The following is a 462,556-nucleotide window of genomic DNA, read 5'->3' as shown; positions in this document are numbered from 1 at the left end:
TGGGTAAATGGAGTTCTATTCAGAGCATACTTTTCTACACTCACATCTTGTAGGGTACTACCTATGTTTACTTTTAGCAGTTTCAGTGTATCAGGATCCAGGTTTCACATTGATGTCTTTGATAGATTTTGAGATGATTTTGTGCAGATTATAGGTCTAATTTCATTCTTCTACATGTGGATATCACGTTTCCCCCACACTCTTTGTTGAGGATGTTGTCTTTTCTCCAGTGTATGTTTTTTACATCATTGTCAAATACCAGATGATTATCATTACATGTGCTCCTACTTTGGTCTTCTGTTTTGTTCCATTGTCTATGTGTCTGTTTCTATGTCTGTACCATACTGTTTTTATTACTGTAGCTCTATAACAATTTTTGAGGTTTGGAATGGTAATCTATCCAACAATATTCTTTACCTTCAGAATTCCATTGGTTGTTCATTATTTTTCTATTTTTGTGATAAAGCACCATGACTAAGGCAAGTTCATAGAAGAAAGAGTGTATTTGGGCTTGTAGTTTCAGAGGAATAAAAGCTCATCATAGTTGGGAAGGATGGTCCCTGGCAGGTATGGTGGCTGGAGCAACAAGCTGAGATCTCACATCTTAAACCACAAACAAGAAACAGAGAGAGCAAATTGGGTGTGGTATGGATCTTTATACTCTCAAAGCCCACATCCAGTGAAGTACCTCCTCCAACAGGACCAGACTTATCAAGCCTCCTCAAACAGCTCCTGAGACTTGGCGGGGTGGGGGACGACATCTCATTCAAGTGGCCATAGCTGTCTTAGCTTTAGTTGTTCCATATTTATGTTTTAGGATTCCCCAGCCCCCACCATTTCTGTGAAAAATATCATGGAGATTTGGTTGGGATTGCATTGAATCTGTAAATTGGTTTTGATATAATGGTCATTTACCAATTCATGAACATATGAGGTCTTTACAGCATCTACTGTAGTGGTTCTCAACCGTGGGTCATGACCCTTTCACAGTGGTCATGTGGTAAAGTGGTCACGACTTAAGATGATTGGAAAACATGGATATTTACATTACAATTCATAACAGTAGCAAAATTACAGTTATGAAGTAGTAATAAAAATAATTTTATGGTTGGGAGTCACCACAACACGAGGAACAGTATCAATGAGTCAAAGCTGTTCGAATGTCCTCCTTAATCTTTCTTAGAGATTAAATGCTTTCTTTTCCTTTTCCCTCATTAATTAATTAATTAATTAATTAATTAATTAATTTTGATACAGGGTTTCTTTGTATAGCCCCGGCTGTTCTGGAGTTTGCTCTGTAGACCAGGCTGTTCTTGAATTTAAGAGATTCTACTGCCTGTGCCTCCTGAGTACTGGGATTAAAGATGAGCACTATCACAGCCTGGCAAAAGATGTGTTTCATTTTCTTGATACTTCCTAGATATTTTACTTATTTATTTATTTGAAGCTGTTTTGAATGAGAGTGTTTGATCTCTTTCTCAGCCTGTTTGCTGACAACTTGATTTTGTACCTGGAAGCTGAAATCATTGATCATTTCTAAAAGTTGTCTGGTAGAATTTTGGGGATCTCATGTGTAATATCATGTCATCTGTAAATTTGGATAATTTGCCTTTTCCTATTTACCTTTTAATTTCTTTCTCTTGTCTCATTGATCCAGGTAGTGCTTCCAGTGTTATATTAAAAGGAATTGGGGTAGTGGCTAGTCTTGTTTTGTTCTTAATTTTAATAGCATTACTTTGACTTTTTCTCAACTCAGGGTAATATTGCCTACGGGATTGCCATAACAGCTTTTATTATGTTGCGGTGTGATCCCTCAGTCCAATTCTCTCCAGGACTTTTATAATGGAAAAATGTTGGATTTTGTCAAAGACATTTTATGCACCTGTTGAGATTATGTGATTTTTTTAAAAAGTCCATTTATATTACTTATTGTATTTATTAGCTTATGAATAATCCCCAGACCTCTGAGATAAAGCCAGCTTGATCATGGCAGATGATTTTTAAATATTTTGTTTATATTTGGATTGAAAATATTTTTTATATTTGGCCTGCAAATATTTTATTGAAGATTTTTTATTTGTGTTCATCAGAGATATTGATTTATTATTATCTTTTTGTTGTGTCTTTATCTGGCTTTGGTATTAGATTAATGTTGGCTTCAGAGATGGAGTTTGAGAGCATTCCTTCTGTTTCTAATTTTTTGAATAATTTAAGAAATATTGGCTGCAGATCTTCTTTGAAAATCTGGTAGAGTTCTAGTGTGAATCCATGTGGGTCTGAGCATCTTTTAGTTGGAAGGCTGTTTAACACTGTTTCACTCCCCGTACTTGTTACTGGTCTGTTTAAGTTGTTGCTCTCTTCTTGGCTTAACTTTGATGGTTTGGATGAACCCAGAAATTAGGTTTTCTAACTTAATGGAGTAAGGGTTTTAAAAGTTTTTCTTAACAGTATCTTGAATTTTTGGTGTCTTTTGTAATATTTTCCTGTTCATAACTGACTCTGTCAATTTTGGTCATCTTTCCTTTCTTTGGTTGGCTAGGCCAAGGATCTGTCATGCTTGTTAATCTTCTCAAAGAACCAGCTCTTACATTTGCCTATGCTTGTGCTGTTTTCTTTACCCTATTTCATTAATTTCTGCACTTACTTTTATTATTTCTTGCCATCTGCTAGATTTGGATTTGTTTGTTCTTGTTTTCCAATCCAGTAGTGGTTAAGTCTATGAGGCTGGATATCTCAGCTGGTCTACAGTATGCACTGGAATCTTGAAGAAGTAGGTCTTGATTTTTTGTTTTGTTTTGTTTTTCAAGACAGGGTTTCTCTGTGTAGACTTGACAGTCCTGTACTTGCTTTGTAGACCAGGTTAGCCTTGAACTCACAGAGATCAGCTTGCCTCTGCCTCCCTGAGTGCTAGGACTACAGGCATGAGCCACCACAACTGGTTTGTGTGGGTTTTGTTGTTGTTCTTTTGTTTTTGGGTTTCCTTCCCTTAATTAAAGAGTCTCCTTGTTTCAGTTTCACTGAACATGATATAATGATTATTTGTCTGGAATTTCTTTAAGTTGGAAGCTGGTGCGATGGAACTTGTAATGTTAGGAAGACTCATATTTGTTGTCTTTCTGCATTAGGTCTTATATCTCTAGAATTCGCTCAATAGTTTGGTTTATTTTTAAAAAATCAATATTTTTCAATGGAGATATTTGTAATAATAAAATAAACTTAGTGATAATAGGTTGAGGTATTTTTTTCATTTCTCTCTCTTGTAGTGGTTAATTTATCAGGCCTAACTATGCTTATTATTAAGCCTATAATTATTATTACAAAGGTATTTTCTAACGCACTAGCAATGAAACATAGACACCTTTTATATTTTAAAATAGCCTAAGTTAACCTGGGGCAGGGCAGATATTAATCCCCTAAACCATTTCCCATAGTGGGGCAGGTATCCCATACCCTGCCCCAATCCCATGCCATCTGCTTCTAGTAATTTCTATCCACAATTCCATGTCCTTGCTAATGCTCTTCATCTGGGTCGAACCCTCCATCCACTTAACTCATGGCACTGGCCTCCTTCTTCCTCTTTTCTCCTCTGGTCTCTCTTCCTTCCCCAGATTCTCTCTGTTCCCCCAAAGCCAGGGTACCTTAGCCACGCCCATCCTATTTGCCCTTCCCAGGTGTGATGGCCCTTTATTGGCCAAACAGGAAGTTCCTTAGACAAGGTTAGATAGCAGCCTTGGGGTATAGAGACAGCAAGCAGTAATGAGCATCAAAGAATATCAGACCAACCTCCAACACTCTCTGGTCTGGGGTAATAGCTCAGTGATTGGACCCTCAGCTTGCATTGAGGGGTTCAATCAAGCTCCTGTACTTCCAAGACTAGAATAGTAAGTAACCTCAGAAGTAACCACAGCTGATGCTTAGGTCCACTATGAAAACGCTATAGCATCCATTTAAAAATAATTGGCTCTTCAACTCCAGTGCCTTTTGTAAAGTAAAGGAGTATCTATAGTGCTATGTATACTAAGAGACTCATTAGTAAAGGTACAGCTGTGAACAAGAGGGATACTTTTGGTTAGAATTCCATACTGAGGAAAAAAAAAAGCATAGGAGGGAAAAGTAAACACAAGTGAAGAACTGTAAATCAAGGAGATGATGTAAGCTGAGCACATACAACAAAGAGGAAGAGGTAGAGAAGCACAGCATACCAAGCTAAAGCAATCTTTCTATCAGCAGGGTCAGAGAGAGAGAGAGAGTCAACCACACAGAGAGACACAGAGAGATAAACACAGAGAGACAGAGATGGAGACAGTGGCAGAGAGCCTGAAAGACACACACACACACACACACACACACACACACACACACACACACACAGAGAGAGAGAGAGAGAGAGAGAGAGAGAGAGAGAGAGAGAGAGAGAGACAGACAGACAGACAGACAGACAGACAGAAACAGAGAGAGACAAAGAGACACAGAGACACAGAGAGAAACAGAGAGAGGAAACACATGGAGAGAGAAACAGAGAGATGTAGACACAAAGAGACAGAGATAGAGACAGTGACAGAGAGCCTGAAAGAGAGAGGGAGGAGGGGAGGGAAGGAGGAGCACAAAGCTTGTCCAGTAAACCGCCATTAGATATTCAGTCATGGTGGTGCCAAAGAGACTGGAAGAACTGTGGGGTCTGCATGCAGCATCTCGGCAGTGCTCTGCAGGCTCAGGGTGCAGGTGAGTTGCCCCTCTGGGCGGTCTATTGAGGAGCTCTTTTCTTGTGGGTCACTCTAACTAGACTGCAGCTCAAACCTGACTTCTACTTTGAATGTCGCGTGGTCCATGGACGGTCTGTTTCAGGGTCTATTCCCTTGAAGTGTTTGGACTTTTGCCTCTAGGGTTGACAAAGATGGCTTTTTTTTTTTGCCACTGTCTTGTTGGAATAGCAAATACTGCATGGGAGTTGGGGTTGGGGAGGAGATGTCCCCAACCTTCCTCTCCCTCTTCAGCTGCACCTGCCTCGTGCAGCTCTTGTCTCCTTCTGTCTACTCCAGTTAACTGAAACACAGGGCACGTTTTTCTGAGTCTTCCTCCTTGTTTTAAGCTGTAGTTCTTGCACTCTCCCCTTGGGCTCCTTTCCTGGGAGACTTGCATCCCCGAACTGGGGCTAGCTACTCTGAAGGAAGCCTCTCTCCTTCTGTTTTACACTATGAAGTTTCCTATTTTACTTTGCTACAGAAACTAGTATTTTTCCATCACCCACCACTTAGCATAGCTGTACTCCAGATACTCCAGATTATTCCCAGAGATTCTAGCAGTCTGTGGGTGGGTGTCGTCCACCATCTTCTGGAAGCTTGGCTTCCATGTTCATGCTTTTTATAGTGTCTATTTCAGAACATACCAATTTAATTTTAATGAAATACAGCTTATCACTTCTTTCTTTCATGAATCTTGCCCTTGGTGTCACATCTAAAACTCGACTACCAAACCCAAGGCCATTTAGATTTTTTCCAACATTATCTTTTTGGGAATTTTATTACATTTCAGTGTGTGTGTGTGTGTGTGTGTGTGTGTGTGTGTGTGTGTGTGTACCACCTCCACACCTATTTTAGAAATTTTATAGTTTTTCATTTACAGTTAATTTTGTTAAAGTTATAATGTCTGTGTCTAGAGATTTATTATGTTTTTTTTTTTTGTAGGAACCAGGCCTGACTGGGCTGCCTGCCTGTCTTGCTGTTGCATGTCCTGTTTCTAGCAGCTTCCATGTCTGTGTTTATCTTGGTTAGCTAGTCATGTTTACTGCTCTGAGAACGCGCCCCTCCCTTCCTCAAGTCTTGTCCTCCTGTGTGCAATCACCTCTTGAGGGATTTCACCTGGGAGGAGGATTCCTGTTTTGCTGCCTATAAGAAGGCTCTTTGGAACTCTGGGAGAATAATAAAACCTCTGCTGCGGCTGCTACTGCGGCTGCCGCTTTCTTAGCAGGAAGGACCCGCTGTGTTATTGTGTGTGTGTGTGTGTGTGTGTGTATGTGTGTGTGTGTGTGTGTGTGTGTGTGCATGAGTTAAATCCGCAGTCCCTCGCCCTAGAGTCGGTACCGTGGTGGCGCAGGCGCCACAAGTGGAGGTTCCACGGAGATCAGGGAAAGAAGGGAGGAAGCTGACGGATCGCCCGGGGAAGCTGGCCAGCACCTCAGGGGGTAGGAAATGGGCGTATTGGAAATAGGTGCCATAGGTTCGTCCACGGTTCTGGTGAACTAGTGATTAAGGCACCGGGAAGATAGGTGCCGTAGGTTCATCCACAGTTCTGGTGGATCAAGCAGTGAGATTGTTAGAGGATCAAGGCACCGGGTTTAAGCGTGAGAGTGTTAAAGATTTTATAAAAACAATAGAATTGAGTAGTCCTTGGTTTATGGTATCGGGAGAGCTAAATATCCAAGATTGGGACCAGGTGAAGTCTGATCTCCAGAGGACAAAATGGAGGGTCCAACAGTGTTCCTATCGCTACCTTTTATGGCGTTTTGTTAGAGATGCGCTTAGGAGTGAGGACGAGAAAATAAGAGAGCAGCTAGGAAGTTTGGAACTTGCCCTAAATGAAGTGCAGGAGGAGCAATCTGTAAAATTGGCCCCGTCTGAGATTGCCTCTGATAGATACTGAGGAGGAAGAGGCAACTTTAGCCTCTGAGTTACGGGCCCTAAAAAAGTTGTTAGGGAGTGTAAGATTGAAGGAAAAGAAACTAGAGGAGAGCGGCCCCCGGCGTATAACCCAGATTATTAAAGTCAATTATCTTTGGCAAAGCCTTCTGCTCCCTCGACTCGGTACCGCGGTGGCGCGGGCGCCACATTTTTTCATATTTTTTTATTATTTGTTTGTTCCAAACTGCTTTCATTTTGTTCATTGTATTGCTTTTGGTCCTTCATCAAAGAAATATTGATTATATATGAGATGACTGTATTTGTATTCCACTGATCTGTTGTCTCTTCCTTCTCCAATACCAGGATGTTTTCATTATGGGACTGTATGGTGGATCTTGAATTTGAATAGTGGTCATCTCAGCTGATTCTCTCCGCTGCTGTGTTGACCAGGCTGGCTCTTTTGCCTCACCAGGCAAACATTAGAATCATTTGGTGGTCCCTATAATTTATGAGATTTTGGTGGGAATCGAATGACTCTAGCTTAAGTGGGGAAGAACAGATCTGTTGAGTGCAGTGGGTCTTCCTAAGCACAAACATGCAAGGCTTCATATTCGCTTGGTTTTTGATCAGAGTCTTATGCTTCTTGGTTTGTAGATCTTGCAGATTTGTTAGGTTTATACTTAAGCATTTTATTTTGGGGGAGTGCTCACCTAGATATGTTTTTGTTTGTGTCCATGCATGTGGGTGTGGTTGAAGTTTAACTAAGGCATTGTACACACTGAGCAAGCACCACCATTGAAGCAGAGCCCCAACACTAAGGATATGTTATTTTAGGTTCTATTGTTCCATATTGGAATATAGGAAACTGACTGACTTACGTTAACTTTGCATCTTCCAAGCTTGTCATAGTTGATTAGCTACAGGTATTTTCTTATTAATTCATTTGGAATTCTTCCATGAATTTAAAAAATGCAAATTGATAATTACATAACTAAGGTTATACTTCTAAACTGTTAAAATGCTAAAGTAGCCTTAGCAAAATCTTGTTCTTTATTTTTTGGTGTTATTTCAAGAGAAAGTAGATCTCAGTGAATGTATTTCAGAGCCTTCAAGATAGTCACAATGACATATTTTAAATTGTAATAAATTAAGTATAACATACAGGTCTCCATCCATTCTAAGTATGTGGTTCAGTAGGTTAAGGATATTCACCTTGTTGTGAAATCAACTTCTAGAATGTTCCAATCATGAAACACCAGATGTCTATATTCACTTACTAGGCTGTGGTTCTCCTGCCCCTTCAACCATGGCAACCACAGATCTACTTGCCAAAGCTACGAATTGGATTTCTCTTGATATCTCCTTTCAGTGGAATGATACACTTGTCTTTTTGTAACTGGTATATTTCCCTTAGCACCACGTCTTCAACGTCCATCCATCTGTGTTGCAGCATATGTCAGAACTGTCTTTTTTTTTAAAGCTGAACAGCCCAATGTGTATGTGTATACACCACATTTTGTTTATCCATTCATCTGTTGGTGGACATTTGGGCATTTCTACCTTTTCACTGTTATGAATAATACTGCTGTTGGCATGGACATGTAGATACCTGTTTGAGTTCTTCCTTTGAGTTCTCTTGGGCATGTGTAGAAAGTGGTAATGGTGGGTCATACAGTAATTCTTTTTGAAGGTATTTTAGGAAATGCTGTTTACAAATGACTACACCATTACCATCTATTCATCATCCTCATTTCTAGGGATAGTGCACAATGCTTCTAATCTATCTTGCCAACATTTTTAACAGAATTTCTGAGCTGTAAAGACATGAAATTTACAAGAAAATGGATGGATATGAAAATTATTTTATTAAAAATAGACTCTTTTCTCATATACTATGTACTGATTATAATTTCCCTTCCCTCTACAAATCCACTTCCCACCTCTCATTAGGAAAAAAAACCAGGCTTCCAAGAGACAATAACCAAATATGACAAAATAAAATATAAGATGAAGCAAAAACTATCATTTCAAATTTGAACACTGATTTTTTGAGTTAATTTTGTATCCAGCCAATTTGCTGAAGGTGTTTATCAGCTGAAGGAGTTCTCTGGTGGAATTTTGGGGGTCACTTATGTACACTATCTTATCATCTGCTAATAGGGATAATTTGACTTCCTCCTTTCCCATTTGGATACCCTTGATCTCCTTTTGTTGTCTTATTGCTCTGTCTAGAACTTCGAGTACTATATTGAAGAGATAAGGAGAGAGTGGGCAGCCTTGCCTTGTTCCCGATTTTAGAGGAATTTCCTTGAGTATCTCTCCATTTAATTTGATTTTGGCTATTGGCTTGCTGTATATAGCCTTTATTATGTTGAGGTTTGTGCCTTGTATCTTTGATCTCTCCAAAACTTTAAACATGAATGAGTGTTGGATTTTATCAAATGCTTTTTCTGCATCTAAGGAGATGATCATGTGGGTTTTTTAAAATTTTCAGTTTGTTTATATGATGGATTATGTTGATGTATTTCCATATATTAAACCATCCCTGCATGGCTGGAATGATGCCTACCTGGTCATGGTGAATATCTTTGATGTGTTCTTGTATTTGTTTTGCAAGTATTTTATTGAGTATTTTTGCATCAATGTTCATTAGAGAAATTGGTCTGACAGGCACGAGAGTCAGAGACTCTCACAGTGAAGAGTCCTATAAAAATACTAAGCTAATAGCTTTATATGGAAGACCTGATGCAGACCCATATGGGCCCTGTGCTTGCTGCTCCAGCCTCTGTGAGCTCATCTGTGCCTTGCTTAGTTGATTCAGAGGGCTGTGTTCTCCTGGTGCTCTCCACTGGCTCTGGCTTTATAATGATTCACGTTCTCTTTTGTGAAACTTCCTAAGCCCTGAAAGGAGGTTTTTGATGAAGACCTCCCATTTAACACTCTCTCTCTCTCTCTCTCTCTCTCTCTCTCTCTCTCTCTCTCTCTCTCTCTCCATGTAATGTCTGGCTGTGAGTCTGCATCTGTTCCCATCTGCTGCCATAGGAGGCCTCTCTGATGATGATGGCTGAGCAAGGCACTGATCTATGAATATAGCATAATATAGTTAGGAATAGGTTTATTGATTAAATACAAAACTGATTTATTTTAGATTAGTAGTATTTTATTTTATCCTAGGTCTCTGGGCTATCTAGACTCTGGTTCTTAGTTACACAAGCAGTGTTGGCTGCCTTCTTGTGGAGTGAGCCTTAAGTCAAATTATGCATCAGTTGCCTACTCCCACAAGTTCTGTGCAACTACTGCAGGACAGATTGTAGGTCAAAGGTTTTGTGGCTAGGTTGGTTTCCACATTTTTCTTTCAGCAGTAGCCTTCTGTTGCTCCTCCTGGGGTTCCAGGGTGAGGGCAGGGGGTTCAGGCTGAGAGGGTGAATGCTGGACATCAGGAGTAGGGTGAATACAAACCAAGCAGCTGTAGACAGCAGGTTATATGGCTTTGGGTGACAAATCAGGTTCCTCCATGTTATCTCCAAGCTGGCCAATGGGTGCTCATCTCTGGGCAAACTCTCCAAAGCCAGGTCATGCATCCTCTGCCCAACTGCTTCTGCAGAATTTGTCCCAAAAGTCCCAAAAGCCCTTTGTCCAAAGTGCTTACATCTTCCCTCAACAAAGAGATTAGAATGTAGGGGTGAAGGCTCTGTGTAGGCATCAGCTCAACTTCTCTATGTTCAATGAGTCGTGTGGTCATTGTCCTCAGCAATGGGGGCCTGTTGTCAGTTTGCAGAGAGCAACCCTTTGTCTCAGAAACATCCTGGATTATTTGGGGACTTCCCCATGGGAACCCCTGGGCCAACAACTCAACTGACTGAATGCAACCCAGACCCACAACTGGAAGCTCCACCTGGTAACAAGTGATGGCCAGTTGAGACCCAGTGTCCCCCATTTCTAGGAGTCCTCATGAAGATCACCTTCATAGACTCCACAGTTTCCACAGCATTAGGTTTCTGCACCAGCCCCAAATGCTCTTCAGTTCCAGCTGTCTTTCCCCACACTCTCTTCCTCCACCCCTGACTAACTCCTTCTTTTCATTCCAACCCTCCCCACCCAACCTGCCCATAAAGTTTTTTCTATTTCCATCCTTAAAGAGATGCATGTGTCCCCCTTAGATACCTCCTTTTTACCTGACCTCTTTGGATATATGGATTGTAGCTTAGCTATTATTTGCTCAACTGATAACATTCACTTATAAAGGGAATACATACAATATTTATCTTTCTGGGTTTGGGTTACCTCACTCAGGATAGTTTTTTTTTTTCTAGTTTCATCCACTTGCCTGCAAATCTCATATCATTTTAAATGGCCAAATAAATAATGCTCTGTTGTGTAAATGTACCACATTTTCTTTATCCATTCTTCTGTTGAGGGACATATAGATTGTTTTCAGTTTTTGGCTATTGGAAATAAAGCCACAATGAACATTCTTAAGTGAGTGTCCTTGTGTTGAGATGGAGTGTCATTTGGGTACATGTCTAGGATTGGAATTGTTGGATCTTCAGTTAGATCAATTCCCAACTCTCTGTGAACTGCTGTACTGATTTCTATAGTGGCTGTACAAGTTTGCATTGCCATTAGCAATGGAGAAGTGTTCTCCTTCCTTCACATCCTTCCCAGCATCATCTGTCACTTGTGCTATTGATCTTAGTTATTCTGACAGGTATAAGATGGAATCTCAAAGTAGTTTGGATTTGCATTTCCCTGATGACTAAGGATGTTGAACATTTAAGTGATTCTTAGCCATTTCAGTTTCCTTTATTGAGAATTATATATATGTATATATATATATATATGTATACATAGACATATATGTGTACACACACACACACACACACACACACACACATATGTCTTCTATGGTTGCTAAGAATCTTTTCCTATTCTGTAGGAATTCTTCTTCATGTAGACATCTGCTTTGTCCCTATCGATGGTGTCCTTTGCCTTACAGAAGCTTTCAAAGTTTCATGAGGTCTCATTTATTAGTTGTTGATCTTGGTGCTCATGCTGTGGATGTTCTGCTCGGGAGGCTGTCTCCTCTGCCAATACAGTCAAGGCTTTCCCCCCCACTTTCTCTTCTGTCAGGTTCAGTTTTATGTTTTTGTTGAGGTCTTTGAACTTGGACTTAAGTTTTGTGCAGTATGGTAAGTAAGGATCTATTTGCACTTTTCTACGTACAGACATCCAGTTTGACTACCACCATTTGTAGAAGGTGCTTTCTTTTTCTAAGGTTGTACTTCTGGATTCTTTATTAAAAAATCACATGTCTAGGTGTGTGTTTTTATGTTTGGGTCTTCAGTTTGATATCATCGATCAACATGTCAGTTTTTATGCCAATACTATGCAGTTTTTATTGCTGTAGTTCTGTAGTACAACTTGAAATCAGGAATAGTGAGACCTCCAAAAGATCTTTTATTATTCAGGATTGTTTTAGCTATCCTGGGTTTTTGTTTTTCCATATTAAGGTGAGAATTGTCCTTTCAAGGGCTGTAAATAATTGTTCTGGAATTTTGATAGGGATTGCATTGAACCTGTAGACTGTTTTTGGTAGGATGGCCATTTTTACTATGTTAATCCTACCAATCCATAAACATAGGAAATCTTTCCATCTTCTGAGATCTTTAATTTCTTTCCTCAAAGTCTTGAAGTTTTTATCATGCAAGCCTTTCATTTGTTTAGTTACTTCAAGATAGTTTGTATTACTTGAGGCTATTGTGAAAAGTGTTGGTTCTCTGATTTCTTTCTCAGTCCATTCGTCATCTGTATATAGGAGGGCTGCTTTTTTTTTTTTAAGTTAATCTCGTATCCCAGCTACTTTACTGAAAGTGTTTATCAACCGTAGGATTTCTGTGATGGATTTTTTTTGGCCACTTAAGTGATTCTATCACATCATTTGCAAATAATGATAATTTGACTTCTTTCTTTTTGATACACATTCCCTTGATCGCCTTCAGTTTTTTCCTCTCAACAAAATTTAAAGTATTATATTGAATAGATATGAAGAGAGTAGACAGCCTTGTCTTGTCCCTGCTTTTAATGAAATTGGTTTCAGTTTCTTTCCATTCAATTTGATACTATCATCTTGCTGTATATTGCTTTTATTATGTTGAGGTATGTCCCTTGTATCCCTAATCTTTCCAGGGCTTTTATCATGAAGGGATGATGGATTTTGTCAAAGGCTTTTCTGCATGTAATAAAGTGATCTTTTTCCCTCAGTTTGTTATATGATGGATTAGTTTGATAGTTTTCTTGTGTTGAACCATTCCTGTATCTCCGAGATGAAGCCTACTTGGTCAGGTTGATGATCTTTTTGATGTTTTCTTGGATTATATTTGCAAGTATTTTATTGAGTATTTTTACATCTATGTTCATAAGGGAAATTGGTCCATAATTCTTTTTCTTTCTTGAATCTTTATGTGGTTGGGATATCATATTAACTTTGGCCTTACAAAATAAATGTGGCAATATTCCTTGTTTCTATTTTGTTGAATAATTTAAGAAATATTGGCAGAATTTTGCTTTTTACTTGTTTTGTTTGTTTGCTTTTTGGTTGAGAAACTTTTCATGACTGTTTCTATTTCTTTAGGGATTATAGGTCTACTTAAATTGTTTATATCTGATCTTGATTTCACTGTGGTAAGTGGTACCTATTGAGAAAGTTATCCTTTTCTTTTAGATTTTTCAATTTGGTGAAGTACAGGTTTTTTGTTTTTGTTTTTGTTTTTTTACATATATATTTTATTTATTTAATTTTTATTAATTTATTCTTGTTACATCTCAATGGTTATCCCATCCCTTGTATCCTCCCATTCTTCCTTCCCTCCCATTTTCCCCTTACTCCTCTCCCCTATGACTGTGACTGAGGGGGACTTCCTCCCCCTTTATATGCTCATAGGGTATCAAGTCTCTTCTTGGTAGCCTGCTATCCTTCCTCTGAGTGCCACCAGGTCTCTCCCTCCAGTGGACATGGTCAAATATGAGGCACCAGAGTACGTGTGAAAGTCATACCCCACTCTCCACTCAACTGTGGAGAATGTCCTGTCCATTGGCTAGATCTGGGTAGGGGTTTGAAGTTTATGGCCTGTATTGTCCTTGGCTGGTGCCTTAGTTTGAGTTGGACCCCTGGGCCCAAATCTGCCTATCATAATGTTCTTCTTGTAGGTTTCTAGGACCCTCTGGATCCTTCTACTTTGCCATTCTCCCATGCTTTTCTCATCTAGCGTCCCAGTAGGATGTCCTCCCCTCTGTCCCAGTTTCCTGGTAAGTGAAGGCTTTCATGGGACATGCCCCTTGGGCTAGTATGCAGATATAACTGAGTATATACCATTTGAGTCTTTCTGCTTCTGGATTAACTCACTCATTATGATCATTTCTAGCTCAATCCATTTGTCCACAAATTTCAGGAATTCCTTGTTTTTAATAGCTGAGTCGTATTTCATAGTGTAAATGCACTACAGTTTCTTTATCCATTCTTCTACTGAGGAACATTTAGGCTGTTTCCATGTTCTGGCTATTATGAATAAGGCTGCTATGAACATGGTTGAGCAAATTTTCTTGTTGTGTGCTGGAGCATCTTCTGGGTATATTCTAAGGAGTGGAATAGGTGGGTCTTGAGGAAGCCCTATTCTCATTTTTCTGAGATAGCACCAGATAGATTTCCAGGGTGGCTGTATTAGTTTGCATTCCCACCAGCAATGAAGGAGTGTTCCTCTTTCTCTGCATCCTCGCCAGCATGTGGTGTCGCTTGAATTTTTGATCTTAGCCATTCTGATGGGTGTAAAGATGGAATCTCAAGAGTTTTTTTTGATTTGCATTTCCCTGATGACTAAGGAGGTTGAGCATTTCTTTAAGTGTTTCTCAGCCATCTGATATTCCTCTGTTGAGAATTCTCTGTTTAGTTCCAAGCCCCATTTCTCCCTCGGGTTATTTGGTTTGGTGGTGTTTATTTCTTGAGTTCTTTATATATTTTGGATATTAGAACTTTGTCAGATGTAGGGTTGGTGAAGATCTTTTCCCAGTCTGTAGGCTGTCGCTTTGTTCTCTTGACAGTGTCTCCTGCCTTACAGAAGCTTCTCAGCCTCATGAGGTCCCATTTATTAATTGTTGCCATTAAGGCCTGGGCTGTTGGTGTTCTGTTCAGGAAGTTGTCTCCTGTGCCAATATGTTCCAGGCTCTTCCCTACTTTTTCTTCTACGTGACTTAGTGTCTGTAGTTTTGTGTTGAGGTCTTTGATCCACTTGGATTTGAATTTTGTGCCAGGTGACAAATATGGGTCCAGTTGCATTTTTTTTACACATAGACCTCCAATTAGACCAGCACCATTTGTTGAAGATGCTATCCTTTTTCCATTGAATGGATTTGGCGTCTTTGTCAAAAATCAAGTGACCATATGTGTGTGGATTCATATCTGGGTCTTCGATTCGATTCCACTGATCAACCAGCCTGTTGCTGTGCCAGCAACATGCTGTTTTAATTACTATTGTTTTATACTACAGTTTGAGATCAGGTTTGGAGATTCTTCTGGAGGATCCTTTATTGTACAAGATTGTTTTAGCTATTCTGGGTTTTTTGTTTTTCCATATCAAGTTCAGAGTTGAACTTTCAATGTTTAAAAAATTGTGTAGGTATTTTGATAGGGATTGCATTGAATCTGTAGATTGCTTTTGGTAGGATGGCCATTTTTACTATGTTAATTCTCCCTATCCATGAGCAAGGAAGATCATTCCATCTTCTCATGTCATCTTCAGTCTCTTTTGTCAGAGTTTTGAAAATTTTTTCAAACAAGTCCTTCACTTGCTTAGTTAGAGTAACTCCAAAATATTTTATATTGCTTGTGGCTAATGTGAAGGGTGTGGTTTTCCTAATTTCTGCCTCTGCAAGCTTGTCATTTGTGTATAGGAAGGTTACAGACTTTTTTGAGTTAATTTTGTATCCAGCCAATTTGCTGAAGGTGTTTATCAGCTGTAGGAGTTCTCTGGTGGAATTTTGAGGGTCACTTATGTACACTATCTTATCATCTGCAAATAGGGATAATTTGACTTCCTCTTTTCCCATTTGGATACCCTTGATCACCTTTTGTTGTCTTATTGCTCTGGCTAGAACTTCGAGTACTATATTGAAGAGATATGGAGAGAGTGGGCAGCCTTCCCTTGTTCCCGATTTTAGAGGAATTTCCTTGAGTATCTCACCATTTACTTTGATTTTGGCTATTGGCTTGCTGTATATAGCCTTTATTATGTTGAGGAAAGTGCCTTGTATCCACAATCTCTCTACAACTTTAAACATGAACGGGTGTTGGATTTTATCAAATGCTTTCTCTGCATCTAAAGAGATGATCATGTGGTTTTTTTATTTTCAGTTTGTTTATATGGTGGATTACATTGATGGATTTACATATATTAAACCATCCCTGCATGCCTGGAATGAAGCCTACTTGGTCATGATGAATGATATCTTTGATGTGTTCTTGTATTCGTTTTGCAAGTATTTTATTTAGTATATTTGCATCGATGTTCATAAGAGAAATTGGTCTGAAAATCTCTTTCTTTGTTGAGTCTTTGTGAGGTTTAGGTATCAATGAGATTATGGCCTCATAGAATGAATTTGGTAATATTCCAACCCCTCTATTTTTTGGAGTAGCTTGAAGAGTATCGGTATTAGCTCACCCTGGAAGGTCTGGTAGAATTCTGCACTGAAACCATCTGGCCCTGGGCTTTTTTTGGTTGGGAGACTATCAATGATTGCTTCAATTTCTGTAGGGGAAATGGGACTATTTAGCTTGTTTATCTGTTTTTCACTCAACTTTGGCAAGTGAAATTGATCAAGAAAATCGTCCATTTCCCTTAGATTTTCAAATTTTGTGGCATATATGCCTTCAAAGTAGGATCTTATGATTCTTTGTATTTCTTCAGCATCTGTTGTTATGTCTCCCTTTTCATTTCTGATTTTGTTGATTTCAATACTGTCTCTGCCTTTTAGTTAGTTTGGCTAACAGTCTGTCTATCTTGTTGATTTTCTCAAAGAACCAGCTCTTGGTTTTGTTGATTCTTTGGACTGTTTCCTAGTTTCTAACTTGTTAATTTCACCCGAGTTTGATTATTTCCAGACATCTACTCCTTTTGGGTGTTTCTGCTTCTTTTTTTCCTAGGGCTTCCAGTTGTGTCATTAAGATGCTTATGTGCGATGTTTCCAGTTTCTTTTTAAAGGCACTTAGTGCTATGAATTTTCCTCTTAGCACTGCTTTCAATGTATCCCACAAGTTTGGGTATGTTGTTCCTTCATTTTTATTGAATTTCAGAAACTCCTTGATTTCTTTCTTTATTTCTTCCCAGACCCAGGTGTCATTTAGCAGAGAGTTGTTTAGTTTTCACATACGTGTAGGCTTTTTGTTATTTCTGTTGTTGTTGAATTGCAGCCTAAGACCATGGTGATCTGATACGATACAAGGTCTTATTTCAATCCTCTTGTATCTGTTGAGGCCTGCTTTGTGACCTACGATGTGATCAATTTTGGAGAAGGTTCCATGGGGTGCAGAGAAGAAGGTATATTCTTTCTTGTTTGGGTGAAAGGTTCTATAGATATCTGTTAGATCTATTTGCCCCATGGCATTGATTAATGATGTTATTTCTGGGCTTAGTTTTTGTTTCAATGACTTATCCTTCAGTGAGAGTGGGGTGTTGAAGTCTCCCACTATTATTGTGTGGGGATCAATGTGTGGTTTAAGCTTTTTTTTTAGCAGATCTTTTACAAATGTGGGTGCCCTTGTATTGGGAGCATAGATGTTCAGAATTGTGATGTCATCTTGGTTGACTTTACCTTTGATGAGTATGAAGTGTCCTTCTGCATCCCTTTTGATTAATTTTGGTTGAAAGTCTATTTTGTTTGATATTAAAATGGCTACACCTGCTTTTTTCTTGTGACTATTTGCTTGGAATATTTTTCCAACCTTTTACCCTGAGGTAATGCCTATCGTGATGCATGAGATGTGTTTCTTGAAGGCAGAAGAATGTTGGATCTTGTTTATGCACCCATTCAGTTGGTCTGTGTCTTTTTATTGGAGAATTGAGACCATTGATGTTGATATTAATGACCAGTGACTGTTTAGAGTCTTAATTTGGATGTTGGTTCCAGTGAAGCATTTGTGTAGTTGTGTTTTTGCCCTGGTATAGTTATCTATTTCCTGAGTAGTTTTGGTTGTAGCTTGACCCTTTGGGATGGAGTTTTCCTTCTAGTACCTTCTGTAAAGCTGAATTTGTGGATAGGTACTGTTTGAATTTGTTTTTGTCATGGAATATTTTGTTTTCTCCATCAATGGTTATTGATAGTTTTGCTGGGTAAAGTAGTCTGGCCTGGCATTTATGATCTCTTAGGGTTTGCAGGATTTCTGTCCAGGCCCTTCTGGCTTTTATGGTCTCTGCTGAGAAGTTGGGTGTAATTCTGATAGTTTTACCATTAAATGTTATTTGGTCCTTTTCCCTTGCAGCTTTTAATATTTTTTCTTTGTTCTATATGTTTTGTGTTTTGATTATTATGTGATGGGCAGTTTTTCTTTTCTGGTCAATTCTATTTGGTGTTCTGTAAGCCTCTTGTATGTTTATAGGCATCTCTTTCTTTAGATTGGGGAAATTTTCGTCTATGATTTTGTTGAGAATAATTTCTGGGCCTTGGAGTCTGATATCTTCTCTTTCTTCAATGCCTATTATCCTCAGATTTTTTCTTTTCATGGTGTCCTTAATTTCTTGGATGTTTTGTGTCAGGAGTTTTCCAGACTTGGCATTTTCTTTAATGGTTGCTTCAAGATCTGTGATTGTATCTTCTAGACCTGAGATTTGTTCTTCCATCTCTTGGATTCTGTTAGAAAAGCTCACCTCTGTGTTGCTCACCTTCTTCTCTTAAGTCTCACATTCTCATTTTTCTTCTGTGTGTGTTTTTATCATTGAATCCATTTTCATCTTCAGATCTTGAACTGATTTTTTTTATTTCTTTCATCTGATTGTTTGTATATTCCTAAGTTTCTTCCATTGCCTCTTTATAGGTCTTCAGATCTTGAACCATTTTATTGATTTCTTTCATCTGGTTGTTTGCATATTCCTGAAAATTTTCCAGTTCCACTCTATTTGTTTCTTTTATGTCTCTCACCTGTTTGGTTAAGTTTTCCTGCAATTGATTACAAATTTTATTTGTTTCCTCCAGTATCATCCTCATTATTAAGGATTTGAGGCAATTTTCTTGTATTTCCATTGTGTTTGAGTTCTCTGGGTTGTTTTCTTTGGGATAGCTGGAAACTGGAGATGCCATGTTGTTTGGGGTCTTTTGTGTATGCTTTTACACTGTCCTTTAGACATCTTTCCATCTCTACTTTTATTGGGTAGCTTCCAGAGTTGGGTGGAGGGAGTCTGATGATAGATTCACTTGTTTTCTCATGATTTCCCTAGGCTGGAAGCTCTGATGCTTCACTTGTGTGGATGGCCCTGTTATTTTGGACTCTCACAGCCAGTGATCATCAGCTCACCTGTACTGTGGATCCTGCAATCGTTCTGGGTCTCTGAATGAGTGTTGGGTCAGGCCAAAGTATCCACAGCCTTCTGGGTCCCCTGCCAAGTCCACTCAGAGACACTGGGCCTGAACCATGCACCGAGCTCAGCTAGATTCTCAGGGCCCGAACCGTCTGCTGAGCTCATCTAGGGACTCTGGGCCCAATCCACGAACTGAGCTCCCCTAGGGACTCTGGCCCCAAAATGCACGTAGAATTTTTGGGCTGGGACTGCACACCAAGCTTAGCTAGGGACTTTTGGCCCAAAGTGCATGCTGTGGTCAGTTATAGATTCAGGGCCCAAACCATCTGCCAAGCTCAGCCAGGAATTCTGGATTCAAACTGTGCACCATGTCCAACCAGAGTCTTAGAGCTGGGACTGTGCCAAAAGCTCAGCTAGAGTCTCTGGACCCAACCTGTCTGCCAAGCACAGTTAGGGACTCTGGCCCCAAACTGCACACCAAGCTCCGCCTGGAGCGGAATTGTGTACCAAGCTCAGCCAGGGACTCTGGACCCACACTGCGTGCTGAATTCAGCCCGGGACTCCGGGCCTAAACTGCATGGAGAGTCCAGCCAGAGTCTCAGGGCCACCGAGCCTGTGCGCAAAGCTCAGCTAGAGTCTCTGGACCCAATTTGCCCGGCAAGTCCAGCTAGGGACTCTGGGCCAAAACTGCATCCTGACCTCAGCCTGCATCAGAGCCCCAGAACTGCACGCTGAGCTGAGCTAGTGTCTCAGGCAGAACTGCTCACTGAGCTGAGCTAGCGCCTCGGGCAGAACTGAAAGCTCCGCTCAGCCTGTGTTACAGCAAGGGAGCTGTGGCTGAGCTGACCTAGTGCCTCGGGTGGAACTGAGCACTGAGCTGAGCTAGCGTCTCCATGGCACTGTGCACTGAGCCGAACTTGGGACTCAGGGGCTGAACTGTCTGCCAAGTCCAGTTTGGGTCTCAAGGCACCACAAAACCCAAATCCTGTCCAGAGTCCCCTCTCCTACAGCAACTCCCACTGGCCACCACACCAATCACCTCTGCCAGAGGGCTCCGAGCTGCAAACCTCTGCCACTGCCACTGCCGCTGCCACTGCTGTTGCCGCTGCTGCTGCTGCCACTGCTGTTCCAATCCAAGAAAATCCATGCTCCTCCCATGTGCAGGGGCACGCAGGTCCTCCACACCCTGGCCCCTCCTAACCGTGGAGCACTCCTGCTGCAGTGGTGTAGGGACCTTGGTGTTCCTGGTTCAGAAATCTGTGTGATTCCCTGAATTGTTTACTGGAGCCTCCAAACATGGTCCACACTGCTTGCCGCCATCTTGGATCTGAAGTATAGGTTTTAAAGTATTGATTTAAAGTTAGGATTCTTTGTTTCTATTTTACTGATTTCAGCCTTGAGTTTATCTCCTGCCATTCACTTCTCTTGAGTACAATAACTTCGTCTTGTTCCAGTGCAGTCGTTCTCAATAGTGTGGCCCTCTAATACAATTTCTCATGCTGTGGTGACCCTAACTATAACCTACTTATATTGCTACTTCATAACTATAGTTTTTCTACTGTTATGAATCAGTATTGTAAATATGTGTGTTTTCCAATGATCTTAAGCAACCCATGAAAGGGTCAGTTGACTCCCCAAAGGGACTGCCACCCACATGTTGAGAAGAACCCCTACTCTAGATCTTTCAGGTGTGCTGTTAGGTTGCTAATATGTTGTCTCTCTATATAGTGTTAAGTGTAGGCACTTAGTGTTATAAACTTTTCTCTTAGCAGAGCTTTCATTGTGTCCCATAATTTGGCTATTTGTGCATTCATTTTCCTTGAATTCTAGAAAATCTTTAATTTCTTTCTTTTTTTTTTCTATTTTTGACCATTTTTTATTCAGTGGAGACTTGTTCAATTTCAATGATTTTGTAAGCTGTTGTTGCTAATATCTAGCTTTAATCTGTGGTTGGTCTGATAGGATTCAGGGTGTTATTTCAATTTTCATTTCACTGTCGAGACTTACTTTGTGTTCAACTATATGGTCAACTTTGGAGAAAGTTCTATGAGGCGCAGAGAAATTATATATGTTGTATTGGGTGTAAATATCTGTTAGGTCCATTTGCTTTATAATGTCTATTAGCTCCACTATTTCTGTTTGGATGACCTTTCCATTGGTGAGAATGGGGTATTGAAGTCTCCCACTATGAGTATGTGAGAGTCAATATGTGATTCAAGATGTAGCAGTATTCCTTTTTTACAAAGTTGGGTATTCTTGTGTTGGGCATAGATATTAAGAATTGAAATGTCATCTTGAGGTTGGGAAAGATCAGAAGAAGCCCTGCCCACATTGTGACTGGACATCCCCTGGGTTTGGGAGTTACAAACCTTGAACACCTTGCACTCCTCTGAATACTAGAGCAAACGCAGTCCCCCTGGAGAACAGAGGATCTGTGGCACATCTGTGGTGGGTCCAAAACAGTTTTGGGGAGTTCTTAGACTGAACATTTGGGGAGGATCAGGAGAAGCCCCACCCTACTCCCATCATGGCTGGATGTCCCCTGCGTTTGGGAGTCATGAATCTTGAGCATCCTGCATTCCTCCGAATACTGGAATGAGTTGAGGCCTCCTGGGGAATAGAGGATCAATAGTGCAGCAATACTGGTGAGTGAATCGGCTGCTGATCTAAAAGACAGTCATGGGGACTTCTCAGACTGAACAACTGAGGATCATGAGAAGCTCCACCCCACCTCCATCCTGGTTGGATGTCCACCAGGTTTGGGATTCACAAGCTCCAAGATCCTGCACTCTTCTGAGTACTAGAGGGAGGGTAGGCCTCCTGGGGAACAGAAGATAATCACAGAAAAACCAAAGAAGCATTCTGGCATCTAAGGCACTGTTCTATTCTGCTGTTGATTTCTCTGAGAAGACCAAGTAGTCAGAGGAACCCTGCTGAATCCCAGATCCCAGGTGGCAGAGCTAGCTCCAGGACAGTGCCTGCCAAGCCACTAAACTAAGCAGCTGCCTCCCAAGGGGACTTGCCTCATTGGCTGCCAGCTTAGAAAACAGATGGCTAAAAGAAAGACTAAGAACAAAACCAATCAGGACAGCGTGGCTCCACCAGAAAGCCCAGACAGCAATGGGCACTCTAATTCAGTTGAATCTCAGGAAAATGATCTTAAAGCTATGCTTATATAGTTATTTGAGAATTATAAAGAGGAAATGAATAGATCCTTTCCAGAATTACAGGAAAACACAAACAAATGAATAGAGGAGAAACAGGAAACCACAATAAAACAGGTGAAGAAAATGAGTAAAACTGTTCAAGACATGAAAACAGAATGAAAATCAATTAAGAAAGCACAAATTGAGAAAATCCTGGAAATGGAAAACTTAGAGAAAAGATCAGGAATTGAACAGGTAAGTGTCACCAACAGAATTTAACAAATGGAAGAGATAATCTAGGGGCTGAAGATCAATAGAAGTAGAAGATACATCTCTCAAAGAATATGTTAAAACAAAAATCGGGACACAAAAATCCAAGAAATCAAAGACACCATGAAAAGGCATAACCTCAGGATTATAGGAGTATATGAAAAGGAAGATACTAGGTTCTAAGGACGAGAAAATATTTTCAAGAAAATCACAGAAGAAAATTTCCTCAACCTAAAGAAAGAGATGCTCTTAAACATACAAGAGGCCTACAGAACACCAAATAGGCTAGACCAGAAAAGAAATTCCTCCAGCCACAAAATAATCAGACCACAAAATCTGCAGAACAAAGAAATGATATTAGAAGCAACAAGGGAAAAAATACCAAGTAACATAAAGGCAGACCCATCAGAACTATACCTGGCTTCTCAACAGAGACCTGAAAGCCAGAAGGGTCTGGGCTGATGTCATGCAGACACTAAGAGAACACAGATGCCAACCCAGACTACTATATCCAGCAAAACTTTCCATCACCATAGATGGAGAAAATAAGATATTCCATGACAAAAACCAAATTTAAACAATATCTATGTACCAACCCAACTCTACAGAAGATATTAGGAGGAAAACACCAATACAATGAGGTCAACTACACCTAAGAAAACACAGTATATAGATAATCTCACAACAACAAAACCAAAACAGGCACAGCCACACACGATTAGCACCAATTCCACAATAAAAGGATCCAACAATCATTGGCACTAATATCTCTCAACAAAATGGCCTCAACTCCCCAATAAAAAGACATAAACTAACAGAATGGCTACAGAAACAAGACCCAACATTCTGATGTATTCAAGAAACACACCTCAGCAACAAAGATAGACATTACCTGAGAGTTAAAGGCTGGAAAAAGATTTTCCAAGCAAACGGATCCTAGAAGCAAGCTGGAGTAGCCATTCTAATATCTAACAAAATAGACTTTCAATTAAAATTAATCAAGAACTATGGGGAAGGTCACTTCCTTCTCATCAAAGGAAAATCCACCAAGAGGACATCACAATTCTGAATATCTATGCCTGAAATACAAGGGCACCTGAATTTGTTTTTTGCTTTTTAAAAATTAATTTATTCAGATTACATCTCAATTGTTATCCCCTTGCTTGTCTCCTCCCATTCCTCCCCTCCCTCCCTCTTTCACACTATTTACCTCCCCCCCAAGGTCTGTGACAGAAGGGGACCTTATCCCCATCATATGGCACATGCATTTGTAAAAGAAACACTTTTAAAGCTTAAATCACACATCAATCCCAACACATTAATAGTGGGAGACCTCAACACCCCACTCTTACCAAAGGACAGATCTTTGAGGTATAATCTAAATAGAGAAATAATGAAGCTAACGGTGGTTATGAATCAAATGGATCTAACAGACCTCCACAGAACTTTTTACCCAAACACAAAAGAATATACCTTCTTCTCATCACCACATGGAATCTTCTCCAAAATTGATCATATAATTGGTCACAAAGCAAGCCTCAACAGATATAAAATAATTGAAATAACCCCCTGAATATTATCATACCATCATGGTCTAAAGATGAACATCAACAATAGAATTAAGAAAAAGCCTACAAACACATGGAAACTGAACAATGTTCTACTTAATGACAACTGAATCAGGGATGAAATGAAGAAAGACTTCCTAGAATTCAACGAAAATTAAAGTACAATCTATCCAAACCTTTGGGACACAATGAAAGCAGTGCTAAGAGGAAAGTTCATAGCACTAAATGCCTTCATAAAGAAATTGGGGATATTGAATATAAGCAACATAATGGAACACCTGAAAACCCTAGAAAAAAACAAGCAGTTATACCTAAGAGAAGTAGATGCCTGGAAATAATCAAACTCAGGGCTGAAATCAATAGAAACAATGAAAATAATTCAAAGAATCAATGAAACCAAGAGCTGGTTCTTTGAGAAAATCAATAAGATAGACAAACCCTTAGCCAAACTAATTAATAGGCAAAGAGAGAGTATCCAAATCAACAAAATCAGAAATGAAAAGGGAGACATAATAATAGATACTGAAGAAATCCAAAGAATTATTAGGTCTTACTTCAAAAGCCTATATGCCACAAAATTTGAAAATCTAAATGATATGGACAGTTTTCTTGATAAATTCCACTTACCAAAGTTGACTCAAGATTAGGTAAATAAGCTAAATAGTCCTGTATCCCCTAAGGAAATAGAAGCAGTCATCAAAAGTCTCTCAACAACAACAAAAACAAACAAACAAACAAACAAACAAGAGCACTGGGCCAGATGGATTCAGTACAGAATTTTACCAGACCTTCAAAGAAGAGCCAATACCAATACTCCTGAATCTACCAAACTCATTATATGAAGCCACAGTCACCTTGATACCTAAGCCACACAAAGACCCAACAAAGAAAGAGAATTTCAGACTAATCTCCCTTATGAACACTGATGCAAAAATACTCAACAAAATGTTCACAAACCAAGAACACATAAAAAATCTCATCCACCATGACCAAGTAGGCTTCATCCTAGGCATGCAAGGGTGGTTCAATATACAGAAATCCATCAATGTAATCCATCATATAAACAAACTGAAGCAAAAAAAAAAACCCCATGATCATCTCCTTAGACACTAAAAAAGCATTTGAAAAAACCCAACACCCTTTCATGTTAAATGTCTTAGAGAGATCAGGGATACAAGGCAAATACCTAAACATAATAAAGGCTATATATAGCAAGCCTATAACCAATATCAAACTAAATGGAGAGAAACTTAAATGAATTCCACTAAAATCAGGGACACAACAAGGCTGTCCACTCTCTCTGTATCTCTTCAACATAGTACTTGACATTCTAACTACAGCAATAAGACAACTAAAGGAGATCAAGGAAATACAAATAGGAAAGGAAGAAGTCAAAGTATCACTATTCACAGATGATATGATAGTGTACATCAGTGACCCCAAAAATTCTACCAAGGAACTCCTACAGCGGATAAACACCTTCATTAAAGTGGCTGAATACAAAATAAATTCGAAAACACCGGTAGCCCTCCTGTATAGTAATGACAAATGGGCCGAGAAAGAAATTAGGGCAACCACTTCCTTCACAATAGCCACAAATAATATAAAGTATCTTGGTCTAACTCTAACCAAGCAAGTGAAAGACTTATATGAAAAAAACCTTTAAATCTCTGAAGAATGAAACTGAAGAAGACACCAGAGAATGAAGAGATCTCCCATGCTTGTGGATGGGAGAGTCAACATAGTAAGAATGGCCATCTTACTGAAAGCAATCTACAAATTCAATGCAATCCCTATCAAAATACCTAGACAATTTTTTTCTTTCTCCCATATTCTTAGGTGTTTTTTTTTTTACTTTTATTGAATGTCTATGATTTACATGTCATACACCAAAATCCCTCTCCTCCTCCCAGTAAAATAAAACAAACAAACAAGCAATTTTTTGTCACAGAAGCTGTAGTGTATACAGTACAGTATAGCCTTTTGTCCACATATCTTTACTTTCAAATGTTCATTGCTAAGTGTCATGGGTCTGGTTGGAGGTCTACATTATCATTACTGGATTCTCACTGGAACTGCTGTCGGGTATCCTGTTGTTGCTGTGTGTCAAGGAGATTCTTAATTTTTGAATCTGCAGGTCTGGCCCATTCATGTGTTCCAGCAGGTCATACATGGGGTAGATGTTGGGGTGAGGTACACTCAGCAGAACCCTTGATCAGGACCTGCTCCCTTGCCATCAAGGCAGGGCCAGCTCATCCTCTCCTGTGTTCTCAGGGCAGGGACTGCTCTCCTGCTTCTGGCTAGACAAGTTTTACAGTCTTGAAAGATCAACTCTCAACTTCATATGGAAAAACAAAAAACCCAGTACAGCTAAAACAATCTTGTAAAATAAAATATCTTACAGAGGACTCTCCATCCCTGATCTCAAGTTGTACTATAGAGCAACAGTAATAAAAATAGCATGGTACTGGCATAGAAATAGGCCAGTTGATCAATAGAATTAAATTGAAGACCCAGAAATAAATCCACACACCTATGGTCATGGTGTTAGTCTAATTGGATGTCTACATGTAGAAAATGCAAACAGATCCATATTTATCACCCTGTAAAAAATAAAGTCCAAGTGCATTAAAGACCTCAACATAAAACAAGACACACTAAATCTGTTAGAAGAAAAAATGGGAAAGAGTCTTGAACTGATTGGCACAGGAGACAACTTCCTGAACAGAACATCAATAGCTCAGGCTCTAAGATCAACAATTATATGGGATCTCATTAAACTGAAAAGCTTATGTAAGGCTGTCAACAGGACAAAGTGACAGCTTTGTTACAGCTGTACAGCCTACAGCTTGGGAAAAGATCTTCATCAACCCTACATCTGACAAAGGGCTAATATCTAAAATATACAAAGAACTCAAGACATTGAGCACCACCAAACCAAATAATCCAATTTAAAAATTGTGTATAGAGAGCTAAACAGAATTCTCAATGGAGGAATACTGAATGGCTGGGAAACACTTAAAGAAATGCTCAATGTCCCTAGTCATGAGGCAAATGCATATCAAAATGACTCTGAGATTCCATCTTACGCCCATCAGAATGGCTAAGATAAAAAACTCAAGTGACAGCACATACTGGCAAGGAAGTGCAGAAAGGGGAACATTCCTCCATTTCTGGTAGGAGTGCAAATTTGTACAACCACTGTGGAAATCAATCTGGCATTTTCTCAGAAAATTGGGAATAGTTCTACCTCAAGACCCGGATATACCACTCCTGGGCATATACCAGAAAGATTCTCCATACAACAAGGGCATTTTCTCAACTATGTTCATAGCAGCTTTATTTGTAATAGTCAGAATCTGGAAACAACCTAGGTGTCCCTCAACCAGAGAATGGATAAAGAAATTGATTCGTTTACACAATGGAATACTACTCAGCTACTAAAAACAAGAAACCTTGAAATTTGCAGGCAAATGGATAGAACTGGAAAAGAACATCTTGAGTGAGGTAACCCAGACCCAGAAATACACGCATGGTATATAGTCACTTATAAGTGGAAATTAACCCAATATAGATGTCCTCTGAGAGACTGCACCCAGTATGGTATTGGGACAAATGCTGGCACTCGAAGCTGGACTCGAGGCAGAGTGCTGATAGTTGTAGGGAAGTGTGTGTGTGTGTGTGTGTGTGTGTGTGTGTGTGTGTGGTGGGGGATGGAAGGTCTGAGATGGAGCAGGAGCTCCAGAGGGAGATCATCAAGGCCTGCAGATCTGGGCACAGGAGGCCCAGCAGAATCAATGGTCAAACTCTGCTAAGACAGGGTAAGCAAATCCTCAATAGGTCCCACCTCACAAATATGTATGTCAGACATACTGGGCCAGAAGGCTGAAGATGATGCTCCAACATTATAGAGAGTTTTGGGTGACTGTTCCTTCTCAAGTCTCTGATGGGGTTGAATACCAGATAGTTTAAGTTTACAATTAAGCTTAGTTGTTTAAGGGTTAAAATGTTTTTAGGTCTAGATAGATGTTTTAAGTTGATAATAACAAGGTATGCTAGATAGTGATTTACATTCAGAATTTTAGATTCACCAAGATAGGAAAGATCTTTTCTTCAAGGCTGCCAAATACAAATAGCCAAAACACTATGAATGTAATATTTATATAATTCTTGATTGTTGTGTGGTTCTTCTTGCTGTATGTGGTTTATTTTATATGTGTATATTTGTGTGTGTGTGTAATAATATAAATGTATATGTAAAAATAATTTTTAAAAACGTCATATTGAAATTTTCCTTTAATGAATATGCAATATCCTTCTCTATTGATTTTGATTAGTTTTTGTGTAAAGTCTATTTTGTTAGCTATTAAAATGGCCACACCAGCTTGTTTCTTGTGTCCATTTGCATGGAATATCTTTTTCTAACCCTTTAGCCTGAGGTAATGTCTATCCTTGATGTTAAATTGTGTTTCTTGTATGCAGCAGAAGGATGAATCCCATTTTTACATCCACTCTGTTAGTCTGTGTCTTTTTGGGGGGAATTGAAACCATTGATACTGAGAGATATCAATGATTGCTGAGTCTTGTTTTGTTGTTGTTATTGTTGCTGCTGCTACTGGTGGTGGTGGTGGTGTGTATGTGTGTGTGTGTATGTGCTTTTGCTGGTATGAGTTTTTTTTTTTTTAAATTTCCTGTGTTTTCATGAATTTAGTTAACTTTCTTAGGCTGGATTTTTCCTTCTAGCACCTTCTATAGGGCTAGATTTCTAGATAGTTGTTGTTTAAATTTGATTTTTATCATGGAATATCTTGTTTTCTTCATCTATGGTGATTGAAAGTTTTGCTGTGTATAATAGTCGGGGAGGGCATCTGTAGTCTCTAGTCTCTTGTAATCTGTAGCACTGTTCTGGCCCTTCTGACTCTTGAGTCTCCACTGAGAAGTCAGGTCTAATTATAACAGGCCTTTATGTGTTACTTGGTCTTTCCAATTATAGCTTTTAATATTTTTTTCATTTCTGTATGTTTAGTCTTTTGATTGTTATGTGGTGAGGGGACTTTCTTTTCTGCTCCAATCTACTTGGTGTTCTATATACTTTTTGTAACTTTGTAGGTATCTTCTTTAGAGAATTTTTCTTCTATGATTTTGTTGAAAATATTTCTGAGACTTTTAGCTGGGATTCTTGTTCCTCTGTTTTTACTATTCTTACATTTTGGTCTTTACACAGTAAATCAGAGTTCCTCGATGCTTTTTGTCAGATTTTTAGATTTAACATTTTGTCTGATATTTACATTTACATTTGCATCTTTAATATCTCAGATTCTTTAATCTCTTGTATTCTGTTGGTGGAGTTTTCCTCTGTAGTTCCTCTTCAAGTTTCTAAATTTGTTTCTATTTTATTTGTATGGATGTTTTGCTTGTATTTATGTCCCTGCCACATCCACTGCCACTGATGGACTGACAACCACTGAAGCTTTGACCAAAAATTAATCCTTTTTCCTTGTATTTTGGGCACCTAAGAGAACTGAAACAGTGATAGTAACACAGCTAGCCTTGTTTGTAGAGTTCCCTCAGCCCTCACCTTTCTGTCTTTGACAATAACTTTGCATCACTTACATGGGAATTTTATCTCTCATTTAAAGATGCATCATGAATGTCACAGTGGTCATTTTTACAGCTGACTTCCCCCAAATGCCTTTAACTTAGTCAGTATGCAAGACTGTTATAATTTTAACTTCTTTATTAACATTTTTAAAACACAGTAAAAGAAAGTATAATATCATAGTTTTGGCTACTTGGTGTTTCAATAAACAGCTACTACAACAATGACCATTCAGAACTTGTTATTCACAACTCAGTTTACTGATATGGCTGGGATGTAGACTCAGGTTGTCTGTAAGAGCAGCAGATCTCTTACCCACTGAGCAATCTCTCCAGCCCCCCAATACTAGATTCTTGTGAACAAATTTAGTTTGCTATGTTGAGTTAATTATTCCAGACACATTTTAACTTGGTGTGTTGGTTTTGTTTTTTTGTCAGCTTGACACAAGTTAGAGTTACCTGAGAGAAGGAACCCCAGGTGAGAAAATGCCTCCATCAGATGGCCTGTAGGCAAGTCTTCCTGGAATTTTCTTGATTAATACTTGATGTGGGAGCGCCCAGCCCACTGGGTAAATTACCATCCCTGGGCAGGTGGTCCAAGAGAGAAGACTGCGTGGTGTTCCTCCATGGCTTCTGCTTACACATTACAGAGTGACGTGTGACAGAGTATGACTGAGAGCTGTAGACTGAAGCAAACCCTTTCCCTCCCAAGTTATTTTGGTCATGGTGTTTATCATGGCAATAGAAAAGAAACCATGACAGTTGGAAAGATAGGGAACTAAGTTTTGTTTACTTTCATGTAGGTAATTGGCAAACTGTAGTTACCACTAATGGCCACGGACCTATAAAGCACACATGATTTACAACCACATTTTAGCAGAGTCTGGACTGCCTGGCAGAGAGGTTGGAAAGGACACTGAATTCTCTCACATAGCTGCAGGGGCAGTGGGCAAATAAGTAAAATGATAGTTAGTGCATGAGAAACGTGGCTTAAGTTTTCATGACCGACTGCTAGAGTACCTGGAGGAAGTGACGCTGTTCTGAAAAGTCATGCCTTTTATATACAATTTATTTTCTTTAGAAATTAGTCAACTTTTGATTATCCATGAGAAAAAGAGTAGGCACAGTTTTTTTTTTTAAAAGACCCAACTTGTCTTTAGGATGGCTCAAGCATTATAAACTATCCACACTTTTCAAGCCAGTGGCAAACTGGAAAAAATGTGAGTTTTTCCTCTGCTCTGTCACCATTTCCTGGCGAAGATGGGTAGGAAGTCAGCGTTACAGTTTAAGTTGTGTTACTATAGATATTTAACTGTATATACATATAATATATAGTAATTGCACAGTACTTATCATCTGCTAATGACGGATATTGAGGACGAGCTCATGGTTTACAGAGCTGCAGCTTCATACGTGCTGGGAGAGATGGGTGGGACCTGGGGTCAGAGACAAAGGACAGCAAATTACACTGTAATAGGAGACAGGGCATCAGTGTCCCTCACCTGCAATATATTCCTGAGCCATGCGTCCATATTTGCATGTGGTACTGTGAAAAGAAAGGGCTAGGTGCTGCTGTCTGCACTCTCTTTACAATGTCTGAGGAGGAAGCCTGTGCTAAAGGAGCTCAGATCTCCCATAACAAGAGGGCTGTGGCAAGGGGCATCAGTTCCTCACTGCGAAATACTGCCATGGAGAACTGCAGAGGTCTGGACAGAAACCGTTGCTAATTAAACACTTTATTTGTAATGTAAATAAGGGCAGGAGAAGTTTTTGTAAAGATTAATTTCATTATATGAGTGCTTGGTTCCTGAGGTCAGAGTTCCCTGGATTCCCTTGAGTTGGAGTCATAGACAGTCATGAGCCTCCATAGAGGTGCTGGGAACTGAACCGGGTCCTCTGCAAGAATAAGTGCTCTTACTACTCAATCACCTCGCCAGCCCCAGGGGAGGGACATTTTAAAAGACAAGGAAGAGCAAAGTTTAAATATTATACCTCTGATGCTCTACATGTACAATTTCACAATTAAAAAAGTGCACATATGAAAATAGGTGGTTAAGGACCTTTATTTAGGGTTACTTTGTTACATGTATCATCTTTTCTTCTATTAAAATCCATACATGGAGGTTTTTTTTTTTAAATCAAATCAGGACAATATAAAAGACATGAAAAGGGCAGGTTTCTTTTTGGATTTTCTAATGATTTATACCAAACCAAAGTGAACCATTCTGAGAGAACCGACATCTCCAACATCCTATAAGTCAAAATAAAAACAATTAAAACCTTGTTCAAACAGAGTAAAACACCAACTTAAACATTCATGTCTTTATAATTAAGTAGTTCAAAACAGGGTAAATGAAATAAAAGTGCACTGTTTATGTAAACAGACCTGCATGTTTACCTTATCAGTGATTAAATTTTGATAGCTATTTAGAAGATTGATCTGGAAATAATGCACAAGGCATAAAAAGCAAAGGAGGAGGAAGAGGACAAGGCTGCGAAGCAACTGCAGAGTCGGGTGACAGGCGTCATGTGGGTCTCCACGTCAGTGGCGTGTTGAGGTTCCTAGAACATGTTCTTCTTTTCCTCTTTTCAGTGTATGTGTGTGCACACAGATGTGTAGGAGTGTGTGTGGAGGCCTGAGGTTGACAGCAGGTGCTTTTCCCAATGCTCTCTACTTTTATCATTGAGGCAGGGTCTCTCAGTGATCTCACAGCGTGGCAGTTCTGGCTAACAAAGCTATGCAGCTTGTCCCTGGGATCCCCCTCAGTGCTCCCAGGTGCTGAGATGTCTGTGACCATCACGCCTGACTGCACTTTACATGGGTTCTGAGGATCTGAACTCACGTCCTCCGGCTTGTTGCCAAGTGCTTTATCCAGCAAACCATCTCCCCAGACCTAACATGCCCTCCCAAATCTTACTTTTATTTTTAACTGCTTAATTGTGACTTTTAAGGTCATGGTCCATAAAATCATAAGCCACGCCTCCAACCTTATTAAGTACAGAGCAAGATTTGATGACAGAGTTCTGAAATTAAAGGTGCTTGAAGGTAAGATAAGGATGTGTAATTGTACTGTAGGAGTACTTAAAAAACAATGTAGGCTACTTGATATTATAATGATAAAAATAAAGGATGAAGAGAGGGTTAGGGCTATAGTGCTCACCGCCTCTTCTCACTGCAGACACTAGTCTTAAAACCCACATGGAAATAATTTATTCTAAAATAATATTTGAGGTGGATGTATTTAAAAGTGATTCTAGGGTGTCCTACAGCTCGCTGGTAGAATGCTTGCTTAGCAAGGTAGGAGTGCCCGGGCTGGCGAGGGCTTAGGTCTGTATTAGGGGCCTTTTGAGTAAAGATGCTTTTCACAGACTTCGCATTTACACTTGGTTGCTGGAAGGCCCGATGCTTTCCTAAGAAGTACCACATGCTTTAACCATTTCTTTCATCCATCCCCCTTTCCTTGTTCTCTATTTCTTTCCTCTCTGAGCCCTTGGTCACCCTCCCCCAACTTCTACTTTTTCTTTTCAGTGATACCAGGGTTTTCTTAAAAAAAAAAAAAAAGAATTCTGAAGTTCTTGCTTTAAAATCCATCTGCTTCTTAAAATCTTATTTTAGGACATCAATTCTCAACCTTCCTAATGCTGATACCTTGTAAAACAGTTCTTCATGCTGTGGTGACCCCTCCAACCATAAAGTTATTTCATGGCTACTTCATTATTTTAATCTTGCTACTGTTATGAATTGTAATGAAAATGTCTGTGTCTTCCGATGGTTTTGGGTGACCCCTTCAAAGGGTCCTTTACCTCCCTAAGGGTCATGATTTATAGGTTGAGAACCACTTTAGGTCACTGATTGGTTAAGACATTTTTACCTTAGGCAGATATATTAAGATAAAAAATCAAAATATTTTACATGAATCTTAACATTATTGAAAGTAAATAATATTTACTAAAAACAATTTAGAAAATTTAAATGTATGGTTTAACATATATTTGCTTTCATTACTTTTCCATATATGTTTTAATAAATGAAATTATTTTAAACACACACACACACACACACACACACACACACACACACACACACACACCATGTTGGGGATTGAACCCAGGGCCTTGCGCATGCTAGGGAAACACGCTACCACTAAGCTATATCCTTAGCTGGCATTTGGGTACACAATCTTTGATTTTAATATCTGAGTTTTATTCCATTACATGCTATAGCTTAAGTGTTCCTTTTAGGTTAATCTTCTATGGTTTCTGGCTTCTTTTTATAAATAACCCTGTGATGAGTATTCTAGGCATGGACTCTTTCCTGAGTTTATTATTACTTCCTGCTCTAGAAACACTTCCTGTAGGAGGAGGACTACTGGGTTAAGGCTGGTGAAGTCTCAGTCCTTGGTAAGCCCTGGGGGGGGGGCTTGGTAGACTTGCTTTGTTTCTCTCTGTCTGGGTATAGAAGCTGCAGTCACAGTAAGGCTGACCTCAGCTTTATTGTGTGCCGGCACTGTGCTAACCTTTGAGTGAAAGTGCATGTTGATTTCTGTGCTAATGTACAGCAACAGAAGGCTTTCCTGAGTTTCTCGGCTGATTTCTACATATGACTAAATACCTGCCACACATCATGGCTGCCACCCAGTGCTGGCGGGGGCCAGGCCACTTTCTCGTGCATCTAGACTTTTCTAAGTAGATTCAACAGCACATTAAGAGCTGCTTTGCTACAGCAGGATTTGGACCCACTGCCACTTAAAGCTGTTGTTTTCTTTGTGTCATTTTATGTTAGATTTCCTCCACATTGCTAATGGTGTCTCATCATGTTTCTGATTTAACAAGGAGAAGCAGGTATGGAGTCTGAGGATAACCATGTTTTGTGTGACATGTAACCGTGTTACATCTGGGATATTATTATCTAGTCAGAATTATGTATTTTCCTCTGTGCCCCCACGTTAGCCATTTGGGAAGCATTCACTTTGTCATTTCTGTTCTTAACAGCAAGATAGTGAGCAAACTGGCCATACAGCCTTGAAAGTTTACAGCCTTGTACGGCAGGAAAACTCCCATAGGCCAAGCTGGCCTCACACTTACTCACTGTGTAGCCACGGTTGGTCGTGACCCTCTGCCTCTTGTGCCTCTAACTCCCAAGGGCTGAGACTGCAGGTGTGCACCCCCACACCTGGCATAAGCAATGCATTTTCAGAGCTAGGAGGATGACATGAAGGGGTCAGCTCTCTCCTTTCACTATGTAGGTCCTGAGGACTGACCTCAGGCTCAGCAGCAAGCTACAAGCTCGTACAGAGTCACTTTATCTTGAGACCTGTCCTACTACATAGCCTAGGTTAGCCTTAAACTCATGGCAATCCTCCTGCCTCACTACTCTGAACCTGGGGCTAGTTTATTTATGGTTAATGGTGTACATCCAATCTATTCTCCATCACTGCAAGGCCTGTGAGTAAAAAACTGGATATCTAAGTCTCCCCACAAAAGACTTTTTGTACTTTGTACTAGTTTGCAAAATAAAAAACAAAGCATATTTATAACACTGTATGAAATTCATGTTTTCATGATAATTAAATTGTATTGGAACATAAGGACCTTCATCTAAGAACTGGCTTAGGCTATTTTTGGTACGCCTAGCCCTTTGTGGGAAATGTTTGCTGAGCCCTGCTCTAAATACTGATAAAGAAAAGAATCCATTTTTCCTGGTTTTTATAAGCTTCTTATCATAGAAACCAACTTTTTGAGGAGGAAAGCCACTCAAAATTCCTACCATTTGAAACAGTCTAACTAGTGATACCTATTAATTATGTAAACTAGTGGACCTCATGCAGAAAACACATGCATGAAACCAAGCTCATCATCTCTGTCCACCTCCCTTCTGCCCTTCACACTCTTCCCGGTATCTAACAATCCTGCTACTTTTAGGTCATTTTTGTTTTGTTTTATTTTTGTTTTTGTTTCCAAGACAGGGTCTCTCTGTGTAGCCCTGGCTATCCTGGACTCACTTTGTAGACCAGGCTGGCCTCCAACTCACAGAGGTTCACCTGTCTCTGCCTCAGTGCTAAGATTAAAGGTGTGCGCCACCACGCCTGGCCTTCAGGTCATCTTTTTATTTATTTTATTAACCAATGAAGAGTGGTTTTGCTCAAACTGTTCAGTATGCCAAGGTTGAGAACGCCCAGTCTGGAGCTGCACTGTTATTTCAGTCTTCATCCCTTCCGAGCTGGGCAACTGTGGGAGCCGCTCAGCCTCAGTTATTCATGTAGAAGCAGCACAGAGCCCTAGTGAGAGCTAGCTCTTCAGCTGAAACACGAAGGCTGGCGTCTGCTGAGGTAAGCACCTGGAAGATAGACCATTCCTGTGGTTTGGTGTGGTCTGCCCCCTCAAGGCTGCCTTGCTGAAAGCATTAGTGAGCAGTAGGGTCTCTAAGTGAGGCAGAGCGGCAGGGATAAGCCGTTGGAGGCACTGCTCTCCACAGGACCTCCAGCTGGACTAGAGTGCGCTGTTGTAAAGCGGCAAGCCTCACTCTCAGCTCTCATGTCTGTCTGGTCTTACAGCTTATGCACACAGGCACCTACCACTGAGATGGCATGCTCTATGAAGCCCTTACCAGCTGCTCAATTAACTGACGATGCTACCCAATCCTGTGCTTTCAGCTTCCATACTGTAGCCTAAAATATATTCTTTATAAGTATATAGCCTTAGTTGTTCATTACAGTGAAAGAAAATATTGTTATGTTAAAAGGAAATACAGATGTTTATTGAGGCACTATTTACAATAGCCAAGTTAGGAAGTCAGCCCAGGTATTCACTCACAGAAAAACCGATAATGAAAGTGTGGTATACATGCTCAATGGAGTTTTAGTAAGCCATAAAAAGAATGAAATTATCTAATTAGTAGGGAAATGGATGAAACCAGATCACCGACACATAACCATGTTCTCTCTCTAATGGAGTCTAGATCATATATGGATATCTATCTGTAAACATAATATGCATATAAATAGTTATATGATATGGAAGTATAAAACTAGACAGAGGACTAGCTGGAGGGGAGGGGAGAGACTAGGAATAAATATGGTCAGAGTACATACAGTATACTCAAATGAAAAACCACAAACACTACACACACACACACACACACACACACACACACACACACACACATACACACCCCAGGTCTAGCGTGATGGCTTAGTGAGTAAAGGCATGTGCAGTTCAAGCCTGATGACCTGAGTCTGAGTTTGACCCCTGGAATCTATATGATGTGATGAGAGAACAGTCTCACAAATTGCCCTCTCACTCCCATGTGCACATTGTGGCACATGCATGCCATTGTTCACACACACCCACAAAAATAAACAAGTGTAAAGCTCAATTTCTAAAAGAAACTGCAAATAAATATTTTAAATATATATGTATAAAATTTATCAGTTTCTCTAAGTTCCCACAAACTGAATGCTGCCGATGATTCATGCATATTCATTGGAATATAGATTGTTCTCCTCCTGAGTTAGAGAATAGTGTCAATATAGGTATGATTATAAAGAAGTTGGTTAAGCCGACTAGGGGCCAGCCCTTGTAATCACAGCACTTGGGGGGATGAGGCAGGAGGCTTGCCATCAGTTTGCGGCCAGTCTAGGCTACACAGTGACCTCCAATGAGCCTGGAATACAGAGTGAACTTAGAAAAAGAAAAAGAAAAAGAAAAAAAAAAAAGAAAAAGAAAAAGAAAAAGAAAAAAAAGTAGATTGAAGTAATGATGCTAAGTACTGTTATTATGGCAGTTATAATTAAGAAACTTTTACTTCATTCATTCAGAAAATAACTTCCTGACACTGCTATGGGGCATGTGCACTTGTATCTGTTTTACAAGTGAAGAATGTCAGCCTTAAAGAGATTCAGATGATTTCTCCAAAGTATTGTCATTAATTGTATAGCCATCATTCATCATGATGCCTTACAATAGATCAGCTCACATGACCTTTTATGGACTCTTTGTAATACTAAGAGGTTTTTCCTCACATGACTTTTTTTTCTTTTGGAATTGATGAACTTAGGGTGTCAGAGATAGAATATAGACAAGGGCGTAGGACCACCTGTCAGAAATGCTATTTTATATGTATTTATTATAAAATTATATGAAATGAAAGTGTTAAATTTGCTATGCTGTTTTTTAAAATCTTCTAAATAATATCTACCATCCACTAGTGAAAGAGCGATATGCATAGATATACATGGACACAGCCATACACAGGCACACGTATACATGAACACAGACATAGAGAGACACACAGCCATACATGGGCACACAGATGTACACAGACACATAGACATATACAGACATACGTGGACACACAGATGTACACAGACACATAGACATATACAGACATACATGGACACACAGATGTACACAGACACACAGTCATATACAGACATACATGGACACACAGATGTACACAGATACATAGTCATATACAGACATACGTGGACACACAGATGTACACAGACACACAGACATACACGGGCACACAGATGTATACAGACACACAGACATCCACAGACATACATGGACACACAGATGTACACAGACACACAGACATACACGGGCACACAAATGTATACAGACACAGAATACACTGACATACACAGATACAGATTGTAGCTGTATTACTTGGCTCTAAGCCTATTAATTGTCAAATGTTGATGGCTTTACAGGGAATTTTATTAAAAATAAAAAGCTAACTAGTTACTAGAAGCTGCGAGTCTGGATAATGTAGACCAACAGACAGCATTCTCAGAGGTAAGTCAGTTGTCCACGGCTTTTCACAGAACACTTTACCTGTGTCCTTTGGTCTTCTTTCAGTTCTCCTAAAATGAGATCACAACATGAGAGTGACTGAAAATATAATAAATAATCACAAATAAATTAAAATGTTGACAGTGTTAGAAAAAAATAATAGCCAGATTTTAGCCAGTGTATCAGAGTCAGCTATGGCAGCATGCTTAGTTCTCTGGGCTCTGCAGACTCTAATGTCTACAGGTAAGTGGAGGAGGCCCACATTGTTAACTTTATTGTAAAAATTCTTGAGACCTCGCCTCACTGTGTAGCCCCCTTGATGTCCTGTACTCACTATATAGACCATGTGGGCTTTGAACTCACAGAGATCTGCTTGCCTCTGCCTCCCAAATGCTCTGGTTTGAGGGTGGGCACCATCACACCCAGCTTGTTTCCTTACAGCCTTCACACACGGCAGGGAAGTTTCACCTGCATGCCTGAGCTCTGAAGGCCAATGCACACCCACGCACACAGCCTGCTCTACAGACACGGTGTTGCTCTTGACCTGCGATCTAAACACACTTCCCTCTCTGATAAGGCCCTCAGCACCACACATCTTACTACTGCAGCGTAAAGTGCACTGAGAGACAGAGTGGCTCAGGCTACAGTCACAGACAGCAACACAACAACATGACTACAACACCACACGACTTTTCAATATGAATATATACACTAATGGTTTCAATTCTCCCACCAAAAGCCACAGGCTGGCATATGGATTAAGAAATAAAGTCCATCTTTCTGATTAAGAAATAAAGTCCATCTTTCTGTTGTGGACAAGAAGCTCAAGTTACCTTTAAAATAGATAGCACCTTAAAATGAATGGAATGAAAAATATTCCAGGCAAATGAGACCAGAAAGCAAGCAGGCATTGGTATCCTAATACCTGATGAAATAAACTTCAAATAGAAACTAACCAAGAGATAAAGGACACAGAATACTCGAATGCACGGCTCTTCCTCTCCACGTTTTTTACACCATTTGTTCTGCATGTTGAAATGCTGCTGCTTTTCACATCCGTTCAGCTGGCCACGCTGGCTGCCAGGGGTGGTGCTGTCACTTTGTCACACTCTTTCCTGGGGCCACCTTTAGGGAGTCTCTTACATGGTGGCTTTTGTTACGTATTTACTGTGTTCGCATGTGCACTGCTTTCCTGCTAAATGGGACACGAGCCAACCCGCGTCCCCGGATTCACAGAGCGGACCTACTCGGGTCTAAGCTGCAGGTTTACCATGTGTGTGTCACACGAGTTAGCTAGAACCACGGACCCAACGGTCCCCTTCTACATACAGGAACTAGAATCAACATCTGCACAGGCTCCTCAAGTGTACCTGCATTTATTCACACAGTCATGAATGGTTGCCTTTGTTTTCATCAGACAATTCATCGTTTTCTGTTCTATCAGCCACCAGCGGTCTCACTCACTAGAAATGCTTAGGGTTTCTCATCAGTACTTTACAGAAGCTCCTGGAATGACTGTCCTGTTTCCCACCGTCCTCTGTGGGGCCTGCGTCCCCTTACCTTCTGCATCCCAGGTGCTGCTCCCTGAAGAGTCGCTGCAGGCATTCTCCTCCTCCTCCTCTTCCTCCTCCTCCTCCTCCTCCTCATTCCTTCTCGCAACTGCCTGTCTGTCAGGTGGGAAGTTTTTAAAAGGATTTTAAACACTTAATTTAAAACAATTAAGAAATAAAAATATAAAGGTAGGTATGTTACAGAAAGAACTTTATATTCTAATGCTTAGTGTAGTGACCTTATTAAATATTTTAAAGCTTCTGAATATTTTAAAAACATAAATTTACAAAATTTCCTTGAAACCTTTCAATAATATATTACTTTAATACCATTCTGCTAAAGAGATACCTTTCTTTTCTGTTGTTCTTGTTATTATTATTATTATTATTATTATTATTATTATTATTATTATTATTATTACTATTACAAGATATCACCATTGCCCCGACTGGCCTACAACTCACTGTGTAGACCAGGCTGGCCTTGAACCCAAAGAAAGCCACCTGCCTCTGTTGGGATGACAGGCATGTGCCACTACACCCAGCCAAAATCCTTTATTTAGTGAACTGTTCTTGCAGTTCTGGGAATCAAGGCGGGCATCTTATGCTTCATAGGCAACGTCCTAAAACTGAGGTGTGCCCCTGGCTCTGATTTTTCATATGTATACTATATATTGGAAATACATATTATAATTCCAGCTATACTCTTGTATCCCATCCTCCCTCCTAAAAATGGTCCTCCTTCTATTTTCATGTTTTGTTTTGTTCCTCTGCATAGCACATATGAGAAAAAGCATGAAATAGGTCTCTCTTTTGGTTGGATGAGCCAAGAACTGTCATTCTTGCTTATTCTTCTCAAAGAACCAGCTCTTATATTAGTTGATTACTTGAATTGTTTACTTTGTTTCCATTTCATCAATTTCTCCTCCTATTTGTATTATCTTCTGCTGTTTACTGGATTTGGATTAGGCTTGTTCTTGTTTTTCCAAATTCTCAAGTTTATCAAATAATCCTTTATTTGTGCTCTCTCTTACTCTTTATTGAAGGCACCTCAAGTTGTAAATTTCCCACACCGGACTTCTTTTAATATGTCACAGAGTTTTGTGGTGTTGCATTTAAATTTCTTTTATTTCCAGGATTTCAAAAAGAATTCTTTCTTGATTTCTTCTGTGATCCATTCGATAATGTGTTGTGCAATCTCCACAAGTTTGTATATTCACTAGAGATATCTTAACCATTGGTTTTATGTTTTGCTGCCTATGGCCCAATAGGATACAAAAAGCTATTTTCATTTTTCTGTTAAGGCTTGTTTGTGTTCCAGGATTTTAGAGAAGGCTCCATGGTCTCCTGGACGGAGGTGGTGCTTGGGTGCTGTATTCTGTAGATGTCTGTTAAGTCCTTTTCATGTATGATGTCAGTTAATTCTGATGTTTCTGTGTTGTTTTTCATATTTTTTCCTAGATGGCCTGCCTGTTGGAGAAAGTGGTGACTATAAGTCACCTACTATCATTGGGTTGGTGTTAACCTGTGACTTTAATGCCACTTGTACCCTTGAACATAAAATCAGGTGTAAATGAGTTTGGTGTACACAAGCTGAAGACGCCAAGGTCTTGACTTATCATTCCCTTGATTAGGATGGCGTCCTTTATCTCTTGATTAGTTTCTATTTGAAGTTTATTTCATCAGGTATTAGGATACCAATGCCTGCTTGCTTTCTGGTCTCATTTGTCTGGAATATTTTCATTCCATTTACTTTAAGGTGGTGCCTATTTTAAAGGTAACTTGAATTTCTTGTCCACAACAGAAAGATGGACTTTATTTCTTAATCCATATGCCAGCCTGTGTCTTTTGATGGGAGAACTGAAACCATTAATGTGTATAATCATATTGAAAAGTGTGTGCTTGTTGTAGGCATTTAGTTGTTTTGCTGTTTGTGTTCCAGTAATTACAGCCCTATTTATCCTCTTTCTAGAGTTCTTGGCTATGCCTACTTCCTCTTGTCAACCTAAAGTGTTGTTTCCAGTATTCTCTTCAGGGCTGCTTTGGTAGAAAGGAGAAATGTCAGCCTGTTTGTGTCATAGAAAGTTTTTCTCCATCAACTATAACTTTTGCTGGGCTGCAGTCTTGGTTTGCAGTTGTGGTCTTTTATAATTTGGAGTGCATTGCTCCATATTCTTCTGGCTTTCAGTGTTTCCAGTGAGAAATTAGTGTTACTCTGATAGGTTTTACTTTATGTGTGACTTGTATTTTCTCTCTCGCAGCTGTCAATACTCTCTGTTTGTTCCATATTTTTAGTATTGTATGCTTTTCTGGTTGTGTCTATTTGTTCTGTATGTTTCTGTTATCTGTATGGGTGTGTCTCACCTCAGTTTGGGAAAGTTTTCTTCAATAATCTTATTGAAGATCCATCCATGTCTTTGACCTGGGATTGTTCTCCTACATCTATAACTTAATAATTATATCAATTATTGAATAATTAAAGCATTCAAATACTCAATTTTTCATGCTGTCCCCACATTTCTGCATGTTCTTTTTGTGTCTTCACAATTTCCATATTTTTTGCACTATGTAGTTTAATCCTCTGCTTTATCTTCAAGTCCTGGTTGTCTTCTGCTTGATTTGGTCTACTCGCAAGGCTCCCGTGAGGTTTCAGTTCCCTGTTAGTGTCTCCTCAGCAAGTTTATATATCTTTATTGACTCTGGTTTTAAAACCTTGTATGTTCTTGATCATTAAATGAATACAATTCAGCTGTAGATCTCTTGTCCTGCACGCAGGCATTTACTGATGTTCTTTTTAAGTTAGTAGAATCATTTGATTGTGCACGCAGGCATTTACTGCTGTTCTTTTTAAGTTAGTAGAATCATTTGATTATATCTCCTTTCAATTTCCTAAATTCTTTGATAAATTTATGATTATTTTTGGAGGTCTGGGGTTCATCTAGGTAGCTCTCACAGGAAGAATTTTATATAGAGTTGGTGGATTTTGAGCATCAGAGTATACTTACTGTTTGCATATTTTTGGGTCTTTATGATAAGGCACAGGCATGTGGACTTCCTTTTTGGCTATGTATTCCATGTAAGAATTTAGGCTACCTCAGACTAGACCAAGGTGGGAGAAGGCTGGCCGGGGTCAGAGGTTGATCCCTAAAAAACAGGAGTGGACTGGGTAGAGGGGTGTCAGCTTTGCTATAGTCTGGGGGATCCTGGGTCCCTGCCTTGAGTAGTGTGTGTAGGATCCCTGGTAGGAAGTGACTGGCAGAGAGTCACAGATGAATGCAGACAGGCCAGAAGGAGCAGATGAAGAGGGCGGAGGAGGCAGAGGGGGGGTAATCTGGGTCTGCACCACACATGGCGGTTGGTCCTATGGGTATGGAGATAAACTGGGAGGGAGTAGGGCAGGTCTAGGAGGAGCTTAGAGAGTCCACAGTGGAGGAGGGAAAGGAGGGCACAGGTTGCTTACCTGGGTCCCCCTCCCAGTGTGGCTGGGGGGGGTGTCCCCGGAAGAGAGCAACTATGTGCGTGCGTGTATGTGCTTGGGTTTTGACTGTGACTTATCATACAAGGTCAACTGTGAAACCTGCTAATTTTGGTACTAAAATTTTTGGACCTGGGAATATTTTAGAGTTTGGATTTTTGAGTTAGTAATGTTTCAACTTTATTGATAATCTGCTGTGGTTGACTTTTGTCTGTATGACAGACTGTTCTATAGTGTCCCAGTTCCATACCCGTCTTTGTTTTGGTAATGGCAACTCCAACAGGTAAATTAGGATACATTTTTTTGTCTTATATTTTCTGAAAAATGTATTATTTATATATTTATATATAACATTATTATATATAAATAAACATTATTTATATAATGTTTTGAAGCCAGGTGTGGTGATGCATGCCTTTAATCCCAGGCAGAGGCAGGAGGATCTCTCTGAGTTGGAGACCAGCCTGGCCCACAGAGCTAGAGTCCAGGACAGCCAAGGCTACACAAAGAAAACCTGTCTCGAAAAACAAAAACAAACTAACAAATAACGTTTTTGCTTTGTTAACTTCCTTGAATGTTAGGAAGAATCCACTAGTGATACTATCTGTGTCTGGAAATAATCTTTTCAACGTTTTTTATTTTGTTGTTAGTTTTATTTTGTTTCCAGACAGACTCTTACTGTACAGCTTGACCTGGCGATCCTCCTGACTTAGCCTCCCTTGGCACCGGGATTTCAGACAAGTGGCAGTCATCTAGCTGGGTGCATCATCCTCTTACTGTCAGTATTTCCTTACTTATATCGCTTTGAGTTTAATTTCTTTTGTGTGTGTGTGTGTGTGTGTGTGTGTGTGTGTGTGTGTGTGTGTGTTCTCATTGTGAGGACTCAAGTTTGTTGAGGAAGATGCTTCTTTTTTCATATGTTCATTTAGCGGAATAAAAACAATTTTTTTTTTACAATGCAGTATTTTTAAGGTACATCCCTTACAACTCTGTTGCAGTGTGTCTCTGGCTTATGGATTATCTAGAAGTGCAGTTTAAATCTGTGAGGATTTGGTGACTCTTCTTCTATTTCTTTGTCTTAATTATCCTCATTTTAATTCTATTATAACCAGGGAACACACTGTGTATTTTTCCAGTTTGTCTTTGACCTTGGATGTAGCCTATTTTATTGGACGTTTATCTGAACTTAAAAGCAATGCTCTGTGGGTGGGTGGAATGGCTTTTTAATGTAAACTCACACAGGTTTAGAAATATTTAAGTTCTGGTCTTTTCTGTAATCTGTAATTCTGTCATCCACATTCTGTGATTCACATTTTGGCACTCTCATATAACTGCTACCATGTACCTTGTCTGGAACTTTCTTATACATTCAAGGAGAGCCAGCAAGGAGTGTATTTACTCCATTCCACTAGAACCACAAGCTAACGGCCATATAGGATCTAGTATTTGGATTATCCTAATTTAATCTGTGATTCCCCAAAGAGACTCTGGCTGTTCACTTTTATGCAAACAAGGTAACGGGGCTTTTTTACTTAGACATTATAAAAATGAAATTTAAAGCTATCACATTTTAAGGCTTTTGATACTGCCATTAAGATTACCTTTTCAAAATGTTACACTGATTTTCAAAAACTGACCACTAGAACTGAAGCACACTATTTCCCCTCATAGTGGTCAGCACTGGAGAGCTGCCATGTTCACTCACTACTCTCAAAGCTGATAAATCCAAAGAAATCACCAAGGGTTGGTTCTGCCTTTCAGGGTAACCCGGCAGTTTGATAAGGAAGCCTTTTCTTTATACAACCCAAGCTTACAAATTTAAGAGGAGTAACAAGTAGAAAGTCATCACTTCATAATCTCTAACAAAATAATATCTAAGAAAAACTGACCAATGATTTCAAAACACGAGGTTAAAAAAAGTTAACAGGGAACTTTACATGGAGAAACTCACGGATCAGTCTTAGCCTAAACACAAGGCAGCAGCTGCTATGAACATCTGTGGGGAGTAAGTGCACTCTCCTTGTCTCATGTGCACGCATGTCTGACAAACACGCAAAGCTTGTCCGCCTTAGACCAGTAGGCAATGGGTAAGGAACAGTAGTATTACACGGCAGTGACAGGACATGCCTACCTCCATATATACAGTATATTTACATATACAATGCACATACACATACAGACGGGTGTCACTTCAGTACTCTCATTCAGTTAGTTGTACATGAGAAAACAAACTACAAACTCTTCTTTAAACTTTTATGTATGTATATGAATGAAACTATCTTTCTTAGGTTGTTTCCAACTTTCAGTAATCTCTCCCCAGAAGTCTAACTGCTTAAGCTACAACGGAAATAAAGAAGCTACTTTTTAAAGCTACAAACAGTAACTTCCCTATCATAATGAACCTTAGTGGGTCAGAAAAAGAATTAAGAAAATATACCAGATTTGTTGGCTCCATTAGTCTCCTTGTGGAGCTCCTGTCCTCTCCGGGTCTTTCTGTCCCCCAACTCTTCTATAAGACTCCCTGCACCCCACCTCAAAATTTGGCTGAGACTCAGCATCTGCTTCGCTCCCCTGCTGGGTGGAGTCTTTCAGAGGACCTCCATGGTAGGCGCCTGTCCGGTTCCTTCTCTTCAAGCACTTCCGGTATCTGTTCTATTTGTCCTTCTGAATGAGACCAATGGGGCCAACAAATCTGGGCTGGGCTGGGGGTGGTGGGAGAAAGGGGTGCTGCAGAGACTGATGCACCAAGGACCATGCGTGGGGAGGACCTAGGCTCGGCTCAGATGCAGTAGCCAGGCAGCACACTCTCCTTGTGGGCCCTATAACATGGGAGTAGGAACTACTTCTGACGTGGAGTAGGAACTACTTCTGACGTGGACTCTGTGCCCACTCAGTGCTCACTTCCCCCTGATGGGGCAGCCTTGACAAGCCACACAGGGAGAGGATGCAGGCAGTCCACATGAGACTTGACAGGCTGGCTCAGATGATAGGGGAGGGGGGCTCCCACTTCCTGAGGCCTAAGGGAGGCGGGGAGGGGGGATGAGGAAGGGAGGATGGGGCCAGGAGGGGATGGGGGAGGGGACTACAATTGGGATATAAAGTGAATAAATTAAAAGACAAAATTTACCAGATTGGGCTGGGAAAAAAACCAGAAATATTATTCTTTTTTTCTTTCTGATGTTCTCCAACTCCTACTATCTTTCTTACATTTTTTCTTTAAAAATGTTAATTACATTCATTTATTTGTATGTGTACTATGGGTGTTTGAGCATTCATGGCAAGGTACATATGGGGAGGTCAGAAACAACTGTGTGGAGAGAGTTTTCTTCGTCCAGCATGTGGGCCTGAGGAGCTGAACTCAGGTTGTCATGCTTGGTGGCTGGAGTCCCTACCCTCTGAGCCATTCCTGGCCTCAGTCTTGAGTTGTCCTCATGCCTCTGCCTCCAGGTGTTGTATTTACAGGTGCCCCTCACCATACTCGGCTTCTCACAATATCTTGTATAACATTTAAAATCACTGCCTTAGATTTAGGCAAAATCTGTAAATATCTTTTGGTTGCAATGAATTGATGACATATTTTAATTTTAATTTTTTTTGAAAGGCTTATGACTGACTATATTTTTGGAAACATATTTAAAATCGGCTAACTTTAGTCATATACAAAATTTAGAAAAATATATCTGGTTTTTAGGCAGCACCTATAAACTACCTAGTGGGCAGACTATGAACATAACTTGGTCTCTCTAATATACTTACAAGCTCAGTTACAGGGAATGCTCAATATATTCTACATTTATTTTGGTTCAAGATGCAAAAATGGACTTTGTAGACATATGCCATATGTTCCACTTTCATGCCAAGTTAGCAAGAATTAAGACTGAGATGAATAAACAAGGTCACCTTAGGCTGAGCCAAATTAGACAACAGAATAATTGTCAGGTTTTCTGTTGGCAGGGACAGTTTGTTTTGAGCCAATCTTCATGAATTATAGGCTGTAATTTTTTCCTGCTAAGTCCATTGGCAGACATCCTGTTGTCAATTTCTTTGTTTTGTAAACACTGACATTTTCCCTCAGTTATATTGTTTCCAGGCACACAGCAGATCCTGAATAAATGAGTATTTTTGCTTGTTCCAAATTTAAAGAAACTTGCACAGATATGAGTCAATAAAAATTAATAAGGCCAGGGTGGATAACTGCTGAGGCAGCTGAGAGGCTGCCTTGACTCACCCTAAGTAGCCTAGGGAGCACCAGAGCACAGGGGACTGTTTTCAGTTAGACCTAGTATCATTGCATGCCTTCTCACCTGCCCCAGTATGTCCTTTCTAAACTGTCCTTTGAATTGTGTGACTATGTTTTAGTGGCAAAGTCATAACCATGAAAAACTGAATAATTTGAATAACAACATGCAATGAGTAAAGTCTCAGCCAGATCAGAAAAATGACTATTTGAATACTACTATTAAAAACACAGACGTCTCAGGGTTCCACAGATGGCTCCACAGTTAAGAACACTGGCCACTATTCCAGAGCACCTAGATTTGTTGCCTAGCACCCACATGGCAGCTTGCCTTCTAAAACCATCTATAACTCCAGTCTTGGCGATCCAATACTATCTTTTGACTTCTACAGGCACTACAGACACACAGGCACGCAAAACACCCATACACATTTAAAAAATTAAAATATCTGGGCATGGTTGGCACACCTCTTTAGTCCCAGAGGCTGGTGGATCTATGTGAGTTTGAGGCCAAGCTTGGGCTACATAGCGAGTTCAGGGGCAGCCAGGGCTACATAAAGAGACCCTGTCTTTGAAAAAAGAAGTCTCACAAAAGTGTTTTCAATTTACATAATGGCCAATTTAAAAATAGGAAACTGCTTTGATTTAGAAACTTCTCAGCCAGGAGTGGTGGCGCACACCTCTAATCCCAGCACTTGGGAGGCAGAGGCAGGACAGCCAGGCCTGTTACACAGAGAAATCTTGTCTCAAAAAAATAAATAAATAAATAAACAAACAAAAACTTTCTCATTCTGTTGTATGGCTAATGCGTACTTGATGGCATGCTGGGTCTCCTAGAGATAGCCTGCTGTGCCGGCTAGCTTTAATTGCCAGCTTGGTGTACCTGGGATCACCTAGGGAAAGACTGAAATGACAGATCTGTTGACAAGGTTGCCTGGGAGCCTATCTGTGGGCAGTCACCACACTGACTGATGTGGGTGGTACCATTCCCTGGGCTTAATTCTTGAACTTTATGAGTAGAGATTATGAGCATCCATGCAGTCTCTCTCTGCTCTTGAGTGGATGTGAGTAGGTCCTTCAAATTCTTGCCTTGTCTTTCCCACAATTATGGACTTGACCAGGGGGACTGTAAACCAAAGAAATCTTTTCTTTTTCTTTTTTTTTTAAACTTTTTATTGATTTTTCATGAGTTTCACATCATGCACCCAATCCCACTCATCTTCCCGTCCCTTACTGTCCACCCTCTGCCCTTGCCACCTCACCACCAAAATAAAATAAAATAAAAATTAATATATAAATAAACAAAACGAACCATAAAAAGCATCTCATTGTGAAAGCTGTAGTGTGTCACAGTGTGTCCCACAGAATACTCTTTTGTCTACACAGCTTTACTTACAAATGTTCATTGCAATGAGTCACTGGTCTGGTTTGAGGCCTCTGGCTTCTACTCCACTATTAACATTGGATCCTCACCAGGATTCCTCTTGGTTATCTTGTTGACCTGGCTCTGGATCTTTGGAGCTACAGGACCAACCCTTTCACATACTCTAGCAGCTCACAGTTGAGGTAGATTTGGGGGTGTGTCCACTCAACACCCTGGATCTGGGCCTGGGTGCTATTTGAGCTGTTAGCCTACCAGCTCCCTGCACCTGCACCACCGGGGTGAGCTCTTTAGCATGCTCCAGCTAGCCCACCTGATGCTGCAAGTAGTGAGGGGCAGAGCCAACTCTCCCGCTCTTATGGCCCCAGGCCAGCTTTCCTGAATGCTGCAAGTGTCAGGGTGAGGGAAAGGCAACACCTCCATACTCACATCACTTTACAGTAGTTGAGTGGTGGGGACAGTTCTCTATCACTCCCTAGGGGCCAGATGTACTGTGCTGCCCAGGTTAGGTGCCGGGCCTCTCTCCCAAGCGCTGCAGCTGGTGAAGGGCAGGGCCAGCTCTCCCTTCTGCCTCAGCTGGTGATTGGGGGGGGGGGGCATGCTCCCTATGTCCATGCCCCTGCTCTTGCCACCAGGGCCAGCTTTCCTGAGCTTCCCAGGAGAGGTGCAGGGCCACTATTTCAGAGTGCCAGCAAGAGGTGGGGCCAGCTTTCCAGAGTGTTCTGCATAGCTCTTGGACATCAATGTGGTCCCAGGCAGCAGCCAAGACCAGGGATGTTTGTGTGGTCTTTAGTAGTAATATGAGCCAAGAACATTGATACAGACCACAGTATGGCCCTCAGCAACGGCGTGGGCTAGGGCTTCACCATGGCCTCAGGTGGTGGGGCAGGCTACTTACAACAGGCTGTTCTCCCCACCCTCTTGCCTCAAGTTCCACCTCTCTTCATGGTGTTCAACTGTTCTGCTCTCTTTCCCTCCCATCTGTCCACCACATATTTGGTTGTTACAGTGGCTCCCTCCCTCTGGCTTGATGGGCCTCTGGGTGTTTTCTGCCCACCTACATGGTGTGGCAGGGTGGCAAGTGGGCATCTGGGCGTCCTCCTCTGTTTTCAAACCTTTTCTTAAGTTGCCTTGTATTGTTAGTGATTTCTTTTTCCTCCTTTCTTTTCTTTTTATTTACTTAATTTTTAAAATTTATTTTTTATTTTTTATTTTGATTACATCCCAAGATTACATTTGTTATCTTCCCATTCCTACCCTCCCTTCCTCTTTTACCCTAATCTCTTCCCTTGATCTCTGACAGAAGGGGGCCTCCTCCCCCACCATATGACCACAGCCTCTCAGGTCTCGTCCTGATAGCCTGCTTACCCTTCCTCTGAGCTCTCAGTGCTGCTGGACCTTCCCACCAAGGGAAGTGATCAAATTGGGGGAACCAGAGTTCATGTCAGAGGCAATCTCTGCTCTCCCCACAACTGTGGAGAATGAGCTCTCATTGGCTAGATCTGAACAGGGGCATCTAGGTTTACTGCATGCATTGTCCTTGTTTGGTGCAACAGTTTGTGCAGGCCCCCCTGGGTCCAGATCTGCCAGCCTTGCTGGTCTTCTTGTAGGGTTCCTGGAGCTGTTAGTGATTTCAATGGAAATGTGTTTAGTTTCTCCCATTAAGATGCCCTAACAGGCTGCCAAGTAAGCATTAGCCATACAACACAAGAGAGGCTTCCAAAGGAAAACAGTTACATTTATTTGACCATTATATGAGTTTAGTATAATATTGGCCATCTTTGTGGCATATAGCCTTTGTGCAAAGATATGCCTCTTCTACTCTTGATTGCTTCAGGAATTTCTTCATGAGAGAAGTTTGAATTTTGTCTAAAGTCTTTTCTATTTCTTTTGAGATAATATGATTTCCTTTTGTCCTTGGGTCCGTTTATATGATGAGGATTTTATTAGGTTTATATTGAACTGAAATACTGGAACAAAGCTAACTTGTGGAGAATGGTCTGCAGTTATCTGTTTATTTATGTATTCTGTGTATGAGTGTGAGCAGCCACACGGTGCGTGAGGAAGTCAGAGGACAACTGTGGGAGTTGATTCTCTCCTTCCACCATGTGGGCCCTGTGCATCAAACTTAGACCATCAGGCTTTGCAAAGCACCAAATCTATTTTTTTGAGATTTTTATATAAACATTTTTCTGACTATGTTTCATAGAGCCCAGTCTAGCTTCAAACCCACTGTAAAGCTGAGGGTGAACTTGTGCTCCTCTGTGAACACCTCCCAGGTGCTTGCCCACCATAGCTGGGGATCTGGCCTAGGTTTCCACGCATGCTACGCAGACTCCACCATCCAAGCTACAACTCCACCCTTGAATGGTCATTCTGGCATATTCTTTTTTAAAACTTCATTTATTTTTAAGTGTATAAGTGCTTTACATTAGTGACTTATATAGTCACTGGTGGAGGCCAGACAAGAGTTTGGGTATCCCTGGAAGTAGAGTTTCAAACAGCCGTGAGCTGCCATGCCGGTAATGGGAATTAAACTTGGGTCCTCTCAAGCAGCAACTGTTTTCAGCACTGAGCCAGCTAGCCAGCCCCTTCTGATGCACTTGTGACTTTGTCTGCACGCATTTTTTGAGAAGTTTTGCACCTGTGTTCATGAGGGAGACTGGTGTACAGTTCCTTTGTCTTACTGTGTCTGTGTCTGCTTTTGTCATCAAGGCAATATTCGTCTATAAAGACTCTGAGCACACTCCTTCCTTCCATATCCCCAGAACAATGTAGGGAAAACATCGGTGCTAGTTCTTCAGTAGTCTGCTGGAATTCCACAAGGAACCTCAGGCATGTTTTTGCCTGAACATGCCAATGGGAGATTTCATATTACTGCTTCAACGTCACTGCTTGCAGTAAATCTGCTTAAGATATTTATTTCAGATTGTTTTTTCTCAACATAAGTCCTATGTTTCTACAAATTCATCCATGCCTTCACAATTTTCCACTTTATCTTATTTTCTGAATTTTATTGATACTGTTAAAATGTCTCTATTTTCATCTCTAATTTTCTTAATTTGGATCACATTTCTTTTATCTACTTTAGCTAAATGCTTATTAAATTTATTTTTCAAAAAAAATAAACTCTTTGTTTTACTGATTTTTTTTGTGGGAGTTTGCTTTTGTGTCCATGTCTATCCAGATCATCTTTCTTTCCAGCAACTGACTTGTCCTTGTTTTTCTGAGTCCCTAAGGTTCTTCATTTGCTTATTTACTTAAGATTGCTTTGACTTTTTTACTTTCCTTTTTTTGTTCTTCCTTTTTTTTCAAGACAGAGTTTCTCTGTGTAGCCCTGGCTGTCCTGGAACTCGTCTGTAGACCAGGCTGCCTCACACTCACAGAGATCTGCCTCCCTTCACTTGGATTAAAGGTGTGTATTTCCATGCCTGCATGATCCTACTCTCTGAGCCTGCCTGCTAGCTTATGCCTTTTTATTGGGAAATCTATACCAGTATAATTCAAAGTATAGGCACAGTATGAAAATATAACAGGGAAACACAAAAAGACCAGCCTTTGCCTTCCAGTCATATAACAGGGAAACACAAAAAGACCAGCCTGTGCCTTCCAGTCACTTAAGAACATAAGAGAACTGTGACAATACTATGCTCATGTGTTAGATATTCTGGGAGTATGACAGGAAAGAACAAGGGTTAAAGCAAATAACGAGAGAGCCAGCATCAGCAAACTGTCTCCCAATGGATATGGCGTAAATATTTTACGTTTGTGGAGCATCTGTTCACCATCGCAACTATTCAGCCCTGTGTACAAAAGTTGAACAATGAACAGATGTGGCTATGCGCCAATGAAACTATTTTTACAAAGGAAGATGGCGGCTGGCACCCAAGTACAGTCTGCCAGTCTTCTGGGAGCAATCTGCAGGAAGGTGATTTAAATGATAGAAATGATAGCAGAGGTGGCTGACTTCTAGCTGCAGGAGAAATCAAAAACAAAACTTCACGCACCCAGGTCCATCCTCACGGCCTGCCTCAGTTTGGGGAGTGCTGGAAATCTGCCTGGTCTCTTTGTCACAAGCACTTTGAAGAGCAAAGCAAAAGAATCCAGATAAGGGGCAGAGAGCGGCATTAGCAGATGGAGATGCTGTTTTCCTGGGCCAGGAAGAGTTGGGGAAGGCCATTTCAAAAAGACCCTGCTGAAGGGGCAGTGCTGCCGCCTGTGACCCTCTTTGAATGTAAGACGAACTCAAGGAAGGGGACATGGGAGTGAGCACAAGCTGAATCTGGACCAGCAGAATCCTGCCAGGGTGTATGAGAAAGGTCTTTGTGTCTGCACTGATGGAGGTGGCAACGGAACCTGAGCCAAAACTGCAGGGAATGTTAAATAGGGCTCCAGGCAGCTCACCAGAAAACACAAAGGTTGCACAGGGCAGGGCCAGCACTGCCACTGGATGCCCGAAGGACAGGCCAGGGGTGTGACCAGCATCTGAGAGAGACTTCATCTTTGAAGCACTGCCTACTGGCCAGGTCACATGCGTAACCCAATATACCAAAGACAGGCCTGGAGGTAAGAACAGGACAGTCCTGGGGGCAAACAGACAGATGAGAGCCAGCAATGAATCGCCCAGACACTAAGACGAGCCCAGCAAAAAGACAGGCAGCCCAGCCTGCCTTCATGCTCTGCACCAGCTCTCTACCCAGCACACTTTCTCTTCGTTGTCTTTATTTGTATGGCCTTTATTGAACATTCGTGTCAGTGTAGTAGGCCAGCTCTGCTGTCCTGTCCATTCCTTCCTTCCCTTCCCTTCCCCTCCACTTTCCTTTTCCATTTGTTTCCACCAGAGAACAGAGTGTGGCAAGGCCTGCAGGATCTCCAGATTGGCTTCCTAAAGCCACGTTATGTATGTCACAACGACCTCACTCCCAGTCTCCAGGATTGCAGGCACAGTGTATCTACCACACCAACTTCTGCACACACTTCCGTGTCAATTTGATAATAACCATTACTTTTATCTTGAGTTATCCTTCCTTTCCACTCATACTCACAGTAGTAACTAATCTATTAGGGCACATGTACTTCCTAAAATAATTGCCACTTAAAAAGTGATTGATTCTTTATTTCACCATTACTTTACTTGTACTATGGGCCTACCCTTTGATAGTATTGGGGTTACAGACAACATTCAAATTGCAAGGGAGTAATGTGGGCAGGGCCTGGCCCTTCACTACCAGTCTAGCAGAAAACAACACAACACAACACAACACAACACAACACTGCATCATCCTAGTCTCTCCTGGGCATACAAATGTCCCCTCTGACAGAATAAGTCTTATGTCAAAGAAATAAATGAAAACATGTTTAAAAACTAATTAAATTCAACCAACCACCTAAATCCATGTGTGCAAATGCTAATACTAAAACAAAAGTAACATAAAAACCCAAAGCAACATAACTCCTCCAAAAACTATTAATACCACAGTAATGACTCACAGTGTGAGTGAATTAAATCTCACACAAAGAAGCAAGCCTACATCAAAAGAATGAGAATAAGTTTTAAAAAAATCAAAGAACACACAACCTTCTGAAAGAATTTTCAGAAGACCCAACAGCTGAATGAAATAAGGTAGTCTCAATACAAGATATGAGAGGGGAATTGAGTAAAAGAATGAAGTTATGTGGATTCTGAAATAAACAAACAAACTCACATTAAAACACTGGAAAATTAATAAGTCAAAAAGAAAAGCTCCATATAAGTCTTCAAGGAAGGGGCAGAATATCTGAGTTTGGAGACTTGATGAAAGAATTTATTCAAACAAGGAAGAAAAATTTCATTCTAACAGTATAGAAAATTGAAAAAAAAAAAGATAGCAGAAACTTAGGGAGATTCTACTCCAGAAACAGGAAGAATTTAGAGTGCCAAACAGACAAGAAAAGAACCTCATAGTGTCCTATTATATTTAGAATTCTAATATACAGAACAAAGTAAGTAGAGAAAAATACCAAGTCACATTTAACAGCAGATTTCTCAACAGGAACTAAAAAATCAAGGAGGCTGAATAATAAACACTTGCAAACAAAGAAATAAGATAAAAATGTATCATAGGAGAAGAAAGCTGCACCCTGTTCCCTGTGTGATCCATTTTACAGCCTATAACTCTGTCTGCAATCCTGGAGGCCTTCCAGCACCAGGGACAGACAGATGGCCAAAGGCCAGCGTGAAAACACAATCAACAAGAGCAGGGCAGTATGGTGCCACCAGTGCCCAGCTGCCCTACCACAGCAAGCCCTGGAAACTCCAACACAACTGAAGTGCAAGAAAAAGACCTTAAACCCAGTCTTATGAAGATGATAGAGGCCTTTAAAGAGGAAATGAATAAACTCTTTAAAGGAATATAGGGAAACACAATCAAACAGGTCAAAGAAATGAATAAAACTGCTCAAGACCTGAAAATGGAAATAGAAGCAAGGAAGAAAACACAAGCTGAGGCAATCCTGGGTGTGGAAAACCTAGACAAGAGAACAAATTACAGATGCAAGTATCAACAACAGAATACAAGAGGTGGAAGAGAGAATTTCAAGCGTAGAAGAAATAGCTAAATTTCTTCTTTGGTGAGAGAAAATATTAAATCTAAAATGTTTCTGACACAAAACAGGAAATTTGGAACACTATGAAAAGACCCAACCTAAGAATAATAGGAATAGAATAAGGAGAAGATTCCCAGCACGAAGGCCCAGAAAATATTTTCAAGAAAATTTCTCTAACCTAAAGAGATGTCTATAAACATACAAGAAGTTTCAGAACTCCAAATAGACTGGACCAAAAAAATAAAATCCTTCTGCTACATAATACTCAAAACACTAAATGTAAAGAAAAAAGAAAGAATATAAAAGGACAAGGTAAAAAAGGCATGTAGCATATAAAGTCAGAACTACTAGAATTACACCCAATTTCTCAACAGAGACTTTAAAAGCCAGAAGGGCTGGAGCATCTTCTGGGTATATTCCAAGGAGTGGAATAGCTGGGTCTTGAGGAAGCCCTATTCCCATTTTTCTGAGATAGCACCAGATAGATTTCCAAAGTGGCTGTACTAGTTTGCATTCCCACCAGTAATGAAGGAGTGTTCCTCTCTCCCCACATCCTCGCCAGCATGTGGTGTCGCTTGAATTTTTGATCTTAGCCATCCTGATGGGTGTAAGATAAAATCTCAGCATTGTTTTGATTTGCATTTCCCTGATGATTAAGGAGGTTGAGCATTTCTTTAAGTGTTTCTCAGCCATCTGATATTCCTCTGTTGAGAATTCTCTGTTTAGTTCCATGCCCCATTTCTCGATTGGGTTATTTGGTTTGGTAGTATTTAATTTCTTGAGTTCTTTATATATTTTGGATATTAGACCTTTGTCAGATGTGGGGTTGGTGAAGATCTTTTCCCAGTCTGTAGACTGTCGCTTTGTTCTCTTTACCGTGTCACCTGCCTTACAGAAGCTTCTCAGCCTCATGAGGTCCCATTTATTAATTGTTGACATTAATGCCTGGGCTGTTGGTGTTCTGTTCAGGAAGTTGTCTCCTGTGCCAATATGTTCCAGGCTCTTTCCCATTTTTTCTTCTAAGTGACTTAGTGTCTCTGGCTTTATGTTGAGGTCTTTAATCCACTTGGATTTGAGTTTTGTACAAGGTGACAAATATGGGTCCAGTTGCATTTTTTTTACACATAGACATCCAGTTAGACCAGCACCATTTGTTGAAGATACTATCCCTTTTCCATCGAATGGATTTGGCTTCTTTGTCAAAAATCAAATGACCATATGTGTGTGGATTCATATCTGAGTCTTCGATTCGATTCCACTGATCAACCAGCCTGTTGCTGTGCCAGTTTTAATTACTATTGCTTTATAGTACAGTTTGAGATCAGGTATGGAGACTCCTCCAGAGCACCTTTTATTGTACAAGATTGTTTTAGCTATTCTGGGTTTTTTGTTTTTCCATATGAAGTTCAGAATTGAACTTTCAATGTTTAAAAAATTGTGTAGGTATTTTGATAGGGATTGCATTGAATCTGTAGATTGCTTTTGGTAGGATGGCCATTTTTATTATGTTAATTCTCCCTATCCATGAGCAAGGAAGATCCTTCCATCTTCTCATGTCATCTTCAATCTCTTTCTTTAGGGTTTTGAAATTTTTTTCAAACAGGTCCTTCACTTGCTTAGTAAGAGTAACTCCTAAGTACTTTATATTGCTTGTGGCTAATGTGAAGGGTGTAGTTTTCCTAATTTCTTCCTCTGCAAGCTTATCATTTGTGTATAGGAAGGCTACAGACTTTTTTGAGTTAATTTTGTATCCAGCCAATTTGCTGAAGGTGTTTATCAGCTGTAGGAGTTCTCTGGTGGAATTTTGAGGGTCACTTATGTAGACTATCATATCATCTGCAAATAGGGATAATTTGACTTCCTCCTTTCCCATTTGAATACCCTTGATCTCCTTATGTTGTCTTATTGCTCTGTCTAGAACTTCGAGTACTATATTGAAGAGATATGGAGAGAGTGGGCAGCCTTGCCTTGTTCCTGATTTTAGAGGAATTTCCTTGAGTATCTCACCATTTACTTTGATTTTGGCTATTGGCTTCCTATATATAGCCTTTATTATGTTGAGGAAAGTGCCTTGTATCCCCGATCTCTCTAAAACTTTAAACATGAATGGGTGTTGGATTTTATCAAATGCTTTCTCTGCATCCAAAGAGATGATCATGTGGTTTTTTATTTTCATTTTGTTTATATTGTGGATTACATTGATGGATTTCCGCATATTAAACCATCCCTGCATGCCTGGAATGAAGCCTACTTGGTCATGATGAATGATATCTCTGATGTGCTCTTGTATTCGTTTTGCAAGTATTTTATTTAGTATTTTTGCATCGATGTTCATCAAAGAAATTGGTCTGAAATTCTCTTTCTTTGTTGAGTCTTTGTGAGGTTTAGGTATCAATGAGACTATGGCCTCATAGAATGAGTTTGGTAATGTTTAAGATGCTCCAGCACACAGCAAGAAAATTTGCTCAACCATGTTCATAGCAGCCTTATTCATAATAGCCAGAACATGGAAACAGCCTAAGTGTCCCTCAATAGAAGAATGGATAAAGAAACTGTGGTACATATACACTATGGAATACTATTCAGCTATTAAAAACAAGGAATTCCCGAAATTTGTGGATAAATGGATTGAGCTAGAAATGATCATAATGAGTGAGTTAAGCCAGAAGCAGAAAGACTCAAATGGTATATACTCACTTATATCTGCATAACAGCCCAATGGCCAATGGGCATGTCCCACGAAAGCCTTCACTTACCAGGAAACTGAGACAGAGGAGAGGACATTCTAGTGGGACTCTAGATGAGAGAATCATGGGAGAAAGGCAAAGTAGAAGGATCCAGAGGGTCCTAGAAGCCTACAAGTAGAACATTATGATAGGCAGATTTGGGCCCAGGGGTCCCGCTCAAACTAAGGCACCAGCCAAGGACAATACAGGCGGTAAACCTTAAGCCCCTACCCAGATCTAGCCAATGGACAGAACACTCTCCACAGTAGAGTGGAGAGTGGGATATTACTTTCTCACATACTCTGGTGCCTCACCTTTGACCATGTCCCCTGGACAGGGAGACCTGGTGGCAATCAGAGGAAGGACAGCAGGTTACCAAGAAGAGACTTGATACCCTATGATCATATAGAGGGGGAGGTAATCCCCCTCAGGAACAGTCATAGGGGAGGGGAATAAGGGGAAATTGGGAGGGAGGGAAGAATGGGAGGATACAAGGGATGGGATAACCATTGAGATGTAACAAGAATAAATTAATAAAGGAGGAAAAAAAAGCCAGAAGGGCCTGGGCAAATTTCTTTCAGTCTCAAAGGGACCACAGATGCCAGCCCAGACTATGATACTCAGCAAAGCTTTCAATCACCATAGATGTAGAAAACAAGATATCCCATGAGAAAACCAAAATTTCAACAATATCTATCCACAAATACATCCCTACAGAAGATACTAGAAGGAAAACTCTAACTCAAGGAGGCTAACTGCACCAAAGAAAACAAAAGAAACACACAATTTCATACTAGCAAAACCAAAAGAAGGAAAGCACATACACTCATGTATACATGTGCAAGTACACACACACACACACACACACACACACACACACACACACACACCACCACCACCACCACCACCACTACCACCACCACCACCATCAAAATAACAACAACAATCATTGGTCATTAATATCTCTCAACATCAGTGGACTCAATTCCTCAATAAAAAGACCCAGGAGAACAGACTGGATGTGAATACAGGATTCTTTGTTCTGCTGCATACAAGAAACACACTTCAGCAACAAAGACAGACATTACCTCAGAGTAAAGGGCTGGAAGGAGATTTTGCAAGCAAATGGACCCAAGAAGCAAGCTGGAGCAGCCATTCTAATATTTAATAATGTAGACTTTCAACCAAATATAATAAAAGAGATGAGGAAGGAAATTTCATACTCATCACAGGAAAAATCCACCAAGATGATATATGAAATCTGAACATCTATGCCCCAAATGCAAGGGCACCCACATTTATAAAAGAAGCATTATTAATGCTTAAATCATACATCAGACTCCACACATTAGTAGTGGGAGACTTCAACACCTCACTCTCACCAATGGACAGGTCATTGAGACAGAAACAAAACAGAAAAAAAAACCTAACTGACATTTTGAATCAAATGGACTTAACATATATCTACAGAATATTTCACCCAAACCCAAAAGAACATACATTCTTCTCAACACCTCACAGAATCTTATCCAGAACTGACCATATATTCAGTCACAAAGCAAGTTTCAGTAGAGTCAAGAAAATTGAAATAATTCCTCGCATCTTATGAGGCAAACATGGATTAAAGCTAGACCTCAACAACAACAGAAAGCCTATGAACCAATAAAACTGAACAACTCTCTACTCAATCACCACTGTGTCATGAGAGAAATACAGAAAGAAAGTAAAAACTTTCTACAGAAAGAAAGTAAAGACTTTCTACAATTCAATGAAAATGAAGGCTAAGAGGAAATTTCATAGCACTAAATATCTTCATAAAGAACTTGAGTGGGGCTGGAGAGATGGCTCAGAGGTTAAAAGCACTGTCTAATCTTTCAGAGGTCCTGAGTTCAATTCCCAGCAACCATATGGTAGTTCATAGCCACCTATAATGAGATCTTGTGCCCTCTTCTGGTGGGCAAGCACACGCATGTGCAGGCAGAACATTGTATACATAATGAATAAATAAACCTTTTTTAAAAACTTGGAGTGATCTGTAGTGGAAGTTTTGGTTCTTTAACAACTCAGTTATGTTATGTAAAAAAGTTTTTGTTTTAATCCCAAGTGTGGGGCACTGAACTGTCTAAATTGATTGCCCCACGGGGCTCAGAGACAGGTGTGGTCTTTGCCAGCTGGAGAGAGTTTAATCCTGAGGATTTAAGAGAGGCTTTCAATATGAGAGTCCAGAGAGAGAAGGCACGAGGGCGTTAAGGAGATGGATGGAGGAGGAAGGCTGCTAGTTCTTCCTGCTTCTGTATTTGCCATTGGCTGTTGCAGGACTGCTAGATACCCTGACTACTGAGATTGGTATTTTCCCAAAGAACCTGATGACCCTAACCAGCAGGAAGTAGCCAAGAGACCTACTTCCTCTGCTCCTTCTAACTTTCCTTCTCTCTTATAGAAAGTCAGTGTTGGAAAGGAGGTAGAGGAATTAAGGAATCCCAAATAAATAGTTTAAAAACAGCACCTCCAGGTGGCTCCCAGATGTGGCTATGCATAAGGGGAAGCTTGGTTTCTAATGCCATGTAGAAGATGGCAGGTTACAAAGGAATGAATACACTGTTTCAAAATGTCAGCAAAAAGTTCACAGAGGCTGTTGCTGCTGGGTTCTCTCCTGCTCTGCTCCCAGAGTGGATTTTCTATTTCTTTGTCATCTTCTTCCTGCAATTCTTTTTTTTTTTTTTTTTTTTTTTTGAGGTTGGGAGAATAGCTGAAAAGTCAGAAGGTTCACTCAATTCTCTTGTTTTGGAAAGGATTGCAGAGTGGGCTGTGGGACAAGAGAGTTTGCGGATAGAGGTGGGAGCACATGGGGAGCAGATAGTGCTGCCGGTAAAGGAAGAACTGAAGGGTTCACACTTGGTAACTGAGAGTGGGAACTGCAGCCCTGCACTGCTCCATGTGCTTCCGATGTCAGGGGCCTGGCGTCCCTGTGTCAGGTAAGCGGTTGAGAAGAGCAGGAGATGGCTATATAGGACAAAATGATTAATCTTGAGCCAAGTGTGCCACCAGCAAAATTGCCTGGGATTACAAAATCTAGGTGACAGATTTAAGAGCAGTGAGTAGAGTAATTCAACCGATAAGTCCTTTACAGCCTGGAATTCCTCTACCTTCTTTGTTACCTAGATCATGGTCTATAATAATAATTGACATAAAAGATTATGTTTTTTTCTCACAATTTCCTTGCATGAGCAGGATAGGGAAAGGTTTGCTTTCTCAGTACCTACTCTGAACAACAGTGGTCCAATAAAGAGATACCACTGGAATGTTAAATAGTTCAACTTTATGTCAATATTTTGTGCAAAAACCATTAGAAATAATTCCTAGGCAATTTACTTAATCTATCATTTACCATTACAAGGATGATTCTGATGAAGATACTTTAGAGACAATGTTTAAGGAAACACAAAGAATTGTGCCATGCTGGGAGTTACAGATTGCTCCAGAAAAAATACAGAGAAAATTCAGCTAGCTATTTGGGTTATAAAAATAAGTCAAAAAATCCAACCATAAAAGATACAGATTGAAGAGCAAGCCCTTAATGATTTTTTTAAATTAATGGGAGATATTAACTGGATGACACCTACAATTGGATTAAGTACTTATAAGTTAAGTAATTTGTTTCAAACATTACAAGGAAATTCAGATTTAGACAGTCCAAGATATCTAACAGTTGAAGCAGAAAAGGAGTTAGCTCTGGTAGAACAAAGACTGCAGGATGCATATTTGGATCGAATTGATTCTAAACTTGATTGTATTTTGATTATTTTGGCTTCAACTCATTTGCCTTCTGGGATCATTATGCAAAGGAAAGATAGTATTATGGAATGGATTTTCTTAGCACAATGTAAAAAATTAAAGACAGACATGAAAAAAAGGTTTATGAATCAATTATAAAAGGTAGAATAAGACTATGTCAATTGTCAGGAGCAGACCCAGCTGAAATTGTAGTGCCCCTTACTAATGGTGAGATTGTGTCATTGTGGGTAATCAATAAAGGTTGGAAAGAGCTTTTAGTAATTACTTGGGGAAAATTAATAACAAATATCCTAAAAACCATATAAGGCTTATAAAAAGAACCAATTGGATTCTTCTATGTACTATAAAGAGAACACCAGTTCTGGAGGCACCTCCATTCTACACTGATGCAAACAAGATGGGCATGGCAGGATGTAAGTCACACAAAATAACCAGGGTAGTCAAAAGTCCACCTACCACAGTTCAAAAATCAGAATTGTATGCGATAATTATGGTATTATTAGATTTTCCTGAATCTCTTAATAAAATTACTGACTTTCAATGTGTAGAAAGAGTTATATTTCACAGAGAAACTGCTGAATTTATTCCTGATAATTCAGAATTAATTTTGTTATTTATGCAATTGCAACAGGCTATCAGAAGTAGAGACTATGCATTATATATTACTCATATTCGGTCTTATACAGGTTTTCCAGGTGTACTGGCAAAAGGAAATGAAGAAATTAAGATGGATAATGCACCTGTATATGTATCCAGTAAGATGAAGCAGTTTTTTGCCAACTATAATGTAAAGCACATTACTGATATATCACACAAGACAGAGCTAATCGTACTTTAAAAGAGATGCTTATTAAACAAAAAGGAAGAGTAAAGACGCCCAGCGATGGACTAAATAATGCTTATAAATTTTCTTAATGTTAGTGAAAAAGAAACAATAGCAGCTGAGACAATGGGTTATAGAAAAAACTCTGGAACTAGATCAATCCATGTACCATAAAGATGTGTTGACATTAGAATGGAAACTTGCAATAGTTTTGAGATGGGGACGCGGTTTTATTTATGTTTTTAGAGGGCATGAAAAAATGTGGTTACCATCAAAAGTTACAAAGATTAGATCTCACCAGGGAAGACCTCCTACTAGCTAAGGCATGAATGTTTTCACATGGCAAATGAATCTTATTGGCTACCTGATCCTCATGACATGCCGTCCTTTCATATATCATGAATGGAGATTTATATTACAGTTCAAACAGACATAAAGTTAATAGATGCCTTTCACCTGCTCAAACATAAAGCAGAAAATTATCTTTATCTGATTTATGTACCTTGCATATTTCATACACATATTAATATAGAAATGTTCTTATAATATTACCTTTAAAATATTGTTTATTTTCAGAGCAAAAGACCAGATAACAATGAATACAAATCAAGTATCCGAGGTGATTCAGAGCCTCATAGTCTGCCTCTGTTACTGTTTCCTTAAAAATAATTGCATCCAGATCAACCTCAAAAGGGCAGTCTTAGAAGATGGATCCCTCAGAGGCTGGACAGAAAAATATAAAGCTTGCTCTTCCAATGTTTGGCCAATATCCTAATTTTCTAAAGGTATCCAAAAAATGTTTTTACCCCAAACAGAAAAAAGTAATTTTATGACTACAATACCTCCATTCCCAAGAGTTGGGGTGTGTGTTTTTGGTTGTTTGGTAGGTTATGGATGTTTGTTTTAGTCTAGAGCAATTGGTTATAACTAACAGTAAGAGAAGAAACAAAGGTTAGAATCAGGGATCTCTTTCTCCCTTCCAGCCCTTTTCTCTTATTTTTCTATCCTATCAAGGTAAAGGAAAAGAAGGGAAAATGGAATAATGACAGAAAAAGTGGGGAATAGAGGATTATAGGATAAAAGGTAGATTATTGAATCTACTAGCATCAAATATTTTACATTGGTATTTTATATTGATAGAAATTTAAGATTATTTTGTTGAACTTTTGCTTAATGTGTTGTACATACGTAACTCATTTGAAAATGTGATGTAAAGTTCTAGTTGTATGAAAGCTACTATTGCAAACTGTACAGGATGGTTGGAGATGCAAGTTAATCACCTATAATAAATAATCTTTCTTTAGATACTAGTTTGGTTAATGACAGAAATAAGCTTTATTTAGTCTCTTGTATATGTTTTCAAGGTTAAGCAGACAGTACATAGCTAGAAATAAGCAAGGTTTATCTATTTAGATATACTGAGATAGATCTACATAATATGGCATTTAAATATATATTTAATAATAAAGAGCTTTTCTGACAGAGACACATCTGCTCCTGGCAGCACCTCCAATCTACGTCAAAGAAGATGATGGGCATCAAAAAAACAAATGTAACAAAATAGCCACTGGACAAAAACTCCTTATCTTGACTGCTGATAGCAGGTTGTCTGTCCAAACTGTGAACAAACAGGACACTGGAAAATTAACTGTCCAACTTTGTAGAGATTAAGCAGGCCAGTCCTTAAAATTCTTGCTTCCCAGAAAAGTCTGTCAGATATTCTGGACTGGTATGCTGAAGACTGGATGCCCCAACAACACAGAGAAACCTCTGGTGAGTGTCCGGGAAGTCGGCTGTCTCTATTATTTCTATGGTTCTAGAAGCTGCTTGCTCTACACTTCTTATACATTTAAGTAATATTTCCTTCTCAAGTCTCTGATGGGGTTGAAAACTAGATAGTCATAGTCTTACTACAATTAAATTAGTTGTTTAGGAACTAAAACAATGTTTTAGGTCTAAAAAAATGTTTCTTGGCTGATAAATACAAGTTACAAGTAAGTGATTTATGTATAGAACACTGGACACATAAGAATAGGATAGAGAGTAGAAGGATTTCTCCAAGATTGCCAAATATCACTGGATGGGACATTCTAAATGTAATTCTTACCCTGATAATTCTCATAATTATCCTTACTGTATATAGTTTATTAAAGAAAATGCATTCTTTTATAAAAAGAGGGCCATGTAGAAGTTTTGGTTTCTTTAACAACTCAGTTATGTTATGTATATATGTTTTTTTCTTAATCCCAAGTGTGGGATATGGGACTGCCTTAATTCATCCATAGCTGATAACTGCCTCTTGTGGCTCAGAGAGGGGCATGGTCTTTGCTAGCTGGAGAGAATTTAATTCTGAGGATTTGGAGAGGGTATAAATATTGGACGAGATGAAAGAAGAGAAGAGAAGAGAAGAGAAGAGAAGAGACGAGAAGAGAAAAGAAGAGAAGAGAAGAGGAGGGGAAGAGAGAGAGAGAGAGAGAGAGAGAGAGGGAGAGAGAGAGGGAGGGAGGGAGAGAGAGAAAGAGAGGGAGGGAGAGAGAGAGAGAGGGAGGGAGGGAGGGAGGGAGACGTGTTAGGGTTTTGAGATGACAGAGGAGGAAAAAAGCTGCTGGTTCTTCTTGCTTCTGCACTTGCCATTTGCTGTTGCTGAACTGCTAGATATTCTGATTACTGAGACTGGTATTTTCCCAAAGAACTTGACGATCCCAACCAGATGTACTTAAGTCTAAAGAGGTCTACGTCCCTTTTCCCTTCTAACATTCTTTCTCTCCTACATAGGGCTAGGGAGTTGGAAGAGAAGTAGAGGCTTAAGAAACTGTAAACAAATCAGAATTAAAGAAATAGTTCCTATAGAGATCTCATACTAGCAATTTTAAAGCACACCTGAAAGCTCTAAAACAACAACAACAAAAGCAAACACACCCAAGAGGAATAGAGATGGAAGGAAATAATCAAACTCAGCACTTAAATCAATAAATTAGAAACAAAGAGAACAATACAGAGAATTAATAAAACCAAGAGCTGGCTCTTTCAGAAAATCAACAAGATAGACAAATCCCTAGCTAAACTAACTAACAGGCAGAGAGACAATATCCAAATTAACAAAACCAGAAATGTAAAGGCGGGCATAACAACAGATACCTAGGAAATCCAAAGAATCATGAAATCTTACTTTTAAAAATCTGTATAGCAAAAAATTGGAAAATCTAAATGAAATGGATGGTTTTCTTGGTAGATATCACTTACTGAAATTAAAATCAAGATCAGGGAAGGATCAAAATTAAAATCAAGATCAGCGGTGAAGAGCCTTGAAGTTATTAGTATAGGAGACAAGTTCCTGAGCAGAACACCGACGGAACATGTAGTAAAATCAATAATTAATAAATTGGGCCATAGCTGGTGAGAATGCAAGCTTGTACAACCACTTTAAAGATCAATTTCAGTTTCTCAAAAAAATTGGTGATAGTTTTACCTCAAGACCCAGCTATACCCAAAAATGTTCCACCATACCACAAGGGCACATGCTGAGCTATGTTCATAGCAGCTTTACTCATAATAGCCAGAAAGTGGAAACAACTCAGATGTCCTTCAACCAAAGAATGAATAAAGAAAATATGGCAATTACTCAATGGAATCTTACTCAGCTATTAAAAACAAGGACATCATGAAATTTTCAGGCAAATGGATCAAACTAGAAAAGATCACCCTGAGTGAGGTAACCCAGAACCAGAAGGACACACATGGTATGTACTCACTTATAAATGGATATTAGCCATAAATTATGGGATAACCAGGCTACAATTCATAGACCCAAAGAAGCTAAGTAACAGGGAGATCCCAAAAGAGGATGCTTGAATCTCACTGAGAATGGGCAAGCAAAATAGACATTGGGGGTGAATGGATGAAGGAAACTGAGTGTGAGGGGGTTGGGGGGATGCAGTGTGGGGAGGACCATGGGAGAGAGAACAGGAATCAGTGATGGTGGTGGTGTGGCATCTCTGGGGTAAGGTAGAAGCTTAGGACTACGGAAAAATCCCAGGAATCTAGGAGGGACGACTCTAGCTAAAACCCCTAGCATGGCCTGGAATGGCCACATCCTGTAACCAGGCAGTATTTCTAATGGAGGGATGGGGACATCAACCCAGCCACAAAACCTTTGACCCAAAATTTTCAATGTCTATAAGATATGCAGGGATAAAGATAGAGCAGAAAGTGAAAGAATGACCAGCCAGTTAGTGGCCTAGCTTGAGACCCGTGCCATGAGAGAGAGCCCATCCCTGACACTACTAATGATATTATACTGTGCTTACAGACAGGAGCCTAGCTTACCTGTCGTCTGAGAGGCTTCACCCACCAGCTGATAGAAGCAGAAGCAGAGACCCAGGGGCAAACATTAAGTGGAGCTCAGGGGAATCTTGTGGAAGAGGAGGAAGAAGGATTGAAGGAGCCAGAGAGGTCAAGGGCAGCACAAGAAAAACCACAAAATCAACTAACCTGGGCCCATAGAGACAGAGATTGAACCATCAACCAAAGATCATGCATGGGACAGACCTAGGCCCCCTACACACATGTGGCAGATGTGCAGCTTGGTCACATGTGGGACTCCTAACAGTAGAGGAGGGCTGTCTTTGACTCTGTTGCCTGCTTTGGGCTCCCTTTCCCCTAAATGGGATGCCTTGTCCAGCCTCTGTAGAAGATGCACTTAGCTCTACTGCAACTTGATCTGCCAAAGGCTGATACCCAGAGGAGGTCTCCAATGTTGAGATGGCTGGGGAGATGGAGGGGCTAGGAGGAGGGGAGGGAGAGAAAGCTCTGATTGGGATGTAAAGAAAACAAATAAAACAGACATAGGGGAGGGGAGTAGGGGGAAAGCAGGAGGAAGGGAGGAATGGGAGGATACAAGGGATTGGCTAACAATTAAGGTGCAATATGAATAAATTAATAAAATATTTAAAAAAGAAAACAAATAAATTAATGAAGAATAAGTAATTTAAAATGTGACACAGAAAATTAAGTAGCCTTCCTACCCACCATAACAAACAGGGTGAGAAAGAAATCAGAAAAAACAGTCCAATTCACACACACATACAGAGAGAGAGAGAGAGAGAGAGAGAGAGAGAGGGGGGGGGAGGGGGGGGGAGAGAGAGAGGTGCCTTGGAATAAAATTAATCAAAGGAATGAAAGACCACTGTAATAAAAATGTTAAACCACTTGACAGAAACTGAAGAACACACTAGCAGATGAAAGAGCTCTCATGTTCATAAATTGGAAGAATATCCTAAAAATGGCTATCTTACAAAAAGCAAACACATTTCATTCAATCCTCATCAGAATTCTAACATCATAATTAATACAAATAGAAAAGAATTTTAAAATTCATTTGGAAGTGCTAAGGACCTTAGATAGTCAAAACAATCTTGACTGTTAAAAAAAAAGTTAAAAATAATGCTGGAGGCATTGTCAGGCCGGCTTTCTAGTTATGTGTAAAAAATGAGTATGGGTGGGGGAGCAATAGCTTACTTGATAAAGTTCACTCTGTGCAAGTGTAAGGACCTGAGCTCTACCCCCAGAACCATGCAGAAGGCCAGGTATGGTGGCACATGCATGCAGTTCGAGGCCTGGAGAGGTGGCGATAACTCGGTCCATACAGACTGTTAGTTGGCCAGCCTAGCTTAGTCAATGTGAGATACTGTCACAACAGCACAAGGGGGTGTCCTGCAAGGAATGACACCTGAGAGTGACCACTGGCCCCACAAACACACCCACATACCCACATACACGCACAAGGCACCCATATACACAAACACAAAAGACCAAATAGCATGGTCTATGGTATTGGCACATAGAATAGAAGATCCAGATACAGGCTCACATAGCTACAGCCATGCGATTCTTAATAACGATGCCCAAAATAATCACTGGATAAAAACCTGCCTCATCAACAAGAGGTGTTAAAAAAAACTGGCTATCTATATATAGAAGAATGAAACTCATTCCTTGCAAAAAATCAACAAATGGATGAAACTGGGAAAAGGTGACTCAGACACAAACAAAACAAAACAATGCATGTTCTTTCTCACATGTGAACCCTACCTTTGACGCTTTAGCTATGTGTGTTTAATATGGAGTAGTGTGGAAGACAGAAAATGAGAAAGGGACGATGCAGGAAGAGAGGGAGCCCTAAAGGGGGCAACAGTAATTGAGATGGAAAGTGGAGAGGAGGACACTGGGCATGGAAAGCAAGCAGAGAGTGGCACAGCAGACGGGGAGAGAGGGGTGCAAGGGATACTCATCACAGGGCGCGTGAAGAGCCACACGTAAATCTACCGTCCTGTAACCCAACGGAGCCATCGCTGATAGGAAGACTGACAGAGGTGAGAGATGTGAGTAATTGGAATGAATTGTTTTTCAAGACAGGGTCTCTCTGTGTAGCCTTGGCTGTCCTAGACTCACTTTGAAGACCAGGCTGGCCTCGAACTCACAGATACTTGTCTGCCTCTGCCTCCCTGAGTGCTGAGATTACAGTTGTGTGCCACTGTAGGATGCATTATATACATGCATGCATAAAATTATATTATATATGTATGCCAAAAAAGTTAATGAAAATAGAAAAATTCAAGTGGGCTAATAAACTACATAGAAATATCTATAAAGAACAAATGCCAATGATCAGTAAATATTTTTTAAAAGTTCATCATCTTTAGGTAGCAGGCAGATTCAAATTAAAACTACTTTGATATTTCATCTCATCACGGAGGCTGAAAGGGAGGAGGGATCCCCAGAACTAAGTAGTGCAGAGAAGCTGTAAAAAGATGGAAAAGATGGCCCAGACTCAAAGAGAGCCTGTTTTGTTGGCTAACTGAAGATAAAGTTTGGACAAAGGTACCCAGTGCAAGTGGATAACCCAACTCCCAGAAAACATGAGGCTATTTACTACAGGCCTCAGTGTCAGGGACTGGCTCCTGGGGTCCCCAATATAATAAAGGATTTGGTTTTTCCTGTTAGGTTACACCCATACTAGATTGTAAGACTCTTGCTGAAGACACTATATATTTTGGTCTTAAGACAGGGAGAAACGGAACTGAAACCGAACAGGAGGGTCTCTCCTCGAAGGACAGCCCTTAAAGTTACAGAAGGGGCTATGTAGGCTGGCATGAGAGAGCCGTCCTCAAGTCTTAGTCAGTTGTTGATCAATAGCCCTATGTGCTAATCTAGTGGCCTGCTAGGCAAGACCCACTGGTGCCAAGGTGGCGTGCTTTTACGAAGGTAACCGATACCTTTTTGACTTGGTTTTAGAAAAGTTCCACATGAGGGGAACCAAGTGTGGGTCTATAAACATGGCCAATGACTCCTGGCTGGCAAGTTTGTAAACCCTGGTGGGGAAGATACTAGTTTTGTCATGATAACTGACACAATGTGTCCATTGGACTGTCTTCTAAATACTACTGGCATTTATTTCACAGAATCTTCTTTGGCCAGAGAAGCCTCATTTTACAGTGGGCAGAGGCTGTTGTCGAGAATCACAATGGATGTGCAAGTGCTGAGAGCACAGCTGTTGAGTTCTCCGCCACAGGCGGGACATTTCTATCACTTCCTTCCAGGCCTGAACAAGAGTGGAGCAAAATAAATGCAGGTGTGAGAGCAAAGGGTAAAATGCTGTGGATACTGTTGTCTGGATGCTGCTGCCTGAGCTCCAGGGAGCTGTGGTTACCTACACATGGCCTTCAGAAGTCTGAGCCTGCCAACATTCTATCATGGGAAAGGAGGGACATGAGTTCCCGCCCCTTCTTAAGGCTTTCATATGTATTACAAGAATTAAAATTAAAAGAAAAATCTTTTCAAAAGATTTTTAAGTTTATGTATATGTATATGTGCTTGCATAAGTTTATGTGCATCACGTGCATGCTGGTACTGGAGGAGGCCAGGCTGGGAATGGAGAGACATTTTCTTCTGTGCTATAGCCACTCTGGTAGGTTGCTCACACTCCTGTAAATAACTCCTTACCCATATTCTTGTAAGTAACCCTACTTATACTCACTTGGTTCACACACACACACACACACACACACACACACACACACACACACACACCCTTGCAAATTAAATTAAATCAACACATTATAAAGATTATACATCATGACTAAGTTGTTTACATCTCAACAACACAAGGTTGATTCAAAATATGCTAATCAATAAATGCAATACACCACTACAGAATACACCAATACAAATTACATCATAATCTCAGTAGATTCATGATAGGCAGTTGACAGTTCAACATGCCTGCATGAAGGTCCTGAAGAAACTAGCTACAGAAGAAACACATCTTATAGAACAAAGGCTGTATATGTTAAATCTATAGAGAAAGTTATATTGAATGAAAAAATCTTGAGGCCATTTCCTCTACAACTTAGAATGGGCTAAAGGTTCTCACTCTTTCTACTCTTATTCAACATTGAGACTGGAGTCTTCGAAACAACAATAATATAATATAAATAAATAAAAGGGTTTTAATTAAGAAAACAAGACAAGTTATCTCTATTTGCAGATGACATAAGATAAAAATGATGCAATGAAATCTCCCTGAAAACTCTTGGATCTGATAAAAATAATTTCAGCAAAGTGGCATGATACAAAATCAGTATACAGAAATCAGTTGAAGGTTGTAGTTGAAGTGCTGAATGTGAAACACTTCCCTGTGTAGTAAACTCTCAGTTCAATATATCTTACCTGTTAGGATGGCCGTTTGGTCTTTCCTGTTGAACAGCATATCTGTGCATTGGAGCAATGGGAGGAAGGAGATCTGGAAATGCGTTTCCTCCCTCAGGTGTTAAAGCTGAGCCAGCAAGTGCGTCATTCAGCATGTTTCTTCTGTCCAACGGCCCCAGGAGTTCTGTTTTGTACACAATGAATAAGATATGAGAAAAACGACAATGCAGTTTCTGCTAACTAGTTTATGACTAACAGTTTTCATGTGCTCAGTGCAGCTTTTTCCTTTGTTATCTGCTGTGTAGCACATGTGTGTGTGTGTGTGTGTGTGTGTGTGTGCGTGTGCGTGTGATGGGCGGAGGACCCTGAGAATTCCTCTTATAAGTGCTGTCGTTCTACTTAGCCAGAAGGTTAATAACACGAGGGTTCTCAAGAGCAAATTTGAAAATTCATTTATATTTTGACTATTCACAGTGCTTTTGTCAACACTTTATCATCTAAACTTTTCTTATTGTTACTTAATTGCCATATTATGTTATTATTTTGGACAATTATAAGAAATTATTCTACCTTAATATATAGTACATAAAGCTAAAAGGAAAATAATCTTAAGGTATTTTATGTGTATGTATACATGCTTGCATGAGTTTTTGTGTACCATGTACCATGTGCATTCAGGTGCCAGGGAAGTTGAGTAAGACAATGTCAGGTTCCCTAGAACTTAAGTTACAGGCCACTGTCAGCCCACTGATGCGGGTGCTGGGAGCTAGACCCAAGTTCTCTGCAAGAGCAAGGACACACTCTTAATTGCTGATCTATCTCCCTTGGCCTCCTGGACATCTTTTTAAAAAACATTTTCTTTAGATAAGTATTATTTTAAAATTTTTAAGTAGTTTAAAAAAGTGTGTGTGTGTGTGTGTGTGTGTGTGTGTGTGTGTGTGTGTGTGTGTGTATGAACAAGCACAGCATGCATGTGAAGGGAAGCCAACAGTGGGCAGTGACTCTCTCCTTCCCCCAGGCTCAGTCAGTGGTAGGTACTTCACTCTCCACACTGTTTTTCTGGCCTCTGTTCTTAAATATTTATTCATTTGTTTGTTTGTTTGTTTATTATAGTGAGGGGAACCAAAACCAGGGCCCTGTGCAAGCTAGTGAAGCACTCCTCCCCTGAGCTCTACACGCTGGCCTTCAGGTAGAATTTTGAAATATGGAGGTGTGCTGCCATGCGGCAGATATGTAGAGACGAGGGGACAAATCGGTGCACTACGGGAGGTTGTTTAGCAAACTGAAGCACAGTACAGCCATGAAAAGTCAGTCAGTCATGAGAAACAGAAGCCTTGTGAGAAAACAAAACATTCCCAGGACCATGTGGGGTGTAGGGTGTGTTTAAACTTTTAAAATTGTGTCAAGAAAGCCACACACCTTAAGTTTCACCACCTTGTAAATGCACAAGCAATAGTACTACCTATGCATCGCTGCACAGCTCACCTGTAGAAGCTCATCTCCATGTAAAGCTAACTACGCCCGTTACCAGTCCATTTCTTTCCCCTGAAGCCCTGTAACCACCATTTTATACTCTTTATATGAAACTATCAGATACCTTGTTTCAAATAGTAATTGTAGTTTTATGACCAGTTTACTTCACTAAATGTAAGCCCTCCCACTTCCCATTCCTTTATGTAGTATTTTGTGAGAGAATTTCTTCCTTTTAAGGCTAAACGATATTCCATTCATTGGGTCATCTGTTTTGAAATTTGGTTGCTTTCATCTCCTAAAATTGTAAGACAAACTCTAGCTATGAGAGCCTAATATACAAGCTAAAGAGAAAGGCAGAAAAAGATCCGTGAGGCATGCTGGGAAGACTATTAGAGGAAGCCAGCAACCTCAAGTTCACCTGCGCACAGACACGGGATGTTCGTTTAAACAGAATGAGAATTAGGACAGAGGGCCAGAGCTGTGTATAATTAAGCAGTGTGGGCCAAGGTGTGGTCTGCTTGGTCACTGTCTCAATCGCACATAGCAAGGTGGTCTGGAGTCCTTCCTCCTGGGGGCTAAGGTGGCTCTCAGGAAATGTCTACCCTAGGAAGAGCCTCGCCATCAGAGATCATTCTCTCTTGGGGGAGGATCTATCCAGCAAGACTTTGCTGTTCCTGCAATACAGGGTGACTAAAAACCTGTCAGCAAGATGCTTCGGCTACCCTCACCACTGTTCCTTTAACCTCGAAGCAGAATAAGAGTGTTGGGCATCTATGCCCAGTTTCTAGACAGGCATCCTTCAGGGGGCATCAGGCTCACTCATTTGATTATCAAGGGATAATCAGACAGTGAATAAGGGCAGAGCTCTCACTCCCTTCTTGCTTTCAGTAAGCTTGTGGACTCGTTGAGTAGAGAATGCGTTTGTAGTAAATTCAGTTTCTGCATGTCTGTGGGGTGGGATGGGGGACTGTGGGCAATGCTGCTGCGCACCAGCTGCGCATACACCTCTTTACAACCCTAATTTCAGAGTTTTAGATGTCTCGGAAGACCTGAGTCTGATGCCCAGGGTCCACACAACAGAGGAAGCTGGTCCTGCGGTGTCCTCTAAATTCCACATGCATGCCATGCCACATGTGCATACATGAAAATGAATAAGTACATTAAAAACTAAGATCCGTCTTTGTAGTTTTGTAGGATCATCATTGCACTTTGATAGGAGTTGCACTGACTAGCCAGTTACCTTGACTCGAGTTGCCATCTGTCAGTATTTGTCCTCCAGTTCATGAATATGCTGTCCTTTTGTTTTTTGTTTGTTTGTTTTTGTTTGTTTTAAAGAATAAAATCAGCAAGCAATGTATTACAGAGTCTGCCATCCATCATGGGGCTCAGGAGCAATAATGATGCCTTCAAAATAAGTATTCACTCCAGGGTTTTACTTTCGCCTCACAAATGTCTTCAATTCCAATCTCTTCAATTAACTGCTAATATTTGGTTCTCCCTCTCTTTGGAAACAAGCCAAGGAATGTAAAGACATCAATGGCAGCAACCACCACCCCAATGTTGGTTATTGCTCGGCTGGCCTGCTCTGACACCCCTGCTCCATAGCGGAGCAGGGTCACAAAGTGCTCACAGTTGTTGACCAGTAAGTCACAGGCTACCTCCTGCCCAAGAGCGAACTCTGACCGTTGTATCACTTCCTCCACAGGGAGAGGGGGGTAGGTTGTGTCATACTTGTTATTTATTCTGTATGTGTCATTTCCCACAACATCCTTCAAAAGCTGCCTTCACCAAGGCCTTTGTGCTGAACACAGACTTGGCGCTTGTGAATGCCGAAGGAATGCCATCTATAGGTACAATGTTGACAACGTAGCCATCACCCAAGTACAGTGCCCAGTGCTGACAGCCAGGATGGAACACTTCAATCAAGTCTCCTGGGTGTGGCTTGTGATGGTAGGTCAGACTGAAGCAATCATGAAACTCCATCTCCCTGCTCAAGCTGTGTCGTCTTGGTGCCTGAGAAGCACTGGCTGGCTTCCGGGTTCTTCCCAGGCTCCTTGTGGCGCCGCTGGCAGCCCCTGGGCAACTCCGTCCTTCTGTCCTTTTGTTTTTGTCTTTACAGGTTTTCCCCCTTGAGACAAAGTCTATACATGGTGTGTAGGCTAGACTTGAACTAGTAGACTCAAGGGATCTTCTCATTTCAGCCTTCCAACTCTTGGGACTATAGGTATGTGCTACCATACCTGGCTGTCTACTCTCTTTCAGCAACATTTTTTCAGCAACATCTTTTACCTCATTGGTAAGGGTTATTTTCCTCTTTTTGAGATTATTATGGATGGAACTGTTTTCATCATCACTCCCTTTGAGCATGTTGACACGTTGATTTGTCTCCTGCTACTTTATTGGATTTAAAGTTTAAGAGTTAAAAAAATAAATTAAAAAAATTTTAAAAAGTAAAGTTTAAGAGTTTTCGTTATATAATAAGGCCATGCAATTTGCAAATGGACCATTTTACTTCTTTCTTTCAGATTTATTTGTTTTTTTTTTTTCTTTTAAAACTTTTTGCATAGGCTCTCTGGCTAGGAAATTCCAGTACCTCATTAAATATAAATATAAACCAGATATCCTATTTTCTTTCTTTGTCCTATAAAAGGAGCTTTCAGACTTTCAAAAACTGTATGTATTTATTGTGTTGTATGTATGCATGTACCACTGTGTACACAAGAAGATCAATCTGTCTTTCTACCATGTGGGCTCTGGGCACAGACCTCAGGTTGACAGGCTTGGTGACACACGACTTTACATGTTGAGCCACTTTGCCAGCTCGGGCTGTCAGTCTTTCATCACCAGGTTTGCTGGAAGCTGCAGGTTTGTCACATGTAGCCTTTCGTTAATTTCCTTTTATTCTGCTTTGTTGAATGCTATCTATCACGGGAAGGTGTTGATTTTTGCACATGTCTTACTAGTACTGGGCAGATCCTTAAGCCTTGTCCCTCAGTCTGTTAATGTGGCAGATACCCTGACTTTCATTTGTTGAACCATTCTAGTTTTCCAGAAATAAGTCCTACTTGATCATGGCGTCTAAATCTTGTTTATATTGTTGAATTGGGGTTGCTAGTGTTCATTGGGGACTTTTCCGTCAATACGAATCAGACATATTGGTCAATAGTTTTCCTTGCCATTCTATAACTTTTGTATTAGAGCAACACTATCTTTTAAAAGTTGTTCTGAGAAATTCCTCCCTCGATTTTTGGGAAGAGCTTGAAGAGGATATTGGGGATTTCTCTTTAATTGTTTGGTAGAATTCTCCAGAGATGCCAATAGGCCCTGGGCTTTTCTTTGCTGGGAGGTTTTGGTTATTAATTCAGTTCACTTACTAACGATATGCCTATGTCATTTCTTGCTCTGTCTTAGTAGGCTGGCTGGCACCTCCACAATGCTGGATAAGCACCTCACCTGGTGCAGTGGCCATGACCCCTCGGAGGCATTTCTGATTGGACCAGAGCTGGTTTTGTTATTGTTGTCTGTAAGTTTTGTTGATTTTTTTTGAAGGCTGCATCTTAAATGTCATTATCTTTTTCTTTTGTCATTTTTCTATTCTGTTGTATTTATTTTTTTCTCTGTTCTAATCTTGATTATTTCTTTCAGTTTTCTTTGGTTTTAATTTGTTCTTTTGTGGTTTTCTCAGATATAAAGTTAGGCTATAGGTTTGAGATTACCTTGTTTTCTTACGTATATCACAAATTTACACACATTTTCCCTTGTCTCAAGAAGTTTCAGAATTTTCTTTGTGATTCCTCTTTTTGGTGCACTGCGTGTGTGTTGCTTTACTTTCAAATATTTATGGATTTTCCAGTTTTACTTGTGCTACTGGTATTTGGTTTAATTCTACTGTGATTGGAAGACACTTTATATGAGGAACCTTTTACTACAACACTTACTTTAGGGATGGAAGTGTGGCTCAGTGGGAGAGCTCTTGTCTACTATGCCTGAGGCTTTGGTTTTGATACCCAGACCAATGGCTCATTGCAATGAACCTTTGCAAGTAAAGATGTATGGACAGAAGGACATACTGTGAGACACACAGATATACTACAGCTTCCATGATGAGACGTTAACTTGAGTAGTTTAAACTGAGACTGTGTGACCTACAAAAAGCTAACACACTTTCCGTTCTTGATGAGGTCTTGAACCCTGCTGTGGCTCAAAATATGTTCTTCTCTCTACTTCCTCTTTCTTATCATTTGTACTGTTTTTATTCTCGCTTATCTTATACATGCTCCCAGGACAGAAAGACAATAGTGAAAAACCCAAGAGACTAGGGCATGACCTCTATTTTTAATGGCCATCTTAGACAAGCCATTTCACCTCTTTGAGCTTCTTTTTCTCCCTGTTCAACACAAGTGCTAAATTAGTCTTGAATGGTGGCATATCCCTCTTATATCAGCACCTGGGAGGCAGAGGCAGGAGGATCAGCAGTTCAAGGAGAGCTGGGTCTGCACAGAAGACACTTTTCCAAAGACAGTAACAGTTCCTGAAATGTTGAGTATAAATTTTGTGTTGTCCACTTAATCAACTGTGTGATTCAAGTGAACTCAGTGCAGGTACACAGCTGTCCTTTGACCTGATCTTATACATTATTCTATCTTTCTATTCTACTGGCTTTGTGCCTTCAAAGGAGCTACCTTCCCAGTCTCTAGGCTCCAGAGGATTTTCAGGGTAAAACACACTTCAAGGGGTGTAATCACACGGAAGAATGAAAATCTTTTATAACATTGTCTGTTAAACTGACAGCTCTACCTAACAGAAGCCATTAAAGTATTTACAAAGTAGCAGTTGCCCTTGTTAGAAATATAGCTTCTGGGGAATAAAAATAAACAAGCAGATAAGTGCAAGATAAGCCATGGCTGGTCTGTGCACACAAGAACAATATTTAGAAAATTCTGATGTTTACAGAGTAGTCATGCTGGAATTTCTCAAGTTACAAGGCCAGAGACACAGTAAGAGCTGAACTCTTCACAAGAATTCTTCGTAGTGATCTTTTAAACAACTTAGGAAATCCCTAAACATAATCTTTTAAGAAGTGTTAGCTTTTCAGTATGTGTTATTTTGTATTTAAAAGATAGTTGTAAGTGACTGACGAGATCAGCTGAGTCCTGTGCTGTCCTAGAACTTCAACTAGGACTCAGAAAAAGTGAAATACAAGTTATTTTATACCTTACTGTACTAATTTAATATTACATTATGTTATGTATAATACATATGGCAGATGGGAAGATCCAAGATGGAGCCAAACCACAGGGTATCTGATCTGCAAGACGGAGACTAGGGAACAGGCTGGGAGCTACAGACCACAAGACCTGAAGAGCCTTAGATGAGAGGGGCCTCCAAGTGCAGAGCACAGGTGGGTCTGGCCTCAGGCCACCCAACTGGCCCATGGAGGATGGGTACCCAGTCCCCAGAGTCTGGACCCATACCCGACAGTGAGCTGCTACTATGTGCTATATCAGGGACTCTGTATTTGAGACAGAACTGTGGGCGGTGTAACTCCAGCCTGGAGCTGCTGGCCTGGAGAAAACAGGAAAATGGGTGGTTCTGACCTCAGACCGACCCAGTGAGTCCTGAGAAAGCCTCAGGGGTGGACAATCACATGGGCACAAAATCCAAAGCCCAGCAAGCAGCCAAGCGTGCGGGCCTCACCTACGCTCTCTGTCTCCCTCTCTGACTAACCTGTGGGTTGGCTGGCCCGGGGGGATCCGAGAGTGTGGACTTGGGCCCACCAGTCCATAGAGGGACCCAGGGCCCACACAGGGGCCCAGGCAGCTATGGACATGCCCTCCAGCCACAGCTCCAAAGCTGCACACTCGGGTTCACTGATCTAAGGCCACATGGTCTGACCAGATTGGGTGGAAACCTCCATCCCAGAGGACTGTTCCCACACACTTGGGAGGAAGTGATCTGGCCTGAACGGACTGAGCAGATGCCTAGCTAGCCGTCACAGCTCAGTAGGGGCTCCCACACTCTCAGGAGAGGCTGAAGCAGCCTGAGGGGATGGAACAGACAACTATCCACCCACCTCAAGCCAGGGAGCCCTTCCCGCAAGCTCTGATGGAGCCTGACCAGCTGCGCAACCCAGCAGGAGTGCCCAGCACACCCAGATGGGACTGAACCAGCCTGAGGGATTAGGGCAGAAGCCCAGCCAACTCCGGCAAGTCAGAGGGCAGTATCTGCTCTTTCAAGAGGGACTGAACCTAGGCCCCACAGCCTGGATGAATCCATCAGAATCTTAGTCAACCCCCACAAGCCAGCAGGGGTTCCAGCACTCTAGGGCGGACTGAGCCTAGGCCCACAAAGCCCAAGGTTTTCAAACCCAGCCAAAGGTAAGATAATCAGCTTTATCTACACTACCTCGAACTGATTCTTGGACTGAAGAGCACCAGCACCAGCCTCTGCTGATCCAGTGCAGAGCCCAGAGTGTGGAGTTAAGTCCCCTGGGGCTGAAACCAGGTCACCTGCCTGATCCAGGGAAGAAGAACACCAGAAATTACCTCCCAATGTTAGAAACAGCAAGATGACTAGAGGCCAGCATAAAAAACACAAACAACAAAAACTAAAATATGGCATCTCCAGATCCAAAGAAATCAACCCTGAGAACTCAAACACAATTGAAACACAAGAAAACCACCTCAAATCCATAGTAATGAAGATGATAATGGAGGAAATGAATAAAATTCGTAAACAAATGCAGGAAGATGCAGCCAAACAGATAGAAGACATTAAAGAGGCCTATACAGAGGCACAGACCTAGGGGGAGGGAATAGGATGAAAAAGGGAGGGAGGGGGAATGGGATGATATAAGTGAGGAGATAACAAGTGAGGTGTAATACATATGGCAAAGTCTTGTATTGTCAGAAAGTTTTATAGAATTCAATGTTAATCACCAAAAATTGCTGAACAATGAAGATGACAGTACCTTTATGACTCAACATTATAAAGAGAGAATAACCTTGATAGTTACATGGAAAATAAATACTTCTTAAGCTCCTGGGATAATACAAGCCTGCCTAACTTTTACTTATTGGTAAGAATATTATGCTGAAAGAAAAATCTTCCAGTAGTTATTTTTAAGTATTATATACTAAGAGCATGGGGAAAATGTACACAATTTCATCACTGAGTTTTCATGAAAAAGCTAGAATTATTCTAAACCTTTAAAAATATTTTGCCATCATTAGCACTCTTCTCAATTTCCAGGTTCACCCTTACATTAGTATCTTTACTGTTGCTGTGATTAAATATTTGACAAATGCTCCTTAAGGAAAAAGGTTTTGATCTGGCTCACAGTTCAAAGTCCTGTCCATCAACGGCAGGGAAGCCAAGGCATCAGGGGCTCAAAGTAGCTGCTCACATCCCACCCAGCCAGGGAGACGGGAGCAATGAATGCTAGTGCTCAGCCAGCAGCCTCCCTATAAAGCTCAGGGACTATGCAGGCCACTTTCAGGTGTGCCTTCCCTCCTCAATTCACCTAGTCAAGCTACTCCTCCACAGGCAAGGCAAGAAGCAGACCAGCTCTAGAGGAGCTCTCATGGTGTGCTGGTCTCAGAGACAACTCCAGATCCGAGGAGACAATCAAATTAATCGTCACAAACCTACTCACTGTGTTCTGACTCTGGGGTCATTATGCTGCCCAGGCACTGTTTACAGCTATGCCCCACCTATTTTAATGCTTTTCACATACAGTATTTCACATGCTGTTCCTATATAAATATAAGGAAATATAGTTAGAAGTGAAAAACATTAGATTAAGGATGAAGAAGAGGAGGAGAAGAGGAGGAGGAGAGGAGGAGGAGAGGAAATGAGGAGGAAGAGAAGAGGAAGAGAAGAGAAGGAGGAAAGTAGGAAGAGGAGAGGAGGAGGAGAGGAAGAGGAGAAGGAAAAGAGGAGGAGAGGAAGAGGAGAAGAGGAGGAGGAGGAGAAGTTAGAGAGATGCCTACAAAGTGTCAGAAGCTTAAAAACAAGAAAGAGGAAAAAGGAATAGTGATTCATTGGTCTGAGAGGGCATGAAGAGGGAACCTTCAAGATCGTGTAGAGCTGGCCTCAGCCACTTCACAGTGATCTACATGAAAGCCACGTCCTCTGGTATAGAAATAACAACATATAACGAGCTCATAGCTTTGTTTACATATTTTAAACAAACTATGCATATTCTATTTCTTTGCAAAGGGATTTTCTTAAACTTTGAGACAAAGCCAGGCACAGTAGCACACACCTATAATCCCAGCACTCAGGAAGGCAAAGGAAGGTGCTCTCTGTTAGATAGGCCCTGCTCCACTTATTAGGGGACCCACATGAAAAGAAAGCTGCCCATCAGTTACATATGTGTTGTGGGCCTAGGTCTAGTCCATGCATGCTCTTTGGTTGGTGCTAAGTCTCGGTGAGCCCCATGGGCATAGGTTATTTGAGTCTGTTGGTCCTCTTGAGGAGTTCTTGTCTCCTCAGGGTCCTTCTATCCGTCCCCCAACTCTTCCACAAGACTCCTCAAGTCTGCCAAATGTTTGGCTGTGGGTCTCAGCATCTGTTTGGATTTGCTATTCAGCGGAGTTTCTCAGAGGAGAGTTATGCTAGGCTCCTGCAGCAAACATGGGGGCTGAAGCGACGGCTCAGTGATTAAGAACAGTGGCTGTTCTTCCAGGATCATTTTTACTAGACAGTGTCCTACTACATAGCTCAGGCTGGGCTTGAACTCACAATCCATCCTCCTATCCATCCCTCAAGTGCAGACATGTACTACCACTCCTGGACTGAGATTAAAGTACTTTATAGGAATTTTGCTATTCCTGGCTTGTTTAACCATCTTCCCCAATTTTATTTGGGCCCCTACAAAGGTATTATGCATCCCAGATCAGCCAGAAGAAACCTTAAGAGAACAAAGCCTTATTTCCCTTAAGGGGGGTTGGGTAGAGTTTTGGTTGCTTTCTTGTGCTATGGATGTTTATTTTCATTGGGAGTTTGTTGTAAGTTATTATTGGTCTTATTTAGAGAGAAAACAAGGTTGGACTCAGGGATGTCTCTCCTTTCCTTTATCTTCCATTCTTAGGTTTGGAGATAGGGGGCGAAAAGAAAGAGGGGGAATATAGAGACATATAGAGATGATAAGACAAAAAGTAGATTAGTGAATCTACTCCTCAACTTAATGTCTTAATTGTTACTCACAAGGTTACCTTTAATTCACTGGTACAGAATTTTGTATATAGATGCAAAATAAGTTTAATTTTAGATATACTGGTATAGAATTCAAATCTAAGATTATTCTTCACGCACATAAGTGTGGTATTGTACCCATACAACTCAATTATAATATAAGGTTTATTTCCAATTCTTTGAAAGTGCTATTGTAGGCTGCTTAGGATAAGTTAATTATACAAGTTAATTGTTAGTTGATCAACTCATTGTCATGTCAATTACTAGTCTATTTTTAATCACAAGAATATACATCCTAAGTTTAACAGATAGATATGATTCCATAGAAAGGTAAGGTAAAAATAGTTAGATAAGGTTTTCAAAAACCTTAGCGCCCTACAGAATATGGCATTTAAAGATGTTTTTATTATTTTAAAGATACATTTACAATGAGACAGGTTAACTCCTGGCAACATCCAGCTTACCTCAAAGAAGATGATAAGTATCAAAGAACCTCCTTATGGAGATGGCTTCAAATGTGGCAAAAAAAAAAAAAAAAAAAAAAAAGAAGCCACTGGGCAAAATGTCCTCGTTTCTGCCACAGACAGAATTCTCCCTAAAAGTGGGCAAGCTTGGACGCAGGCAGAGTTGATGGCCAAACTCTGCCAAGACAGGGTAAGCAAGTCCTCAATAGTTCCTGCCTCACAAATATGTCTGACAGATATATTGGGCCAGAAAGCTGAAGATGATGCTCCAATGTTATAGAGAATTTTGGGTGACTGTTCAGGCAGCAAACTGTCTCTGTCCTCTTCTCATTTGGGAAGCTGCTAACTTGCACTCCCTGTATACTCAGGTAGTCAATTTTATTTCTTCTCAAGTCTCTGATGGGGTTGAAGACAAGATAGTTTAGTTTTACAATTAAGTTTAGTTGTTTAGGGTTTAAGATGTTTTTAATGTCTAGATGGATGTTTTAGGTTGAAAATGATGAGATATTATAGGTATTGGTTTATACTCAGAATTTTAGACTCACCAAGATAGGAAAGATGATTTCTTCAAGGCTGCCAAATACAAATAGCTATGAATGTAGCATTTGTATAATTCCTGATTGTTTAGTGGTTCTTCTTGCTGTAAATAGTTTAGTGTGTGTGTGTGTGTGTGTGTGTGTGTGTGTGTGTAATAATATAAGTGTATATGTTAAAAAGTATTTAATAAAAAAGAAAAAAGATGTTTTTTCTGTTATCATGGCTTGTTTTAATTGATCTGTTAAGTTTTGGTTTTATATACCAGAGAGAGAGAGAGAGAGAGAGAGAGAGAGAGAGAGAGAGAGAGAGAAGAGAGAGACAGAGAGAGAGAGAGAGAGAGAGAGAGAGAGAGAGAGAGAGAATATGGAAGGAAGGAAGGAAGATAAGGAGTGGTTTGGGCCAATCTTTTCCATATAACCAGATAGAAAAATGAATTTATTAAGCAATATCTTATGTCATTTCTTAATGTAATCTATTTCCTGATTCCTACTGGTGTCACTGGGGGAAGCCCTTAGGAGACAAAGGCAGGAGGATTTCTGTGAGTTTGAAGCCAGGGTGGTCTACACAGTGAGTCCCAGGACTGCCAGGGCCACGTAGACATATTTGGTCTCAAAAACAATCAACAAAATAGTGGTAAGATACTAATTATCATCATTTCATTTCTGTATTTTATATAAAATATATGGCAATTTTATGAGTAGAAAATGATAGGGTCAGAAATGTAAAGATGAAGAATTGTTTCAATGACTTAATAATAGTCTGTTAATTTCAAGATTTTCTTTTTCTAGGAATTGAAACCAGAGCTGCCTATCCAACCACTTGGGATTTTTTAAAGCTCTTATTAATGTCAATAGGAACCTCATTTAGGGAACTTGCATTCATCATTTAAACTCAACTCCACTCAGGAGAGCTTTACACCTCTTCACTTGAGTATACTGTGCTTAGTCACGCAATGATCACCAACAACCCACTGTGGGCCACGCTAGGCTCCACTTATGATTTCAAACTTCTCAGATGGCTGATGAGGATTTTGAAAAAAAAATATTTTTAAAAGGGCATTTGACTGCTCATAGAACTAAAATATTCATGCTCTACTCTGCAAAGTCTATATCTTGAAATTTACCCTGTACAATATTAACACGATTGGGGGGAAAGGTGTTTATGCAGATTTGTGAGTATACATACACATACACATTCATCATTAAAATTCCACATCTAAACCCCAGAGAATGGTAACATCTAGTCGCCTGCTACCTGCCTTCAAGTTACTAGCTCACATCCAGCGCTGCTTCTGCTCAGCTGACCTGCTCTGTATGCTGGGACACCTGGGTTACTGGGGACTAAGTCACAGACAGACCATTCCTTGACATATTTTAGAGCTCATCTCTTAAAAACCATAGATCTTCAGAGAGAGATATGCTTGGCTTCCCAGCACTCCTTCTCACACTTTCAACGTGGACATGGACAGCAGCAGAGGCCACGCCCCTCTCACCACCTTTTCTGTTGCGCCTTCTGTACCATAGCCACATCTGACTCTGGATCCTTTGGTTAGTTTAGGTCACTTTGGATAATGCAGGTAATTTTCTTGTAATTGTGATTAAGCTTGCAAGGTCTACTTTGCCATGCAACTACATATTCACAGATCCTGAGGATGAGGGTATAACCAACCACATGTGGCATTTTCACAACAGTTCCCTCCACCCCAAGGTTCTAGTGGATTTCAGGCAGGTTTCCTTCGGGGTGTTTTCAGTAAGTCTGAAATGTAAGTCTTCATTGTAACTTGCAGATTTTAACATAATCAGGTCTCTCTGTCTCTCCCATTGGTCTGAACCCTGCTTCTCAATTATCAAGACCAGATCTTCATCTATCTGGAACATTCCCTCTTTTATTTTTAACCTTTCTGAATCAGTATCTCTTTCCTTGTTTCTGTATTTCCCCATAGCCATATGTCTATCTGTATGTATTATACTCAACACACTGTTGGACTTTGTCACAGTTTCTTTTTATGTATATGTTTAGCTCACTTATTTTACTGTTTTGTTTTTTGTTTTTGTTTTTTGAGAAGGGGTCTCTCTGTGTAGCCTTGGCTGTCCTGGATTCTCTTTGTAGACAGGGCTAGCAGCAAACTCACAGTGATCCACCTGCCTCTGGCCCCCCCCCCCCCCCCCCCGAGTGCTGGAATTAAAAGTGTGCGCCACCACACCCAGCTTACTTATTTTATTTTGTATGTGGATGAATGTATATGTGTGCGCAAACATGTGCACACACACTTACTCACTGATGTACAGGGGCCAGAGGTCAGCATGAGGTGTCTTCTTCAATTGCCTTTCTACCTTACTTATTTGCTCAGACTGTTTTCTCACTGAGCTCACCTGGCCAGGCTGGCCAGCAAGGCCCTGGACTGCTCTAGCTCTCGGGTTATGGGTCTGTGACGTCATGCCTGCATTTTATGTGGCTGCTGAGGATCCACACTCTCATCCTCGTGCTTGTGTGACAAGCGCTTTGCTGACTGTGCCACCTCAGAGCCCAGGTTGTCACTTTATTGAAATGATCACTGTTATTTCCTCAGACTAGTCATTTTGTTGTATTGATTGCATAGCCTTCTTTTAGTATCCATGGATGGCCTATTACAGGACTCCTTGTAAATCCTACATGTTCAGAAACTCAAGTTCCTTCTATAAATGCCATGGCACTCGCGTATGACAATACGCATATACTTCTCACACCTAGCGCAGAATTAGTGCTATATTGATTTAGAAAATAATGGTTTTGTTTTTTGGAAAAAAAACCCTATGCATTTTCAGAATAAATACTGTTTTCCCTAAATATATTCCTTCAAATAACTTCTTTGTATGCATGCGTGCCATGTGACTGTGTACTTCTGTAATACTTACGGAAGTCTGCGGTCTTTTCCTCATAGTTAACATTTACAGGCGCGCCTTCCCGTGACCCTGTGGGCGCCTGTCATTGCTAGGCCTGCACTCTCTGCTGGTGCTCCAGCATGACCAGCACCGCGCCTTCCCATAATCCTGTGGGCATCTGTCATTGCTAGGCCTGCACTCTCTGCTGGTCCTCCAGCATGACCAGCACCGCGCCTTCCCATAATCCTGTGGGCGCCTGTCATTGCTAGGCCTGCACTCTCTGCTGGTGCTCCAGCATGACCAGCACCGCGCCTTCCCATAATCCTGTGGGCATCTGTCATTGCTAGGCCTGCACTCTCTGCTGGTCCTCCAGCATGACCAGCACCGCACCTTCCCATAATCCTGTGGGCATCTGTCATTGCTAGGCCTGCACTCTCTGCTGATGCTCCAGCATGACCAGCACCGCGCCTTCCCGTGACCCTGTGGGCGCCTGTCATTGCTAGGCCTGCACTCTCTGCTGGTGCTCCAGCATGACCGGCACTGGAACTAGCTAGCAACAGTTTTCAGCTTCATCATTCTTTTTGTTAATGTTAGATTTTTAAGTAATAATAGAGCTTTATACTTGCAGCTAACTCCTGAAAGGCAAGAAGCGTTCTTTTATTTTTATTCTTGTCATTTTAATTTCTTTGTTTTAAAAGCTATATATGAGAGAAAACAGGTAATAGTTACCTTTATGAGTCTGAATTATTTTGCTTCTGATGATGTGATCTTTCTAACCATTTTGCTATAAATAATATGACTTTATATAGATATATTTATTATATTAAACACAAACTTTAACTCCTGTTGTGCAAAATAAATTAAAACAAAATTAAAAAGGCGGATCTGCAAAGACGGCTCAGCAGTTAACAACACTGGCTGCTCTTCCAGAGGACCAGGGTACAATTCTAGCCCTGACATGGCAGCTCACAAATCTCTATAACTGAAGTTCCAGGGGATCCTCACACCAACACATATAAAATTTTTACAAGTGAAAATACTATTTTAAGGGCCAGGTGTGGTGGTGCATGACTTTAATTCCAGTACTTGGGAGGCAGAGGTAACTCTGTGAGTTTGTGGCCTGCCTGCTCTACAAAATGAGTCCAAGACAGCCAGAGTTCTGTTACACAGAGAAATCCTGTCTCAAGAAACAAAAACCATCATAATCATAAATTTTTAAAGGGGCTAGGGAAGTAATTAGTGGTCAACCATGAGCATCCAAGTTCCAATATCCAGAATCTAGGCACAGTAGGATGTGTCTATAATTCTATCCCTGGGAGGCAAAGACAGAAGAGTCCTTGGAACTCACTGGTAGACCAACAAGTTCTAGGTTCAGTGAGAGATCATCTTAAAAAATAAAAGAGATCCTGAGGAAGTTACCCAACATTGACCTTTGGCCTCCATACACATGCACATGCTTAAGCATTCAAACACACACACATACACACACACACACACACACACACACACACACACACACACACTAAAACAATGACAACAAGAAAATTATACCCTGGGTCGGGCTCATAAGTAGGGAGTTCTACAGCTCAGAGCAGCAGAAACTGTAGACCTACAGTGAGGATTAGACCTTTCCCTGTTTAGTGCGCCTAAGTGTAGAGAGTTACACTGATGATATAAGGGTGGGGACCAGGCAGAGGTGTGTTGACCCTTGGATAATGATTGTTATTTCAGACATTAGCTGGCCCTTTGAGAAAGACAGGAAAAAGGCTGTAGCCCTGAATACCAACCATAGAGAAGTTGCACCTCAACCATATTACAACATATTCTTCTCTAATACACTGCCATGACTCTAAAGAAAGAAAAGTGATTTGAACTAAAAAGAAAAAGAAACAAAAGCTCAACTCCAGATGTACAAATCCAAGTACAGAAAGAAAAACAACAACAACAATAACACACACACCAAGACAACATATCTGCTCCAGAATTACTAATTCCATAGTAATGGCCCCAGTGAGAATAACTTGGGCAAACTTCCAGAAAAAGAATATAAAACATTGGTTATAACAATATTCAAATAACTTAAGGAAGACATGAGTATACTCCAAAAGAACAAAAACACAAAGCCAAATGAAATGAAGAAGTCAATTTCAAAAAAAAAAAGAAGTAAATGATGCTGGAAACGAAACTCAACAAGCAAAACAAAAATTGCAGAGGAAGGCATGGGGAGATGGTTCAATAGTTAAGATGGTTCAAATTGTGGTTCACACCATTTATAATTCCAATTCTAGGGGATCCAAGGCTCTTTTCCTCTCTGTGAAGGTACTAGGTTTGCAATAGTACACAGACATACATGCAGGCAAAACATCCATGAAGAAAAAGAAAAAAATACAATGTAAAGCATCACAAATAGAATAAAAAACAAGGGAGAGGAATTAGATCATTCAGGAAAAGTCAATAATAGAGTTTAAATATTAGTGAATGGGACATTAAAGAGCTTTGGATACTATCAAAAGAGCAAATCTTCAAAGTGTAGGTATAGAATAAGGGAAAAACATAATAAAACCATAGAAAATAATTTCAACAAAATCACAGTTTCCTAAACATATAGAAAGAGGTAGCCATTAAGGTACAAATGATGTATAGAATACCAAATAGGTAAGACCAGAAAAAATACCTATGATGTTATAATTAAAACACCAAAACAATAAAGGGTATTGAAAACTGTAAGAGAAGAGAGAATTTCCTCATAACGGCAGACCCATCAGAATAATAACTGATTGATTAAAGACTTTTAAAGCCACAAGGGACCTAGAAAGATACATTTGAAGCTATGAAAGGCCACAACTGCCACACTAAATTATTATGTGTGTATTATTATACACAGAAAAACTATATATTATAATTGAAGAAAAACTTACCATGATAAAAGCAGACTAAAGGGACTTATGACCTCTAACTGATCTCTACAGAGGATACTAGAAGGAATACTTCAGCTGGAAAGAAGTATAACACACCCATGAGGCCATAGGGGATGAATAAATAATACCAAAGTATAAGATGATATCACAAAATCAATCAAATGACAGAATTAATATACATTTTAATAGTAACTGAATATCAGTGGTTGCAATTCTGAAATCCAAATAAATAGACCAGCTGAATGGATTTTAAAAACCAGGATCTATCTCTTTTGCTGGCTCCATCAAGGGCAGAGACACCTTAAAGTAAAAGGATAGAAAAAATATTCCAAGGAAATAGAACTGAGAAACAAAAAGGTTCAGCTATTCTAATACCTGACAAAATAGACTTCAATAAAAACTAGTCATCAAGAAGGTAACAGAATTTTAAATATATATGCATCAAACACAGGTGCACCCAACTCATAAAGCAAATGCAATTAAATCTTAAGTCACAGATCACTCTAACAAAATATAGATGAACAATGAATGGAGTTACATGATACCATAAACTAAATGAACCCAACAGACCTCTACAGAACTTTTCACACAAACACAAAAGGACATACCTTCCTCCAACCAGCCCGTGGGATTTTCTATAAAAATAATCACAAAACAGGATACAAAGTAAGGCTCAAAAATGTAGGAAAATTGAAACAATGCATCCAGTATTCTATCTGACTATTAAAGAATAAAGGTAGATATCAACAGCAGTAAAAACTACAGGAAGTACACAAACTCAGGGAGATCAACCAACATGCTATTGAGTAATAAATGGGTCATTGAAGAAATCAAAAGGGAAATAAAAAATTCCTAGAGTTTAATGAAAATGCCAAAATCTAGGTGAAACAATAAAGGCAATCTTAAAAAGAAAGTTTATAGTGCTAAGTGCTGTTGTTGTTGTTGTTGTTGTTGTTGTTGTTGTTGTTGGCAGACTTTTAATGAATGCTTAAATATCCTATGGGATTATAGGTCTACTTAAATTGTTTACATGATCTTGATTTATGTTAGCAAGTGGTACCTACCAAAAAAAAAATGTCCATTTCAGAGAAATGATGAAACTAACTGACATTATGAATCAAATGGACCTAACAGATATCTACGCAACATTCCATTCAAATACAAAAGAATATACCTTGTTCTCATGGAACCTTCTCTAAACTTGACCACACAGTCTATCACAAAGCAAGCCTCAACCTATACAAGAAAATTGCAAGAACCCCTTGTATTTTCTCAGACCACCATGGATTAAAGCTAAATTTCAACAAAAGAAACAAGAGAAAACCTACACACTCATAGAAACTGAACAATTCTCTACTCAATGTTGACTGGGTCAGTGTGGAAATAAAGATAGAAGTTAAAGTCTTTCTAGAATTCAACAGAAATGAAGGCACCACATACCCAAACTTATGGGACACAATGAAAGCAGCGCTAAGGAGAAATTTCATAGTTCTAAATGCCTTTATAAAGAAATGGAAGACTTCCCACACTAGCAATTTAAAAGCACACCTAAAAGAGGCTTTTAAAAGAACAAAAAGAGGCAGACAAACCCAAGAGAAGTAGACAGCAGGAAACAAACTCAAGGCAGAAATTAATAACTTGGAAGCAAAGAATCAACCAAACCAAGAGCTGGTTCTTTGAGAACGTCACCAAGATAAACAAAGTCTTAGCCAAACTAACTAAAAGACAGAGGAAGAGTATTCAAATCAACAAAATCAGAAATGAAAAGGGTGACATAAGGACAGACACTAAGGAAATCCAAAGAATCATTAGGTCTTACTTCAATAGCCTCTATATGCCACAGAATTTAAAAATCTAATTGAAATGAACAATTTTCTTGATAACTACCAATTACCAAAGTTGAATTAAAATCAGGTAAACAAATTAAATAGTCCTACAACTCCCAAGGAAGTAGAAGCAGTCATCAAAAGCCTTCCAACCAAAGAAACAAAAACAAAAACAAAAAATAAAAAACAATAACCAACCAACCAGCCAAACAAACAAAAATAACTCACCCAGGACCAGATGGCTTTAGTGCAGAATCCTACCAGACTTTCAAAGAAGAGCTAATACCAATACTCCTCAAACTATTCCACAAAATAGGAACAGAAGGATCATGGCCAAACTCATTTTGTGAAGCCACAGTCACTGAAATCACACAAAGACTCAACAAAGAAAGAGAATTTCAGAACAATTTCACTTGTGAACATTGATAAAAAATACTCAATAAAATACTCACAAACCAAATCCAAGAACATATTAGTTACATTATCTACCATGATCAAGTAGACTTCTCATGAGATGGTTTAATATATGGAAATCCATCAATGTAATCCACCATATAAATAAAGTGAAAGAAAAAATAGCCACATTATCCTCTCATTAGATGCAGAAAAAGCCTTTAACAAAATCCAACACCCCTTTATAATAAAAGTCTTGGAGAGATCAGGATACAAGGCCCACATCTAAACACAATGAAGACAATATACAGCAAGTCAATAGCAAATATCAAATTAAATGGAGAGAAACTCAAAGCAATTCTACTAAAATCAAAGACAAGGCTGCCCACTCTCTCCATATCTCTTCAATAAAATACTTGAAGTTCTAGATAGAGCAATAAGACAACTAGAGACTAAGAATGTACAAGTTGGATAGGAAGAAGTCAAAGAATCCCTATTCGCAGATGATATGATAGTATACATAAGTGACCCCCCAAATTCTACTGAAGAACTTCTAACATCTGATAAGCATCTTTAGTGAAGTAGCTGGATATAAAATTAACTTTTAAAAAGTCAACCCTCCTGTATACAAAGAAAAAATGGGCTGAGAAAGAAATTAGGAAAACAACAGCCTTCACAATAGCCACAAATAATATACAGAACCTTGGTGTAACTCCAATCAAACAAGAGAAATATCTGTATGATAAGAACTTCAAGTCTCTGAGGAAAGAAATTGAAGATATCAGAAGGTGGAAAGATCTCCCATGCTCATGGATCAGTAGGAATATGTAGAAAAATGGCCATCTTATCAAATACAATCTACAGATTCAATATAATTCCCATCAAAATACCAGCACAACTCTTTATAGACCTTGAAAGAGTAATTTGTAACTTCATGTGGAAAAACAGAAAACCCAGAATAGCTAAAACAATCCTATACAATAAAAGAGCATCTGGATATCAAGTCTCTTCTTGGTAACCTGCTGTCCTTCCTCTGATTGCCACCAGGTCTCCCCGTCCAGGGGACATGGTCAAAGGTGAGGCACCAGAGTATGTGAGAAAGTAATATCCCACTCTCCGCTCTACTGTGGAATGATCATATACAGGGGGAGGTAATCCCCCTCAGGAACAGTCATAGGGGAGGGGAATAAGGGGAAATTGGGAGGGAGGGAAGAATGGGAGGATACAAGGGATGGGATAACCATTGAGATGTAACAAGAATAAATTAATAAAGGAGGAAAAAAAAGAGCATCTGGAGGTATCTCCATCCCTGAGTTCAAGCTGTACTACAGAGCAATTGTAATAAAAATGCATGGCATTGGTATAGAAACAGATTGGTTGATCAATGGAATCAAATCAAAGACACAGAAGTAAACCCACTCACCCAATGGACACTTGATTTTTGACAAAGAAGCCAAAAGCATCTTCAACAAATGATGCTGGTTTAAATGGATGTCTACATGTTGAAAAATGCAAATACTTCCATATTTATCACCCTGCACAACACTCAAGCCGAAGTGGATCAAAGACCTGAGCATAAAACCGGATACACTAAATCTGATAGAAGAGAAAGTTGGGAAAAGCTTTAAATTCATTGGCACAGGAGACAAACTTCCTGAATAGACCACCAATCACACAGGCACTAAGATCAACAATTAATAAATGAGACCTCATGAAACTGAAAAGCTTCTGCAAGACAAAGGACACTGTCAACAGAACAAGCTGCAGCCTACAGACTGGGAAAAGATCTTCATCAATCCTACATCTGACAAAAAGCCAAGGTCCAAAATATATAAAGAACTCAAGAAATGAAACACCAATAACCCAAATAATCCAATTAAAAAATGAGGTACAGAGCTAAACAGAATTCTTAACAGAGGAATCTCAAATGGCCCAAGAAGCACTTAAAGAAATGCTGAGCTTCTTTAGTAATCAGAGAAATGCAAATCAAAATGACTCAGATTCCTAATGCTTGGCATCTGTTTTAATCTGTTGATGGGTGGAGCCACTCAGAGGACAGCTGTGCTAGGCTCCCATCTGAAAGCTTAGCAGAGTATCCTGAGCAGTGTCAGGGTTTGGCTCTCCCCATGGGGTGGGTCTCAGGTTGGGCTGGGCACTGGTTGGATATTCCCTCAAGCTCTGGTCTATCTTTATCCCTGAGTATCTTGTAGGCAGGTTAAATTTTGGGTAGAAGATTTTTGTGGGTGGGTGGGTGTAATTCCCCTCTCTTTACTAACCCTAACCCTAACCCTAACCCTAACCCTAACCCAGTTAGAGGATGACCTCTTTAGTCTCCATGTATCCCACTATTAGGGGTCTCAGCTAGAGTCACCCCCATATCCTCTCAGGAGCCCACTCTGTCATAGGTCTCCCAGCCCATAATTTCTCTTCTCTCTGCAAACTCTCTGTCCTCTTTCCCCCTCCCGACATCTGACCCCCACCTCCATTTCCCATAAGACTCCCTCTCCTGTCCTATTCACTCTCTTCAACCATTTTTGCTGACTTCATGTGCTGGGGTGGGTTGGTGGGGGGGGGGCGAAGAATCCCATTTTCTGAAGGGGAGGAGAAGGGGAGTAGAGGAAGAGGAAGGGAAGGTGGGCCTAGGAAGAGAGGAGGCAAGGGGCTATGATTAGGATGTAAAGTGAATAAATAAATAAATTTTTTTAAATTGAGAAAAACTCCACCCTCCCCAAAATGGAGGAAATTAAGAATGCCAAGAAAGCAAGGAAAAAACAAACAGGTGAAGGAAACTGTTCAAGTCCTGAAAATGGAAATACTAGCAATAACAAACACACAAACCGAGGCAATTCTTGAGATAAAAAACCTAGGTAAGAGAGGAGAAATTAAAGACAACAGAATATAAGAGATGGAAATTAAAGACAACAGAATATAAGAGATGGAAGAAAGAATATCAGGGGTTGAAGATATGATAGAAGAAATAGATTCATAGGTGAAAGAAAATGTTAAATCCTAAAAATTATAATATAAAACATCCAAAAGTCTGGGATACTATTAAAAGACCAAACCTAAGAATAATAGGAATAGAAGAAGGAGAAGAATTCCAGCTCAAAAACCCAGAAAATATATGTAACGGAACTATAGAAAAAAATTTCCTAACCTAAAGAAGGACATACTCTCCTGACCTAAAGAAGGAATGTACCATGTAGGTACATTCATGTACCTATAAAGGCACAAGAAGCTTAGAGAACACTAAATAGATTAGATTAGTAAAAGGAGGTTCACAGGCCACATAATAATCAAAACAGTAAATGTACAGAACAAAGAAAGAATAATAAAACCTACATGAGAAAAAGGCCAAGTAACATATAAAAGCAGACCTATTAGAATTACACCCAACTTTTCAGCAGAGACTCTAAAAGCTAGAAGGGCCTGGGCAGATGTCTTGCTGACTCTAAGAGAGCACAGAAGTCAGCCCAGACTACTATACACATCAAAACTTTCAATCACTATAGATAGAGAAAACGAGATATTTCACGACAAAGTCAAATGTAAATATCTATCCACAAATCCAAACCTATAGGGTAGAATCCAATCCTACCCTATAGAAGGTACTAGAAAGAAAACTTCAACACAAAGAGATTATCTACACCTATGAAAACACATGAAATAAGTAACTCCACACCAGCAAAACCCAAGGAAGACGGGAAACACACACAGATACACACACCACCACCACCACTACTACCATCACCAACGTAACAGGAACTAACAGTCGTTGGTCACTAAAATCTGTCAACATCAATGGACTCAATTCCCCAATAAGAAGACACAAGCTAACAGAATGGATACAAAACCACAATTCATCCTTCTGCTGCATACAAGAACCACATCTCAACATTAAAGATAGACGGTACCTCCAAGGAAAGGATAGGCAGGATAAGCTGGGGAACAGGGAAGGAGAGGAAACTGGTCAGGATGTAATAGATGAGAAAAGAATAAAAAATAAAAGTAGTAATAACTAACGAAACAGAGAAAGTGATACGGAGAATCGTGACTAGGAGAGGCAGTTCTCCGGGACGATGAACCGGCCGGGCCAGATGCCTCCGGCCAGGGAGGCAGGGGTCTAATTGCAGGTCCTCACAGCTTACTTCACTCCCCGACGTCTAATCCCCCAGCGTCGCAGCAGACTACCTGGTGTGGACTCCCCTCCTCTCTGCCCCGCTCCCAAGTGGATCGCACAGACGCTCCCCTGCTAAGCTTCTTTATCCCACTTATTGCTTTGTCCCAGCCCCAATCCCAACAAGGATTCCCTGGCCACCCACAGCCACCTCTGCCAGTCAAAGGGTGCAGATCTTCACCTCTCATTTCTTCCCTCCAGGTCTAACGCCCCAACCTCACGCCCATCTCCGAGGAAGAGTTTCTGCTCTAACTTCTCCACACACTCTGCCCCCATTCCCAGGGGAACTAAGCAAGTCTTGGTGGAGCACCCTGCTTGCCTACCTCCTGTAGACCTCGGCACACTCCCCAGCCCACCCCAATTCCTATGTGTGCTCCCAAACATTTTCCACAAAACCAGGGTCACGTTGATACTCAAACCTGGTAAAGAACACAATTTTAAAAAGGCTATTGGCCAATATCTCTAATGAAAAGAAATGTGAAAATCTTCAACAAATCACAGTAAACTGAATACAGGCATATATAAAAAATATTATCCTTCACAACCAAGCTAACTTTACCCAGGAGATCCAGAGGGTCCTAGAAACTTACAAGAACTCATGACGAGCAGATCTGGGCCCGAGGGTTCTGCTCAAACCACTGCACCAACCAAGGACAATGCATGCAGGAAATATTGAACCCATACTCAGATCCAGCCAACGGACAAGACACTCTACACAGTGGGTGGAGAGTGGGGACTGACTCTGACCTCAACTCTGGTGCCTCACATCTGACCACTTGCCCTTGGTGGGGAGGTCTGCTGGCACTCAGAGAAAGGATAAGCAGGCTACCAAGGTGAGACTTGAGAGGCTGTGACCATATAATGGGGGAGGACGTCCCCTCAGTCACAGACATAGGGGAGGGGAAAAGGGTGAAAGTGATAGGGAGGGAGGAATGGGAGGATACAAGGGATAGGATAACAAATGAGATGTAATCTGAATAAATTAATAAAAAAGAATCTAGCAGTGGCTGTAACTGACAAGTTGGGGTGTATGAGAACAAAATAAAGCAATTCAGATATTTAAAAAAAGCTACAAATAGGTAAAGAAATCAAACTACCCCTGTTTGCAGATGGTATGATGTTATAACTAAGAGATCCCTACAGTTCCACCAGAAAATGTCTAGATTAACAATTTCACAAAGTGGCAAGATACAAACTAAACTTAAAAAAATCTATAGCTTTTCTATAAACCAACAACAAACATGCTTAGAAAGATCTTGGATATACTTCTATTCACAATAGCCTCGAAGAAAATAAGTTATGTAGGAATACACCCCACCAAGTAGGTGAAAGACCTCTATAATGAAAAATTTAAATCTCTAAGAGGATTAAGGAAGACATTAGAAATTGTAGGAATCCCATACTTATGGATTGGTAAAATTAATATTATAAAAATGGCCACTCTACTTAAAGGTATTTAGACTCAATGCAGCATATGCTGTCTAGGATTATGATGATGATGATGATGATGATGATGATGATGATGTTGACTCAATACAAAAGCTATAGTTACCTGGGAAGAGGAACCTCAATTGAGAAAATCTATCATATTGCAAGTAGGCAATTTTGTAGAACATTTTCTTGATTAAGGATCAATGTGGCAGGTCCCAGCCCACTGTGGGCAGCAGCACTTTTTGGCAGGTGGTCCTGCATAGTATAAGCAAGCCAGGGGAAGGAGGCCAGTGAGCAACACTGCTCAATGACCTCTGCTTCATTTCCCGTCTCCAGGTTCCTGCCTGACTTTCTTTCATGATGGAATAGGCACTATAAGGTGAAATAGACTCTTTCCTCCCAGTTGTTTTGGATCATAGTGTTTTATCACAGCAATAAAAATCTAACTAGAACACCGATTGTTACGAAGACACCAAAACTATACATTTGAGAAAACATGCCATGTGCAACAGATGCTAGAGAAACCTGGATTTTAACATGCAGAAAAGCAAAACTAGATCCTTATCTTTTAGTTTGCACAAGAATCAACAATTGATCAGTGCCTGACATAGAACCCGATGCCCTGAAACTGCAGCACACTAGGCAGTACACGTCTACTTACTGCACAGGCAAGGATTTTCTGAATAGTTCTCTGGTAACATAGCAAATGTGACCAATAATTAACAGATGGGATCTCATGAAACTTAAAAAGAAAAACAAAACCAAAAAATTTTGATGGCAAAGGAAGCTGTCAACCAAGTGAAGAGGCAACCAAAAGAACAGGAAATATATTGGTCCGCTATATCTAACATAGGATTGGACTCTATAATATACAAAGAACAACAAAAATAAAAACTTAGTTAAAAATGTGCTAGGTGACTTAACACAAAATCCTCAAAAGGAGAAATACATATGGCTAATAAATACTTTAAAATATGTTAAATACCTTAGAATTGGAAAAGATAAAAATTGAATGAGGTAACCCAGATCCAAACACAAACATCATATGTTCTCTGTCGTTCGTGGTTCCTAGCCCCAAATCTTCAGATGTAAGTATACAATCTGGAGGAAAGTAAAAAGGGACCATGGTGGGGAGCTGAGCAAGAGAGAGAGGACTAGCAGTGTGCACGTGATTTGAAGGGGGAAATGGTGAAAACATGAGAGATTAATATAGGGAAGAGCAGAGACCAAATACGGGAGGAGGATAAAATAACACTAAGGAGGTCTGAAAAAGCCAGAAGGAATCGTCTACCTAAAATTATACGTAATACATATAAGTCTGTGTGTACATATGTAGCTTACATTAAAGTTTTCCACCTATGCTGACAACGCTCCCTACACAAGGCAATGACTAACAGACACCTGACACCAGGCTGGAGAAGCCAGATTTTGAGCTGTTGCCTCCCAAAGGTTTAAGATTAGATCCCTACTGTTGAAGACACCAAGTGCTTCAAACAGAACCTGAAGGATCTGAGCTGGATCAGACCTGAAAGCCTGATGAGTACCACAGTTCACATGGCAAAGGAGAAAGCAACCAATAGCCCCACTAAGCTGTGATGCCTATAACAAAACAATGACCAGAACGCACACTCTCCATAGGGGTTTAATAGTAGCACTCATACCTTGGTGGTGACCAACAGCTCTCTAATTAGACTTAAGACCCACTTAGCAAGAAGGAAATATTGCCTAGTACTGGAAATCTAGCCAATCAGCCAAGGCTAGTGAAGTCACGGATCTTGGATTACTATCACTATCACTATCACTACCACTACCACTACCACTACCACTATCACTACCACTACCACTATCACTACCACTACCACTACCACTATCACTATCACTATCACTACCACTATCACTACCACTACCACTATCACTACCACTACCACTATCACTACCACTACCACTACCACTATCACTATCACTATCACTACCACTACCACTACCACTACCACTATCACTACCACTACCACTACCACTACCACTACCACTACCACTACCACTATCACTACCACTACCACTACCACTATCACTATCACTACCACTATCACTACCACTACCACTACCACTATCACTACCACTACCACTATCACTACCACTACCACTACCACTACCACTATCACTACCACTATCACTACCACTATCACTACCACTACCACTATCACTATCACTACCACTATCACTATCACTACCACTATCACTATCACTATCACTACCACTATCACTACCACTACCACTATCACTACCACTATCACTATCACTACCACTATCACTACCACTATCACTACCACTATCACTATCACTACCACTATCACTATCACTACCACTACCACTATCACTACCACTATCACTATCACTATCACTACCACTACCACTATCACTACCACTATCACTACCACTATCACTATCACTATCACTACCACTATCACTACCACTACCACTACCACTACCACTACCACTACCACTATCACTACCACTACCACTACCACTACCACTATCACTACCACTACCACTATCACTATCACTATCACTACTACTGCCCCTTCGGTGAGCTACTATAATTCCTAACTACATTCTAAGTATTTCTCCTTACACCCACAAATAAACATACATTTTACCCCTCATTAGAGAAACATCTCCTTGCAACACACAAAGACCATTACAGAAAAACACAACCAATCAAAATTATTCAGAAAATAAGTGACCTTGTGGTGCCAAGCTCCAATTGACAAATATACAAAAATAAAACTTCTGCACCTAAGGCTTAGGGACCAGATCTGAACAGGATGCAGAAAGACTGTGAGAGCCAAAGGGACAATAAGTTTGACATGATGTTTCGTCTCCTAGAACTGTCAGAGGAGCTGCATTCATGAAGCCCCGTCAGCATGGCCACCTAACCAAATGGAACCAAAGATATTACACTGAATACAAATATTTTCTATGAGCACGGCTATAATACTGTAGGACAAGGGCATTGGGTTAGGTTCATGTAAGTATTTTAATGGCTTAATTTTCATTTAGTCCTGGCAATGGGTAGCCATTTTTTAACTTACCTTAAACAAACATTTTAAAAACAAACAACAAACAAACAAACAAACAAAAAGTCAGTACCAAGATAAAATTTTTCCTGTGAAGTACAGGTTCATAAAACAGAAAAAGCAAAATAATGTGTGGGACTGGGGTTTGCCAAACTGTGGTCAGGCCAGGTCTAGCCTGCTGTTTCTTTGTAACTTGTGAGCTAAAAACAAATTATTTATTTTTATTTTATCAAAAGAGGGTTTCTCTGTGTAGACTCGGCTATCCTAAACTCTCTTTGTAGAGAGGCTGGCCTTGAACTCACAGAGATCCACCTGTCTCTGCCTCCTGACTGTGGGATTACAAGTGTGCACAATTGTGCCCAGCAATGGATTAATTTTTTAATGGTTGAAAAATACCAAAGGAAGAATATTTAGTGACATGTCAACATTATATAAAATTAATGCTAATATCTATGTCCATAGAGTTTTAATGGAACTCAGCCTTGATGTGTCCATTTTTACCTGTGTGCAGTCAGGGAAAGATGAGGCAGGAGGTATATGACCCACAAACTGAAAGTCCAACCCAGTGTGTGAGAGCACTTCCTTACCCAGGTGCCAGTGTGTGGGAGCACTTCCTTACCCAGGTCCCAGTGTGTGAGAGCACTTCCTTACCCAGGTGCCAGTGTGTGGGAGCACTTCCTTACCCAGGTCCCAGTGTGTGAGAGCACTTCCTTACCCAGGTCCCAGTGTGTGGGAGCACTTCCTTACCCAGGTCCCAGTGTGTGGGAGCACTTCCTTACCCAGGTCCCAGTGTGTGAGAGCACTTCCTTACCCAGGTCCCAGTGTGTGAGAGCGCTTCCTTACCCAGGTCCCAGTGTGTGGGAGCGCTTCCTTACCCAGGTCCCAGTGTGTGGGAGCGCTTCCTTACCCAGGTCCCAGTGTGTGGGAGCGCTTCCTTACCCAGGTCCCAGTGTGTGAGAGCACTTCCTTACCCAGGTCCGAGTGTGTGAGAGCACTTCCTTACCCAGGTCCCAGTGTGTGGGAGCACTTCCTTACCCAGGTCCCAGTGTGTGAGAGCACTTCCTTACCCAGGTCCCAGTGTGTGAGAGCTCTTCCTTACCCAGGTCCGAGTGTGTGAGAGCACTTCCTTACCCAGGTCCCAGTGTGTGGGAGCACTTCCTTACCCAGGTCCCAGTGTGTGAGAGCGCTTCCTTACCCAGGTCCCAGTGTGTGGGAGCGCTTCCTTACCCAGGTCCCAGTGTGTGAGAGCACTTCCTTACCCAGGTCCCAGTGTGTGGGAGCACTTCCTTACCCAGGTCCCAGTGTGTGGGAGCACTTCCTTACCCAGGTCCCAGTGTGTGGGAGCACTTCCTTACCCAGGTCCCAGTGTGTGAGAGCACTTCCTTACCCAGGTCCCAGTGTGTGGGAGCACTTCCTTACCCAGGTCCCAGTGTGTGAGAGCACTTCCTTACCCAGGTCCCAGTGTGTGGGAGCACTTCCTTACCCAGGTCCCAGTGTGTGGGAGCACTTCCTTACCCAGGTCCCAGTGTGTGGGAGCACTTCCTTACCCAGGTCCCAGTGTGTGAGAGCACTTCCTTACCCAGGTCCCAGTGTGTGAGAGCACTTCCTTACCCAGGTCCCAGTGTGTGGGAGCACTTCCTTACCCAGGTCCCAGTGTGTGGGAGCACTTCCTTACCCAGGTCCCAGTGTGTGGGAGCACTTCCTTACCCAGGTCCCAGTGTGTGGGAGCACTTCCTTACCCAGGTCCCAGTGTGTGGGAGCACTTCCTTACCCAGGTCCCAGTGTGTGGGAGCACTTCCTTACCCAGGTCCCAGTGTGTGGGAGCACTTCCTTACCCAGGTCCCAGTGTGTGGGAGCGCTTCCTTACCCAGGTCCCAGTGTGTGGGAGCACTTCCTTACCCAGGTCCCAGTGTGTGAGAGCACTTCCTTACCCAGGTCCCAGTGTGTGAGAGCACTTCCTTACCCAGGTCCCAGTGTGTGAGAGCACTTCCTTACCCAGGTCCCAGTGTGTGAGAGCGCTTCCTTACCCAGGTCCCAGTGTGTGGGAGCACTTCCTTATCCAGGTCCCAGTGTGTGAGAGCACTTCCTTACCCAGGTCCCAGTGTGTGGGAGCACTTCCTTACCCAGGTCCCAGTGTGTGAGAGCACTTCCTTATCCAGGTCCCAGTGTGTGGGAGCACTTCCTTACCCAGGTCCCAGTGTGTGAGAGCACTTCCTTACCCAGTCCCAGTGTGTGAGAGCACTTCCTTATCCAGGTCCCAGTGTGTGGGAGCACTTCCTTACCCAGGTCCCAGTGTGTGAGAGCACTTCCTTACCCAGGTCCCAGTGTGTGGGAGCACTTCCTTACCCAGGTCCCAGTGTGTGAGAACACTTCCTTATCCAGGTCCCAGTGTGTGGGAGCACTTCCTTACCCAGGTCCCAGTGTGTGGGAGCACTTCCTTACCCAGGTCCCAGTGTGTGGGAGCACTTCCTTACCCAGGTCCCAGTGTGTGGGAGCACTTCCTTACCCAGGTCCCAGTGTGTGAGAGCTCTTCCTTACCCAGCATAGGCTGGTCCACAGCATCACGTCTTCTAAATCTATTCTAATTTTATTTTAGTTTCAACAAAGAAATGATTGGTTTGTTCCTTAATTTGTCAACTTTTTCATTTTCATTTATAACAGGTAAATTCTTGAGACCAACAATAAAATATTTGAAATAGCTTTCTTTCTCTTGAACTAAATCTCACAGCTGTCACCTCAGAGGAAAAGGGAAGACTAACATATCATTTTCTGCTGGACCACATAATTAATGGACCAGTGCACACATTGATGGGTTTAGATGAAAAGTGATTGAAATCTGAACCGCTAGCTTTCCCTTTCTTGTTACTTCAAAACTAGTGAGCTTTAAACATCAACTTACAGGTGTTTGTCTTTTCGTATTTGTCAGATAAAGACTTTTCCCAAGACAAAGTTTTGTGGTTTGGTCCACCTCAAAAATAAATCCCCAGAACTTCACAATTAAAGCTATAAAAAAGGAACGACTATCCTGTGTTCTTTAAGGAGCCTTAGTGAACATTTCCTTCCAAAATTAAAAACCTGAAGTGGGACTATGAAAAAAAATGCAAATACCCTGTGTCCATGGAGAATGTTCTACTAAAGTGAGGACCTAGAAATTTGTTCCTGTGTAAAAAACAAAAAACAAAAACAAAAACGGGCTAAAGCCGAACATGAATCAGTACTTTATTAAAATCTAGGAGAATATTCTGTTGTGAGTGTGGGCTTTGCTCATGGAAGGAGAAGGGTTATGTAGTGTTTTGGTTGACTCTATTATATCTCTGTGTGGTTTGATATTTTATGACCACATATTTTTTTTTACATGAAGGGAGTTTTAAGAAATGATAACAGTTTTTAAAAAGAGGGTAAAGATCAAAATAGGGAGGAAGCTATACAGTAAGTGTGACACGAATATGCATTTGTTTCTATATTCAAAGTAATTGGTAATTTTCATTACCCGCTTTAAAACACAGACTGTTCTGCAATTCTTCATAATAAAGGCCTCTAATGAAGTTTTTTGGCATTAATACCAATTTGAATTAACTATATATTATTTAATATATACACTTAAAATAATGATTTAAAATCTGCCACAAAAGTTAGTGGAATTATTTCCTCTGTCTTCAATCTGAAATAGCTGTTGCCTATCTGATCTTTATGATGTTGGAGACTGAGCTGTCCAATTGTGATGGTTAACTCTGCAATATATATCCACATATGTGCATACATATGAACGAGCTGGTAAATCCTCTTTGCATGGCTTCCTACTATAAGGGCTTACTGCTTTTCTTTTCCAGATGGGTGCTTTTATGAGTCAAAACATTAAGAACATTTTCTGAATTTACCTCTAGGCATTAAGGCAAAGAGGAGTATGGGTATTATAGCCTCACTTGTTTTAAACATCACTGTGCTACTCTGAGTGGCAGCTTATAATTTACAGGCAGGGTGTGGCTAATAAAGTCACTGAAGCAGACACAAGCATAGGTTTTCCCCTTATATACACTCCTGGCCTGTCAGTCACACCTCCCAAATGCTTTGTTGCACAGACATGCCAATAACTAAAACCACATTTTACCTGTTTTTGTGCCCAAAGGCTTTTAAAAGGCTATACAACCAAATCAGTGTTTGGAAATCCCAGATTAAAGCTCAAGATTTCAAGCCCAGACTTTTACTCCATCTAAAATAGTAAAATATCCTTATACTTTCTTTAAGTAATTGATACACTGTATCAAGAATGATAAAATAATAACAATATTGTTAGGGTTTGATTTTTAGATTGTTGTCATTTCCAACATTTTCTATGCTTCTAAACAGTGTTAATGTGAATGACTTTAAACAGTTTTTCAGTGGCTTGTTGATATTCATGCATAGCATGCATCAGGAGGACAAACAACAAGCACTTATGCTCAGCATGCGGCTCTGAGCGGTGTCCTTATAATTCACATGCTATCTGTGCACGCGCTCTGCCGTGTGTGGTAATTCTACACAGAGCTTTAACTTGGAAGCATAGATTGTGTGGTGGAAGCAGGCCTGCAGACACTAAAAGTCTGTGTACTTTCAGGCACTTTCTGGTTTTAAAAAGTGATTTCCATTGTACTAGATTACAGAGGGAGACAACAGGGCTGCTGAGATTTCATTTCTTGCACACGTTTTGGTATTCAAGTACAGGCCGAGGAAGAAAGCAGACAAACAGGGAAGAGCAGAAGGCGGGGACCCTGACTGAACACACAGCTCCAGGCAGGGTATGAGTGACAGCTACATCTGTACCCCTGAGAGTCTGAAGGAAGTCAGTCTTTAGTTCAAATGAACAGTGTGTTGGAAAATGGCGCCTCCAGCTTGGATCGTGTGCTCTGATGACTGTTGACTACTGGTTGGAACGTTAAAAGTTTTTCTTTGTAGTGCTTCATATTAGCACAGAGGCCTTGACTACCCTTTCCTCACTGAAGGAAAGTGTGCTAGTGCTGAGTGCCATATTTTGTAGCTTATTTTCTCTCTATATACAGTATGTGTAGAAATAAAATTTTGTACATGGCTCTTGGATGCAGTGACAAGGGGAAAAAAAAAGGAGAATAAAGCTGGTAAGGTGGAAGTGCTGGTGGGAGAGAAATAAAGGCTAGAAAAGAGAAGCTGGGCACAGGTCCAGCCTTCACAGCAGCAGCCACAGTTCCTGAGCCACAGGACTCAGAAGAGGCTGCCTTGCTGGGCTGAATGCAAGAGAGCCCTGGGCCTCTGCTGGAGCCTTGGGAGGAATTTCCCAAGACTTCTAGGATAATTGTGGGTAATCAGTGATTAGAGCGCTGGACACCCTTCTCCTGGGGCTACAGGACCCAATTCAGACAAGGTCAAGTGATGTCAGGGCTTTGAGCACCAAAGCAGCTGTTCTCCAAGGATGTGGGTGTGGAGACAGCTTTCCCCAGGTCACCCAGGGTGAGGAAGAGTAATACAGGATTTCTAGCAGTTTAACATTAGGTCTAGGTGGCAGAGCAGGCAGGGCCTTGATCCAGGGACAGCTGTTGGCAGAGCTGGGTTTGCCTTTTCGTGCCAATAGCTATGTCTCAAGGCAGTAGGCTAGGTCCCAAGGGAAGAAAAAGCAGTGTAGGGTGTAGAGCACTCATCACCTTTGTGCCTGGAGCCGAAGGCCTTGGCTGGAACCTTCCTCCGCTCTAACAGAGGCAAATATCAGAACTTTCTGAACCAGAAATCCCGGGGCTGTGAGCTGAGGAATAATACTTGCTACTGGGCAGGTATGGCCAAGGTGCAGGCTCGTGACTCTGGAGCCCAGTGGCCCTAAACAGAAGAATCACAGGCTGTCCTATGGCCTGTTTTGTTGCTAGGCCCAAGACTTCCGGTGGCATCCAAGGGCCAGATGCAGGGCCATAAAGGCAGGCAGGATCTGTCAGTGGCTGCTGGAGCACTTGTCTAGCCGCATGTGTGGTCTTTTACTGGTACAGTCCGGCTGCATTGACAGGTCTGTGAGCACTGTGGAATCCGGCCTTCAGGAAGCCAGCCAACTGCTGAGCTGGGGTTGCTTGCACACCCCTCTCCCCCACCTGCTGTCACCTTGTCTTTCTCCCTCCCTGTAGACTCACCAAGTCCATCCAGACAACCTGGGTTGAGTTAACTGCTTTCTTCTTTTCTCTGGATTGCCTCTCCAACCCTCTGTGGTTTGTGTTACTACCTTGCTGACAACTTTGTCTTGTGCTCACTCCTGAAAATGGCTTTTTCCTCTTAGTCCAGTTCTTTTCTGTAGTGGTTATTCACAGGGCACCTCTACTTGGCCATTTTGTCCTCCATTTTTCAGTTATTTAAAAAAATACTTGTGCAGGCTAAGTTTTGGATTTCTGGATTGGACATGTACATAAAGATATTTGGAATATGAAACTGAAATCTAAACAAAGCTTCACTTTTATATTCTATATATACATTACAATAAAGGTTATTGTTGTTGTTGTTGTTGTTGTTTAGAGATCTCTCTATGTATCCCTGGCTGTCGTGGAACTTACTAGAAAAACAAAGCTAGCTTTAACCTCACAAATGATTCATCTCCCTCTGCCTCCCCAGTGCTGGGATCAGAAGCATGAATGACTACATCCAGCTAATTTTCTTTTTCTAAAATGGGGTATCACTAAGTTGTATAGGCTGAACTGGAATTCACAACCACATCAGTTTCCTCTGTAAGGAGTATTACTGGATGAAACAATTAACCCAGCTTTTACACTATCCAAATTTTATACCCAAGTTTTATTATGACTACACACACACACACACACACACACACACACACACACACACACTACCAACATCAAAATAACAGGAATTAGCAATTATTGGTCATTATTTCCCAACATCAATAGACCAATTCCCCAATTAAAAGACACAGCTAATAGAATGAATGCAAAAACAGGAACCATCATTTTGCTGTATATAAGAAACACACCTCAGCAACAACTATAGACATTACCTCAGAGTAAAGGGCTGGAAAAGAGATTTTTTTCCAAGCAAATGGACCTAAGAGGCAAGGTGGAGTATCCATTCTAATATCTAACAAAATAGACACTCAAGCAAAAGTAATCAAAAGAGATGGGGAAGGACACTTCATTCTCATAAAAAAGATGTTTCATTTCTGAACATCTATGCCCCAAATGCAAGGGCAACCACACTAGTAAAAGAAAAATTAGTAAAACTTAAATCACACATTGAATCCCACACATTAATAGTGGGAGATTTTAACACCTCACTCTCACCAATAGGTGTATCATTGAGACAGAAACTAGAAGAGAAATAATGAAACTAACTGACATTATGAATCAAATGGACCTAACAGATATCTACAGAACATTTCACCCAAACACAAAAGGCTATACCTTCTTCTCAGCATCTCACAGAACCTTCTCCAAAACTGACCATATGGTCACTCACAAAACAAGCCACCCAGGGGTCCTTCTCAAACTATGGCACCAGCCAAGGACAATACATGCAGTAAACTTCGAACCCCTACCTAGATCTAGCCAATGGACAGGACGTTCTTCACAGTTGAGTGGAAAGTGGGGTATGACTTTCACACGAATTCTGGTGCCCCATATTTGACCACGACCCCTGGATGGGGAGACCTGGTGGCACTCAGAGGAAGGATAGCAGGCTACCAAGAAGAGACATGATACCCTATGAGCATATACAGGGGGAGGAGGTCCCCCTCAGTCACAGTCATAGGGGAAGGGAGTAAGGGGAAAATGGAAGGGAGGGAGGAATGGGAGGATACAAGGGATGGGATAACAATTGAGATGTAATATGAATAAATTAATAAAATATATTTTAAAAAACAAGCCACAACAGATAGAAGAAAATTGAAATAACTCCTGTATCTTATTAGACCACTAGCGAGTAAGGTTGTATTTCTTCAACAACAACAACAACAACAACAACAACAACAACAAAAAACCAGAAATCCTACACACTCATGGAGACTGAACAACTCTCAACTCAATGACTAATAGGTCAGGGAAGAAATAAAGAAAAAAAATTAAAGACATTGTAAAATTCAATGAAAATGAAGGCACAACATACCCAAACTTATGGAGCACCATAGCACTAAGAGCCTTCATGAAGAAATTAAAGAGACCTCATACTAGCAATTTAACAGTACACCTAAAAGCTCTACAACAAAAAGAAGCAATCTCACACAAGAGGAGTAGACTGCAGGAAATATTCAAACTCAGGGCTGAAATAAAAAGTAGAAACAAAGAGAATAATACAAAGAATCAATGAAACCAAGAACTGGTTCTTTTAGCCAAACTAACTAAGCCAGAGAAACATTATCCAAATCAACATAATTAAAAATTAAAATGGGGACATAACAACAGATCTTGATGAAATCCAAAGAATCATTAGGTCTTACTTCAAAAGCCTATACTCCAAAAAACTGCAATATCTAAATGAAATGGATGATTTTCTTGATAGATTCCATTTACCAAAGTTAAATCAAGATCAGATTAACAACCTAAATAGTCCTATAACACTTAAGGAAATAGAAGCAGTCATTAAAAGTTTCCCAACCAAAAAAAAAAAAAAAAAAAAAAAGCCCAGGACCAGGTTGTTTCAGAGCAGAATTCGACCAGACTTTCAAAGAAGAGCTAATGTCAATATTCTTTAAAATATTCCAGAAAATAGAAACATAAAGATCACTACCAAACTCATTCTATGAAGCCATAGCACTCTGATACCTAAACCACACAAAGGCTCAACAAAGAAAGAGAATTTTAGATCAATTTCCCTTATGAATAGTGATGCAAAAATACTCAAAATACTTGCAAACTGAATGAAACACATCAATTACATCATCCATTATGACCACAGAGGCTTCATCCCTGGGATAGTTGCTCAATTATGGAAACCCATCAATGTAACCAACCATATAAACAAACTGAAAGAAAAAAATCCACATGACCATCTCATTAGATGCTGAAAAAGCCTTTTAATAACTCTAACAACCCTTCATGTTAAAAGTCTTGGAGAGATCAGGGATATAAGGCACATACCTAAACACAATAATGGCAATATACAGCAAGCCAATAACCAAAGTCAAATTAAACGTAGAAATGCTTAAAGAAATTCCACTAAAATCAGTGACAAGACAAGGCTGCCTACTCTCTCCATATCTATTCAGCATAGTACTTGAAGTTCTAGCTAGAGCCATAAGACAACTAAAGGAGATCAAGGGGATACAAACTGGAAAGGAAGAAGTCAATGTATAGCTATTTGTAGTTGATATGATAAGATACATAAATGGCCCCAAAAAATTCTACCAGAGAACTCCTTCAGCTGATAAACACCTTCAGTTATATAAATGATAAACATGCAGAGAAAAAAATAGGAAAACAGCTTTCACAATAACCACAAATAATACAAAATATCTTGGGGGTAACTCTAATCAAGTCAAAGATCCGTATGACAAGAATGTCAAGTCTCTGAAGAAAGAAACTGAAGAAGATATCAGAAGACAGAAAGATCTCCTATGTTCATGGATTGGTAGGATTAACATAGTAAAAATGGCCTTCATACCAAAAGCAATCTACAGGTTCAATGAAATTCCCATCAAAATTCCACACAATTATTTACAGACCTTGAAAGAGCAATTCTCAACTTCATATGGAAAAACAAAAATCCCAGGTTAGCTAAAACAATCCTGTACAATAAAAGAACTTCTGGAGGTATCTCCATCCCTGACCTCAAGCTGTACTATAGTGCAACAGTAAAACAAAACAAAACAAAACAAAACAAAACAAAACAAAAAACTGCATGGTATTGGCATAAAAACAGACAGGTTAATCAATGGAATCAAACAAAGACCCAGATATAAACTCATTTACCTACAGACACTTGTTTTTTTGTTTTTGTTTGTTTGTTTGTTTTGTTTTACAAAGAAGCCAAAACCATTCAATGGAACAAAGACAGCACCTTCAACAAATGGTGCTGGTCTAATTGGATGCCTGTATGTAAAAGAATGCAAAGAGATCCATATTTATCACCCTGCAAAAACTTGAGTCCAACTAGAGGATCAAAGACCTCAACATTAAACTGGATAGCCTAAATCTGACAGCAGAGAAAGTGGGTAAGATCCTTGAAAGCACTGGTGCCTACAACTTGTCTCCTACAACTTCCTGAACAGAATACCAATATCTCAGGCTCTAAGGTCAACAGTTAATAAATGGGAACACATGAAATTGAAAAGTTTCTGTAAGGCAAAGGGCACTGTCAACAGAACAAAAGGGCAGCCTATGGACTGGGAAAGGATCTTCATCAGAAACCCAACATCTGACAGACTTTTGATATCCAAAGTATATAGAGAACTCAAGAAATTAGACACCAACAAACCAAATAATCTGATTAACAAATGGGGTACAGTACTAAAACTAGAATTTTCAACAAAGGAATCTCTAGTGGCCGAGAAGCACTTAAAGTAATGTGTAATGTTCAACATCCTTAGTCATCAGGGAAATGCAAATCAAAACTACTTTGAGATTCCATCTTACACTTAGATAAATGGCTAAGATAAAAAAAAAACCTCAAGTGACAGCACATGCTAACAAGGATGTGAAACAAGGGGAACACTTCTCTATTGCTGGTGGGAATACAAAATTATAGAACCACATTGGGAATCAATATGGAATTTCTCAGAAAATTGGTAATAGTTCTACTTAATGACCCAGCTGTACCACTTTTAGGCATATACCCCTAAAATGCTCCACCATACCTAAAGGACACTTTCTCAGCTATGTTCATAGCAGCTTTATTTGTAATAGCCAGAAACTGGAAACAACCTAGATGTCCCTCAACCAAAGAATGGATAAAGAAACTATGCTACATTTACACAATAGACTATTACTCAGTTATTAAAAACAAAGACATCATGAAATGTCAGGGAAATGGATGGAACTAGAAATGATCATCCTGAGTGAGGTAACCCAGACCCAGAAAGACACACATGCTATGTACTCACTTATAAGTAGATATTAGCCATAAAGTACAAGATAACTGTGCTACAATCCACAGACACCCCAAAGACAGTAACAAAGAGGGTCCAAGGGAGGATGCTTAAATCTCACTGAGAAAGAAAAATAAAATAGACACTGGGGGTAGATAGAGGGAAGGAACTATGTGGCAGAGGGGATTGGAAAGGGAACAGAGGAGGAGGGCCAGGCACGGGGACAAGGGGGCAGAGAGGTCTGGGAGAGACAACAGATAATGGTGGTGGGTATCTCTGGCATAAGCTGAAGGCCTGGGATGAGGAAGGCTCTGGGGAGTCTATGGGTGTGATCTTAGCTGAGACTCCTAGCAGCAGGGGTTAAGGAGCCTGAAGTGACCACTTCCTGTAGCCAGGTAGGACTTGTAGTGGAGGAAGGGGGACACCAATGCACCCACAAAACCATTGACCTGCCTACAAGATGTACCATGATAGAGATGGAGCAAAGAGTGAAGTATACCAAACCAATGACTACCCCACCTTGAGACCCACCCCATGGGAGAGAGCCAACCCACGACACTGTTAATGATACTCTACTATGCTTGGAAACAGAAGCCTAGCATAATTGTCTCCTGAGATGCTTCATCCAGCAGCTGACAGACACAGATGCAGAGACTCACAGTCAAACAGGAGTCTTTTGGAAGAATGAGGGCAAAGATTGAAGGAGCCAGAGGGGTCAAGGCTATCACAAGAAAACCTACAGAGTCAACTAAGCTGGGCCCATGGAGGCTCACAGAGACTGAACCACCAACCACAGACCTAGGCCCCCTACACGTATGTAGCAGATGTGCAGCTTGGTCTTCATGGGGATCCCCTAACAACTGGAGTAGGGGCTGTCTTTGACTGTTGCCTGTTTTTGGATCCCCTTCATATATCTGAGATGACTTGTTTGGCCTCAGTGGGAGAGGATGTGCTTAGTTCTTCTGGGACATGATGTGCTTGGTGGGTTGGTATCCATGGGGGGCGGGGTCCTCCCCTTCTCTGAGAAGAAAGTGGAAAAAGGAGTGTGTGGAAGGGGTGTGTGAGGAGGATATAAAGTGAATAAATTAATGAAATAGCAGCAGAAACAACAACAAAAAGATGGGGTCTCATTATGTTGCATAGGCTGAATTGGAATTACGACCACCTCAGTTTCTCGGTAAGTAATATTACTGGATAGAACAACCAGCCTAGCTTATACACTATTCTTAGGGCACCTGAGTTTTATTATGACTAGCCACAGGAGGTCACATGTGTCATTTCTACTAGTGGAATCATTATAACATTTTAGAGCACTTCAAATTTCTGAGATAAGGATGCATAGCTTGTTTTAAACAGGGTCAGTGACTTTTTATAGAGATAAAATTTCATATAACATAAAGTGACTTCAAGCCATTAAGAAGTGAATAATGCACTAATTTGTGCTATATGGGTCAGTGACATTTTGTACGCATTATAATGACCCCTAGATGAGGTTGTGTGTGACTTCTAGATTCCGAAGCTGTTTCCTTCCGAAGAATACAGTATTGAGTACCATGCAGGGGAGCACTGGGGCCAGCCGTGTGGAGTTTCTAACGCATGGTCAACTAGAAGGGAGCTAGAATCACTGTGAAGACAGAACTCTGGGCAAGTCAGTGAGGGCTTCCCTAGATGAGGTGAGTGAGGTCGGTAGATTCCCCTAGCTGCCAGAAGCAAGGCCAGCATGCACCACCCTCGTCTTATTTGCATATGAGGCATGACTAGCTGCCGCAAGTTCCTGCCACCACCATAGACTATGCCCTAAAACTGTGAGCCAAAATAGATTCTTCCCCAGGGTGCTTTGGTCAGGGCATTTTATTATAGCACAGGAAACATAACTTGAGACAATTAACTAGATTTGATAGAAATCAAACAACGTGAGCACAGCACGCAGCAGTGACTGGCGTCTTGTAGTGGACTGACCACTTACACATAGCTTAAAAAAGAAGGAAAGCAAAGAATCCCCAGTAGCCAAGAAAAGGCACCATAAGCTGACTATAATAGTAATTCTCTTCCATGAGAATAGAAGGGACATGAAGATAACGTGACTCAACACAGCAAACACTGCCAACAAAATCACAGAACTGTCCCCTCAAACTCATCTACAGCGAAGCAATCCCAACAGTGTGTGTGTGTGTGTGTGTGTGTGTGTGTGTGTGTGTGTGTGTGTGTGTGCTCACATGTATGGATAGGGATGTGTATGCATGTATGCATGTGTACATGTGTTTGTGTGCATGCATTGTTTTCATAAGTAAAACAATGTACAATGGAGAAGAGTCCTCCTATTTGGACTTGTAATATTATGTGGTATGATATTGCAGTAATTTTGAAAATTATCCATTGAATTGCTCAGGACAAGTTGCCTTACATTTTTGTAACAGTTACCCAAATCATTTCAAGAGACTGCAAGCAAGCTTCTTTCTCCCTTAGGACATATGCTCCTTCAGCTGACCTAGGATATTGCCCCGTTCTCATTAGCTGAGCAAGCTAATAAGGCTCTGCCATCTTAATCGTTTCCTCTGCCAGTGTCTGCATGGCATGTTTTGTTTCTGATGTCCCAGTGTAGCTGGGACATTATTTACCATAGACTCCCACATACCCAGAAAATCTGTGAATTCCAGTACTGACTTCAATATCCACTTAAAATTTATCTCAAGTGAAAATATAAATATGAAATATAAAAATATAAAGTCATGAGCAGCGCTGTCGGCTGTTTGGGGAAGATGCTGGAGGTAACCCCCTGCAGCAGAGCAATGCGTGGGGATCTAGTGTGGGCTTCTTCCAGGCTCCTGCCTGCTGATTAGCAGAGGGGAGGGAAAGGGTCAATATTCTAAGTTCATTTCTATCTGAACGTTAAAACAGTCTTAAGCTACTGCATACTCTGTAATTATTAGTTTCATATTCACCGTCTCAGCCTATATTAAAATACAAAATGGTGTCTTTCATTATGGCTTTGCTTTGGGGGTTTGAACTGCGTGTGTGTGGGGGGGACACATGGGCGCTCTTGTCTTCTACCGTGGGCGGCCAGTGCTCACCCACTGAGCCTTCCCACCAGTCAGGCTCAGTCAGGGTGATGTTCTCACACATGTACACCTTGTGCTTTGCTCACATAGCCACTGCTTCCATTACTTTCTCCTGTCTACTCCTCCCCCCTCCTGCTAGGCCCCGCCCATCCCCATAAACTGCACACCCACCTTCATGTTATTCATTAAAAACAAAACGGAGTTTTTGTTTTTCTGAGCCAAGCTATTTCACTGGTGGAAAATCCATCTACTATCCTGCAATATGATAGAATGTTGTACTTCTTTATGGCTGAATAAAATTCCACTGTGTACGTGTGTTCCACGTCTTCCTTAGGGACTCGGTAAGTGACTCACTAGTGGCTGGTGGCCATCTAGGCTGACCCTTCAGCTTGCCTGTTGTAAGCAGTGGCACTATAAACTATAGCGTGGGAACAACTGTCTCTATTGTATGGTGATTCCAGCTTCTTCAACTGTACAGCCAGGAGTGGTGTATAGATCTAAATCAGTGTGGTAGTTGAGCTTTGTTTCTTAAAGCACCTCCATACTTATTTCTATACCAGCTGAACACTGTCATCATGTCCCCGGCATCCTCACTGGTGTTTATCACTGGTTACTTCGCTAATAATAGCCCTTCTCAGGGAGATTCAACAGAGATTTCATTTACAATTCCCTGCTGACTAAGGATGTGAATTTTTTTTTTCATTAAAAATTTTTTTTCAGATATAGAACCACAGATTGACTCCAACGCAGTGACAGTGGGGTGGTTTCAATAATACTCTCACCAATAAACAAAAAAACTAAACAGCAAAACCCTTGAGATTTATCACAAATAAAACATATCTAACAAAACATCTACAGAATTTTCTGCCCAAACAATAAGGAGTACACATTCTTCCCAGAAACCCATGGAAACCTCTCTAAAACTGATCGCATAGTAGGATATAAAGCAAGTCTGAACAATCATAAGAAAAATGTGAAACACACCACTTTCTATCTGAATATAATGGACTATAAAGCTGCTACTACAACAACAACACAACGACAGAAAGCATACAAACTCATGGAAGCTACACAATTCACTGCTGGATGATAGGCATTTGGGGCGAGGAAGAAATCAAGAAGGGAATTAGAAACTTCCTAGAATTGAATGGAAATGAAAACACAATATACCCAAATCTATGGGCCACAGTGAAAGCAGCCCCAAGAGTCAAAGGCCATAGATAACATCAACAAAGTGGTCCGCTCCAAACACAATAGGCCATATTCACCGTGAGCTCACAGCATTCTCACAGCATGCCCGAGACCTGCCTAAGCCCCAGCTAGATGAAATGCTAGCACAGAAAAGGGAAGGTGAACACAAAATCCCACTGCTAGCTGAGCAGCTATTGGCATTTGATGGCTGTTGGGAAAGGGAGAATCAATTTTCTTTAATGACGCCATACCTGGTAGGCGGGGCACATACCAGGGCAGGCCCCACTCCCAAGAGCAGATGGAACACAAATTAAACTCCACTGGGGATTTGAGGAGGGAGAGAAGGAGGACATCTCAAAACTGCATGGAAATGGAGGAGGGTGGCAATAGGAAGAGTGGAGGGGTAAATATATTCCAAAATTGTATGACATTTTCAAAGAATTAATTAAAACATTGCTTTTAAATGCGCTAGAAAATAAACTACAAATAACACCCAAGCCCCTCCCCAAAAAAAGAAAGAAAGGAAAAACAGATGGGAAGAGAACATCAAAATCAAGGCTGAAATTAACGGAATAGAAGTAAAACCACAATACAAAGAGTCAACAAAATAGTTTGTTTTTTGAAAAAAGATGATAAATCTTTCCCCAAATTAACCAAAAGAAAGAGTCAACATTAATGAAGTTAGAGATGGAAAGGGAGAGATGGCATTGAAATTTCGTTCATTTTTTAAGATTATTTTTTATTATTTACTTCTTTTTTACACATAACTTTATATTATTACATATATATAAAATAAACTACATACAGCAAGAAGAACCACAGAACAATCAGGAATGATATTCATGTTACATTCATAGTGTTTTGGCTGTTTGTACTTGGCAGCCTTGAAGAAAACATTTTTCTATCTTGGTGAGTCTAAAATTCTGAATGTAACTGAATATCTATCATATCTCATCTCTCTGTGAAAAATTTTTGTCTGTACTACTTGCTGTCTGTGTTTCTTCTTTTGAGACCTGTCCAATTCATTTGCCCATTTGTTGACTGAATAATTTAGAAATAGGAGTGCTAAGGTTTTTGAGTTTGCTAGAAATTCCTGATATTAATGCCCAAATAGATGTATGAGTGTTCCAGGGTACCCAAGAACCTTCTATTTCTTATATTTTAGCCACTTTTGGTCAGTCTAGACATATAAGAACTAAAAAAGGAGCTGGTGTGTTTGGACGATCCCGAGATGGCAGCAATGAAGATGCACGGTGTCTGAGTTGCAGAGAGGAAACCACAGATGCAACCAGGAGCCACTGACCATGAGAGCTAAAGATCACCAGGTGAGAGAGATTCCTACACTGAAACATCAGAGCTCTGGCCTAGGGAAATCTCAGGGAAACTGGTGGATCTGTCCTCAGACTCCCTCCCCGGCGCCAGTCCACAGAAAGCCCTGGTGCCACACAGGGGCCCAGACAGCTGTGGACACATTGCCCAGCCACAGCGATGTGGTCTGAGACCAGGGACACCCAGCCACAGTAGGGCAGTCTAAGACCGGAGATGCTACCGGGAGCTACCGAACACAGGAGCTGGGGATCACTGTGTGAGAGAAATCTGCACAGTGCAGATCACAGGCAGGTCTGACCCCCAGTCATTCAGCAGCCCACAGAGAACGGCAGTTCAGTCCCCAGAGCCTGGACCAGACCCTGCCTGCAAGCTGCCAGCTGTGGCCTTGCTTGGCAGCATGAACTCGGTATATGGGACTGAAATCATCCTGGTAATGAAGCATCAGAGCTCCTGACCAATGGAAATCTCAGTAAAATGGTTGGATCTGTCCTCAGACACCTCCACTGCCCCGTGCCAGTCCACAGAAAGCTCAGGTGCCACATGGGGACTCAACACGGCTATGGACATATTGTCCAGCCACAGTGACCCTGTCTGAGTGGGGCCGGGCAGGGGCCTAGCTGCCAGTCCTAGAGGATTATCCTTGAAAAATAGGTCAAAATGGACCCAGCCTAGGCAGGCTCCACAGCCTAGCAGGGACACACACACACACTATCGGGAGAGGCTGGGCAGGCCGGAGGGGAAAGGGCAGAAATACAGCCAACCAACAATGAAACAAAAAAGAATACACCTTCTTCTCTGCACCCCATGGAACCTTCTCCAGAACTGATCACATAGTAGGTCACAAAGCAAGCCTCAACAGATACAAGATGATTGAAATAATACCTTGTATCCTATCAGATCATCATGGTCTAAAGCAAGACTTCAACAACAACAGAAATATCAAAAAGCCTACACACACATGGATACTAAACAACTCTATACTTAATGACACATGGCTCAGGGAAGAAATAAAGAAACAAATTAAGGACTTCTTGAAATTCAATGAAAATGAAGGAACAACTACCCAAATTTGTGGAACACATTGAAAGCAGCACTAAGAAGAAAATTCATAGCATCAAGTGCCTTTATAAAGAAATTGGAAACATCCCATATAAGCAACTTAATGACACATCTGGAAGCTCCAGAAAAAAAAAAGAAGCAGAAACACCCAAGAGGAGTAGACATCTGGAAATAATCAAACTCAGGGTTGAAATCAATAAATTAGAAACAAAGAGAACAATTCAAAGAATCAACAAAACCAGGAGCTGGTTCTTTGAGAAAAATTAAAAAGATAGACAAACCATTAGCCAAACTAACTAAAAGGCAGAGAGACACTAACCAAATCAATAAAATCAGAAATGAAAAGGGAGACATAACAACAGACACTGAAGAAATACAAAGAATCATAAGATCCTACTTCAAAGGCATATATGCCACAAAATTTGAAAATCTAAGGGAAATGGATGATTTTCTTGATCGATTCCACTTGCCAAAATTAGGTGAAGAACAGATAAACAAACTAAATAGTCCTATTTCCCCTACAGAAATAGAAGCAGTCATTAATAGTCTCCTAACAACAACAACAACAACAACAAAAAAGCCCAGGACCAGATAGTTTCAGTGCAGAGTTCTACCAGACCTTTAAAGAAGAGCTAATACCGATACTCTTCAAGCTACTCCAAAAGAAAGAAATGGATGGAACATTACCAAATTCATTCTATGAGGCCACAGTCTCTCTGACACCTAAACCTCACAAAGACCCAGCAAGGAAAGAGAATTTCAGACCAATTTCTCTTCCGAACACTGATGCAAAAATACTAAATAAAATACTTGCAAACTGAATACAAGAACACGTCAAAGATATCATTCACCATGACCAGGTAGGCTTCATTCCAGGCATGCAGGGATGGTTTAATATATGGAAATCCATCAATGTAATCCACCATATAAACAAACTGAAAATAAAAAACCACACGATCATCTCCTTAGATGCAGAAAAAGCATTTGATAAAATCCAACACCCATTCATGTTTAAAGTTTTAGAGAGATCAGGGATACAAGGCACTTTCCTCAACATAATAAAGGCTATATACAGCAAGCCAATAGCCAACATCAAATTAAATAGAGAGAAACTCAAGAAAATTCCACTAAAATCAGGGACCAGCAAAGGCCGCCCTTCTCCATATCTCTTCAATATAGTTCTTGAAGTTCTAGCCCGAGCAATAAGACAACAAAAGGAGATCAAGGGGATCCAAATGGGAAAGGAGGAGGTCAAATTAATCCTATTTGCAGATGATAAGATAGTGTACATAAGTGACCTCTAAAATTCCACCAGAGAACTCCTACAGCTGATAAACACCTTCAGCAAAGTGGATGGATAAAAAAATTAACTCAAAAAAGTCAGTAGCCTTCCTATATACAAATAACAAATGTGGAGAGGAAGAAATTAAGGAAACTACACCCTTCACGATAGCCACAAGCAATATAAAATATCTCAGAGTAACTCTAACCAAACAAGTGAAAGACTTATTTGAAAAAAACTTCGATTCTCTGAAGAGGGAGATTGAAGATGACATCAGAAGATGGAAAGAGCTCCCTTTCCAGTAAAATGGCCATCTTACCAAAAGCAATTTACATATTCAATGCAATCCCTATCAAAATACCTACACAATTTTTTAAAGACATTGAAAGATCAATTCTCAACTTCATATGGAAAAATAAAAAACCCAGAACAGCTAAAAAAAAAAAAATCATGTACAATAAAAGATCCTCTGGTGGAATCTCCACACCTGATCTCAAGCTGTACTATAGAGCAATAGTAATTAAAACAGCATGATACTGGCATAGAGTGAAGACATGAATTTGCATCGCAGTACCCATATAAATGAGGGTACAGCAGTCCATCTGTGACCTGTGCTGTGCAGCAGGAGGTGAGGAAAGGCAACCCACTATGGCTTCCTGGCCAGACAGTCTAGCTGCATTGATGAGCTCTAAGCTCAGCGAAGAGATCTTGTCTTCAGTAATAAGGTGGAGAGCCAAAGAAAAAACCCTGAAATTTATCCACAAACACACACAGAATGAAAGGCAAGAAAGTAGTTTTAGTAGTTGATGGAAACTCTCATTAGTTGTATCTGCTAGAAAATACTGGCATAGTGTTTTGTGGACCATGTACACTTTATCCTCATTCATTCAAATGGTGATTTCTCTACCCCACTATCTGGTTTTAATCCACATGTGGAGTTGTGATGTTTATTCTAAGTATCTCGTGTCTAAAGTTTGTGTAAACATGCCCACCATTTGTTCTCTGTTGTGCCAATAAAACGTCAACTAGCCAATGCTGAACAATACAGAACACAGGGTGGGACCTGTGGAGAAAGAGAGAAGAGATTGACCCACAAAGAGAGAATCAAGAAGCATGAGGAGGAATGAGCCCAAGCAAGGAGATGATTACAAAGCAGGTATGACTGGGAAATCTAAATGGGAGAAACTAGACTAGCTTGGATGTCTGGGATGGAGTAATTATTGCTCAATATTGCGCTCTGAGTTAATTAAATAAATCACAGTTTCTCTGTGTGGCTATTTGAGAAAATAGCTGGTTGAAGAGTAACCTCTATACTACTAATGATATGAATCAATATTAGTTGTTAATAATCATCCTGCAGGGAAACATGTGAATCCTAACAGACTGAAGAGCTTCCACCTTTACCCCAATCACCAAACATTTCCTTATTTTCTGAGTAAATCTGAAAACCTTTTAGGCAGTTGTAGCACTGTAGCCAGCTGTGGCAGTGTAGCCAGCTGTGATGGTGTAGCCAGCTGTGGCGGTGTAGCCAGCTGTGGTGGTGTAGCCAGCTGTGGCGGTGCAGCCAGCTGTGGCAGTGTAGCCAGCTGTGATGGTGTAGCCAGCTGTGGTGGTGTAGCCAGCTGTGGTGGTGCAGCCAGCTGTGGCGGTGTAGCCAGCTGTGGTGGTGCAATAAGAAAGCACAGGCAGGTAGGAGGTCTGAGTCTAGGGACAGCTTGGTCTGTACAGTGAGCTCCCGACAAGAACAATATAAAAACCCTATTAAAAAGTATTGTTTTCAAGATTTCTTCAAATTCCTGATGTGAGTCTTCTATCCAGTCACATCAAGTTATCTCACTTTGAATAAACAGAAGAAAGGTTATGAAAACTTAGCATGCATACCACCCGGCATGAGAACATTCGCCAGCTATTTCTTCTGCTTAAATGAACCCACCTCAAATATGTAGATTGCCATCTTAAAAAAAACTGTTTAAGTTTCATAAAATAATGAAACAAGCCTCTCTACATATGATTTCAGTAATATACTTATGAATAAATCTAATTCTGAAAAAGATAGGAGTTTTAACAGAAACAGTATTTTTCTCTTTCATATTTTATCTTGTCTTCTGCCTTTGGATATGAATCTGTGAGTACAAGCATGCCTACTTTCTCCTGTGAGAACATGACAGGCAGTTGCTACAAATAATAAGGAACAACAAAAAGTTAAAATAAAATTAGTAGAAAATTTACCCAGTGTTTGAAGTATATACTCATTAAGCAAAATCACCCTGAAAATTTAAATAATCTAGACTGGTTCTAAACGTCTTCACTTGTGGTTATGGGGGCAACTAAAAAGAAGCTATGATACTCAGGCACTGTAGAAGAAAGAATCTCTCTGACTGAAGAAAAGTAGAACACACACACACACACACACACACACACACACACACACACACACACACGACTAAGTGAAATTATAGTATAAACATAGCTGTAAGCCAAAATACTCACTAAATAAACAATTTAGTCTACAGAGCAAGTCTTTCTTAGTATAATGCATATGCTTGCCACACAACATCCCTGAAGGAGCTAAGATGGGCTCAGAGCCACCTTCCTGCAGTGTGCTGCCCACACATCAGAGGTGCCCAGATTTAGCATATGTGGAATACCAAGAGAACAAAGAACCATTCTTACTGTGTGTCTGTGTGTGTGTTTGTGTGTCTGTGTGTGTGTGTGTGTGTGTGTGTGTGTCTGTGTGTGTGTGTCTGTGTATGTGTATGTGCATGAACCAAAATTCTTAAATAAGAGTAGTAAATAATATCAGTTAATGTGTGGCAGCAGGACATCCAGGCAGAGCAGTCAGTGACTCCCAGTGTGCAGCAGGCAGCCAAGTGGGTTTGGTCTGCACCTCTGCTCTGGAATTGTTTGAGTCTGTGTCCACATTTCTAAAGTGGAAGACTAATACTTAACTTCTATGGTAACTGCACATACAACACAGAACTGTGATTGTGCCTAGTAAATAGCATGTGTTAACATACAGTAATTGCTTTCAGGAAAACTGATTCCTTTATAGCAGCGGTTTTCAACTTGTGGGTTGCAACTTCTTTGGGGTCACATATTAGATATCCTACATAGCAGATATTTATATTACAATTCATAACAGGAGCAAAATTACAGTTATGAAGTAGCAATGAAACACTTTTCTGATGGGTGTCACCACAACATGAGGAACTGTAGGAAAGGGTGACAGCAGTAGGAAGGTGGAAGACCACTGTCTTAAACTCTCATCCTAATAATATTCCAGCTTCAGAGTCCACACAGTGTAAAAATATCTGTTCCATAACAACTGATCTTTCTGCACAGTACTTTTTCTTTATATGTAAAACAGGTATGATGTTGAGACCATTACATGGTCCCACATACTCCCTCCAACATACATTGATAAGTAGTGGCTAAGATCACAAGACTCACGTTATGAGTGTCTCTTAATGACCACTGTGCTCACTAGATTAAGTTATTCAAAGTCACTCCATTTCATCCAAAAAGTGCACTTAGCAGCACTGGTTGTTTATCTCTCAAGTTGTGGAGACAGCAAGATGACAGAGATGAGTACTTTGAAAATTAATACGTATAAAGCCTGTGGTGTTATTACTCTCATGACAGCTTAGAGACGAAACTGCATGTGAGTGTGCTTACAGTGTCCTCAGAGGCTAGACCTTCTGGGACTGTTGTCAGGCTCCATGTGCTTGCTGAGAATTGAACTCATGTCCTCTGGAAGAGAGGCCAGTGCTCTCAACCACTAAGCTATGTAGCCAGCCCATATCCCTGTCTTTTTTAGGTGCTTTCTGGGGAATCTGAACTTGAGTCCCCATGCCTGCAATGCAAACAGTAATTTTTATAGGCATTAGCTGCATGGCTGTTAAATCATGCCAAAACATCTCTGCAAAAGGGAACATCTATAACTGGTTTGCCTTGCGTTTCTGGCTTTGTATCCCCACCAACACTACACCTTGAGGGCTGGACTTGACCATGGCATTTAAGAGAAGCTAAAAAAGTGCCTACTTTGGAAGCAAAAACCAAAGTGTAACATGACTTACTGAAGAAAATGCTCATGATAGTATTTCAAGCCCGTCCAAGGTGGAATCTTCAAAAAATGTGTTTATGAATTACAAAGACATGTGAAACCAACTCTGCTAAAATCCTGGGAGTTATTAGTTTGTTTGTTGTTTGTTTGGCTATGTTTTTTTGAGACAGGGTTTCTCTGTGTAGTCTTGAGGGTCCTGGACTCGCTTTGTACACCAGGCTGGCCTCGAACTCACAGCGATCCACCTGCCTCTGCATCCTCTGTTGGGATTACAGGCGTGCACCACTGCAAATGGCTGGGAAGTATGCCTTTAATCCCAGCACTCGGGAGACAGAGGCAGGCGGATCGCTGTGAGTTCGAGGCCAGTCTGGTCTACAAAGTGAGTCCAGGACAGCCAAGGCTACACAGAGAAACCCTGTCTCAAAAAATCAAAAAAAAAAAAAACCACCTAATTTTCAGTATCAGCAGACGCAGCAGCATTAGACGAGTCAGTGTAAGCTTCTGATCTATCTTTATAATACTACATTGAAAAGTGACACCAGCAGCATGTGAAAAATAAAGCACACGTGTGAAACCCGAGACTCCTTGATAAGGGGGAGAATTATTTTGGATATATCTATGTAAGTTGCTGTGTTAGTTCATCTCAGTGCTGATGTTGATAACTGCCTCTTTCTCCCCAGAGCACATGAAAAGAACAACACGGGACCAGTGAGAATGCTCAGTGGTGAAGGCGCTTGCTGCCAAGCCTGACCATCTGAGGTCCAGCCCTGGGATCCACACAGAGAAAAGGCAATGGATCAACTCCCACAGGTTTCTGTTCTCAACACATGTGTTTTGGCATACATGCACGCACACACACATCATCATTATCATCATCATCATCATCATCATCATCATCATCATCATCATCATAATAATAACAACCATAATAATCATCATCATCTCTGTTTTTATATTCTGCTAAACAGTGACCTTTACCATTACTACTTATAAATTTCTTGTAATTCAAATAAATCAATTATGCCCTACAAACACAATAGAAATGACACTAATAATCTCCCAGAACCAAAACACTTTTAAAAAATTATATTTTACATGCATTGTTGTTTTGCCTGCATGTGTATCTGTGCGAGGGTATCAGGTTACCTGGAACTGGAGTTACAGGCAGTTGTGAGCTGCCATGTTCCCAGCTACATGCTGGGAATTGAACCAAAGTCCTCTGGAAGAACAGTCGATGCTCTTATCTGCTGAGCCATCTGTCCAGTCCCTGAACCAAGCACTTTTAACAAAGTCATCCGCCCTTACCGACTCCAGACGAGACCGACTCCACATCAATGTCATCTGCTCTTCTTCTCGCCACCTCAGCCAGTGCCAGTTCACCCATATCCAAGGCAAGGTAATGAATATCCTTTGGAAATAAAGAAGACAAAGGCTTGACTAAAAAGCGATCTTGATAAAGTTATAAAGTAGAGCCTGAAATGTTCAGATAACAAAATAGTTGTGGACAGTGAGTACTCTTTTTTTTCTGTTTTAAATTTATCAGTATTCTTTACAATCAGAGGATAGTTTTTCTTAGAGAATACAGTTATAATTATTTTTAAGCCATAAGGCAAAAGCATGTCCCTAATAAATTAGCACTCAGTTTTATTGAAAATTAAGGATTTAGTGGGGAAGGGAGTTTCTACACACACACACACACACACACACACACACACACACACACACACACACACTTGCTATGTGGTCCAGACTGGTCTCAAACTCTTAAGCTCAAATGATCCTCTTTCTGCCTTTCAAAATCTGGTCCTGCAATGAATGCCACTGCCTTATCTCTATGAGAGCTTGACTAAATGCTGTACTAAGTTCTGTATAAGGACTTTTACATGGAACTTTATTTTTGTGAGCCCAGAAAATGTGCATGAATACTACTACTACTTTTTAAAACTCAGTTAGGTTATAAATAATACAGATGAATTATAGTTCCAGACTCAAAACTGCATCTAGTAGAGACCCAGATCATTACAAGCCAATTGTTACTTATAAAAACTGACAGATTTTAATGGCCATAACTTGTACACATTGAAGCTATCGAGGAAGGAGTTCATCTTTGATCTGAGTGTTGAAGGAATTATGAGAAGTATATTAGGAGAAAAAGCAGCAGCGTGACCGAGATCTGGTGCAGATGTGTGAGAAGCAGGAACTCTGTGAAGGGACAGCAGGCCTGTCCCATGGAAGAAGTACTGGGCACACGGGAGAAAGCTGCGGAAATCAAACTGAATAAGCACAGGAAGCAGAGCCCTGAAAAGGGCTCCACAGTGTGCAGAACAGCCACGGGAATAAAAATTCTACTGCAATGAAAGTGGAAAAAGAATATAAACAGACAGTCTATGATGAATAAATATAAATGCCCTATAATTATGTAAAGATATTTCATATTATTCAAATAAATGTAAATTGAAAAGACTAATTTCTGATTTTTGAATTACATGAATGTGTAGGAAAATGTCGTTCTTTTGATATATGCACAGTATGCAATGAATCATCACATGGGGAGTTAACACTCATATTGGCTAAGTTTCTAAAAGTTAATAATTGGTAGCAAGGTCTTTGGGAAACAGACACGTTTACTTAGAACATCATTACTAAAGACTTTAGAGATCAAGGGACAGCAAACTGTGTCCAACGCATCAGACTAACCTGTGTCGGCACACTCCTCAATCAAGGATGGCTTCTGGATTTTTAAATAATTGAAAGAAAGATCTGTGATCAACTACTGTTGAAGGGTTGTGGAATTAGCATCAGCTACAGACTTGAAAATATTTTAAACTGAAATTACAAGGGAAAATTGCTTCTGTGAAACATACTGTGATAAAAATCATTCTGATGAGAATTAAAATTGTTTGAATTGCAAGTCATGTCAGGCCTGCACTGTCAAAAGATGTGTTTTTAAAAGTGATATCTTTATTCCTACACAAATTCCCAGAAATATATTCTGATTTCAAACCAGAGCAATGTTTTTCAGGCCTATATGTATGTGTAGGGAAAATTTCCATATTCCAAAACCCATTTGGTGTGCAATTAAGGAGCTTCTACTGGAAATGATTTGCAATGTAATGACATGCTAAAGACATTCTAGCCTTTCAGTTAATAGAATTCTAAAAATGTTTCCAACCTGTGAATTTACTCAATGAAAGCCATGTCTCATGGATGCACACTGGCATTTGTGGTACCAGTATGTACACGTGGAAAGGTACTGGCAAAGGCTTTGAAGCATGGAAAGTCTCATCGTGAGTCAGGATCAACAGATGAAACTTTCTGATAAATTGAGAAGTTGGAGAATGCCACTGTTTCATTTCAGAGACACTCTATTTCTCATCTTTGTAAACGTGTATTACAAAAAAAATTTACTCAGTGTACATAATTTTACGATATTTTACATTTTATCAACAGAAGGTTTACTGGAGGGTTTGGGAGACAGCTAAGTGAATAAAGCTCTTGCTACTCCACATTACAGAGAGAAGAAACCCAGAAACCACGTAATATGCCCTGTAGGCATAAGATCATTATGTAGTTTAAGTTCTGATTTCCTGCCTAAATGTTGTATAAACTCTGCCCCCCACTTGTCCCCCTGATATGTCAATAAAGCAGCTTACAGCCAATTGATGAGCTGGGGAGAAAATAGGGCTGGACTTCTTGCCAGCCAGCGGAGGAGGAGTTAGCAGAGTAAGGAGGGGATTCAGGCAGGGGATTCAGCCACAGGTCCAAGGAAGATCAGGAGGAAGGAGCTGGAGCCGAGGAAAGCTACAGAGTGCAAATACCGCTGGGAGTAAGAAAAAATAGTATAGAGGGTTAAGAACAGACTTAACCTGCCTCAGACTGTGTTGTGAAGCCTTGTATTATAAAAGACTCTCCATTATCTGTATGATAGCCGGGTTAAGAAATAAATCAGGAAACAAACACTGTTTTCTATAAATAACAGCAACAGTACCCTCCAAGAGGCATGCTCCGTCCCAGAAGTGCACCTCATTATTAAAGATGACACTCCCTTAGAGTGAAAAGATGGGAGAAGGCATTCTAGCAAGTGGAACTAGGTAAAAAGTAGGCATTGTTGGGGTTTGCACGTGGGTTGGTGTGGGTGGCCTGCCTTCTGGTACTCGGTGGAAGAGTGGAACAGTGTCCCAAGGGTAACCTGAAGCCCAGGAGCCCAGGAACCCCTCAGCTCTGAGAGCAAGGAGGCCTCCTCAACAGAGACGATGCAGCTCCCGAGGGAGGCTTGCCCCAAACCCTAAAGGGCTGAGGAGCCTCGGAGCCTGACCTCTGCTCCTTCTTCTCTTCTTCTTTCTTCTTCTCTTCTTCATTTCTTCTTCTAACAAGTGAGTCACAGCAGATTTATTAGAGGGACAAATCCAGGAGTAGCTGCCTCTGCTCCAGGGAGGAGAAAGCAGGAAGCTGGGCAGATACAGCCTTTATATAGGGTTCCTTAGGGGGCGGAGCTTTATGGGACAGGAATTTCCAGAGTGTGGATTGGTGGGATTTCAAGCCTATGCTGTGGAAGAACTCAGAGATTGGTGGGTTTTGTCCAGATTTCTCACCCCAAATTACTATAATCTGGGATGAATCCTACTGAGGGGCTGGAGATGGCAGTTACAGAGGTCTGGGGCAGAGAGGTGGGGGATGGGCGGCTGGAGCTTCTGAGGCAGAGGTTTGGCCACTATTCTGTCTTGGGGGATAATAAAGTTTAGAATGTATCCAAAATTTACAAAAATCTACTATGAAGCCCAGCAGGGTATGCGCAGGGGCGCAGGTCTGAGGGGTTCGAAAGATGAGGTCCTCAACGCATTCTGAGGAGGAGGATTGTGTTCCAGAGCTACACAGAAATGTGCGCCCCTGAGAGCGGCCTGGTTGGGAGAAAACACTTAGCGCAATGTATTAGAAATACCCAAGCCTAGATCATCCAAGATGGCATTGATCACACACTGTGCCTGATCTGCAGAACAGCACTGACTGCACAGCCACCAAAGGATCATAATGAGAGCTCCAAAACACAGTGCTAGTGTTTCCCAGAAAGAAGGAAATCCTGTCATATATGCCCTCCCGCGGCAGGACTGTGGAATCATGCTCTGGTAAGCTCCCAGGGAACCCTGGTCACTGACGCTGTGGCAGCCGCTGCTTTTCGGGTTGCGGCCCAGCACAGGCCAAGGAGATAGCGTTCGAGGAGGAGTTGCTGTTTGAGTTGAGCCCAAGCAAGGACTGCACTGCCCACACTACAGGCCTCACAGACCTCCTCTTATGGGCCGGGGCCATGCTCAGTGCCTAGACCTCGATTGTGCAGAAGTGGATACTGAGGGCAGCACCAAGGCAGGAGCCCATGGTGGATGGAGAACATTATGGAACCAGAGACTAGGGAGGTGCAAATCAACAGAGCCACAAGTTCCCCAGGACAAGAAGCAGACTGGGCCAACATCAATGGCTTCTGTGAGCTACTCAACGAGGACTTTGGGGGGAGGGTCTCCATTTGCTACCTGCTTGATGGCCCACGGGATCCAGTGACCACAGGAGTAGGAGGCCATCCACGCTTTGATGGCCAGCAACAATCCGGCGAACTGAACGGGAGCAGGAGAGAGGACCCCGAGGACTAGGAAGCAGGAGAGCTGACCCTGAGGACACAATAACAGGAGAGCTGTCCCAGAGGTCTTGGGAGCAGGTGAGCCAGTCCTGGGGACATGGGAGACTGAGAGCTGGCCCTGCCTTGAGGACACAGAAGCTGGAAAACTGGCCTTGCCCTGAGGACATGGGAGTGGGAGAGCCAGCCCTGACCTGAGGACACAGGAATGGGAGAGCAGGCCCTGCCCTAAGGGAATGGGGGCAGGAGAGCCAGCCCTGCCATGATGACACAGGAGTGGGAAAGTGGGCCCTACCCTGAGGATACAGGAGCAGGAGATCAGGCCATGCCATGACAGCTGGCCCTGCCACAATGACATGGGTGCAGGAGAGCAGGCCCTGCCCTGAGGACACAGGAGCAGGTGAGCCAGCCCTGCCATGATGACATGGGAGGGGGAGAGCGGGCCCTGCTCTGAAGACACAGTAGCAGGAGAGGGGGCCCTGCCCTGAGGACAGGGAATCAGGAGAGAGGGCCCTGGGCTGAGGACATGGAATCAGGAGAGAGGGCCCTACGCTGAGGACAAGGGAGCGGGTCCTGATCCAGGGCTCTGAGTGGACCTCACCCCAACATCTACCCCATGTATGACCTGCTGGAACACAGGTAGGGGACAGACCTGCAGATTCAAAGAATAAGAATCTTGATGACACACGGCAACAGCGGGATGTCCAACCACAGTCCCAGTGAGGATGTAGTAACGACAGTGTAGGCCTCAAACCAGACCCATGACTCCTAACAATGAACATTTGAAAGTAAATATATGTGGGCAAAAGGCTGTACTGTGTGGTTACACTACAGCTTCTGTGACAAGATTTTTTGTTTGCCTGTTTGTTTTATTTTACTTGGGGAAGGAGAGGGATTTTGGTGCATGATGTGTAAATCACAGACATTCAATAAAAGTAAAAAAAAAAAAAAAAAGGAAAAAAATCTGCTATGTATGTAGTAGGCTGAAGCAGGAAAGGTTGTCATCATGAACAGCTCCCATGACAGTTGGCAGCAGGCTTTCTGAGACAGGAAATGTGTCCAAACTTGAAAAAGTCAGAAAACTCAAATGGTACACTGTAAGGAAAATAAGAATAAACCCAAAGCAGCAGACAGGGACAAAGGATTAAATAAAGGCAATGGTTAGTGACAAAGAAACAATACAACAGAATAAAAATCACAATTCAAAGAATCAATCAAAGAAGAGATGGTTTTATAAAAATAAAAACAATTGACAATTTCTTAGCTAACCAAAAGCAAGAGGATCCAAAATAATAATATTAAAGATAAAAAGGGAAGACATTACAACAGATACTAAGTGACAGTTGTTACTCAACTCTAAGTGGGACACTGATATGGCCCCTTCCAAGGCTCAAGGAACATTAAGGAAAAGGAGCAGAAAGAATGTAAGGGGGCGGGTGAGGAGGATGAGGGCAATAAGCAGGCTCTTTCGGGCACGACATGGCCCTTGCACTGGGCCTGTCAGTACTGGGTCAGAGACTGGGGGATGGCTCCTGGAGCCTGCCAGTCCCCACTGACATATGCTGGGGCAGGGGAGACATTTCTTCAGTTGTGCTAACCCTCTATGCTCTAGTGGCTAGCTCCATATCCATGCCCACATTGGGAGGGGTGGTGGATGGTCAAACCCGTGGACCACAAAAGTGAAATGAAAAGGACTTGTGGGGGGGAGTACATGTGCTTAAAATACATTGTTTGAAATTCTCAAAGATTTAATGAAATATTCTTTTAAAATCAAAACAAGATATGAAAGTTGGAGTGGCACTTATATATAGGAGGGACTGGGCCTGTTAGGGCTGAGAGAGGGTAAGAGAGGAAGGAGTGAGTTACTGTGTTGAGAATGTGCTACGTCTATACATGTATGAAATTGTCAAAGAGTGTTTACTATCTGTCAAATGATGAGGTAAATTGGCTTTAAAAGCTAATGAAGTTTTTAAACTTGTCCCTTCTTACTTGTTGATGTCCTTCCTGTAATAAAGTTGTGTCATCAGAAAACACTAATTTCTTTTCTTAAGAGCTCTCCCTGGTTCAGGCACAGTGGCACGTGCCTATAATTCCAACACTCAGCAGGAACCAGCAAAAGAACCACTCCAATGCAAACTCAGTAATAAATATAAGAACAGAAATAAAAACAGGAAGAACACAATAGACCAAACAAGCTCAAAGTTGGTTATTTTGAAAAGACAAAAATTGACAAACCTATTCCTAGACGAATTAAAAAAGATTTGAATCAAATAGGAAATAGAAAGAAGAAATCACAACTGGGCACAGAAATGCAAAAGTTTTTAAGATAATATGGGCAACTCTATATCATAATTTTGATCTAAGATTTTGATTTAGGAATTCCTAGAAAAATGTTCAGGAATAAGAAATCTGAGTATCAATAATAAGAAACTGAATTAGGAATACAAAAGTATCTCATAAGAAGCCCTGAAATTGAATTCTACGGCAACTGCAGTAAAGCCAACACTTCTCAAACTACTCCAGATAACTAAAATGAAACCTTGTAGGCTCATTTTATGCAGTCAACATTAGCATGATAACATGGCAGATAAGAACACTAACTGGAAACAAACATATTCATAATGAGCATCATCACCACAAAAATCCTCAATGAAGTATTAAGAAACTTTTCAGCAGCACATTGAGAAGTTTACCATGCTTAACTCCGTGACAGGATTGTTCAGTTAAATCAATAAATGTGAAACACTTCATTAGTAAGATGAAGGACAAAACACACATGCTATCAATAGATGCAGAAAATTCAGCATGTCTTCATGATAAAAAAAAAGGAGGCAGTGGAGAGATGTAGTAGAAATATTTTTCAACACAACAAATGCCATATCCGACAAACCATTAACCAGAAAGCGTGTCATCTAAGGTAAGGAATAGCCAGGCCATTAAGCAAGAGAAGGACATAAAATGTGTTAATTCAGGAAAGGAACACATGAACTAGTCTCAGCTGACAGATGACATGATTTTATACACAGAACCCATCAAAAGGCTATTAGAACAAATAAATTCATTAAAGTTTCTATATAAAAAAAAAATCAGTAACATATCTATATATCAACAAAAAAACATGAAAAAAAAGAAGACAACCCAATTTATAAAACTTCATAATGCTTAGTAGTATGGCCAAGAGGTAAAAAGAAATATGTACAATATAAGTCACTGATGAGAACAATTAAAAAGATGCAAATAAACTAAAAGAAGTCTCATGTTCAGGACGGGAGCCATTAACAATATAGGTTAAAATATCTATATTATCTAAAGTAATAATCTACAGATTCACTGTAATTTCTAGGAGATTTCCTATATAGTTTTCCCACAGAAATAGAAAAAAATCCCTAAATTGGTATACAAGAAAACATATTAAATAGCCAAAAACAAAACAAACAACAAAGTTTTCAGCAAAAAGAACAAAGATGGGGACTTTCTACCACCTGACTTCAAAATGTGCTGAAAAACAACGACATAGCGTAATGAGGGCATGAAAAAATAAATACAAATGTCAATGGAACAGAACCCCAAGTTAAACCACATTTATAGCAAACTCTCTCTTCTTTTACCTCTTGCTTTTGGGTGGTGACGCTGTAGCGCTGGGGCAAAGACAGGATATCCTAATGCTAAGCAAATGCTCTACCACTGAACTATACTCCAATCCCAGGCAACTAATCTTGGAAAAAGCGCTAAGAACACACAATTCTGAAAGCAGTCTCTTCAATAAAAGATGTAGGGGAAACATCATGCAGAAGAGTAAAACAGGATTTGTGTCTTTTACCACATACCATATACTCAGCTCAAAATAAAGCTTGGCTCTTAAATTGAAAAGCTACTATAAGGAAACACTTATGAGTAAAGTTCCAGGACACTGGTCTAAAGAGAATGGGACTCTAAGAGCACAGATAAGACCAGCAATAGTGGGAAAGCAAGACTCTATCACATTAAACAGCTTCCTCATAGCAAAGAAATCCACAAACACAGTGAAGAGACACACAGGGACTGAGACATAATATGTGAAAACCCCACAGTCATAGGACGCTAATATCCAAAACATTGCCCTGATCAGACTATGACGTCACATGCAGTTTCTGAATTCTGACATTTTACCTTTCCCCTATTTCCTGCCTTGTTCCTCTTTCCCCACTTTTAGATCTTTAGCTTCCCCTTTCTATTTCCAAGTCATATGTGTGTGCATATATATACAGATACATATATGTATATAACATATATACAATACATAAATCTAGAGTGTACATATACAACTAAATACACACTATTCGTGTAAGCATGACTTATTTTCTTTAATATGATGCTCTGTCATTCCATCTATTTTCTTTGAAATGGAAGTATCATTTTTCTTTTTTAAAATTTTTTTATTTAAGTAATTTATTCAGATTATATCTCAGTTGTTATCCCCTCACTTATATCTTCCCGTTTCCCCTCCTTCCCTCCTCCATCCTATTCCCCTCCCCTAGATCTAAGAAAGAAGGGGTCCTTGTCCCCCCACTATAAGATCACAGGCTATCAGGTCTCATCTGGATAGCCTGCTTATTCTTCCTCTGAGTGTTACCAGGCTCCCCACCAATGGGAAGTGGTCCAATAGGATGCACCAGAGTTCATGTCCAAGTCAGCCCCTGCTTTCCACACAATTATGGAAAATGTGCCGTCCATTGGCTAGATCTGGATAGGGGTTCTAGGTTTACTGCATGCACTGTCCTTGGTTGGTACTGTAGTTTCAGCTGACCCGCCTGGGTCCAGATCCGCCAGCCTTAATGGTCTTCTTGTAGGTTTCTAGGACCCTCTGGATCCTTCTATTTCCCCATTCTTCCTTACCTCTCTCACCTAGAGTCCCAGTAGGAAGTCCCAGTATCTACCTCAATCACTGGCTAAGTGAAGACTTTCAGAGGACATCTCTGTTGGGCTAGTGTCCAATTATAAGTGAGTATATGCCGTGTGTATCTTTCTGGGTCTGGATTAACTCACTCAGGATGATCATTTCTAGTTTTATCCATTTGTCTGCAAATTTCAGGATTTCCTTGTTCTAAATAGCTGAGTAGTATTCCATAGTGGAAATGTACCACAGTTTCTTTATCCATTCTTCAAATGAGGAACATCTAGGTTGTTTTCAGGGTCTGGCTATTATGAATAAGGCTGCTATGAACACGGTTGAGCATATGTCCTTGTTGTGTGGAGCATCTTTTGGGTATATGCCAAGGAGTGAAATAGCTAGATCTTGAGGTATCCCTATTATCAGTTTTCTGAGAAAGTGCCATTTTGATTTCCAAAGTAGTTGTACAAGTTTGCACTCCCACTAGCAATAAAGGAGTGTTCCCCTTTCTCCACATCCTCGCCAGCATGTGCTGTCACTTGAGTTTTTTTATCTTAGCCATTCTGATGGGTGTAAGATGGAATATCAGAGTTATTTTGATTTGCATCTCTCTGATGACTAAGGACGTTGAACATTTAAGTGTTTCTCAGCCATTCGAAATTCCATCTGTATATGTACCACATTTTCATTAGAAAAACAGTAATAAAATAATCTAGCTTCTTCCTTTCCTTTGTGTGCCCTTTATTTCTTACTTCCCTAGTTAGGACCAAGCATTAAACTGAATAAGAATGTACAATTGTTCCTCACTGAAGAGGATGTATTTTCAATGTTTTCTCATTCAGTATAATGTTGACTATAAATTTACATAGATAGATTTTTGACGTTGACATATCTTCCTTCAGATCCTATCTCATCCAGGCTGCTGGCATATAGGGATGATAAAATTTGTCAAAAGCTTTCTATGTAGCTATTGGGATAATCTTGTGATTCCCGCTTTGAAGTCTATTTATTTGTTATAATACACTCATTATTTACCTAGTTTGGACCACCCTTGTATTCCTGAAATGAAACTAACAGTTCTTGGCATGTACTTTTCGTACTGTGGTCTTTAATTCAGGCATCAAGTATTTTACTAAGAATTTTACATCTATGCTTGTGCTGGTTAATTTCTGTCAAGTTGACACACACCTAGGTAGACCCAGAAACAGGTGGTCTCAGGAGGGGAACTGCCTCCATCAGACTGGCCTATGAGCATGTCTGTAAGGCTTTAGGGTCTCATTACTGATATGGGAGGGTTGTGGGAGATGCTACTCACGCAGGGGAGGTGGTGCTGAGCTGTTTAAGAGAACAAGCTAGGTAAATACAGAAGCAAAAGAAGAGATGCCATGTGAACGTGGACACAGGGCACCACACTAAAGCCCTGAGAACAAATTTGGCCTGTCTCTGATGTGAAAACAAAATGTGTCCATAGTTTTTTAAAAAGCACAAAAACAAAAACAAAAACACAAAAAGCAAACAAGAACACATGGAAGCAAGCCAGTCAGCACCATTCCTACCCACCTGGTCTCTGCTTCAGTCCCTGCCTTGAATTCCTGCTCTGACTTTCCTTCACAACAACTACATGAGTAAGATGGAATAAACGCTTTCCTCTCTAAGTTCTTTTGATCATGGTATTTATCACAAGAGTAGAGAGCAGATTAGAAGAATGTTTATTAGGGCAACTGAACTTAAGGTTTGTTTTGTTTTCTTATACCTTCATCCAGTTTTGCTGTCAGGATAACATTGGTTAGCATGGATCTATTAATATGCCTCCCAGTTGGTTCTCTTGAACAGCTCGAGGAACACAGATGTTGGCAGTACTTTAAAGTGAGTGTTGGGAAACATTTTTTGAGATAGTGTAGTAGTTTTAATGAGGATGACTGCCATTGGCTCATATATTTGAATGCTTAGTCACCAGGTAGTGGAACTGTTGGGAAGGATTAGGAGGTGTGGCACTGTTGGAGGGGATGTGTCACTGGGCTCTGAGGTTTCAAAAGCCCACACCCAGCTCGGTGTCCTTCTCTTGCTCAGCCTGCTGCTTGGAGACCAGGACACAGCTCTCAGCTGCTTCCCCATCTCCATGCCTGCCTGTCTGCTGCAACGCCCTCCACCATAATGATAATGGACTGACTGTCTGAATCTGTAAGCAGTCAGCAATTAAATATTTTCTTCTATAAGTTGGTCATGGTGTCTCATTACAGGAATATATAGGGTCTTATACTGTGGCCAAGGCTAAAACCAACTCATGGCAATTCTCCTGCCTCAGTCTTCCAAGTACAGAATTGCAACTTTGAGGTATCATGCCTTAATCTAGAAAATTACTAAGACTTGAATCTCATTCTTCATTATAAATGTTTAATTTTCATACACTTTTTTATTTATCTAGCTAAATCTTATTGTTTTATTCATTTTCTCTAGATTCCCAGGTTACTGCCTTTATTTAATTTGAAATTATTATTATTTTATGTATGGGTGTTTTACCTGAATGTATTAAGCGTAAATATGCATGCCTGTGTTGGGGGTCTGTCTGATGTATTTTGATGCTAATAAAAGGCCATCACACCTGGGCAGAGCAAATGGAACAGGTATGGCTAAGGTTCCCGGGCTTGGAGAGACAGAGAGAATCTTGGGAAGAAGAGAGAACAGAGGAGAAGAAAGCCATCATGGGTTAGGTGGAGGAGAAGCACATGGCCGGCATGGATGGAGATTTGGCCCAGATAAAGAACATTAGCAAGTGTTTGGGATTATGGATGGGACGTAGCTTGATAGAAATTATTAGAACCAGATGGCATGGGGTTGGGACAGGCATTCCATACCTGCCCCACTATGGGAAGTAGTTTAGGGGATTAATATTTGCCCTGTCCCAGGTTAACTAAGGCTATTTTAAAATACAACAAATGTCTGTGTCTTGACTGATTGCTAGTGGGTTATCCTGCCATAATAATAATTATAGGCCTGATAATAAACTTTACTGGGCAATACTGATAATTTAACAACAACATGCCTGATGCCACAGAGACCAGAAGGGCATCATATTCCCCCCAAAACTGAAGTTGCATATGGTCGTGGCTGCTGGGTTGTGATATGTGGCTGTTGGGGATTGAACCTGGGTCCTCTGGAAGAGGAGCCAGTTCTTTAAGGCACTGATCCATCTCTCTTAACTCCCAGGTTTCTTCCTTCTCCTCCTCTTCCTCCTCCTCCTCCTCCTGTTCCTCCTCCTCTTCTTCCTCCCCCTCCTCTTCTGTGTAGCCCTGACTATCCTGGACTCACTTTGTAGACCAGACTGGCCTCAAGTTCACAGAGCTATGTCTGCCTCTGCCTCCCTGAGTGCTGGGATTAAAGGCGTGCACCACCACATGTGGCTCCAGTTTGTTCTCTTAAATAGAAATTCTCTAGTTAACCTCCTGGATTCCAGGGGACTCTGTTGTACCATCTACTTTTCTATCTCTAATTTTATTAGTTTGAGTTATTATCTCTTTGTTTTGGTCACCTTGGATAAAAATTTGTTAAACTTGTTTATCTTTTCAAAGAATTCTTTGAATAAGTCTATGTATTATCCCTACAGTTTTCATTTTATCAGTGTATGCCTTGTTATTATTTCTTACAGCCCAATGCCTTTGGGTTTGGCTAGGTCTTGATGAGAAGCTAGAATACATCATTAGGTTGTTTTAAATCTCTCTAAATTTTCAATTTGAGAGCATTGCCAACTATAGATTTTCCTGGCATAACTGCTATGCTGTATCCCAAAAGCTCCGATATGACACACCTCAGTTTTCACTTGATTCAAGGAGCATTTTCATTTCCTCCCTCATTTCTTCAATAAACCATGGATCATTCAGTAATGTACTGTCATCACACTCTAATAGAGGTCCCGAGTTCAGTTCTCAGCACCCAGGCAGTAGCTTAAAGCCACCTGCAATCCCAGCTTCAGGTGCTCTAACACCCTCTTGTCCATGGGTGCTACATACACATGTGTTCAGGCTAGACGCTTATACATGTGATATAAAATAAATCCACTGTGAGTCTCTCATTTCTGACAGTTTTTGTAGTTTTTCTTGCTACCAACTTCTAGTTTTCTTTCACTACTGTGTGCTGTTATTTGATGTTGTGTACTTTGTAAGATTTGCTCCTGATCTAGACAATACTGTCTTTTAGGGAAGGCCTCCTGGGTGACTCAGATGATGCACATTCTCCATCTGCTGCAGGAGGTGAATGCATACTCTCTATATGTTGCATGAGATCAACTTAATTCTCTATATGCTACATGGAACACTCTGTAAATACATGTTTCATCTAAAGGTGTAATTTAAATTTTCATTTATTTTTGGTTTGAATGTCTTACCTATATGTCAAATAACCAACTATTATTATACCAAGACTTATGTGATATTTTATGTCCATTAGTATTTGTTTAGAAAATAGTGAGCACACAAGATTTGGTGCATATACATTTAGAAGTGTTGTATCTTCTCTTTTTTTCCCTCTCTATTAATATGTACTGGGCATCTTTATCTCTTCTAACTTGGTTTAAGTCTATGAGGTGTAGAATAACTGCATGTTTGCTTTCAGCTACTGAGTGTCTAATAAACTTACTTCCATCTTTTGACTTTCAGTCTGTGAGTACATTTACCAGTGAAGTGAGTGTCTGGAAAACAAGAAATAATTGAATCTTCTTTTAAAATCTAGTTGTTTAGTCTGCATATTTTAATTGATAAGTTGATATTATTTATATTTATTCCCAAAGAATTGTTAATTTTTTTAGTTCTATTGCTTAATTTTCTGGTTTGGTTAACGTTAGGTTTTTCTTTCTTCCCTATAATTATTACTTACATAAATAAGATTAAGTAACAAAATATAGACTATAGGATGGATGACTACATGCTGTTATCACATTATTATATTGAATATAAGAAAGACCATTGAAAAACAATGGCCATATCTTACAGGCATGTACCATAGACCCAAGAACAGGATTGTATAAAAATACACCTTTGGACATGCCTGTAAGGGCAATTCCAGAGTGGTTTAACTTAAGAAGAAAGACTGTACATGAGTGCAGGCAGCACCACCGCGTGGGATGGGCACAAGGACTGAGGAAAGATGGGAAAATAATGAGAGGTGTGCACCAGCGTCCACCTCTCTTATGCTTCCTGCCTGAAGCCTCTGTAACCAGCTCCCTGATGATCCCGCCGCCATGGCTTCCCATCAGCATGCCTTCTCCCTCTCAAAGCATGAGCCAAAGCAAACCTTCCTTTCAAACATCACAGGACTGAAAAACGTAACTAACACATGCAGCTGTGTTTGGAAGGGCATAACCTATAATCCCACCACCTCAGAAGGTGAGGCAAGGGGGTTAAAAAAAGAAGAAGATAGGGCTGGGAGGTGGAGAGGTAGAACTAAGATCAGTGCTGAGGGGAGGTGTACAAGAAAAGGGGTCAAGCAGAAGACAGACCGCGAGAGTTCAAAGACAAGGTCGAAAATGTAGACCAAGTAAGCAATGAACATAGAAAAATTAAAAAGTATTGGAAATGAATATAGAGATTGTGCTATATTATAAAAAAAAGACCAAACGCTCAAATGTTATGCATAGATGAGAGAGAAGACGCCCACGGCAGTGACACAGACTAGATCTAGATTAGATCTTGTCCTCAACAAGACCATAGAAGAAAACTTCTCCAAAGTAAGAAAACGCACACTCATTCAGATGCAAAAAGCACAGGGAGCACCAGATAGACAAGACCAGAAAAGAAAGTCCCCGTGGCCTATCAGTTTAAACACTAACTCTACAAAACACAGAATACTGAAAGCTGCAATAAGCAAGCTGGTATTAGCCACACAATGCAGGATAACCACACTACAATCCACAGACCTAAGGAAGCTAAATGACAAGGAGGACCCTAGGGAGGATGCTTAATTCTCTCACTCAGAAGGGCAAATAGAAGAGACACTGGAAGAGGTTGAAGAGAAGGAACAGGATGGGAGCCTACCATGGATGTCCTCTGAAAGGCTCCACCCAGCAGGGGATCAAAGCGGACGCTGAGACTCACAGCCAAATTTTGGGATGGAGTGCAGGGAGTTTTATGGAAGAGTTGGGGGACAGAAGGACCTGGAGGGGACATGAGAGCCACAAGACCAATGGAGCCAACAAATCTGGGTGGGTATTAGTGGGAGTAGGGGCTTCAGAGACAGACTCACCAACCAAGGACCACACATGGTGAGGATCTAGACCCTCTGCTCAGATGCAGTAGACAGGCAGCACAGTCTTCTTATGGGTCCCATAATATGGGGAACAGGGGCTACTTCTGACAGGGACTCTGGTACCCACTCATTGATCACTTCCCCCTGGCGGGGTGACCTTGCCCGGCCACACAGGAAGAGGATGCAAGCATTCCAGATGAGACTTGATAGGCTGGGGTAAGATAACAGGGAGGAGAGCTCTCCCTTTTTGAGGACCAGGGGAAGGGGTAGGGGAAATAGGAGAGGGAGGGTAGGATGGGGAAGTGAACAGGGGAGTGTACAATCAGAATGCAAAGTGAATTAAAAATAAAAGAACAACAACAACAACAAAAAGAATAAAAACACAAAGAACATCAACAACTGATTTAATATAGATAAAAAACTTGTAAAACCAAAAATAATCCAAGTTAAAGCCCAATAGATGGCAATAAACAATAAGATCACTTAAATAAATGGCAAGAAAAAATGATAAAAATCAGACTATGAATTAATGAAATAAAAATAATATAAAGAATCAATAAATCTAAGAGCAGGTTCTTTGAGAAGAAAAACAATAATGACAGAATCTTGGCCTAACTAATTAAAAAAGATGACCCAAATTAACAGTCAGGAATCATTACAAAAGATATAAAAAAAATAGGAAATGATAAGCACATGCTTTGAAAACCTGCATGCTCTTAAGTTGGAAAACATAAAAGAAATGGGTGAACCTCTAGATTCATCCAAACTACCAAAACTAAAGCAAGAAGAGAATAACATCAGAAAAAGACTCATAAAAATGAGAATGAAATAATAACTTGTCTATTTTAATAATTATAAATATATTATATGATAATTAATAAAAATATTATTACTATTGTTGTTGTTGTAAAAACATTTTCCAACTTAAAAATGTTCAGGCTCGGATTTTTATCAGACTTCTAAAGATCTATAATCAATCTTTTTCAAATTATTCAAAAACAGAAACAGAAGGAGCTATGCCAAATTCTTTCCATGAATGAAGTATTACTCTGGTACCAAGTTTAGATAAAGACACAACAACAAAGAAGACTAGGGGATTGATGAACACAGAATCAAAGAGCCCCAATAGAATACTTCTAAAGTGCATACAGGCATATATCTAAAAGATCAGCTATATGATCAAAATGGCAATATTGTGGGGACATAGGGACGATTCAAGAAATGCAAGTCAATAAATGTAACAAATTGCATAAATGGATTTAGGGGAAAATCATATGATCACTTCAATAGATGCAGAAGAAACCTTTGAAAATATCCAATGAGAACAGGACTAGAGGGAGCAGATCTCAACACAATGAAGGCTATTTATGACAAACACACCCCTGCATCATCCTAACTTGAGAAAAACTTGAAGCAACCCAGGGAAACTAGAAGGAAGACAAGCTGCCCACCATCCACCCTCCTTCTCAATATTGTGCTCAAATAAACCAGTCCAATCAATAAGGCGAAAACAGGAAATTAAACAAGTTCAAATAGGAAAGTAGGTCAAACTATCTGTATTTGCAGATGAAATTATATTATACGTAAGAAATCTCAACAATTCCACCAGAAAACATCCAGACATGATCAACAATTTTACCAAAGTGGCATAATACAGGATCAACTTATAAATAACAGCTTTTCTATACATCAACAACAAACACACAAAGAAAGAAAGAATGAGCCCATTCCCATTCACAGTAGCCTCAAGGAAAATAAGGTATCTAGGAATAAACCTAACCAAGAATGTGAAAGACCTATACAATAAAAATTTTTAAATAAAGGTGGAGGGAGGAGAGAAAGACGGGGGAAGAAATTAGAAGACAGAAAGATTTCCCATAGCCATAGATTGGTAAAAATAATGTTATAAAAATGAGTACTCTACCAAAAACTATTTACAGATTCAATGCAATCCCAATCAAATTCCCATCTCAATTTCACAGAAATAGGAAAAAAACAACCATAAAATTAAATTGGAACCACAAAAGACCCCAGATGGCCAAAAGAACAATATTAGAAATATTACTCTTTTCTAGATTTCAAGATATATTACAGTGCTATAGTGATAAAAAATAGTATGGTATTGGCATAACACTGACAGGTAAACCACTAAAACAAAAAAGAACACCTAAACATAGGTATACATAAGTACAGGCATCTGATATTTGACAAAGATGCCAAAAGTATACCCTGGAGAAAAGACAGCATCTTCAACAAATGGTGCTAGGGTAACAAGATGACCATATGTATAACAATGTTTTTATCTATTATCTTGCACAAAACTAATTCTAAATGGATCAATAAATTCAATGTGGAAGTAAAACACTGAAACTGACAAAAGAAAACGAAGGCAGTACAAAATATGAGGACAGGAAAGGACTTCCAGAGTAGGACTTCATTAAGGCAAACAGTTGACAAGTGGGGCCTCATCAAACTTAAAAGCGTCCGTATAGCTAAAGAAAAAAAAAAATAAGTGAAGAGGAAACTGACAGAATGGGATAGAACCTATGCCAGCCATTTATCTGACAGAGGACTAATATCCTGAATATATTTAAAAAAATCCAAAAGAGAGTTAAAATGCAAATGACCCATTAAAGAAAATGGCCCAGGCTTCCCCCACCTACTGACTAGTCAGTGTTCATAATGCTAAAAGATACTCTACACACTACCAGAGAAGAGAGGTGAACACCAACCCAGCTGCAAATCCTTTCATCAGTGTTGACCTGTCTGCAGGATGCGCTGGTGCAACACTGGCATGAAAGCTGTAGGAGTAACCAATCAAATGTGACTGGACTGACGGCCATTCCATGAGATGGAACCCATGTCTGACCCTGCTCTAGTAGCCCTTCTTACTGCTGCAGCCCTTTAATACAGTTCCTTGGGTTGTAGTGACCTGAACCACACAATTATTTTGTTGCTACTTCATAAATATAATTTTGCTACTATTATGAATCATAATGTAAGCATTTGTGTTTTCTTGTGGTCTTAGGCGACTCCTGTCAAACACACTGAGAATCACTGTGGTAAAGGAACATAGCAGTAACATGACTCCTAATGACATTCAGCTATACTCACAGAACAGTGTTTTAATGGGAACAAATACAGAGACCCACAACTGTACAATGTGCAAAGAGTAAACACTCAGTCCTAAAGGAGATGTCTTCATAAAATTCCTCTCCTGATAGCTCAGGTAGTTCTGCGGAAGAGGAGAAGGAAAGATTGTAAGAGACAGTGTAGACGGAAGATGCCAAGGAAACAAGGCCTTCCATCCAAAACAGAGCTGAAACACACTTGAACTCACAGAGACCAAAGCAGTATGCACAGGACCAAGATGGGGTCCCAGTGCTGAAGGAAGTGGACACAAGGCCCCATCTGTAACGTAGAAGCTATCTCCAGTTAAAAATCTCTTGCAAAGGAAAAATTGTAAGCTCCAACAAAGTCACGCAGGACATATAAGCCACACTTAAGGCGGGACCCATACCCAGCAGTGGATGGCCAACACAAAACTAAATCAATGGTATTTTCAGGAAGTTTTTTGTCTCATAATGTCTAGGCACTTTTCTACCTTAAGGATCTTTTGCTTATATATCCTAGTTTCCAATTTTGTGCTTTTATGGGATTTTTGTATAAGTAAATGTGTATGTCTCTGCATCTGTATGTGTTTCTTGTGCTTTTTCTCCACCTGGCTCTTTCCCTCCATTAGTTTTATTTTGTCTCATTCTAGTTTGATTTTGGTTTTTAGTTGTCCTTATGTTTTCTAATGAAAGAGAAGGGAGATGGTGGATGGAGGGAGGGAGGTGGGAGAGGTGGAATAAGGAAGGGATAGGGAGGATCTGGGAGAAACTGAGGGAGGAGAAACCGTGATCAGGATATATTGTATGAACAAAATTCTTCAATTAAAAAACTTCAAAAAGATCAGAGTTCGAAGAAGGAGGAGGAGGAGGGGGAGGAGAAGAAGGAGAAGGAGAAAGAGAAAGGGAAGAGGAGGAAGAAGAAGAAGAAGAAGAAGAAGAAGAAGAAGAAGAAGAAGAAGAAGAAGAAGAAGAAGAAGAAGAAGAAAAGAAGACGTGGCTAAGAAATATCACCTAAATGTTCAACATCCTTATCCATTAAGGAAATATAAAACAAAAAAATGTGACATGCCTTACCCCAGTCAGAATAACTAAGATCAAGAGAAAAAAGTAACAAGAAATGCTAGAAGGAATGCACAGAAAGGAGAATCATCACTCACTGTTGGCAGAATGGCCAACTGGTGCAGCTGCTATGAATGTCAGAGTGGAGAATTTTTAAAAAGCTCAACATAAACTCCTTGGCATCTTCCAAAGACTGGACATCCTATTCCACAGTTTCCTAGCCATGTCCATTGCCCCTTGAGCACATGGATAGGAAATGGCAATGAAGGTGTCCTTCAACTGACAGATGGATCATGAAAATATGGTACATATACACTGTGGAATTGTATTCAGCTGTAAAGAAGAATTAAATAATAAATGTGCACACAAGTGGATGGAACTAGAAAATATATTGACTGAGGTAACCCATAAAGAGAAACACTGTGTGTTCTCTCTCATCTATGGTTCCTAACTCCAGATCTTCAGATGTGAGTATATATTAGTGCTAGAAGAAACAAGGAAAATGAAAACTGACCTTGGCAGGAGGACTGGGGAGAAAGTTAGAGAAATAACAGGATACAAGTAAAGTAAGAGGAGAAATAGGAAAAATGGGTGTCAGGAAGCCAGGGGATGGAAGTCAATAAAGAAACAGAGGAAGGGAAGAAGAAAGAGCAGCACCAAGGATATCTGGAAAAGCCACAAAAGAATCGTATTATTTTTGTTTACCTAAAATTACATCTTATACTTACAAGTGCATGTATATACATATGTATTTTTAATGAAGTTATGCTACTTGGGGTAATAATACTTCCTTCAAGAGATGCACTAATAAATGCCCCAATGCTGGGCATGAGAACCCCCTTTTGAGTTGTTGTTCAGCGTAGTCTAAGAGATTCCCTAAACAATATATGCTATTGCTGTTGCCATTAGTTGCCTTCTAGAGTTTGAAGATAAGTCCCTATTCCTTAAGATACCATGCACTCCAGACACAAGACTCTATAAGCTGAAGGGCAATCTGTTCTATATAGCATGTTCTAGGCCAACCAGTGTTAGAGTGAGTCAGTCTCTCTGTCTCTGTCTCTCTGTGTGTCTCTCTCATACACACACATTAATGAGTATTATGACTAATTGATGAATTACTTCTATTATCAGCTATTTTATACTGAATAATCTCAGTTTTATTTGTCTGCTGCACCTAATAGATCACCCAAATTGGACAGCTGAATATAAACCAACTAAGGACCTTATTTCACAGTTTCTGAAGACTAATAATCCTTGGCTGGGTGACTCTGATATAGAATCTAAAGAGTTTATATTCAAGGTTATTTGCTACTGTTGAAGTCATCTGAAAGTGTAACATTAAGGATCTGTTTCTAGATTCTGGGGAGATGGCTGAGTGGATAAGAGCATTTGATGCTTTTGCAAAGGATATAGGTTCAGTTCCCAGCACCCACACAGTGGCTCACAACCATCCATAACTCCATCCTTAACATCCATAACCCCAACCATCTATAACTCTTTTAAACTCCATAGACACTAAGCACACACATAATACACACACACACACACACACACACATAATACACACACACACACACACACACACACACACACACAGCATTTAAAAAAGTCAGTAGGTAGCTCACTTGCTTGGCTTTTTGCTGGTGCCTCAGTTTTCCCTGACTGTTCACAGTGCCTCACCAGAAAGACCTCACCACCAACCAGCCCTACTATACTCATTGAAAGGCAGTTAGCTTGTCCCATAGGAAATCATCCTAGAGAAAAGGTCCAAGGAAACATCCATGGAAGATCCAAGATGGTAGAGCTGAACATATACCTTGTTTGACCAGCAAATCCTAAGAGACCACAGATGCCAGGCCAGACTAATTTACCCAGCAAAACTATCAATAACCATTGATGGAGAAAACAAAATATTGCATGACAAAAACAAATTCAAACAGGACCTATCCACAAATCCAGCTTTACAGAAGGTACTAGAAGGAAAACTCCATCCCAAAGGGTCAAGCTACAACCAAAACTACTCAGGAAATAGATAACTATACCATGGGGAAAACATAACTACACAAACGCTCGACTGGAACCAACACCAAAATTAAGACTCTTAACAGTCACTGGTCATTAATATCTCTCATCATCAATGGTCTCAATTCTCCAATAAAAAGACACAGACCAACTGAATGGGTGCATAAACAAGATCCAACATTCTTCTGCATTCAAGAAACACATGTCACCCATAATGATAGGCATTACCTCAGGATAAAAGGTTGGAAAAAAATATTTCAAGCAAATGGTCACAAGAAGCAAGCAGGTGTAGCCATTTTAATACCAAACAAAATAGACTTTCAACTAAAATTAATCAAAAGGGATGCAGAAGGACACTTCATACTCATCAAAGGTAAAGTCAACCAAGATGACATCACAATCCTGAACATCTATGCTCCCAATACAAGGGCACCCACATTTGTAAAAGATCTGCTAAAAAGGCTTAAACCACACATCAATCCCTACACAGTAATAGTGGGAGACTTCAACACCCCACTCTCACTGATGCACAAGTCATTGAAACAGAAACTAAGCCGAGAAATAACATCATTAATCAATGCCATGGGTCAAATGGATCTAACAGATATCTATACAACCTTTCACCCAAAAAAAAAAGAATATACCTTCTTCTCTGCACCCTATGGAACCTTCTCCAAAATTGATCACGCCGTAGGTCACAAAGCAATCTTCAACAGATACAAGAGGATTGAAATATACCTTGTATCCTATCAGATCATCATGGGCTTAGGCTGCAATTCAACAACAACAGAAATTACAAAAAGTCTACACGTACGTGGAAACTAAACAACTCTCTGTTAAATGACACCTGGGTCAGGGAAGAAATAAAGAAAGAAATCAAGGAGTTTCTGAAATTCAATAAAAATGAAGGAACAACATACCCAAATTTGTGGGATACATTGAAAGCAGTGCTAAGAGGAAAATTCATAGCACTAAGTGCCTTTAAAAAGAAATTGGAAACATCGCACATAAGCATCTTAACGACACAACTGGAAGCCCTAGGAAAAAAAGAAGCAGAAACACCCAAATGGAGTAGATGTCTGGAAATAACCAAATTCAGGGGTGAAATTAACAAGTTAGAAACTAAGAAAACAGTCCAAAGAATCAACAAAACCAAGAGCTGGTTCTTTGAGAAAATCAACAAGATAGACAGACTGTTAGCCAAACTAACTAAAAGGCAGAGAGACAGTATTGAAATCAACAAAATCAGAAATGAAAAGGGAGACATAACAACAGACACTGAAGAAATACAAAGAATCATAAGATCCTACTTTGAAGGCATATATGAGACAAAATTTGAAAATCTAAGGGAAATGGATGATTTTCTTGATCAATTTCACTTGCCAAAGTTGAGTGAAGAACAGATAAACAAGCTAAATAGTCCCATTTCCCCCACAGAAATAGAAGAAATCATTGACAGTCTCCCAACCAAAAAAAGCCCAGGGCCAGATGGTTTCAGTGCAGAATTCTACCAGACCTTCCAGGGCGAGCTAATACCGATACTCTTCAAGCTACTCCAAAAGATAGAAATGGATGGAACATTACCAAATTCATTCTATGAGGCCATAGTCTCATTGATACCTAAATCTCACAAAGACTCAACAAAGAAAGAGAATTTCAGACCAATTTCTCCTATGAACATCGATGCAAATATACTAAATAAAATACTTGCAAAACGAATACAAGAACACATCAAAGATTTCATTCATCATGACCAAGTAGGCTTCATTCCAGCCATGCAGTGATGGTTTAATATACAGAAATCCATCAATGTAATCCATCATACAAACAAACTGAAAATAAAAAACCACATGATCATCTCTTTAGATGCAGAGAAAGCATTTGATAAAATCCAACACCCATTCATGTTTAAAGTTTTAGCGAGATCGGGGATACAAGGCACTTTCCTCAACATAATAAAGGCTATATACAGCAAGCCAATAGCCAAAATCAAAGTAAATGGTGAGATACTCAAGGAAATTCCTGTAAAATCGGGAACAAGGCAAGGCTGCCCACTCTCTCCATATCTCTTCAATATAGTACTCGAAGTTCTAGCCAGAGCAATAAGACAACAAAAGGTGATCAAGGGTATCCAAATGGGAAAGGAGGAAGTCAAATTATCCCTATTTGCAGATGATATGATAGTGTATATAAGTGACCCCCAAAATTCCACCAGAGAACTCCTACAGCTGATAAACACCTTCAGCAAATTGGCTGGATACAAAATTAACTCAAAAAAGTCTGTAGCCTTCCTATACACAAATGACAAGCTTGCAGAGGAAGAAATTAGGAAAGCCACACCCTGCACATTAGCCACAAGCAATATAAAATATTTAGGAGTTACTCTAACTAAGCAAGTGAAGGGCTTATTTGAAAAAAATTTCAAAACTCTGAAGAAAGAGTTTCAAGATGACATGAGAAGATGGAATGATCTTCCTTGCTCATGGATCGGGAGAATTAACATAGTAAAAATGACCATGCTACCAAAAGCAATATACAGATTCAATGCAATCCCTATCAAAATACCTACACAATTTTTTAAAGACATTGAAAGTTCAATTCTGAACTTCATATGGAAAAACAAAAAAACCCAGAATAGCTAAAACAATCTTGTACAATAAAAGGTGCTCTGGAGGAATCTCCATACCTGATCTCAAACTGTACTATAAAGCAATAGTAATTAAAACAGCATGGTACTGGCACAGCAACAGGCTGGTTGATCAGTGGAATCAAATCGAAGACCCAGATATGAATCCACACACATATGGTCACTTAATTTTCGATAAAGAAGCCAAATCCATTCAATGGAAAAAGGATAGCATCTTCAACAAATGGTGCTGGTCTAACTGGATGTCTATGTGTAAAAAAATGCAACTGGACCCATATTTGTCACCTTGCACAAAACTCAAATCCAAGTGGATCAAAGACCTCAACATAAAACCAGAGACACTAAGTCACTTAGAAGAAAAAGTGGGGAAGAGCCTGGAACATATTGGCACAGGAGACAACTTCCTGAACAGAACACCAACGGCCCAGGCATTAATGTCAACAATTAATAAATGGGACTTATGAGGCTGAGAAGCTTCTGTAAGGCAGGAGACACTGTCAGCAGAACAAAGCGACAGCCTACAAACTGGGAAAAGATCTTCACCAACCCTACATCTGACAAAGGTCTAATATCCAAAATATATAAAGAACTCAAGAAATTAAAACACCACCAAACCAAATAACCCAATTGAGAAATGGGGCTTGGAACTAAACAGAGAATTCTCAACAGAGGAATATCAGATGGCTGAGAAACACTTAAAGAAATGCTCAACCTTTTTAATAATCAGGGAAATGCAAATCAAAACAACTCTGAAATTCCATCTTCCACCCATCAGAATGGCTAAGATCAAAAATTCAAGCGACACCACATGCTGGCGAGGATGTAGGGAGAAAGGAACACTCCTTCATTGCTGGTGGGAATGCAAATTAGTACAGCAACTTTGGAAATCTATCTGGTGCTACCTCAGAAAAATGAGAATAGGGCTTCCTCAAGACCCAGCTATTCCACTCCTTGGAATATACCCAGAAGATGCTCCAGCACACAAGAAAATTTGCTCAACCGTATTCATAGCAGCCTTATTCATAATAGCCAGAACATGGAAACAGTCTAAGTGTCCATCAATAGAAGAATGGATAAAGAAACTGTGGTACACATACACTATGGAATACTATTCAGCTATTAAAAACAAGGAATTCCCGAAATTTGTAGATAAATGGATTGAGCTAGAAATGATCATAATGAGTGAGTTAAGCCAGAAGCAGAAAGACTCAAATGGTATATACTCACTTATATCTACATATTAGCCCAAGGGGCATGTCCCACGAAAGCCTTCAATTACCAAGAAACTGGGACAGAGGGGAGGACTTCCTATTGGGACTCTAGATGAGAGAAGTATGGGAGAATGGCAAAGTAGAAGGATCCAGAGGGTCCTAGAAACCTACAAGTAGAACATTATGATAGGCAGATTTGGGCCCAGGGGTCCTGCTCAAACTAAGACACCAGCCAAGGACAATACAGGCGGTAAACTTTAAACCCCTACCCAGATCTAGCCAATGGTCAGAACATTCTCCATAGTAAAGTGCATAGTGGGATATTACTTTCTCACATACTCTGGTGCCTCACATTTGACCATGTCCCCTGGAGGGGGAGACCTGGTGGCACTCAGAGGAGGACAGCAGGTTACCAAGAAGAGACTTGATACCCTATGAGTAATCCCCCTCAGGAACAGTCATAGGGGAGGGGAATAAGGGGAAAATGGGAGGGAGGGAAGAATGGGAGGATACAAGGGATGGGATAACCATTGAGATGTAACAAGAATAAATTAATAAAAAAAAATCCATTGAGGAAAACAAAACAAAACAAAACAAAACAACAACAACAACAACAACAAAGAAATGAAAAGGGAGCTATAACAACAGACACCAAGGAAATCCAAAGACTCAGTAGGTCTTACTTCAAAACCCTATATGCCACATTTGAAAATCTAAATGAAATGGACAATTTTCTTGATTGCTACCAATTAAATACCAAAATTGAATCAAGATTGGGTAAACAAATTAAATAGTCCTATATCTCCTAAGGAAATAGAGGCAGTCATCAAAAGTATCCCAAAACTTCACATATGCACTATTGTACCCATAGAACTGAACTATAATACAAAGTTTACTTCCAATACTTTGAAAGTGCTATTGCAGACCCCTTAGGATAATTAAGTGATACAACTTAGTGCTAGTTGATTAAATCATGGTCTTGTCAATTACTAGTGTATTTTTATCACAAGAATATATATCCTAGGTTTAATAGATTGATATGATTCTATAGATAAGGTAAAATAGTTAGATAAGGTCCTCAAATACCTCAGAGACTTACAGAATATGACATTTAAAGATGATTTTATTATTTTGAAGATTCTTTGACAATAAGACAGGTTAACTCCTGGCAACATACAGTTTACCTCTAAGAGGATGATGAGCATCAGTGAACCTCTTTATGGAGATGGCTTCAAATGTGGCAAACAAGCCACTGAATAAAATGCCCTAATTTTTTCCACAGACAGAATTCTGCCTAAAAATGGGCAAGCTTGGATGCAGGCAGAGTTGATGCCCAAACTCTGCCAAGACAGGGTAAACAAGTCCTCAATAATTCCTGCTTCACAAAAATGTCTGTCAGATATATTGGGCCAGAAGGCTGAAGATGATGCTCTAACTCTATAGAGAGATTTGGGTGACTGCTCAGGTAGTAAATAGTCTCTGTCATTTTCTCATTTTGGAAGCTGCTAACCTGCACTTCCTGTATACTCAAGTAATTAATTTTATTCCTTCTCAAGTCTCTGATTGGGTTGAAGACCAGATAGTTTAATTTTACAATTAAGATTAGTTATTTAGGGGTTAAGATGTTTTCAGGTTTAGATAGATGTTTTTAAGTTGATAAAGATAAGATATGACAGATATTGATTTACATTCAGAATTTTAGACTCACCAAGATAGGAAAGATGTTTTCTTTAAGGCTGACAATATAAACAGCCAAGGCACTATGAATGTAACATTTATATAATTTCTGTTTTATGGTTCTTCTTCTTCTTCTTGCTGTAGGTACTTTATTGTATTATATTTAATAATATAAATATATATGTAAAAAAAGAAAAAAATAACAAAAATCCTACCAGTGGGGGGTGGAGGCTGAGTTTCCCAACCAAGAAAAACCCCGGGGCCGGATGGATTCAGCATAGAATTCCACCAGATCTTTAAAAAACAGCTAATATCAATTCTCTCCAAACTATTCCACAAAACAGAATCAGAAGTAACATTATCAAATTCATTCTATGAGGCCACAGTTACCTTGATACATAAGCCATACCAAGAACCAACAAAAAAGAGAATTTCAGAACAATTTCTCTTATGAACATAGATGCAAAAGTAGTCAATAAAATGCCTGCAAACCGAATCCAAGAAAAAATAAAAAATATCATTCACAATGACCAAGTAGGCTTCATCACAGGCATGCAGAAGTGGCCCAATATACAGAAATCCATCAATATAATCCATCATATAAACAAACTGAAAGAAAAAAATCACATGGTCATCTCCTCAGATGCTGAAAAAGCATTTGACAAAATCCAACAGCCATGCATGTTTAAAGTCGTGGAGAGAGCAGGAATGCAAGGCACATACCTAAACATAATAAAGGCAATAGCCAACATCAATCTAATGGAGAGAAATGTAAATCCATTCCACTGAAATCAGGGACAAGAGAAGGCTGTCCACTCTTTCCACATCTCTTCAATATAGTACCTGAAGCTCTAGCTAGAGCAGTAAGACAACTAAAGGAGATCAAGGGGGTACAAATAGGAAAGGAAGAAGTCAATATCTCTCTTTGCAGATGAAATGATAGTATATATAAATGACACCAAAAATTCTACTAAAGAACTCCTACAACTGATAAACACCTGCAGCAAAGTGGCTGGATAAAAAAGACCAACTCAAAAAAATCAGTAGCCCTACTGATTATACAAATGACAAAAAGGCTGAGAAAGAAATTAGGGAAAATACACCCTTCACAATAACCACAAATAATATGAAGTATCTTGGTATAAGTCTAACCAAGAAAGTGAAAGATTTGTATGAAAAAAAACCTTCAAATCTCTGAAGAAAGTATTTGAAAAAGATTTCAGAAGATGGAAATCTTCTCTTGTGGATCGGGAGAATCAACATAGTAAAAATGACCATCTCATCAATAGCAATCTACATATTCAATGCAATTCCCATCAAAATGCCCACACAACTCTTTACTGACCTTGAAAGATCAATTCTCAACTTCATATGGAAAAACAAAAAAACCCAGAATATCTAAGACATTCCTGGACAATAAAAGATTTGCTGGAGGATCTCCATCCTAGATCTCAAGCTGTATTACAGAGCAACAGTAATAAAAACAGCATAGTACTGGCATATAAATAGTGTGGTTGATCAATGGAATTGAATTGAAGACCCAGAAATAAAGCCACACACTTATGGACATTTGATTTTTGACAAAGAAACAAATCCATACCATGGAAAAAAGATATCATCATCATCAAATGGTCTAATTGGATGGCTACATGTAGAAAAATGAAAATAGATCCATATCTATCACCCTGCACAAAACTGAAGTCCAAATGGATTAAAGACCTCAACATAAAATGACATACACTAAATCTTTTAGAAGAAAAAGTGGGGGAAGAAACTTGAGCTCATTGGCACAGGAGACAACTTCCTGAACAGAACACCAACAGCTCAGGCTCTAAGATCAACCATTAATAAATGGGACCTTAAAAACTGAAAAGCTTCTGTAAGGCATATGACACTGTCAACAGAACAAAATGACAGCCTACAGACTGGGAGAAGATCTTCACCATCTCTACATCTGACAAAGGGCTAATATCCAAAATATATAAAGAACTCAAGAAATTATACAACACCAAACCAAATAATCCAATTAAAAATGGGGTACAGAGATAAACAGAGAATTCTCAACAGAGGAATATCGAATGGCTAGGAAACACTTAAAGACATGCTCAACATCCCTAGTCATCAGGGAAATGCAAATCAAAATGACTGTGAGATTCCATCCATACCAGAATGTCTAAGATCAAAAACTCAAGTGACAGCACATGCTGGCAAGGATGTAGAGAAAGGGGAATGCTCCTTCATTGCTGGTTGGAGTGCAAACTTGTACAACCACTTTGGAAATCTATCTGGTTTTTCTCAGAAAATTAAGCATAGTGCTACCTGAAGACCGAGCTGTTCCATTCCTGAGCATATACCAGAAAGAGGCTCCACCATACAACAAGGACATTTGCTCAACTATGTTCATATCAGCTTTATTTGTAATTGTCTGAATCTGGAAACAACCTAGATGTCCCTCAATTGAAGGATGGATAAAGAAATTCTGGTACATATACACAATGGGATACTACTCAGGTATCAAAAACAAGGACATCTTGAAATTTGCAGGCAAATGGATGGAACTACAAACGATCATCCTGAGTAAGGTAGCCCAGACCCAGAGAGACACGCACAACATATACTCACTTATAAGTGGATATTAGCCCAACAGAGACGTCCTTTTAGAGACTCCACACAGTGGGGGACAGGAACAGATACTAGGACAGCTGGACTCTGGGCAAAGAACTGCGAATTGTATGGAAGAATTGGGGGATGGAAAGACAGGGGAGGGGAATTTCAGGAGCTCCACAAGGAGACTATCAAGGCTCGCACATCTGGACCCATGGGGGCTGCACAAACTGATGCACCAATCAAGGACATCGCAAGCAGAGGACCTAGACCCCCTGTTCAGATGTAGCCAATGGACAGTTCATTCTCTGTGTGGGGGTGGGGGCAGGGGGAGCCGGGGACCACCTCTGACAAGAACTCTGGTGCCTGCAATTTGATCTCTGCATCTTAGGGAGAGGCCCTGTGGGAACAGAGGAAGGGGATACAGGCTATCTAGATGGGACCTGATAGTCTGTGGTCAACTCGTGAGGGAGGAGAACCCCACTAGTCAGAGGTCTAGGGGAGAGGAATATAACAGAAAAGGGAGGAAGGGTGGAATGGAAGGATGAAAGTGGGGTGGGGGGATTACAATTGGGATGTAGTGTGAATAAATTATAATAATTAATTTAAAAAAGAAACAACCGTGTGGCCTCTTATTACCTGGTTTCACAAGTTAGATGTCTGTGTCTGCCCCATTTCTCCTAATTAAAAACAAGTTACCACAGCAGCCCACATTTTGTGGCTAAAGGGTATCTTAGAGTTTTATTGCTGTGAAGAGACACCATGACCTCAGTAACTCTCAGGAAGAAAAACAGTTAACTGGAGGTGGCTTACCATTCAGAGGTTTAGTCTATCATCACCGTGGCGGGAAGCATGGCGGCACGCAGGCAGACATGGTGCTGGAGAGGGAGCTGAGAGTCTCACAGAGAGCAGGAAGAAAATGCCACACCGGGTCTGAGCTTCTGAGACCTCAAAGCCCACTTCCTGGTGACAGACCGCCTTCAACAAAGCCACACCTACTCCAACAAGCCACACCTCCTAAGAGGTGCCACTCCCTATAGCCGAAGACTCAAACACAGGAGTCTGTGGGGTTATTCTTAATCAAACCACCACAAGAGGTAAAGTGCCACCTGTGAGAAAGGCTAACTGGAGAACCTGCGGACAGCCAAAAGCATCTCACACCCTTTCTCCTCAGTTTGCCTTTGGAACTTCTGTCTAATAATTGGTGCTACTTGTATGGTATGTTTGAATGTACATGTGGTTTTGAAGTAAGAATGTGAATTGGATCTCTTTCTTTGTTATGTTTCCCTATTTGTTGCTCTAAAGGAACAATCGGATTATTCAGCTAAAATTCCCAAAATTAAAGACCACAGACAAGGTGCCTTAATACAAAATGACAGCGTCGCAATTCTGGAGGATGGGAAGCAAGCCAGCAGCAGCATGGCTTTGCTGGGTAGCCTCTCTCTTCCTGTAGTTGGTCTGCTGTATTCTTTATGATTTTTTTCTCTGCATTTATCTCTCTGATGTCTCCTCTGCTTATAAATACAGCATAGTGGATAATATCCACTGGCCTTAAACCTTAACTACCCACCTTTAAGGGTTATGTCTCCAAGTATAGTCATATTTGTGGTTAGATGTTCCACATGTGATTTTTGTGGATGGGAAAGACAACAAATCAGCCCATAACATCATGGATTTCTAGTCTTCTACTGAATTGCTTAAGTTCTTTATACTCAAAACCTTATTTTCCTAACTATAACAGGGGCTGACCCTAATTTTCCTTCTCGTGATTTTTCTCCACTTACTCACCCTCCTGTTAGTTTTGAAGCATCCCAAGGATCCACCCTTGCTTGTCCATGGATACTTGACAGCATCCTCTCTCTCACCAAGACATAAAGTCCTGGATGTCCCTCCAACTGTACTAGCAATCTTCTCTTCTTTAACCCCTGGTTCTTGCTTTCTTAATTTCACTTTGTCCACCTTACAGTTCTTAGTAGAGTCTTACAACTTCTGGTCCATCAAGTATTTTTATTTTGATTTCAGTTATAAAATTTAACACACACACACACACACACACACACACACACACACACACACACACACAGAATTTATTCAATTTCCAGAGATTTGGCACAGTGGGAGAGATTTACTCTGTGTACTCAATTGACTATCTTAAAGAAAATGTACTTCGTGTATTAACTAACTGTTCTGAGTGGAGACTTCTGATTAGAACTTAAACTTGAAAGTCCAAGCTAGGTTTGAGCCACTAGAGTCCAGAAAGGCACATATACTAACAATAGTGAAAACAGCAATTATAATACACTAAACAAATGCCAAGGCTTATTTCAGAAGCTATCAGGTATAGACTCCTCAATATGAAAAGAGTGCCAAAGAAAGCAATTCTATGTCAACTTGATCACCAAGCAAGTGCCTAGGAATAGCAGATGTAAGCCGCCCTCCACAAACCATGCCAATGGAAGACAAACTACCCAACAGTATGATGCCAAGGGAAGGCACAGATGGCTGGAGAGCAGCAGTTATAGGTCTTTTTATAGCATTATCAGATGGTACATTTGACATTCCAACTGGCCTTGTGCCAGTGGCCAAGGTGGTTAGAGATGCCAACATGAGAATGCTCAGAAGGCTCACTCATCCTCATGCCATCCAAGATGGGGCCAGAGAAGCGATCTTGGGTGGCTTTTATGCCACAATGAGCAAAGCAGAACGATGATCTCTTATGCCGTGATGATAATTGCTTTGGAGGGGCTACCTGAATTTTCAACCCAGAATAATGATCCAAACACAAGAGGTTAGAAGCAGCATTTTGTGATCAAAGCGATAGACTTTCAAGCCACATGGATTCCACCTAGAGAAAACATGGGCACTGAGGGACCTAGAGCTGCTGCAGTAGGTGAAAAAAAATACATATACATATAAACCTCAAGCTTCCACAAAGTTTTAAGTACAACTCAAAGGTTACTTCTACTTTGCATTTCCCACAAAACCACTAAACAACAAAATAATGAAATGAGCACTGATAACATGACAGTGAAGTTTCAACTGTTCTCGGCTGTTCTTTATACCCAGAGACCAACTTTGGATCTTCTCCCTTATGTGAGCATCACGTTTTTTAAGAGTGAAGGCTAGTGATAAGACTGATCCTCAATTTGGGATTCAGTAATAGCCTTTTGTCAGGCAAGTCACAGACAGGATGTTGTATTCTAGCTTATTACACCAGGTGGCCAATTATTTTGTTTTATTATTATAATTATTATATTTATTTTGGAATTTGTAGTCCACAATGGTCTCAAGCGTGTTATAAGGACAAGGATGAACGGATTCACTTGCCTCTACCTCCCAACTTCTGGGATAAAAGGAGTGCACCATCACACCCAGCTAATTGTTCTATTATTGATTATTTATGGCTGTTTGATTTACATAGTGTTTGACAATTTTCTGCATGGCAGTTATTCTTCTTCTCTTCCTAAGTAATGCAAATCTTTTATAATATTATTTTAAAAATTGAAAACATTTAAATAGCTTCTTTCTGCTGAACTTTTTACCAATCACAGAATCCAATAGTAACTTTTGCCTTATTTCGTTATGATCATGATGTTTACCACATTGTGGCTTTTTACTTCAAGTGTTCATTTACAGTTACATTTATTTATGTATTTATACTATATACCATTATGGATTAATGATCACCCAAAACAGTCTGATATATTGTGTTTTTCATAAGATTCAGTCAAGGTACTTTCTAATTTCTTTTGTTATTTCTTCTGAAGCTCAGGACTTTTTTTTTTAACTGTTATTTAATTTGCAAATACTCATGATCTTCAAAGGTACCAAATGTTACTGATTTATAACTCAGTTCCTTTGGTTTCATGGATCATATTTTAGAAATTTTCATGTCTTATCATATGGCCCAATATATAGTTTGTTTGGTGAATAAATGATGTATAGTTGAATAATATTTTACAGTTGCTGGAAAAATAATGTTAGATTCTGTAGCTTCTAAAACATCAAGAATAGTTGATTCACATATTTTAAATATTCCCAAACCTTTGCCTACTTTCTCTAATAAATTACTACATTTATCTACCTTTTTCTGTTTCTTAACTTTTGTTTCAAGTATTTGAAGCTCAGTTATATTATACACAACTCTTTATTGTGTCTTTTTAAATAAGCTTTTATCATTATAAATATTTTAACTGTTTCTATAATTTCCTAAAATTACAGACTTCTGAATTCTAACTTTATAAATTTTTCTAAATGTTTGATATTCTAAATTTGTATTTCTGTTTCTGATGAGAACATCCTTCTGTCCATTTTGTTAATATTTTCTTTAAAACTGCTTGGACAGTAGTGGTGCATGCCTTTAATCCCATCACTCGGGAGGCAGGTAGATCTGAGTTCAAGGCCAGCCTCGTCTACAGAGTGAGTTTCAGGACAGCCAAGGCTACACAGAGAAACCCTGTCTCAAAAAAAGAAAAAAGTCCAAGAAAGAAAACAAAACCCAAACCAACCAACCAAACAAACAAAAAACCTTGGGGCTGCTGAAATTAGTATCCTTTCCCCTAAATGACATTGTAGTAGTCTTTATCTAGTATCCTTTTTATACATCTTTACTTTTAATTTATTTGTGTCATAACAATAAAGCATATTTTGAATACAAGTAAAGAATTACACATTGAACATGACTACAACTTGCCTTGGGTCAGGTCTGATAGCCTCTGACCTTTAAAAAGAGCTAATATTTACTTTTAAACTGTAAGGTATAAACTATTTGAATTCAACTTAATGTATACGTTAGGGCTTAAAATGAAAATCTGGCTATTTGTTTTATTTTATACTTTTCTGTCATTAGAGGGAATATTTTTAAATCCTTCAATTTTCTGTATTGACTTTTGAAAGCTACATACGTTCTGATTTTTACTTAGAATAAACCTTCTACTTGCTATGATATTCAATTTTAACTTGCTACCTATACCTATAAAGGTCGCACTTCAGAAAAGAGTTACAAACCACATGATAGTATAATTTACCCTCCCTATGTTACCATCATTTGTTTTATTTTTATAAGCAATAAAGACAATATTACTGACAAAACTTTTACTTTAAATATCTTTAAAAAGAACAATGTGAATCCTTAAAAGCTAGCCATACAGAAATTAGCACATAAGAAGTGTACATATTTGTTGGGTACCATTTGATATACTAATATATGCACATGTTTTCTTATGCTTAAAGATGAGGGTAAACTTACATACCTCAAATATTTAAATTTTCATGTGTCAACTATGCTTTGATGAATAGTAAAAGAAAAGACTATTTAACTCATATGCTTCTCATTTTCAAAGCTTTGATGAGCATCCAAGTCCTGGTTTAAACTTTTTACCCAAACTTTCATTCACTTTTTTCTCTTAGTACAGATCTGTTGGTGTTCCATTCTGTCACCTTTGATTTATTAACAATTATCTTTATTTTACTTTCACCTATGGATATTTCCACTGGATATATTTTCTATTCACAGCTTTAATTTTTTTTCAACACATTAAAAGATACCCCATTATCTCGTGGCATTGTAGTTTCTATTTGAGGGCAATTGTAACTCATATCAGTTACTGGTATTTTTGTGCAGTTATTTTTAATATCTGAATAAAAGCTTTTCTATATGTGTATGCTGTATTGATAGAACATGCCCCTACAATGCTTCCTTGCTTTTGAGTTCACTAGGATATTAGAATCTGTAGGCCATGCTTTCATGAATCTCCTACTGAAGCCATGACTCCAGTTCTGCATGCCACTCCGACTGTTCATTTTGTTATCTTATTTTGTTGTTTTTGTTTTGAGATTAGATGTCTTTAAGTTCATTCACCTTTTCTAAATCAGTTCAATTTTCTCCTAAGCCTAATAGGTAATTTTTTCTATATTTTTTTTAATTCTTGATGTTTGAATTCAAACTTTTTAAACTTTCCAAACTTGCACTTTTAAAAATTTTACCTCCTGTCTATGCTCCCTTTTATTAAACATAGATAATATTTCATAAGTATGATCTGAATACAGATCCCCCTCCCTCTACTCCTCCCAGTTCTTCCCTACTTCCTATCCCATCTACATCCACTCCCTTCCTGTCTCTCACTAGAAATGACTAGGCCTCTAAGAGATAACAAAATGTAACAAAAAAATACAATAAAGTAAAACAAAACCCCTCATATCAAAGTTGGACAAGTCAAACCAACCAAAAGAATGACAGAGCACAAGGATGAAAGGCCCCTCTCATCCACACACTCAGAACTCCAACAAAAGGACTAAGCTGAAAGCTATAGTACCCACGCAGGGGACCTGACGCAGACCCATGGAGGACCGACGCCGCCTCAGGCTCGGTGAGCTCATAAGACCTTTGCTCAGCTGACTTAGAAGGCATTGTCCTCCTGGTGTCCTCTGCCATCTCAGTCTCCCCACTCCTTATGCCTCCTTTTCTGCAGATAGCTCCTGTTTTTAATAAGAATTCCACCCAAACATTTTGTTCATCATTTCTTTAAAATCTTGAGGCTGCTGGGAAACCATTATAGTTGTTGCAATTGGCTAGCCCCATGAACAGAAATCCAAGCAAAAATAAACCATCAGGATTCAGGAGAAATAAATAAAAAATAACGAGAAAAGTAGTGTGTATGAGGAGAAGACTACAAATTGGAGGATGTGTATGTTCCAAAAGAAATGCAAACACACAAATACACACACACACACACACACACACACACACACACACACACACACAGAAAAACTAGAGGCAGCATTCCACTGAGACACCTCCTAAGCTGACATCTTCTCAATAATAGAGAACAAAGGTGTTTAGACAGCTGAAGTATTGGGCAAAGATTCCAGAGTCTTACATACTGAAAAAAGGATCAATGACCATAGAGAGGAATCAAATGAACATGTAGGGAAGCGATTTGAAAGCTAAAGAAGAAAGTTAAGAAATTAAATTAATAAAGAAGATGAAAGAATCAGTAACTTGGAGAAAAATTGTAAAACATCATGTGAAAAAAATCAGTAAAAAAAAAAAAAAGGAAGTAAAATTCACACCCGCAGTTCTGCCTGCAATCCCAGAGGCAGCAGCCATTGGGGACTACAAGAAGCAACAGCCATCAGGAACTACCTGCTATCTCCAAGGCTGCCAACACTACAGACAACCATATGGCTAAAGGACAGCAAAGAACACTAAAAAAACACACAGGGCAATATGGTACCATAGAAGCCAGCTACCCTAATACAACAAGCTCTAGATATCCTAACACGTCTGAAGCACAGGAAAATGACCTTAATCTAATCTTATGAAGTGATACAGGCCTTTAAACAGGAAATTAATAAATCCCTCAAAGAAATACAGGAAAATACAATAAAAAAGGTGAAGATAATGAACAAAACTGTCCAAGACCCAAAAAGGGAAATAAAAGCAATAAAGAAAACACAAACTGAGGCAACCCTAGAGAAGGAAAACCTCGGCGTGAGACCAAAATGACAGATCCAAGCATCACCAACAGACGACAAGAGATGGAACACAGAATCTCAGGCATAAAAGTTATGATAGAAGACGTCAATACATTGGTCAATTAAAATGATAAATCTAAAATATTTAACACAAAACATCCAGGAGATTTGGGACACCATGAAAAGATTCAACATGAGAATAAATAATAGGAATAGAAAAAGAAGAAGATGCCCAGCTTAAAGGCCCAGAAAATATCTTCAACAAAATCATGGAGGAAAACTTTTCTAACATAAAGAAAGAATTGCCTATAAATGTACAAGAAGCTTATAGAACACCAAATGGATTGGACCAAAAAAAAAGAAAGAAAGAAAGAAAGAAAGAAAGAAAGAAAGAAAGAAAGAAAGAAAAAGAAAATTCTCCTGCCACACAATAAAACACCAACTGTACAAAATAAGGAAAGACTTAAAAGCCACAGGGATAAGGGCCAAGTAACATATAAAGGCAGGCCTATCAGAATCACACTTGGCTTCTTAACAGCACACACTGATGAAATCCAAGGAATTATAAGGTATTACTTCAAAAGCCAATACTCCTCAAATCTTTCTACAAAATAAAAACAGGAGGAACACTACCAAAGTCATTCTATGAAGTAATAGTCACCCTGTTACCCAAACCACAAAAAAACTCAACAAAGACAAGAATTTAAGACCAATATCCCTCATGAACAGTGATGCAAAAATACTCAAAAAAATACTTGCAAACTGAATCCAAGATTAAAAAAAACATCATCCACCATGATCACATAGGCTTCATCGCAGGCATGCAGCGATAGTTCAATATATGAAAATCAATCAATGAAATCTACCATATAAACAAACTGAAAGAAAAAAAATCCACATGAGCATTTCAGTTGATGCCAAAAAGAGACTTCAACAAAATCCAGCACCCCTTCATGTTAAAATTCTTAGAGCTTTCAGGGAAGCAAGGCCCATACTTAAATATAATAAAGGCAATATACAGCAAGCCAATAGCCAACATCAAATTAAATGGAGAGAAACTTAAAGCAATTCTACTGAAATCAGGGACAAGACAAGGCTTTCCACTTTCTACATATCTATTCAACATGTACTTGAAGTCCTAGCTAGTTCAATAAGACAACTAAAGGAGATCAAAGGCATACAAATTAGAAAGGAAGAAGTTAAAGTATTCCTATTCGCAGATGATATGATAGTATACATCAGTGACCCAAGAAATTTTACCAAGGAACTCCTACAACTGATAAACACCTTAGCAAAGTAGCTGGGTACAAGATTAACTCAAAACATTCAGTAGCCCTCCTTTATACAAATGGTAAGTGGTCTGAGAAAGAAATTAGGGAAACTACACCCTTCACAAAAGCCACAAAGAATATACAAAATCATGGTGTGACTCTAACCAAGCAAATGGCCTGTATGACAAGTCTCAGAAAAAAGAAACAGAAGAAAATATCAGAAGATGGAAAGATCTCCCATGCTCGTGGATCCGTAGGATTAACATAGCAAAAATGGCCATCTTACCAAAAGCAATCTATAGATTCAATGTAATTCACATCAAAATTCCAAAATATTCTTTATAGACCTTAAAAGAGCAATTCCCAATTAATATGAAAAAATAAAAAGCTCAGAATAGTGAAAACAATCCTGTACAATAAATGAACTTCTGGAGGTAGTACCATCTGTGATTTCAAGCTGTACTACAGAGCAATGGTAATAAAAACTGCATGGTATTGGTATAAAAACAGACAGGCTGATCAATGGAATCGAATCAAAGACCCAGAAATAAACACTATAGATACTTGATTTTTGATAAAGAAGCCAAAACAAAGGAAAAAGGAAAGCATCTTCAACAAATGGTGTTGGTCTAACTGGGCGTCTACATCTAGAAAAATGCAAATAGATCTATATTTATCATCTTCCACAAAACTGAAGTCCAAGTGGATCAAAGACCTCAACATAAGACCAGATATACTAAATTTAATAGAAGAGAAAGTGGGGAAGAGCGTTGAACTCATAGACACAGGAAACAACTTCCTGAATAGAACACCAATAGCCCAGGCTCTAAGATCAACAAATAATAAATGGGACCTCCTGAAACTGAAAAGCTTCCATAAGGCAAGGTATACTGTCAATAGAACAAAACAGCAGCCTAAAGACTAGGAAAAGATCTTCACCAACCCTACATCCTACAGAGCACTAATATCTAATATCTAAACCAAACAATCCAATTAAAAAATGGGGAACAGAGCTAAGCAGAGAATTCTTAGCAGAGGAATCTCGAATGGCTGAAAAGCACTTAAAGAAATGTTCAACATCATTAGTCATCAGGGAAATGCAAATAAAAACAACTCTCAGATTCCATCTTAAACCTGGCAGAATGCCTAAGATCAAAAACTCAAGTGACCGCACATGCTGGCGAGGATGTGGAGCAAGGGGAACACTGCTCCATTACTGGTGGGAGTGTAAGCTTGTACAACCATTTTGGAAATCAATCTGGTGCTTTCTCAGAATTGGGACTAGTGCTACCTCAAGACCCAGCTATACCACTCCTGGGCATATACTTAAAAAGATTCTTCACTACATGAGGACGTTTGCTCAACTATGTTCATAGCAGCTTTATTCATAATGGTAGTCAGAAACTGGAAACAACCCAGATGTCACTCAACTTAAGAATGGATAAAGATAATGTGGTACATTTACACGATGGAATACTATTCAGCTAATAAAAACAAGGAAATCATGAAAAGATCATCCTAAGTGAGGTAACTCTGGCCCAGAACGATATACATGGTATGCACTCACAAGTGGCTATTACCCATATAGTGCAGGATAACCATACTACAATTCACAGACCCAAATATGGTAAGTAACAAGGAGGACCCAAGAGTGGATGCTTCAGTCTCACTCAGAAAGGAAGTAGAACAGACAGTGGAAGCTGTTGAAGAGAGAGAATAGGGTAGAAGAGGGAGCACGGAGAGAAATGGGGGGAAGATCAGATATGGCAAGAGTGGGGGTGGAGGACAGTGGGCTTGTAGAGAGAAAAGAAACTTTGGGTGGGGGCATCTCTGTGACGAGCTGGAGACTAACAACAGGGTAGGCTCCTAGGAGGATATGGGGGTGACTCTACCTGAGATTCCTAGTAGCCAGGGTCATGGAAACTAAAGAGGCCACCCTCCAACTAGACAGAACTGTTAGTGGAGGGAGGAGAACATCAACCCGCCCCCCAAAAATTTTACCCATAATTTACCCTGCCTTCGATATGTGCAGGGATAAAGATAGGGCAGAGATGGAGGGAAATGTCCAACCAGTGCCTGGCCCAACCTGAGACCCACCCCGTGGGAGAGAGCGAACCCCTGACAGTATTAGTGACGCTCTGCTATGCTTGCAGATGCGAGCCTAGCTGCCCTCTGAGTGGCTCCACCCAGCACAGGATAGAAACAGATGCTGAGACTCACAGTCACACATTGGGTAGAGTCTTATGGAAGAGTGGGAAAGAGAGGAGGCGAGAACAGAACAACCTAGAGGGAACAGAAGACAACAAAGCCACTAACCTGGGCCCTGGGTTGGGGGGGGGGGCGCTTATTGAGACTGATGCAGCAATTTCAGAAAGATGAACTATGTTTTCTCTCATTTGTGGTTCCTAGATTTGTTAGAGATACATAAAGTCTTGTATACGTATATATGATATATGATATGAAAGTAGAAGTAAAACTAGAGAGAAAAAAGGGAAGTAACAGAAAAGGGGATTTTTTTTTTAAAAGTACAATGTGAGGAGAAGTGGGCTCAACATGCAACATATACAGGTAGAGAAACATTTTAAAAAAGAATAATTATAGGCAGGCACACGTGGCGAAAGCCAACCAGGCTGCTCCACCTTCATGGGCCAGCTATGATGAGTGTGGGAGATGGGGAAAGGAAATCAGAGTGTAGTGTGCTGGTGCACTGAGGCCTGGAGCTTATGCAGACTCAGTCTCAACCCCTGAACAAGCTGGCCAGCCCCTGGATCACCCTGGCTCTGAACAATGATGGAGGCCCAAGATGAGGAAAGTCTGCTTTCTGGATTGGACCTCCTCCAGGGAGGGACCACCATGATCTTGAACTGCGATGCCACCACGTTAGTGCATGTGGTCCATGCTGCTGTCCCAGGCGACAATGAAGCCTGAGACGCATGTGGACGTATGCAGTCTGTCTTACTGCCTTCTCACTCAGTGCTGTCCTCAGGCCTCGCTGCCTCGAGGAGCCATCTGGATGTGAGTGGCATATGTAACCACCTGAAGCCACATTGAGGCCTGGAGTCCATGCGGCTGCTGAAGGTCATAATTGGATCAATGGTTCTGATATGGCAGGGGCTGTTAATGTCTGTGGCCCATATTACCACCAAAGGACATGTGGAAGATCATTGTCTGGGTTGCCAACTGAAGCTATGTTGATGTCTTTGGGTATTGGAAAGCTGGCCCTTCCTCTGGCTCACATGATTTGGTGCAGGAGATCTGTCCCTGTCCCTCACTGCCCCCTATACAGTGACGACAGTAGTGCTGTGGGTATGGGAGAGGGAAAAGACTCACCTACCCTTTGGGGGAATGGCCACTAGGTGTTTGACCATGTACCAGGGAGTATATGGACAACACAAAACTGACTTTTTTCTCTCTCTATTCTTGAGGAGGGGAGGTAGCAGGGAAGGGGGCAGACATGGGAGGACTGGGAGTTGAGCACAGTTGGGGTGCATGATGTGAAATTCCCAATTAGTCAATAAAAAAGGAAAAATTAACTATGACAAATATGTCAGTTGTACCTAAAGTGATTGATGCAATTCTATCTAAGCTTTAATGATGTCTGCAAAAACAGAAAAAATAAATCGAAAAATTCATGTGCAATCTCAAAGGATCCCAGCTATATAAAGCAACCCAATTCCAAAACTAACTATAAATATAATAGAAAGAAATCCATGTGATCCTGGCACAAAGATAGAACTATAAAACAATAAAAGACAAAAGAAAGTATATAAAAATATTTGTCCATGTATAGTCAAATATTTTATGACAAGAATCCTAAAAAAGCTTACCAATGCTTCCTCCCATAGGCTGATCAGAGAGACATAGTTTGTGGTTTCATTAGCACTAACATTGAACATTTTCTATGCCTATGGATCATTTATGATTTTTTTAATGCTTTGTTGTGATTTGTTGTGATTAATTCTAATATTTTACCATTTACTGGTTATTTTCCTACATAGTATCATATTAACTCTTTGTTATGAAGAATGCGGGACCATCAACATGACTTACTAAAACTTTCTGCAGTAGTTTCAATGCTACAATTACTGTAGATTAATTCAACTACAATAAATCAATCTACTTTCTACTGCATTGCCGTTAAAAGAACAGACTATAGACAAAGCTGTCTTGAATGATTCTAAGCTATCAAGTGAGACATTTTACAAACAAATTTTCATAGTGGTCTGAAGCCCAGCATTACTAATCTTACACAAGCATGCATACACATACACAGGCACATGCATACACACATGGACACGCACATACACACACACCTTAAAATTAAATACTATACAAAGATTTTAAAAGTGAGTACAAAGAAAAGCATGCTAGAGACTCGAGTTTCCAAGTCATTACAGTATGCCAGACACTTTGCCAATTGATGCATTGTGACCACTTAACAGACAATAAAATGAAGGCAAACAGGGCTAGGTAAACTATACAAAACCCACACACCCAATAGCTGAGTTTGGAGTTGAGCCAATAGGCCTTGAATATTGTTTTTACAAAGTCAATATTAGGACATGGGTCTGAAGAGACGGACTTGAAATGAGTCAGCTTTACCCTGAAAGCTGCTCATAAACTCATTCTCCACACTGTAGCTTCAGGTCACAGTTTTTTAATGTGATATTTGAAAATATTATATTCCAATTTTTGTAAAGGAAGCTTCACTGGAACACACTCTGTACACTATTGTGGCTGCCTTCACTCTATGATGGTAGTGTTGACCAGCTGAAAAGTAACAGTAAGACTTGTAAAGGGAAATATTTACTACCTAGTCCTCTCTAGAACAGGCTTGCTCAAAATTATGATCGTGTCACATTTCAGATTCAAAGCCTTTGTCAGGTCTCCACAGCTTTAAAGGGAAAGTATAACTCCCTAATTCACATAAGGCCTCTCTAGTCTCAGGCTTCTGTTTTCCACCCACATCCTCTTTCTTGTCATGCTGTATAACTTAAATCTGTTTAGCACCAACAGATACTAACATAAGAACACTATTTTCAAGTTAACTGATCCTTTTTGGTTGTTGCTGTTGTTTGAGACTGTAGAAGGAATCTCTTGTGTATTGTATGACTGCAACATCTGTCAGTTAAAAAACCTAGGCCTCGCCTCATCCCGCCCCCCGACAGCCTAGCTCACCTAGTGCACTCCTGCCGCTGCCCCGCAGAGATGCTTTGATTACTTACAGTCCTTCACCAGAAGAGACCAGTGTCCTGGGCACTGGCTCATCTCACTCGGGCCTATACCAAAGATGTAAAATTGGTGCGGATACTCGAGCGTTAATGCTTCAAGATGTAGACCCTTTAGCAATGGGGCTGAAGGGAACAACTGTGATTATTGAACAGAGTTGTGAAAGTACCAAAGTAACAAAAGATGGGGTCACTGCTGCAAAGTCAATTGATTTTAAAGATATATACAAAAATTTTAGAACTACTAACCCAAGACCCAGCTATCCCACTCCTGGGCATATATCCAAAAGATGCCCCACCATGCAACAAGGACATATGCTCAACCATGTTCATAGCAGCCTTATTCATAATAGCCAGAACCTGGAAACAGCCTAGATGTCCCTCAACCAAAGAATAGATAAAGAAACTGTGGTACATCTACACAATGGAATACTGCTCAGCTATTACAAACATGGAAATCTTCAACTTTGCAGGCAAATGAATGAAACTAGAAATGATCGTCCTAAGTGAGATAACCCAGGCCCAAAATGACACACATGGTATCTACTCACTTATATATGGATTTTAACCCAGCATAGACATCCTAGGACGGACTCCACCTAGCATGGTATAGGGACAGTTACAGAGATTTGAAGTGTGTAGGGTGGCCCTGTCAGGCCACAGAGGAAGAGGTCATATGTAGTACGGGGGACACTAGATAAACTAAGGTCAGACGTTAGGGGAGGAGAGCTTCCCTTTCTAAGGACTAGGGGAGGGAGGGAAAGGGGATGAGAGAGGGGATGGGACTGGGAGTTGATGAGGGAGGGGGTGGGGTCAAGACGGGATGAGAGAGGGAGCTACAATCAGGATGTAAAGAACTCAAACTGCAGAACAAGCAGGTAATTTATATTCCTAATCCCACTACATGGGAATAGCTCTGAGACTGGCAGAGATAAGAATGTAAAGGCATAGAGAGGCCTCATGTTGGCCACAGATTCTCTGTGACTTAGTATTAGAGGCCACTATTAGTAAGGCATGAAGGAAGGTTTGCAGATGCCTGACGTCGACTCATACAATGAGCAGGAAACTAGCTTTAATGGTTCTGTGCATCCCGCATACCTCATACAATTATAATGTTAGAACTATATAATGCTTGTGAGAAATTATGTTTTCAGAACAAAATAACTGGACACTGATGCTGGATCAGACCTGACAGGAATCATTCCTCTCAGCATGATGGATACTGACATCCTGCATCCTCCTAGCTCCATCCCCGGATGACTCTGTTGCTGTTACCCATCAGATTTGGACAGCATCCTAGACAACATTGTAGAAAACATCTGATCCAATTTGGACCACCATTTCAATCTCGTACAAAGCCTGGAATCTCTCAAATTTTAGAAACTGGACCACAAATGCAATCCCCGGCTGGCTTAACCATTTTCTCCAATTATTTTGGGCCCATTCCAAGGTATTATTTGCCCCAATTTAACCTGAAGAAACCTTAAGAGAATGATGCCCCATTCCCTCTAAGGGCGGTTGTATAGGTTTCTGTTTGCTCTCTTGGTCTACAAATGCTTATTCTCATTGGGAGGTGGTCATAAGTCATTATTGGTCTTATACAAAGAAAAAACAAGGTGAATCGCAGGGACATTTCTCTTTTCCTTTATCCTGCCTATGTAGGTAAGGAGACAGGAGCTGAAAAGAAAGAAAGGGAGATATAGGAACATAGAGGGAGGTCAGAACAAAGCTAGATGATTGGACCTACTCCTTAACTCAAGGCCTTAATTTTTACTCATGATGAAGGTTATGTCTAAGTCACTGCTATAGAATTTAGTATATTGATACAAAATATGGGCATGTCAAATATTTGTCAGATTTTAGCACAAGAATTTATATCCTAAGTCTAACAGATAGATATGACTCTATCGATATATGAGGTAAAAATCATTGAATAAGGTCTTCAAAAGCCTCAGAGACACACAGACTATGGCATTTAAAGTTGTTTTTATAATCCTAAATTTCTTTGACAACAAGACAAGTTAACTCCTGACAACACTCAGCCAACTTCAAGGAAGATGATGATCATCAAAGAGCCCCATTATGGAGATGGCTTCTAATGTGACAAGCCAGCCATTGGGCAAAATGTTCTCGTTCCTGCCACAAACAGAATCTGCCTAAAAATGGGCAGCTTAGATACAAGCAGAGTTGACGGCTGCACTCTGCCAAGACCAGAGTAAGCAAGTCCTCAATAGTTCCTGCCCTGCAAATAAGTCTGGCAGAGATATTGGGCCAGAAAGCCAACGATGAGGCTCCAACATTTTAGAGAGTGTTGGGTGATTGTTCAGGCAGTGAACCGTCTAAGTAAATTTGTACATTTTGGAAGCTGCTAATCTGCGCTGCTGGTTCACTCAGGAATTTAAGTTTTATTCCTTCTTAAGTCTCTGAGGGGCATTGAAGGCCAGATAGTATAGTTTTACAATCAAGTTTAGTTGGTTAAGGGATAAGATCATTTTAGATCAAGATAAAGAAGTTAAGTTAGTAGAGTTGAGATAGGAAAGATATTGAATTTCATTCAGAAATTTAGATCCAATAAGATAGGAAAGACGTTTACTTCAAGATGGACAAATACAAATAGCCAAACCACTATGAATGTAACATTTATAGAACTCATGATTGCCACATGGTTCTCCCTGCTATATGTGGTTTGTTTTTATACATGTGCAATAAAAAATGTATTTTTAAAAATAATCAAAAAATGTCAGCGCTAAACTGGTTCAGGATGTCGTCAATAACACAAATGAAGAGGCTGGGGATGGCACTACCACAGCTACCGTTCTGGCACATTCTACTGCCAAGGAGGACTTTGCGAAGATCCACAAAGGGGCTAATCCCATGGAAATCTGGAGAGGTGTTGTTGGCTGCTGATGCTGTTAATTGCTGAACTTAAAAAACAATCTAAACCTGTGACAACCCCTGAAGAAATTACTCAGGTTGCTACAATTCCAGCAAATTGAGACAAGACATTGGAAACATGATTTCTGATGCAATGAAAAAGGTTGGAAAAAAGGGCGTCATCTCATAGAAGGATGGAAAACCCGTAAATGATGAGGTAGACAGTATTGAAGGCATGACGTTTCATAGAGGATATAGTTCCTCATATTTTGTTAACACGTCAGAAGGTCAAAGATGTGAGTTCCAAGATGCCTATGTTCTGCTGAATGAAAAGAAAATTCCTGGTGTCCAGTCCATTATACCTGCTCTTGAGATGGTCAATGCTCACCGGAAGCCCTTGGTCATAACTGATGAAAATGGTAGTGGAGAAGCTCTAAGCACACTGGTTTTGAACAGGCTAATAGCTCCAGGGTTTGGGGCCAATGGGAAGAACCAGCTGAAAGACACGGCTAGTGTTACTGGTGCTGCAGTATTTGGAGAAGAGGCGTTGACTCTAAATCTTGAAGATGTTCAAGCTCACGACTGAGGAAAAGTTGGAGAGGTCATTGTCACCAAAGATGACGCCATCCTTTTGAAAGGAAAAGGTGACACAGCTCAAATTGAAAAATGTATTCAAGAACTCATGGAGCAGCTAGACACCACAACCACTGAATATGAGAAGGAAAAGCAGAACGAGCGACTTGCTAAACTTTCAGATGGCGCAGCCCTGCTGAAGGTTGGAGGGACAAGTGATGTTGAAGGGAGTGAGAAGACGGACAGAGTTGCTGCTGCTCTCAATGCTACAAGAGCGGCTGCTGAAGAACACGTTGTTCCAGGAGGGGGCTGCGCTCTGCTCTGCTGCACCCCAGCCTTGGACTCACTAAAGCCTGCTAATGAAGATCAGAAAACAGACACAGAAATTATTAAAAAAGAGCACTTAAAATTCCTGCAATGACAATTGCTAAGAATGCCCGTGTTGGAGAGGATCTTTGGTAGTTGAGAACATTCTGCAGAGTTCCTCAGAGGTTGGTTGTGATGCTCCACTCGGAGAGTCTGTGAACTTGGTGGAAGGGGGAATCATTGATCCAACAAAGGCTATAAGAACTGCTTTACCAGATGCTGCTGGGGTGGCCTCCTTGCTAACCACAGCTAAGCTATAGTGACAGAAACTCCTGAGAAGGCTCTGGAATGGTTGCAATGGGAGAGGGTGGCACGTTCTACCTCCTAGAACAGTGCTTTGTCTTTATCAATGAACAGTGACAGGAAGCTCCAGGCAGGCTCCTCACCGCTAACTTCAGAGGAATCACCTGAAGAAACTGGCTGAAGAGAAGCCTGGCTGGTCACTGTAGCCATCAGTTACTGGTTCCCGTCGACAATATATACTAGCTTACTGCTGTCGTTGTCCATGCCCACAGATATTTATTTTACGTTTTTGAATAAAGACATCTGTACGTTCCTGATATTGGGTGCAAGAACCATCTGCCAGTGTCCTGCTTCCAACTCAAATCACTGAGGCACTTCTACTGTTCTGGTACAGTCGGGATTGTAGCGCTGTGCCACCACAGGAGAAGCTCAGAAGCAGCCTTCCTGTGGAGAGTGAGGATAGTTGTGCACAAAGTAGAGACGTATCCAATCATGTGACAACCTTTGTGTGATAAAATTTTGATTAAAGTTAAAAGAAAACCAAAACTATGGCCTATGGTTGAGGCAGGAAATAAGCGGGGCATCCAGCAGGAGAAGGGATTCTGTGATAGAGCCAGGTGCACGAGATTCAGCCGCCAAGTTGTGAAGAGGATGGATGCGTGTACCTGAGCTCAGGTAACTGGCCACGTGGCAGAAGGTAGATTAGAATAATTGGTTATTAAGTTTTGAGCTAGTCAGAGAAGGGCCTGGCTATATAGCCTAGGTATTTGTAGATAATTACCTTGAGTCTCATGAGTCATTATCCTGGGAGCTTGGATTCAGGAGAGGAAAGAAACAACCTCCGCTCCCGACATGAGACAGTCTCATGTAGCCCAGATTGGCCTCAAAATTGCTTTGTAAACCAAGGGTAAGTTTGACTTCTAGTCCTCCTGCCTCTGCCTCACAGGAGTGGGATTATAGGTGTGTGCGCCACACCTGTTTTGTGAGTGGTAGAGATCAAACTCAGGACCTTGTGTGTGCTTACCAAACACTTTCCCCACTGCGCTAGGTCCACAGCCAGAGAGACTTCTTTTTCTGTGGTCTCTTTGGTATTATTTTTAATCTTTAAGGAAGAGATGGCTTAAGGATAATAAATCCTTTGCAAGTAGAGATAATCCTGCTTACTTTATAAACTTTTATTTTTCAAAAGAGGTAATATTTCTTAGAATGGAGACTATGAACCTCTGGCCAGATGAAATTTAAACAGTAAGAATCAATCTATAGGAAAACATGATAAATTCTTTTAGATAATTTCAACATCAAGTCTCAAATGTACATAGTACTTTCATAAACTTAAACACAGCTCTGAGGCCTCAGCACTCTATATTTTGAGATCCCTTAAAAATAGACCTTGGCTAAATGCAATGTCTTAGATGAAGAGTGAAGATGTGGCACTCTGAATAATGTCTGTACTTTTCCAAATCCGAAAGTCTAGTCATCCTCTCCTATTTTAACCCATCAGCAGAAAATCTACTTGGATTAAGGAGATTTGAATGAACACAAAGACTTTGTCTAAATTGGTACTGGGTTAAACAGATTAAAATGCTAAAACAAATATGAAAATACTTTAGAAGTATTTTTATGATTATATTTGTTAATTAATAAGGCAGGAAGTGACGGAATATAATATTCTTAGAGAAAAATTTTGCACAACAAAAAAAAATTATAACTATAATCACAGATCTCACTTGGCCAAAAAGAAAGGGGGTTAACTATAGACATAAAACAAGAAATAAGGGCTGGTGCCTTTAATCCCAGCCTCAGGTGGGTCTACAGAGTGAGTTTCAGGCCAGATAGAGCTACATACTGAGACCTTCTTGAAGGAGGAGGAAGAGGAAGAGAAGGAGTGGGAGACAGCGGGGAAGGGGAGAGGAGCAAGAGAGAGGAGGACCATATACCTCTACTGGAATAACAAGCAGGTGAGACGATGGAGAAAAGGAAGACAGGTGGGTAAAATTGTAATTGAATGTCCTACACATCGTGGTATCTGCAGGATGGATTGTGATGAAAACAGTAAACTTTTCTCAATATACTAGCACGTCTGCCCAAGTAGAGAACAAAATGAAGATGGCAAATATACTGTTTACTCTTTTGAAAACAAGTACTATTTTCTCATGATTAATGTATATATAATTGACATGAGAATATGAAATTTAAATTTTTTATCAGTAGTTTAGAATTTTAATATCAAATTTAATGGAAACATGAATGACCAAATGTGATAAACACTATACAGGGGGAATAGCAACAGAATCTTCACAGTGTAAAAGACTAGCTACTGTTACTGTTACTGTTTCTTTGATAACAATGGAATTGCCACTTTGTTCATCTGACCTTGATAGGGTGAAAAGTTCGCATAAGACAGGACCCCAGAGCGAGGAGGAGTAGATGGGAGGGTTTAGAGGGAGGAAAGGGAAGAGAGAAGCACCTTAATTAAATCGCAGTCTCAAAAACAAACAAAGAGCCAGGAATCTGACCTTTATCCCAGGGTCTGTAAGAAGCTGGGTAACTTCACCACTGGGAAAGTGACAAATGGCAGGGCAAGAGTGTGTCAGGCTCACAGCTGTAGATCCACTTTGCTCTCTAATTATGCCAAAACATGAGCAAAGCATTCATAATTGCTTACTTCTCACTGAACCCTAACGGTCCAACAGTGTGTTCATATCTTTGGGACACGTCCCCCCATTCCTGCCTCCTCTACCCCCACCCACCCCCAGCCAGTTTCCCTGGCTTCTGCAGCTGCAGGCTTGCTCAAAGCATGGATTAGAAAGGCATTTAAACTTCATAGATGGAAAGGTGTCAATCTTGCACATCAAGGTTCATGGAGAGAAAAGTTCAAAAATCATAAATGCTTTGAAAACATAAAAGGCCCTTTGGCCCTAGCAAGGAAAATGTCAACAAGTCAAAAGATACTAGATAGCTCTTGACCAGCTTCGCGAAGGCAAAGCTGCAAGCCATGGTAGAATAATGCCTTCCCTCTGTGTGTCTCGGGCTGCAAATGACACTAATCCGTTTTAATGGTCACAAAAGCTGACAACTTACTCAGCCTTAGAACTGAAGGCACAAAAATCATCTCCAGGAATGACTTACCATAAACAGGTCACGAGCACCAATGTCAACAGCTAAGAGAAAGGCCTTTTCAAACCTCTGGTACCTGTGATGAAAGGGGGGGAAGGGGTCAGTCGTGAACAAAACATTAGGTATGAGCTGGTAAGTTCTGTTAACAGTTGGTTACACAGCAAATAAACTGCACACTATCAATCTTTAATGTTTATTTTTTAATTTAAAAAATGTCATGCTTTCGGATGCCACATTTTGCAATATAAAATACAGGATGGAGAACAGTTTACAAGCTATTTTGAGGACTTGGAAAACTGATGAGTCCTATCAATATTAGTCTGCATTCAGACAGAACAAAGACAATTTTTTGTGTGTGTGACCAAAACCTTAAAAGGGGAAAGTGGCTTGTTTTTGTGTATTTATTTGGTATTGTTTGCATTCTCCTGATGGGGAAAATATTTTCCAAAAGAAAGGGTCTGGCCCACTAGGTTCTTCCAACGTAGGACACATTCTTATGCTGTGCAAGACCTGAGCACAGAGGCCTGGGGGACCATGAGTGTCACTTCTGGATGAACAGAACTCAAAGGAGACACTGACAAGTGTGGGGAGATGAAAAATTAGAAGTAAGTAAAAGCCTAAAATTTTTCATTTTACTGGGTTTTTAAAGAGAAGCTTATGGAGATATAAAGAATACAGCATGAAACACAACTTCACTTCTGCATTTATTAGATAAAAGGTAAAAAATTAAATCTCACATTATAAAATCTCACATTTGTAAATTTTATATATTCTCAGCTAACTTAAAAGAACAATACAAATTATTTATTTATAAATTTTAAAAAGATATTACTTTGTATTCTTTCCCAAGTCCATAATTCTTTGTAGATTCTCTGTTTTTTGGTTTCTCAAGGCCAGGGTTTCCCTATGTGGCCCTGGCTGTCCTGGAATTCACTCTGTAGGCCAGGCTGTCCTAGAAATTAGATGTGCCTGCCTCTGCCTCCCCAAGTGCTAGGATTAAAGGCGTGCGCCACCACCATCCGACTAGGATTTTCTTTTAAAAGTTTTAGTGTGGGCTAAGACAAATTAGAACAAACTCAAGTTTAAATAAAGTACCTCTACAAAAAGTTTAAGAGTTCAGGAGAAAAGCCCATTGCAAACACACGTCAAACAGGTTTGGGCACAAAAATTTGTCTTTGCTTTGCTATGAATGCAGACTCATATTGATAGAACTCATCAGTTTTCCAAATCCTCAAAATAGCTTATAAACTGTTCCCCACCCTGTATTTTATATTGCAAAATGCAGTGGTAGAAAATATCATGACATTTTTAAATTAAAAATAAATATTAAAGATTGATAGTGTACAACTGCTAATATTAAATGTAAGCTGTTAGGTTCTGGACCGTGTACACTCTCCGTATTCAGCTTGATGTCTCTGAAGGCCACTTCTCCCATGCCCTTGCCTCTTCTTACTAATAAGCCAGTATTTGGCCAAATTTCTCCCAGCTATAGGCCTTTGGGCAATTTTGTTTGTTTTTGTAGAAAAGGAGTTTATCATAACGGGAAGTGCTACAATGTGCAAGAAGAATAGAAGCCACTGAGGGGAGGTCATAAAACCCCGCAAGCAGCAAGCCAAAGTGCTTATGCAGGCCCTTGCCATTCTGACTGCCCTGTAACCCTCCAGCTGGAGTAGCCACCCATTTCAAACGATCACACTGAAAGTCTGGCTGCGAGAGCCACATCCATGCCTGCAAACTGTGGCCCCTGAAATCAATGGCCTTGGGTCTTTCCTTTCCTTCACTTCTTGTTTTCCATTTTGGTAGCCTGATTTTTTTTTTCTCTCTACCTCCCTTAGAAGTCAGTGTTCTATGACCTTTTATTTCTATGTTTATTCCAATCTTAATAACCAGGTCACTGACTCACATTCACAACCCTAATATCCATATCTCTTCTGATAGTCAAGTTATTTACTTCTGGGCACCTCGAAGGTAACATGTCCAGAACGTACACTGTAATATCAGTTTTGGCAAGCATACCTAGGACACATTGAAATTGGAGAAAGTAGTGAAACAGAATGCCATTGTGAAGCCTATGCCTTTGAACAATGGAATATTCAATTTAAAAAATTTTTAAATAAACGCAGGGGACTCCTTATTCTAACAGAGATAATTGCACACCTGAGTTTATTGTAGCTCTATTCACTAGCAGCAAGGAAACACAATCAGCCTAGGTGGCCATCAGCTGGTGGATAATAAAAATGTGGTACACAGATACAGTGAGAGTTTATTCACCCAAAGATAAAAATGAAGTTTGTAGGAAAATGAATGGAACTGGAAAACGTATTAAGCGAGGTAACCCAAGCCCCTAAAGACAAGGACTGCATGTCACCTCTCATGTGGAGCCAGAGTGTATGCATTTATATACAGTACACAGAGCTATACACACAGAGGAGTATATTAGAGAGAATCCTCCGTCTCTCTCCACCTTATTTTATTGAGACAGGGTCTCTCACAAATCTGAAGTCCACCATTTTGGCCAGACAGGGAGTGAGCAGAATCTGGTGATCTTGCCTCTGATGCATTCTCTCCTCCCTCTGCCCCTTCAGTGGGGTTACCTGTGGGCAAGCTTGGCTTTTTGTGTTGCTGCTCATGCTAAGATCTTAACTCAGGTCTTCATGCTTGTGCAGTAAGCACTTTTACTCACTGAGTCACTTTCCTATACCTGGTTCGTGTGTGTGTGTGTGTGTGTGTGTGTGTGTGTGTGTGTGTGTGTTGGAGTGAAGGGAGGGAGAGAAAAGCTGTGTAAATACAGGACTCATGAAATTCTCAGAAAATGAAATCTTCACCACTTTAGCCATACTAGTGGGTCTGTGATAGTCTTGTGCTGCGGTTTGATTTGCATTGCCCCAGTGACTATCAGCGCTGAGCATCTTGTATGTATTTGCTAACTGGGTATTTTTACTGATAAGTAGCACTACACTGGATGATGAATCTGAGTGCTTTTCTATGTTGATGCATTTGAAATTGTTATCAAACACACATTTACTTGTTCCTAACCAACTGCACCTTTACCATCGTAAAATGCCCTTCTCGTGTTTCTAAAAATAAAATTTGCCTTAATGGCCATTTGCATTGTATTTTTTAAGGCAATATAATGTTCCATTAAGTATCTTCCTTTTTCATTTTCTGTTTCCTAAATGCTTTGGTGTTGCTCCTGCTTCCCCAACTAGCAACCTCTGGCTGAGACAGCAGTGGGTGCTATATGTATTTGTTATGTTTGCCTGTGTGTCTGCGTGCGTGCATGCGTGCGTGTGTGCATGCATGCATGCATGAGTGCGTGCGTGCGTGCGTGCGTGCGTGCGTGCGTGCGTGCGTGCAGCTAGCGCTTTCCTGGCTGAGCTATCTAACTCTCTAGCTCTGCTTCTGTAGATATTCTCTGGATTGCTATCCTAGCCTGGGGTTGATAAACACTCCAAGTGTCTTTATCAGTCCACAGAAACCACTAGAAAGTTCAAAATATATAACCATGCTGTAGAGATTTGAATAAAAATGGCCCCCATAGGCCTATAGGGACTGGCACCATTAGGAGGTTTGGCCTGGCTGAAGTAGGTGTGGCCTTGTTGGAAGAAGTGTGTATCAGTCTCTTCCTGCTGCCTGCCAATCCCAATATAGACTCTCAGCTCCTTCCCCAGCGCCATGTCTGCCTGCATGCTACCATGCCTCCTGCAATGATGATAATGGACTAAACCTCCTAAACTGTAAGCCAGACCCAACTAAATGTTTTCCTTTATAAGATTTGCCATGGTCATGGTATCTTTTCACAGAAATAAACCCCCAACAAAGACACATGGTTTTGAAAACAATGTCTGTTACAGCCCTCGGGCACCAGCTAGACGTGTGAAGATTGCAGACTTCTGTCTAACCCCATGTGCCCTAGCAGAGAAGAAAGCAATACATGTCACAGCCACTTCTTCCCAGAATGTAGCAGTCTCTGATCTCCTGGAGCACCATCATGACTACTCTAAGTATATTTAAAAGGCTATTCTATCAATTTTTGTTCATTTGATGGATACTTTAATTCTAGGAGCAATTCCTTCCTATTCTTCACAGCAGCACTACTCTCACTTCTATTTATAGATGCCAGTATAGTATATATTAGGATATGATTCTCAGATGTATTAGTAGCACCGCGGGGAGTGCTACTGATCAACAGCCCCAGCTCCTTCGTTTTGAGATTTATTGTCATGTTTTCCTGGTGTGGCCTTATTTTCTACAAGCTGTTCCCAGGTGATGACTGATCATTCTTGAGTAGACATATACTAAAGCTGTCCTGTTTCTGAGGGAGTTAAGATTGACACAAGACTCTTTTGATGGGCAACTTTGGCTTGATGCTTTCAAGTGATCGCTCCTTAGCAATGTTTTACACTGGGTCAATGGGGCAGGGACAGTGTTGATGAGTGATAGCTACCCAGGCAGTAGGGCCTAATTGACTGCTGCTCGGTTCTCTTTGCTCCCTCCAGCAAGGTGGATGAATGACTAAGTGCTATACACAGTTAACGGCTCTATGTGAGCCTCTCTGGTGGCTTAGAAAGGCCATTCTCCGTTTGAAGCTCAGGGGCAGATGAAAGTGGAACTACTAATAGTCATCACGGAGTTTAAAGATACTACCAAGGCAGCTCTGCTTCGCTAAAGTCAGGGATACCTGGGATCTTGAAATACGGGAAGAGTACATAGGCTGGTTGCTCCTGAGGATGCCCACGCTGCACAGTTCTTGAATCTGAGCTAACATTTCTAGGCTACAAGATATCACAGAGACCTTTACCCACAATGCAACATATACCACGCTCCCGTGTGTCTCCAGTACTCTCCTGATGCCAGGCTGATAACGGGCAGTGTGTATCCGTACAACGTGCTGGGGACGCGCTGGAGCTGGTAAGGCAGAGCACTGTGTACCCACAGCGTTGTAATCGGACACTGCGCGCCACGGGAACACAGGGATGAATTCTGAACGTGTTTGAATGTGAGAGCTGGAACAGAAAACTGGTCATCGATCCAGCGACGCCCAAGGGGTTATTCAACAGGACAACGAACTTGTCAGTCTGTCAATGACCCCCAAGAGATGGAATGACTCCTAGACGGCTAGGAAAAGCAGTGGCCAATACTACATGAGGTAGATGCATCTGAGTTGTCACCACACAGGAAGGAAAGGTAGATAGCAGATTAAGGAGGGGACGGGCACATTGCTGTCATAAGGTGGGCTGTAATGGTGAACACAGCTGACCACATACATTTCTGGTTTTGCCCCTTCTTAGCTGACATGAAATAACTATCCTCTACACTTGTACGGAAAACAGACTTCGGTTGCCAACAGATGCCCTGGTGGCTGTATTGGGATCTGAAATCCATCCGCACTAGAATACACCTGTCCCATGCTGTTCCCAGCCAATGACTGATAAACTAGGGCTTCTAAGGCAGGTCCATTCCTGGAAGATATGGACCCCGTCACCGTTCCTTGACCAACCTCCTAGACTCTCACACGATGGACACATAGCTTTAGATTTCAGCCGAAGGCTCGGGTGGCTCTTAGGCAAATGCTGGAGCTGTTTCTTTATGTAGCATCACCTTTCAAGGACACAAATCCACAAATTCCGGCTTCCCCAAACTAACCAACTCAAAAACGGGCACCCTGTATGATTTCTCCATCTATGGTCTAAAGAGTGTATCTTGTTCTTACACTTCATGGTTTTCAAAACGTATCAGTTGCACTTTATCTGTAGGACAGATTGCAGGTGACAAGTGTTTTCTAGTGCTTGTCATTAGATAAAACACCATGAAGAGACAGAAGCAGGTCATCTGATTTCTCCAAGTCCAATTAAAGAGTCTACAGAGGCATTGCTCTTTGGAAGAACTGGAATTAAAACAGTATTCCGCCCACCCCCACCCCTCCCGCCAGGGCTGGAGAGATAACTCAGAGGTTTAGAGCACAGACTGCTCTTCTAGAGTTCCTCCTGAGTTCAATTCCCAGCAGCTACATGGTGGCTCACAACCATCAATAATGTAATCTGGTGCCCTCTTCTGGCCTACAGGTGTACATGCGGGCAGAGCACTGTGTACACAATAATAAATAAATAAATCTAAGAAAAAGTATCCCCCAATTGCAGTGCCTTGGGACGAGGTCTCTATAACCTGGGCTTTTGGCTTTGAATCAGTCCTGCCACAGCCGCACGTGTGTTGAGCTTATGGGTCTACACTACCACACACAGTCCCAGTGCTCTTCACAGTCCACCACTAACGGCTTACGTGTAACTTAAACAAGGCCAGAGTCTTCACTTAGCAAGTTACAGCTCGTTCTGAGCTTTCACATGGACACCCAGCCTTGAGGGATTTGTCTTTTCTTCCCTAAGCCCATGAATCTCTTATTCTCCTGTTCTAGTTTCCTCCTGCCCAGAAGCAATGTGAGGAGACAAGAGTTTATTTGGCTTATATTTCCAGGCCACAGTCCTTCATGGAGAAGAGTTAAGACAGAAACTTAACAAAGAAACATAGAGGTAGAAACCATGGAGGAATGCTTCTGGCTGGCTTCTGTTTAGAATTTTTAAAAAATGGAGCTGAGAACCACCTCCTACCCAGAGGAGGCGGGGCACTCTTGCATCAGTTAGTAGAAGCCTGGACCTATGGACCAAGCGGGCCTTGGCAGCTGCTCAATCAAGGCTTCTCTTCCCAGAGGACTGTAGGCTGTGCCAGGCTGACAGCGCTATTCAAGACCTCCCTTTTCTGCATCCCACCTGCCTTCTCTATGCCGTCCCCTCCTCCATGGCCTTGGATCTGTTCTCTCTCCTTCCCCTCCCTCCCCTCCTCCCCTCCTATGCTCCTCATTGCAGCACCATTTCCACAGCAGTTCAGAGTCAGCCAAATATCAAACACATCATTCGGGCTCCTGCATCTACATTTAAACCCCCACAGTGTCAACAAGTGGCCTTCCAAATGCTTCTTACTTATGAAGTAAGTAGTTCCTTTTTCTTACTTGCATTTGCAAGGAAACTCCACAAATATTTAAAAAGTAATGTTCAAACAATCCAATTAGAAAATAGGCAAAAAAAAAAAAATTCAGGAGACATTTCAACAGAGAGTAGTCAGATGGAAAATAAACACATGAAAAAATAGGCTCAATCGGTATCATTGAGCCATAAGGAAAATGCAAACAAAGGCCTCGGTAGGCTATAAGCACATATCTATTACTACAGCTAAACTGGAAAATAATTAGAGAAACCAGATCTCTCAAGCTCTGCTGGTGAAAAACAACCCGGCAGAGGCCAGCCCTGCACAAGTGAGGTTCTTCCAACCCTGAGGCTTTGCCCTTTAACAGCCCCAAGCTGGAAACAAATGAAATGCCCCTAATAGGAAACTCCCTGATTGGAAAATTACACATTTAAAAACATTTCTTGGAAAGTAGGACTGGCAGGTTTTGTGCATGGGGGGAAAGGCAATATTCATTTAAAACGCTGAAAAGCCAAGCCTTTCCCCAAACAAAGCAAAGGAAAGCCAAGCTCAGCTCTGAAGGAGACCTAACACAGAAAATGGAAGACATTACTCACTGGCTAGTCACAGAACGTGAGGTGTGGTCAAAAGTTAGACAGTTAAGTGACACCAACCAGTGTTTTCATGTTCAACAAAAGCTACAAGAGAATTGCTTTTTATCCCTTCCACAAACTCCACTGACTTGTTTTAAATTCTCAGAACTCTTTCAATATTTCCAACATGAAAAAAAGAACTTAAATTCCCACCATACCTTATTCCAGTTTTTACAGAGGATTCCCTGAGATACACAGAAAGAACATCCTTCATGGTTCCCTCACAAGGCAAGGCTTCCTGAGTCCTCACCTCGTCCTCCCTAGCAGCTTCTCACTCTCCAGTGTGTACCTCTGCATACACACAGATGGCCTGTGCTCAGCAAAGGGCTTCAGGCTAAACCAGATGTTTATTTTAAAATGCTGATAACAGCTCAAGGCACTTGTTATTTCTCACTTCTTCCGCCTGGACCCTGGTGTGCTCCACCCATCCCTTTTCAACAGTTCTCTGCAGCCTTTCTTCCATTCCAGTGCTAGGTCTTTCACTACGGTCATCACTTAACGTCACATGAAAGCCACATTCTACTGAGCAGAACCTATTAGGAGGAGTCATCAGTGCAGTCGGCTCAGACACGGCTCTTACTAAAAGCATTTGAACTGCATTCAAATGATAAAAATCAATCAGCCAGATGTCATGGAACAGGGTAAACCAATTAAATATGTATCCATCCTATAGATCTTAGTAAAGTGTTTTCATGACAGGACAAGATGGAGAAAAAGAAGAGAATATTCTAGGTTAAGATTCAAAGTAACTTTAATCATCTAGACATGAGTTACAGAAAATAAAATAAAATGCATTAAATTGATAGATGGGAATAAGTCAGAAGCACGTATACACAGTGGACTAAGAAACAGTAACTACAATAGCTACTGAATAATTCATGAGTAGACTTGAATATCCATGAAGTTGATGGGTCACTTCTTAATTTACCTTGAGAATGGGTTACAGCCTCAGTGGGCATCAGCAACATAGAGTTTCCGTGACTGAGCACCATTCTCCATCCTGGTGTGTATGGCACATAATATTTTATTGTATAATAAATCCATGTTTAATTTTATTTTTATTTGAGGCAGGGTGTCACTATATAGCCCAGTTGCCCTGGAACTCTCTATGAAGACCAGGCAGGCTGCAAACGCACAGAATTCCACTTGCTTCTGTCTCACTATTTCTGAGATTAAAGACACACATCACTATTGGCCATGGATAATATTTAAAAAAAAAAAAAAAGAAGAAAGTCAAAGAATACTTAATTTTCCCTTAAAATATTTTATAAGAATTAATAATATTTAATAAATGCTTTTTCCCAAATACCTACTTGACTACATTGTTTTCTAAAAGATCTTTCTGGAGACATTACAAAACTATTCAGTTTTCAATTAATTATAGTAGTTTCTAAAAGATAGGGTCTTGCTGTATAGCTAGCACTGAAGTCATGGCAATTCCCATTTCAATCCCAGACTCTGGGATGGCAGACACAAGGCAGCACATGTGGCTTCTAACTACATCGCTCTTGAGCAGCATTCTCTGCTCCCTATTTTAAAGTGCTGACTTCATTTTCCTCTATTTCTCTTTCCTACAATTCCCAAGTTTAATTACATGCTGTATTCTTACATTAACCAAGTAATTTTTTTCTCAAATCCCAATGTCTAGAGTTGACATTCTTTCTCTATCTGTTTTATGTCTGGGTATTGCAATGTGGGGCTGCTAGATTACTTCCGTGTTTATGGCTCTGAATTGTTTGATTTCTGTTTTATGAGCACAAATCTCACTTATAGAAATAAAATTTGATTATTTTGTCCATGTCAAAAGCCATCTACCTAAATTTAACTAGACATATTCACATTCAGATATTGACAATACTTATTTTCACACACAGACACACACATATATTTTTAATTTTTAAATTTTAAAGTTTTAAAAATGAAAAACAATTGTAAGCTAAACTTACAAGCTAACCACAATCTAAGCAATATTAATATACTAGGAAACCAAACAGGAAAATATACCAAGAAGAAGCCTAGTTTTTGAGTCACAGGACCATGGCTATTAACAAAAATGCAAAACATTGGTTCTCATGGTAACTCATAAATAGACTGTTCACTATGTTTCTGTGATTTTTACCTCAATGTTCTATTTCCCAGAAGGTGCTTTTCCTAGTGTTGTGACAAACACCCGACAGCACCTAAGGGTAGATGGTTTATTCAGGCTCAGTTTTAAAAGGGATACAGACCATTATGGTGGGCAGGGAGGCTGCGGTGGACGGCCACACTGCAGCCACAGGCCGGAGCCTGAACGGCCTGCTAGCGCCCAGCGTGGAGTAGTGCTGCCCACACTCTGAGTGGGTCTTCCCTCTCGGTTAAACCTCTCTGGGAAAGGCCATCGCAGCACGCCCAGAGGCACGTTTCCTAGGTGACTCTAAATCTAGTCAACGTGACAATGAAGATTAGCCGTCACAGCGGTCCCTTCCAAGGATGTAAAGGAGGCTTATTATTAGAAAACCTGTCGATAAAATGAACCATCCTTACAGAACAGGGACACCGGAAGATTAAAATTTATAGACTTAAAGACTTAGAAAACATTCAGTGAGAGGGAAAATATGATTGGCATTATAGGGAGACCGGAATGCATACAATCACAGTGTGTATAGCGGCAGCAGCATCACACAGAACTTCAGAGAGTAGCATTTTTTCTCTGCAATTACATATAAGACAAAGGAACCTTGACGTAACTGTTCACTACACAAGAGTCAGAGCTTGAATGTATGACGCGGGGCCCGATGAGTACTGCGGACAGTCCACTGCCCACCTTAGGAGCCAAGGTCAACGGCAAGATTATTAGAAATAAATGGTAAAGTTCCAAATCATGCACTATAAAATTAACACACATATGTCAATAGTTTCTAACATACCAAGAATCACCAGGTATGAAGTTTAATTATAAGAAAAATAGCACTAAAAACAAGAAATAAAAAATAAATATAATACTTAGCAGCAAACTAAACAAGATATGTCTGTAAAAAAACTGTACAGGAGAAATTGAATAAATGAAGAGAACTTGTTTTTCTTATCATTAGAATGAAATATTTCACACATACTGACTCTTCACAAAATTAACACACGTGCTCATGATATTCTAATCAAAACCCTTAAGGGACAGTGCTAGAGCTCATCTGAAAATTTTAAACTTGTGGTACAGGAGCATTCTGAAGAGTTCTGTGTATCGCATCTAAACTCAGAGGAGATCAAGCCAGGCCCGGGCACAGAGGACACAGGCGCAGTTGCGATCACTGGGCCTTGGTTCTACGGCTAGCCTGGGCAGCGCGGCAAGTCCCCGCCAGTGTTAGTCCATCTCTCTGCTGCTGTGGTCAAACACTACGCAGAAACTACTAGGGGGAGGAGAGGGCTTATTTCAGCTTATACGTAAGAGCCCACCATTGAGGGATGCCAGGGCAGGCGCTCAAGGCAAGAATTTGCATCAGGAACTGCAGAAAGTCAGTGGAGAAACGCTGTGTCCTGGCTCATTCCCTAAGGCTTGCTCAGCCTGCTTTCTCATAGGACCCAGGACTACCTGCCCAGGGCTAGCACTGCCCACAGCGGGCTGCCCCTCCCAATCGTTAATCAGAAAGAAAAAAAAACAAAAACACACTATACACAAAACCCCAGCTGCAATAATAGTAAATAACTTAGGATTTGCTTTTCTTTTATTAAGAAAACTAGAAGTTGAGATTATCTGTGACATGTCAAGCCTGTGGGCACGCATGCACATGAGTGCACAGATCCACCAGATAAGGTCAACTTGTGACTGCTGTCAAAAGCCGTCTCATAATTCTAAGTATGGCATAAAAGTGGCTCAGGTGTCATTAGATCATTATGAACATGAGATTAGATAACTGGCTGGAGCTGGGAGAAAATGAAGTTGGACATGTATGTTATTTATTATGCTACATTATTTTCAGAGCACCAGAGGAATAAAATGTGAAGCATAAAGTCATAGGGATGACTGAAAAATAGGTTAGTGATTATAGAAATTTTTCTATAATTGTAGGATGATGTAATGTGGCAAACAAGAATTCACAAAACACAGTAACATACTGGTCAGTTAAAGCGCCTCTTGGGAGCGCAATCACAGAATATGCACTGAATTTAAAAACAAGTAGCAAGTGGGTTTTACAAATATATCAAAACTAATAAATAAAGATAAGGATTCCATAGCAGGAGTGGGGAGAAGAAGAGAACCAAAGGGAGGGCATGAGTGGAGGATTTGATTATTTCCTTTTCTTAAACATAAGATTTAAATTAAAACGTAAAAACAAACAATATATATATAGTCCAGTAGGGTGAACGGAGCATTCACAAAATAAGCAAGGGTGGATCAATGAATTTAGACAGGATCTACACATTTCCACTAAAAAATATGAACAAGAACACTCATAGCAATATTGCAGGTAATGCCTCAAAACAAGATACGAGAACTGAGTAAATGGCATCTTCCTGCATGTCTTCATCCCAATGCCAAAAGGTAGTCCAAATTTCCATCAATGAGCTTGACCTGAACCATGGGAAGTTTTCTAGTGGCTAGACAAAAGCTAACATTCCTCAGGAACTTGTGATGCCGATGTGCCGGTTCCCTTACCAAAGGGAGCCACTTCCCTCACCCTGGCAGAAGGGACCTATGCATCTGTGGTGCCTCTCAGGGATGAAAGATGCTGCTGCCTCCTCGCTCCCTCGGGGTCACAAGTACCAGCTGCACTTCTCGGATCCCATGCTAACACCCTGGCCCTTCCCACCTCAGCTCCCAGCCTCCCTCGCTGGCCCTGCTCACTCCCCGATAACCCTGATCTGCCTGCTGTGAGGTCTCTATGTTCCGCTCCTGCGTTTTAAAAAAATGAATGAATATGAACAAGTGAGTGAATGAGCAAATGAGAGAACAAATGGACACCTAGCCACAAGGATGAAGGGTAACAACTGAACTGTCACTTATACCCGCTGGGACAGGGAAAGTCAGCTTTCACCCATGGAGTGGCAGTGGGTGCGTCAACCACTCCAGGGCAGGCCTCGTGTTCAGGAGAGTTAACCCCATAATTCTTTGTTTTGTTTTGCTTTGCTCTGTCTTTTTATTTGGTTACAGTTCCCTTGGTTTTGTTTGTTGTTTTGTTTTGTTATTTGGGGTATAGTTTTACTTCGTTTTCTTGGTTTGGGGATTTGTTGTTGTATTGTATTTTTGTTTGTTTTCTGAGGAAGTTGAGGGGGTAGTTAGAGGAGAGGATCTGGAAGGACTCGGGGAAGGGAAAGAATATGTTTAAATTTTAAAACTGTTTTAAATGACTAAAGAATAAAAATATACTATAAATTTCTAAAAATGTAGCCTATCGGCTCACTCACAGATACCACCACAAGCACATGTGCTGTGTTGTGGGCTCCAGAACACCCATGGGTATAAACTGAAGGTTGACTTTCTTGCTAGATGTACCATTTGGTGTTTATGATTCCAAGTGTTTACTTACATCATCAAAGACCGTTTTGCTACATGAAAACATAAATTTCATGCACTGGCTTATGGTGATATATGGTTTTAATAAATACTGGATAGGAAAAAAAGCATTATTTGAGAAAAACTTGTTAAAAATGTAAAAACTGCAACAGCATCTGTCAGCAAAGTGGAAGTAGAGTCAAAAAGAAGAGAAAATGGAAGAGTCACCAGAGGATTATTGCTGACTGAAAAAAATCTCCAAAGGTTACGTATTACATAATTTCATTTGTATAACATTCTTGAAATAATGAAGTTATAAAAATAAAGAACAAATTTTAATAAATACATGTGGCTATACAAGGACAAATGAAGGGCCAGTGGGTTGGTTGGCTCAGCAGGTAAAGGCTCAGCAGGACACAAGATGGGAGCCAACTCCTGCAAGTTGTCCTTGCACAGACAGACACACACACACACACACACACACACACACACACACACACACACACACACTTTAAAATGAAAATTTTAAAAGTAAAACTGTAAAAGGGATCTTACAGTTGCAGACACCCTTGTTGTGTCCTGGCTGGATTAACATTAGCATGAGTATGAGATGCTGCAACAGTGCTGTATTTTTGGAAGATAAAACCAATGGGATAAATTGGACTAGGGACACAAGAATCCCTCTGTATTATTCCTTGTATTTAAATTTGGGTCTATGATATCCTTAAAATTAAAGGTTTATAAGTACTGGCTCTGTTGTAACTGTGAGGGTTGCCACTATTCAAAATATAACCTTTGCCCAGGTACACTGAGGGCCTTTTTTCCTCACAGTTCTGGGAGCGTTCTATTCCCTTCCTGTCACTTTCCTCTCCTCCTGACCATATGTGGACTCAGACTCCCTGCTGTGATAGTACACCTAGGCTGGCCTTGTCTGCTGTGCTTGCTGAGTCCAAATTACCCCCTGCAGGCTGGAGAGACTTCTCAGTGACTAAAAGCACCATTTGCCTTTTCAAAGGACCTAAGTTCAATTCCTATCACCCACACGGAGGCGCACAACTATCTGTAACTTCAGTTCTAGGGAATCTAAGACCCTCTTCTGGCTTCCATGGGCCCAAGAATTATTAAGTAGAAATAAATCTTTTAAAAAATTACCTTTCCATTCCTATATAGTGCTCCCCAGCCTATTAGTGCTAGGATCAACTCCACCAATTTTTACTTCTGAAGGGATTAACTGCATATTACAAACGACATTCACCTCATCCTCCCGAGGCACTCGAGAGACGTGCTCCCAACAACTGTAGGTCTCTGCTGCTGTTTGCTCACTTGTAACAGGGGTTTGCACACTTTCTCTGCAAAGGGCCAGATAGTAAACACAGTTTGAGAGGTAGGCAACCCTGTCAAAACTATAGCTTGAAAGCAGCCATGGAAACAAGTAGGCTGGGCTGCATTCCAGTGGAATTATATTTACAAAACTGGGAGGCGGGCTATGGCTAGCTGACTCCTGCTTTATATAATCAGCATTGGCCTCTGTAGTTAAGGACATGCAGTGGCTTGAAAGGGGGAAGTACCGACATCAATTGGGCTGTTGGAAGCATCAACAAATAGGCAACTAGCACGAATTTGAATCCAGTACCTCATGGGTCCCGTGGGAATGATCCCTTGGGGGTGGAGGCAGGAGGGGCAGACCTCCTGAGGCCTTCCTGGCATGGACACCCTACTCAGTGCCAAGTGCTCCTAAGTGGATATCAGAGCCAGAGAGTCTCAGGGGAAGACACAGATGAAGGGAGGATGTTGATCATGAGCATTCATGATCTGCTGTACCACATGGCAACCATAGTTGATAGCAACATATTACATCTTTCTAAATGGCTAAAATACAAACATCCTCTCTATAGAAAATGATAAACTGATGAGATGGCAGGTAATATTAACTTGATTCAATTCACACTGTTCCCTATAAATACACAGAAGTACTCTTTTTTAATTAAAATAAATGTCAAAAGTTTCAAAAAAACGAAAAGCCTTACTCCTGCAGCACACGAGGAGTGCAGTAGGGCCTAAAATCATAATCTTCCCTGGAAGACTGCCTTCCATCAGGTGACAATTATGTCTTCCTAAAGGAAAGACTAAACACAGATCAACATCTTTATGTCTTTAACACGCTCTGACTCCAGGTCTGCTAGGAAAGAACGGCCGCAGGCAGACATTGGGCAACATTTGCTCAGCAATGGCTTAATTCTGAGGAGCACTCTTGAGTGACCTAAGATCCTCAGTTGCCTAACACTGCCGTAAATCAGGTTCATCGTGACGAGTTAGTATCAGGGTGACTGTGGTTATGAGCGCTGGGATCGGCGGACGGCGCAGCCCTGAGTGTGTCTGAAGGCGCACTGCCTTTGTGCACGCCACTCCTAACTTACCACTAACATCCCCATAACTGACCGCTTGGACTTGGAGACCAAGACCTCCCTACATAGGGAAAGCTTATCTTAGAGAACTTATGGTCAACATTATGGGTTCAAAGGAGCCTGAAGCAAAAAGAGACCAGAGAAGCCTCAAAAATAAAAAGAAATCTTACTTCCCCAATTGTTTCTCTATGAATAAAGTCTAAACGTTCTACATTTTTTAATTAGATGTAGTCTCTTTCTGTGTAGCTGTTGTGCCTGCATGCGTGCCTATGCACCACATGCGTACTTGGTTTCTGCACAGGCCGGAAGAAGGCATCGAACCTCTCGACCTGGAGTTATCACTGGGTGCTGCTGCACTGGAACCCAGGCTCTCTGCAAAGAAACAATTACTCCTAAAGCCCAAGCCATCTCTCCAGCCCTTCGCTGCTTTTCAGTTGTGTGTGTGCTTTCTTAACAGCACTCTAGCTTTCCGGCAGCATCACTGAGGAGATAAGCAACAGTCAGTAATCTCAGGCTTTGGATCAGTAGCATGTGCTGAAGTTTAAAAAAAATTATCTTATTTTTGTGTGAATGTGTGCATGTTTCTGTCTGTGCGTATGCATGTGCCATGGGGGTCAGAAGAGGGCATCAGATTCCCAGGAGTTTAAGATTGCAGGCGCCACCTGCTGTGGAGCTGAGAATGAACTCAAGTCCTCTTCACCTGATGCTCTTTAGCACTGAGCTGTGTGTCCTGCCCCAAGGGTTAGCTTTTATTGCTGTGATAAATATCAAAAGAGAAAAAAGGGAAATAAGATTTGTTTTGGCAAATCTCCTGAATTATTAGCATGAATACTGACCCCAACATAATATAGACTCTGCCATTCTATTACAAAAGTTTTCAAATATACAGCCAAGTTGACAGAATATACAAGAAACAACTAAGTACACTTTATAATTATTATCATCCTTCCTCTGAGTGCCACCAGGCCTCACCACCCAGGGGACATGGTCAAATATGGGGCACCAGAGTTCATGTGAAAATCAGTCCCCACTCTCCACACAGCTGTGGAGAATGTCCTGTCCATTGGCTAGATCTGGGTAGGGGTTCAATGTTTACTGCACGTATTGTCCTTGATTGGTGCCATAGTTTGAACAGAACCCCTGCGCCCAGATCCGCTCATCATACTGTTCTTTTTGTAGGTTTCTAGGACCCTCTAGGTCCTTCTATTTCCCCATTCTCCCATACTTCCCTCACCTAGAGTCCCAATAGGACGTCCTCACATCTATCCCAATTTCCTGGTAAGTGAAGACTTTCATGGGACATGCCTCAGAGGAAGGATAACAGGCTATCAAGAAGAGACTTGATACCTTATGATCATATAGAGGTCCCTCTCAGTCATAGGAGAGGGGAGTAAGGGAAAAGCGGGAGGGAGGAAGGAACAGGAGGATACAAGGGATGGGAAAACAATTGAGATGATTATGAATAAATTAATAAAATTTATAAAAAAGAAAAAAATTGTTATCATATGCCTATCCAGTTATCTACATCAACTCATTTTAATTTTTTGTGTGAAATTATGAAAGGAAAACATATATATTCTTAAAATCCTCTATAAAACATAACAAATATTATATTTCTATTTCTAGGCAATAAAGTCCTCTTCCTCAAAATTTACCTTACTATCTTGTAAACATTTCAAAAGCAACTGCCTTTATGTCACAGTCATATTCCTACCCCTGCATCAGAAAACAAAGCCTTATATTTAAAGAGAAAATTAATTAAAATAAATCATTAACTCAATAAATCATTCTACTTCCACATTAATGAAGTAAGCTTCATATGGGATATTCACGTGAAATGTTTGCCCTCTTATCAGTATTTACTTGTTCCTGTTACAGTTTCTATTTGTGTATGATGAAACACTCGTATTTGGTAATGGCTCCCTGCTAAGTGCTCTGGGGACTACTCAGTTCCACAGAGGTGAAAGGTGAATAACTACTTTCTAAGCATATTTCAGGCAAAGCTGGATTTGGGTGTTTTTTTTTAAGTGTCCTGCAGCTTAACAATTTTTATAAATCAGACTATTATTTCTTTAATTTTAATAAAACAAGCACTTTATTGAAAGATTGATGCTATAAGAGAGCATTTCTTATGGAGACTTAGCAATTTTGAACACATACAGTTAGTTCTCAAGAAAGATATGAGAAATAAATCTTATAGTTTAGATATGCTTGAACTTGGGGAAAGGCCAAGAGCCTCACAGAAGGATGTCTAGAGAACTGACCCCCAACAAGAACAAAACCCGAATGTATACAAACATTTGTTTTAACAGCTGCACGTCACTCGCCTATCAGCACAGAGTCAGACCTGAGGCTCTGTGTGCTGGATTGAAGCAAAAAGAGAGCAGCATCCACTGTCACCTGGGCGACCTCAGCCAGCCCTGACCCGCACAGGGCTCCTTCCTCTTCCTTGATTTAAAATACCCTACGATGGCCTTAATTCTTTATTAAGTTTTTAGGGAGTGTTAAAATAGTGACTAGCCAAAGCAGACGGCCTAATGCAACCCTAGCACTTCCCTTTTTTAGAGGCATTTGACTGCTCTCATCTCCCCTAGACAAAACTTCTCTACAGCAGATTAAACAAAAGGCCACTGGAACTTAGGTCACCTCCCTCAGTTTCTACCAGCACGCATTTCTCTTCCACACTGCCCTGTGTAGCATACTAGTGAAAGGGAAGCTAGTGAGTTTCATTGTAACTGAAAGCATCCAAAACAGAAACACAGAAAAAAGTCAGCATTCCCCAAGGGAAACGTCCGGCATGAGCAAACAGAAGAGTCCGACTGGATCCGACTGGAATACCCATGGCGGCAACAGGAGCCACCGACACAGAACACCCAACTTAAAGCAGCATCGAGAGACACCAGTGCGGAATAAAGTTCACATTTATAGAAGATGAGCTTCCTACGCCAGAGGTTGCAAAAATACAGATAGACCGCATTAACGTTAAAGAGGTCAAAACCACCATGAGGCTATCACACACACACTTTCAAAAGTCCTTACCTGTGTTTCTCCTCTTGAGCTAGAAACAAGAAGACAAAATCATAGTGAAAACAAAGAGCAGAGCCCTAAGTTCAAGCACATGTGACTGTAACCCGGACATTTTTGGGGGGGACGCTCGTGCATGAGAACTGCTGCAGGTGAGATGAAGAAGGTCCTGAAATATGCTGGCACCATTCAGATAAAAAGGCAACACTCACTTACAGATAATAACTCTTGCAATAGATTAACATTTCCATAAATATGATCTTCTAAAGGCCTCACTGCTGTGGAGAGTTCAAAGTACCACTTTACATATGGATAAAATTAATTATGGAGCACAAATGTTCTGTCTAACAGTATACCTCCTCAAGCATTGACCAATCCGAGCCCTGCCCCCTCTTGGGCCAGAGGAACATCGATCAATCAGCCGATCCTCGTACAAATGACAACCCACAGTTATTTTGAAAGGTACTATCTGAGAAGTATATAACCAGTGACAGCAGGTGGCCTTTAGGAAAAAGTAAGAACATAGAAACCAGCCCAAGATCTACTGCCACGTGTTACTCACCTAAGTAAGCAGCTGCTCGTCTAAGCCTTAGTTTATGACTTGATGACATGGTAAGGCTCCCTTTGCAAAGTTGATAATATATATATATATGTGTACATTTAACTCTTTGAGAGTACTGCATAGCACTATAGCAAGTACATTATTAGTAAAATTAAAACTAAAATCAATTCCTTCATACAATCCTTCCTCTTTTGTAAACAGAATTCAAATTCTATTATAAAACACTGTCATTTACAGACTATGGTAAGTATGCATATACAACTGAAAGAGAAATAACTTTTACCAGAGCCTGGTACACAGCACTCATCCTAAGACGTGGAGCTTGACTGATGTGTTTGGGCAGCGCAGTCCCCTCTATACCATTACACCCCTTTTCATCCCAGAACCTAACTTTCATACGAACCATTTACCTGATTTTAATACTAGTTATCACAGCATTTATGTGTCCCTAATGTTTAAATCCAGATTTTCATCTGCCTTCCACCCTTCTCTGGGACGATATGCTTGTCCTTCGACCTCTATATTTTTCTCAGAGAAATATCTGACATTTTTATCAAATCTGTCAAACAATCCCTAAGGTTGAAGAACACTTATATGTACATAATGGAGAAAGATGAGTCACCACACAGTTAACAGCTACCACCTCACAAGCGAGGGCACTGGACAAGTGTGCCTGAGTAACTGTGGAAGGAGCACAGCCACACCTGCCTCGCAGCCTCACAGCACTCACAGCACCGAGTTCTACATTCAGTTTAAACAACAGTATCTGCGTAGGCCTAGGAACAAAATTCAGCTAACATTTTCAGACTGACTTTTTTACAGAGATAGTGTTTATAGTCATATTAAAGGGTAGAGTCTACTGCTGATGAGGTAAAGGCCCCAGATAATCGTCAATATTTCCTTAAAAAGAAAACAAGAACAAATTAAATAAAGACTATGAAAATTTGCTTTTCTTTTAAAGAGAAAAAAACATCAGAAAATGACCATATTTCTGAGGAGACTTGTGAAAGAGAGCTCTTTAAATATGTACTCTGACAGCAGGAAGTCCAGAGGCATCATTCACCTGAGCAAGTGGTGGAAGAATCTCCGGGCGTATTTGCCGATTGGGTCTCTATATTCCAAAATAGTTGTATCCAGAAGTGGTTTTGTTGGAGCATAGAAGGTTCCAAGGCTTGCCTCGAGCTGTGCTGTGGAATTCAAACAGAGCAGCCATAAAACAAGAGAAACTCCCTCAACTACAACAGAATCCTCATGTTTGCAGTCAGTCAGGTTCTGAAAACTTGGATGAAATGTGAGCGTGTTGCAGGAAAGATGAAATTAAAATATGACAGCTGGTACAAAAACAAACCTGTGTATAAACTTTCACTTGAGACAAAGCTGACAATGACTCTGAGCAACAAAAAGCTGTCAAAACTGAAGAAATCCATAATGAACCAACCTCTCACCACAAATGGGTAATTAAAACAGTGACTCATCGAAGTAACACAGTTTGAACTAGTATTTCCAGTAAAATCAATTTGCAGTGTGTTCAACAGTATGTGTTCTCTTTAGAGGAAAGAAAAAATAAACCCTTGACTTTTTAAACAGGGGAATGAAATCAGCACAGTAGAAATGTTTTCATAACAAGCACCAACAGGGAGCCAGGAAGACACCCAGCAGGTGAAGCCTCATGATCTGGGTTCAACTCCCAGGTCCCATGTGGAAAGGAGAGACCTGACTCCTACAAGTGTTCTCTGACCTCCACACATACAGCATGACTTACACACACACACACACACACACACACACACACACACACACACACACACACCAAACATGTATAATATTTAAAAATTAAAATAGTACAAATAAAAACTTGCACATTGAGTAAGACATGCCTGTGACAAAACTTGAAGAGAACAATGAAAATCTCTCTCTTGGCCATAAACAAGGTTCTGTGCTTTGTCCTTTCATGAAAACAAACTCCCCAGGACAGGGGAAGATTGGAAAGGGGCTTTTGATAAATGGAGGGGGGGCAGGAGAGAAGAGATTAGGAGGCAAGGCGCATTCTGTCTACTTCACAGTTTTACCAAGATATGCCAGTGGGTCTGTGCTTCTGCCCAGAAATACCTGCAAGCAATTACCATACGGGTATGTATGGGTATACTGCAGCTCACAGTTAGATCCCTCTGATATTTTTGCTTCCAACACTAGGTTGAATAAACAAGTCATTATTTAGCGAAACTCCTGTAGTAGTAGGCCTATTTAGATTTACAAGTATTAAACACCTCGTCAGAATAATTGCTATGGGCTTGACTAAGCTTCAGTAATTTCTTTTTTATTTTTCAATCTCAAATCTGGACAGTAAAATAGGATGCATTTTGGAGGTATTTTCTTTCAAAGCAGCAGTCAATTTAGATTAAGATTGAATATAGCGCTGTTATTGTGAAAACAAGCCAGATTCTCTTGCCATCGCTTGTTTTCCTGACAGCATGTTCCGTACATCTGAAATGTCCAAGCCTACATGGAATCCCCGTACCTCACAGCACAGCTACAGATTCATTAGGCCGCCCAGCTTGATGTTTAAGGCAGAAATGAAGATCTCAAAGACAGACAACATGGCTAGAAATAACAGCGCACTAGGTTTCACTAATAAAAGGACAACGAATTACCATGTCAAATTTGTGAGATTCAGATAAAATAAATCTCAACGGGGAATTCTGAATGTTTTAGAAATGTGTTTTGTAGTTACTTGAGGGGAAATTCACATATCTACTTAGCATGCACATATCCAAACAACCCAGGGTATGTACAGGTTTTGTTTTAATAGCCCAATATATAAAAGTTTTTATTTCTCTATTTCTCCATATGATTCTGTGAAAGAAATCCTTCTTTAGGGGAGGAATTTCACAATGCTCATCTGTGCATTTCTTTATAATCTTTCTTACAACCTAAAATTCAAATGTCTTAAATTCACTAAGGTGCTAACAACTTCTCAGTGTCCTGAGTGAAACTCAATATTTTATCTTTTCCTATTTTTTAAACTGTGAACTTGGGCCCTATTACACAGAGCACATACATCACTATAGACCTTATTTGGAGACTCCACTCTTTTGTTTTCATTGTTACTTTTAAATACATACTCAATCTTGAGAAGTTTATCAATATTAAGAAATAATTACTTGAGGTAACACTATAGGAAAATTATAGTAGTTCTTTATCCCCTAAAGTCGTGGAGTTATACTTTTTATTTTTAAAAGTACCAACAGTGGGCCATGTACTGGGGTAGGCATTTTCTTCATGTACAAACACTGCCATTTCCATAGATGAGTTTGGACTACTTCCAAAAAGTCCAGTTAATTCTTAAACACATATTAGGAGGGAATTCTGGGAGTTAGGCCAAGGTCCATAATATAAACTTCCTAGAAATTCATAAGCTTACTGGACAACTACAGAATTTTATCTAAAAACTTATTATTTATTTTGGAAATGCAATAAAAATGAGGAAAATTTATTAATAACACTAAGAAAGAAAATGTTCTCCAGGAATAGAACCACTCTAGTTTTCTTCCCTGTATTATTTGGGCTACCTTCTAGTCATAATTTCCTAACATTAATATTAATGGCAAAAAGATAGGAAATAAGCCTACAGATCCCTGCAGTTTTGTATATTTTACATCATATAAAATAATAATGACTCATAAGTACATGCTAGAGAACTAGGAGATGGAGACGTTTGTTTTTATATCTTGTGTGCCATTTTTTCTCAGTACTCTCTACCTCAACAATAAACATGTTGGGTTTCTTGGGCAAAATTACCAAAAAAAAAAAAAAAAAAAGGTGAGGAAATCCAAGAAGGCAGAAGGGAGATGCACATCAGAAACAAAGGATGAACACAAGGCAGCCGAGGCTACAGATAATTCTGGCATACACAAAGGGAGTGCAGGGAACCACCGTCTGAACAGAGGACTTACCTGTGGGGAAAAATACTGCTGTTTAATATGAGAGAGTATTAAGACCTTGGCTTGGTGCCCTTACTCTGCTGACAAAGAGAATAAATAAAATTTCTGATCAAAGCTTGAAATCTGAGCATATTCCATACATCAGCTCAACTGAATTATGTAGCAGAGTTTCGACACAAGCACAGGCAGAAAATGTCTCCTCTATGTTGACAAAAACCACATAGGAAGTACCATTTGGGAACAATTCTTTGACGTCCTTTCAGCTTCAATACAGCATTAATACTTTTGCTCTTCAGTCTCTAATAATGTAAGGCAAAAACACCCTAAAACTGACTCGAGATGGATTTCATGTATTCCCAAAACCACTGATGCAAACTACTGAGGACTGACCTTCTCTTTCCGGCGTGAGCCTCTGTCTAAGAAGATGGTTCACGATGGTGCTCATGCTGATGAGGCACTGCTGGCCCAGGGTGTCCCAGTTCATGCTGCTCAGGATGCTGACTGCCTCGTCCACCTCACCGCAGTGAATGTACTGGAGGACCAGGTCCACCAGGCCCAGCTGCCCTCGCGTGAGGATGCCTGTCACAAAACAAGTAATGCCAGGGAGGTCTTTTCAATGCAAAGCAAAGGAACTAAAACCAGAGTTCTCTTTACACAAAAGAAATATATTCTGCAGCATTAGAGCTTACCATTGGTTCACCCTCTCAATAGAAAATAAATCCACTTCCAATCTTGACAGAGAAGGAACACTTTTTTTTTTTTTAAAGTTCAGGCAGTCATTTAGTTTTATTTAGAAATGATATTTGACATCTGAAACTGACGTGTTTTTTTTTAACATGTTAAATGGCAAAAACTGGCTTTTAAAGCATGTTTTGTTTTGTTGTTGTTGTTTTGTTTTTCAATCTTAAGAAATGGGGCTGAGAAGATGGCCCAGCTGGTGAAATGCTTGGTGAGTGAACAGGAGGACCCAGGTTCAAGCCCACAGAAGACACATGAGACGTGAGGCCCAGTAGTGCATGCCTAGGACCCCAGCGCTGAGGGAAGGAAGCCAGGGGAACATAGAGGCCTGTCTAGCTCAAAAGAGAGAGCTTCAGTTCTGAGAGAAACCAAAATAGGAGAATCAATTGACTTCTGGCTTCCATATGCATAGCCACGTGTGATCATACACACAGATATATAAATATACATATACACAAAAGGAAAAATTAAATGCTAGCAGTAATTTTTTTCTTCATAAGTGTTTCTATTGATTTGGGTAAGTCTATAAAAACTCAGTACAAATACTCATAAAAGCTAAATGAGAAAAATGTCTGTGAAATTATTTTATAAGTCATAAATTTTATAAAACATTACTATAATTCTTTTTATTACTGTCATCAGAACTTAACTGGAATATTTATAGGTTTCATGGTTTTCAAAATATATTAGTTCATGAGAAAGATGCTGAAATTCTTCCTACTAACTCCAAGTTACATTAAAAAAAAAAAAAGGGGGGCCCAACCTACTTGTGCTGTATCTAACAAGACTCAACTTGAGAGGGAATCTGGGGAATTGCCCGGAGAATACTGAGCAGTAAAACTTTACTATCCCTCTGAGTTGGTGGAATCAACAGCGGTAACTACCAGAGCCTTCGTGAGCCTGTGCCAAGCACTGGAAGTCCTGCACATAAATCAGGCAGCGCCTGACAGGACCCGTCACTGTGCAGCAACCCTGCAGGAACCAAAACCTCTCCACCTAGCCTCTGCCAGAAGCAGCAGTTCTGAACAAAGGCTATGTGTGGCCACAGTCAAACAGCTCAAAACTCCAGAGAAACTGTAATGGTGGTGGAGACGACACAGGACATACACAGAAACAAGAAATGAATGATAATAGGCTTTGCATCTGAAATTATGCAAACTAGAAAACAACAGGAAGACTTCTTAAAGGGCTTAAGATAAAAATAAAAATAACCTAGAATTCTAAACTCTTATAATAGAGGATTCAAAATTCATGAAGAAATAGAAAAGTCTTTAAATACATCTAATAATAGAGTTCTGAATAATGCAACAAGAACGGACAGAACCAAACAGGGCAGAAAGACCTAAATAGACGATGATAGCTGAGATTTCAGTGATTTTCATGAATCAAGACACTATATAAACAGAAATTCTGGAAAAACACTATCAGTTGGAAAAGTAACATCTAAATATATTTTCTTCTCTTTCTTCCTTTCTTTGCTTTCTTCTCTCTACTTCTTTTGCCTGCCTGCCTGCCTGCCTCCCTCCTTCCCTCCCTTCCTTTTTTCCTTTTATGACAGGTCATATGTAGTCCAGGCTGGCTTCTGACTCTATGTAGCAGAGAACGATCTTGAACTTCCACTGCTCTGGCTTCTACCTCCCCTGTGCTGGGTTACAGCTATGCACAACCATGCCCAACCCAAATACGCTGCATCCTTAGCCCAACACTCGTAAAGCATGTCACCCAACGACAGTGGAACATACAGTCTTTCAGGTGACACATGGATCATGAACCAAGCTAAAGCATATTCAGAGTAATAAAGCATCCTATCATAGACTAGATTCTCTAATATCAAAGGAATTAGATATTTAAAAAAATAGAGAGATACTTAGGAAATCTCTGAATATTGAAAAAATAGTAATAAGTGAGATATCTCACTTGAGGTTTGGCTGTGAGGGACTGGAGTGATGGCTCGGGGGCTAAGCATACAGTTTGCTCTTACAGAGGAACCAAGGTAAGTTTCCAGTACCTGTGACACACAACTACATATAACTCAGCTCCAAGGGACCAATGCTCTCTTCTGGACTCTATGAGTACCTACACTCACATGTCCACATGTCCACATGCACCCCACACACATATAATTAAAAATAAAACAAATATTCAAAGTTCACTAAAGGTGGCCTTAAAATTTTTAAAAATAAAAATAAACAATATGATTACATTTTTAAAAGAAAATAAAATTTAGGGCACTAGACATAAAATGATCAACGCCAAAAGTCACCAGGGCAATGAAATTAGTAAAACTATAAATGCACTATAACGGCTAAGATTAAAAAGATCATTGACGGCAAGTCTTAGGGGAGATGTGGGTCAACCGCTGCTCTCCTTGCTCATTGGCGCGCTTAACTGCACAGCCCCTTCCTTTTAGAGTAGCACATGCCCTAACAGAAATGAAAATACATGTCCATATAAAGATTTGAGCTTAACTTGAACCCAAACCTTGATATAAACCCAATGTCCAGCAACATGTGACATACAGTGAAGGAAACAGACACTGTGTGGAACAGTTCATTCCAAATGAACTTGGAGATGAAAAGAGCCATTAAAGCTGAAGGGACATCCCATATGACACCTACTCTTCTTTTCTCTCCTTTTCAGAAGTAATGGATTTCATTGTTACAGTTTGTTCACACACACAGACACACACACACACACACACATACACACACACACACACACACACACACACACACACACACACACACACAATCACTGTGCTTTGCTCGTCGCTGAAACCTCACTACCCGCCCTTACCTCCAGCCTTGCTGATCTCTTCTCTCTTAAATAGCCCCCTTCTGCTTTCATGTCACGTATGAGGGAAACATGCTACACTCTATCCTCCCCTTCACGGCCCCTCGCATCCTCCCACACTTTCCTTTGACACCTTCCTTTCCATTTGTCTCCCTATTTTCCTATCTGTCCTCTTCTATTCTTTGAATAGTCCATATAAGATATTGAAAACACATACTATTCGACACGTTTGCAGCAAGTAACTACCATCATACGGTAAGTAAGTTATAATACTGAAATAGCTCAATGTTACTCAGCTATTAAAATAATTATTAAACTCAATTATCAAAAATAACATTTAAAGAAAATATTACAAAGTTCCCCTCCCCCAAGGCCCCCCTCCACTTTCTGTTTTTGAGAGAGACAGACAGACAGACAGACAGACAGACAGAGACAGACAGACAGAGACAGAGACAGAGACAGAGACAGAGAGAGCACCTGGGATTTAAAAGCTCACTGAGAGAAGGGACATCAGCTTTAATTTAGCTTGTGCCCAGCTTTAGGGCATAAGGGCACTGTACCACTCATGTACACTCCAGCATTACCAGCACCATGGAAGATGACGCAGAGATCTGGGCTAGCCTTGGTTAGGAAGCTGCACTGCAGTGGTGTGGCTGGGGAGCTGAAGCCTGAGAAGCAGACAGCACTAATCCACTACCGAGTAGTACAAGCTGGACAATCTATGAGCTAGTCTGTTCTGCCACAGTGATCTCTCTTACACACTTTAGGAGCTAACTGGGGCAGGGAATGGAAAGCAGAGGAGTGTAGACAGAAGGCCTCTGTTTGATGAGGCTGAAATAAGGGAGGTCCAGACTACGGTAACAGCAGTGAGGCTCAGTGGAATATTATCGTTTTGATATCCCTTACAGAGCATAATTCATTGGATCTGCTCACTAACACCAGGGGTGAAAGAAGACTCTCAAGGACAAGCTTCCTGCTCAAGGTTCTAGCATTTACTAGCATGGAGACTATGGGAAGACAGGTGGGTTCGGATGAAGAGATGACGGCTGCATGCCCATTCGGTATGTGAGCTGGTGTCCATGGAAATGTGAGGATGTGGGACTGGAGCGGTTTGGGGGAGAGTCAGAGGTGGGATAGTAGCCGAGTCCACTCTCTGCTACTGTAACTGAATGGATGGATTAGAAACGTGCACATTTATTTAGCTTATAACATGGCAGAAGAACAAGTGGAGACTGAAGACACGGCAAACACAGCCCTCAGTAACCACATTAATCCACTTCTGAGGGCAGCGCCCTCGTGACCCAGTCAGCTCTTGAAGACTCTCCCTTTCTCCAGTGTTGCAGGGGCAATTCAACTTCACTGTGGCTTTTAGAGATGAAATTCAAACCACGGTGCAACTTTCAGCCTGAACAAAGTGAAGTAAGAATTAAAAGTATACCCATGAAGAACTCCACAAGTAAGCAGAAGACAATTTTTAAAAAGCTGTGCTCAGAGTCGTAACAAAGAAGTTCGGCTAACACCAAATACTGAAAGGTCACCGAGGAGCAAAGGAAATCCATGGATCACGTAGGAAAGCGCAGACCTCTCCAGGAGTAGTTCCAAAAAGCGCTGCAGACACGAACCACAGTGCTGGTGCTGATGAGGCAGTGAGAAGCCAAGAAGCCAGGAAGTCAGTGTTCCCTGTCACATCAGCGACTGTGAGGATGGAAGAAAGTGGAGCACTTGATCGGAGGCAAAAGGAAAAGACTGTCAAGGAAGGATTGTCTCTTATGAGGTGGCCTGGGCCTGTTTATCCACTTCCGTAGCAAGATTCACGGAAGGTGGGGAGGATAATAAAGCAAAGGTGTCACGGTGCCGGCAGTGGCACGATCCGTGTCCTAGCCCTTCTCAGCGCACAGATAGCGAGTGCAGTGGGGGAGGAGGCAGTAGGGGCAATTGCAGTGAAGTGCTGATCACTATGGACACTCCCCGGGTGAGACAAGAGCTGATGGGTTAGACTAGCCCACTTAAAACACAGAGAGGCTGGGAAAGGCTGTGTCACACTAGCCGAGCTGGACAGTCTCAGTACAATGACCAGGGCTCTCCTCAAAACTAAGCTCAGTCTGTGGGTGTGGAGCATTGGGATGCGCATACTATAAGACATTCTGGATAGCGCATAGACTCTTTATAGAGCACGGCACTGACTGGCATCCCCAGTGGGAGCATGGCACTTCTAGCTGCTGCCCAAGGAAAGCACACATCTGGAAGTCTTCTTATAACAGAGATGTCCTTTTCATACCCAACATGTTATGTGACCACTGAGAGGAACAAGATTGGAACATCCGTCCTTAAGCATTTCCTACGGCATTGTGCTAACTGACCTGCTCTACAGTGAAGCTCCAAACATGTTAACATGTTGGCATCTGCTACCGCCACGTTTACATTAACAGCATTCTATTTTAGACTATGATCTATGATTTGTCTTTATGATCTGAAATTGTAAGCTACACCTTTCATGTCATATTTTCCAAAGGCTTGCATAACAAGCATCTGAAGAAAAAAAAAAGAGTCTCATAAAGCTCTGTCTTGGGAGAGCTGCACATGCAACTACCTGTTTACATATGCAGTAACTTGAATTATACATGAAAATGCCACATGGATGCCCAGAATCAGCTCTGTGTTAATTCAAGAAGTATATTAATTTTTGGATGTATTTAGTAGCAAATCATAAGAAAAATCTGTTCTTTAAAACTAGGTTTTCTTTTTAAAAAAAAAAATTGCTCGTTGGAATCTACTATTTCAAGTAATCTACTCCTCCCAGGGAAAAATTTATGTAAATATTAATTTTATAATACATTAAAAATGGGACACAAAGATTTTTTAAATCCTTAGACATTCCACATTTAGCTCTTTCAAAGAGCTAAACTGAAAGACTATGCAGTTTCCCTGTCCTGTAAACTTAACCGAAAATACAATTTAAACGATAAATGTCAGTTGCAGAAGTTACCACCTTTCTATCTGAATGCTTGACTTCTATTGGGTAATTCTATTCCAAGAGACCTTCTTGGGAAAAAGAGGTGACAGCCAACTCATTGCCTAATTGATTTAGGAACAGTGCCCAGGGAGACAGTCCAATTAAGTTTACAAGCTGGCAATTAGCAGGAAGCCCTCTAAATCCCTATACTGAGAGCCTGTTTACTTTAGTAAGAAGGCAAATGTGCTAGAGATAGGAAGACAAAACTGTGCTTTTTGCAGAGCTGTTGTGAGGAGGCCCACAAGGGAGGGTGCACGGGATGCTAGGTATGCTTAGGCACAGAGCATTCTGTGTGACAGGTAACTGAGTAACTTAAAGGAGGGAGCGGAGAAAGGAAAAAAGGAAAAGGTGGGGGAGAGAGGGAGGGAAGAAGAGAGGGAGGGAGGGAGGGAGGGAGGGAGGGAGGGAGGGAGGGAGGAGAAAGGGAGAGAAGGAGACAGGGAGGGAAGGAGAGAGAGAATGAGGGTGTGAGGGAGGGAGAGAGGGAGACAGAGACAGACAGAGAGACAGAGACAGACAGAGAGACTATGTATGTTTTAACAGACCTGGAAAATATCAAGCATCCACTTTATTTAGTGTTGTGTATGGAGACACACAACTGTTAAAATATAGCTGGATGAAGTCTAAGTAGATTATCTCACAATAACAAGTATTCCAAATATTTTTGAACAATTTTAACATGAACAGAGTCAGCATCATTTCTACTATTAGGAGCACAGAGACTCCATTACATGCACTCTAACCCTCGGGTGAGCGGGTCATTTCCACTAAACATACTTCTTAATGTTCAATTTAAGGCAAGTAGACTGGTGTAAAATCAGAGAAAGTGATTGCTACTTGACCAACACCGTGATGTCTTTAAAAGCTAACTTTGCACCCGTGGCAAACCTTATAAGGTTTTCAATTGTATTTTCTTCTTTTCAACTACATAATGTGTGTGAATTTTTTGAGAAGTTTTTGTAAACTTAAGCCCCTCAAAGAATGTTAAATGATGAAAAACCACCTCAAGCAGTTCTTGCTCTTTCAGTGCGCACCCGGAAGAACTTCAAAGCCGCAAAAGGCAACTCCTCACCAGAATATTTCACTTAAGGTTCCCTATTAGAAATGGCTTGTATTACTTTACAATGTATAAACATCAAGAAAGCCCTTTAGATATTTCTATCCAAAAGGAAAAAAAACAGAAACAAAGGCCACAAAGCTACACAAAGATATTTAGTAAGTCTTAACTAAATATCTGACTTCATTTCTTTTTAAACGTTTGCTCTACATAATTCCAACCTGCACGGCAACAGACATGGATAATCTAAAATAATTTTTATAGAAAAGTATACATTCAAAACTTCAGATTTTAAAAAATATTCAGTGTATGTGTGTTCACATGAGTTTATGTGCACCACATGTGTGCAGCGCGTGGGGGGTCCAGAAGAGGGCATCGGATATCCTGTAGCTGGAGTTACCACACATGTGCTGGGAACTAAACCCAGGTCCTCTGAAAGAGCAGTAAACATTCTTAACCCCTGAGCCATCTCTTCAGCTCTGAAAGTTCATACTTTTAAACTGTCATTATGGACAATGAGCACAATTTCTAAAGTCTTCACCATTTAATATTTCTTTGCTAGTTAGAAAACCACCCACAAGTATTTTCAAGGAACTTATAGGCAAGCATTGGAAGGCAGACATACTTGGGGATGACAAGAAGAAAACCTACATTTAAAGAATAGTTTGATGACTTATTCATGGCACCAACACAGACAAGGTACCTACCAGTCTACTTGACTTACCAAGTTTAAACAACAGCACACCCAAAGGTCCTCTGTTGAACCTGAGGAAGAGGAGATCATACATTTCTCCTCTTTCAGACTTCTGGGAAACAAGGGGAGGAGCTATCCACTGCATTTGAACAAGACTGCTTGAAACATCAAAAAATTTATTGAATTGCAGAGTTTCCTTGGGTAAGCGGTCTTCAGCCAAGAGCTGGATGTTAACAGGGGATAGAGCAATGTCAAAAACTTGCAGCTCCCCTTGGTTGCTGCCAACAAGCAGAATGGCACCACTTGGGTGGCAGCTTATTAACGAAGGCAAAAGTTCAGCCTGGGCCAAGAGAGTCACTCCACGGTGAGCTTCATAGAGAATTACTGAAGAGTCTTCACAGCCCACAATCAGTCTGTCTTCAGTAGAATTCTTGCAACAGCTGATGGCCTTCGATCTCAGTGGTATTCTGGTAACTGACAGGCAATGGAGTTTGTTCCGTACACATTCATAGATACAGCTGTCAGCCATGGGTTCCTTGTCTACACTGATGGAGCTCTCCACTGTGAACACCTGGTAAGGTTGTTTGGCACCAAAGTGAACATCCAGAGGATTCCATTCTGAGCGAACAGAACTCAGAACCTGTAAGAAATGAGCCAAGCACATTAACACAGACCTTGGTCTTGCTTCAGCTGTATGCACTCGACAGATTTTTAATTCAGAAGCCAACTGCACCTTAGATACCAGCAGCAGCAGTAAACAATTGTACACAGGGCACATATAGACATCAGTACAGCTGCAGGAATTGAACTATATGATTTTAAATTTAGCACTTAGTTTTAAGTAAGTCTGAAAAATTACTTAAAGTTGTATATGTTTAATGATATATAAAAACTAGTAGAGTGAAATTTTATTATAATAAGACTATCAGACTATGTTTAGAAGTTAGAAAAATTTAGAGAACTTTAAAGGATTAAGTAATAATCTCTTTTCCACCTACATCTCTTACCAATTTTGAAATCATTAATAAATTACTTCCTGAGTAGACAAAGTGAAAAAAGCTTTAGCACTCTATAAAGTCTTATGAACTTATTTTGTTATGATAAAAACAAAAACATGTGACAGATTGCTGTATAAACAAACTCTCAATAGAAATAATGTAAGATGCTAGCTTTAAAATGAGAAAAGAAACTAAGAATTAACAAGTTATAAATTTTAAAACTTGTGAGAAACAATTTAAAAGCATCATTAGTGTAGAAAAGAAAAAAACTATTTTATGTGCTGGCAGAAATACCAATGCACAAAAAAGAAAACAGGCTATTGGCTTATTCATATGTAAGTGGTGGGTGGTAAAAAGTGGTGGTAAATACTTTGTCCCAAAAGTAAACCAGTAAATGATGTAGAAACATGAAATGATGCTTTTGATACAAATTTGAACTCACTGAGAAGCAGGCTTAGGAAGTGGGCTGCGCATCTGCATTTAGATCCACAAATGTTGGTTTCAAAATGTCCTCCAAGGTTCCCTGTCTGTCTGGGGACAGGCTTCTCGCCCTCCCTACACCAAGTCTGACAGGGAAGGAAGAGACCAGCAAGCAGCCTGCAGGGAGCAGCCAGAAGGTGGGCCTTTCCCACAGAGCCTCTGCTGGGCCTGGTATGACAGGCCTGCAGTGGGATGGAGAAGCCGGAAGCTCCAAGCACATCCCATTCAGCCTGGGACAACGCTTAACTACCTTCCGATGGGTATTCTGAGCACGGGTGAGTTAATGGTTTCATCTCTCTTGCTGTTTGTTTGTTTACTCTAGCCTGGCATATACTTAGCAAACTCACTCATTCAAAACCGAACCTATTGCTGTAGGTCACTCTCAAGACTACACAGAACACTATCAAAGAAAACAAAATGAACATGTAGAATCTGACTGTATTTGACTGAGATCTGTCCCCGGGTTAGCAGTATGCCACTAACATCATTTTCTTATGTATGAAACTATGCTAACGTTATTTATTTGTCTGTCTGTCTGTCTGTCTGTCTGTCTGTCTTCTCTCATATACTACATCTGGACTGCAGCTTCCTCTCCCTCCACTCCTCCTAGTCCCACTCCCCGCCTCCCCTCCCCCCCAGATCTACCCCTCCATTTCCCTTCAGAAAAGAGCAGGCTTCCCAGGGATACCAACCTTACAGCCTTTAAAAGATGCAATAAGACTAGGCGCCTTTCCTCACGTCGAGGCAGAACAAGGCAACCCAATAGGAGGAATAGGGTCCCAAGAGCAGGCAGAAGAGTCAGAGACACCCCCACTCCCACAAAACCCCCACGCTGAGTACCACAATGTACGTACATGCAGGGGCCTCGGGCAGACCCATGGAGGCTTGGTGGTTGCTGCCTCACTGCCTGGGAGCCTCTATGAGGCCTGGGTAGCTGGTTCTGTGACCTGTGTTCTCCTAGCGCCCTTGACCCTTCTGGCTCCTACAATCCTTCCTCCCCCTCTTCCTCTGGGTTCCCCCACCCCCCGAGTTACACCTAACATTGGGGTGTGGGGCTCTGCATCTGAGGGTATCATTATTGCAACTCATTTAACTATTTTAACAGTTCCCTGTGAGTCAAACATTTGGCAATGTTATGGAATGCTGGGCTTTGGGGCGGGGCACGTGGAAATGAGCACTGACGTAAGTTTGCACATATGGGGCACACACACAGACGCCTGTGGTGGATGCTGGGTATCCTCCTCAACATTCTCCACTTCAGGTTTTGAGATAGTGTCTCCAATTCACCTGGAGTAGCTGGTCTCAGCTCTCCAGCACTGGGATTACAGTGCGACCACCACACCTGGCTTTTGATGCAGGTGTTGGAGATCTGATGTGAGGCCTTCTTACCTGCGTGCCAGGCACTGACCAACTGAGCTACCTCTCCAGCTCTTCATGTTGTAAGAATTTACCTAACATATCATAGCCAGACACAGTGGTGCACGCCTGTAATCCCAGCACTAAGGCAGGCAGACCTCTGTGAGTTCGAGGCCAGTCTGGTCTACAAAGCAAGTCCAAAACAGCCAGGGATACACAGAGAAACTCTGTCTCAAAAAACCCAAACAAACAAAAACAAAAAACAACCAACCAACCAGAATTAACCTAATGAGCCAGCACTAATCCAACCTTCAAACTGCACGGTTTTCCTTTCACTTTCTTGGTCAAATCTTTCAATGGCAACAAACTGACTAATAATTTAACTTTTTATCCCTTGACTTGAACACAAAATACCACAATAGGTATTTTTTCCAACACCAATTCCTTCTTTCCCTTGTAACCCTTTGTGCTCCCATTTCCTCTGTTTAGTAAATACACACGCGCGCGCACACACACTGTCTCTACGGTTTATGAGGCCCTCTCTGGCAGGTCTCAGTCCATGATTGGCTACTACTGTTGATATCGCTTATGGGAAGATGATGTTTTGCACAGTATAACTAAGAACGCCACTGGCTTGAGTGCAGTTTGACAGTGAAGGGCTTTGCCTGGAAACAATAAGAGCCGAGGCTTGATCCCCAGCATTACAAGACAAACAAAACACAAGGAAATGAAACAAAACCCCCACTAAAGTCTAAAGATTTAAACAAAAGAAATAAAAACAACACTTGAGGTACATAACTTTATATTTCAAAGTATAATATTTTGCTATGTATCTTTTGTTTGTTTTCATTTTTTCTGAGACAGGGTCTCTCTGTGTAGCCTTGGCTGTCTTAGACTTGCTTTATAGACCAGGCTGGCCTGGAACTCACAGAGATCCGCCTGTCTCTGCCTGAGTGCTGGGATTACAGGCAAGTGCCCCTGTGCCCAGCTGCTAGATATCTTTTAAGACTTATTTTCTTTCTAACTTTTGTGCGTGGAGTTGTGGTGAGGGGGCTATGTACATGGGGGAGCTCAAGTCACAGGTGACTGTTAGCCTCCCAGTACAGGTGCTGGGAACCACACGGCAGCCTTCTGCAGGAGAGGGGCCAGCTTCCAACGACTGAGCTGACGCCAAACCAGGACCAATGCTGCTCTTCATACATGTCTTAATCATTTCAATGCTCCAAAAACAGGTGCCGTACACTTATATTATAAGAACAACAATGGTCAGAGAGACAGGGTATTGATAAGCCTGGGGCCTTGGCAAGACACCTGCCTAGTGAGCAAAGGTAACTTACAAGCTTACATCAGTTTCCTTCCCTGTGATCAGAAGGAAGGAATGAGACTTCACGGGCGCTAAGACCTTACATGGGGGAGGAGTCCCCAGGAGGGGAAGAAGAGACAGTGCAGAAGGATGGGTGTCCTGGGCTGCTGTCAGCTGCACCTTCTCAGGGCCATTGTCCACAGTATGTGTGACTACAGAAATTTGGAAGAAGTTCTGGTAGATGACTTTCCTTAAGGATGCTTCATTCTTCCATCAGTTAAGTTGTTCTAAAAATTAGTGTACTCTTGAAATGTAAATGGTAAATTAACTTTAAAACGAACCAAATAAAGCTGCTCCCTCAAAACAAAAATTATGCAAATGTAAGCTAACACTGCCCATCAGCCACTAATCTCTTCTGTGGTGTTTTGGACTCTCTGGACAGAATTATGTAAAGAATGGATGGAGCCGTGTTTATACCTCTCAGAATGATCTGTTATCATGAACAGCCGAAACACACGCATGTTTAAAGTATTTTATAGACTTGGCCTCAGCATTTGATCCTAGCTGAACCCAACTCTGTCCCTGCACGGTCAGCTCTGGGGAAGGGAAGCAGCACCTAGGCACCAGCTCTTGTTTTGCCAAAGGGAGCCATAAGGTCCTGGGCAAGCTCTCGTCCTACGTCTCGGTTTTCTCTCTGAAGAGGACATAGTCCCTATGTTCTAGGATTGCTGCAAGAATTAAAAACACCAACTAAAATGCAAGGAACAGAAGCATCCTCAATAAACAATCACTTTTACTGTTGGTCCTGAAAAGAAAGCCCAGAATCCTTTGGCAAGGTCTGCAGATGACACAAGGGATGAAAGGCACTGATCATTAGTAAAAATCTATTTCCTACTTATCTACATGGGAAAGAGATGTTTGACTGTAGAGAGGCTGTGGACTGGAAGGTGCACCAAATGGATTTCATGTGTTTATGAGACCTATCTCTGTGCCTGGTATCTGACAATGGCTCACTAAACAATCACTGAATGAATTTTAAATAAGACAAAAGTATAGAGGGATTCAAAAAAAAAGAAAATACTCAAAATTTGACAAGTCAGATGAAAGTCTGAGAAATGTCAAAGTAATATTCTCTGCTTTAACATAAAGAAAAAAGACGCTGAATAAGGAAGGAACAGGAAGAGACAGAGCAAATGCTCACACCAAGCAGGGGGTCTGCTGTCAGGGGCAGCGATGGAGGGGAGATTTTCCTTCCAGAACATGAGTGATCATAGCCCAATATTTGTGCTCATGAATCTGTGCATGTGTGCATACATTAAAAGAAAATTGTATAGTTTAAAAAAAGGTAAAACGTAAAAATTCAGGATGAGAAATAGTGGAAGAAACGATCAGGTGAGGTTCTAAAATGTCTTAAAGATAATCATTTTAGGCAAGCTTAAACCAGTTAGTCTTTATGGGGAACCTTCAGTTTCATTCTTTTAAAAAAGCTAGTTTTGTCAGGAAGTGATGGCACACGCCAGAATCCAGACTTTGGTAGGCAGAGGCCTAAAGGTCAGGAGTTGAAGGTTATTGCTCAGCCACACAGCAGGTTCCTGGGGGAATTCTGAAGGCACTTGACTCAAAAATAAAAAAGATAAATCTGAGAAGAAGTAGATAAAATTCCCCCAGGAATAGTAAAGGGAAAGAAAGCTGTACCAGTCAATATGACTGATGGCCATTCCTGAAAGAGAGCTACAAAATCAGAAAGAAAGAAAAGCAGAAAAGAAACCATAGTGAGCTAGAGGCTGGCTCAAACCTTCACATTTCATGTTCAGTTAGAGAGGGTATCTCTCATGAATCTTTTAAAAGTCACCCAATATGCAAATCAGAAAAATTATTTAAAGAGAGGCCTCTTCTGGCACAGAAACCTTCACCAGTAGGTAAACAGGTTACTTAAAAGATTATGCAGCAGCCAGAAGTTCTTAGCTTATCACTAGGATTTATTCCGAAATCTACATTCTCTCCATCACTTTGCAGAATTTTTAGGAACAGAAGATAAAAAGTACATTTTATTTTTACTTCTTTTTATGAAACATTCAACACACACATAAAAGTGGAGAGAAAAATATGTGAAAAACAGCTTTAGGAAATACTATCTTTTTGCCTCAATTTTAAAAATAAAATATCACATATAAGTTGAAGCCTGCCAGGCCCCATTTCCTTCTATCCCACCCCAAAGGCAACATTATTATGAATCTGGTATTTATCCTTATGTATATTATTACTTATCGATCTAGAATAGCCATATATAACACGCAGGATCATTATGTTTTATAAGTTTGCATACTTGTTATTAAATGATCTCATGCTATAGTTTCATTTTGTTCAATTTATTCTTCTGAAATTTAAGAAAGCCACATAAATATAGTTTAGTCTTCTTTATAGCTTTTCTACCCTCTGAATGTTCCATAAAACATGTTACTTGCCTGTTGGTAGACATTTAAGCTGGTGTGTGTGTGTGTGTGTGTGTGTGTGTGTGTGTGTGTGTGTGTGTGTTATCAGGGAGAGTACATAGGGTATCCCATTTGCTTAGCAAGCATTCTAGCACTGAGTTTTATTTACAATCTGTTATTTAAATTTTAGACAGGGTCTTGTTCAGTTGACCAGCACACACTGAGCTTGTGGTCCTCCTGCCTCAGTCACTAGAGTACTTGGGGTTACAGGCAGCTCCACCAGGCCTGCATTCATCTCGCTCATATTCCTGTTCGTTCGTTCGTTTGTTCGTTCATTCATTCATTCATTCATTCATTCATTCATGTTCTTTCATCCTCTGTCTCTGTCTCTCTCTTGCTCTCCCATGCTCTCTCTCCAGAAAGGGGAACACAAAACAATTTTTATTCTCACAGAAAGCAAGTATATTTACAACAATCTTATCACATAACAAAATATAATGTAGACTGTTTTACTTAAGAGTTTCTATGCAGTGATAAAACACCATGGCCAAAAGCAACTTTGGGGAGGAAATGGTTTATTTCACCTAAAAGCTTATGAGTGTATTGTTCAGGAAACTTGGCCCAGAAAATCTGGAGGCCATAGCTCATTGTCCTGCTCTCTCATGGACTGCAGGGCCATTTGCCCATAATTAGCTGAGCCCTCCCATATCAGTCACTAAGAAAATGCCCTCCAGACTTGCTTGCAGGTTAATCTTATGAAGGGATTTAAGAGTCTCTCTTCTGAGATATGTCTAGGTTTGTGTCAAGCAGAACACAGGCTTAGGGAGAAGCATGTCCCTTGTTCATGTTGGATGTGGGTTATAATACCAACGGGCAGAGGTAACCAACTGACACTGTTCAGCAAAAAATACCTGAAGCATGATGAAACACATCAACTAGCTTCAACATTCAACTCACTTACTATGTAAACAAACAAAGTAGTATTTACTTTCATGTATAGCACACTTAATACATGTTAAATTCCATCAATATTTTTCCTGTGCTTTCTTATTGCTAAGCTTGAAAGACCAACAGATACTTAAGTTGCTTGCAGTTCTTTCTTTCTGTTGAACGTGATGCTATTATGAGCTCTATTTGTATGTGGACTGGTTTTCCCTTGGGTCGCAGACTTGCCTCTGTCTTAGTTATTGTTGTGCTACTGTCAGTCTACTAACTTCTTCTATAATAAGTAGCTGCACAGAGTCAATCAAATATATCAACCAAAAAAAAAGTCACATTTGGGCCAGCAACACAGCTCAGAGGGTAAAGGCACTTGCCAACAAGCCTGAAGACCAAGTTTAACCCACTGAAGCCACCTGGTGAAAGGAAGAACTGACTCCCATAAGTTTTCCTCTGAATACCACATACATACTGCGGCACACACATAAACACACAGACATACACATACCACAAGTAAATAAAAGTAAAAATGAACTTTTAAAAGAAATAGTAGCATTGGCTTTAACTAGATGCATTCCCTATTTTTAACATTTTCCAACAAATTCTGAAATTCTTATATAGATGAACACATAAATGCTATATAAACATGAAAAAGGTTTAGAAAGATAAATGTGTCCAATAGGAAGCATGAACGTTCTTGCACCCATACTTTTTAGCATATGTTAGTTATAACTTTACATGTTTGTATTATTATAGTCTTCCAGTCTATGGAACTATTTTCACATTAGTCAATAGAGTATATAAAGAGTTACTTTATGAAAGCATAGGCAAATATTTAATAGAACAGAACAGAGACCCAATGACTTTTGACGAAGAGCAAAAGCAAGCCAACAAAGAAAGTAGTCTTTTCAACAAACAGTTCCCAATAGCTATGCATGCAAATGAAAAACATGAATCTAAATAAAAACACAGCACAAAATTCAAGTTCTAATTAGAAGTTTATCATAAACATGAAACTACTATTCCTAATTTTGAGAGCAGCAGCAGTGGTACCCTAGTTTTTTTTAAATCTCCACATACAATAGATAATTCTTTTAGACAGCAAAGCCATATACCCATGAATAAGTAGATGAAATTTTTTAAAAGGGAGAATTATATGCAATTAATATATCATGCAATAATTTAGACTATTTTAAAATGAGAGAAGAAAAATGAACAAAACACAGGGAAAAATTGAATGCCCTCAATAATTAAAATACTAGTGGTAATGTTAGGTTGATTGTCTTGACATAGGAGGCATGTGTTGTAGTGAGTAAGAAATTATGTGAGCTAACGTATTCCTTGCATACCTGTAAACTAAGAGTTTTGATACAGAAAATAGGAAATATGAAATAATTAAAATTATAAGAATTAAATAATAATATTTAATTAAAATTATAATTAATTAAATTCTTAAAATTATATAAGAATTAAAATTAGGAACTCTGTAACACAGAGCTGGCAGTATCATTACGGACATACTATGACTATATGTACAAATACAAATACTGCTACTAAAGAAATCTAAACAATGACCAAACCTCAAACAAAATGCCATGTCCCTAATATCCTGACTTAGACTCAAAAATATCATTTTCCATTAAAAACCAATACTGTCTTGGAGAAATGGCTAATCCAGCCTAGATAGGCAATATACAAAACAGGCATGAACCACTGACACACCAGACAGCAGGGAGTATCGCAACAATCCTGAGACCATAACAAGAGACAGCAACTTGAAGAAGCTTTTAATGGTCAAAAATAGTCGTCTGAAGGATACAGTTACAATTTATGAACATATAAAGTAGAATTTTGAATCCATGAATTAATAATGCTAGTTTAAAAATCAAAATTGAACATCTTCACTATAGATCAGTTTATTATCTTGACAAATGGTATCGGCTTATTGTATAAGGGTGATAAGACTTTTCAAAAGAGTCCAAATAATAAATGAAATGCAATGATCTAAGTAGAAGACTACCATGTTGTAACATTAATGAATCCCTGTACCTTAGAACTGAACATCAATAGCTAACCTCAAAAAACAGAAACAACTAAGAAAAGAAACGAAGCAACATCCCTGAGGATGAAATGGCAGCTACTGCAGAGAGTCTCACCAAAACTACCAATGTGTAGAGGTGTCAGACAGGAGACTGTGTGAAAGGGTGCCAGCAGGTACGAGCAGGATCCAGCCCATGACACCACAGTTGAAAACAAGACACTTTAAGAAAAGGAAGAGACTAGTGGAAACTTGTAGACCAGGACACACACTGAGTGGCTACACGGGCTTGTTCTGTGGGAGTGTACACATGGCAGTAAGAACCGTGTAAGAAAATAAAGTGTTTGAGGTTGACGCCAACGGTTACCTTGGGGAATGGAGTCGTGGTTAACACTGGGACAGCACAGAGAGGTGCCTCATAGGGCTGAAAAGTTCTACATCTCCATGTAGCTGCTGATTCCAAGACTGTTTTGTTATAATACATCATTAAATCATGGATTTATTTGTGTTATAAGCATTAAATCTTGTAATAGACATATATATTAAGCCAGCATTTAAAAAAAAAAAAGTAAAAAACTCGCATTCCCTAAAACAGAATATACCTAGCTAAAAGCTAACATAAAGGCACCTCCACTGTCTGTGGCGTTCATAAATACTATGGCTTTACAGTTGAAAATATATGTAGTAGTTTCTGGATTCCTTTGTCAGATTGTACTATACTAACAGTTGAATACACAAATACTTTGCCACCAGTTACTGCTCCTTAAAAAGTAGCCGTGAAGCAATGCTTCATTCGTATGACACAGTGGGTATGGTGGCTGTGCGAGGCTGAGCCCAGCACAGGGCAGGCAGGTGCAAGGACAGCCTAGGCTACATGAGTGGTTTCCACACAATAATTAACAACGCACAAATACAAACAATAAAGCATCTTATAAGAAGAAAAGGGTGTTTGCTGGGTTTTATTTGTCTAGCTCTAACACTTCTTACATTGTGGTAGCTCTGCATATGTGTCCGTGGTTAATTTGTTGAGTAAGATCATGTGGTCTCTCATAGACATTGTGATGTCAGCACCACAGGCAGAGAGAAGTGTCAGATTTACACATCCCAAAAGCTAAAATAGCTACGTGGACATAAAAGGGTTACTTTGTCATGGCATCCTTGTCAAAGTGAACTGTAAGACAGATGAAAATGGTAGGAACTTTTCAAAATAAAGTAAAAGAAATAAAAGAAATTTAAGTGAAGACGTTACCATATAACGCATGACAATCCACACAAACTACTAAGGTATGTTTATACGTATATGTACAGGTTCATGTATGTGTGTAGGTGCACACGTGTGGGTGCGTCTAGGGCAGTGGGGGGTCTGTGCTGGTGCTAATCCTCAGGAGCACCCACCTTGCTTTTTTGAGATGGGGTCTCTAATGAGGACCTGGTGCTGACTAGGCTCACTGGCTGGTCAGAGCCTTGGGGGTGGGGAGGGGACCCTGCTGGCTGGTCAGAGCCTTGTGGGGTGGGGAGGGGACCCTGCTGGCTGGTCAGAGCCTTGTGGGGTGAGGAGGGGACCCTGCTGGCTGGTCAGAGCTTTGGGGGTGGGGAGGGGACCCTGCTGGCTGGTCAGAGCCTTGGGGGTGGGGAGGGGACCCTGCTGGCTGGTCAGAGCTTTGGGGGTGGGGAGGGGACCCTGCTGGCTGGTCAGAGCCTTGGGGGTGGGGAGGGGACCCTGCTGGCTGGTCAGAGCTTTGGGGGTGGGGAGGGGACCCTGCTGGCTGGTCAGAGCCTTGGGGGTGGGGAGGGGACCCTGCTGGCTGGTCAGAGCCTTGGGGGTGGGGAGGGGACCCTGCTGTCTCCAGCTGCCTCGCATCATTACATCAGGTCCACAGGCTCCACTGCAATTGAATCATATCCAAGGCCCTAAAATAGGTTCCTAATGAAGTACTGATAAAAGTTCCTTTCTCTACACTATTTATTATACATTTGTTCAAAAGAATCATTTTTCTTAGACTATATAACTCCCCTTGCTCTGTGCTTCTAATTAAGATACACAATTTTTGTTTAGAACTTTGCAGTGTGAAATTGGCCCAGATGTTTTCTAATATCCATAAAATAAATTTTACAATGTTTCCCCTCAGAAAACAGATAATTTGGTCACAGAGAGCTGATTCCTGTCTCCTTTGTTTTCTTTTCTTGTTTCTTAGAAGCTTGGTATAAGCCAATTTTCTACTTAGACGCCACTGTTAGAGCTCTCATTTGCTTCAGTATGTGGGCTTTATCCTTTCCATGGTCTGTTATGCAAAAAAGATGGCTTCCTTTTTTTTTTTTTTCCAAGTTTGTCCTAAAGCAGTGGGTCTCAACTTGGATGCACATGCGATCACCTAGGGAACCCGAAACAGATTACTGATGCCCCCTCCTGACCGGAGATTCTGATGGAAGTCTTCTGGTGGCCAGGTCTCAAAAGCTCTGCAGGTGACTGTAATGCATTACCAGGGTAAGAACTACTGTTCTAGGATTCTGCCACTGTCAAAACAAAAGCTTATTATCTTTTCTGATAGAGTCTACATGGAAAATACTTTTTTTTAAAAAATTCTGTAGTTTAACAGATTCACAGATTATCCAATTTATTCTCTATGAAGGATTTTTTTTCTCTCTTTTATTATAACTTTAGGTCTTAAAAGCATATTGTCTTATTAGTCTCGTGACTTATTTAAGAAATCTGTTGCTGCCAGTGAAAAAGAAACGGAAGGGAGAGTCTTGATTACTACTTTCAGCCACTGGTGGCTTTAGTTCATGACATGCTAAAAAAAAAGTTCTACTTAAAGAGTAAGTGTTTGTATGAAAAAGTAAAACAATCATTTCTCTAGATATTTCCCCTTTAAAAAATTTACCTTTAGCATAGTGAAATTCATGAGAATTTCTGGGAAAAAAATGTTTACAAATTTTTTGAACAGTTAAATTTTGGTGGAGCAAGTGATAAGGGCCAAATCCTAAAACAAAAGCCCTTACCAGGAAAATGAATTGTATATAATAAAGTATCAGAAGTAAAAGAGAGTATATTAAACAATAAGTGGTTCAAAATCACGTGTGGGCTTGGGGTGTGGCTCGGTCGTACAGTGCTTGCTCATCTCATAGGAAAGAGGCTCTGGCACCAAAAGTGATATTCACATACCACACACAATGTATAAAAACCAATTCAGATGCTTTCATAAAATGGATACTTTTATAAAAACTATGGAAAACAACTCAACAAAATAGAGTCTCTCCCTACATAAAAGCTCAGATAACTCCTTTAAAATGGAATCAATAACATTTTTTTAACTACATTGCATAATTCCCATCGATACTGTTTCAGAGGGGAGAACGGGCTAGCAAAATCACAGTGCTAATACAAGCTTGAAATCAAATCTAGAATAGATAATAAAAACAAGTAAAACTGGGTGGCAATCTCATAGCTGAGCCCACTGTAGAGCCCCTTAATCTCCTTCCCTGTTCCCTGTTGCCTCCCACTACAGTTCACACATTCTGCCACAGCAAACTGACACTCTCATGTACTTAAACAGTTTCATATTTGTCTCTCACCGGTAAAAAACTAAAGACCTTGCAGGCGAGACAGTTTCTTATTCCTGTCATCTGCGATGAAACACAGTGCTTATGCAAGATCATGCCTAGAGCTGCTGCCTGCTTCAGGTAGAAACACCATTAATACAGGAGATGGGAAATAATGAGTCAGTGAGTAAACTCATTTCTCCAGAGCATAGGTTTGTATAAGAAAACAACACTGGAAACATTGGTCAAGATCAGCTTGGGTCAAGCTGAGTTTGGGATCAACAGATACTAAAGAATTGATTAGAAACAGCAAAGCAGGTCTGTGTTTCAGTACCCATACCTGTGCACTTTAGAGCCAACACAGGCCTGGGGTGGATTCATCTGGTTTAAATTTACTACCTTAAAAATAAGAAAACTAAAGCCAGTTAAATAGACTAAGTGATATACCCAAAGCCAGAACACAGAACTGGGAAAATTTATTGCAGAAGAACTGGGAACGGTTCAGTTCTTAAGGAAGACATGCACATATACAGCAGACTGGGGCCCTTCAATACTGAAAGGCAGTCTAAAGCTGAGCATGGCAGCACATGCCTTCACAGTCAGGCTGCTGATCGGGAGCTTTAGGTTACAATAAAAAGAAAACTGTCTGCAAAATAAATGAAACCCAAAGGACTGGAAGTTTATGTAAGTGGAAAAAAATAAAAAGTACAGACCTACTCATTTATCCCAGAACGCTAATTTTGAGAAAGTCTGAAAGGTTTAGAGGAAAATATTAAAACAGGCTGGTTTCACCCAGTTAAAACTAAATCTTTAAAAGGAAGCGAACTCTTTTTTAATTATAAAAAAAAAAAATCACAAGTTTGCGTGTCCATCGGTACAATACAAAAACACACAGAGGTTCATCTACGTGGACGCGCCAGCGGCTGCAGCACTGTGAGGAACAGCAAGAATGCTGATGTGGCCTCGGATGCTGCGCTTTCCAGGGCTCCCTTCAATGGTAAGACCCTGGCTAAGAATGGTAAAGCTGCAGCCTTCCTTGCAGCTCCCTGCCCCATTGCTGGTGCGGCACCACAGGGGCTTGCATGAGATAGGCAGCTGACTGACGTTTGTAAGGGGTAAGTGGTAGGATAGCTTTTCCAGACACAAAATCCTCCACAAACAGTGTCAGTGATGGCAGCAGTGAACAGTGAGTCTAAGCTTTGTGTAAGTGTTGCTATAATGTGTATACCTTCTTCATCATTTTAACTCTACTTTTGAAATAGTGAAACTCCAACACGCAGAGGTCAGTAACTTGCTGGAGCAGAGAGTGAGGCAGTGGCAGCACTAGCGTCTGAACCTGGAAGCCTGGGCTTTCAATCACTGCTATCTCAGCCAGCCCTAGAGTTGTCTACTTATGCTCTAGTTATGATACATTTTAGGATCTCATTTTATATTCAATTTCCTTTTTGAATATTTGAAAATATAAATTATAGGTTTAAAATGTATTCACATACATTTCAGAATAGAAAAACCAGTAATACTATTTTATTTGCACTTCATTAAAATGGATACATTTGTTTCAGATATACCTCCAGTCCTCCTTGAGTAAGACCCAGAAGCAGGATATTGGCTTTGTCCTTCTCAGAAGAAATTGGAGTCCAGGGCCAAGCATCATCACTGACCAGTGGCCACCAGCAAACAACCAGATCCTGAGTAGAGTTGATAGCTAAGTGGCGCTCTATTGTCCTGTTTGCTGGGCCAGGTATGTCATAATAGGAAATCTAATGGTTAACAAACAAGCAAACAAACAAAAAACATATGAAAATGTTTCTTTTAAAGGATGCAAAATCATCTATTTCAAAAAAAATCAAAGCATCTGTAAAATGTAATAACGCAAGTAAATATGCATCTTCAACATGTGCGTAAGAGGGTGTCAGAATTTACCAAATTCTTTTGACACATATATAAAAAAGACATATGTTCAAAATTCTCCCAATTTTTAGCAAAGGAAAAAAAAAGAAATGTGAGTTAGGGAGGAACTAGATGTAGCAATTCCAATCAATACCAAAATGTACAGTCATGGTTGCCTGACAGCATCGACCTACACATAGGGTTTAGGATCAGCTGTATTAAATGACAAGCTCAGCACTGCTGACCACGACTGTCTGACTACTGTTTAAGACATGAGACGTTAACAATGACTGACAACAATAAAAGGAAAAACAACTCAAGGCAAATATCTCTTAAAAGAATATATGAGACGTATACACACATATTCTGCATAAAAGGGATAAGCCATGGCATCGTGCGTGAAAGTTTATGCAGCTTCTGAGAATTACACTTCTCTTTCTTAGGAAGGATTTGTCGAATTTATTATTCAAACTATGTTATTTTGGAACATGGTTATTTGAAAACATAAGCACGGCACCATCTGGGTGACACATGCCAAGGAAATATAGATTGCACCGTATTTCTGCTTAAGGAATTAATGGAAGGTTGATAGCTTGGAAGGAAAAAAAAACTATCTTGCCATTGCTGGTCAGCAATAATCGAAGCACTTTCTGGGGATTAAGCGCATGGCTAAGCCTACTGGACCAGACACTAGCAGAGGGCAGGGGGTCTCCTTATCAGAGAAATGCTTCTGGAGCCAGCCGCACTACATGACAGATTGCTTTCATATTCCTGTCTGCAAGGCAACAAAGGATGGCAGTAATGCGATAATGCCAGAGTGCAATGGGTGTTAAGAACCCGTTGCATTTATGTATTGTATTTAGTAAATAATCAGGCTCATCCAAATTGTGATCTCACCACTCAACCAAGGCCATTAAAATCAAGGTTAATGCTTTAATAATCCTCTGCTATTTTTTTTTCCAACATGGTCAAAAGGAACTCTTTTCTATTTGCATGGCCATAATATTATTGACCTCTTCATCCTCTGAATACACATCAAAAGGAACTAAAATCAAAGTAATTACCAGTGTTGTGTTCTCTCATGGTAAACATTTAACTCCTTGCACTGTCCCGCAACTGCTAAACTGAACTGGATTTTTAAATGTGGACAGGAAAGCTTGTTAAAGGTCAATACTTTGAAGATATTTACCCTGAAATGCTTCTTGTCAAAATTTTTTCAATGTGAAATAATTAAATTATGGTATAGCTGAAAAGAAAATTAGAATTATAAATACTCGATACACATTCTTGCTTAAAAATCCAAATGGGCAATGGTATAACATAGATGCATTTTATGTTTTTAAGTTTAAATACTTATGTTTTCAATATAATTATTAGATCTTTCTAGTTATTTGAGAGAAAAATTATAATTGTTAAATACTTAAAAACAAATGCACATCATATTCTGGTGTCCAGCTTGCCATGTAGGCATGTTACCAATTTCTAGATGATAAAGTTGAGTTTAAAATGAGTGATTGGCATATTCTGTTTTTGTACAGTGCAGATCAGTTACTTAGTGTTCACTAATTATCATGTTTCAAACACTGTAGCAAGAAATGAAATTCATGGTGTCTCCTCAAGGAAACATGGTCATATTCTACTGTGTAGTATTTATGTAGACTGCCATGATTTCCCAAGTCCAAAGGAAGAAATAATGTGTTAATTTCCCTATGTAAGCAATGTAAACCCAAAGACTAGGTCTATTTTAAGAAAAACTGAAACCCTTGTAGTTTTCCATAGGTACCACCTTTCAGTCAAGAAGACATCACGCAGTTACCCTTCACGTTGGAAACAAAGGAACTAGTCATATGGAATTTTACATATAAGGTTAAGGACACTTTAGACAGCTTTAGCTACTATATAGTGATAATATTTTAAAGACCAATATTGGGGAAAACAGCACTTTAAAATCAATCTAGGTTAACCATTTGGAAAAACTGTGCTTGGAGAATATTAAAGGGAATCTTTTATTTTTGACTAACTGAATATATACATGAATATATACCATAAGTTGACAGTTAAGAGAAAGTCATCATTAGGTAAATTTTATAGAAGCTCCACAAATCTAGCATATAAACCAGACTGTATTATTACCATGGTGAAAAACTTATTTCAGGTAACTCTGTCCATTTTAAAACTCCATTTTACAAGAATAGATATTTCTATTAAGCAAATTAAATCGCTCCTACGCCACTATCACCCCAATCATAATAAACAACAACTCCCAAGGGCAGAAAGTTAGGTACAATCAACAGCTGCCAAGCACACACACCAATCACAAGCCTTCGCTATGGACACTTGAGGATGGCATGCATGGGCATCAATTTTTAAGAAAGCTGTATCTCAGCTCTGTTCCCGCTGAACAGTGAACTGTCTCAAATCCACGTCACAGAGGCTGGATCAATCTTGCAAACACAAGTCACTGCTGAAAAGATGCCTTGAACTGAAACAGCCTGGAAAATGTATTAGATGCTCACCCTTGAGAGAGCTGCCTTTCCAGCAGTTAAAATGTAATGTGGAAATTTTAAGCACATCATTTAAAATAAAATTTCTGCCTTAACAGATGCAAAGCCCATGATACTGGGGAAACAAATTACCTGGAGTTAGCAGAGGGAGAAAGACCAACACACCTGAAAGAAATTTCTGTTTGCCTTTCCCCCAGCTAGACTTATGGATAGGAGTGTGAAGGTCTTACTATGACTTATCATATTTTCTATTAATCTTTGAAAGAGCCTTCTTCTTCCTTCTTTTTCCTTTCTTAAAGTAAAATCCAGAGCGGTTAAATGCATACTTAGGGGACCGAGAAATGCAGTCTATATTAACATTAGCAAAGGAACCAACTTTGACCTCCATAAGCTCACACATGCCATTGTCAGGCCTCCAGTGCAGGGAGGTACAAAGGCAGATTCAGGTTTCCCAAAACCCACAAATGTTCAAGAGTAAAAACAGTAACACTGACTTATGCAATGCTCTAGTGCGCATTAATGAGTAGTAATATGACTGTACACTGAAATTTCTACCTTATAATCCAAGGCTGAGAGCTTGTCCAATCTCTTATTTACATCAAGAGAATCCATCTTCTTTGTAAACTGAATAAAACATAGTTTGTTTTGTGCCAAAAATGATAAGACGATGAAATTGTCTGTAAGAAGAGCTAAAACAATGATTTAATGATCCCAAGTTAGGACAAGTTAGTTCATTTCCACTGAAATATTATTAAAAGATACTATCAGAAAATAAATATTAATTGAAGTGACTAACATCTCCCAAGTATATTTGAATGATATTAGATATTAAAAATAAACAATAACCATTAATACAACAATATATTCAGTATTTTGCCCTCTTTACCAGTGACTATTTCCATATAAATTAATATTTGAAGACTACCACCAAAGAAAATATTTGGGAACCAGAACTCAGAACACATAAAAGAGGCCAGGCATGGTGGCAGCACACACCTTTAATTCCACCACTTGGAAGGCAGAGGCAGGCAAAGTTTGTAACCCTAGCCAGGGTTACATAGTAAGAAAGAAGAGCATAGAAAAGATAAAGAGGCCTTTATTTGTGTTTGTGTACTGTTTCTACATTCACAGAAAGCACTAAGAACAAAATGGATCGATACTGATCAGTGTTCCCTGCTACTTAAGTTTTTTACATTAAATATTTTTCATCTGTTGTCCCTCTTTTGAGGACTTACGAACTGGGTAAAATAAAGTGGCCTATACCCAAATATGATCATTACATAAATTAATATTTAATAATAATGAAGGGTAGTAAAAATATTTCTACAATTTTATTTCTAAAGAATTTACGTAGGTAGATAAAACCATGGGTTATATAAGAAGCCACTGTTATGTGAACTGCTCCTAGACAAAAAAAGAAAAAAGAAATTACTGAACATTTTCTAGACTTTTTTCCATTCCACCTCTGGAAGTACAAGCAGTGGCCAACAATGGATCTGCCAATCACCGGAGGGAGAAGCTGGAGATCCGCCAAGAAACCAATTGCTCTCCTGTCCCATGAGAGTGTATGATGTGGGTACATACAACAGAAATGTGTGAAGAGAGACAACTTGGGCAGGAGAGTGTTGAAAGTTCCCTGCTCAGCCTAACAGCACCATGAATGTGAGAAGCCACCAGGGTCACCGCTATCTGCAAAGTCAGCGAAGGGTTTCATGATGGGAGCACGAAAGCCACTCTCCCACGCAGAGGCTCCTCGGCACCATACTCTGGCACGGTGGAGGAAATGCCCACAGTCCTGCCCCACCTGTGACTATCAGTGCTGCTGCTACTTAGAGCCACTGGGCAGAGCACTTCTTTAAAGCTGCGCAATCATGCCTGCTTTTCCTCAGAAGCATTTAGTGATGCATACAGCAGAAAGAGGGGCTCTCAGTCTCACCTCCGTCCTTTCTGCTAGACCACATCTTCCTCTCTTAGTCAATTCAACATACTGTTTTAAATCTTCCACGATAATGTAGCCTGTGTTCAGACTGTTTTTATCCCCCAAATAAAGGAACAAAATCTTAAAATCTGTAGTCAGCATAGTATAGCAGAAAGAAAATAGGTCAGAACATGTGTTCCATCTTGGCTCAGTCACTCCCTAACTACATAAGCCTGACTGCTATCCTGAGTAGCTCAGCTTCACTCCCCTTAGTTACTAGGATGAAAGTGACCCTATCTTATATAGTCGCTTTCTTGAATTGAATAGGATGGCATCCGGCATGGAACCTTTATGGCCCAATAAATATTAGTAACCTTCCTACTTAATAAATGGCTGAACGTGCTTTAGATCAACCCTGCACAGTGCTGTCGTTTAATAGACCTGGACTTCCCTGGTGTCTCTGGCATTGACTTCTGCTATTTAGAAAATACAACCACACCAGATGCAGCAGCACACCCCTATAATCCCAGCACTTGGGAGGCAGAGGCAGGTGGATCTCTGTGAGTTCGAGGCCAGCCTGGTCTGCAAAGCAAGTCCAGGACAGCCAAGGCTACACAGAGCAACCTGTCTCAAACAAAAAGAAAGGAAAGAAAATATAACCCCATATTACTCATTAACAAGCAGCAGCTTCATATAGGAAGCAAAGCACTTAGCGCTCTTCACTGGCACCTGTCTGGGAATATTTGTATTACTTATGCATAATTTGTTTGAGAAAACTTGAATTGTCAATAACAGATCAATTATTCTTAATACATAAAAATATTATTTTAAAATTATAGTCCAAAATGTAGAGGAAAGATTGGAGAGGGCGTGTGCTCTGAGCCTAACACTTAACAAGAAGAAAAGTGCATTAACTATTAGTTGAAACCTGCATTGGTCCCAGGGGTTGTAAGTCTGCTATTACAAGCAATTACTTGTTGTGTTTGCGGGTCCCCAGTGGTAATAATTAGTCTACTTGTTGACAAAGTATTTCTCCTGCCCCACTCTTAATGTGGGCAATTGATTTGCACACGGGTATAATTACCATCACTGATGTTGTCTGTGATGAGCTTCCCCACCAGGCTTCTGTCAATCACCACTTTCTCCAGCTGAGGCCCAGAAAGGCTTAGGGACACCAGCACACCTGAACCAAAGAGGAGCTAAAAACAGGTAAGGGGGAGAGAAGATATGCTGAAAATTACAATTAAAAAAAAATCTCTTTCCAATCACACAATTCACATGGATATTTTTCACATGCATTTAGACCATGAAATTACAGTTTTTCTTCCCTAAAATCAGTCAGCAGCATTCTGAGTACGAAGCAGGCAGCTAAATGTTGCAGTGCACCAAGTGCACTGACGAAAGCTGCCCACACAAAGTCAATGCAGTCCACGGTTATCAGGTGTCTCATCTTCTAAGTGTCCATGCAGAAACAACTGCTTTGCTTTGTATTCAGAAACTGTAAAGTGATGTACTCACACACTGAAAGGTTACTGTTTATATCAGAAACTCACAGGGTATTTCTTGAGGTTTGGTTAGTCATTGCTACTCCTTGAATACATGAAGAAGCAGTGATTACAATATAAACAGCTAATTTGGACCTTAAGCCTTATTCACTTCCCCAAGTAAAGATATTATAAGCCCAAACTTTAAAATAATATGAGGCAAGACAATTAGGTAAAAGGTTAAAATTCTTTAAATCATATGCAATGTACATCATCAATAATTTCACATGAAAAACAAAAATAGTACAGACTATGGCCTGTCAGTGTCCAGCAGCTATTCTCAAACGACGGCTGGATAGAACCGTTATAGTCTTACAGCGCTCCTTTCCATTTGTAGCAGCTTAATTCATTCATCTCCAAATGTTTAAAACTTCTGAAAGGACTCTGCATATGTGTGTGCTTGTTATCTATGAGATTTTGAAATATCAACATTGGAAGAAATTGTTTCACCTTCAAGGCAGCAGACTCAAAGCTGATGAATCATGGAATAGCATATGGCATAAGAAGAAAAAAACCCAATTGTTAGTAAACTAATCACGAACATGCCAGCCAAACTCAAAGACAACTATGACTTCAACAACATGGGGAGTCCCCCGCCCACCTAGGCATCATGTCCCAGCTAGTGACTGTGATGCTGTTAAGACGAATTTGGACATGTGTGAAAGAAGAGCAGCACGAGGGACCAGAGACCTCAGGAAAAGGCTGAAAAGACCTCAGTCGCCCTCCTGCTAGAACCTGTCCTAGGCGACAGACACCCTGCTTGTACCTGACTTACAGGTTGCCCGATTCCACGCGTGCAGAGCCACGGTGGGGGGTGGAAAGCTTAACCACCTTTAAGAGGTTTGGAAATAAAAGAAGGCACAGTTGTTCCAAGAGTTGCAAAATACTTCAGAAATTAATTAAGCGCTACTGAATTAATCCAGCCTTACTACATACCTTGAGAGTAAATGATTCACTATTCTTATGGGAATTCCATTACACGTGGTCTTCGCTCCCCCAAATTCTCCCTTCTCAGACATTTAGAAAGACATTAAACTCAACTTTCCTATCTGGTTCTCCCTTTCAAGTGTGCTTAAAACATCACTGAAACCTGCCCTTTTCAACGTATTTTTCTCTACAAAAATGCAAACGTATTCTCCTAAGCATGCTTTCTCTTAGTTTGTCACCGATAGCTGATTTCTTATGATATTGCCTTGACCGCGTTTATCTTTGCACCCTCAGTGCGAGGCGCACAGGAAGCACTAAGGGAATATGTGGGTAAAGAATCATAGGTATCATAATAGGTAATCATAGCTACAGGAAAACTTAACCTAACCTTCTATTTCCACATGATGTGGATGTTCCTTCTGCAGCAACGTGTCAGTCATGAGCCTTGGCTGGGTGAAGTTGGTTGTGTACTTGCCTAGCATAAAGGAAGATCTGAGTTCTTTACATTCTTTTTAATTAATCTTACTTACTTTGGCATGCATGTGTGTATTCACATGCTAATTGTATGCATGTGGAGACCAGAGAACAACTTGAAGGGCTGGTTCTGTCACAGAGGCCACACCTAGGTTGCAGGTTTTAGGAGGCAGTTTCCTAGCTGAGGCCTCTCACCAGCCCCAAGTTCTGAGTTGTGCATCCAACGCTGACTATAGCTGGTGTGGTGGGGGCACGCCTGCAGTCGCAGTACATGGACGGGAGAAACAGGGGAATCGGAAGTTCAAGGCCATCCCTGGCTATGCGAATAGTTGAAGGCCAGCTTGGAATACTTGGTACCTGACCCTATCTCTAAAAAACAAAACGACATACACAGAGCATAGAGCTGAGCACCGCCAGTGCCCAGAGGCTCACTGCCCCTGACAGCTGCCATGACTGCAACAGCTCCAACTGACTTAAAAATCATGGGGAGGGCATTCTTGTGTTTATTTAATAAAAACTGAATGTTGGCTACGGGACATGCATGCAACTAAGTTTAACAGCTCAAAAATGAATCAAAGATGCTCATTACAGGTAATTACACAGGATGATAGAGAGAAGAGGCGGGAGTAAGTGTAACAAAGTAGTGTAACCAGATGCAGTTTGAACGCACGTGGACAACTGACTAAGGGGTCAGTCTGGAACTTGAGGTAAAAACGAAAGCCGCCTTCGCAGACCTCCAGCCTCAGCCTCAGTTCTCCGGTTGCACCACTGCATGTGTTCCAAGATAAGCGCACATTGGCTAAGAGCGTGAAATCTGAGGTGAGCAGTGGCTGGTTGTGCGACACTGAGTTACTTAACATCTCTGTATCTTCGTTCCCTCATCCAAAAGAAGACCTGATACTATCTTCTTCACAGGATGAGCGTTAAGTAACGTTACCAACGGGATTTGTCACAATGCCTGGCATGGCGTTTGTAATGGCTGCTGCTCCTCGGTCATTCCTATGATGGGTTTCACCGCACTGCTTGCCACCTCTGAAATATTGTGTCTTAAGCAAAACTCTAGCATGCATGTTGGACTCAGAATTGGATATGAAACACTGGACCGTAGATGATTTTGTTTTAACTTTTATTTACTGTACTGATGTTGTGTGTATACACTAGTGTGTATACAATGTGAGTGTGTGTGTATATATATGCCCCATGGAGCGTATCCCATAGGACAGGCATGGACACTAGAGGACGGCTCTTGGGAGGTGGTTCTCTTTTTCTGCCCCGAGTTCCAAGAATTAAATGTAAGCCAACAAGTTTTAGTGGCCAGTGCTTTTACCCACTGAGCCTTCGCATCAGCACTCCAGGTGCACTCTAACCAGAAAAGGGACAATCTTTTGTCATTTTTCCAATCTGCACTGATTTCATAAGGGTATTTACCCTCAGGCTAACTACAGGTTCCTTCAGAACTTTGGAACTAAATTTGCCCAACTTTCCAATCTTTTTTCTCTATATGTTCTGTTCTCACCATCATTACCATGAAAGAATCTCATCTCTGATAGAAGGTTCTCTACAATATATGAACCTGTGCTATGCTAGAAAATTCATTCTTTTTTCCCCTCTTTTTTATGAATTTATTCAGATTACATCTCATTGTTATCCCCTTGCTCGTCTCCTCCCAACCCTCCTCCCTCCCTCTCTCACCCTATCCCCTCCCCTAGGCCTGTGACAGAAGGGGACCTCCTCCCCCACCATATGGTCACAGCCCAGCAAGTCTCATCTTGGTAGCCTTCCTATTCTTTCTCTGAGTGCTACCAGGTCTCCCCACTAAGGGGAAGTGGTCAAATATGGGGCACCAGAGTTCATGTCAGAGTCAGTCCCCGCTCTCCACACAACTGTGGAGAATGTCCTGTCCCTAGTCTAGATCTGAGAAGGGGTTCAATATTTACTGCATGTATTGTCCTTGGTTGGTGCAGTAGTTTGAGCAGACCCCCCTGGGTCCAAATCTGCCCATCATGATGTTCTTTTTGTAGGTTTCTAGGACCCTCTGGATCCTTTTATTTCCCCCATTCTCCCATACTTCTCTCACCTAGAGTCCCTGTAGGAAGTCCCCGTATCTATCCCAATCTCCTGGTTAGTGAAGACTTTCAGGGGACATCCATGTTGGGCTGGTGTCCAGTTATAAGTGAGTATATGCGATGTGAGTCTTTCTGGGTCTGGGTTAACTCACTCAGGATGATCATTTCTAGTTCCATCCATTTGTCCACAAATTTCAGGAATTCCTTGTTTTTAATAGCTGAGTAGTATTCCATAGTGTAAGTGTACCACAGATTCTTTATCCATTCTTTGACTGAGGGACATTTAGGCTATTTCCAGGTTCTGGCTATTACGAATAAGGCCACTATGAACATGGTTGAGCATATGTCCTTGTTGTGCGGTGGAGCATCTTCTGGGTATATTCCAAGGAATGGAATAGCTGGGTCTTGAGGAAGCCCTATTCTCAGTATTCTGAGAAAATGCCAGATTGATTTCCAAAGTGGTTGTACAAATCTGCACTCCCAAGTGGATCTAAATTCATTCCTAAAGGCCATTTTTTGTGGAGATGGAGAAGAAACATAAAATCCAAGGGAGTTGGTGGAAGAGGCAATTGATATTGAAAAAGATTCAAAGCCAGACTGTCAGGGCAGGAGGAAGTAAACAGATATCATGTGATCTGCATGTGGAGACTGGAGCCATGTCCTGTCCACTTGAGTATTCCATTAGGCCCGTTCACCTATTGTACTTATGCAGACAGTCATTCTGCCTGCACATATATAGTCAGGGTATTAAATGAGCCAGGCACTGTTCTGAGTGCTCAAACTACACCAGTGAACAAAGCACTGCCTTGGTTCGCCCTATCTTCATGGGGCTTGCATTTGAATGTGGATATAGGTAATAACAAATAGTTCTAATATTATAGTAGTTTAGTGATAAGATCTATAGAGGAAAAGCACAGCAAGATGGGGTTCTAGGAGGACACTACTTGAAGTACATGATGACTAATAGACAAAGAGGCCTTCTTGAACAAACAGCATGTGAGCACAGATCCAAAGAAAGGGAAGAGATACCCACAAAGGTGCCTGGAGAAGTGGAATTTAAGGCAGAGAAACAACTGAACAAAAACCCTGAAGCAGACTATGTGGAGGTACCTGGAGAAGGGGAATTTAAGGCAGAGGAACAACAGAACATAAGCCTTGCGGCAAACTATGCTGCCAATGGCTGGGGAAAGTCACCCTGTGTAGCTGGAGGGGAATGAGAGGCAGGGGTCCTCACACACCACAGTGCTACAAAGGGAGTCAAAGACCAGCTTACACTGGAGCTGGTTAATGGGAAGACATTACATTTCAGCAGACATCTATAGTAAGTGAGGGGAGGCCCAAAAGCATGTAATCCACTGGGCAATTCTTTTAGCCAGCCCAGCAGAAGACAAGGACTTGAACAAGAACAGCCACGCTAGAGAACAGGACGGACACAGGCCTAAGATAGCCCACTGTCCACCTTTGCTGAAAGGCGTGTGCCACTGTGGCCAAGGACAGCTGTGGATGTGGCCCAACCCCACGTGGCACACTTACTTAAAACAGTATGGGATTTCTTCATTGTTTATTTTTGTAAACTCAACTGTGTGGTACTTGAACATGACTTTGTAGACGACAACATCACGTCTCAATGTCAAAGGTCGGATATGCCTAGAAGGGTTTGCTTCTGCATTTGCTGAAGGATTGGATGTGGCGTGCTTGTCCTAAGCAACAAAGCTTACTGAGGTAAGAAGTGTTAGAGGCAAAATTTAGACCATGGAGCATCAAGAGCCTGATTCTAGACAAGTTAAGTCACTTATGGAATTACAAGTGAAGATAACCTTGCAAAAAGCAGACATGGAGTCATCAACATCATCAAGGTCACATTTAAACACAGAAACAGATAAATGTTCCTTAAAACTTAATGGAAAGATAAAGAAGTCTAAAGTCTGAGATCAGAGGCTCCCAATGTTCAGTGGGCTACATGTGTGACACCAAAGGAGTTTCTTTTCTGCAGTTTCACTCCTCAGCTAGAAAAAGAGACAATACTATATATTCTATAGAAGGAGGCTTAAACGGTCTTTTTTTTTTTTCTTAAAGATTGGGTTAAGCCTCTTAGTGAAAAGAAGTTTGGTACCTGTTAGAATCAAGGTATGCCTACCACTTTTGATCTCTAAGTGCCCAGTGACTAGAACCATCCCTGACAATCAACTTTTGGAACATGTAGATACAAATGAATTAATAAGCTAATTACTACATTTTATAAGAACTTGTTGGGAAGCATAGATTCCTTCCCTCCCTCTCCTTCATCCCTCCTCCTTTATGTCTCAGAAAAGAGCCTACTTGTACCAGTCCATCCTAGCGCACCAAGTCGCATCAGTGCTAAGTGCATCCTCTTCCAGGGTGGCCCTACCAGAGAAAACTGATCAAAAAGCACACAACAGAGTCCATGTCTGAGTCAGCTCCAACTCCCCTTACTAGGTGTCCCATACGAAGACCAAGCTGTCCATCAGGTATACATGTGGAGGAGGCCTAGGTCTAGACCATGTATGGTTCTTGGTTGGTGTTTCAGTCTCCACAAGCTCCCAAGGCCCTGGTTGTCTCTGCTGGTCTTCTTGTGGAGGCCCCCCTACACACACACACACACACACACACACACACACACACACACACACACGTATATATATATACACACAGCTTCCACAAGGCTCCCTGCCCAATGTTTCACTATGAATCTCAGCATCTGTTTCAATCCCCTGCAGGGTGGAACCTCTCAGAAGACAGCTATGCTAGGCTCATGTCTTCAAGCACAGTAAGGTATTGCTAATAGTGCCAAAGATTGACTCTCTCCCATGCGGTAGGTCTCAGGCTAGCTAGGCCAGGCGTTGGTTGGATGGATATCCCTCAATCTCTGCTCTATCTTTATCCCTGCCATCTTGTAGATAAGGGTACATTTTGGGTAGAGGTTTCTGTGGGAGGGTTGGTGTTCTCCTCCCTCCAGTAGGATCCTGTCTGTTAAATGGTGGCCTCTCTTTTAGTCTCCATGGCCCTAGTACTAGGGTTCTCAGCTAGTCACCCCCATATCCTCCCAGGAGGAGCCTACTCTGGCACAGGTCTCCAGCTTGTCTCAGAGATGCCCCTGCCCATGATTCCTCTTCTTTCTGCAAGCTCTCTGTGCTCCCACCCCAGCTCTCCCAACATCTGATCCCCACCCTCACTTCCCTCAGCATACCCTCTCCTATGCTGTTCCCTCTCTTCAGCCACTTCCACTGTCTATTCTATTTCCCCTTCTGAATGAGATTCAAGCATTATCCCTTGGCCCCTCCTTGTCACTCATCTTTGGGTCTGTGAATTATAGTACGATTATCCTGTATTATATGGCTAATACCTGCTTATAAGTGAGTACATATTAAGTATGTCTTTCTCAGTCTGAATTACCTCACTCTGGATGATTTTTCCTAGTTCCATCCATTTGCCTGGAAATTTCATGTTTTCCTTGTATTTAATAGCAGACTAGTATCCCTTTGTATAAATGTACCACAGTTTCTTTATCCATTCTTCAGTTGAGGGACATCTAATTGTTTCCAGTTTCTGGCTACTATGAATAAAGCTGCTATGAACATAGTTGAGCAGATGTCCTTGTTGTATAATGGAGCATCTTTTAGGTATATGCCCAGGAGTGGTAGAGCTGGGTCTTTTTGTTATTTGTTTGTTTTTCAAAACAGGATTTCTCTGTGTAGCCTTGGCTGTTCTGGACTAGCTTTGTAGACCAGGCTGGCCTCGAATTCACAGAGATCTGCCTGCCTCTGCCTCCCAAGTGCTGGGATTACAGGCAGGAGCCACTGCACCCAGCTGGTTAAAGCTGGGTCTTGAGGTAGAGCTATTTCCAATTTTCTGAGAAAGCACCATATTGATTTCCAAAGTGGTTGTACAAGTTTACACTCCCACCAGCAATGGAGGAGTGTTTTCCTTGTTCCACACCCTCATGAACATGTGTTATCACTTGAGTTTTTAATTTTAGTCATTCTGACAGGTATAAGATGGAATCTGAGTCATTCTGATTTGCATTTCTCTGATGACTAAGGATGTTAACATTTCTTTAAGTGCTTCTTGGTCATTTGAGATTCCTCTATTGAAAATTCTGTTTAGCTCTATACCGCATTTTTTAATTGTGTTATTTGGTTTGTTGGTGTAGAATTTCTTGAGTTCTTTATATATTTTGGATATTAGCCCTCTGTCAGATGTAGAGTTGTTGAAAATCTTTTCCCAATCTGTACACTGATGTTCTGTTGACAGTGTCCTTTGCCTTATAGAAGCTTTTCCATTTCAGGAGATTCCATTTATTAATTATTGATTTTAAAGCCTGAGCTGTTGATGCTCTGTTCAGGAATTTGTCTTCTGTGCCAATGAGATCAAGGCTCTTCCCCACTTTCTCTTTGAATAGATTTAGTGTTTCTGGTTTTATGTTGAGGTGTTTGATCCACTTGGACTTGAATTTTGTGCAGGGTGATATATATATGGATCTACTTGCATTTTTCTACATGTAGACATCCAGTTAGACTAGGACCATTTGTTGTAGAGGCTTTCTTTTTTCCATTGTATGGTTTTAGCTTCTTTGTCAAAAATCAAGTGTCCATGGGTGTGTGGGTTTATTTCTGGGTGTGTGGGTTTATTTCTGGGTCTTTGATTTGATTCCATTGATCCATCAGTCTGTTTCTATGCCAGTATCATGCAGTTTTTATTACTATTGCTCTGTAGTACAGCTTGAAGTCAGGGATGGAGATACCTCTTTCATTGCATAGGATTGCCTTAGCTACGCTGTGTTTTTTGTTTTTTCTATATCAAGTTTAGAATTGTTCCTTTAGGGTTTGCAAAGAATTGTGTTGGTGTTTTGATCAGAATTACATTGAGCCTAAAGACTGCTTTTGGTAAGATGGCCATTCTTACTATGTTAATCCTACTGAACCATGAGCATAGGAAATCTTTCCATCTTCTGATATCTTCTTCAGTTTCCTCTTTCAGAGACTTGAAGTTCTTGTCATACAAGTCTGTCACTTGCTTGGCTAGAGTTACACCACACTACTGTATATTATTTGTGGCTATTGTGAAGGGTGTTGTTTGCCTGATTTCTTTCTCAGCCTATTTTTCCTTTGTATACAAGAGAGCTACTAAATATTTTAATTTGTTTGCTTATTTTTTGAGACAGAGTTTCTCTGTGTAGTCTTGGCTGTCCTAGACTCACTTTGTAGACCAGGCTGGCCTCAAACTCACAGCAATCCACCTGCCTCGGCCTCCCGAGTGCTGGAATTAAAGGCATATGCCACCAAGCCCGGATTTTAATTAATTTTTTATCCAGCCACTTTGCTGTAGGTGTTTACCAGCTGTAGGAGTTCTGTGGTAAAAAAAAAAAAAAAAAAAATTGGGGGTCACCTATGTATTCTGTCATATCATCTGCAAATAGGGATACTTTAACTACTTCCTTTCCAATTTCTATCCTCTTGATCTCCTTTAATTGCCCCTGGTGTTGGCTGGATGTTCCTCATGCTGACAGGATTGCTTACAGCGGCAGGGAGAGCCTTGGGCCTGATAGTGAAGCTCAGGGAATAGGTGTTCCTGGGGACCTACAGAACTGTATGTTCCTCTTCTGGATGTGTCCCATGTGGGCAAAATAAAGGCTGGATGGGCTCTAACCTGGCTATTCCTGAAGACCCGCAGGCCTGGGTGATCCTGAGGCTGGCAGGCCTCCTCCAATAAGGAGGTTATGGAGTTCTGAGCATGAGCTACTTTATATTAGCAACCCCAAACAGTTCCACTGAACTCAATATCTTATCTTACTGGATGAGAGCACTGCCCTAAATCCATGTGATTACTATTACTATCACATCTGAGTAAATATGAAAAGAGAAGATAGGCTGAGTCAGTATGAAAAATCAACAATTGTTGATAGGTCTTCCAAGATGGTCAGGTATTCAAAATAGATCTCATGTGCAAAAGATATCTATAGAAACAACTGTGCTAAACACTACAATGCACAGGGGAAACACTTAGAGTAAATTATAGGGAAAATATAAATAACAAACACTCACTTTAATTTACTCAACCTAATGCAGCCCACTCAGAGAATGGCCGGCAATGTTTACATCAAGGAAATCTACAGTGAAGCCTAGGGTCAGTGATACTTTATCAGGCAGACGGAGAAAATGTTTTCTGTAATCAGTCCCTCATTCAGCAAACATTAAGTATATAGAGAAACCATGTCCGATTAATCCACTGATGTACCAAGACAAAGGTGAACTGGCTAAGACAGGTTCTCAACCCTCCTAATACTGTGACCCTTTATATCATGTTGTGCTGACCCCCAACCATAAAATTATTTCATTGTGACTTCATAACTAATTGGTTTTATTGTTACAATTGTGATGAAAATATATGATATGTAATATACCAGAGAAGCACTGTGCTAAGATGACAGCAAAAAAGTTGAGTTGTTATATATAATTGCTCAGGACAACAATAATAGGAAATAAGTGTTCTTCTGGATAAAGAGGTGCTACCATTAGGTTTCCCCCAAAAGACCTGGGTATACTGTCCAACATGTGGAACAAATTCATGTCTAGAGATGTATCTTTTTATCTACTTAAATTTAAAAATATCATTTTATCTATTCTTACTATAAAACAAGATACTACACTTTAGCCCTGTGTATTTTCAAAAAAAGAAAAAGAAAAGAAAAGAAAAGAAATTTGATCATTCCTATAACATATTTAAAAGCTGGTCAAATTCACAAAAAGAATAAAGTAGCTTTTACATTGCCAGTTGTTTTAAAATCTAAAAGGATTAAAAACCCATGGCTGAAAATGAAGAGTGAGACACACAGATATTGCAGCACCCTGGCATGTTTTATCACTTGCAGAAACCTTTGCATGCATGATGAAGAATGACAGATGCTAGTGTGGCTCCTGCTCAGGGCCAGCAGCTTAGGAATACAACGTGGTTAATTCACGAATTCCCAACCAGGTGAGTAAAGCCACTAACTGAAGACGTTATATTAGTGTGAAAGTAGAGACAAGACAGCTCTACTGGGAACAGTTCTACATGCCCTGTACTCTCAAGGAAGCATACTCGGTAATATCTTTAATCCACACTTTTCAGTTAATCTCATGTGGTTTGATTTTCTACACTTCATATCAGTGATTTTTACCTCGGGATGATCTGGGCCACTGCTAAGACCATTTTCCCTGGACCTCCTGTATAGGCCAGCTTGGGAACAAGCTGTAAGTTTTCCACTGCTTCCAGGGAGAGCTGCAAACATACAGCTAACAACCCGTTCCTAGGAGCTCGCACCCAGGGCCAACCAATCAAAGCTACAGGTCACAGTGACCAGAACAAACGAAAAATTCCCTCTTGCGGTCTGGCCCTGGTCACCCAGCCAATCAGCTCAAGAGTCACCCTGTTAGCCAATCAAGTTTATACTAATCGCTGTTGCTGAAGTCTGCGTCTGTAAAGGGTATAAAAACCCACCGCTTTTGCTGCTCGGAGTCTCCTCCTTCCCAAAGGCAGCTAGACTCCGTTGCGACCGATCAATAAAAGCCTCTTGGATTTGCATCGATATCAGACTCTGTCTCTCACTGGGACTTCCAGGAAAAGACTCTCCAGACACGAGTTTTACACCACCAACCAGCAATGGCTGGTGACACTATAGTGATCACATGTATTAGTTAGGGTTACTATTTCTGTGATAAAACACCATGACCAAAGAAACTTGAGGAGGAAACGGGTTCTTCAGCTTATGACTTCACATCACAGTTCCTTATCAAAGGAAGTGAGAAGAGGTCATCAGGCAGGAAAGAGAATCAGAGGCAGGAGCCTCTCCCATCAATCACTAACTTAAAAAAAAAATGTCCTACAGGCTTTCCTACAGCCTAATCCTACAGAAGCATCTTCTCGACTGAGGTTCCCTCCTCTCTGATGATTCTAGCATGTGTCAAGTTGACGTAAAACCAGTAAATATATCACCTCTCTATATATTAGTCACAGAGCCTTACTTGCAAAGAGTACCTGTAGAAGAAGCTGCTGCAGAAGCCAAGGTTTTCCTATGTCACCATCAAACAGATTTGGCAGTTCCTTAAATACTAATTTACATTTTTCTCACATAAAGATGACAAGCTGCCCTTTGTCATGAACAAGGACCCGATCAGATCTGTGCAATGGAGCTGTAGGCAGTGCACAGTGCAGAACAGAGCATGCAGAAAATCTGTTTCATGTGTCCCTCACCAGGCCTTACCATGATGACTAATGCCAGCTGTTAAGACAGAAAGTGCCCCAGGGCAAATCATAGTAACTGTAGCGTGTGATAGAAATAGCCTGTCAGGACACCTCTTTGCTTTCACTCCAATTCTTTGCACAACAATCAGCCTCTTTATCTGCAATTTAGCCTCTTGAGTAATTCATCCATCAGGTGGGAATGCCCCAAGCAAGTAAGCAATGCCTATGATGCCAGCTGTATCTCAGACTGTATACTGATAAACTGCCATTGCAGTCAATAATAAATCAATTGCTTCTGAGTTTGGCTATTGTGAATGTTGTTAGTACAAGAAAATAAATCGAGATAACATAAGAGATAGATAGGTTTAATTAATTAGAATATTTCTACCCACATCCAGGATACATTGTAGAAGTGGGGATAAAATTCTTAAATTATAGAACTATACAAGCAACAGCATTTTCCTATAGGGGAAAACAAGTGGGATAGGTACATATATAACCCAACCAAGCAGTACAGACATGAGAATGTGTCAGAAGAATACACAAACTGCTGGTAGTGGACGTCACAGAGATGAAACTGGGTGCTGGGTGGCAGGAAATAATTTAAGTTCTTGCATTAGAGATTTTTTAAATGATTTTTAAAAGACTTTGGGGTGTTATTATTTTTGTATAAAAATTTCCTAAAATAAGTAAGAAACTGCTAACATATATCCCTATATTGTGGTTGTAAAGATACAGCAGAAATATGTTCCTAAGACACAAGATATTGAAACCCTTGGACCCATTCCTCACTAAAAGGATCAAATAGAACCAGAGAATGAATTGTTCTCTGCAATCTATTTTAATAGATTGTAACACAAGCTATTTCCCATCAGAGTACCTTGATTATTCCTCTGTGTCTAATTGCCTTATTTCCTAAAAAGGACCACCACTAACAAAAGTGTGATCAGGCAGTGAATTACTAAGCACCTATAAAAACTAAGGAGGCACTTGACACACACTGGAAATAGGGGTTCTACTATTCATCCTAGGATTCTCCTGAGAGCAAGAGACTCCTGGGTGCCATCTACTTCTTGACTGTGGAAAGCCGCCATGAATATCTTACATAAGGTAATATTTTATGGGAAAAACAATTATAGAAGTCTGGAGAGACGGCTCTCAGTGCAGGAAGTACTTGCTGAGCAAGCATGAGGACCAGTGTTCAGCTCTCCAGTACCCTCAGAAAAGCTGTGCAGGCTTAACAGCCTGCCTGTAATCCCAGCTCTTAACAGCCTGCCTGTAATCCCAGCTCTTAACAGCCTGCCTGTAATCCCAGCTCTTAACAGCCTGCCTGTAATCCCAGCTCTTAACAGCCTGCCTGTAATCCCGGCTCTTAACAGCCTGCCTGTAATCCCGGCTCTTAACAGCCTGCCTGTAATCCCGGCTCTTAACAGCCTGCCTGTAATCCCGGCTCTTAACAGCCTGCCTGTAATCCCGGCTCTTAACAGCCTGCCTGTAATCCCGGCTCTTAACAGCCTGCCTGTAATCCCGGCTCTTAACAGCCTGCCTGTAATCCCGGCTCTTAACAGCCTGCCTGTAATCCCGGCTCTTAACAGCCTGCCTGTAATCCCAGCTCTTAGCAAGGGCTAAGGTGGTGGTATTCTAGAAGAGTCTGTCCGCTCGGTGTGAGAGCCCGCCTCCGTGAATAAAGAGTGTTCCAGGAAGACACCAACATCAAGCTCTGGTCTCTACATGCACACACACAAGAATACACATACATCACATGTGTGCAATGCATTTATATACACGCAAGTCAAATAAAGAAGTGCTATTGTAACTGCTTTTCGTTCCTCAATCGTTTGGCAAGCAGGTTATCTATTAGCTTAATAGCTGTCTTTATTTTTAAAACTGTGAGACTAAGAGGCATAAATCAGACAGAGTATAGTATGTTTTCTCTATCAGTTACATTGTCATAAAATTGCTGTGATCCAGGGATGGAGTGACAGCTTAGCACTTAAGAGTGCTTGAGGTGCTTGCAGAGGACCTGGGTGCAGTTCCCAGCACCTACATGATGGCTTACAACTGTCCCTAATTCCAGTTTCAAAGGTTCCAATGCCATCTTCTGGCCTCTGAGGGCACCAGGCAAATATGTGGTCTGCATACATACATGCAGGAAAATGCTCGCATACATAAAATAAAAATGAATCTTTTGTGAAAACTGCTGAGGACTTGAGTGATGGCCCCATGGTTAAGAACACTGACTGTTTTCACAGAGGGCTTCAGGTTGGTTCCCTGTACCTACAAGGAGCCCGCCACCACCTGTTCCTCCAGTTCCAAGGCATCTGACGCCCTCTTCTGGACTCTGCAGGCTCCTTCATGCACACAATACACAAAATCTCACGAAGCACACACATACACAAAGAAATAAGTAATTTAAAAGATTAAATTTCTGAGTTTCTTTAATCAACCTTATATGGTTCTGGCTAGGGCAATTTGTATTAATACAAATTTTTAAGTTAAAAAAAAAAGCAGCATACATTTTTATATTTTTTAAAAATACTGATATTCAAGTTTTGAAATTAGCATTATTGTTACTAATGGTAACAATTTATGAGGAAAATTATAGACTTGAACCAGTTTATTATGGGATTTCCACTGCTTCTGAACTATTGTCAAATATCAATGCTGAGGAGGGCTGGAAATTATAAACTTCTTTCAAAAACTTTTAAACTGAGAATAAAATAAAAAACTGTTTATGAAGACAGAAAGAAGGAATATCACTTAATAGTATAAAGACATGTTATTATATAGAACAAATATATTGTACCATAGTCACATTCCAAGAAAGTAGATTCCTTTTTTTACTATATCCAAAGTTTAAGTAATTAATGCATCAGTTGATTACCACAGTTTTATCAAACTTTGGATTGAAATTGTCAACCATAATATATTTGTCTCTGTGTGGAGAGAGAGAGAGAGAGAGAGAGAGAGAGAGAGAGAGAGAGAGAAGGAATGACAGTTTTCCTTGAGGAATACTAGTTAACTACATAAAAGCCAGCCTGATTAAGAACTCCTCACACAAAACTCTGTATGTGAAAAAAATGACACACATCAATTCTATTTTGTATATGTGTGTGCATGTGTGCATGTGTATGTGTGTGTGCGTGTGCGTGTGTCCCTATATGTGCATGTATACATGGAGGGCAGAAGCCAGTGGAGGTGTCCTCAATTATGTTCCACCTTATCTTAAAATATTTTTAATATTCTTTTATTTACACAGAAAGGAGGAAATATGAATATATTTGTCATGGTATATTTGTATAAATTAGGCCAGAAAACAACTTTTAAGATTCATTTGTTTTCTTCTACTATGTGGGATTAAGGAATTGAAGTCATTAGGTATCCCCTGAACTACCACATGGCCCCTCCACTTTGTTTTCTGAGACTCTGAACATGGAGATCACCAATTTGGCTAGACTGGCTGGACGGTCTAGATCTTTCTTTCTCTCCCTCCCCAGTCCTGGTGCTACAACACCCAGTAGGCAGTAGGCAGTAGGCAGGTGCTACAACACCCAGTGTTTTCACATGGGTGCTGGTGATAAAAGTCTGGTTTCATGTTTGTACAGCAAACACTCACTGAATAAGATATTTCCTTAGCTACCATATATTTTTATTTTAGTATAAGCTTTTTAAGTGTGTCATATAAACTCTGCCATCCTATGACTACTCTCTAGCATGGTGGCGTGTGGGTTTACCCTTGCAGCCTTGCTTCCAGAGCATATGCGCCCTTTCTGTGCCATCTCTTAGGCTACTCCATGTCACTGGCCTTTCTTTATCCCCTCACTTTCTCCAGCTACTCGATCTTTCGGTGAACCCCAAGGCTCTGACTTTATGATCAGCAGTTTCTTGGCTTTAATACTACCATTGAAGCTAAAACTCACCCCTGCACTACAAACTCAGGGATCGATGTGACTTCCATGCTTGGTTATCTAATAGACCATGCAAACAGAGCACGTCCAAAACTGTTCCTACTTTTTCCCTCAAAAACTCTGCCCCAATATTTCCATCTCACTACCTGGTGACTCCATTCTCCCAGTTGCTCTGCAATTTCTTCTATAACTTTGGCTCCATCAGAAAATCTGGATGCTTGAACACTTAAAATATACACAAGATATGGCTATTCATCACCACTCCACTACCACCACCCAGCCAAAGCCCCCAGCAGTCCTTGCTCTGGGCTATGACAACGGGCTAGAAGTGCATGATCTGCTTTCAGCCTCATCCCCCTTCAGCCGTTCCCACCGCTAGAGTGATCCATTTCAGAAACAACCCGGCATTACATCCCTCTACTGCTCAACACGTGTTAAGAGTTTTTGCCTTCTTAGAGTAAGAGTCCAGGCCTTTCAGCATCCAAGAAAGCCTGATATAATTACTGTCTCATTTCCTCTTTCTTCAGTCCTCGCCCAGTCCACTGCCATCACTCCTTGGCATTTTCTTGTTGTTTTTGCTGTTACTGTTTTTCAGAACAGGTGTCACTATGCAGCCCTGGCTGTTCTTGAACTCACTACATAGATCAGGCTGGCCAAGAACCCACAGAGATCCTGGGATGAAAGCTGTGCACCACCACACCCATTCCTTTGGCATTTTCTAAACATGCCAAGTGTAATCCCACCTCAAGGTCTTGTGCTTAGAACCTTCTTTCTTTCTGTAGCTTGCTCTCTCCTTCATTTGCAGGACACTCGCGGGACATCCGAGCCCTCTCCTGCCATTAGGTAGGTAGGACATTGTGTCCCACTGGTCAGACCTTCTTCCTTGCTTTATTTTTCCCAACAGTTTTATCTTTTGACATAAAATATATTCTATTTGTTCACTTTTTCCTCTCCCATGCCTTCCCTGACCTATGTAAGCTACTGGAGGACACGAGATATTGATAGTCTTTGTCCCTTTCACTCGCCGCTGTCCTCAGCAGCTCACGGGGTAGCTGCTGCCTATTCTGGCATCATATCTCAAATTCAGTCTAGAAAAGGCAAAGAGCAGAAGGTTAAATGTCACATCCCAGTTGAATCTGTCCCTTTAATTCAGTTTTCTTGGAAAATACAGCAGTAGTTTCAACTCACCAATGCCAAAAGTGTTTCACATACTCAACTCTATCTGTAGGAACAGAGGGGCTGAGGGTTTTCATTGCTTCTCTGGCTACACTAACATCAGGATCTGTTAATAAAGAGTAACACTGCTGGAGAAGCATCTAGCAACATCTTTATCTTATTTATTGATCTAGTTTTATTATTACGAATAGAACTTAGCTCATTTTTAATAATCTATTAAATTTTATTCTATGTGCATTGGTGTGAGGGTGTCAGATTCCTGGCACTGGAGTTACAGACAGTTGTGAGCTGCCATGTGGGTGCTGGGAATTGAACCTGGGTCCTTCAGGAAGAGCAGACAGTGCTCTTAACCACTGAGCCATCTCTCCAGCTCCCAGAACCTAGTTCTTTTATCCCTCTGGGTTGTAACTTAATTCTCTTACATGAGGTTACAGGGAGACAGCGGGAACCTCCCTTCATTTCTCTCCGCCTTATTGCTTTGAGAGAGGGTCTCTTACTGAACTAGAAACTTGACATTTCAACGAAGATGACCGGTCAGGAGCTCCATGGACTTACACTGCCCTCCCCACCATCCCTCGAGGCCGCAGCCATGAGAATGCACTGCCATGCTTGGCTTTTCGGTGCTGGGGTTCGAGCCCAGGCGCTCATGCTTGCCCTGCAAATGCTCTTGTCAGCAGGAGCGTCTCCCCAGGCCCTGCTCCATCCCCTTCGTCTGTCAGCGTCCTTAGTTCTCGGATTGTATGAAATTGCTTACTTAGGGCAGGCTATCTTCCAGTTACTTCGTTTGAAAACTGCATGGCAGGGAAATCATTTTGAAAAGTCATAAGTCTGAAAGTACTGCTTAAATGACAATTTAGAGTCCTATATATTGAACAGAAGAGGGTTTGAGGACTTTAAGGCACTGATCACAATAAAGAATTGAAATGAGGTAGCTACTTAGAAAATGGAGTTTCAGTTATTTAAGCACTGGGTACTTTAAAACCAGAGATTTTGAGAAGATGGAAGATCAAAAACAACATCTGTAAAACCAAGACATTTGGGTAAAAGAAAGTCAAGAAAAAAAAGTGACCAGCAGAGAAATAATGAAAAGAACTACAGAAAGAAGAAACAAGTCTAAATGGGATTTTTTTTCCATAAAGAAACCAAGTTTGTACAAAGACACAAGGAGTGAGAACACAGATGCGTCCACCAGGGAAGCGCTCTGACTTACTCTAAGCACCAGGCACATGGAGAGAACCTAGGAGAGAGAATTCACCCTGCTGCTAGAAACCCAACGCAGCAGCTGAAGTCAACAGCTTCAACAAACAGCAGACACACGCCAGCAAAGTGTTGGGAAAGATTGCCAATACTCAAATACTCACAAGAAATCAAGGAGAGCTCAACAGAGGATAACTAGCGCCTCTGCACAGCTACGGAGGAAGGGTAAGAGGCCTTAAAGGTGAAAGATCAGATCAGAACTCCATATTCCTACCCATGCTATTACTCTGTGGAGCAAGGCATCCATCAAACCCCCCAGAACACAGCAGAGCGTAAGAAGTGGTGCAGCGTTCTATTGGGATCTTCAGACCCCAAGAAGAACAGACTGGAGATCACATAGTGTGCTGGGAGATTCTCAACCCACCACTGGGGCCATGGCTGGCAGGAGGAGCCACTTGGATTATAGGAAGTTGGTGACGGAATTCAATACAGTATCTTGACACAGGGAATTGTTGGTATTAAAGTGAGTGTGGGCAGAGGACGGGAAACTAGAAAGCAGTCTGTGGGAGGAGTTTTTTGTTTAGTTTAGTTTTGTTTTGTTTTGTTTTTAAAGGAGGCCTTAAGGAAGGGTGTGCAGAGGTGTTAGAGTCTCTGTGGTATCAAGTGTAAGGGGATACTAAGCGTGAGGGTACAGCAATGGAAGGCAGCTGGCAGGTAGAGGATAACTAAAACTAAGTATGTATGAAGAAGCCATGAGGAAATCCTGCTTTTTATGTACGTTAATTTAAAAATAAAGGTATAAAGAGCAGGCTCACACAGGCACAAATACCTCAGGTCCAGAGCCTGTCTTGTGGCTGATAGCACCATCACCCTTCACATGTGTGTGAGGAAGAACGGAGTGCAGGAGGGCGGGTGAAATGGGACTCTGTCTTAGCCCCTGCAGCTTAGGCTTAGTGCACAGGAAAATGTCAATTTCCACTAAAAGGTTAGGAATGTGCATCTTATAGTTCTGTGAAACTTTCTTTAGCCAGTTTTGATTATATTAGTTAGGTGGTAGACCTTTCTGGTTAATTTTCATACTTGCTGTTAGCGATAGTTCACAATTAAAGCCTTTTTCTTTTTTCTTTTATTCAGATTACATCCTGATTATTATCCCCTCGCTTGTATCTTCTTGTTCTCCCCTTCCCTTCCTCTTTCACCTTATTCTCCTCCCCTAGACCTGTGACAGAAGGGGACCTCCTCCCCACCATATGATCACAGCCTATCAGGTCTCCTCCAGATGGACAGCCTGCCTCCCCTTCCACTGTGTGCCACCAGCCCTCCCCACCAAAGGGAAGTGGTCAAATAGGGGGCACCAGAGTTCATGTCAGAGGCAGTCCCTAATCTCCCCGCCACCATGGAGAATGCATTGTCCATTGGATAGATCTGAACAGGGGGGTCTAGGTTTACTTCATGCAATGTCTTGGTTGTACAGCAGTTTGTGCAGGACCCCCTGGGTCCAGATCCACCAGCCTTGATGGCCTTCTTGTGGGGTTCCTGGATCTTCTGGATCCTTCCATCTCCCCATTCTTCCATACCACTCTCACCTGGAGTCCCAGTAGTGAGTCCCAGCATCTGTCCCCATCGCCCACTGAGTGAAGACTCTCAGAGTACATTCATGTTGGCTAGTGTCCACTTATAAGTGAGTATGTACCACGTGAGTCTTTCTGGGTCTGGGTTACCTCACTCAAGATGATCATTTCTAGTTCCACCCATTTGCCTGCAAATTTCAAGATTTCCTTGTTTTTAATAGTTGAGTAGTATTTTATTGTGTACCACAGTTTCTTTATCTATTCTTCAACTGAGGCACGTCTAGGTTGTTTCCAGATTCTGGCTATTACAAATAAGTCTGCTATGAACATAGTTGAGCAAATGTCCTTGTGTGGTGGAGCATCTTTCAAGTATATGTCATGGAGTGGAGTACCTGGGTCTTGAGGTAGCCCTATTCCCAATTTTCTAAGAAAGTGCCAGATTGATTTCCAAAGTGGTTGTACAAGTTTACACTCCCACCAGCAATGAAGGAGAATTCCCCTTCCTCCACATCCTTGCCAGCATGTGCTGTCAACTTGAGTTTTTGATCTTAGCCGTTCTGATGGATGTAAGATGGAATCTCAGAGTCGTTTTAATTTGCATTTCTCTGATGACTAAGGACGTTGAACATTCCTTTTTCTTACATTCTATCCTACAGCACATTTCAACTTAACCTTTTGATACATCTATTACTTTCTCTATTTATGCTGTCATATTTTTTAAAGTAGTAGGTATTGTGTTTGCATCCCTATTGGGGATTATGCCTAGGGTCTTGTATGAGTGAAGCAAGCTCCTCTCACTAGGCTATGCTCCCAGCCCTGTGCTTTTGTATTCTTTATTTGTATGAAATGCTTTTGCTCCTGATTATTTTTATTTAGATTTATTTTTATTTTTATTAATGTGTAATTATGTGAGTGTCTGTCATATGTGTGCAGGCCATGGAGGCCAAAGGGCAGCACTGGATGCCCTGGAGCTGGAATTCTAGGCAGTTGTGAGCCACCTGACTTGGGTTTTAGGAGCCAAGTCAGGTCCTCTGGGAGAGCGGCAAGTGCCCATCACCAGAGTCATCTTCCCAGGCTGTAATTATTTTTCGTTTTCTTTTTAAAGTAGAATTCTATTATAATTTCAAGGATACAGTCACTACTCTTATTTCTTTGTCTACTCATTTTAAATTTGTAAATTTAGTTCTATTAACTGCATGCCCCCAGTTCTTTTTGTTTTCTGAGTTTTAGCCTCAGACTTGTAGTCCTGATATTTACAGACAGATGTTTTTCAGTCATATGGTGACCTCTAGAACTCAGATCCCCCAAGCTCCTGTTATAAGTTATCTTGGTCATGGCTTAACATCCAGAACCTGTTTGGTGTCCTGTCTACAGAAAATTCATCTACCTCATTTGCTCTTTGCACACGCTTACCACATAGTCTCTTATTTTCTGCTTTACAATGCTGTATCCTTGATGCCTTTAGAAATCTTTACATTTTGGCTTTCTATGACACAAAATGTTTCTCTCCCCGTGACATATTGCATTAGAGCCACTGGTTTCAGCGAAGCACTGTTCCACATTCTCACTTAGTTTTAAGGCTAATAGGTTTCGCATTAGTAAGGCCGTGTTCTTTTCTTTGTTCTCATAACATAGCATTGTTTAGAATTCACATTACATCTCAATTGTTACCCCTCACTCGTCTCCTCCCAATCCTCCTCCCTCCCTCTCTCATCCTATCCCCTCCCCTAGGCCTGTGACAGAAGGGGACCTCCTCCCCACCATATGCTCACAGCCTATCAGGTCTCATCTTGGTAGCCTTCCTATTCTTTCTCTGAGTGCTGCCATGCCTCCCCACCAAGGGGAAGTGGTCAAACATGGGGCACCAGAGCTCATGTCAGAGTCAGTACCCTCTCCCCACACAATATAACATAGTTTTTAAAAATATCTTACTATAATTTAATGAAAATTTAAGAGAAAGTGATAATAATGACACAGTTGCGGTCAACTATGTTCAACTGTACTGTGATTGAGGATATGTTTACATGAATATTTTTTCTATTTTATGCTCTGTTGAAGAAGAGTGTGGTGTATATAGTGACTAAAGACATTAACTGTACAGCTACAATGCCAGTTTAAATGCTGGCAATCTAGTAACTGTATAATTACCGTATACCTCTGTTTCCTCATTGGTAAAGTGGAGATAATAAATGGGGGGGTTGAGGCAGGAGTCCCATCTTAACACACAAGTTCAAGACCAGCCTGGGCTATATAGTAAGGCCCCATTACAAAATTAAAGATCTATCTTTATCTGGGAGAAACTAAGAAAGTTGAAAGGAAAGAGACCACATAGGTAGGCACAAGCCTAGTAATAACACTGCTTTAGTAGACTGTAGGATTTGTGTGCTTATTTTATGATATAAAAAGGAATATATGGATATATATATATGATCTATTACTATAATCTTAAATATTTATGCGTTGTATATATGTGTAATAACTAACTATAATATACATTTATACCACAGAAAAAAACATCAAATGACAAATAATGAGCATTGCCAATTCATTACAGTAGATGATTTGTGATCGCTGGGTTTTCTGTGTTTTACAAATAAATGTCTGGGTTTTTTCCTAAGTAAAAGATGCTAAACACTACTTTGTAAGTGAGAGAATGATAACAGTACTAAGCCGCCACATACTGGCTAAGTTTCATTGGCCCCCACAAGCTCCTAGATTGTAATAGTCACTTGTTTATCATAGAAGGAAACCCCTACAACAAACAAATAGTCCTTGTGCGGTTTAAAACAAATCAAGAATCATGTAAATATGTAGTCACACATACACTACACAGAATTTTTTAAGGCATTCAAATAAAAACCAAATATATATAAAGACATTTTGAGAAAGAATTTCTAAAGTATCTAAAGTATCTATAGACAGCTTATCTCTGCTGACACACTTGACAGAAATCTTCCTTTTCCTCACCTAAGTTGTGTCCTTCCTTCAAAGCCTGGGTGAAATCTAGTATCCTCCATAAAGTCTTAGCTAACAGTTTCAATCAGTAGTTATCCATGGATTTTAGAATGATATCAAACAGTGTAGAACACATATGAAATGGCTGTGACCCACAATGGGTCTAGATGCAGAGAGCACTCAACTGTGATGTGCTCGGCCACAAGCGAACGTGCATTCATACGCCTCCTCTCGAGATCTGGGGGATGTTGAGGAAAGAGCCAGAGGCAGGAGGTGAACCCGGTGGAACAGTGTTTCCTGAGCACTGCACAGGCACTACACACATGAATATACAGTTTTGCGGCTTCACGCAGAAGATCTGTGAAAGATCGAGCCAGACAAGTCCACAGCACGGGTGGGAAAGGGAGCACAAAGCCTCAACCCGGCTGAAGAGCTCTTGGCAACTGAAGGCTGATGGAGGAGGAGAGTCAGTTTCCTCTGGGCTGTGGCCCTGTGAGGACACCATGTGACATGGACAACCCTACACTTACGCATACTCTGGTAGCACTAAGTCGTTCATGAAGCTGGACGGAGATTGTGGTACAGGAGACAGGAGATAAACTGATAGGTTTGACCAAAACACATTATTTGCATGTATGAATAGAAAGAAAATAAACCATGTAGTATTTTCAGTAGCCACTAATAATCGCAGGTAAGTTTATTGTTAGGTACTCACAACTCACTAGTAGCTTAATCACAACACTGGGCTTTAGAACAGCAACAAGCAAACAAGAAGCGGTCCCTTCATTTGTTTTCCAGACCCTCTGACTTCCAACCGCTTTGATTTCTAAAACACACACACACTTTTCCACAGCCCCTCATTTCCCGACTGCTGTTTCTCCCTATTTTGCTGCTGGGTTTTTCCTGCCTTATCCAGTCAACAGATCCTCCTTGGTTCTCAGACTTTCTCCCAAGATATCCCCCATCCCTGATGAAAGTACAAACTGAATGGCTTTGACTGAGGCCTTCAGCTGCGTCAGCGGATTCAAACCCAGCCCTCCACTCAGCCCCACACTTCCAAACCCCACCAGGACACGGACAAGCCTTTGAAATCATTTCATTCCTTCTGGTTCACTTTTTTTTTCTGTTTCTTTTTTCCTGTTTTTTCTGTCTTTTTATCTTACATCCCATCACTAGGCTAATCCTTCTGTAAGACTAAATTTAATATGGTACTTCTCCGATATAAAAGCATTTACAGTACTACAGGACATAGTGTCTCATTGTAATATTCGACATCTTTATTTACAGAAACACTCAATTGCTTTTCAAGACAATTATTCTATTCTGAAAACTATTTCCCCAAATGGGCCCACTTCCTCATTACTAAATAGGTACCCCTACTAATCCTCCTTTCTGTCTCTTCAGGTTAACGAAATTTTACACTTCTGTTTAGGTCTGGTAAAATTATAACTTCTCTGTAAAAATCTGTTGAGCATTTCAGATTATGCTGATGTTTATAGTATCTCTGGCTTCCCTGATGATTTCAATGTAGCACTCATTTGTCTCGGTGATTTTACGTGTCTTCTTTTCCACCTAAACTTACCTCCTACCAAGGCTGCAGGCAGTGAATATGGTATGATGGGTTGCATATAAATGAAATTCTGCCACTGATACTGATAAAACCATATTAAGACCATGGAATGTATTCTACTATTTCATGAAGAAATCAACTTGATTTTGCATATAATAAAAAGATTAAACTTACTCACATACAAGTGTAGCTTTCTCCGTCAAAGAAAGCTCTCTTTACATCACATGGGGGCCATTACAGCTGGACACTGCAGAGGTCAGCATACTGAGGCAGCCCAGCCCCAGCAGATACAACTACACCACAGCCTCTGTATCTGTGACTCGGGGAGCATTGCAGCAAAGGAGGTAGAGAGGCTCTAAGAGCAACAACACGAGAAGTCTGCTTGTAAAGAGTCCCTTCCAGGCATGGCTACACGAAAACAAGACTGGAACGACATGCTATACAATGGACATGCTAATATGCAAAGGGGAACTTCACAGCATTCCCTCCCCAAGGCAGTGAGTGGCTGCCCGTATTCGTTGTCATATATGCTGAGTGGTCAGCCTTCACACCATATATATAGCAACAACAAAAATGGGCTCAGTAGGTTGTATTTATATATTTGTGTACACAGATGTGTGTGTGTGTGTGTGTGTGTGTGTGTGTGTGTGTGTGTATAATAAAGAAAAAGAGGCAATCAACTTGAAAGTGGGGAATGACACTGGAAAGGTTTAAGAGAAGATAGGTGGGAAGGGCTAGAGAGGAAAAGTGATACAATGGTATTTGAATTAAAAGCATTCCTTTTTGAAAATTAGAGATCCACTCCTCCTCCATTTCCCTTTAGAAAAGAGCAGGCCTCCCAGGAATATCAACTGAACACAGTATAACAAGATACAAAAAGACAACCCCTCATAGGCAGCCCAGTGGAAGGAAAAGAGTGCCACCCAAGTAGGCCAAAGAGTCAGGGACACGACACTCCCACTGTTAGGCGTCCCACAAAAGCACCAAACTGTGCAACCCTAGCATACACACAGGGGACCTAGGGGAGATGCGAGAGGCGGGCAGGGGCTGGGAGAAGTAAAGAAAGGGGAAACTTCACTCAGGATGTATTGAAAACAAAACAAAAAAGTTAACACCAAACAAGTTGCATAAGATCACAAATTATGTATGAAAAACTTGAAAAGTTTTTATTTTTATATAGCTGGTCAAATAACCTATTACAGGAATTAAAATTGGAATCTGTGTTTTATGAATGTGCCTACAAATGAAGAAGAATTATGGACAGATACCAGAATAAAACTGACCATACTGTGTGGGTGTGTATATACATATATATGTACTCTAAACATTTTAATAAAACTGACTATACTGTGTGGGTGTGTATATACATATATATGTAATCTAAACATTTTAATCTAAAAATCAGTGTGTAAGGTTATATCTATGCTTATGAAAATATTTCCAACCAATTACAAAGTAACCAGTATTTATGACATTACTCTATGGACTTTAATATTCTACTAGAGAGATAAACTATTCAAAGGTATTTAACTGAAACTATTTTTCCCTTTTACAAAGTTTATATAATTAGATTTTTAAAAAGCCAAAGCAGAAAATTATTAAATATATTTTGTTGATTGTTTATTTAGGAAGACAAAAATGAGAGTATATTTACTAGTTGCTGAAACCAAAACTCTAAATTGTCTCTTATAGCTTTCAATAATCTCAAGTTAGGAACAGGCATAGTTTGGGGGGAAAACTACTAAAGACAATTTTTAATCCCCAAATTTATATATAGGTAAGTGTTGATTTGTAAACTGTTCTGAAATTATAAGTAGGGAAATTATTTTTATGTTACAATTTATAGGTCATTGGATCAATAACATAAACTAAACTTTGGTAACGACAACCTGTAAATCCTTGTTTGTCATACAGATCCAAGGTCAGATTACATCCTCTTTAGTCCCTTACACTGCAGTAGCCTCTTCAAAGATTTCTAAACAAGTGGATCTTTTAAAGATTCCTTAGACAGATTTCAACTAAATTGAATTCCATTAATCCAATTTTATCATTTCTTTAAAAAACATTCATAGTAGAGAAATGGCTTCATTCAAAGATGAGAATCCAAATGTTATAGCATCAAGGGTGTCCAGGAACAGAGATATAGCTGGTTGTTTTGCTGTGAACGCAAGGGCCAGACTCCCTAGTATCCACTTAAAAACTATGCTTGGACGTGCATGTGTATGTGGAGGGTGGTGGTGGTGTTTGTGTTAGAGAGAGTGTGTGTGTTCTGTGTGTGTGTTGGTGGTGTATGTGTGAGAGAGTATGTGTTTGAGAGTGTGTATGTGGTGTGTGTATGTATGCGGTACATGTGAGTGTGCATAAGGTGTATGTTTATGTGTGTGTGTGTGTGAGAGAGAGATGTGTGTGTGGTATGAGTGTGTGAGAGTGTGTGTGTGGTGTGAGTGTGTAGTGTGTGTATGTGCTTGCACACACTGTGGTGTGTTGTGTTGTGTTGTGGTGTGAGAGATAGTGACAGACAGACAGATGCGCATGCAGATGCACAGCTGTTTCAGGATAACTGACCCCACTGTGGACCCTGAGATTGTGAACTGTAAAAACCTGTTTCTAGTTGTGGAGTGGCTCAGCCCTAGCACACACCTTTAATCCAAGTGGTTGTTGTAAACAAGTGGTTGTTGTGTGGCAGTATAATCCAAGAGTTTTCTGTACACAGGATTAAATAAACTTATCCCTAGATCAAGAAGATGAACAAGAAACCAGCTGACAGGGTTAAACAGAAAGGAAGAACAGAGGGAGGGAAGGAGAAGGAAGAAGGTCATTCTGGCAGGAGACACAGAGGGAGGCAGACATGATTATGAGGCTGGGAGGGTAGCTGGCCACTTGGGTGAGTGAGGCTAGGTGGCCTATTTCAGAAACTTGTTAGGAGAAAGAAAGTCTGCATGGCCACCACTGCCATGTGAGGGCTGCGTGTCTAAGGAAAGCACTATTAGAATTCAAGCACATGCGATCTCTCGAATTGCCTCACTGGATGGTGCATAAAAGGAGACTCAGGGACAGTGAGAAAAGAGTTTAACTTATGTTATGATCTAGTATAATTTAACAAACCCTAACAAAAATGGCCAGCAGACCCAGACCCTTTCCCTACACTGAAATTCTAGCTTGAACACTATATTATTTTTTAACTTACTGTGACACTAAAGATCTTCAGGAATGGAACCCATAAACATTTTTCAAAGATATAATGAAACTCTTGCTTGACAGATAATGTTAGAAAGTCTCCCAAAAGCCCTAAAGATGTAAGGAATGACTCGGAGTCATGGGCACGGAGGAACTTATCTTTCAAAAGCGTATCATATCAAGAATGTGCTGAGAGTAAAAGGTCTATTTTAGTAAAAGGTCTATTTTAGAAAAGTGTTTTCCATCATAAAAATAAAAATAAAATAGAACATAAAATTAGGTAAATCTCATTAGAACTCCCAAAAATAGACTCTCTGGTATACCAGCCAGAGCTACCAGGGCTGTCTACTGTATATTACAAAAACAGTTTTTGCTTATACTCTATCATTTAAAAAGAAGTTTCTTTTCTGAGTTGAATAATTCAGTAGTGAAAGATATTTCTTTCTGTGCCATGTGAACCACATACAAAAACCTTGTCATTAAATTAAAAAGCAATGACATCTGTCTAAAAACGACCATCTAATTGGGATGCTCCACTGCATTTTTTAAAATGCCTGACATGTTCTAACTTACCCCAGGTGGTGGTAAGGGTGGAGGCCATGAGACACACCTCTTAATGTAGGCAGCAGGCTTGCCCTCCAGTCAAGTAATTTTGAGCCTGTTTTTGCAGTGAGTAACAGCATTAGGAACTGCAAGGCTGAGCTGAACTAAATCTGCAACTTATTGGAGTATATCTGATATTCAAGCATGAAGGTCTCATCACATATTTCTATGTAAATAAGTTATGATTTTAAACAATGCCATCCTTCTGAGGAGTAATCTAGGGAGGAATTTAGAAGTGTTATGGTTCTGAAAATATTCACTCAGCCTTATAAATAGTCTAGGAAGTAGAAATTCAAGCCACATGACAAGGCAACAGTTAGCCTCCATTACTAAAGACAGAACAGCTTAGTCAAAACAAATAATGAAATTTTCTAAGAGGAAAATTAGAGTTAACTAAAATAATACTCTATGTTGAAGAGGTAAATTAAGCTATATTTGTCATTACTATGAACTTAGTGTTAGGAGGTTTATAGATAGACCAGTGGGCCTAACCTATAAACAAGAACGTTTACACATTTTTTTAAAATAATGGAAAGCACAAAAATTAAAATTGAAACAGTGTATTTTATTCCAAAAATAAATGATAATTATTGGTATTGGTGATTCAATATAAGTGCACAGATATCTATAATTATCCTTTTTATCAAGAACAAGGAAAAATTCCCAAACAAATGGTATTTTTAAGTGTATCAGCATGGCTAAGACATTTGTCACGCATTTTGTGGTCAATGTGTGTTAATTATGATGTCCTGATTATGTTCTAAGTCTAGGCCTGTTGAGCACAGGGCTATCCAATAGAACTTGTTGCCGTGGAAATGGCATGTATCTGCATCCTTGACCACCAGGAACTTCAACTGGGGAGAGCTGTAACTGAGGAATCGAAATTTTAATTTTATTTAAAAATAGCCACATATAACTAGTGGTTACGACATTAAAACATATAAATTAGAGAGTCAAATGTAAGACTAACTCTGTTAAAGTAGGCTTCACTCTTATTTGCTTGTTCATTTCCATAAACATGGTATTCATAAGTGTTTATAAGAATGTTTATAAGAAATTTTTTGTCCTATGGTATCATTGTCACTTAAAAAATATGCCAGCGTATGTCTAATATGACACCCAGACAACCCAAGTGAAAAACACTGCGTGAAGAGATTCTTATTAGTGTTTGTAGTATGTCAGTACAACCACACTGGTTAGTGAGGTAGCTTGGTGGCCTGTGCCAATCTGTCTAATGTTCACTTTAGAATGACTAACATTCAAAGTATGAACTATCCACTCCTGAAAAGTTTTTTTCCCTTATCTATCATAGCACAAGAATACCAGTTATTCCACAGCTCTCAGCTCCACTGGCTAGATGCTGCGAAAGCTTGTCACACCATCTCACCTGACAGACGTGTTTGCTCTTCCATTTGCTCAGCACGCACTGACTGTTTTGCATCAGCTCCTGAAGGACAACAGAAAAAGAGAGAGTGCGGTTAGCAGCACACTTTGTCATTATCAGTTAAAGTGCTTCTGATTTACAAGGAAAAAAAAAAGGCAATCAACAAGCCACACAAAGACACAGTGTGTGGGAAGCTCTCGCTAGACAGAAGCAAGGCCATCATCACCCCGAGAGCTGGTCCTTTATGAAAATTAAATGTGTTGAAAGATGTCCTCAAACAGACTTGTTTGTTCCCATTTTGAAACCTTTTGAAAGATACCTCCAACTCTTTCAGTGAGTCTCGAAGTTTTTCTGGGCGTCTATTTTTGAGTGTCCAAGGATAATCTCGTGCTGGCAAATAAAACGTGTACAACAGTTAGTTAAACCTGATTTAAATAAGAAACCTCTGCTTAGCAGTGTGCCTCGGAGGATTAAAATGAGACACCCAATAACTGAGAGGAAGTGGACTTCAGCTCTATCACTAAATGACAGTCTTTTAAAAGGCTTTGTTACAGAAACAGGATTTTTACCACAAAGTAATCTCCCTGATTATAATGTTGTGATGACAACCAATGAGACTCAGAGAACCCTTGAGAAGTTTTGGTAGGCCAAGGGATCCAGCAGGACTTAGTAGTGAGTGGCCTGATCTTTATCATTTAAGTAACTTTTTTGTGAAAACAGTCAAAATTCAACCCAAAATAAATTCCAACTTCTGTAAGTGGCCAATTGAGACCTGAAATGTTTCATGAATAAGTTAAATGTGAGGAAAGAAACAGAATATAAAAGTAATGTGTAGAAAATTAATTTAAATGTGGCCAAAGCACTATAAACTTCAATTGTAGGAAAAAAGGAGAAATCCAAGTTTTAACAAATAAATATTAGAGGTGCTCTCTGAAATAATGCTCTCAAACAGAAACAGCAACTCAGCTACAAGCCTGTCTATCTATAATGGTGTCCTGCCTGAAAGACATGACAGTGCAACTGTGGTACAGCACTTTTGGGAGTAACCAACCAACATCTGGTTTGATTTAAAGCCTGCTCCATGAGCTGCAAGCCATTCCTAGCACTGCTTGGATGACCAAGGGCCTGGGAGCAGATAGCCCAGGGACCTGTTCTTAAAAATACTACTATTCTCAAAAAATAAAAGTAAAGCACGCCTAATGACATTCTGCTATACTCATGGAGCAACGTCCTGCTCACCCATCGTCAGAGACGCTTCCTCCTTCCTGCGGCCAGACACTACACAGAGAGAGACCGTGGTGTCTCCATTAAGTCCCTCCTCTGCATCCAGGAAAGCCAGCTAACAAGGAGGTGGAAAAGTTGAAGAGCCAGAGGGGATGGAAGACACTAAGAAAACAAGGCCTCTCAATCAACATGGCCAAGGCTCACGTGAGCTCACAGAGACTGCGGCTGCATGCACAGTGCCTCCACAGGTCTGCACCAGGTCCTTTGAGCATATATTATGGCTTCTGGTTTAGCGTTTTTATGAGATTCCTGAATGTGTGAATGTGTGGGTCTCTAATTCTTGTGCCTTCTCTTGGACTATTTTCCTTCTGGTTCTTTTGTCCAATTCCAATGTGTTAGCTTTTGTTTTATCTTATTATATATTATTTATTGTGTTTTATTTTATTATTATCCCTTAGAAGACTGCTTGTTTTCTAAGGTGCGACAGAAAGAGAATGGATGCAGAGGGAGGACAGGAGGCGAGGAGCTGGCGGGGCAGTGAGGGGAACCGTGATCAGGGTAGATATGTGACATTTTAAAATCTATTTTTAATAAAGGAAAAATAAGATAATTCTAAAATCAATGTCACAAATCAATAACAATATACCTTTAACTTATTTTAAGTAATTTCAATTGAAAGGGTGTTTAGTAGAGGTACAAAGTTAGGCTAAAATTAGATCTGTTTTAAAAATTAATAAAATTGGGGCAGGGGTCTAACTTAGCAATAAGGCACTTGCTTAGTGTATGTGGAGTCCTGGGTTCCATCTCCAGCACCCACCACACACAAACGAATAGACAGTACACGAATAATACTAATAACATAGTAAACTCATTGGAAACATAAATTAATCTTTACATTCTCATATTTAATAATTCTACAAAAGAACAGAGAGTGAGACCTTGGAAAAATCAGACCTAAATGAGATGCCTCCATCAAATTCCATATAACATGACATATATGAATGTATATGTCATATGTGCACGTACACATAATATATAGCATATATAGATATTTAAATTTGAAAGTAGAAATTGCTATGTATCTTATTTCAGCAAATTAATTTGGCTCTATAAACATAATTTTGATGTGTAGAACATATGTACAAATTTTAAGATATGTGTTGCAGATACTAATGCAATATTCTAAAAATTAAATGTCAGTTCAATCACTTAAAATAAGGGAAAAAGGAAGGCTTTTCAAATCTAGCTATATTCCAAATAAAACTTGAAATTACATTAGCTTTAATTCATTAAAACCATATTATGCTGTAGTTACATTATACACACAACCATACTTGTATCTTTGAGACTAACAACAACTAAATAAAATGCTGATATAACAAATCTCCCATTATTAAAATAAGCATGACAGGGCCAGCCAGAAGGCCCAGAAGGTACAAGCACCTACTGGAAAGATTGACAATCTGAGCTCAATTCTTGGGACCAACATGGTAGAAGGAGAGAGCCAATTCCTCTCTGGGTTCCATACACATGTTGTATTACACACAAGCACACATAGGCATGCACATACATGCATACATACACACAGTAATAATCAGTAAAACATGTTAACAACTTAGGCAAAATATGAATAATTAAAGGTTACTGAATTTAAGCGTGATTTATAATCATTTTCTCACACAAAAATGAGGTGGCAGATATATGAATTTTACCATAAAACCTGAATGATAGATACATCAAGTCATCCTGTACACCTTGGACATTTATATGCTTATTAGCCAATCGAGTATTTTAAATAAAAATAGTTTATTTAAAAATATTAAATGCAAGCCAGGCGTGGTGGCACAGGCCTTTAATCCCAGCACTCGGGAGGAAGAGGCTGGTGGATCATTGTGAGTTCGAGGCCAGCCTGGTCTACAAAGTGTGTCCAGGATAGTCAAGGCTACACAGAGAAACCTGTCTCAAAAAAATGCAAATATACTTAATTTTAGGTTTACACAAACATGTATCTTACCAAAATCAATACACAGTAAAAATTCTAAATGATTTAAATTAGAAATGCCTAATACATATTATTAGCATTAATGAGTTCATATACACAAACAATAACAATTAGTAATTGTAAGAAATGTAGACAGAATAACATTTACAATTTGTGCAGAAAACAGTTAATTTGTAACATAACACTCTTTTTTTCTAATAATTTAAATACGTATACACAATGTAAACTTACATTCGGCCAGCCTATGTTTTTCTTCTAAGTTACCATACTCTGCTGCTGATACTGTGGCAAAGGAAAGAAAAATGGTATTTGTTTTTATTAAAGTGTCTCGTATTTTTAGTGTGTATACATACAATAGGTTGCTGCAGACACTGAGATTAATACATGATGCTAAGCTTTAAAAAGGACAGTTGAGAGAGAATGTCACAATGTATGTTTGCATGTCACAGAAGCCATTTCCTTAATGTGCAGTGAAAAGGCTTATAAACACAACAGGTGGGCTGATATTCTGAGCTTCCAATCTCATCAGACAGGAAAGGCACTGCAACCAAGCCCAGAAGGGAGACTGCGGCATCTGTCATCAGAGCTATGAAGTCAGCCTATTAACCGCCATGCCAAGCACACAGGATGTTCACACAGCCTCCACCTCAACCAAGAACAGAACAGGAAGTAACTCTAGCTAGGGAGACCTTTTGGCCCATCATAAAACTTCTGGGATTAACAGGATTAATCAGATAAAGAAAATTGATCATTCACTCAGAAATGTCTATTTCAGATACCAGGTGAGGATCCGGGAGGCCCGCATCACGGAGACCAGTGCACTAACAATGCCCTCTGCTGGGACACCAATAAATAACTGTGAACAGACTGTCCTGTTATCAGCCTGATCGGCAACAAAATGAAAAATTTTCACGTTCTTCTACAGCATTTTCTCAGTACTGCTTTATTTTTGATTGATCAGATAGATATCAAGCTTAGCATTTTTCTCTTTTAAAAAACCTCAAGTGGCTGCTCTTAAAAGTTTGGAATTTATCTAAAGCACATAAACACAGAGTTTTCAATGTTGCTACTTCATTTCTTAGAATATTTCATTTATAAAACCAGCTAAATAGAATAGGTAAGTACTTTACCTGGTGGGTCTTTCTTGTCATAGTACTGGTAGACACCGATGTCTCTATCTATAGAGAGAAAGAAATAACATTAAATTATGGCAAAAGTTCTGGAGAGTAAGAAGCCAAATCATTCTATAGCAGAGGGGATTGTGGGGAGGGGAGCAGAAACAGCCTCCTTATGTTACTAGAAATAAAATAGCTCAAAAGCATCTGGACATGGGTTCATCTATTCTAGGGATATGCAGAAACTGGAAAGTTTATCGATCTAATGAGAAAATCAGAATGGCATAAGGAAACATACAGAACTAGAATGGCATGGGGGAAGATTAGTCAAAAACTGAAATCAAGGAAGACCAAGTTTTCTCTTTCACACTTCCTCTGATATTTTTCACAGGGCGCTACCAACAGGAACTGCCACTGAGCAATGCCAAATGAAGTCAGTGGATGGAAGAAAATGCCCTAGCTGTTGGATCCCGAGCTGTGGCTTGCTTTTCTCCAATTTAGCTCAGAAGTCTAGTTCCCATCCTATAGCATTTGGGAGGAAATCTGCAAGAAGAAAGGGAGGATTACCGGGAGCTGTGGATAAATTATTATCTGAAACTTGTTTAGAGTCAAAAGGCTTCCAAACCTATTCAAATTCAGACGCTCTGCTGGGCTAGGTAAGAGACAAAGTGAGACTCCACAGATGTTGAGATTGGTTTAACCAAGGGATTCTGTTCTTGCAATTTAAACAAGGGAGCAGAATAATTTTCCCATGTCTATGAATAATGAAATATCTCTTTTATTGAAGTAACACTTGTTTTCTTCCATGCAAAAATAACTCTCAGTTACTAGCATAAGGAGGCTACAACTGTCTCTCATGAGCTAAAGCAGTACAGGCTGCCCCCTAGTGACTGGCTCCCTCCAAATTTATCCAACTGAATGACAAAACCAAAAGAAAAACACAAGTAAAACTGCTATGAGTAAGACTGCAAATAAATAACAACCCGGCATGTGTGCTTGATATGCTCAATACCCATATACTCAAAACTCACAAGCTAAGGCTGCATTTTATTAATCATGAAATTAAAACATGATTTTAATAAATGCAATTAGATGTCTGTCAGTTAGGAGGGAAATATTAAAGACTGGCTGGAAGATTATGCCCTTGAGTACTTACAATATTTTGCTAAGCTGAGTGGTGAATGTGCTCACTTTTTGATAGCTCACAGCATACTCTTACAATCTGTACACTTTTCAGTACATATGTTACACTTCAATTTTAAAAGTTTCTTGTTATTTAAAGCTATGAGCTAAGAACTGCAGGCATTTTATATGCAAGCGATATCTCCTATTAAAACACCCCAGTTTATAATTATAATACCATTCCCGACATCAATATATTTACCTCTGTAGAACAGAACTAGGAAGATCTGCCCAGACCTGGCCTTACTGTACCTGGCTAAGTGGGTCTGCACGCAGTAAGATAAGGGCGTCCACGTAAGACCTGTCCAAGAGATACCACACAGAGGCGGCTGAGGAAGATGCCCACGCAGTAATCAGACCACATGGGGCATAACAGAGGGGTGGAGTGCTAGAAAACAAACTAGATGTGCAAGACACGGGACCATCCACCCTGTGTGAGGACCACATGGAGTGGGAAGGCTTCCCTCGCAGGGTGAGTGGACACAGACATGCCTGACTGATACCTAAGCGGGGCTGATTGGTTAACACGAGACACGGTGCAATGACAAGCCTTCTGTCCAAGAAGAAACATATGATATGAAAAGGAAGAAAATTCTTTTCTGAGATCATTTTTTTTTACGTCTAGCTTTTAATTTTCTTTCTTGTGTTATACCTTCAATTTCTGAGAGATCAGGTTAGCATTATTTTTTTTCAGCTTCTGCCTTTGGCTTCTTGACTCATGGATTCCGCTTTTTCCTCAGGTTTGTGCATTTTCCTTTTCTCTCCTAAATAATCTTTGTTTCTCTAGAAATCCTTCGCCTATTTTCTTTTCATCACTTGTCTTCTTTCCTGTAGAAAATCCTCACAATCTGACGACGCCTGCGCTCTCTCATAAGGAAGCTCTAAGAAGTCTACTGAAGCTGTCCATACCCGAGGGCGGCTTCACTGAGCAGCCAGGGCCAGAGACCCTCACAACATCAGCGTAAATGTTCATGCAATTACCCCGGCAGAGGATTCTAGTCACAAACTCCTCCTTTCTTGGCAAATATACAAAGGTAAGGAGACATCCTCAGAAGCCAGCGGGACTCAGAGGACCTCATCCATCAGCATGGCAGCCTCAGTGTCCTCCATCTTCAGTTTAGCACGTCTTCTCCCAGAGGCTCTGGTGTCCTAGAGTTTAGAGCCTCCATAATTAAATATTTCCACATCATGGAGGTATCTCATTTTACGCAGATGCACATTCCCTTTGTTGTCACCTGATGCCACATCCTCATCTTCTGCAATACGTGCTCCTCCAGTTTCTGTCCCTTTTCAAAGTGTTGAGGCACAAACGGCCTGTCACTGGAATTCTCTTCTCTAGGCAAATGATAAACAGATTTTCAGCTCTGTTAATTCTTTCATGTCTTCTATTTTCCAAAAATTGTCCAATTGCAGGTGTTCTTTTCCTAATCTCAGTTTTGTGTGTTTATGCATCTTTATTTTAATTCAGTTAATTATTTTAAAAGAGTTTTGGGAAAAGCAAATATGTGTCAAATCTTAAACTAGAAATTCTATCTCTATATACATTAAGGAAAAATGATATTCGCCTGTTACTATATATTCAATATTAAGAAACAGTATTTTACAGGGTAAGCTATGTTCTTAGTAAAGATATAAAAGTAACATAAGTAAGCATGTATTTCCAAATATAAAAGTTAATCTGGATAATTAAGGTAGAAACTATTTTTTAAGTTGTTTTCTAATGAAATGTATTTTATCCTATAGTATTAATAAACATTGTTAAACATTGTTTCCATTCAAGAAATATAAAACACAAAGAACATAAATAATTGTACAGCTCAAGTACATGTTTGAAATGTTTTTAATATCAAACATGAGCTACTTTGCAAAAGTGTAAGACCATATAGCAGTTGAACAAATCCAATTTAAAAAATTGAGCATGTGTATCTTTAGAAAGAAGAGCTATTAGACTAGTAAAATTTATTTCATAACTCAAGCCAAAAAAACCAAGTTAATACGTTTATTTAAAATAAATTTTTTCATCACCCAAGTTTTCATTTGCAACTCTATCCGGCAAATGCAGGCCCTAGCTTTGTCAGTATTTGTGATAAGAGCCTAACAGACTAAAGAGCCCTGACTGGCCCAGAGCTCACTTACCCGCAATGTGCAAGGTGCTTTTCAGAGACCACAGGTGTAGTTCAGTCAAGCAGAAAGACATCTGACAGCAAAAGAATCACTGTCCTATTCAAAGTAATTAGAGGGAAAAAAGAGGTACACATTGATTATTTTCTATTGTCAATTACAATCTAAACTCCTTAAAACAAACTAATATTTGAGATGTGGTCCATTAGATTAAACACATTTTCATGTTTTTGGTTAGCCATCCAGAAATAAACTCTAGAAAAAGAAAAATATACTTCTTTTCATGAATGTACTATGCCATCACATTGAGAAATGTGGTAAGGAGATTATCTATATTTGGGTGCTCAATAACATATGTTTGGTTACAGGTCTAAGTATACTTAGAATTATTTAGTATATGAACATCTTCTAAGTCACAATTTTTAGGAAAAGTAGGTCTGATAGGTGGTTATTAAGTACAATCACATTTTGTAACACATTTTAATATATAAAACAATTATTTTAAATACCCTACATATAAATGCGCTACAATGGAATGTGCAAGGTAGACGGCATATAGTTACTGCCATATGATGTGCAGTTACTCCAAAACAGTTTAAAGTACAACACTACTCATATAGCATGATGACCTGTACATCATGACAGACAACACAAGCATATTTTTAAAAAATCAAGCTATTTAAAATGTATATATTGGCTGTCCTCCTAGTTTGGTAGCAGGGACTAGTGACATATATAATAGATGCTTTAAAAATTCAAATAGGACCTCATCAATTTGGACTGATTAGGAAAAAGCCAGTTAGACATTTTATAATTATTTAAAATAAAATTTATATACGTTTCAATATTTGATTAGAAATTCATATAGCATACTAGAATAAACTATTATATATATATATATATATAATACATTGGAAATATATATAATGATTTAGCCTAAGCACATTATATAAACTGTAAAGTAAAATGTTCTCTACAATAAACTTCTAGAAAACAAAACAAGTGTGAAAAAATTTTCAGACAACTTTTAACAGAGGAAAAGATGCTTCAGCTAAATGGCTAAAATACTCCCCATGCTCTCCATATGGGTAATAATCCAAAGCAATGTTAGACATAATAGAGACGTCCCTTGCCCTCACTTCACCTTCACAGACCAGGAATACAATTACAGCCATCAAGACACACATGTTCTGCTAAAGAGACAACGTTTGTAAGCTGAGGAGGAAGAATGAAAAATGTGGTAACTTAAAAGAGGGACCTAACTGTGCCTGGACAGCAGAGCTGTGAGAAAGCCTGAGCGAAGCTGTGATATGTCCCATGAGCCTTTAGAGAAGCACACGATCTCAACAGTTTGGTGATGGCGGCAGTGGTGGTGGTAGATAGCACTCAACATTTATTCTAAGCATGTGTATCTTAATGCATTTTATCCTCCTAGTTCTTTGTTATTTGCTGCAACGCCAGCTCTGCACTAGAACTGAGGTCAGTCACACGGGCCTCTGCTGGTGAAGGCGAGCGTGCATCCACTCAGGCTGGCTCCAGAGGCCATGCTGGCTGCCCGTGCTCTGCTGGAGTGCTGCTGTACATACAAGTACAGAAGTGTGTACGGTAGTTTGATGAAAAGGGTGGCATGCTCCAAAAGACAATGGTAGATATGGGTGGAAAGGGTTTTTTAAATGACAGATAAAGTTAAAATAAGTAGGAAAGAAAGCTAGGAAGGTGACTCAGTTGGTAGGTAAGAGTCCTAGTGCTGCAAGCGTGAGACCTTAGGTCTGAATTCCCCAGCATCTCACACAGAAAAACAAGTACAATGGTGCAGGCCTGTATTCCCAGCACTGGAGGATGGAATGGGCAGGTCCCAAGAGCTCACTAGCTGGGCTAGCCAAATGGTGAGCTTTCAGCTCATTGAGAGCCCCTGTCCCAGGGAAGAGAAAAGTAGAGGAGCACCCTTGGGCTTAGGCATGGGAATGCGCAGGCCTGTACAACTATGCACTCACATGCATGCACCATACACAACACACACAGTAGGGACAGAAGGAGGGAGGAAGAAGGAGGGAGGGAAGGAGAAGACAAGTAAGCAAAGAAGTGGTTAAAAAAAAAAGGAAGAAGAAGAAGCAGGCTACAACAACATTTTTTAACTGATGTTAAATTTATTTTCTTCTTTCATCAAAATATGTTCAAAGGCAACAGATAAAACAAAGGACCCTCAATCTCTGTATCTACCTTGCTCTAACTAGATGTTGGTCTCTCCTGCATATGGATGGCTTAATGAGTAAGTACCAAGTAGAAGAGGTGGTTTATGAAGAAAAAGCATCCTTATATGAAGGTCATACACAAGAGAAGACATTCTAATTAGGATGCACAAATGGTTGACATTTCATTGTGTTAAACAAGTATATGATGAAACTGGTGCATGCATCCCCTGATATCAAGTATTAGAAGTCACCAACTTCTAGACTATACTACAAAATAATAATAATAATAATGATGATGATGATGATGATGATGATGATGATGATGATGATGACCCTATTCCTCACTTTAGACCCTATGCCAACAACAATAACATGACATGTGGGCATTGCCTATAGTTGCATAAAGACTATAAGTTATTACAAGATAAGTTTACAGATTAAAGAATATACTTTTATTTACAGACAAAAAGGAAACGACACTTGAAATTCTTGTTTCAGTCAATTCAATAGAAATAAACATGCTAAAACTTTCTCCTGATAACAAAAAGGAGGGGAGAATACATTCTTAGTAGCAGTACACATTGGAGTAGTACATATGTGTGTGTATGTGTGTGTGTGTGTACATAACATATATGTATGTTAATGTTACCTATTATTTTTTATTTGGAAGCCCTAAAATACTGAGATATTATGGTATTAGGAGAAAAGGCAAAACAAGCTTGGTGCTCAGAGAAAGTATGGCGTCCAGGACAGACGAGGATCTGTGTCCTGTAAAAGCAGCTATGGGGTCAAGGAGGGTCCATAACATTTGGAAAAGGATGCAGCAAGAGGCTGTAGCACATATGAGTGAGGCAGATAAAAAGAAAACGCCAACTGTGGCCATGACTAGACTTGCTTGTAGATGCACGGCACACTTCTGTGAGTCCCCACACACGTGTGATTAAAGAGAGGGGTTTGCATCAATGGAGAGAGGGAAGAAACAGCCAAATGTGGGCTTTCACCTTTTTTCTTGAACTTTAATGATCTTCCAGAAAAACCACAGCAATTTGAAGAGTAAATAAATGTAATAAATAAAATGACTTCAATAAAATCTGCAGTGCTAACTAGATGGGAAGGGAAGAAAGAGACTAAATCAGTGCCTCTCTTTAACTTCCAAGATGTCTGGCCATCTTTAAAACTGTACACGTTTTTAAACACTTCAGAAACATCTTGCATCTTACTCAAGAATGCCACCAGTGAAAAAAGAATGCTGGTAAAATCTGCCTGGAGGAAGTAAGCAAGACTGAGCTTGTTCCATCCAATATTGTATTAGTACAGAAATAGCTGTTTTGAAGTAGGAAAGAAAAGAATTTCAGAAGCACTCTGGGCTTTGCACTTGGTGAGCAACGTGTGGGCAGGGATGGAAAGAGCAGACAGACAGGGGTTCCCAAGGCGAGAGGCACAAGTCTACTTGGTGCCTGTGCATTTCTCAGGGAGACTCAGGACCAGAACAGAAGTAGCTGGGTGGAGCAAAAATGCAGGACTTTGGAAATAATGGCTCAAAGGATAACAGAATAAATAAAATGACAACATGATTTAAACTTCACTCATTTTTAAATATCTTTATGTTCTGTTTAATTTCACAAGATAGTTGATGTCAGTTTCTTTTGTCTGAGAAGGTCATTTTGTAATCCAAACATCTAGTCTTCATGACTAGATAAACAGTCTGATTTCAATTAAACCTGACCTAAATTTAAGATGGCCTTCTGTATGAGGAAGAATCAGTGAGTGCAGGTTTTGAGGACGGGCAGATAAGAAACCCCTTTTGCTTCCTATGTAATCCTCCCACGCTTCCGTGTTTGAAGACAGGCTTCCCCCCGCTTTCTCTCTTCCCCTTGGTTACATTAGACTTATTATTTTCTGTAGCAACATGCAGAATAGAAACCATTCCAGTAGCATGCTCCTGATAATACTCTTTTGGAAAATAAAAGTATGTTTTAGAAGTAGAGATTACTTAGCATTTAATAAGTTGCAAAATACTTGTCTTCTGCCAAAGCAGTTAGTTCTGTAGCTGCCTGTCTCCTGAAGCAGCTATTTTGACTGCTATGTGGAGGAAAGGAAGCTTGAGGGCAAATAAAACTCCAATGTAAAACATGATAGCAGCAAAATAATGAAGCAAGAGAAGACAGGGCTAGGACACCATGGCGCCAAGAAGACACTTGAAATGGATGTAGGGGAGCAGAGCGCTGCGCAGAGCCTGAGGGAAGCTTTCCTGGGCATAAGTGTGGAGCATTCACTTGCAACTTATTATCATATATTTCCTTGAGGAGTCTAATTGAAAATGTTTAAAAAGAAAAAACTAAATAGTATAAATTCACATAAACCACGGATTCATTGCACTGTTACAATCATAATTATTTTTCAATTACATAAAATTCAGGGTATTACCCTACAATTACTTCTGTAATATCATCACCACAAAGTACCATTAAACACCTGTTCAGTGTATTCATCAACACATTTGATCAAAGACATACGGCCATAAATAAACTTTTTTTTTTAAAAACGTTCAACACTGAACCAAACAAGCAAAGTTAATACAAAAAGGGAAAAGGGCAGGGGCTTCTCAAAATAACAAGACCTCAAACTTGGGCTAAATTTACTATGTGGGACTACTAGGGACAATGGATCATTTGTGATCACAGAGGCTTAGTGCATCTAAATATAGTGATGATAAGAAGCACTTGTCTCAGATACAGGGTCTCAACTACCAAATAGTACATATCTAGCATAGCAGATAAAAGTCCTGTGGAATATGGAATCTGCAATGCATGCCACTTTAGCAAAATAAACAAAGAGTTCCAGATGCCCATAAGATGGTACAGTTTGATAAATTATTTATTATTATTATTATTATTATTATTATTATTATTATTATTATTATTATTGCAACAGGGTCTCACTCTGAAGCTATGCAGCCCTGGCCTTGTAACTCTATACAGACCAGACTGGGCTCTAAACACACAATAGTCTACCTGCTTCTGTCTCTTGAGTGCTGGGATCAAAGGTGTACACCACTATAGAAAAAAAGGCGATATAAAGTATTCAGGTTTGGTAGACTTTGTATGAGGGAATCAGAGTTTAAAAATAATGAAGGAACAAAACACGAAGAATTAGAAAAAGATACACTTCTTTATATCTATTCTTACACTATTGATTCAGTGGGCAAGTAGCACAGAAAAATCAGGGCCAAACAAAGGATGTCTTTGAATGTCAAATTTCAGAATTTGGACTTATACTTACTAAACAGTGGAATAATAAAATATTGCAAGATAGCAAACAGGAAAGATGGAGGAAGTGCTGATACATAAGGGACCTGTCAGGAGAGAGAGAGAGAGAGAGAGGAGAGAGAGAGATATTAAGTGATCTTGCAAGAAAGACAATAAATAGCACCTCGGCACTGATAATCACGAAAGTGACTAGCAAGATTACTATGGCTTCCACAGAGCTCCACCGGGCGGGCTTGCCTCCTCACGCCAAACTCAGCAAGTGGCCCAAAACGACCCAACCACTGTGATGACTGCGTCTGCCGCTCACACTCACACCTCAGCTTTCCTGACCACTGGCCCTGCTACTTGGTACTTTGCTACCCTTTAGCTTTCCCATGAGCATGTAGCTTAGGCAAGGACTCATGAACACGATTCTTAGCTACACTTGGTGCCCAGAAGCCCCTTAACCCTGACTAGTTCCCATGGACTTATCCTATCTCACAGGCAGAAGCTGGATCAAAACATCACAGCAAAGGGTAGTTTAAGAGGAATGGGATTTGCTAATGTTTAAAAAACAAAAAACAAAAAGCCTGGGATTCTGGAAACAATGGGAGATTGAGGCAAAGGAGAGCCATCTAGGTATGTATGTCCGACCAGCTATAAAAACAAAGAATTGCCCGGCAAGGTGGCGCACGCCTTTAATCCCAGCGCTCAGGAGGCAGAGACAGGTGAATCATTGTGAGTTCAAGGCCAGCCTGGTCTACAAAGCGAGTCCAGGACAGCCAAGGCTACACAGGAAAACCTTGTCTTGAAAAAACAAAAAAGTAAAACAAAACAAAAACCCACAAAATTATAAAAATTCCTTAAAATTTTCAAAGTAGAAAGAAAAAGTCACTAGTTGAAATTCATAAAAAAATCATAGAGATAAATATTTGACCAATTATCTTACAAGATGATCATGGAAAAAATAATTTAATTAATAGTGAGTCAGGAATGCTATAGAAATAAAGCATGTGAGGGGCTACATTGTGATCAAATTTGTTAGTTTTGAATTTGAATGTAGAGATGATCTCAATATGATTTAAGGAGATATCGTATTTTATCAAAGAGACAGAAACTAAGCCTGCTATAAAAAGGTGTGGCTCCACTATTCTGCCTTCTGGGCTCTGAGCCAAAAATGCCTTTATTCTAATCCTGCTGTGACAAATTTACCCAAATCATTTAACCTCTCTGCCTCAATTTCCCCACGTGCAAAAACATGGATAATGATACTGACCTACATTTGCAAGGATGTTGTAAGCATTAATTAATGTTGTATAATGCTTTGAAGATGAAAAGGGCTGAGTATTCTAAGTGAGCGTTACATAACTAACTGCCTGTAATATGAGAATTTTATCCTTTAATTTTATTCAAGCAGCAGTTACCAAATAAAGAACTAGCTGCCTTGCTGATATTTGCCTTCTAATTATTATTTAAAGTGTATCTAGATACTTCCTGTATTTAAAGTGTTGCCTTATAGCAGGGACTGAATACAGATGTCTCTCACAGACTCCTGTGTTGTGAAACAAATGTTCCCCAACAAGTGGTACTTTTTAAAGGATGTTACAGAGCTTTGAGGCCTGTCTACTGGGCAGGCCACATTAGTAGGACTTGAAATTTGTACCTGTCTCCAATTCTTGTCAAGAGCTCTTTACTTCCTAGTCCACCAAAATGTGAAACTGTGCTCCAAGTTCCCAGAAGCATGGCTGGAGCTGTCTGGCTGCCACGCCTTTCCAGGCACAATGGAATGACAGCTCCTGAGGCTGTGAGCTAAAATAAATCCTTCCCTCCCTTATGCTATTTCTATTTGGTGTTCTTTCAGAGTTACAGAAAGCTTTATGTAGCATATAAAGTTCCAGACCACTCTGAAAACTAAAACATCTTAACTTAAATGCTAAAGTCATATTTGCTTAATAATGAGTTCCTACTCCAAGTATCCCATAAGGGTCAAAAGGTAACAAATACTTGAGGTTGAGTAGAAGGTTCAATTAGTCCAGTGCTTACCTTACAAACATGAGGATCTGAGTTCAATCCCCAGCACCCACCTAAAAATTCTGGCATGCTGAAACATCATTATACTCCCAGAACTGGGGAGGGTAAGGCAGGCAGATCTCTGAGGCTTGCTGGCCAATCAGTCTATTATCATTGCTGTGCTCCAGGTCCTGGCTGAGAGCCTGTCTAATAAAACAAGACGCATGGCTCTTAGAGTTGGCTTCTGGACTCCACATAGGTGTACACAGATGCAAAAGCACCAACACTTTTAGCTATAAAACTTTGGATCTAGCACCCAATATTAAGCAGTTGAATGATAGAAGCAATGTAAAAAGGTAGAAAGCACTGTTAGAGATGCTCCTTACCTAATCAGCTCCAGCTATCAACTTGATACAACTAGAGTTATCTGAGCGAGTCTTAATCTAGGAGTGCATCAATCAGATGAGCCTGTGAGGGGCTGGAGAGCTGGCAAGGTGATCAAAGGACTGCTCTTCTGGAGGACCCAGGTTCAATTCCCAGAACCCACATGGAAGCTCACAACTGTCTACAATGTCAGTCTCAGGAAATATGAAACCTCTCTAGCCTCTTCAGACACCATGGAGGCACATGAAGGGGGAAAAAAAAGATTAGCCTGTGAACATGTCTTTGGGAAAAGGGTGGATGTAGAAGGACCCAGCCCTCTGTGAACAGTACCCTCATCCCTAGGTAGTAGGTACTGAGCCGCATAAGACAGACACTAGCTAAGCAAAAGCTGTAGAGCTAGCCAGTAAGCAGTGTTCCTTCCTGGGCTGTGCTTCAGGCTCCTGCTTTGAGTTCCTGCTTTGAGTGATAGACTGGAAGTATAAGAAGAAATAAACCCTTTTATTCTCGCCCCACCCCCCATTCCTACAAATTCTCTTTGATTGCGTTTATCACAGCAGGAGAAAGCAAAGTAAAACAACTCCCCCACTGTGTTCTTATTTTAAAATTACAGCTTAAGGTGGAGAGAAACTTCTTATCCCATTAGACCATCTACCTGGTCTTGTGTTTCTTCTGGGTTTCTAAGTTGCAATGATAACACTTATTCATTGTGTTTTAAAAGCAAACAAACTCAAAACATTTGCTATAAATATGAAGTCCCTCCCAACTCTGAGAGGAGCCAGTGTACAGCCTGCATGTGTCCTTTCAGAATTCCTTGGTGTACTCACAACATGTCCATACTCATGCCTGACTTGTTTTGTATCTTGGAAAAGACAGAATTTTATCATGCATATACTTTGCTCGTTTTCACCAAACATCTCAGAAAGGATACTCATGTTCCAATGAATATGATCATAACTGACTTAACTAGTCCCTTACTTCCGATATTTGCCTTGCAAATGATAGTACCATGAAAAGACACACTAGCACTTTACATGGTGGTAGCATACACAATGACCGTGCCACGTGAGACCGCCACCCAACACAGGACTTCCTCTTTTCCCACACCCTTAACACCTTGAAGCATAGTCAAAATTTTATATTGTTGCAAATTTGCTAAGTGAAAAATAAGTTCTTTTAATTGTAGGTTTTATTTTCCTATTCATCAGTAAGATCAACCATCTTTTCATGTATTTCAAATAATTCTGTTTCCCCAAAACATTACCTATTCTTATCTTATGCCCACCTTTTTGACCCATCCTGTAGCAATGGCACTAACTCATCATTACATACAATGGAGATATTTTATCAACCTTATACATGAATAAAATGAGAGAATACAGTTTCTCTTTTAAATACAGAACTGGTCATGACCCAGCTCTCTGAATTCCAGTCAGCTAATGATCTGTGAAGTGTCAAAACTAGAAGGCCCATGGCCAGGGATGGGTCTTCAAGACTGCTACAGCAGGTCACCTGCTATTTCTAGATAAAGCAAAAAGTGATCCATTTCTAAGTTCTCAGAAAACTGTGCATCATTCTTACTAAAAGAGGGCAGAGGAAATTCTATACCTTGAAAGAAAAGAAAAAAAAATCTATTCATTTCCATGAAATAAACTGTGGCCAAATTAAAAAAAAAAACTTTCTAAGTCTTCTGTTGTACTTAAATTTGGAAAATATTTCTCTAGGGCATTCTTCAAACTGTTTAATTCACTTAGTTAAATAGATCTTGTCAATTTAATATTTTCCACATGGTAAGCAGTTTTGACATTTAGACAATTTATCAATGGCTCCTTCACTGAAGCCTGCCTCCTCTTCTTTCTACTCATTACATGCAACAAATTAAATTTCACTAATATTTAAAGATCAGTGCTGACCTTTGCATAGCCGTTTTCTAGGTTCCTATTAATACAAACATCTTGTTTGCTGGTGCTCATTTTAAATAGTTTGCTACACACAGTTTTCCATTATTCTAGCTGAAGTGCTTTTTTTTCCATGACCTTGCAAAATTATTGGTAGAGCTTACATTAGGCATCTTAGGAGGGAAAAAAGGATGCTTGCATAAGCAAATAACAGCACGGGAAGAACAATAATCTCGCAGCAGCAGCCCAAGTCAGGCACCCACCTTCCTGAACTTCAAAAGCATGGACTCACTAGTGCTTTTCAAGGATGCACCTTAATCACAACAATAAAAAGACAGAATAGAAATGTTAGCTGTGTGATAATGGTAATTAATTCTAAATTATAACTATAAATATAATTTTATGTTACACTTGAATACATAGAAAAATGTGGCTTTGAAGAGAAAATAAATTGAATTTCAGGAATAGTTCTTAAGGCTCAGTAAAAGACAAGTGAACATTGAAAGGCTCTTATCTAAACCAAAGCTTAAATACTGAAGTAATTTGTCAATTCAGAATTACTGTTTTAAAAATTATATAAATCAAAGTGAGAAAAAAATGAAAGAAAAACAGAAACCCTTTCTCTTACAAAGAGGAGAAACACTGGAGCGCAGTGAGGTGCCCTGCAGCTATACCAACTCAACCTTGTTGGTTTCACTTGTCAACACACCGATGACAGACTGCCACCCCTCCTCTAAAAAACAAACCCTAGCAGCTGTTGAAAGAAGCGCTCTTATAAAAAGGGGACTATCTCATGCAACTTGATAGTTGTATACTTTGAAATCTTTCTTTTCACACACACAAAAAGTCTTTAAAACTTTTTTCCTGTGGCTTCTGTCAAACTTAGAAAATAAAGAACTCCACTAACATGGTGGAGCAAAGAGTGGATAACATTTTCAGATATTACTGAATGTACTTTATAGCCATTATTTCATTTAATCCTCACAGGAATGAACCCTCTGAAATTACTTGCTGTGTGTGTGTGTGTGTGTGTGTGTGTGTGTGTGTGTGTGTTAGAGAGAAAGCATCTTTCCTGGAATGGGACCTTTTCCATAGTCCCCTCCTATATGCAATTATACCATAAGCCCCTTAATGTGCAAACACAGAAATGGAGGAGGAGGGAGGCAACGTGCCATCAGCTTGTGAGAAGCCTCTGGACCAGAAACACTGCACAGCTCCCTGTGTGGTGCTCCGTCTACTCCACCTCTAGCTGAATGCCATGCACTAAGAAGAGAACATGAGAGGGAGGTGATCAGACAGCATCAGAGGTGCTGTGTGGAGGAGTGGATATGACCAAAGTACATTGTAGACATGTATGAAATTCTCAACAAATAATATGTGAAGTATACAGAAAATGGAAAGGAAAAAAAGGATTTCCACCAACTTTTACTTCGCTTAGAAAGCTCTTGGAGAAAGTAACTTATATGTCTATTTAAAGGGCTATTTAAATTAATAGTTTGTTTATAAATAAATTAATGCAATTGAATCATGTGATTAAAACTGGTATTTTTTAGGCACCAAGAATATTCCCTATTATTTGCATAACAAACATTACAGATGATCTAAAAATGAGCTACAGTTGGCATTCGACAGTGGCTGAGAGGAAAGGTCCGTTCTCACTGAGAGCATGACACTCTCCAGGCCCCATAGTCAAGAACCTTTGACAACCCAAACTGGACTCACTGAGTCGAGAGCAAAGGTGGAGATGAGTCTGAGAGAAGGGGAGGGGAATATGATTACAATATACGATTTGAAATTCTCAAAGAGTTAATTATTTTTTTAAATCTCCACGTGAATTAAAATTATTCATAGCTAACTTGCAATTAAATTAGTATATCAGAGAAGCATTCCTATTTTAACTTCCCTTATTTGGTAGCAGCTCTCATTAACCTCTGGCCCATCAGTCTCTATGACAAATTCTTAATGAAATGCTAACAAACCCTAAGTTCTTGTAAGAACTCTGCATTGAATCTTTCAATACTTTGATTGGATCTTTCTTTCCATTGTTTCTTCCCTGATTGGCTGATTTTTGTTTTTACTAGTGGCTTGTCACAGGGGTCTTAACTTAAATAAAACTTTTAGTATTTTGTTTCATGAGTTGAATAGGGAACCAAATTAGAGGACTTAGAAAAGAACAGTCTTTCCTTACCACAATGAATGCCTATGAATAACCACAATGTTCCCTAAGAAGAGATCAATTTCACCTTAACAGATTTAACACAGGCATACATCATCAGGGCTTACAAATGCTAAGAATTCCCTAATGAAGTTAGGAAATTATTATGATATTTTGACCTAAAGCCCCAACAATGATCAATAAAAAATACATCCTATGCTTTCAAACCTGTACCCTACACCATTGGCAAAGAGTCAACAGCAAGCATCTTTGGAACTCTGTGGCAGATGACAGCCACTCAATCCATGTCAGCTTCCCACTGTGACTGTTCAGTAGCCATAAAACCCTGGGTCTGACGTCAGAAGCAGGTAAGGAAAAATAAGTTGATTAACGGTTTCATGGTTAGTATTTCATCTTTTAATTATTTTTACTTTGGCTCAACACACGGTTGCACAGTCTAAATCCTGACAACTAAGACAAGCTCACGTAGGATAGTAAAATCCTCATAACTTGTCCTTAAAGAAGACTTAGGGAGGAAGGAAGGAGTGTAAGGAGAACAGTTGCCACTCCACCTCAGCACAGCAAACAAACAAAGCCATGTCCAGGAGGAGGTAGGGAGAAAGGTACTCCTGGACTTCAACATGGCCTCAGTCACAACAAAAACAAATATCGTATACTCATTCCAGAACCTATTATTTCCTCAAAACAAACCACATAATATATATAAATTCATTATATTTCCCAAGTTCTTGTGACTACTATTTATATTTTACAGTTTTTAAAAATGTACACATCTTACAGCAACCTGTATGTTTATTATAGTGTAGGTTTCGTCAGAACTTGTTATTAACTCGACAGTACCTTGCTGCCAATGGTAAATCAGCATTAAGGAAATATGTCAATGTTTGATTTCCTTTGGTAGAAAAACTAGCTCCAAGTGACTTGGCAACATCTCCCAATAAAGACGGGGAGAGGACATGTGGAGACTTTGATGCCCTTCCAAACTCATGTGAGAATGACAACAAAGAAATCAGTGAAGGGGGAAACCCTCGTGGGAGAAAGATATTAAAGGCAAAATAAGAACAAAATAAACCCCATCAAATTTTTTGAGTGTAAACAGTATATGGGCAAGAGGGAACTGATGCCAGATTTGAAAAGGCAGAAACCAAATACCTATGGAGGAGAGATGGCTCAGAGTGTGTGCCTTGGAACTCCTGCGTGGCTCAGAGACTGGAAACAGGGAGCTTGTGGGGGGATGCCTGCTGCATAAAATCACAGAGCTGGAGAGCTATCTGAAAATCTAGGCAAGACTTTAAGGTTCTCATCCCGCTAATCCTACTTAAATCCGTTGGGCAATGATCTCCCACAAACCATGGAGCCTTCGGAGGGTTATATCAGATTCTATCTCTACTTCCCCTCACTCCCACACTCCACACACCTGTGCGCACCTGTGTGGCGGCCAGCGGTCAGCATCAGGTGTTGTTCCTCAAGAGCCACACACTTCATTTTTTCAAGCAAGGTCTCTGACTGAGACCTACAGGATCACCAGCCAGTGCGTTCGAGGCACTTGCTTACCTCTGTGTCCTCGGTCAGTGGGGATTACAAGCAGATGTGTATGACTTTTTACATGCATTCTGAAGTCCCGGCTCCAGCTCCCATGCTTGTGCAGCAAGCACCTTACCAACTAATCTACCTCTCAAGTTCCTCCTGCGCAAGTAAGTTCTCAAGAAAGAAAACATTACTGAAAGTTGGGGAGCTACAATGAAAAGATGGAGGAAGCAAACTCTTCAAAATAAATTTTTAAAAACCATGAGAAGTAAAAAAAATTTCAAAAAAATACTTGGGCTGGGTCTGATGGCACGCATCTCAGGTACTTGAAAGGCTGAGGCAGGGGGATCACAGGCTCAAGCAATAATCAGAGAAGCTTCCTCCTGCTAACATATGAGAACAAATACAGAGCCCCATATCCAGGCACGATGCAGAGGGTGAGAGACCTTGGAACACGCAGCCCTAAATGGGTGTCTCCATCAAGTCCTTCCCTCCGCGGCCACGGAACCAGAGGGAATGGAGGACACCAAGAAAGCGCGGCCCCCTCAATCAACATGCGCAAAGCTCATGTGCTCACCAAGACTGAGGCAGCAGGTAGAGGGCTGCACAGGTCTGCACTGACCTCCTAGCAGACACTATGGTTTCCAGTTTAATGTTTTTATGGGATGCCTGTGTGTGCAAATGAGTAGGTCTCTGATTCTTGTGCCTTTTCTTGGGCTCTTTTCCTCCTGTTTGTTTTGTCCAATTCTGATGTGTTCTTGGTTTATCTCATCCTATAGAAGCCTGTTGGTTTTCTAATGAGAGACAGAAATAGAGTAGATAGGGTCAGAGGGGAGATAGGGGGTTGGAAGACTGGGAGGAGTAGAAGAAGGAGAAACCATAATCAGAATATATTATGAAAGAAAAAAATCTATTTTCAATTATAATTTTTAATGTGCATTGGTGTATTACCTACATGTATGTCTGTGTGAGAGTATTGGATTCTTGATTTACAAATGGTTGTGAACTGTCATGTGGGTGCTGGGATTTGAACCTGGGTCCTCTGGAAAAACAGTCAATGTTTTTAATTGCTGAGCTATCTCTCTAGCCTTCCAGTTATAATTTTTTTAAAAAACTAAGACAAAACCAAACAAAAATCTAACAACATCCATGAAAAAAGAAATGACGATTTGGTTTAAATGGCAAATTCTTGCCAAGCATATACACGTATTTCATTCATGTTTATGTATGTATGTATGTATGTATGTATGTATGTACGTATATCCCACTTAAAAGATACTGTTTAGAAAAAAGGCTTGCCCAAAAAGGAAAAAGAAAAGAAATATCACCTGTGCATACATATAAGAAGGAAGAAATTTGGAAATTTTTCATCCTGAAAAAGAATGAAGAATATAGAAACAACAAAATTATTAAGGTATACCAAAGAACTGAAGTGCACATCTTCATGTTGAAAGAAGCCACTAAGCATCCATCCAATAGAAAGAATTACACAGTCATTAATGCCTAAGTAAGTCATTTTCCCTCCAGTCTCCTTCTGAAGCATGGCCCTTCTTCCCGCTCCCCCAAACAGCAGGCACATGTGTGCTTCAGAGCCTTTGTAGCTTGTGGTTTTAAGTGAAAAGCTCTCCTCTGTGGTCTTCGGGTGACTACCTGCGTCTCATTCTCCGACACAGGGACTTCTTCCTAAGTCTCCTCTGGTGACCCCATATGAACTAGCTCTATCCCACTCTTTGCCACATTCTGTGATATTTTTTAATATTTCTTTTTATTATTTTCTTATAAAATTTTATGGAGAAGAGTATAATAATTCAACATGTGTATACACTATGTAATGTTCAAATTGGGGTAGTGATTTTCTGTCTACTTAAATATATTCAAAACGTTCTTATTCTAATAGCTTTGTTTGTTTATAACAGAGGCTGGTGCAGCCCATTCTGTCCTCAAACTCACCTCATATCGAAGAGTGGCCTCGAACTCTTAAACCTTCCTGTCTCCACCTCCTGGGTGTTGTGATTAGAGGCATTGTGGGGACTAAAGTTATGTTTTAAGTTTAAATTACTGTGCTTAAGAGATCTGTAAGACAAAACTGCCTCTAACCTGTAAGCCCCACTTGCCCACCGTCAGATAACTTCCTGGAATGCAGGGCAATGTTCCTGTAAGATAACTTCTTCGCTTCTATAAACAGGTTTGGTTGCCCCAACTGCACCAGGAAGTACGTCAGGATGTATGGACAAAGACAGGAAGTACATAGCCTTGTGGGTTCTGCCTTTATCAGCCTCTGACTAACGTTAAGTCAGCACCATACTCTGGGAATCCCAGGAATAAACATGTCCACTGTCCACTGTCCATTGTCCTGGACAGTATTTAATAAAACTAGCTTCAAATTTGGCTCAAAAATTGTGATAGTGGTTTTATTCTTGCCAGGAAGGATTAACATTTTCTGGAGACCCCAGGGATCAGACCGCCCATGCAAATTCTAAAGCTGGGTCTTCACTCCAGGATGAAAGGACAACGCAGGTGGTGTGCACCTTGAGATGCCCCAAGACTCAGAGGTGTGCTTTCAGTTTCTCAGACCATCAGAGTCAACTACCGTGCTTAGAAAAGCAGCAAGCATCTACAGCAACGGTTCTCAACCTGCTGGTCAAAAAACAAGTATTTCCAATGGTCTTAGGAACTGAGACACCACTCTTCTGTCTGTCTTTGGGCAGGTCCACGTCCACCCACTTGCAGATACGCCCACATACAAATCCCTGGCCTGATGACATCATCACACCAACCTCATCACATACATACCATCAAATACAGGTGTGTATGACAGGGTTGTCTCTATAAGGTACTCAAGCAAACCACTCACAGATGGATAGAGAGCAGCTACTGTATTGAAATCAGCAGGTAGGTAAAAAGACACTTTATGAATTATAATTACAGAGTAAATGTGAAATCATGTAGTATATAATCATCAACTACTGAAAATACATATTTTTACATTTTTATTTATTATTTATATGGATTATTTCTATATCTGTACCATGGGAACTTAATCTGGATGCTGATCAGTCTTTTTATATTCAGCTGATGTGAATACAGGTTATAATAGTAAAAGGTATGTAAAAACAACAACACAGAGAATGGTAAACCATAGGAAATTTTAATGAACTGTATTAATTGATCTAGGCCATCTTTTGTACTATTAAAGCTATTTTTATACATTATTTTCACTAGAAAACCATCCCATGACAATAGATCACATAAAAAAGTGAAGATCTTTTACAGTATGGTTTTACCTCAAAAATTACAGCAGGAGTTGTGAAACTGCAATTTGTTGTTTGTTGTGAAGTTCTATCAGCCAAATCTATGAAGCCAAACAAACTAAACCGCTATTTTGATGTCAAGCATCTGAGTTTGCCAGCAAGGATATCAACTATTTTAGAGGCAAAGCTGATAGACTCAAGAAAGCCTGACTTGACATTGGTGGCAAGTACCACAAACAACACAGCAGCCATTGAAGCTTCATATTTGGTGGGGCTCAGGATCTCCAGAGCTATGAAACCTCACACCATTGCTTAGGATTTACTGTTGCCAGTGGCCAAAGACAGTTTTCAAGCTACCATCAGAGGCAAATTGGTTACACAGTTGAGTGCAGTTTCCGTATCTAATGACACTGTCCACAGAAGAAGATATGACATGTCTGCTGATAGTCTTGATTGGGTAATCACAGCTACTGGTTTACACGAGGTGTACTAGTGAGGCGATTTGAAAAGATGAGTTTTTTGCAAAGCTCTTGAAACAACAGTGATGCATTTGGCATTCGCCTTTGATGGTCAGAGCTCATATTCATCTCTGAACTTTCTGGCCACAGGATTCAGTCTAGCAGAGAATCAAATCACTTTTAGGTGTGAATAGTACTAAAGCTGTTTTTTGTTGTTCTACTATATTGAAAAGCTGGCTCTGGAGCTGTGTCACGGCTTTCCTTCCTCTATACCCAATACTGCTTGTTTAATCTCCAAGGGAAAAGACAGCAAAGCAAAACAGCCACACCCCAAAAAATGGTTTTATTTAACTGCCAAAAACTTTTGCAAAGATTATCTCAAGATTTGTAAGACTATTATGTGAACTTTCTATATACCTCAAGATTTGTAAGTTTATTGAGTATGATTAAAAATCTGTAAAATCTATAACAAAAAAAAAAACCCCTTAACTTAAAACTCTTAACACAGGGGATTGAACTTTTATACTAAAAGGGCTTCAGTTAGAAAATTGACATTTTTTAAGGCTAAACCTATCAGGGATAAAAATGCTAATTCTAATCTTATAAAAGCTACTAATTTATTGTAAACACAATGAGTAAGACATGTAAGTTAATGCTCAGTCACCTCATAAATGATTGAATTCTTTAATGTTCTCAGAACTATGCTTGTAGCCATGCTAAGTTCAAACTTAATTCATTTAAAATGACAAGCTTTGTTTAGCCTGTTTGTGTTTTCAAGGGTAAGCTTAAAGCAGGTATATTTAATAGATTATGGTCCTCAAACTCTTCAGAATCTGCTGAATATGGCCTGTAAAATGTTTAATGGAAAAAGTGTCCTGTGATAGACAGAAATGCTAGCTCCTAGAAGCAACTCTAAGGTCTCTGAGTAAGGCAAGTGGGGCACAGACCTGGACTGGGGTGACACTAACCACTGGGAAACAGTGCACCAATGCCTTGTCCACCACCAAGACTCTGCCCAAACTGTGGATAGGCAGGACACTGGAGCGCTGACTGGCTGCTCCACTTTGCCCAGACAGGTAAGCCAGTTCCTCAAGTTCCTCCTCCCCAGGAAAGTCTCTCTCTGGTCTTTTGGGGCCTAGCAGCCAAAGACTGACATTGCCCTGAGAGCTCTGCCCCCAACTATGCCATCAAGACCACGAGAGCCTGGAGTAAGCATCCACATGTGGGTAAGTCTCTGTCTTGTTAAATGATAAAGAGGCTATTTGGCTTATGCTCCCTGCTACAATGGGCTCTTCTCAGATCTCTGAGGGCACTGACAGCTAGGCTAACGGTGGCAGCAGGTAAACAGCTCCTCCCCCAAGGCTGCAACTGCCTTGTTAGCTACGTTCATATGTAGTAATCGGGCCTTGCTTTTTCTAGAGCTACTAGACAGACAGGTTTGCCTCATTAACAGGCTTCACATTAAAGGATAAAGAGGGCTGAGATGCAACTGTTTACTATTCCTTTAGTTAAAAGAACCAGCTTGGCAATGACTGCTTTTAGTAACTAACTCCAGTTACTGTAAGCTCTGAGGTCCTAAGAAAGTGTTCTAAGGTGTATAAAGGTCTAAGGATGTAAATGCTTAAAGTAAGTTCTGAGAGTCTCAGAAAGAGGTTTAAAATATGAAAATAAAGTTGTAAAGGCATAAAAATGATTTAAGGTAATAAAAGCAGTTTGGATTTCTTTCCCTTCTATGCTATTGTTATACTAAGATTTTAAAAGTTCAGAGTTTTAACTGACCAGAATAATTCTGATAAACTGGTAAAGCATTACTACTATTATCAGTCACAAGCTCTGTCTAATCTGTATATCTAGCCCTCTAGACAGGAAATAATATTTGGTTTTTTTTTAACCAAAGCCATAGCTTTTGCTATCACTCAACAGTATGGGGCTACTCCAGCTGTTTTATAGATACCTGTTAGCTTTTTCTACAATGTGGATTTTAGTACATATTACAAACAGTAGTAGTGCTAATACATCTACAACTCTTATCATTTTTTATAAACTAAGAAATTCTGGTAAGCTTCACAGAGTCATAAGGCTTGGATCCACCTCTCACAGGTCAAAGGGACTCCAGATAAGTACCATCTAAGTTTCCCCACCTGCCTATTTCTGAGGGTGTGATCTTTCTCTCTCCCCTGGGCTTAGGAATCCTCCCCTCCCCCAACTATCAGGACCATTGGCCTGAAAGTTCCAAATGCAAGATTTTCCTTTAAGTTCCTAAACTTTAACTTCTGTCTCTAGTCTGTATCTTTCCCAGCAGATTTGGCTGACAGACACCACCTAGAAATCAGCTGTGCACTACAAACTGCTCCAAATGGCTTCAAGCCCTTGTGCAAGCTGATGTGTACACCAGTCCGGCTGATGTGAACACTGCCTGCCTCTTCAGCTGGATTAGCACCAGATGCTTCTGGTGAGTGTCCAGTGCCTGAAAGCCCTCCTTGTCTTTGGCTAGCACCCAGCCTTGTTGGACCCTGACAATGATGTCCTAATTTCAGCAGGAAGTAGTTACATAAGAGACCATGTCACCCCTTATCCTCTACAAAAGGCTTAAGTCAAAAGGAAACTCCGTGGCAGAGGGGACAAATAGCTACCTATAGCACCTATTGACCTACCAAGAAAGGTACCTGTTAAACCCAAATAGACCAAGATCTACAAATAGGTAGATTCATTAGCTGAAATGGTTCTACAATATGACAGGGCACTCGGCATGCTCTATGTAGAACAAGGAGACGATTGCATGTCTTTAAGAGCAAAGTATTATTTCTATACAAACCACCCAGGAAGCATTAGAGATAATCTAGCTGTACTCAAAAAATAATAAAAAAAAAAACAAAACAGGAAGCTGAGATGAAATAAATGACTGACGAGTCCCCATTCTCACTACTGGGCTCCTCCTTGTTGCGTGGTGGTTTATGCACCATGTAAAGATTACCCTTGTAGTGTTCAAATGTGGATTGCTGTGCTGGTGCTGATAACTGACTGGACTTTTATGAAGTACCTCCTGCATCAATGTTTTGTAAACATTGTTCTCCAGCACCTTCTGGTTGGTTTTAATAAAAATCTGATGGTCAATAATCTGGGGCAGGATTGGGAGGCCAAACTTCCAGGCAGAGAGAGAAGGGGTCCCAAGTGGGGACCAGAGAGAGAGGCAGTGGTCATCAGCTGGACATGGATGAAGGAGCAGATGCCAAGACAAGACTAGGAAGGACAGGTAGCAGGCCATGTCACATTGCTGGGACATAAGCCAGGCCAGTATTGCCAAGTTAAAGTAACTCAGAATCTACCCAGCCTAGTACATAAGCTAATAATAAATATAGTAAGTCTCTATGTCATTATTCAGGAACTGGGGTGGGCATAGAAAGTCCTTACTGATAAACCCCCTAGATAGTAACTCTGATGTCAGCCATCATGGGACCTTTGACCCTTCTGTTTCTGCTAATTATTATTGGCCCTTGGACCACTAATGCCTAGATACATAAATTCTAGATAACTAGATACATAAATTCCTTATCTGGGTGCCACTAAAGTGATGGTTATTAGATCCCAGTATAAACAGGTACCTACCACAGAGCCAAGGATTTGACTCAGGATACAATTCAAGAAAGGAATGTGAGGGATAAAGTTATGTTTTAAGTTTAAATTAGTTTGCTTATGAGATCTATTAAAAAATAAATATTTTTAAATAATAAAAAATTTTTTTAATAAATTTAAAAAAGATTTCTCTGTAAGCTCCATTTACCCAAAGACAGATAAACTTCCTGAAATGCTAGGGGCTGATGTTTATATAAAAGACAAGCCATGTGTCTTCATGTCTGTAAAAAAGCTTGGATGCCCTAATTGCACAGGATGTGCTTGACAACATGTAAACAGGAGGTAGGAGGACAGGAAGTATGTCAGGATATATGCTTGCCCCTGATTGGATGAAGTTAAAAAGTACATAGCCTTGTGGTTTCTCCTTTATAAGCCTCTGACTAATGTAATTTAGCTAGTACCATCACCCCAGCTAACATTTAATGAAGTTTGCTTCTAATTTTGCTCAAAAATTGTGGGTATTATATTATTATATTTATTATTCTTGATTGGTGGGACTAACAGCATGAGCCACTGCACCTGGCCCAGGCTTTTTATTCTATCATCTCTTCATTGTTTCTTTGTTGATTTGTCTTAAACATTTGAATTTTAGCATGGAGATGCAAAATGAACCCACTATGTAATACTACCCAGTATTCAATAAGTATTTCATGGCTGGAGATTTGGGGATTGAAGACATAGCCAACAACCCAAGACCACAAGAAGGGGAGAGAGAGCATCATACATAAAGCTGAGGTATCAGCCACAAAAACGAGTAACTTTGACTTGAGATTGAAGGAAAGATGAAGGTAGTTTTGAGGTGTTGGGGAATGGTCTAACAGTCTCATACTAACAGTTTCACACTTTCCCACAAGCAAGACGCTGCTTTTTTCTCTTTTCAGTCTTATAAAATAGTACATCTTACAGAACAAAGAGCAAGCATGCACACTGTCCAGTGTCACTTGTCATTCGAGCTTCCGCTCTAGTACTGCAAAGCACTGCACGTGCCATCTAGTCGTCCTCCCTGTCACTCAGGCACGGAAGCCCTGAGACGCAGCACAAACATGCTGATGCTGCGGCTTCTCCACTGACGTGGCAGTGAGCCCCCCACCTCCGCTCTAGGTTCTCATGTTCCCTACCAGCATCTGTGACACGGGCAGGACAGATAATCTGCTGTTAGAAGCAGGTTAAAACCTCAGACACCTCACATTCTTAATGTGAAATGAGACGATGCTCATAATTTGCTTTCTTTCCAGTGAAGAGATGGCTTCAGCTGAGTTGAGTGGGAGAAGACAGGCAAGCACAATGAACCCAATACCCAGTACTTAGTTATCTAAACCAAAATGCTAATGCTGCTTTCGGTACCAGCGTTCCTACAAACTTCCACATGCGGTCGATCAACAGCTTTTTGTGGTTTTCGAGACTCATGTAGTTTCTCCATGCTTACTATTACCACTTTAGTTTATGACCCCAGAAGCTCTCAACCAATTACTTAGAAAGTCTTCCCTTCACATCCCTGTCTCTAATCAAACTCTTTGCATTTCACACTTCTGTGAGGGCTTTCCCCCCTCATAAATAACAGGGATAATTATGTCACTACTCAGAAAAGCCTTAATGTGATTCCTCATTGCATCAAGAATGCACACCTAATAGTGCACAAACTGCATGAAATAGGTTCTTATGCATCATTCCATCCCTGTCTGTGAACGATGACATCTTCAAGCTCCAGAAAACCTATAATATCTTTGATTTTTTACATATCATTTCATCTGAAGTACACATATCTATTTCCCCTTCATTTTCCCTTCCAACTCTTTATCTTGCTAACCTTAGGCGTAAAGTTTGCCTTTCTTCAGGGAACTTTCCCAACACCAAAATTTGGCTAAAAGTCCAACCCCAATTCTACCATAGATAATTAAGGAGTAAGTCCCTTGTGCTTTCTTCCAACATCGAACCCACCGACTTGCACAGTGAACTTACACATCTATCTCCTAGTCTCCTCTAGAAGGCTGTAAACAACTCCTACCATGACAAATAATGTGCTTTTCTTGAATGGGGTTCTTGAACGTAGCAGATGTTCTATAGTGTTTGTTGTCAAATAAATGAACGAATGAAGGTCTTATCTCTGCCAACAGAAAAAAAGCCCCAATGGCTAAATATGAACTTAATAAATTTACAATGGTCATATACTACACTCAGAACAAAAACAAGACTTTGTATTTTGTTTCTAAATTGTATAGGTCAAAGTCAGGCTTAATTTTTCAAAAGACGGACTCAGCAGAATAAAAGTGTTCCTCAAAAACTGGGGAAGGAACCTCGAGACTCACAGTAGAGCCCTTAACATTAAACAAATAAAATATAGGGCCAGGAGCCAGACGCTGGATAGCCCAGAGACCCACAATAAAGTCAAACACAAATGGCACAAAAAAGTCAACGAAATGATTCCTAATGATATTCTGCTGTACTCAGAGATTGGTATCTAGGCCAACTGTCATCTGAGAGGCCTCACTCAGCAACGGATGGAAACAGATGCGGAGACCCACAGCCAAACATCAGGTGAAGATTGGGGAATCTCTCAGAAGAGAGGAAAAGATTGTAGGAGCCATAGGGGTCAAGGACCGCCCCCCTCCACACACACACACACACGTATACTCATACACATGTGCACTCAAGTGCACACACACAAACCCACAGAATCAACCAACCTGAGACTATAGGAGCTCACAGAGACTGAAATGCCAACCAGGAAGCCTTCATGGGACTGACCTAGGTCCTCCATACAGGTTACAGCTGTGTAGCTTGGTCTTCTTGTGGGACTCCTAACAGTGCAGCAGGGGCTGTCTCTGACTCTATGGCCTACCTTTGGAACCCTTTCCCCCCTAATGGGTTGCCTTGTCTAGCTTTAACAGAAGTGGGGTGCCTAGTCTTACTGAAACTTGATATGCCATGGCAAGTTGATATTCATGGGAGGCCAGCCTTTTCTGAAGAGAAACAGAGGAGTAGACTGGAGGGAGAGAGGAGGGAAAGAGGGGAGATTGGGAGGTGAAGAGGGAGGGGGAACTGCAGCTGGGATGAAAAAAAAATTTTTTTAAATAAAATAGAATTACCCATTATAAGTATATATAACCAATTATTTCTAAATTATTGTCATTAATATTAAAATGGCATATAACACTAAAATTTTAAATGCATAGGATCTCAAATAAGATATTAAAACAAGCCAGAGATGGCTCATTGGGCTAAGTGCTTTCTAGGCAAGCAGAGGACCTGAGTTTGGCTCCCATAACACACTCAACACCTGGGCACATAATCCCATAATTGTGTGCCTATAATCCTAGTGCTGGGGGCAGGAGCCACAGAATTTTCTGGTCTTACAGTCAAGCAAAAACAACAATCCTCAGGTTCAGTTAGAGACTTTTTTCAACAAAAGAAGGTGAAGAGAAATCTAGGAAGGATCCCAAAGTCAACCTTTGGCCTCCATACAGGCCTGTCCAAGTGAGCAGACAAGTACACCTGTGAACATACATGTATCCACAAAACATATAAGATGTTAAGGCAAAATATAATTAGATATAAGTTTGTTAATTAATATTCTCATATATATTTTTAAAACACTAAAAATGTGAAGTTCTGTAGAAACAGAATTCTACAATCAGAGGTAAAGCTTTTATAATTTTAAAATACTTTAAACTATAAGGTAATTTTAAAATTGTCCTTAACAAAATGCTTAGGGCACGCTAAGAGGGAGAAATTCATACATGCAAAATTTCCCAGCTATGAAGAGCACTTCTATACTTAACACTTTTTAACACATATTACCAACATAAATATGCTTTGAGTCTACCACATTGTATATTTTCTTTATAGCTTAATATGACCATCAAATGTCAACACCTCCTTTAAAAATTCACATATCATTGAAGGAAAACATTTTAAAGATATATTATGTTGACATGTATTTTCAAGCTGATGAGAACTCACCAGTCATGAGTTTACAGTTTCTAAATTAATATAGCACCCAAAGAAATGAAACTAGCCGGATACAGCTTCACTGGCCAGTAGTTTTAAAAGCCAAGGATCATAACAGTTCCAATGAGGGAAATTTAAAAAGTTATTCCTGGGAATCAATCCCTTTTATTTTACTATTAAAATCACATAGTCTATCATTAGCAAAAATATTCTTAAAACATTACAATACCAGTCACCAGAATTCATGCAATTTGTCAACTTTCTTTTTGTAATTTTTTAATTAAAATATCACAGAACTTTAACACATTATTAAACAATACTAACTAAATACTTATTGTTAAAATATGTATAGAAGCTATTTTATTAAAATTATCTCTTGATGAAGAGCAAATTCCCAAAAGTTATATAACTTTTAATTACTTATTTAATAACTAAATAATATTTTTGAAATTAATTTGTGTTTTCTGCTAAGATGACCTACAACTTTCACTAATCTAGAAATCACTGTAATGCTGCCACTACATTCTGGGCCTCTAATATAAAGTAAAAGTTGTATAGATTACACCAGGTTCATGACTTTAATCCCACCCTCGGAGGTAGGAGAAGCAAGAGTTTGAGGCCAGCATGGGCTACACAGCAAGATTTTTTTTTAAAGGAAAAAGAAATTGTAAAGATATTAAAAGGTAGTAGGAAGGAGAATTCTTTTGCATTCCCAAAGCTTCCATAAAATTAGCATAGTAAGTGAAGTCTGTCTCACAAATGATAGCTGAAAAACAAACACAAATCAAGCAAAAATCTTAATTATTCCCAAATTACATTATTACCAAATTAATTTTCTAGTAACGTATTCCTTCTTAGTAGTTAAACTATCTATTGACTACAGCCAAGCAAAGAACCTGAATAATTTTAGTAGCATTATCACTTATCCATAGACATATGAATGAATGGGTAAGGCTTTCTTGGCTACTCAGATCTCTATATTTTATTAGTCAAATGCTGTCTCCATTTTTGGCATTCAAAATACAGATGTCCTATTGAAAGGTTATATTCTAAGAATTACACTTGAACTTTGAGAATTTTATTATATATTATGCATATATGTATCTCTGTATGTATGTGGTTGTACATATGAGCACACTGCCTGCAGAAGTCAGAGCAGGCAATGGGTTCCCTGGTGCTAGAGTTACAGGCAACTGTGAGCCACACAACATGGGTGCTGGAAACCAGCTTGTCTACAAGAGTAACATGTACTCCAAATAGCTGAGCCACCTCTCCAGCTTTAATGACTAAATTTTATAGATCACATAGAAACCATTTTTTTGCAGTATTATTTGAGTGGCTTAAGGGTGGTCTTCAGAAATTCAAGATAAGAGAAATAAACATTCTTTTGTATATTAAATACCATATAATTTACTAAGTATACTTATAAATAATTAATAGACACAAATATTTGTTTTCTTAATCTTTAAAATATTCCTGTTTTTTTTTTAATAACTAGATTGCTTAGACTCCTCTAAGGTCAGAGCATTAACCACAAGTACAAATAAAATTATTCAAATGAATTTTAGAAAAGGATAAAAATCAGAAAGTTCATTGTATAAAATGTTCACCTTCAGAGCAAATAATTACATGTACTGTTAAAAGAAAGTAGCTTGCTGGTGTAGAAGCCCCCTCTTATGGTTGGCTAAGGAAATAGAGTTCCTACTGGCAAGAGACATTTCAAATGTTCACACATGAAGAAATGCTAATGGCTGACCAGAAAACATAAGTGGATATTTTATATTCTGTATACTACTATTATTACCTATTACATACAAAAAAAGAAGCAACCTAGAACTACATATGTATACTTTCCTAACTACACATGATTAAGTTCTACATTTGTTTTTCACTGGCTCAACTAAGACTGAAGCACTTTTATTTAATGACGGTTCAGTTATATTTTTTCCTAACTGCGTATAAATCTGAAGCTCTTGTTAACAAAGAACACAACATGGTATATAATGAAGTTCTAATATAATTTTCAAAACTGCTAAAATAAATATATATAACATAATACAGGATATAATGAAATTACAATCAATCACACACAGATTTTTGTTTTGTTTTGTTTTGGGGCTTTTGTTTTGTTTTGTTTTGTTGGTCTTTTGAGACAGGGTTTCTCTGTGTAGCCTTGGCTGTCCTGGACTCAGTTTGTAGACCAGGCTGGCCTCGAACTCACAGCAATCCACCTGCCTCTCCCTCCCATGTGCTGGAATTACAGGCGTGCACCACCGTGCCCAGCTCTACATTATTCTTAATTATGTAATGTTTAATAACTTACTGATTACTTTCATAAGTACCTATCCCCACAATAATAGCCTTTTGTTTATAAAAGTATTGACTTTTATTAAAAATAAAATAACAAATATTAAACTTCAGAATAAATGCCTTTATTTCACCTTAACTTCACGTCCTGGGTGTCTATAACTTTTGTTCTCTTTCTCTGATCAACCAAGTCATTATTAAATGAATATAAGATTGATTTAAAAACCAAAGGAATATAGACTAGTTAATAACTTCAAATTAATGAGACTACAAGCCAACTTCCTTTTTATATCATTCTCAAGTCTCTTTGGTTTAGCCTTTCAGTAGCCTGTGGACTGAGCTTTACAACCCAGACCTTAAAGAGCATATTCCATGCCCAGCTCTCTGCTGAGTTTCTACATGCAGCTGCGAAGATTGTCTTCTAAATACCTAAAGAACCTTGAACACATAGAATACAAACCAAAATTCTTTACAAAGCCCCAAAAAAATAGGAATAATGTATATATTCACCTACACACACACACACACACACACACACACACACACACACACACACACACACGCTCCTCCACACCAGGCCTCTACATAACTAAGAAGTTGAGCTATAGTCATTAAAAGGATTATCCGAAACCAGAGTCTGCACAGCAGGACCAGGGCTGGGGATGGAGCGGGCTGTGTAGCTAACAGCGCGTGTCAGATATGAAGAGTCCCACTCTGTTGCCTAATGAAACTATCTGAGCCCTGAACACTGCGCTCAGCAATACAGGCCTGCAAAGGACGCCCCCACCGCCCCTCCTCAAGTGAATATGATGCTCTAAAAGACTGACAGCTCTGGAGGCAAAAGCATAGCTCTAAACTAAATTAAACATTCTCAGAACAAACACTGCAGCCGCAAGAGCAATCCACATTTCCTATCACCATGTTTCAATCCTCTTTTAAAAGTCGATTTCTGAGGTCAGAGGTTACTCCCATGTTCATGAGTATGCAGCCCCTGGCTAATGCAGCTAACATGGGTGCTATTAAATAGTGGCAATTCTGATAATGAATATCTGCAGGAACACCAATCACTCTATAAAGGATGCCAACTACCATAAAATAGTGGTTTTTAAATGCCACAATTGTTTCTGTAACATTTTATCTGAAGTTGGCTTGCATGACTCAAAGACCAGACCAACACTGTTAAAATATTAATTACATGAAATTATAAGTACATTATACTCCAAAAGTTCCAACAAAAATTGAGTTAAATGTAAAATGAAAATATACATCACCAAATAAACCATGTGCAATAGCCCAATCGTTTAGACTTAAAGGTACTCCCAGACTCTGATGAATGTGTCTGAATCTTTACAAATACATACTCTGAAGGGAAGCAACTTTTTCCTTTTTTGAACATCCTCCAGTAGTTACTGGGAATATATACTAACATGAGAGAATTCAAAGAAGTTAGAACATTATCTGCAATAAATTTGAGTTCATATTTTTAAAATATTTATTACATGTATGTGTATGTGTGTATGTGTGTGTGCGTGCACATGCATGCCATAGCACACATGTGAATGTCAGAGGTCAGAGAATAACTTGCTAGAATTGTTTCTCTCCTTCTTCCACGTGGGCTCAGGGAACGGAACTATAAGCCATTTGGTTAAACTGGTGAAGTCTGGGGGTTAGAATACATGCCTAGCATAGCCTGACCCTTACTATATTGCCCAATACCCCAATTCATTAGTAAAAGATAAGTCAAATCAGTTTTGAATCTGTGTCTGACAGAGTATTTGACTCATAGAAAAACAACATGAAAATAGACACAGTTTGTGTATTTGTCAGCTATGACAGCTAACTGAAGCACTTAAACTGGTTTTTTGGGATCATCAGTGAGTGACTTAAAATAGCAAGATAGTCAAGACGGCGCATGCCTTTAATTCCAGCATTAGGAGACTGACAAACTATTTCAAGCTCCAAGTCAGTATAGTAAAACTGTGTCCAAAAAATGGACAAATATAACAACAACAGAAACAAGAGGCTTCCAAAATTTTGGAAACATCTCAATGTAACCAACAGAAGATCATTCGTGGGACCAATGGAGGACATTCACAACCTCTTAATTTACAAACTGGACTACATTTAAAGACGGAAAGAAACTTTTGAACATCCAGAATTAGGGCTGAAGACTTTAATTATTTAAGCAGCTACGTCTTCTTCACTTCTTCTTTGCACACATAAATAAACCAACAATTTACTCTTCATTTTAGAAACTGCATCTTCCATTTAATAACTTAATGTCTTGAACTAACATAGGAATACAAGCTTTTTGTATTTATTTTATTTGTTTGTTTGTTTATTTTTGAGATAGAGTCTCTCTATTATGTAGCTTTGACTGTTCTGGAACTCATATGTAGACCAGGCTGGCCTCGAGCACACAGAGATCCACCTGCCTCTGCCTCTCGAGTACTAGAATTAAAAGCATGTGCCACCATGCCTGGCTAGCAAGGCTTTGTTTTATTTTAATGTATGAAAGACAACAAAATCTACCAAGATTTTGCAGGTTTTGATGACGATCTACTAAATACAATGATACTTAATAATATAGTTATGTATTGAATAATTATATTATAATAATTACTCAAATCATAGAATATTTTAGAATCATTTGAAGTAGAATAGTAAATTTATAGAATTATAGACAAAGAACACACAATAGTTATTCATGTAGAATCAAATGGGGCCAGCTGTTTAGAGGATGTAGTTAGATCTTCAAGTGTAATAAACAATACACAGAGACCTTGAGGCCTTTGTGGTCTACATCATAAGATAAAGTCCCACTTGAATCCCTGACCAGTAAGTAGAAGGAAAATATTCTTTAATTCTGCTTGAATATTTTGAGAATTCTTATTTCCAAAATTTCCTCAAACTATAATCCTGGCACACAAACTTCATTATATGGTCCTTGCACAATTGCACCACCTAGTGTTTCCTAAGCAACAATCATACAAACTAAATACATGTTTCTCTATTAAAACCTCTTTATCACCCTGATACCACCACAATATATTAACCATTCAAAGTTCAATTTGTTCTCTTTGTTTTGCTTATAAAATTTTAATTGTCTGAGATTTATTAAGACTTAACTGTTTGGTGGCACACACCTTTAATCCCAGCACTTGGGAGGCAGAGGCAGGTGGATCTCTGTGAGTTCGATGCTAGCCTGGTCTACAAAGTGAGTCTAGGACAGCCAAGGCTACACGACAGACCCTGTCTCAAAAAGTAAGCAAACAAACAAGCAAAAACTTAAACTAGATCTGTGCTGAAGTACACATTTCCAATATGTCTAAACAGATTACATATTACTTCAAGAAGACAAATTTGCTGTGTATATGTATGCAGGTGTGTAGGTGTATGTCTGAAAGCCAGAAGCACTTGGGAGAGTCAACCTTAACTCTTTTCTAGCAGCAGGATGTCACAGCTGTGGATTTGCACAACTCTGGCTAGTAAATACACCAGTTCTCCCACTTGCCAGCAGCATCAAGTGCTGAAGGCAAACAGAGCCAGTTTGGCTTGGAATCATAGTCCTAAGTGTTAATGTGTATGTGTGTTAGGGTGGGGATGGAAAAAGAAGGGGGCAGCCAGAGAAACAGAGACAAGCGTGCAAATGGAGTGCTTGAATCCGAATTGGCAGCTAGTCCAGCCTCCAACTGAAACAGCAGGCGCATGAGGTGGACTACGGGATCCTTGTGGGTCTGGGTCTATTTCCCTTCATCATTAGGCTTCTACCAGCAGGCGTTTTCTTATCTCTTGAACCTACTATGATAATCTAACTATTCTTTTGTCTTTTGACACTTTGTTTTCCATATGCCCTCTAGTTACTATATGACTTATGTGATCTGCTCATTGGTCTAAAGCTGAACATAAGTAACAACTCAAGTGACCCTTAGAGCAGTGATGTCAAGTACAAATCAGATCCACCTAAAACTATGCACAGGTTGACCACTCACTTAGTGGCTGAAAGTACACAGAAATGACACCGTGCCCTCTAACCTCTCTGCCAAGAAAAGATAATGACCTACAAAGGCTTGATCAGCCAACCCCTCTACTTTCTCTTGACAAATTCTTTTTCTACATCTTAAGTAATAGAAGGATCTCAGATAGAAATATAACAATGGTTTGAAAATTCAAACTTTTAAAAACTTTTTAGGTTCTTTGTAAGTTTTTTCACATCATGCACCCCAATCCCATTCATCACCCCTTCCCCTCACCCTACCCTCCACCCTTGCAACTTCTCCTCAACAGAGGGGGAAACTCACTGTGGGAGCTGTAGAGCATCACAGTGTGTCCCACAGTGTACACTTTTGCCCACACTTCGTTGCTTACCAATGTTCACTGAATGAGCTGTTTGTCTGGTATGGATCCTCTGGCTTCTGCTACTGTCAATACTGGATCCTCACTGGGACTCCTCTCAGATGTCCTGTTGCTGCCCTGTGTCACAGAGATCCTGTAGTGTTGGATCTGTAGACAGGGCCCTTCATGTGCTCCAGCAGTTCATCAATGGGGTAGATGTTGGGCTAATTCAAAGCCCTGGAACTGGGCCTGAGAGGTGTCTGAGCTGGTCAGCCCACCAGCTCTCCTGCACCCACACCACCAGGGTGAGCTCTCCTGCCCTGCCCCAGCTGGCCCATCCGATGCTACAGACAGCAAAGGACAGAGCTGAAACTTTCTACCCCTTTGCAGACTAGTCTAGACTGCTGTTCTCATGATTCTAGAGGCCAACTATGATGACAAGACAGTATCCTAAAGTCTGAGGGCCGTGTCTCAGAATCCTGAGCCTGCCCCAGAACCCCAAAGGACCATAATTGCTAAAATGCTGTGAGGTTCTATGTTCACAGAAGCATAAAGATGAACATGATAGTTCTGGGACCTCAGCCTGTAATTAGCTTCTCTAATTGACAAAAATCAGAAAATAAGGATGGCTTCTAAAATGAACATGGAAAATACTAAGGGAACGTTTTTTGATCCATAAACTATTATATGGCAACAGACAACTCAGAGCCATGAACGTGGACTGAGAGCAGTGATAACAGCTTTAAATCCAAGAGTAAGAAGACAAACTACAGACCTGGCCCACACTGAAAACCTGACAAGCCACCTCCTTAGCATATGGAGAAGTGGCAACAAAGCCATGCCACTGTTCTAGCTCTACCACCTCTACAAGTCACCTTGGCACTAAAAGGACAGTGTTCCCAAGAACCTGTAGCCTAAAGCTGAAGTTGTCCCTGACCAGTGAGTGCTTTGATGCACAGCAGAAGCAAATGTGTTTGTCTCTGATGAATAAATGCATTCATTCTGGAGGCAAAGACTTCCTGCTATAATTTTTTGGCTAAAAAAAAAAAATCTTATTGGAAACAAAGTTTTAAGAGAAAAATAACAGAAAGCAGCAAGCTCAGACTTTTAAGAGAATCATCAAGCATAGAGTAAAAATTGCTCAACTTTTATCTAAAAAATGAAGACCAGCCAGATGTAGTGATGAAAGCCTTTAGCCCAAGAACTCAGGGAGGCAGAAGCAGACAGATTGCTGAGTTCGAGGCCAACCTGGTCTACAGAGCAAGTCCAAGACATCCAAGGCTTCTTGAGAAACACTTTCTCAAAAAAGCCAAAAAATATGTTCTGTACTGTTCTGTACTGTTCTGTACTGTTCTGTACTATTCTGTACTGTTCTTTACTATTCTATACTATTCTATACTGTTCTATACTATTCTGTACTATTCTATACTATTCTATACTATTCTGTACTATTCTATACTGTTTTACAGCCTGGTTACAGCTGAGATGTCTTCCTGAAGGTACACAAGGGCAGATGCCCAATTGTTAAGTGACATATGATACTCTGCTGAAGATAAAACACAATACATTTTAGAGAATAAAGCTTGAAATTTAGATGTCAAAGGAAATCATTAATTACAGATTAAAATGCTATAAAAAATTGAGAAAGTAAGCCAGTTTAAAAGACAATGCAAAACACTCTGAAGTAGCTCAGGGTTCTTAGAGTGAAAAGTTCCATGGTATGTCTGATTATTGCTCAATACCTTTTTTTAAAAGGAGAGGCTGAAAGGTAGCGTCAAAATTCAAAATGATACTAAGAATTTTCCACATTGTTAAAAAATAACGTAGATTCAGGAGCCAGGCATGATGACACACACCTTTAATCCCAGCACTCAGGAGGCAGAGGCAGGCGGATTGCTGTGAGTTCGAGGCCAGCCTGGTCTACAAAGTGAGTCCAGGACAGCCAGGGCTACACAGAGAAACCCTATCTCCAAAATCAAAAAAAAAAAAAAAAAAAGGAGATTCAAGAAGGTCAAAAAATCCAAAGGAAACTTAAAAAAATAATAATAAAATAAATTTATGACTAGACATATCTCAATGAAATTGCAGAAGGCAAAAGACAGACAGACAGACAGAAGGGCTTAAAGAAGGGTCGCTGATCTGAGTGTTGACTACAACAGCGTAAGAGGAACTGTGTGCTGAGAGAAGGTAGCATGATCCTAGAGATCTCTGCCCAGTGCGTAGCATAGCCCTTGGTCCCTAAGCCTGACGGCTTCCACCAGAAGGTGGTAGAACCTTTAAGACGGTGCAGTCAAGGAGGAGGTCTGCAGGCCTTTGAAAGATCTGTGGAATCCCAGACCGTCCCACCTCTTCCTACTTTCTGACAAGAGATGAGTAGTTTTGTTCTGACTCATGGTCCAGGCATGGCATGCTTCTCACCACAGCCCAGGGCAACAGGGCCAATCACGGGCTAAACAACGGGAACCTCCTACTGTGGAACAATACTTAATATTCTGTAGTCTGTTGAAGATGACAAGCGTTTCATTGTACTACCTTAGCTTCCTTTCTAGTTGCGGGGGAAGAAAACTATTAAAAGCAACTTAGTGGTCAAAGGGTCTGTTGTAGCTCACGGTTCCAGGTTACAGCCCATAATTACAGGGATGTCAATCAAGAACAGAAAAGAAATGAATGCATACATGTTTACTGCTCAGCTAACTTTCTCCTTTTTAATGTGTCCCAGGACCCAAAGCCCACAGTGGAGCAGGTCTTCCCCTTGATTAATGCAGTAAGAAAATCTGCAGAAACAGCCATGGGACAACCTATCCAGACAGTCTTCTCATGTGATGCCAGATTGTGTCAAACTGACAATCAAAACTGCTAAACTACCCAAAGAATGTTATGAAAAGCTATAAACTGTACAAATTGAATACTTTATATAATTTTCATATATGTATAAATACACCATGGTCACAGCCGTTGCCTGATTTCTTCACTACCCTCTCCTACCTCCACCCAATTGCTTTGCAAGTCGTTTTCTCTTTTATCATCGGTCTTGAGACAGGGTGTGGCTACGCAGTCCAAGCAGGGGTCCTGTGCACAAGCTTCCTGGGTCAACCTCAGAAAACTCAGCTGCAGGTGTACCAGTCACGCCTGACTGTTGTTTGTTGTGTGTAGGCTTAGTTTTTGTGGTGGCAAGGCCTGAACTGGACACATGGGCACATTAGGCAAGTGCTCTTCCATTGAGGTATGTTCCAGCTCCGCTGGGGACAGCCTTACCTTGAGAAAAATGTTGAGTTCACAATTTTCTTTGCTAAAGATACATTTTTTCCAGACAAAGAGATGCTTCAGTCAGCTAATTGCTCCCTACATAAGCTTGAGGACCTAAGACATGGAAAGCTGGGCACAGCAGTAAACGTCTGTAACCACAGGACCAGCCAGCACAACAACCAGTGAGCTCCAGTCCAGCGACACATCCTGCCTTAAAATATGAGGGGGAAAGCAACAGAAGACACCCATCATTAACCTCTGGCCTCTTCATAAAGATATAAGCACATGTATGCCACCTCTCCATAGCAAAAAAAAAAAAAAAAAAAAAAAAGAAATGGTAGTTTTTCTACTTAGTCTCTTTATATTTTTTTCCTAGAAAAAGAAATACACCTATACCAATGTGCTAAAAATTATTTCAATTTTCACGGTTTTGGAACTAATCACATACAAATTTTAAAATTATGTAACAAGTGTTCAAAGAACATTACAAAGCAATTCAATTTTAAATAGCTAGACTCTGACAAACACAGTAGCTCCTCTTCTGGAGTTTATAAATTGTTGGAAAGACAAAGAACACAAAAACAGTAAGTAAAACAAAAATTCAGGATGTTTAAGAGGAAGTATATGGACCACAGATGATTAGAAATAGCTTCCTAGAATACCAAGCTGTGAAGAAAAAGGAAATCATACAATCCACAGATAGACGGAAAGGGAAACAATTATGTTACTATGTAAGGCTGCACGTGCCTAGGAAACAGATGCCGTGTGCTCCCTCTCATATATGGCTCCTAGCTTCAAATCTTCTGTTTTATGTGAGAAGGGCCACTTAGAAGAGACACACTAAAGGATGGGAAATAGTAAAATACTGGCAAAACGAAAACAAAAAGAAGGGATCCTGGAGATGAAAAGGCTCAAATATGGGGGAGGAGTATGAGGAGACGGGAGGAGGTTTAGCCAGAGTAAAGAGTGATGCACGCGCTGTGCAGAAACCTACAATTTTGCAACACAGGTGACGTAAAGCAACATAGCGGGCACACTGGCGTTTAAGAGCTAAGCAGGGATGAGGGTAGAGGAAGGGGAGGAAGGGGTGGGCAGGGGGTGGGCAGGGGGTGGGCAGGGGTGGGCAGGGGGTGGGCAGGAGGTGGGCAGGGGGTGGGCAGGAGGTGGGCAGGGGGTGGGCAGGAGGTGGGCAGGGGGTGGGCTAACCAGAGCTAAGGATGTGTGAAGAAGCCTTGCAAACACGCTCATCTGCAAGCTAGTACGTTTTCAAAGGGGGTGCTTCGGGGACTGGAGAGGTGACTCTGCCGTTTAGAGTACTTTCTGCTCTTCCAGAGGACCCAAGTTTAGTTCTCAGTATCTATGCCGGGTGACTCACAACAAGCTCGACAAGACCTAATGTCCTCTTGCGGCCTCCACAGGTAGCAACACACAAGCAGCAGAAACACAGACAAACGCACGCATGCACAAGAATAAAAACTAAAATAAAATTTTTAAAAGGAGTTTTCACAGAGGAACCCTGTACTGGGGGTAATGCTGCCCTCAGAATAAATGGGTTAGCAAATGAAAATCTCCATACTATACACAGGATCACTCACTAAGAGTTATTAGTTAGAGAAACAATAAGTCATCAAAATAACACAGGCTATTCCCATAATTCTTAGTTGCTAATCAGAACTAGATATAAGACTAGTGTTGAAGACACTGCACACTTTGGTTACAGGACATAGATAAATCAATTTCCAACTGATTCGGAAACTCTACCTGCTGGATAACTTTCCTGGGGCCGGAAGGTGCCATGCTGGCTGCTGAGGAAGATAAGACATCAGTGGTCTTACCCAGTGCGGGACCCTGCTGCTGGAATACTGACCTTCCAGGATCTGCCAGGGAGATGTGCCCACTGGGCAACAGTGGCATGACAGTTATTGGGGCAACCAACTGTTTTCTAATCAGCTTTGATACCTGCTTCACGTGAGGGACTTCATGCCCATGGCTGGGGAGATCAGATGCCCAGGGGAGACCTATTATTGTTGTTTTTGAAATGGCCATGCTAACAACCTTCCTTCTAAATGTTTGTACCTATGCACATAGGTTCGTTATACTCTCTGTCTTGATCAGAGAAGCTTTTGCACTGGGTCAGTTAACACCAAGATCCATGACTCATCAAGGAGCTGAGAAGAAATGAGTGAGTGCTCAGTACGAAATAAAGCATCTTTATCAATATTTCCCCAACCCAACACTCAGGAAACATTGTGGAAGAGGAAGCAGAGAGTACGTAAGACCCGCAGGATGGAGGAGATGTGCATGAAGTGCTGTCAGGGCAGTTATCCACAGGAACTTACTACTGCTACGGCTGACTGTAAAAATCAAACAAGAAGAAGGAACCGGCTCCTGAGGCCTCAACCCCAAACCAAGGAACTACTGGCAGATGACGCCTGCAGAGGAAGAAAAAGTCACTGTTTTGTTTTGTTTTGTTTTGCTTCTGGTGTGGTCACTGGTAGGCTTCTCATATATCACTAGGATAGTAGTAATTGGACTCAGTGGGTTACTAATTAAATTTTAAAGATTAAAGTTGAGGGTGTCCTAAGAAGAGTTGGTGGAAGGTAATGGGAGTAGATATGATCAAAATACATTATATATATACACACACATATATGTATGTATGATTTTTATAGAATTTTTAAAATAAATTAAATCTATTATTGAAAAAAATAAAATCAGTAGCTTTCTAGAGCCAATGAAATAGCTTCCCAGTACAGAGATCTATTTCCACACCAGAGGACCTAAGATCCATACCTGGCACTCACACTGTAGGAGAACCAACTCCAACAAGTAAAGAGTGAGAAATGAAATTTATTTACCCTGTCTGGTTATAGCAGCTCTGAAAGAAAACCTCTAAGATTTTTGTTGTCACCTGGGGAAAGTGTTAATATTTTAAAAGACTTTTATTCTATCTACACAACAAGAGGTAAGGGAAGAGAAAAGGAAACATAAAAAATAAGCTTGATTCAGTTTATCAACTTTCCCAAGTAGCAAAAAAGTCATAAGTAAATAAAGTGAACTCTTCAACTGTTAAGTTCTACTTATGAAATATGATACTGCCTTTCCTTTTGTTCTCTTTAAAGGTGAAGCATTTACTTCAAGCTTGTGGGAAATATTTCCCCCATCTTGGTACATGTCAGAGCCAGTTATTTTTGAAGCTTTGAAGTTGCTTCAAGGTCTGTCATTTGGTTAGGTAAGGGGATGACCGCCTGAGGTGCTTGTCCTCCAGGATGCTATTTTTCCTAATGCTTCTCTGCTAAGAAATGATTTATGCACTTTGGGCTGTAGGGTATTTTTCCAGCAATTACAAAAACAAAAACAGAAACCCAGCAAGTCCCGTGTTGACACTGTTATATTTAAGGCTTACTGTTCCATTCATTTATTGTGTGTAAATATTTAAACTCACTTTTACATCAATCTCATCCCCCCCCCACAAAAAAAATCCTCACAACACAACATTTTTCTCTGTAAGAAGAGCTTTGAGTGTGAAATGATTCATGGGTACCCTCAGCATTTGAGGAAAAGAGGACGTTCTGTTCTAACTTTATTATGAAATGAATGGAAAGCTACACTAACACTGCAAAGAGCCCTGCTGCCTTCTGCCCAGTTTCTCCTGCTGCTAACACTCTACCTCACTGAACTGAGTGTTAATCATCTCATCATAAAAACACACGCTAATAGTTTCCAAACCAATGAAAAGTAAGTTGTCACCTAGTGCCCATTACCTGTTACTAGTGTATGTTTCCTAAAAATTAATGGTGCTATCCTAGTATCCACACTGCAGCCATCCAATCTAAAAAACAGCACAAATACTACAGAGACCTAGCTGAGCTTCCCCTTCCTGCTCTGAGCACGCCCAGAATCCGGCTCAGGGTTGTGCCCTGCATTGCACTATAATGTCTTCCTCGCCGCCTTCAATCTGGAACACATCTGTCCTCTCTGGACTTGGGACACCATTCAAGCTGATTACATCATAGAAGACTCTTTCACTTGGATTTTTCTTCTATTCCCTTGACAGTAGATGTGGCTTGCATACTTTTAGCAAGACTATATGACAGAAGTAATCCTAATCCTCATCTCTTTCTTCGCAGAAACAGAAAAACTCTCCAAAATTTCATATGGAACCTCAAAAACTCATAGATAACCAAAACAAGCCTGAACAAAAAGAACAATGCTATAGAGATTATCACTGCAAAGCCACCTAATTTAAAAATATATAAGGCATTGGCACAAAAGCAGATATGTAGACCTGTAGAACAAAACCCAAACATGAGTACAAGTAATTGCAGCCGTCTAATATCCAACAAATATGCCAATAATGTAAGGATGTCTGAAAAAGTCACAAGGAACCATACTATTACCTACCTACCTAACAATACTTAAATATATGTAAGTAACTATGCATACACACACACACACACACACACACACACACACACACACACACACACACACACTTTAAGTGAAATTTTCCCACTGGGATTCACAACGCTCCCCACAAGAGCCATGGAATATCTAACAAGAAGCTCAACAGTAGGCATGAAGAGACCTCTTTTGAGTTGTTGATTATCCAATAGATTTCTAGAACATTATAGGCTATTGCTGTTGTCCTCCAAACACAGAAGGTAAGTCCCTATAGCTGAAGACAAGGTGTGCTCTGGACAGAGGACACAGAGCACCTGAGCTGGGTTTGACCTGAAAGCATCCTCCCTAAGGAATAGCTTTCATGGTACCAGATGGCACCACGCCAGCTTCCACGGGAGGAAAGGAAGCAACAGTCCTTCCTAGGTATGAGGCCTGCCAACCACAGCAATGACTAGCATGGCGAGACAACCCTAAGAGCACTGGCAGCCCAGCCAACGGCCTGGGGCTGGTGAAGTCACAAGTGCTGGAGGATTACCTACAACTGCCACCGTACTAAACCAGCAGCATCCCTACCTACATTCTGAATACTTATCCTCATACCCACAGGTAAATGTTGTCTCACCCCTCAGGGAAATTCCTCTTTGTAGCAGATGAAGAACATTACAGAAGCCACAGCTGATCAAAGTGCAGAGCTGTGGAGCCCAGTCTCAGCTAATATAGCTACCATACAACCCCTGCATCTCAGGTGCAGGGATCTTTAGGAATAAGGGGTGGAAAGGTTATAAGAGTCAGAGGACCAGAGTTTGCTATGAGATTGTGTCTCCTAGGAATATCAGAGAGGTTACACCCATAAAGTCTCAACAGCATGGTTGCCTTAATGACCTGAACAAGGCAGACATCAACAGCCATGTTACAGTGGAAGAGGGAAAGCTCAGCTCAAAGAACTACAAGCAACTAAGGGATGCTGAAAGCAAGACAAAGAGCTTTCTGGTTAATGGTTAGTCTTAAAAAGATAAATATACAGGTTACAGTATATGGGCTGAGCAAAAATATATTAATATATTAAAGAATATATAGCAAGACATATATTCTAAATAATACACAGAGGATAGATGTTTGTGTAGGTATGTGTATATGTATATATGTATTTATATATATGTGTGTGTGTGAGCATATACATGCATATATACATATGTATACACATAAAAAGAAAAAGAGGTCATAAATTCGAAAAACAGCAAAGAGGGTACATGAAAGGGGTTGGAAGACAGAAAGGGAAGGGAGAAATCATGTAATTATATTATAATCTCAAAAAAATGCAAAAAGAAAAATAGAATGCCAGAACGGATGATGCCCTGAGTGCATTATTCCAAGAGATACAAGTACCAATTGATGGTGTGTAGCATGATTTCTCTCGCTTTTTTTTTAACTTATTACAGAGTAAACAGTATTGTAAAGTGGAAGTTTCTGGTTTCTTTGAAGACGCAGTTGTGCCACATGGTGTTTTGCTGAAAGTTGTCTTGTGAGAGAGCACATGATGTTTCTCTGGAAGATGTCCTGTGAGAAAGCATGTGCTGCTTTGCTGAGAGCAGACACATGCGAGGGGGTGTGACGGTTGGAAGGGGTACAAAAAGAACCCCGGACAGTGGGATGTGTCTTTTTGCATTGCTACACTGCTACGTTGCGCAACACTTCACTGGTCCTCGCTGGACTTCACTGATCTTCGTTGGTCTTTGCTGGTCTTTGCTTCCCAGAGAGAAATGTTCCAGAGAACTTCTCGTGGAACTCCTGCTAATTCTGGCCACTTCCACGGATCCGTGCCAACTCGGCGGAGCCTTGTGGTCTCTGCTGGATCGTGCCACCACTGGAGATTTGTATTGCGGTGGTGCTGGCTATTGGACTGGACTGCTGGTATCCTGATAGTGCAGAGTGGAAATGGCCCAAGGAACAACGTCTAAACAAGTCCACAACCCCTTCTTCCTATTAACACTTTCTCCCCTTCCTCTGGTCAGTGGGTTAGAAGTGAGGTTGAAGTGATTAAGCACCTAAAATAAAGTAAGTTTTGAAAAATCTAAGTCTGCATGTGTTTTGTGAATACATATTTTGAAATTATATAAATCCTGCTTCTTATCCAAGTTTTACCTACTATAGACTCCAGTGATAATTTTGCCCAAACCCACCATTTCCTGCTTTTATTACCTGGTAAGTAAGGTAGACCTTTCTGCCAGTCCTCTTTACTTATTCGTATGCTTGTATTTATATCAGTGTGTGCTCATAGATTTCAATTTAGTATGAATTTAATATTTAATTTATTTAGTATCTACAATGAGCTACACTTATTTATTTTGGCATTGAAAATACCCAAAGTTTGGCTAGTGGGATTCACTAAAGTACACTCTCATCAAATTTGAACACAAGTTTGTTTGGTTTTGGTTTTGATTTTTCTTCTTTTAACACCTCTTACCTTTTGGTACAGCACACACACACACACACACACACACACACACACACACACACACACACACACACACACACCCATGGTACACTGCTGCTTCAATGACTCAAAGGATAGCAAACATTTACTGATCTATAAAGATATTTATTCTCAAACAATCCTTAGGTATACATATACTCTTTTTATTTGATTGTTTGTTTGTTTGTTTGTTTGTTTGTTTTTTAAGACAGGGTTTCTCTGTGGATCCTGGCCATCCTGGAACTCACTCTGTAGACCAGGCTGGCCTCAAATTCTGCCTCCCATGGGCTTGCGTTAAAGGTGTGTGGCACCACCACCCAGCATATTCATATAATCTTATCATTTATTAAACATTGGAAACAAATTTGCCCACTTATGAGACAAATGTGCTTATTTATTTCTATGTAAAGAATTAATTAGCCAAATATTCAATAGTGTAAGACACAAAAAAATCTTAACTGCTTTCCAAAACTGATATTTTGACTTTATAATCATCCATGCTGACAACACTACTTCATATAAAGACATAGCATAAAATGGATTAAATATATTTAGTATATGTTGAAAATTCTCTCCTAATCCAAAGCCACAGTTCATTTACTATTGTCTTTGCTTTTAAATAAAATTCAAGTCAATAGTTCAAACAGCAAACTTTAAAACCAAGCACTCTAACACAGTACAAACCAGAGACACACTAATTTGCTGCATGCTGAAGAACAGTGCTAAGAAAGTAAGTAAGGCCTTTATTTCTGTAACTAGACTCTGGTTTCTGTAGAGGCACTGCAGCTCATGCCCATCTGGAGGCACGTGTCTCAGGCAGTGTCTGCTGATGCTGTGCAGCATGATGAATGTATAGGGCAAAGTGTTGATGCTGTGAGTTCAGAATCAAGGCCGCAGTGGCGCTGTGCAATACAACATGAGTGAACACTACCACACACACCTGATACTGATTTTGAATTTTGATTGCTGTTCAGAAATCTTTGACTGTTGTCAAATTTCTGCAGCACTCATATTGTTATGTGACCAACAGCTACTTAAGGAGCTGTGCTTTTGTCTGACAAAGTGCTATCAATAACAGCTGTTCTGTTTTGTAAAAAAAAAAAAAAAAATGGTATCATTTAATCGAGTAATCACCATTGTATATAAATAAGAAAAATCCCAAAACACTGCTCCAAAAGTTGCTGTTGACTGATTCTAAAAGAAAAGGTCAAGATACAAAATACTATAAAATTTCGTACATGTAAAATGTGTAGAATGGTCAAGTCCATTCAGAAAAAGTGACCACCACACTGAAAGGATGAGAACATAGTGAATGATTGCCACGGCATTCAGCTGAAGTTCTACTTAAGTAGAGTGGCAACTTCAGTGGAGGATTTTGTTGTTATTGTAAAGGTCTTTGATTGCTTGTTGTTTTGTGTAACTAGGGAGCTTGAAACTCCCTATGTCAACAGAGCTGTCCTTGACTTTGCAGCAACCTTCCTTCCTTGCCTCTCAAGTGCTTAAATTGAGGTATGTGCCACCATGCTCAGCTACAGACACTAAACAGTGCACCTTAAAAGAATAAATTTTATGGTAAAGAGGGATGAATGCAAAATTCCCTGATGGTACACCAAACATTGACTTTGGGTCTTCTCATGGTGACAAATGCCTACAGCAATCTCAATAGACAATACTAACGTGTAGGTAGAAAGGTGGCATATCAGAAAAGACGACTTGTTAAGAGTACCAAGTAAGCTTTGTGTACTGTACATAGGTGTACAGAGGGGTTCACTGCTAGAATTCTTTAACGTGTAGCTTTGGAATATTTGACTCAGCAAATGTGTAGTGTATGTTTGGAGTACTTAATGCTCACATCTTCTGTTCAGCCAGTTTGTAAACTTGCTGCCATTTCCCATATAACTTGTGGAGCCAAGAAAAGTAAATTTTCTTATTATTATCATCAAATAAACTTTATATATAATAAGCTTTTCTTCAAAGGGGTAAAATGAAAAGATTAAAATTGTGTTATTTAAAATTCATAAAAATTAGTATACATTTAAATAAGCTGTCAAATGAGCTTTTCTGTAACTCTGTGACACTTTAACTTATGATATTATTGAAGCTTAAAACTACAGACATTCTCCACACTTATATACAAGTTATTTAAAAAGAAGGAGCATAGAAAAAGAAATAGTTGAGCATTGTTCTTTCAAGGTCTGTAAAATTGTGTTGTAATTTTAATGGGAATTACTAAAATCAAAAAATCAACTGACAACTCATGCTGGTGAGGATATGGAGCAAGAGGAACACTCCTCCACTGCTGATGGGAGTGCAAACTTATACAACTACTTTGGAAATCAATTTGGCACTTTCTCAGAAAATTTGGGAATAGTTCTACCTCAAAACTCAGCTATACCTCTCCTGGACATATACCCAAAAGATGCTCAACAATACCACAAGCATATATAAGTAATATATAAGTAATATGCTTATATATTATAATGTATAATATACATAAATATAAGAAACAACATAAAATAACACATGATGTTAGAAGCTTGAATCTGCGTTCCAGGGCACTTGTCCAAATTGTTAGGCTCTTGTGACCCAGGACAAAGAACTGGACTAGAGACACCAGATTAGAAATAGAAATACAGCTTATGAAGAAAGAGAAAGCACTTCCAAGAATGGGCGTAGATGCATAGTAAGCTGAGGGAAAAACATGAACTCAAAAGTGCTGGGCTCTAGGCGTGACGCCCTTTATAGGTCATTTATGTGGCACCGGCCTCTCCCATGTTTGTATATTTCAGGCTTCAGTGTGTATACACACACACACACACACACACACACACACACACACACACACATATACACACACACACACTGCTTGTTGTACGTAGCCTAGGGGGAAGGGTTCTTTTTCTGTAACTGTGTTTTCTCATATATTAAGTTTGATCCATAGGTGTTTCTCTGTCTCTGTCTCTGTCTATCTCTCTCAGCCACAACCCCTTCCTGAGAGATGTGGTTCCAGATATTTTTGGAGAGCAGAGTCTATCTTCTGTAACTGCTCCCATGCTGATCGGAGGCATTGTCCCTAAGAAGAACCATAAGACAGACAAATAAGTTGATAATTCTGTAAGATGTGGTAAAGTATAAAAGAACAGTTTTAAGGATGAATCACATGATGAGAGAGATTGAAAGGGGAGATATTGTGATGTTGTAACTGTTACGCAAATATTAGTAGTAACAGAAGAAAAATAATGTATCAAACCAGAACTTAACGTCATGATGGGAACAAGAAATAGGAGCTGGACAGGCAGCTTAGGGCCTGGATCCTGAAGGCAACAGTTCTAGGAGCATCCTTAGTTTTTTGGCCAGGAATTTTAGAAGGGAGTTCTGGTTGGTGTCTGTCTGTCTGTCCTGTGAACTACATCCCAACTGCAACCTTTCCTCCCTCTACTCCTCCCAGTTCCCACCCCCCATTCTTCCCCTTTCCCTTCAGAAAAGAGGTCTCTCAGGGATGTCCACGGAACACGGCATAACAAGATGCAATAAGACCAGGTAGGTATAAACCCTGATATCGAAGCTGGACAAGGCAACCAGTAGGAGGAGATGGTACCAAGAGCAAGCAAAAGAGCCAGAGATGTCCCTGCTTTCATTGTTAGTAGTCTTTTAAAATTTTTTATATATACATTTATATTATTACACACATATATAATACAGTTAGTAGTCTTATAAACACCCGAAACTAGACAACTACAGCATGCATACAGAGGATGTAGGGCAGATCCATGAAGGCTCCGTGATGGCTGCTTCAGTCTCTGTGAGCCACCATGAGCCCTGGCTAGTTGATTCTGTGGCCTGTGTTCTCCTCGTGTCCTCCACCCCTGTAGTTCCTACAATCCTTCCTCCTCGTCTTCCACTGGGTTCCCAAAGCTCCACTTAATGTTGGGTGTGGATCTCTGCATCTGCTCCCACCATTTGCTGGAGGAAGCCTCTCATGGTGACTGGGCAAGGTACTGTTCTAGAGTATAGCAGAGTACGTTAGGCATCATTGCGTTGACTTTTGGGGGCTGTGAATTGTGTTTGGTTCTATTCTAGGTCTCTCATCTACCCAGTTTCTGGTTCCTGGCTGCTCAGACACGGGCTCCGTCATGTGGCATGGGCCTCAAGTTAGGCTAGTCATTAGTTGGCCACTCCACAAGCTCTGAGGCACCATCACCCTAGCACATCTTGCAGTCCAGGCAGGTGTGGGCCAAAGGTTTTGTAGTTGAGTTGGTGTCCCAGTTCCACTACTGAGAGTCTTGCCAGGTTACCGAAGGTGGCAGGTTCAGGCTCTGCATCTTCCATTACTAAGAGTCCTCACTAGGGTCGTACTGATTGGGTCCAGGAAGTTTCCCCTGCACTAGGTAAGTTTCCACATCACCCTCCAAACGCCCCCTATTCCAGTCATCTCCCCCTGGGCTTTCTTCCTCTATCCCTCTCCCCAGCCTGCTCCCATCCCACCTGCCCCTAGTCCACCCGCGGCTTTTTTAAACGGTTTACTACATTATTTACTTTACATTCCTATCACAGCTTCCCCTCCCTCCACTACCCCTTTCCTCTCTCCCTTTCTCCTCAGAAAAGGGGAGGACCCCATGGATATCAGCTGGCCTTGGCATCTCAAGTTGCAGGAGAACTAGGCTCATCTTCTCCTACTGAGGCTGGACAAGGCAGCTCAGTTAGAGGAAAGAGATCCAAAGGCAGGCAACAGAGTTAGAGACAGATCCTCCTCCTGCTGTTAGGAGTCCTACACGAAGACCAACCACACCATTGTTACATATGTGTGGGGGGCCTAGCTCTATCCCATGCATGCTCTTTGGTGGTTCAATCTCTATGAATCCCTATGGGTCTAGGTTAGTTGTTTTTGTAGGTTTTCCTGTGGTGTCCTTGACCTCTCTGGATCCTTCCTCTCTATCTTCTACAAGATTCCCTGAGCTCTGCCTATTGTTTGGCTGTGGCTCTCTGCTTCTGTTCCCATCAGCTGCTGGGTGAAGCCTCTTGGAGGACAGTTATGCTAGCAGAATATCATTAACAGTGTCAAGGGTTGACTCTTTCTCATGGGATGGGTCTTAAGTTTGGCCAGTGACTGGTTGGTCATTTCTCAATTTCTATTCTATTTTTATCCCTGTGCATCTTGTAGGCAGGACAAATTTTTGGTTGAAGGTTTTGTGGGTGGATTGTAGTCTCCATCCATTATTCACTGGAAGTCTTCCTTGGCTACAGGAGGTGGTCACTTCAGGCTCCATATCCCCTGTTGCTAGGAGTCTTAGCTAGGTCACTGTAGATTCCTAAGAGTTTCCCTTGTCCCAGAGCTCTCCCTCCCTGAATTCTAGTCCTCTTTCCCAGTTCTCTCTTCCTCCATCCTCCCTGCACTTGATCCCTCTGTTCCCCTCCCCACCCCTTCTCCCACACAGTTTTTTCTATCCATCTACCTCTGATGTCCATTTTATTTCTCCTTCTGAGTGAGATTCAAACATCTTCCCTTTGTACCCTCCTTGTTACTTAGCTTCCTTGGGTCTTTGAACTGTAATATGGCTATCCTGTACTATATGGCTAAAATCCACTTATAAATGAGTACATAGCATGTGTGTCTTTCTGGGTCTGGGTTACCTCACTCAGGATGATCTTTTCTAGTTATATTCATTTGACTGAAAATTTCATGATTTCTTTGTTTTTAATAGCTGGATAGCATTCCATTGTGTAAATGTACCACAGTTTCTTTATCTATTCTTTGGTTGAAGGATGGCTAGGTTGTTTCTAGTTTCTGGCTATTACTAATAAAGCCACTATAAATAGTCGATAGTCTCTGTCAACAGTACAAAAAGGAGGCTCTGGTGGATACAGAAAGCCCTGAGAATCTAAATTGTATGTCAGACTAGACGGAGAGAGCCAAACATTATAAGTACTTCTCTAACTGATGCTGAGCCTTACTTTTTACCATTACTCCTGGGAGTCGATGCCCAATTACCTGACTGTAAACATTTAGTGTTCATGGGCAACGAATAACTGGGTCAGAACAGAATAATCAGAATGCTATGTAAAAAAAAAAAATGGAGACATGCATGACAGCACACACTTTTAATCCCAGCACACACGGGAGGCAGAGGCAGGAGGATCTCTGTGACTTCAAGGCCAGCCTGGTCTACAAAGTGAGTCCAGGACAGCCAAGGCTTCACAGAGAAACCCTGTCTCAAAAAACAACAACAAAAACCTGACAGCATACATAGGACTACTATCCCGCAGACTCCCTGCTTTCATGATAGACAAGACTAGCAAACATATTTTCAGTTTAGTTGTGAATTCTTTAGAGATTGTTATCATCACCATAACAACACAAATAGTTCTAACAGGTAAGACCTCTAGGGGCAAGGTACAGGGCAAGACTTAGCCAATCAGGGCTAGCTTAGAATGTAGTAGGCCCTGGCTTCACCAGCCAACACCGAAAACCAACAAAAAAAGAGGTCTTCTCAAACGTCCTTACATCCCATAAGCCTCAAGTGCTCCCACCAAGACAAGGAGTGGAGCTGTAGTGGGATGAGTGGCCCCTTAAATAGTGGGCAGTTTTCAGTATTCCCAGTGCCAAGTAAAACAAAACAGAGAAACAACTGGACTCTGAGGCTGAGATCACAGCTTTTAGCTACACCATTCATTTCAGATAGTGCTGTAATCAAAGCAAATATTCTATATGTGAAACTATAAAAGCATGCACACATATAAAATGTTGCTTTTTTGCTCTACTTCCTATGTGTGGATCAAAATTTAATAGGCCAACTTCTTGCTCCAGCCACCATGTCTTCCTTGTCTGTTGCTATGCCTTTCCCTGTCGTGGAAGTTTTGGTTATAGTATATAAATATGTTTTTTTTTTTTAATTCCAAGTGTGGGATGTGAAACTGCCTTTAGTTTATCCAACAGCTGATAACAGCCTCATGAGAGGCTGAGTGATGTTTGTCAGCTGGAAACCATCCTAGGAGCCCAGAAGAGGGAGAGTCTTTGCTTCAGAGGGAAATGCTCTGGGGAACATTTCAAGAAGGCTGCTCCTGTTTGTTGTTTGCTACTGCTGTGTTGGGGTCTGTGCAAGAGGAACAACAAAACAGCTCTAGAACTCATGGGATGAGGCCCACCCAGGGTGTGTCTCAGCGAGGCATAACCCCGAGAACTGTGTGTCCTGTTATGGAGCATAGCTCTGCTGGTTACCCTTGCGGTCCTTATAATCCCCTTACTATGTGAATTGTGTGAGCACTATAAAGGGGGCTGACAGCCCCTCACTGGGCAGTATCATTGGCATATGCAATAACAATGCTTGATCTCTTTCAGACAATGCTGCTGGAGCAGATTAATGATTCAACCACCATCTCTGAAAACAACCTATGGATGTAGATTGCTAACAATGATCACTACCCTTAGAAAGAATTTGGAAAAAATAGATTGTTCAACAAGGTTAGGTAAAGATGTTTGTGCTAGAGGCTCTGATGTAGAGTCTTAGGTTACAAGAGATTGTTTAGCAAAGTAAGGTAAAGATGTTTTTGCTGTTGGCCCTGATGCAGGAAATCTTAGGGGACAGTTGAAGTTGAGAGAAAGTACACTCTTATTAGTAAAGCTAGGGACTTTTTGAGGTTGGCAAAGCAAGAACAATGGCCCATAGCAGCATTGGCTGACCTGACTCTTTCAAGCTCAGCTGCTGACTGAGATGACAATTGATTTCCTTATTCTATTTTTCTGCCCTCAGCTTCCTGATAGGATTTAATAAAACATATTAATAAATGGATGAGCACCTTTAGGACTTAAAAATAGACAGGGCTGATTATTTTTATACAGGAGTTTAGATTTGTGATTCCTTTAAGATCTTCATAAGATTGCTTCTTACATTAATTGATTCCTTCTTTGTAACCGCAAACTGCAGCCTGACAGTAAAGAAAAGCTGGCTGAGAACTTCCCTTGCTTGCTTATCCTCTGTTAATATGTAACAAGTTGCTTATGTACAAATGTATGTGGGTTCTCAGGAATAACTTGTTACTCATGTCTGTTCCTTACCCATAATACATAAACCACTTGGTCATGTGAAGGTATAGTGGAACATGATTTTCTTACGTATACCCACTGTAATCATTTATTTATAGAGAAATAGAATGTAAACACATTGTGATTTTTGTGCTGCTTGAAAAGATTTTGTTGGGGTATATAAACTGTGAAAGGAAAAGGATAAGGGCAGGAGAAGAAACAGAAATAGAAGAGGAGGAGAATAGTGACAAGGATGAAAATAAGAAGATAATGATAAAAGGAAGAAGAAACAGCTTGTTGAAACCTACCTGCGGGAGTCTGTCTTACTTCGTCATGTGTGAGTGTATGTGTGTGTGTGTGTTTCTTTCCTCTCCTTCTCCTTTCTTTTTTAGACACTTGCCACCATCACCTCTAGCCCCCACTAGGAGCCATCTAGGAGCCATCAGCTCTAGGCCCCACTAGGAGCCATCAGCTCTAGGCCCCACTAGGAGCCATCAGTTCTATTCCCTGCTGGGAGCCGTCAGCCCTAGCCCCAGCTTGTCACCATCAGTGGAAGCTATTGCCGGTAACTATCAGTTCCGGCTTGCAAGGTTGTCCTCAGAGAAGGTCTACAGGGTCACCAGCCAGCCAGCCACAGGAGTCACACCTCACCTCAGTTTTCCCAAGTTGATGTCAAAGCAGGACCTCGATATTCTGGCACCCAAACAGTAGGACTTCGATCCTGCTGTTTGCTGTTTAGGTGGACTGCTGGGATCCTGAAGAAGAAGAGTAGAATCATCCCAAGGGCCTGAGTCTAAAATGATTTCCATCCCCTGTCCCTAGTAGCCTTCTTTCTCTCCTACTGAGGGTTGGTGGGTTGGAAAGGAAGCAGAGGCGTTAAGGAACCCCAAATAAAGTAGGTTTTAAAAACCAGAACCCTACATTCCCCTCTTCCTCTCTTCCAAAGAAAGCTGCATACAGAGAGTAGGATGAGCCCAAAGAGAGATGTATGCTGCAGGCAGCAAAGCTGACGGGGCAGAACCATCTATGTCCTGTGAACAGAAAGCCCAAATAACTGCACAGGGGCCCACAAGATCTGGTGATTGCTAAACTCCATTTCAGCCCCTTTAGGTCAAGCCTTCCTTCCCTACATCTCTCTTTTTCCTTTGTGGAATGGGTATGTATACTCTGTGTCCTTATATACTATAGACATATGTAAATTTTTTAAATGTTTACAGAGGGGTATAATGAGAATTTTTCGTTTCTTTAAACATTAGGAGAATATGTTTTTGTTTTAATCCCCTCTGTGGACTATGGGGCTGTTTCAGCCTGTCCACAGCAGCTGATTATGATTTGCCTTGTGCGCTAGCAGGGCCATGATTTTGCTAGCTACATATAATTTCTGCAAGTGTATGACATTTGGAATTCTGGAGACTCATAAGAGGGCATAAATGCTAGAGTCCTGAGACTGGCTGAGGCAGCTTCTGCTACTCCTGCTGCTGTTGCTGCTGCTGCTGGTTGCTGGTTGCTGGTTGTTGGTTGTTGGTTGCTGTTGTTGCAGTTTATCAAATGGTCATACACAAAGAGATGAAGAAAACATTGAACATCCTGACAGCAAAGATTAAACTTTTCCCAAGGAATTAGATGCCTAATGATAATGATGCCCCCTTTGTCCTCTACCCTTTTTTCTCTCCTATTTACTGTTAGGGGTTAATAAGGGTGGAAAAGAGTAAGGAACCCACAAAGTACCAAACGCCAACTACAGAGGAGTACAGTTAACGGATTGCCTTGGATCTCGAAGGAGACTTTGGACTTTTGAACAGTATCAAGACTTTACAGAGTCTATGGGGACTTTTGAAGACTAAACACACTTAGCATCATGAGATAGCCATGAGCCTATGGGGGCCGGGGCAGAATGTTGTACTTTGAATAAGAAATCTCCCAAATGATGAGGGGACCACAGCTAGATCAGAAGTACTTACCCAACTCTTGTCTGTTTAAACCTAAGCCTTATACCAGAGCTCTGAAGACATACTTAGGATAGGGGTTCCACTGGTCTTCTTTGTTCTTGCTTTTGAGGTAGCCACATTAAATAAGCCCTCTATATTAATATTGTTATTAATATTATTAATTATTATCAATGTATGTCATTGTTTGTGTCTTTAATTAGCTTATTGAGGACAAGTCGCCTAGCCTACAATGTTAGGAGTGCCAGGGCCCAGGCTCCAACCTTCTAAACTATGGTAGCAATAAAAGCTAATGTTCTTCTCTTCGAAAGAGCAGTCTACTTTTTCTTTCTTCTGCTATCCTTCACCTCACCAACTGATCTTTTGGCTATCCTAGACTGGAATGTGGTGTCTTGTTTTCCAGCTTGATACAGTAAAAGAGGAATGTAACTGTTAGGTTTAAATGTCACCTTGCCACAATTAGACAATGGCTAGCATTGGAGAAGAAACTTATTTTATCATTGCCTGTATCTCATAACGACACAGTCAACCAAATCTTGAATGTGGCCCATTGTCTGAGACAGCTACTCTAGGAACTCGAAAACAAGGAACATTCATAACTCAGGGAGCCGGAGGAGTTGGTACCTGGACAAGAAAAAACTATATAAAGCAACTATGAGAGACAGGGCTTGGCCTTATTGTTGTATATAATTTACCTCTGGACAGATCAATCATGCAGACAAAAAGGAAAAAGGAAAAAAATCCTTGAGTTAAATTTTACATTAGATCAAATGAACTTGCAGTCCATATAACAGCTAAAGAATACACTTTTTTTTGAGTAGCTCTTTTTTTTTCTTTTAACTTTCTCTACAATTGATCACATTTGTGAACAAAGAAGTTTTAATAAGTATGAGAAAATCTAAACAAGTGCTTAGACCTCATCAGAATATACCAGAATGAAATAGCAACCAATAGCAAGAAGAACTATACAAAAACATGGAGATTTAACTATATACTCTTAATTATTTTTCAAGTTAAAATAAAAATGTATAGGTTTCATTATGATATTTTCATGCATTCTTTGTTCTCCAACAATATATTTTTGAATAATCAGTGGATCACAATAAAACTTCAGGGAGGAACTTTTAAAATTAGAATAAAGTGAAAATGAGAACACCACCCATAATGGGCTGAGCCCTCCTACAACAGTCATTAAATAAGAAAATGCCCCTACAGACTTGCTGATATGCCAGTCTAGTGGAGCGTTTTCTCAATTAAGGCTCCTTGTTCCCAATGACTCAACCATGTTCAAACTGACAAAACCCTAGCAGACACTTAATGACAACTCTCTCTAAAGAAGCTACACCCATGTCTTGTATCTTCTCTCCTCTCCTCCTCTTCCTCCCACCTTTCCCTCCCCACCCTCTTTCTTCACTCTGAAATCTAAACTCTGCACTATTTTTTATCTCTGCTTAATAAACTTGCTAACTTTGCTTCACTCAACACATGCTGAAGTTCTTTTCTGCAGCATAGTTAAGAATTCAGCGTTGACTGGACTGTGGTCCCATAGGAAGGAACTCTTCAAGCTACTTGAGAGCAGTGCTGGGTCATGTCTCCCTGTCATAAGCGATAACTATAAGATGTCTTTTTGTCTTGTTTGAACAGAGGGTCAAGTCTTTTAGCATGTTCCTGAGGCTGGGAGACCCACGGAGCCCAGCTTCATTTTAGAGCTCTGGATCAGTTACCCAGGTCTCTGCCTAGTCAGTTATAAAGTGAGGCTGCCGCACCCTTTTCCATCTTAGTTATCTTGAAACAGAGTTTACAGAGGACACAAACAGTCAAGTGAACAAGATGCACAGTGAAAGACACGTAGAAAGAGATGTGGAGCACCCATGCTCCCTCTGGGTAAGCTGCTTCCCAGAAGCCTTCACACGCTCAGTCGTGCAAAGCTTTCTGTGTCCTTTTGGGTTTACACAGGGTTAACTGTTTTACTGGTCAAACCCAACTCTTAGACCCTCTCCCCTCACGCCAGAAGGGTCAAATGTGGCTAAAAGGCTAACTCTGAAGAAAGCTGATTTATCTGGCAATCAGTATCTCTATCCAGAAGCTACCCAGGCCCACCCCATATTCTCATTAGTATGCAAAGAGATACACCACTTTGGAGATTTTAAGAATTTTAGGGCCTATGTACCCATGAATTAAATATGTATTTCTTATTATACCACATATCACATATAAATTAAATATCTATTAGTTAATAACTTTCTCATAGTCAACTCATAATGATAAAGTCAAATTTCACAGACAAAAAAGAGTATATTCTTTTAGTATCCAAAAGTTAGTCCCACGATTTTAACCATTCTTATTTTCAAATAATGATAACCAACTGCTTTTGAAAAGCCTTTGACAATTAGTTCTAATTATCTTGGTAACCTAACTCATTTTAGACACATGTTTAGAATTTTTACATTTAATCCTACCTACAGAGTAATTTCCACAGTGGTATTTCCTGAAGCTAAAACCCAGACTTTATGTCTCTAGAGTAATCTTGCCTTATAGTGGTTTTAACTTCAGGAGTTTGGATCATCTTCCCAGTAGCCTGGCTGGCCTGGGCTTGTTGTAAATAGTTGGTTCAGTCAAGCAGCTTCTTAAATGTCAACACCCTTAACCACTCGCATATAATGTGTAAGAAAAGCATTGTGCCTTAACATAAAGCTGTGTTTCCTCTTGTGAAATGCACTCCCCTCACCTCATGTGGCAAGTCAGCTTAAGGAAATGGGATAGGTCCGTGTTCTCTACAGCAGAACTGCCAGGACAGACAGCTCGTCGTCTTTCTACAGAACTTGGAGATTGAATGTTTTATGTATTAAAAAAAAAGTAACTTATCATTAAAGGAGGCAAATATGCAAAACCTAATAGTCATATAACCACAAAGATCCCCCCAAACTGTTCTCACTTCTAATATTTCAAAACAAATAATTTTGTGTTAACTAAAAAATTTCCAAGACCCTAGTCTATATCCTCTAAAAGTGTGAACAAATATATTTGATATGAAAACAGCATTTTATCCAAATATCAAATATTACAGTGAGTATTTGAACAGCAAACACAAACATTCCTAATCCCAATCACAGACTGTGTGTGAAATGTTAATGTATTTAAATTTTTTAATTATACATGGAATTAACTGAAATACTGTACTTTAAACAATTCATTATTAACATTTCTTTCATATTAGAATAGTAAAAATACAAACAAATGATCTCCAAAGTGGGAAATTTTAAAGACAAATTATACATTGTGGGAAGTCTGATTTTGGCTCCTAAAAAATGTTAACTGTAAATAGTCTATAGTCTATACAGATATCCAAAAAGGTGACTAATAGCTCTTTTTAAGACAAACAGTAAATAATAATGTTGTACTAACATAAAAATAAAAAGAAAATACTAAAACATTTATGTCTCTTAATCAGACTAAATTAATAAGGCAGATTTAATTAACAGTCATGGTTTTATAATAATTTTAGAGAAACACTTAAAGAAATGTTCAACATCCTTAGCCATCAGGGAAATACAAATCAAAACTACTTTAAGATTTCTTCTTACACCTGTCAGAATTGTTAAGATCAATAATACAAGTTACAGCTCATTCTGGCTAAGATGTGGACCAAGACGAACTCTCCTCCCATTGCTGGTAGAAGTACAAACGTGTACAACCACTATGGAAATCCATATGATGGTTTCTCAGAAAGCTGGCAGTTGACCTACCTCAAGGCCCAGCTATACAGCTCTTGAGCATACACCCACAGGACATTTCCTCCTATAACAAGGACGTTTGCTCAAGCATGTTCATTGTGGCTTTATTCATAATAGCCAGAAACTGGAAACATCCTAGATGTCCATCAACAGAAGACTGATAAAGAAAATGTGTGCTTATACAATAGAGTAATATTCAGCTGTTTTTAAAGATGACATCATGAAATTTGCAGGCAAAAGGATGGAAACAGAAAAAACATCACCTTGCTAACCTAAACCCTGAAAGATAAGCATGGTATGCATTTACTTATATTGGATATTAGCAGTTAAGTAAATTATGACTATGCTACAATTCAGAGATCTGGAGATGTTAGGCAAGGAGGAGTCTGGGGGGAGGGACGCATGCATCTATCTCTCTGGGAGAGTTAAATAGAACAGTCTCTGCAGGCAGAATGGGGGCAGGTGGGGACAAGAGAGGCAAGTCAGGTGAGGGGTGGAGGAAGAGAGTTCATGCTGAGAGACAGCTGGAATTGGGGTGCGTTTGGGAGTGGTGTAGAAATCTAACGCAGTGGGAACTTTGTGGAATCTATGAAGTGATCCTAGTGAAGATTCCTGGTGTGGGGAATACAAAGTCTCAACTAGCCATCTCTTGTAGCCAGGCAAGGTTTCCTCCAATGGAGGAACTGGGTTGCTTTCAGTTGAGTAGTTGGCCAAAGAAAACCCATGGAAACCCTCAAATAACCAGTCTGATGCTAAGACAAAGGGTTAGCAAACTGCAAACTGACAGCAGCACACACACACACAGCTCTTTAAGCATGGAAAAGTCAAGCTAGTGCCTACATGGAGCCTTCACCCCTACGTTCTAGTCTCTTTGGTGTGGGAATGTACTTGGTTGGATACTAAAAGAGAAACGTAAACACCAACCCTGCCTGCAGAATATGGTAAGGCACTGGTAGCACAGAACCTCTGGGAGAAGCCAACCTATGTCTTATCTGACCTAAGGCCCATTCCTGGAGAAGAAACTCATGCCCAACACTCCTTGGGTAACCAAGAACCAAGACTAGATATCCCAGAGACCTAGTGGTGATAATTTAAAAAAAAGGGGGGGGAGGATTTCTAGGATGGAGCGATGGCTCAGAGGTTAAGAACACTGACTGCTCTTTCAGGGGTCCTGAGTTCAATTCCCAGCAACCACATGGTGGCTCACAACCATCTATAATATGTTCTGATGCCCTCTTCTGGCCTGCCGGTATACAGGCAGGCAAAGCACTGTATACATAATAAGTAAATACTTTTTTTAAAGGTTTCCATAGACTGACTCCTAATGATTTCTGCTATACTCTAGATCAGTGCCATATCTAGTCACCATCAGAGAGGCTTCCTCCGGCAGAGTATGGGAACAGATTCAGAGACCCACCACCAGACAGTATGCCAACAGAGAGTCTAAATGGGAGTTCTCCCTCAAATCCCTCCCTTCAGAGCTCAGGAAACCTTGTGGAAGAGGAGAAAGAAAGATTTAAAGAGTTAGAAGGAATATCTCAAAAAAATCAAAAAGAGGGGGGAGGGAGGGAGGGAGAAAGAGAGAGCGCGCGCGTTAGAAAGAATAGAGGACATCGGGAGAACACGGCCCTCTGCATCAACTAAGCAAGGTGCATATCAGCTCACAGAGACTGAGGAAGAAAGCCCAAGCCTGTGTGGGTCTGCACCAGGTCCTCTGTGTATATATTACAGCTTAGCTTAGCATTTTTACAGCACTTCTGACATGAGAACAAGTGGGTCTCTGCCTCCTTTGCCTGCTATTGGGACTCTTCTCCTCCTGTTGCATTGTCATGTCCAACGTCAATATAAAAGTGTTTGCTTCATCTTATTGTATTTTTGTCATGCTTGTTATCTCTTAGAAGCCTGCTCTTTTCTAATAAGAGACCGAAAGGGAGTAGATCTAGAAGGAAGGTCGGGGGGGGGGGGGGGGGGGGAGACTAGGAGCAGTAAAGGGAAGGGAATCTATAATAAGGATATACTGTACAAGAATCTTTTTCAAAGAATAAGCAGGCTACCAAAATGAGACTTAATAGCCGATGACCATATAGAGGGGGAGGAGGTCCTCCTCGGTCATAGACCTTGGGGAGAGGAATAGGGTAAAAGCAGGAAGGAGGGAGGAACAGGAAGATACAAGTGATGGGATAACAATTGAGTTGTAACCTGAATAAATTAATTAAATTAAAATTTAAAAATGTTTTAAAGAACCTTTTTCAAAAAAATTAAAATACATCCTATAAAACTAGTGCTAGTGTCATGAAAGACAAAAGGGGATATTACAAATTACAGGTGATTAAAGAAATCTGATACTTAAATGCAATGAATGATCTTATATTAGGGGAAATGTTATGGTACATTATTGAGAAAACTGTCAAAATGTGAGCATGAGAGTGTATGTGATGGTTAATATTGCCAACCTCACAGAACCTATAGTCACAAGGCAGACAAACATGATTTTCTAGACTGGGTGGAGATGGGAGGGGCACCATTCCATAGGTGGGAACTGGAGCCTGAACTAACAGCAAGACGACAGCAGCATCCATCGCTCTCTGCTCCCTGAGGACAGCACATGACCAGCTGTCTTATGGCCCTGCAGTATGCCTTCCCTACCAGAATGGACTTCAAGCTGTAGCTGGAATCAGCTCTTCCTTCCTTCAGCTGTTTCTTGTCAGATATGCTGTCACAGTGAGTAAAACAAAACCTCCTTAATTTTACAACTACCTGAAAGTTCCTTGTTCTTTGAAAATATGCACTAAGTATATAGCATATATACAAGTATCCAGTATACAGTATGTATACAAGTATACAGTATAAGTATATATATCTGCAAATTAGTCTTCAAAATAGTATCTGGCAGGGGAGAGTACAGTGGTGGGTAGTGTGTGCAAAAGTAAATGTGACAGGATTTGTTAACTACTAGTAAATCTGGTTGAGAGGGGACTGAAAACTCCTTTTGAACATTTTTCAGTAAATTCTACATACTTTCAAGATAAAGGATTTGCAGAGCATACAAGAAAGAGTATTCGTGGACAAATGGATTGATCTAGAAATTATCATTATGAGTGAGTTCACCCAGAAGCAAAAAGAGACAAACGGTATATATTCACTTATATCAAGACACTAGTCCAAGGGATACATCCCATGAAAAACTTTACTTACCAGGAAAGTGGGTCAGAGGAGAGGACATCCTATTGAGACTTTAGGTGAGAGTAGCATGGAAGAACAGGGAAATAGTAGGACCCACAGGGTCCTGGAAACCTACAAGAAGAACTTTATGACAGGCAGATCTGGGTCCTGGGGTTCTCCTCAAACTAAGGTACCAGCCAAGGAGAATATAGGCAGTAAATTTCGAACCCCTACCAAGACCTAGCCAACTAACAGGATACTCTGCACCGGTGAGTGGAGAGTGAGATCTGACTCTCATATGAACTCTGGTACCCCCTTTCTGACCACGTCCCCTGGATGGGGAGGCCTGGCGGCACTCAGAGGAAGAATAGCAAGTTACCAAGAAGAGACTCAATACCCTAAGAGCATATATAGGGGGAGGAGGTCTCCCTCAATCACAGACATAGGGGAGGGGAGAAGGGGGGAAGTGGGAGGGAGGGAGGAATAGGAGGAAACAAGGGAAGGGCTAACAATCGAGATGTAGTATGAATAAATTAATTTTAAAAAGTAAAAAAAAAAAGAACAAATAGTTTGCAAAATACTTAAGCAAATAAATTTTATAAGACCAAAAAATGGCTATTAAAATAGCTAACACCATGGGAAATTCACAGAAAAAAAGTGATCATTCAAGTAATTACAAAGGAGTTTATCTCAGTGGTTCTTTGGCTCTGGCTTCTTGTCTCTAAGTATGCTGAACCTGAAAGGACAGTTTATCTGATTCCTCCACCTTCCTCAGGGATATAAGTGAACAGATCCCTGTATTGAGTGGTGAATAGTGAAACAACTTCTCCCAAATAAAGTTTTGCAGTAGCCTTAAAAAAAAAATAGTATTCCTGTTGATCATAAGGGAGGAAATAAAGACGCCACAGCCGTACACAGCTGTATGGTATGAGAAAGCCTCAGGGATATAAGTGAACAGATCCCTGTATTGAGTGGTGAATAGTGAAACAACTTCTCCCAAATAAAGTTTTGCAGTAGCCTTAAAAAAAAATAGTATTCCTGTTGATCATAAGGGAGGAAATAAAGACGCCACAGCCGTACACAGCTGTATGGTATGAGAAAGCCTCAGGACACCGAAAGGTACCGCAGGGGAAGCCCGACAATCCCAGCTGGGAAGACGGCGCTCCAAGGCTAGACAAGGTTGCTGAGCGCGAGCTACCAACAGCCCCTGGGGATCCCCTTTAGGATTCAGTAAGTGCTGACAGTACAGGAGATAGCCATGAGGCCCAGGAAAACACAATCATGTACCCATACAGAAGATACACATACAGAATTCAAAATAAAAGAAACCATTTAAAGGAAATACATGTTTTTTAAATATCCTCATATGTGATGTACCTTTAAAAAGCAACAGATGAACAATATTTTAAAGACCATAGTACCTTTTTCTTCTTAATCATCAACAACCAACATCCTGGATTCTAAGGCTTATTAGTTTACAGGATGTGTGCAAAATCTTGAGTAAGAGTAACTGCTACATCTTAGTCTACAGTGCTGCCTTAACAAAATGCCTGAGGTTGGGTACTTTATAAAGAGCTTAATTTAGCTCACAACTTTTGAGGCTGAAAGTTCAAGATTAGATGACCATGTCTGGTGAGATCTTTTCAACATACTCTAGCAATAAACCATATGGCATATGTAGAAGCAGTTGTGATCATAATTCCAAAAGACATTTCAAATGCTGCAGTCTCAACTGTTGAAATACCAAAGGTCCAAATCTTTAATGTATAAATACCCCAAATCTCAATCTGAAAAAAGTAAGCTCCTAACTGTTGAAACCATGGAAACGTGAACCACAAAACCCACAATGTCTACCGTGGAGGAGGCTTCACTTAGGGTTGTGTATTTAAGAGGTAAGACTAACACCACAGCAATTTAGCTGAATAAAAATTTCCACTGTCATAAGAGAAAGCCTTAGTAAAAGTCAGCTCAAACATTCTTCAAATGGCATAAGAGACTTAAAAACTAGTTTTGTACCTAAGTACACCAATGACAAGTTATTAAAATAAAAATAACTAAGTAAACGCTAAGAGCTATCAATTTACAAAAGCAGTCTATAAATACTGAAACGTGCAGACCTTTATATTACCATTATGCTACCATCTGACATCCTCACGGTGTTTACAGACGGTAACGATGTGTTTACCGTCAGTGGTGAAGCCCACTTCCGTCTGGATCGCCATTTCCTTAAAGAACAATGAACACTCTGCTCCTTCTACATTTCACCCTTAATAACAATACTTGATCCCTAAATGGCTGGTCAATAAATTCACTTTACAAATGAACTGGAATCACATTTTGAGACCATATTATGCACCACACTACCATCATGCCAGCATTATTTTCTACCATTTGCTATGGAATGCAGTTTATCTTTGCACAAATTCCAATAGTGCAGATACAAAATGGTTGAAAAAATTGTAGAGTTCAAATTCATCTCTGATGGTTTGAATAGGTATAGCCCCCATAGACTCCTGTCTTTGAATGCTTGGCCATAAGGAGAGGCACTATTAGGAGGTGTGGCCTTGTTGGAGAAAGTGTGTCACTGGGGAGCTATGTCCCAGTGTACAACACAGTCTCTCTTTGCTGCCTATAGATGTAGAACTCACAGCTCTGTCCCCAGCACCATGCTGGCCTGTGTGCCAGCCCCAATTAAATGATTTCCTTTATAAGAGCTGCCGTGGTCAGAGTGTCGCCTCACAGAAATAAAACCCTAACTAAGACATCATCCAACACAGATTTTGCAAATTTGATTCCATGAAAGAGTGCAAGACTTATGTGTCTATGTGAACGCTGAAACTTCCCAAATAAGTGAGGAAACATACCCCTAAAGTGTCTGTGTTATGGAAGGTGACATTTGCCAAGGTATTGGTTCTTTAGTTGCCACAGATACTGTGATGATGTGTTCCAAGATTTGTTGTTGTTGTTGTTGGTTTTGTTTTCGGTTCTTTTTTTCTTGGAACAGGATTTCTCTGTATAGCCTTGGCTGTCCTGGACTCTTTTTGTAGACCAGGCTAGCCTCGAACTCACAGAGATCTGCCTTCCTCTGCCTCCCCAAGTGCTGGGATTACAGGCGTGTGGCACCATGCCCGGCTGTTCTGGGTTGGTTGGTTTGTTTGTTTGTTTTTAAGAAAAAGAAAAGAGAGCTCTGTATGTATGATGTATCAATATGCATATGGAAGTCGGAGGACAACTTTTTAGCTCTCTCCTTCCTCAGGACCCACAGGAATCAAACCCAGATCATGAGGCTCATAGAGCAAGTGACTCTACCTGCTGACCCATCTCAGCAGCCCCTGAGGTGCTTTTTCTCAATGACTTTATCAAACGCCTTAGTTTCAGATGACTACATTATGAATCTAGGTTTCATCACCCACCATAGGGATGCAGCTTTTGACCTATTTATGAATTTAACTTCTCTGCTTATCAGTGTCATATCTAAATGACTATCTTTAGAATACCTGGGAGTTTATGCTTGTGAAAATAATGTGGGCCGAAAGCCTTCACTTACCAGGAAACTGGGACAGAGAAGAGGACATCCTATTGGGACTCTAGATGAGAGAAGCATGGGAGAATAGCAAAGTAGAAGGATCCAGAGGGTCCTAGAAGCCTACAAGTAGAACATTATGATAGGCAGATTTGGGCCCAGGGGTCCTGCTCAAACTAAGGCACCAGCCAAGGACAATACAGGCGGTAAACCTTAAACCCCTACCCAGATCTAGCCAATGGACAGAACATTCTCCACAGTAGAGTGGAGAGTGGGGTATGACTTTCACACGTACTCTGGTGCCTCACATTTGACCATGTCCCCTGGAGGGGGAGACCTGGTGGCACTCAGAGGAAGAATAGCAGGCCACCAAGAAGAGACTTTATACCCTATGAGCATATACAGGGGGAGGAGGTCCCCCTCAGGGACAGTCATAGGGGAGGGGAATAAGAGGAAAATGGGAGGGAGGGAAGAATGGGAGGATACAAAGGGATGGGATAACCATTGAGATGTAACAAGAATAAATTAATTTTTAAAAAAAGAAACAAAAAAAGGTTATCAATTTAAAGTTAAAAAAAAAGAACGTGGGCTACAATTGTGAAGCATTGCCTATGTAGGGTTTTGCCATATTTTTATCTCTCTCAAATAATTCTCCTAAAAAAATATAAACGTCTTAGAGTAACTACTATTGGTCTTGTTTTTTTTGTGTGTTGTTGTTACTGTTGTTGTTGTTGTTGTTGGGTTTTTTTTTGTTTTTTTTTTTTAGAATTATACTCTGAGATTTTAGAATCTAAGGATTTTGATTTTTTTAGGGAATCCAAGATATGCAATAGAAGGCAAACACATGGTATGGTCTTGCTGTACAACTCAACAATATCACAGTAACTAATCCAGTCTGAGAGACCTACCTCTGGGCACTAATCTCTTCTGAAGGCAATGGCCTTATGGCCTGAGTACCGACCACAGTCCCCCACCTCTTAAAGGAGTCATCATCACCTTGCTGATATTGGCAATCAGTCTCTAACATACTAATCTATGGTGGTACAAACCATGTTCAAACTACAGCATTTATATAGTTATTTTTATACAAATAGGATCATATATAATGCAATTTTTCATTCAATGTTATATTTTTAATATTTAGCCATATGAATATATGCAGCCATAATGTCTGAATAATGGGCTTTCCAACATAGAAACAAGGAAACAGAATAGGAAAAAAAAGAGCAAGTGGCAGGGGTTGGGGGGATGGGCAAAAGGGTTTGGGGGGCAAAAGAAAGTAGGTAAGTGACGTGATAATATTATAATCTCAAAAAAAGAAACATCTTTTTAATTTATTTGTTTTACTTTATGTTCATTGGTGTTCTGCCTGCGTGTATGTCTGTGTGAAGGTGTCAGATCTTGGAGTTACAGACAGTTGTGAGCGGCAATGCGTGTGCTGGGAATTCAACTCAGATCCTTTGGAAGAGCAGTCAGAGCTCTTAACCATTGAACCATCCCTCCAGCCAAAAAGAAATATTTTTTTAAGCTGATTGGCTAATACAAGGTTTGGGGAAGATTTTTTTTGTTGGTGTTTTTTATTTGTTTAGGAGGTTGGCAGGAGTTAAATGGGAGTGCCTCATTATCTGCTCTTGGCTAAAATAAAATCTCTTTTCAAAAAAATTCTTTTATGAGGGGAAATTATTTGCTTCCTTTAAGTTTGAGTTAGATTGTATAATTTTGCATAAGTAACTCGGTTTCTCTCTGATGAGTCAGGGCTAAGCATAGGAGCCCAGTTCTGGTAATATCTGTTTTCCCTCCTTCCACAGGAATGATAATTACTGTGAAGTTTAACTTTCAAAGAATGTTTAATGCCTAGAACTTAGAAAAAAGATAAGCTTATACAAAGTACAACAAGATAAAATACAGAAATAGAAATCCTCACTAAGACAGACACTAAGGCATCATTATTTCTTTCTCCAAAGAGTAAATCTTCCAAAAACAAAACAGAAGCCACCCAGCACTCATTTACTAGTAACAGAAAATTCTGAAGTTAGACCAAGAGCATATTCAGTGGTCTGTTCCAACGCATGATGTATTTTCGAATATCCACACAAAATAAATGGAGAATACATCAATTCCCTTAGTAACTTCCATTTTTGTTGTTTATTTTGGGGGGGGGTTGGTTTTTTTGGCTTTCAGGACAGGGTTTCTCTGTGTAGCCTTGGCTGTCCTAGGCTCACTCTGTAGACCAGGCTGGCCTCGAACTCAGATCGATCCGCCTGCCTCTGCCTCCTGAGTGCTGGGATTAAAGGCGTGCGCCCCCGGCGTAACTTCCATTTTTAATGAAAACCTCTGGAGTTGTTTTAGCCGCTAACATTCTGCCAGTGTCTCAAAACCTCCTTTGGAACTAACGGGTTTGGCATAGCTTTAAAGCACATCCACTTTCTAAAATGCTAATGAAGAAGAAAAAAAAGAAAAGGAAAAAAAAAAAGCCAATGTTCACGGAAGGCAGAGAAAGTTAGATTCGTGTACCACAAACTCCTACAAGGAAGGGGCTCGCTCCGCAAACAAATCTGACTTTACTTTGGAAAAGTCGCCCTGACGCAAACTGCAGGGCACTCCTCCCTCGTGAACACTGTGCCACTCGCACGTTCCAGAGACCGCAGAGGTCGCCCACGCCCGCCTGCTAGGTCCGACCCGGGTTCTGGCTACGTGCCACAGAGCCTCACCCTGTTCTGGACCCAAAATAAAAAAAGAGAGAGAGAGAGAGAAAACCCTCGGGGCCGAGCTCACCTGCCTACCCGGTGTGGACGCAGCTCCGCTGGGTCTTGGTCCCGAGAGCGCCCAGGTGCGCCTTCTTGTCGCCTAGCAACGGTGAAGCCGTCCGCTCTTCCGGAAGCGTCGATTCCTCCGGCTTCTGACAGAGTGGGGTTTTTTTTTTAAAGGTTTTGTTTCCGGGTCGAGCGGGCTTTCTGCAACGGAAGGTCTCTTAGCCTCCCCGGTTTAGTCTTTGGGGGAGGACAGACTCTCGTGCAGCGCCGGGAGCTGTCGCTCAGGGGTCGTTTCTCCTCCCTCGAGTTAACGCCTCCCTTCCCGCCAATTGCTGACCGCCATCAGGCAGGCGACTCAGCCAAAGCACAAACCCTCCGCTCGCAGCCGTCCTCCAATCACAGAGGCGCAGCCCGGCGGACTACTTAGCAGTCCGCGTGGCGCGCAGAAAGAAGGGGCTTTCGGGAATTGTAGTTTGGAATTGTCAGGAATGCAGGAGGTGGGAGCCAGAGATCTGCCAGATGAACTACACTTCCCAGAGAGCGCGGGGAGCACCCCCAGCCGAAGGATTTCTAGCAAGCACCGCCTTTACTCCCAGAGTCGGTGCCGCTGTAGAGGTGACCTGACTGCTGCAGACGGCCTTTGCAGGTGCAGAAATCGACCTTGCAATCTCCAACAATGGTGAGTGTGAGTTCCTGGATCCTGCAGCAGCTCGGGCCTCTCGGCCCCATCCTGCGCCTGTCGCGCTTTAGACAAGCAGTAGTGCCAGGCGCTGCCCTTTGCTCGATTTGCAAAACCCGACTCATTCTCGCCGACTGGCGCAGTAACCCAGTAATTGGAATGGGATTCGCTTCCATCTGGGAGTTCTTAAAAAGACTTTAGAGAAGTCGTTGTCCTTGGAGAGGCGAGTCTCTATCCTGACGCGTGGCCGAGGGACAAAATTTTCTCTGAAGGACGTTAAAGGATTTGATGCGGGGATGAGATTTGATGGGGCGGGGGGTTGGGGAGGGAGGCGGGGAATTAGATCCTAACCTCTGTTTTGCCTCTTAAGCTCTTGGTGGGAATGGGCGGCCTCCGATAGTGAGGTGGTGTTTCAGGTTATGATCCCAGTTTTCAGGAGACATGTTTCCGCCATGTCTAATTTCAAAGAAAACAAATGTTACTGAAAACCTATTCTTGATCTCCTTTTGTAATACCAGGACTTGTTAGCATCGCTAGTCAGTTAGTGTGGATAGTCTTTATTATTCTGTCATGAATTCCAGAAGACCTGATTACAGACGTAGCGCAACCATCTTGTTGAAGCTCTACATGGTTGGATCTTCCTATCTTGTCCACAGCTGAAGGGGGGTGGGGGGTGGGGTGAAAGAGCTCTGACGTAGGAATAATCTGTGTGCTGTTTGAAGGTGAAGGTGACATTTACCACCAGAATGGAAATTGCCACAGCACTTTAGAATTTATATTTTAAAATTACGTTTTCTCCTTTAATCTCAAGCTCGGGAGTGTGAACTAATATTTGGATCAATTGGAAATTTTGCAGCACTCGAAAAGACATGTTTTCAAGCAAATACAAAAGTGTCTTAATCTCTATAAAGAGACCCCAAGGAGACAACTACTAATTCTTAGAAATTGTTCCCTAGATATTTTGGCACATAAGTAGTTATTTAAATTATGGCTTAAGCGGTTTCTGGTGTAACAATTTAGTCATAAAATGGGGTTAGTTATCCAAGAACTTCAGACTTTAGGATTTTAGACCTAGATGAAAAACCTTTTAAAAATCATCTTAACCAAAACCCCACTTCAAATACTAAAATTTAGTTTGTTTAGCCCCAGACTACAAGTTGCTCAAGGTCAGAAGGTATTCACCTAGGATTTCTTACTCTTCCCATTTACCTGGGTTGTATTATGCATTTAACAAGTCATGTTAGTCTCTCCTGAAGGTCCCAGTTAAGAGATGAGCCCACAATGCCAGCATGTAGCATCTGATAGGTTTGTTCCTCTTCCTTGGGAGTGTTCTTGGAATTCTGAAGTTTAAAGAGAATCTAGAAGTTGTTTCATCTAATCTTTAAACAGCCTGGCAAGGTCACTGACTTCCCAAAGTCAGGGAGATCCTGGGCTCCTGGTTATAGTGTTGAGTTAGCTATGGACTCGCGGGAACCGGCTCCCACCCTAGAAGAAGGTCACATCTATGCCACGTGACTTGAGATGGTCCGGGCAGAAGAGTTCTGTAACGTTTCCAGTCTCACGTGGGTCAGAATGGTCTTGCCTCCTGAGAAAGGGATGGGAACAAATTACTGATTTACAAAAGAGCTGTCATTGCGCACGGTGGTGCATGCCGAAAATCCCAGCTCTTGGGAGGCAGAGACAGGCAGAGCTCTAGGGTTTCAAAACCAGCCTGGTCTACATACCAGGTTACAGGCCAGCCAGGGCTGCAGAGGGAAACCCTGACTCAAAAAGAATGAAAAGAGCTCCCCTTTTTTAAAAAGCCAATTCAAAACCATTCCTAAAGGAACTCTTTGCCGTTGTCCCTAGGGGAGTCACCTAAGAATACCTAGAGGAATTGGAATACATGGAAGCTAAAAAGTAAAAAGGGAACGCTATTCTGTGGGATAAGAGAGGGAAAACGTGAATTCAAGCGTTTCAACTAGAGAGCGCATTCTTAAGGCAGCCTGTATCTGCAGGAAGGTCATTAATGCCCTGCCAAGAGAGAGGCCGTTCCTTTTTGGCTCTTGGCAGCATGCCCAGATATCTGAGCAAAGAATAGTAACGTGCATTGGCCCTATTGCATCGTGAGACGTCAGTGGGGCTCTCCTGCCCTCCTGCTTTTCAGCTGCAGTATCTCGGGAAAACAGTAAGAACCAAACTGTTCGTTTCTTTTACCTACTTCATCGTCCACATTCAGATCCTAAGTTAGCACAGAGTTGCTCAGACGCAGAAGGAGAGAGCTGGGGTGGGGTCAGCCGGTGATTGGCTAGCCACGGCCTCCTCACCTCAGACTGCGATGATGCTGGGAATGCATTTTTAATAAGTGGCCACATGACTCTCTGCTGACCCTCAACTAGACTTTCTAGAAGGTTAAACTTTAACATGTGATTGCTACTTTTCCCCCTCATTTCTTTTTTTTTTTTTCTTCTCTTTTCTTTTCTTTTCTTTTTTTTTTTTTTTTTTTAAGACAGGGTTTCTCTGTGTAGCCTTGGCTGTCCTGGACTCCCTTTGTAGACCAGGCTGGCCTTGAACTCACAGAGATCCACCTCCCAAGTGCCGGGACTAAAGGCATGTGCCACCACGCCCAGCTTCCCCCCTCATTTCTTACTCCAGCTTGCTTTACACTGTTTGAGTCTTAACTTGGGGGGCTTCCTATGGTAATGTTCTTTTGTTTTTTGAGGCAGCGTCTCATGGTAGCCCACACTGGCCTCACTCTTAGAAGCCCTGGCCTTCCTATCCTCCTCCCCGCCTGCCCTAGGATTGCAGGCATGTGCTACAGTGCATAGCAGTGTGGTTTTGGTTTGGTTTTGTCTTTTCTTTACCCTGACCCTTTAGCTTTATCCTTACATTACTCATTCAGTAAGTATATGCTGAAACCTCTATGAAGAGTGCAGATTTAAGTCCAAGGAAAACCGCTCTCAAGGGAGCGTCACACTCCAGCTGAGTGACAGGTGTAAATGCATAGCCGCAGGCTGCAGTTATCCTGGGGGAAGTTTCCATGGTGTTTCCCCACCCACATACTCACATAAATAAAGGTAATAAAAGTATTTTAAAACCGTGACATAGTTTTACTTGCTACAGCTGAAATATGGCCCCTCCATTTCCAGCCTTCTCAATACACACATATAGGTATAAAATATCTTCACTCTTTAAAAGCACATTCAATTTGCTTCCAGTTGTACATTTCAGACTTTATGGTAGCAGTATTTATAGGATCCAATATTTTTTCTAAAAGATTTATTTATTTGGGGCTGGAGAGAAGGCTCAACGGTTACGAGCTCTGACTGCTCTTCTAGAGGTCCTGAGTTCAATTCCCGCAACTACATGATGGCTCACAAACATCTATAATATGATCTGATGCCCTCTTCTGGCCTGCAGGGATACAAGCAGGCAGAGCACTCTATACATAATAAATAAATAAAATTTTTTTTAATTTAAATATATACAGTATTCTGCCTGCATACCAGAAGAGGGCATCATTTCTCATTATAGATGCTTGTGAGATGTTTGTGAGCCACCATGTGGTTGCTGGGAATTGAACTCATGACCTTTGGAAGAACAGTCATTGCTCTAACCCTCTGAGCCATCTCTCCTGCCCCGCCCCACCCCCAGCTATTTCTTAAGTGCGTTCTTGAGTTCCAGTTATGTGCCTGTTTTTATCTGTCAGTTGGGAAGTAGCACTGAATAGAATTCAGACTGTAGCAAGATAGGCAAAGCCCAGAGAAGAGGGGAGCGGCATCTTCCTTCTTATTTCTTAACTTAAGAAGGAGACAAGGTAAGGTGAAATGCATATACAGGCTTAAACATCCGTCTGTGACATCCCAGAGCATAAGTCATGTAGAGCTGTAGGTAGCAGAAAGTAGCCATATAAAGTAGTGTGTTCTAGCTGTACATATAGTTTATTCTGGACATAGATACATGTTTATTAAGTACATATTAGTATGGATACATATTTTTATTAGAGTTGGCTTACTTAGATATTAAATTTAATGTATATAGAGATACGGGAAAATAAGGGAGAAATCTGGGCATCAGGGAGACTTTTCTCCATAGATTTCTGATATCTTTTGATTATATTCATGCATACCCTGGGCATGTTTTTGAGGAAGAAATGCAAATCAGACCTTTTTTGTTTGGTTGGTTGGTTGGTTTTTTTCGAGACAGAGTTTCTCTGTATAGCCCTAGCTGTCCTGGATTCGCTTTGTAGACCAGGCTGGCCTTGAATTCACAGAGCTCCTCCTGCCTCTGTCTTCCTAGGTGCTGGGATTACAGGTGTTTTTTTTCTTTATAACAATACTTATTTACTGACTTTTCTGTTTTGACACCTGTGGGTGCCAGGGTCCTGGGTGCTGTTGATTCCAGGCATCCATCTTTCAGTCTCAGACAGTCAACTCACCCGGAAGAGGAAATTCTAGATAAAAGGAAAGCAAATCCCTTCGCCCCCACCCCCACCCCCCATGAATTAGTGGGTCATTTCCTCATGCAAGGAGGGACTGGGCTAACAGAGCACAGAACAGTGCTCTCAGCATTGTCAAGGAAGGGAACAGTTTGTCTTGGTTCTAGTTTTTAAATTCACCTAGCTTTATTTAGACTTCTTTCCAGTACTCAGCCCTCATTTTGAATACAGTTGTTATTTTAGTCTACGTGCCTCATTTTATTCATCTCTTAGCTTGTAAAGCTGCTTCTTTCTGTTATGTAACTATTGCATTCTTCCCCAACCGCCGTGGTTTCTCTTCCCTCTTTTTTCTTCTTTTTTTTTTTTTTTTTTTTTTTCATTTTTCAAGAGTGCTGGGATTAAAGGTGTGTACCACCATGCCCAGCTTCTTTTTAGAAAACAATTTTCTCTTGAATTCAGATTGACAGCTATCACTGTTTTGTATAAATAAATAAATAAATAATAAATAAATAAATAAATAAATAAATGCTTTGACCAGGAAGACAACTCAGTGGGTGAAAAGCACTTGCTACCAAGTCTGCCAACCTGAGTTGAGTCCCCAGGAGCCACATACTGGAAGGAAAACACCAACTCTCCGAGTTGCGGCAAGCTGTGCCATGTGTACCCCACCCCATACACCTTTAATAAATATAATTGTAAAAATAAAGGCTTAACACTGGGCATAGTAGTGCGCACCTTTAATGTCAACACTCGGGGGGGGGGCAGATGGATCTCGGTGGCCTGCATGGGGGCCCTTGCCTCCAAATAAGTACAGGGTTGGTTTTCTCCTGAGTAGTTAAGTCAAAGCAGGATTGTGTTATTCAACCTTTGGCCCACAGTGGAGGACTCTGACAAGGTGGGGATCAGGAACTTGCTCTGTGAGGCTCTTCCGGCCTGCCAAGGTTTGTATCTCCACATAATATGGACATGACATTGTGGACTGATTTTTTGACAAGATGGACACAATTGCATAAGTCAATCTAGTTCTCAGCTTTTGCTCCCAGTTGGTAAAAGTGAAAGAACACTTGCTTCATAAGTGTGCCGCCGGACATGTTTCCTAAGTTGCTTATTCATTTGTGCATGCTGTCTTTACTGAAAACAAGCCCGCAGGTTTTCTGCTAAGCAAGTCAGGAAGGGCTTTTAAGGTGTCACATTCACTTTTAAAACATGCATTGCCCTATTGAGGTAACGCTTTACTAAGTGGTGACTGGATCTTTCTCATTGCAGTCTGAACCAATTAGAGTCCTTGTGACGGGAGCGGCTGGTCAGATTGCATATTCACTGTTGTACAGTATTGGAAATGGATCTGTCTTTGGTAAAGACCAGGTAAGGGCATGTCTGTAATCCTTGGCACTGTAGTAAAAGAATGTTCTTGATAAGGCTCTGTATTTAGTCGCAAACGGCGAAGGAACGGGCAGCCCCAGTAAATGGAGTAAGTCCTTTGCTGTAAGTGGAAGCTGGTAAGAGCTTTATTGGCTGCCCTGCAGGCATTGAAACTAACCTGAAATCAGAGCTCCTCCTCCTGTGGCCGTCAGGTAAGAGCCACTGTGTCACTGTCGGGGAGAGGCTTGGGAAAGTTGTAGAATCTGTCCTGTCTTTGCAGTGATGGTGTTTTGATCACAAATAATCAAATGAGAAATCTCCCCGCCACAGGAAGCAGGCACCCCTAATTCTAACAAGTCTGGCTTCTGTCTGCTAAAGTTCTAAAGTATCTGTTGGTCCTTCCTCTTGAGCTACAGATAGCTGAATCCCCTCACGTCAGATAGTCTAGTTATGGACCTCTAGTTAGCTGCCTGCGGCTACCAAGAGCAAGCTGTGGCGTCTCCACAATTATGACTGACCAGTGGAAGCTAATGTAGACAAGACCCGGGCCGAGACTCGGTGTGAGTGTGCACCATGGCCTGCACCGACGTGAGTGTGCGCCGTGGCCTGCACCGACGTGAGTGTGCGCCATGGCCTGCACCGACGTGAGTGTGCGCCATGGCCTGCACCGACGTGAGTGTGCACCATGGCCTGCACCGACGTGAGTGTGCGCCGTGGCCTGCACCGACCGCCGCTGTCCTGCTCTTCCGCAGCCCATCACTCTCGTGCTGCTGGACATCACCCCCATGATGGGCGTCCTGGACGGGGTCCTGATGGAGCTGCAGGACTGCGCCCTCCCCCTTCTCAAAGGTGAGCTGGGAAAAGGAAAGATTGCCAGTGAGAAATTGTTTCACGAAAATGTTTTGTTGTTATTGTTTGAATTACCCTGCTTTTTAAACATGAATAGCAAGAAGAAATAAGTAAAAAAGCAAAAAACAGTCAGTGGCAAGTCAAGGGCTTGCTGCCCCTGGAGTCTACATATAATTTATAATACTAATTACATGTGATATGCTCAGGGCCATGCCTCCAGGCTCTTTGCATTGTGCTCTTGTTTGTCTACTTAGAAGTAGCAGAGCGCCCTGTAACAGAAATGTTCCATTCCGAGGGACGGGCTGCGGGCTTTGTGCTGTTCTAGGTGCTCGCTGGTGCCTTAGGTGTTTGCTTCCCCCTTCCTCTGCCAAGCAGTGGCTCAAGGTGGGGAGGCAGCCCTTAGTTTCTCCCAGCTTGAAGGAAAACATGGACTCTGTCTACTCAGGCATTTCCTAGAAGAATGGCCGTCCTACCCAGATCACGTGGTCCCGTGGCTGTAACCTTTAGAGTCTAAAGCAATGCCTGCCTGTGCCCAGCTTCTGTGCTGCCTGCGTCTCCTCACCCCAGCCCTCCCGAGTCTGCCTCCTCTGTTGTGTTTCTCCTGTTACTTATGGACCCAGTATGTGTGGTCGGGGAGGGAAGGCTTGACAAAAAAGGATGTGTAGGCGGGTACTTTTTTTTCTTTCTTATGTTCCTCCATTTGGGGGCTCAGCATCTGACTGACATGAGTTTACTGGCCTAAAGCTTTACAGATAGAAGTGCTGACTGACTCTTGGCCACGGCCTTTTCACTACACTGAAAGGAAAGCAACGCTGCATGTTTCTTGACCAAAAAACAAGTTCTCTGCGTCTGTCAGGCGGACGCTGGCACTCTGGCTGACCTCTGGACTGACCTCACTATCTTATCGTGGTGGTGCCAGTTTCCTTACACCTTAGTTTCTTCACTGTGAGTGTGAAGATTACATGTGATAGAATACAATCCTTAGCTTTATCCCCAGGACATTATGCCCCGGTAAACATTATTTTTCAATTTGTGATTGGTATCTGAAACCATGAAGTAACTACAATCTAAAGGTTAAGTAAATTTGTTTCTCTTCTGTGTAATCTGTGGCAGTAAATTAAACAAAAATGCTGCTTCCAAAGACTGCATCATACATTATCATGTAAGCAATAAATGACACTAAAGCTGTTTAATTGAGGTAATTATTGATGAAAGAAATAAAAAATAATTGTTGACTTACGGCTATGTTCCTAGCAGGTGTTAAATGAATATATTATCTTTTTGTTTGCTTGGGGTTTTTTTATTGTTGTTTTTGTTTGTCTGTTTTTTTGGGTTTTTTTTTTTTTTTTTTTTTTTTTTTGCCTCTGAAAAGTATGTCAACATAAACTGAGAAAATAAACATTTACCACAATTTGAAATAAGCAGAGTCACTATGCAAAGGGAAACTTCAGACTTGGCCATCTAAGTAGCTCTGTGTGTTGTTTGCCCTGTTCACAGATGTCATTGCAACCGACAAAGAAGAGGTTGCCTTCAAAGACCTGGATGTGGCTGTCCTGGTGGGCTCCATGCCAAGAAGGGAAGGCATGGAGAGGAAAGACCTCCTGAAAGCCAATGTGAAAATCTTCAAGTCCCAGGGCACAGCCTTGGAGAAGTATGCCAAGAAAACGGTTAAGGTGACTGGCAGCATATTTCATGGTTTGGTTTGTTTGTTTCAGTTTTGGTGGTGGTTTTTGTTTTGGTTTTGTTTGTTTTGCTTTTTTTAAAACTTCTGCTTCTGATGTTTAAATGCCAGAATTGCTTGTTTCCAGTTTTATACAAAGGTCAGTGAGTACAGGTAGACATGGAAGGAAGAAGACACTTTTCTTGCTGGGACCTTTAGATTCACTCGTGTGTTTCGGGAGATGGCTGCTAAATGCCTTTGCTCTCAGTCACCGGAGATGCAGCTTCCGCACGTTCGTGCTTTCCAGACGGAATTGTTACAGTTTATCTCTTAGGCTTAGCTGGCATGACTTCCTCTTCTGTCTCTGTAGCTATTTGTACTCGTTTTAAATTTGTCTTAATATCCCAAAACCACTCTTCATGTTTGACCTATTTATAACACTTCACACTTGTCTATATTTCGCTTGCTGGAGATTTCACTTTAAATAGTTAACTTTTCTCCGTAATCATTAACAAGAAATAAGAACGATGAGGAATGCACAGGTCTCTTGTAACCGACTGCAGAGGTGTTCAGACTGGTAAAATCCAGGCCGACCGGGTCTGTGGTTCTGTGTACATGGTAATTCCACCTTTGCAGGTCTCTACTGGGGAAAGTACTCACACCTTGGGGTACCCGGAGGCGGGCTGTGCTTCCAGGGGCCAAAAGGGATGTGTGTACGTTTGACTCATTAGAGTTAGAGGAATTGTGACGATTATCTATATTTTACGAAATAGCCCAGCTAATTCTTAGGATTAGGCCATTTTAAGAAATACTTAATTTTCAGGGGCTGGACAGATGGCCCAGACATTAAGAGCACTGGCTGCTCTTCCAAAGGTCCTGAGTTCAATTCCCAGCAACCACACAGTAGCTCACAACCATCTATAAAGTGATCTGATGCCCTCTTCTGGTGTGCAGTCGTACATGCAGGCAGAACACTGTATACATAATAAATTTTAAGAGGGGAAAAAAAAACACATAATTCACAAAAACAAATTGGACTTCAACACTCAGGAAGCAGAGGCAGGTGGATCACTGTGAGTTCAAGGCCAGCCTGGTCTACAAAGCAGGTCCAGGACAGCCAAGGCTGCTCAGAGAAACCCTGTCTTGAAAAACAAAAACAAATTGGTTTCCTAAAAAACTTAATAAAAAAAGGAAGCCTTATGAGTGGCTCAAACTCCAAAGTGAAGCTGCAGAAGCTATAGATGCCTGGCTTTTTGTGGTAAATCGATGAATGATCTGTCTCCATAGTAAAACATAAAGATGTAAGCTGGGTGTGGTGGCCATGCCTTTAATCCCAGCACTTGGGAGGCAGAGGCAGGCGGATCGCTGTGGGTTTGAGGACAGCCAGGGCTATACAGAGAATCCCTGTCTCAAAACCATCACCACCACCCCCAAAAAAAGAAAACAAAAAGATGTGTCCCTTAGGTCTGAGATACTGAGCGACCTGCATATGATAGAAATCTAATGTATAGGCACCGTTAGCATGTTGTATAGGCACTGTTAGCATGTTGTATAGGCACTGTTAGCATGTTGTATAGGCACTGTTAGCATGTTGTATAGGCACTGTTCGCATGTTGTATAGGCACTGTTAGCATGTTGTAGGACAGGTGTCAGTGTGCCTCTGTGTCTTCTGTGCCTCCCACCCATCCAGGTGATCGTTGTGGGAAACCCAGCCAATACAAACTGCCTGACAGCCTCCAAGTCAGCCCCATCGATCCCCAAGGAGAACTTCAGCTGCCTGACTCGCTTGGACCACAACCGAGCAAAATCTCAAGTAAGAAAAATGACTTTTAAAACTCAAAGATTCCAGTTTTGAAACCTTTTCTTTTACTTTTAAAATAAATTTTGGTTTGTACATTTGTTGTTTTTATTGAGTAGGAAACTATTCCTTTTCTTTTTTTTTTTTTTTAAGTAATATTTACTTTATTTAGTGTATGGGTATTTTACCTGCATACATGCTGGGTGTAAAGGATACCCTGGAACTGGAGTTAGCGAGAGGTGTGAGCTCCCATATGAGTGCTGGGAATTGAACCTGGGTCCTCTAGAGGATCAGCCCTTGCTCTTAACCACTGAGCCATCTCTCCAGCTCCTCTGATTTTTTTTTTTTTTTTTTTTTTGGTTTTTTTGTTTTTGTTTTTGTTTTTGTTTTTTTTAGTTAAAGGTTAGGAAGTCTTTGAATCTGTTCTGTAAAGGACAGAGGCTAGCCTTTCTCTTTAGTTTTATCTTCAACTAACCAATTGTGAAATATATATGTGTGTATCTGTGTGAGTATATATATATATATGTATATATATATATATATTTCAATGCAGTTGTTAATGTTGTCTTGCTATAGTAGCTTAAAATTAGTTACAAATGAAACAACATATGACATTTAATTTAGTTTAATCATGTCATAGATTGTAGAACAAAAGACTTGAGTGGTATGTGTTTATGCTTCATTTTTCTCTATAACTGATTTTATATTTAATATTCAATTTTAATACTTTAAAATGTTTTATGTAATTATTAAAATTATCAAAGTATTCCTTACTTCTTGGAGGCTTAGAATGACTGACTAGGAGATTAGCAGTAGCTTTTCAAGGTGCTGGGCTCAGCCTCTCACTCAGGCTAGCGTCTGGCTTCTCCGCTGGGCTCAGCCCCTCACTCAGGCTAGCGTCTGGCTTCTCCATTCTGAAGTAAGGATAAGATTGGAGTTCTCAAGGACAGCACTCTGCTTTTCTCTAGCACTGTATCATCCATCCTGCGTCAGCCACAGATCCTCACTTCTGTATAGTTCTGTGGGAGTTGTGCTAAGAAAACAATTCTTTAAACAGAAAAAGATAAGAGTTTAAAGTTTAAAAAAAAAATTGTCTTAGACTGTGAATTGACCCTTTCACCTCTGGAATATCCACTAAAGGCTTGGTGCTTTTATATAGCTCTTATTTCTCATGGTGACTAGAAGGCATTTATTGTGCTTGTTTTACAGATTAAAATAAATAAATAAATAACCCTAACCCTAACCCAGAGAGACCAGGGAGCCTGCCCAAACTCACACAGCCAACTAATGATGGAACCTTCTAGACTCATCTGAATATAGACTAGACCCTTGTATATGATCTATATTAAGTATATAAGCATTAAGTAAACTAACTACATTTTGCTAGCCTTAGCATGATGCTGTCACATAATAAAAGACAGTAAAGACTCGCTGCTATGATAATGTATTTATTATTAGGAGAGATGTAGCCTAAAGTTGAATGAGCCGTACCATTAATGCCTCCTTCAACATCCCAGCTAACTTAGACAATGATTCACTCTTCTGTGAGGTTCTTTGGGAAGGGATGGGATTTGACTGGAGGCCGAGTTAGCCATGAGGGACAACAGAAGGGACGGAGAAGTTTGCCGCAGTTGTAGGCGTGGGCCGGCCAGTGAGTGCTTCCTTAGTTCCTGCCGAGAACATGGTGACGTGATCCTGGCAAGCCTGCTCCATGGTCTTCCTGAGGCCGCGGTAGCAGCACAAGCTGGACAGTTCTGCTTCCAGAAATGTCACAGAGTGGCACTTTGTCCTAGTGCTTGAAATAGTTTCCTTCCCTTGTGGGGGTAAAAGTCGTGAATGAACCAAGAGTGAAGTAGCACACAGCCTGTCGCTCACAGGCCCTTGGCTAGGCAGCTTCAGTATTTCAGGATGTCAATCTGGCATAGCAAGAGCTGTCAGAAGTTTTTGAAGAAGCCTTTTCTTCCTCTTATAGAAGTTGTTATCCAAATGAGAAGTAATTAAACCCAAAATAAAATTTTCCTACAGGAATCGTGACAAGTCCTCCAGGATTTGTTCAAAACTTTCAAAGCTCTACTTATCGACTGATAACCTACTGAACTCTCCTGTGTGTGTAAACCCCATTGCTAGATGTGTACATATAATACACACACACACACACACACACACACACAATGACCTGGCAGTCCTACTGCTATGAGAAGAAAATTGGAGTTGGAGAATTAGTCAAAAATTTAACAGATCTGTATGACAAACATGAAAGTTTGCCTCAGGGAAGCAAGAAATGTTATCCTCTGTGTATGACTGTCACCCTGGTTCTCACGTGACTGACATTCAGAAGCAGCATCTGCTGGGCACAGAATCTGCCCTTTGTTGCCCAAAGGATTATTAGCTCCAGAGATAGAGGAGGAAGAGACCATGGGCATCATGGACAAAGGAAGGGAGGAGCCGAAGGGCCTCGGAGGGGAAGGAAGCCCCACAGCAGTGCTCTTCACTGTGTTGGAGTAGTTAAAGCTGATACTTAAGGGGTCAGGATTTCTCAAGTTAGCTGGGCATGGTGGCGCACGCCAGGAATCCCAGCACTCGGGGAGGCAGAGGCAGGCAGATCTCTGAATTCCAGGCCAGCCTGGACACAGCAAGTCCAGAACAGCCAAGGCTACACAGAGAGACCCTGTCTTGGAAAAAAAAATTACTTAAGTTCTTAGTGCACTCTGTGCTTTTACCCAAAGCATAGATATTAGTGTAAATATTCATAAGTGTGTTAAATATTTTGTCATAAAGAGAATGTGTGGACAGAGTTTGTGCAGCTGCTCTGTGCGTGTGTGTAAAATATGCTGACCTGTGTCCATTATGTTCTGTGATATAAAGCATCTCAGCCTACAACATTTTCAGCCCTGCTTAGTGTCTCAGGTGGTGGCTGTTCTGCTTAAGTTACATCACAAGCCTCCTTAGTTAAGTTCTCAAATCTATAAAATAGGGGCAGTCACAGTTTGGTTACATGGCTCTCTTCTAATACCAACATTGCCAATTATGATTAGTTGAAAATCAATTTGTATATTGTACATAACAAAATTATGCCAAAATAGGATGAATATGCCTCAAGTGTCTAACCACGGTGATAAGACGGCACCCATGTAAGTAGTAACAAAGCTCGTGTTTCTGCATTAACAATCTGTTCGACTGTTGGTCAGTGTTTTACACCTGGAGAACTGACTGTGCCAGTAATCCAATCACAAATTACAGGATTCTCTCTGTTCTGTGATGTTTCAAGTTCCTGATTCTTGACACCGTGTTGACGTGTTTCAGGATGTCTTTCTCCAAATCCATGTAGCTTGTATTTGCCTAGTGTTTCAGAAGCTTTTTACCTACCAATTGACCAACTGATGTGTCTGCTTTCGACTGAGCTAGATTGCGCTCAAGCTCGGCGTGACTGCTGAGGACGTGAGGAATGTCATCATCTGGGGAAACCACTCGTCAACTCAGTACCCAGACGTCAATCACGCGAAGGTGAAACTGCATGGGAAGGAGGTTGGCGTGTATGAGGCCCTGAAAGATGACAGCTGGCTCAAGGGAGAGTTCATCACGGTAAGACGTGTGCAAGCCCCGACACACCTCACTGCCGAGCTCAGTATCCGGCCAGGGGCCTTGAGGGGCCGTCAGGGACAGCTGCTGTGTCACAGTTGAGATTGTCCAAGTCAGAAAAACTTAGCTCTCTAGTTTTGTTTATACCAAGATCTGTCTCTGTGTTTACTGTGTCGGATGTGCTGTAGGAATTTCTACTGTTTTGTTTTGTTTATTCCAAAAGGCTGGTGCTTACAACTGAAGTAGGATAGTAAGGTTAGCATTAGGAGCCTCAGGAAGCCATTGGGCTGCATGTGGAACTGATGAGAGTTTTGCTGTCCCTCTGTGCCCCCTCCCAGACTGTGCAACAGCGTGGCGCTGCTGTCATCAAGGCTCGGAAACTGTCCAGTGCAATGTCTGCTGCGAAAGCCATCTCAGACCACATCAGAGACATCTGGTTTGGAACCCCAGAGGTGAGGGTTCTCAAGAGTTGACGCACGGGCCGTTCTTCAGCTTTGCCCCTCAGTGCTAGAATGTAAAAAGAGCAATTGAGCAAGTTCAGTCCGTGTCCTAGCTCAGCAGCCTGCGAGACAAGGAGCCCAGGAATGTTACTTAACCTCTCTAGGCCGTATTGTCAACTGCTACAGGACATTTATTGCAAAGGCTTTTAAGACCTAGTGGCTTACACGTGGTGAGCCATTCTTTTTAAAACCAGTGTTGGCCGTTACATTCTCAGCTATAAAGTAAGAGTGGTGTTCGGGGCTGGAGGCTAGCTCAGCAGGGAAGAGTGCTTGCTTCTCCTGCCGGGGATCCAAGTTCATTCCCAGAAGCCATATCAGGCAGTTCACAACCACCCCTAATGCCAGCTCCCAGGCACACATGTGCACGCACAGATAGACACGTACAGGTAAATGCAAAAAAAGAGAGACCAGTGTGTAAAAGCCATGACCTGCTTTTACACACGATCTGGGAGAGAGGATGAGGCAGTGTCTGTGAACCCGTGTTGCTGCTGGCTCCTCGCACGGTAGATACGCAGGTAGTCGGGGAGGTCGGCTGGTCTCATTGTAGTAGGTACTGTGCATGGCAAGCCCTGCAAGCCGCGGTAATGGAAGACTTTTTCAGGGAGAGTTCGTGTCGATGGGCGTGATCTCTGATGGCAACTCCTATGGCATCCCTGACGACCTGCTCTACTCGTTCCCTGTGGTGATCAAGGTGGGGTGTGTGTGTGTGTGTGTGTGTGTGTGTGGGTGTGTGTGTGTGTGTGTGTGTGTGTGTATTCCTAAAGTAGATATTCCTTTCTAATATCAAGTCAATATTAGATAATCTGAAAAGCAAGACAGTTGGTTATTATAATAACTCTATGTTGTGCTCATAACTAGAATTACGCTTTCTCACAAACCCACAGCCCTCAGCCTTGTTCTTTAGTGTAGTCGTGGTGCCGTGGTAACTTTCTGTGGATTTCTTTAAGACTCAATGAATTTCAAACTCAAGTGGCGTGGTATGCATTGCTTTGGGATTGACCTGAGGGAGTGAAGAAATCATAAACATGTTCAGAAAGCTGGGCTTGGGTGGGCGAGGTGCTCTGATGACGTCGCCCCAGGAGGCCTCTGTAGGAGCAGTCATGCGCGAGGAGGAAGCAGTGCTTGGTGCGGCTGCTGTCTTCTACCTTCCGCACATCGTCAGTATCAGTACCAGGGCCGGGAAAGGCCTTGCCGTTCCCATGGGTCTGAAGCACGGGGTCCTGGACATGGTGGTGCTCACATCATGCCGGGTCCGTTCTCCCCACACTGAAGTCTTGTGGGTGATTAATGATTTGGGTTCTAGACCCTGTGTTCCGGAAGGACTCTTCCCTAGGACGCAGGAGACCCTGGCTGGGCCTCACCCCGAGTGTGATTTTGAAGGGTGGACTGTGGCTTAGAGTCCAGCTTGAACGTAGGTGCGCTCTGAGTATCATTGTGAGCGAGGCTGGTCTGTGCTGAAAGGTCCTTTTCACTGAATCTCTTGCAATTGTTCTCGAACAGAACAAGTCCTGGAAGTTTGTGGAAGGCCTCCCTATTAACGACTTCTCACGTGAGAAAATGGACCTTACTGCAAAGGAACTGGCAGAAGAAAAAGAAACTGCTTTTGAATTTCTTTCCTCTGCATGACTAGACAATCATGTTACCAATAAGTATCTCAAAGCTGAGGAATCAAAGTGTCGTCTTTGAGCCTAGTACCAAACAGTAATAATGCTATACTCAAATTGTGAACAGCAACATATTTTAAACATCATGTGCTCCGTGGTGCAGATTTGTGAAACTCTATCATGCTCTTAGTGCTGTGATCTAAATAAAAATATATTCAAGTGAAACTGTCTCAGCCTCTGTTTCCAGCTAATATCTAGTATCGCCAATAAATCTGTTTGCCCCAACAGATGGCAATTAAACTTTTTCTTAATTCAGCAAAAGAAATAAAGACGGAAAATGTTAGGAAGTCAGGCAGGGATAGATGGGGAAGCCCAATCAAGCTGTTTCAGAGGGATCTCGTTACTCAGATGAGTTACTTACATTTTTATGTCCTTAAAGGTTGGTTCATGTTTTGCTGATAATTTGATTTTAAAATAGCTATAAGAAGGTTGTAGATAATCTATCTTCCTTATAGTCTTCTATAACAGAATAATGGAATCATTAATATTCATAACCAATAATACCAAAGTGTTAATGTTTGTGATGTGAGGTTATTGGAAGTATAACACTTAAAAAAAAACTGGTTTTGAGGCAGTCTGTTTTCCACGAACACATTGCTTCTCTTTTCATCTGTGCTTTTAATGCACCACTTACATTGCAATAAATACTACCTCAGGGCTTGTTCTAATGCCCTGTGTGGATATTCAAATACTTGTTGGTTAGATTTGCTATTTACCTATATTGGTAAATATTTTCTATATTGGAGCTAGAGATGTAGCTCAGTACAGTGTCTGCTTATACAACAAAAAGCCCAGTGTTCAATCCTCAACACCACAGAATCAGGCATGGTAGTGCATCCTGTAATCCCAGCACTCAGGAGGGTCAAAGGCCAAAGTCACGCTAGGCTACGTAGTGAGTGCAAGGCTAATTTGGGACATGTGAAAGCTTGTCTTCAAAATTTTTTCTTTTTTTGGTTGGTTGGTCGGTTATTGGTTTTCAAGACAGGGTTTTTCTGTGTAGCCTTGGCTGTCCTAGACTCACTTTGTAGAGCAGGCTGGCCTTGAACTCACAGCAATCTACCTGCCTCTGCCTCCAGAGTGCTGGGATTAAAGGCGTGCACCACTACCACCTAGCTGTTTTTCTTAATTAAAATGACCTATTCTACCAGGTCTAATAAGATCTGGAAAAGGACATGGCAAGGGTTTAAAACTACCTTGAGAAGAAAAATAAAACTACCTTTAGAACTGCTAGTATCTAGAAGCAAAAAAAAAAAAAATCAAAATTGTATATAGGTTTAATAAAACCGCATGAATTATGAATGTGTGCCAGATAATAAGTTATTCTCAGTTCCCATTCATTTCGCAGCTGTCTTGTTTTGAAAACACAAAATGCCAGTAGAGATGTGGGAAGTGCCGTGTCAGAAACAGATGAACGCCGTTGGCCTTTCCTCGGTGTCACATGTATTGACAACAATCAATTGACAAAGCATGACAGTTCATTCATTGACAGCAGTCTGCCCAAATAACCCCCAGCTATCCTGGATCTACCCACCCCAGCCCCTACCTCGGCCTAGGAAAGCATGGGTTCTTTTATTCTAATCTTAATGGCTATGTTATTAATAAGCTTTACTCCCAGGAATCAGGTCTTGAAGACTGAGGAAATCAGACCTCCAACTCTGGTACAGAGCTGAGGTAGCTGTCTATGCAGTGGCTAACAGCGCTTACATACCCAGCTCCTCTGTGCTCTTTGTCATGTATGCTGTTGCATGGTATAAAACTGCCCCCACCCCTGAAAATTTACAAAAGCCCGATCTGTGCATGGGCTGTCTCTGAAGACTCGGCCTCCCCACCACTCTCCTGCCGTCCTTTTCATGGCAGCCATCTGTCTTCCTGGGCTGACTCTTGATGGAGCTCTTCTCCAGGTTTAAAGAGAAGCCTGTCTTTTTAAGGCCCTGCCATGCTGGTTTCTGACTGCTCTCCCACCTGAAGGCAAGACCGTGGTCTTAAAGCCCTGTCTCCTGATAAACCTCACTTCTAAAGGGTAATTATGTGTCCACGCCCTTCAGGAAAAGCCACTGCTGTTTCCTGGATTTAACATTCTCAGGTCCCATATGACACAGCACAGCGAGTCTCTCTATACACTAAACAGCAGAATGGCTGAAAGACACAGCATTTCAGAGAGCTTCCGACGGGGTCTGAGAAGAAGACAATGAACAAAATGGCGCCGGAGAAGAGCTGCAGTGGCGGCAGCAGGTCACACCACAGGAGGTCAAAGGTTCGAAAAGCAAAGCTCAGACAGAGTCCAGCTGCAGAGGCAAAAGAGCAGGGGTGGTTGCCGATGACTGAGTGGATAAACACAGATGGATCTCAGGTCGGGAGGAGCAGACAGGGCAGCAGTCAGCAATTTAGCAGGCTGTTCCAGCAGCGGGCATGGAGCCAAGCTGAAGCGCCCCCAGAACTGTTCTCTGACTACCTTTGATAAGTATAGGGTGGTCAGGTGACAGACAGGCTAATAATAGGGGAGCCATCGCTCTTGTGGTGCTATAGGTGGTCAGCTGTATGTGGTTTGGGGGAGAGTCACTCCGTTTCCTTAGTCTGCTGTGCTTGGTAAGTTCTTGGGCACGGATTCCCTGGTAGACTTTTAGCACTCCCATGTGCCCCTACATCCTCCATTCACCTCTGTGAATGGTCCCCTTTTCTCTCCCAGGAATGTCACTCATCAGTCTGCTGTGCGCTTGGTGCTGTGTGCCGTCCATGTGGCCACCCGTTTGCAGTCATCCTCCATCCTCAAAACGGTCAAATGGAGTCTGCAAGGCCAGTGCACAGCTTGGGAAATCACTGCTCTAAGCAGTCTGGAGTAACTTAGAGTAGGGCGTAAGCCTGATCTCAACACGGGCTTACTTAGGGGCTGGGGGGATGGCTCAGCAGTTAAGAGTGCGTGATGCTCTTCCTGAGGACTGGGTTCAGTTCACAGCACCCACGTGGTGACTCACAACTATCCCTGACCCCAATTCCAAGGGACTCAGCCATGCACGTGATGCGCATACATGCATACAGGCAAAACATTTGTACACATGAAGCAAAATAAAAAAAGCTTATGCACAGTTTCTGTATTGCACGGTCCCATTGTCTGTAAAGAGGACATTTCCGTCCTGAAGAAAAAGCCTAGGTGCTCACCTTCCCCAAACCCCCCAATTGTGGAATAGGAGTCGACCTCAGCAAAGGTCTCTAGCAGTCATGCGGAGTCCCCAGAAAGAAACACACATACCAACGGGTGGTGGTGGCGCACGCCTTTAATCCCAGCACTCGGGAGGCAGAGGCCAGTGGATCTCTGTGAGTTTGAGGCCAGCCTGGTCTACAAAGTGAGTCCAGAACAGCCAAGACTACACAGAGAAACCCTGTCTCGAAAAAAAAAAGAGAAAGAAACACACATATCATATGTTAAGAGTGAAAGAAAGCCCAAAACAATGACTAGACCCACTCAAAAAATCACACTGATTCCTAATGAGGTCTAAATGAACTATAATTTTATGCTGATCAAATCGGTACTGTTGGGATTATTTATTAAAACAAAAACAAAGACAAACAAACAAACAGCTCTCATCTCAAAGGGAATGAGGTCATTTAGCTTAGAACCAACTAACAGTAACCATGGCAAAGGAACGTAGATTTAGGTTACCTCAAATTGCATGTTCTAATACGGCAACAGTTTCATGAAGTTTCTCTAGAAACAGAACCAAGAAAAGCTGTAATTACAGACACTTTAAATATATTGGAAACACCAAGTAGGCAGGTTTCAAGGAAGTGAGGGAACCTTTGTATAGGCCTCGGGTGTTATGTATTAACAGTCTAGCTTTTCTTGGTGAAACTAGTGGTCACCTAAGTTAATGCATTCCCAAATATTCCTTCTGAGAGCATCAGGTCAGACGCAGGTGGGCATGCCATGCTATTAAGGAGCCTAACAATAGCTAAGATGAACTGTCACAGCCTCTGGACCTGCAACATTCCAACTCTCTACAGTTACCCAGCCTTGCAGAAGGTCCAGTGTAAGGGGTGGCTTCTTTCTGGGACCTCGCCTTTACAGGAATCAGGGTCTGTCACCCAGAGGATGGCACCTTGGCTTACAGCGTGGTGCAAGCAGATTGGAAGAACCTAAGATGCAAGTCTCTGGCCTCTTAATACAATCGCCACCCCTTTCTTCCTCTTACCCAATTTAGAATTTTAATTTTTAGATTAAAGAATTTCAATTCCTCTTACAGAACCTAGAATCTCTCTCCCCCAAAGTAAAGCCATAAAACCTAAAGAGCCATTCTTCTCCCTCACAGATACTTCCATGCCCTGGATGTGTGGAGGTTACTCTGTGTGTGTGTGTGTGTGTGTGTGTGTGTGTGTGTGTGTGTGTGTGTGTGTGTGATGCTTAGGTTAAGAATCTGAACAGGCACTGGGCCTGGTGGCACTTGCCTTTTATCGCACCACTCAGGAGGCAGAGGCAGGCAGATCTCTATAAGTTCGAGGCCAGCCTGGTCTACAAAGAGAATTCCAGGACAGCCAGTGCAGTTACAGAGAAACCGTATCTCAAAAAAACCAAAATTAAAATAAACTGGAACAGACAGACTGTAAGCGTTGCAGCTCTGAAGGGAAAAGTCCTGCCAGTTGGGAACCAAGGAGTAGCACAAAGTCACACCAGTCACACCGCACACAATAAACCTCACACGAGATTTATTGGAAGGGAAAAACCCAGGAGGGCGGCTGCCTCTGCTCCTGACAACAGGCGCAGGCGTTCTATAGGATTTCTTGGCTGGGAGAGCCAGAGAGCAGAGATTTCCAGGGTGAGAATTGGTAGGATTTCAAGTCCTGTGTTTGGGGGATATCAGGGATTGATGAGATTTTTTTTTTCTTGTAGGGCAGGGCCTGGCTACTCTCCTGCCTCAGGGCTGGGAATGACCTTTACAGCCATTAGAAAATGACAGGGCATTGGGGAAGTCTGGAGGAAGGGCCTGGCTGGGACTCCTCAGGGGGGCCTGGCCACTTCCCTACCTTGGGGCTTTGCCAAGTTTACAAAGGGAGTCTACCTCAGGCTGCTTGAGTGGGCATGAATAGCCAACAGGTTCTCAGTAAGTGACTGTTTGTTGACTAAGAGAGCCACAGTCTTTATAAACATAAAAAGAGTGAGACTGTGTCTTGGTGTCCTCAGTCTAAGGCTTCTGAACCACTTAAAGGCCTGTATAAACAATTTTGTATGGTTTTCTTGTTAGCCAGTCTCTTTACAAGTGCTGGCCATAAGCCTTAGAAAGGGTAGAGAAAGGGCTCATAGCCTTCTGCCCACAAGCATGAGACGTGGGTTTGCACAGCTTACAATTTTCCACTCATAGTCAGCATTTTACTTTGTAGCTCTGAGAGTGGTCTCCCTGTCTCACTATTCAGCTAAATTCACTCCAAGCCTTTTTATCCTGGTTGACAGCTACCGTGGTAATAATATTTCAGTCTTGAGCTGGAAAGTTTCCAGAATAAAGTTAATACTTAATCTGCTTAAACTTGTCCAATGGAGAGATATGTCTGTGCAGAGCACTGTACTGACCCCAGGACACTGGGGATTCTGTGTTCACAGAGCACAGTAAATCCACAAATTCTCTGATGAAAATAATGGAGTGAGGAAGGATCCATTTAGACAGGATTGGCTCTGTCTCTGTCTCTCTCTCTCTGTGTCTCTGTCTCTCTCTGTCTGTCTCTCTGTCTCTGTCTCTCTGTCTGTCTGTCTCTCTCTATCTTACACACACACACAGACACACACACATACACACACACAGACAGACAGACAGACACACACAGATATCAGATGGGGCCACTGCCATACTGGTGCCAACCACTTGTGGGGGTCCCGAGTGCAGAGGTTACTCGTTTCCTTGGCCTGGTGTGTATGATAAGCCATTGGGCTTGGTTTCTCTGATAGGATTTTAACTCACTCATGTGCCCCTACTGTCTCAATTTACGCCCAATACAATCATATCATACACAATACAATCATGGAGTAGCTCTTTGCTACTCCAAAGAGCAGGCCATTCATCAGCCTGTGCTGCGTGGGTGGGCCAGGACAGATGGTGCTGTGTTCGGGCCCACCCTAGAACGCGACGGTCCTTCATCTTAAAAATGGGGGCAGTTTCTCAGAACACAGCACAGCCTGAAAATAAATAAATAAATAAATAAATAAATAAATAAATAAATAAATAAAATTAAAAACCCTCACCATTTTAGACAAATATGTAGTAACTTAGAGTAGGACGAGGCCAAGGACAAAAGGAAAATCCCTGGTCCTGGGGTCGGAGATGTGGACTCCATCCTGTTGTGAAGAAAAGGGCGGTGGGTCTGGACTGAACTGGGAGAGTAGTAAAGGGACTTGCTAGTGCAGACACATTATCTCCCACTGTGATTTTTCTGGAGAAAATTCCTTTCAAGAAAAGAGAATTTATTCTGGAACATCGAGATGATGGCCTGGGGACACAGACTCTGGTTTTCCAAGCACCACGTTCCAAAATGGTAGCCGGTTGGTTCCTGACCTGTTTATGCTTAGAGAGCGAGAGGAAGCCATAAATCAAGACACTTTCAACATTGTGGTAGAAATGCCACTTCGCTGAGCTAAGGCAAGGCCAGAAACTCACCTCCACCACTGTCAGATGCTATCTGATGACGTATCTAGCTTCTGGGATGATGGGAGATACAGTCTACTACATCCCACGCGATAGTCATAAGAACGTTAGGTCAGACTCAGGTGAGTGTTAACTAGGGATGACGATAGCCTCAGATAATTTGGTTCTTTGTCTGCAACACCCCCACTCTCCTCAAGCAGGAACTACTACTTCCTAGTCAGTCGGCCCAGTCTTAAAAGACAATAATATAGACATATCTTTTTTTCCTCCGAGTTCCTGTAACACGTCTGCAAACTCAAGAGCTAATAGTTAGCTGTATTTTGTTGCTGTTAAATTATCAGTATGAGGCCGGGTGGTGGTGGAGCATGCCTCTAATCCCAGCACTCAGGAGGCAGAGGCAGGCAGATCGCTGTGAGTTCGAGGCTAGCCTGGTCTACAAAGCGAGTCTAGGACAGCCAAGACTACACAGAGAAACCCTGTCTCGAAAAATCCTGTATGGCCTAACAATGTTTATTATTAAGCCTATAACTATTATTGCGGCAGTATTTCTAACCCACTAGCAATCAATCAAGACACAGACACCTGTTATATTCTAAAATAGCCTTAGTTAACCTGGGGCAGGGCAGATATTAATCCCCTAAACTACTTCCCATAGTGGGGCAGGTATGGAATGCCTGTCTCAATCCCATGCCATCTGGATCTAATAATTTCTATCAAGCTACCTCCCATCCATAATCCCAAATACTTGCTAATTATCATCATCTGGGCCAAGTCTCCATCCACAACGGCCATAAGCTTCCCCTCCACCTAACCCATAATGGCGCAGTCTCTCTCTCTCCTCTGCTCTCCTCAGGTCTCTCTTCCCTAGCCCAGAAACCTTAGCCATGCCTATCCCGTTTGCCCTGCCCAGGTGTGATGGCCTTTTATTGGTTAAATAGGTTAGGCTGTTAGGCAAGGTACAGGTGGGGCACAGAGACAAGCAGTAATTAGCATCGGAATACATCAGACCAACCTCCAATGGTCTTTTAGTATGCTCCCTGGAGTGGCACTGCTGCTGTCAGGACCATCTCTGATTTAGATACAGGCAGAAGTAAGATTAAAATGATTACCTTTCACTTTCAGGTGAGCTTATGGTCTCAGGCCTTCCTTATTTCCCTGTGTGTAAGGGAGGGAGGATGTTTCCTTTTACCCTTGCAGGCTGTGTTCTGGGTCCAAGCCTTAAATCAACATAAGCAGGAAGAAAATCAATTTTGCTTAGATGCAGACATATCAGAGTTCCATCAAAAGATGAGATCCAAGGAAGTGGCCAGATGATTGTCACATAACGACCTGTGTTACAGGGTTTGGGGCTTTTGCAGGGTGGAGAAGAGCAAAAAGGTCTGGGGGGAAAAAAACTGTACAATGACTAAGGTTACCCAGCCCTGCAGGTGCGAGTCTCCTAACAAACGTTGACTCCAGAAAGAGCTTTCTTCCTGGCGTGGGTAGCTTTACTGGTGGAATTTTCTTTTAGAAATGTAACTTGCCTTTACCAGAGGAGAAAGTGGACACCGTATTTGAAGCAAACGGCTCTCAACTTCTTTTTAACCCCAAATAATCCATAAGCCAAACAGCATATTTTGAGGTAGTTTCTGAATGCCTTTATATACAGATACATGTACATATACATTTTCATCTGAATATTTCATCCTGGAAAGTACAGATATCAGGTGAAACCATATAGCTTTTAAAGAAGACAGCATTTTTTAAATAAGGGGGGGGGAAAGTGATTTGTTAAAATTCTCCAGATGAGGTTTGCTTTGCCTGGGTTTTATTTATTAAAAATGGACTTTGCATTTTAGCTATTAAATCCTTGAGGATTAAGACAGGTTTAAATGAAAGAGAAGCTTATGTAAATATGCCACCTTTAGGTTGGAAATGGGGGACAATTTTCTGTTCTACTCCGATATCAATGTCCCGTTGAGAAGAAGATTCCTTAAAATGCTGAAGCAAGCGTTCAGAATAAAAACTCAGCCAGCATGGAGTGGAGGAGAGAACCAGGAAGGCTTTATGTGAACGCTTTGTTCCCTGGGGTTGCTTCATCTTTGAATTTAATAGCTTAAGGGTGGGGGGACGCAATCTACAGCTCCTACAAATGGGCTTCATTGTGTCCTCCCAATACAGACAATGCAGTTGCTCATGGTCACGAGTTATTAAGAATTTAATTGCCCAGATGTTAGGCCTCTTCCCTTCGTTCTGAATCTATTTACTGCCGTTGTCAAATGGCGATTATCCTCTGTCTCCATCTCTTAGGTGATGACCATAAGGCACTGAAACAGTATTTCATTCAATACCCTTGAGGTCTGGTTGGCACAATTCCATATTCCCATAGTCCCTTGGTTCACTTTGAGCATGGGTACTGTAGCCCTTGAATTAAAAAAAAAAAAAAAAATAGAGAGAGACAGTTCCTGGTTTAAATTGGCTGTAAATTTTATGGTAGGTGGACCTATTTTATCCTGATCCATGTGAAAATGCGAAATTAAGTACAACCACTCTCCAGTTCCCCAGAATGCATCACCTGACTCTCCGAACCTTTTATTTTGTGATACTGCGCCCTTCCCCCGACCCGTATTAGTCAGCGGGGCCATTTTAGGAGAAAGAACAGCCCCCCACAATAATGGCTAGAGAAGACTTTTAAGCTCATATCAGTATGCCGGCTCATGGGTAACCCAGATAATACAAGAAAATTACTCAAACAGCATTCTTTTAACAGACCCTATCAGAGGGAATTTCAAGGCTTGGTCTGCTCCCCCGCCTCCCTTCTCAGCTATCCGCAACATCCCTACCTTCATAAATTGACTATCATCATCCTTACAAAGCTCAGTCCTGCTCTGTGGGAGCAAAACTCCCATGGGACCTTCCGGTACACGTAATTTACCCACCCCTGGCCACTTGCTGCTCTGTGGCAACACCCCCACTTTGAAGCTCGCTGCTGGCGTTATTTCTCTCCCACAGCCCATGTCATATTTGTCTAAATTGTAATCGGCAGACAAGCCACGTCTACAGCTCATGGGCTCTCAAGGCCTGGCACCGTGCTCTGTGCCTGGTAAGGCTTCAGCAGGTATTATTGATTTTATTTGAAAAGCACCACGAGAGTCCAGGGAGAGTCAAATCTTTCTGGTGTTAGCTCTCGTGAGCTGGTTTTGTCTTCTACGATGCTAAATCTCAAAGTCTGGAACATTTTCTCGGGTTTTCAACAGCGTTCCAGGCAGTCGCCCTTTAGTTCAAAGTACGATGCTCGTTTATCCCTCAGCTTTTCACAGGCCTGTCAAGATCTGGAGTTACAACAGTCAAGACTGACCTGGCAACCTTTACTTTCTGGTCAGTGACTCAGCTAGAGAAACAGAACATGGCTGACGCCGCGTACTCTCATAATAGCTCTTGACCTATGGAGTAGGGCAGAGTGTCTACCAAGCCATCGCATAGCAAAGGGTGTTACTCCCTCCCAGGAGAAAAACCAGCGTCATTCTCCGGTTTTTCAACTTTTAAACCAAAATAGCATACATTTAGTAAGAGATTATAATGGTATTGAAAATTACATTATAATCTAATGTGATATATTAGCTTTTTGTTGCTAGAACAAATACCGAAGATGATAAACTTTATGAAAAGTTTATTTTAGCTCATAGACTAAGAGTTTTTTCAGTCCATGATTGGTTAACTTCATTGCTTTAAGGCTATCACATTCACATATGTAGACACACACACACACACACACACACAGAGAGAGAGAGAGAGAGAGAGAGAGAGAGAGAGAGAGAGAAAGTACAGGGCTGGGGAGAGCTTAGGAGTTAAGAGCACTTGTCCTTGCAGAGGACCCTGGTTCAGTTCATAGCATCCACATGGCAGCAAATAACTGCCTATAGCTCCAGTTCCGAGGAATCTGATGACCTCTTCTGACCTTCACAGTCACCAGGCACACACACGGTGCACAAACGTACATGCAGGCAAACACTCAAGCATATAAAGTGAAATAAAGAAATCTTTTCATTTTTTAAACAACAACAACAAAAAAAAAATAGAAAAAGTACTCACATCAGTTCAGGGCCACAGGAAATGAGAAAACACGGCACTACCAAAGGAACATGAAATTCGTATGGTAACTAACTACAGAAACCAGAGGCCTGTGAACTGCTGGGCCAAAATGCAAAAAATAATTGTTTCATAAGACAGAAATCATAAGAAAAGAATAAAATAGAAATCTTACGAGACGGCAAACACAGTTGATGAAATAAACAACCAGGTAGAGTGTCCGTACCAAACTGTCTCAAGAACCTGGTGTGCTCAGCACACGCCATCGGACGCGCTCCAGTCAGAGAAGAGGACGAGAAGAAAGAGAATAGCCACTAACCATACCCTCACGTGTGCACAGGTAGTGGAGCTCTTACAGCCATCACTTTTTCATCTCTCTCTCTCCACTCTCCCATTTGTCTCCTTGTTCTCCTGGAGACCTTTACTTCTCTCATCACGGCATACATGCACACTCAGTAAGATATGGAGACCCCAAACGAGAGAACATGTGTGACCTTTGTTTTTCTGAGATGGTGCAGGACTGTCCGACACGACCATCTCCTGCGGCGTACATTTTCCTGCAAATGGCACGACCACTTCTTTTTAGGGATGAAAGAATTTCACGATGAATACGTGCTGCTTTTTGCCTTACCTGTTTCCCTGTTGTTGGATCCCTAGGTTAGTTCCATAGCTCAGTTACACAAACGTGATACACATTACGATCTCTGTGGAAAACTGAGTCGGAGTTGTTTGGGTTAAGTGTGGGTCGTGTAAAAGATGGGTTGTCGTTTTCTGTTGGGTTGGGTTGGTTTTTGAAACTTCCGCATTAACTCACACAGTGGCTGCACTAACGGTTTCTATTTAAGGGGTCCCCTTCTGTCCACATCTACTAGTATTTCTTTCTTAGTAACTGGTAATTCTGACTGGGGCAAGGTGGAAATCTCAAATCTTTGCTTTATGGTTTTAGGATGAAGTTGAGGGTCTGTCTGTTTATACCCTTGGTCCATTGGTTTGTTTGTTTGTTTGTTTGTTTTGTTTTGGTGGTGGTGGTGGTTGTTGTTGTTGTTTGGACTGGGCAATTTGATTTCTTGTTTTGTTTTTCAGTTCTTTGTATATTCTAGGTACTAATCCATTCTCAAAAGCAAAGCTAGTAAAGAGTTCCTCTCACCCTGCAGACTCTTTACTCAAATAACTATTTCTTTTGCTGTACAGAAGCTTTTCAATTTCATGAGGTCCCATGTGTTAATTGTGGGCATTATTCCCCAAGTGACTGGAGTCCTATTCAGAGATACCTACAGCATGGAGTGGTTCTCTGCCTTTCTTCTTCTAGCAGTTTCAGGGCTTCAGGTATTATGTTAGTATCTTCGATCAGTTTGGAGTTGATTTTTGCTCAGGGTAGGAAATAGGAACCTTCTTTCGTTCCTCCACATGTGGATACTCAGCTTTCCCCAGCACCATTTGTTGAAAAACTTGTTGGGGGAAAAAATGTACATTTTTAATCTTTGCCAAAATTCAGGTGTCTATAGCTATGTGGGTTTGTATCTGGGTCATTAACTCTATTTCATGCATCCGTATGTCTGCTTTGGCCAGAGCACGCTGGCTTGTGAGTGTAAATCAGGCCTGGTGGTGCCCCTGAAACTGTCCTTGTTGCTTAGGATTCTTTTGTGATTCCGCATGAATTTTAACTTGGTTTTCTCCATCTCTGTGAAAATGGTATTGGAATTTTTGTTGAGATCGTATTTAGTCTGGAGGCTGCTTTTGGCAGCGTAGCCAATTTTGCTGTGATGATTGCTACAATCTGTGAGTATGAGAAACACTGTCCTCTTGGAAAGTTTTTCACCGTAGCAATCTTTTCTTCCTTTGTTTTTTATTTGTTTATTTGCCCACTTGTTTCTTAGACAATTTTGAAGGAGGCTGCTTCCCAGTTTATTTCCTAGCGTATTTGTCACTGGCATACAAGAAGGCTATTTGTTTTTCGTGTGTTAATTTTGTGTCCTGTCACTTTGCTGAGCGTGTTTAATCAGCTCTAAGAGTTTTCTAGTAGTCTTCAGGGTGGCTGAAAATAAGGACATTTGATTTTTCTCCCCTCCCTAACTGTATCCCTTTGGCTTCTGTCGTGTCTTCCTGCTCCCGCTGAGACCTTAAGCCTATACTGCATAAGGATGGAGATCCCTGTCTTATTTCTGATTTTAGTGGAAATGTTTAAAGTGTTTCTCTATTTAGCGTAACGCTGGCTCTAGCTTTGTCGTGTAGAGTTCTACGACATTGAGCTATGCTCCTTCCATCACTAGCTTCTTTAAACGCTTTTTATCATATATAGATGCTGGATTTGGTCAAAAGCCTTTATTTAATTGACTGACAGGATCATGTAATTTCTGTCCTTGGATTTTTTTTTCATGTGCGGTGTCATGTTTATTTGTTGGTGTAGGTTTTTATCCATGTGCATTTATGGAATTAAACCAATCTGATCATGATTAAGTGCTCTTTTCTGAGCTATTGGTTGACAATAATTGGTTGACAACTATTTATTGAGAAGTGTTTTGCATCTATGTTCATTAAAGAACTTGGTATATAGTCAGTGGATTCTTAAGTGTTTGAGATGTCATCTTGCGGCCTTTATCAGTCAACCTCATCAGCCACCAACATAATTTCTGTCTCTATAGTTCATCTTTTCCAGAATCTTGTGTGCATGGCATTAAAAATATTACCTTTCTTAATCTGGCTCCTTTTATCAGCAAAATGTTCTTGAGATTCACCTACTGCAGAACATTGCACATATCTCATTTCTTTTTAAGTGTTGAAATTTGTCTTCAGTGAAGCTAAGGCCACAGAAATAGAACATTTTGATGAACAGCAGCAGGAAGGACTCTTCCCTCTTGAGTTAGGATCCATCAATGGCAATTAAAGATTATATTTCTTTTCTCGGCAGTGAGGTCACAAGGCTTATAGTCTACAGTCAACTAAAAATCCCAAGGTTTTCCACAAAGATTCTTGTTAGGCAGCTGCAAGATCCCAGCTGATGTTTGGAATCCAAGTGCTGTACTCAGTCCTTAACCTTCATAAGGCACGAAATTCACTATGTTCGGGTACTTAATTCATTATATTAATGAGATTGTGCAATTATGGCCATTGCCTAAATCTAGGATATTCTAATTACCTACCTCTAAAAGAAACTGTATGCCTACTCGGCAGCTTGCCTCTCCTTTTCTCTGTCTTTTAGCAGTTGCTAGTTGTCTTTATCTCTGAATTTGCTTATTCTGGATTTTACATTTCAATATAAACATTCAATATTGGTCTTTTTGCCTACTTTCTTGCACTTAGCACATATTTTCAAGGTTCATACATGTTGTAGCATGTGACACAACTTCTCCATTTGTTATGGCTAAATAATGTTCCAGTATATGCGTGGTCCATGTTCTATTTCTTGACTAGTTATGCGTGGTCCATGTTCTATTTCTTGACTAGTTTTGGTCTTTACCATCCACATTCTATATTGTGAATAGTATGGTAAGGAGCATCTAGCTACAAGTTTCTATAAAGTATACTCTTTCTACTATATTGGGTACACACACACACACACACACACACACATGCACACACACACACACACACACACAACATGTAGGAGTAGAATTGTTGGGTCATGAAAAAAAAACCTCTATGATTAATTTCCTAAGGAACTGCTAAAATTTTCCCAGAGATAAACTTACTGTAAATCCTTTGCGAATTTCATTGTTCAACAAATATTACTCACCAGACCAGATGGCCCAGCGACATGATTTAAACGAGGAGGAGAGCCTAACTCTCTCCCAGGAAGTGTAAGGTTTGAGACAGAGCTAAGCTGACCCATAGCTGTTGAGTTCAAAGCAAAGGATAAACAGGAATGAGAGTCAGAGGAGGTCATTTTAAAAAAAACAAAACTCAAAGAAACAGCACAGACCAAGAAATAGATAACTGAAGGCCTTGGGCTAGGAGTTCCAAGCCAAATGTGGGACTCAGGGGCTCTGACTGGGGTCAAGTATAAGAGCCAAAAGAAACAAGGGGGGAAACCAAGGAGGTATGGTCCAGAGAGACCCTTAAACACTGGTGTGGATAGCCAAGGCTCTGCAAAGGCTGCGCTCCTATGGTCTGCGATGGCATAGTGCAGCAACTGGCTGGTACGGTCTTCCTTCCAGATCTCTGTTAATATGGAGGTGGACTTCCCACCATATGGCCAGAGTCGTAGTACTCAGGCTCTTCAGCTTGAGTCAATGCCCCTGAAAGGCTTGCCCAAACACAAACGCTGTCTATGCCAGTGTCCCTGCATAAGGGGGTTTCTGTCACCCTTTAAGCCTTGCCCATCTCAGTGAACTTAATACTGAAGTTAGTTGGTGCCTGTATCTTTCATCTTCGTGGCCATCAAAGCCAGGGAGAAAGCTAGGATACAGGCGGAGACTGTTGTTCTGAGAGGAAGCAGGAGGAGAGCAAATGACGTGCAAACCATCTGACCAGCTGTTATGAAGCTGGGAGTGAGAAAGAAGAATAGCAACCACAGCTCACACGCACTAAGAGGTGCAGGGCAGCAAGGCTGGCCAAGTCCAAGCTGGCAAGAGAAACCATTGCTGCGCTGTCGGTAGAACTTTCTACGGGCTTTCCAGTCAGGTGACCACATGAGTTGAAGACAAGTCTGAGGACCTGGTGGTAGCTCAGAGATGCGGGCATACGGGACTTTAGAATTTGCCTCCATCAAACATCTGGAGGCAAATTTGTGACCAACATCAGACGCAAGCCACGCATGTTGGGGTGACGGGACCCTGGCTCGCTCTCTGACCATCTGGAGCAAAGCCACCCTGTTATTCTGGACTTCTCACCCTCCTCACTGTTGACAGTGACAAACTCAATGCTTACTTTTAAATCTCTTAATTATAGCAACTTAGTCAGTCCTTAACAAGTATGTATATGCTAAGAACATAACCATAAATATTTAAGGAGGCTAGAAGGCCTGAAATTGTGAAAATAAAGGTACCGCATGGCAAGTGACAAGCAGGGGGCAGAAAATCACCCTCGGCAAGAGATATCAGAAAAGGCTTCTGTTTCAGATTGCCAAGAAAAACAATCTTTCGTGTGTGTGTGTGTGTGTGTGTGTGTGTGTGTGTGTGTGTGTGTGTGTGTGTGTGTACGTACATAGAGAGATTTATTTTAAGAAATTGGCTCCTACAGTGTGGAGCCTGGCAAGTCTGAAGTTGCACGAGGAGGCTGAAAACTCAGGCAGGAGTTAATGCTGCAGGCCTGTGACAAAAATCTCACCAACAACTTCAGTTTTTTGCCCTGAATTTGATGAGGGTTCCTGGCATCATCAGGGGTAAATTTAAAGTCTTCACATGTTCGCCACAACTACAAAATAGCTACAGCAACATCTGGATTTGTGTTTGATTTAAAAGTCCAATACTACACAGCCTAGTGTGGTCAAAGCCCAGAACTGACCATCACAACTTCTTATAGCAAATGGTGTTTGATTTGTCTTGAAGAATGGGTAAGACGGCAGTGAGCCCGTGGCTTCTATCAGGCTGATTTTCACACACTTATTAGGCCATGTGTTCTTGAAGCTACAACTTCCCTCATAGATACAAACTGCCTAATTTAAGCCATGGCTCCATATGGAGGAGAAGAGATAATTTAAACCCACAGTCTGGTTCTGTCAGTGGAATAAATGCTGCACTTGAGATGCTATTTGTTCAGATTGTGAAATACTAAGTGGTGCCCCAACCAGTCCCACATGGACACAAGTACGATTTTCACAGTTGCTTCTGTCACATTCGGGAAAAAGCCAGAATATTGACCCAGTAGAAGGGTACTCTTTCGTGTTCTCTGTCTCTCTCTGTCTCTGTCTCTGACTCTGTCTCTCTCATACACACACACACACACACACACACACACACACACACACACACATACAGAGAGAGAGTAAGAAAAGAGAGAGAGAAGAGAGAGAGAAAGAGAGAGACAGAGACAGATACACACACACACACACACACACACACACACACACACACATATACTGTGTCTAGAGCTCTGAGCTTTGAACACAGCATTCAGTAACTGGGGAAGCACAGTCTCTGGCTACAGATGAGTCACGAGGCTGATGCAACCACAAATGCTTGTGAAATTAATATGTGGGGAGCAGTGATGGCCATGGGTGAAGCGGATGTAAGTGGAGCAAAGGTACGCTTTTATTTGAGAAGACGAGGGAGGAGTTCATTTGCTTGAAACTGGTACTGTCTGGGGGGGTCTATAAGTAGGCAACTATATGAAGAGATCCTACCAGATGGCCCTCCTGTCTGCCTTAGAGTCCCCACCATCTGCTAAATCTATCAGCACTGGAGACACATTTCCTTCCTTTAAGCCTGGTAATTTAAAAAAGGCTTTAGACTTTCTGAGGAAAAAAAGTTTTGCTCTACAAGAGATGACAGGACCCCCGAGGAGAGAAGGCGTTGCAATACCATTGCCTCTAAAGGTGATCTCTGCTGTTTACTCCAACCTAAACTGCTATTAGTCCCTGACTACAAAACTCAGGTGTAGCTCACTGTGGGACATCTTAGCTCCGTTGTTTTTTTTGTTTTTGTTTTTGTTTTGTTTTGTTTTTTCCCCTAAGCCAAAATGTAGAATACAATTTACAATGGATCTAGTCCCTGAAGGGAATTTTGTTTGTGTGGGCTGGTGAGATGCCACAGAGCATGACAACCTCAGGTGGGTCCCCACAGGGTGGAAGGAGAGAACCAACGACCTCAAGCTACTTTCTGACTACCACATACATGTTCCATACGCACACATATGTATAGAAATTCAACACTACTTTTTTCCCCCCCAAAAACCCAATATTTTGTTGTAAGACTGCGGCGCATAAAGAGTCATTACAGACTGTCAACCGTCCTGTACCCCATCCCTGTAAATAGACAAAATGGAACAACCATTAACAGACATTGAAAAAACAGGCAGTGTAACACCGTAACGCCCAACAGAAAGGTCAAAAACAAGACAGGCCTTACAGACAGTGCCTCTGGCTTTCTCCCTTGAAGCAAATTTCTGGAAGTGGTCGGAAAAGGAAGCCCAGAAAGAGCCTTGTGGTCTCCTGGGTGGAGGTGCCGATTATAGGCATAGCTAAGAGGGAGCTTCACGGAGAAAGAGCCAGAAGTCTGCACGGATGTGACCCTGGCTGGCGACCGGTTTGCGGCTGAATATTGAGCGTGGAAGGACAGCTGCTTGGACAGTGGCGCACTGCCCAGAGACCCCACAGGGCTGCGCTGCGACCAGGCCAGAGAGACCTGGTTACATAGATGCAGAATTCAGTAGCCCTCAGACAAGTCAGACCTTTAACACCAGGGCTAAATTAGACGCACACAATGCTATTCTAGATGTGCCTTAAAACACCAAAAGAAAACCTAGAAAGGGTTAAGATAATTTGCAAGTAAATTATTGACAGAACTTCTTGCAAAAACCCCATAGTACCAAAACAAAAAACAAAAAACAAAAAAAAACTGGCAGAAACTGACCTAAAAAAGACAGATGATGGGATTAGACAAGAAATTTAAAGGAGTTTTCAGAAATAATATAGATATGGCCAAGGATTTAAATGAATACATGAACGTAATGGGGGGGAGGAGTAAATTAAAATCTCGTAGGGGAGATGCTAAAAGGAAAATGTCATAGCATAAAATAAATACAAGTTAAGACATAAAGAAAAGAGTTCGTGAACCTGAATAAGGAAATAAAAACTAGCCAAAGTCAGATGTTGCTTCTCCCAGCGACAGACTAAGAATTGATCCCATACAGGCAGTGGGGCGGTGACATGGTAGCGGTCCTTCTGGCGAAATCACTCTTTCCACATAAAAAATGACTATGGCTACCTGGCATGGTGGCGCACGCCTTTAATCCCAGCACTTGGGAGGCAGAGGCAGGTGGATCTCTTGTGAGTTCGAGGCCAGCCTGGTCTACAAAGCAAGTCCGGGACAGCCAAGGCTACACAGGGAAACCTTGTCTCAGAAAAAAAAAAAAAAAAAAGACCGTGGCTCTAGGTGGGCAGGGAAGCTGCTACTGAGGTGAAGGCATTTATCTGTCTTCTGTCACATAGAACTCATTATTATAATTATGCGTAAGTAAACAGTATTTACTCGTGTGTGTGTGTGTGTGTGTGTGTGTGTGTGTGTGTGTGTGTGTGTGTGTAGCATTCCTGTGAAGGAATTTTTTTTTAATCGGGTAAAGTGAGGTGAAAGATTCACTTTGCTAGTGGGCGGCATCACTCCGTGGGCTGAGCTCTGGATGGAATAAAAAGAAGAGAGCATGCTGGGCGCCGTGATTGGATTCCTTGCTGTTTACTGACTGACTGCAGATGCAAAGCATCCGGCTGTCTCAGCTTCCTGTCTCTGTGACTTGCCGAAAAGCGATGAGCTGGGAACTGCGACTGTTGCTTTCGTCAGAGTATTCTATCACAGGATTAGAAGCGGGTCCTGAGAGGCAAGCTGTGGTTGTAGTAAACCTGACCAGCGGAGGCTCTGACGCCTCTGGGATTGTTTTGTAGGCAGGATGTGGAGGAGAGCCTTGGGCTAGCGATGCCACTGAATACTACAAACAGAGATTGATGAGCTAGGTTAGCGGGCCTTCGGAAGCGAGGGATGCTGAGAAAAAGGCAGATTAGCGGAGGCCTAGCTGATGAGATTTCTGAGGGCAGCAGAGATGCTATGAGGAACAGGGTTAGGGGCTGCCTGTGACATTCTGGCCAAGAAGTGTGGCTTCGTGCTTCCTGCGTCCTGGGAGCTTGAGTGAGCTGACTGTAAACAGACCAGGGAGCGCAGACGACAAACCTGAAGAGCCTGGTGTAAGTAAGAAACCCGCTGCTCTGCGTGGGCACAAAAGAAGCAAACGCAGCTGTGACCCAAGAAGGCCAGCTGCATCTTGAGCTGGCGCAGAGTTGGCAGTGTCCCTCGTGTGCAGTGCCCCTCGTATACTAACTGGTTCTGAGGGCGTGGAAGGTGCAGCGCCCCGGCAGAGAGCCGATGAGGCCGGGTGGTGTGTGCCAGGCTAGAAATCTCTGAGCAGAGGTTGCTAAGAGGCCACTGTGTAAAGCTGTGGTCATGAAACATTGGTCGCAATGGAGAGTACAGTATATTGGAGATGGCACGACCATGGGCTAGGCGCCAAAGAGGGCAAAAAGCATAGAACTGAGACAGCCCGGGAGAGAATCTGTGCATGCTGAAGGCAGCAGAGCTGGAGAGGTGAGGCTGTCTGAGCTTTTTGTAATTCAGTTGATTCCAAGTGCCAGGTGCAAGGCATGGCACTGCAGGTTTCAGGGACTGCCCTGGAACGTGGTTCTGTTTTGGTGTAATTGCTTCCTGTTGTGCCGTGGTTCTCCTATTTGGGGATGGGAATGTTTACTCTATGCTATATGTTAAGAATTCACACTTAACCTTGTGGCTTGCTCAGCTTGCTTTCTTATAGAATCCACGGCCTCCAGCCCAGGGGTGTGCCCACCCACAATGGGCGGAGCCTTCCCCTGTCAATCACTAAATAGGAAAATGCCCTACAGGTTTGTCTACCTACAGCTCAATTTTTTTGGAGGCATTTTCTCAACTGAGGTGCCCTCCTTTCAGATGGCTACAGTTTGTGTCAAGTTGACATAAAACTAACCAGCACAACTGACCCCATGTCAACAAACACAGCGCAGTTAGGCCACAACCTTTCGTTTCTTGATCATCCCCAAGGTCACACATTAATATAAACACCACAATATAAAACGTTTTGCAAACTTAAGTCCCACATCCTTATAAATGTAAACACTATGAATGTTGTCTCTTTAAGAATATCCAGCCTCTTTTTTAAAAACAATCTAAAGTCTCTATAAAATTCCAAAATCTCTTTTCTAAAAGTTTGGCATCTACTAATTCGGTTATGTGAGGGTTTTTTTGGGGGGGTGGGGTGGGGGTGGGGGTGGGGGTAGGGAGGGGTTTTCAATTTTTTAAAGTAGAAGAAAGGACATAAAATGTGTTGGAAAGGGCACATGAGAATGGGGAGCAGAGGGTAAGTAGGATCAAGTTCATTGTGTACATGTATAAACTTTTCAAGAATAAAATGTTTTAAAATAAATATTTTTTAAATTTTTAAATGTATTTAAAATAGGCTCCTGTCAAATCCAAAATAAGTTAAATACTTACCTACTTCAAGAGGGAACCCTCAGGACACAGTCGCAAAGTGAACAAAGCCAAACCAAACTCCAACAGTGTAAATAAGTCAATGCCCAGCATCTGGATTCAGTCAACATCTGCTGAGCTCCTCCGAGGGCTTGGGTCAGTTCTCCAGCTCTGCCCTCTGCAGTGCACCCAGCTTGTCCTCCAGGCTCTGGCTGGCTCCACGCCGCCGCTCATGCTAAGGCTGCGCCCTCACCGTTACCTCTCCTGGCCTCTCGCAGCACCAAGCCTCGGGTGCTCTCGGGATTCCTTCACGCCTTCAAACCCGGGACCACCTGCATGAGTCTTCCATCCCTGAGTTCAGCTGCCAGCGCTGGCCCCATCTGGAAAACAGCTTGCCATTGCTGACTCTGAGGAAACCCTTCCCAGAAGATTCACCTCAGTGATGCTGGCCTCTCCTTAATCACAACTAATTTCTCGTGTGCATCTGCAGCATCAGTTGTCCCCATAAAGCAAAGGTTTCACTTCAGTGATGTCAAGTCTCGTGTTACTCACGACTGACTCCTCACCCCAGCTGACTAGAACCACAGACTCTTAATTCAAAATAGCAAATATGCAACAACCCTGATAGTCTTTGAGTAACTTTCAATGGCTTGCATCATCTGAATTTCTCTCAACATTCTTTTCTTCCAAACTCCCAGGGGACGTCTCACCAAGTTTTGAACCCTCAACGGCTTTTCTTGCCCAGTGTTCCGAAGTCCTTCTATAATGTTTCCCGAAACAACATAGTCATGTCTGTCACAGCAGTAGGGCCACAATGCTGGTACCAATTTCTGTCTAGTTAGGGTTACTATCGCTGTGATGAAACACAAAGATCGAAAGCAGCTTGGGAGGAAAGGATTTATTTGGCTTATCACTGTTCATCATCAAGGAAGCCAGGACAGGAACTTAAACAGGGCAGGGACTTGGAGGCAGGAGCTGATGCAGAGACCATGGAAGAATGCTGCTTTCCCGCTTGCTCCCATGGCTTGCTCCCTTTGCTTTCTTCCTTCCTCCATTCCTCCATTCCTCCCTCCCTCCTTCTCTCCCTCCCTTCCTTCCTTTCTTTTTAAATGTTATTTATGTATTCACCTTATATACCTATCACAGCCCCCTCCTTCCTCTCCTCCCATTCCCACCCTCCCACCCTCTTCCCTTTTTCCTCTTCTCCTTAGGAAGGGGGGAGCGCAACAACAACAACCATCCCCCGGCACATCAAGTCACATCAGGACTAAACTCATGCTCTTCCCCTGAGGCCAGGCAAGGCAGCCCAGCTAAGGAAAGTGACCCAAGAGCCTGCATGCCAGCAGGCAACAGAGTCCATGTCAGAGACAGCCTCCTCTCTAATTGCTAGGGGACCCTTACAAAGACCAAACTGCCCATCAGCTACAGATGTGTAGGTCCAGTCCATGCAAGACTTTTGGTTGGTTGGTGCTTCAGTCTCTGTGAGCCCCTGTGGTCCTCGGGGAGACAACTCTGTTGGTTTTCTTGTGGAGTTCTTGTCCCCTCCAAGTCCTTCTATCCTATCCGCAACTCTTCTGCGAGACTCCCTGAGCTCCGCCTAACGTTTGGCTGTGGGTCTCTCTGCGTTCGTTTCAATCCGTTGCTGCGTGGAGCCTCTCAGAGAACAGTTATGCTAAGCTCCTGTCTGCAAGCATGGCAGAGTATCGTTGATAGTGTCAGGGGCTAGCTCTCACCCATGCATGGGTCTCAAGTAGGGCCAATCATTGTTTGGCCCTTCCCTCAATCTCTGTTCCATCTTTATCCTTGCACATCTTGTGGGCAGGGTAAATTTTGTGTCCAAGTTTTTTGTGGTGGGGTCGCTGTCCTCCTCCCCATCCCCCGACTGGCTGTAGGAATCGGCCACTTCAGTCTCCGTATCTCCCATTGCTGTGAGTCTCAGCATAGCAGCGACCCCCATAACCTCCCGGGAGCCTACCCCGTCACGGGTCTCCAGCTTGTCCCAGAGATGTTCCTCCATCAGCTTCTCCTCTCACCTCCACCCTCCCGCTGTTTCCCCACCTGATCCCCACCCTCTTTCCCCCTCCTCACCCCCCCCCCCCCGTACCCAGTTCTCTCTCTTCACCTACTTCTGATGTCTATTTTATTTCCCCTTCTGAGGGAGATTCAAGCATCCTCCCTCGTGCCCCCACTTATTACTTAGTTTCTTTGGGCCTGCAAACTGTAAAATGGTTATCCTGTACTATATGGCTAAAATCCACTTAGAAGTGAGTATATGCCGTGTGTCTCTCTGGGTCTGGGTTGCCTCACTCAGGATGGTCTTTTCTAGTTCCATCCATTTGCCTGCAAATTGCACGATGTCCTTGTTTTTAGTAACTGAGTAGTATTTCATTTATCCATTCTCCAGTTGAGGGACATTTAGATCATGTCCAGTTTCTGGCTATTATGAATAAAGCTGCTATGAACATAATTGAGCAAATGTCCTTATGGTATGGTGGAGCATCTTTTGGGTATATGCCCAGGAGTGGTATAGCTAGGTCTTGAGATAGAACTATTCCCAATTTTCTAAGAAAGCATCAGATTGATTTCCAAAGTGGTTAGACAAGTTTGCACTCCCACCAGCAATATAGGAGTCTTTCCTTTTCTCCACATCCTTGCTAGCATGTGAGGTCACTTGAATTTTTTATCTTAGCCATTCTGAAAGGTGTAAGATGGAATATCAGAGTCGTTTTGACTTGCATTTTCCTGATGACTAAGGTCATCGAGCATTTCTTTGAGTGTTTCTTGGCCACTAAAGATGCCTCTGTTGAGAATTCTGTGCTTAGCTCTGTACCCCATTTTTAAATTGAATTATTTGGTTTGTTGATATTTATATTTTTTTAATACATCAGAATGATGGATTCTGTTTTCACATCCATTCTGTCAGCCTGTGTCTTTTTACTGGGGAACTGAGTCCACTGATGTTGAGAGATATTAATGACCAATGATTGTTAGTTCCTTTTACCTTGGTGTTTGTAGAGTTAGTGTTTGTGTATGCTTCCCTTCTTTTGTTTTTGCTGGTGTGGAATTATGTATTTGCTTCCTGTGTTTTCTTGAGTGTGGTCAACCTCTTGGGTTGGAGGTTTCCTTCTAGTATTTTCTGTAGGGCTGTATGTAAATTTGGTTTTGTCTTGAAATAGCTTGTTTTCTCCGTCTATGGTGATTGACAGCTTTGCAGGGTAAAGCAGTCTAGGTTGGCATCTGTGGTCTCTTAGAGGCTGCAAAATACCTGTCCAGGTCCTTCTAGCTTTTAGAGTCTCTTGAGAAGTCCCATGCAATTCTGATAGGTCTGCCTTTATAAGTTATTTGGCCTTTTTTCCTTACACTTTTAATATTCTTTCTTTATTCTGTGCATAAACTCAAAATGATGGAATAGAACTTCCTGGATATTGGCCATTTAGTTTAATCCAATCATGTTAAATACAGGGAAACAGGCGTGTGGAGGTCAAAGGCTGCCCTGTGGTCCCACAAGTCTATTGCAAGGTAGTAAGGGATAGATACAAACAGTGCACAGCTCAGTATTAAATAATTTAAGAAGGAGGAAACTGAGGAACACGCTAGAGGACAGAAAGAACACCCGTGCTCATGGGCTGGAATGATTGCTGTTGTGAAAGTGGCCATCCTAAAAAGAAGTCTAGCCAGGCGTGGTGGAGCACGCCTTTAATCCCAGCACTCGGGAGGCAGAGGTAGGCGGATCGCTGTGAGTTCGAGGCCAGCCTGGTCTACAAAGTGAGTCCAGGATAGCCAAGGCTACACAGAGAGACCCTGTCTCAAAAAACAAAACAAAACAAAAAACTAAAAAGAAGTCTACAGAGTCAATGCAATCCGATAAAAATTACAGTGCTAAAATTAAAAAAAAAAATTACAACACTATTTTTCACAAGGTAGGACAAATTTTAAAATTCATATGGAAGTACAAAATGCTGCAAGTAGCCAAAATAATCCTGAGAAAATAGAAAAATGCTGGAAATATAGCAATATCTGACTTTAAGGGGCCATGGTGATTAAAAACAGTGCATTGGTACAAAGAAAGAACATGGAGACTGAAGACATAGAATAAACACCCGTGTACAAGTCCACACAACCACAGATACTTGACTTTGACAGAAGTGCCAAAAATGAACATTGAAGAAAATATTTTCAACAGTGTTAGGGAAAACTTGACATCTATACATAGAAGAGTGCAAACTAGATCCTTGTCTGTCACTCTGTACGGAAATCAACTCCAAATAGATCACAGACCTCTACAAACCACCTGAAACTGTGAAAGGAAAAAGGAGAGAGTAAACTTCAGTGTCTACCCATAGGTAAGGATGTTCTGAACAGGACTGTGGTTACTCAAGAAGTCAGGCCAATAATAGACAATTGAGACCTTCTGACATTAAAAAAGTCCTGTACAGAAAACAGTCATCTGAGTGATGATGCACCTCACAGAATGAGAAGACATCCTTGACATCTATACATCTGATAGAGGATTAGTGTCTAAAATACAGATATACATTCATTCATACATACACACATACATACACACATACATACGCACATACATACGCACATACATACGCACATACATACACACATACATACACACATACGTACATCCATACGTGCATACCCCAGCAACTTGCCTGAGAGGCATGTGTCGCACGCACACCTGCATCACTTCCGGCACCCCCTCATCTGAAAAGCTTAACATGCAGTAGGTTGTGATTAATACAGAGGTCTATAACTAGTCAAGTTATAGAAAATAAGAGACTGCAGAACACTCAGCCCGAAATGGAACGTGTATTCAACATCCCTTCTTCCTAAGGCTCAGGGTTCATTGCGGAAGAGGGGACAGAAAGAGCACAGCGGCAAACGTAGCAGCTGTCTACGAGGAAACTGTGTCTTCTGAACACAGCAGGGCAGCTGCAAAACACATTCTCACACGTCAGGGCAGCACGCTCCATACCTGTGCAAGCCCAAGGCAGGCCAAATCCTGGCACGAAGACAAGAGCGGAGCACAACGCCCTACCCCTGGCCTTGGAGCTGTTGGCAACTGTGAGCTGCTGGGAGGAGGGTGATGATAAATCAGGTGCTCCCCGGTGGAGGACCACACACCCAAGGACATTTGGGAACCATACATTGCTTGTGAGTTTTTTTGAGTGGACGGGGGAGGTGGGAATGGATCGGGAAAACATTGGGGGAGGGTAAGAGAAGATGACCAAAGTGTGTCATTGTGTCATTGTAGGGAACTCTCACAGAACTAATAACATCTACAAAAGTTAAGTATCAAGGAAACAAACAATCTAATCAAAAATGGCCTATCGAGCTGAGCAGAGAGCTCTCAAAAGCAGAAATACAAAGCGCTCAATACCCCTTCACCCATGCCAAAAGGAAAATGGAAGCCTAATTCACTTCTTAGTAAGTGTGTTAAATTGTGCAGCCATTATAGAAATAACACTTGACATGCCTTTAAAAAAAAACACACTAAAAATGAAACTACTAGCTATACCACTCCTGGGCGTGTGCCCAATGGCCTCTTCATTATATGACAGATACCCTTGCACATCCTGCTGTTCTGTTCACAACAGGCAGGAAATGGAATCAGCCTAGATGCCCATCAGCTGACTAATGGCTAAACGACAATGTGGCACATGGACACAAATGAGTGGTAGTCAACTGTAAAAAAAAAAGATCAAATTTGCAGAAAATTATGGAATAGTAAAATATTATAGTGAGATAACTCAGGCCCAGAAGGACAAATATCACATGCTCTCTCTTGTGAGCGGATCAGAGCACTAAAATGTTAACTTTGTGTGTTTGCTTTGGAAGGTCCACAGAGACCAGGAAGCTGTAAAGAGGCCATGCGGAAGGAGGGAAAGACCTGAACTTAAAACCCAGTTCTGCCACATATCAGATTTGCCTTAGGCAGGCCTCTCTTTAGCTTGTTCATTTTACAAATGGTAATGAAAGTTTACACTACGTGAGGCTTTTTTAAAAGATGGAGTAGCAATAATTTACTGTGTGTGTGTGTGTGTGTGTGTGTGTGTGTGTGTGTGTGTGTGTGTGTGTGAAAACTTGGTGCTTATGTAAGGGCTTCTGACATAACTTTTTATCCTCCCAGGAAGATGGGGGGGAGGGAGGGAGAGAGAGAGAGAGAGAGAGAGAGAGAGAGAGAGAGAGAGAGAGAGAGAGAGAGAGCGTATAAGCAGATGCCTTTAGAAGTAAGAGGCAAACAGCTCCAGCAAAGATACTGAACTCTCTCCTTAGCAGGCCTGTGTCTACCTTCCTAAGCTGTCATCCAACCATCCTTTAACCCAGGTCGCTGGTGTGTTTTGTTCAGAGATCTCAGACAATGCAGAGATGAGAAGTCATTCTTGGGGCGATTTCTATCCCCAAGGTCAATTCATAAATGCTATCTCCCTCCACGAGCCCCCAGACAAGCCCCTTACTTTCAGGAGCTCCAAAGGTACCACTGTCATTGAGAGGACAAAGTCTTGCTGGCCAGCAGATGCCTCCAGCACGCCTTTTCTTGCCTTACAGTTCAGCTCAGCAACCTGCTGGCCACTTTTTAGAGCTTCTCTCATACATAGAATATTGCAGACAAGAGAATCTAGAAAGTACCTTGAGTATTGGGTTTAAAAATTTATATACACACATCTTTCCCAGCTCTGGGAAAACAAGGTCAGCAGGATCCCTGTGATTCCGAGGGCAGCCTGGTCTTCATAGTGAGTTCAGGAGCCCAGGGCTATGTAGAGAGACCCTGTTAAAAATAACATATTACATAATTATATATTGTATATACTTTTTAAAAAGTGTGAATGGAGTTAGTTACCAGTTATCCTCCATGGATAGATAATACTCCTCCCAGAAGTCATGAATTCTTAAATGAAAATCTCAGTGTCAGATGTGGGACACCTCAGAAGAGTTGTTAAGCCAAGCAGGCCCTGGAGGCCTCCAAACAATATAGCCCATTGCTGTTGCCTTTGGTTGCCCACCAGACCTTGATGGCAAGGTCCTATTGTTGAAGACACCACACATTTTGGTCATCGGACATAGATATATTAAGCTGGAGCTGAAGTTCTAGAGACTTCGTCATACTGACTGTTCTTCACAGTTCCGGAAGGTACTACGCAGGCTGCTGGAAGAGAAAGGCCATCAACAGTCTTGAGCAGCTATTAGTTTTTCAACTATAATAATCCCTGTAGTATTATTGTTGAACAGCAATAGTTGAACAGCACTGGTTTGGAGGCTAAGCAGCCGCTTTCTGATTGGATTTGAAGCCTTTTCCACAGGAGAGAACTCACACTTGGTTTTGTAAACCTGGTGAAGAGATCATAGCTTGGTCTGTCATGGACTCCTGAGGGAATCTACTATTATCCTTTGCTAAATGATGATGTAAGCAAGCTACCCATAGATTAGTGCTGCACCTACCCTTCAGCAGTGATGCTTCTCACTAGACAGAGCAGACAGCACTTAATGCAGAGACCCACACTGGCCTGAGTGCCGAGGGGACGTGATAATGAAGTCCTTGGACCTGGATGAGACAGTGGTACCTCCCTCTCCAAGGATCAAGAGACATGACAGAAAAGGAGTGGAAAGGATGTAAGAGCTGGGGGAATGAGAGGATCTGCAGCCAAAGATGTCTTCTGGGTGTGACAGAGTCATCACATTCATGAACCGACTGCATCTGTGCTGATCTATACAAGGCCTGCACAAGATCGGCTCTTCAACGTTTCATCATGAGTAGGAGAAGGGGGTGCTGTGAGGCCCCACTGTAGGCTTAGATTTTTTTTCAAACCCTACTTTATTTAGGGCTCTTAAATGTTTCTACCTCGGGCTACAGAGGTGGCTCAGGGGTTAAGAGCACTGACCGTTCTGCTGTTCTTCCAAAGGTCCTGAGTTCAGTTCCCAGCAACCACATGGTGGCTCACAACCATCTATAATGTGATCTGATGCCCTCTTCTGGCCTGCATGCACTCATGCAGGCAGAGCACTGTATACATAATAAATAAATAAATAAATAAATAAATAAATAAATAAATAAATAAAATCTTTAAAAAAAAATGTTTCTACCTCCCTTCTAACCCGACAACCAGAGGTAGGGCAGAAAGAAGGTTATTAGGAAAAGAGGGTTGTGGACCTGTTTAGACATAGTTCCTCCGGCCAATTCCACTCTGCGTTGCCAGGACACCAGCAGTCCAGTCCAATAGCAAACACCAAACAGCAGCACGAATCACTAGCAATGGCACAGTACAGCAGAAACAGCAAGGCTCCGCTAAGTCGGCATGAGTCAGCGGAAGCATCCAGAATCAGCCAGAATACTATGAGAAGTTCTCTGGCATGTTTCTCTCTACAAAGTGAAGACCAGAAAAACATTGTACAGAATAGCAATGCAAAAAGTGTCACCTCACTGCCTGTGGGGCTCTATTTATAGTCTGTCTAAACATTACGTGCCCCCTCAGGTGTCTGTTTTTAGCAAAACATTACATGCTCTATCACAAGACAGATTCCAGAAAAACATCACATGACACAACTGAGTTTTTAAAGAAACTGGAAACTTCTACTTCATCCTACCTTCCCGGTGGAAATAGTGACAATTAGGAGTTGTTGGGGAGGCCAGCCTGGTCTATAGAGTTCAGGACGACCAAGGGTTCACAGAGAAAGCCTGTCTCAAACCCTCTCCAAAGAGTTATTGGGGAAAGGGTACCATTTTCTTTCTGTCTTTCTTTCTTTTTTTTTTTTTGTTTGTTTTGTTTTGTTTTTCAAGACAGGGTTTCTCTGTGTCTCCTTGGCTGTCCTGGACTAACTTTGTAGATCAGGCTGGCTTTGAACTCACAGTGATCCGCTTGCCTCTGCCTCCTGAGTGCTGGGATTAAAGGCGTGGGCCACCACCGCCCGGCTAGGGTACCATTTTCTTAAGTGGTATAGTCACTGGTAGGTTTCCCATGCCCTGGCAAATAACCTTCCAGTCATACTTAGGCAAAAAACTTTTCAGTTATACTCAGTGAGCTGCACATAAAAAGAAGACATGAAAATAAGAGGGGTCAAAGAAAGAAAGAAAGAAAGAAAGAAAGAAAGAAAGAAAGAAAGAAAGAAAAAGAAAGAAGAAAATAAGAGGGACTTGCTGAGGAGGATTCCAACAGGAAAGAGGAGAGAGGGGTGAAAATGACTAAAATTTATTAGAATAAATATTAAACTGTCAGACACTAATAAATAAATAAAGTAATTTAAATATTAACTGAGTTCCCTGTGTCTTCTTCCAAACTTGGTGGCTACACATGGGTAGTAATAGCCAAAACACTTTTAATCTTTATTATAAACAAACCAGAGAACAAAGAAAATACCAAAGTCTTCAAGAGGAGTAGTTCAGATTTGAACTATAATTCTGAAAACTACACAAGTTTGTGGAAATCACCCTATGCTATAACCTCAGTACCTTTGGACCGGATATAAACAACTGGAATGGAAAGTTAGAAAGTGCAGTTGTTATTTTTTTTTAATTAAATCTTTTTTTTTTTAGATTTATTTATTTATTACGTATACAGTGTTCTGCATGTACACCTGCACACCAGAAGAGGACACCAGATCTCATTATAGATGGTTGTGAGGCACCATGTGGTGGCTGGGAACTGAACTCAAGACCTTTGGAAGAGCAGACAGTGCTCAACCTCTGAGCCACCTCTCCAGAGCAGAAAGTGCAGTTGTAATGTGGACACGGCTTGGCTCCCACTCTGGCCCGCGCAGAGGGTGGGGAGGAAACAGAAGCGGAATCGCCTGTGGTTGAACAGTAACAACGGAACTGGATGTGCAGTGGACTGGGAAGGTCTTAAGATTTGGTAGGTGGCATTTATAAGACTTAATCACTGAGTACAGTTGGTGAATACCCCACCATGGGAAAGGCGGGGTGCAGAGTGACAGGTATCCACGCTGCATGCTGTGACTTAAACATTTACAGAAAGGTTGTGGAGTGACCAACAGTATAATGTTGGGAGTTTATTTCTATTATAGGTATTGTATTTGTGACTCTTACACCATTATGGAGCAATTAGAAGAAGATTTTAAAATTTGACAATCGATTTCATAAATTTGTATAATGTGTTTTTCTATTCTTTGGGAGGGGAGGTTCGAGACAGGATTTCTCTGTGTATCCTTGCCAGTCTTGGACTAGTTTTGTAGACCAGGCTGGCCTCGAACTCACAGGGATCCGCTTGCCTCTACCTCCCAAGTGCTGGGATTAAAGGTGCGTGCCACCATGCCTGGCTGTTTTTCTATTTTTTTTATTTTAAAATGTTTAGTATATTATATTCATTTGTGTGTGTGTGTGTGTGTGTGTGTGTGTGTGTGTGTGTGTGTGTGTGTGTGTACATGTTCCATGGCTCAAGTATGGAAGTCAAAGGACAATTAAAAAGATTTGGCTCTCTCCTTTTATCTCATGACTCCCAGGGATCAAACTCAGCCTGTCAGGTTTAGCAGCAATTGCCCCAACCCAGTTAACCATCTCACTGGCTCCTGTTTTCCCAGTTTTAAATAGAAACACATTCCCTCCTTCTTTGGGAAGGTGGTAGTGAGTTTCCCTGCCGTGTATCCACACCCATGCCGTCTTAAACCTAAGGTGTACTGAGGAACATCAGAGGACCTGATCCTTCAAGATGCCACTCACAGAGATGTTTACACTCGGTGTGTACGAAATGATTTGCTTTTTACAGCAACTCTCCCTCTCAGGTGTGAACTCTCGGTTTGCAGGAAAAGAAACACCCAAAGAGGAGTCTAGACGCAGAATCTGTGCCTGTCCTGCTCCATGCTCCTGCCTCTTCCTGGAGAAAGGATGCAGACAGAGCTGCAGACGCTTAGGGGCCACACAGAAGGAACAGGCCTGAGAAGAAATGGACGGCCAAGAGAGCTAGACAGGATTTCTATGTCAACTTCTTGGCTCAGTTGTTGTCTGGGAGACTTACTGCCTCCTTCTGCTAACCTAGACCTAGTCCTGGAAGCTTCTAGCCTCCATACAATCCAACTTAGGCCTAGAATGTTTTCAGCCTCTGAGACTTACTGCTTAATAAGCTTGCCTTTACTTGTTCTTTCTGAGCTCTGGAGCGGTTGTTTCAACTCAGCTGTTCTGGCTCAAACTCATCCCCCAGCTGACTTATTCAATCTGGCTTCTCTCTCGGCCTCTGAATTGCTCTGCTTGGCCTCAGACTAACTCAGCAATCTGCTCTAATCTTCTCATTCTCTGCCTCATTCTGTCTTCACCTGAGTTCTCTCTCTGCAACCCATCTCTCTATTACTGTCCTGGTAAAAACTGCCTCCTCTCTCCGTAAAACTGCCTCTTAAGGAGCTTCCCTTTCCTCTCTCTTCTTGTGAGAGTTTGGAGTATCCTGTTCTGTCAAATCTTCTCTGATTTGTCACCTTTTCTGCCACTCAATTAGGCATCACTTTCAAACACGGGTGCTTCCTTCAACAAACTAACTTTACCTTCATTTTGAACTAAAGGTATGTACCACCACATGTGGACCTAAGCTTTTCTTTACCTGATACTAGATCTATACCAGGCTGGCCTTGAACTCAGTTCTGCTTGCCTCTGGCTCCTGGATTAAAGGTGTGTTCCTTTTCCAGCTGGATCACACACACCTAGAAGATCTTTGGATGTGATCTCTTGCCAGAACAGCCACATTCTGAATTAACATTCCTCTACAATAAACAATAAAGCTCTACTGTCTCACAGTTCTGGAGGTTAGAGGTCCAAATTAAGGTGTTGGAAGGTTATTTATTTATTTATTTTGTTTTTTGTTTTTCGAGACAGGGTTTCTCTGTGTAGCCTTGGCTGTCCTGGACTTGCCTTTGTAGACCAGGCTGGCCTCGAACTCACAGCGATCTGCCTGCCTCTGCCTCCCGAGAGCTGGGATTACCAGCGTGCGCCAACAGGCCCGATGGAAGGTTGCTTTCTTTGGAAGGCGATGAGAGAAGACTCTGTACATGCTCCTTTCAGCTCCTGCTGGCTTAGTGGGGACCCAGCGCTCCCCAGCTTTAGTACGCCATGCCAGGCTCTGGCTTTCCACGATTCTCCCTGTGATTTTTGTGCACACGTCTTCAAATTCCTCTTTTTTTATAAGGACACTGGTCATACTGAATTAGGAACCCACACTACTCCGGTGTGACCTCATCTTATCTAGTTACATCTATAACAATCCTTCTGCCAGATCAGTTCATACACTAAGGTACTGAGAGGTGGGGAGGGTTCCATCTGAGAGTTTTTGGGGAATATATTTGAATCAACATCAATAGCCAGCTATATAAATGAGACAGAGCAAGCAAATAAGACATTGGATCCCGTACAAGGAAGTTCCTGGAAACTTAACGAGAACCATTTCAATAGCATAATGCGGATCATGAAAGTTGAGATGGTAGAGGAAGTAAGGGGAAGGCAGCGAGTGAACAGACAGCCCTTTATGTACTTCTGCTGTGACAGGAAAGCTTTTCCCCACACAGGAAAAAGGCCTTTACTAAGATGCTCAATGGCATCAACAGGAAACTTATGGTCTTGGCAGTGTTATTTCCTATGTGTGAAGCCAAGACATTAGAAATTATGATTTAAATTCGAGCAACTGGTTTGGGGCTGACATCTGTACCACATGTGGTGGGGTGGTCATTTGGGAGACGGGCTGAGCTATTGACACTGAAGCTGCTCTGTTCTGTTACACAGGCATAATCTCAGACCCTGAAAGCCTTCACACACATCCTTCTTGGGTGTTAATGCAATTCAAATGAACGCTAGAATGCCTGAGACTTGCTCCAGACCCCCTTGAAAATGAAATGGCTTTTGAAAACAAAACCTCTCCTCTGCCTGGAGACACCCCTGTAATAACTGCAAATTCAAACAGCCTTTGACCTGTACAGTAGGGAAAGAGTCAGGATTCAGAAGGCAGACGCCAATGCCTGCTGTGTGTCTGCAGTGCTCTTTGCAAGGGACAGTTGCGTGTTTCTGAAACAGACACATTCTGATGGAAATGGGTTCTTCTGTAGGTTTTAAAACATCAGTTTGAAAGATAGGCTTTCTTCTCAAATTTCCCTACTGTTTTGGTGGATTTTTTTCTCGCATGATCCTATAGGAACATACTCTTTACTCAAACCTTCAGGTTGGAAACAGATTAGTCATGTGCACTGATTCTCCAGAGCCGAACCACGTTGCTGCCAGGGTGTTTTGATCTTCTTGCTGCAGCCAAAGCTTGTTCATGCCAGGCATTTTTATCTTCTGTTCCACCCTAGAGCTTTCATCTGCTTAGCACCGTGAGACCACCCTGAGCAGTGCCACTAATCCCACCCCCCACACAAATACAGCTGTTCATTCTCAGTCCCACAGGCATTCTCTGCTGGGGAGTTAAGGAAGTCAACACTAAAATGTTCTTAAATGTCCTACCCATAGAGTTCACTAAAGCCACAAAAAAAAAAAAAAAAAAAAAAAAGAGGTCCAGATAGGTCCAGTGTGAACACTTCTTGTTAATATTTTAAGGCATTCATCTTATGTGGTGAGATGCAATACTGGAAACATTCCTAAATATTTATTAAAATTTTGGGTCTCTCCAATGTAGTGATGAAATTAGAGATGCACATAAACATTAAAACTTAATGAACTGTGTGCGTTAAATGAGTGCAGTTTCTGTGGAGAGAACATCAAAAGAGCTGTGGAGAAAATGTATGGGATCCCTCTAGCCAAGCCTGCCAAGTTGAGCTAGTTTCCACTCTCCACACTCTGGCCTGTGCTCCAAACTGGTTCCCCAGTCTCATCCCCACCTCTCCAGCAGACTACCTATTGTGGTCTCTCCTTACTCTCTGTCCAAAGAAAATGTTAAATCTAAAAAAAAAAAATCCAGGCATAAAACATCTATGAAATCACAGACAGTATGAAAAGACCAAATCTAAAAATAATAGGAATAGATGAGGAAGATGAAACCCAGGTCATTTTTTAAAAGATTTATTTGTTAATTATGTACACAGTGTTATGCTTGCATGTGTGCCTGCACACCAGAAGAAGGCACCAAAACTCATTATAGATGGTTGTGAGCCACCATGTGTTTGCTGGGACTTGAATTTGTGACCTTTGAAAGAGCAGCCAGTGCTCTTAACCTCTGAGCCATCTCTCCATCCCCAAAAGAAATATTCTCAACAAAATCATAGAAGAAAAGTTCCCTAACCTAAAGAAGGAGATGCTTACCACGGTACAAGAAGCATACAGAACACCAAATAGACTGGCCAGGAAAGAAATTATCCTTAGCATGTCCATCAAAACACTAAACATACAGAACACAGAATGAATATTAAAGGGGAATATATGCAGTAACATATAAAGACAGACCTGTTAGAATCACACCTGATTCTCAGTGAGGACTCTAAAAGCCAGAAGGGCCTGAACAGATGTTCCACAGACTCTAAGAGACCACAGATGCAGGCCCTGACTACTATAGCCAGCAGCACTTTTAATCACACTAGATGGAAAAATAAGACATTTTATGATTTAAAAAAATTTAACCAGTAGATATCTACAAATTCAGCCCTATAAAAGGAGCTAGAAGAAAAATGCCAACCTATAGAGGTTAACCTCACTCAAGTAAATGCAAACAATAAATAATATCAGACTAGAAAATGAAAAAAAGGAGGGAAAAACCCCATACCACCACCACAAAATAGCAGGAATCAACAAACGCTGCTCATTGTTAACTCCCAATATTAATAGTCTCAATGCCCCAATAAAAAGCCATAGACTGCCGGGCCTGGTGGTGCACACCTTAAATCCCAGCATGCAGGAAGCAGAGGCAAGCGTGAGTTCAAGGCCAGCCTGGTCTACAAAATGGGTCCAGGACAACCAAGGCCCTGTCTCAAAAAATAAATAAATAAATAAGGCACAGACTCACAGAATGGATATAAAATTAGGATCCACTCTTCTGCTGCATCCAGAAACAAAAAACAAAAAACAAAAAAGCTACACCTTAACATTAAAGATAAATATAACCTCAGGATATAAGGATGGAAAAAGAGATCCCAAACAAATGGACCTAAGAAACAAGCTATTACAGCTATTTTAGTATCTGACAAATAGACCTCAAACCAAATCTAATCAGAAGAGATAAGGAAGGACACTACATCTTCATCAAAGGAAAAAGTCCACCAAGAGGACATTGCAACTTTTAACATCTATACAACAAACCCAAGGGCTCTCGAGTTCATAAAAGAACCACTACCACAGCTTAAATAACATATCAGTCTTCACACTCTCATAATGGGAGACTTCAGTACCCAACTGTCACCAATAGACAGGTCTTCCAGACAAAAACTAAACTGACATTATGAACCAAACGGAACTAACAGATATTTACAGAAAATGTTATCTATACACAAAAGAATATACCTTCCTCTCTGTGCATCATGGAACTTTCTCCAAATTTAGTCGCACAGTCAGACACAAAACAAGTCTCAACAGCAGATACAAGAAAATTGAAACAACATCCTACATACTCTCAGACCACCATGGGTTAAAGTTGGGCATTAACAACAACAACAGAAACAACAGAAAGCTTACAAACTCATAAAAACTGAACAACTTGCTGCTCAATGAAAAATGGGTCAATAGAGAAATTAAAGACTTTTGAGAACTGAATTAAAATGAATACACAACATACCCAAACTTATGGGGTGCAATTAAGGCGGTTCTAACAGGAAAGTTAACACCACTGAGAGTCTACATTTAAGAAAAACGGAGAGATCTAGCCGGTAACTTAATAGCACACCTGAAAGCTCTGAGGCAAAAAGAAGAAATCACACCCAAAAAAGAGTAGGTGGCAGGAAATAATCAAACTCAGGCCTAAAGTCAATAAAATAAAAACAAAACAACAAAAACAGCAAAAAACAGTGCAAGGAATCAATGAAACTGAGTTGGTTCTAAGAGAAATTCTGTAAGATTGTCAAAGCCTTATCCAAATTAACTAAAATGTAGAGAGAGGAGAAACAAACTAACAAAATTAGAGATGAAAAGGGGGACATGACAACAGACACGGAGGAAATCCAAGCAATCATAAGAACATGCTTTAAACCTGTACGCCAACCAAACAGAAAAGTCTATAAGGAATGGATAATGCTCTCAGTACATGGCACCTACCAAACTTCAGTGGAGACCAGAAAAGCAATTTAAACAGCTCTATAGCCCCTGGAGAAGTAAAGGCAGCCATTAAGTCCTCCTAACCAAAAAAAAAGACAGGGCTACCCTTCAGGGTACCCTTCAGGGTTTGCTTCTGGTCTCTGGGTGCTCAGACACCTTTGTGCACCCCTGCTGGAAGGAGTGAATCCTAACCAGGTGGGTGGGCAAGCAGGGTCTCCATTCAGCAGTGTCAGGGGAGAAACTGCCTCCTCCAAGACGGTTTTCAATGAAACAGCTCTCTTTTATTCAGGAGAATAAGGACTATATAAACTTGGGGTGTGTGTAGGGGTTTGAGGAGGGGTGAGTGTACATCATTGGCTGGGGCTGAGGTGCTGGCAATGCCTCATTTGCATGGAGAGGAATGCCAAGGGCCAGCTGGGCATGTCCTGAAACACGGCCACCAGATTGCATGATTACCTCAAGGGTGGCAGAGATGGGGTCACAAACACAGCCACCAGACTGCATGATTACCTCAAGGGTGGCAGAGGTGGGGTCACAAGGCTATGTGCATACAGGCCCAGAACAGGAAAGGAGCAGTCTTTACTCCTGCCCCTCTCAAGATGAGATTTTCGGGGTTTGGACACATCTCAACCTCACTCTTGCTCCAGGCCTGTTCCAAGTTCCCACAGCTCACTTGACCCACAAAGGGCCAGAGAGTTTTAGTGCAGAATTCTACCAGTATTTTGAAGAAAAGTTAACGGCATCTCTTCTCAAGTTATTCTACAAAATAGAAACACTGAACGATTTATTTTACAAGGCCACAATTACCTTGATATCCAAACCACATAAAGACCCAATAAAGAAAGAGAATTACAGACCAATTCTCCATATGAACACAGACATGAAAGGTATCAATAAGATACTTGCAAAGTGAATTAAAAAATACATCAAAAAGGTCGTCTAACGTGACCAAGTAGGCTTCACCCCAGAGATGCAGGACTGGTTCAATATAAACAAATCGATAAATGTAATTCATCATATAAAACAAAATGAAAGACAATTAACACACAATCATCTCATTAGATACAGAAAATTTCTTTAACAAAACATGACACCCTTTCAGGATAAAAACCCTAGAAAGATTAGGGATACAAGGGACATACCTAAAGATAATAAAGGCAATTAACAAAAAGCCCATAGCCAGCATCAACATAAATAGAGAAAAATTCAAAACAATTCCACTAAAATCAGGAACAAGACAAAGTTGTCTACTCAATATGGTACTTGAAGTCTTAGCTTGAGCAATAATACAACTGAGGGAGATCAAGGAGAAACAATTTGGTAAGGAAAAAGTCAAAGTATCTCATTTGAAGATGATATGATAGTATACAGAAATGACCCTAAAAATTCTACCAGGGAACTCCTACAGCTGATAAATACCTTAGGCAAGGTATCTGACACAAAATTAATTTAAAAAAAAATACAAATGACAAATATACTGAGAAAGAAATCAGAAAAATAATATCTTTCACAATAGCCTCAAATTATATAAAACATCTTAGGGTAACTCTAACCAAGCAAGTGAAAGACTTGTATGATAAAAACTTTAATAAGAGACTGAAGAAGATATCGATGATGAAAAGATCTCTCATGTTCATGGATCAGTAAGATTAATATGGTAAAAATGGGCATCCCACCAAAAGCCATCAATAGAATAAATGTAACCCCCATCAAAATTCCAACCCAATTATTCAGATATTGAAAGGACAATATTCAGCTGTATATGAAAACACACATACAAAACAAACAAAACCAACATAGCTAAAACAATCCTGAATGATATAAGAACTATTGGAGATATCACTATTTCTGACCTCAAATTGTATTACAGAGCTATAGTAATAAAAACAGCGTGGAATTGGCACCAAGCAGACATGTTGGTCAATGGAATTGAACTGAAGACCCAGATGTAAATCCACACAAATAAGCAGCTTTTTAATAAAGGCAGGAAATACACAGTGAATAAAATAAAGCAAAAATAGTGCTGGTCAAATTGGATGTCTGCATGTAGAAGAAAGCAAATAGATCCATGTTTATCACCCTGTACCAACTCCACTCCAAATGAATCAAATATCATCATAAAATCGGATGCACTGAACCTGACAGAAGAGAAAGTGGGAAACAGCCTTGAACACACTGGCACTGGAGACAACTTCCTGAACACAACACCAATAGCACAGGCACTAAAATCAGCAATTAATAAATGGGACCTCATGAGACTGAAAGGTTTCTGCAAGGCAAAAGACATCATCATTCAGACAAAGAGGCAGTCTTCAGAACGGGAAACGATTTTTACCAACTCCGCATCTGACAGAGGGCTAATATCCAAAATACATAAAAGACCCAAGAAACTAGATGTCGAAAAGCCAAACAGAGAAAAGTAAACACCAACCCAAACACAAAAGCCTTCGACCTACAATCTGTCCTGCAGGCAAGATATCTTAAGACAATAGTGGCACAGAACTTATGGGGGTAACCAACCAATGTCTGATTTGAGTTAAGGCCTGCTCCATGAGATCAAGCCCATACCCGACACTGTTCGAGTGGCCAAGAACCAGAGATTAGATATCCCAGAGTCCTAAGGTAAAACCAAACACTACTGGGGGAAAAAAAGAAAGGAAAGGAAGGAAGGAAGGAAGGAAGGAAGGAAGGAAGGAAGAAAGGAAGGAAAGAAAGGTTCGATAAAATGACTCCTAATGATACTCTGCTGTACTCATAGATCAGTGCCTTGATCAGTTGTCATCAGAGATGCCTCCTCCTGCAGCAGACAGGAACAGATGCAGTGACCCACAGCCATACATGAAGCAGACAGTCGTTGGAACACACAGCTCTAAAGGGACTATCCCCTCAAAATCCCTCCCCTCAGAACTCAGAGAACCCTGTGGAAGAGGAGGCAGAAAGAGTGTAAGACCCAGAAGGGATGAAGGGCACCAGGAGAACAAGGCCCTCTGAGTCAACTAGGCAAGGCACTATGAGCTCACAGAGAGTACACAAGGAAGCACAGTGCCCATGTGGGTCTACAACAGGCCCTCTGCATATATATTGTAGCTTTAGCTTAATATTTTTATGGGACTCCTGAGTGTATGAACAAATAGGTCTTTGATTCTTGTGCCTGCTCTTGGGGCTCTTTTCCTTGGGGCTCAGTCTCCATGTGATGGTCTTTTTTTTTTTTTTAATGGTATTATATTTTATTTTGTCATGCTTGGTTGTTAACTCTTAGAAGCTGGTTCTTTTCTAACAAGAGACAGAAAGGGAAAGGATGCGGGGGGAAGGAGAGGTGTGGAGGGAGAGGGAATATACTGTATGAAAAAAGAATCTGTTGCCAATAAAAGGGGGAAAAAGATACACTGAGTCTGATAAAAGAGAAAGTGGTGAATATCCTGGAACTTGTTGTCATAGGAAAAGATTTTCTGAACAGAACACCGCCAGCACAGGCACTGAGACCAACAGAGAATTATGGAGCCTCATGACACTGAAAACCTCTTGCACAGCAAAGCCTATAAATGGGGAAACGTTTTTTTTTTACCAACTACACATCTGAAAAAGGGCTAAATTCCAATCCTGAGGCAAGACAGCCCCGGAACCTAGGTTAAAACCAACTCTCACTGTTCTACTAAAAGAATGTAGCCATAAAATGACTCCTAATGACGTTCTGCTACCCTCACAGATCAGTGCCTTGCCCAGCCATCTTCGGAGAAGCTTCCTCACGCAGCAGGAGGCGACAGAGATCCACAGCCAGACAGTGTGCAAAGAAAGAGAAGGACCCTGAAACACTCAGTCCTCAATAGGATACCTCCATCAAATCGCTCCCCTCAGGCCTCAGGGAACCCTGTGGAAGAGGAGGCAGCTCACCTGAGAGCCAGAGGAAACGAGGCCCTCTAGATCAACAGGATTGGAGCATTTTGGCGGCCTGTGTTAAAAGCCCCAAGTAAATAGCTGCAGGGTAATAATTATGGAATGGGTAAATTTTACCTATAATGATTTCATTGCAGAGTTCTAAAAAGGAAACTGGATTTCATAAACATATACCACCATGGTGCGGGGGATGGGGTGGGGATAAGAATCCATATAATTCAAGAAAGTAATATAAAAACATACAGCTGTTTCTTGCTATCTACTGGTGTGTTCCTGCAAGTAGTAAAATTTGCGCATGCTCAAAAACTTTCTATAAATTGTGCTGTTTGTATATATCGTAAGCATCTCTCTCTTTATGCCTCATCGGTAGACTGCTGACCACTCCAGCTGGCAGTGGGAGCTGGGACAGCGGAGTTGTTGAGTGAGGAGGACTGAAGTCTCGGGAAAGAGCATCAGAGAACCTTACACCCCGTGGGTTAAGAGGAGTCACCTGTATTGTTTTTAAATTACATGTATTATCTGTAGGCCCAGCTAGTAATTAATCAAGACACAGACACTTGTTACATTTTAAGATAGCCATAGTTAACCTGGGGCAGGGCAGATATTAATCTTCTAAACTACCTTTCATAGTGGGGCAGGCATGGGATCCCTGCCTCAATCCCATGCCATCTGTCTTTAATAACTTTTATCAAGCTATCTCTCATCTATAATTTTATATACTTGTTCATGTTTTTTTTTAACAATTTATTTATTTTTATTGTATATGCATAGGTGTTTTGCCTGCATGTATGCGTGAGGGTGTCAGATCTTGGAGTTACAGACAGTTCTGAGCTGCCATGTGGATGCTGGGAATTGAACCCGGGTCCTTTGGAAGAGCAGTCAGTGCTCTTAACCGCTGAGCCATCTCTCCAGCCCCTTGTTCATGTTTTTTTTTATCTGGGCCGGATTCTCTATCCACACCAGCCATGTGTTTTTCCTCCATCTAACCCACGGCGTCATCCTTGCCTCACTTTAGGTCTCTCCCCCCCCCCCCCTTTTTTTTTCTTGGTAGTCTTTCTTTTTTCCAGGATTCCTCTCTCTCCCAGCCCCACCTAGCTCCTGCCCCTCCCCAGGTGGGACGGCTTTTTATTAAGCGAAAGGTGGGTCAGACAGCAAGCAGTAATTAGCATCAAAATACATCAGATTATCCCAATACACCTGAGTGAAATGTACACTCACAAAGTGAAAGCTGCATGTGACAGGCAAGCCACACATAGCAAAAACATGTTTTTCCCCCCCACAGAGGCACACAAACAAATAACAGTAGCCAGCTGTAGTGAGTGAGATGAAGTAAACTCACTCTTGTCTGCTTCCCCTGGGACAAGCACGAACGCACAGTCCAAAAGCGATTACATGTCTTGAAGAAACTGAGGTCTCAAGGCTCTTGTTTTGTTTTCTTGGACTTTTCTCACGAGCGCTGAGAATTCTCCTCATATAACTCTGTTCCTGCACCATGTCCCAACACTAGAGCGGTGACAATACCCAACATGCTGGGAGTTATCTTGACAGTTTCTATATCGTATCATCTAGGGAATAATAGCACAGACACAGGATACATGCTTAACACAGACACGGGCACATTTTCCCCAAGTAATTTCCATGCAAGGTCATCTTAATGCACAGGTGTAGAACCCGTGGATATGGAGGCCTAATTGGGAAAAGCCAACATCCACTTACATATGTGGTTGCTGGGAATTGAACCCGGGTCCTCTGGAGGAGCAGCCAGTGCTCTCAACCACTGAGCCACCTCTCCAGCCTCAAAGACAGAAACCTGAAAGGATAAAGCACAGCGTGTGTCAGGGCTTCCCTGGGACAGGCTGTGGTCACATGAGCTTCTAAACAGAAGAGGCAGTGATTATAACGGTGAAGACAAGGTGAGACTGTCAAAGCCAGGAGCTAATCTTAATCTAAAAGAGCAATGTTACTGTAACGTTCTCATTGTAATTAATGTTTAAAAGTAGAAAGATATTAGTCAATCAGCACCTTTAAGTTTGTACACACTATAAATGTGCCTGTGTGTGCTTGTGTGTGCATTCTCCATCCTATTAGCATGAAGACATATACAAAAACCTGTTACATGGTCTGCAATTCTGCAGGACTCTTTTCTTCATCAAGATCCCAATCATTTGTTTCTGTAAAAAATAACTGTTCCTTGGTATTATTTAGTTTATAGATTTCTAGCTATACCCTTATTGGGAGTATATGATATTCAAAGAGCATACTATAAATTCATGGGAAAGCTTACATTATCTGTAACACACCACTGACCAGAAGATGGCTCTAGAGAGCAACAAAAACTCATGTGCAATTATCAAAGGATGATGCATGTGGAAGACATTTGTGCTAGAAACTTTTTTGTCACTGTCTCTGTGAACCTCTTTTACACTCATATTAAAAAAAGCTGACTTATTAAATTAATTTATGTAATAAATACACTGATAAAATTTAAGAAGCAAACACTCTTCAAGAATTTCAGTATGCAGATTTTACGTATTTCTAATCTCTCTGTCTACCCACCTACCTATCTACCTACGTGTCTCTCTAGCTCTCACTAATTCATCACAGATAGCACGAACCATGCTAAATTAATTGCCACTGTTAAGTACCATCTTACTAACAATATAAACAAAGGCTGGGCATAATTAGCATGTAAAAATAAGATGAAGTGTACCAGGATCTTTTCTAGATTCGTTTTATTTGGCTTTTAAAAATATAAAATATTAAAATATAAGGTGGAATAGGTATAAAATTTATTCTGAATAACAAACCTAATAAATATACATAATGTCTTATAATGTAAGAAGATATGCTAATTTCCTAACATTTTCATATATGTGTTATTTCATATAACATAATATATATAAGTTATATTATATTATACAAATAATATTTTATAACATTAGAATATATAAATACCATAATATATTATAACACAATATATAATAATAAATATTATAATATAATATACATTATACATTATATTATAATATATTGTTTATTATAATATATATGAAAGTATAATATGTAACTAATATTTTACAACATAATGATATAAATAGTAAATAACATTATGATATAATATATAATATAATGTATAGTGCATGTGAATTCTATATTATATATTAAATTATGATACATAACAATATGTTATAATAATATAATATATAAATAATGAAATAAAATATATTGGATTAGATTGTATATTATAATATATAAATAGTCTGTTATGTTTTATAATATATATAACTAATAAATAACATAATATATCATGTAATTAGTTAGAATTCTCTTTAATGTTGCATAAAATCCATTATTTCTCAATCATTCAAGTAGCTAACATGAGCCGGGCAATGGTGGCACACACCTTTAATCCCAGCACTTGGGAGGCAGAGGCAGGTGGATTGCTGTGAGTTCGAGGCCAGCCTGGTCTACAAAAGCCAGTCCAGGACAATCAAAGCTACACAGAGAAACTCTGTCTCAAAAAACTAAAATAAAACAAGTAACTGATATTGAATGATGCTTGCTATGTTCTATAGAAGCTGTTTTTGTACTTCATATGTATGAATTAATTTAATTGTTTATTTTAAAGATTTATTTATTAAGTACACAGTGTTTTGCCTGCCTGTACACCTGCATACCAGAAGAGGGCACTGGATCTCATTATAGGTGCTTATGAGCCACCATGTGGTTGCTGAGAACTGAACTCAGAACCTTTGGAAGAGCAACCAGTGCTCCTAACCTCTAAGCCATCTCTCCAGGTGTGAATTCATTTAATTGTCAACACTATAAAATATATACCATCGTTATTCTTATTCTTCAGATAAGAAACAGAGGCATAGGGTAATTAATTTGAAATTAGACAGATGATAAGGGGCAAGTACAAACTATAGTGGTTTCATTCTGATTGCAGTGGTCTCTCACACATCCACTCATCTGTGGTTACAGTGGTCTCTCACACCTTCACTCATCTGTGGCTGCAGTGATCTCTCACACCTTCACTCATCTGTGGCTGCAGTGGTCTCTCACACCTTCACTCATCTGTGGCTGCAGTGGTCTTTCACACCTCCACTCATCTGTGGTTGCAGTGGTCTCTCACACCTTCACTCATCTGTGGTTGCAGTGGTCTCACACCTTCACTCATCTGTGGCTGCAGTGGTCTGTCACACCTTCACTCATCTGTAGTTACAGTGGTCTCTCACACCTCCACTCATCTGTGGTTGCAGTGGTCTCTCACACCTTCACTCATCTGTGGTTGCAGTGGTCTCTCACACCTCCACTCATCTGTGGTTGCAGTGGTCTCTCACACCTTCACTCATCTGTGGTTGCAGTGGTCTCACACCTTCACTCATCTGTGGCTGCAGTGGTCTCTCACACCTTCACTCATCTGTGGTTGCAGTGGTCTCTCACACCTCCACTCATCTGTGGTTGCAGTGGTCTCTCACACCTCCACTCATCTGTGGTTGCAGTGGTCTCACACCTTCACTCATCTGTGGCTGCAGTGGTCTCTCACACCTTCACTCATCTGTGGCTGCAGTGGTCTCTCACACCTTCACTCATCTGTGGTTGCAGTGGTCTCTCACACCTTCACTCATCTGTGGCTGCAGTGGTCTCTCACACCTTCACTCATCTGTGGTTACAGTGGTCTCTCACACCTTCACTCATCTGTGGCTGCAGTGGTCTCTCACACCTTCACTCATCTGTGGCTGCAGTGGTCTCTCACACCTTCACTCATCTGTGGCTGCAATGGTCTCTCACACCTTCACTCATCTGTGGTTGCAGTGGTCTCACACCTTCACTCATCTGTGGCTGCAGTGGTCTCTCACACCTTCACTCATCTGTGGCTGCAGTGGTCTCACACCTTCACTCATCTGTGGTTGCAGTGATCTCTCACACCTTCACTCATCTGTGGTTGCAGTGGTCTCACACCTTCACTCATCTGTGGTTACAGTGGTCTCTCACACCTTCACTCATCTGTGGTTGCAGTGGTCTCACACCTTCACTCATCTGTGGTTGCAGTGGTCTCTCACACCTTCACTCATCTGTGGTTGCAGTGGTCTCACACCTTCACTCATCTGTGGTTGCAGTGATCTCTCACACCTTCACTCATCTGTGGTTGCAGTGGTCTCTCACACCTTCACTCATCTGTGGTTGCAGTGGTCTCTCACACCTTCACTCATCTGTGGTTGCAGTGGTCTCTCACACCTTCACTCATCTGTGGTTGCGGTGGTCTCTCACACCTTCACTCATCTGTGGTTGCGGTGGTCTCTCACACCTTCACTCGTATGTAAATAGACATTGATTTCCAAGATGCCATACAAAAACACACGTTCAGTCTCCTTTTGAGGAGTGATGATATTAAATTAATGAGGACACTAATATAAGGTTGTTTCTCTATACTTCAGGTAGGTTCTAGTATTCTCATGGAGACCAAAATCTGCATGTGCTTATCCATTTTATAAAATGATATTGTTTATGCAGATGACTTACATCTGTTCTGCATACTTGAAATTATTGAAATTATCTCTAAGTGCTAACTCTTTTTTCCCTTGTAATTCTCTTTTTAAAATTTCATGTTATAAATAATTTATTCAGATGACATCCTGATTGTTATCCCCTCACTTGTATCTTCTTGTTCCCCCCTCCCTCTTTCACACTATTCCCCCCCCAGGCCTGTGACAGAAGGGGACCTCCTCCCCCACCATATGATCACAGCATATCAGGTCTCATCCAGATAGCCTGCTTCCCCTTCCTCCTCTGAGTGCCACCAGGCTTCCCCACCAAGGAGAAGTGGTCAAATAGGGGGAACCAGAGTTCATGTCAGAGTCAGTCCCCACTCTGCACACAACTGTGGAGAATGTGCTGTCCATTGGCTAGTCCCAGCATCTGTCCCAATCCCCTGCTGAGGTAAGACTCTCAGAGGACATCCATGTTTGGCTAGTGTCCAATTATAAGTGAGCATATACCATGTCTATATGCTCTGGGTCTGGGTTAACTCACTCAAGATTATCATTTCTAGTTCTATCCATTTGCCTACAAATTTCAAGACTTCCTTGTTTTTAATAGCTGAGTAGTATTCCATAGTGTAAATATACCACAGTTTCTTTATCCATTCTTCAAACGAGGGACATCTAGGCTGTTTCCAGGTTCTGGCTATTATGAATAAGGCTGCTATGAACATAGTTGAGCATATGTCCTTGTTGTGTGGTGGAGCATCTTTCAGGTATATTCCAAGGAGTGGAATAGCTGGGTCTTGAGATAGCCTTATTCCCAGTTTTCTGGGAATGTGTCAGATTGATTTTCAAAGTGTACAAGTTCGCACTCCCACCATCAATGAAGGAGCATTCCCCCTTCTCCACATCTTCACCAGAATGTACTGTCACTTGAGTTTTTAATCTTAGCTATTCTGATGGGTGTAAGATGGAATCTCAGAGTCGTTTTTATTTGCATTTCTCTGATGATTAAGGACATTGGACATTTCTTTAAGTGTTTCTTGGCTATTCAATATTCTCTGTTTAGTTCTGAACTGCATTTCTTACTTGGGTTATTTGGTTTGGTGCTGTTTAATTTCTTTAGTTCTTTATATATTTTGGATATTAGTCCTCTGTTAGGGTTGGTGAAGATCTTTTCCCAGTCTGTAGGCTATTGCTTTGTTCTGTTGACAGTATCTTCTGCCTTCCTTACAGAAGCTTCTCAGCCTCATGAGGTCCCATTTATTAATTGTTGACCTTAGAGTCTGGGCTGTTGGTGTTCTGTTCAGGAAGAGTTGTCTCCAGGGCCAAAGAGTTCAAGGCTCTTCCCCATTTTTTCTTCTAACAGATTTAATGTTTCTGATTTTATGTTGAGGCCTTTAATCCACTTGGACTTGAGTTCTGTGCATGGTGATAAATATGGATCTACTTGCATTTTTCTACATGTAGACATCCAGTTAGACTAGCACCATTTGTTGAGGATGCTGTCCTTCTTCCATTGTATAGGTTTGGCTTCCTTGTCAAAAACCAAGTAGCCATAGGTGTGTGAATTTATTGCTGGGTCTTTGATTCGATTCCATTGATCAACCACCCTATTGTTATGCCAGTACCATGCTGTTTTAATTACTGTGACTCTATACTACAGCTTGGGATTAGGCATGGAGATTCCTCTGGAGGATCTTTTTAGTATACATGATTGTTTTAATCATCCTCAGCTTTTTGTTTTTCCATATGAAGTTGAGAATTAATCTTTCAAGGTCTTAAAAATTGTATAGGTATTTTGATAGGGATTGCATTGAATCTGTAAATTGCTTTGGTATGATAGCCATTTTTACTATGTTAATTCTCCTGATCCACAAAAAAAGGGAGGGAGAACTTTCCATCTTCTGATATCATCTTCAATTACCTTATTCAGAGACTAAGTTTTTTTCATACAAGTCTTTCACTTTCTTGGTTAGAGTTACACCTAGATGCTCTATATTGCTTGTGGCTATCTTGAAGGGTGTAGTTTCCCTAATTTCTTTCTCAGCACCATTGGCATTTATATACAGCAAGGCTAACTGACTTTTTTGAGTTAACTTTGTATCCAGCCATTTTGCTGAAGGTGTTTATCAGCTGTAGGAGTTTGCTGATGAAATTTTGGGGATCATTTATGTACACTATCATATCATCTATGAATAGGGATAATTTGACTTCCTTCTTTCTGATATGGATCCCTTTGCTCTTCTTTTGTTGTCTTATTGCTCTAGCTAGAACTTCAAGTACTATACTGAAGAGACATGGAGAGAGTGGGCAGCCTTGTCTAGTCCCTGATTTTAGTGGACTTTCCTTGGGATTCTCTCCATTTAGTTTGATGTTGGCTATTGGCTTGCTGTATATAGCCTTTATTATGTTTAGGTATGTGCCTTGAATCCCTGATCTCTCCAAAACTTTAAACATGAATGGATGTTGGATTTTGTCAAATGCATTTTCAGCATCTAAGGAGATGATCATGTGGGGTTTTTTTCCTTCAGTTTGTTTACATAGTGGATTACATTGATGGATTTCTGTATATTGAACCATCCCTGCATGTCTGGGATGAAGCCTACTTGGTCATGGTGAATGATATCTTTGTTGTGTTCTTGGATTTGGTTTGTGAGTATTTTATTGAGTATTTTTGCATCAATGTTCATAAGAGAAATTGGTCTGACATTCTCTTTCTTTCTTGGGTCTTTGTGGGGTTTAGGTATCAAAGTGACTCTGGCCTCATAGAATGAATTTGGTAATATGCCATCTATTTCTGTTTTGTAGAGTAGTTTGAAGAGTATCAGTATTAGCTCTTCTTTGAAGGTCTAATAGAATTCTGCACTGAAACCATCTGGCCCTAGGCTTTTCCCCCCTTTGGTCAGGAAACTTTTGATGACTGCTTCTATTTATGTAGGAGAAATAGGACTATTTAATTTGTTTATCTGATCTTGATTCAACTTTGGCAAGTGGAACCCATCAAGAAAACTGTCTATTTCTCTTAGATTTTCAAATTTTGTAGCATATAGGCTTTTGAAGTAGGACCTAATGATTCTTTGTATTTATTCGGTGTCTGTTGTTATGTCTTCCTTTTCATTTCTGATTTTGTTGATTTGGATATAGTCTTTCTTTTAGTTAGACTGTCTTGTTGGTTTTCTAAAAGAAACAGCTTTTGGTTTTGTTTATTCTTTGAATTGTTCTCTTTATTTCTAATTTATTGATTTTTTTTTTTTTTTTAGCCCTGAATTTGATTATTTCTATCCATCTACTCCTCTTGGGTGTGTCTACTTCTTTTTTTTCTAGGGCTTCCAGATGTGTTGTTAAGTTGCCTATATGAGATGTTTCCAATCTCTTTATGAAGGCATTTAGTGCTATGAACTTTCCTCTTAGCGCTGCTTTCAATGTGTCCCATAAATTTGGGTATGTTGTACTTTCATTATCGTTGAATTTTAGGAAGTCCCTAATTTCTTCCTTGACCCAGTTGTCACTGAGTAGAGAGTTGTTCAGTTTTCTTGTGTGTATAAGCTTTTTCTTATTTCTTGTTGTTGAAGTCCAGCTTTAGTCTATGGTGGTCTGATTAGATGCAAGGGATTATTTTGATCTTCTTGTATCTATTGAGGCTTGCTTTATGACCAAGTCTATGGTTAATTATGGAGAAGGTTCTGTGCAGTACTGAGAATAAGGTATATTCTTTTGTGTTTGGGTAAAATATTCTGTAGATATTGGTAATGTCCATTTGGTTCATGACATCTATTAGTTTCATTATTTCTATATTTAGTTTCTGTCTTGATGATCTGTCTGCTGGGGAGAGTGGGGTGTTGAGGTATCCCACTATTATTGTGTGAGGTTTGATGTGTGATTTAAGCTTTAGTAATGTTTGTTTTACAAATGTGGGTGGCTCCTGTATTAGAGGAATAGATGTTCAGGATTGAGACATCCTCTTGCTATATTTTTCCTTTGATGAGTATGAAGTGTCCTTCTCCATCTCTTTTTATTAGTTTTGGTTGAAGGTCTGTTTCATCCGATACCAGGATGGCTACTCCAGCTTTCTTGTGTCCATTTGCTTGGAATACCATATTCCCATCCTTTACTCTAAGGTAGTGTCTTTGTTGCATGCAGCAGAATGATGGGTCCTGTTTTTGAAACCATTCTGTTAGCCTGTGTCTCTTTATTGGAGAGTTGAGGCCATTGATGTTGAGAGATATTAATGACCAGCGGTTATTGGTTCTGAGGTTTTTTTATGTTGATCATGGTAGAATGTGTGTGCGTGCAAGCCCGGTGTTCTTTCTTTTCATTTTGCAGATGTGGGGTTATTTATTTTCTTTGTTCTCCTAGGCAAAGTTAGCCTTCTTGGGTTGAAATTTTACTTCTAGTACCTTCTGTAGGACTGGATTTGTGGTTACAAGTTGTTTAAACTTGGTTTTGTTGTGGAATATCTTGTTTTCTCTATCTATGGTTTTGCTGGGTATAGCAGTCTGGGTTGGCATCCGTGGTCTCTTAGTGCCTGAATGACATCTGACCAGGCCCTTCTTGCCTTCAATGTCTATGTTGAGAAGTCTGGTATGATTCTGGTAGGTTTGCCTTTATATGTGACTTGGACTTTTTCTCTTGAAGCTTTTAATATCCTTTCTTTGTTCTGTACATTTAGTGTTTTGATTATTATGTGGCAGGAGGAGTTTTTTCTGGTCCAATATATTTGGAGTTCTGTAGGCTTCTTGTATATTTATGGGCATTTCTTTCTTTAGGTTGGGGAAGCTTTTTTTCTATAATTTTGTTGAAAATATTTTCTGGAGCTTGGAGTCTTCTTTTTCTTATATTCCTATTATTTTTATGTTTGGCCTTTTCATAATGTCCCAGATTTCTTGGGTGTTGAGTCAGGAGCTTTTTAGATTTAATATTCTCTTTGACTGTTATTTCTATTTCTTCCATCATATCCTCTATCCCTGAGATTCTTTCTTCCATTTCTTGTATTCTGTTGGTGATGCTTGTGTCTGTAGGTCCTGTCCTTTTCCCTACGTTTTCCATTTCCAGCATTATCTCAGATTGTGTCTTTTTTTTTTTTTTAATCCTATCTCTGTTTTAGGTCTTAAATCCTTTTATTCATTTCCTTCTCCTGTTTGATTGCAGTTTCCTGTCTTTCACTAATTTCTTTAGGTGATGTGGTCAATTCTTTCTTCTCTTTCTTTGTGTATTCCTATTCTAGTTTGAGGGATTTTTTTCTTTCTCCTTTAAGGCCTCTTTCATTTTCATAACCTCAGATTTGAAATCTTTCTCCTGTGTATTGGATGTGATAGTATCTCCAGGGCTTGTGGTGGTCGTGGGACTGCGGGTTTCTGGTGGTATTAAGTGGTTCTGGGAGTTGTTGCTTGTGTTCTTGCACTGACCTTGTCCCATTGTGATGTCTCTGGTGTTAGCTGGTTTGGTGGTCTCTGATGGTCAGAGAGTCTGTGAGTAGATATAGACCATAGGGATTCGACCCTGTCCCCTACTCACTTCTGCTGAGTTCACTGTCTCTTTGGCTCTCTGTTTATGACCCAGGGAGGCCAGGCACCTCTGTTTAGTTCACTGTCTCTCTTGGCTCCCTGATTGTGGACCAGGTAAGCTGAGGAGCAGGCAGAAGATATCAGAGTGAAGAGATGCTCCAGTGGTCCTGCCTGCCTCCAGGGGTCAGAGGCAATGTGCAACCCTGGTACTTTAACAGCCCACAGCTCCCTCTGGGTCCTATAGGCCAGAAACTGTGCTCCTGCCAAGCATGAGGTGGCCAGACCCTGGGGTACGCTCATGCCTGCAGGGTCTGGAAACTTTCTGTGAATTGGCCTTGGGACCTGAGATCAGCTCCACTTGATTTCTAGGCTGTGGGGTCTTCTGTGGTCCAGCAGCCCCAGACAATGGAGTTCCAGCAGCCTACAGCTCTCTCTGGGTCCTGGAGGCCAGAAACTGTGCTCCTGCCAGGCATCCTGTGGGACAGAGGCAGGATGGGGGTGTGGCCTGAGGGCAGACCCACCCATGATTTGCACAGTTTGCACCCCTCTCACCTGCGAATCAATAACACTTGTATTTTGCAGTTCTCAATTCAGTCCTCAGGTTGCTGTACAGTCACTGTTTTCCTGCCATTCAAACAAGGTGTGTGTTCACCTCTGCTGTCTTGGATCTTCCGTGGATGTTTCTTTGGCCCTTTTCTCTAAGATGATTTCCTATGGGACAAGCTAACTACCATTTGATGAGCAAAATAGGGCTGGTCAGTGGTGAGGTCTGTCCATTAAGGTACTATGAACAGTCAGGGAAAACTGAGGCACCGGCGAAAAACCAAGTAAGTGAGCTACCTACAAATAGACTTTTTTAAAGGCTTATTTATTTTATATGTATGAGTGTTTTGCCTGTGTGTGTGTGTGTGTGTGTGTGTGTGTGTGTGTGTGTGTTATGTGTGTGCTTGATATCTATGGAGTTTTAAAGAGTTATAGATAATTGGGGTTATGGATGTTTAGGATGAAGTTATGGATGATTGTCAGCCATTATGTGGGTGCTGGAAACTGAACCTTCATCCCTTGCAAAAACATCAAATGCTCTCATCCACTCAGCCATCTCCCCAGAACCTAGAAACAGATCCTTAATGTTATACTTTCAGATGACTTCAACAGTGGCAAATACCTTGAATATAAACGCCTTAGAGTCTGTGTCAGACTCACCCAGCCAAGGATTACTAATCTTCAGAAACTGTGAAATAATGTCCTTGGTTGGTTTATTTTCAGCCAGCCAATTTGGGTAATCTATTAGGTGCAGCAGACAAATAAAAACTGAGATAACCCAGAGACGTAGGATAGAACCTGTTAGGGGATGAGCTAATGTATTTTGAAGCTAATAACTATTTGTTGTCTCTGTGACCCACCTTTTGATTAATAAAAAAGCCATCCCACCTGGGCAGGGAAAAGGAGACAGGTGGGGCTAGGAGAGAGAGGGATTCTGGGAAGAAGAAGAGAGACCGCCATGAGGAGGAAGGAGAAAAACCTGACGGGAAGAGAGGAAGCCGCTGCCATGGGTGAGATGCAGGAGAAGTACATGGCTGGCATGGATGAAAAATCCAGCCCAGATAAAGAACATTAACAAGTATTTGGGATTACGAATGGGAGGTAGCTTGACAGAAGTTATTGGAAGCAGATGACACAGGATTGAGGCAGGGATCACATACCTGCCCCACTATGGAAAGTAGGTTAGAAGATTAACATCTGCCCTGCCCCAGGTTAGCTAAGGCTATTTTAAAATCTAACAAGTGTCTGTGTCTTAATTGATTGCTAGCTGAGCCTACTGATAATACTGATAGTTTAAAAGCAATAAGAACCAAATACCAATGGCCAAAAAAAAAAAAAAAAGTCAAAGAAACAATTCCTAATGGTATTCTGCTAGAGACCTACAGTCAAACATTAGCTGGAGCTTGGGGAACCCTGTAGGAGAGAGAGAGGAAGGATGGCAAGAGCTAGGAGGGTCAAAGACACAAGAAAACCCACATATTCACAGAGACTGAACCAACAACCAGGGAGCCTGCAAGAAACTGACTTAGGCTTCTGCGCATGTGTTGCAGTTGTGTATTGGTCTTTAGAGATGCCTAACAGTGCAGCAGGAGCTGTCTCTGACTCTGCTGCCTGCCTCTGGGATCCTTTCCTCCTACTGGGTTGCCTTCTCTAGTCTTAAGAGAAGAGGAAGTGCTTAGTCCTACTGCAACTTGGAAGCCATGGCTGGTTGATATCCATGGGCGGCCTGCCCTTTTCTGAGGAGAAATGAGGAAGACTGGATGGAGTAGGGAGAGGAAGAAAGAAGGCGGTGAAGGGACTGGAAGGAGAAGGAGGAAGGGAAACTGCATTCAGGATGTAAAAACAAATAAACAAGGGTATAAAACGGAAAAAATTAAAATAAAAGAATGAAAGGAAAGAAATCTTTGGAATGACCAAGCATGGTGGCCCAAACCTTTATTCCCAATATCCAGGCAGCTCTCTGTACACTTGAGGCCAGCTTGGTCTACACAGTGAGTTCCAGGGCAACAAGGCCTATAGAAGCTCAAAAAAGAAAAAGGAAAAGAAAGAAAGAGAAAAAGAGAAGAAAGAAAGAAAGAAAGAAAGAAACAAACAAACAAACAAACAAACATTGGGAGTTATGAGAACAAGTGACTGACAAGCCTTGCAAATGACCTCAAACATTCTTAGAAGCTCGCACATGTGGCCACTGCAAGTGCAGAGGCATGTTTGAGTAGAAAGCACTATTACATTGTTACGGTTTTTGCAATTGTGTAAGTCACTTATGGATTAACGGCACCTTCCCTGATGCTTATGAGTGTTCTGAAAAGCCAGAGCTATTTGATTTATGTATTAATGCTAATTCTACTTCACAAAAATTAATATAGGCTTTCTGCCTCATTTACAAAGCTTCATGCTAATTTAGCTTAGTGTGTTTTTAATGCTTCCCTACATAAATTACTTCTTCACCATTCTGCCTCTCTCTTCCCGCAAAGATATTTTAACAGAAAAACTTAGTAACCGAGGCTAAGGTTTTATGTAAATATATGTCACTTTCGTGTTTTAGAAAGAGTTGTCTTCCTAACAATTCTCTGAAAGATGATTAGCAGAATAATTTCCTGAAGCCATTTAGCATAGATCAATGTTTGATGATGCAAACACAGCCCGAAATATGCATTACTTGACAACACTACAGAGAAAGCACAGACATTTGAAAAAAAAAATGGCATAGACGTCTCTAAGACCATAGGTTTTGAGAAGAGACGACTGAGGCACATCTTATGGTTATTCTTGATATGGGCGCATTTCCTCTCTCTTCCCCCTCCCTTCAAGTGTTATAACCCACGTCTTTATTACTTAAATGAAAAGATAATTTTTAAAAATTACTTTTTTTTGAGGCAGGGTCTCATGTACCCAAGTCTACTCTCAAACTCATTATAACATCAAGGATAATCTTGAACGCCCGAGCTTCCTGCCTCTACTTCCCCAAGTCATGGGGTTGCAAATGTGTTCCATCATGCCCAGTTTATGTAACAATAAGAATTGAACCCAGAGTTTTATACATGCTAGAGAAGCATTGTACCAACTGAGATGTATTCCTATTGTAGAAAGATAAATTATTCTTTCTATATTAATCAATATGATAAATTATTAAGGCAGTATTCCTTAACCAGCCAGTTCCCCAATGACTGACACAGAGACACTATGATGTATTTTTAATCTGTAAGCACTATGCAGAGCAGATTCTGAGCTACTCTAATCCTGGTACCTTAAAACCCACATAAGAGCCAATCGCTTGCCAATCTGATGATTTCTCTCTCTCCTCCCCTCCTGGCTGCATGGCTGCTTTTTCCTCCCTCAAACCCAAGCCCTGGGCACCCAAGACTTCATCTCCCTCTCTTTTACCCAGTCCTTGACTTCATCATCTTTATTTAGCCAATCAGGGATAATTGGGGAACATTCCTTATCATCACATGGTTATAGGAGATAATTCAACATTTATAACAATGCTCGTGGCAGAACGGTAACCAGATCTCAAGGCACTGAAATTAGTATTTGAAAACAATGTTGGGCCTTCCTCCAACACCTATGCTGGTTAGTTTTATGTCAACTTGACACAAGCTGGAGTAATTTTGGAAGAGGGCAACTCAATTGATAAAATGTCCCCTCCCCACGCCCACCCCATACCCCAACCCAGACTGGGTTGTGGTTAGCCCTGTAGTGCATTTTCTTGATGGATGATTGGTGTCAGAGGGACCAGCTCACAGATGTGGGCAGTGCCACCTCAGGGAAAACGGTCCTGGTATTGTAAGAAAGCAAGTGGAGGCAGCAGGGAGAAGGCAGCCATTAGGCAGCAATCCTCCAGGCCTCTGCATAAGCTTCTGCTTCCAGGTCCCTGGCTCACTTGAGTTTCTACCCCGACTTCCCTCAGTAATGGAGTGTGATCTGAGAGCTGGAAATTGAAATAAACCCTTTCCTCCCCGCCTTGCTTATGGTCACGGCGTTTTATCACAGCAGCAGGAACCCTAACTGAGACAATTCTCAACCCCTTAAAAAAATCATTCTTGACTTGGGAAGTCCAAATTAAACAAAGATTGCGATTCTCTTGAATCCAAAAAGCAAAGGAAAGGGCGTGAGAGTTTGAGCAGTTATTTAGAAATCAGGGTGAACTGTACCAGATGCATGCTAGTTAGCGTCAGACGGGAAAGAAGGGAGCACATGACGTTTCTGACACCAATAACAAACTGGCTTCCAAAGTTTAACCCATAAAAGTTAAAGATAAGAAAGGTCAGACAAAACACTGATTATCTGGAGAAGGGTTCAACTTCCATCTGGCTAAAAGTTACAAGCCAGCTTCTGAAAGACAGATAACAGTTCAAAGAAAGGCAAAAAAAAAAAAAAAAAAAAAAACCAAGAACACAGACAAATGCAAGAGCTATGTTCTCAGAAGTGTCAGTCAACAGCTGCAGATTCGAGCTCACTAAGGAAAGCCCGTGGCTGTTTGTTGCTTAAGGTTTTCCCATGTAACCACATAATCTCATCCAGGTCTCTTCATTTGTAGGAGGGATGCCGGAATGCATCACAACCATTTTATTAACTACAGGCAGGTAGAAAAGCAAGAAGACCTTCAGAGAAGCTGACTGTCTCCAATGGGACCTTCACCCTCACCAGTCTGGAAAAGATGGTGGCTCCTGGACTCACAAAGAATCCACTAAAGCTCGTCTCAGGCAAAGCCAACAGGGCAGAGTCGCTCTATGGCAGATACTGGTGAAGAACCTCAGATACATCTGTGACCGGACTAATCTGACGTTAGGCTCACTAGTGATCCGATTTAGAAAGAACCACTGTGTCTTTGGTTGCATAGCACTAGAAAGTATAGATAATTTTTGATTAGCAGCCGACAGGCAAGAACAAGGCAGAACATCCTCTGCTACACCAAAGCTCAAAGCCACTAAAGCAAATCACATCTCCCTCCCCTCCCATCACTGAACTCCTCTGCTACGTACGCAATCATCCATCCTCTTACGCATGCACTGGAAAGCACAGATCTCTACCTGGGCATCTATTTTCATTCATTAATTACTCACCACAGCCAGGGTGGGAACAACCTATGTGTCTGTCAATGATTAGTGGACAGAGAAGCTGTAATCAATGTATACAATGGAGTATTACTCAGCCTAGAAAAGAAGAAGATTCTGCCAGTTGCCACAAGGTGAAAGAACCTGGAGGACATTATGCAAGACAAAAATAAGCCAAGCAACAGAAATAAAAACAGTATCATATTTCATTCCTACGTGAAATCTAAACAAAATACTGAACATGCAGTGGTAGAGAGTGATCGTGGGTACCAGGGTGGAGAGGAGGGAAAGAAATGAAGAGCTACGGGTCCTGAACACAAAAACAGGGATCTGGAATTATAAAAGGAACAAGTAGAAAGGTGGAGAACAAGCCAGGCATGGTGGCGCACGCCTTTACTCCCAGCACTCCGGCTGCAGAGGCAGGCAGATCTTTGTGAGTTCAAGGCCAGCCTGGTCTACAAAGTGACCCCAGGACAGCCAAAGCTGTTACACAGGGAAACCCTACCTCGAAAAACCAAAAACAGAAAAGAAACAGGAAAAAAAAAAGATGGAGAATAATAGTAGTTAATACCAGGTATTTTATTCAGTGATTTTATTGAATGGCTATAGCTTCTCTTGACATGGATGCCTTTGTTACATTCATGTATATTATATATACATTATTTTATAGCACACTGTATATGATAAATATACACAAAGTGTACTTTCAAAGACAACACACAAATGCATTGGAAAGGAGATGTTTGTTTGGCTATTGTTTATAGACCCAAAAAAGAAGCTTCTCCTATTTTTCCAATACTATCCAACAGTGTCTGGACTGTGCTCCCGCCAGACAATAGCATCCTATCCAGTCTTTAAAAGAATGTGCCTGCTGTGGGCACTGGGCAAATGTTCACTTGGATACTTGCGATTGTGTGAAGAAGGAAGTATTAATGCCCCCATCTTTACAGATGAGGAATCTGTAAAGTAACTGTTTTCAATTAAAGCGCAGGCCCAAGGGACAAATCACTACAGTCACGCTTCAAATGCGGAGGAGCTGGAGCCAGAGTCCACTCTGTGAGCTGTTATGTAACAAAAGCAAATGTTAATCATTTATTGTTATGGGAGAAAAGCAGGGCTCATAAACAGGTTGAACACAAGGCACACGCACGTACGCCTATATACACACGCATTCCTACACATGCCACATACACACGAATGGCTAACATAGCTTGAAAGGTCTAATTCCCATTCTATAGCAAACATTTAAAATTTATATGACTACCCAAAGAAAGATTATTGCAAGGCTAAATGAACATACTGTAATGTTTATAACACTACCTATAAGCTGTTGCAATTAGGTAGTTATTTTTTTTTTACATTACCTACACTTTCCGTAATAAATAGTTATGGTAATTTAATGAGGACAGTGTTTTTTAGGACAAAATTATTTGAGTAAAGTCAACTCCACCAATGTGACCTTCGTGCAGGCTTTCTGTTGTGAAATGTGAAGAGAGAGCCACACTGTAAAACCACTTTCACAGGGCAATGCCCGGGTCACGTGACGAGGACCATTTTTGCCTCAGAAGAAAATGAGCTTCAGATCCATTAGTGCGTAAATGTGGAGTCTAGGAGGTCCGGTCTGTGAGTACCAGGCAGGCGTCAGAGTGCCCGACTCAGGCAGGAACCTCCGACTTCTCAAAGCTACCCCCCCACCCCCGCTCCCCAGAGTGTTGGTAAAGATTCTATGCATGGAAAGTCAAGTTGAGTAATTGGCTGTCCCTTACAGACAATGTCACCAGTTACTCTGCAACAAATTTACTTTTTCTTTTCTTTTCTTTTTTTACAGGGTTTCTCCCAATAACAGCCCTGGCTGTGTTGGAACTCACTTTGTAGACCAGGCTAGCCTCAAACTCACAGAGAACCTCCTGCTTCTTCCTCCCTAGTGCTGTGATTAAAGGTATGTGCCACCTCCACCACCACTGCGGCCAGGAGGTTTACAAATAATTTTAAATGTAGTCCCAGAATACCCTGGCAACAGCGAAAGGATACTTGAACAGATTTTTTTAGTCTTCGGTGGACACACAGCTTTACTAAGAAAGAAAACGTGAAGAGGGTGCCGATGGTCTATTCCGGTAAAGATGTGTGTATGTGTGACTTGTGAAGGGCGTTTCACATTCGCTGTGATGAAGAATCTGCTACGGGCAATGCTGTGCATGGGCAGCTCTCTTTTTCCTGGCTACACTCTCCAATAGGGCTGGGTCACATTCGGTGCCTTCACAGCAGCGCCTGCGGAGCCCAGTCCGGAGTTCCTGAGGGAAGTTATTCGTTTGGCTCCATCGCCCCAAAGACCTCGCACTGATTCTTGCCTAGCGGAGAGGGCTGGCCATCAAAGCAGCGTGCCTCTCTCGACCTTTCCCACGGCGCCAGGCCAGCTGCTCCCTGAGCCTAGGAAAGCCCCTGCTCCTGAGCAGCCACTCCCGCGAGCCCCACCCTGATTCTCAACTGAGCTTCAGGGGACTTCCCTCCATCCCACCGTCTTAGTCGCCTCATTGCGGACCTGCTAGCTACCTCAAGGGGGCGGCTAGGAGCGGGATTTTTCCTGAGCTCAGAAATAGTCCCCCTAGCTCTTAGTTTTAAAAACAAGCAAGCATCCTATTGAGACTCTAGGTGAGAAAAATATAGGGGATAGGGAAGTAGGTGGATCCAGAGGGTCCTAGAAACCTACAAGAGGAACATTATGATGGGTGGATCTGAGCCCAGGGGTTCTGCTTGATCTAAGGCACCAACCAAGGACAATACGTGCAGTCATCATCAAACCCCTACCCAGATCTAGCCAAGGGACAGAACATTCTCCACAGCTAAGTGGAGACTGGGGACTGACTTTCACAGGATCTCTGGTGCCCCATATTTGGCCATGTCCCTTTGTTGGGGGAGGCCCAATGGCACTCGGGGGAAGGATAGCGGACTACCAAGAGGAGACTTGATACCCTAGCACCATATTCATGGGGAGGAGGTCCCCCTCAGTCACAGTCATAGGGAAGGGGGATTGGGGTGAAAGTGGGAGGGAAAAAGGAATGGGAGGATGCATGGGATGGGATAGAAAATGAGATGTAATAGGAATTATTTTATTTTTTCAAGAAAAATGTGTTTAAAAATAAATAATTAAAAATTAAATAAAAAATAAAAATAAAAACAAGCAAGCAAAGTAAGCAAAACAAGCAAAGAACCTGTTCAGGATATCTTCAGTCTGTCTTGAGAAGCAAACGTTTTTTTCCGTAGAATCCCACAATTTCAGTTATACCCTCAAGCGATCTTCAGGACTCTTAAGAGGATAGACTGAGCGTGTGCAGAAGTATTAAAAAATAAAAGGAAATACAAGATGCCAGATGCCAAAGTTACAGGAGCCCCAGGTCCTCAGAGGCTGGCTGCTCAGCTCTCTGAGTGAGCAAAGCTTTTTTTGAAGCAGGCCCTCTAGGCTCGATCTTAAAGATGGGCCGGATTTCCGCAGACCCGGTTAGGAAGGAAGGCAGGGAAGATGAGGCAGATAGAACAGAGTTGGAGTTGTGAACGAAGGACTCTTTGGGTCGTAGAAAATAATCCTGTTTCCAAAACCAAGGGATCCTGTAGCAAAGGTGAACTAAGAGTCATCGAGTCTAAGACATCATCAATCTATTGTAAGATACACTCGATCACACATGTTTTGAATGTCTTTTTATAGAAAAGTACGCATCTCAGAGTTGATGAAATCACCTAGGGGAGGCATTATGTGGTAGAAGCTCTCAAAAAACCAGGTAAAAAGGGTAGATAGTAAAAAGCCTACAACAAAACAAACAGTCAAAAGCCTCCAGGCAGAGTGTGCAGACGTGCCTTACTGCGGTCCTAGTTGCTCTGGATAAGTCTGGAGTGCGATGCCTTGTGCTTGAACCAGCATATTCCAACAGGCAGAGGGAACTGGAGGAGGGTGTGGATATGCAAGGGATCCGACGCCGGACACCTTCTCGAGGAAAGCTCATGTGAGACAACTTCGCAGCAAATGGACTGACTGAGAAATCCAAGGCGGAATGGAGAATTGCACTGTTTTCCTCAGTGGACATTTTTCTTCTGATCAATCTGTCTTTCTGCGGGGGTCTTGCTATGTAATCCAGGCTGGTCCTTCTGCCTCCTCCTTCTGCCTCCTTCTCCTCCTCCCCCCCCTCCTCCCCCCCCTCCTCCTCCTCCTCCCCCTCCTCCTCCTCCTCCTCCTCCTCCTCCTGAATGCTGAGACAAAAGACGCACGCTTGCCGTTCTCTACACATCTCTTGATTCTTACTACATAGTGGAATTTTTAAGATTTATTTATTTATTATGTAAACATATCCTGCCTGAATTTATGCCTGCGTACCAGAAGAGGGCATTAGATCTCATTATAGATGGTTATGAGCTACCGTATGGTTGCTGGGAATTGAGCTCGGGAAGAGCAGCCAGTGCTCAGAATCTCTGAACCATCTCTCCAGCCCACACAGTGCAATCTTTAAAAATTATGTTCTCCCACTATCTAGTTTTAAAGTATTTGAGTCATCAAAGCAAGCAAGCAAGAAAACAGACAATGAAACACTGTAATAAATAAATAAATAAATAAAAATTAAAAATTGGCAAAGACACTGGGATCAGTAATAGCGCTCACCCAGCACACATGAGACCTACATTTGATCCCCAACACGGTGAAATAATGCCCTGATGCCCGTCTTTCCTGTTAACATGTGCCCTTATGTATTATTTCCTATGTAATCAGAGTTAATCATTATCCATCTGAAGACAGAATGGAAGATTCCATTGCCCTTGCCCTCCCTCATCCCCACCCTCACTCCCACCCTATGCAAAGGTGGCTTGCTGGTATCACATTTAGAATTCTACTTGGGTGTCAGATTCATGCACATTTTGTACCTAAGTCATGGATGCTGTTTGTGCTTGTGCAAAGCATTCCCCATCAAAAGGAGTAGTCGGGAAGCCAGCAAAATCATATAGAAACCGCAGGGACTTTTGCCCAAAGTTGCTGATTTTCAGTTCATGACCGTGCTAATTCCTAGTAACCCAAATTAAAATTACTTCAGATTTTAACTTGCCTGTAAGCGCTACATCCCTAAACTTTAATTTTGTTGCTCTTATGTTCTCATGACTGAGTCTTATGATGAATTTCTATTGTTGCCCTGGGATGTGTGGTTCTAGATGAAGTGTTCCGTTCCCATTCCTGAGAGAGCTTCAGAAGGCGACTCGTACAGGAAGTGTTTTGAAGAGAAAGGGCTGGTGTGGAGTACAGAGGAGGAAAAGGTGGGGGGGGGGATGGTGAAAGCTCCTGACTTTGGAAAAAACTAGTGGCTTAGGAGACAGATGCATGACTAAAGCCAAAAGGCAAAGATGAGGTGAATCAACTGGTAGAATCCTTACATTGGCCTTAGAACATTATTGAAACTTTAAAAAAGAAAGTTAGAGGAAACACTAAAACTGTAGGGTTTCACAGTAGGTAACGTTGCTAGACATCTCCTTTTGCCCCGGTTGACTTATCCTCCTCCTCCTCTCTGCTCTGACCCCAAGAGATGCCCTTAGGATGGGTATCAACACTGTTTTCTCCCTTAGTACCGTGTGGCTCTCCCTGGTTCCTCCTTGCGTTGTTGGCCACCGGTCCTCGGGAACCAGTGAACCAGGAGCAGAAGTGGTGAACTGGGGATTTGAATGGGCTGCACGTATGACCTCTGACCTTAGGGGGTGAGCCAGGCATTCACAGAACAGTTGTTCATAACTGGTTGAGGCTAGGAATTCCGGGGATGGTTTAATTTGAATACTGCAGTGTGGCTCTCTCTGGCCCCATAGGTCCCGAGGACAAAGAGAGGTTGGGGGTGGGGAGCGTTACATAGGGACTTGAGCAGGGGACGAGAACTCGAAGGAATGACCTGGGACCAGATTCTTGCGGGAGGCAGATCAACTTCCCTGCAGGGGTGAGGGGAGTACATGGAAACTGAGGGGAAGGGGTAGGGAAACCAGAGTAGGCAAAGGTCATTGGCTGAGGGCTAAGCTACTGAGATGCCTCATTTGCATAGGTGGCATTCCTGGAATCTCAGGTGCTTGCTGAAGGAGTTCTTATCAGGTGCAAGGTCTGGAATCCTCCTCCTCCACCCCCAACCCCCCACCCTCAGGCAGAGAAGAGGAAGCCACACTGACAACGGGAGTCCCAGGGCTTCCGGTAATGTCTGACCTCAACCTTAGCTTTCCCTGACATCTGCACATTGCAGCACGCTCCGCTCCTATCGTATGAACAGGAACACGGCATCTAATTATCCTATAGGCGCAGGGAGGAAAGAGACAGCAGGGATCTGTGCCAAAGGCCACGTACCAGGATATGATTAGAGACATCTGTGTCTAAAGACACTCTGCAGACGAGGTCAGGCAGAGAGCAGGAGGCCCTGCTGGGGAGAGGGAATCCTCCATCCAGCGCTGAGCTATCTGGACCTGGAAGACCGCAACCTCTGACAGCAGGATCCTCTAACAGTTCCGGGTCACTGAGGGGGTGGTGCTGAGGGGTGCTATGGAAAGAAGAGGTGACAGAGCCCTGAGTATTTATTCTCCAGCTGTCTTGATGCTACAGTGCCCGGTGTTGGATGCGCCAGAAACTTCCTTCATATGGTTTCTCGGTTCTGGTAAAAAATTCTTCGCGGTCCCATGTCAGGCTTATGGGACGGTGGCAGCTTCTCCTTGCTGCTAAGCCTAGAGATGACATTACCTCCTGCCCGTTTTGGTGAACAATGCCCATGGCTTATAAACAATGGATCCATAGCACCTCTCAAAGACCCATATGGAGTAGTGCGGCTCTTTGCAGACTGATACTGAACCCTGAGACACTAACAGACCTAGTGTTAGAGTTCTGCTTCAGTCCGCCTTCCTACGACGCCATTGCTTATCTGCCACGGGGGCGTGGCCCTGCCAGGGCTATAAAAGGACAAACCCTCCACGCGCTTGCTCTCCCTCTCCCCCTCCCCCTCCCTCTTCTTCTCCCCTCCCCCTCTCCCTCTCCCTCCTTACTTTTCCTAACTCTGGCTCCGCCCCCTTCTCTCCTAACTCTTCCTGTCTCTGACTCTGTCTCTGTCTCTCTCTGGGGTACCCCTCTCCCCTTTCCTTCTCCCCCCATGCTCATTTAATAAACTCCTCTACAACATAATATCTGGCATCCGGTACCTTCTTATCTTATTGCCTTATATCCTACTGCCTTAATTATTAGTCATAAAATTGGTGAACCCCCAACATGATATCTTTATATATCCATCATAAAACCTAGAGGTCCCCGTAACTGGACCGGTGTTGAAGGCAGAAAACAAATGCCAAAAGACACCATAGACAAAAGTCAGCACCATTTGCTCTCGGAAACAGGCTGAGATGGGAGCATTTTGGAGTTGGTTTTGGGAGACTAAAGGGAACCTAGTGGCCTGAATGACTGAGGTAAAGTAAAATGTTTCCCCTTAAAGAGTGGACGATTCCATTGCGCCGACCCCATGTGGGGAGTAAACTGAAAACATGACTGACAGAGGAGGCGCTTTTTGTCTCCCTTTGGATTAAGGGCCCATTTAGTGCTTTGAAGTGCAGAGAAGTCAAATCAGGCTCAGAGTAGGGCTGGCCTGTCCCTAATGGAACAGGACACCAACCTTCTGTTTCTGTCAGGAGTGATAACAGAAAAAAACATCAGTCCAGAGAGGGAAACAAGCATATTTGGGAAGTGTAAATGTAACTTTTATTCTCCTGGCTCAGTCATTATCTGAGAGGCTTGCTGCCCCTTCTGCTAACCTAGGCCTAGTCCTGGAAGCTTCTAACCTTTGTATACTCTAACTTAGGCCTAGAATGTGTTCAGCCTCTGAGACTTACTGCTGAATAAGCTCACCCTTACTTGTTCTTTCTGAGCTCTGGGCTGGATGGTTCAACTCAGCTGTTCTGGCTCAAACTCCTCTCCCAGCTGACTTATTCAATCTGACTTCTGTCTCAGCCTATGAATTGCTTTGCTTGGCCTCAAACTAACTCAGCAATCCGCTCTAATCTTCTGGCTTCTTCTCATTTTCTGGCTCATTCCATCATCACCTGAGTTCTCTCTCTGCAACCCATCTATCTATTACTGTCCTGGTAAAAACTGCCTCCTTTCTCTGTCAAACTGCCTCTTAAGTAGCTTCCCTTTCCACTCTCTTCTCGTGAGAGCTGGGCATATCCTCTTCTGTTAAATCTTCTCTGATTCGTCACCTTTTCTGCCACTCAATTAGACATCATTTTCAAACATGGTTGCTTCTTTCTACAAACTAACCTTACCTTTGTTTTGGATTAAAGACAGGTGCCACCACGCCTGGATCTAACTGGCCCTGAACTCAGTTCTGTTTGCCTCTGTCTACTGGATTAAAGGCGTGTGTGTATTCCAGCCAGATCACACAGACCTAGAAGATCTTTGGATGTGATCTCTTGCCAGAGCAGCCATGTTCTGAATTAACATTCTTCTACAGGTAAAGAACCCATAGGTCTAAAAGCTATTGTGTCTGCATTCTAACCCCACCCCCAAAACGTATGCCTTGTCAGGATGCTATTTCTAGACAAAGGGAAAAAGTTCATTTTCCTAAAATGAAGTTGGGGAGGAGGGTGAGGGGGTGGGGTGAGATGGTAAGGTAACGTTGTGAGCATCAGTAGAGAGAACTGAGTCTTTGACTGAATGAATTCCCCAACTGTCAAAGGCTAAGAGGGCCAAAGGGAGAGAAAGCCTGGGAGAACTCTGACGTAGAGCAAAGTCCTACCAGTAAAACTTCAGACATTGTTGGCAGCACTTTGGGAGTGGTAATTTTCAATTGAGGGAAGACTGAAAGCAGAGAACACTATGACGGTTTTCATATAAACTAAAAGATGCTTTGTACTGACAAAAACTGAAAAGCTGGGTATATGTGGGTTGTAGAAGTTCTCAGCGGGGGTAGGGGGTGGGGGGGTGGCACACACCCTTAATCCTAGCATTTGGGAGACAGAGGCAGGTGGATCACTGTGAGTTTGAGGCCAGCCTGGTCTACAAAGTGAGTCCAGGACAGCCAGGGCTGCACAGAGAAACCCTGTCTAGAAAAACAAAAACAAAAAAAGAAAAAAGAAAAGAAAGAAAAAACAGAAGTAAGTTCTGAGTTGAGAGTGGTGCCGCACACATTTAATCCCAGCAGTACGGAGGCAGAGGCAGTCAGATCTCTGTGAGTTTAAGACTAGCCTGTTCTACAAACAGAGTTCCAGGACACTCAGGCTGTTATACAGAGAAACCCTGTTTCAAAAAGCAAATAAATAAATAAATAAATAAAACAAAGCAAAAACAACAACAACAACAAAAATCCTAGATTCTAAAGGATTAGGTAAATGTGTCTGGAAAATCAGAAGAAATGTATTGGTTGGATCTGAAACAGTCTTGATCTTGTGAAAATGATACTAGGAAGACCAGGCCATCCTTGCACAGAATTCCTTGGAACTGCTGGTGGGGTCAAAGGGCAGGATTTGATGGGAATCTGTAGATGGTTGGTTTTATTTAGATCCTCCCAATCATTTCTCATGTATTAGAGACAAGAATAATTCATGAGTCCTTTACAAAGTTGATGTGATGTCATGGTTCCTATTTGGAGTCTTATAAGGAGCCAAATCAACTCTCATTAGTCATATGAGCCTTACAGGTTTACCAAGAATTTGCTCTCTCCATTGGCAAAAGAAAAGCCCACGTGCTAAGGGAAGAGCATCATCTGACATCTCTAACACAATGTGGTACCTCAGTTTGGTTTATAAGAGCAGTGATTCCAGGCATCATCCAAAAGTATTGCTGCAAGTTACTCATTTGGACCAGAGACATTTCTATAAATGGTTTACAACGGCTCAAAATTAAATGCTGGCTCTCATACAAAGATTAATTTCTCCTGTCCTTGGAAAGTGTTATTAGCATTTAAGGGTCAGACTAGCCTGGTTCTTAAAGTTATGTCCTGAGATATGGAGAGTTGAAGTCATAGGGTCTTGGGACAAGAGAGGGTTCCGTGGGTAAGAAAATTGCTTCTCAATTTTCAAATCACCAGCATGAAAGAGGGAGGAAGAGAGAGAGAGAGGAGGGAGGGAGGGAGAGCAGGGAGGGCAAGGGAGGAAGGAGGGAAGGAGGGAGCCAGCCAGCCAGCCAAAAAAACAGACAGACGATGACACAAAGAAAGACAAAATACCTAGACACACCAGTGTGCACCCCTAACTCCGCTGCTATGGCAGACAGACAGGACCATCTTTAGAGCCTGTAGGTTCAGGGTTCAGTGAGAGACCGTATCTCAAAGGAATAAAGTAGAACACCTGACATCCTTCTCTGGCTTTGGCACACAGGCGTCATGTTCACACACATGTGAGCACACCACACACACACACACACACACACACACATACACACACACATCTCTAAGACCTAGGGTCTGAATATAAGTGATTATGTGAACCAAATATTTCCTAGTGTGTTTGAAGCCTCAAGTGTTAGATTTTCTACTACGTGTTACAACCAATTATGCATAATTGAGTTTTAAAAAATTCTACTCCAGAGACATTTTGTATTTCTGCAGGTATAATACTCTCTTCACCAGAATTTATGGCCCCTCCAACCTAGGGAACCTTTTCCAGTGGGAAGAAAATAAGACCCTACAAAGTTAGTTCTGCCTAACCTAGCCCTGTATCTTCTAATCCAAGAGTTCATCTCCATAGCTTCATGCGGCCCCACCTCCCTGTCCCCTTCTGAACTTTCTAATTAAACCTGAAGTCATCTTCTCCCAAAGCATGTGACTCGGGCAGCATAATGTCAAGGCTCAGGGCTGGACTATTCTAGGCACAGCGCATTAGCAGCCAAGGGGGTGACTCCTTGGACTGGGCTGTCTAGGGTTCCCTGAGGACTTGTTCCCTGGCAACCACAGCACTGCAATAGCTTTGTCATTCAGAGTTACAACATGGCAAAATTTATGACAGTGGGTGTGTTATTTGGACACATCGGCTGGGTGAGTTATTTGGACACATCGGCTGGGTGTGTTATTTGGACACATCGGCTGGGTGTGTTGTTTGTAACACATCATTTCACTATACTAACGTGGACACAGGCTACAGGAAATGGAAAAGATCTAGGCTCTGATGCCCTCTGTCCTAACTCTGGTACAGTTGTAATTCCATGACGTACAGCAGGCCAGCCAGCATGACTCGATCAAGTGGATAGTTACAGGGTTTCGCATTTGTTCCTACAGCCTTTTACTGGCACTGCAGGATGGGTGTGACTTGTGTATCACTCAGGCCTCACACGTGTCAATAATAAGGCCCTAAGTGACAGAGTCCAGGGGAGCAGAAAGAAAATCAGACACTACGCGTGCATTTTTGAAAGGTTAGCTACTATGATAGCTAAATTAGAGCAGTTTTTATGTTAGTTTGCCCAGAAGCAGAGCAGTCATGTCTGGGAAAGTGGACAGATGTTTTCCTATGTGAGCATTAAATTATAAATTTGGTAAAGTTAGTCAAGCATTCAACACCCTCAGCATGACAGGAAGCCACGAGACTGGACACAAACCTGACTCCAGACATCTTAGACTTCATTTCAGGTCTCTCCAGAACAAAGCGCAGCCGACTTGGTTTCTTCACTTAAAGCAATTATCTTAATTGGGTTTGAGATCAATTATACAGCAATGTGGCCAAAGGCAATAAATAATTCTGTACTATCGAACAGACATCTAAAAGACGCAACCATGGCTGGGGGATGGCTGAGGGGTTAAAAGCACTGGTAGCCCTTGCAGAGGGATCCAAGGGCAGCTCACAACTGTCAGTAACGCCAGTTCTGGAGGATCCAACACCCGCTCTGGCTGTCCATGGGCATGTGTGGGACACACATACACAACCACGCAAGCAAGGAGGACGAGGAGGAGCACAAGAGCCGGGGAGCCATGCTTGGTGAGACATCTGAACCTCCAGCAATGGAACGGGGAGGCAGGAAGACCAGGAATTCAAAGTTATCCTTGGCTATGTAGCTCAGAGCCAGCTGGGGCTCCGTGAGACTCTGTCTCAAAAGGAACGAGTAAAGAAAAAAAAAGTAGAGAAAGAGGAGGAGGATAAATAAAAGAAAAAAAAGCAAGCAAGCATAAGTGGTCTTTGTTTCACAGACAGTTTTGATCCCATCTGTCCAAGCAGGAGTCGATAACTATGTGACTTATGACTCTTGAGAAATGTCTCCACCTGGGCAGAGATGATCTCTTCCTTTGCTCAGATGAGTTCGTTTCATTAACGCTGTGGTTGTTTCTTTCAAGAGTAAATGGACGCAACTAGTTTGACAGTTACTCAAAAGGTCGGACATAAAATTTCCACATGGGCAGGCAATTCCACTCTACCTAAAAAAAAAAAAAATCGAAAGTAGGTATTCAAACAAATGCTACCACCCAAATATTGACAACATTCACAACAGCTAAAAGGTGGAAACAATCCAGGCGCTTGTCAGTGGCTGAATAGATGAACAAGCTGAGGGTAAAACACACAACGCAATAGTATTCAGTCAAGACAAAAAAAAGGAACGGGGGGTGGGGGGGTGGGGGTGGGGTAAGGGAGAGGGCAGAGGGGGGAAGGGTTGATACCTGCTACCATGTAGACGAACGTGAAACTACTCTATGTTGAAACCAGACACGAAAGATCACCTGTGAAGTGATTCCACTGACACACAGACTAGAGTTTTTATTCAAAGAGACAGGAAGAAGATTGATGGCTCAAGGGCACTGTGGCTGCCACCGAATTTCTTCACGGGTGATGGCACTGTGAAGGCACCGAATGATGCCACTGTTCCTTTTTAAATGACTGATTTTATATGGAGCTAACTGTAAAGCAGCACATCTCGCCTCTCTGCATTAAGTATCGGGCACTCAGAACGCCTTACGCGCCCCCCCACAGAAGGTGCATGACCTCAAACTCCTGACTTCCTGTCTCTACTTGTCGCCTGACTCTCAAACATCTCCTGAAGAAGCATCACCACCTCCCTTAATGTCTGACTTCAGTCTCCTGTTAGTTCATACACCAAAACATAATGTCTCTATTAGACGTTAAGTCTCCCTCTCCTCAGGGCTGGGAGGGCCGAGGCTCGGGGACTTTGAGCCTCAGGGACAGAAACCTGAGTTTGTGCCAGATCCTGAAGAGAGAATACTCCAGCTGCCTATGACACAGCAGGCCCAAAGTTGCCTAACAGGAGAGAAACCCTATCCAGTCTTCGTATCTGTTGAGTGCCATTTCAAAACAAGAGCCATTCGTTTCTCTGACAGCGAGAGCTCAGGATTAAAAATTTTTACGCTTCCCACATAAAAATATACTTTCCATAGAAAATTGGTATGCTCCCTTTGAAGAAAAGAAATCATGAAATTGGTCATCTGCAGGACCATTCTGTTCATGTTTGCTTAAATTTTTTGAAATTACATTCTCTCTCTCTCTCTCTCTCTCTCTCTCTCTCTCTCTCTCTCTCTCTCTCTCTCTCTCTTTCTGTGTGTGTGTGTGTATATGTGCGTGTGTGCGCGTGTGTGTGTGTGTGCACACGCACGCATATGTACATGTGCATGAAGTAATATGCAAGTGGAGGTCGAAGGGCAATCTGTAGGAGTCAGCTCTCTCCTTTCTAACATGTGGGGCTTGGAGACCGAACTCAGTTCATCAAGCCCAACCGCAAATGTCCTTTGCCTGCTGAACTATCTTGCCTGCCCTGCATTTAATTTCTTATTGTAAAATGAAAACTAAGAATTTTCTACTTCTCAGGGTCCACAGGTGATAAGATTTTCGTTTATTATCAAATCAGGAAGGCAAGAAAAAGAATTAAGGCTTTAGGAAGTGAGGCCAATGAAGGCTGGGGCTGGAACTTAGTGTCTGTTTGTCACGGGGTGCTGAGCCTCTATCCTCCCAGCCTTGAGGAGAGGGAGACTTAAGGTATAATAGTGGCATTATGTGAATTAGCAGGGAGACTGAGATAAGACACACTAACCGAGGTGCTTCTTCAGATGTCTCAGACCCAGGGGACAAGTAGAGACAGGAGGGTCAGGATTTCGAGGTCATGCGGAGCCACATGGCAGATGTGAGGAGGAACAGAAAAAAAGAAGAGGACACTTTTCTCTGAGGAGCAGGGACTTGATGAACTCTGAAGTGACCGGCCATTCCTGTGACTCTGGGGTGGAGAGACAGAGGGCCTCCTCTGTGCCGTGTCTCCACAGAGCCGTGACTAACATGGTCCCTTCATAAGAGATGCCTCAGGCTGTCACATTTCACACAGTGTACTGGAAGACTCGTGGGGCGTTCTTCTCTCCTGCCCATGGGACTTTGTCCAAGTGTTTACCACAGAGCTTGGCAAAACCCTAAAGCAGGGACTGGAGTCTGCCAAGAGGAAGAGTAAGTTGGTTCCTTTTTCAGTAGCCAGTGCTGAGGACCATTTTGCCTAGAGTATGGATATGAAGAGCGATGATTCCACAAACCAGTTACCGTTTCTCATCGTTGATGCTATGGATCAGGACTCTGACATCCCGTTGGGGATGCTGGATCTAGCAGAGAATGAAACAGAGAAAGGCCTGCCTGTCTGTGCCCATGAGCTGTTCACTTGACGTTTTAGTAAGAAACCGAAGCTGTCTACCCACTACCCAGATCCTGCTGGCAGGAATTTTTATCTAATTTGCAGAATAATTATCTCTCTCTAGCCAACAGAGGGAGGGGAGAAAAAACACCCTAGATGATTAGAAGAATAGAGATAGCTGGGCATGGTGGCGCATGCCTTTAATCCCAGCACTTGGGAAGCAGAGGCAGGCGGATCGTTGTGAGTTCAAGGCCAGCCTGGTCTACAAAGTGAGTGAGTCCAGGATAGCCAAAGCTACACAGAGAGACCCTGTCTCAACCCCCTCCCCCCAAAAAAGAATAGAGATAGTGTAATGGCCCTTTCAAAGATCCTGAAGAGAAAGGAAAAACAAAAACAAAACCGAAAACAAAACCCACCTTTTCCCTAAAACAGTCTTTGCTAAGGAAGTCTCCATGTGAAAAGAAAGATTTCTGCTCTGCTACACCGCCCCAGCCTTTGGCCTGTCCGGAAGACACAGTCTTGCTTAGCATCCTGAACCGTGGATGCCAGCTGCCAATCATATTTTCCAGCAGCAGGACCATAGGAGTGTCCTGACAGGACCACGGCTGAGGTCGGCGGGTTGCTAACACCACTTGTCTGTTCAATAGAAATGGCACCCAACTATTCTTTCTGTGCTTTCGTTAGCATCCTATTCCGCACGCGCCTCAGCACTTCATTGGCTGGCTCACTTTGAAATATATTCTATGTTTAAGATGCAAATCTTGGAATTCAACAGGGTTTGTGACCAAAAAGGTCAGCTGTCAAAACAGTTAACTCTTCTGTGGCTTGTTTTGGAGAGCAACAGAGCTAGAGAGCCAACTTCTCCTGTAAATATCTAAGTACGTAATCCCCACACTATCCTCTGTAAATTCTTTATCAGACCACTGACCTGTGTACTCTGACAATGAGTGAATGGATGCTCAAAAATTCATTCATTGGTTCATTCATTCATTCATTCATTCATTCATTCACTCATTTTATATCCCGATTGTAGACTCAAATGTTTTTTAATAATGTTTTGTCACATACTCTTTAATTGTCACTGCTTTTAATCACAGTTAGGGGAGGCCTTTCCAGTTCTGTAATTTTAAAGTAGATAACGGAAATGGTAAGAGTGAGAGGAGAAATCTTTAAATATTTTGCTATTAAAAACTGCAAAACAAGCCTGGTGGTGGTGGTGGTGGCGGCGGCGGCGGCGGCGGCGCACGCCTTTAATCCCAGCACTCGGGAGGCAGAGGCAGGTGGATTGCTGTTAGTTCCAGGCCAGCCTGGTCTACAAAGCTAGTCCAGGACAGCCAAGGCTACACAGAGAAACCCTGTCTTGAAAAACCAAGATAAATAAATAAAATAAAATAAAACTGTAAAACAAAGCCACATGGCACTTGTCTGTAATCCCAGGCCACCCAAGGCTGCCTGATGAGACCCTGCCTCTGAAAGAAGTGGGGGAGAGCAAGTATTTGCAATAAATTTCTATCAAAAGAAGGAGACTAAAGAAAAGACTCCCTTTGCTGCCAAGAAGGAAGTACACGCAAGGCGTGAGCCAGGTGCCCGGTGCCAGGTGCTAGGTGTCTTTCACAGAATTTTTCCATCTGTCATTCTCTCTCTGATGATGAATGTAGGTAAAGGCACATTTTGTACAAAAATGAGAGGTGATAGGGAATGTTTTACTTTTGAACTTTTCTTGCAGTAGGTTGCTATTTTCTAATTTTTGCTTTGGGGTTATCAGTCAGTAAAATCCTTGCTTGAAACTGGTGGGGGGGAAAAGTACAAAAACTGATATTTGAATTCCCCAAGCCAGGCAGGAATTCTCCAGACATTTGGTTCTAAGAACAGTCACTACTGTGTGGGTTAGGGGCATGGAGAGATTAGCCAAGGGAAGAGTAGGGAGTGTAGAGGACACACTGCTGTTTGTTTGTTTCTTGTTTTGTTTTGTTTTGAGATGGTGTCTCATATATTCTAGGTTGTCCTTGAACTTGATATGTTGCCAAGGAAGACACTGAACTTTTGATTCTCTGCCTCTACTTCATAATTGGTGGGATGATAGGCCTAGGAGTGTGTGTGTGTGTGTGTGTGTGTGTGTGTGTGTGTGTGTGTGTCCGTGTGTCTGTGTGTCTGTGTGTCTGTGTGTGTCTGTGTGTGTTGTCTGTGTGTGTGTGTGTCTGTCTGTGTGTATGTGTGTCTGTGTGTGTGTATGTATGTGTGTGTGTATGTCTGTGTGTGTATGTGTGTGTGTGTGTGTCTGTGTGTGCATGTGTGTATGTGTGTCTGTGTGTCTGTGTGTCTGTGTGTCTGTGTGTATATGTCTGTGTGTATGTGTCTGTGTGTCTGTGTGTATATGTCTGTGTGTATGTGTCTGTATGAGTGTGTGTATCTGTGTGTGTGTCTGTGTGTGTGTGTATATCTGTGTGTGTGTGTCTGTGTGAGTGTGTGTGTGTGTGTGTGTGTGTGTGTGTGTGTGTGTGTCAATGCTGGCAATTTAAACTTATGTCTTTGAGGATTCGAGATGAGCTCTCCACCAACTGGGCTATACGTCCAGCCCCAAAGGAGACAGTATCGCTGTGCTGCCTCGTGAGCGCCTTATTAGAAAATAAACGTGGGCCCTGGAGTGGAAGAGTCCTTAGAGTTGCTGTTAGGGACTCATCTGATTACATTTACTCCTTTATATTTTCAAGCCCAAAGGGTTAGTTAGGCAAGGCTAGGACAAAAACAGCTTGCCTACCACCTACAGCCAATTAGTAGCAGAAATTAAGTTTGAATTCAGGAGTACTTTATTACCAAGCAGGTACTCCAACGAAATAAGCTTCCTGCGCCTGGAAGCCCAGTTAATAAAAACCAAATACACAGTGTTGTTATTAATGCAAGCACTCTTCAAAAAACAAACAAAAACCCCACAACTTGTATTTCATTACAGTATGACTTGATGTGTTCATCAAATTGACATTTTCATAGTTCCTTAGAGGTCATTTTAAATAAAGAAGTAGTACAAAAGCAAGGTTGTAAGCTTAAATATTTGAATAACAATGTGGATAACATTTGTCTTTATAGTTTTTCTGTCTCCTTAAGGAACAAAGGCTGCAGTGATTGACATGTGAAATCTGTGGAAACTTCTGGTGAGGGAAAGGTCAGGATGTGGACCAGCCAAGATCACATGATAGAGCCAGTGTTCAGGATTCCAGTGCTCAGGCCTCCGCCAAGCACGAGGCTTGTTTCTATATTTACTTTTCACCCTCAAAGAACATGACAGCACCATATACCCTAGAGTAGCAAACAGAGTTCTCACCAAATGATCTAGAAAACAAAGAATAACAAACAGGTAATAAAATGTGTTAACAAACGAGACATTGAAAATTATAACTGGTTCATTCTCTAGGGAGAGAAAGAAAAAAGACAGTACCATCCAGATAGCAAAAGGTAAACAAATATGAAATATAAATTGTAAAGACAGAAGCAAAGGGGCCTGTCTAAAGCAGTACCTGAAATGCAAACTTTTAAAGGATATCATAAGCCTCCAGCACTGAAAATCAATCCTTTAGTGTGAAGAGAAGCTACCAGCTACCAAGGAAACATGGGCTGTGAAGGCTCCAGAAACACTTCCTGTCACTGTTGGGAGAAAAACTCCAAGCCAAATCTAGGCTGGCACATTAATTCGAAGGGGACCACAGGGAGTGTGAGAGGGTACCAGCTTCTAGCTCCTCTCAGTCCCTGAAGAAGCCCTTTGGGGATTTTTGCTGGACTATATCTGCAAACAACCAGGACTAGCCAAGTGAAGTCCTGTGATGTATCCTATTTGGTGACAAGGCTGGTCAGTGAGGAGGAAGATGAACAGGGGCGGAGCCACCAGAAACAGGATGCAGAGAGTGGAGTAAAGTGGATGCAAGAATATATCTTTTGGATATTAGACCTTTGTCAGATGCAGGGTTGGTGAAGATCTTTCCCCAGTCTGTAGGCTGTTGCTTTATTCTACTGACAGTGTCTCCTGCCTTACAGAAGCTTCTCAGCCTCATGAGGTCCCATTTATTAATTGTTGACATTAAGGCCTGGGCTGTTGGTGTACTGTTCAGGAAGTTGTCTCCTGTGCCTATGTGTCCCAGGCTCTTCCCCAATTTTTCCTGAAACTGTGGTACATTTACACTACGGAATACTACTCAGCTATTAAAAACAAGGAATTCCCGAAATTTGTGGACAAATGGATTGATCTAGAAATTATCATAATGAGTGAGTTCACCCAGAAGCAAAAAGAGACAAATGGTATATACTCACTTACATCAAGACACTAGTCCAAGGGATACGTCCCATGAAAAACCTTACTTACCAGGAAAGTGGGTCAGAGGAGAGGACATCCTATTGAGACTTTAGGAGAGAGTAGCATGGAAGAACGGGGAAATAGTAAGATCCACAGGGTCCTGGAAACCTACAAGAAGAACTTTATGACAGGCAGATCTGGGTCCTGGGGTCCTCCTCAAACTAAGGCACCAGCCAAGGAGAATATAGGCAGTAAATTTCTAACCCCTACCCAGACCTAGCCGATGAACAGAATATTCTCCACCGTTGAGTGGAGAGTGAGATCTGACTCTCACAGGAACTCTGGTGCCCCTTTTCTGACCATGTCCCCTGGATGGGGAGGCCTGGTGGCACCCAGAGGAATGATAGCAAGTTACCAAGAAGAGACTCGCTATTCTAAGAGCATATATAGGGGGAGGAGGTCCCCCTCAATCACAGACATAGGGGAGGGGAGAAGGGGGGAAGTGGGAGGGAGGGAGGAATAGGAGGATACAAGGGAAGGGCTAACAATCTAGATGTAAAATGAATAAATAATAATAAAAAATTTTAAAAAAAGAATATACCAAGAGTGATTCCAGGGAGTATGCCAAAATGGGAGCAATAGTTGAAGAACTAGGTAACAGAACCAAGAGCAGAATTCAAGCCCACAGCAGCATCCATTTCTTAGACAAGAATAGTAAGTCCCGGAGAAGAAGGGATAACCAAACACTACACCTAAAGCATAATTTACTTCTATCTGTGATGGCTTCCCACCCCCCACCCCACCCCCATTCCCACCCCCTACCTCTATCCCCCACCCCACCCCCCACCCCCACCCCTATCATTTCGAAAGGGTTAGTCGGTGGGTTTGTAACTTGTAAATGTGACTTTGTTTGGGAAAAGGTGTTTGCATATATGGTTATGTTAAGGATCTAGGTGGATCCTAAATACAATGATTTGTAAAAGAATAAGACAACAGACAAGTAAGAGATTGTATGAAGTTGGAGACATGGGACAGAAGTTGAGCAGCCACAACCCAGCAACAGCTGGATACAACTGCCTGCGGAAGACAGAAGGAAAGAACCCCCCATCCCAGAGCCTCTGGGGACAGCATGGTGCTGCTCGCATCTTGATTTAGACATCCGGCTTCCAGAACTATTGAATACATTTCCTTGTAAGTCACCTGCATGGGTTCAAGCCAGAGGGGTCAACAGTGAAAGGGCAACAGTGAAAGGGCAAGTCCATATAGGGTCTCAGTCCTAACCAAGAGACTATCAGCAACTGATATCGATGGGCAAAGCAAAAATTAGTTTCCCCCAATGGAGTCTCACAAGGCAGGCCCCATACCAGGTAGTTAACCAACATCAAATGAACTCAGTATTATTATTGCAGACTTTTTGTCTCATTTTGCTTTATTTGGGCTTTTTTTTTTTCCTTCTTCTTCTTACTGGTCTTTTGATTGTTTATTTAGATTTCTTGTTTAGTGTTTTTTGGTTTTGGGTTTGGCTTTTCAAGACAGGGTTTCTCTGTGTAGCCTTGGGTCCTAGACTCCCTTTGTAGACCAGGCCGGCCTTGAACTCACAGCAATCCACCTGCCTCTGCCTCCCGAGTGCTGGGATTAAAGGAGTGCGCCACCACGACCAGCTTGGTTTTGTGTTTTTGTGGGGATTTTCAGTATATCTGTTTCTTGTTTTTGTTTGCTAAGGAGAGAGAGAGAGAGAAAAAGAATAGGATGTCGGTTGCACAGTCAAGTGGGGAGGATGGGGAAGAACGGGGAAAGGGGAGATATATGATCAAAGCCTATTGTGTGAAAATGGTTTTCAGCTGAAGAAGATGAAGGAGGTGGTGTTCACTGAGGTTTTCCCCAGGTGCCTAGCCCTGTACCAAGAAGACCACATGAAGCCAGCGTCAAATTGTTCCTCATTCTGGAAATGACCATGTGTAACCCTTGAGTATTATGCTGTTTTGTGGTTTTAATTTGTGCTTTGAGGTATCCTTGAGCAACTCATGGCAATAACAAATAAACTGTGCAAAAAACAAAACAAAACAAACAGACAAAAACAAACAAACAAACAAAAACGATTTTACTTATTAGTAAAAGTGATCCATGACCTCAGGGAAGGTCCATTCAAAGAGGTGAGGTGAATGCACTTTAATCCTGGAGTAGAAAGTCAAAAGTGGGGAGAAGAAGAAGAAGAACGAGGAGGAGGAGAAGAGGAGGAGGAAGAGAGAAAGAAAGAAAGAAAGAAAGAAAGAAAGAAAGAAAGAAAGAAAGGTGAGTCTAGGACAGCAAAGGTTACAAAGAGAAACCTTGTCTCAAAAAAAAGATAAATATATAATTAATTAATTAATTAATTTTAAAAATGCGCTGAGGCCGTGGTAAGTAAGAGCTGAAAACTGAAGAACTCCTGAGCTAAGTAGGAACTCTGGACTGCACTGAGGCAGGAAAAGGCTCCATGCAATAAGTACAGCATCAATACGTGTCAGAGACTTGTATACGGGAGAATGTAATGGACAGATACATAGTTTCCCCCTCCCCAGTGTTACAGTCTAAAGATAAATAGTTAAGATGACTGCAGGGGCTAGAGAGATAGTGCAGTCAGTAAGGTCCTTGCCTCGCAAGCTTGAGGATCCAAGTTCGAGCCCCAATGTTTACATAAAGAGCTGGGTGTGGTAGAGACACTGGAATCCCTTCCTCAGGCTTACTGGCCAGCCAATCTTGCCTAATTGGTGATCACCAAGTTCCAGTAAGTGACTTTGTCACAAAACACAAGGTAGATGGCTTCTGAGGAATGTCACACAATGCTGACTTCTGGCCTGGCCTATATGTTCATGACACCTCACATATGCAAATGTTCACATATAACCATTCAAACAAACAAACAAACAAAGGAATAAAATAGGATTGCACTACATTATTTATTTATTTATTTAAAAAGGTCTAGTGATGATCAGTTCAGTAAGCATGGGCATTGCATGCCTGGGAAACCCAGCTTGATCGAAAGGAAGGCTTCTCGTAGGGAGATATTTCAGCTGAGATCTGAAGGATACGGCGTTGGGAAGACAAAAGGCACAGCATGTAAAAACGTTGTTTTGGGGAACGAGGAGTTTATGAGGCCAGTGGGCACAAGCATAGACACTGCAGAGAAAAACACTATGGCCGGCTTACGAAGGAGCTAGCTCCATCATGACCCTCTTAAGAAGGAGCCAGCTGTTGCCCTACACTTCCTAGCTGAGTGTCCTACTAGCAAATTCAAAGGCTTCGGGAAATGGGTGAGGCAGGTATCTGACTTTGTCACTAGCTAAATGCACAAGGCTATTCACGCAGCCTGTTTAATTGCCTCAGACTTGTATGCAACTTTGTTCCAAATGTGTGGAGCTAAAAGTTTCCAGAAACTCCAGAGTTACTCTGAAATATACACCAAGTCTCATACCAGAAATGAAACTTAAAGTGTGTAGTGTCGGCAGAGCTGGCATATTGTCAGACTGACAGTTTCTTGGCTCAGTTCCTGCCTGCATGCACGTCTGTACAGGAACACACGGGCGCACGCGCAAGTGCGCGCACGCACGCACGCACGCACGCACGCACACATCACAGCTCCAGATCCTCTGTTGCAGGAAGGGTGCTATCATGTTTATTTCTTTAGCAGAAAACAGGAAGTTCTGAACAAGGCTGAAAGGTCTAAGTCTCTGGGGCATCGGGGTCTGCTTTTCCGTGAGACATTTGGGCAGAAACCAGGAAACAGCTCATCTAGACATCTTTAGCTCTGAGAACTCCCTGCCCAAACTGCCCTCTGGAGCGATATTCTGGTGTCTGTTTCCGCACATAGTGCATGATGGGAAACACATAACTGTTATCTGTGCAGCTGTGGGGGACAGGGGACAGATGCAGGCAATTCTGTCAAAGCAATTCCCACCTCAACCAAAGAGTAAGCATATTCTGCTTGTAGGGTTATGACAAGGCAACGGCATCATTAGTGATTTTTCCTGTAGCCTCTCACCCATGAGTTGAGCATTAAATAGATAATCTTTATTCTGGTAAAACTGTAAATTACATTGACTGACTTTCGAATGTTACACCAACGTTGTATTCATGGAAGAAATCCGATCGGGCTAAATACAATGTCCTAGATGATGTCCTCGGATTACGTTTGCTTGTGTGCACATGTATGTATCCCTGCTTTGTTTTGAGACAAGGAAGCTGTGTAGCCCGCTCCAGCTGACCTTGAGTCGAAGGAGACCCTTTTGCCTAGGCCTCCCGGTGTTAGGATTGTAACTGAGCACCACCACGCTCTGGTGAGCTTAGAGTTGTCTCGGTGAGGCCTTTTGCATCCATGGTGGAAGATACTGAGTGGTCTTTCTTGTATTGCGCTAGTGAGTTTTGGGACCGTGTTGAGCGGTTTTATTAATCTGGTTAACAAGTATCTTCTTTTAATCAATTCTCTTAAACTAACTTAATGTAAGATAAACTCTAAATTGAGAGAATTCATTATAGATCAAATGTTTGCACAGATGCATAGAGAGCTACATTTCCTGTTTATTTTTGTGTATGTTTTGTCCAATCAATTAAGATAAAGGTGCTTATAATCTCTTATATTTTAATGCCCATGTAATATACAATATCTCATTTTACTCCTAATATTCATGAGCCATGCCCTACCTTTTCTTTAATTAACATCAGCACTGATAAACCAATTGGTTGGTTCTGAGAGTATAAAGCTATTTTTCACATTTAAAATTATTGAGCCCTCCTAAAGAAAACGAACCAACATTTTTATGTTAGAAATTAAAATTAGCTGGGCGTGGTGGCGCACGCCTTTAATCCCAGCACTGGGGAGGCAGAGTTGGGCGGATCGCTGTGAGTTCGAGGCCAGCCTGGTCTACAAAGTGAGTCCAGAACAGCCAAGGCTACAAAGAGACCCTGACTCGAAAAAAAAAAACAAACAGAAATTAAAATTATGAAAATTTAAAATATAGATTCATTCATTCATTGAAAGCCTGTCCACTTTAACATAATATGTTGTATACTCTTTCCTACATATCAGAAGTAAAGGCAATTTTTTTCTTATGTGTGAAAGAAGCAGGATTTAAAAAAAATAATAACATGTTACTGCTATGGAAAAGCCTCTGGACCCTGTGACAGGGTTGAGGGCACACCGAGGAGCGCTGTGCTAGCTTTCGTGAGGACACGCGAGGCAAATGAACACCCCCTAAAAAGAAGCAGCTCAGGAACACAGTGCTAACTCATGATCACCTTTCCCTTGACTTGAATTTCTGCCCATCCTTCAAGAGCCAGCTAAAGTGTCTTCATGTCACAGTTGTCCCTGCTCTTGGTCAGTCCCTGACCTCATCTCCTGCTATGCTCCATGGAAACTGTTCATGAACATGCAGTACAGTGAGACTCCATTTTCTTTACAGACTAGGATCCACTACTAGTCTGAGTGGCATTTCTCAGATTCTTTTTCTTGGGGCGAGGAGGCGGGGGGTGGGGGGGTCGTATCGAGACAGGGTTTCTCTGTGTAGCCTGGGCTGTCCTGGACTTGCCTTGTAGGCCAGGCTGGCCTCGAACTCACAGAGATCCACCTGCCTCTGCCTCTCGAGTGGTGGGATTAAATCTATTTATCTCTTTTAGTAAAAATATCTCATAGCCTTCAACTCTATCTTCAATGCTCAGAATCCCTGCATCTTCATCACTGCCGGTTTCAACTTCTTGTTTAAGCTTTACTCCCTATTTCTTTAAGAAAAATCTATTTTCATGTCTCAAATGAAATGTAATACTAAGTATGTTTTCTTCACGTTACTGTGCTTCTCCTCCCGCTGCTCTGCTCAGTCTTTGGCTCACCAGCCTACAGCACTCCCACAGCTGCTTTTGAGGCTCCTGACAACCTGGATTCTTACGTACAGCGCTTTGTCCTTGAACTCAGGTTTCAGCCGAGCTCAGCTGTTTGTTTCTGTTGTGACGCCAAAGAGTGCTTTGTACTCTATACTAGTAAAAGTAGACCAGGCCTGTGCTATGCTATAGCACAGTGCTTGGCCCAGAGGAAGAACGCAGGGGCACATCATGCTTTCTAAAAGCATCGCTTTACCTTGAGACAAACCTCCAGTCCCCAAAGGAGCAAATAGAAAGGGTTCATATTTGGGTCATGGAAGAGTGTAGCCAGAGTACAGTCTGGAAGAACCAGATAGAAGGATTATTTTGTTCTTCACCAGATTATTTTTCCTGTTATATAATTTCCTTGACCTGCTCCAAACTGGGAGCTGAAGTATAGCAAACAGAAGGCAGCGTCCTCAGGGGCGATCCACAGGGTTTCAGTCGGCCCTCGGGGTCTGATTCAACACACCTGCCGCTCTGTTCAATAACAGCTGTCTTCCCAGGGCAACACATTTTTGTGTTCTCAACAACCGATGAATAATTCGTGCGTAGCACAGAGAATAACATTTATTCAGACAGAACGGACACAATGTGAAAAATAAATAGATAGGTGGGTAGACTGTGGTGTAGTGGGGTTCTTTTAGATTTGAAAGCACCTGAGACCTGGAAACCAGCCTAAGTAATCACCTTATATTTCACCTTCCACAAAGAATGCTACTTTAAAAAAAAGGGGGGGGGGGATCGATTGGAACACAACACACCACGGAAGAGGCAGCTCTGTTTCTTATTCCAAAAGGGATATTTCTCCTTCAGCCCTTTCAACTTAAGCAGAGATATTTCCCCGCCTGTATCCTTACTACAGAGCCGCTCCCCTGAGATGCTGCACCCCTGAGATGCTGCACCCCTGAGATGCTGCACCCCTGAGATGCTGCACCCCTGAGGTGCCGCACCCCTGAGATGCTGCACCCCTGAGACGCTGCACCCCTGAGACGCTGCACCCCTGAGACGCTGCACGCCTGAGATGCTGCACCCCTGAGATGCCGCACCCCTGAGATGCCGCGCCCCTGAGATGCCGCACCCCTGAGATGCTGCACCCCTGAGATGCTGCACCCCTGAGACGCTGCACCCCTGAGATGCTGCACCCCTGAGATGCTGCACCCCTGAGATGCCGCACCCCTGAGATGCTGCACGGGGTCCCCACTCTTTCCTTATCTGTCGTTCTCATATTCTACTGCTGTCCAAAAGCAGGCACACGACTGGGCCCTAAACTGCTGCGCACACGTTGACTGAACGTAAGAATATGCTGCAGGTACCAAATATTTGAATGGCTGGACGCTACGCATGTTAATTTGGAGGAAGAGAAGCAGAAAGATCAGATGTGGCGTTATATCAGATACCTGTCTAGCTGGAATTCCACAAGCTAGTTTGTACGCACCAACTAGACGGGTAGCTGTTTCCTCTCCCATCCGTTTTTTACGGTATAACTATGCAATGTCTCCTGCAAATTCATATATTGAGTATTTAGCCTGCAGATGGTGGGGCTAATCTTGGAGGTTCCAGGAACTTTTAGGAGCTGAGGGCTAACCGGAGACACGCCTTTGAGGGTTAGGCTCTGTCCTGTGTCTTTGCATTGCTCTCTGCTTCCTGTTTACCACAGGGAAGGAACCTCATCACATGCCCTGCTATCACGATGATGCTCCACCAGCACACGGGACCGAGCCACCGCAGGCTGGACCCTCTGAAACTATGAGCAAAAACGAACGTCGTCTTCTTTTAAGCTGTTCCGTTCATTTTGTTCACAGCTCCATAAAAGCAATACAGGGATCTGGTGTGGGGAGCAATGCCAAATTCTGCCATGTCAGAAATCCCGCGCTAAGGCTGCACGCTGTGACCTTCCAGTTGTTGAGCTCTGCTGGAGGAGGTTTTTGTGTTCCATCCTTGGACTATTTACCTTTGAATGAAGTAGGGAAGTCCCTACTGAGGAACACCTGGAGGGTTAAGGCAATCCTTTCAGAGAGCTACTCAGTAATAAGTTCTTACAGGGAGCTTTTCAGGCTATTGTGTTCTTCTTGCCTTGGGAGCTAGGGAGAGAGGGATCAGAATAGATCCCTTTGACCTTGCTATATAAAGTCTTACTCATCAGTCTGTTCAACTCCATCCTGTTCTTCAACATCACAGTAAATGGCGAACCCTTGGGCTGCGTCTCCTTCGAGCTCTTTGCAGACAGAGCTCCAAAGACAGCAGAGATCTTTTGTGCTCTGAGCACTGGAGAAAAAGGGTTTAGATATAAGGGTTCCTGCTTTCGCAGAATTATTCGAGGATTCATGTGCCAGGGTGGTGACTTCACACGCCATGATGGCACTGGCGGCAGGTCCGTCTATGGGGAGAAATTTGAGGATGAGAACTTCATCCTGAAGCACACAGGTCCTGGCGTCTTGTCTATGGCAAACGCTGGACCAAACACAAATGCACTGCTGAGACTGAGTGGCTGGACAGCAACACGTGGTCTCTAGGAAGGCGAAGGAAGGCATGAGCATCATGGAAACCATGGAGCGCTTTGGGTCCAGGAACGGCAAGACCAGCAAGAAGATCACCATTTCCAACTGTGGACAAATCTAATTCTTTTGACTTGTGGCCATCTTTCCCACCAGACCATTCCTTCTGTAGGTCAGGAGAGGCCCCCCACCCCATCTGCTCCCAGTACCCTGTAATCTCTGCTCTCACTGAAGTTCTTTGGGTTCCATTTGTCCTCATTCCCCTCCAAGTTTAGCTGGATTGCAGAGTTAAGTTTATGAGATTATGAATAAAAAGCAAATAGGAAAAAAATAAAAATAAATAAAGTCTTACTTGTCTGCATTAAAGAGAATCTTGATCAGAAATTTTCTGACTTGATTTGTTATTTCTCGAGTCTCTGTATCCTACTTTCAATCCCCACTCCCTCTTTCAGGTGAACCCTGAATCGATTTTTCCTGCGCGCTGGGACACAGCAGTGTGGGACCAGAAAAGCAGAGTTGCTGCTCTGACTAAACTTGATAATGTGGTTCTTCAACTTTTGGTACAAAGACCTTAGTGGGTGGTTCTGGTAGGTGCTTAGACGACCACAGTGCTGACAAAAACATGAACAGAAAAGCAGCACTCGAGGAGCTGGAGGGATGGACCCATGGGGAAAGTGCTTGCTGCGCAAATATGAGGACCCAAATCCAGATTCCTAGAACTCACATAAAAAGCCGAGCATGACGATGAGCGCCTGTTACCTCAGAGCTGGGGGCAGAGGCGGGCAAAACCCAGAGAATCACTGGCCAGTCAGTAAGAGGCTCTGTTTCAGGTACACAATAGCGAGTTAAAGACACCCAACTTCAAACTCCGGTCTCCACATGTGCCTCTGCCCACCTCAACTCCTCCATGTGCGCGCACACCTAGAGGCTCTGTTGGGAGCTGGGTAGAGGTCATGCCCGGACAGAAGTTTGTTTACTTTTTGTCTGGGTCCTGACGCTTTGAGTGAAGCTGAATGTAAACTTAATAGGCTCACTCATTTAGCGGGAGAGAGTTCAAGGCAGCACAGTGTTCGGGCATTGGCGCAGGTATTGCTAACTGCTTTTGCCAGGTTTGCAAAGAGAATGGGGTTGGTTGGAGGAGAGAAGACAGATTTGAAAAAGTTTAAAGTTGCAGCCAAGGAGAGCACGGCTGCTAAAGACATAGCCCATCGGCAGAGAAGAGAGAAATCAATGCATACATATTCACTTCTCGTTTGCTCTATTTCATTTCTCCACTCTTTGCTTAGGACCCCTGGCACAGGGAATGGTGCCACCCACAGTGAACTGGCCTTCCCGTATCAGTGGCCCTGGCACAGGGAATGGTGCCACCCACAGTGAACTGGCCTTCCCGTATCAGTGGCCCTGGCACAGGGAATGGTGCCACCCACAGTGAGCTGGGCCTTCCCGTATCAGTGCCCCTGGCACAGGGAGTGATGCCACCCACAGTGAGCTGGGCCTTCCCGTATCAGTGGCCCTGGCACAGGGAGTGATGCCACCCACAGTGAACTGGCCGTCCCGTATCAGTGCCCCTGGCATAGGGAATGGTGCCACCCACAGTGAACTGGGCCTTCCTGTATCAGTGAACTAATTTAAAAGAACCGCACACCAACATACCCGCAGGCCTGCCACTGTCTCAAGGCCTCTCTTCCCAGGTGGCTAGAGGGTGTGTCGTGTTAAAACCTAAAGCCAGTCATCACAGGGTACATGCTAAATTAGCATGGTTTTTCATTTTACAGAATTTGTACAAAGAAAGCTAAACAAACAAACTAGTCTCAGTACTATCTTATTGAAAGGTGTAGAGCTAGCATCTTAAAGCCTTTGTGTGTAACTTTGTGTAGTAAGTTACACATTCCACCAGCACTTTACCATCTGCTTAACTTCTAAACCCTGCATTTTCCTACTTTAATAAAAATGTGTGCTTCAGTCTCCATGTGAGCCCCATAATATGGGGAGCAGGGGCTGCCTCTGACACAGATCCTGTTGCCCACTCATTAATCACTTCCACCTAGTGGAACGGCCATGCCAGCCTACAGAGGAAGAGGATTCAGGCAGTCCTTGATAGGCTGGGGTCAGATGGTAGGGGAGGAGGGCTCCCCTTTCTGAGGACTAGGTGAAAGGGGAAGGGGGGGGAAGGGAAAAAGGGTGGGACTGGGAGGAGACTAGAAAAGGGGACTACAATAGGGATGTAAAGTGAATAAATTAAAAGTAAACAAACCTAACATATAAAAAAAATTGTGCTTAACAGTTCTTAATATACAAATTGTTATTACAACATTATACATATTACATTGCACTATTTTTATAAAACAGACATAAAAGAAAAACATGACACATCCAGTACACTGTTTAGGAACACTGTTTTATTTTTTATTTTATTTTTTTGTTTTTGTTTGTTTCTTTGTTTTTCAAGACAGGGTTTCTTAGAGTAGTCCTGGATATCCTGGCTTTGTAGATCAGGCTGGCCTTGAGTTCACAGCAATCCACCTGCCTCTGCCTCTCTGAGTGCTGCGATTAAAGGCATGCACCACCACCACACCTGGCTTATTTTTTCTATGTTTTAAATTCAGTGTCCAACTACACGTAAAGCATTTTTAGACCTGATTTAGAAACTTAAATTATTGAGCATGGGCACACATAATTTTAGTGTTTAGTTTAGAAATAGAGTCACATTAGTGACAAATATTATGCCTCCACATTTGGCTTTGCATTGGTCTTCCAATTTTCAATTTCCACACCTCAACTATCACTAGAAGGCTACACGTGACACAGTGAAAATAAAATGATGTTGAATTACCTGCCCTTGTAGGGAGTTTTCTTTCAAAAAAAAAAAAAACTATCCTAGACAATACTTCTTTATGTGGTTGTGACTATGAACTTCTGCCCGGCTGGTTCTTATCTTTAGACCTGAAACAGAGCTTACGCCGCACTTTTCCAAGCTCATATTGCAGGCTTCGAGAGCTTAAAAGTGTCCTGGAAAAGTAGCCAGGTACTCTCACCCTATCTCCTTTTCCTTCTTGTGACAAGGTGGCTGGCTCCCACCTTTATAATTCTCCACGGCGGCGGCGGCGGCAGCGGCGAGCAGCTACAACACACCAGGAACATTCTCGAAAGCTGTGGTGGGTGGGAAGCTCGCCTTCTCGAAGGGCTGCCCTTCAGGAAGGTTTAGCCTCATCCGATAAACAGGTCGTTGTGCCAGGGATAAGAGCAAAAGAAAAATTACCCACGTTACATCAAAAGTATGTAGTTTTGATTCTCCCTTACACAAAGTGTCAATGACAGCAGTTTAAATCAAGAAGCAGGTGTGTGTGTGTGTGTGTGTGTGTGTGTGTGTGTGTGTGTGTGTGTGTTAAACAAGAATACTACTCTTTGTTGGGAACATATATACCCAGTTAAGACATCCATCCACTTCCCTGTAAGATCACTGCTTTTCAGAACTGCAGGAGATCTTAGTGACTCTAGCTGGCAATGGGAATTAGAGACAAAAATACTGCATTATTATTGACAAAACTGCTCTTGGCATGACAGATGGGATTGAAACTGTTACTATTTTCCAGTATACTCTGTTTTTCCTCATTCCCATCAGCGCCTGGAACATGGGTTTGGCCCATGATTGAAAGACTCCACGTTGGAGGTCACTTTTATAGATAAGCAGCACCTAATTATGATCGGTGGATTCATTCATAGCTCTTGGCCACCAACCAAGCTGGGAAAAGGGATCAGAGTACTCAGGGGAAGTCCCTTTATAGAGAAACAGAAATAATAGCACAGGGCATCCAACATTCTCGGAGGCTTTGCTGCAGCAACTCTAGTGAATGAAACTTTCAGTTTCATTTTTAAGCAATTTGAGACCAGTGTTTAACAGGGGCAGAGGGTATGTTATTAACCTAGCCTTCTAGTCTATTCTGAATAATATATAAAAGACTTCCTGTTCTTCCAGAAATATATTAATAAAAACTAGTAAACTATAGCCACAAGAATGGTTCCCTCTCTCCAACTGTTATCACAACATGTCAAATTGTGCATCATTTTGATAAAAAAAATTTATCTTGAAGGGAAGAATATTGAAAGCAGAATATGGGGAAGAACTTTGAGATAAAAATGAAGATGGAAACCCAAATTAAACCTCAAGAAATGACAGTACACTAGATTAATAAAGTTCACAGATACTTTATGGAGACCATTTGTTGGAAAGCAATCAAGCCAGCAAGGGCAACAGCAGATCCATAAGAGTTACTCAACATCCTTGTCAGACGAGGGCCAAGAATAACTTCGCAAGCCTGAAAAATATTTTTAAAAAATAGTATTTTGAAGGCTTATTTAATTTCAGTTCTTTTCTTGGAAATAGTTTTGCTGGTATGCATCTTTAATCCCAGCACTTGGGAGGCAGAGGTAGGTGGTTCCTTGAGTTCGAGGCCAACCTGGTTCTTAGAATACCCAGAGCTACAGCAAGAAACCCTGTCTTGAAAAACAAAACAAAACAACAGCAAAAAGCCCAACAAAAGCCGGGCGGTGGTGGCGCACGCCTTTAATCCCAGCACTCGGGAGGCAGAGGCAGGCGGATCGCTGTGAGTTCGAGGCCAGCCTGGTCTACAAAGTGAGTCCAGGACAGCCAAGGCTACACAGAGAAACCCTGTCTCGAAAAAAAAAAAAAAAAAAGCCCAACAAACAAAAATACAACAACAAATCCACAGTTTATCTTAGACTGCAGTGAGAATCTAAACTCTATAACACATGTAATTTATTTAGTGAAGAATTTTAAAGTGCTTAGAACGTCAGGAGCGTATAGGCATCTGAAGATCTGGGCTGACAATGCGGATCCTCAGGGGAAGGAACTTGCCAGCAAGCCTAAAGACTTGAGGTTCTAGAACAGACGTGGTGAAGTGTGAGGACCAGATACTGCTGAAAGGACATGGCTAGAGTCACCATGGAGTGACTAGTAGCCTCCAGGAGCTCCGGCCAATCCCAGTTAGAGTCACGTAGCCTCAGATAGGATTCCCATAGAAGCCTTTAAAAGAGCCTGCGAGCTCCCCCTCAGGGTGGCGGCCATTTTGTATGGTTGGCTGACCCCTGCATGCAGACTGTTTTTGCTCTGTTTTAACATACTATTTGAGTCTGAGGTCTTCTTCCTTCAACGATTTTGAGACCCTTATAAAAGGAGAGAACTAATTGCCACAAGATGGTTTCTGATTTCCACATGTGTGCTATGACATGGGTGTATGTATCAAATGTACACACACACACACACACACACACACACACACACACACACACATTAAATAAATATAAGTACTGAAAGACTTGGGACACCATAAACAAAAGTTCCTTTTACACTTCATAATGATTTCAATTATGGACTTTGCATTGCTTAATCTGTCCTGCTCTCTCCTGAATGATCTGTCATCCACTCCCATGATTTAAAACATAACTTTCAGGTAGATGTTCTATCTACCACCCTCTCCTTCTGTGTTATGCATTCCCCCCTGTGATAACCTCCTTGGGAAGTCTGCAGTTTCACAAAAAGATGAAGGCACACAAACAAGCTAGTTTAAGTGTTAGAAAACCTTAGTGTCAGACATACTGGGTATTCAGAATTACAAAAGCAAGAGGAAAAAGGTTTCAAGGATATAGCAAGTATTGCAGTAGATATTTAGAGAAGCTATAACAGAAAAAGAGGACGAAGTTTGGCATTATGGGGAGAGAAAAGGGTAGTAGTCAAGCGTGGTGGTTTGAGCAGGGATGGCCCCCATAGACTCAGTGTTTGAATGCCTGGCCCATAGGGAGTGGCACTAGGAGGTGTGGCTTTCTTGGAGTAGGTGTGGCCTTGCTGGAGGAAGTGCGTCACTGTGGGGGCGGGCTTTGAGGTCTTACATGCTCTACCGATGCTCAGTGTGGCACAGAGACTCCTTTTGCTGCCTGCAGATCAAGATTTAGAACCCTCAGCTCCTTCTCCAGCACCATGTGTGCCTCCACACTGCTTCCCACCATAATGAAAACGAAGTAGACCTCTAAACCTGTGAGCTAGCCCCAAATTAAATGTTTTCCTTTATAAGAGTTGCCGTGGTCATGGTGTCTCTTCGCAGCAATAAAACCCTAACTAAAACACCAATTTCTTGAATTATAACACAACCTGAAAAATAGTTTCTCAAAACTAGGATGGCTAGAAATACATAGGGCCCGATATACAACATTTGGAAATCTGAATTTATTCCATATTTTTTTTATTCTTAGTATGCACCAACAGAGAAGCAACAAGAGGAGTTTTGTTGTTGCTATTATTGTTTTTTTTTTTAAGCTTCTATAGTTTAATTTCAACTAACCTTGCAAAGAGCATGAATGTAATTGTTTTGCTTAGTCTTGAAGATATGTGTCTGAGCGAGTCTTAAGAGAAAATCTAGAAAGGCTAGAGTGCGTGCTGAAGAGAGAAGGGATTTCCTGGACAACTGTAGGGAAAGGAGCAGAAATAAGAAAAAGAACAAAATGGCCGATGGTGGGCTCCTACCTCCCCTCAGAAGTACTAGCTCAAAGATGGTCTTTTCTGTGTCTTCTTGGTTGAAACTTGGTAAGCCTCACTACAAACTCACTCTTAGAGATAATATCTACAGGAAGTCCCAGGGACAGGGAAGATAGAGGACATGACGCAGACTCCAAGTTGGCTGTGATCTTTATCTCCCGGTGTTCACATGGTCAGAACTCACAGCCCTCTGTGAACGTCTTTATACCGCTAATAAATTACAGCAAAGCTGAGAACGTCAGGGCGTCATTCCCACAGTTAAATTTCTGTGTTGCTGGTAGACTCACTTTAGAGACTACAGCTGGGTGACCTCGAGAAACTCCCAGAAGTCTCTATGCGCTAAGAGAATTAGCCTTCAGCTAATAACCAGAAACAAACTAGATCTCTTGCTCTAAAGTCGTTCCCAGTTAGACTTTCCCCACAAACCGAGTCAAACTGGAGCAGATTCTTTCACAGCCAAGCATCAAGATGAGAATGCGGATCCATCAATTCTTGGCTGCAGGACCGTGAGACCCCGAGCATAGAAGCTGATACGCTGTGCCGCGCCCTCCCCCCCCCCCCCCCCAATCCACAGAAACTGAAATAATAAACGTTTCTAGCTGCGCGGTAATGTCTTACACAGCAGTAGCAAATCAATACAAATGCAATAGCTCCTCCCGTGCCCTAAGTTTACAGGTATTTCTTCTGCGCTCACAGACGACTTGTGGCTTACATAAATTTTAGGGGGGTAAAGTCACATTCAAAGTAGGTTGATGTGAGCCGGGCGTGGTGGCGCACGCCCTTAATCCCAGCACTCGGGAGGCAGAGGCAGGAGGAGCGCTGTGAGTTCGAGGCCAGCCTGGTGTACAGAGTGAGTCCAGGACAGCCAAGGCTACACAGAGAGACCCTGTCTCGAAAAGCAAAACAAACAAAATAAAACAAAAAAGTGGCTTGATGTGCTGTACACACTTGTAAAGGCGGACGCTGGAGGATTGCTGCAAATTCAAGGCCACTCAATTCTACACAGCGACTTACAGGACAACCCGAGATACATAGTGGGACTTCCCTTAAAACAAACAAACAAGCAACAGCAGCAAAACGATTTTTAAAAAGAACTTGAGAGAACAGGTTAGACGGGTGTGAGAGAAGTGGGATGGTTTGCGTGTTATGGAGAGAGGCAGAACTGGAGAGCAGAGAGGAACATCCTGATGTGAGCAGCCTGCCTCCGCCACCTGAGGCCGTGGTGAAGTTCCGGCCAGTACCGCTGCTGAGGGCCTTGCACGGATGGGTCTATGGCCAAGCAGCAGCAAGGGGCTGTGTCGGAGTTAGGAGCTATTTGGACATCCCTGGTCTGGGCTGCAGCCTGGAACCATACTGTTGTCCAACGGCCGTACACAGTTAGCTGCAGTACTGCAGTACCGAGCAGGCAGCGCCAGTGACGGCCCCGCCCCTTGTGTGGTTTCCTGGGGGGGGTGGGGAGGAGAGACATCTTCCTCCCCCCTCCCCTCTTGCCCCCTCCGATGACATGAGCAAGGGAGATCTGGTTTTGGCCCTCGCCAGCTTGGGAGAGAAGGCCCTGAACCTCACCTGGGCAGCACTGTAGAGCCGGTCCCACACCTTGGGGGTTTCAGCATTGAGTGAGCTAGCCAGGATGGTGCAGGAGAGCTCTCCCTGGTGGTGTGGGTACCGGAAAGCTGGTGGCCCCGTCTATGAACTTTCGGAGCATGTGAAGGGGTCATCCTGGAGATCCAAATGTGCAGGATCTCCGTGGCACTGGGCAGCCACCGGGTATCTGAGAGGAGTTGCCGGGAAGGATCCGGTATTGATAAGTGTAACAGAAGCCAGAGGCCCCAAACCCCAGCAATGACTCACTGCAACGAACGCTTGCAAGTAAAGATGTGTGGATAAACCGGGTGTGGGGGCGCATGCCCGTAATCCCAGCACTCAGGAGGCAAAGGCAGGCTGATAGCTGTGAGTTTGAGGCCAGCCTGGACTACAAAGTGAGTCCAGGACAGCCAAGGATACACAGAGAAATAATAATAATAATAATAATAATAATAATAATAATAATAATAATAATAACAACAACAACAATAATCGTCTTCGTCGTAATAGTAATAATAATAATAATAATATAATATAAAAATATAATATAATACTATAAAATAATAATTTATTAATAAATTAATCACTGGGTCTGTACTCACCAAACGCTAAACATGAGTTATATCACATGGTTGCCCAAAGCCATTCTCTACCGCATCTTCCTGACAGAGGTGAAAGAAGTAGACGCTCATCTGCCCCACCTCCCTTAGAGCTAGGGATAGTCTTGTGACGTATTTTTGCATGAGGAAATTCTACTAAATAGGTGCCTTGGGAAAGATTATGTTTTTATTGGTCAGAAAAAGAAACAAATAAAAAGCTCTGTCTGGTGGCGTCTTCTTTCCTACCTTTGAAAACAGCTGTGATGACGAAGAGTTTGTATTTATCTTGCCACACGACAAAGAAAGGACAAAGCTACCAATCCAGAACCCAGGCTTTAAAATGCTTCAGTGCCAGCAAGGCGCGCTGGTGCGCGCCTTTAATCCCAGCATTTGAGAGGCAGAGGTAGGCGGAGCTCTGTGAATTTAAGACTATCCTGGTCCACACAGCTAGACTCCGACAGCCGAGACTCCACAGAAGAAACCCTGTCTCAAAATAAAACAAACAAAAAAAAGCATGCTTCAGTGCCAGCAAGCAGCTGTCTTTCAATATATTTGACAAATAAACACTCTCGGCTAAGAACTGTTAGTCTGTCACTTGTTGCTAAAAATATAAACTAGTAGAAAAAATTTAAAAGAAGGCTAATAATACAATTTGGTAAATACTACTTATAAATTGATGTATAAACTATTCATATTTGATTTTAAATTGTTTTTAAAGTATGGTTTCTATGTCTTGATTTTGTGTGTGTGTGTGTATGTGTGTGTGTGTTTTACAGTTTAGCTCGTGACTATGTTGACAAATTTTTTACTATCTCTTCTGTTAAACCTCATCCTATAGAGAACTGTGCGCAAGATGAAGAAACTTTGGTTTCAAAGAGTCTCTGATTTCAGAGATAGGATTATTAGAATGAAAATTAAAGGAAGAGATTAAAGTAAAAATATAAAATTATCATTAACAAAAATTCCAAACATACTAACTTTCAAGTTTCAAACTAATTGTATTGCAATAAACAGAGCTATACACATACATATTTTAATTAATTTATTTGTATTTTATATGCATTGGTGTTTAGCCTGCATTTTTGTCTGTGCGATGATGTCAGATCTTAGAGTTACAGACAGTTGTGAGCTGCCATGTAGGTGCTGGGAATTAAACCCAGGTTCTCTGGAAGAGCAGCCAGTGTTCCTAATGGCTGAGCCATCTCTCCAGCCCATATATTTATTTAAGTAAACCAAGGTATTTGACTTACAGCCATTGCAAAAGACTAGAGTAGCAAGGACAAACCACATTACACAATTCTGTGCTTGTTTAAAAGGAAAGAAAAAAAACCTGACACCATCACTTAAAAGCTGTTTGGAAAGTTCTAGTAAACTTTTATGCTTTTCTCACACTCTGAGCAAGTGTCTGCAGCCTGAGTCACACTTTTAAATGGCTTTCACAAGTAAGTTGTGGGCCTAACTTGTTCCTAGAATTTTTGAGTATAAGCAGAAAATATTCGACAACAACAACAAACCCAACAGTGTGATTAATAATAATTCCAAGAGTTTCCAACAAATAAAAATACTAATTCATTTAAACCATTTCTCAGAAATGTCATTCACCGGAACTGCTTACATTCCTGCCCTTGCTTTGTCCCCCACGGGCACCATTTAGTGAGAAAATATTTGCTAAGGCTAAGGAAGCACTGAGCTGTGCCCACACTTAAAGAGTGCCAACCTTTAAGAGGATTTCCTTATAGAATTTCCTTATAGAATAGCATCCAGTGCCATATGGGCAAGTACAGGCAGGGGCCTTAATCCATACACAAGCAGCTCTGTTACAGTTGAACCAACAGGGGCACACTGGTGGTAGGCAAGCCAGAGGGTAGGTTTGTTCTTGTTTGTTTGTTTGTTTGTATATTTGTATGTTTGTGTTTATTGGGGAAATGCTATTTAACTTCCCCGCCAGAGAAATGGTCAATGTTGGCTATTCCCATATATGACAAGCATATCAAATTTAGCATAAATATTAGCTGCAAATAGTAATGAAGTATCAAAACAAAAGAAATGATAGAATGAGGTCAAATTGTCTGTCTGTCTGTCTGTCTGTTTGCCTGGTGATTTGAGCCCAGAGCCTCTTAGGGTAGGCAAATATTCTACTACCATGGAGATGCATCCTCAGCCCACTTAGTAGTTAGTGTCTTGGGAAACAAAAATAAAGAATCTTCATTCCTTCAAAAATGAGAAAGATTTTAAGCTGTTTCTCTTAGCATTATGATCTTTCCAACTCACATAAAATATTTCTGGCTGGGCGGTGGTCGCGCACGCCTTTAATCCCAGCACTCGGGAGGCAGAGGCAGGGGAATCTCTGTGTTTGAGGCCAGCCTGGTCTACAAAGGGAGTCCAGGACAGCCAAGGCTACACAGAGAAACCCTGTCTTGGGGTGGGGAAAATAATCTGATACTTCTGTGTAGACTGGTCAACATTTACAGGAATTTCTGCCAAAAAAAAAAAAATCTCTTTGTGGGTAATCACTGCTAAAAATAAAATTAGCTATATTTTATATTAAGACAATTAGAACTGGGGCATTCAGAGACTGTAAGGCAAAAAAAAAAAAAATTAGCTACAAAGCCTTATATACGAATAGCTAGAGCAACTCCATCCATCATAACCCCACAAATAGTTCAGATGCCTGTTAATAGGTAATGTAATCAACTTAGACCCTACAGTAAGTTCAAAAGTGTCCTCTTAAAAGATGTATTCATTTGGAACCTATGAATGTGACCTTACTTGGAAAAAGAATTGTTGTAGGGTCTTGGGATGGTATTCTTTATTAGGGTCAGCAATAAGTGCAATGACACTGTCTACATTAAAAACAAAAAAATGACAAAGACACAAGGAAGCAGGCCACTCAAGGCATGAAGCAGGCAGAGACTACAGTTATGCTGTCAGAGCCAAAATATACCTGGGCCACCAGAAACTAGGATAGCCACTGGGGGTAACTTCTGATCCAGCGTCTCTCTCTCTCTCTCTCTCTCTCTCTCTCTCTCTCTCTCTTTCTCCCTTTCTCCAGATAATGCAAGCAAGGGCTTTATATTCGTTTTGGGAAAACTCATCACCATATGTAGAGGCGGCCCCATCCCTGAGTATGACCACTTTAAAAATATTGTGCTTCTTCATGTATCATATGTTCAGAATTGGCAAATCTCCCAAGTGGAGCATTAAGCCATATATGTGATTATAAGGAGCAAAGCTTACGCCATATCATCCAGAAGAATGAGTCAGGGTGACTCGGCAGTTTAGACCATCTCTCTCTCTCTCTCTCTCTCTCTCTCTCTCTCTCTCTCTCTCTCTCTCTCTCTCACACACACACACACACACACACACACACACAACTTGGGCTGCAGGTTGGACACACCTGAGAGTGTAAACCTTGCTCATTACAACCTCACATATGCAGACCCTGTTCTCATTTGCGAGTTGTGAACACGTATGTGAAACAGGGCGTTCAGTCACGTGCCCACCTTGCACAGGCGATGACCAATGTTTCTTCCCAGAAGGCAGATACATGAGGTTTCTCTAAAGAAAATCCTTATGGTCTTTATTTGGAGGGAGGCCATGCTTCAGGACTTTTCTCACTCCTCGGTACTACAGGCAATAAAAAAAAAAACCTTTCTTGTCTCTTTTACATTCCGATTGTGCTAATGGCTTTATGCCAACCAAGAGGTGAACCCACTGTGTTTGGTTATAATTCCGGAGAGCTGTCTCCTGGGGCATAATGTGGGCCCCTCCCCGAAAACTCAGGTGTATTCTTGGAGGTCTAATCAGAAAATCTGGGGTAGGAGTCTCTGAAATTAGAAAGCAAAGGCTATCAGTCAGAAAGGGCTTTTTATTGCCCTTAGAATAAATCCCGCAGTCTTCAAGGGTCTCCTGTGCCCTGAGCAGTGTGATGGCGGGTCATCTCCAGCCCTTCTTCTTCTTCCATAGCATCCTTTAACAGGAGGGGACCTGATCAATGTCGCCTTTTAGACAGAGTCTTTTTAGCTGCAATCTAGGATCCTGGAGATAAAGAGAATAGCTAGAAGATACCAGGACAATTTAGGTGATAAATAAATCCTTTATCAAATTCCTGGGCTAAGAGAGGGAACAGAACGAAGAAGTCAATCCCAGGAAAACACGCTTCCCGGAACTCAGTGACACACTGTACAGCAATGCTGTTTATACAGGAGCGAGGGCACACCACATTAACAGTGTCACAAAGCCCAGTGTTGAGCAGAAGCAGAGCACAAGACAACACGCACAGCATGACTTCTTTCCTATAAAGGTCAAGGCAGGAAAAGAAAAGAACCAACTAAGGAGTTTGAGAATAATTATCAAAGCAAGGAAAAACAAGCAACTGTCACAGGAGTCCAGTTCATGGTCACCTTCAAGGGGGACAGAGGCATTTAAGAGTATCCAATTACTGCTGTGGAAGACGGTAACTATAGCTGGACATTGAAATATACACAACGTGACCTCTCTGTCTGTCTGCCTCCCCCCCCCCCACATATATATTTATCGTATCTATACAGACATACATGTGCTCTCCTTGTGTGATCTCTGTAATGTTAGATCACAACTTAAAACAAAGCCCAAATGTACAACAGCCTTCTAGAGAAACAGTTGAAGTATACCTAATTAAGACTAAATTAGAACATCAACTGCAAGACGAGAAGACTCAGAATTAAATGATCCACGGTTCAAATTGTGATTTCTGTTTCTTGGTGATATGACTTAGAACAAAGTATGTCACTTCTTTAGGTCTCGAGTTTTATTAGAGAAAGTAATAGAGCTATTACCTGGATTAAAGTTATTATCCCCCTTTATTGTTCACTCTTTCCTTATTGAGTGGTCCGCTGGCAAATCTCCCTGAAATACTAACCTCATCACATGCACTTTAACTTTCTGTACTTTACAAATGGCCATGAGTGTTGGTACATCCTGACAGGGCAGGCAGCTCATTTCTCTAACACTAATAAATCAGCCAAGCAGAGAATGCTAAACTGTCTTTCCTAGCCGAGGGGTTCTCAGACTTGTCTCACAGTCTCCGCAGCGGCAGCTCCATTAAAACACAGCGGGCTGGGCCCATTTTCGGAGATCTGACTCATGGGCTTGCGGTTAAGGTTTGAAAATTGCATTTTCTTAACAAGTGCGAGCAAGTTCCCAGGTGATGTCATTGCTTCTGGTCCGGGACAGCATTTCAAGAACTCCTATTTCACTGCAAAAACGGGACAAGTTGGAAAACCAGGTCCCCTCACTGAGACAGGAAGAAGCCTTGTTCTCCAGTTCCCCACGCAGAGGGGAGAGACCGTTTCCTCAGGCACTCAGGAAGAGAGACACCTCATTTCCTTGTCCTCTCTCACCACGCCACGTGTTCTCACGTATACCCTCCGCTGCAGGAACTCACGTCTGTCCTGCAAAGCACAGACTGCTCCAAGGGGCCTCCGGGGGCTGCTTTTAGTTCCTGAATGGTTCCAATAACGGCTTGGGGGTGGGGGTGGGGGTGGGGGTGGGGTGGGTTAAGGAAGACGTTTTCAAGTCATTTTCTTCTCAGAACACTACTCCATGACAGCACGTGAGATGTTTATGGGATAATCATGTCTGTCGGGAAGGTTAATAGCCTAGTAAAGATGGAACGTTTCAATGTTCATCCATATTAAGTTGATTTTTGTATTCATAAATTTTAAAATCATGCCCTAAGGTCAAAAGAAAGTGGTTTTATGAAGCAGAACCAGACATGGAGGAAAGAGGATGGGACTCTCCGAGCGCCTCTCAGGAAATGGAGTGGTGACCCAGCTTGAGATCCGGCCAGACGGTGTTCCGAACGTCAGCAGCTAGCTGGCTTGTGGAGACCAGCTTCTGAGAGCAGGCAGTACACGTGTGTTAAGCTTGTGACGTGCTTGGCAGCAAGTCATGGCAAACCTCTCGTTCTTCAAACACAAGGTTCCAAAGTTTCTAAACACGGTTGTCTGAACCTTGACCTGCCTCCCTTGTGACAGGGTCAAGGGACTTATTTTGTAATGCCTCATTAAATATTTTAGGCACTTGATTTACACACACACACACACACACACACACACGACACATACACAAACGCACAGGCATGCATGCACATGTGCACACACATATGTCCTTTCAAGCAAATTTTTGGTATAGTTTTGTTTTGGTACAATCTTATTCTTTAATATTTATGCCTCAGCTATTCATTTAAGTATTATTTCTATTATTTTTTGGGGGGGTTGGTTTTTCGAGACAGGGTCTCTCTGTGTAATAGCCCTGGCTGTCCTGTATTCTCTTTGTAGACCAGGCTAACCTCAAACTCACAGAGATGTGAATGCTTCTGCTCCCCTCCCCCCCAGTGCTGGAATTAAAGGCATGTACCATCACTCTCGACTTACTATTTGTTTTTCTTTCTTTCTTTCTTTCTTTCTTTCTTTCTTTCTTTCTTTCTTTTTACGATTTGTTTTTCAAGACAAAGTTTCTCTGTGTAGCTGCAGCTTTCCTGGAGCTTGCTCTGTTGACCAGGCTGGCTTCGAACTCACAAAGATCTGCCTGCCTCCACCTCCTGAGTGCTGGGTGCCACCACGCCCAGATATTTCTATGAATTTTATACTTTATTCTCAGATAGTTACACAAGTTCTACTAACTATATAGACTTAAAGTATAAGCAAATAGGAAAAATCTATATACAATTATAAACCTCAGCGTTTCAGAGGCAGAGGCAGGAGGATTGCTGCAAGCTTGAGACCAACGTGGTCTGGTGAACTCTTGGCCATCCAGGGTGATACAGTGATGTATACATGCATACATACATACATACATACATACATACATACATACTCATCAGGATGGCCCAACCTAACAGCCTGAGTTCACTCCCTGAACCTCATGGTGGAATGAAAGAACTGGCTCCTGAACATTGTCCTTTGACATCCACACGTGCATTACGGCACACATGTTTCCAGCACACACATATGCATAAACACACACACACACATACACACACACACACACACACACACAAATATAAACAACCATTTTTAAAAGTTGGGGACTGTGGGGCTGTAGATTTAACCATCAGTGGTTCAGAACAAAATTAGAGTACAGACAAGCTTAGCTGTAATTATTTTAAAACAGGATATGCATGTATGTGTATGATTATGTGTATCTGTACATGGTACATGCATGTGAGTGCAGGTTCTTATGGAAACCAGAGGCACTGAGTCCCTCAGGAGCAGGAGTCACAGGTGGTGGTGAGCTGTCTGATGTGGAGTCAGTGCTCTTAACAGCTGAGTCACACACTCGCCCCCCCCCAAATTACAGGATATATATTTATTGATAAAGCTTTAGAGACTGTTTTGTGTTTTTCTTTCCTTCTTTTCTTTTGTAGCAGGACTTCCTTTATTTCTGAACTTTTCTTTATTCTGCAAAGTTTCAAATTTACTTCATTGTAACTAAATTATTCTTCAGTTTTTAAAAGCTTATTAAAACTGTTTTGCCCTACTTAAAAAAAAAAAAACCAAACACCTGGAACTCCCCAAACTCACATAAAAGTTAAACTAGTTCAGTGAGAAATGCACTCACCATTTTACGACTGCTGGCTTTCTTCTCTTCTCCAACAACCCAAGGAAAACAGCCCTGTCTGCCTCGGACTCACTTTGTAGACCAGGCTGGCCTCGAACTCACAGAGATCTGCCTGCCTCTCCCTCCCGAGTGCTGGGATTACAGGTGTGTGCGGTCAAGACAACCTTTCTGCATGAAATGATTCCTCTCCCTCCCCCAGAGGGGGCAGTGGTGGTGGGGAGAGCGGCAAGTGCTCTTAACCACTGAGCGGTCACTGTTTACTCTTAATTACTTAATATTATCACTTGAAGCTTGTCTCGTTCCTGGACCATGGCTTACGGCCTTTACTAAAGATTTCAATTGCCTTTGATCTTGATGGCAGGAAAACGCTTGCCACTCTAGAGCAAACACCAAAGGTTTGTTTTTGAGGGTGCTGGGGGTTGAGCACAGGGCTTAGGCTTTCAGAGGCAAAGGCCGCTTACCTGCATCCTCCAGGCTGGTGACATTTTAGTTGTTGCTATTGCTAACTCTGAAGGCCTCGGTATTGCTTCTGAAGTAGCTTTTGTCTGCATTTCTTTCTGAAAAGGTGCATGGGGGGTGGAGTAGAGTCAAAAAGCAAGTGGGAAAAAAAAATCCTTAATTTGTCCTCTTTCTGAGTATTTGTCTGTTTAAAGAATGCTAGGTTCCAAACAGGTTTCCCTCAGAACACTTTCAGCTTTGAAAGCACTACTCTAATAATACTTTAATAACTCATCTGGACGCCGGCACTGAGCATGAGTAACGCGTTCGTCTAGCTCACTTCCCTTTTCATGCCTCCCCTGCTTAAACGGTAACTTCCACTTTCTACTTGTCCGACTCTCTTTTCTTGTTCCCAGCTCACCTGAGCTCTCATAACTGCCCAGTTACGAGACCTCTTTTCTGTGCTCCGTGTCACATACCACTTTACTGGATTTCTTTTTCAAGAACTATGTTTTTGAAATTGGAACATAATTACATAATTTCCTCTCTCTTTTCCCCTCACCAACCCCTCCGATAAAACATCCAACCCCTACTTGCATTGCGCTCTCTCCCTCTCTCCCCCTCCCCCTCCCTCCCTTCCACTCCTTCCCCCTCCCCCTCCCCCTTCCCGCCCCCTCCGTCTCTCTGTCATGTCCTCTGGCCTCTTCTTCAATTTCTGTTAAACCTGAATCATCTTGTATGCACATGATTTCAGGGCTGACCGCTGGGTATTGGATAACTATTGCCTAGGGAACACTGCATTCTCCCCCTCTCGGGCGGGCGCCTTACTTGCCTGCAGTTCTTGGTCTAGGCTTGGTGCATGATGAGAGCCCTACCTCCCGCACTGGCACGTCTGTTGGGGTTGTTCTTGCTCAGGTCTTGTTTAGGCAAGCATGCTGTTTAGACTTGAGAGGTGCAGCGCCCCTGGAGTTTCCAGAAGGCACAGGTCCACAGCAGACACCCATTCCTCCCGGCTCCGAACTTCCTCACTCTCTTTGATGTGCTCCTTCTGCATGTGACCTAACTTTAGAACCCCGGTACCCTTCACTGCTCTCTCTCTCTCTCTCTCTCTCTCTCTCTCTCTCTCTCTCTCTCTCTCTCTCTCTCTCCCTTACTCAATCCCATACTTCTAAAACCATCCGCTGGCGATTCCTAAATTTGTATCAATAAGCTGGACTCCCTCTCTGAGTTCCAAACTCACATCTTTAAATGCCTCCTGACAATCCCTCGAACGTCTCCCGGGCATTTCAAACTCAACATAACCGAAGTAGATGTCTTTCTAAATCCGGGTCTCTGTCAGCCTTTACCATTTCAACACAAGGCTTCCTAATAGCTCTTCCTTCCTCTCTTTTATCTCCCATTACTCTTGCCATCCATTCCATCACTGATTCCTGCTATTTCCACTGTGTTTGGAATAAAATCTGCCCCCCCCCCCCCCACGGCTAGCCCTGTTCCCAATGTCCTACTCGCACCTTTGCCTTTCTCCACTGACATGTTCCTCACTCCTATCATCTCTCGGAAAGTGCTCTTTCTATCCCGATGCCTCTCGATTTACTCCCCTGTCTGGAGCATTTTCTTCTCAGGTCTTTATGATACATAGGTAAGTAGCTTTCTTCCTCTAGGTTTTATTTTAAATGTTCGGGGCATTCACGTTAACTCTCCCGGGATTCTATATACCTAGGAAAAAAATATCATTCTGGGAAACACTACACAGGCTGGATTTTACCCCCAAACAGGTAGCAGTCTGAATATTAACCTTTCAGACAGACCTCCTTTGGTTCTGGGATTGAACCCTGAACACTACCACTATGCTATATTTTCAACCTTTGAAGAAGCTCTTATTTATTATTTATTTCTTTATTTCTTTATTTATATAAGGTCTTATGAAGCTCAGGATGGCCTTGAACTCCCGGCTTTATAAGGAACTGGGCAATCAAACCTAGGACTTCACGCAGCAGTCTCATGGCAGCACCCTGGAAAGGCTGTTCTTGGGTGTCTTACCACTTCAGCATCTGATATTCTAGACCAAGGCACCCTCTGTTTCCTTCACAGAGTTTCATCCAATCTCTACTTAGTTATTATCTTATATAATATATTAAATTATTATTATTTTCCTGGGCCAATTACTTCCATGCTGTGTTCACTGTTATAATCAACCATTATAGAACCCTAAGTTACAGGTCTATTTGGGGCTTGGAATGTGCTGGGAGCACAGTGTTTTCTCAGTGAGTGTGTGAAATTGTGCTCTGAAATTTTATAAGATTGAAAAAAAAAAAAAAGAAGAATGGTTTTATTTTTCCAGTTTATATTTTTACAAGAACATTTTACCTGAAAAGTTGGGTCTTTCCTTCATACATTTTTTGTATCATTTGTCTCTATTTCTTAAAAAAAAAAATTGTTCTCTACTTCTTGGACATCCACCCAACTATATCTAATCCTCACCCTATTTATTACCCTAGAATTGGTGGTAAGACAAGCTGAGTAAAAACAGGGACTAAGTAGCTCTCGTTTTAAGGACCGCAGAGGTGCAGGAATTGGAACGACCCAAGCACTATATCCATAGCTATCCTATTTTTATCACCAGAGCACTAAGGAAGGGTAGTGAGAAAAGAAACTGTTAGAGTTGTTTTTTAAAAGTCTCGGTACAGCACCGTGTTTTCCCTCTTCTCCAATCCAGGAGAAATGTGGAAATTGTCAGTTACCCCTTACGAGACGGGAAGACCAGTGCCAACTGTGATTGTCCACTACTGCTACTTTAAATCCCGAAAGAGATGGCAGGATGGAGGGTCGGAAACTGCTTAGTAAGACCATTTGGTGTATACAGTAAGGAATGTCTGATAAATCAAATAACTCCTTGAAAAGCAGTGGAGCCGAAGCCACTTTGCTAATGTTCCATCTGTGTGGGGAGCGTCGAGATAAGGCTTTTGGTGGGTGGCTGGACCTTCAGTCCCAGAGCTCGGGAGGCAGAGGGAGGCAGGCAGATCCATGGGAGTTCAAGGCCAGCCTGATTTACAAACCGAGTCCAGGACAGCCGAGGTTACACAGAGAAATGCTATCTTAAAAAACAAAAAAACAAGCCGGGCGGTGGTGGCGCACTCAGGAGGCAGAGGCAGGTGGATCGCTGTGAGTTCGAGGCCAGCCTGGTCTACAAATCTAGTGAAGTCTTAAACCGGATCCGAGGCGATAATTGCTTCCCCCTGCTTTATGAACGTCTCCTGCCATGACCACATTTTATTTTTGCTACGTCAACCTGATTGACTGCTAAGGGCCCAGCCAAACCAAAAGCAACTTCTCCATACCTGGAGTTGGCTCCACTCGGTGAAACTGAGAATGAAGGAGAATTACCACCACCAAACCCAAGTGGCATGACCTCAAAGGAAGTGGCAGCGGCGGCTTCCTGTTCCACTGAGGGGGCAAGGTGAGGGAGGAGCTTCCCCTGTGACACCTATGTCGCCCTCTGTGAGGCTATGTTAAACCCTAAAATGGACGGCTCTTCTGCCACCCAAGCTTTCCCCGTAATTCTCCAGCCTCGGGGTGGTGGGTGACAACACTCCCCGAAAAGTTTGGGAACCGCATTCTGGGGAACCCCTGCAAAAAATTTAGCAAAGCAGTTAGTGAGAACCGGTTACATTCACCGTTTGTTAGTCAAATGTTCGAGTCTATGGCCACCACTTTAAATACACCCCAGGACTGGAAAAATATTGTGTGAATGATCTTATCCGGAGGGCGGTTCCTTCCACGGACATCTGCATTCCATGATGAGGGAGAGAAGTCCTTGGCCAAGGAAACTTGGCTCAACATGTTCAAATCCCTCCTGAGGCTCCCCAGGGAGAAGAAAACTGTGGTTCCCCTGCGACTCAAATGCTCGGCCCTCCTAACTATCCCGGACCACCTGCAAAGAGTTAGCAGCCTCACACAGTCTTGGCAAACAGCTCGGCTGATCAGGCAGTATAACAAGGATGGTAATCAAGAGGCAATTACACATCTCGTGCTGCGCAGACCTTTCCAATAACCTCTGGGGGGAAGATATGGACGTAGTCATCACCACAGACAGGGAAGTCTTTTGTGATGATTGCATTGTACAAGGTAATTGCATCTGAGGCATTCTCCTCACTGCTCCAGCGGGATTCCAATCTCCCCCTAAGATTGATAGGTAGCTCGGATAAGCCAGTGTGGGTGGATCAATGGCTAATGGGGGAGAGAAACACCAGGAATTGTTCAAGCTTGTCCAAGATCAACTTGGCTGTGGCCATATAGAGCTTTCTACTAGTTCTTGGAATTCTCCTGTCTTTGTTAAAAAAAAAAAGAAGAAGAAGAAGAAGAAGAAGAAGAAGAAGAAGAAGAAGAAGAAGAAGAAGAAGAAGAAGAAGGCAGGCAATTTTAGATCCTTACATGACCCCAGATCTATGACCACTATTATGCAGGTGGTGGGGGCTACGCAGCCCGGCCTCCCCTCATTATCTGCCATCCCTCATGGATACTATATTGTCACTGTAGATATTAAAGATTGGGGTTTTTTTTTTCTGTTCCTGTACATCCGGGGGACAAGGATTTGCCTTCTCCATGCCTGTGATTAATAATAAAACACCTATGAGCAGATATCAGAGGAAGGTATTGCCACAGGGGATGAAAATTAGCCCCACTATTTGTCAGAGTTATGTGTGGGAGGCTATTAAAAAGGTAGCCACTGACTGTTATGTGACTCACTGTGTGGATGATACTGTGACTGGTCACCTGGAGCACCAAACCTCACAGCTCAAGCTCCAGGCTAGCTCTACTGCTTGGAGGGCAGCTGGCCTTCACCTTGCAGCTGAAAAGGCACAAACTGAAGAAACCATGTTTGTTTCGGGGGGGGGGGCACATGGTTGGATGCTATTAGGCTCCCAAAGTTACAGCTCTCCTTTCCCGTACCCCATACCAATGTATTGGCTTCCATGCAGAACTTTCTGGAAAACTTGGCATGGTGATTAGACCTTGTCTTCCTGTTACCAGGGGATAGCTCACCCCCTCTTTCTCCTGCCTCACGGTGACAGAGGAGATTTTAACCACGACAAAGGAGCAAAAAGAGGCTTCACAGGCTGTTAACGCAGGCCTCGGCTGGATGCTGCTAGTAAGGTTTGGAGCTTTGTGATGCCCACACAAGGATTTCCTACTGGGTCTCTCTTCCATCCTCCAGATAAAATATTACACAGGGTTCATTTGGCTTATTCTTCTGCTCCTAATGTCATAACTGTTACAGTTAATAGTTTCACTCTTGTGCTAAAGGTGCTTAAAACATCCCTTTTAGTGTTGGGTAAAAAGCCAGATACAACTGTTCTTCCCAGGACCTACTTGCCCGGAGTTCTCACACCACTAGATTGCTCAGCTATTTTTGTTACATTCCCAGGGTAAAAATCAATAACCATTTCCCTAAAAATAGAATTCTATCCATGCTTCCTTTACCACCCGTGACTCATAGGCGGTACTAAATGGAAACACCCTTTCCCGATGCCGCTCACAGGCTGTAAAAACTCTTCAAAGACATGTCCTGGCTATGTTATATCTCTCTTGACATTCCCACAAACCTAAAGTGTTTACTAGTTGCTTTGAGGGATCTGCGCAGCTAGGAGAATTGTTAGCCCTCTTAGCCCTTTTAAGGGACTGACAAGACCCCATTGATATATTCTGTGACAGTCAATACGTTACTAATGTTGTTAAGGTTATACCTTTTAGCTGTTGTTAAACCTGCTGAGGGTTTATTGAACCAGGCTCCTTTCTTTTTATTCAGCATGAACACTCTCCTTCGGGGCTCCCTGGGGCCATTTCAGAGGAAAACAGGGAGATCTAATGATGGCCTTCCTGTCATCCCCGTTAGAACAAAGCCCGATGGCTCCCTTCTAGATTCCACAATTCGGCTCTATCACTCCACAAGCTCTTCCCCCCAGTGATCCATGAATTCCTGGAAGCATTTAATACGTGCCTATACTACTTGTGGCCCCTTGCTGCCTTTAGGTACCCTACAACCAAGTGGCGCCCATCTTAGAGGTTTTCGTCCCAACCGCTTGCGGCAAATGAGCGTGACCCACGTTCCAGAGTTTGGTCATCTTAAATACGTACATGTCATTATTGACACCTTTTCCTCATTCCTCTGTGCTGTGGCCCAGTCTAAGGAAAATGCCAGGATGGTTGTTGCTACAGTTAAAAGTGCCATGTTGTTTATGGGTGAGCCATATTCAGTTAAGACTGACAATGAACCAGCATATACCAGCTCTGCTTTTACAGCCTCTTGCTCTGAATGGAATGTAACACACACCTTCAGGATTCCTTACAACCCCCAAGGACAAGCCATAGTGGAAAGAGCCCATGCCTCTCTTTAAAAATAATTAAAAGGGGGAGACATCAGGGATATGACCACAGGATAAATTAGCTGAGGTTCTTTTTGCCTTTATTTTTTAAAATGTTGACAAAAATGGTCTGTCCTCTGCCTATAAACATTAGGGTGTGATGTTTCCCAGGATCACCTCTTTACCGTTAGTCTACTGTGAGATCCTGTGGACAATCCGTGGAAGGATCCTGTCCCCTCTTAACCATGGGGCGAGGGGTTGTATTTGTTTTTCCGGAAGGAACAGACAAGCCAGTTTGGGCTCCTGGTCGAGCATAAAGCAGTACACCTGCTCTGCGGGACTCGATGGAACCGCTCCGACGGCTCTGCAGAATCTATCCCTGAGTGAAGGAGAGAACGGAGCCACCAGCCCACGGTTCCAGACATGAGTCCATCAGGAGGAACTTTTATCCAACAGGAGTAGTGCCATACGGCTCCAGCGCCAATATACAGAAGGCGCCTGGAACACACCCTTCCTCTCTCTCCTCCGTAAGCTCCATCAGGAGATAGTGGCTATAAATACTACCAGAGTGGATGTAGTTATGCTATCTGACCTGGGACAGTTCTTCCAGGAAATGGCTTCCAAATTCACTACTTTATTTTCACCCAGTCATTTGTTCATGCCATGGCAATTATAGTTTTACTTATTGTACTTTCCCTGATATGGCTTAAAATAGCATACACCTCCAAAATCAGCACATCAAGGCTCTGCTACTGGAGAGTTTTAACCTTGAAATTAAAACAGGGAACCACCGTGGGGAGTGTCAGGATGAGCCTTTTGGGGGCGCAGAGAATGGTGAGTGACGCGTCAGCTGCTCCTAAGACTGCGCGAAGGGTCCTGATCCACTGCACAGTGTTCATCTACCAGGGAGTACTAGCACACTAGTGAAGTCTCAAAATGGATCCGAGGCTAGGGATGTGACTGGATCCCTCTTCTTTATGGAGTTTTCTGAGGTGACCTTGCCCCCTCCCCCATCTTCCACATTTCCTCAAAGCTACACGAATCTCATTGATTGCTATTGTGCTTGAGGCTAACATGGGACGGTCTGACTGGCCCTTTAACCATAGAAAGGCTTTAAAACTGCACAATAAAGTCAGATCTGTACCTTGAATCTGGTCTCCCGAGCCTGATTCCTGAGATTCTGCACGGGCTCTGCCGCCGCTCACCTCCCTCTCCCCAGTTCCTGATTCCCACAGCGTACCTAAGAGAACATTGCTTAGATCAAAGAACTTTTTTATTAAACAACATACTTTAAATCATATGTAAAGTCATATTTTTAAGTCAAAACCTACCTTATTCCACTGAGGAATCTCAAAAACTCTACCCCTGAAAAAGCAGATCTTGAAGTCAAGGGCACCAATTTAACAAGAAAAGTGATAAAAGGCAGTCTTTTCCTCAGAGGGGTTTGAAGAACTGTGTTTAGGGGAGGTAACTACGTGGGCTGAAGAAAACACAGTCACTGTGTGGAAAGATTAGGGAGCTCTAGGGCTCAGCGAAAAGGAAGTCATTCTGATTTGCTTCTTCCTCGATGCCGCATTCACAGTATTATTAGCTATACTTTACAAGGTGTCGGGGAGCCATTTTTTGAAGTTCTTAACAAAAGCAGACCAGAGAACTTATGACCTGGGCTTGCAAACTCTCACACAGCTAACACACTGTCACTTCCATACCTCTTCCATCTAGCCGTCCAGCGGGGGTGGGGGGTGGAGGGGTGGGCAGCGGGGTGGGGGGTGAGGGGTTGGGGGGAGTGTTGGGACAAGTAAGAGGAGCATCTTCTCTCTGTCTTTTCAAGTGGCTTATAGCTATGAAGCCCACGAATGCTTTAGGCCTTGGGGCAGGCAAGTCAGGAACACCTGGACTGGTTGCTGCCAGTGACTCGGAACCTTTAGCCGAGATTCCTGGGTGGCTAAAGAGAAGCGAGTGGACAACGAAATTAGCCAATAGTCCCACAGGCCTCTCCCCGGCGTGCACAGCAGTATGTTCAGGAGCTGGTTTCTGAATCCGACATCCAGATAACAGACTAGCTCTTTGGCCGGGCTCTGCACACCAGTACCAACTTGGGTTCTGGTTGGCCTGGAACTTCTGACTTCACAAACAGCAAGACACGCATGCATATATGGATATTTGCAGCTGATATGACCTTTCAATGGTGTCCGACACAGATTTGGTCTGATTGATCCAAAACCACATGCACACTTTCACAAATTAAAATAGTTTCGTTACCAAAAAAAATCCCCAAAAACAAAAAACAAAAAGCCTTCTAGAAAACATCTCAATTAGATTGAAAATCAGCTTGCCCTATCACACTCAATTCCACTGTTGCTTTTATATTTATTTTTTGAGGTAGTGGAAACTGAATCCAAGGCTCCACGCATGCAAGGCTAGCAACAGTTCACTAAGCCACAGACATAGCCCCTCAGTAATACATTTGCGGACAACAACAAAAAGCTGTTAGAAAATGAACGTATTTTTCAATCTTTATACCTATTTAAATGGCTGCAAAAGAAAAAAAATTTTTTTTTTTGCCCATTTTCTTACGTGTCTCACCAATGGCTCCTGGACCTGCGTACCCATTGTCACAAAGTGGTAGCTTTGAACAGCATATATTAATTCTCTCGCCAACCTAGAATGTGTTTCTCTACATGTGACTTCAGTCTCAGAAGCGCTGCCGACTTCCAGGGAATCCAAACTGTGGGGGAGAGAGGGTCTCAGAGAAGTACTTCAAGGTTCCAGAACACCACTGAGGCCAGACGACGCGTGGCAGAATCAGACCCTCTGCACTACGAAGAGGAGACTTTAGTTTCAATAGGGACTGCCTGACATTAGGAGGCCAGAAATCTGAGGGAAGTTGCAGGCGTTGAGCAGAGCTGGCCGAGCTGAGAGGCCGCCTGTGAAGACGGAGGCCTGGAGGGCTGGACCTCCAGGTCCAGGACTGGGATTAACTAAGCATTTGGAGTCCAGACAACGCTGTCAAAGGTTGAAAGGGCTGAAGGCACAGGGCTCCTGGGTTGGATGCACTCCCTGCTGGATTTCTGGTTTTTTTGTTTTGTCTTTCTTTCTGTTGTTTGGTCCAATGCTTTCTTGCCATTACTCTAATCCCTCCCTTTTGGAATGGGATTATTTTCTTTTACTGTAGGTTGGAAGTATGTAACCTTTTTTTTTTTTTTATAAACAGCTCAAAGTTTTAAGACTTCTTACAAGGGTTTCGACCAGAAGACTACTTTCAAAGGAACCTTCGAAGCTGGACTGAGTGCATCTTGCGGTACGAGACGGCCATGGGCATATGAGAAGTCATGGTTTAGAGATGAACTGCCCCTCACCGGCTCGTTTTGGGACACTTGGTCCCTAGCTGTTGGTGCTGTTGTGGGAGGTGTGGAGTCACCACAGACTGGAACCTAGCCAGAGCGGGGAGAGTCAAAGGGGAGTGGGCCTGCTGCCTGTCCGAGCTTTGCTTCCTGAGCTGCTAAGATGTAAGCAAGCAGCCTCCCCGCCTCCAACTATCATGACCTCCCTACAGTGATGAGCTGCATCCTCGAATCATTCGGCAAAAGAAGTCTTTCCTCCCTTAGGTTGCTTCCTGTCTGGTATTTGGTCACAGCAGTGAGAAAAGTAATGAACGCAGGAGGATGGGCTCATTCTCCTCCTTGTGGACCTGTATGACGTCATTGCTTAATGAACGCGGGAGGATGGGCTCATTCTCCTCCTTGTGGACCTGTATGACGTCATTGCTTAATGAACGCAGGAGGATGGGCTCATTCTCCTCCTTGTGGACCTGTATGACGTCATTGCTTAATGAACGAAGGAGGATGGGCTCATTCTCCTCCTTGTGGACCTGTATGACGTCATTGCTTAATGAACGCAGGAGGATGGGCTCATTCTCCTCCTTGTGGACCTGTATGATGTCATTGCTTAATGAACGCGGGAGGATGGGCTCATTCTCCTCCTTGTGGACCTGTATGACGTCATTGCTTAATGAACGCGGGAGGATGGGCTCATTCTCCTCCTTGTGGACCTGTATGACGTCATTGCTTAATGAACGCGGGAGGATGGGCTCATTCTCCTCCTTGTGGACCTGTATGACGTCATTGCTTAATGAACGCAGGAGGATGGGCTCATTCTCCTCCTTGTGGACCTGTATGACGTCATTGCTTAATGAACGCGGGAGGATGGGCTCATTCTCCTCCTTGTGGACCTGTATGATGTCATTGCTTAATGAACGCGGGAGGATGGGCTCATTCTCCTCCTTGTGGACCTGTATGACGTCATTGCTTAATGAACGCAGGAGGATGGGCTCATTCTCCTCCTTGTGGACCTGTATGACGTCATTGCTTAATGAACGCAGGAGGATGGGCTCATTCTCCTCCTTGTGGACCTGTATGACGTCATTGCTTAATGAACGCAGGAGGATGGGCTCATTCTCCTCCTTGTGGACCTGTATGACGTCATTGCTTAATGAACGAAGGAGGATGGGCTCATTCTCCTCCTTGTGGACCTGTATGACGTCATTGCTTAATGAACGCAGGAGGATGGGCTCATTCTCCTCCTTGTGGACCTGTATGACGTCATTGCTTAATGAACGCGGGAGGATGGGCTCATTCTCCTCCTTGTGGACCTGTATGACATCATTGCTTAATGAACGCGGGAGGATGGGCTCATTCTCCTCCTTGTGGACCTGTATGATGTCATTGCTTAATGAACGCGGGAGGATGGGCTCATTCTCCTCCTTGTGGACCTGTATGATGTCATTGCTTAATGAACGCGGGAGGATGGGCTCATTCTCCTCCTTGTGGACCTGTATGACGTCATTGCTTAATGAACGCGGGAGGATGGGCTCATTCTCCTCCTTGTGGACCTGTATGACGTCATTGCTTAATGAACGCAGGAGGATGGGCTCATTCTCCTCCTTGTGGACCTGTATGACGTCATTGCTTAATGAACGCAGGAGGATGGGCTCATTCTCCTCCTTGTGGACCTGTATGACGTCATTGCTTAATGAACAAAGGAGGATGGGCTCATTCTCCTCCTTGTGGACCTGTATGACGTCATTGCTTAATGAACGCAGGAGGATGGGCTCATTCTCCTCCTTGTGGACCTGTATGACGTCATTGCTTAATGAACGCGGGAGGATGGGCTCATTCTCCTCCTTGTGGACCTGTATGATGTCATTGCTTAATGAACGCAGGAGGATGGGCTCATTCTCCTCCTTGTGGACCTGTATGACGTCATTGCTTAATGAACGCAGGAGGATGGGCTCATTCTCCTCCTTGTGGACCTGTATGACGTGACGTCATTGCTTTCCGCCTTCGGCTTCATCACCACACTGCTTTCTCCTTCTGTCTTCAGCATTCCTCTGACTACATTTTATTTACAATTTGTGACTACATTTACCATCTGCCCAGGAAACCCAAGGTACTTTCTCCATCTGAAAATTTTAAATTATTCTTGCCAAGTTCCCATTGCCACAAATGGTAATATGCAAAGTTCCAGGTATTAGAAGGAACTGGGTATCTTTAGGGATCACGATGACGATCAAGAATTGGAAAGAATTATCATTTGAAAACCTTGAGCAGAAACTAAATGTAGCTACTGAAACATAAAATATGATTCAGGGTCTGCAAACATGGATCAGCAGGTAAAGGCACCTGCTACCAAGACCTTGGGACTCGTACAGTGGAAGGAGAGATGAACTTCTTCTTTTTTCTTTTTTTCTTTTTTTTTTAAAGATGTATTTATTTATTCTGTATACAGTATTCTGCCCAGCTGTATGCCTGCACACAAGAAGAAGGGACCAGATCTCATTATAGATGGCTGTGGGCCACCATGTGGTTGCTGGGAATTGAACTCAGGACCTTTGGAAGAACAGACAGTGCTCTTAACCTCTGAGCCATCTCTCCAACCCAAACTTCTTTGGGTTGTCTTCTGACCTACACACACACACACACACACACACACACACACACACACACACACGTTTAAAAATATGATTCTGGGTTGGGTGGTGGCGACACTCACCTTTAATACCAGCATTTGGGAGGCAGAAACAGGTGGCTCTCTGAGTTCGAGGCCAGCCTGGTCTATAGAGCAAGTTCCAGGACACCCAAGACTACACAGAGGAACTGTAGCTCAGAAAACAAAGCAAAAACAAAAATCAGAAAGGTTAGATTCAGATAGACAGGCTCAAATTTCTCATTTTTGCCAGACGTGGTGGTACACGCTTTTAATCCCAGCACTCGGGAGGCAGAGGCAGGCGGGTCGCTGTGAGTTCCAGGCCAGCCTGGTCTTACAAAGCGAGTCCAGGACAGCCAAGGCTACATAGAGAAATCCTGTGTCAAAGAACAAAATAAAACAAAATCTCATTTTCAAAAGGCTTATCTGTTATTATATGGATTAAATATTTAACATTTCCTCTACTACTTTCTATTCATTGTTATTTTAATAATTTTATACATATTTTAAAAGCAAACAATTCTTGACCAAGTATAAAATACATACTCAGATTTCCTCTGGGTTATCCTGGTATTCCATGTAAACGCCATTTTGTCTTTTGTGCTATAATGAAGTAAAGGCTGGGGAATATAACTCTACAAATTTAGAGAATTTAAGTTTTTTTTGTTTTGTTTTTTTCAAGACAAGGTTTCTCTGTGTAGCCTTGGCTATCCTGGACTCACTTTGTAGACCAGGCTGGCCTCGAACTCACAGAGATCCGCCTGCCTCTGCCTCCCTGAGTGCTGGGATTACAGGTGTGTGCTACCGTGCCTGGCTGAAAATTTAATTTAAAAACAAAAAAGAAAAAAGACGAAGTGGGGAGATGAGTGAGCTAAGTTTCTATTATTTTAGGAACTCTAAACATAATGTCTAAAATTCAAAAATATAATTTGTGAAAAATAAAACATAAGCATCTAGAGATATATTTAGGGATAAAGAGACAATGATCAGAAGAAAATTGGTTTCCCAGCAGTTCGAGGCTGGAGTAGGAAAGCCGGGTGGCAGAGTGCCCCTCCTTATTGTGACTGTTTGGATTTGTTTTTTAAAAGATGTTCATCCTTATACTGGAATACAATTCAATTAAAAATAGCACCAGAACTTAACGCTTTCCCTACGGCCTTTCATTTAAAAATGGTAACTCTCTTCCTGTTCACTCTAGAGAGTGAAAAGTTACTTTTTATTTCCTAATAATATTATTCATTTCATGGCATAATTGCCCAATTATTTAAGTCTCATCTGAAGTGGATCTCTTTAATATCTAGCTAGTAAGGTGGGTATAAAATTCTTAAAATAAGCTCTTTAAGTTAGGAGACAGACATTCTTTATTTAACACTTCCCACTGGTGCACTCACAGGGCATTTAACAAGTTAGAGCAGGGGTGGAGATGTCTGGAAAACCATCAAGTCACGCAAGTCACACAGGGAATCTTTAAAGTGGCTGAAAGAGAAAAAAAACAAAAACAACAACAACAACAAAAACCCAGAATGACACTGCACCCTTGTGTATTTCATAGCATTTCTTTTCATGGATTTCAAGGTCAGTAAGAATAATTTACTCACCTAGATGCACATCACTCGGGTAAACCAGAATAATATTTACTCTTTCTTAGTTTAGTAAGCAATGTGCTACTTCTCATGAGCTTTTACGAATATTTCTAAACTATGCTTACGTAGCAATCTATGTTTAATTAAAAGCCCTTGAAATACATATGCTATTTCTTTATGTTTATCCCTGGCCGGTACACAAAAGGGAATGAGCCTCTGCCTCTAAAACCAAAAGGAGTCTAGAGACACAGGTTGATACAAGACAGATACAATTTCATGGGCATCACATTTTCTCACAAACATGTTCCTCTGGTGAAAATGAAGAAAGGAAGACCAACCAGATGCAGTCACAGTAAGAACCTGATCTCTTCAACTCTTAAAGGAGAGCTAGGAGAAAACTGTTGATAATATCAACAAACAACACTTGTAGTTAACTTGTGTTCTTATGGACCTAATGACTTAAAAACTAGTTAGAATGATTTATCAACTCTTTTTTTTTTTTTTTTTTTTTTTTTTGAGACAGGGTTTCTCTGTGTTAGCCTTGGCTGTCCTGGGCTCTCTTTGTAGACCAGGCTGGCCTCGAACTCCCAGCGATCCACCTGCCTCTGCCTCCTGAGTGCTGGGATTAAAGGTCTGTGCCAATACTGCCCAGCTGGTTTATCAACTCTTTAGATAACTATCTGCAATGTGAGCTGTTTTACTTTATTTATTTATTTATTTATTTATTTATAGACAGGGTCTCTCTGTGTAGCCTTGGCTGTCCTGAAATCACTCGGTAGACCAGGCTGGGCTTGAACTCACAGAGATCCGCCTGCCTTTGCTTTAATCCCTGCTCTGCTGGGATTAAAGGCAAGCACCACCGCGCCCAGTGATGTTTTATTTTTTAACATCTCAGTTATCTGAAGTACATCTTGGTGTTATGCTATATAAATTATATAAGTATTAGATACAATTTAAAAAGCAACTGTGAAAAAAACCGAAAGCGCCTAATGTCACAAGTTAAATTGTGCCCTTGTTTCACCAAACTTCCTGCTTCAGTAATCACAGTGTTTGGCAACAGGAAAGAATGAAAGTCTCCCTCTTCCTCGAGTGTTAGGAAACCATACTCATTTTTAGACTACTCACCCATTAGTGGTTCATCTCATAATTATCATTTAATATAGTTTTTCCAGTTAACCCTTTCTAATTACATTTCAATTTTTAAAAAAATGCCTTATTGTTAAAGCTAGTCAGTAACCAGCAAGTGCTAACACTAATCCCCTTTCCTCTTCCCTGTGGGTGGCCTAAGGCCAAGATGAATAGATGGAGCCAATACTGAGTGTGGGCGGTGGTCCAGTGGTTAATAGTTGCCTAGACTCTTGCCTCAACCCTTCAGGCATGACATACAACTTTTCTTTACAATAGTTTTCTTTACAACAAACTGTGCTGCATCATTTTGTAATAAAGTAGTATGAGG

General features: G+C 41.3%; 2 protein-coding genes, 2 long non-coding RNA genes and 3 pseudogenes across 17 annotated transcripts; 4 read left to right on the top strand and 3 right to left on the bottom strand.

Annotated features, from left to right (window-relative positions):
* Window positions 1–31,806: 31,806 nt before the first annotated feature.
* On the bottom strand, window positions 31,807–329,572 carry WDPCP (WD repeat containing planar cell polarity effector). Of its 11 annotated transcripts, none has more exons than XM_084800209.1 (20): window positions 329,183–329,572; window positions 314,694–314,797; window positions 295,933–296,037; window positions 264,551–264,634; window positions 261,248–261,295; window positions 260,349–260,399; window positions 257,211–257,281; window positions 256,895–256,954; window positions 227,183–227,297; window positions 224,736–224,869; window positions 221,355–221,546; window positions 206,731–207,340; window positions 198,796–198,984; window positions 195,528–195,651; window positions 175,409–175,472; window positions 124,491–124,593; window positions 71,855–72,017; window positions 40,116–40,222; window positions 38,598–38,626; window positions 31,807–32,010 (listed from the first exon to the last, which is right to left on the bottom strand). In XM_084800209.1, exons 4-20 carry the CDS (start codon window positions 264,609–264,611, stop codon window positions 31,960–31,962), a joined length of 2,172 nt encoding a protein of 723 aa, XP_084656335.1. In that variant the 5' UTR covers window positions 264,612–264,634; window positions 295,933–296,037; window positions 314,694–314,797; window positions 329,183–329,572; the 3' UTR covers window positions 31,807–31,959. The 11 variants fall into 11 exon arrangements, with proteins under 11 accessions (XP_084656335.1, XP_084656334.1, XP_084656330.1 ...); XM_084800208.1 differs by lacking the exon at window positions 295,933–296,037 and adding an exon at window positions 272,019–272,188; XM_084800204.1 differs by lacking the exon at window positions 295,933–296,037.
* Window positions 74,636–75,289, bottom strand: LOC311606403 (phospholipase A and acyltransferase 1-like; annotated as a pseudogene). The gene has a single exon. The product of its transcript is annotated as a phospholipase A and acyltransferase 1-like (transcript).
* LOC311606453 (60 kDa heat shock protein, mitochondrial-like) lies at window positions 160,589–172,364 on the top strand (annotated as a pseudogene). Its single transcript has 3 exons — window positions 160,589–160,616; window positions 168,223–168,462; window positions 170,968–172,364. The product of its transcript is annotated as a 60 kDa heat shock protein, mitochondrial-like (transcript).
* Window positions 217,362–221,485, top strand: LOC311607966. The gene is made up of 3 exons (XR_014782801.1): window positions 217,362–217,530; window positions 218,573–218,731; window positions 221,349–221,485. It is a non-coding gene; the product is annotated as an uncharacterized lncRNA (long non-coding RNA).
* Window positions 329,573–329,697: 125 nt separating the features above from the next.
* Window positions 329,698–345,833, top strand: MDH1 (malate dehydrogenase 1). Its single transcript, XM_084800220.1, has 9 exons — window positions 329,698–329,839; window positions 335,523–335,621; window positions 336,371–336,467; window positions 337,965–338,140; window positions 339,818–339,940; window positions 343,331–343,507; window positions 343,843–343,956; window positions 344,606–344,695; window positions 345,505–345,833. Exons 1-9 carry the CDS (start codon window positions 329,837–329,839, stop codon window positions 345,628–345,630), a joined length of 1,005 nt encoding a protein of 334 aa, XP_084656346.1. The 5' UTR covers window positions 329,698–329,836; the 3' UTR covers window positions 345,631–345,833.
* A 3,226-nt stretch (window positions 345,834–349,059) lies between these two features.
* Window positions 349,060–367,195, bottom strand: LOC311607967. Its single transcript, XR_014782802.1, has 3 exons — window positions 366,523–367,195; window positions 353,401–353,508; window positions 349,060–351,825 (listed from the first exon to the last, which is right to left on the bottom strand). It is a non-coding gene; the product is annotated as an uncharacterized lncRNA (long non-coding RNA).
* A 62,799-nt stretch (window positions 367,196–429,994) lies between these two features.
* LOC311606902 (peptidyl-prolyl cis-trans isomerase A-like) lies at window positions 429,995–430,742 on the top strand (annotated as a pseudogene). The gene has a single exon. The product of its transcript is annotated as a peptidyl-prolyl cis-trans isomerase A-like (transcript).
* The last annotated feature ends 31,814 nt before the right edge of the window (window positions 430,743–462,556 follow it).

Source organism: Acomys minous (assembly GCF_964271855.1).
Source record: "Acomys minous genome assembly, chromosome: 10".
Classification (NCBI taxonomy): Eukaryota; Metazoa; Chordata; class Mammalia; order Rodentia; family Muridae; genus Acomys; species Acomys minous.
Note: the sequence above shows the minus strand (reverse complement) of the source record. Positions and strands in the feature narration are given on the sequence as shown.

Excerpts from the sequence above, each read along its gene's own strand:
- WDPCP (XM_084800209.1), bottom strand. The coding sequence starts at position 264,611 with ATGTCTTTCTGCTTGACTGAACTACACCTGTGGTCTCTGAAAAGCACC. Across the intron at positions 72,018-124,490 it reads GTCGGTCTCGTCTGGAGTCG|AACTCCTGGGGCCGTTGGAC; the intron begins GTAAGGGCGGAT and ends TGTACAAAACAG. Across the intron at positions 32,011-38,597 it reads AAGAAGACCAAAGGACACAG|GATGTTGGAGATGTCGGTTC; the intron begins GTAAAGTGTTCT and ends TTTGACTTATAG.
- MDH1 (XM_084800220.1), top strand. Across the intron at positions 339,941-343,330 it reads ACAACCGAGCAAAATCTCAA|ATTGCGCTCAAGCTCGGCGT; the intron begins GTAAGAAAAATG and ends CGACTGAGCTAG. Across the intron at positions 344,696-345,504 it reads CGTTCCCTGTGGTGATCAAG|AACAAGTCCTGGAAGTTTGT; the intron begins GTGGGGTGTGTG and ends GTTCTCGAACAG.